At 41.1% G+C, this 514420-nt stretch overlaps 1 protein-coding gene, 2 long non-coding RNA genes, 1 other non-coding gene and 4 pseudogenes across 16 annotated transcripts; 3 read left to right on the forward strand and 5 right to left on the reverse strand.

The window, feature by feature from the left end:
* Nucleotides 1–4350: 4350 nt before the first annotated feature.
* ERCC4 (ERCC excision repair 4, endonuclease catalytic subunit) lies at nucleotides 4351–39188 on the reverse strand. Of its 9 annotated transcripts, none has more exons than XR_008475340.2 (13): nucleotides 39007–39188; nucleotides 36824–37004; nucleotides 31920–32115; nucleotides 30472–30679; nucleotides 27299–27479; nucleotides 26185–26313; nucleotides 24223–24333; nucleotides 22830–23427; nucleotides 20738–20830; nucleotides 13388–13500; nucleotides 9100–9218; nucleotides 6765–6904; nucleotides 4351–6624 (listed from the first exon to the last, which is right to left on the reverse strand). XR_008475340.2 is itself a non-coding variant. In XM_054242617.2 (13 exons), exons 1-13 carry the CDS (start codon nucleotides 39178–39180, stop codon nucleotides 6581–6583), a joined length of 2337 nt encoding a protein of 778 aa, XP_054098592.2. In that variant the 5' UTR covers nucleotides 39181–39188; the 3' UTR covers nucleotides 4351–6580. The 9 variants fall into 9 exon arrangements, 7 of the variants coding, with proteins under 7 accessions (XP_054098592.2, XP_054098590.2, XP_054098591.2 ...); XM_054242617.2 differs by having other exon boundaries at nucleotides 6765–6954; XM_054242615.2 differs by having other exon boundaries at nucleotides 4351–6954.
* Nucleotides 36190–36707, forward strand: LOC118146194 (small ribosomal subunit protein eS26 pseudogene; annotated as a pseudogene).
* A 14302-nt stretch (nucleotides 39189–53490) lies between the features above and the next one.
* Nucleotides 53491–99672, reverse strand: LOC128929241 (small ribosomal subunit protein uS12 pseudogene; annotated as a pseudogene).
* Nucleotides 96000–96158, forward strand: LOC118146456 (U4 spliceosomal RNA; annotated as a pseudogene).
* Nucleotides 99673–99691: 19 nt separating the features above from the next.
* On the forward strand, nucleotides 99692–99855 carry LOC118146618 (U1 spliceosomal RNA). Its single transcript, XR_004732465.1, has one exon. It is a non-coding gene; the product is annotated as a U1 spliceosomal RNA (small nuclear RNA).
* Nucleotides 99856–113721: 13866 nt separating this feature from the next.
* LOC108594046 (uncharacterized) lies at nucleotides 113722–397098 on the reverse strand. Of its 5 annotated transcripts, none has more exons than XR_013524642.1 (5): nucleotides 397013–397098; nucleotides 396548–396653; nucleotides 182331–182488; nucleotides 127679–127854; nucleotides 113722–121577 (listed from the first exon to the last, which is right to left on the reverse strand). It is a non-coding gene; the product is annotated as an uncharacterized LOC108594046 (long non-coding RNA). The 5 variants fall into 5 exon arrangements; XR_013524644.1 differs by lacking the exons at nucleotides 113722–121577; nucleotides 127679–127854 and adding exons at nucleotides 158756–177746; nucleotides 178456–178710; XR_013524645.1 differs by lacking the exons at nucleotides 113722–121577; nucleotides 127679–127854 and adding an exon at nucleotides 133076–142910.
* Nucleotides 246753–246864, reverse strand: LOC118146592 (U6atac minor spliceosomal RNA; annotated as a pseudogene).
* An 18235-nt stretch (nucleotides 397099–415333) lies between the features above and the next one.
* On the reverse strand, nucleotides 415334–444358 carry LOC118146109 (uncharacterized). The gene is made up of 4 exons (XR_004731565.3): nucleotides 444346–444358; nucleotides 421578–421732; nucleotides 418233–418446; nucleotides 415334–417368 (listed from the first exon to the last, which is right to left on the reverse strand). It is a non-coding gene; the product is annotated as an uncharacterized LOC118146109 (long non-coding RNA).
* Nucleotides 444359–514420: the final 70062 nt, after the last annotated feature.

The following is a 514420-nucleotide window of genomic DNA, read 5'->3' on the forward strand; positions in this document are numbered from 1 at the left end:
TTCTCCCACGTTGCTCTGCTCCCTCATCCTGATCACCAACAAACCAAATCACCCCCCTGTTGAGCCGGCCCCATCCTCGTTGTCTTCATCCTCTCCATCCCCCATGGCTTCCTTAGCACCTCAGGCTGGGGCGTGCCCTTAGGTCTCCTGGACTCACTGCACAGGACGACCAGCTGTCTCTCCATTGTTGCCTCAAGGCCACCAGGCCACCACCTCTCAGCCTGCTCAACCCCTGATGTTGTGGATCACTCCCTTGAGATTCCCTCCAGTTTTCATTCTGGTTGCTGGATGACTCAGTTTCTTTTTCTAATATTCTATCTTCCTACCTCCTAAATGTAGGCATTTTAGCATTTAGTGTTTTCAGGTTTCTTTACCTTAACCACTTATTTATTCAACCAGTGTCTTCAGTTCTCACTTAACGCAGATGCCTCTTACATCTTTTTGTTGTTGTTGTTTGTTTGTTCTTTTTGAGACAGCCTCTCTCTGTTGCCCAGGCTGGAGTACAGTGATATAATCATGGCTCACTGCAACTTCAGCCTCCCGGGCTCAAGAGATTTTGCACCTCAGCCTCGCAAGTAGCTGGGACTACAGGCATGCACCACCACGCTTGGCTAATTTTTGTGTTTTTAGTAGAGACAGGGTTTCACCATGTTGGCCAGACTTGTCTCAAACTCCTGGCCTCACGGGATTCGCCCACCTCAGCCTCCCAAAGTGCTGGGATTAAATGCATGAGCCACCACGCCCAACCCCTACTACATCCTTTATTGAGACTGTACCCCAACTTTCAGCTATCACAAAATCAACCTGATCAAAACTGTACTTCTCCTTCCCCAAATCAGGTCCTTCTCCAGACTGACTTTTTCTCTTCAAGTCTCATCATTTCCTGAGCATAGGTTTAAACGCTAGGAATTATTTAGACTCTTCCCAGGCATACATTTTCATTTGCCACCATCCAAAGATTGACCTTCCTTCCATTTCAAAAGCTGTCATCCTAGTTCAGGCCATCATTAGCTATTGCTTACATTGTTACAACAGCTTCTGAAGTGGTCTTTTCACCTCCAATCCTCCTTCCAGCCAGCAAAGTCTGGCAAAAAGAGGACAGGTTTTGGAGTTTGAATCTGCAATGTCCTTCCACTGTGGCTTTAATTTCTGAATCTCTCAGAATCTGTGTCTTTGTCTGTACAGGTAGCATACATAACATACGTGACACATTGTAAAGTTAATATTAGTTCCTTTCCATTTCAAAATCTACTGCCAGACTAAAATTTTAAAAGGCTTCTGGATCATTTTTTCCTTCATTGAACATTCACTTTTCTACTGAAATAAGAACATACTCCTCCTCTTAGCCCTTGAGAGACTCCTACAATATGGCCCTAGTGTATTGCTCCTACTTAGTGTTCACAACTCTCTCTTTAAACATCATCATTCTATTTCCCATCTGTCTCTTCTGTAATGTGGTAGACCGGGGCTGAAGTGCAGCGCCCTGCATCTGTCTGCTGAAATCCTAGCTGTTTTTTCAGACCCTTCTCGAATTCTACCTCCTCTCTGAGGCTATTCGTGATCCCTACAGGGATATGACCTCAGGAACACTTATATCTCTCTTGTGGCATTTTTATTATTCCACTTGCTCATTTTCTGCCTTTGACTTCTCTTCACTGCAACACTGAATGTCTGTTGATGGCATGGACTGTTTGTTATAGCATCAAACCCAGAGAGAGCCCTCTGCCTTATGCAATAATGCCTGACGCTGAAAATAAACCTGCCCGGTCACGCTTCTCTTGGTCTACTAATCTGTCTTCTCTCCTAAGCTTCTGTTGGGTGTCACCCTTCCCAGAAATAAAGTTGCATAGGGAGGCAAATCTGTTTCTAATTGACACCGAGATCTGGAGCTCATAATTTTAGGACAGGGTCCCTAAATATTATCATCTCAAATATGCCGTGCTACCGTTTCATTACACCCGGTTTTCATTGACTATTTTCATGAATCCCGGGAAAGCCTTTTATTTAAAATCGTGAGTTGATTTTGTTTTCCTTTCAGGCCTCAGAGAGCTGTGTTCTTCTCATGTAGAAATATCTTAGTCACACAAATAGATCCTTGGGAGTGTCTAACATTCCTCTTCGTTCTCATTCATGAATCAGTCTCTTCAACACAGATAGTCAATGGCTACACAGAAAAGGAACTCAGACGAAATATTCAGTTGAGCTTTTTTAAATGGAACGAGGATGAGTCCACTGAACAAATGCCTGCATCTTAAAATCTGTAGTTCTTAAAATTAATATCTAATCAATTTAGTTTTTAATATATTAATGTATTAGTACACATTATACTTATTTCTTAAATATCATATATTTAAGAAATATATATATATATTCCTTGATTTTATATATATACATGTGCATATGTATTACCCTCTTCTTTTTTCTTTTTTGAGACAGAGTTCTGTTGCCTGGGCTGGAGTGCAGTGGCACGATCTCGGCTCACTGCAACCTTCGCCTCCCGGGTTCAAGCAATTCTCCTGTCTCAGCCTCCTGAGTAGCTGGCACTACAGGCGTGTGCCACTACACCTGGCTAATTTTTGTATTTTTAGTAGAGATGGGGTTTCATTATATTGCTCAGGCTGGTCTTGAACTCCTGACCTCAGGTGATCTGCCCACCTAGGCCTCCCAAAGTGCTGGGATTGCAGGCGTGAGCTCACCATGGCCGGCCCCAACCCTCTTCTATTTTATGAGTTTAGGACGCATGAGGCTGGAAACAGTTTTATCATGATATGGGAGCTTTGGGAGCTTTTGTTGGCAATACGACTGCAAAGCACAATTTTCGAAAAGCTAAATCCATAGGCCAGGCATGGTGGCTCACACCTGTAATGCCAGCACTTTGGGAGGCCAAGGTGGGTGGATCACCTGAGGTCAGGAGTTGGAGATCAGCCTGGCCAAAATGGTGAAACCCGTCTCTATTAAAAATACAAAAATTAGCCAGGCATGGTGGTGGGCACCTGTAATCCCAGCTACTCAGGAGTCTCAGGTAGGAGAATCACTTGAACCTGGAAGGTGGAGGTTGCAGTAAGCCGAGAATGCGCCACTGCACTCCAGCCTGGGTGGCACAGCAAGACTGGATCTCAGGGAAAAAAAAAAAAGTTAAAACCATGACTCATACAAAAAGAACAAAACAGGAGTCAAAGATTTTATTTGATGTAATTAAGAAGAATCAGGAAGATATTAAGACTGTTTCTGAAGAAAGTCAAGGACCTGGAGATTTGGAGTTCATTGGTCAAAGGAGTGCAGAACCATTTATGAAAACATATAAAATCAGTTAATGCTACACTAGGCAATGGCCTTTGCAATGCAACTGGGCATGGCCAATAGTTTTATTTAAATTACCTTGATCCTTATGAAGTTGCAAAATAGCCTTCTTAATCAGTGACCAACAGGCATACAGCCCTAGAAAATCAGGGGCAGCCTAGGCAACTGCTAAATATCTAGCTCTACACAGGAGACTCAGTATTATTTTATCTAAGTTTTACATACTTGCTTTTGACACTTTCAGAAAGGTATAAAAACAATTTGCTTTTTCTATAACATATTTGTAATCAGACACATAAAAGTGGACAGAAATGTTTCCCATTCCCCCTATAGCCCCCACTGTTTCATTTGGGGCTGTACATTAAGGTTTCAAATCATGGTTCCACCATTTACTACTGGGTGACCTTGAGCAAATTACTTAGTGTCTCTGTGTCTCAGTTTCATCGCTGTAAAACAGGATTAAATAATAGTACCTTCATGGCTTTGTTATGAGGATTAAATAAGATAATGGGTAAGTGATTTCTAAAAAAATGTAAGTTACAGCACTGTTACTAAGAAGGGGTTTGCTAGTCTGCCAAAGTTTTATTCAGACACTAAAACACAGTGAGAAATAACCTGTCTCACACCTTGTTAAAAAGGGATACAGAGCTACATTTTGAAGCAGAAGCAAATGTAATTAAATCTTTGAAATGAGCCAATCAGTAACTAATAATTAAACTGGTTTGAAAGACTGCAATGAATTCTCGAGGTGTTGAAAGGATAATTCATTTCTTCCAACTCTGAAATTAAAGGAACAAAAATGTATGAGGCAGGAGTGGCAAGGGAATAATCACCTTTGCTGAGCTAAGATACCTGAGGCATTGTGCTTACCACACACTCATTATAAACTCACAAATGAATATTTTCGGAAGAAGAGTTTTTGTTTTGTTTTGTTTTGTTTTCCTCCTTAAGGAGACATGATACAGAATGAAAAGCAGAAAGGAAAAATAACCAATATTTTCGAGTCTTAGAAAGTAGGTTACTGGATGAATTAAACAGCAAAAACAGTGGTCCAAAGAGCATTTCTGCTTTAATCATTAATTCTGCATAACAAAAACAAACAAAGCAATATTTTCAAGGTTTTAAATTATCACTGCTGGTAATATATGCCCTTTCACTATACATTGTTATTTTTACTTTGCCCATAAAATGCTGAATAAATATATATCAAACACACACACATACAACTGATAAAATTCATATCAATCAGTTATTTTTCACTCCCATCCAAAATTTGGCTTTTGCATCTTTAAATAAAAAAACAACAGCACAGTGGTTTAGGCCACCAAAAACCTGGTAGACAAAGATGATTATGTAAGTGCTGAAATTCAGAACTGAATCAGAAATACCTATAAACTGAAGTAGAAAGCAAAATAAGAAAAGTGATAATGCATGTCAAAGCCTGGCTTAATTTTAATATACTCCATCCCTGAAATAAGAACTTTCCCAAAATGTTGGTTTTTAGGAGGACATTTCTAGGTTAAATTGAACACAAAAGAGAATTTCCCCAAAGAAATTTTCTGAGCCAAAGGAAAATCAAATTATCCTTGCAAAACAAAAGGAAAGCCCAATAATGCGTCTCCCCCTGCCCCTACTTCTTCAGATTTGCTTTAGTGTAGGTTTTCCTGCTAAGGCCATTTATTAATTCTATATTGTGGGATTTCAATGCAACCAAATCTAGACTTAACCCTTCATGTCCTAGTGGCTTAAGGAATGAGACTATTTTCAGACTCTCATGAGCTGCGAAACTGTACCCAGGATGTACTCCAACACGTGTAGACATTGTCTGCTGAGCTTCAGACTGAAGAAACAGTAACTTATTGCCAAATGGATAATATTTATGACCACTACTGAAAATGATTTCTTCTTGCATAATTTTAAGGAAGTAGCAAAAAAGGCACTATGACTGAAGTGAAACTTAAAATGATTTCTCACAATATCTCATATGTTCACATTTTTATACAAACACTTGTAAAATAGAATCTGATCTAGCTTTTAAAAAAGGTTTTAAAAGAGCTAAACATGAGGTCATAAGTTGGATATTTACTATCTTGAGAGAAAAAAGTGAAGTTAATAAAATGATGCTGGAAAATAAACTATTAATTTTGCAACTGCATTCGTGTCTAATTCCTTCTCCAAAGACTCTTAGATTGTAAAAAATTTGTACAAAAATCTAAGTAAACACTTGATGTATTGAAAACTTTCCAAAACTGGAAATAACAATGAAATATATGTAGTTGGAAGAGGAAGTGGTAGTGAGAGGCTTTTCACTTACAATGACCATTTTAGAATTCATTAGAAATTACTGTTTGTTCATAATTCAAATACATACAAGACAGTGCACCTGTCTTCAAGCGTCCAGCAGATACAACAGCAAAGAATAAATTTTGAGGGCCATGGGGCACTGGTATAAAGTGCAATTAAGACTGCTATTTATGTTGCACTCGGTAACAAGGACTGTTGAAAATGGTAGCACTAAAAAGACCTTATTTTTGCTGGGTGTGGTGGCTCATGCCTGTAATCCTAGCACTTTGGGAGGCTGAGGCGGGTGGATCACGAGGTCAGGAGTTTGAGACTAGCCTGGCCAACATGATGAAACCCTGTCTCTACTAAATAGAAAAATTATATGGGTGTGATGGCATGTGCCTGTAATCCCAGATACTCAGGAGGCTGAGGCAGGAGAATTGCTTCAACCTGGCAGGCGGAGGATGCAGTTAGCCGAGACTGCGCCACTGCACTCTAGCCTGGCGACAGGGCAAGACTCCGTTTGGGGTGGGGGGGGAAGAAGACCTTATTTTTATTTTTGAAAACTAACTTGGACAGAAACCCCTTTCACACAATATGCTAAGATTTTCCTTTTATATAATGAAACAACAATAAAAGGCAAGTGGAATTATACAAGAAGGAAAAAAATAGACTACATACTGCAAGCAGAAGTACTAGAAGAGGGTGAAGAGACATTATAGTAACCATTACCATTTGATGGTAGGTCTATTTTAATACACTCTGAACTATCTTCAATACAACAATATACACAAAATAGAATGTTGATGACAATGTTGTAATCATTCAAATTTTTGTTTTCTATTCTAGGGGGTATGTTTTGAATCCTGGGAAAAAATTAGCAGCCCAAATCTTTATTCCACCTTAAACGAATTTTTATTTCTTGTCCTTCTCTTTACTCTCCAGATCATCTTACAGAGTTCTACGATAGCCAGTCTGGTTCTTGACATCCCTCAATTCATTCTTGTAGTGCCCTTGTGTAGAGTTCAAAATCCATATATACTGTTAAGTACCAATAAATCAAGATGCCAATATGAGAGGTTCAGTTCAAAAAGGAAAGCTAAAAATAATTTTGTTGGCTGGGCGTGGAGGCTCATGCCTGTAATCCCAGTACTTTGGGAGGCCAAGTCGGGGTGGAATACCTGAGGTTAGTAGTTCAAGACCAGCCTGAAAACATGGTGAAACTTCATCTCTTCTAAAAACACAAAAATTAGCCGAGCAGGGTGGTGTCCACTTGTAATCCCAGCTACTCGGGAGTCTGAGGCTGGAGAATCGCTTGAACCTGGAAGGCGGTGGAAACAGTGAGCTGAGATTACGCCAATACACTCCAGCCTGGCGAAAAGAGGAAGACTCCGTCTCATAAAAAAAAATGTTATTAAAGTTGAAGACAACTTTGTATTACATGATCCAGCATCTATTAGTTCAAATAGTACAGCAAACAAAAAAATAGCTGATATTGATGAAACATTAAAATACGTGATATAGCTAGCAGAACTGTTGTCTCTATCAGCCCTTGAGGTAGAAAATTTACTACTAATTTCTAAATATGTGAACAATAGCTAAATTAGTAATGTTTAAATATAAAAGTTTAAAAATCACACAAAGATGCGGTGAATATCCTATACGTACACTTAAGCCAACTTAAATCAATCAGGAGGTTTAGAATGGGATTTTTTTACTTTATGAATTTTTAAGTGTATATATTTCTTTTGAATTTTTATATATTCCATACACTGATCTTTCATTAACCTACAACCCTTTTTATCTCAAGGCAAGAAAACCAAATCTTAAAAGCTTAGTGGGCCACTTATTAGCTTGTATTGGGTCCTCACACAGAGAAGAAAGGAGCCACCCTGGCACAGGATTGTGAGAAATGAAGAATTACAGGAGGGTGAGCTTAGGTTGTATTTCTAGAGGATATGGTGCTGGTGTCTTAGGATATGAGAGAGCTGGGAAACGAGGAGGTCTTTAAAAAACTCTACAACTAGCCATTTGGGCTTAGAGAGATCTCTGATATTAGGAGACTGAATATGTGTAAAAATTGAGAATTCTAAGAGTAGCTTCACCATTAACTTTTACAAATAGGTCATTCATTTTATGTTTTAAAAATAGTAATTTTACAGTGAAGTTATGCTACATATGTTTGGGTCATTAGAAGTACATGCTACATATGTTTGGGTCATTAGAAGACTAGTCAGCCAGTTTTTGAGGTGGCTGTCTTGAGTTAGTAATAGGAAGGCTCCATAAAATTTCCTTAGAACAGACAGGCAGAAGAAGTATGGAGCTGAAGAAAAAGTGATAGAGAGAACTGGTCAGGAAGGGCAAAGAAATGTTCCTTCTCAGTGTTCCAGAAGGCTCCTTTGTAGACACAGGGTCAGAACATGATTTCCTACACAAACATCAGTTCAAGCGTCCAGCAGATACAAGAGCAAAGAACAGATTTTGAGAGCCACAGGGCACTGGTATGAAGTACAATTAAGACTGTTATTTATGCTGCACTAGAAAACAAGGACTGTTGAAAATGGTAGCTTTCTTATGCCTGCTCTTTTCCCTCCCAGAACCCTCCGTGCCTTTCTACCTTCTCGTAGAAACTTTACCTGATCCTGAGAGATCTCATTTAAAAAGGAATATGCTAAGCCTGGCATGGATTGTGCAGGGAGGGAAAAGAGCAGGCACAGGCAAGTTGAAGTGATGCCTAACTGCAGAGTTCAGAGAGGAATCCTGGCTTCTGGTCCACCAAACAATCAGTAAGAGCGTTGGAAAGGAATGAAATACCAAACTAATAATTAATAACGACTGATGATGTCTGGCAAGGAGCAGCTGAAAAGCACAGCCATGGGATAAGGAAACAGCCCTCAGTGTTTACTTTTTAACTCTTCCTTTAGATGCGACTTCTGCATAAGAGGTGTGAATGAAGTCATAGAGCTGCTTGGCATTTGCAGCATTCCCCAGAATACTCGTGAGCTCCTCTTGTGACAGGGTTGCTAATTCTGCAATGCTCTTAACATGGTGCATCAAGGAGCGGCAGTTTTTGGCATTCACCCCTGGCATTTTTAACAAGAAGTCTTGGGGACCAGGATTATACTTCTCTGACTCGGGAAGGGTTTCGGAATCTGCTGTAATGGCCAATGCTGTTGCCGCATCAGGCTGTGGCTTATTTTGTTTCAGCTCCTCAAACAACTCTGCCGTTGCATGAGGAGAGGGGCACCAGAGAATCCGGAGTCTGGGGAAGTGAAGTGTAAGAAGAGTGAGTTTGGAGCTAATGTCATTGCTAGAGATCTCCTGAAACAAGGCACCTCGGGAAGTGAGAGAGAAAGGCTTGCTAGGGTCAAACTCGATCAGAAGCACGGGACGCTTGTAATAGCGGGACATGGAGATGCACTGGCTGTAGAGGCGGCCATTATTTAAAGAGCCGATTAAATCACTGATACTCTTGCGTTCCACACACATTTCTGGAGTCAGGATGTAATCGCCAACCTCTAAAGTCACGGGTTCAATGTCAATGCCCCGACGATGGATTAGAGATGGGAGCTCGCTTCGAAATTCACGCATATCCACAACTATGCTTTGCTGTGTACCATTCTGTTCCTGGCCACCTACAGAGAAAAAGGAAGTAATGTCACTGGGAAGAACCCTCAAAAAAGGAATGCAGCAAAATCTAAAAATCTATGTTTCTGTTGTTAACTCTGAGGGACGGTTACATAATTCTACATGGTAATATTTCATATAATTTCTGTATTTTCAAAAAGATTTGTTTACAAAGTAGAGGTGCTTTCCCTTAAATGAAACAGAGCTAATAAGAGAGTTAGAGTCTATCAGTAGTTTCTTATTTGCAATGATTCATAAATCCATCATATCTGCTAAAGTCTCCCCTCTGTAGTTTCCTTAAAGCCCATTACTATTGCACTGACCACATTTTGTTGGTCAATGTATTCCCAATTCCTAGAACAAAGCCTGAGAGCAGATGCTTAAAATAGCAGACACAGTAGAGGCTTAAAAATGCTCACTGAGTAAGTCTAGTGATTTAGGAACTATTGTGTTTATATCAATGAGTCCAGACATGGGGAAAGGGAAGGAGCTGGGAAAAACATAAATATCTTAGAATACAGCTTCTCACATTCTAACATGCACATAAGCCACCTTGGGTGTGTTAAAAAGTAGATTCTGAGCCAGGTGTGGTGGCTCAAACCTGTAATTCCAGCACTTTGGGAGGCTGGGGCAGGCGGATCATGACGTCAAGAGATCGAGACCATCCTGGCCAACATGGTGAAACCCCATCTCTACTAAAAATACAAAATGAGCTAGGCATCGTGGTGAGCATCTGTAGTCCTAGCTACTTGGGAGGCTGAGGCAGGAGAATAGGTTGAACCTGGGAGGCGGAGGTTGCAGCAAGACGATATTGGGCCACAGCACTTTAGCCTGTTGACAGAGTGAGACTCTGTCTCGAAAAAAAACAAAAGAGCAGATTCTGGCTAGGTACGGTGGTTCACGCCTGTAATCCCAGCATTTTGGGAAGCCAAGGTGGGCATATCACCTGAGGTCAGGAGTTCGAGACTAGCTGGGCCAACATGGTGAAACCTCATCTCTACTAAAAATGCAAACATTAGTCAGGAGTAGTGGTGTGTACCTGTAATCCCAGCTACCTGGGAGGCTGAGGTGGGAGAATCATTCCAACCCCAGGAGGTGGAGGTTGCAGTAAGCTGAGATTACACTCCAGCTTGGACAACAAGAGTGTAACTCTGTCTCAAAAAAAAAAAAAAAAAAAACAAAGAAAAAAAACAAAGCAGACTCTGTATTTAGTAGGTCTGAGCTAAGGGGTCTAAGAGTCTGCATCTATAACAAAATCCCCCGTGATGCTAATGCTGCTGCTTTAAGGATCACACTTCTAAGTATCAAGGGCTGCTCTAGGCAGAATAATGTACCCTCCAAAGATGTCCACATTCTTGTCCCCACAACCTATAAATACAGGCATGTGCTGTACAATAACATTTTATGACAAAGTGCATGTAAGTCAGTGATCCCGTGAGATCACAATACTGTATTTTTATCATACCTTCCTATGTTTAGATGTGCTTAGATACACAAATACTTACCACTGTGTTACAGTTGCCTAGAGTATTCAGTACAGTCACATGCAATGCAGGTTTGTGGCCCAGGAGCCGTAGGCCACACCACATAGCCCAGCTGTAGTGTCTAGATCGTCTAGCTTTGTGTAAGTACGTTCTGTGATATTCACGTAATGATGAAATCGCCTAATGACACATTTCTCAGGATGTATCTCTGTTAAGCATTTTGAGATTGGGAGATTATCTGGGTTATCTAGGTAGGCTGAAGGGTTCTGAGAAGTGAAGATGGAGGTAGGATGATCAGAGAACAGAGGATGCTATGCTACTGGCTTTGAAGACGGAAGAAGCGGCTATGAGCTAAGGAATTCCGATGGCCTCTAGAGACTGGAAAAGGCCAGGAAAGGGATTCTCCCCTAGAGCCTCCAGGAGAAATGCAGCCATGCCAACATCTTGATTTTAGCCCCATGAAAGCCATCTGGACTTTGAACCTGCAGAACTGTAACATAATGAAATGTGTGCTGTTTTGAGCCATTAAGTCTATGGTAATTCAGTATAGCAGCCATAGGCAACTAATATGAAGGTGTGGAGAACTGATCTCTAAGGACAGAATTCTACGAATAGCTCTCTGCGATCCCCATATACTCCAATTTATCTTCCTTCATATTGCCTTACATTCTGTAGTTCTTCATGAAATGCCAACAACCTGGTTGATTTTCCAAAGAATTTTCTCTGAACAAGACACAGAGGCTCTGAGGCACTGTTTCCCAAAGTATGGTCCAAAAACCACTTCCATCAGAAGCCCCCAAGCTGCTGGCTCCATTTCATATCCATTGAGTCAGAATTTCTATGAACTGAGGGCTGTGATCTACAGTTTTTTTCTTTTAGATGTTGTTTTACTCTTGTTGCCCAGTCTGGAGTGCAATGGCCTGATCTCAGCTCACTGCAACCTCCGCCTCCTGGGTTCAAGCGATTCTCCTGCCTCAGCCTTGAGAGTAGCTGGGATTACTGGCATGCACCACCATGCCCAGCTAATTTTTTGTATTTTTAGTGGAGACGGGGTTTCTCCATGTTGGTCAGGTTAGTCTCGAACTCCCGACCTCAGATGATCCGCCCGCCTCAGCCTCCCAAAGTGCTGCAATTACAGGCATGAGCCACTGCACCTGGACAAATCTAAAGTTTTAACAAGCATCCAAGTTTATTCTAAAGTCTACTAAATTCTAATACCCAGCTGGGTGCGGTGGCTCATGCCTGTAATCCCAGCACTTTGGGAGGCCGAGGTGGGTGGATCATGAGGTCAAGAGATCAAGACCATCCTGGCCAACATGGTGAAACCCCATCTCTACTAAAAATACAAAAATTGGCCGGGTGCAGTGGCTCACGCCTGTAATTCCAGCTACTCAGGAGGCTGAGGCAAGAGAACTGCCTGAACCCAGGAGGCGGAGGTTGCAGTGAGCTGAGTTAGCACCATTGCACTCCAGCCTGGGTAACAAGAGCGAAACTCCGTCTCAAAAAAAAAACAAAAAACAAAAAAACAAAAATTAGCTGGGCATGGTGGCACGCACCTGAGGTCCCAGCTACTCAGGAAGCTAAGGCAGAAGAATCGCTTGAACCCAGTAGGCAGAGATTGCAGTGAGCCGAGATTGCGCCACTGCACTCCAGCCTGGCGACAGAGCAAGACTCCATCTCAAAAAAAAAAAAAAATTCTAACACTCACTGCTCTAAATGTACTTGGCCTTACCAAAGTTTACACCAACTCAATCGTATTGTTTTTCTCATGCCACCTGGCTGAAATCAGCTGCTGCTGAAATTTGGGGAATGGTAAAATGGTGACTTCTGGATCACAGTGCACTTGGAATTCAGCAGGTCTTGTAGCATGCCACAGTCTGGACACTGCACAGCAGTGCAGCCAGACACTGGGGATCTGGGGAGCTACCAAGAAGAAATGAATACGGAGGGAAACGGGGAGTGTACGCACCCCAAACAACTCCCACCTAGGTATGCACCTAAGGGGAAAGGAGAAACTTCCTTCAAGTACATTCAGTTAAATTAACTTTTTTTTTCTTGAGATGGAGTTTCGCTCTTGTCACCCAGGCTGGAGTGCAATGGCACGATCTCAGATCACCGCAACCTCTGCTTCCTGGGTTCAAGTGATTCTCTTGCCTCAGTCTCCCAAGTAGCTGGGATTACAGGCATGTGCCACCACACCCGGCTAATTTTGAACTTTTAATAGAGATGGGGTTTCTCCATGTTGGTCAGGCTGGTCTCAAACTTTCAACTTCAGGTGATCTGCCCACCTCAGCCTCTCAAAGTGCTGGGATTACATGCATGAGCCACTGAGCCCAGCCTAAACTGGCTTTTTAGGTTGAGATAAGAACCTAATCACCATTTACCAAAGTTTATTTGCAAAGTACATTCTGAGTCTCAACCAACCAAATGCAAAGGCAATGCTGCATGCACCATAACCCATTCTAAGCTGGGATGCTTGAACTCAACCTCACATGATTTGCAGATGACACAGTGCCTTCAGTATGGGGACACATGGTTAGCGAATGGCAGAGCTGAGGTTAGAGTGGGGAAGTACACATCCTCTCCTTGTCTGACCCCCATTTTTAAGAGTTTGTTGATACAGACCAAGCCTTAGCAGACCAACTCTGGAACCTCACAGCTCCCTTTGTAGGCAATGGAGGTATAGAACTCACCAGCTTTCCGAGTGTCAGTGGAAGCATTTGCAGATGCTATGCCTCTTACTAGGTCTAGGTTTGTTTCATCTCTGCCTTCTCTTTCTTCAGGGACAACCATGCTTGCTTTTTCCCTGTGGAAGAAAACATTGTCAACACTTTTGAAACTAATTTCAAAATTCTAGGTATTATCTTTTGTAAATTCTAGCATTGAAAATGATCTACATGGCGATGGCAGTAAGAGGAAAAAAAAGCAAGGAATATATTAGAAGTAAATATGCCAAGACAAGTGATGGGTAAAGGACGTAGAAAAAGTTAAGGTAAAAAGTACCTTAATTGGGTACTAATTATTGATTTTCCAGAGGAAAAAAAGCAGTTGTTTATTTTGATTTTCTATGCAAATATTTAAGAAACAATATAAGCATGTCAAATAAAATGTCACATGTAAAAAAATGCCCCCAAGAGATTCCTGAGACCATAAGGTTAAAGTGTTATTGATGTTAAAAAGTAAATCATTTATATTCAAACAGTTTCAGGGTAATCATAAATAGGAATGTTTAAAAATCATTAAGACACTAAAAACACATATATGACAGAATTTTGATTTCGAAAATTCCAGGTGGGAGGTCCCATTAAATATCCTGAGTTTTAAAGAAAAATCAAGATCAAGATTTTGAAATTGATAAAAGAAATCAAATTTCTATCAGAGATTAAAATTAAAAATCAATAGCTCAGGTTATGCCTTGGAAGCAGCATTCATTACTTGTTTATGCGTTTACTGAAAAACATTTATGGAGTGTTCCTGCATGGTGCTCTAGGTCCTTTGGATATAATTGTGATCACACAAGAATTCCTGTCTTTAAGACGGCTCATATCTTATATATGGTAGATCTAGAGGACAGTACAATCAGAAGATTCACAATTTGGAACCACATCATGACAAGATCCTCAATAATCACAGAAAGAGTAAGCCAGGTTTGTGGTAGCCTTGTTTTTCCAAACTGGTAAGGTATGTTATAATTAATTTTGCCAGGTATGATAGAAAAGATGTATAAGCTGAGTCTCTTCCCTCCTGGGGTTGGCAAGTGAGATGAGGAAACAAAGCAAACATGAGAAAAAAACAAAAGACTGGAGCTGAGGAACTGCAATAAAAGAGACAAAGGTGAGGGGAACAGAAGAGGAACCATCAATGTTAATTAATTTCAACAAGGGTTAAAACAACCAAGATTTTCCCATTGATAAAATCTGGCTGTTTCTGCACCCAAATCTCATCTTGAATTAATAGTTCCCATAACTCCCATGTGTCCTGGAAGGGACCTGGTGGGAAGTGATTGAATCATGGGGGTGGTTTCCCCCAATGCTATTCTCAGGATAGAGAGTGAGTTCTGAGATGTGATGGTTTTGTAAGTGTCTGGCATTTCTCCTGCTGCACTCATTCTCTCCTGCTGCCATGTGAAGAAAGACAGTTTGCTTCACCTTCTGCTACGACTGTAAGTTTCCTGAGGCCTCCCCAGCCATGTGAAACTTGTGAGTCAATTAAACCTCTTTTCTTTGCAAATTACCCAGTCTGGGGTATTTCTTCATAGCAGTGTGAAAATCGACTAATATACCCATTAGAGGAAATGAAATCAGATGGTCCAATTCTTTAACCACTCTGGATAAATATTTTAGAGCAGGGCATCACTAAAAGATACTACTAAAGAAATAATAATTTTAAATTTTATACTATTTCCAACAACCTATAAATGTAAAGTTATTATTAGTACAACATTTTATAAGTGGATCGCAAGGGGGCAGGCAATGGTTCCAGTTCCATGTTTTCTGTCATTATTCTCAATACCAGACTTAAGTGCTACCTGCTGAAAAGCCCTTTGCAATGGTAGTGGCTCTGGCTGCCACTCATTACCGCTCCATTCTGTCTACTGCACTTCCGTTAGGACAAAGCGCAAACCATTGAAAACAGTTATTGCTCTTACATTTTTATTTAACATTCATTTAGTATTATTATGTTCACTCTGTCAAATGACACCATATTTCTACTTGTTACACTGGCTACGCTATATATCACACATAGGATCATCCCAATTTCCTAATGAATTTGTAATCTGTATAATCTTAGTGGGTTAAAGATTCTGGTTGCAAAGTGTGTGGATCTGAAACCATTTACTGGCCACGTGATCTTAGGTAAGTAATTTCATGGCTCTGTGCTTCAATTTCTTTATCTGTAAAATGAGGATAATAATTTTAAAACGTATCTCAAAAGACTGTTAGAGGATTACATAATATATGCAAGGCACTCAGAACCATGCAGGCACCAGTAAGCAGTACATAAATGTGAGGTATTATTATTACTGTTCTTTCTTATAATGTGGTAATCTCATTGTCTAATTATCCATGATTATACTAAAATACTGAAGATTTGCTTTCAAATAATTCCACAATTGTTTCAATTAATAGTTATAGAAAACAGCAGCTAGTTTACTACTGAATGTTATAACTTAACTACAAGTCAAATCTGAGAAAAAATATTTTCCAGAGATGAAACCTGGACTATGAAGCAGATAAGCCTTCCTAACTAGTAATTCAATTTAGCAGAAATTTACCATAATTATAAACAGCCTCTTGCTTCCAACATGCGGCATAATTATCCAAGTTCCCCTATGTGACAGACAGAAAATAGTAATTAAAAAATTCAGATTCCTATTTCTGCTTAATCTAAAGCACCAAGCTTTCCTATGTTTGCTTTAGTGTCTTCAATGATATTTTTATTAAAATGTATTTCATGTTAATTTTTAAACAAATTGAGATGGGTTCTCACATGTTGTCCAAGCTGGTCTTGAGCTCCTGGGCTCAAGTGATCCTCTCGCCTTGGCCTTCCAAGGTGCTGGGATTACAGATGTGAGCTACTGAGCCCAGTCTTCAATGGTATCTGAATAGCTCGTACAACCTAATCCTATGCCAGCATAGGAAAGTGGCACTGAGCTAGAAGTCTCTTCCAATGAGTATTTACTTAAGCCCTCATGCTAGCCCATTTTGTGATCATATTGTCAAACTGCAAAATTTCAAATAATTTTACCCCTTTCTTTGAAAAGCAGTGACCTCCTCAAAGCTATGTATGCTGAGGATGTTATTATTGATAGTTAGCAGCATAACCTAACAGATCTTTAATCCAGCTAAACAATCCTCTCACTGTCAGTTCACCTGATTTGTTCCTTTCTGATTATTTTAAAGAGTTGCAACTGCTATTGTTCTTACAACATCACCCATGGAGGTCTTGGTAAAAGCACACTGTCTTATTTTCACATTAAATTTTCTCTAAGCATAGACATGGCACAAATGTTCTTTGAACAATGCACCTCAAATATGTTTTTGCTTTGCAAAAGAAGCACCTCTCAAATTTCCCAAGTTTCCTGGGAAAGTAAGTGTCTTAACATTCTTTTTTTTGTTGTTGTTGAGACTGAGTTTCACTCTTGTTGCCCAGACTGGAGTTTAATGGCGTGATCTTGGCTCACCACAACCTCTGCCTCAAGTGATTCTCCTGCCTCAGCCTCCCGAGTAGCTGGCATTACAGGCATGCGCCACCATGCCTGGCTAATTTTGTATTTTTAGCAGAGATGGGGTTGTTCCATGTTGGACAGGCTTGTCTTGAACTACCAATCTCAGGTGATCCTCCTGCCTGGGCCTCCCAAAGTGCTGGGATTATAGGTGTGAGCCACGGGGCCCAGCCATATCTTAAGATTCTAAATAGTGCAACCATCTGATTGACTTCTGGGTAAAATGGGAAAATCTTATTTATGACAAGTAGACAATCACCATTGAAAGCATTAAAAAAATTATGCCAGATAATAGATAAAATTATGTTAAAACCTGGTGCAGAAATTATTGTATGGATTGAAATGTGGGAGAGAGTCCATGTTCCGGGTTCTGCTGAGGTTTTCCAGTATGTATAAGGCTAATCCACATCTGGTCACTGAGCTCTCTGATGTGTGGAAGCATGTGCATACATCAGGAATGGCATGGGATCCAGTATCTTACTACTGTCTACTAAAAGTGCTCTTTTCTAGATTATATTCCCTGATGTACTGGAGAAGAGACAGCTGCATGAAGACAGGTGAAGCATGAAACTCACCTACTCAGGTGATGTCTTCCTCCCATTCTATCAGGCTCTCTGGCTCTAATACTGTGCAGATTAATTCAGCAGGCCTGGGCTGCTCAAACTCTTCATGTTTCCAAGAAAGGCTTCTCTGCTCAACACTGGCTCTTGGCCAGCTCCTGGGAGATGAGCTCTGAGCCCATGGAGTATTCTGCGTGATAAGAGGGTTTTTATATGCCTGAGGCCTTGAACCACAAGGTGCCAGTTGGATCAGATAGTTCATGCTGATGATGTGATTTATGGTAAATGTCTGTTGTTGCTTTGGGGGCTGGAGTCTGAGGAGCTGAAGCCAGTCATTGAGGTATCCTGTGTCTATGTGACTCAGCTCCAGCAAAACTTGGGAGCTCAGGTGAGTTTCCCTGTTGACAACACTTTGCATGTGTGGTCACACACTGTCGCTGGGAGGATTAAGTACATTCATGTGACTCTACTGGGAGAGGATACCTGGAACCTTAGGCCTGGTTTTTCCTGGATTTTGCCACATGTTCCCTTTCTCTTTGCTGATTTTAATCTGTATTCTTTTTAAAAAATTTTTTTTGAGACAGGTCTCACTCTGTTGCCCAGGCTGGAGTGCAGTGGCGTGATCTCAGTTCATGGCAACTTCCACCTCCTGGGATTTGAGTGATTCTCCCACCACAGCCTCCTGAGTAGCTGGGATTACAGGCATGCGCCCCCACTCCTGGCTGAGTTTTGCATTTTTCAGGGTTTCACCATGTTGGCCATGCTGGTCTTAAACTCCTGACCTCAAGTGATCTGCCCGCCTTGGCCTCCCAAAAGTGCTGGGATTACAGGCATGAGCCACTGCATCCAGCCTTAATCTGTATCCTTTTGCTGGAAGAAACTGCACTGCAAGTGTAACAGCTTTTCTGACTCCTGTGAGTTCCAGCGAATCATCGAGCCTGAGGATGATCTTGGGGACCCCTGACATGAACACCAAAAACACAATCTGAATAGTTTAGCTCTGTGCACTCATTTCTATCTAGGTGACAATTATTTTAATTAGCAAAAACTTGGGCAAAGGCTGTTTCAAAAAGAGTGAAGGAATGGTCAGGAGGTACTGGCCCACATCTAGTATCACTAATTCTTTGATTTTATCTCCCAAATATCTCTCAAATCTGTCCTTTTTCCTCCATTACCCTAATCTTGGCTACCACCTTTTCTCATCAGATGACTGCACTAGCATTCTGACTGGTTTCCACACTTACTCACTTAGGCCTGGTTTTTCCTGGATTTTGCCACATGTTCCCTTTCTCTTTGCTGATTTTAATCTGTATTCTTTTTTAAAATTTTTTTTTGAGACAGGTCTCACTCTGTTGCCCAGGCTGGAGTGCATTCCTCAGCTGATGCCAGAGAGGGCCTTTACAAACATGCTCGTCACCTTCCTACTTAGAACGCTTCAGTGCAGTCTTACTGCCCGTGAAGTCCTAAATCCTTCACAGGGCCCCTTGTACCTCTGAGCCTTCATACACACCTTTGTTCAACATAACCCCCTTCCCACCCCATCTGCCCAGTATCAGCTTGAATATCACTTCCTCAGGGAAGCGGCTCCCGATCAGCTTGTGGTCTGGGTGAGGTCTTTGATGCACTCTCCCACTACACCCTCTTCTTTTAGCTTTGCAGCCAGTGGCACTCTGTATACTTAAACTTATTACAATATTTATAATCATTTAATGTCTGTATTTTCCACTCAAGGGAATGTTCCAGGAGGCCAGAGGCTTTTTCTGCATCCCTTATAACCTCAGCACTTTAATATTAGCACAGGACCTGGCACATACCAGATACTTAATAAACATATTTACTGTTTGAGCCTCAGGGAGTGAAGGTCTAGAAGACAGAGAGTAAGACAGAGAAGAGCAAAGAGCCCTGCAACAAGAAAAGGTGGCTGGTACAATGCCTGGTCTGTTACAACCCAATTTCCGAACTATGTTTTTGAAAAATATATACACCCAGGTTTACGACATAAACAATCCCACAGAGCACACTAGTAGAAAACGGATTTTCACAGGCTGAGAGGAATGAGCAATATTTGTATGACTAGTAGCTGGATGAATCCATGGCCAAGGCACGTCGCCTTTCGAGAGGATGCGAAAGGAAACAGGGACTGCCCATGTACAATGCTGACCCCCATCATGGGACTCCATGCAACTGATTCAGCAAATACTGCCATTTCCAAGAATTCTTCTCCTGGGCTAACCGGGTTATGCGTATATTTTGCACGTACGCTGCGAACCCGCAGTCAGCACTGTAGAATGGTTGTCCATTTTGAAATTTGGCCTAGGGTCCTGGCAGGTTGACTACTGCTAAAAATAATTCTGTGCCAGTGTCCAAGGCTTGGAAGATTGGTCTGGCCCAGCCACACTCAGTCCAGGCCATGGTCTCTGCTGGTCCAGCTTTCTCTGGCTCAGCTCAGTGATACCCCATCCAGCCCTCGCCCTGGTTTCTGAGGCTCTTAAAGATCATCTGGCCTATCTTCCCATACCAGGCTGCAATGTCCTTGACAATACCCCTGGTGGGCGGTTATCAGATTTCATGAATTCCTTCAGGGCAACAGGCAGCCATGCAGGTTATGAGTATCTCAACATTTTCCTTTCGTAAAATGGAAAGGAATTTAATACTTAGATTTGGAATAGTACCAGATACCCATTCTTAAAAACATTCACATGTGTATGTCCAGACAAACAACACACTTTCTAAGAAATTTTCCCAGAGTGATTCTATTGACGGTGACTATAACTGGCTGTGTTGTAAAAGCATTTCCCAATCAACGTAAAGCAGCCACCCACACGTGGACAATGGAAATTTTACAAGGAGAAAAAAAATCATTCAAAGGAGGGGAGAATCTTGTGCATAAGGCAGGGAGGAGGGAGATTTACTAACATATTCTTTTTAGAAAAGCAGTATTTTAGCTTTATTTCTGGTGTTTTATAAACAGAAAAACAGTTGTCTTTGTTACATTTCTAATATTCTATTAATCAAACCACTGAAAAACAACTGAAGATGAAGGAGGAAGGGGAAGAGAAAAAGGAAGCATGTGCCGAGGTATACTCTGGAGGACAAATGAGACTGCTCATTTATCTCACCGTGATCCTCTCCAACTTCTTCCCCGCCCCATCCTTCCTGAGCAGGGCTAGCCGACATTCCCTTGTCCAGAGAAGCCTCCAGACCCCAAAAGGTTTCCAATCTAGTTTTGGCTTTCATACTGATTTTCTGTGTATTACCTTATGAGTTTCTCAAAAGCTTCCTTTTCTTTCCGCAAAGCAGTGAGATAGCGTTGTTCCTCAGTTGAACCTCCGTATATAAGAAAGTAAACCCTGCGTGTTAAGACAGAACTTTTAGGTTGGAAAAACAGCCTTTTTAATCCCTGAAAGGAACAGCAGAACATTTGAAATCAGCAACCTAGTGTTCAAATAATAAATATTTGACTAAGAATCAAAGGTTTCATATTATCACACACTAGCTCAAATTAAGCTGCCTAAACCCCACCTGTTAAAGGTTTTGTTACCACACAGGGCTTTTTTTTTTTTTCGTTTATCAAAAGGAAGAAAAGAGTTTAGGTAAACACTGAAATATAACTACAGGGATAGAATAATTCTTTTCTCATAACTATAAACAAATAAAAAAAACCTCACAAATCTTAGAGGCTTCTCCAGTTCTTTCTTTGCACCTCTGCCAAACAATCATTTAAAAAGTTGGATAGTAGTTATGAAAAACAGCTTATGAAAATGTTTTTTATTCATGTCTTAGCAGAATAAAGCCATCATACATTTTATAGAAATACATGGGCACAGAAGACATAGGGATTATATCAGGCATCTCAAAGAATAACTGGATCTATTTTCTCTTAGAAAAGGCCTGCTTTTTAGGCTGGGCACAGTGGCTCGAACCCGTAATCCTAGCAGTTTGGGAGGCTGAAGTGGGAGGATCACTTGAGCTCAGAAGATCAGCCTGGGTAATATAGTGAGACCCCATCTCTACAAAAAAAAAATTAGTTGAGTATGGTGGCACATGCCTGTAGTCCCAGCCACTTGGGGCTAATGTGGGAGGATCACTTGAGTCGGGGAAAGGGGGAGGTGCTGAGGCTGCAGTGAGCCCTGATTGTGCCATTGCACTCCAGTCTGGGCAACAGGGCAAGACTCTGCCTCAAATTTAAAGAAGTTAAAAAAAAAAGGCCTGCTTTTCCATCTTGCCTCTTGCTAAGAGAGCTGAATTAAGCACCTCGTCTGTCCATTTGCTTCACCTTCAATCAAAGTTATTTTCCTTTTTGAGCCTTGGTTATTTTTTAGCTGTTATCTTCCTAGATGATAATTCTTTGAAGTGTAAACAGAGAAAAGATCTTTGGGTAATGAGTCAAAAGGCTCAGCTCTCCCACGGATGTGCCATGTGGCCAAGACCAAGTCAGTCACCATTTCTGGGCCTCAGTTTCCCATTGATAGAATGAGTGGTTGAACTCCCAGGTCCCTTCTGATGCTCACATTTTGTTCCCAAGTATCACACTATTCTGTTCTCAGGCAAGAAAGAAGCTTGGTGTACATAAGCTATCTACAAAGTTGATCAACAGCAAAGTACAAAAAATTTACCAGCCTGTAATTATTTTACCAGCCTCATCTAATCTCTTCATCCTGCATTATTTCTGATCCAGCTCCTCCATTCATCTGGACTCTGAAAGGCTGTGTTAGTTAAAATGCTAGGGGTAGGTTTCTTTTGGCTCCGTTTTTGGTTCAGACTGAGTTCAGGATATTAATTTTGCTGTTTATTTCCCCTCAGATAATTGGAAAGCCAGACACTATCTTCTTTGGGAGGCATCACTTTCTCATCTGATATTCTATAGATGTTTCATCTGGTATTTCTTGAAACTCAAGAAAACCTGGTACGGTAATTCCCCCACCACTTTAGTTTTATGTGGATGTAATTTAGAGTCGTTTCTTAAAATTTATAAGAAAGACATTTTAGAAGATTAAAATTACTTAGCCAAGTCACAGTTAGATTAACTTTTGGTAGAAATTAGAATATTATGCATTTCCTAGACTTTTTCAGATACAGCACCCCATAAACTTCAAACCAATGCCTAAAGAATAAAGAACAGAACGCACAGCAACACATACAAGCCCTTGGTTTGTAGTTCTGCTGTAACACTTGGCATCCTTCCTATCCAACTTCCCGGATTCATCAGGAAGCAAAGTAAGGTTTCATAAATATAACCAGCATCATAACAAATATTAAAGATAAGAAAACTAACATGCAACTGGTATAGTTTCTGGGTTAAATCCTAAAGAACAGTACAATTGCATGCTCTGATTCTTTATAACTTGCCTCAGAGGTTTCCCAGGCCTGCTTGCCCTGTAAATTTCAAGCTGACGAACAAAGGTTAACTCTGCGTCATAAAGAACCACGTATCTTGGCTCCACTTCATGGAGTACCCTTGTCAGAGCATAGGGGTCGCTACAACCCAGAAGTGGATGGATGATAGTGAGAGGTTCTTTCAGGATTCCATACACAGCATCTGATGACAAATTTACATCAAATTCTTCATGCTTAATTTCTGCCAGGCAGCTTTCTGGGCTACTCCTTATTTCTTGACGATATCCTTCCTCGACATCTCCTTCCCCTTCCAGTTCTTCAGATTTTCCTACCATTTGAGTTAAGGTCAACTTTCGTTTTTTCTTTTTGAGGGTCCTTTGTTTGGTAGAAGCCCGTTCTTTGTTTTGGGGGTCTTTGGGTCTTCTGTGAGATTTCATAATTCTGTTCGAACTGTCTTCCTTCCTTAATTTCATCCAGACTTCTTCAGCTGTGCTGTCTTTTTCGAAGGTTTTCCTGTAGAGCCTCAGTAAGAAGGCCTCCACTCCAAGAGTGAGATAGTCTCTCAGCTGGGAACATGTTCGGTCATCACTTGCACAAATCAGTACTTGACCTGAAAACAGAAAACAACATTATGTTACTATTACCTCGTGTGTCCTCCTAGTTTCCCTGTGTCCCCATATTCCTTCACCTGAAGGGAAGACATCTTACCCCATGGTATTAAAGATCCACAATCTACAATCTATTTAAAAAGGGTCTTAGGTATTGATCAAATGCTTTCTCCTCTCTGGCAAGATGACTTAAATCTTTTGAGTAAAGTTGAAGCCAGACTATTGAATCTTTTGAAAGGAGAACTGTGGTATAATGGTGGCTTTAAAGAAGTTCTTTTAAATTAATATATTCTTTTCCAGATGATCTTTTATGTGCCTACATTAATTCCAAATGGATTTTTCTTTTGTGAATTGTCTTAGTCTCCTTGGCCAGGTTAGACAATGTCTTCAGTTTGTATCAGCTCATTACATCCTAAAGTGATAGAGAGTTGAGGCTTCTTTGGAAAGATACTTGGCTGAGGATATAAAACAGGAGACCCATTAGTTTATTCATCGGGGATTCCAGATTTAAAGCTTGGCGAATATGTGTAGAGATTAACTCAATCTTTAAATAGAAGTCCTAAGAACCCAACTACTGAGAAAACCTGCTTTCATGAATGTACAATGATTCAACCTGGAGAAAATTAAATCGAATGAACAGAAATGAGGTTGCCACTAGGATCTCAGTGTTCATTTCCCATTTATTTGTCTATATTTTATACACAAAATAGCAAGTTATTGTTAAAGAGCTAACTAATTAAATCAGGACTCATTTGATAGATTTTGAAAGCAAATGTTTTCATCTCCTTTTTTCCTACCTGGGCCACCAAGAGCTTCACTCTCCTTATTTTCTGCCTCAATTTCTTTCAGTACTTCAGTCAGTGCCTCCCACTTTGGGTTGCTTTCTAGGACCAGTTCCTTTTTTGTTTCTGTAGAAAAATAAAAATATCTCATTCTATGTGCTAATATTTACCCATAAAGTCTTCCAAAGGCTTTAAAACAACAGATAACACGAGCATCAGTCCATACGCCTGTTTCTTTAAGCTTCCTTTATACTGTCAGATGGAATCTGCTTTCCAGTAAAACATCTACTTAAGGTGAAAATGAAAGATACTTGAAACCATTAATATGGGTTTCAAAATGCCTTTGTAGAAGGTTATATGCATGTCACTAATGAGAGACCTCTGTATTAGTAGTTTCTGTGACACCATATATAAGCAGCTATACAAAATAAAGGCATCGGAACAGAATGACAGTATTTATTATTTCTAAAATCCCCATGACCTTCATAATCCTGGACATGGATAAAAGTAGACAACAATTAAATTTTTTGTTTCTATAAGTGTTCAAACAGTAACACATCAATAATATATTCAATTACGTTTTCTTTAAAAAAATTGTTTATTTTTTGAAACTAAGTTTCACTCTTGCTACCTAGGCTGGAGGCAATGGCACGATCTTGGCTCATTGCAACCTCCACCTCCTGGGTTCAAGCGATTCTCCTGCCTCAGCCTCCCAAGTAGTTGGGATTATAGGCATGTGCCCTACTCCTGCCTAATTTTCTATTTTTAGTAGAGACGGGGTTTTACCATGTTGGTCAGGCTGGTCTGGAACTCCTGACCTCATGTGATCCAGCCGCCTCAGCCTCCCAAAGTGCTGGGATTACAGGCATGAACCACTGCACCCAGCCTCAATTAAGTTTTAAAACAGACCTTTAAATTAGGCAGAAAGCAGGCATAAACCCTATCCCATGCCTTAAAAAAACTAGTGATATTTATGATACCACTAGATAGATGCTAGAATAAAACCCATATTTGCCTGGTTCTCTAGTACATTTATGATGCTTAACAATTTAAAAAGATATTAAAAATATTCCACCCTGACTTTATTTTTGAGACATAGTCTTACTCTGTCACCTAGGCTGGAGTGCAGTGGTGTGATCATATCTTGGTGCAACCTTGAACTCTTGGGCTCAAGGGATCCTCCGCCTTAGCCCCTGACGTAGCTAGGATGATAAGTGCACATCACCTTGCTGGGCTCATTTAAAAAAAAAATTTTTTTTTTTTTTTTTGAGACAAAGAGTCATTCTGTTGCCCGGGCTGGAGTGCAGTGGCGTGATCTCGGCTCACAGCAACTTTTGCCTCCTAGGTTCAAGTGATTCTTCTGCCTCAGCCTCCTTAGTAGCTGGGATTACAGGCACCCGCCACCACACCCGACCAATTTTTATTTTTAGTACAGACCAGGTTTTACCATGTCAGGCTGGTCTCAAACTCCTGACCTCAGGTGATGGACCCACTTCAGCCTCCCACAGTGCTGGGATTGCAGGCGTGATCCACCATGCCTGTCCTCAAAAAGTTTTTGTAGAGATGGAGTCTTGCTTTGTTGCCCAGGCTGGACTTGAACTTCTGGGCTCAAGCAATCCTCCTGCCTCGGCCTCCCAAAGTGCTGGGATAATAGGTGTATGCAAGCATGCCCCAACCTCATTCTGACTCAAAAATAATAATTACTTAGAAGTTAAAAAAAAAACAATATATAGTTCTTTATGTAGCATGCTTTTGATCAGTATTTGGCATTTGCTATTTGGAACCCCTGGGCAATAGATTCCGAAACTTTCCACGCTGTATACTTTTGACATAACTTACACGTTACATATAACAAACATACATACATTTACCATAAAGGAACACACTTTTCACATGGCCAAAGGAGACTTTAAATTGATAAGCATTTCCACACCAAATACTTAAATAAAAAACACATTTAAAGACTTCACAAGATACCTTGGCCTTCTTTAACTTCCATTTTTTCAGATATTTTGCCTTTCTTACTGATTTTGGCATCTGGAAGATGATAAACCCGTGCTCGAGCATTTACAAACATTGACGTGCTGGAGTCAAGAAACAGCCAACCTAACATGAAAAGGTAAAAAAAAAAGGTGCCTTCAATTTATGGTTAAAACAGTCTGACAGTCACATGACCTACATATGTAACTGGCTGCCATCCTGTTTTTCTACCAATCACGCCTCCTCCCACTATTGTGATCTCTGTCACTGTTCAGCTAGAGCAGTGGTGGTTTTCTATGTGTAGTCCATGAACTCCTGGGGGTCCCCAAGATGTTTGCAGGGGGTCTGTGATGTCAAAACTTTTCTCATGATAATACTATGACGTTATGTGACTTTTTTCACTGTGTTGACATTTCTGGTGATGGTGTAAAAGCAATGCCGGGTAATATTGCTGGTGCCTTGGTGTGAACCAATGCAGTGCCAGGAAAATGTACCGGCAGCCAATGCATTCTTTACTGTCGTGCTTCTACAGTTCATTACTTAGGAATGTCCCTAAAGGAGCATACAAATTATTAACTGTACTAAATCTTGACTCCAGGGGTCCATGAACCACACTCTGAAAACCACTGGTCTAGTCAAACACTGACAGAGGCCACAATAGTGGTAGGAAAACAAGATGGTGGCCAGCTGTATATGTCTATTTCCCTACAAATCTCTTCTGCTCTTTAGTCTTTGACATTCTAGCTGATGAAACCCCATGCTCCCTTGCTTTTGCTTTGAGGAAAATGAATTTTAAGTTCTTAACAACTATACTTCCAGAACACAACCTATTTCTAAGTTGAGGACTGCCTGTACTACACACAGTCTTTTCTAGAAATAAAATTGCCCAGAACGGATATGAATATTTATTATTATACAGAACAGAAGTTAAGTAGGCGGAAACATTAGCTATCAATAAAACCTACATCCTTGTGCTATGAACATAAAACATAATTTGAAATCTCAGTATAACATATAGTTGAATATAGCACTTTTCACACCTGATTCCCCCAAAACCTAACACTTCATTCAAATCAGCTCTTAGAGTATTATTAGTATTTTAATCTCCCACCTGAATTCTGACCAAAAGCCTTTTCCGTTGCTCTCAGAGATTCCAGAAGATTAAGAAATGTGACACAATCATACTGAGAGAGATATTGCAGCAAAGTTCGTAATATCTTCAAATCCTGAACTAAGGATTTAGTCTTGGCTCCAAGCTGGTGCCACAGAGGATCCAGATAATGGCGAATTGTCTAAAATAAGAATAAAATTTTGCATTGCTAAAATATGTTCAGTATAGTTCTTCTTTTTTTTTTTTTTTGAGACGGAGTTTCGCTCTGGTTACCAAGGCTGGAGTGCAATGGTGCGATCTTGGCTCACCTCAGCCTCCGCCTCCTGGGTTCAGGCAATTCTCCTGCCTCATCCTCCTGAGTAGCTGGGATTATAGGCACGCGCCACCATGCCCAGCTAATTTTTTTTTGTATTTTTAGTAGAGACGGGGTTTCAACATGTTGACCAGGATGGTCTTGATCTCTTGACCTCGTGATCCACCTGCCTCGGCCTCCCAAAGTGCTGGGATTACACAGTATAGTTATTCTTAATACAAATCATACTTTCAAAAGGATTATTTCCTATATATCTAAAAATGTCAAAAATGGTAAATTTTATGCCATATATATTTTACCGCAATAAAAAAACCCAAACATTATTCAAGGAAATGGCTAGAACATTTCAATTAATAAAATTCTAATAATAATGTTTAAATTTTCAAATATAGAAGACTGACTTACTGCTAGAATTTCTATGATCAGATAGAGTCAATCTATCATTATCCAAATATACACTCGATAAACATCAGACAATCAATTATCTGTTTGTATGAACAGAGTCTAAGCATGTAGCTCAGACATGTTCAATTCCTGCCCAGTTTGACTCTGACTATCCTGGATGGATAAAGATATGGGATCCAAATGGACCAAGCAGAGGGCATAAACCAAGCATGATGGTTTAACAAACTGAGGTACATCGTTCTTTCAACGTGAGTATCAAGTTTTTTGACCTCTAAAATAAGGTATAACCAAGAAATAAAAACTTTCATTTGATGCTCATGTACAAATGAAATAGCAATTACCAAATTAAATAATAATGTACCTTAATTTGTTGGTGTAAAAATTTCTTTTTTTTTCTAAAGTGGAAAATATATGTTAAATTAACAATGGACTAAGTTTGAGTATTTTTTGATTCTGAAAAGCGGTCTAAAACAAAGAACAGCTTTATGTACACACTATGTGGGTACCTACATTATCCACAGCTTTGTATAGGTATGCTTCCTTCACAGACTGATTCTGTAACTTTAAGTATAGAATTATCTGATTTTTTTATCAGATGTTCGTAGCCTGATATAACAGCAGTACCATTGCATGGAATCTTATCTAACAAATTTACTGATGAGCAGGAGGAGTATCTGAATGACTGTACAGTTTATTGTCTAAACTAGGACACTGTGGAAAAGAAATGATACACTATTTAATAATCACTCTAGGACAACAGGTGGATACTGGGACTGTCCTGAACAAACTGGGCTATATAACTACATGCCTCTTTTGTAAAATCATCTACAAAACATTAAATACTTTAACGATGACCCAGCAATCCCATTACTGGGTATACATCCAAAGGACTATAAATCGTTCTACTATAAGGACACATGCACACGAATGTTCATTGCAGCACTGTTTACAATAGCAAAGACCTGGAATCAACCCAAATGCCCATTGATGATAGACTGGACTGGGAAAATGTGGCACATATACACCGTGGAATATTATGCAGCAATCAGAAATGATGAGTTCGTGTTGTTTGTAGGGACATGGATGAATCTGGAGAACATCATTCTCAGCAAACTGACACAAGAACAGAAAATGAAACACCGCATATTCTCACTCATAGGCGGGTGATGAAAAATGAGAACACATGGACACAGAGAAGGGGAGTACTAAACATTGGGGTCTATTGGGGGGAAAAGGGGAGGGCCAGCGGGAGGGGGAGGTGGGGAGGGATAGCCTGGGGAGAAATGCCAAATGTGGGTGAAGGGGAGAAAGCAAACAAAACACACTGCCATGTGTGTACCTATGCAACCGTATTGCGTGCTCTGCACATGTACCCCAAAACCTAAAATGCAATTAAAAAAATAATAATAATAAATAAATAAATACTTTAACGAGACACATGCTATATCTGTACTCAGATTTGGCTACTAAAAGAATATCTAAAACAATGCAGTGACTGTTACTAGCCAGGGGGATAATAAATAAATTTCCAACAGAAACACATTAGGCTACAGCTTATTTTTCTAGGGATATATACATACTATTAAAAGATTGGGAGGGATTTAAACAAACACCACGGGCTAAATTATAAGAAACTTTAAGCATAGAGGAACAGAATATATAAAATTAGTTTTATGTATCAAAATTTCATAGTAAACTGACTCTTCTGAAGAACCAGAGACATAAGAAGTTAAATTTTTCCTTTTTTATAACCACCATGAATTATTTTCAGTGACACAGAAATTGATTCAGAGTTTAAAAGACAGGAACCTTCTATCAGAATATGACAAAAAAGCTGCCAAGAATTTCTAAAAAGTCAGCATTTTCTGGATCTCCAATTCCATACTAGACATTTATGTATCTGTAATAATATTAATCTGTAATGAAAAAGTAGACATTTATATATCTGCAATATTAATCTATAATAGAAAATTAGAATAAAAGTTCCTGGAACTAAAGTCTTACCATTTCCTTAATTCAGAATGTAATTTTACGACAGAGCAAGTTTCATACTCCTCAGTAATGAAAATCCATCCAAATTATTTTTTATTCCATAAAAGAGAAAATAAATTAATGTACAATTATGAAATATTTATTCTCATGTAAAACTCTTCTACCTGGAGATATCCAAATGTTGTCATTTCAAAGTAAAAAAGTTATTTATTTTCTTCTTGATTGTACTTGAGATAATCACTTACTATATAACTGCAACAGTCAGTGATGCTTCTATGCCAATCCACACATTTTACTATAAATTATTACTTTCCAGTAAACCAAAGAAGCTATGTTTTAAATGACCTCCAATTTAATTCTAAAATAACAGCAAATTCCTATTAACAACATTGCAAATATTAAAATAACTTGCATTCTTTAAAATTACAACATAATAAACTGTACTTAAAAGGAAAAAGAGTACCTTGTCAAAAGGTTTTCCAATAGCATTTTCTAAAGATAAGTCTTCCACTTCAAGTGACGGGTTATGGCATTTTAGTTCCTTTAGACACGCATTTAAAATGTCCAGAATAGCAGTCTGGATAGCAAGCATGGCAGGCGTCATAGAAACATGAATTTCTACAACTTCAGGTTTGTGCTGTTCTAAAAACGAGTTTACTGCTACGTGGAACCTAAGGAGACAAATATTTTTCAACAATTTTCAAGAGTTTCAGCAGCTATATATTTCTTGTCTTGGTTTAATACTCTTAACAGCTTTTACAAATGCTACAAACACGAAAAGCAAAACAACAAATAAATGAAAAGCTAAACAGCGCTTTCGAAAACTTTGAACGTCAATGAATGAAAGCAATGTATTACTCAGAAAAGGCAACGGTCAGCAAACTGCAGTCTGGGCCAAATCCTGTACTTGCTTTTCTTATTGGAATGCAGTCACATCCACATGTAAGCAGTCTACACCTGCTTTTGGGAATAACAGAATTGAGTAATTGTGACTATATGGCCTGCAAAGTCCAAAATATTTACTTCCTGGCCATTTACATAAAGAGTTTGTTGACTCCTAAAACAAGGTATGATCAAGAAAGGAAAAAATACTATAACTACTCTTTTTTTTTTTTTGAGACAAAGTTTTGCTCTCGTCGCCCAGGCTGGAGTGCAATGGTGCGATCTCAGCTTACTATGACCTCTGCCTCCTGGGTTCTAGTGATTCTCCTGCCTCAGCCTCCAGAGTACCTAGGACTATAGGTGTGTGCCACCACACCTGGCTAATTTTTGTATTTTAAGTAGAGATGGGGTTTCACCATGTTGACCAGGCCTGTCTCGAACTCCTGACCTCAGGTGATCTGCCTGCCTCGGCCTCCCAAAGTGTTGGGATTACGGCCGTGAACCATTGCGCCCAGCCTATAACTACTCTTAAAATAACATGTAGAATAACCAAAATACATGGTAGCACAGGTTGCAAAACGTTTTTCCTAGAAATTAACATAACTTCTTCAAAATCTTTGGGCTTTATTTCCCTAATGAGAATTTTCAAAGCAGAAGTGGTACTCTTAGCCAATAAATCTGCAGTACGCCTAAAGCTGTTGTATATGTGGGTCTCTAGATTCTGGGAGTTTCACTAAAAGTATAAGAAAGAATAAAAAGTGGCTGTCTTGGATGGATCTGATGGACCAGCAGAAAAGTAACTATCAAATTGCTCTCTATTGAAAAAAAAAATCACAAACTTGGTAAATACATATTTATATCTAGATGCGTTTGTTATAAACCTGACTAGGCCCTATCAAATAAAATTGCAATAAATTTTACATTATATTACATCAAAGTGCAACTAAGTTACAGTAGATCTAACAAAAAAGATGACAAATAATGTCATCATAACGTGACAAATAATGATTGTCACATAAAGTTCTTTACCGTGGCCACAGATACAGCTTCCTCACAAAAAGATTTCTCATCACTCTTTCCACATGACAAAAACCAGTATCAAAGGCAACAGCATTGTCTGTGAAAGCTTTAATGAAACCACGTTTGTTTTTCTGGCGAAAGAGGCGCAAGATGAATGCTTCTTGGCAAGACTCGATTATTCTGTGGGCTCTGTACACCAAGATGCCTGAGGGGGAGAAGGAAAATTTAAATTACAGAACAGGTAAGTACTTTGTATGCTCATTTCTATTCATTCATCACATTTTTCTTAAGTACTTACATGAGAATGAACAAATACCATTCTAGACTGGGGATACAGCCACGAACAGAACAGACATAAATCCCTGTCCTCAATGAATTGAGGACAAACAATATAAATGAGTAAAATGCTTTGTATGTTACAAGTGCTGAGGAGAAAAGATGAATCAGAGAAGGAGGAGAGGGAGGATGCATGAGGGACGGCCTTGCCAGGGTGATATCTGAGTAAAGGCTGGAAAAAGGCAAGTCCTGTGACCCCCTAACCCTAACCCCGTGACCATCTGAGTTCCAGCCTGTCAGGCTGAGGGGACAATGAGGGCACAGGTCCTGGGGTGGGGTGTTTCTGGCAAGTCTGGGCAACATCTACATCACCTATTAGATGAATTCAATTTTCAGAATCAGAATATAGTCAATTCAGAGGTAAATTAGTCCATCTAAAACAAAAACCTTTAATCGATATACTGAATACACGTTTTTGGGGTGTGTGTGATTATAACACCTCAGTATCTAAAAAATAAGAACAATGATACATGTTTCCTTATTTATGAAATGAGACTGCTCACCCAGATCTTTCATATATATTGTGTCATCTGATGCAGTGTGATTAGTAGTAAGTTAGGGAGAAACATGAGATGACATAAAGGCATACAGACATCATTTCCAGATCAAAACCTCAGTTACTCTGTGATGAGTCTCAGTCTTTTAGACCTAAATCAAGCCGGTTACCTAACATATATTTAGGATAATGTACATGCATGCTTTTGATCCAGTTCTCATATTTGGAAGGGTCTGGCAAATGATACTAACAGTGATTTATGACCCTTCTAATAGTTCAATAAACTAAATTCAGATTTTACGATTTTAATGTTTAAATTTTAGGTCTAGATGGATGGAGCTAAATTTTACTCTAGCTCAGCAAATTATTTTTCAAATATGGTAAAAATTAATAGTGTTATTTAGGCATTTATAGATAAAGCATTTTCAATAACCCTCCAGTACATGCACATAACTAATTTATGACTCAGAAATATTCTGCACCTAGTTGGTGGGTTTTCCCAAGGACTCTAAGGGGCCATATTTTATTAGCCTGGATTGAAATATTACATGAAGTCAAGAATAATAAAAATGAACTTCTAAAGAAAAGAGGAAACATACACCATGGAATACTATGCAGCCATAAAAAAGGATGAGTTCACGTCCTTTGCAGGTACATGGATGAAGCTGGAAACAATTATTCACACCAAACTGACACAAGAACAGGAAACCAAACACTGCATGTTCTCACTCATAAGTGGGTGTTGAACAATGAGAACACATGGACACAGGGAGGGGAGCATCACACAACGGGGCCTGTTGCGGGGTGGGGAGGACTAGGAGAGGGATAGCAGGGGGTCGGGGGATTGGGGAGGGATAACATTAGGAGAAATACCTAATGAAGGTGATGGGGGATGGATGCAGCAAACCATCATGGCATGTGTATACCTATGTCACAATCCTGCACGATCTACACATGTACCCCAGAACTTAAAATATAATAAGAAAAAAAGAAAAGGAGAAACTAAATTTAACACCTAACTGCGTTAAAGACCCCCCCTTTATCAAAAAATTAAAAATAGAAATGATATAAGCAGGTTAGATTATGGGAGGAGTGTCCTTTAATTTTGTTTTGTTCCTGTGACATTGGTACCTCATACCATACTATAATTACTTCTCTACTCATCAGTCTCTTCCACTAACCTGCCTGAGAACAGGAACACTGTAACACCAACAGGCAGAGATCACAGAATGCTTACTATGTGCCGCGATACCATTGACATATAGATTTCATTTCACCCTGATAATCCCAGGAGCAAGGTGCTATCTTTTTCATCAATGTATGGGCGATAAGCTGAGGCATAGAGAAATTAAGAAACTAGCCGGGCGCCATGGCTCATGCCTGTAATCACAGTACTTGGGAGGCTGAAGTAGGCAGATTATGAGGTCAAAAGATCAAGACCATCCTGGCCAATATGGCAAAACCCCACCTCTACTAAAAATACAAAAATTAGCTGGGCATGGTGGTGTGCACCTCTCCTCCCAGCTACTCAGGAGACTGAGGCAGAAGAATGATTTGAACCATAGAGATGGAGTTTGCAGTGAGCTGAGATTGCGCCACTGCACTCTAGGCTGGTGATAGAGCAAGACTCAGTCTCAAAAAAAAAAAGAGAAAGAATTAAGAAACTTGTCTAAGGATACACAGCTGGTGTAAGATGAAGATAACTCAAACCCAGAAGCAGTCTAACTCATGAGTTCACCATACCGTCCCATTCACCTATCTTCAGAATCCTTCCTGCCAAACAAAGGACCCTTAGTGAGCTAAATATTGTTTAATGAATATAAAGTGTGGGCACAGCACTGGGTACACAAATCCAACATGTAACTGAAAAATACATATATATTGCACAGAAAGTGTGTTCTTAGGTCTGTCTGGAGATGTCGGGATCAGTTTTGGCAATGAAAGCGTCCTCCTGTCCTCTTCTTTTCAAAGTACAATCTCACCAGATATGGTATTTACACAGTTCTCCCATGTTAGGGGTTCTGGTTAGCAGGGGCTCCCAGGCTAGGCTGTGGGGGTAATGGTGGTGACAGGTGAAGAAGTTAGGGCTGGTGATTCGGCCTTTCCACCTGCACTTCATGGACTGCCCTTAGGTCAGTCCTGGGGAGTGATCCCAGGGAAGGAAAGAATTTGAAGGAGTTCATTTTTGGCATTCATTTACATTCCACTCAGCCAAGCATCAGTAACAGCTCCAGCTTCATTATTGTCTCGGCTTTTATTAGAAAGGAGGAGGGAATTTGGCATTTTTAATTAGGAGCTTCCGATAAGCTAGACTTCAACACTGCATAGATTCACGTTGCTCTACTCTCTGCCTAATTAGGGTGCACTGTAACTGAAAGTCACAGAACATTACTGACACCTAGTGGTCGCTTCAAATACAACACAATTAAAATAAAAATCAATTTAAAAAATAAAGTAAAATCAAGCTTATAAGAAGCTGCAAACAATAAAAGACTTTGTGATGTATCAAGATTTCTGGCTATAAAAGGCTAATTTTATTTGGTATCAATTACTAAGAGTTTGTTGTGCACCAGGCACTGTATTAAGCAATTATTTTATTTTACTTAATCCTTATAACTTTAGGAGGCACTGTTTTCTTAAAAAATGAGAAAACTAGGGTTAATGACAATTAAGGAGCTTGTTTTGTAAGCAGGGTGTTAGCAATTTAAAATCAGGTGAGCCTATGATATTGTTTCTAACAATCACAAATGTTATAAAAGAGTAACCAAACTTCTTCAATCCTTTTACTGTGAATTATATGAAGCATTCATTCATACATTGATTCATCAGATATTTCTGGAGGGTCATCTAGGTTCAGAGCAATATGGCAGATATGGTGGAAAGTAATATCATGAATTTCACAGTCTCTCTGCCTCCAAAATTCACTAAAGATCACAGTGCTGTATCCATTCATCATTCATCCAACAAATATGTCTTGAGGACCTACTATGTACCAGTTATTTAGCCTGGGATGAACAGGTTCTTCCTCGTGCTTAAGCTTACCTTGTGAGTGAGACAAACACACAAATGTAATGTAGTGTCGTGAGCACTACGACTGGGGAGAAATACAGTGTAATAAGAGGGCACGTAGGCACGGCTCCTACATTAGCTTTGGGGACATCAGAAAACATTTTTGAAGGGATAATAAAAATGAATCTCTTTTCTATTTAATTCTAGCTAAAATCATTTTTCCCCAAAATAAGCAAGCAACTACTTAATTTCAAATAATGCAAAAAAAATCTTATAGTGGAAAGCTAAATATTTTAAGATATATACAAAGATTATGAACATCTAAAATCTGATTAAGTTCTAAAAGTAAATGCTAATGAATTACAAGTATTTACTGAGTAAGAGCTTAGAAAACAAGAAAAAGTCCATCTTACATTTAGTTACTTATTAGCTCACAGGTATTTATTGAGCATCTACTGTGTCAGGTATCATGCTAAAAGTTGGAAGTGCAATGTTGAGCAAAAGGATCCAGTAGTGCCCACTAGAAGGTTCTAGCAGAGCATTTAGCAGAGGGGACAGACAAAAATAAAAATATACAAATTTACTCTCTCCAAGTCCATCCCTCCAAGATGACAAAGAAAAGAAGGAATGACAGTTGTGCCAAAAAGGGCCGCAGCCATGTGCAGCCTATTCACTGCATAAACTGTGCCTGATTCACACCCAAGGACAAGGTCATTAAGAAATTCGTCATTTGAAACACACTGGAGGTCACAGCAGGAAGGGACGTTTCTGAAGCGAGCATCTTCAATGCCTATGTGCTTCCCAAGCTGTATGCGAAGCTGCATTACTGTGTGAGCTGTGCAATTCACCGTACAGTAGTCAGGAATTGATCTCGTGAAGCCCGAAAGGACCGAACACCCCCACCCCAATGCAGACCTGCAGGTGGTGCCCCATAATCCCCACCAAAGCCCATGTAAGGAGCAGAGTCCTTCAAGACTGAAGACAAGACTATCTTCTGGAGAGAAATAAAATGGAAATTGTACTTTAAAAAAAGTACAAATTTACATACAAATAATAAGATTTCAATTCTTACCAGTAATTAAATCTGAAGGTATTCTATCTGTCAAGAAGTCAACCACAAGTATCCTACTTGTTGCAAATATAACACCACCTTGTGTGTAAACTTCATAGCGACTGTTGCTTGTAATTTCATTTGTTACACGGCGAGGGAGGTGTTCAACTCCTTCTATCTTCAGTTGATTGATAAAGTACTCCTAAATCAAATCAAACTTGATTAGTAGACTATTTAATACAGGGCAGTTTTTAATAGGTTGCAGATATTTAAAATAATGGCTATCTTTCTCTGAGATAATGAACTTAATAATGAATATACAAACTAACTTACTTCTTTTTTTTTTTAGATGGAGTCTTGCTCTGTTGCCTAGGCTGGAGTGCAATGGCACGCTCTTGGCTCACTGCAACCTCCGCCTTCCGCGTTCAAGCGATTCCCGAGTAGCTGGGACTACAGGCGCAGGCCACCATGCCCGGCTAACTTAATTTTTAGTAGAGATGGAGTTTCACTGTGTTAGCCAGAATGGTCTTGATCTCCTGCCCTTGTGATCTGCCCGCCTCGACCTCCCAAAGTGCTGGGATTACAGGCGTAAGCCACCGCGCCCAGCCCTGAGTTACTTCTTTATAGTAACTTCAACCAAGCAGCCTACATTTGATGAGGTTTTCTTGTTTGGGGGTTTACACTAAGGAATAATTGTACTTCAGTCATTCTCACCACTCAACTACAATATCACATGCACACACACACAAAACCTCAAACTTTTAGAAGCCCGGATTAAAAGATTTCTACTACCTAGAAAATACCTCCCACCAAAGCCAGACTTATAGCCAAATGCACTGTATGAGAAGATAACGAGGGAATCCTTCCCCAGACAATGTTTTAGACTATTAATTCTGTCCTGATCCATCCTATAGGGACGTCATGTCAGTGGGGTCCTTGGCTGGGTTTATTTACATCTTCAGTTCAAAACCACCTTTACTAGGCACCGTGTGGTGCCTTAGGCTCTATATCAAACACTGGGGATACCTAGATGAATCAAACAGGGTCCCTGCCCTCAGAGAGACTGTGGTCACTCTTCTCAGCTGACATTTTTCTCCTGGCCACCTGATCTATCTAGGGGATCATCAGACTAGTCAGACCAAGCTGTGTCCCCTCTCAACAACCCCCAGCCCCAGGTGTAGCCCCATTTCACCTTCCTGTGTTTTCCATTCTCCAATATTGCAGTTAACCTTTGCCAACATCCTCAGCTTCCAGCTCCAATTCCTTTCTGACCCTATGGCCTTTTTAACACAGCCTTGGCGAATACCCTATTCCCTCCTCTTCCCTATTAGGTTTTTTCCAGTCTCACTATCTCCTTTCATGTCTTCCCATCACCCTCAGAGACCCTTCCATTCCCGCCACTGTTCCCTTTCAGAGACCACCCTTCTGCCCCCAGAAACTCCCTTGATAGCCAACTGAAGGACTCTCCCGTTATCCTATTCAGAGCCTCCTTTCGACATCTCCCCTTACCCTGCAGGGGCCTCCGATCGTCTCCTACTGCTCAGAGTCCCTCCACCTTTCAGTGCCCTTGCACTCCTACCAGGGGACTCCTGCATCCTTCCGGGGACCCTTCCCATCCCTCTTGGTGTTGTCAGGGACTTGCCCCATTCTCTAGCTAGCCGAACATAGCCGAGGAGAGCCGAGAATGAGACAACCGTGGGGGCAACTTCCTCTTCCATCAATCTTACTGCGCCTGCAAGGTGTCAGGGACCCGCATCCCCTGGGGACCACTCCCATTTCTCTTAGTATTCCTGAACTCTGGTCAAAGACTTGCGTCCTTCTCGGGACCCCTCCCAACCCTCCCAGAGTCCCAGCACGCTATCAGGCACTTGCATCTCTCATCCCCCTTGCATTCCTCTTAGCGTTCTTGAATTCCTGCCAGGGGGACGAGCAGCCTTCTCGGGGCTCCTCCTATTCTTTTCAGTGTCCCCGCAGTGTGAGCAACCGGTATACTCCTCGCGACCCCTCCCATACGTCTGTGTCCCCGCAGTGTGAGGGACCTGCATCCCCCTGGCGACCCCTCCCATCCTCTGTGTCATCGCGTAGTGTCAGGGGTCTGAATCCTCCCTCAGAGCCCCTCTATCCCTGTCAGAGACCTCGCATCCGCTCAGGATGCCCCCCAACATTCTCGGGGTCCCCTCACTCCCGCGCCAGCGCGGCCGCACCTCCTCGGCCGACTGCGTGTTGAGCACGAGCACCAGGCAGGCTGGGTGGCAGTGCAGCCGGAGAAAGTGGTAGAGGAGCCGGTCCGCGCCGAGCCCGCGGGCGCACACTACCAGCCCGTCAGTGTCGAGCAGTTCCAGCACCAGCTGCCGTTCGTACTCCAGCAGCGGCGCCATGGCCGACTGTCTAACCGGCAGTACCGGCTCCATGGAGGCTCTTCCGGGGCGCAGCCGAATGCAGCCGAAAGGAGCCGAGTCCGAGACGAGAGTAGGCCGAACTTAACCGAAGAGAGCCGAGTCCGAAAGGACGAAATCCAGCCGAAAAAAGCCAAGGAGAGCCGAGACTGAGACGATCGTGGGGCGAACGCAGCCGAAGAGGAGCCGAGACCAGGACGAGCGTGCTCTCAGAAAGCCGAAGAGAGCCGAGCTTGAGGAGGCAAGCGTCGGCCGAACTCAGCCGAAGAGGAGCCGAGTGGAGCCGAAGGTTCGTAGAGTCACCTGGAGAGGCTGGTGCCCCCTATCGGTGTAGCTTGCAGACATCGGGCTCCATCCACGTCTCTTGAGGTTCCACATCACCCGGTACCCTAGACCTAGAACGAACGCGAGCTGACAAAAAGGAAGGGGAGAGAAAGTTAGCCTAAGGAGCCTAATCCCCTGACATCGACAGTTGAAAAAGTTAATGGTCAATATTCCAAATGCGCCTAGAGTTAGTAGCACCTGTTTCCTAGGGTGGTTTGTGGGCTTTCCTTTTGCAATTGGTCCCCATCTCTCTTTTCATTTTTATTTTTTTCGAGACAGGCTGGAGTTCAGTGCCTGTGGAATAAGCAGAATCATTTACCAACTTCAGATTCCTGTTTGCCTCCAAAAGACTTAGGTACAATAAACTATTTTTAAAAATCCCTCCTTCCACTAGAGGGACACCTCCCGCAGTCTTTGCTCTATACCTAGAAATGCCTGATCATTGAACTAGTAGAGGAATGGTTTTGTATAGAACCTCCCACCTTTATGATTAGAAAATAGAAAATACAAGTAAGCAAAAATGAAAATCACTTGATTCCATTACGTGGAAATAACCACTGTTAACATCATGAAATCTATTTCATTTAGTCCTTTTTTTCCTGTCTGTACACACATTCTCTCGTCCACAGTTCTTTTACCGGTGTGATGTAATTAATATCACTGCTTTAAACCCCCAACTTTGTCATTAACATTTGGCAAACCTCTGAACATGATGCTTCGTATTATTTTACAAAGTCCTTTTATATGGCTGATGAGATTTCCATAATGTAGATGCATTTATTTCCCTAATTGCTATTAGAGGATGTTTAGTTTGTTTCTGCTTTTTCCCCTCCAGTATTACAAATAATATCTCACTAAATATCTTTGTATGTAAATTCGACCATGGCCGTCAGATACACGTCTAGAAATGAATAATCACTGGGATAAAGAGAAAAACCTTTGTAAGGCTTTTCATTACAAGCACTTTGCCACACTGCCCTCCAGAGAGCCTATACCAATTCACATTCACAGCAGCCGTTTCAAAGCGGATCGGTTTCTCTACCTCTTTACTGCTTAATCCGGTATTTTCCTTATATTTTGTCAAGATGAAAACAGCATCTAATTTCTGAATGCTGTTTAAGTGGAAAGGGATGCCTGCAGACACTTTACATATGGCGTTTCCTGAGAGGCAGATATTAATCTCTTCAGTTCTGCAAGTGAGAAAAATGGAGGTACAGGGAGGTTATATAACTTGGTCAAGGCTAAGGGGCTAGTGTGTTTCTTAGGTCTATTTCAGGATATGGTACTCAACACATATTTAGAAAATGAAGATTGAAATGACAAGGCTGAAATTCAAACCTGATTCCCAAGCTGTGGTAGGCAGAATATCGGCTTCCCAAAGAGGTTCACATCCTAATCCCTGGAGCTGGTCTGTTATCTTACGTGGCAAAGGGGCATTTGCAGATGTGATTATATTCAGGTTCTGGTGATGAGGACATTATACTGATTATCCGGGTGGGCTCAGTGTATCACCAACGTGCTTATAAAGAAGGAGAGAGGGGCCAGGTGCGGTGGCTCACATCTGTAATCCCAGCACTTTGAGAGGCTGAGGAGGGCAGATCACAAGGTCAGGAGATCGAGACCATCCTGGCTAACATGGTGATACTCCGTCTCTACTAAAAATACAAAAAATTAGCCGGGCATGGTGGTATGTGCCTGTAATCCCAGCTACCTGGGAGGCTGAGGCAGAAGAATCACTTGAACCAGGGAGGTGGAGGTTGCAGTGAGCCGGGAGTGCGCCACTGCACTCCTGCCTGCATGACAGAGTGACACTTCATCTCAAAAAAAAAAAAAAAAAAAAAAAGAGAGAGAGGTAGGAGGGTCAGATTCAGAGATGAGACGGGAAGCCGAGGTCAGAGTGATGTGGAAGGGGCACTGAACCAAGGAATGCAGCCTTTACCAGGTGAAACAGGCAAGGAAATGGATTCTCCCTGAGAGCTCCCAGGAGGACTGCAGCTCCGCTGACCCCCTTTGGACTTCTTACCCCCAAACTGGAAGATGATGAATTTGTGTTGTGTTAAGCCTGTTTGATCAGATAATGTCCCCAGCTGATTGAAACAAAACAAAATTTAAAAACCATAGATAGGAATATACGGTAAAACAATCCTTTTGGAAGGCGATTGGTCAATCTACATAGAAATTTTAAATACATGTACAGATAAATATATACATATAGTCATCTGGTGAATGTTTATGGGGCACCCAATGTGTCATGTGCTGCTCTAAGTGCTGGGAGTTTATTAGAGGGCAAAGCAGGCAAGGAACTTACATTCTAGTGGGGACGTTGTATATGAAGATGTGTATTCATTATACCATTGTGTGGACTATTGTTATTTCTTGGATATTTCTCCTAAATGTCCAAGAATAGTAGAGTAGTTAAAATTTCTTCATCCATCTCTGAAAAGCAGAATATCAGACAGCCGTGAAAACCTGTATGTGGAAAGATATTCAATATGTTTTATTGTATATTGGAAAAAGCAGTTGCAAAACAGTAATGAATAGTATGGCCCCATTTTTATAAAAACAAAACAGTAAGGGGTAGTTGCATGTGACTGCAAAGAAAAACCCTGGAATAAAGATCTGTTGACTTTAACCACTGCAATGACCTCTGGGGGTTGAAATAAGCAGTGGGTTTTAGGGTCAGAACTTTGTACTTCAGTATATGCTTTTCGATTCCGTTTGACTTTCTTATCATGAACTTACATTGCTTTTAAAATAAAAATGAATGAAAAAACTTCCCAGCTACTGTATAAATACTGCATCAGCAAGAAAATATTACCTTGTGAATTCTAGATTTAAATGTGTGTGGTGGGCAACATTTAATGTCAAATGTTGGTATCTGGGAAAGCAGACAAAATAAATCGTGACAGGTTGTGTCTACACATTTCACTTTTATTCCTGGGTAAAAGTTTTCAATCTAAAGTGAAGAGGTTTTTTTATTTGAGATAAGGTCCCGCTTTGTTGCTCAGGCTGGAGTGAGTGCTGGAGTGCAATGGTGCGATCCCGGCTCACTGCAAGCTCCCCTTCCCGGGTTCAAGCAATTCTCGTGCCTCAGCCTCCTGAGTAGCTGGGATTACAGTCACCCACAACTATGCCCAGCTAATTCTGTATTATTAGCAGAGATGGGGTTTTGCCATGTTGGCCAGGCTGGTCTTGAACTCTTGACTCCAAGGGATCTGCTCGCCTCGGCTTCCCAAAGTGCTGGAATTACAGGCATGAACCACCGCACCCAGCCTAAAGCTTGCTTTTTTTTCCACTTATAATTTTTTGATGTCCTTTCTGCTTTAAATTATCTCCAATGTGGATTTTAACTATTTTATTAGAATTTAAATTTCCTTGAATTCTTTTTTTTTGGCTTTTTGTTCTGCATTTCTGCCTTTACCTTTATAGCTCCCTACTTTTGTTTCATAGAAGCTTCTTGCTTTTATGTTTATTGATCTATCTATATCTACATAGATTTATATATGCAGATTATCTATATTTATATCTACCTAGATATATTTAGATATAAATTTAGATAGATATAAATGTACAGTTAGCCCTCCATGGGTCTGTATAAGTGGGTTCAACTGTGGTTTGAAAATACTGAAAAGGAAAACCCACAAAAAATAACAATATAAAAATAAAATAATTTCAGAGTGAATAAAATGTGAAAAAATTATCAGTAAAAGTTTAAATAAAAGTCAATACTTTAACAACTATTTACATTGTGTTGTGTATTATAAGCAAGCTAGAGATGCTTTAAAGTGTATGGGAGGATGTGCATGGGTTATATTCAAATACTACAGCATTTTATACAAGGCACTTGCACATCAAGGAATTTGGGTATTAATGTATAGGGAGGCAGGGAGTCCTGGGACCAATTCTCCATGAATAACAAGGGACAACTGTATTTGTTATTTATCAAAAAGTAATTTAAAAATGTTTTGTCTGGGCCGGGCACGATGGCTCACGCCTGTAATCCCAGCACTTTGGGAGGTTGAGGCAAGCAGATCACTGAAGTCTCAAGTTCGAGACCAGTCTGATCAACATGGAGAAACCCCGTCTCTACTGAAAAGACAAAAGTAGCCAGGTGTGGTGGTGCATGCCTATAATCCCAGCTACTTGGGAGGCTGAGGCAGGAGAATCACTTCAACCCGGAAAGTGGAGGTTGAGGTTAGCTGCGATCATGCCATTGCACTCCAAACTGGGCAACAAGAGCAAAACTCCATTTCAAAAAAACAAAATTTTGTCTGTATTTTTTAGAAAATCAGTTTTAACTTATGCTTTTTTTTCCCTTGTCTTTAGAAAAATGTTCTTTTTTTTCTTTTGCTTTAGTACCTTTTTATAGCCCTCAAATGTGAATCATAATCTTAGGAAAGAAAACCTTTTCATCACTTACCATTCCACCAAGATATTGTCTATAAATAATAAGGTTTGTGATATTTTCTAACAACAGATTATCAGTCTCAAGTTACACAACACTAAAAAGAAATACATTATGTGTTTTTGAAGTCCTAGAATAAAAACAATTTAAAAATAACATTATCTACAGAACTTATTTGGATCTACTGAGAATAAAGTTTACGTGCAAGAGGGATTATTAAAAATTTGTATAGATAAAAAATATTTGGTAGTAATAATTTATAAAATTAGAAAAGTCAAATTTAATTTGAGGTGTTCCCAATATTCTACTTAAATTTTGATATTTAGGGATTTAATGTAATCTATAACATTTAGGGACTGAAAAACAGAAAGCAATTTGAATATTTACACATTTGTTTCGTGAAGAGCTCTCAAGCAAAGCAATGCTTGATCACAGCTGTCCTGCCTCTGCCTACTTTTCTCTGGAACAGATAATTTTAAGGGCATCCAGCTACACAGAAGGCTGAGGCAGGAGCATCACTTGAACCCAGGAGGTGGAGGTTGCAGTGAGCTGAGATCACACTATTGCACTCCAGTCTGGGTAACAGAGTGAGACTCTGTCTCAAAAAAAGGAAAAAACTTAAGAGCATCAGCACCAGAACTTTATAGATACACAAATATCTAGGCTCATACAGCCGACTTAGCAAGACTTTTGTAAAAGTGGAATAACTTCATATAAGATATATAAAGAGGCCAGGCCCAGTGGCTCACGTCTGTAATCCTCGCACTTTGAGAGGCTGAGGCAGGTGAATCACCTGAGGTCAGGAGTTTGAGACCAGCCTGGCCAACATGGTGAAGCCCCATCTGTACTAAAAATACAAAAAAAGAAAAAATTAGCTGGGCATGGTGGCAGGCACCTGTAATCTCAGCTACTTGGGAGGCTGAGGCAGGAGAACTGCTTGAACCCGGGAGGTGGAGGTTGCAGTGAGCTGAGATCAAGCCACTGGACTCCAGCCTGGGCTACAAGAGTGAAACTCTGTCTCAAAAAAAAAAAAAAAAAGATGTAAAGATGTATACAGCTTTCCAAATGTTTGTTTCTAAGTGTTCCTATATAGAAATATGAGAGGTGCCTATTTTTATAGTCTGAGAAGGCACACACATTTCAGGCGCCGGGAGTGAGAAACACCTGCTAGTGTGGGAAGAGCCAGAGATATTCTATTTAGACTTCAGACCAGCTATCAATATTCGACAAGAGCACCTGGGCTGAGAATTAGTCAGTTTCTGCCCTCAGACTCCCTGTTGCCTGATTCTCACCAATGGTAATTCCCTCTTGTTGCCAGCGTGTAGGCTGGGCATGCTGAATTTAATAAATTTAAGTACTGAATATAATATTTATACATCTGGAGGAATTGTGCCAATATACACTAGATGACAGTGAGCCAGAAGTCCCTCTGAATCCATTGCTTTGGCATGGCTCAGTATATGCAGTGGCTGCATGCTCTAGGGAATAGAACATGGCCTTTAGTCATGCAGACCTGGACTGAGGTCCAGCATTGCCCAGAATAACCACTCAGCCTTGGTAAGTCGCAAAGCCCATCATTTATTAAACAATGTGTCTTAGGTGGCTGGGCCCTCATGCCTATAATTTATTAAACAATGTGTCTTAGGTGACTAGGTGCTCATGCCTATAATCCCAGCACTTTGGGATGCCAAGGTAGATGGATGACTTGAAGTCAGGAGTTCAAGAACAGCCTGGCCAACATAGTGAAACCATGTCTCTACCAAAAAATACAAAAACTAGCCCAGCATGGTGGTGTGCACCATAGTCCCAGCTACTTAGGAGGCTGAGGTGGGTGAATTGTTTAAACCCTGGGGTGGGTAGAGGTTGCAGTGAGCTGAGATTGCACCACTGCACTTCAGCCTGGGTGACAGAATGAGACACTGTCTCAAAAGCAAAAAAAACGAAAAACCCAATTGTCTTGGGTCATATTCCCTAGAAGCAGAGCCTGAAGTTTCCTGTGTCTATCAGGCAAGGTTCAATCAGAGAAGCAGATCTACAAGGAGTAATAGGGAATAAGGGATTTATTACAGCATTGTGACCAAACACAATCACGAGAGATGGTTGAATTGTTTATGGTCATTGTTTCTGTGTCTGGTACTGGGCCTGAAGTCAGCACAGCAGGCAGAGAGGAAGGAAAGATGGGTGTAGAACAGAGGAGGGAAGGAAGAACTGAATCCTATGGGGATGAGCTGGAACTCACGTTGGTTTCTTAACCACTTGCATGCCTCCGACTTCCATGATGTGGAGTCTCTTGTAGGGGAAGGTGGTGCCTGTCATCATGGGTTTTAGACACTTACCTTGGCCAGGAAGTGGAGATACTGAAGGAGGAGAAACTGAAAGGGAAGAGGCTGAAGTGGGAGGGCTGGCAGGAGCTGGAGTAGCTGGAAATAAATCTTAATGTCAAGTGTTGAACAAAAGAACTGACATTCAAAAAGGAAAAGTTTCTCAGCAAGGCAAATTTACTGCTGCAGAGGATGCTTCTTGCATACAGAGCAGTGGCAAGAGCACACCAAACAAAGGAAAGCAGGGGTTCTTATTTCCTAACACAGTTCCTGTTTCTGTGTCCTTCCACTCTGGGTTGGGGTCATACCCCATAATCTAAACTGATGCCAATTGGCTAGATTTAACATTTTTCCTAATTAAGGGAGGGAGGTTGGGTACAGGGTTACAATAGGACAAAGAACTATGAAGTTAACTGTTTGTACCTAATTACTTAAAGCAGGGCAGTGTGGGTCGGTTCCAAGCTTGGCAGGTCAGGCAAGAAACGTTACATATAGAACAGAACAAAGGACAAGGGAGTTAAACCTTTTGAAGAGGAACTGTTTGTTCCTAACACTGTGGACCTGGTCACCACCCCTCACCAACCAGGTACGCCTGGGAACCAATGACAATATAGGTGAGCTGCAACACTGCATGCTCCTCACCTGCCTTTGGGTGCTGCTTCACTCTTGCCCTCCCCATTGGATGCTAAATTCTCCTGTGGCCAAACCTAATCCAGAACTGTATAGGGAAGAGAATTCTGGGTTATGTGGTTCTAGCTTAGCTAAGTGGACATAGTGAGATAAGAGGCAAGACTCAACTCAGGAGGTGGGACTCAACTCTGGGACTCAGACACTGGACCAAATTGAGGACTAGCTAAAACAGGGAATGAGTGGAAGCAGCTTTCCAAAAGATGTGCCCACCAGTGTGCCCTGGTGGTGTACCATTGCCATGGCAACACCCAAAAGTTACTACCCTTTTCCACGGCAACAACCTGGTGACCTAGAATTACCACCCTTGTCCTACAAATTCCTGCATAAACTGCCCCTTAATTTTCATATAATTAAAAGTTGGTATAAAAATGTCTACAGAACTAGGTATTCTGGGCACACTGTCTATGGGGTAGCCCTGCTCAGCAAGAAGCGGTCTCTCTGCTGCTGATGTGCACTGCCACTTCAATAAAAGCTGCTGTCTAATACCACTGGCTTGCTCTTCAACCCTGTCCTGGATGAAGCCAAGAACCCTCCTGGGCTAAGCCCCAGTTTGGGGCTTGCCTGTCTTGCATCAATAGTGCAAATCACGGCGAGGCACAGTGACTCATGTCTGTAATACCAGCACCTCGGGAGGCTGAGGTGGGTGGATCATGAGGTCAGGAGTTCAAGATGGTGAAACCTGGTGAAACTAGAAATACAAAAATTAGCCAGGTGTGATGGCAGGCACATGCAATCCCAGAAACTCAGGAGGCTGAGGCAGAGACTTGCTTGAACCTGGGAGGTGGAGGTTTCAGTGAGCTGAGATCATGCCACTGAACTCCAGCCTGGGCAACAGAATGGGACTCTGTCTCAAGAAAAAATAGTGCAAATCACTGTGCTGTGCAAGTGATTTAGGAAGGGAGGGATCTCAGAAAAACTCGTAAGGAAGTGGGAGAAGAAGGACAAAAAAGGGAAAGAAGCCAAGCAATGTGTGATTTTGGGCAAAGCCTAGGCTGATTCCACAGGGGCACAAGGGGTCGAAGTTACCCCTCAGAGTTATCCTGCCTGGAGGCAAGGGAGCTGGGCTCTTGGAAACTTGCACTGTCATTTATTTTCTGCTGGTCCAGGGGTGGGGGATAAATTCGCAGGCACATTTTGTTCTCTGCAAATACAGGCACAGCAGCTCCTATGTAGGAGTGGCAGGGGCAGGTTTTAGGAAGCCAAAGGAAGCTGCAGCCAAGCTAGCTAAGGGTCATGGACACTTGGTCTGGTTTTATATCCTGGCTATTGTGAATAGTGCTATAGTGAACATGGGAATGCAGAGGTCTCTTTGACAAAATAGTTTCAGATCTTTTGGGTAAGTATCCAGAAATGGGATTGCTGAATCATATGGCACTTTTATTTTCAGTTGTTTGAGGAACCTCCCTGCAGTTTTCCATATGGCCATATGATTTACACTTCCACCAATAGTACAAGGGTTCTCTTTTCCCCACATCCTTGCTAACACTTGTTACCTTCTGTCTTTTTGATAATAGCCATTTTGACAGGTGTGAGATGACCTCATTGTGGTTTTAATTTGCATTTCCCTAGTGACTAGTGATGTGAGCATTTTTTTTTTTTTTAAGACGGAGTCTCACTCTGTGGCCCAGGCTGGAGTGCAGTGGTGCGATCTCAGCTCATTGAAGCCTCTGACTCCTGGGTTCAAGTGATTCTCCTGTCTCAGACTCCTGCCTAGGTAGGACTATAGGCATGTGCCACCATCCCCAGCTAATTTTTGTATTTTTAGTAGAGATGGGGTTTCCCCATGTTGGAGAGTATGGTCTCGATCTCCTGACCTCGTAATCTGTCCACCTTGGCCTCCCAAGGTGCTGGGATTATAGGCACGAGCCACAGCACCCCACTGAGCATTTTTTTTCATATATCTGCTGGCCATTTGTATGTCTTCTCTTGAGAAATGCCTCAAAAGAAGACATACAAATGGCCAACCAATATATGAAAAATTGCTTGCCCATTATTTATTTAGTTTTAGTTTTTGAGACAGGGTCTTGCTCTGTCATCCAGGCTGGAGTGGAGTGGCATGATCATGGCTCACTAAAGCCTCAACCTCCTGGGCTCAAGTGATCCTTCCACCTCAGTCTCCCAGGTAGCTGGGACTACAGGTGCATGCCACCATGCCCAGTTAATTTTTGTATTTTTTGTAGAGGTGGGATTTTGCAATGTTGTCCAGGCTGATCTTTAACTCCTGGGTTCAAGTGATCTGCCTATCTTGGCCTCCCAAAGTGTTGGGATTATAGGCATGAGCCACCGTGCTCAGCCTTGCTCATTTTTCAATTTTGTTTGTTTGCTTTCTTGCTGTTGACTTGTTCAAGCGTTTTCTGTATTTTAGATATTAACTCCTTATTGGATGTAGGCTTGCAGATATTTCCTTTTAATCCATAGGTTGTCTCCGCATATTGTTGTTTGCTTTGCAGTGCAGAAACTATTCTGTTTGATGTAATTCGATTTGTCTATTTTTGTTTTTGTGGCCTGTGCTCTTGGGGTCAAATAAAAAAAGTAATTGCCTAGAGCAATGCTATATAGTTTTTCTCCTACATTTTCTTCTAGTAGTTTTACAGTTTCTGGTCTTATATTTAAGTCTAATCCATTTTGAGTTGATTTTTGTATATGGATATGAGATAAGGGTCCAATTTAATTTTTTATATGTGGATGTCTTGTTTTCCCAATGTGATTCATTAAAGAAATAATGCTTTTCCCATTGTGTATCCATGGCATCTTTGTTGAAAAGTAATTGACTATACATGCATAGGTTCATTTCTGGGCTCTCTATTCTGTTCCACTGGCTGGTGTATCTGTTTTTTGTTTATTTTTGACAGTCCCATGCTGTTTTGATTACTACAGCTTTGTGGCATAGTTTGAAATCATATAGTGTGGTAACTTCAGCTTTGTTCTTTTTGCTCATGATTGTGTTGGCTGTTCAGGGATTTTTTTTTGTGTGTGTTCATCATGGAATTAAATTAATGTAATCCATGTAGAGCATTCAGCGAAGTTCTTGACAGACTAAGTATTCAACAAATGGTGGCTCTATCTAACTGTAATATTGAAAACTGAGGCTCATAACTGAGGGTTATGTATCCTGATAACCTTTACCCAGTAAGTCAGGACTCAAACTCCTAGTCTAGGGCTCTTTTGAAAATTGTTCTGCCTCCCCAGATACTCGCCAGTTATTCACTTACTATCCATTTACTACATTGCTACATTGACTTGCTAATATTTTATGAAGGATTTTTATATTTGTTTTCCTAAGTGAAGTATGATTTGCATTTTCTTGCATGCGCTATGTTTATTTGAATTGGACGTCAATATTACAATAATTTTGCAAGAGGAGTCAGGTAGCTTTTTATTTTTACTGCTGAAGAAGAAGTCTATTGTTTAAGGAGCTGGGATAACTTGTTTGTCAAACTCTATGGGCCTGGGGCTTTTTTCTCTCTTTTTTTTTTTTTCTTTTGAGACGGAGTTTCGCTCTTGTTACCCAGGCTGGAGTGCAATGGCGCGATCTCGGCTCACTGCAACCTCCGCCTCCTGGGTTCAGGCAATTCTCCTGCCTCAGCCTCCCGAGTAGCTGTTTTTCTCTTTTTTCTTTCTCTTGTGATAGAACTTTGGCTACTATTGAAATTCCTTTTATGGTAATTAGTTTCTAAGTTTTAAAGTTTGTTTTGGGCCACATTCAATAAATCCATCTAGAAACTGCATTTCATTTAGGATTTAAAGTTTAGTAGTACGTAAAGTCCACTGTAATCTCTTTTGATTTTTAAATCCTGGCAGTGCCCATTGGTATGTCATCCTTTACACTGCTAATACTGTTTACTTGTCACTTCTTTCTTTGTTTTTCTGAATCACAATCGCTGAAATGTGTGTATTCTGGTGTCTTTTCAAAGACCCAGCTTGTGTCTTTGCAGGTCAATTCTAGCACTTTTTCTATTTAATTTCAGTTTTTATTTTTTTCTCAATGATCTTTGGCTCTGTTTTGTTGTTTTTTTTTCTAAGTTCTTCAGGTGAATGTTTAGTTCACTCTTTTCTCGATTTTTAAATTTGCAATTCTAGCGTATTAATGTACATGGTTATAAACGTCCATCCAAATACCACACATGGTGCGTTCGTCTATATCACACATAGTGCTTTCACTGTCATTTGGTTCTAAATGTTTTGTAGTTGCTACTTTGATTTCTTGTTTAACCCATTAAATAGAAAGGTCTTTTAGGTCTTTTTTTTTCTTTGAGACAGAGTCTTGCTCTGTCACCCAGGCTGGAGTGTGGTGGCATCATTTTGGCTCCTGAGCTTGCGCTGTTGCACTCCAGCCTGGATGACAGAGCAACCTCTGCCTCCTGGGTTCAAGAAATTTTTTCCTGCCTCAACCTTCTGAGTAGCTGGGATTACAGGCATGTACCACCACACCTGGCTAATTTTTGTAGTTTTAGTAGAGATGGAGTTTTACCATATTGCCCAGGAGGCTGGTCTCGAACTCCTGACCTCAGGTGATCCGCCCCTTCAGTCTCCCAAAGTGCTGGGATTACAGGCATGAGCTACCTCTGTACATTTATACACTGCTGGGTGTTTTTAGGTTTCTAAATGTATAGGGGCTGGATAATACGTTTTCTGAGTAGATTTATTTTATTATACAATCATCAATATGAGATCAATTTTTATGAAATTTATTGAGACTCCCTTTGTGGCTTAAACACAAGGGCATTTTGCAGATATATCTTTTATGTGTATTTGAAAAGAACGTATAAACTGTTGGGCTTTGAAAAAAAATCTTTCATGTCTTGACAAGAATTTTCAGTTTCTCAGTGTGGTGTGTTACAGTCAGTTCTGATTGTGGCTGAAATTACAGATAAGCAGAGTCAACAGTTCTGCAAAAATATTTGAATGGCAAAACCCCAATGATTCCTCACTTAAGAAGAATGTGAAAGCGCTGGACTTTTGTACTGGTCGTTGTAGCACTGCCAGGTGTCTTGATTCCACATAATGACATTTTCTTGGCTGAGAAGCCGGTGCATTAACCAGAGAGAAGGGCATGTCTATGCCAGTCAGACACAAGCTGATTGGATGGAGGCCTTTGGACAGTCAGCTACTATTTCTTTTGCTCGCAAGAACAGGCATTTGCTCTGCTCACCTTTCTGTGGATAAATGAAACCTCTGGTGGCAGACTTCCATAATTCTAGCCTTGCCTATTGGCAGCCTTTCCTGGGTATTTTGCTGGGTACTCACTCATTTCTATTAATTTTGGGACCAATCTGCTTTCTACTTCTACTCCAGCCCGTTTCAGCTGAATGATTTATTTGTTTTATTTTCCTCTCCAAACTCTGTGCTTGCTAAAGGCCGATCTATTGAACATTTACAAGTATTGTTACCTCTATGCACATTTTAAGATATAAGTTGTGGGCCAGGCTTGGTGGCTCCTGCCTGTAATCCCAGTACTTGGGAAGCAGAGTTGGGCAGAGCAGTTGAGGCCAGGAGTTGAAGATCAGCCTGGTCAACATGATGAAACCCCATCTCTACTAAAAAAACAAAAAAGTTAGCTGGATATGGTTGTAGGTGCCTGTAGTCCGGGCTACTTAGGAGGGTGAGGCAGAAGAATCTCTTGAACCTGGGAGGCAGAGGTTGCATTGAGCCGAGATTGTGCCACTGCATTCCAGCCTGGGTGACAGAGCCAGAATCCATCTCAAAAATAAAACAAAGTAAAATAAAATAAAATTTGTAAAAATTCCAGTGTGCTGGGGTTGCATTCATGTTCTTAAATCAGGCTCTGCAGTTCATTATTGCCATGTTCATTAGTAAGTGGATTTTAAAAAGCATTTTAAATAACAATAAAATACTAATATTTTAATGTTTTTATTTAAAGTGTACAATTTGATGAGTTTTGACATATGTGTACATTTTGATTATAATCACCAAAACTCATGAACCTAGGCAATACTCTCCAAATGTGTCCTTGTGCCCTTGTAATTCTCTCTGTATGAGTGTCTGATACTGGTCCCTCTAATTCTTCAGGCTGCTTCTTCGCTGGCTTTGGGCTAACCCTAATATGCACACATCTATCAGTCCACAGCTGCATTCCCAGGGAGCCGCCCCAGCCTTCTCTCTCAGGTCAGGCTCTTTCCTACAGTACTGTTTTCTGCCTTGGTCTTCCCTAATTTGCAATTCCATCTCCTCGACACAGGGAATCTCCTGGGCTCTCCACCCCTGGAAACTCTAGTTAGAAAGCTAGAGCAGTCACAGTCTGGGCTCCCCTTATTTGTTTTCCACCCTGAGATCCCCATCCTTCATTGTCTGAAATCTACTGCCTTGAAACTGACATTTCACATACCTTGTGCATATTTTTGTTGTTTCAGGCGTGAGGGTGAATCTGGTCCCTTTTCCTCCATATTGGCTGGAAGCAGAAGTCCCAGTGGATATTTTTGAGCCCCTGATCTGTGCCAGGCACTGCTGTAAGCACTGAGTATTCAAAGATGAACAAAATGTTGTGGCCCCAGTCTTCTAAAATTTGCTATCAAGAGAAGAAGACAACAAGTAAATAAATGCACAAAATTATTATTATTTTTGAGATGGAGTCTTGCTTTGTCACCCAGGCTGGAGTGCAATGGCATGATCTCAGCTCACTGTAACCTCTGCCTCCCAGGTTCAAGCAATTCTCCTGCCTCAGCCTCCGAAGTAGCTGAGATTATAGGTGCATGCTACCATGCCTGGCTAAATTTTGTATTTTTCACCATGTTGGCCAGGCTGGTCTTGAATTCCTGACATCTCGCCTCCCAAAGTGCTGGGATTACAGGTGTGAGCCACCACGCTCTTTAGGTCTCTACAAGACTTAAATATAAGACCAGAAACTGTAAATTACTAGAAGAAAATGTAGGAGAGGCTGGGCACGATGATTCATGCCTGTAATCCCTTTGGGAGGCCAAGGTGCGATGGTTCATGCCTGTAAAGCACTTTGGGAGGCTAAGGTGGACAGATCACAAGGTAGTGACGAGCCAAGCCAACACGGTGAAACCCTGTCTCATTAAAAATACAAAAACTTAGCTGGGCATGGTGGCACATGCCTGTAATCCCAGCTACTCGGGAGGCTGAGGCAGGAGAATTGCTTGAACCTGGGAGGTGGAGTTTGCAGTGAGCCGAGATTGTATCACTGTACTCCAGGCTGGTGGCAGAGTGAGACTATGTCTCAATACACAAAATTATTACAGATGGTCATGCACGCTAAGAAGTAACCATGGACCAACATGAGAATAATGGAGACAGGAGCTGCTGCACACTAACAGTTTAAGTGAAGTCTGAAGAAGCAGCCAGTCATACGAGGAGCAGGAGGACAAGCATCCCAGTCATGGAGAACAACTCGTGCAAAGGATGCGGAAAGCTTGGCACACTCTAGGCACAGATGGAAGGTCAGTGTGCCTGGGAGATGTCAGATCACACGGCATTGGAGAGGAGGGTCAGATTTGGGTCATGGGAGCCTGTGACACCATCCTAGAGTCTGGGCTGACTTCTAAGCTCAGTGGAAAGTCATGGAAGGTTTTAAGGAGGAATAAATACTTCATGGCCTAATTTAATTGTAAGAGGGTTGGCCAGACATAGTGGCTCATGCCTCTAATACCAGCCCTTTGGGAGGCTGAAGTAGGAGGACTGCTTGAGGCCAGGAATTGAAGACCAGCCTGGGCAACACTGCAAGACCCTGTGTCTGTTTTATTAAAAATAAAATATAAGGGGTCAGTTGGACTATTGGTAGGGAATGAGTTAGATGGGGCAAAAATAGATCCAAGGGGGCCAGATAGGAAGCTAATGTGTGATTCAGCTGACAGATGATGGGAGACTTGAAAAAGGCGATGCTACAGAGGGATGTGAAGGGAATGAACCTGAAATACAACTGGGAGAACAGCAGACGGAGTCTTTGATCTGTGGGATTTGAGAGGATGGGGAGAGGAAAGGAAGCGTTAAGAATGACCCCTAGGTTTTTGACCAAAGCAACTGTGTGGACGGTGGTGCCTTCGGTGGGGATGAGGAAGGCTACTGAGGGGTTGGACATGAGCTGGAGGCCAGAACAGGTTTGGGATGGGAAATCAGTAGGTTCAGTTAGAATCATGAGTTTCAGACAGGAAACCACTGAAAAGTGGAACAGAGACATTATAACCACAAGCAGTTTCTTGAGTCTCTGTTGCCTTCTCTGTAAATAATACCTTCCTCCTCATTGTTGTAAGGAAGGAATGAGGAAATACGCTGAATATCACAGCATGAGTGCTCAAAAAACTAAATTTCCTTATACAACTATAGCAAGCTCTAGGCAAAACCATTACTACATCAGTGGCTCCCAGAATCTGGGTTTATAGACTGAGACAGTAGCTTAAAACAATGGGTAAAAGTATGGGTGACTGCCAAATTCTTATTTTGCGAAGGCAGGACATTAGATAAACAACTACTAACCATGATCATCATTATTTTGCAAAAGAAATAATGTTTTAATACCAAAAAACGTAGGAAGGTCATTTGTTATTTTCAGCTTAACAATAGTAAAGGATAATACTGTCAGCCTTTCTTTTCTCATTCTTTCTTTTCTCTCTCTCTTTCTTTCTCTATCTTCCCCTCCTTTCCCCTCCCCTCCCCTCCTCTCCTTTTTTCTTACAGGATCTCACTATGTTGCCCAGTCTGGTCTCAAACTGCTGGGCTCAAGTGATCTTCCCATCTCAGCCTCCCAAGTATTTGAGATTAGAGGCATACCCCACCATGCCTGGCTATACTGTCACCTTAGTTTTCCAACGACCACTTCCTGTTCTATTTTCCCCTTGCACCACAGGGCAGTGAACAGTGTCATGTGCAGGCACTGGGTACATGGGCACAATTTGAGGAACCACTGAACTGAGCAGCAGCTGAATTCAGCCTCCTCTCCTTTGCTTGTTTGCATCCCTGATTCTTCTCTACGTTTTTCTCCTTGGTTTGCAAGGATTATGTTGTCCTTTCATCCCTCCTGATGGCAGCTACGGATGGTATCCCACTGTGGTAGTCACTATTTCCCATCATCCCCCTCTTCCTGGCCACCTAAAGGCCTACATTTCCCAGTTCCCTGCAGCTGACAAAACAATGTGACTAGTTCTGGCCAACAGGATGGGAGTACAAGTGTTAATTGTCACTCAGAGGTGGAAGCATTTAAGGGCCAGAGTGTGATTCTCTTTGATTTTTATTTTCCCCTCCATCCATAGTGAAGCATCTGTCAAAATGGAGGGGCCACATATGAAAGCAACCACTGCACAGAGGACAGCTTCCCCAGAAAACTGCCCAGACTCACAGAGGTCTCTGCAGGAGCAAGGAAGAAACCTGTGGAAAGCTCCTGAGATTGTGGCATTGCTTATTACTGGAGCACAGCTTGGTCTGCTTTAGCCAACGGCAGCAAGCCTTGTTTGACTTGAGCAAGCTTACATCTGATTTTGATAAGTATCAGTCTGAAAAGAAAACAATTCCTTTTCAATTTTTAATTAAAAAAAAATTATCTTGCATTTGCCTGGGATGCTAGGTTGAATTCTTTTGTTAATGATAATGAAATACCCTAGCTTGAGCTTGGCTATAATGAATACATTTTAAACAATCCTGCCAACTCCATTTTGCCCACCCTGAACTGAGTTATGTAGGGCATTCTGTTCTGAAAGCTGGTGGTCTGAGACACCTGGCATCTTTGTAATCAATTTTCTGAGAAACAGGGCCCACCGGCCCTGTACATCCTGTATCTGTAACTGGTTAACTGCTACCCCACACTGCTACTCCACATCCTGAGTAAAAAAACAATTTTAAGTATGACTTTTTGTTAGGCACCCCCTTCTCCCCTAACTTGCTCCTTCTGCTTCTGTAATAATCTGCTTACTGCCCCCTGACCCTAAACTGGTATAAAAATGTGGACCGCCCTTTGTTCTGGACCAAGAGGTTTGAGCTTTAGCTGACGGGCTCTCAACAAAGTCAGTGCGAGTGCTGCTGTTTAAATTTGCTCAGGTGTAACAATTTAAATAAGAATCTCATAACACTAGGATGAAAAAAAATCAGATATCCCTCAGGCCCCTTTATCACTCACCAGATATGCCTTTAAAGCTGCATTCTTTCTGGGCATTCTCAAAGAATCTTGATAAATGACTTATCTCTTGCATTTCCCCCAGGGTCTTGTTAAAACTTTTGTTATATAAAGTGCTAGGTAAATACAACATAATACGTTGTTTTGGGTTGTGTTCAAACAGTGAAATTGACAGTTCTCTAGTTAACTGGATCCAAGAAAGAAGCCAAGCCCACTTATTTAGATATCTTTAAAAGTAAATTGTTGATTACTACTCATTTGTTCTTAAGGTGTTTGTGGTGCATCTGCAGAATACTTGTCTCTGGTAAAAAAAGATGAAAGATGGCAGGTATGTGGCTGCATTTCGAGATGCCTTGGAGACATGCAAAGGCCTTTGGGTTTTACTCTGAAGACAACAGCTTCAGCCTCACATTCTCCTAACTACAGTTCACTGAAGAGACTGCCTTTTCCTATGTGTTTGGAGCAAGTTCTGAGAGTCACCCTAATTGGACTTACCTGAGTTGGCTACCCACGTTGGATCATTCTGCCGAGGAATAGAATCTTGCTGATTGGCCAGGCCAGAGTCAGGTGCTCACTTTTGAACCAATCACTAAGGGCAGGAGTCAGCAAACCACAGTCTATGAGCAGGTTGCCTGTTTTTGTTAATAAGTTTCATTGAAATGTGGCTACATCTATTTACTTAACATACTGATGATGACTTCTTTGCCACTACAGTAGAAGTGAGCAGGAACAGAGACCATATGATATGTTTGGCTCTGTGTCCCCACCCAAATCTCATCTTTAATTGTAATCTCCATGTATTGAGGGAAGGATCTGTAGTCACATAGGTAGAGGGAGGGAGGTGATTGCATCATAGGAGTGGTTCCCCCATACTGTTCTCATGATAGTGAGAAAGTTCTTAGGAGAGCTGATGGTTTTATAAGGGGCTCTTCCCACTTCACTTTCTCTTTTCTCTCACCTGCCATCATGTAAGATGTGCCTGCTTCCCCTTCCACTATGATTGTAAGTTTCCTGAGGCCTTCACAGTCAGGTAGAACTGTAAATCAGTTAAACCTCCTTTGTTTGTAAATTACCCACTCTTGCTAGTATCTTTGTAACAGCGTGAAAATGGACTAATACACCACATGACCCATTTTTAAGTCTGAAATATTTGCTGTCTGAACCTTTACAGAAAAATCTCTGCCAACTCCAGGGCCAGAAGTATATTAGTTTGCTAGGGCTGCCATAGCAAAGAACCACAGACCAAGTGAACTAAACAAGAGAAATTTATTTTCTGACAATTCTGGAGGCTAGTAATCTGAGATCAAGATACAGGCAGGGTTGATTTCTTCTGAGGGGTCTCTCCTTGCCTTATGGATGGCTGTGTTCTCCCTGTGTCTTCATATAGTCTTCCCTCTGTGTATGTCTGTGTCTTTATCTCTTCTTATAAAGATACTAGTCATTAGTTTACGGCCCACTCTAACGACCTCATTTTAAGTTAATTACCTATGTAAAGACCCAGTCTCCAAATATAGTCATATATTGAGGTCCCAGGGTTTAGGAAGCTGACACCTGACTTTGGAGGGGGACTGAATTTATCCCCGAATAAGGGGATGGTGGGGTCTGATTGGTCATAGCTGGGTAACATGTTCCACTAGGGCTGAGTGAGGGGAGGTCATTTTTAAGTAGAAACCAGGATGTTTTCACTAAAATACAGTAAAACCGATGCTGGCTGGCAAAAGAATTTGTCCAGTGACATTACTATTGCTTTGGGGGCTCTGGAAGAGGGAAATGACTGGGCTGACTAGAAAGTATGCTAGAGAAAAACATTCACATTTGACAGTGGGAGGAACTAGACTGCTGTGGAGATAAGGAATCAAATACTATGTTAGAGGGAAATGAAGTATACTGTCTTCAAGTGCAAAATAAAACAGCAAAACTCAAAGCTGTAAACGCAAAAACCTTTTGTGCCACACAATTTTAAGCTCTTGTCTGTGAAAACCTTGGCATTAAAAATCAAGGGAAAATAGAAAAGATAAAGTGCTCACAAGCTGTAGGTTTACGTTAACTGTGGATCTTTGCCAGAACTAAAAGTCTATGTTAGCAACTTAGCAAGGGTTCTTATAACAGCAGACATAGAGGGGCACACTGCCAAAAAAGAAAAGGCAATAGGCAAAAGGTACAGTTCAGTATGTCCAGGAAAGGAATTCTTAGGCTCACAAAAGGGAAAACAAGAGTGACTCAGTTCCCATTGGCTTGTTTTCTTTATAATGTCTAATAAGAAAATTACCCACGTAGATTAGCAGTGAGCTAGCACAGTCGTTCCCACAGTGTGGTCCCAGAGCACCAGCATCAACCTCAGCATCAGCATCCATAGGATGTGTAAAAAATGCAGATTCTCAGCCTTCACCTCAGCACAACCAAATCAGGAACTCTCAGGATGGAACCCAGCAATCTGTATTTTAACAAGCTCTCCACATGACTCTGGTCCACACCAAAGTTTGAGAACTACTGAGTTCATGAATTTGGAATAAAATCTTTCAGCTAGGGATTACTGTATCTATTAGGATAAGATTCAGCTGCATAGTAAAGAAAACTAAAGTAAGAGTGGCTTACATAAGATAGATGTTCATTTTTCTTGTACATATGCATAGCAGTTTAGAGATGGTAGGATGGCTTCGTGATCATCAAAGACTCAGGCTCCTCATGATTTTTTTTCTCCACTAAAATGTGGGCTTTTATATTCAAAGTGCCTCATCGTTCAGTATGGCTGCTGGAGCTTCTTCAATCACATCAGCTTTTCCAGACAGGAAGTAGGAGGCAAAGGGTAAAGAAAAACGGCACATCTCCTTGTTGGTTCAGTCTTTTTATTAAGAAACTCCCTGGGAACTCCACCCAACAACTTTTGCATGTATAACATTGATTAACCCCATTGATTAAAGAGACCAGGACATATTCCTTTAGCTGGTAACACTGGTACATGAAATGAGGTTCTTTTAGTAGAGACGAGAGAAAGTGAAAATTACTAGGTGACTAGCAATCTCTTCAGTAGTTGAAAACTGACTCAGCCTTAGGGCTTTGCAGCTTGGGGAGAGGGAGGTGTGTCCAGGGAGGGGAGGCCTTTCCCTTTTAGAAGATGAGGGCTCTCATTCCCTTTTTCTCAGGGAGGTGGTAAAAATTTTTAAGAGATTTGGGGAATGAGTTTTTGGGGAGGACTGCAGAGCTGAGGTTGAGCAAGCAGATTAAGGGGAGGGAGATGGCACAGGAAAGATTTTACTGCTTGTGATGGGTCCATGTCTTTATTTTTTAATTTTTTATTTGAGATGGAGTCTCACTCTGTCACCTAGGCTGGAATGCAGTGGTGTGATCTTGGCTCACTGCAACCTCCACCTCCCGGGTTCTAGCTATTCTCCTGCCTCAGCCTCCTGAGTGGCTGGGATTACAGGTATTGCACCACCATGCCCAGCTAATTTTTGTATTTTTCATCGAGACAGGGTTTCACCATGTTGATCAGGCTGGTTTTGAACTCCTGACCTCAAGTGATCCCCTTGCCTCTGCCTCCCAAAGTGCTGGGATTACAGGTGCAAGCCACCATGCCCGGCCATCTCATTTGTTCTTGAATTCATTAGACCACCGCTTTCTACCCTGCTGGCCAGTATTTCCCCAGTGTTCCAGGCGCCAGTGTCGTTACTGTCTAGTTTCTTCCTGTTCAAAGTGTGGTCGATGGACCTGCAGCATGAACCTCACCTGGGAGCTTGGCAGAAATGCAGAATCTCAGGCCTGCCCCAGATTTACTATATCAGAATTGGCATTTAACGATCCAGGTGATTCGTGTGCACAGTAAGCGAGCAGCCCCACAATTTCTTTTTACTTTGGTAGCCAGAATGAAGAATGGGGCACCAGCTGCATCACCCTTAGAAGGCATCTTTCCTTCTATGCTCCTGGACACACTCATCCCTATATAAGGACATCATAATTTTAAAAATAAATTAAATTTTTATTTAATATTAAATAAATTTTTAATATATTTAATTTTTAATATTTAATTAAACATTTAAAAGCCTTATATAAGGTTACCTAAATTTATAAAACATTGCCATTAAAAGTAATAGCAAAAAATGCAATTACTTTTGCACCAACCTAGTAACATTGTGTATACAACATGATGCTTTGAAGTATGTATACCTTGTGGAATGGTTAAATCTAGCTAAGTAACAATTGCATAACTTTACATAGTAATCATTTTTGTGATGCAAGCACCTAACATCTCCTCTCTGCACTTTTCAAGAATATAATATGGTGTCATTAACTACAGTCACCTTGCTGCACAAATCTCTTGAATGGCTTCCTCCTGGGAAACTGTAATTATATATCCTTTGACCCACGTTGTTCAGGTATACTGAAACAAAACTCAGCCATATCCCTTGATTTGCACTGGTCCTTGAACAGTGAAGGAGAAAACTTCGACTTGGCCCTTGATTCCCTGAAGGAGGTTTGCAAGGTGAGAGAATGGCCCCTGACTGCAAATACTGCACTTTGTGTAGAAAAAAAGTCTGCCTGAATGGGCCAGGGTAAATGAACAGCCGGATGTGGGGCAAAGGGAACCACATCACAGTTACCACGTGGGACTGGACTGACCATGGCGGGGCCCCATATGGCCTGCAGTGTTTGCTGCTCTGGCCCAGAGGAGGGAGTGGAGGCAGGTGATTGGCAGTGGACACACGCAGTCTGTAGAGGGCACAGGAGCACTTAAAGGGCTGAACTTGAGACACAGAACCATCTTTGAGTTCAAGGCACCATGGAATAAGATTTAGAAAATGCCTCGTTTATTGAGCAGCTGCTGTATGCCAGCCACCATACTAAATGTCTTTCTTTTTTCTTTTGGTATATGAACATGTATTACTACAGTGTTCTCACCATTAAAATTTATGAACTTGGTCTTTCTTTCTTGCCTTTGTATAGGGCCAAAAAAGAGATGTCGGCTACTTTGACAGCCTTAAAGTGGACTCCAGGAATATCACCAACAGCATGAACTTTGCGACCAAATCCAGCAACTAGAACGTCATCATCTTCCTCAATAAAGTTCAAGCAACCATCAGTGTGTACAAAGGCTGTGATTTTCTTGCCATCGTTGGTCAGCTGGACCCTGACACATCCTAATGGCAGAATTTGGCTGTCTGGCTTCAACTCCTACCATTACAATTCCTTTTGCATGAGAAGCACCTCCAAAAGGATTGCCCTTCAGGGCTGTGCCCAAATGGACTTTCTTGTACTGTGTATCACGCCACTGCTGGTCTCGTGGGTGACTGTGGAGCTTCCTGGCAGTAGGAAGCCCATGACACTTGCCCATCTTGCTGGCGCCATGGGCCTGAGCGAAAGAAAGCAGCAGCAAAGCACTAAATGTCTTACGTATGCCATCTCATTCATCTGGAATCCTGAGAGGTAGCTCTTACTGTTCCCATTCTAGAGATCAGTCCACTGAAGCTCAGAGAGGTTAAGCAGTTGTTCAAGAGTACTTGGCTCATAAGTGGTAGGGTGGGATTTCAGCCGAGGACCATCTGACCCAAACCCAGGCTCTTGTTATGCCATAAAGCATGGAGTCCCTCAGTTTTCAGAGCAGTGTGCTAGGAGGTAGGATTTCAGGGTTCCTGGCTAAGGTTACCTTACAGACAAGGACCATGATCAAGGAGGGAATACAGTGCAGGCTGTATTTATGGTGGACGCAGTGCCTGTTGCCTGATGTCCTCTGTTTCCAGAGTTTTGTCTCTCTCTCTCTTCAGTTTTCAAGATGAGGGTCTTGCTCTGTCACTCAGGCTGGAGTGCCATGTTGCAATCATAGCTCATTGCGGCCTGAAATTCCTGGGCTCAGTGATCCTCCTGCCTTAGCCTCCCGAGTAGCTGGGACTACAGGTACATACCACCATATCAGCTAATGTAAAAATAGTTTTTATTTTTATTTTTTGTGGAGATGGGGTCTCCCTATGTTGCCCAGGCTGGTCTTGAACTCCTGGCCTGAAGAGATCCTCTTGGCTCAGCCTCCCAAGTCATGGGGACTACAGGTGTGAACCACCACACCTGGACTGGGTCTCTTTTGTATGCGTGTCTGGGTCTGAAAGTCCAAGGGGGCTTCCTGAATTGGACACCTTAGAATTCATCAGGACTGGGTACATGAGCCACGCGGGTTCTACCAACGCTGCCAGCCATAGGAAAGGAAATCAAGTGCTGCTTTGTCTCCTTAATTCATGACATAGAAAGATAAATGGGAAGAGGGAAGGGAGCCAAATGTACATGAGTATAGAAGAGAAAGAAGGGTCCAGTTGGTTTCTGCCTTTATCACAGGGCCCTGCCAGCTAGCACAATGTGTGCCTCTGACTGTCTCTATCTGTTACCAGTCCAATCAGCAAGTCCGCCCACAGAATACGGCATGAACAGAAAGGATGAAATTGTTGGGAAGAGACTCAAGTGATCTACTCCCCTAATTGCTGAGGCAGTAACATTCCCCCAACTCCAGCTAGCAGGAGAGGTCGGAAGAGGGGGTGCCAAAGAATATTCTCCACTCTGAGAAATGCTGGTTCTTGTTGCAAAGCAGGCTGTGGGGTGCTGGTACCACCTAGTGTGAACTGGTGAGAACTGATTGTACACATCTCTTCCCACATCTTCTCAGTGAGTTGATATAGGTCAGGGTGGGAGCATTTACACCACAGAAACTGGCAAATGCTACACGGCAGTGGTTTCTGTTCCTGGAGAGCCAGGTGTTAAACATTACCAGCACAGCCCTGAAAGGAGATATACCTACACATGAAAGATCCTCAGAGTAGAGCAACCAAAGAATGAATCAATAAGTTATAATTAATATTTGTTAAATCCTCTTACAACCCATAGGAAGAAAAATAAATCTCTGTAATAGATTTCTAAGCTCTGACAACATGGCTGCTTTTTTTTTCCCAGAAATAATTCCAGTGAATCCAGAGTTTGTGGTAAAAGAAAGTCATGTGGATGATCCAAAAGGCATTGAAGGGGATGCCGAGGGAAGGACTGAAATGGTCGTTATCCCACCTGAGCCTGCATCAGATTCCCTGGTTGGCTTCCACTCAGATTGATGGTCCCCATGCTCAAGTTCCAAATTCAGTAGGTCCGTGGTGGGGCCTGAGAGTTTGCCTTTCTAACATGTTCCCAGCTGATGCTGACGACACTGATGCAGTGACCACACTTGGTACTTTGAGAACTATTGGACTAGACTCAGGATCCAATCCTAAAGCATTTCAGTAAGAAGTGTGAGTGAGGCCAGGCTTGGAAGGAGGTGAGTGACATGGAAACAAATGAAGGAGTGCAGGAAGCATACCACTTGTGAAGCACCTCCAGTGCACTGGGAAAGAAGTGCAATGCATTTTACATCTGTCATCTCCTTGGACATCCTCTCTTTAGTAAATGCATCTACAGAGATGACATCATGCTAACAAATAAGCACAAACTTCTAGAGAAATGACCAGTTTCTCCACTGAGGAGACCTGAAAGCTAAGGTGACAGACAGAGGGGAGGAGAAAGAAAAGTTTCTTTATTCTCCTGATTTCTGCACTTGGATAATTGTCATAATCTATTTGAGATGGGCAAAACAGGGCAGAGATGGAATAAATTTACCCTGTCTCGAATACCAGCCAAAGGAAGGGCAGTTCCAATTGGAAAAGTTTCCAACTTCCCAGCGCCTGCCTTGTCCCAGGGCACCCATTTCCCTGCATTGCCTATGCCAAGCAGAGGAAGGAGAGGGTGAGGTAGGAGGAAGTGCTGCTGCTGGCATATTGATGAGCAGAATTTCAAATTACCACTGCACTCAAGCTTTATGCTATTCTTTTAATTTTCTCCATACTGCAATTGTAAATGAAAACCATATTGCAGCACATCCAATTATAACCAGATTCCCATTCCCCAGGACTCCTTGAAGAGGAAAAACATATATTTATGGCTATGAGGAGCCATTAATCTCTGCACTTACAGCACCGCACACGGTTCTACAACAGGTGGAAGACTGGGTGCTCTCTCTCTCTCTCTCTCTCTCTTTCCCCCCCTCCCCACTTTCCTTTATCCAGTCACGAACTTCCTCAAGTCCCAGCTGTGCACTGTATTGTACATTAGGCCCTGTAATATTGGTTTCATAAATACCTTAGGATCAATTGAATAAGATTTCTTCTTTGGTCTCCTGCACTAGGATCATCTGTCCTCTCCAGTGGGATGTCTCATTTGCATAAAACTTCTCTTCATCAAAAGCAATGTTTGTTTGGGGAAAGCAGTGAGGGGGCCTCTGTCCTTGGAAAATGGGAAAACGAAGCATTTAGTGGTTTTTGGTTGAGTGACTGATGGCAGTTGTGGAATTTATTAGAAATCAACTACAAGTCACTTTTTCTCTTCTTTCTTATGTAGACCATCTCTTCTATACTCTTCCCACCACTGAATGTATTAAAAACTGTACTAGTTACCTTTTCCTACATAGCAATATCACTATGAGCTTAGCAGCTGGAAACAACTCACATTTATTATCTCACAGTTTCTGTGAGTCAGGAGTCTGGAATGGCTTAGCTGGGTCTTCTGCAAGGCAGCAATCAAAGTGTCGTTGGGGGCTGTGGTTTTATCTGAGGCTCAACGGGGGGAGGATCTGTTTCTAAGTTCACATCATTGGTTGTTAGCAGAATTCAGTTCCTTTCTATGGGACTAAGGGCTTCAGATTCTTGTCTTCAGTTCCTAGAGGCCACTTTCAGTTGCTTTCAGTGTAGAGCTTCTTAACATGAGCACTTGCTTCTTCAAATCCAATAAAAGAGAAACAGAGGTTCCAGCAAGATGGGTGCTACAATCTCATGTAATGTAGTAATCTAATCAAACATAGCCCATCGGTTTTGCCAGTCTATTGCTTAGAAGCAAGTCGCAGGTTGTGTCCACACTGAAAGGGAGGGAACTCACAAGGATGTGATTACCAGGAATTATGGGGCCCAGCATAAGACTTTATCTTCCACAAGGACATTCATCAATAATAATAATGGCTGGGCATGGTTGCTCATGCCTGTAATCCCAGTACTTTGGTAGACCAAGGCAGGTGGATCACTTAAGGTCAGGAGTTTGAGACCAGCCTGGTCAACAAGGTGAAACGCTGTCTCTACTAAAATTACAAAAAAGTTTAGCTGGGCATGGTGGTGTGCACCTGTAATCCCAGCTACTCAGGAGGCTGAGGCAGGAGAATCACTTGAACCCAAGAAGCAGAGGTTGCAGTGAGCCGAGATTACACCATTCTACTCCAGCCTGGGTGACAAGAGTGAAACTCTGTCTCCCCACCAAAAATGATATAAATTCAGCTATTAATGTTATTGATACCTAAACCACATAATAATCTTCAAAGTATATATATATATTATTATTATTATTATCAATCTCACTTTAACTATTAAGAGAACTGTGGAGGGACTTGGAAAATCTGCACGTCTTTTAGCTTGGGGATTGCAAACTCAAAAGCCTGCAGGGGTCAGGCAGGAAACATACATGAATAAAATGGGGCAGGCAGGATTTGAATAAATTAGAGAGTGGCTGATATGACTCAAGGAGGCAGCTCCTGGTCAGCCCCACCTCATTGTCATTCTTCAGATTTTGATTAAAATGCCTTAATTAAAAAAAAAAAGTTGGCTATTAAAAAAATCCTGCCAGAGATAAACATACCTGCAGGTGCAATTCACTTCACTTTATTGGCCACTTAGTCGCTGACTTAAAAAAAAAAAATTCTGGCAGAGATAAACGTATCTACAGGTGCAATTCACTTTATAGGCTACTAGACGGCGATTTAAGGAAAAATCCCGGCAGAGATAAACATACCTGCAGGTGCAATTCACTGTATTGGCCACTAGTTGGCGACTTAAGTAGTAGATCTGAACCCGGGTTTGTTCCCCCAGACTTATTTGTCAGAAGTTTTTGGTTGCAGCAGAGATCACGAACATAGCTTAATGAGAAGAAAGAACATTTCTTGATTCTTGTGACTGAAAAAGGCTAGATTTCAGGTATGGTTGAATCCAAGGACTCAGATAACATCAATAATATTTCTCTCCAAACATCTCAATTAAAAATGAGCAAAAAGCTTGAATAGACACTCTTTCCAAAGAAAATAAACAAATGGCCAAAATACATGTGAAACTATTGCAAGTCATTAGTCAATAGGGAAATGCAAATCAAAACCACAATGACATACAACTTTATAACCACTAGGATGGCAAGAATAATATTGATGCTGCTGCTAATAAAAACCAAAATGACAAGCTCTGGTGAGAGTTACAGAAACTGGAATCTTCACGCATTACTAGTGGGAATGTGGAATTGTGTGGTGCTGTGCAAAAAAGATTGGCGGTTTCCCAAAAACTAAACAGAACTGCCCTGTGAACCACAAATTCTGCTCCTAGGTACATACCCCAAAGAATTGAAAGCAGGAACTCGTACAGATACTTGTACACCAATGCTCATAGCCAAAAGGTGAAATGACCTAGATGTTCATTAACAGAAGAATGAATAAACACGATGTATTACATACTGACAACAGAATATTATTTAACCATGAAAATAAATGAAGTTCTGACATATGCTACAACATCGATGGTCCTTAAAAACATTACAGTAAGTGAAATAAGCCAGACACAAAAGAACAAATACTGTATGATTCCACTTATAGGCAAATTCATAGAGACTTCTAGAAAGTACATGAGAGGTTGCAAGGGACGATGAGAAAAGGAGAAGAGGGAGTTACTGTGTAGTGGGTAGGAGGTTTCGTTTAGGAGGATAAAAGAGGCCTAAAGCCAGATCATGGGGATGGTGGCTTAACCTCAAGAATGTATTAAAATGCCAGTGCTTTGTAGTAAAAGCACTCACTAGGAGCCGCATCAGGAAGGAGGCTGCTGGCTGTCCTCCCTCATCCCCTTCAGAGAGACTTTAATCAGGTGTATTCACTTAAGGACTTGAGGCCAACAGTTTTGTCAGTTTCCAGCACACTTTCTTTCCTTCCACCTCCCCTGTGTCACTCAAATTGTTGATGCTTTTGCTGTTGAGCAGGCTTTCCTGACCATGAGGGACACTCTCTGCCTCTTGTGGAGTAACCCCCTTCAAATGCAGCAACACAGGGGACTAATCACGGTATCCTTTCATCCCTGCCTTGTAGGGAAGGTGGGGGTACTGGAAATGAAGAGGGAGAAGCTACTGTGGCAGACGGGAGGGCAGGATATGAAAAACTTTAGTTCCATCATTCTGTCATGGCTCACAGGATTCAGTCCTCTTTTGTAGCTATTGCACTAGGGTACTATAAATTAAGACAAAGACTACTGAGTTGAGAGAATAAGTGATTGGTCTGTTTATACAAATTGGACATTTCTGGTTATATGTTGAACCCAAAGCTGGACTAGAAAGCTCACTTACACATGTGTGGTTCATGAAGACATGCCTAAAACTTCTAAAAATCTGACATGGGCTGGGTGTGGTAGGTCACTCTTATAATCCCAGCACTTTGGGAGGTCAAGGTGGGAGGATCGTTTGAGGCCAGGAGTTCAAGACCAGCCTTGGCAAAATAGTGAGACTGCATCTCTACAAAACAAGAAAAAAATTAGCTAGATGTGGTGGTGGGAAGCACCCTCCAGCTGCTCAGGAGGCTTAGACAGGAGGGTGGCTTGAGCCCCGCCTGGGTGACAGAGACCCTGTCTCAAAACACATAAGTAAGTAAACAAATGAATAAATGAATAAATAAAACAAATAATTAAATGAAATACAAATCCGACATTACCATTTTTACGAAATTCCAAATGTCTATGCATCTTATTTCTCTCCCAGTGAGGAACAAGTAAGAGCTGTGTATTAGTCCATTTTCATACTGCTATGAAGAAATACCCAAGACTAGGTGATTTACAAAGAAAAGGAGGTTTAATAGACTAACAATTTCACATGCCTCACAATTGTGGCAGAATGTGAAGATGGAACAAAGGCACCTCTTACACAGTGGTAGGCAAGTGTGCAGGGAAACTGTCCTTTATAAAATCATCAGATCTCGTGAGACTTACTATCGTGAGAACAGCATGGGAAAAACCCACCCATGATTTAATTATTTCCCACTGGGTACTTCCCGTGACATGGGGATTATGGGAGCTACAACTCAGGAAGATATTTGGCTAGGGGCACAGCCAAACCATATCAAGCAGTAAAAATAACTATTGGTGCTCAGGCCAATACTCGCTGGGGGCATCTCCGGCTTGGGGAGACAGGGAAGATGCCACAGATTAGGGGAGCCTAAATGGGGCTAGATAACCTAGCTATCAGGATGTGGGGTGGAGAGCAAAGGGGTGAGGTGCCACTCTGTGAATCACTTTTCCCACACAGCTTTTTATTTTTTTTCCTTTCTTTTCTTTTTTTTTTTTTGAGATGGAGTCGCTCTGTCACCCAGGCTAGAGTGCAGTGGTGCGATCTTGGCTCACTGCAACCTCTGCCTCCCAGGTTCAAGTGATTCTCCTGCCTCAGCCTCCTGGGTAGTTAGGGCTACAGGCATGTGCCACCATGCCTGGCTATTATTTTTGTATTTTTAGTAGAGACAGGGTTTCATTGGGTTAGTTAGTCAGGATGATCTAGATCTCCTGACCTTGTGATCTGCCCATCTCAGCCTCCCAAAGTGCTGGGATTACAGGTGTAAGCCACCATGCCTGGCCCTCACCCAGCTTTTTCAATGTATTACTGAAAAATTGAACCTCAAATGAAAGCCCATATTAGAAGCCTTCTTGTCCCCTTTCTTAGGTCACTAGTAGCTGCTGCAATTGTTCAAGTAATTGTTCAAGTGGCAGTGTCAATAGTAGGAAAAGCCCCAAGCTCACTGAATCAACCAGGGAGAGCCCCTCACTGCTCTGGGAAGAATCACAACATCCCACAACATGGGCCTCATAAAATGCCCGCACCCAAGCCTCACTTAAGAAAAGTTTTCACACGGATTTTTATAAATTCCAAATTACAATAGCTTCTGAAGTCCTCACGTGACTTTCTCCCACTTTCTGACATGGCACTTTGGTCCCCCACTCACATGTGATTCGCACTTGTGGTGTAGGGAAGAAATATGGAGGGACACTTATTCGGGGAGACCCTTAACCTTTGGGCTATGCAATCTGGTATTCTAAATATAACCCAAATAAGATTCTTTGTCAACCTTGCCAAATGTCAGAAGTTCTAATGCTAGATTTTACATATCAGCGTATCAATCAGGGATGTGTATGGCTGTAGGTAATAGAGGTTTAAACACTGTAACTTTTTTTCATGTGACAAGAAGTGCAGAGCTAAGCAGTCCAAATGAGTACAGTGAGTTCTGCTATAACAGGACATAGGCACTCAGAATCACAGCATTATGCAAAATTGCACAATAAAAACCTCAAGCTTGGCCAGATGAGGTGGCTCACACCTTTAGTCCTAGCACTTTGGGAGACCAAGTTGGGTGGATCACCTGAAGTCAGGAGTTCGAGACTAGCCTGGCCAACATGGCAAAATCCCGTCTCTACCAAAAATTCAAAAATTAGCTGGGTGTGGTGGTGGCACTTGTAATCCTAGCTACTCAGGAGCCTGAGGCAGGAGAATCACTTGAACCTGGGAGGTTGCAGTGAGCTGAGATTGCGCCACTGCACTCCAGCCTGGGTGACAGAATGAGACTCCATCTCAAAACAACAACAACAAAAACCCCACAAAAAACCAGAAACAGAAAAACCTCAAGCTTAAGGGAAAAATGGGATTGGGGCACAACACTTAAAAACTTCATCAGGGACACACAAACAAAAGAAGAAAGTCCAGGTTACCAGAGGCTGGGAAGGGCAGCAGGAGAGGTTGTGGTAGGTATAGTCAATGGAAACAAAATAAAGACAGAAAGAATGAGTAGGACCGAGTATTTGATAGCACCGCAGGGGGACTATAGTCAATAATAATTTAGTTGTGCATTTGAAAATAACTAAAAGAGTATAATTGGATTGTTTCTAACACAAAAGGTAAATGCTTGATTGGATGGATGCCCCGTTCTCCATGATGTGATTGTTACGCACTGCATACCTGTCTCAGGATATCTCATGTGCCCTATCAGTATATACACCCGCTATGTACTTATAAAAATAAGAAAAGATGGAAGTCCAGTTAAAAAGTGGCATACTTTCATACATGTTAAACAGTTGAGCAATACATAAATACTACAATAAATATGGCACTTCACCTTGAAAATAACCTGACGTTTGTTTGTGGAAATGGGTGTTGGAAGGGTTGCAGCTTACAAATTACAGCGAAGGGGTGGAAAGATGGTTATCTGAAATGAGACAGAAAGTTGTGATGCCAGACATAGATGGGTGTGGTTCATAACACACATGGTGAACTGGAGAAGTGGGTAAATGTTTGAGGGGTGTGTGTGCATGCAAGTGTGTGCCCTTCTTTTTAATTCCTACACAGCTCAGTTTAGTTGAGTTCCATATTCTGCATTCATCTAGAGTTTTTCACAAATGCAATTACAGCAAGCAAAAATCAAGTCTGTACTATTCCCAGAGTGTTCTCTATGATATCGGTTACAGTGAAATAAATGCAAAACAAGCTTTATGGCTGAACTAATTGTAGTAGCAGCTCGAGGGAGTCTTCCCAGAACCTGGCTCCTTCTATCTTCTTGCTCTGCAACCTTTTGTGGCTGCTTTTTGTCCTCAAGGTCTCAGGATGGCTGCCACACTTCTGGGTGTTATTTGTACATTCCGGGCAGGGGGAAGGGAAAGGGATGAAGGGTGAAGAAAAGATTCCTCCTTGAGAATCTTTTGTTTGGAGAAGGCGAAGCTTCCTCAGGGATACCAATCTATATCTCATTGGCCAGAACTGTATCATTAGCCACCCCAAGTTGTAAGGAAACCTGAAAGCGAGTATTTTAGCTAGGCACATTGCTGTTAGCTCTCTATCCTATCACCTACAGGTTTATTAGGAGAGAACTATAACAGGTCCAAGTTCTAGAGATAGCTGTGTTTCACAAACATATTCCTACCCAATTACCTGGAAATACACTGACCATAGAGCCAAACTGCCTTGGAGACCTTGAAGAGATTGGAAGATGTGTAACAGATTGGAAGTTTTCTAACTTCCTATTTCAATATTGTGATTTTAGTCCTCTATTCAAATATTAATATTATTTCTTAATAAACATTGAATACACAGCCTGTTATATAACAGGTATTGTGCTAGGGAGTGGGGATACAAAGATGATGATGATGATGGCAGGAATGATGTTGATGCTAGTGGTGACAGTGCTGCTGCTGCTGCTGATGACAATGGTGATAACAGTGATGATGATGGTCATAAATGATGGTGATGACAATGACAATGATAGTGATGTTGACAGTGATGATGGTGACGGCGATGCTGATATTGACAATGATGACAGTAATTATGGTGATAGTGTTGACAGTGGTGATAACAGAGATGGTGATGATGTGGACAATGATGGTGATATGATGGTGTTGACCATGATAATCGTGATGATGTTGATGATGATGATGACGACATGATGGTGGTGATGATGTGGACAATGATGCAGATGATGATGGCAGTGGTGACGTTACAGTGATGATGATGATGGTGATGGTGACGATGATAAGAATGTTGATGACTAACAGTTATTGAGCATGTATCTTGTGCCAAGCTCATATTAGCTAATGGACTTTCACAGAAACTCTAGAGAGTAGGCATTATTATGAACTTATGAAGATGAGAACATTGAGAGAAGTTAAATAATGAACTACATGTTGCTCAGCCCGGCAAGTCGCAGAGCCAGGATTTGAACATTTCTTAACTACGGTCAAACCTCTAAGAGTCTCAATATTTAGTTTTAGAGGAAGGCACACAAGCAAGTAACCAGTAGGCACAGGTTATTAATGGCCTGCATAGGGTTTAAAACATTTAAAAACTCAGAGGCCAACATTGAAAAGTTAAGGGATCTTTCCCATATCTATGGATCACTGGTTTCCCTTGAAAAATATCGCATTCGGCAATATAGGACTAGTCCTCTCACATGGCAATAATTGGTTGGAGCTGAGTGGTGTTTCCTCCCTGCAGCAAGGCAAATTTTCTTCAGTCCTTATATGTATTAGTTTCTTCTTACACTGCTATGAAGAAATACCAAAGACTGGGTAATTTATGAAGGAAAGAGCTTTAATTGACTCAGTTCTACATTGCTGGGGCGGCCTCAGGAAACTTATGGTTATGGCAGAAAGCAAAGGAGAAGAAGCAGGCACCTTCTTGACAGGGTTGCAGGATGGAGTAAGTGAAAGCAGACAATGTCAGATGATTATACAACCATCAGATGGCATAAGAATTCACCCTTTATCACGAGAACAGCATGAGGGAAACCACCCCCATGATTCAGTTACCTCTACCTGGTCCTGCCTTTGACAACTGGGGATTATGGGGATTGTAATTCAGGGTGAGATTTGGATGGGGACACAGAGCCAAACCTTATTGACCTACTCCCCACTACTCCCTATTGTCTGCCTCATCCACTTTGTTTGCTTACATGATCTTGCAGCATAGTAAGCTGTGGTCCCTGCACTATGAAGCATGATAAACACGAGTCTTTTGGAAACAGAGAGAAGGGAGCTGGGGGAAAACTTCATGAAGTGGCCATGTTTCAGTTGGGGCTTCAGGGTGAGAGCAGGCCTCTTAAATGCGAAGGGGAAGAAAGGTATTTCTGGCAGAGGGAATAGCAGTGCAAAGGGAGACATGTTTGGGGAGACTCAAGATCTTACTTATTCAAACTGAAACATATTTACAAGAAAAAGGCAAACAATCCCATCAAAAAGTGGGCAAAGGATATAAACACTTCTCAAAAGAAGACATTTCCATGGCCAAAAAATGTAAAAAAAAAGCTCAACATCACTGATCATCAGAGAAATGCAAATCAAAACCACAATGAGACACCACCTTACACCAGTCAGAATGGTGGTTATTAAAGTCAGGAAATAACAGATGCTGATGAGGCTGTGGAGAAACAGGAACGCTTTTACACTGTTGGTGGGATTGTAAATTAGTTCAACCATGTGGAAGACAGTATGGTGATTCCTCAAGGATCTGGAACCAGAAATACCATTTGACCCAGCAATCCCATTACTGGGTATATACCCAAAGGATTATAAATCATTCTACTATTAAGACACATGCACACATATGTTTACTGCAGTACTATTTACAATAGCAAAGTCATGGAACCAACCTGAATGCCCATCAGTGATAGACTGGATAAAGAAAATGTGGCACATATACACCATGGAATACTATGCAGCCATAAAAAGATCATGTCTTTTGCAGGGACATGGATGAAGATAGAAACCATCATCCTCAGCAACCTAACACAGGGACAGAAAACCAAACACCACATGTCCTCACTTATAAGTGTGAGTTGAACATTGAGAACACATGGACACAGAGAGGGGAATAACACACACCCAGGGCCTGTTGGGGGCTGGGAGGTGAGAGGAGGGAACTCAGAGGATGGGTTAACAGGTTAAGCAAACCACCGTGGCACATGTAGACCTGTGTAACAAACCTGCATGTTCCGCACATGTATCTCCCCCCGACTTCTTTTTTATAAGAAGAAATAAAGAAAAAATCTTACTTATTCTATAGTGACATTTGTGGAATTTGCCATAGTTTGAATCTATTAATTTGCTTGATACCAAAGGGGAAAAATATGTTTCCTGTAATGACTATACCCAGCCTGGGCTTTTGGTACAGCTTTAATTTCCCTCTGGTTACACTGATCAAAACAATTTTTTTAAAAAGTTCTTTCTGAGCCAAGGTTTTGCTTCCCTGCCTGTTGCTTGCCTTGTATAGACATTGATTTGTTTTCTTTCCAGCATGCTAGGGAATTTACCTTCCTTGCCTTCATCTCACTTTATGCCACAGTGTGAGACTCCCAAACTGAAGCTCGGGGCAGGCTTTCCAAGGAAGAATGCATGCAGACTGCCTGAAATCAAATCCTCTCTCCATCACCCCTAACTGTGCATTTCTGGGCAGCTTCCTTACCTTCTTTGGGCATCAGTTTTCTCATCTGTAAAATGGGAATAACAGCAGTCCCTACCTTCTGGAATTATTAGGAGGATTTAACAAGTTATTACTGGAGAGGCACTTGGAGCAAAGGCTAGGGTACAGCACTCAGTTTATGTGGGCTGTTCATACAGATGCCACTCAGTGCCTGGCTGTGCCAGCTGTCAGAGTGATAGGAGAGATGTGTCTCAGGAGGCATGGTGGAAGCTGAGTTTCTGCCAGGAAGGTTTCAGGAAGGTCAGAGAGGAGAAGATTTTGCTTTGTAAATCCCTAGCTTTTTCAACTTAGATAGAAATGCTGGCATCGCCAACCCCTGAGTTTAAACTTAGTTCAGAGATGTTGCTCTTCTCTGAACTTTGCTGGAGACTTACTTCATGCCAGGTGGGTAGACACACCAGGACACAAACTCTGGCCCATGCCACACGGGAATCCTCAGCTGTGCTTTGACACTTTTCCATTCTCTCTAAAGAGAGCCCAGCGGATGGGGATGGGGTGATGTCTGCAAAGAGCTGTACTGAAGATCATATTTAATGTGTTCAGTGACAAATCGGTGTCTACTCGGGGCATTAAGTATTGCTTTACGGTGGCATAGTCAAAACAGATGTATTCAAAGCAAAACAAAGACTAACAGAAAAATAAAATCAGAAAGTTACGGTTGACTTGTCTCTGAAACAAATCCCAAGAATGGACTCTTCGAGGCGCCTCATCACTCTTATTTTGATGGGGACGGAAGTGCCCTCTGGCCTTCTTTCTTTCTCTTTCCCCCCCTGCTTTTTCACTGAGATGATGCTTTTGCTGTCACCTTTTGGTGACAAATGTGCACCTCGTGAGCACTGAATTTATTCAGCTAGTCTACCTAGAACAGATTATACATGAGGAACAAGGGTAGGATCTATGAAACACATTTGTAAGAGGAAAAACGTGGCTTTAGAATGATGTTGGCATGTCATCTCCTCTAGCTAAAATCTAGAAAGGAACTGAAAGGAGACAAATTCATTTCTGGTTACTACACATTTCCAAAACAGAGCCAAAGGCCAGGCGAAAGAAAACATGGAAGGACTCTACCAGGAGAGTAATTATGGACAAGCTCATGTGAACCAAATACATTGGCTCTAACTAGGTAATGTTTGACATTTATCCGTCTCCTACATAGGAAGACCGGAAGTAGAGGATGGGTGGGCCGAAGAGATAAAACCAAGCAAAAAATAATTCTGAAAACAAGCAGAGCCAAATGAAGGATGTTCTTTCAGCTAAGAGACTTGACATTCAAGAGGCGATGGAGGGATAAGAAATGCAAGCAGCTGTTATGTACTGGGTGGTTGACAATAAATCTTGATCCAAGCCACTCAAAATTTGCTGTATCAGTGTGGGAAGGCTTCTGCTGTTCTCTGCCTGGGAGGAGGTTTTCAGAATGGGGAGAAGGAAGAAAGGAGCTCAGGGTGTGATACAAAGCTACTGCACCTACTTACTGTTTGGTGCAGTGATGGGGGTGAGGAAAGATGTCCCCAGCCCAAGGCAAAGCCAGTTCCATCAGAGCTCTTCTTCTATTTATTTTTATTTTTTAACTTTTATTTTAGGTTCAGGGTGTAGGTTTGTTAATATAGGCAAACTCGTGTCACAGGGGCTTGGCATGTAGACCATTTTTGCCACCCAGGTACTCAGCATAATACTCAGTAGTCATTTTTCCCAGTCCTCTCTCCTGCAGCCCTCCTCCCTCGAGTCGGCTTCGGCATCGATTGTTCCCCTCTTTATGCCCATTGGTTTTCCTTATTTAGCTCCTATTTATAAGTGAGAACATTTGGTTTTTGGTTTTCTTTTCCTGCATTAGTTTGCTAAAGATATTGGCCTCCAGCTCCATCCACGCTCCTGCAAAGGACATGATCTCATTCTTATTACTTATGGCTGCATAGTATTCTACAGTGTGTATGTACTACATTTTCTTTATCCAGTCTACCACCAATGGGCATTTAGCTTGGCTTTGTGTCTTTGCTATTGTGAATAGTGCTGCAGTGAACAAAGTCTTAACATTCAGAATCTATAAGGAACTTAAATTTATAAGCAAAAGACAAACAACCCCATTAAAAATGGGCAAAGGACATGAGCAGACAGTTTTCAAAAGAAGACATACATGTAGCCAACAAACATACAAAAATGTTTAATATCACTAATGATTAGAGAAATGCAAATTAAAACCATGGAGAGATACCATCTCACACCAGTCAGAATGGCTATTATTAAAAAGTCAAAAAATACATGAGGCTGTCCAGGTGGTAGAGAAAACAGAACACTTATACACTGCTGGTGGGAATGTAAATTAGTTTAGCCATGGTGGAAAGCAGTGTGGCGATTCCTCAAAGAACTGAAAATGGCTATTCTTTGTTAGGTATCCATTACATGCTGAGCACTTTACTGATGGTATTATCCTTACTCATCATGATATCTGTAAAACTTGGGTAATGTTATTCCTATTTCTAAAATAAACTTTAAATTTTAGGATAGGTTTACATTTACAAAGAAGTTGCAAAGATAATGCAGAGAGTTCCAATATTCCCACCATCCTGTTTTCTCCATTGTCAACATCTTCTACTACCGTGGTAGATGTGTTGAAACTAAGCAATTGACATTGTTAAGTTGCTGTTGACCAAATTCTAGACTTTATTTGGATTTCACCAGTTATTCCATTGCTGTCCTCCTTCTGCTCCAGGGTCCCAGCTCCGGCATCACTCTGGATGCAGTCATCATGCTCCCCAGTCTTGTCTGGTCTGTGACAGTCTCTCAACCTCTCTCTGTAGTTCATATCTTTGACAGTCGTGAGAAGCACTCATTATCTTTATTTTAACGGATCTAGAGATTAAGCCTTGGGGAGGTAAGTGACTTGTCCAAGTGCAGACAGGTTATGGAGGCAGTGCAGGATTTCTGCTAAGTCAGTTTCAAGTCTGTTTCTCAGACTTCAGTGTGAGATCATCAGACTCACCAGGTGGGCTTGTGGGGACTCAGATTGCTGGACTCACTGAATCTGAGTTTCAGATTCGGTTGCCTGATATGGTTTGGCTCTGTGCCCCCACCCAAATTTCATATTTAATTGTAATCCCCCAGTGTTGGAGGTGGGGCCTGGTGGGAGGTGACTGGCTTATGGGGAGGTGGTTTTTAATGGTTTAGCACCATGCCCCTCGTGCTGTCTTGTGATAGAGTTCTCATGAGATGTGGTTTTTTAAAAGTGTGTGGCACTTCCCCCTTTGCTCTCTTTCTCTCTCTCTCCTGTCACCATGTGAAGACGTGCTTGCTTCTTCTTTGACTTCTGCCAAGATTGTACGTTTCCTGAGGTCTTCCCAGCGATGCCTCCTGTATAGCTTGCAGAACTGAGTCAACTAGACATCTTTTTTTATAAACTACCCAGTCTCAGGTAGATCTGTATAGCAATATGAGAATGGACTAATACAGTTGCTCTGGAGTGAAGCCCAGAATTTGCATTTCTTCTTTTGTTTTTTGAGATGGAGTATCACTCTGTTGCCCAGCCTGGAGTGCAGTGGCGTGATCTCAGCTCACTGCAACTTCTGCCTCCCAGGTTCAAGCGATTCTCATGCCTCAGCCTCCAGAACAGCTGGAACAACAGTGCCCACCACCATGCCTGATTTATTTTAGTATTTAGAGACCAGTCAGGGTTTCACCATATTGGCCAGGCTAGTCTAAAACTCCTGACCTTGTGATCTGTCCACCTTGGGCTCCCAAAGTGCTGGGATTACAGGCATGAGCCACCGAGCCTGGCCCAAGGAGGTAGTTCTTGTTGTGTGATGTGACTTGTATAACTGAAAACCCCAGGCTCTCAGAGCCAACTGAAAAAAAAAATACAAAAAAGAGGATGTGAGATAACTGACTAAAGGCGTAATTTTAATGTACCAAAACCCATATAGCCTTCTTATCTACTGGTGATCAGCAAACTACAGCCCATGGACCAGCTGAGTCAAGCCTGCCACCGGGTTTTATCAATAAACCGTTGTTGAAACACAGCCAGGCTCATTTGCTTGCCCACGGATGTTTTTACCCTACAACAGCACAATGAGTAGTTACAACAGAGACCTTAGGGTCCCCCAAAGCCAAAAATATTTGCCATCTGACCCTTTATAGAAAACGTTCACAAGTCACTGCTATTTACAAAAAAATAAACTTAGTAGGCAAACCAAAAAAAAATGCATCTAAAATGGCATGCAATGTATTCTCACTTATAAATGGGAGGTAAACAATGGTCACATATGGACATAAATATGGAAATAGAGATCCTGGGGACTCCAAAAGGGAAGATGGTGGGAAGCAGGGTGAAGTACACTAGAAGTCTGATTGTCACCGTTACACGACATACCCATGTAACAAACGTGCTTATACCGTCTAGATCTAAAATAACTTAAATTGAATTAAATTAAATAGCCTGCTATGCAATGAGAACAGAGCTTAATTTCACATCAGGTTAACATGGTAAAAGTCAAACAAAATGTGCAAAATTCTGATTTGCAAACCAGAGGTGGAGAACGTGAGCTACCTGAAAATGCGCAGGCATTTTGAGGAGGGGTTTGGACTCCAAGGGGATGTGGATCAAGCTGAAGCTGATGCACTCTGGATCCTAAGGAGGCCAGGAGACCCCAGTTGATGCTTGGGTAGCATCGACAATAAATGCACTGAAACAAGTACAACAGCAGACATCTTCCCTGGGCACAGTGTTAACCAGATACAGCATTGCTTGGAGTGGCTTCATAGGCAGACAGAGAAGAAAAGGCATTCTAGCTGAGCCAAAGACTCAAGCTTGAAAGATAGAGTGATGGGAAATAGCAAAACAGAAGACAGAGGCTCGACATTGCTGATACTCACAGAAGTGGATAGCTGCATTCATCCAGCCCAACTGAAAAGTGGCCCAAAAAGACAACAGTGAAGCAGAATCTTCCAGTGCTCACAACTTGGAGCAGTACCTTTGGTTGTTCATTTTTTCTGAACCCAGAGAGAATCAGAATCCATGAACTATACTAATATGTGGGCAGTTGCTGATGATTTGGCTGGATGGTTAGGTACTTAGAAAAAACAAGACTTGAAAGGCTGGTCCTGCAGGAGTACGTGGATGGACATATTGGAACAGGCTTAGAATAATCTAAGTGAGGCCAGGCACAGTGGCTCATGCCTATAATTCCAGCATTTTGGAAGGCCAAGACGGGTGGATCTCCTGAGGTCAGGAGTTCAAGACTGGCCTGACTAACATGGTGAAATCCCATCTCTACTAAAAATACAAAAATTAGCTGGGTGTGGTGCTGCATGCCTATAATCCCAGCTAATGGGGAGGCTAAGGCAGGAGAATCACTTGAACCCAGGAGGGGGAGGCTGCATGAGCCAAGATCATGTTATTGCACTCCAGCCAGTGTGACAGAGCGAGATTGAGTCTCAAAAAAAAAAAAAAGATTTATGTGAGACACAAATCCACAGTAAAGAGAGTTATCAATAACCTTGCAGACAAGCTGGCAAGCTCTATGGATGTTGGTCAACTTCTTCTGCCAGCCATCTCAGTGCCTGGGTTCGCATGCAAACTGCCCTGGGTGGCAGGGATGGAGAGCATGCATGGCTTCAACAGCCTGGACTTTCCCCAACCAAGGCTAGCCAGGTGCCAACTGTGCCAGCAGCAGAGACCAACACAGAAGTTCACTATTGCAGCATTCCTTGGGAAGACCAGCCAATAACCAGTGCCAGACTGATTACATTGGACCCCTTCTATCTCAGCAGGGGCAAAGATTCATTTTCACTGAAATAGACACCTGTTCTGTACACAGGTTCATCTTTTATCTCTGTAATGCTTCTGCTGGCACCACCATTTATAAACTCAAGGAATGCTTTATTCCATGTCACAACCTTGCCCCTACATTGTTCCTGATCAAGAAATGCCTCTCACAAAAACATAAATGCATCATTTGGCTCAGACCCACGGAATTCTCTGGCTCTGCCATACACTCCATCATCCAGGAGGAGCTGGCCTAACAGAATGGAGGAATAGTCTGCTGAAGGCTTAGTTACAAAGCCTTTGAGGAGATGGCACCCAGAAAGGATGCAGTTCTACCTATAGGATGCAATCTATGCTTTGATTCAGCAGCCAATGTCTCATGCTGCTTATCCTACAGCTAGATTACATGGGAGGAGGCAAGCAAGATGGCTGAATAGAAGCCTGCACCATTCACCCTACCCATACCCCTCAAAAGAACAGCAAATTTTAACAACTAACCACATGCAAAATGCCGTCACAAGAATGAAAAATAAGGTGAGCTATCACAGTACCTGATTTTAACTTCAGATCATGTGGGGAAGGAATCAAAGGGTGGAAGTACGTTTGGCTCCTCTAACTATGACATCAAATGACCCACTTGGAGGATTTTTTTTGCTTCCCATCCTGGCAACTTTAAGCTCTGCTGTATTGGAGATCTTTGTCATAAAGGGGGAAATGCTTGTACCAGGGGACACAAGAATGATTTCATTGAATGAGAAGATGAGATCACCACCCAAACATTTTTTACTTCAGTAGAGGCCGAAGCAGTTCCACCTTGGATACTAATGAACCATGTTAACTTCTGATGAATTCCAGTTCCCAAAAGGCCTCTAAGATTTCCAGCTTATTTATCACTCCTTATGTAACAGCGTGCACTTACTGTGAATTCTAGCCTTAGATCAAAAGACCTTGCTGCTCTCTCAGTGGTCCTCCCTATCCCTTCTGAACCACCCTTACCCTATGGTACAGAAACTCTAGGTCTGGGGTGATAGTGGCACAGTCACCCACCGTCTTGTCTCACCACTGCCCAAGACACAAACATGGCTTCTGTTCATAAATCCCTATTAAATGTTTCTTTCTAAGAAACTGAAATTTTTAGCCCTTTCCTTCAGCCTTTCAGCTTCCTTGGACTTTGGGGGCAGTTTTACATAGACCTGTCCATAACAGACCAACTTTTTTTTTTTGAGAGAGCATCTTGCTCTGTCACCCAAGATGGAATGCAGTGGCGCGCTCTCGGCTCACTGCGACTTCTGCATCATGGGTTCAAGTGATTCTCCTGCCTCAGCCTCCTGAGTAGCTGGGATAACAGGCATGTGCCATTACCCCTGGCTAATTTTTGTATTTTTCATAGAGACAGGGTTTCATTATATTGACCAGGTTGGTCTCGAACTCCTGACCTCATGATCCACCTGCCTTGGCCTCCAGAAGTGCTGGAATTACAGGCATGAGCCACCACGCCTGGCCATCATGGACCAGCTTCTTATGCTACCAAACTAACAAGCAAAGAAGGATGCACCTCTACCGGCTGGGAAGACTGATCCTGATCATCAAAGGGAAATAGGGTTGCTATGACAGTATAAGAGCAGGAAGGCTTGTGTCTCGACCAGAGTTTTCTGGAGTTCCTCTCAGTACTTCCATGGAAAAATACAATCACAATCTCACACACACACACACACACACACACACACACACACACATACACACAGAGTAGAAAAAGAAAAGATAGGATCATTGAGAATTCCCATCCTTCAGGAATGGAAGCTTGGACTTCACTGCTAGGTAAATGGACCTTTCCAGTTGAGGGCTTAGCTGAGAACAAACAAAACACAGGCTGGTTGTAGAAGAAACTCATAATATCAGCTGCATACTTATGGCCAGTTACAGAAGCAAGGATTGTAGCAACTATGAATAACTTCTTTGCTCAAGAACTGTGTGTGTGTGTGTGTATGTGTGCTAAGTGCACTAATTTTTTCCCCTAATATCTTACACAAGTCTTGTTAGTAGCAGTTAAATTTACAATTTAGTCACCAAGTAACAGAATATTCTGCTGGGACTATGACTGATTTGGGGGGGTAATCAGTATACAATGACTATTGGGACTTTGAGTCCTCTCACTGTGGGCAGCGGGTGAGAGTGTCTTCACTTGAATCAAAGATAGCTGTGTGTTGTCATGTGGAAGCACAGAGTTGTGTTCTTGGCTGAAATTCAAACATGCACAGAAGAGTGTGGATGAAGACTGCGTAGCTAATGAGTGGATTGCGCCAGTTTTTGAACAATTAAATTCCAACCTCAAACCCACACGTCCATGCTCCGCTTGGTGATGCACCCATATGTCCCCTTCACAGCTGCTCCCAGGAGACTCTACACTGAGAAGATCAGGAGGCCAGAGGAGGCACTTATTTCCTTGTGGTTGCTTCCTGTTCTCTCATCATTGTCACCCCAGCAATTCTCTTTTGCCTCAGCAGTGATGGTTTATTCCAGAAACAGCAGTTGATCACAATTTGCAGTTTTTTCAATATTCACAAAACCAGCCCCATTGAGCCCCCTCAATGTCACCAAAATCAGGACCAAATCATTCCTTCCTTGAAGGTCTGAAGTTTTGACTCTGTGGGGCCTCTTCTCCAAACTTCTAAGTTTTAATAATTCCAATCTTTTTTCTTTGTTCCTTCTGCCCTAGAGATAGCTGCTTCCTGCAGCACGTCCCTTCATGGTATCTTACTGTTTTTTCCCCCTAGGGCTTCAACATGTCACTGTCACTTTTCTATACCCAATCAGGAGACAGTAAACTTTTTCTGTAAAGGGGTAGATAGTAAATATTTTAGACCTGCAGGTTACACAGTCTCTCTGTTGCAGCTACTCCACTCTGCCATTTTAGCATTGAATCAGCCATAAACAGTGCTTAAATAAATGGTTGTAGCTGTGTTCCAATAAAACTTTATTTATAAAAAACAGGCAGTGGACTAGATTTGGCTTACCTGTATTAAATTATTCCTGTTAAAATAACTGGTACGGTATTCTGTCTCTTGACTGAATCCTGACCAACACAGTGGGCATGAGTCCTAAAGCCTGACCAATTAGATTGCCACATCCTAATGATGGATTCTGAGCAGGATTCTGATCCCAAATTAGAACAATCAAGGGCAGTAGAGACTTCAATGAAGGACAGTTGTTGCTGGTGCCTGAGAAAAGGTGTTCTTACCGGCTATACTCAAAACTACAAAGACAAGTTTTCATGGAGCTGCTAACATCATTCTGCCACCACAAGGAAATAGTCTATCTGAAAATAGAATCAGTATATATAGAAGTTCAGTGAAGAACACAAGACCTTGTTCTGATGAGATTGTTGAATGCCTGAAGCCCATTGTTTAAATTATAAAAGCCAATAAATTACATTTTATCTTAAGCATTTTGACTTCAATTTCTATTACTTGGAACTGAAGGAGTTCTAACTAATACAAAAGCACACAAATATACATGAAAACACAGGGGACGAAATCTCTTAGATTACCATCATTTATGCATTTATTTAACAAACATACATGAAGTGCCTAAGTTTGTCAGATACTCTGCAGAGATAAAATGATAAGCCCTGTCCTCAACGAATAGTGGATTATTTTAGAAAAATGCTGCTCAAGCCTTCTAACATATTGCATTTTTACAACAAGGAAATTAACTAAGTCCCTGACAACTCTGTGTTCCTGGCATACCAGTTGTAGACAGCCTGCCTCTGGACTTCTTTGCGTTTGTTTAGGCCACTTGTAAACTGCCTATCTATCTATCTACCGACTCATCCATCATCCATCCATCCATCCATCCATCCATCCATCCATCCATCCAATTTTTTTTGAGACCAGGCTGCTCTGTCACCAGGCTGGAATGCAGTAGCGCAATCTTGGCTCACTGCAACCTCCACCTCCTGGGTTCCAGCGATTCTTCCACCTCAGCCTCCCAAGTATCTGGGACTACAAGTGTGTGCCACCATGCCCAGCTAATTTTTGTATTTTTAGTAGAGATGGGGTTTCACCATGTCAGCCAGGATGGTTTGGATCTCTTGACCTCATGATCCGCCTGCCTAGGCCTCTTAAAGTGCTGGGATTACAGGTGTGAGCCACTGAGCCCAGCCATGTATTTTAATCAAAGCTTGAACTTTCAGATGCTCTATCCTTAATGACTACAACTCTCAATCCATAAACTCTAGTGTTTCAGAAACCAAAGCTTTCTTATTTTCTATAACTCTGTTTAATTTGTATTTCAAGCCCCATTCCTATTGGCAAGTGCTTCCCTGCCCTTCTTCCACTGTTGTGATAAGGTTCTATTGGTTTTACATCATCTTATTGCATCAAGGGAAGGGTACATGGCATCTGGTCCATGATAACTGAGCACACATCAAACTCATCTTGCTTCCATCCCCTATCCCCTCCAGACCCTTGACAGGCACTGCTAGTGTCTCTCCAAGTATTCATCTCCTCTTTCTTCTTAGTAACACAACTCCATTACAAAATGTAAAACTTCTCAGTCTCTGTTTCAGCTAGATATGGTCATATGACTATGTTTTGCCTAGTGACATTCAAATAAATATGTATAGGTGAATTCTGAGGTAGACCTTTCAAAAGGAGTTGCTTGGGCTGGGAGAAGCACCCTTTCAACTCTCCTGCTGCAAAGAAGGCAGATGTGATGGCTGGTGCACTGGTAGCTGTATTGGACTATGAGGTGACTTTGAGCTTGGAAGCATAAAGTGAAGGTGGAGATACAAAGAGACACAAGTACTCAGAATTTGGTGTCCCTGGCACACTAGCTCTGGGCTGCCAGCTTCTGGACATCTTTGTGTTTGTTTAGGCCACTCTGTAAACTGCTTAAGCCACTATTTGAGGAGACAGGAGTTTGTTACTTGCCGCCAAATCCAATTCCTGTTTCAAAATCTGCTAGCTCCCCCTACTGCTTTGGTGTCAGCCCAGAAGCCCAGGCATCTTTGCAAGGCCCCCTATTCCAAGTCTAGAGTAAAGACCTCTGTGCTCAAACCCTATTTTCGTCAATGGGTTTCGAATTTTGAAGAGGGAGAGAGGGAATGAATATGAGTTGGGAACTGCTGAAAACTAACAGCAAACCATTCCTCAGCTTCCTCCGAAAACATTAGTTTTTTTCTCTTTTAAGAAAACCCTAGCAACAAACAATTTCTGCAGAATAATACTGCAAGGAGTTGTAAGCTTCCATCTAATAAACACTGCCAACGAGAAATTTGTAATACATGAAAGTAACGCAGAAGGCCATGAAATCAGATTTGGAGTAATACCATAACCCTTGTAAACTGCCTATCTATCTATCTACCTACCCATCCATCCATCATCCACCCATCATCCATCCATCATCCATCCATCCATCATCCATCCATCCATCCATCCATCCAATTTTTTTTGAGACAGAGTCTTGCTCTGTCACCAGGCTGGAATGCAGTGGTGCAATCTCGGCTGACTGCAACCTCCACCTCCTGGGTTCCAGCGATTCTTCCACCTCAGCCTCCCAAGTAGAAGAAAAATAATTGTCAAGTTGATCTTTGATGTGAAGAAAATAAGAAAGCAGGGGAAGAGGGTCTAAGAAGGGATTATCTCCCCCAAAAAGGGATGACTAAATATGCTAACACAGAGAATTCTGTCTCGGCCCTGAGGCCTCTGTGCATGATGATTTGTTGTTTTAGAAAACCTGTGATTGCTTGGAAGTGTTTTAAATGATTAAGAAGGAGAGACGTGTCGGACAGCAAAGGAAACAACAGCTTCATATTTTATTGTGAACTGGGCATGACCTAAAAGTCAGACTGAGCTTCTAATCAAAACATGAAATAGGGAGAGAGCTTGCAAATAATATTAATTATTAATATGAGAGTGCCTAAGGTTATGAATTCTTCAAGTGTTTCAGAAAATCTGTAGGAATTTCTCAGATAACACTGGGAGGCTGTATATTTTCACTTCATTCCCCTCCGGTCCTTTTAAAGAAATATTTAATGTAATCTCAGGGTCAGGATCTTCTAAAGGAAGGAAAATGAATTTGAGTTGTTACTTTATAAGCTGCTGCAGAAAACAACAAATAATATAAGCAATTTGTCTTTAAGTAACTAATAATGGAATGGCAATTTCCTACCCATGGCTTCATTCGACGCTGGGTCACTGGACACTGCTATGCTGGCATCATGGTTAACTGTGCCACTCACTATTTAAGGTCAATACATGAGCACACTTCTTTAGTGAGACCCTATTTTGTATTCCTCTTCATGACGTAATTCTCAAATCAATGATTTACAAACTCCAGATTTTGCTTTTAGCTTATGTCAGCTTTGTGGTAGCATTAAAAAAAAAGCAGGGAAGGAAGGATAAAGTTTGAATCAATGCTTCAGGAATTTTCTCAAGAAGAAAGAAAAAAAAATCCTCTTTCCAAGGGGATACATGAGGTTCTCTTTGTTTTGTCTATCTCCTTTTTAAATAACTGCATCAGCTTACTATCTAGGATAGAAAATCATTATCAACATGTTTCAGATGAGGGCATTAAGACAAAAATACTCACATGAAGTCAGATGGGATGGAATGGGGTGAAAATCAGACTGCCAGGCTGCAAATGCCATGCCCTTTCTGGGCTCAGGGTAAGAAATGCCCTTTTACTACACTCCTTTGTACATGGTTCAGTAATGCTCAAAACACGGGAGAGAGGGAGGAATAAAAGGAAAGCCATTTTAGAGCTAATTTCATTTTTACACTTCAGAAAGTGAAATGGGGAGATTTGACAAGTACCTAATTAATTTGATCTGGGTAAACAGCTCACATGGATCTTTTTCATCTAAGAATAACTCCACTATGGGACTTGGCTTAATACAGTGGTTCTCAAAATGTGGTCCCTGGACCAGAAGCAGCAGCAGCACCAGCACCAAGGAAAACTTGTTGGAAATGCAAATTCCAGGCCGGGTGCAGTGGCTCAAGCCTGTAATCCCAAGACGTTGGGAGGCCAAGGGATGTGGACCACTTGAGGTCCGGAGTTTGAGATTAGCCTGGCCAGTATGGTGAAACCCCATGTCTACTAAAAAAAAAAAAATTAGCCAGGTGTGGTAGTGTACACCTGTAATCCCAGATACTCAGGAGGCTGAGGCAGGAGAATCACTTGAACCCAGGAGGTGGAGTTGCAGTGAGCCGAGATTGCATCACTGAACTCCAGCCTCACTGACAGAGCAAGACTCTGTCTCAAAACGAAAAAAAAACAAAAACTCCCTCCTTGACAAAAGTCAAGGTAGAGCTTCCCCCAGCCCTCTTCTCAACTAGTCCTTTTCCTTGGCCTATTGTCCTTAGCCTGACAAGCCCAGTTCAGTAAGAATTCTGCCAAGCCAGCTCAGCAAGAATCACCCTAGCCTTGGTATCTAATTAAGTCTCTTTGACTAATTTTCATCCAGTGATTCCCTCACCCTGCCGATTAGCCACAAATTCCTAGATGCTCTCCTGTTATATTCAGGGTTGAGTCCAATCTCTCTCCTCTATTACAATAGTCTTTTTTTTTCCCTTTTCAACTGTTATTTTAGGTCAGGGGGTTTGTGTGCAGGTGTGTTACATGGGTAAATTGTGTGTTTTGGGAGTTTGGTGTACAGGTTATTTCATTACCCATATGATAAGCATAGTACCGTATAGGTAGTTTTTCAGTCCTCATTGTCCTCCTACCCTCTGCCCTCAAGGAGACCCTGGTGACTCTGTTGTTCTCTTCTTTGCGTCCATGTGAACTCAATGTTTAGTTCTCACTTATAAGTGAGAACATGCGGCATTTGGCTTTCTGTTCCTGTATTAATTTACTGAGGATAGTGGCCTCCAGTTCCAACCATGTTGCTGCAAAGAACATTATTTTGTTCTTTTTTATGGTTGTATAGTATTCCACAGTATACTATACCACATTTTCTTTATTGAGTCTACCATTGACTGAAAGGTGCCAGACATGGCACCTTTCCTATTTTCCATGTCTGGTGCAACTTTTATTTGTCACCCTTAACAACTTTCATTCTTTATTTATTTTACTTTAAGTTCTGGGATACATGTGCAGAATGTGCAGGATTGTTACCTAGGTATACATGTTCCATGGTGGTTTGCTGCATCCATCAACCCGTCATCTAGGTTTTAAGCCCCACAAGCATTAGATATTAGTCCTAATGCTTTCCCTCTCCTTGTCCCCCAACTCCCAACAGGCCCCTGTCCTTGTGATGTTCCTGTCCCTGTGTCCATGTGTTCTCACTGTTTAACTCCCACTTATGAGTGAGAACATGCTGTGTTTGGTTTTCTGTTCCTGTGTTAGTTTGCTGAGAATAATGGCTTCCAGCTTCATCCATGCCCCTGCAAAGGATATGAACTCACTCTTTTTTATGGCTGCATAGTATTCCATGGTATATATATATATGGCACATTTTCTTTATCCAGCCTATCACTGATGGGCATTTGAGTTGGTTCCAAGTCTTTGCCATTGTAAATAGTGCTGCAGCAAACATATATGTGCATGTGCCTTTATAGAAGAATGACTTATATTCCTTTGGGTATATACCCAGTAATGGGATTGCCAAGTCAAATGGTATTTCTGGTTCTAGATCTTTGAGGAATTGCGATACTGTCTTCCACAATGAACAACCTTTATTCTTAATTTATTTCTCCTTAATTCATCAGCTCCTGCCTGCTAACCTATGTTAAGTAATACTGGTAACAACAGATATATTGGTCAGGTTCAGGGCAGGAAACAGAGGGAAGTCTCTACAGGCATGACTGAAGAGAGTTTCAAGAAGGGACTATTTCCAAGGTGTGGCAGGGCTAAGGAAACCCAACAAGAGATGATGAAGGTAGCAGGGCTAGCAGCCACGGGGCAGCTCCAACAAACACGCTAGACATGATGAAGCAAATGAAGAAAACAGGTGAATCAGAGAACACACATCACTACAGACATTGTTAACTTGCTCTGGATGTCAGTGAAAGAGTTTCTAGTGTTTCCCAGGGGGTTAGTCCATTTGCATTGCTCTAAAGAAATACTTGGGCTGGAGGATCCAAGATGGCCCAATAGAAACAGCTCTGGAGTGCAGTTCCCAGTGAAAATGCAGAGGGTGAGTGATCACTGCATTTGCAAACGAATTTTTACTGCCCACAGACCAGGAGATTCCCAGGCAGAAAAGTGCCATGAGTCTCCATTAAGGCCGTTTCAGCTGGTGCAGTGGGTCTCCGCAGAAAAACTTACACAAATCCGGGTGCTGTTTCAACTGGTGACTGGAATGCCTGAGAGACAGAGTTGCCCATTCAACTGAAAAAAAGGGGGCTGAAACAGGGAGCCAGGTGATCTGGCTCAGCTGGTCCCACCCCCACAAAGATCAGCACTCTGAAACATTCTGGATTGCGAGTTTCACAGCAAGCACAGCTGGACCTGGGATGGTCCAGCTCTGTGGGTGGATGGGCGTCCACAATTACCAAGGCAGTCCACCAATACTGAGGCAGTCTGCCGTTACTGAGGCAGTCTGACATTACTGAGGCAGTCTGTCATTACCGAGGCAGTCCATCACTACTGAGGCAGTCTGCCATTACTGAGGCAATCCGCCATTACCGAGGCAATCTGCCATTACTGAGGCAGACTGCCATTACCGAGGCACTTCTAACTATACCCTTATAAACAAAACTGCAAGGAGGTTCACACAGCAGCAGGGCAGAGCCCACGGCAGCTCAGCAATGCCTCTGCTGGCAGACTGTGACTCAGCTACCTCCTTGCTGTGCAGGGCATCTCTCAAAAAAGGCAGTGGAATGAAAGGAACTTATAAATAAAGCCCCACCTTCCCAGGACAGAGCACCTGGGAAAAAAAAGGCAGTTATGAGTTCCACTGCAGCAGACTTAAACGTACCTGCCCAGCAGCTCTGAACAGAACAACAGAGCTCACAGCTCAGCACTTGAGCTCCTATAAGGGACAGACTGTCTCCTCAAGCAGCTCCCCAACTCGCATATATCCAGAGACACCTCATAAAGGAGAGCTCAGACTTACATCTGACAGGTATCCTTCTGGGACAAAGATAACAGAAGAAGAAACTGCCAGCAACCCTTACTGTTCTGTAGCCGCTGCAGGTGATCCCCAGGCAAGCAGCATCTGGAGTGGACCTCCAGCAGTCCTACAGCAGAGGGATCTGACTGTTAGAAGGAAAACTAAAAAATAACTTTATCAGCAACAAAAAGGACATCCACTCAGAGACACCATCTGAAAGTCACCAACCACAAAGACCACAGGGAGATAAATTCACAAAGATGGGAAGAAACCAGTGCAAAAAGGATGAAACTGTCCAAAACCAGAACACATCTCCTCCTCCAAGGGGTCACAACTGCTCACCAGCAAGGGAACAAGGCTGGATGGTGAATGAGTCTGATGAACTGACAGAAACAGGCTTCAGAAAGTGGGTGATAACAAACTTCTCTGAGCTAAAAGAACATGCACTAACCCAATGCAAAGAAACTAAGAACCTTGAAAAAAGGTTTGACAAAATGCTAATAAGAATAAACAGCTTAGAGAAGAATATAAATGAATTGATGGAGCTGAAAAACATAACCCAAGAATTTCGTGAAACATACACTACACAAGGTTCAATAGCCGAATCGACCAAAGAAGCTAGCATTCTGATACTTCCAGTCCCCTAGTTCTTAATTGGGTGAGAATCCAATCCAAATACCTTGCTTTTTGTGCTTTCACTTTATATGACAATTTCATATACATTTATCAATAACTTAATGAGTGTGGCATTACAGGAATTATTTCACTCCATTTTACAGGTAAGAAAAGTCTGGAGAGGGCATTGAGATACCAAAGTGAGACCCTCATCACTACTGGTGGTACAGCCAGAACGTCATCCTGCCCTCACTGCTTCAGTATGTGACACTGCCATCCTACAGCATTTATTCTACATGCCTTTTGTGCAGTTTCATCAATTTCGCTTATCCTGTAGTATTGGTTTTTGCATCCTGTTGTAATTCCTCCTGCATCCCCAGTCTGCCCAGGAGAGCAGTGTCTCAGCAATCAGTCAATGACAATATGCCAGAAATTTCCCAGAGCTTTGTCATTGAGGAGTCTGTCTTGATTGGTTATTCTACGTGTGTTTCTTAGGCAACATTGATTAACGATCAATTTCTGCATGACGAGATAATTATAGAGCCCGATGAATCTGTTCAGGGAGCAGAGATGGCTTTTTGAGCAGGATGGAGTGTTCAGCCCTACACCAAATCGTCTGTGGCTTCCACTCTACATATTTTTAGCTTATGCTACACTGACACTACATTTGTGTTCTAGACTTCTAAAAGGGATATTGACTTTCAGATTATAGTTTTCTGCTTTGTGATCTATAAGTACATTTTGGAGTAGGGTGTTGCCACCAAAATGATGTAGAATAGCTTTTGGTTCTCAGTTCTAGTTTTGTCAGTGGGAAGCAATGCCTAAAATACAGTTGCCATCTCAAATGTTTGTTGAACAAATAAATGAAAAAATGAGCCCTTGGGTAGTAAGCTTTCTTGGTCCTGGCTGGCCACAGCTTCTTTGTCTATGTTTTTGATGTTTACATGTAGTTTAAGAGTTCTAGAGTCTCCTTGATTCTTTAGTGGTTGGGTAGCTTCAATCCACTTTGAAAAATACCTGGAAGGGGCAATAGAGCACTATGGTAAGTTCATCATCTCTGGAGTCCCATGGCCTAGTTTTGAATCCCGCCTTTCACTTTCTACTTCTGTACCTAAAGCCACGTTTTTATTCCGTTAAGCCTCAGTTTCTTCATCTGTAAAAGAGGAGTTCTGTTGTCAATGCCTACTTCATGGGTGGGGCAAGATTCAATGAATCAAAGCATGTTGAGTACTCAGCATGGTGTCCAGCTCCTGGTTAAGTCCTCAATAATTATCACCTTTTATTTCTGTTTAACTCAAGACTTAAGGATGACTATGCTAAGATCAGCCGAGAATGCCTGCATCCACCTAATGGAACAGAAACTCAAGAGAGTTTGCTATAGAATTAGTTCAGGTCAAATATTTACAGTAATCATGAAAGGAAGTACAAGAGGATTACCAAGACGATTGGTCTGATGTGGCTAAGAGAGCAGGTGTACTCCTGCTGGCTTAGAGCTTGCTTCATTTGTGTCCAACACATTCTATTGATCTTATTTGCATGTCTCCCACTGTCCTTGGATCTCCTGATCTGTTTTGTGATTGTGCTTTGCACTTGTTTGTTTCCAGACCCTCATTCTCAGTCTCTGCTTTGGCAATTCATCAGAATTCAGATTTCTAGCAAAGAGAATTTTATCAGCTCTATTCCCAGGGACGTGGCTTCTCTCCAGGTCACTTTGCAAAACGCCCCGTTTGCCCAGGAAAGTTTTCGGTTTTTCCTTTTGTTTAACTCTGCAGCTCTTAGCCTCTTGCCAAACTTGGGGCTTGACCTTTGCAAATTTTTATAGATGCATAATCACAGAGAGTAAAATGCATGAATTTAAAGGTACAGTTTAATAAATTTTAACAAATCTTTAAAGCTATACCAAATCCTTATAAGATATGGAACATTTTCAGCATCCTAGAAAGATCTCTCATACCCACTTTTAGGCACCTTACCCTCCAAAGGCAACTGTTGCTCTGCTTTCTGTCCTTACAGATTAGTTTTTCATGTCCTTGAACTTCTTTTGCTCAGTCTTATGTCTGTCAGATTTATCATGCTGCATGAATTAGTTCAGTCATAGTGGCTTACATCTGTAATCCCAGCACGTTGGGAGGCTAAGGTGGAGGATCACCTGAGTCCAGAAATTTGAAGCCAGCTTGGGTAACATAGTGAGACCTGATCTCTACAAAAGATTAAAAAGTTAGCTGGGCATGATGGCATGCACCTGTAATCCCAGATACGCAGGGGGCTAAGGTGGGAGGATTGCTTAATCTAGGGAGGTCAAGGCTGCAGTAAGCTATGATCATGCTACTGTACTCCAGCCTAGGTGACAGAGGATGACCTCTCTCTCTCTCTCTCTCTCTCTCTCTCTCTTTCTCTCTCACACACACACACACACACACACACACACACACACACACAGCATACAGGCCGGGTGCGGTGGCCCATGCTTGTAATCACAGCACCTTGGGAGGCCAAAGTGGGTGAATCTCCTGAGGTCAGGTGTTTGAGACCAGCCTGGTCAACATGGTGAAACTCTGTCTCTATTAAAAACACAAAAAATTAGTTGGGTGCGGTGATGGGTGCCTATAGTCCAAGCTACTCGGGAGGCTGAGGCAGGAGAATGGCTTGAACCCAGGAGGCAGAGGCTGCAGTAAGCAGAGATTATGCCAGTGCACTCCAGCCCGGGCAGCAGAGTGAAACTCCATCTCAAAAAAAAAAAAAAAAAAAAAGCATAGAATCTTTTATTGCTTAGTGGTATTCCATGATATGAATCTACTGTGGCTTATGTATCCATTCTCATATTGATGAACACTGGAGTTGCTCCCAGTTTTAAACCATTATAAATAAAGTTGCAATTAGCATTCTTTTACAAGACTTTTTGTGGACATATGTTTTCATTTATTTTTGTGGAAGTACTTAGGAGTGAAATTGTTGGATCATAAAGTAAGGGAATGTTTATGGGAATTGCCAAACTCTTTCCCAGTACGGCAGTCTCACTGTGCATTTCCACGAGCCTCAGTTCCTCTGTACCCCCACCAGCACTGAAAACGGTCAGTCCTTTTTATTTCAGCCATTCTAGTGAGTGCGTGGTGATAGCTCGTTGTACTTTTCATTTGCATTCCCTTGATGACTAATAATATTGACCATCTTTCTATGTGCCTTACATTTTAAGCTAACTAACATTTTATCTATTGTTCGGAAGAGTAATTTCCCAGCTGGGGTCCAAACTGAATGCTACTGACCATGAGTCCAAATAATGGGTGTTACCTCTTTTCTTGTGGAACTCCAAAACCATCCCCTTTCCATCATTTTCTCCCAAAGTGTCCCAGTTTGGCTCTATTTCTACGTAAGTATTTCTACATAGCCCTGTGCTAGCTTTGTTAAATAGGCCATAAACATGTGTTTGGTGCTTTCATTTAACATCTTCAGGACTGCAATTAAAATCCTTGAAGAAAAATGGTATCTGAATTTATCTTAAGGCATTCAGCATGAACCCATTCAGCAATCATGACCTTCCATTAGCATGGCATTAGAGATAACGGTTGGGTGGTGGCTTTTACACTGGCTTTTACTATGCAGTCCCTTAATGATGTTTGCCAGCTGAATGATATGATCAGGCAACATAAAAATGAAATGGTTCTTGCCCTCCTAATAGCAGAGTAAGAAACAGAATAACTAGAAGGATGATAAACCTCTGCAGAAGGATGCTGATGGATGTATCAGCAGGAGAATGGAGATCCATCTCTCACTGCGGGATGAATGCAAACCTTTTTTTCATGATGTGAACTCAAGCATATAACATTCTGAAAAGCAAAAACTTACATCAATCAAAGCCTGCGTGCAATGCTTCAGAGACATGGAGGTCAGGTGTTTTTTTCTTTCTTTCTCTTTGGGACAACTTTACTTGCTTATTTTATTTTAAAATTTACGTACTAATCTATTGATTTATTTATCTCTTGTATCTAATATTTATTTATTTTGGAGACAAGGTCTTACTTTGTCACCCAGGCTGGAGTGCAGTGGCACAATCACACAACCTTGACCTCCTGGGCTCAAGCAATCCTTCCTTCTCAGCCTTTCAGGTAGCTGGGACTACAGGTGTGCATCTCTGTGTCTGGCTGATTTTTTTGGTGTTTTTTGTAGAGACGAGGTCTTGCTCTGCTGCCTAGGATCATCTTGGACTTGTGGCCTCAAGTGATCCTCCTGCCTTGGCCTCCCAAAGTACTGTAACGACAGGCATGAGTCACTGCACCCAGCCTGTTTATTTACTTAAAATGCATGAATGGAACAAGTTACTTTCCCAGATTGGAATAAAATAGAGAATGAATTATCTCCAACTTGGGATAAAAGATAGCCCTAATATTTTAATTATTCTAATTAATCACCCCCTTGTACTAGGACAAGAAGAAAGATTCCAGGCAGATGGAGCATTTGTGAAGTCAAGGAGGTGAGGAAGAAAATGTTGAGCTAGCTTTGTGCAGTGGCAGTATTGTAGCCAATGAGGTTTACCTGAGGCATGATTATTGCTAATTAAAATTTTCCCAATACCCCAATTGGGACAATTTCCCAATACTGTGACAACTTGTAATATAGTCGAAATTGGCAATTTTTGACAGTCTCTACAGAGACTTAATAAACAACAAAAAAAGAGAAAATGTTGAGCTCAGTGGAGTTCAGGAAATTTGTGTGTGTGTGTGTGTGTGTGTGTGTGTGTGTGTGTAGCCATGGGGAAAAACCTGGAAAAGATAAACAGAGGCTAGTGAATGAAATTCCATGCCCACAAGCTTAGATTTTATGGTAGACCAGGGGCTGAATACTCAAATGCCTTCGGAAGCAAAGTAGATAAGTCAGTGAGTGAGGATGCCTGGACGTAAGAGAAAACTTGGCACAAGTGTGGTATAAAGGACAAGGGATGCCTCGGCAGAAAATAAAGTGGGTGGTTATTACTCATCTTAGCCAGTGCTTTGTCCAGGGAAACCTGGGCTCAATGATTGCAGATCTTAGGATTTTTAACAGAGGCTGAAAATTGAGATTTCTGTGAGAAAATTACAAATGCAGAATACTTGGCAACAATTTGAAGTAAAAAATATATTGTAGTCACTATTGGGTAGATGAGACAAATGTGTGTGTAGGCTGGAGTCAGCCTAGGGTCATGAGTTTGAGACACCTGATCAGGGGTGGTGATTTATTTGTTGATTTGATCTTCCTAAGGTCCTAGTCTTGCTCATATATACTCTTCATTGCTACTGTATCCTTTCTCAGGATGTGCCCTCTCTATTAGGGTTCTCCAGAGGGACAGATCTAATAGGATCTATGAATATATGACAGGGAGTTTATTAGGGAGAATTGGCTCACAAGATCACAAGGCGAAGTCCCACGATGGGCCATCTGCAAGCTGGGGAAGAAAGAAGCCAGTAGTGCCTCAGTCCCAAGTCCAAAAGCCTCAAATGCAGGGAAGCTGATAGTGCAGCCTTCAGTCTGTGGCTGAAGACCTGAGAGCCCCTGGTTAACCACTAGCCTAAGTCCAAGAGTCCATTAGTTAAGTCCTAGGCCAAAGAATCTGGAGTCTGATGTCCAAGGGCAAGAGGAATGGGAGGATGCATCCAGCATGGGGGAAAGACGGAAGCTAGAAGACTCAGCAAGCCAGTTTAACCCATGTTACTCCGCCTGCTTTGTTGTAGCCATGATGGCAGCCAATTGAATGGAGCCCACCCACATGGAGGGTGGGTCTTCCTCTCCCAGTTTACTGACTCAAATGTCAATCTCCTCTGGCAACGCCCTCAAGACACATCCAGAAACAATACTTTACCAGCTATCTAGGCATTCATCAATCCAATCGAGTTGACACCTAATATTAACCATCACCTCCTCTGCCTGTGTATACTTCAAGAATGATTTGAGATGCCCTTTACTCATGAAAACCTCAAGCTGGGTTAGATGCCCTTTCTCTCTGCTCTTAGGATATGAGGCTTCCCTGTATGTGAGCATTTAATGGCACTGCTCTATCATTATCTGCTCACCGTCAGTCTTTCTTACGCAGTTGAGCTCTATGAAGACAGAGCTTGTGCTTTAGGTATCTATGTTAACACTTGGGCCTGGCTTGCTTAATATGTTCATTGAGCATGATTGTATTTTATGGGCCAACGAGACTGGTGAAGTACCAAAAATTTTGTTTGACAGAGGCAGACTGCTTTCCCAACTTTGGCCTGTTATCTTCAAGGTATGGTCTCCATTTGTAAAATGGAGATAATAATACTCACTCTGTTGTGAGGATGAAATAAGATTATACTTCATTAGCAAATGCTTGACAAACCATTCACTTTTTAAAAAAATAATGAATACTTCTTATTAATGGCATTGGTGTCTATGATGTCACCTGTTTGGGACACACCAGGCACATAGAAGGAAGTGTGGAAATTGTGTGTTAGAATGGTTCAGGGCATTCCCATGGTCCACAGCCCGTGATTTACTGGGTGGACAGATAGTGTTATCTGTGGGCAGAAATCTCAGAACAAAGATAATTCAGGCTGAACAAGATATTCTGATCTCTAGCCTAGATTTCTTTGTGTTGAGGATGTTCCAAGCGAGAGAGGGATACTCTGTTAGATATGGGGAAAACCCTCTCATCCAGGGACATAAACAAGGGCAAATGTTGGCAATGGGTATCTCAAACTTATTTAGCCTAGAACAGAAATTGTCAAACACTTCTGTAAGGGATCAAATAGTACTTTACAGGGCAGACAGGCTCTGTTGCCATTATTTAATACTGCCACCTAGAGCACCAAAGGAGCCATAGACAATATGTAAATAAATAGCCATGACTGTGTTCCAATAAAACTTTATATATAAAAACAAGTAGAACAGACATTTTACAAAAGAAGACATACATGAGGCCAACAAACATGAAAAAATGACCATCATCACTGGTCATTAGAGAAATGCAAATCAAAACTACATTGAGATACCATCTCATGCCAGTTAGAATGATGATCATTAAAAAATCTGGAGACAACAGATGCTGGAGAGGACGTGGAGAAAAAGGAACACGTTTACACTGTTGGTGGGAGTGTAAATTAGTTCAACTATTTTGGAAGACAGTGTGGCACTTCCTCAAGGAGCTAGAAATAGAAATTCCATTTGACCCAGCAATCCCATTACTGGGTATATATCCAAAGGATTATAAATCGTTCTACTATAAAGACACATGCACACGAATGTTCATTGCAGCACTGTTTACAATAGCAAAGACTTGGAACCAACCCAAATGCCCATCGATGATAGACTGGACAAGGAAAATGTGGCACATATACACCACGGAATATTATGCAGCCATCAAAAATGATAAGTTTGTGTCCTTTGTAGGGACATGGATGAACCTGGAAACCATCATTCTCAGCAAACTGACAGAAGAACAGAAAATCAAACACCACATGTTCTGACTCATAGGTGGGTGACGAACAATGAGAACACATGGACACAGGGAGGGGAGCATCACACACTGCGTTCTGCCGGGGGGCAAATAGAGGAGGGACAGCGGGGGGTGGGGTGTTGGGGAGAGATATCATGGGGAGAAATGCCAGATATAGGTGATGGGGAGGAAGGCAGCAAATTACATTGCCATGTGTGTACCTATGCAACAATCTCACATGTTCTTCATATGTACCCCAAAATCTAAAATGCAATTAAGAAAAAATAATAAATAAAAATAAAAGCAAGTAGAGGGCCAGATCTGGCCTGCAGGCCAACCCCCGTTAGGTTTACCAACCCCTGTCCTAGAACCTTCAGATCCCATTGATATGGTCAGAGCTACAGAGGGGCATTGTTTCAGAAGACCTTAGGTCCTCTGCTGATTGGGGTAGAAGTAAAGTTGGAATTCTCTCTCCCCCATCTTTTTGATTTTGGATACATATAATTTGGTATTTGCTAACTGGTGTAAATGGGGGGGGGGGTCAGGGTTATGTCTCTGTTGACGAAAAGAGTCAAACTCTGTAAAGTATTTGAAGAGATTTATTCTGAACCAAATATGGGTGACCATGGCCTGTGACGCAGCCCTCAGGAGTCATGAGAACATGTGCCCAAGATGGTTGGGGTGCAGCTTGGTTTTATACATTTTAGGGAGGCATGAGACATCAATCAAATACATTTAGGAAATACACTGATGATACTTACCTGGCAGGGCAGATGCCATGATCACGAAGGTGGTTTTCCCAGGGCGAGGCTTATCCATTGCACTCCAGATGTGCTGATCCCTGCAATTTCCCCAAATGTGGGAAACTCAACTGCATAATTTGTAGGAGTGGGGGACTGCATTCGCGCTCTCCCCTGTATAAAAAAACAAACATTGATTTGGTTCAGGAAGGTGAGCCAACTCAAAGTGGGAGTGGGGGGGCTTCCGGGCCACAGGTAAACTTAAACATTTTCTAGTTGACAAGTGGTTGAGTCTAAAGACCTGAGATCAAAGGAAAGGGAATGTTAGGTGAAGGTAAAAGATTGTGGAGACAAGATTCTTTTGAAGTCTTATAGTGGCTGCCCCCTTAGAGACAACAGATGACAAATATTTTCTATTCAGATCTTTAGAAGTTGCTAGGCTTTTAGTTAATCTCTTTAGGACTGGGAGGACCTGGAAGAAAAAGATCTTGTGTTAATAGAAATTCTTTACAGATGCAAATTTCCCCCATAAAGGACAGCTTTGCAGGGCCATTTCAAGATATGGCAAAGAAACATGTTTTGGGGTAAAATATTTTGATTTTCTTCCTTGTCTCCTAAGGTTATGCCAGAGTCAGGTTGGAAAGTCACAATATAGAGGGTTAAATAAAACCCATCTGATGAATATTTGTGGTTTGTATGGCATGACTCCCCAGACCCCTTAGATAGGAATTTGTACAAGATGAAAAATCAGAGCTTAGTTCTCATCTCTAACACCAGGATGCCTGAAGTACCCCAGTGGAAGGTTTAAAAAACCCAAGCTTGGCGGAGGGGAGGGGGGGGGCAACCTGGGTTTGAAACACAGCTCCATTTGCCAGCGATGTGATCTTGAGTGAGTTATGGAACTCCTGTATACTTCAGCTTCCTCATCTGTAGAATGGAAGTTATAATACTTATTTTGTAGAATTGAGAACATTAAAGGTGATAACAACAGGCAAAGTGATGAGTTGGGCTTCTCAATCTCAACACTTGACATTTGGGGCTAGCAAATTTCTTTTCCTGGGGGTGCTGCACTGGGTGGAAGGATGTTTATCACATCTCAGGCCTCTACCTACAAAATGCCAGTAGCACCCCTCCTCCAATTTTGACAATCAAAAATGTCTCTAGTGCCTGGACTCTTCCTTCAATCACCCAATGACTGTGGCCTTCTGGGTCAAATCACTGACTATTCTCACCAAACACAGCTCTGCTGAGAGCAAAGAAAGAAGAATCTTCTAAGATCTCTCATCTTTCCTGCAGCTGAGATCAAGAAATCAACTACTGGCACTCCAGGTTAGGTACTGTAGCTTGGAAAGCCATGTCCATTTTTTTTCTTTACCACAAGGTGGCACTCCGACGCTTGCATTGGAAACTGGGTCGGCTGGAGAGGGCTCCTTGGACCACCGTGCAAATAGAAAGCCAATGCTCTCATCCATATTTGCCTTACAATCTATGCTAGCAAGATGTGGTAATTTTATTCCAAACACGTAAATATTATTGAGTTGGCCAAGGATGTTGCCTGAATCTGGATAGAGGACTGACACTCAGGACCAAGAGGGAAGGAGAGGGAGAAGAGGGAGAAGGCTGGGGGAGGAACAGAAAAGCTTGCCCACCCTGGCTGGCTTCAGCTCTTCATTCCATTTATTTATGCATTTTGGTATCAGCACACTGCAATGCGGATTTCTGTGGGACTGAGGCTCGGACAGACCCTGTTCTCTAGCCTCAGGCTACTTTGCTCTTTGCGCGAAGACCAGGATAAAGGATTACAGAAGCAGAAAGGCACCTGCCTGGGCTGTGGTTCGATTTCTCTCATCTGCTCAGCCCCTTTGATTTCTTCTCTTTCCTTCTAACTGATTAATCTCTGATACCTTCTTTAACTGAGGGTCCAGTTTCTCTTGAAGGTCAGACTTCAAGTTTGCATAATTTTAACAAATGAGAGCTGCATCCTGTTTCAACCCAAGTCAGCATCCCTCCACGTCTAGCCTGGGATTCTTGAGTTGTATCTGCATTGCAGAGAAGAGAAGGTGTCAGAAGCACTGGTCCTTCCCTGGAACCAGTGTCCCTTCTGTCTGTCATAGCTTCAGAGACAAAGGATTTCCAGTTTCATTGAGTTTGCCACACTCAATGAAACTGGAAAACCTCAGTGCTTTCTTAGGAGCCTGGAGGCTTTTGGATGAGAATTTTCCTAAAAACTATAGCAGAACAAAAATCAAAAGCAAACCACCACCACCACCACCAGGGGTGAGGAAATGAATTTATGTAACTTAATGAATAGAAAATTCTAGGATCCAAGTTATAGTTTTCTGTCATAAACATCTTATCTCATCTTAACGAATTTTGCTGGATCACAGAGAATTTTGAAGCAGAGAATTTAAAATATGTACACATCTACTTCAACTTTGTTAACTGTCTCAGGGCACTTCATGACCTGTTTTCTTACTACTTTTCCAGGTTTATCTACTTTCATCCTAAACTCAAGTGTCTTGAAGATTCTTGGTCTGCAGCCTGCCATTCCTGCAGGTAATGGACGCATGACTTGAGCTTGTACTCAGTCCATCACCCCCTTATTAGTTGTTAAGATTCTTTTGGTTGCAAGTGACAGAAACTCAATTCAAGTTGGTTTAATTAAAAAAAAAGTGCACATATATGATTTATTGGTTAAGCAACAGATAAATCCAAGGGGTTTATAATCGCATTCAGGAACAGCTGGATCTATGAGAAAAAATGGTGTCATCAGAGCTGCATTTCTTTCTCTCTGCCACTCATCTCATGTGGTCTTTATTCTAGGCAAGCTGACTCCATGTGATGGTGTATAGAAGTTCCCGTGTTCCCTTCTACTTGCTTAGCAATCCCAGAGGAATGAAACTTCTATCAAGAGTTTGCAGTTGGAGGGTCATTAGATTACCTGTGGTCCATGTATGAATCAATCCCATACCAGGGAAGAGTTATGCTGGGTGGCCAGATCTTGGTTACGGTATCACAACAGTGCCAGGAAATGGGAACAACTTAAATCATGCAGACAGAGTTGGGAAAAGGGGTGGGTGGATTTACAAATGAAAACTGGGATGCTGTTACCCACATTCTGCACCAGCAAACTGACAGATGCCCATTCTGACCGCCCCACTCTGGTGGACAGCCTTCAGCTCAAATGCCACCTGATCTGTGGGATCTTGTCTGACCTGTCACCTTTGTAGCCTTGGCCAAAATTTGCACATCCCTCCTTTAAAATCACATTTGGACCCAACTTTGTAAGGGCAAGGACCATACCAAATTCAGTCTTTTTTATTTTTGGTCTTTTAATTCTACAAACTTAAATTAGTTTAAAAAATATTCTTTCCCACTGAGCTACTTTAGATACTTCTCATAACAGAAATCTATTTATTTTTCTATTTACCTTGACTGTCAGGCTGTTCAGAGCAAGTTTTGCTCAGCTTAGATAAATACTCTTAACTTAGGCTTTCTGGTATAATTACTCCTCATCTTTCTGTTTTCATGTTTTGACTTTCACCTTTTTACTCTTTATAAAACCTTTATTAGACTTTATTTTTCAGAGCAGTTATAGACTGCCAACAAATCTATGCCATCTATGTATCCACAGAGCCCAGAAAAGATAAATGACCTTCCCAAGGTCATATAAGTGGTGAGGGGCCATATAGAATGAAATGTAGGTTATCTGAACTACTTCATACTTCCTCCCTTATTTATATTTAAGTAAGTCCAGACGGCATGTGCAGGGCCTCCAGAAGGCAGGGGAAGACTCCAGAGTGGGTGGGGGCTTAGACTCAGGAGTTAGTTTCCTGCTGCAAACCACAGCTCTCCACTTGCAGGCTGTGCAGACACGTTGAGTCACTTTGCCTCTCTGACCTGCCATTGCTTCGTGCGTAACATGGGGATGGTTAGTACTGCCCTCGGAGGAATATTTTGAGAATTAAGTGAAATCACATCTTTGAGTGCCTAGCACAGTGCCTGGTTCCTATGAAGCACTCAGCAAGTGTTAGCTGTTATTGTTACTCCAAAATAAAAAAGAGGTGACTTGACACAGCAAAGGTTTATTTTTCACTCATACTACATTAGCAGAATGGTTCTGCCTTTTATCTGGGAAACCCAATAGTCAGTTACTACAATGCAAGTTTCAGAATGGTTAGATTCTTGTCTGTCTCATTCTCTGTTACATCTGTAGTCTGGTACAAGGGAGGTTCTGAAGGGGGCAGAATATACCATCCCAAGATAAGAATTATTTTGAGCTTAAAGGCAATTGAAAGACAGCAGATGCAAGGAGGGCATTTTAATCTCATCTGTTCTTCCTGAACACAGGAGATAACAACTCCCATGTGAAAGATGTCCTCCCTATATCAGGGAAAAGGAAACATTCTTCATGGAGAGTTGTAGCTGAGAGAATTCTGTGCAAATAGACCTTGTTAAAATCATTCTTATCTTCCTTTAGCCTACTCACATAATTCAGTGACTTTCCCACAATTGTCTCTCTGTTTAACCGAATATAAAAGTATTTAGGTCTTGCCACTTCTGTGGGTCCTCACTTCCTTATAAGGGCTCCTGCGTTATGTAAAGCTGATATAAATTTATATGCTTTTTTCCTGTTGATCTGTATGGGTCAATTTAATTTTCAGGCCCAGCCAAAAACCCTGAGAGGGTAAACACACAATTTTGCCTCTTCTACAATGTTCTGCATATATTTCTCGAATAAAAGGATGAGTAAGTGGAATTGAAGTGGAGCAGTCACTAGTGTTGTCTATCAGATATTTCCATAAAAACATCTTTCTTTCCTGTCCCTTTGAAGTTAAGTGTGACTTGCTTTGGCCAATGAAATGCAAGCAAAAGGGAAGTGTGCTTGAGTCGGGCCAAACAAGCCAGTGCTAGAACTGCCACAAGCATTTCCATGGCTCTGGTGATCATGGCAATTCTGCTGTGGGTCTGAGTCAGCCTGAGTCTTTTGATGACTATGATGAGCAGGCACCTTCCTCCCACTGACCTACACTGGGCATGTAACATGGGCAAGAAATAAACTTCTGTTAAGTCAATGAGATTTGGGGGGCTGTTTGTTACTGCATGTAGTCCACTCTGACTGATACATATGACTACAACTTAATGAAACTTTTTTGGTATTATTAAAAATTACAAGGGCCAGGCATGGTGGAAGGCTGAGGTGGGTTCATCACTTGAGGCCAGGAGTTTGAGACCAGCCTGGCCAAAATGGTGAACTCTATCTCTACTAAAAATACAAAAAATTAGCCCTGCGTGGTGACACATGCCTGTAATACCAGCTACTCAGGAGGCTGAGGCATGAGAATCACTTGAACCTGGGAGGTGGTGGTTGCAGTTAGCTGAGATCATGCCACTCTACTCCAGCCTGGGTGACAGAGTGAGCCTCTGTTTAAAAAAAAAAATTAGAAAAAATGCCAAGTGTACTCAGCTGAAGTATTCCATAAATGCTGGTCTCTTCAAGGCCTCACGCTGACACTCTGTATATGTATTTCTCAATTGCTGTCATCACTTGAAAGATGCTTTTAGAATTGCCACAAGAACATGCAACACATTTATTTGCAAGTCCTTGGCTAGAAAATCATTACACTTTGGGGGAAGCAGTTCATGTTTGCAAAGAGGCCAAATGAAAAGACAGTGGAGTCAGGTCTAGAATATAAGGTAAGACTCAGCAGGCTGGAATCATTTTTGGGCAAAATCCAAACAAAACTATGATGAAATGGGGTTTATTTTGCTTGCTGCATAACCTGGCCTAGAATTAATCACATTAGCTACCTGTTATTAATTAATTAATAAATATTATTGTAGAGATGGGGGTCTCACTATGTTGCCCAGGCTGCTCCTGAGCTCCTGGGTGGTCTCCAAGCAGTACCCCCTCCTTAGGCTCCCAAAGCCCTAGGATTACAGAAATGAGCTGGGCCTATTGGCTGCCAGTTGTTAAACATTTCTTTTCTGTTCTTTCTTTTTTTTTTTTTGAGATGGAGTCTTGCTCTGTCATCCAGGCTGGAGTGCAGTGGCGCAATCTCGGCTCACTGCAACCTCTGCCTGCTGGGTTCAAGTGATTCTCCTGCCTCAGCCTCCCAAGTAGCTGGGACTACAGGCATGTGCCACCATGCCTGGCTTATGTTTTGTATTTTTATTAGAGATGGGTTTCACCATGCTGGCCAGGCTGATATCAAACTCTTGACCTCGTGATCCACCTGCCTTGGCCTCCCAAAATGCAAGGACTACAGGTGTGAGCCACCTGGCCCAGCCCCTAAACATTTCTTTCGTGGCAGGCATAGAGCTAAGCACACTCTTTACAAAATTTGGAGAGGTAAATTTTAGAATCTCCATTGCACGCATTGGCTCAGGGAGGTTAAGTTCTTCCCTTACTCTCCAACACACAGCCATTAAGTGGATACTGGGATTTGCCCACAGGTTTATGTGATCCTAGAACACTTAAACTAAAGAGAAAAGAGAACCCGACTCTCTGCTACAGGTCTGATGAAAGTGTTAACGTGCATGATCAGTGAGGTATCCTTCAACTCTTATCCTAGAAAGACAGTATTGCATAGCAGTTAGCCTGCAGTCTGACCGTCCCCCAACCCCCACCTATTTCTTCATCTGTAAAATACAGCAATGATCATGCCATGACCAGATTATTGTGAGGACTGGATGGGTTGTTTTCTATAGTGCGTTGCATGTAATTAACTATTAACCTTCCTGTGACCCAATACCCAAGGCACCTTCTGTTAACTTGAACACTTATAAACCGGCAGCTAAGTGAATGGATTCAGAAGCTAGACCTGGTGTGTCTGAATCACATCTGTACTCCTTTTGTGGTCTTGGACAAGCCCCTTGACTTTTCTGTTATATTTTTTCATTGCAAAACGGGGGTATTGTACCTACTTCACAGTGCTGTTGTGAGCATTAAATGAGCATACGCGCATTGTCTAGAACTGTACCTGGCAGAAGCATCATCATCCCAACACAAGTTATTTCTTAACCCTTATGACAATGATGCAAGACAGATGATATTAGCCCATTTTACAGAAGAAGAAACTGAGGTAAGATGTGGATCTAGAATATGTGGATCCCGATCAGCTCTTTCCATTCTATCAGACTGCTAAATCTGGCTAAGCACGGTGGCTCATGCCTTTATTTCCAGCACTTTGGGAGGCCAAGGTGGGTGGATCTCTTGAGGTCAGGGGTTTGAGACCAGCTTGGCTGGTGAAACCCAGTTTCTACTAAAAACACAAAAATTAGCATGGCGTGGTGGCAGGTGCCCATAATCCCAGCTACTTGGGAGGGCTGAGGCATGAGAATCATGTGAACCTGGGAGGCAGAGGTTGCATTGAGCCAAGACTGCGCTGGTGTACTACAGCCTGGGCAACAGCGTGAGATCCTGTCCTCAAACAAACCAACCAACCAAAAAACCCTGCTAAAGACTTCTTTCCAGTTACTGTTTCCTTCAGCTCTGTTGAATATCCTAGCTTTTCTACTGCCTAATCTTGTGCATTCCTTGGGCTCTAAAAGGCATCTCAGAACCTCTGGTTCACTTTTTCTTTTTATTGCTGTAGTAGACAATGAGATGGATCCCCTTGCTCTAGAAATCAGGGTTGAAACTATTTTTCTAGAGTCCTGGGACTTACATTTCTGTTTACATGCCTACTGCAAATTGATCTTCTCTCTCCTTCCATTTGTCACTATTGGAATTGTTTCTTTTGGAAACTATCTCTGAGGAAAACAAAACAAACCCAAAACAACAACAAAAAATGAGGGCTGGAAATTTAATTAGCACTGGCTCCGGGTTAAAACTCCACCCTCTGGCTACTTAAACCGGTCATCTGCATCAGGAATACATGGATTTCTCCTGGGAAGTGCTTCAGGTGAACCTGGTGTGTTGTTAGAGAGGGCTTTGCTCTGAGTTACCTGAAGGAAACTCTGGGGCGTTGGAGTGGATAGGTTGCAGCAACCCATATCACTAAGCAGATTAAAGCCCACCATTTTCAGCACAGTTGAAAGTGAAAAGAAAAGCTTATGCTGCAAAAGTAGGAAGCAGGGTTTAGTAATGCAAATACACAAAACTGCAGACTTTTAGGAGCGCTCTGGGGCAGCACTTCCTTGCAGAGTGTTTAAACAAAGTGTTTGTTTAAACAGCAGCTAGGCTGGGCCCTTGCAGATTTATTTGCTGGTCATTAGCTGCTGGAAGGAGAAGATGGGGAACAATAAGCCGAGAAGCTTCAACTAAAAGCTAGAAATTCCTGCTGTTGAATATGAAGAAATGAATATGAGGAAAGTTGTAAATATCCAAGGGAAATTAATAATAAAAAAAGGAACCCCTTTAGCCTAAAGTCTGTTTACAAGCAACCATCTCCAAAGCTTGGCATACACTGTTTCCTCTGTATGGACTATTCCTTGCAGCCACATCTCTGTTTGCCTAATTTCATTTAATCTTCTGATTCTGCCCTTTCAGTTCTCCTTTTCAGGAAGCATTCCCTGAGCTTTTGTATTAGGATAATTATACCAGTTTCATGATGAGCTAAACCTGAAATCTCAAAAGTTAAACATAATAAAGTTTATTTCTCACTCACATAAAATGCTGTGTTGGTTGAGCAGCTCTAGTCTGCCATGCTGCTTGTTGGAGCATCTGAAACACGTGGCCTTCAAGTTCTCTGAAGACAGAAGAGGGGAGAGAGGAAGAAGCAGCAGAATGGCTCCTGATGACTTTGATCAGGAAGTGACGTGTGTTACTTCCGCTCACGGTCTATTGGTCAGAATTAGTCACATGACTCCATTGTAACTGCAGAGAAAGATGGAAAACATTCTATAGTATATTTAGTGAGGATTAACAAGATTTATCTTGTTAATCTGCTATACCATCAAGACTGTATTTGCTATACCATCAAGAATAGGTTGAATGTCCTTTCTATGGGTTTTTAAAACAGTCAATCATAGCACTTCTCTCCCTCTCTCTCTCTTTCGGTAATTGCCTGTTTATTAGTCCACCCAAGTATCAAGCCTAGAAATTCTTTGAAAGAACTAGAACTCATTCTCTTTGCATCTTTTGCACTCAACCCAGCACAGTGCATTCAATAACACTGAATAGTTGTTGAATACATATTAAAAGAAAAGGAATAAGTGGCTCTTCTGGGAATATAGCCATTAAAAAAATGGAGTTGTAATTGTTTTTATATAAATCTCTAGTCTAGGAGATTGAATGTTTTATCTGTGGATCAGATGGCTTTTAATCTTCTAGATGTCAATCAAGTTCTTTGATCTGAGGATCTTCTGACAGGAGCATTTGAAATCTCCTCTCTCCTAAACTTGTACAAGTGATAGATTTAATACTAGACTCTATTCAAAGCTTCTTGGCTTTATTTTAGCTTCCCTATTAATTATGACTTCTTTTATATCTTCCTATCATGCATACACAAATTAGGGACAATAAACTCATGACTTTTTCCCATGAGACATGACCCATTTAAAAAAATTATTATTGTATTAACCAGGGTTTTCCAGAGAAATAGAAGTGATAGAACCAATAGTATCTAATATTGGTTAGTATAAATAAAGAGGAGTTGGTTTATGTTATTATGGAGTAGGCAAGTCCCATAACCTGTTTTCTGCAAACTGGAAACTCAGGAAAACCAGTGGTGCAATTCAGTCTGAGTGTGAAAGCCTAGGAACCAAAGCCGATTATATAAATCCCAATCTAATGGGAGGAAAAGGTGAAATGAGATGTCCAAGCTCAAACAGGCAGGGAAAGAAAAGGGCAAATTCCTGCTTCCTGTGCCTTTTGTTCTACTCAGGTCTTCAGTGGATTGAATGATGCTCAGCCACACTGGGGACGGCAATCTACCTTCCCAAGCTCACTGATTCAAACGCTACTTCCACCTGGAAGCAATCACAGACACCCCCAGAAGCAATGTTTAATCTGGCCATCCCATGGCCCACTCAAGTTGACACATAAATTTAACCACCATAATTATTATTATATGTATGTAAAATTGATATACACTTGTAAGGTACATACTAGTTAGGGTGATGCTAGCTGCTATTAAAAAAAACCATAAATAACAATGGCTTATTCAAATAGGTTTAACATGGGTGTTTCCAAAGGGCAGGTAGCTTTCTATGCAGTGAAATAGGGAAGAAGCCTCCTTTCCTTCTATCTTGTGTTACTCTCTCCTCTAGGGCCTCAGAGTACTCTGCTTCCATTTTCATTTTCATTCTCCTGGTGAGAACTAGCCATATGTCCAACTCAGACAAAAGGTAGGCTGGAAAATGTAGTTCATGACTAGATGGCCCCTCCCTAGCAACATACATCCCAGGGACATTTACTGACGGACTCTCCAGCATCCACCATGCACCACAACAGAAAGGATCTTGACTTTGCTTAGTGGAATTCACCCTCTGCCATTGATGTGACTTGGCTGTGTTCCCACCCAAATGTCCTCTGAACTGTAATCTCCATAATCCCCACATGTCAAGGGAGGGACCCAGTGGGAGGTGATTGGATTATGGGTGTGATTTCCCCTATGCTGTTCTTGTGACAGTGAGTGAGTTCTCCTGAGAGCTGATGGTTTTATAAGGGGCTCTTGCCTCTTCACTTCCTTCACATACTCTCTCTCTTGCCTGTTGCCATGTAAGACGTGCCTACTTTGGCTTTTGCTCTGACTGTAAGTTTCCTGAGGTCTCTCCAGCCATGAAGACCTGTGAGTCAATTAAACCTCTGTCCTTCATAAATTACCCAGGTTCAGTGGTATTCTTTATAGCAGTGTGAGAATGAACTAATACAGCCATTTTCAGCCACATCATTTGGAAGGGGTTGACTCAATTTCTTGCTACAGTGGGTGGGTTCTGCTTGGTGTAAGACAATTAGCAAGTTGTGCATCATTGGTCACAGTGACTGGGTCAGGCATGGGCACATGATGTAATGCAGGGCAATGGGAAAAGTGAATCGTCAGATTTGTTCTCAAGTTGTCAGAAAACTCTTTTATTGTAGGATGTGTGTGAGAATATGGGATGTGGAATAGCTTTTGTTGTTTAGCTATCATGAGAGAGCATGTGTGTGTGTGTTTGTGTGCATGTGTGCATATGTGTGTGTGGAGTGCTGTTGGAGGGAGGATCAAGGGTCACTGCTTGGAGTCAGAGGATGAAGCCAACTTTGGAAGGCACAGCCCTGAGACAGATAGAAACCAGGTACTTGGTGACTGTATTGCTGTGTCTGGAATATGCTTTGTCTGCAACTCAGCCTACTTTTTGACCTTTCAGTTACAAAATTCAACTAACTCCCATCATTGCAATGGAAGTTTGAGTTGGGTGTTTTACAATTTGTGACTGAAAATGTATTAACCCATATGGACTATTTTGGTCAAGTAAAAATATTTAAAAATTTGGCAAAGTTTAAAGGTGGCCAAATAATTTTTATATGATTCCACAAGACATTTTATTAGCTTTTACATAGTCGAGATCATGAAGAACACTTATTTTAAAAATGCTTATCATAATTATTATTTGTATTTATATCAATTTATGAAGTACAAGTGTAGTTTTGTTACATGCATAGGTTACGTAGTGGTGATGTCAGAACTTTTACAGTATCCATCACCTGAATAATGTACATTATACCCATTGATTTCTCATCATTCCCCCCACCCTTCTGAGTCTCCACTGTCTATCATTCTGCACTCTGCATCCACATGTACATGCTATTTAGCTCCCACTTATAAAAACATGCAGTATTTGTCTGTGTCTAAGCCATTTTGCTTAATAGCTTCCAGCTCCATCCATGATGCTACAAAAGACACAATTTCATTTTTTATGGATGAATATTTGAATACTTCTGCTCTTTTCTCTGAGCATGATGTTTTAAGTATCTCCTGTGTTATTAAAAACCTGTAAATTTTATTTAAAATGCCTTGCTCCATATTGTAGTTTGTGATCACTCCCTCACTGCTTGGCATTTAGGTTGCTTTGGGTTTTTGCTTCCTTGACTTTTTCTTTAGGATAGGTTAGCAATGGCATTACCTGGTCAAAGGGTATGAGCATTGTAAAGAGCTTGCTGTCTATTACCCAGTTATTTTCTGGAAAAGTCAGACCAATTACACTTTCTCTAGCAATGGGCTAACATCATGGCTCATGTTGGTCTTCCTGTACCCTAGCCAGCATATATACATCTCAAACATCTTTGATAATGCAATAGGATGAAAGTGGGCTTTCGTTTTAATTTGCTGGATTGCCAGTAATGTTGAAGTTGTCTAACATGCGCTGGGCCTCTGACCTGACTGGTGATATTTACCCTGCTTTAGAGTCAGCTTCTAGACGTGGTTCTAAATGATATACATGAGGGTTTGCCAACCTTGGCACTACTTGACATTGGGGGGTCACATTAACTGTTTGTAGTACATCAATGCTGTCCTGTGCATTGAAGTCTCCCCACCACAATGTGACAATCAAAAACTATCCCTTGGGAGCCAAAACAACCCACAACCCATGGTTAAGAGTAATTGACTTCAAGTAACTAAAAAAATGAGGACAGTATCAGGCAATTGTGGGATATTGTTCCTGGTTAGATGGTTAAACCTGGTGTTTATTTTTATTTTTTAAATTAATTAATTAATTTTTTGAGAGGAAGTTTTGTTGCCCAGGATGGAGTGCAATGGTGCGATCTTGACCCACTGCAACCTCCACCTTCCAGGTTCCAGTGATTTTCCTGCCTCAGCCTCCCGAGTAGCTGGGATTACCAGCGCCTGTCAACATGCCCAATTAATTTTTTTATTTTTTACTAGAGATGGGGTTTCACCATGTTAGCCACACTGATCTTGAACTCCTGACTTCAGGTGATCTGCCTGGCTTTGGCCTCCCAAAGTGTTGGGATTATAGGCATGAGCCACTGTGCCCGGCTTGGTGTTTATTTTTTTAAAAATCTTTTATTCTGGAAAATTTCAAACACATACAAAAGTAGACACATAGTATAACAAACCCCCAGGTACCTACCACCCAGCTTCCACAATTATCAATTTATGGCGGATACTGTTTCAGCTCTATACATACCACTTTTCCCTTTCTCATATTTTTGAACCAAGTCCCACACCATAACCTCATCCATCCACTGGGATTTTAGCAGAATATGGTGCTTAAAGGTCTCTGTAATTTCCATCCAATCATCCATATAACACAACTTTATTGCATGCCATAAGATGCCAGGCTTGTGTCAGGGGCTGGGGACCCATGGATTAACAAAACACGTTTTGGTACTGCATTCAGAGCCTACTACTACAGACAATCAACAAGGAAGCAAATAAATAAAAAATTCAGCCAGGCGCGGTGGCTCATGCCTGTAATCCCAGGACTTTGGGAGGCCGAGGAGGGCAGATCATGAGGTCCAAAGATCGAGACCATCCTGGCCAACATGGTGAAACCCTGTCTCTACTAAAAATACAAAAAAAAATTAGTTGGGCATGGTGGCGCATGCCTATAGTTCCAGCTACTCGGGAGGATGTGGCAGGAGAATCATTTGAACCCGGGAGGTGGAGGTTGCAGTGAGCCGAGATTGTGCCACTGCACTCCAGCCTGGTGACAGAGTGAGACTATCTCAACAAACCAATAAATAAATAATAAATAAATAAAAATTCAGATAGTGATCTATGCTATAAAGAAAGAAAAATAATTTGGAATGATGGAGGATGCTTTCGGGGTGGGAGGCATAATACACAGGGTGAACAAAGAAAGTCTTCCTAAACTTTGAGCTGAGTCCTGAGAGACAAGGAGTGAGTGAGGAAAAACCTGCAGGCATTTTCCAGATGGAATTTAAAGCACTTACAAAGCCTCTGTGGCCTTGGTAAGGATTTGGGGTTTTATTTCAAGAGCTATGTATCTTTGGAAGGTTTTAAGCAGAGGATGGCAAATCTGATCTCAACAAGGTCACTCTGGCTGCTAACCAGAGGACAGATCTCATGTAAAGTCCTCTGGTCAGCAGCACAGTGATCTTGGTGAGATCAGATTTGTCATCCTCTGCTTAAAACCTTCCAAAGATACATGGTGTGGGATTTGGTTCAAAAAATGAGAAGTCGATTGTAGTGATTGAGGTGTGAGCGACGAATACTTCAGTGGCAGGAGAGTAAGAGAGGTGGATGGGTGTGATTAAAAGAAATTTAAAATTTTTGGCTTTATTGAAATTGATAAACAAAAATTGCACACATTTAACATACACATTTTGATGAGTTTGGATATATGCTTACACCACCATGTCATCACCACAACCAAGGCAGTAAATCTCCATCACCTCCAAAAAATGCCTGTGTGTTCTTTTGTGTTGTGTTTGTGTGCAAGCTTCGGCAAGGGCACTTTACATGAGATCTGTTCTCTTAACATATTTAAAAGTCCACAATAGCACACTGTTAACTATAGCTGCTATGTTGAATAGCAAATTTCTAGAACTACTCACTGTACATAATAGAAACTTTGTTCCCAATGAGAACCAATTCCCCTTTTCCCTCTTCCCCAGCCCCTGGCAACCGCCATTGTGCTCTCTGCTTCTGTGAGTTTGGCTATTTTAGATACTTCAAATAAGTGGAGTCATACAATATTTGTCCTTCTGTGACTGGCTTATTTCACTTAAAATAAAATCCTGCTGTTTTCAACAACATGGATGAACCTAGAGGATATTATGCTATTTTAAGGCTGAATAATATTTCATTGCATATATATCATGCTTGCTTTATCCACTGATGTATCAATGGACATTTGGGTTGTTACCATATCTTTGCTGTTGTAAATAATACTGCAATGAGCATGAATATTCAAAGGCAGGGCTAAGAGGCTTTGCTGATGCTCTGGATGAAGGAGTGAGGGAAAGCAGTCAATCAAAGATTGCCAGTAGATTTGCCCATACAATTATCTCACATACATACTTTTTACACTAGAAAGAGAAAAGGTGTTGCCAAAGTCAGGCTGGATGGCTCACCTTGTTCTTTTCTAGGTGATTTCACCCAGTGCCTTTGACATTGTCCTCCAGAACAGGACTCACCTCCTCAGGTCCTACTTATTGGCCATTCCTTAAAGTGCGTGCACATTTCTCTGGCCATGCTCAATTAATTAGCACATTTTAAGGGCAAATCTGCTGGAACTCTCTGCAGAACTCCATGAAGTAAAAACCAGTATTTTCAATGCCCATGGTTCCAGCCCTCGAATATCTTGAGATGACAATGTTCACGCCTTTCCCTTGTGGTTCATCACCTTCCTCTTGTGGCTAAAGGATTTGGGATGGGGTGGGTGGGTTTTGAGCTGTGTCCTGGGAAGGCGCCAGAGTGGGAGAGGCTAAGCGAGGAAAAGATGGTTTTGAATCAGAATTTCCTTATGGACGGCATGATAACAGGTGATCTCTGGAGCCCTTTCAAATGAGTCTGGAAAGGTGCATGGCTGCTGCAGTGTTGATCTCAGGGAAGAGAACCGTTCTCTCTTATGGATGGTCCTTGGGGAGATTGCTCAGTTGACCGCAGATCCTTATGGAAGTTTCTAGATGCTTTTGAAAATCTCTGCTGTGTGTTGGTAAAGAGGCATCTAGAAAGTGGAAAACTGGGGCAAATGTCTCCCCTGGGGCCCAGGAGGGGGTCCATAGTTTCAGATTCTTTTGAGCAGAGTGAGTGGCTATAGGCTACAGGCAAAAACGTTTAAAAAAAGAAGTCCGGCTCATTTATAGTCAGGCTCATGACCTGTTTCTCTTTTCCCATCACAAAGGCAAGGGGTGGGGGGGAGTTTCACTGTGGCATCTGGCCTCTGTTCAAAGCTTTCCTTGAAAGTCACAAAAACCAGGAAAGAGCTCCCTGCATTGTAAAAATTATATGTGCTCATTATAAAAATTCACACAGTACACACATATATATGTATAAAGGAGAAAGAGAAAAGCCTTTCAGACTTCTATTAACCAGAGATGATATCTGTTATATTTTGATAATCTTCTAGATTTTTCTGAACACACCTTCACACACAGGTATTCTGTCTCTTGCATACAAACGTTCAATCTCACACACTCGCAATACACATAAACATGCTCACACACACATGCACACACTCAAAACTTTCTCATACACACTCACACACCCACATACACTTCTATGTAAATAATACATCAAACCTGTTCTGTAACCTGCTTTTTCATCTGACATTATGCCATGATCCTCTTTCTGGGTCAACATATTTAGAAACATCTCATCAATTTTAATGGCTGCTTAAAATTCCACTGTGTGGTTAGAACATGTAATAGTTAACCAGTTTCCTATTGGTGGATGTTTAGGTTGATTTTCATGATTACTGTAGAGACTGTTGCTATGAAAATCCTTGTGGTTACATCTTAATCCACATGTATAATCTACTGCTTGCTTTAACATGTCTTTTTAAAAAAAAAAAACCCTTTTTTTAAAAAGTAGTTATGTAATAGTATTTTCAAGGAGTTGAGATGAGAAAATAATATGGCATTTCCTGAGATGTCTGAATACCCTAGGAACGTTCTCCGTATGGAAATGAAACCAAGAAGGCAGGTTGAAGTCAGTGCTGCCCAGGCGTTCTGGTTATAAGGATCAGGAAGGTCACAGGCTAAAAGTCCAAGATCCTGGGCTCTCTGTGATCTATTGCATCACGCTTTTCAGGGGCTGACCCAGAGGCACCAGGCATAGATGGGGACTCAGTGGCAGCAGGAGAAGGTGCTGGGAACCCACCCATTCTTCTCTTTCTTCACAAAATATGCTTCTGAGGTTCAGCTGCACATCCGTCTGTCATGACATCATACAACGCCAGGAAAATTAATCTTAGGTGTGGTCTGACTCCTTTCAAGGAAATTGCTATTTTTCCTGTCTGTGCTTGCTTCAAGAATGGGCATTTGATTCAATTTGGTCCAGTGAGAGGAAAAGGGGAAGCTACTGAAAGATCCAGACAAAGTTTTCTCTTTCCAAATGAAAAAAAAAAAAAAAGATATCCTCTTTTCTTCCTTGGGGGGCCAGACTCAGAATATTCACCTGGAATTGCTGCTGCAGCCATCGGAGACCCTCCTGACACTAAAGAGAATAGAGAGGAGACCGAAAGAAGCCGGGTTTTTCATGACACCACTGAGTGCCTGGATCAACTTGCTCTAAAATCTGTCCTCTCTGTGCTATTTCCTATTACGTGGGATAAAAAACTCTTTTATTGTTTGAGTTAGAGTTCCCATTACTTACGGCTCAAGCATCCTAACCAATACACATCCAATCAAAATCTCCAGCGATAAACTGGCCTCAGGTGATTCTGACTTATCCTCAAGCATGAAAACCACTGGAGAGCTGGAGAGGACATTAAATTGGTCATCACAGGTCCGGTTTCTGGTACTGGCTCTGCCTTCCATTACTGAGCCATCCGGGGCAAGCCACCTTCTCTCTCTGAGCCTCATGAACCAAGAACGCATACACCACTGGGATTCTCTCTCTCTGTTATCCTGTTTTGCTGCAATATGGTTCTAGGCAAGTATGGTGGGTACGTTTGGCAAGAGAGAACACAAACCAAAGACAATATTCTTCTAAATTGTGTGACATTGGTACTGTTCAGTAGGAAGGAACAAATAATGTTTTTCCCGTCATTTTCCCCTTTGAGCAATATTCAGGCAGATGAGGAAGCTGGAGGCAGATGGAGCTTTGTGATGTCAGCATCCACTTCTGAGCACTGTGGGCTGCTTTCCCAGGGAATGTGCATTACCTGCGGCAAGTTGGTTGTAGGAAACAGACCCAAGGAAACCTTCCAGTGGGACTGGAGGCAGCCCACCTGGCTCTCCCCAGCCCTGCCCACGATCTCTAAATGATCAGCAGTAAAGACATAGTTCCAAGAAGCCAGAGTTGTAGTTTGAATAGCTGAAGTCTGTAGGCTGTGCTGATGTGATGGGAGGGGTAGCCATACACCAAGCCCACACCAGTCTAATGCCAAACAACTGTGTTAAGGAAGTCACTTTCCTCTATTGTCTTATTCAGCTCCTCAATCTCCCTCCATTACTGCTGCCATCTTCTGTGGATTCTACCCCAGCAGTGGATTTCATATTAGCTTCCCACTGTCACTGTCATATCAGGCTATATAACCTCTCATAGAGATTTTGGCCATAGCCCTTAAATGATCTCCCAGGCTCTCCTTTGTAAATTCTCTGCATGTTTAATTGGCCACCAGAATATTTTAATGATCTCTCTTAGAGGTTCTCTTAGCTCTAATGTCATTACAGAATACCTTTGGCTTTGACTAAATCTTAGTCTCTCCTGTCTCCTGGGTCCCATCACTTTCCTCTTACAAATACTTTCCTGAGATAAGCACTTTTTAAGACCAGACTCCACCTGTAGATTCCAGGGGCAATTAAATAAGCAATAATGGACAGGAACATGGAGGCAAATTTTAATTATTTTTTATAGCTCACTATTAAATCATATTAACATGGGCCCAGATACTAATTTCCATCTGAGGTTTGTTTTTCAGCCCCATCTCTGTGTAGGGCGCTAGGACAAGGTCTGGAGAGAGGTGGGTTATGTAGCTTCTTGCTTAAAGGGGCTTGTAGTACTTGATGATGACTTTCAGTGGGACTTTTTACTGCCTTCTGAATTGATGACAGCATATCAGGGATTCTCTAGTTCTTGAAAATGTCCAAGTAGAGTGCCTGAAACTACCTCAGTTTTGCCACGTTTTGTCTGGCAAAACTCACATTCCATCTCTATAGCTACTGTGACTAACTGAGAAAGGCCTTTGGAAAAAAACATTTTAAAACCATTTTTGATTAAGTGCAAAGGAGATATGCTCAGTTAGTCCTGTGCTTCATTTGTAGTAGTTTTAAACTTTGTTTTAGAACAAAAAGATAAACCGTATTTTTAATTCTTTTTTTGTTTGTTTTTGAGACATTTTCATTCTGTCACCCAGGCTGGAGTGCAGTGGTACAATCTTGGCTCACTGTAACCTCCGCCTCCCAGGTTCAAGCAATTTTCCTGCCTCACCCTCTTGGGTAGCTGGGATTACACGCACGTGACACCACGCTCAGCTAATTTTCTTTTCGGATTTTTAGTAGAGATGGGGTTTTGCCATGTTGGCCAGGCTGGTCTTGAATTCTTGACTTAGATGATCTGCCTGCCTCAGCCTCCCAAAGTGCTGAGATTACAGGCATGAGCCATCGTGCCCGACCTTTATTTTTAATTCTAATAAAGCAACTTTTAATTCACGTTTTATTCAGGCTTAGCATGCCATGGTATAGAAAATAGTAATAGACAGAAAATGAAAAGTTCAGGATTCTGGCTCTTCTTTTGTTATGTTCTATGACCTTGGGCCATGTATTTAATCTTAAATGACCAGACTTTCAGATCTGTAAAATAGGAGGATGATTCTAGATGAGGGTCATCAAGTAGGTTTCAAATCAAGTCCACCACTCCTGGCTACCTGGAGTTCTGTGCTGAGGATTCTGAGGCTGAGCCATGATCAGTTAGTGATATCTGCCATGGTTGCAGGATAGGGGAGGATGATGAAGGATGATAATAGCCCCAATTGTTTAGCAATCCTAAAGGCAAAAGAGGATTTGCCAAAACAGAGGCCATGTTAACACTGTATTTTCTGGTGAAATTTAAACAGTTGGTGAGTATAGAAAAGCCAGGTTGCTTCTCCTGACTAGCAAAATCTGACAAGCTGCAGATGTGAAGACACTTGGGAAAGGACTTCTGCTCACTGGCTTTGTTATCTATTGCTGAAGTTACTATAACTTCATGGGTTTTAGAGCAAACATTCTTATTAACTCACAGTTTCTGTAAGTCAGGAGGTCAAGAGTCTGGATACGGCTTAACTGGGTCCTTTGTCACATTCAACTCAATGGCCGGGGCTGCAGTCTTATCTGAAGTTCAACTGGGAAATAATCTGCTTCCAGACTTGCTTAGGTTGTTAATACAATTCATTTCCTTACAGTTATAGCACTTGAGGATGCAGTTTTGTTCTGGCTGTAGACTAGAGGATGCTGTCAGCCCCTAGAACCTTCCTACAGTACCCAGAGGCCACCCTTCTTCTACCATTTAGAACAGATGCAGTGTTTTTTTTCCATGTGGGCTTTCCCCAACATGATCTCCTAAGTAATCAAGCCTGCAAAGGAGAGTAAATCTCCTTGCAAGATGACATTACAATCTCCTGTAACAAAATCATGCACATGTAATCATGTACATGAGGTCACATACATCCCATCACCTTGCTGTAAGGATTCCTTCAACGACTGGCTTCCACAAGACAGAAGGAAGGGCTATGAAAATTAGAGATTCAAGAATAAGGCTGGACACAGTGCCTTTCTCTCATTGTACATCCATCTGTGGATGACTCTAGTATTTAGTTTCCTGCTTTCATGAACCAACAGATTTCTTTATTGAGTTAGTTCTCTCTCACCTGTCATTGAAAAAATCCTTACAATACATTCCATGCTTCAGTGTCTGCATCTATAAATGGTGATAATAAGAGAACCTACCTCATAGGGTTATTGTAATAAGCACAGAGTTCCCAGCACTGAACTGCTGTTATTTTCATTATTGTTTGCAAAGACCTGGGAGCTATGTGCAGAGACTCTTTAATATTATGCAAGGGTGATCAGGAGGCCTCGAAGAAGGGAACCAAAGTTTGATTGTAAAAATTGCTTCCTGACCTGGAGTTGAGATATATTAAAATAAGTGATTGAATACACTGTTCATCACACGCTTTGCCAGAAAACTTCATTGACCAGGTTGGCTCATCACCTGTCCAGGCTAGAATAGACTTTCATGGAGGCAAGAGGGCACCTTGGTGACTTCTCTGAGTGTGATGCCTGTTCGCTTCTCCCCCAAGTCTTCTCCCATCCTTTCCTGACAGTGCTTTCCTCTAAGAGAAAAATCTATTACACGACAAGGGTCTTTCTTGGGACCTGCAGATCTGCTCCAGGAGCCATCTCAAAGGGAACAAAAACTTTTTTTTTTTCAGAAAAGACTGAACCATGTATTAATACATTGCATTCTACCAGGTAACTGGAGGAGGTTTCCTTTACTCAGCCAGTTTGGAGAATGTTCCTCTTATGACAGCAGAAACTATTCTTATCTTATAAGAACACTTTTAAAAAATTCTGATTTGTTGATTTTACTACATGAATTCATTCTGAGTCCTTGAATGTGCAAAATTATAGCCGCTACACCTTTCCCAGGTGAGATGGGAAACCAGAAGTGCATGGAGATGCAACTGAATACCCTGTTCCTCCCTGGACTTTGTACAGAAAGTAAGAGAATGGGAATGTCATATCCAATTGTCCTTGCCAATTCTTATATTGTCTTGCTGATAGATCAGTTACTCCTTTACCTTAAAAAAAGTTTAAATATCTTAAGGTTCATTCATTTGCTCTATAAAGGGTGTTTCTATAAGCAGGAGCAGTTGACAAATTCTTCTCATACTTTCCAGAAATGCAACCACATAACACAGAAATATGGTAGGTTTAGTTTGAAATCAGTCCTGAGAATATGTAACTTACCTGCAAGGTTGTAAAGTCTTTGAAGTCTGTGCCTTATTTATATCCCAAACTTGCGGTCTGATTTTTAGTAAGTCAAGGATCTCCAACCTCTGGGCCATGGACCAATACCAATACCTCATCACTCACATTTCTGCCTGAGCTCCGCCTCATGTCAGATAAGTGGCACCATTCGATTCCATTGGAGTGTGAATGGCACACACAAGGAATCAGGGCTGCATGCTCCTTAGGAGAATCTAATGCCTGATGATCTGTCACTGTCTCCCAACACCCCAGATGGGACCATTTAGTTGCAGGAAAACAAGCTCTGGGATCCTCAGAACTTCTTTATTATGGTGAGAACTTCTACATCATGTCACTGCACTCCAGCCTGGGAGACAGAGAGAGACCCCGTCTCAAACAAACAAATACATTGCATATTAAAATGTAATAACAATAGAAAGAAAGTGCATAATAAATATAATGTGCTTGAATCATTCCAAAATCATCCCCCAACACCATCCATGGAAAAACTGTCTTCCATGAAACCAGTTCCTGGTACCAAAATGGTTGGAGACTGATGTCATAAGCGATCAGCAAATGATTCATGAAAGATTGTAGGACCCTTAGATGCTGGTAAGGAAAGAAAATTAGTATTTCATTTGGGTTATCTAATATTAGTCTTTGTTTTGGGTTGACTAGTGCCCCCCCCAAATATATGCTCTCTCAGAACCTCAAAATGTGACTATTTGGAAACAGGATTAGGGTTAGGGTTAGGGTTGGGATTAGGGTTATGGTTAAGGCTATTACTGTAGCCCTAGGAATTGAATATAGTCTCCAAGTAGAGTTTTTTTCTCAAGATGATAATGGTCTGAAACACAATATATAATAGGTGAAAACGAATTAAAAGAATAACGCTAGAACTTGTTTTCCAAATGAAATCTTATGTGAAACCCCAATCTATAAAACAGGTAAGAATGGTTATTCTTGTAGTGAGCAGGCTGCAAGTAACCTAAGTCTTGTTCTCCTGGCCTTGCTGGCATTTCCTGCTGTGGTTTCCAAGGCCACACTGAAGAATCCCAGGTCTCTTTAGAAAGAGAGACTCAAGATGGCATGTCTAGCCTATTCCTCATTGAACCAGTGAAGATGCCCAGGCTAGAAACAGGAGGTTGCTTGGCTAGATCCCCATCCACATGGGTCTTAAGTTTGGGTTCCTCCTTCTTACAGAGTTAGACCCAGGACACAGGATCAGGGTGGTAATCTCAACGGCCAGACAGGTGAAGTGAGTGATGTAAGCAGGGAGAGGGCCTGGTGATGGCAGAGAGCCTGCCTCCATCGTTCATCAGATGGCTGCAGGTAGGGACCAGCTCAGGGAGGCGGATCTAGTGATGATTTTCAGGTGAAGCCATAAAACCAAACATGTATTTAAAACAGCTCCCCTCCCCGACCCTGGGTGGGTGCATTGGCTCATACCTGGAATCCTAGTACTTTGGGAGGCTGAGGTGGATAGATCACCTGTCAGGAGTTTGAGACCAGCCTGGCCAATATGGTGAAACTGTGTCTCTACTAAAAATACAAAAATTAGCTGGGCCTAGTGGCACGTGCCTGTAATCCCAGCTACTTGGGAGGCTGAAAAAGAAGTGTTTGAATCCAGGAGGGGAGGTGGAGGTTTCAGTGAGCTGAGATTGCGCTACTGCACTCCAGCCTGGGTGACAGAGCAAGACTCCATATCAAACCAAAAAACAACAAAAAACAAACAAACACCTCTCCTTTCAGACGTTGACAATTAATTAAAACTTTTTAAGGCATTATATGAAAAAAAGATCAGCAGAAAGAAACAGATGCCGGGCATGGTGGCTCACGCCTATAATCCCAGCACTCTGGGAGGCCGAAGTGGGCCAATCACCTGAGGTTGGGTGATCATGAAGAAACCCTGTCTCTACTAAAAATACAAAATTAGCTGGCCATGGTGGTGCATGCCTGTAATCCCAGCTACTTGGGAGGCCGAGGCAGCAGAATTGCTTGCACCCAGGAGGCGGAGGTTGCGGTGAGGCAAGACTGCATTACTGCAGTCTGGCCTGGGCAACAAGAGTGAACTCCCATCTCAGAAAAAAGAGGAAAAAAAATAACTTGAAGGTTTCATTAGACCTTGTGACGTGGCAAGAACTCGCAGCTCCTTTGAATCCATGGTAGCTGCCTTTCTAGTGTCTATCCTCGCTCCCTCTGGTACCATGCTGAGACACAGTCAGCTGTTAGTTGGGACAGGAGGCTGAGGGTAATGTCAGGGCAAAGACTTTCAACGAAAATACGTATTTTATTTAACAAACACTTATGTACTAGTTACTATGTGCCAGTCCTGCTCTAAGGACAAATACCATGTCTCTTCATCCTCACAATAGTTTCATTGGGGGTACTATTACTGATGCCTTACTACAGATGGGTAACCTGAAGCCAGACAGGTGGCACAGCCCGCCCAAGGTCATGCAGTTAATAAGGGATGGGGCCGGGAGTCGCGCCCTAAGAAGTCTGCTTCTGAGGTCTGTGCTCAAAACCGCTACTACAGCTGCCCTGAAAAACAAAGCAGGAAAAGCAGCCTTTGCTTTCTCTGTAATGTAGCATCGTCCTCAAAACGGAGGAGTTGAGAAAAGAGAATGAGAATCAGCCAGACTGATCTGACTCTGAAGGTCGTTAAAGCGTCTGGAAAAGCTTGGTACGAACCCAGCCTCCTCTCTACTCATTATGTAAAGTGCCCCTGTGTTCTGAGGAGCACCCCTCATTCTCATGTGTTCTGGATTGTGGCTCTATTATTGCAGAGAGGGACGATGGCTGCTCAACCCAAAAAATATAGAGAAAGAGAAATGAGGTGAAGTATCAGTCTCCCTAAAGATAATTAGACCCAAAGAGATGATTTTAAAGGCTACTTTCAAAAAAAGGCAGACACTGCTGAATGCATTTCCAGTCATCAAAACTGTTCTCTGTAATCTGAGCATCGGAGCAGAGGAGAGAGCGGGAGAGAAAGGAGAACACATATTTATGCTTCATCAAGAAAGCTCCAAGCTCAGAAACTTCTGCATGGTGGAAAAGATCAACCACTTCTCTCTGCTCTCTTTGGTGCAGACGGCATGGTCAAAATAGCTGAAACTCAGCTGGGCACAGTGGCTGAAACCTGTCATCCCAGAACTTTGGGAGGCCGAGGCAGGCAGATTACCTAAGGTCAGGAGTTTGAGATAAGCCTGGTCAACAGGTGAAACCCCGTCTCTACTGAAGATACAAAAATTAGCCAGATGTGGTGGCATGCACCTGTAGTTCCAGTTACTCCTGAGGCTGAGGCATGAGAATCACTTGAACCTGGGAGGCGGAGGCTGCAGTGAGTGGAGATCATGCCACTGCACTCCAGCCTGGGAGACAGAGTGAGACCCTGTCTCAAACAAACAAAACAATTGCTGAAACTATATTAGCAGATTTGTAGATGCTCTGGATCCTGCTAGCCCCACGGATATTATGAAATAGACAGATAAGGGAGACAACCCTGAGTTTTCCAGGTGCAGATGAAGTTTCTGCAGAAGCGTAGTGAAAGCAGCAAGGGTCTCTGAAAATGGGAGGCATCCATGTGTTTGATGCTGGTCATGGGGTCTGAGATCATTGAGTTCTTGTGTTGGAGTTTTGTTGGTGGAAATGAGGGTGAAGCCAATTGGCTAATGGAAAAGCCTGGTGAAAGGAATGCATGGGCAGTCAGCTGACCTGGGTTTCAGCTGCATCTCTGACTTTATCTAGTTTGTCCAAAAGGCGACCAGGATGGCTAAATCGTAGAAAAGAGAGCTTTATTGGTGATATCAGTTTGCAAGCTAGGAAGAGAGGGTTTCCAGCATGGACTGAAGGTGCTCTCTCTTTGAAGAGGAGAAGGAGAGGTTGAGTTTTATACCTCATTGGGCCTGTATCATACGTATTCAGCAGGTCGGGGGAAGGCTACACATATTTGTGAGGAAGCCATGAGCAGGTGTGATGAGTAAATATCTATGCAACACAGATCCCATGCTCGCTTTGGGGTGAAGTTTTAGAATTAAGATGAGGTGGAATTTGGCTCTTTATGTCAGAAGGCAAACTATAGGACACAAAGACAATTTATGTATAGCCTCTATAAGCTGCTGAAACTGCCTGAAATCTGCAATATCTTATCAGAAAAGAACTCTCTGTCCAATCAGAGCTGTAGTGGTCTGGGATGTTAGACTAGGAGCTCCCCGAGGCCAAGGGCTGTGTCTGCCTTGCTTCCCTTTATCTCCCTGGAGCCCAGCACCATGCCTGGCACACAGTGGATGCTCTTATTTATTGACTAAATGAGAGAAAATAGATCTAAGTTCTATGCTCTAGAAGTGTTGGTCTAGCCACATGGCAGAGAGGGAACTGGACCACAGTGGGGTTGACAGCTCATATTGTTAGTGAGTTCATCCAGAGGAACTCAGAAATTTGCTGTGCCAGCCAGGCCCTGAAACCATGATCATTGGTAACTTGGTTTCCTTAACCTTAGGGTGTCAGTTGATAAACAAGCATCTATTCTGGTCTTTCTGATCAGGTCTACAATGGAGTGGGAACTGTGGAACATGAGCTATAAACACAGAAGTCCTAGAGCAGCCAGAGAAGGCCCAGGAAAGTCTATGGAGAAGCCCATGCTTCTGCTTCCCAAAGCTGAACTGAAGGAGGAATGCAGAGTGTTACATATGCAGCTAGTCCAGCGATAAAGCAGAGCTAGCATGTGTACTGTCCCTTTTCTGTCCTGCCCTCATGGAAGACACAACTAATCCATCAAAATGGGCTTTTCTGCAAGCCTGGATGTGACAGCCACCACCAATAAATCAACCTGACATGATGCCCTTCCCAAGCCCTCACCCATCTCCTCTTCCCAACTTGTGCTACATTGAGGGAAGCAGTGTAACACGTTAGTTAAGGTTCTCATGCAGGCCACTGGGGTTTGAATCAGTTCCAATGCTTACTCTGTGATTTTTGTCTTGTCACTTAGTCACACCAAGCCTCAGTTTCCTCTCTTGTGAAATAGGGGCAACAGCAGTATCTACCCACACTTGTAGAACATTTATTTGTGTGGTTGTATGATCAAACTGATCTTCTCCGTCAGACTAGGAATTCCATGAGGCCAAGGGCTTTGTCTGCCTTGCTTACCTTTATCTCCCTGGAGCCCAGCACTTTGCCTGGCACACAGTGGACACCCAACATATTATTTATTGACTAAATGAGAGAACATAGATCAAAGTTCTATGCTCTGGAAATGATGGCCACACGGCAGGGAGGAAACTGGACCACAGTGGAAACCAGGAGGCCAGACAGGAGGCCAACTCCAGAAACAACTGAAAAGTCAAGGTGACCTTGAACCTTTTAAGATAATGACAAAGGGATGGAGAGATGCGAATGATGTTGAGAGCTAGGAGGGAAGTTTTGTCCTAATAGATTACAGGCAAGTAATTCATTCCTTTTTTTTTTCTTTTTGCATTGACAGCTGCCATCTTGCTTAATAGAACTTCTAAAAGGGGAAGGAGAAGAAAAGTAAACATGAACTATTTTGCAGACTGGGGTGGGAGAAGGATTATAGTCTCCATGCTCACCAGAAGTGGGCAGAACCCATTGACGAAACCCCTTTCCTCTGGTCCCCTAACAAAGGACGTTCCTTACCACCCTTTAAAATCAGCACCTTGCTCTGTCAACTCGAAGCTCAAAATGCCCAGTAGGAGTGTCTTATGAGCTCAGTGAATTAACTGCCGAGGTGAGAAGAACAAGTTTATTGAAGTCGTCAAAGCTGAAAGCCTGTTTGAACTGTGATGTGTCCTGCCGAGCATTTTATGAATATGCAGAATCAAATAGGAGCTAGTAGAAGCTAGAGGGAACAGGCAGAAAGGATCTCTTTAAAATCCCAGGCAGGGCAGACACACATTTCAACTCATTAAAACACACAACAGGCTGTTACAGACACTTTCAAAAAGAGCTTTCTACTGAGTAATATCCCAGGGGACACATTTTTTTTTTCTTTGTAGAAAGTTTTCCGGGGCAACACCAAGTGTCCTAAGGCAGGTGTTTGTCTTGAAGGTCTGGACAGAAGTGAAGGGCAGCCCTTCTGCTGGTGACAAATCAGATCCACCATCTGAGCTTTCAAAAGACACTTCCCTCCGTTCCCCAGTTATCTGTCTCATCTCCCAGATTCATTTACACGTTTCGGTTTGATGGTCTTCACTTGACAGCACGACCCATATGCTTGCCGCCTGTGATGGAAACGCTTCTGCTTGAATTCCCTTATTTAGTTTTAATTTCCTAATTTTAAGGTTGGCTCTGGGTTTTTTCACCACTCGCGAATTGTGAATGACTCCCTCTCCTTTCTCACGCACACCTTAGTGGAATGCTCACTCTCCCTCCCTGAGAATTAAGGTTCCTTCATGGAGTCACCTTGAAGATTTCTCAGCAAAAATGTGGCATTGTGCAGACCCTTCTTACCAGTTGCTTAGGCAGGAGACTCCTCCCTGAAGTTCCTCACATGAGGTGGCATTGGATGCTATCATTTCCTTTACTTGAGGCCCAAGTCTTCTCTTCTTCCTTTGGTTTCCTTAGGTATCTGGATTTTTCTTACTTGACATCCAAGTCCACGAGCAACTTCTATTTCCATGCCCCTTCTAAAGAGAAATCATACCAGGATAAGTCAAAAGAATGCAGCTACATTGGAGAAAAAAATTCTTATTTCTTTGTATTGTCCAAATGTTAGCTAATTAGACCCCAGATTGCCTTTATTACCATACTTATTCATGTCTGTCTTTTTTTTGTGTGTGTGAGATGAAGTCTTGTTCTCTTGCCAGGCTGGAGTGCAGTGGCACAATTTTGACTCACTGCAACCTCCCACTCCCTGGTTCAGGTGATTCTGCTGCCTCAGCCTCCCAAGTAGCTGGGATTACAGGCATGTACTGCCACGCCCAGCTAATTTTTATATTTTTTGGTAAAGACGGGGTTTCACCATGTTGGCCAGGATGATCTTGATCGCCTCACCTTGTGATCTGCCTGCCTCGGTCTCCCAAAGTGCTGGGATTACAGGCGTGAGCCACACACCCAACCTTTATGTCTGTCTTTGGGGTGATTGGCAAATGTGACACTAATTCATCACTTGTTCTGAGAATCATGCCATGCTCTTCGTCATATGACTTTGCAGTACCCTTCCACTCTGACTCTGAATGCCCTTGTGACTTGATTTGTCAACATGATGTAACGAGGCATGAATGGGCTTCATGCTTGGGTGTATTTGCTCTTGCTTTCTACCATTACCCAGGGAAGTACATTCCCAGGCTAGTCCACTGGTCCTTGGAGAATAAGGGACAACTGGAGTGAACTAAGTCCCTTACTCATCCCCGTTAAAGCCAGTTTATATCTAGGAAAGACCAGAAAAACTGCCCAGCCAAGTAGACCCATGAGCTAAAGTAACAAACTACTGGCTGGGCGTGGTGGCTCTTACCTATAATCCCAGCACTTTGGGAGGCCGAGGCAGGCAGATCACAAGGTCAGGAGTTTGAGACTAGCCTGGCTAATATGGTGAAATCCTGTCTCTACTAAAAAGACAAAAATTACCCAGGCATGGTGGTGCAGGCCTGTAGTCCCAGCTACTTGGGAGACTGAGGCAGAAGAATCACTTGAACCTGGGAGGCAAAGATGACAGTGAGCCAAGATCATGCCACCGCACTCCAGCCTAGGTGACAGAGTGAGACTCTGTCTCAAAAAACAAAACAAAATAAAACAAAAAACCAACTTATTGTTTGAAGACTCTGAACTTTGAGGCAGTTTGTTATGCTGCATTATTTTATCAATAAATAACTGCTATATCCCAAGATTATACCCATGAATTAGTAATGGGTCTTCATATTCCTTCATATCTCAGGAAATATAAATAGTTGGGTGCATTGGGAGGAGGCCATGTGATATGGTTTGGATGCTGTACACTTTAAATCTCATATTGAATTGTATGGCCCTAATGTTGGAGATAGGGCCTAGTGGGAGGTGGTCGGATCATGGGGGAGGATCCCTCATGGCTTGGTAGTGTCTTTGTGATAGTAAGTGAGTTCTTGTGATATCCGGTTGTTTAACAGTGTGGCACCTTCCCCCTTAACTCTGTCTTGCTTCCATTCTTGCCATGAGATACACCGGCTTCCTCTTTGCCTTCCGCCATGACTGTAAACTTCCTGACGCCTCCCTGGAAGCTGAGCAGATGCCAGCATCACATTTGCTCTACAGCCTGGAGAACCATGAGCCACTTGAACTTCCAGCCTCAAGTATTTCTTTATAGCAATGCGAGAAAGGTCTAACACACTACAGCTGCATTGACAAGAGTGTATCAGCTCAGCTAATTTTCCCAGGAAAGATGCTTTTGAGAGTTTTCAACCAGGAAAGAAATCTCAGAAATGAGACCTCCAGCAGCTGAGGCAGGTCTGCCTTAATTTCAGCTTTTACCCCTTTATTCTTTTGGTGGGAGAAGGGCTGATTGAGTGGTGATGAATATCTCCCAGAGAGTCAGCACACTGCCTGTCTCTAGCTTGTCTGGTAACGGAATCTAACAAGCGGATTCCAGTTTGAAGAACATGACGGCTCTTTTTCTGTGTCCTTGAAGGATTCCTTCAGGAAAGGAACTCACTGGTATTTCAGCAAAGCTCAGTGTCTTCAAACAATTAAGAAACATACTCAAACCTGCACAACCACTTGGAAACTGAACAATTTGCTTCTGAGTGTCGACTGGATAAACAATGAAATGAAGGCAGAAATCAAGATGTTCTTCAAAACCAATCAGAATGAAGACACAACTTACCAGAATCTCTGGGATTGCAGTGTCGAGAGGGAAATTTATAGCAATAAATGCCCACATGAGAAACAAGAAAAGATCTAAAATTGATACCCTACCATCAAAATTGAAAGAGCTACAGGAGGAAGATCAAAAAAACTCAAAAAGGCAAATTTACCCAGGCATGATCAGAGCCGAAATGAAGGAGATAGAGACATAAAAAACGCTTCAAAAAATCAATAAATCCAGGAGCTGGATTTTTGAAAAGAAATAAAATAGACAGACCTCTAGCCAGATTAATAAAAAAGAAAAGGGAGAAGAATCAAATAGATGCAATAGAAATCGATAAAGGGGATATCACCACTGATCCCACAGAAACAAAAACTACCATCAGAGATTAATACAAACAGCTCTATGCACATAAACCAGTAAACCAGGAAGAAATGGATAAATTCCTAGATACTCGTACTCTAACAAGACTAAACCAGGAGGAAGTTGAAATCCTGAATAGACCAATAACGAGGGCTGAAGTAGAGGCAGCAATCAATAGCCTACCAACCAAAATAAATCCAAGTCCAGACAGGTTCACAGCCGAATTCTGTGTACAAAGAGGAGCTGGTACCACTCCTTCTGAAACTGTATCAAACAATACAAAAGGAGGGAATCCTCCCTAACTCATTTTATGAAACCAACATCATCCTGACACCAAAACCAGGCAGAGACTCAACTAAAATAGAAAACTTCAGGCCAATATCCATGATGAACATCGATGCAAAAATATTCAATAAAATAATGGCAAACAGATCGCAACAGCACATCAAGAAGCGTATCCATCATGATCAAGTAGGCTTCGTCCTGGGGATGCAAGTCTGGTTCAACATATGCAAATCCATAAATGTAATCCATCACATAAATGGAACTAAAGACAAAAACCACATGATTATCTCAATAGATGCAGAGACGGCCTTCAACAAAATTCAACAGCCCTTCATGCTAAAAACTCTCAATAAACTAGGTATTGATGGAATGTATCATAAAATGATAAAAGCTATATATGACAAGCCTACAGCCAATATCATACTGAACGGGCAAAAGCTAGAAGAATTCCCTTTAAAATCTGGCACTAGACAAGGATGCCCTCTCTCACCACTCCTATTCAACACAGTATTGGAAGTTCTAGCCTTAGCAATCAGGCAATAAAAAGAAATAAAGGCTATTTAATTAGGAAATGAGGAAGTCAAACTGTCTCTATTTGCAGATGACATGATTGTATATCTAGAAGACCCCATTGTCTCAGCCCAAAATCTTCTCAAACTGATAAGTAACTTCAGCAAAGTCTCAGGATATAAAATCAATGTGCAGAAATCACAAGATTCCTATATACCAATAACAGACAAACAGAGAGCCAAATCAAGAGTGAACTACCATTCACAATTGCTACAAAGAGAATAAAATACCTAGAAATACAACTTACAAGGGATGTAAAAGATCACTTCAAGGAGAACTACAAACCACTGCTCAATGAAATAAGAGAGGACACAAACAGATGGAAAAACATTCCATGTTCATGGTTAGGAAGAATTAATATTGTGAAAATGGCCATACTGCCCAAAGTAATCTATAGATTCAATGCTATCCCCATCAAGCTACCAATGACTTTCTTCACGCAACTGGAAAAAACCACTTTAAACTTCATATGGAATCACAAGAGAGCCCACATAGCCAAGACAATCCTAAGCAAAAAGAACAAACCTGGAGTTATCACACTACCGGACTTCAAACTATACTGCAAGCTTACAGTAATCAAAACAGCATGGTACTGGTACCAACACAGAGACATAGACCAACGGAACAGAACAGAGGCCCCAGAAGAAACACCACACATCTACAGCCATCTGATCTTTGACAAATCTGGCAAAAACAAGCATTGGGGAAGGGACTCCATGTTTAATAAATGGTGCTGGGAAAACTGGCTAGCAATGTGCAGAAAGCAGACAGTGGACCTCTACCCATCACCTTACACTAAAATTAACTCCAGATGCATTAAAGATTTAAACATAAAACCTAACACCATAAAAACACTGGAAGAAAATGTAGGCAGAACCATCCAGGACATAGGCATGGGCAAAGACTTCATGACTAAAACACCAAAAGCAATGGCAATAAAAGCCAACATAGACAAATGGGATCTAATTAAAATTCAGAGCTTCTGTATAGCAAAAGAAACCATCATTAGAGCAAATCGGCAACCAATGGAATGGGAAAAATGTTTTGCAATCTACCCATCTGACAAAGGGCTAATAACCAGAATCTACAAAGAACTAAAACAGATTAACAAGAAAAAAACAAACAAGCCCATTCAAAAGTGGGTAAGGATATGAACAGACACTTTTCAAAAGAAGACATATATGAGGCCAACAAACATATGAAAAAATGCTCATCATCACTGGTCATTAGAGAAATGCAAATCAAAACCACATTGAGATACCATCTCACGCCAGTTAGAATGGCGATCATTAAAAAAATCTGGAGACAACAGATGCTGGAGAGGATGTGGAGAAATAGGAACACTCTTACACAGTTGGTGGGAGTGTAAATTAGTTCAACCACTGTGGAAGACAGTGTGGTGATTCCTCAAGGATCTAGAAATAGAAATTCCATTGGACCCAGCAATCCCATTACTGGGCATATACCCAAAGAACTATAAATCATTCTACTATAAAGACAGATGCACATGTATGTTCATTGCAGCCCTGTGTACAATAGCAAAAACCTGGAACCAACCCAAATGCCCATCAGTAATAGACTGGACAAAGAAAATGTGGTACATATACACCATGGAATACTATGCAGCCATAAAAAATGATGAGTTCGTGTCCTTTGTAGGGACTTGGATGAATCTGGAAACCATCATTCTCAGCAAACTGACACAAGAACAGAAAACCAAACACCGTATGTTCTCACTCATAGGTGGGTGTTGAGCAATGAGAACACGTGTACTCAGGTAGAGGGGTGGCGTAGGGGAGAGACAGCAGGGGGTGGGGGGGGAGGGGGGTGAGGAGGTATAACATGGGGAGAAATGCCAGATATAGTATGCACCTAAAGTTAAATAAATAAAAAAAAAGCAAAAAAACAAACAAAAAAATAGGTTGTTACTTCAGCTCATTGCTGCTCAGTCAAGCCATGTCATAGCTAAATCTCTTTTTTGATAGTTTGTCTTTTTAGCTACACTCATTCTTGTAGTAGGAATGTTATCTATGCTTCCATAAAAAAATCCATTCCCTGATACTTGATTCATAATTGTAATTTTGGATGGTCCTGAAAATAACTTTTATCTTTTAAAAATATAAAATGAGGCCAGGCACAGTGGCTCATACTTATAATCCCAGCATTTTGGGAGGTTGAAGCAGGAGGATCACTTGAGGCCAGGAGTTTGAGACAAGCCTGGGCAACGTGGTAAGAATTCCCATCTCTACAGAAGGTAATATAATTAGTCAAGCATCTGTGGTGCATCCTGTAGTCTCAGCTACTTGGGAGGCTGAGGTGGGAGGATCACTTGAACTCAGGAGTTTGAAGCTGCAGTGAATTATGATAGTACCACTGCACTGCAGCCTGGGTGACAAAGCAAGACCTTGTCTCTGAAAAAAAGATAAATGAAAATAAAATGAACTTATTTGAGGGATTCAATTTATTGACTTCCTTCATCCCTAACATATATGTGAAGGAATGGTTGATTCTAAGTGGGGGTTAGAAAGCACTGTTACTTATTCTTTGCCCAGAATCCAGACATGCTTTCTCTGGTAAGCATATCCTAATTTTCTCTCATTTTTTCTCAGTTACTATCTCTCTCTCTCTTTCCAGTTCTGCGCACTTGCTTCTGGTGGAGTGGACTCTGTCACTGTCCCCTGCCCCTGCTCCTGCCTTCCTGAGGTGGTCATGTGACCCAGACCTGGCTGATCAGACTCTCACATCCTTCAGGCGAGTCTTATCACACGACTTTAAGCTAAGCCAATCAGGTTACTGCCATCAATTCTGGGGCTTTGGCTTGAATGATCAGAAAAGAGGCACCCATCTCTCTTTCCTGGTGAATGTGTCGTTCTGATAATTTAAGCCTGATTTTTTAGAAGCCATCTTGCCACTGGAGGATTTTACCTATATGTGAATGAAACCAGCACAGGGAATGCAGAGATGTGAGATGGAAAGATGTGTCCCAATTACATCATTTGGGCTCCTGGATCTACCTGAAGCTGGAAGTGCCCCTGAGCTTTACATTTTCATGAACGAATTTCCCCCTTTCACTGTGCCTTTAAGTTGGGATTTCCCTCTGGGATTTCCTGCATGGTCCTAATTAATATATGGGGTTTAGAGAACACAGCTCCTTTTAAAAATGGAAATAAGAATCTTCTTGGAAGTTGAAGAAGGACAGAACGGGACTTGAAGACTATTTTTAAGAGAAGAGAACAGGTATTATGTATGTGTGAAGGGAGAAAAGCAGGAACTTGGAGGCCTGCTTTTTGTGATAGGAGAGAGGCCGTGTCTGAGTATTTACATTGAAAGTATTGTGTTCTGTGACAAAATGGACTTTATTTTTTGGTAATGGGAATTTTGCCACCACCTGTGCCTCCCTTTTTCTCTTTGACTGCCAGGAAGCTCCCTTGTATTCAGAAAGCCACATATGCTCTTTGTGTCCAGCACCTTGAGTCCAATCTACTCAGCTAAGTTTGATGAACATTATTGATCATCCATTTTATGCCATACCCTGGAAGAACCACTGGAAATACATAAATGTTTCTGTGGAGGAAAACAGACATATACATATGTAATTAAAACACAATGTATTGGCTCACGCCTGTAGTCTCAGCACTTTGGGAGGCCAAGGCAGGTGGATCACGAGGTCATGAGATCAAGACCATCCTGGCCAACATGGTGAAACCCCATCTCTACTAAAAATACAAAAATTAGCTGGGCGTGGTGGCATGTGCCTGTAGTCCCATCTACTCGGGAGGCTGAGGAAGGAGAATCCCTTGAAACCAGGAGGCAAGGTTGCAGTGAGCCAAGATTACATACCACTGCACTCCGGCCTGATGACAGGGCGAGACTACATCTTAGAAAAAAAAGAAAAAAAATGTATTGAGGCCAAGGTGGGCAGATCACTTGAGGTCTGGCCAGCCTGGCCAACACGATGAAGCCCCATCTCTACTAAAAATGCAAAAATTAGCCAGGCGTGGTGGCAGGCATCAACAGTCCCAGCTACTCAGGAGGCTGAGGCTTGAACCTGGGAGGTGGAGGTTGCAGTAAGTCGACATCATACCACTGCACTCAAGCCTGGGCAACAGAGCAAGACTCCATCTTAAAAAATAAAATTAACAAACAAACAAAAACCACAATATATTAAATTGCCACTTATTCCTTATCTGGCCTCAATTTTTTATTATTTACAAATCTATCATTACGTTATTCAGTGTAATTTAGTTCTCCATCACCACAAATCCTCTATTAGATGAGATGAAGCACAAATGTGAAAAGATACAGTTAGAGTCCAATTGTCTTCAGAGCATCAGTGCATTCAGCAGCTTTCTGCTGTGGGAAACTGAGGCTCAGTCCCACTGGGGATCCTCTGAGAAACCATGTGGAATGCACCCCCAGTTTCCAGGCTAGGAGGCTGAAGTATAGATTGAGCTTCATTGTTGAGGATTCTCCCCAGGGTGTGGAATTCCCAGCACTTCTGGCTGATCTAAGAGTGCTGAGTAAACCCTAAGGCTCAGAAAAAGCCTTTAGGCAGAAAAGCAGAGAGATGTGGGCGCTCAAGGCGGGAAGCCATCCAGGGACATGAATGGCTGCTTCAGCTATGGGTGCAGTCATAGGTAAGCCAAGCGTATGTGGGATTGGACCTAGAGAGCACTGGCTACAGCATCCTAGATAGTGAAATTGGACTTATTTATTATAGTTCTCACAGAAGAATGGTCTTTAAGCCAAGTTGCCTGCCATTATGTTTTATACAAAGCCTGTAGATGAACATTTTAAATGAGACTTCTCCGTTGAGGAAGGTATGATCAATAATATTATTTGAAATCTGGCAAACAATAATGATCAATAAATGATTGGATAAATGCATTTGTTATTAGGTTTCTTGATTTCAGCTCACTGCTGATTACAAGACAAACCACTGATTTGATAGTAGCTCTTTTTGGGAAAGAATGATATTAAATATGCCTATCAATGACCTGGGTCATCCCAATTTCAGAAGAGGTAAAATGTGAAGAAAACAATGCATCTTAGAAAAAAGAAAACACAGTATATTCAGTTCCACAATACTGAATACCTGCTGAGTGCAGAAGTCTGGTTTAGATTCTGACGTGACCCTCCACTAAACTCAGTCAAAGCATACATTTATTTTTTATCTTTTATAACATCTTTATTGGTAAATAATCCATGTATCATACAGTCCCCATTTATATAATTCTGTTTTTTGTTAGGGACAGGGTCTCATTTTGTTGCCTAGGCTGGTCTGCAGTGATGCAATCATAGCTCACTGCAGATTTTAACTCCTGAGCTCAAGTTATACTCCTGTCTCAGCCACCTGAGTAGCTGGGACTACAGGTGGGCTCTACCATGCCCAGCTAATTAAAAATTTTTTTTGGTAGTGATGGGGTCTCACTGTGTTGCCCAGGTTGGTCTCAAACTCCTGGCCTCAAGTGATCCTCCTGCCTCAGCCTCCTACGGTGCTTGGATCTCAAGTGTGACCCACTGCACCCAACCTATATACACAATTTGATGGTTTTTATGCTATTCACAGAGTTTTTCAGCTATCACCACAATCAATTTTAGAATGTTTTCATCATTCCAACAGGAAGCCCCGTACCCATTTAGGAGTCGTTCCTCATTCTCCCCTTACCCCAATTTCTGTCAACCACTCATCTGAATTGTGTGTGTGGAGATTTGCCTATTCTGGACATTTCATATAAATGGAATCATACAATAAAAACAAAATTTTTGAACATGTACTCTTTATACCATGTACAGCACTAACCATTTGAAGAGTATTATCTCCTTTAATCCTTACAATAGACTGCCAAGCAGAGACCCAGCATACCCACATATGAGATGAGAAAACTAAGGTACAGAGAGGCAGAATGGTTCTTCAGTTCACACAGCTCATAAGCACTGGTACTTGAGTTTGTTGCCAGGCAGTCTGCCACAGAAACATTTGTAGACCAACTACTACTTAGGAAATATACAAGCCTGGATGATCCTGAGCCATGTATCATATTCTTCTGATGCCAGGTAATCACCTGGGGCAGGGCAATCTCCATATGTGAAAGTTGTAGGACTGTCTTCTTCAATATGGAGGCTCTCCAAGGACTGGAGCCCATGCCATGTAGACAGGTTGCTTTGTGTCCTGACAGCCTGTCTGTGTCCCACCCATACTAGAGCTGTTGGCCTCTTAAGCCACTCTCTTAATCCTTCTCTTCCCCCTTCTCTTGCCTTCTCAAAGAATACTCTGAACTGGCTCACTTGAGACATCTTTCATCTCAGGTCATCTTTGACTATTTTCACCTCTATCCTGTGCTCTGGAGAAGTCTGTGTTTGAATTAGTGTCAATTTCAGTATGAAAATGCCTCTCTACTTGGACAGTAAAGAAGTTGGATGTGTTCTAGGTTACAGTTTCCCAAAGGGAAGTTCCCTAAAGTGGATCTTGATAAACATGAATTCCATGATTTGATATTATAAGATGTTAAGCTATTTTTTAAGAGAAGGGAAAACTAAAAGAAAAGGAAAAGAAAGTTACAGTCCCACGAGTTTGAGAAACAATGAGTTAAGCAAAGTGGTGTGGGTGTCTTTATTGCAGCACTTCTCAGAGCCTCTAATGTCTCATAAACATTACCATATGGATTTTCTCACTACAGGAAACTCACTTTGAGATGTCCACTACAGTGAAGATACCTAGCATTCTTTGCCAGGTATTTCCTCTCTTTATCAGTCAAATGCTGGTAGCAGGAGCAGCTATGTAACAAAGTCACCCTTTCCTTATGGCTTCAAAGAGTGACTGCCTGAATCAAACTGAAACAATCAAAATCCATCATTCTAATGAATTAACGAGTCCCTTCTCCTGGAACCAGTACTTGGGCTCTTGGACAAGGAGGGCCAGTCTCTCCCTACAATATGCAAAATTCAAGAGCTCTTAGCTACGCATATACTTAATATGTTCCAAGACAGCAATTAAGGATGCAACATTTCCCAACCTTATTTGTACTACCCTTTAATAGAGAAGTGTCTTTAATCCATTTGGACTTATATTCTCATGTAAGTCTCACTCAGAGCGCATTTTTCTCATGCAATGAGAATTCTAAATGGAGGCAATTGCTGGCATTGGGCTAATGAATCAACATTCTTGTGGTTGATATCTCTGTAATCCCTTTCTGTGGTCTTTTCCTCATGGTCAGTCACAAAGTAGCTGATGCTTCTCCAGCCATCCTTTCTGCAATTCAAAGCTGCATGACAGAAGAAAGGATCCTGCCAGCTATATCTGCAACCTTTGATCAAGAAAGTGAAAGCTTACTCAGATCCCAGAAATCCTTGCAGCAGTATTCCCTTACGTCTTAATGGCCATGTCACAATAATTGTGCCTCATGTGATTCTCAGCTGCTGAGGAGGCTGGGAAATCTAGGAACAGGATTGTTGTGTTTGGCTTACACCAATCTTGACCCATTACCTGATACTGGACACCTGCATTCAGGTTCTGTTTTCACAGAAGAATCAGCAGTGGATAGTCAAAGAACAGTCTGTCATATACATGGGAAATTCTGCATGTTGGTGGAGATTTACACACCTCTGGAAAGCCTCTAGAAGCTCCAAGAAATATCCAGCCATTGACAAGCCAGCAGCCTTTTTCTATTGGCCTTGATTACTCTAGTTTCTTTCTTAAAGTAAATACATGATGCATAAGAATTATGGCACCAGGCAGAATATTAACATTAAAGGCAGCTGATCATTTTTACTCCTGATTAATACTCTAACTTCCTGTCCTCCAGCCTGGCTGTGAATGATTCCACCATTATTATCTGATGCTAGTCAGTATTTCAATCTTTTCCTTCTTGGTTGTATTAACATGCTTTATATATACCTATAGCCTTTAGTGAGTTTTTATAACTATTTCCTGGTGCATATTTGTTCTCTGACAGAGTGGAAGCTCCTTACCCTATGATAAGTATTGTTCAAAGCATTTTACAAATACAGTCATGCACTGAATAATGACATTTCAGCCAACAATTGACTACATATGTGATGGCGGTCTTATAAGATTATGATTCTGGAGCTGGAAAATTCCTACCACCTGGTATTTACTATAGTGCACTTTTTATTGTCATTTTAGAATGTACTTCTTTTATTTACAAATAAAAAGTTAACTGTAAAATGGCTTAGGTAGGTCCTTTAGGAGGTATCCCGAAGGCATTGTTATCATGAGATGACAGCTTTGTCTGTGTTATTGCCACTGAAGACCTTCCAGTGGGACAAGATGTGGATGTGGAAGACAGTGATATTGATGATCCTGACCCCCTATAGGCCTAGGCCCAGGTTTGTGTTTGGGTCTTAGTTTTTAACAAAAAAGTTTAAAAAGTAGAAGAAAAAAAGAGCTTTTTTTTTTTAAAAGCTTGCAGAATAAGGATATAAAGAAAATATTTTTGTACAACTATACACTGTTTTTGTGTTTTAAACTAAGTGTTTTAGACCCATTTGTAGCCTGCAAAGCCTAATTACTCTCCACCCTTTACTGAAAATGTCTGCCAACCTTTATTTAGAGCCATAGACTCCAGAGTCAGTCTACTTGGGTTCAGTATCCAGCTCTACCACTCACTGGCTGTGTGATTTTGGTCAAATTACTTGGCCACTCTTATTCTTCATCTATAAAATGTAGTTTCCAATAGGACTTCCCATGTAGCATTGCTGTGGGGATTAAATAAGCTGTTGTCAGTCATAGACCAGTACCTGGCACATGGTAAACAGTATGTAAGTTCTACCTGGCATCATTCCACTGGGTTGTTGTACAGGAGGCAGAACTTTAGTTGTGCTACATTGACTAAGCACAGGACTTGGCTCTCACATTTCAAGCTTTGAGTTCTCTCAAACCACATTCTGTTTCATCCTGGGTGTGCAATGTACTGTCTTCTTAATCACACTTACAGGTGTATCTAAATATGTACAAAAACAGCATAGAAAAATGTGGTTGGTCTCCCGCCAACAGAACGGCAGGTGAATCAAGGCTTGCTCGCTCCAGCTATCCTGACAACAAGGTGCTGCTCAACCATCCCTGGGATCTTCTCAAGCTCTCCTATGCTGCTGTGATACTGCATGGTTTCTCAGCAAAGAATGGAGGAGCAGCTGTTACCAAGGTGTGCACCAGTGAGCCATTTTCGGCTGGCATCTGCGTGTAGCTGCTGCCACTAGTGAGCATTGAGTCACCATGCTGCTCTGTCAGCAGGCTGAGCTGAGATGTGCAGAGAGGAAGGTACCAGCTGGGGAACTAAAGTCATCCTTTTTTTCTCCAAAGTGATGAGATATTGAAAACATTGAACAGGCGTTCTGGAGACCACTCTCAGGGGTCCCGTTGTTATTGGTTGAGACTTGGATGTGTGTTATCTCAAAGCCACTTTATCTTTCTAAACTTCAGTTTCCCTCACCTGGAAAATGGAAATCATGATGGTTCTTGGTTAATGGGAAGATTACAAGAAAATATTGTAAAGCAGCTGTCGGCAAATTATTGCCCAATGCTAAAAATGGCTTTTATATTTTCGAATGGTTGAGAAAAATCAAAAGAAAAACAGTATTTCATGACATGTGAAAATTATATGAAATTCAAATTTCAGCATCCAGAAATAAACTTTTATAGGAACACAGCCATGCTCATCCCTTTACATAGTGTCTATGGCTGCTTTTCTGCCACAATGGTGGAGTGGAGTGGTCGCAACAGAGATGGTCAAAAGTATTTACTATCTGGTCCTCTACAGAAAAAGTTTGCTGACAGTGATATAAAGTATTATTATTTTGGTTTCAGTTTCCCCAGGGACAAAATTTGAGGCAAGAATTGTACTCAAGGCAAGTGCTTTATTTGGGAAGGTGAGCCCATTGAAGACTAGTGGAGAGGGAGTGTAATTTGGGGAAGGAAAGTTAACTCAGAGGGTATGTGGTACAGGTGCCTCACTGGAGCTTAATTCCATTAGGCAACTATGGTAATCAGTGTAGAATGTAGCCTTTGAGTTATTCCACGCTAGGGATATGGGAGCCAGGGTATTTATCCACGACACCTACCAGTCATAGATTGTGGGCTACTTTGGAGAAAGAGTAGCATTGATTTTTTTGGCATTTCTGAAAACAAGAATATTGCTTTGTATGTAGTAAGCATTCCATAAGTATTAGGTATGAGTAAAAAATTAAGATGACTGTCAACTTTGGAAACTGGCAAAGTGTGTTGGCTGAATCAGACTTCATGCGACCTTGGGCAAATATTGAACGTCTCTGAACCTCATTAAGAGGGTAGTCAGGATTAAATGAGATAATGCTTGGCACCAAGTAAGTGTGTCATAAATTTTAATTACTACTAATACTTATTGGATTTAAATATATTCACATATTGAGAAAGATTCATAAAACTTTTATGAAAATTGTGTCTGTTTCTTTTAAAATCCCTGAGCATGTAATAAGATTCTGTAATTAAAATATTCAAGACATCTGAAAGCAAGAGAAGTCAAATATTAATGAGTTAAGAGAGGAGAACATGGGCTGATGGTGCCATTCTGTGGGAGTCTTAGTGAAGGGCATGGATGCCTGTGTCTGAGCATAGTAATGTCCTAATACTTAATTAGTTCTCAAGGTCTCTGCTGCAGATTTCATTTTATGGAAGTGGTGAGGTTTAGGAAGTCCAGGACACATTGCTAAAAATCCTGTTGGTGTCCTTGAGAACTTTAAATCCAACTTATTTAAACAAATCAATGTCTTGGTGCTCAGGCACCCATCATTGTATTAGCTGGGTACACTTAGCTAACCAAGGCAAGATCACCAACTTCAAGTCATTCCCATTTTGCCTGAAATGTTCTTACCCCTTACTGTAAACTCCTCAGTCCAATGAATGCTACTGAAAATAAAAGAGGGAGGTTAATTCTCAACATGAGAGTCAGCAAAGATGTAACCAAATTGGTGACAAGAGTGGGCCAGGAAGGATGAGATGGATTTTGATAGTCAGGAAAGGGAAGAACAGACAGATATTACTGGCAATGGTGTGACAAGCCACAAAATAACTTGAAAGAATGTGGAAGAGGGTGCTTAGTCCATTAGGAATGGGGCTAGAGCCGGAAGGATGGGTTGGTGTCATTTTGCAATGACATCTCCTGTTTGAATTTCAACTTAATTGTATTAGTGGTGGGCAGTCATCTGATGTTTTGAAAGCAGAAAATTAACATGATAAATGCTCTGTTAGAACTTCTTCTAACACAAGCATGACCTGAGCATGAAGGATCTAAGTGGAGAAGAGTAGGAAGCTGGAAGGACAGAGTTCCAATCAAAGGTCTGTAACTGCCTAGTGGGTTCACCTTGTCCACTTCTTAGACAGAGCCAATTTCTTGAGACAGGAGAATTGCAATAGAGAAAGTAATTCACACAGAGCTGACTGTGCAGGAGACTGGAGTTTTATTATTACTCAAATCAGTCTCCTTGAGCATTCAGGGATCAGGGTTTTTAAGGACAACTTGGTAGGTTGGGGGAAGCCAGTGAGCCAGGAGTGCTGATTGGTTAGGAGATGAAATCACTGGATGTTGAAGCTGTCCTCTTTCCCTGAGTCAGTTCCTGGGTGGGGGCCACGAGATCAGATGAGCCAGTTTATCAATCCAAGTTGTGCCAGCTGATCATCCTCAAGTGCAGGGCCTGCAAAATATCTCAAGCACTGATCTTAGGAGTAGTTTAGAAAGGGTTGGAATCTTGTAGCCTCCACCTGTATAACTCCTAAGCCATAATTTCTAATCTTTTGGCTAATCTGTTAGTCCTACAAATGCAGCCTAGTCCCCAGTCAAGAAGGAGGTTTGTTTTGGGAAAAGGCTGTATTGTTTTGTTTTAAACTATTTACTATAAACTTAAGTTCCTCCCAAAGTTAGTTCAGCCTACACCCAGGAATGAACAGGACAGCTTGGAGGTTACAAGCAAGATGGAATCAGTTAGGTTAGATCTCTTTCACTGTCTCTGTCATAATTTTGCAAAGGTGGTCCAAGAATAAAAATACAGGAAAAAAAAATACATGGCTAATATAGTTACTTGGTGCTTTGACTGTTTTCCTGCCATTGCTTCCTCTAGGAAGGATCATGCCCACCCAAAGGTGTTTGGATAGGAAGAGGGGAAACCAACACAGGGAATTAGGTTTTCACAGTCCAGAATTTTGGACTTCTTCATTGGTGACTGAGGAGTTTGGAGTCCCCGGGACTTTAAGAAAAACATCTGCATCACCAACTCCAAAATCAGTATCTGAGGGCTGTCACTCACACCATTGTTGAGTGGTAAATGTAATCCTGTAATAAGACCAATAATGGCTTCAAATAACATCTTTGTAGCCTCTAGCCAGTCTCTTGGCCTTAGTTTCCTCATCTATAAAATGCAGATAATAATGTACTTACCTGAAATTATTCTTGGAGGGGAAAAATAAGCTAATGTCTGGAACTTGATTAGCACAATTGCTGTATACAATAAGACCCAATAAATGTTTCTATGATCATCCTTATTTGATTTTTGAGATGGAGTCTTGCTCTGTCACCCAGGCTGGAGTACAGTGGTGCAATCTCGGCTCACTGCAATTTCTGCCTCCCAGATGCAAGCAATTCTCCTGTCTCAGCCTTCCAAGTAGCTGGGACTACAGGTGTATGCCACCACGCCTGGATAATTATTATATATTTTCAGTAGAGATGGGGGTTTCACCATATTGGTCAGGTTGGTCTTGAACTCCTGACCTCAGGTAATCCACCTGCCTGAGCCTCCCAAAGTGTTGCGATTACAGGCATGAGCCACCACACCCAGTCTATCATCATTTTTAAATAGAGACTCTCCTTCACAGACAGCCCCTTTGTCTCTGTCATGGGCAGAAACTTACAGAAATTCTGAATAGATGCCAAAGAAACAACCAACACTGACACATGAAAAAGATTAACTGAAAGGACAATAAACACAAGAAGGAAATAGTCTGGGAGGGAAAGTCAAAGAGGGATCTGCAGACACACAGATGTTGGCATTGCCCGATTTCTCCTCATCACACCGTCCCATGCCATTACCAGCTGCCGAGATAAACCACCTGCTAGGAATCATCAGGAGAGAAATGCCACATCACAGATCCAGAATCTGAGCACAAAATACTAGACTCAAAGGAAAAACATATGGTACAACAGGGGAAAAAAATGGCTTGAATGTCTCCAAGAAGAAAGACTAATCAGATGAAGGAGAGGCAGCCATCACCACAAAGCAATTTTCGAAAGAGCAATCTGCCCTAAATGAAGAAACACTAAATAAACAGCTCCCAGGGTATCAGGAGCCCTGAAAAGCCCTCACACAGAAAGTGAGCTTCTCCAAACCCAGCATCTGTAAGTATGGGTGGCCGAGGGCACTGCACCAGTCCCTACTGGCAGGTGAAGGTGTATTTGAGAGGGCACCAAGACATCGATACCATGTTTCATAGATAGAAAAGAGTTTTGGTTGTTACTGACGGCATTTCATCATCCTATGCATGGTAATGCTCCTCTAAATGGCTGGCATTAACCCATTCCTTAATTCATTCAACAAATATTTGTGCACCTGCCATGTGTCTGGTTCATTTTACTCCATGGGATTTATCATTCTGCAAGCTGCAAGGGTACCAGTGGAAGGGAAAAAGGTTGATTCATTTTCATTGCAAGAAGTTACCATTATATGGCCTTGGTTGTTTCAGGGATCAATCACATCGAGTTTTGATTAAACTTCATTGAATAATCTTTATGTTTCCAGGTTGTGTTACCTCTGGTTAGGTCAGGAAATTGTATTATCGAGCCCCTACCATGAGCTACTATTTTCCATATAAAAATGTGAAAAATGTTTAGTTCCCCTTGAAGAGTTTACAGATTAGTGGGTGGTGGGAGGTGGGGGGAGAGACACCAAAACAGAAGATTTCAATGTAACATGGCAGACACAAGGACAAAAGTAGGTAGAGCGTCCTGTGGGATGCAGTGGAGGGGCACTTAGCCTTGCCTGGGTGTTCATGGAAGGCTTCATGGAGAATGAGATGCTTTAGCTGGGTCTTCAGAGATGTGCAGAAATTAGGTAACAATGGTGGGGGGTGAGGGGGTATCCCTGCCAACAAAAGTAGAAAGGGAAAAGTCATGGAAATATGATATAGCACATGTGTAGGGGGTCTAAGGAGTTTGTGTTCACAGTAATTCCTTCAGCATTTACTGAGGGTCTGTCATATGACATGAAAACGTAGTGAGCCTACAGGGAGGGAAACATCACCCATTGGGGTCTGCTGGGGGATGGGGGGCTAGGGGAGGGATAACGGGGTGGGGAGATTGGGGAGGGATAATGTTAGGAGAAATACGTAGTGTAGGTGACCGGGGGATGGAGGCAGCAAATCACCATGTCATGTGTATACCTATGTAACAGTCCTGCAAGATCTGCACATGTACGCCAGAACTTAAAGTAAAAAAAAGAAAATGTGGTGTGTCTAATATGACACTAGAATTTAATGCAATATAATACTGCATTGTATTTTGGGGAAACTATGTCTTTCAAGTATATAAATATGTAAATTACAATTATCATTCTGTTATTTTGTATTGCATAATATACATTTTGTCAACACAAAATGATTACAGAATTGTCATTTGCAGATTTACATACTTGAAAAATCAAGTTTCCTCAGTATATAATACAGTAGTATACTGCATTACAAACAATGTCTGACAACACAGTGATTACAGAATCATGCCATTTTTTACACCATTTGACCCAGCAATTCCATTACTGAGTATATACACAAAGGAATATAAATCACTCTATTGTAAAGACACACACACTTGTATGTTAATCACAGCACTATTCACAGTAGCTAAGACATGGAATCAACCTAAATAGCCGTCGAAGGTGAACTGAGTAATTTGAAACATGTACACCATGGAATAGTATGCAGCCATAAAAATGAAATCGTGCCTTTTGCAGCAGCAACATGGATGGAGCTGGAGTCCATTAACCTGAGTGAACTTACTCTGGAAGAGAAAACCAAATGCTGCGTGTTTTCACTTATAACTGGTAGCTAAACACTGAGTTCACAAGAATACAAAGGAGGAAACAATAGACACCGGGGCCTATTTGAGGGTTGAAGGTGGGAGGAGGGTGAAGATGGAAAATCTACCTATTGGTTACTATGGTGATTAACTGAGTGACAAAATAATCTGCAGACCAAATCCCCAGGACATGTAATTTACCCACAGAATGAACCTGAACATGTACCCCTTGAATTTAAAATAAGAGTTAAAAAGAAAAAAAGTTTCTACAAAGTAAAAGCATATGATTTCGAATTTATGAACTAGTAACACTGTAATTCATTTTCAAAATAACAAAATATATCAACATTCTTCAGTCTTGCCAAATCTTCCCACCATCCCAAAGGATACAGTGGAAAGAGTCAGGAAATTACAGGTCTGATTTTCACACTTGTAAATAGGACCTCAGGAAAGACAGTTTTCCTCTCCGTGCCTCAATTTCTTCAACCATAAAATGGAGACAATAATACCACCTTCCTTATTGGTGCATGGGGTGAATTAAATAAAAAGTGGTAAAACAACTTGCACAGAAAGTGGCCCATCACAGGCTATTACTCAGACAGGAATTACTCTGTATGGTGTAATAGCCATATGAAAAAACATGGGCTTTGGAATCAGACCTGAATTCCAATTCCAGATGTAACCACCTAGTTGCTATGTAACTTTGGGCAAATTTTAGCTCTTGTGTATCTCTATTTCCTCATTGCTGCAATGAGTGTAATAAATAAAGCACCTGGCACACAACTGGAACTTAATACTGGGAACTACTAAAAGCAGCCCTGTATATGATTTTATTTTTAGTTACATTTTTCTTGGAAGCTTATAGAATGTCTTGGGATGGACAAAGCAAAGGCAACAAATAGACCTTAAAATGCCTAGTGGTTCCAACACAAGTTTATGTCTTCTCATACTAGCCTAAGTTAGGTATTTCTGGTCATTTGATGAAACTTCCACGTGGTGATTCAGGGATCTAAGATCCTTTCATCTCGTACCATGCATTGCCCTCTAGAGCCTGTCATCATTAGTATTTGATTGTACCCATTCATGAGAGCCAAGAGGTGATAGGAGAAGTAGGCCAGCTGTGTGCCAAGGAAGAAGAAATGGATTTTGGTGAACAGTTAGGAATCTCTGCTGCATTAAATGTCTTTACTATTTCATCATCTCCCCGTGTCCCTATTCTCACGAGAATGATCTTTTCCCTATTGATCATGGCAAATGCTATTTCTGCAGGGAGAAGACAAATTAGGATTCATACTTTTTTTTTTTTTTTTTTTTTTTCCAGACAGGGTCTTTCTCTGTTGCCCAGGCTGGAGTGCAGTGGCATAATCATTGCTCGCTGCAGCCTCAACTTCTGGCTCAAGTGATCCTCCTACCTCAGCCTCCCAAGTAGTTGGGACTACAAGCATGAGCCGCCACCACACCTAGCTAATTTTTGTAGTTATGGTAGAGATGAGGTTTTATCATATCGCCCAGGCTGATGTCAAACTGCACTCAAGGTATCTACTGGCCTCAGCCTCCCAAATTGCTGAGATTAGAGGCGTGAGCCACCATGCCCGGCTGGTTTCATGTCTCTTCTTTTTGACTTCCTGGGAAGAGGCTGCAGAGATGTAATACAGGGGAAGTTTATAATTTTGGCCCTTTCCATTTGCTTCAAGATAACTGTCCAGCAAAGTATCTCTATTGAAGGCATGCAATGTCATTGATCAGCCAAACAGTTCTGAGTCAATTAAATTCACTACTAAATGTCTGTGTGCACATATATGTGTGTAATCGGGTTGCAAACAATACCTTTGAGGTCTGGACAGGTAATATCAATGAGTAAAGTGGGTTGGGTGGTTACTGTGATAAAGTTGGAAGTTCTTACCCCATCAAGAGTGGGCAGCCAGTTTTGGGAATGTGAGACTGTGGGTCCGAAATCAGATTGTCTGATTTTCCAAGAAAAGTTGTAACTATTGATTATGCAAAAGCATATTACTTTTAAATGCTGGTAACTAATTGAAATAAAAATAATACTGCAGGTCAAAAAAGATACAGCGTGGGCTTTGTGTGGGCCTGGGAGCCGGTGGTTGATGACCTCTGACATATATAACGTGCACAGGAGAACACTGTGTTCTCATTTGCAGAGCTGCCAGGATGATCACTGCAGTTGGGTGAAGGTGAGGAAGATTCATTTCTTTCTCTTTTGGGTGTGAGGTTCAGCAGGAAAGCTACTGGGGAAACCTGATCATAAAGAGGTTCATCCAAGCAGGTGCCTGAGCCTCTTAGGACACACATGATTTGAGTTTTTCCTCTTGTGTATTTCTTCTTGATTAGAAAAGGAATATATAGGACACAAAGACTCAAGCAATTTATGGAGCAATGAGGAGAGTCAACACTCTTTCCCCACCCCTGTTATGATCTACAAGAAAGGCAGGGGTTTGATTTTCTCTTTTTTTTCACGACCTAGTCATGGGGAGGGAGACAACAAGAACCAGCTTTCTCTGGTTTTAATAAGGCATCACAGCATGGGTTTGCCTGTGATGTAAGCTGCAAGGGTAATTCTACTTTGTTCTTGAGCTGCACATCTGGTGACTGAAGGACATTATTCTGTATTTTTCATGTGCCACTTAGCCTTGGGGGAGGGTCAAAGAGAGATGATGGAGAGAAGGAATAGAGTGCTTGAACCAAAGGGTCTTCTTGGCTTCCTTACTCACAGAACTGTTATTTAATAAACTCCTACAATGTGCTGGGCTTGGCGGCAGGTGCCAGGGCTTGGGAATGTGATGCTGGATTCCATAGGCATGATTCCTGCATTCAGAGAGCTACAGCACCATTTGGAGTAGCGGGCATCATTTTAGATACTGATAAGTGTTTTTTTTTTTTTTTTTTGAGACAGAGTCTTGCTCAGGCGCCAGGCTGGAGTGCAGTGGTGCAATCTCGGCTCAGTGCAACCTCCTCCTCCCAGTTTCAAGCAATTCTCCTGCCTCCGCCTCCCGAGTAGCTGGGATTACAGGTGTGCGCCACCATGCCGAGCTAATTTTGGTATTTTTTTTAGTAGAGATGGGGTTTCACCATGTTGGCCAGCATGGTCTCGATCTCTTGACCTCATCATCTGCCTGCCTCAACCTCCCAAAGTGCTGGGATCACAGGCGTGCGCCACTGCGCCCAGCCGATAAGTGTTTTTAAGAAAACAAAACATATTCAGCACAGAAGGTAAGGGTGAATGAGGGTGACTTTTGGGTGACCTGGAGATCCCCTCTCAAGAGCTGGCATCAGAGTTGAGACCTCAATGGCAAGATGGAACCAATTATTCAATCACAAGGTAAACGAGTCTTCCAGGCAGAGAGAACCGTAAGTGCAAAGTACTTCAGGCACGAACACCATTGGTGTGTGCTGGAGTCAGAATAAATACCAGTGTGGCCAGAGCACACTAAGTGAAATGTGTTAAAACAATCTGTGCAGAGACTTGCCCATCACAGGTACTCAGAGAATAATATCCACATGGAAAAAACATGGGCTTTGGAATCAGACCTGGGTTCCAGTTCCAGATGTATCTACCTAGTTGCTATGCAACTTTTGCAAATTATGGAGACAGTGACAGATCATAGGGTTGCAGGATAGGCAGGGGCTAGATCATGGGGAAAGCAGTAGATATGGCTTGAGATCTAAATTCTATGCTAAATGTGATGAGTCCCCTTTACAGAGCTATAATTGGGGAAGTGAAATATTTTGATTTAGGTTTTAAAGTTGTATTAGTCCATTCTCACTCTGCTAATAAAGTCATACCTGAAACTGGGTAATTTGTAAAGGAAAGAGGTTTAATTGACTCACAGTTCAGCATGGCTGGGAGGGCCTCAGGAAACTTACAATCATGGTGAAAGGCGAGGCAAACATATCCCTCTTCACATAGTGGCAGCAAGGAAGAGTGTTGAGCAAAAGGGGAAAAGCCTCTTATAAAACCATCAGATCTTGGGAGAACTCACTTGCTATCATGAGAACAGAAGCAAGGGGGTAACAGCGAAGTTACCAAGTCAATTACCTCCCATGGAGTCCCTCCCATGACACGTGGGGATTATGGGAACTACATTGCAAGATGAGATTGGGGTGGGGACACAGCCAAACCATATCAAGGGTGATGCTGCTGGTTACCATTGGGATAAGGAGTTTGAGAGGGGTTGAGTCAGTCATTGCTGAATAACAAATCACTTTGGAACTCAGCAGGTAAAAAGAATAATTTGCTCATTTTCATGATCAGTGATTTAGCAGAAATAATGCCAAGCTGGGCAGTTATTTCTTCTACTCCTGGTTGGGCCGACTGTCATCATTGCTGATCTTGGCTGGGTTCTCTCACTTATCTGGGACCTTGGCTGGGACAACTGAGATTTGGTCCATGTGGTCTCATATCATCCAACAGATTGGTCTGGGCAAGTAACACAGTGGCTGGGCAGGATCCCAAGAGAGAGTGGAAATGCAGAAAATCTCTTGAAGACTGGACTCAGCGCTGGCATGGTCAATGTCACTTCCACCACCTTCCTTTGGCCAATGCAATTCCAAAGGCCTGACCAGATTCGAGGGATGGGTAAATAGACTCCAACCCGATGGGATAAACTGCAAAGTCACATGGCAAGGTGTGTACATGCAGGAATGGGAATAATTACAGACCGCCTCACAGAGAATCTTCTGCAGGGGGCAGGAGGAGAAGCAGGAAGACCCTTCAGGATGCTACTATGGTTACCCTGGTGACAGCTGGTGGTGCTTGGATATAGGATCCTGTCCTCATGGTTGATACTTGTCCCTTCCACCAATGCTGTTTATGTTTTGTGGGAACTGTCTTCTGAAACAGTAGATGAGAGAGGTAACCAACAGCCACTGGATATTTCTTTTTCTTTTTCTTTTTTTTTGAGACAGAGTTTCACTCTTGTTACCCAGGCTGGAGTGCAATGGTGCGATCTCGGCTCACTGCAACCTCCACCTCCTGGGTTCAAGCAATTCTCCTGCCTCAGCCTCCTGAGTAGCTGGGATTACAGGCACGCGCCACCATGCCCAGCTAACTTTTTGTATTTTTAGTAGAGACGGGGTTTCACCATGTTGACCAGGATGGTCTCGATCTCTTGACCTCGTGATCCACCCGCCTCGGCCTCCCAAAGTGCTGGGATTACAGGCGTGAGCCACCGACCCACTGGATATTTCTGAGGCACCAAACTCAGTGGTAGTTTAGTCCTTGCTGCAATCCTTTAATATAAGAGTCATTGTCCTCATTTTGTGCATAATAGGCTGAAGCTCAGAGACATCAGGCAACTTGCCCAAGTTCACCAGCTGGTAAGTGACAGAGCCAGAAGGTGAGACCAGGTGAATTTGATTGCGAGTTTATTCCCCTTTCCCTCATACCTAACACACTCGCCATAGCTTACTGGGTAAGAGTGCATACTATGGAATCCAATGCCTTAGTCTGAATTCCAGTTTGCTCATCACTAGCTCTTACTTAACATCTCTGAGGTATGGTTTTCTAATTTGAAATGAGGTGTCCATCGTACCTATCCCATAGGATTATTACAAAGATCCTATGAGTTGCCGCTTTAAAGCACTTAGAAGAGTACCTGGAATATAATAAACTATATAAATATTTATTAAAATAAGCCAGGCACAGAAAGACAAACATTGCATGTTCTTTTTTTATTTGTGGGATATAAAAATCAAAGCAATTGAACTTATGGACATAGAGAGTAGAAGGAAGGTTACCAGAGGTTGAGAAGGGTAGTGGGGTTTGGGAGGTGGGAGAGGAGGATTGTTAATGGGTACAAAAGATGTAGTTAGAAAGAATGCATAAGGCCTACTCTTTGATCACATAACACGTTGACTACAGCCAGTAATAACTTAATTTTACATTTAAAAATAACTAAAAGAGTGGAATGGGATTGTTCGTATCACAAAGAATCAATGCTTGAGGAAATGGAGACCCCATTTTCCATGATGTGATTATCACACTTTGAATGCCTGTATCAAAACATCTGATGTACTTCACAGGTATATACACCTACTATGTACCCCCAAAAAGAAAAAAATTAAAAAATTAAAAATGGAGAGAGATCCAAGATGGCCGATTACTAGCAGCTCAGGATTGTAGCTCCCAGTGAAAGTGCAGAGAACGAGAGGACGCCACACTTTCAGATAAATTTTTGTTGCTCACGGACCAGGAGATTCCCAGTGGAGGATCCCCGGGGGTCGCCAGCACGACTCTTGTGGCTGGCGTGGCAGTTTTGCCAGTGCCGCAGCGCAGTGGTTCTTGGTGCAGAGTAAAAGGGACTGGGTCCCCTTTTGGTTGACATTCGGAGCTCCAGGAAGGCAGAGTCGCCTATTCAGCTGATTGAAAAAGGGACTCAAGAAGGAAGCCAGACCGGAGATTCCTGGGCAGGAAAGCACCACGAATCTTAATGCTGCCGTTTTAGCCGGCACAGTGGTTGCTCAGATTCTGGCACTGGGAATCAACAAGTTGGACATCCACTCAGAAACCGAATTTGAAAGTCGGTAATTACAAAGATGACAGGTGGATAAATTTACAATCATGGGAAGAAACCAGCCTAAAAAGGCTGAGAATACCCAAGATCAGAATGCCTCTCCCTCTATAGGGGATCACAGTTCCTCATCAACAAGGGAACAAGGCCTGATGGAGAACGAGTACATTCTGTTAACAGAATTAGGCTTCAGAAGGTGGTTAATAAGAAACTTCTGTGAGTTAAAAGAACATGTTCTAGCCCAATGTAAAGAAACTAAGAACCTTGAAGAAAGGTTTGACGAAATCCGAATGAGAATAGACAATTTAGAGAGGAATATAAGTGAATTAATGGAACTGAAGAATACAATACGAGAACTCCACAAAGTATGCACAGGTTTTAACAGTCAAATTGATCAAGCAGAATAAAGGATATCAGAGGTCGAAGACCAACTTAATGAAATGAAATGAGAAGACAAGATAAGAGAAGAAAGAGTAAAAAGGAATGAGCAGAGTCTCCAAGAAATATGGGACTATGTGAACAGACCTAATTTACGTTTGATAGGTGTATCTGAATGTCATGAAGAGAATGAATCCAAGCTGGAAAATATTCTTCAGGATATTATCCAGGAAAACTTTCCTAACCTAGTAAGGCAGGACAATACTCAACTCCAGGTAATACAGAGAACACCACAAAGATATTCCTCAAGTAGAGCAACCCCAAGACACATAATTGTTAGATTCACCAGGGTTGAAATAAAGGAGAAAATTTTAAGGGCAGCTAGAGAGAAAGGTCAGGTTACCCATAAAGGAAAGCCTATCAGACTCACAGCAGATCTCTCAGCAGAAACCCTACAAACTAGAAGAGAGTGGGGGGTCAATATTCAATATCCTCAAAGAAAAGAATTTTCAACTCAATCTCATATCCAGCCATACTAAGCTTCATAAATGAAGGAAAAATAAAATTTTTCACAAACAAGCAAGCACTCAGAGATTTCATCACCACCAGGCCTGCTTTACAAGAGCTTCTGAAAGATGCACTACACACAGAAAGGAACAACAGTATCAGTCATCCTGAAAACTTACCAAAAGGTAAAGAGTATCTTCATAATGAAGAATCTATATCAACTAATGGGCAAAATAGCCAGTGAGCATTAAATGACAATATTAAACTCACAAATATCAATATTAACCCTAAATTTAAATGGATTAAATGCCCCAATAAAAGACACAGGCAAATTAAATAAAAAGTCAAAACCCATCGGTACGCTGTATCCAGATCCATCTCATAAGCAAGGACACACAAAGATTCAAAACAAAGGGTTGGTGGAAGACTAGTCAATCAAATGGACAGCAACAACAACAACAGCAACAACAACAGCAACAACAACAACAAACAGGAGTTGTAACTTTCATCTCTGACAAAATAGACTTTAATAGTAACAAAGACTAAAAGAAACAAAGGAGGACATTACATAATGGTAAAAGGATCAATGCAACAACAGGAGTCAATGATCATAAATATATATGCACCCAATATAGGAGCACCCAGATACATAAGACAAGTTTTCAATGACTTATAAAGAGACTTGGACTCCCGCACAATAATAGCAGGAGACTTTGACACCACATTGTTAATATTCGATGGATCAACGAGATAGAAAATTAACAGGGACATCTATGATTTGAACTCAGACCTGGAACAAGTAAACTCAGTGAATATTTATAGAATTCTTCACCCCAGGTCCAAAGAACATACATTTTTCTCAGTATCACATTACACCTATTTTGAAAGTGACCACATAATTGGAAGTAAATCACTCTTCAGCATTTGCATAGCATTTCACAGACTTAAATGAAATAGTGGTTGGCTGTTTGTTTGTTATTTTCTTCCCTTATTCCTTCCTGTCTCCGCTGTTAAGCACAATTATCGGCATAAAGGAGGTTTTTGATACCTATTTTTGGATTGCATTCCAGCCTGGGCAATAGAGCAAGACTCCTGGCCTCTCTCCTCCCTTTCTCTTTCTCTTTCTTTCTAAAAAAAAAAAAATTAAAAATGAATAAAAAAAACCCATAACATTTATTGAAGAAATAATAGAAAGAAAAATAATATTGAAGTCTGGTTTGTTGCCATGCAGATGGACCTTAAGGTACTGGAGAGAAATTATAGGATGTAGTTGTGTGAGACACCTGGCAGGTTTATCTTTTTAATTCCCATTAGCAACTCTTGGTTGTCCATGAATTCATTTTGAGTGCCGAATGCAACTTCCTTCCCTCCCATGCTTACATGGGTCCCAGGAATAGGACCAGGAGCTCGTGGAACAAAGAGGCAAAATTCATTGGTTCTCATATTGGACAATAAATGGACACATTTTCTGTTGTCACAATTGGGGTGATGTGCAACTGTCATCAAATGAGCAGAGAACAGGGATTCGGTTAAACATCTGACAAAATAGAGGGCAGCCCCCACAACAAGAATTCTCCAACCCCAAATGCCAATAATGTGGAGGTTGAGAAACTCTCACCAAATTTGAGCTTGGTTTGATCTTTACAAGATCGTAGTCTTGAGATAGTTTCTGCTGGGATACAGATCCATTAGAAATCACCAAGCTGGTGGGGCATGGGGACTCATACCTACAATCCCAGCACTTTGGGAGGCCAAAGCAGGTGGATTACTTGAGGACAAGAGTTCAAGACCAAGCTGGGCAACATAGTGAGACTCCGTCTTTCCTAAAAATACCAAAATTAGCCAGGCATGGGGGCATATGTCTGTCATTCTAGCTACTTGGAAGTCTAAGGCATGGAATTGCTTTAGCCTGGGAGGCAGAGGTTGCAGCGAGCTGAGATTAAGCCACTGTATGTACTCCAGCCTGGGTAACAGCGAAATTCTGTCTGAAAAAAAAGGAAAGTGGCCTAGTGTGGTGGTTCACCTCTGTAATCTCAGCACTTTGGGAAGCTTAGGCAGGCAGATCATTTGAGGTCAGGAGTTTGAAACCAGCCTAGCCAACATGGTGAAACCCCATCTCTACTAAAAATAAAAACATTAGCCAGGTGTGGTGGTGGGTGTCTGTAATCCCAGCTACTCAGGAGGCTGAGGCAGGAGAATCTTTTGAACCTGGGAGGCAAAGGTTGCAGTGAGCCAAGATCACATCACTGCACTCCAGCCTGGGTGACAGAGGGAGACTCCATCTCAAACAACAACAACAACAACAAAACAAACAAACAAGGAAAGAAATCGCCAAGCCTGAAAGACTCTACAAACGCTTTCTGCTTCCAGGTGAGGCCATTTGCACTGAGCAGCTCTCTATGTTTCCTTTTTTAGTGGCAAATTCTACAGAGACAGTTGGTGGAAATAAAAAATCCATCAACTCATTTTACCAGGTATTTAGGAAAATAACTTTTCTCATGCAAAAGAAATTACATGAATTATATTACAATCGATGCTAAGGTAATAAAATTACATGCTCAGGACTCTTCTAAAAAACTCTCTGTCTGGCAGGGTAATTTGAGAGGGGAAAGACAATCTCCACATCCGCTACACTTTCACATAAAGAGAGAACAGAGGAAATTGGCTCAACCACATTCTTGCTGTGTATACCTGTTCTGTAAAATTCCCATTTATTTTTTTTGCAACTGCAGATTTCATCACAAAGCAAACCTTCTGGTTCAGATCCATAAGAGAAATGACTTGGTTTTTAAAAAATTGCACATTTATAGGAGAAAACTTCAAATTATCAAATGGATGGCCCAAGACCAGCAAATACCCTTGAAATTGGGCAGGAATGGCCCCTGATGCCACATGAATCATCCTCATATTTGGTGCCAGTGCTCTGCTGGTTTGAAGAAAAATGCACAGAATTGCACATGTAATGAGACAAAACTCGTTTGCATCCAGTGTGGTAACAATTTTTAGCTGATAGGGAAAAAAAAACAGTCATCCTTGCTTTAATGTATGAGAAAATTGAAATGACTGCGGAAAATGACATCTGTTCTTAAAACTTTTCCCCATGAAAACTTCATTTAGAGGCAAATGAATGCATGTGACATCTTGGCCAAGGCCATGAGGGATGAGGATGCCACGGACAGGGAGTGTGTTCAATGGAGACAGAAGACCCAGTTAGCATCCTCGCTTGGGTGAACTGTGGGATTTGCTCTTTGAGAATAATGGTTATCAGCAAGGGGATCATTGTGTCCTCTCAGGGGACATTTGGCAACATTTGGGGGTGTTTTTGGTTGCCACATTTGGTGGGAAGGTTCTGCTGACATTTCGTGGGGAGAGCTCAAGGATGCTGCTAATTTCCTATGGTGTGCAGAACAGCTCCCACACAGCAGTTACCTGGACCAAAATGTCAATGAGGCCGAGGTTGAGAAACTGTGTTTTGGAGCTTTGATTCCTTTATCTATAAAATGGGGATAGTTGCACTTAGTAGTTCTAAGTATGAAAGGTGAATGTGGGAGTATATGAACACTTTGTACAAATGGTGGTCGTCTTCACTGGTGATTGAGATCTCTAGGGCATCCTCAAATTGTATTTCCTTACCTAATATTCTGCACTGTTGCCAGCCACAGAACTCTTCCTAAAATGCAAATCTGATTCTGCCACTTCTCTCCTTAACATCTACTTCCGGTCATTCATTGACTTCTGTAACATACTCAAACTGATCTCTGCAATCTCATGTTTCAGCCCTGCTCTCCTTGCCAGCTATACCCACCATGAAATGTAATATGTTTGCTCCCACTTTTATGCCTTTGCACTTGATATTCCCCTTTCCTTAACTCACTCATCACATTCTCTCACCCAGCCAACTCCTACTAGTCCTGATGGTTTCAGCCTTCATGTCACCTTCACCAGGAAGTCTTCCCTGACTGTCCCATGGGAGAGAAGGTGCCTGTTATCTGGGCTCCCAAAGTATCCCAGAGCTTGTAGTACTGTCATAATTTCATTTAAAAATATTTCATCTCTTCCTCCATGCTGTGAGTATTTGGCTCACTGTTATATTCTAAGTACCTAGTATAGTACCTGACCATCTAGTACAGTTCAGTAAATATTTGTTGAATGAATGAATGCTAAATGAGATCTTTAATACAGCACTTCTACTAGAAAAAAACTGATTTATTTTCTGTCTCCTTCTCTGAGTCAAAATCATGCACACGAGCAATAGTCCAAAGGTAGAAGTTTACAGAGAAGAGCCCAGTGAAAGCTCAAGATACATTTTAGTTTTAGCCAATGGCCTTGACATAATTCAGAGGGAAGGATCCTTGACTGAAAATAACCACCTTTTTCCTTTAAAGTGATTTAACTGCTGTTTTCTGAAGAGTATATTGGTCAGAAAGAAATGCAAACTTTATGAGTTGCCAATAGCTCGGGTGCTTATGTTTTTGTGGGTTTGTGTTCGTGTGTGTATTCCGGACTGTTTTTTATTGTGTTTTCATATGAATGTCACTTTCTTTGCTACATCTTAAGCTTCTAGAAGACAACAATGACCTCTGCTTTGTCTTTTTTTTTTTTTTTTTTTTTTGAGATGGAGTTTTGCTCTTGTTGCCCAGGCTGGAGTGCAATGGCACGATCTCGGCTCATTGCAATCTCCACCTCGTAGGTTCAAGCGATTCTCCTGCCTCAGCCTTCCAAATAGCTGGGATTACAGGTGTCTACCACCATGCCTGGCTAATTTTTGTATTTTTCATAGAGATGGGGTTTCACCATATTGGCCAGGCTGGTCTTGAACTCCTGACCTCAGGTAATCCACCCACTTTGGCCTCCCAAAGTACTGGGATTACAGGGTAGACCTCTGCTTTGTCTTGGAGGGCCTGGGCATCTTTTTTTTTTTTTTTAAACTTACATAGTATATAATATTTGTTATATAATTAAAAATATACATACATACATATACATATATATGTAGGTGTGTGTGTGTGTGTGTGTGTGTATACACACACACACACACACACACACATAGTCAAGGTGCCTGGTGAGGGAAACTTTCAGGTAAGGATGTGCAGTGTCTCCATTTTACAGATTAGTAAACTGAATATTCTCAGAGAATAACTGTCCACACAGTGAGTTAGCAAGAAAGCTAGGACAAAAAAAAAAAAAAAAAAAAAAAAAAGAAAAAGGAAAAGAAAAAGAAAAAAAATGGCATAGCTTTACTGGTGACAAATTATAGAAGCTGCAATGTCTTTAAATTTAGAAAACAAAGCTCCTGCCAGAGTTTTGAGGCAGTTTTGACGTCTTCTGAAAGCCACAGCTTCCATCCAATTTTATTCTTAAAGGAGGAAGCAAAAGCTCCCAGGGACACACTGATGTGTCTCCCCCTCCATTTATCAGTGTTTTCGCCTCTCATTATACCCACGACCTACTTTTCTTGGACTCTTAGATGTCAATGAGCATACTACAGTAGGTATTGTCCTTGCAACTTTTTGAAGTTCTTTAGGCATTATGAAGAAGGTCTTAAACCGCAGCTGGATGCCACAGACTACTTTGGCTCTGCTCTATTTCCTTAAGCAATCTAAAGGATGATGTTGTCATCTTCCACAGCAGAAGCTGATAAACAAAAGCTGCCCTCATACTGAGAATTTTCCTCCCTTTCTCAGAGGCAGTGGAGACATTGCTAAAATTGAATTTTATTGTGCAAGATGCTGTTGCTTTCTAACCAATAGAAGGCAAGCAGATAGCATTGGAAGAATGGGGCACGATTTGTGGGAGGGAAGACTTTGCTGCTCAACCTTAGGGGAAAGGAGCCAACACTCTACATTATAATTCCAGTCTGTGCTTGATGGGATGGCCGAAAACAGACCATCCGAGCTTCCCATGTGCTGGGCACACAGCAGCACAAAGATGCTGGATTCTGTCTTTGGACCTGATCTCTGATTACTGTGGGGCTTTAAAAAGAGGATTTGGGGCCGGGCGCGGTGGCTTACGCCTGTAATCCCAGCACTTTGTGAGGCCGAGGCGGGTGGATCACGAGGTCAAGAGATTGAGACCATCCTGGTCAACATGGTGAAACCCTATCTCTACTAAAAATACAAAAAATTAGCTGGGTATGGTGGTGTGTGCCTGTAATCCCAGCTACTCAGGAGGCTGAGGCAGGAGAATTGCCTGAACCCAGGAGGCGGAGGTTGTGGTGAGCTGAGATCACGCCATTGCACTCCAGCCTGGGTAACAAGAGCAAAACTCCATCTCAAAAAAAAAAAAAAAAAAAAAAAAGAGGATTTGGGTCTCTGTTTTGTTTTCTGCTCTGGGATTTATCCAACCAAGTGTAAAAATGATGAGCAATTCTCAGCAGACTTCCTTGAAGCTGTTTTGGCATCTTGCAGGGTAGCAGGGGAACATGGAGGGGGTTGAGTTCCAAGGTTTGGAAGGGAGTGTGTTGTGAGGAGGGCTTGCTCCTCAGTGGGTGGAGTGAGCTCACACAATCTAATTTGAGGGACTCCAAGAAGACCCACTCAAGCTCCAAAATATTCCCTCTTTGGATTTCAGAAATGTCAGCTTTAGCATCCATCCCTACGTGTCCATCACATCTTTCCACAACTTCCTGCGAGGAGGCAGCACACAAGTCTGTAACACGTCCATATGGGTGGTTTTCTCTGGCCAGCTTTTCCTCTTGACTGTACATACTGGGTGGTGGGGTGGAGAACAGAATCTAGATGATATAGTTGCCACTGCTTTTGGCTAATGGAACCCCTTCCAGGTAGCTCTCGTGTCCCTTTTACCTACCAACAACCTACTGAACCCCTCTGCATCTTACTTTCCTTATTTACAAATGGGGGCACTTATAACATAGGCTTATTTGAATGATTAAGTTAGAAATACATGTGTATTCAGCCATTCTTGCACTGCTATAAGGAAATACCCAAGACTGGGTAATTTATAAAATAAGAGGTTTCATTGGCTCATGGTTCTGCAGGCTGTACAGGAAGCATGGCAACAACTTCTGCTCGGCTTCTGGGGAGGCCTCAGGAAGCTTACAATCACGGTGGAAGGTGAAAGGGGAGCAGGCACATCACATAATGAGAGTAGGAGCAAGAGACAGAGAGTGGAAGCAGTGCCACACACTTTTAAATGACCAGCTCTTGCAAGAAGTCACTCACTATCATGAGGGCAGTAGCAAGAGGATGGTACTCAACCATTCATGAGAAATCTGCCCCTGTGACCCAATCACTTTCCACCAGTCTTCACCTCCAACATGAGATTTGGGTGGGGACACAGATCCAAACCGTATCAACATGTAAGAACACAGCCCTTCTATTCTAGTGCCAGCCAAACATATGCTAAAGAGTCATTGTTACCCTCAATGCTGTATGTCAAAGGGACAGGGAGGCCAATGAAAAGAGCTCTCCATGGCTGAATCTGGAATACTTTGAGCAATAAAATAGAGTAGAACTGGATTAGAGCCTAAAGTATAAAATAAATATCCATGAGTCCTACTGGTATAAATAAATAATTGAACCCATAAATAAATGGAGAAGAGACAAATCTCTTATGCAGAAAAATTCCAAATAATTTATATAGACACTGCCCTGGAGGAGGAGAAGCAAAGCTGCCTGAGCTTGCAGTGTTAGCTAAGCATATTGACTTTCTTCCAAAGAGTACGGTATGAAGAGAGAGAGAAAATAAGAGTAACTGTATGGTGGAAAACATCTGAAAAACACAACCTCAGCCAGGTGATGAAGGTTAAAATCAACAGTGATAAATCATGCGGATCCTAACTGCTCTTGCTACGATGCAATGAGAAAGGCAGTTTTTCCCTGTGTTCTTCCTCCCAAAGACCCATAGCCCCAGTGTAATCGTAAGAAAAACATCAGGCAAATCCCAATAGAGAGAAATCCTGTAAAATATGTGACCAGTAGTTTTTAAAACTGTCAAGGTTATCAAAAACAAGGAAAGCCTGAGAAACTGTTATAGCCAAACGGGGCCTAAGGACACATCAACTAAATGTGATATGGTGTTCTGGATGGAATCCTGGAACAGAAAAAGGAAAGTAGGTAAAAATTAAAGAATTCTAAATAAATGATGGACTTCAGTGACTAATAAGTGACAATATCAGTTCCTTCATTATAATAAATGTACCAAACCAATGTAAGATGTTATGAATAGGGGAAAGTGGGAATAAGAAGGAACATGGGAATTCTTTCTTCCATCTTTTTAAATTTTCTGTAAAGCCAAAGATGAAAACTACAGTGTACTGGAAAAATTTTATTATTATTATTATTATTACTTGCTTTGTGAGGTTCTCTCTCCTGTGAAAAATTCAAGACTCCCAGGAGGACTTACTAAGTCCAGTGCGTCATTCCCAGTTGCTACTCCATTTGTTAGCCAAGCAGTCCCATCCTTTCTGGTTGTGGTTGGTTTGACTCCAACAAAGTACAACAGGGGCAGTGTGGCTGTCTGCACGCTCACCTGAAGGAATAAGTATTAACTCTGAAAATGGTAACCTAGCAGATTGGTCAACATGGTGAAACCCTGTCTCTACTAAAAATACAAAAAGTAGCTGGGCATGGGGGCGTGTGCCTGTAGTCCCAGCTACTTGGGAGGCAGGAGAACTGCTTGAACCCAGGAGGTGGAGGTTTCAGTGAGCTGAGATCACACCATTGCACTCCAGCCTGTGTAACAAGAGCGAAACTCCATCTCAAAAAAAAAAAAGAGATGAACCTTCCCATTATGCCCTGCCCAATTTGTAGATTCATGAGCCAAATCAATGACTATTGTTGTTTTAAGCCACTATGTTTTGGAGTGTGTTATGTAGGAAGAGATAACTAAAACAGACGGGCAAATAAAATCTTTATGTGACTGAGAATAAGACTTGTGAGTTATTTTACCTTCCTTCCAATTTTACGCAGATAAAATAGGACACAAACAGAGGAGCTTCTCACCATGAATAGAAACTGACTGAGATGGATAGAGCCGTATTTGGAAGTAAGTAATGAGAAAGTTCTCAAAAATAATACATAACAAATTAATCAGTCCATTAATGAATTCAAAAATTATTTGAATACCTGTAGTGGTTTAAGCCTCTAGATAAGTGCTGGAACATGTTGGTGAATGAGATAGACATGCTCCTCTGTCTTCATAAAGCTCACCTTTCTAGTGAAAACACTAAATAATCACACAAGTACATTTCATTAATTCAATCTTAATGGTGGAAAGAATGGAGGATATTTATCCTGGAGAACAGCTTCTTCAAGTATCTAGAGGATTGTGCATGGTTTACTCACATGGCTTGGGATTTCCCATAGCCTGATTGGGAGGCTGCTCAGTTCACAACAGTTTACCCTTCTTTGGGATGGTTTCCTGTTCCTCACACACAGGTAAGCTTCCATCACCATGATCTTCAGCAGGTGTCTCTGCTCCTGGCCAGAGTTGATTGATCCAGGGATAGACACCTGACTTTGGCTGAGCCAATAAGATTTTTGGAGCTGCAGGTAAGGTATGTTAATGGTTGTGATGGAAATAGAAGGTTTGATGACTCCTGATGAGGTAGATCCAAGCCTCCCCAAGTACCTGCATTCCTGGTGGTTGATGATAATTCCTCTGCCCCTTCCTCCTCCTCCTGCTCCCCACCCCTCTTCCTCCTCCTTCTCCTCCTTCTCCTTCTTATTCTTCTTGATTTAACCAAATGCCCCAGGACTGCTCTAATTTCCTTTAATGCTAAAATTTGCTAGAGTTAGTTTGTTGTTGTTGTTGTTGTTTTGAGACAGAGTTTTGCTCTTATTGTCCAATCTGGAGTACAATGGCACAATCTCGGCTCACCACAACCTCCGCTTCCCAGGTTCAAGTGATTCTCCTACCTCAGCCTCCCAAATAGCTGAGATTACAGGCATGCGACACCATACCTGGCTAATTTTTGTATTTTTAGTAGATATGGGGTTTCTTCATGTTGGTCAGGCCCCCAACCTCAGGTGATCCACCTGCCTCAGCCTCCCAAAGTGCTAGGATTACAGGTGTGAGCCACCATACCTCGTCTTAGAATTAGTTTTCATTACTTCCAATAAAAACCAAGCCTTCACTAGCACAATGTACAAGAGGGATTATCCCTGCTCTTTAAGCTTCCCCAGGGATAGAACTAAGAACAAGGGGCAGAAGCCCCAGTGGGAGAAATTTCAGCTGAGTAAATGAGCTTTCTAAGAACTATAGCTATACATCTATACATAGATACAGATAGGGAGTTTCCAACCCTTGGAGGTTTTCAAATAAAGGCTGGTCAACCACTTTGATATTATGTCATTAAGAGGATGTAAGCATTCGTTTTAGGATTGGGCTGGTTGTTAATAACAACAGGAACTAACTGTTTTCCAAGCACTGTGATAAGTATTACATGCACTATCTCATCTAATCCTCACAATAACCCATTGAGGATATACTATTACTATTAACTACACAGCGAATGAGGAAGCTGAGCCTCCAGAAGGTAGTAACTCACTTAAGGTCATTTATCTGATAAGCCAGATTTAAACTCAGACTATATGAACCCAAGAAATATGCTCTTTGGTGAACCTTATTCCATGCCAGCCCCAAAGGCTTGTAGGATTTCATCTCTTTCCTCATTCCACATTTTATAAACTCCAAAATTAAAAAGGTAAAACAAAAATTTTGGGAAGTTGAATCCTGAACAATAAAGAGTCTATCCTCTGGAAAAAAATTCATACATAGTAGACAAAATGATTCAGGAGATGAAAATAAAAAGAGGTCTCCAAGTACAGTGAATTCGGTACAGGTAGGTGGAGCAGCTCTCACTAACTCTGTCTCCCATAGTGTTGCTGCGTGTATGTTTTTCTTTTTCATTTTTTCTTTTGTTACTCCTTCCAATTTGAACACTTACCTGAATCCTTTCCGTTCTCTTTTCCTGCGCTAAGTTGTTTATTATTATTGTTGTTGTTGTTTTATCTTTGAAATGCAGAGCGTCCCTCCCAGTTTTGAGTGACTCGTTCCGCCATAGCTATCGTTGCTGATAAACGGCGTGTTTGCATGGGGGAGTTGATTTGAATTGCCAATAGCCCTTTTGATGACTGTTTTCCAGAAGCAGGCATAATTAAATTCAGCAGAAGTTTCTCTTAAAAATGGGCTTTAGAACATGTCCAAACTCTACCTGATCATTTGTCATTATTTTAAATCATAGGGAAAATTGAAGGTTCCTATCATTTTCTTAATTGAATAAAGGAGACAGATTTGGATGGATCCTGTTGAGTGCTGAACAGGTTCCAAGCTCCTAATATGAGCATTTACCCACAGAGTTCCCTTTGCTGGGGAGGCTCTGCGCCTGGCTTCTCTCCCACCTGTTTCTGATGTATTTCTACATGCTTAGCAGGTTAACATTGAGGCTAACCCAATGTGCACTTCTTTAATAGAATACTTAAGCACTTTCCTGTTGCAGAGAGAACAGCAGCTCTTCTAAGAATCTTCCAGGCTTTTGTTAATCCTATTATGATGCTTCCAAGGAGATGGAGTTCAGTGGAAGTCAAGGGGTGTTTGCTGTGTGTCATCTGGGAACAGGGAATCTTATTTACTGAACTGGATATGGAAATTCATTTCTTATTTCTTTGTCTTGCTCTGTCACCCAGGCTGGAGTGCAGTGACGCCATCTTGTCTCATTGCAACCTCTTCCTCCCGGGTCCAAGCGATTCTCTTGCCTCAGCCTCCTGAGTAGCTGAGACTATAGGCAAGCACCACCATGCCGGCTAATTTTTTATTTGTAGAGACAGGGTCTTACCATGTTGGTCAGGCTGGTCTAGAACTTCTGACCTTAAGTGATCTGCCCGCTTCGGCCTCTCAAAGTGCTGGGATTAGAGGCATGAGCCACTGCACCTGGCCTGGAAACTCATTTCTTTATTACTCATTTCCTGTTCCCAAAACAAGTGATGCTTGAAGTTTAGGAATTATTTCCCTTGAAGGAGCATGTAGCTGAAACTCTCAGCTTCATGGGCCTAAAATAAGCTATTTCAGATAAATAAAGAGAAGTACATTAAATTCTCTAGACCTATAAGTTCTTCTGGCTTGATATAAGAGACCTCTTAAACTAGGGTTAAGTGTGAGTCCTGTGCAAAGAATAGTGATTCCCTTTGGAGCCCCCTGGGCAATGCTGATAATAATAGCTGAGGTTTACTGAGTGCTTAACCAGGTACCAGCTACTGTGTGAGGGAAAGGGGAAGGCACACAGGATAATACTGCTTCTATTGCTAACAGAGAAAACAAGACTTGGGTTTTCTCCATCTCTGGAGCATCAAGAATCTGCTCTAACTACAGAGGAAAAAAAAAAACTGTGAAGACTACATGTCAGCTTACATTTCCTGCAACCACAGAACCGCTCATTTTCCTGTCTTTTCTTTTTTTTTTCTGAGACTGGCATGATCTCAGCTCACTGCAACATTTGCTTCCTGGGTTGAAGTGATTCTCCTGCCTCAGCCTCCTGAGTACCTGGGATTACAGGCACCCACCACCATGCCCAGCTAATTTTTGTATTTTTAGTAGAGACAGCGTTTTGTCATGTTGGCCAGGCTGGTCTTGAACTCTTGACCTCAAGTGATCTAGCCGCCTGGGCCTCTCAAACTGCTGGGATTACAGGCATGAGCCACCAAAGCTGGCCCTCAGAACAGCTGTTTTTAAGGATATAGGAAACCCCAAAGTTTAGGCAAAAACTATAAACTCCATGACCCTGGGGAGATACCTTTTTACTTTTTGCTCACAATTGATTTCTATCACTAACTTAGAGCCTTTCACATAGGACAGGGGTCATAAAATGTTTTTCCAGGAATGGCCAAAGAACAAATATTTCTGGTTTTATGGACCATTTGGTCTCTGTTGCAGATACTCAACTCTGCCTTTGGTAGTGCAAAACTGGCCAAAGATAATATGTGAAGTGATATGGCTGTGTTCCAATAAAACTTTATTTATAAAGAGCAGTCATGGCTTTTAGACTGTAGTTTGTCAACCTGGATGCAGCACACAGTAGATGCTTTAAAAATATATGCTGAAAAAATAAATCTAATATAGAAAGTTCAAAGAACTGGAATTTAAAACAAGAAAAGAACTGATGTTTATAAGAAGTTTATAACAGTAAATAACTGCTTATTGCACAAATGCTTAAAGAATAAAAATATACAGAGGAAAGTAAAAATTATGACTAAAAGATAACCCTACTTAATAATTTGACATGCATATTACCTTTTTGTCATTGTTGTATACATGTCTTTATTAACAGAATAAATAACTAGAATTTTAAAAATATTATGATATGAATTTATTCCATTTCCATGGAAAATGACTGATGAAATTCCTTGGGTCTCATCTAAAAGGAGCAATTCTTCTCTCTGAGGGAGTAAAATGATCTGCCCCAAGTCAGCCCCCTGACGTTAAAAACATCAGATTTCTGTTCACAGTCAGGTTTGAAAAATCCCAAAGTGCTTTTTGGATCCCAAAGGAAGATTTAATTTAAAAACTCAGTAGAATTTCAGCATCGAGTGCTGTGTTGCTTGAGTGTGGGATAACTTTTTAAACTAAAGAATGACATTTCTTCCTAGTTCTGGTTGCTGGGGCATTCCTGGAATGCTGTTTCCATAGGCCACATTTTGAGAATCTGTTACCCTAACATGGGCCAAGAAGGGCCGTGATGAATGGCTGAGTCACAAAGAGTTGATAACTTGCTGTGAGAGAGAGCGATAGGAATATTTTTTTGCTGCGGTCATGCATCCTTGAGGGTGTTTGACCCACCCTAGTTTGATATTTAGGCTTGCACAGCCTGACACCCGACACTGCCATTGACCCTTCACATCCTGTCTCTTTCTATTGCTACCCCCACCCCCACAGAACCTCATCCATGTATTGCTCATTGTTAGAAGCCAGAGGGCACATGGCTATCTAAAGCAATTCTGATATCACGTAGCCATCAAAGAAGAATGAAATCATGCCCTTGGCAGCAACATGGATGGAGCCAGAGACCATTATCCTAAGTGAATTATTATAACTCAGAATCAGAAAACCAAATGCCACAGGTTCTCACTTATACTTGGGAGTTAAACAACGGGTCCGCATGACAGAAAGATGGAAATGATAGACACTGGGGACTCCAAAAGTGGGGAGGTGGGTGGGGTGGGGTGAGGGCTGAAAAAGCACCTATTGGGTACAGTGTTGACTATTTGTGTAATGGATACACTGGAAGCCCAATCCCCAGCAATACACAAGATACCTGTGTAACAAACATGCACATATACCCCCGAATCTAAAATTTTTTTTAAAAAGCGATTTCGAGGATGCCGATAAGCCCACCAGTGCTCAGATGGCCTCTAAGTCTGCCAGACAAGTGATGACTATTCCTCCCCAGTTGGGGAATGCAAAGCCAGCAGGAAACATTTATATTCTGCAACTGTTAAATTATGGATATTTGGCTTAGTGGAAAAGAGGGTGGCCGAATCATGTGCATGAAGCACATTTGATATGCGTCCATCTGGGCTCTTGCTATTCTTGACGATGACTGTACGGAGTTCCTCCTCCCTCCACCCTGAACACCTCCTCTGTTCTCCTCAGAGGCCTACAGTGGCTATTTACCAAATATACTGCACCATGTCCCCTTTAAGCTACTGAATGTTCAATCTGAGAACCTCCCTTTCGTACCAGGATGGAAGAGGATGAGGAAGGATGGGGAGAGGGGTGAAATGCCCATGATGCTCCTGGTGCTGTCCACCCGTGCTCTGATTTATTTTACCGAATAACACTGTTGGTAGGTGGAGTAACCGCATTTTTGGACTGGGATAGACTCTTTCTGTTGGCAATGACCTTATTTTTCACCCCTGTGTCTGCCCCTCTTAAAGCACTTAAAGCAGTGCCTGGTACAAGGTAAGGATCATGTAATTGTCAGCTATAACTCTTTTTGCTGCTGTTGTTGTTCTTTTTCTTCAACTGGGCTGTGGGAGCATCAGAGGACTTAAGAGCATCAGCTTTGACCTTGGATGGACCTGTGTTTGTGTCTCAGCTCTGCCTCTTCCAGGCTGAGCTCTTTGGGGCATGCTGTTTTCTGATTCTGTTTCCTTACCTGAGAAACCGGGGGGTGGGGGTGATCACAAAGTTGTGAAACTGCTCAGCACACAGGATGTATAGACTAACTGGTAGGTCATTCTACAAGATTCTGGGCTGAGATGTTTTCCTAGCCAGAGGCGTTTTCCAGCTAGCTCTGCCAACTGTGGAAATCATCTGGTTAACTATGCTTTCCTTAGATGATCATGAGTATGTATGAGATGCCTGCTGATGTTCTAGGCACTGCGGAAGTAATGCAGAACTTGTAACCTAGTTAGTAAGAGAGGAGCAATGAACTAGCAAGCAATCAAATAAACAGATAATTTTAGATAAAGAAAATGAAGCAGAGTGATGTGATAGTGACAAGAGGCCCCACAGGGGAGGGCAACATTAACTGGGTAACCAGGAAAGAGACGAAGAATGTCATTCATGCTGAGAAGTGGCCAGCCAGGGAAAGCTTTGGGGATGAGGACAGAGGGGATAACAGGTGCAGATGTTAAATGATTTTCTGGCTAAAGTCCCATTTGCTTGTGAGCCACACTTTTCTTCCCTCTAGAATAGCAAGCTATTAATTCAGAGTTGCCTAATAGCACCAACTCTGGGCCAGGTCAACCTAAGGACACCCAAAGCCTAATTAGGGACTCGGGGACAACTCCAACTTGGGAATGAGTTGAATGGCAACCTTCATGATCAGTGAATGCTATACAGGCTGCTGGTCAGTTGCAGAAAAGCCCTAAGCCCTTCTAACCCCTTGATGGACTGCTATTGAAAACCAGAGACTAGTCACTCCTCCAGAAACAGTCCCAGACCTAACTGAGCACAGATAGATTTTGATGTGACTGGCTTCCAGCAGCTGATATAAGACATCCGTAAAGTCATTCTGCAGGCTCATCCCAGAGAGAGTACATGCCTCTGGGCCTGATCTACAGGTGGCGTGGTTACTTATGTAGACATAAGACTTCAGAGGCATTTATTTACTTAGCAAGCAGGTGTTGAACATCTCCTATTTGCTAGGCAATCTCCTAGGTAATGGGAGTGCAAAGACCTATTGTCAGTTCTTCGAAAGCTTATTGCTTCATGAGGAACTGAGCCTTAGCATTTGCAGTTATTGATTGCTTTGTTTGGTTATGCTATGTCTCATCTGTGGGGCTTTGTTTTTACATATACAACTTGACAGGACTCAACCAGGTGAGTGGTGGGGTCTTCCCATATGGTAGTTCCACAGGTTAGCAAGGCAAATGGAGACAGGGCTGTATGACTGCAGCAAGGAAATCAATGCTAACGGAGACAGAGCAGACAGAGGAGGCTTTCCAAATGAGATGCAGTAGAATAGCCCTCTGTTGCCTATGGGCTTGCCCATGGGTTGAAACAGGTTGAGTTTTTTAATTAAAGAAAAGGCCTTCAGCAATGCTGCCTGAGATGAATTCTCTGGTCTTGATTTTTTAAGTGAAAAAGGGCATATTCTTAGAACTAGTAACTGCAGAACTCACTGGTAAGTTTCCAGTCACATTTCAGACTGGATTTGGAAACAGATGGCTTTCAAGTAAATGAAAAAAAATAGTGGTAATAAGGAATCAGCATGAATTCACTAAGCAAAAGCCATTCATCAATTAATTCAACAAATATTTTTTGAACATATTTTATGCATATGTGCCAGGCACTGTTTTAGGCACTGGGAATATAGCAGTGACTAAAACAATTACAAGATGATTTTCTTCTCTTATGGTGGTTTACCTTCTACAGGGGATGGGGGTCGGGGGAAGCAGTCGGCAGACAAGATAATTAGGAAAAACGATATAGTTGTGTGATATGATAATAAGTCAAATGGAGAAAAAGCAGAGAAAGGAATAGAGTTGCTGTGATCTTTCTCTCTCTCTCTCTCTCTGTCTCTCTATCTAACTATCTATCTATCTATCTATCTATCTATCTATCTATCTATCTATCTAAATATGGAGTCTCCCTCTGTCACCAGGCTGAAGTGCAGCGGCATATCTCGGCTCACTGCAACCTCTGCCTGCTGGATTCAAGCAGTTCACCTGCCTCAGCCTCCTGAGTAGTTGTGGCTATAGGTACGCACCACCACACCAGGCTAATTTTTGTATTTTTAGTAGAGACTGGCTGTCACCATATAGGCCAGGCTCATGATCCACCCACTTTTGCCTCCTATAGTGCTAGGATTACAGGCATGAGCCATTGCGCCTGGCCTATCTATCTATCTATCTATTTATTTATTTGACTTTTTAAAAAGGTATATTGAAGTTTAATTTCCATATAGAACTATTTACTTCTTTATATGTAGTTGGATGAATTTTGGCAAACACATGTAGTCAGGTAAAGACCTCTATAATAACAAGATAACATTCCAGCATCCCCCCGATATTCTTCCTCACTTCTTTCTCATCAACCTTTCCCTTCACTCCCAGCCTGACAATTACGGTGATTTTTTATTTTATATTTTGCCTTATGTGGAATAGAATATATTACACAATATAAGCATTGAAGTCCGGTTTCTAGTTTCTCTAACTTGGCATACTGCGTTTGAGACTCACTTATGTTGCATGTATTTGGTTTGTTCTTTACGTTGCTCAGTAATATTCCATTGCAGGCATGCACAGCAATTTGCTTATCTATCACTAGGTGATTAGACATTTAGGTTGTTTCCAGTTTTGGCAATTATAAATAAATCTGCTATAAACATTCATGTGGAAGTGGACGTTTTCATTTTTCTTGAAGGGTTGAATTAGGAAGTGACTACTTAATGGCTGTGGGATTTCCTTTTGGGGTCATGAAAATGTTTTGGAACTAGACAGAGGTGATGGTTGCACCACATTCCACACATACAAAATACCAGTACACTGTGTATGTTCACATGGTTAATTTTATGCTATGTGAACTTTACCTCGTGTTTTTTTTTGTTTTTGAGATGGAGTCTCACACTATTGCCCAGGCTGGAGTGCAGTGGCCAGATCTTGGCTCATTGCAACCTCCACCTCCTGGGTTCAATTTTACTGTCTCAGCCTCCCGAGTGGCTGGTATTACAGATGCCCACCACTATGCCTGGCTAATTTTTGTATTTTTAGTAGAGACAGGATTTCACCATGTTAGTCAGCCTAATCTCAAACTCCTGACCTCAGGTGATCCGCCTACCTCGGCCTCCCAAAGTGCTGGGATTACAGGCGTGAGCCACTGTACCTCGTTATCAGGGAAGGATTCTGAAAAACAGACAGTTGATGATGATTTAAAGGACGACAGGCCAAGGCACGGCAAGTACAAAGTCTCTGAGAAGACTGCCTGTGTTGACTGATGCAATTGGAGACATGGAGACAACATTTGGAGATGAGGTTAGAAGAAAAGTAGGGGCACGCAACTCATTTAAAAATTATGTATTCATTATCATTAGAAATAAAAAAATATGTATTTTTCTTTTTCATAAAGTTACCAAACTGGCCATACAGGAAACACCAGAGGCAGCCTTGCACGATGTCTTTTGAGATATCTTGGTGAGAGAGGTGGAGAGATGGGGGGGTCCTGGTTTCAAGGCAGCTTGTACATGACCATGCCTCAACTGTGCTGCCCAAAGGATTCATGCCAACCAAGTGCATCTCAGAAAATAACACACCAGGAGAACTGTGTTTAGTTCTGAGAGTCACACGTTTTCTGGAAACTTATTTATAAACAGGAATGTGTTTCAGGGAGGTGGTTAGGATGGTGAGGAGACCCTCAAAGTTATGAGTCATGAGGAATGTTTAAAGGAATTGGGGGTGTTTGACCAGAAGAAGGAAAGTTTTGGGGAACTTAATTGCCTCTTCGTGTGTTGGAAAGGGGAGGGGCTAAGACCTCTTGTGTGGTTTTAGAGGGAAGAATTGGAATCAATAGATACAATCCAAATTACAAGACCCAGATTTAGTTTCAACACAAGGAAGAATTCTCCAGCTGCAGGAAGTGAGTTTCTCAGCCCTAAAAATGTTTAAGCGAAACCGCCCCCCTCCATTAGGGAATTTCTTTATTGAGAATTAAAATTCTCTGATTCTGATCTTTCCCATGCAAGGCAGACAAGAAATTTTACTTATGTTTCTTCTTAATGCTTACCTATTTACCACTAATCATTAAGGTTAGAAGGGGGAGGGCTTCTGCAACTCAGAATTTCATACCCAAGTTTGCAAAATGGAATTATCATAACATTGACTCAAAATAATCCTCATCTGACCACTAAAGTATTTATTTTATGAGCAAGTACCTGCACATTTAAGACATTGCAAGCAGTGAGCATCCTCCTACCTCTGAGTTCTAGACTCTTGGCATTCTGAGACAACCACAGGGACCAGGCTTTTGAGGCTCTCTCTAGAGACCAGTGTATTCATTGGCACATATAGATGTTGGGGGTTTGATAAGACTGAGGATATGACAGCATTCTTTTCCCCATCCAAGTTCTGAACCATCTGAGATAGGACATTTGGCTGCAGGGAATCAAAGCATCAGGTTTCCTATTCATGGTGCTGGTGCAAAGTTGATACAGGGGTAGGGTGAGAGAGGAGAAAGTGATATATTAAATAATTCCCTTCACATGGAAGTGAAAAGAGAAAGTGATGAATCAGTGTTCCTATTTAACCATGTATTTAGATCTCCCTCCTGAAAGTCACAAATAGTAACATATCGTTCCTGTTCTACATCTGGCTTTTTGCATTTCAACAGATATCTTCAAGACTGCTTCATCTCCATGGAATACTACAGAGATCCCAATTCATTTAAAGAGGTGTGGGAAATTTCATTAATTGAACAGATCATAACCAGGTTAGCCAGCTCCTATTGATGGACATCTGGGTTGTCTGCCATCTGTAGCTGTTACAAATAATGTTGCAATAACTATCTTTGTGCATACATGCAAATACGCCTTGATCTTCCACCTGGCTGGCAGATTAACCAGAGCTCTAAGGACCAGAGCTTAATTACTAACAGTGTGGGTTCCCATAGAGACCAGGTAATAAATGTTAATTACATAGGAACATGCTTTTATCTTTTTAAAGGAGATCATATTTCAGTAGTTTGAATTCTTAAGAACTGAGATTTATGTCTGACAAATTTTGTGCCTTCTCGATGGTGACTGACTAGTTAATGATTTGTGGTGGTAAAACTGTTGCCATCAGACAAAGTCTTGGCAAATGTGGAAATGTTCAAAGATCTTTGACTCACTTGGGAACCACCAAGTTCTCTCTATTCCTTTATTTGTTCCTTTGATTCAATGGGGCTTGTAATAACAACTAAACAAAGCCTGTGGCTAATGTTACGTGTCTGGTATCAGATCGCTCAGGTTTAAATTTTGGCTTTGCCATTTATTGGTTTCATCATCTTAAGAAATCACTTGCCCTCCCTCTATAACAGTTTCTCAAACTTGACACTATTGACATTTGGGGCTGGATTATTCTCTTTGGGGGGGTTGTCCCACACATTGTAGGGTATTGAGTGGTATCTTTGGTTTCCATCCACTCGATGCCAGTAGCACTCTCCCTCCCACTAGTGCAACAACCAAAAATGTCTCCAGACATTGCCAAATGTCCCCTGCATAGAGAAGAATCAGCCCTGATTGAAAACTACTGCTCAATAAGATCGTTTCCTCTTGTGAAAAACAGAGTTAACATTAATACCTACTGCGGAGGGCTGGTGTGAAAGTGTATGTCAAGTAGTTAGCACAAGAAAATCTTGCTGTTACACTTTTATTCTTGTTCTTATTGGACATTTGCAAGTTGAAAAGCATGTTCTCAAAACTCTCCATAGCCTTGTCAGAAAGGTGGTATTGTTCTTCTATGGATGAGGAGTTGAGTCAGATCAAGGGAAGGAAACAGTGGTAGAGTCCTGAGAAGTTCAGGGAGGCCATCAGAGACCATCTTTAGTGCAGGTGCCCTAGAACACAGAGCCCGTATTCCTATCTAGAGTAGGAAAGCATACTCATATTGTGGGTACACATTAATTCTGTTAAGAATGAATTCCTGTCTTCTTCAGCATGTAAGAGGTTTGATGCAATAAACTTTCTACCAGGTGGCTGTATGGCCTGCTCAAATAATTAGGCCATCCTGAGGCCCCAGAGAATCAGTCTCTACTGATGCAAGATTGGCCACTGAACAGTAGCGGTGTCTAATTAGCCTTGGGAGAGGAACACATGTGGTTGGATCCATGCATTGCCTGTATCCTGGATATCATTGGGGGTGGTTAGGCAACTGACTGTTGGAAGAAGATCTAGGCTGGTCTTGGTTGGTTTGGGCAACTGGAGTGTCTTATATAGCACCAGTCCTGAGTCATAGGCAACGTGTTCTTCACATGTCTCTCATCACCCATGAGATGAGCCTAGGCATGTTCTCATGTCAATTGGCAAGCGGCATGAGAAAGAGGAAGCTAGCTGAGCTAGTGTTTGTCAAGCTTCTGCTTCTACCACATTGGCTAACATCCCTTCAAGCAAGTCACATGGTTGAGCTCAGAGGCATGGGATGGTGTACACACTCCGCCTACAGGAGTAGGACACTACAAAGTTATATAGCACAGGCCTAGAACACTGGAAAGGGTGAAGAATGTGGGCTATGTTTGCAATGTGCCTCAATCCACCATATAGCAAGCAACCCAGGACCAGGAGCCAGGAGGGGCCGAGCAGATTTGGGGAGATACATCAATTAGGTCTAGTATAAGCTAACTCTACGATTCTGCAGTTGCCTCCATACTGATCAAGAAGAGATTAGACTTTATTGCCTGCAAAGCCCTTTCAAAAGAAGGCTTTTGTTTGAAATACCTGGTGATTTCATCCAGTGGGTTGATGATGACTCAGGACCAGTGCTATATAGCCAGGGCTGTATCTATTTAACCCCATTGGTCATGTCTAGGGTTGAGATAATCTCTAAATGGAAGTAGAATACTGGCTGCCCAGATAGAGACCCACAGAGGTCTTTGAGGTTAAGATGAGTAACCAGAAACATTAAATATTACCCAAAGGAGTAGTTTGAATTGTTGCATGGAATTGGATTATATTTATTTTTCTTGCAGCTTTTTTTTTTCTTGCTACCTAGTAGGGGGGAGCTCAGCAGAAAGACCAGATCTTTAATAAAATAAACTATATATTTTTTCATGTCTGAGGGGTATGTGTGTCAACTTAAAACCCCAAATCACTTGTATGTTCATTATTTTTTTTTTGGCAGGGAGAGAACTGAGGAGCAAAGAGAGTCTTCAGCTTTTAGGGTATCTGACAGCTATAGAACCTCAAAAATGGAGGAGCCTCCAAGTTCCCAGAAGGCACAAGCAGGACTTTTGGCTTGTCATAAAAAGCAGTAGGCTTGCTGAGGCTGTGAATAGTTTGGCTCCTTTGTAGAGTAATGGGAAGAAGAATGGGAGCAAACTTTACTTTCATCTACCATTGATAATTGATAGAGTTTTTTTTTTTCTTTTTCTTGAGATGGAGTCTCGCTTTGTCACACAGGCTGGAGTACAGAAGCACGATCTCGGCTCACTGTAGCCTCCACCTCCCAGGTTCAAGCAATTCTCCTGCCTCAGCCTCCCAAGCAGCTGGGATTACAGGTGCATACCACTATGCTTGGCTAATTTCATATTTTTAGTAGAGATGGGGTTTCACCATGTTGGCCAGGCTGTTTTCAAACTCCTGACCTCAAACAATCTGCCCACTTTGGCCTCCCAAAGTGCTGGGATTACAGGCCTGAGCCACCGTGCCTGGCCTGATAGACATATTTCTATAGGTTGCATCTGAATTCACCGAACTTCTGGAATAAATTAACATGTTTTTCCGTTTGGATAAGAATGACAGATTGGAAATGGAACTCATAACTGTCTGGTATATCATTTTGCTCTACTAAATGCTTACTGGATATGTTAATTCATGGGACACTGACAAATTATCTTACACTCTTACTACAAAGTACAAAAACATCTTTATACAAAGACCCACGTGCAAGCATATTGGTATAAAATTGTTAGTAATGGGAAAATATTAGATACAACCTACTTGTATTTAATATGAAATTATCCTACACTCTGAGTGCAAACTGTAAAAACATCTTTACACAAAGACCCATGTGCAAGCATACTGATATAAAATTGTTTGTAGTGGGAAAATATTAAATACAACCTACTTGTCCATCAGTAGAAAACTGGTGAAAAAGATTATGGTTCATCCAAATAATGGAATAATAAAACAGAGTAATAACAAAACAGCTATTAAAAGAATGAAACAGATCTATGCATACTGAAATGAAACAATCTTTAAGATATACTATGAAGAATTCTTTGGATAGTATGCTTCCATTAGTATAAAAATGAATCTATACCTATAATATCTATATTTACATCTGTACCTATATCTGTATCTGTGTCTATACATATACCTACACCTACACCTATACTCACCTAAAACCACGTTTACAGCTATTGTTTTTATTTTTAATAAATAGAATATTTCTGTCAAGATTTATCAGAATCTAGTACTCTTTGCTGCCTTTATGGAGAAGAACTGGGTGGAGGTTGGGGAATTAGACACAGAAGGAAAATTACTCTTTATCTGAAATCCATTCATTCCATTTGATTTAAAAAATCATTTGCATGAATCACTTACATTTTAAAATTAGAAACCATTGGATTAAAACACATATTTTTGAGATAAAACAAAACAATCCAGCCATACACAGACACATGGCACCTAGGGTTGAAGGCGAAAGTCAATTAACCAGGCAGAATCTGGTTTTTACTAAATTGCGGCTGTAGGGCTTAAGGTTTTCATCTTCTTTCTAAGCTGCCAGCATAAAGAGAGACCCCAACTTCAATCCAAGTTGAGTTATTTTGGGTCAAATCAAAATAAAGGGGAGGGAAGTCCATAAGGGGGCAGGAAGAGGCTTCTGATCCTTTTGTCACATGAATTCAGCATCCAGGCACATTCTGATGATGTACACCAAGGCTTGTGACAAAGCTTGAAAAAACTGGATGGTAGAAAAAGGGGAAAATAAAGCAGCATTTTTGAAGTATTTTTTTTGGTTTCAGGAACTTTTTACACAGGTGCTTTTCTTCATTCTTACAAGACATCCTTTTTTTTTTTGAAAAAATTTCAACTTTTATTTTAGATTCAGAAGGTATATGCACAACTTGCTTATATCAGTATATTGTGTGATGCTGAAGTGTGGGGTACAATCGCTCCTATCACTCAGGTAGTCAACATAGTACTCAATAGTCTCTTTTCTTCTCTGTCTCTCTTTCTCTTTCTTTCTTTTCTGACGGAGTCTTGCTCTGTTGTCCAGGCTGGAGTGCAGTAGTGCAATCTCAGCTCACTGCAACCTCCGCCTCCCAGGTTGAAGGGATTCTCCTGCCTCAGCCTCCTGAGTAGCTGGGACTAACAGGCACGTGCCACCACGCCCAGCTAATTTTTGTATTTTGAGTAGAGACAGAGTTTGACCCTGTTGGCCAGAATGGTCTTGATCTCTTGACCTTGTGATTTGCCCACCTTGGCCTCCCAAAGTGCTGGGATTATAGGTGTAAGCCACTGCTCCCAGCCACCACATTTTCTTTATCCAATCCAACACTGATGGGCACCTAGGTTCATTCTGTGCTTTGATCTTGTAAGCAGTGCTACAGTGAACATGAAAGTTCATGTATCTTTTTGGTAAAATGATTTATTTTCTTTTGGATACATACCTGGTAATGGGATTACTGAAGACCCCCACTTTGCATATGAGGATACTGAGAGGCTTAAAAGGGTAAGGGGATTTGTCCAGTGTCATCCAGGTAGTAAGCAGGAGAGCTAGGATTGAAGCCCAGGTCTGTATGGCTCAGCAATTGTCATCTTTCCACTATATCTTGATTTGCCTGTTGAGGTTTGTCTGAAGTAGAAGGGATGGGGCTGGCTCCTGGGCATCATGGCAAGCCATCAGATAAATGAGACACATCTTCCTAGAGCATCAATTATTTATGATGAAAGGCAATACAAAATTAACTTATATAGGTATGATACAAAATCAAATGTAAAAGTCACATGAGTTTTCAAGACAAAATTTGAGATGTCAGAGAAATTCCTTGTTTGTTTCACAATCCTTTCCCCACAGCCTCTGAGCATTTGTTCTTTGTGGTGAGCAAACACAGCATGGTACCACCTTCCAAAAACCAGTGGAGTGTGTGTGTGCCCATCCCAAATGCTACTGTGGATTGTAAATCCACCTTGAGACCAGACTAAGGGGGCAAGAGGTATCAGGTATGGAAGTCAAGAGGATTGGAAGGGGAGGGGGAGTGCCTTCAATGTGTAAGTACATAATGTGAGTTATTGGGTAGAAATTCTGTAAAGTCCTGTGTTTTATCCAATCCAGAGGGGACTCTTCAGAATCAGACAATGTCTGGAAGCAGTATAGTGAAGATAAGTCAGAGTTGCAAACTATGTACTGGACCATACCACTGCTCCTCAGTCCCGTGTCTATGGCAGACATTGCCAATCAATTATAGCACATATGCTCCAATGAGCATGGATTCTGCCTCTTGATCTCTACTCTAGGGTAATTGGAATCACCACTTGCAAAAAAGCTTATCTGCCACATAAAAATTAAGTATAGTGGCTAAAGCAAGCATTCGGGAGCCAGACTTTGATTTTGAATTCTGTCTTTGATATTTAGTAACTATGTGGCCATGGCCAAGTGACTGACCTCTAGGAATCTCAATTCTCTCCTATATAAAATAAGAATAAAAATAGCAAAACCTTACTTCATAGAGTAAAACCTTACTTCATAGAGTTGTTAGAATGATCAAATGGGTTTATATAGCAAAGGTCTTAGGACAGTTCCTGGCATACAGTATGTATTCTCCGCATGTTTATATTATGGGTACAATTGAGTAAGGCATCTCCATGACAGATAAAGAAACTGAGGTTTGGAGAGGTTGAGTAACTTGCCCAAGGTCATTCAGGTGGGAAGTGGTGGAGCTGAAGATTTGAATGCAGGTATGGCGAGCATTACTGCTATTCTTTGTGACAATTTGCATTTTGAATTATCTCCATTGTGGTCAGTTTTCTTTGCATATCCAGCAGTGTGTGTGTTGGGCTGACATGGAGATGGGGGCACTGCTAGAGAAGGAGAATGCGGGTCTAGATAGGTGGTATGTGTTGTGAGTACAAGAGGTAGAGAGAAGACTGGAGACTCAGAAGTCTGGCCTTCGATGAAAGAATGAGGTTGCTTTTGATTCTTGAGGGCAGGAGATGGATCAGGGTTTCTGCCATGCTCCATTATGGCGTGTGTTGGGAAGTAAGAGACATTTGGGAATCCAGTTTCCCATCACTTGGGCCTTATGGGTACAAGTCAATGGATTATAAGTGCATCATTTAACCCCTAGGCAATTGGGGCTTCCAAAATGAACTCTTCTCCTTCCCACCACTTCTGGCAAGTACCTCTGTGTCTCTTTGCAGTACACTGCAAAACTGGCTATCATGTGCCTCTCATTCAGAAGGAGATGCTCTTGGTAGCAGAGTATCAGTACTTGTTCTGAGCTCAGGCCTCAAGAGTCCTTGCATGGTTCTCCCTTCTTATTTTTGGAATCCTCCACCAGTATGTTAACAAGCCCAGGCTAGCATAATGGATGACAGGAGACCATCCTCACACCCCTGCACCCCATGGTTGCCCCTGCTGCAGCCAGCCAACCACCAGCCAACCCCAGGAGTAAAACCATCCTTAGGCTGCCCTAATTGACCATCAATTGACCAATGACCATCAAACTAATGGCTAACTGACCACTGATTTCAGACATATGCATAAATCTCATTTGAGACCAGCAAATCCAGTCCAGGCCAGAAGAATCTCCCTGAGAACCCAGCCGAAATTGCTAACCCTTTTGGGTCAGAATGGTGAAGGAAATAAACAATGATTGTTTTGAACCAACCTGAAGTTTTGGAGTGATTTGTTATGTAGCAACATATTACAGATAGGGGAACTATGCGGGGATGGGAGGTAAAGCCCAACCAGCCAAAACAGCCAGCACCCAAGACTTAATTGTAAAAGCTTTGATTTTGCAACTCCGACATCTGGTCAAGCTTTGCTGAACAAAGGTCATTTAAATTTTAGACTCATGTTGCTCCTGTTTTTCAAACACAGGTGAATTTAAACCCAATGAAAACTCAGGCTCATGCGTCTTTCAGCATGGCAAGGACGGGAGCAGGGAGGATGCTCAGTGCTTTTCAAGCTGTAATCAGCTACTCACAAGAGGTGACAGAGTTGGGGCAAGGAGCTGGAGCCCCGAAACCTACTCTCCCTCCAATTTTCATGAGCAGTGGTACTTTTATTTTTTTTACATACACATTAATCTAAAAACGCATTTTTGTGCACTCACTATGCTCTAGTCAAATACTTTTTTTGAAACTCTGATTGCCAAATCTTTGAATAATGAGCATATTTGTTCATTGACAGAATCATCTGCTTTAAAAAAGTTTGAAATCCTTTGCTATATGCAATATTTTCTCAGTGTCCTTTTCGGAAGGTGGAAGCATTTTCCTGGAAAGGTAATTTTGGCTGTCAGTAATTCAGAGCCATCTGTGCATCTGCCAAGAGGCTGCTTGGCTGGAGGAGGGGCAGGGCTGGCTTTCTTGAGGTCTGGGTGGTTAAGCGGTATAGGGTAGAACTTTTGAGTGGTCCACCTGGCTCACAAGATCAGCCTGGCACCCTCCATCTGAAGTCCACCCTCGTAGGTCATGGGTGAACCCCAGAGCTTCTGGCCTACCCCTCAGCTGCTTCTTGGCATTACTTTTCGGTCTCTCTCTGCAAACCTTGAGCATCCCTTCTGGCAGTAGCTGCAGCCAGAATGGAGCAGGCTTCCCTGACAGCAGGGAGTTTGACTGCTTCATTTTTCCTTCTGCTCCCCGGCATTCTCCTGTCTTTTCTCCATGGTCTGGCACTCAGCAGGCTGCCCAGAGAGGGAAGCATTCATCCTCCTACCCTTCCCATTCTATTCTTTCATTCCTTTAGGGATGGATGGCTTGTTTCCTTTCCTGTTATTTCTTACGTACTTTCACACACAGGAGGAAGACAGTGGGTTAGAATGGAGGAGACAGGGTGCAGGAGATCAGCTCTGTGACATTCAGAAAGTTACCTCTCCTCTCTGGGCCACGGTTTTCTCAATAGTGAAGAGAGGGAGTTGGCCCTCGTGCCCCTCAAACCAGCTGTTCTTTGCCACCTGCACTGCTGGGACACAAACCCCAGGGAAATGGAGCCTGACCCAGTCTGTAGCCAGATACTTGCTCTCTCTTTGTTAAAAAGGAGATGAACCAGTATTAGGCAGGTATCAAAGGCTGAGCAACACCAACCCGAGACTTCATTTTACATGATAGGAAAGACTGCAGACAATTTAAAGGGAGAGGACTTTCCCATTTTGTGAATCTGTGTTTTAGTGCTTTGTGTCCCACCTAAAATGATTAGCATCGTTGGGACCAGAGGGGAAACACAGGGATGGAGAGCCTTGGATACCTCTTTAAGTTCTAAACATCTATGTTTATTGAGTGTCTTTGCTCTGTACTTCTTCTGAGTCATTTAAATCCCCCTTACCTTGCTTGTCATTATGTCTATTCCAGGTCAACGATGGACCACGAATGCCAAACGAACTTCAGAGTTGGTTGTTGAAAGGTGCTGTGGTTTCCACGTGAGATTTCTATTCTCCTTCCTGGTAACCCTTGTGCCTCTGACTTCTGTCTCATCCTAAGTACCTGTGCATTAACATACAAACAATTTTAGGCTACAGGAAAATAATTCTGGAGATTAATTGCTTTTAGACTAGGAGATGAATGAATTTGCAGATGTTCAAAGTATCAAACAAATGGTTTTTGGGCGCTGCCTTTGAGAACATTATTGTTCTAGATGCCAGGGAACTAGCAGTGAGGCAAGCCAATGGGGAGATGGACAGCAAAAACTAGTGCAGGGGCAGAATAATGAGTCCCCAAGATGTCCATGTCCTCATCACCAGGACCTGTAATTACAGGATGTTACACAGCAAAGAGGAATCAAGGCAGCAGATGGAATTAAGGTGGCTAATCAGATTACTCTAAGGTAGTGAGACTATCCTGGAATATCCAGTTGAACCCAAAGGGAGCACAGGGCACTTAACTGTGGAAGAGGAAGGAAGAAGCATGAGGGTCAGAGAGATGGTCTTGTGAGATGTATTCCACCAGCCATTACTGGCTTTGAAGATAGAAGGGAACTGAGAACCCAGGAGTGCAGGTAACCTCTAAAAACTGGAAAAGACAAGATGGCTTCTCCTCAAGTACCCTTAGAAAGAAACGCAGCAGGCTGTGTGCTGTGGCTCATGCCTGTAATTCCAGCACCTTGGGAGGCCAAGGAGGGCAGATATGAGGTCTGGAGATTGAGACCATCCTGGCCAACATAGTGAAACCTGTCTTTACTAAAAATGCAAAAAATTAGCCGGGTGTGGTGGCGTGTGCCTGCAGCCTCAGTTACTCAAAAGGCTGAGGCAGGAGAATTGCTTGAACCTGGGAGGCTGAGGTTGCAGTGAGCCAAGATTACATCACTGCACTCCAGCCAGGGTGGCAGAGTGAGACACTGTCTCCAAAAAAAAAAAAAAAGAAAAGAAAAGAAAAAAGGAAAGGAACACAGCATTGCTGATGCCTTGATTTTAGCCTAGTGAGACACATGTTGGACTTCTGACCTCCACGATTGTAAGATAATAAATTTGTGTTGTTTTAAACCACTGAGTTTGTAGTAATTTGATGTGTTGGTAATAGAAAACCAATAAAGTGGAATTCTGCATATAGGAGTGAATCCTATCTGTGATGCCTTGATTGATTTCCTACCAGAGCCAAGGGCACAGATTTTATGACCTTGGTGTGTGTGTGTGTGTGTGTGTGTGTGTGTGTCCTGCCCCCTCAAAGGGTCATTTGCTAAGTTATTCAGAAGTTTGTCTATTTCAAGCAGGAGAGTTTTCTAAGTTGCTTGCCTTTACTGAAATAAAATATCTCAGGTCATTGTCTCTCTTTCCCCAGTCAAGCATCAAGTTGAATAATTACAACTCTGCCATGCGCAGAGCAATTTGGAGAGTAGCATTTGGTCGAAGAGTATTTCAGAGAGGAGTGGCTAGACAGGGTCTCATTTTCTCCAGTGGTGATATGAGTTTTAGGAATACAGTAGTTTCTCCCTTATATACAATTTCACTTTCTGTGGTTTCAGTCACCTATGGTCAACTTCAGTCTGAAAATATGAAGTGGAATATTCTGGAAATAAACAATTCATAAGTTTTAAATTGCCCACCATTCTCAGTAACATGATGGAATCTTATGTGATGTTCAAGTAATCTTTATTTTACTTAATACTGGTCCCTACGTGCAAAAGCAGTAATGCTGGCAATTTGGACACACCAAAGAGAAGCTAAAAAGTGCTTCCTTTAAGTGAAAAGGTAAAAGTTCCTGATTTAATAAGAAAAGAAAAATTTATGCTGAGTGATATGGTTTGACAGTGTTTGCACCCAAATCTCATCTTGAATTACAGCTCCCACAATTCCCAGGTGTCATGGGATGGACCTGGTGGGAGGTAATTGAATAATAAGGGTAGATCCTTCCTGTGCTGTTCTCCTGATAGTAAGTCTCAGGAGAGCTGATGGTTTTATAAAGGGGAGTTTCCCTGCACAAGCTTTCTCTTGCCTGCCACCATGTAAGAAGTCCCTTTTACCTTCCACCATGATTGTGAGGCCTTCCCAGCCACATAGTCAGTTAACCTCTTTTCCTTTATCAATTACCCAGTCTTGGTTATGTCTTTATCAGCAGTGCAAGAACAGACTAATACACTGATGATACTAAGATCTACAGAAAAAACAAATCTATCTGTGAAATTGTGAATAGTATACTGTTATAATTGTTCTATTTTGTTATTAGTTATTGTTACTAATCTTTTGCTGTGGTCAATTTGCAAGTTAAACTTTATCACAGGTCTGTATGTACAGGAAGAAACATAGTCTATAGAGGAGTTAGTGATATCCATGGTTTCAGGCACCCACTGAGGGGGTCTTTGAATGCATCCTCCATGGATGAGGGAGGCTACTGTAAAGTAAAGATGTAAGAACAGCCCTGGACACAGCATCCTGCTGGCTGGGTGTTGGGAGGACACAGACTGTGGTCAGACTGGATAGGGAGGCAGTCTCTGCGACCTCGCTTCAACTCTCAGCTCTGCTACCTGCTACCTCTGGGACTTTCAGCAGGCCCTTTCACTTTTCTGAGTCTCTGTTTCCTTTTTCTAAAGAATGATCTGAGAATTCTGAAACAAGATAAGTAAAGAATGATATTTAATATTTATGGAATGTTTAGGCATAAATATTTAAATTTTTGGAATTTAACATTTATGGAATGTTTAACCTCCAAAGGTTTAACATCTATTAACTTAAGAATATTTATGACAACCCTATGAGGTTGTGATATTCCCATTTCACAGATGAGGAAATGAGGCACAACCTGCCAAAACTCATACTAGTCATGGAGCTGGTTATCAAACCAGGCAGCCTGGCTCCAGGATCCCCACTCTCTGGACCACCCTGCAATAGTGCCTCTCTCTCTCTTTTTATTCTTTTGAGATGGAGTCTTCTCTGTTGTCAGGCTGGAGTGCAGTGACACAGTCTTGGCTCATTGCTACCTCTGTCTCTGGGTTCAAGCAACTCTCGTGCCTAAGCCTCCAAAGTAGCTGGGACTACAGGAGTGCATCACCATACCTGGCTAATTTTTTTTCTTTTTTTTTTTTTTGTATTTTTAGTACAGATGGGGTCTCACCATACTGGCTAGGCTCATCTCAAACTTCTGACCTCAGGTTATCTGTCTGCTTCAGCCTCCCAAAGTGCTAGGATTATAGGCGTGAGCCACCACGCCTGACCCATATTGCCTCTCTTATCACTCACAGGGCCTAATGCTCTCAGCAGGTGTACAACAAGTGGTAGTTCTCTTCTGATTACTAAGCTCTGTGGAGGAGGCTTGGAAACAGATAATTTTAAAAATTGTGATACTGAGAAAGAGTCCACAGTCTTCACCAAATCATGAAACAGAGATCTATACCATGATAGAGATTAAGAACCTCATCTTGGAGTCTGGATCCAAGAGGAAAAGTCTTGCCTCTTGTCAATTTACTTCCTATATTACGTTAGGCAATTCCTTTCACTTTTCAGGGCCCTGATTTCCTCATTAGTAAAGTGAGGTCATTGAACTTCCTAGATGTTCTGTGTCTAAGATCTTTTCCAGGTTAGGTAAATATGCTCTGTTCTCTAACCAAATTTTGTAGGTGTAGTAGATATTTATTTGCCATACTTTTTTGTCTGCTCAACATCTAAAGTTTTTATGTTTAAAGGAATCTTCCAAATGATAGAATATAAGGTGGTCTGACTTCTTGCATATAAGCTGAAAAGGATGGACAGTTGCTTTCTCAGTGTCATTTGCCGCTAGGACACAGACTCATTAAATGACTCATCATAGGGTTCTGCCAGTCAAATGGCTCTGCCCTAGAATTAGAATCAAAAGCTTGTGAAGAAGGAGAACCACTCAAAAGTCCATTCTGGCAAACAGAAGCAGCCACTTCCTCATTCTAGTTGCAGCTCTAGATTCTAGTAGCAACATGGGTGTCCACTGTTGGTAGTGTCAGGCGTGCAAGCTATGATGTCTTCACTGGATTTACTCTAAGGATGAATTTTCCACCTTGTGCCTGGCTGTGTAGCCTTCAAATGTGTAATCTTTCAGCCCTTCTGTAGATTCTGTAAAGTATCCAACATCCTTTAAATAACCCTTCTTCCTGCTTAAAATAAGCAGAGGGCTTTTCTTAGTTGCAACAGAAGTCTTGAGCTTAGGGGATAGTGGAAGGTATAAATCCTGCTATGGACTGATTATGTGTTTAACTCCCAGTGGGATGGCATTAGGAGGCAAAGCCTTTGGGAGGTAATTAGGTCATAAAGATGGCGCCCTTGTGAATGGGATTAGTGCCTTTATAAAAAGACATGAGAGAGTCTGGGCATGGTGGTTCATGCCTGTCATCCCAGCACTTTGGGAGGCCAAGGTCTGGGAGACTGCTTGAAGCCAAGGTTTCAAGACCAGCCTGGGCAACATAGCAAGTTAAAAAGACACAGGAGTTTGCTTCTTCTCCCTCTGCTCTCTGCCATGTGAGAATATAATGAGAAGTATGCCATTTGTAATCTGAAGAGAGTCTTCACTGGAACTTCATCATGGTGGCATTCTGATCTTGGACTTCCAGGCTCCCGAACTGTGAGAAATAAATTTCTGTTGTTTATAAGCCACTCAGTCTATGGTATTTTGTCACAGCAGCCCCTTAGTTTTGGGACTCCATCGCTGAGATATAGGACTCTGAGTTTCTCCTATTCAAAAGTGTCACTCAGCATGTGTGTATTTCCAAAACAAGTAAATACTAGAAAATAATAATGGACCCAACATGTGGTAGCTATTCTCTAAGATGGAACCAGTGATTCTTGCCTCCTGGTATTTACACCCAAGGATGATCTCCTCCCACGTTGTACCAGGGTTGGAAGAAATAATGAGATGTCATTTCTGATGATAGGTTATAAAAGACTGAGGCTTTGACCATCTCACTCCTCCTCCCCCTTGAGGGGAAGCCAGCTGCCATATTGTGAGAAGCCCTGTGGAGAGGTCCATGGTGATGAGGAAATGAGGCCTCTGGTCAAAAACCAGAGAAAAACCGAGGCCTGCTGGAAAACACATGAAGTTCTACCCCAGTTGAATCTTGAGATGGCTACGACGCCAGCTGAGAGCTTCACTGCAAGCCACCAGAACCACTTGACAGTGCTTGATAGAACCATGAAACTAAGCTATTCTTAAACCCCTGTCCCTTACTATATGTGTAAGAAAATAAATATTTGTGATTTTCAGTTGCTATTTTTTTTGCTCAGTGGAGATAATTTGTTTCACAGCAATAGATAACTAATACACAAGCTAAAATGAAATGCTCTCACTGATTAGTATATACAGCTTCGTGGATGAAAAACATGGTCCAAGGATAGTTGGAGGCAACATGGTGAGTCTTTCCCTTTTCAGGCAGACAGCGGAATTCATAACACTCAAGCAGATAATAGCCATTATGTACAAAGAGTTCCTACAAATAAATATGATAAAAATTAACTACACAGTAGAAAAATGGGTGCATGGTCTCAGGTAAGTCACTTAATCAGGTTCCTCATTTGTAAAATTGGAATAACAACAGTGCCTCTTTAAGACGTTGTTAGAATGGTGTCTGGTGCAGAGGAAGTACTATGTAAGTGTTACATAAGGCAAGTAGACAATTTACAGAAAAAAAAAAGCTATAAAATGGCCAATAAATCTAGGAAATGATGCTGTACCTCAGCAGTGATCAGAGAGATGCTGGATTCAACCATCTGTGCCAAAAATAGTATCTGGCATGCCATTGGTGCTCAAAATATATTTGTTGAATGAATAAGACTTAAAATATGTGAGGGGGAGCATACATACATAGTGTGCACAGGTGACATATGAGCTGCCGGCAGAAGGAACAAGGTGAAATGACAGAAGGAAGAACATGCCTGGCTGGTTTGAGACAATCAGAGACCTTGCTGTGACTGAAGCAAAGTACAAGGAGGACAGTCAGAAGTGAGGGTAGAGAGGTCCTGGGTATGGGAACAGGCTTCCTGGCCATTGGGAGGACTTTGGCTTTTACTCTGGGTGACATGAAGAGCCAGCAGAGGGTTTTCAGCAGAAGAGAGATGTCATGTGAATTACTCTGGCTGCTGTGCTGCAAATAGACAGAAGGGTTCAACACAGAAGCCAGGAGGCCAGAAAGGGGACTCTGCAGGCTCCCAGGTGGGAGCTCACACCAGGCTGTTCACAGTGGAGGATATAAGTGGTCAGATTTCAGATGTGTTTTTGTAGGTAGAACCAGGGCTGACTTTATGGGCATGTGACGTGTGGACAGTGGCTCTGCATTTTTATTCTGGGCCGCACCACACCAATTATGTAACCAGTCCTGGATAGAACTAGCAGAATTTGTCAGCATATTGGATGTGGGGTGTAGGAGAAAAGGAGGTATCAGAGACAACACCAAGATTTTTGGTCTCAGTAATTGAATCTGGGGTGGCCATTGAGTGAAATGAGAAAAACTGAAGGGTGATCAGGACTAGGGGAAACAAAAATTTGCATAGGAAGAGACTTTTCTAGAACATGGGGTCATTTGGGAACCATGCTGGTGTTCTTTTTGGGGAGAGTTTTCTTCCCCCATGTTCCCATCACAGAGGCATCCCCTTCTTAGTGTGACTCGAGCCACACTGGCATAACAATGGCAATAACAACAGCTGTGTCCTCCTTGGGGACAATGGTCTGACCTCAGAGGGACTGTGCATGTAGCTGACTTATTTTTAGAATTTCTCATTCCTCCTCAATGGCAACTGGGAGATCTGGATGAGAAATTCTGAGGCTGAATGCATATGGCTGAATAAAAACCTTTCATTAGGCGTTAAAGACTTTAATCTGCCTATAACTTGGTTTTATTCCTAGATCCTATAATTCTGAAAGGAAAAAAAACATTGAGAGAACACCACATACCATCCAACACACAGCCATGAAAATGTGGAACCAAACAATTGTGGTCTCCTTGGCAATTAAACTCTCCACGCTTCAAATCATTGCAAGAACAAGTGTTTCTTCTCCCCATCTGAACTGTGAATTTTTTTTCTCCATGTTTGCCAGTTTTGCTGACTCCGCATGGAAATATTCTTTTTCCCTCTCCGCAAACACCCCCACACACTGCTGTCTTGTCCACACCACCTTCCTCTGCCCCCTTCCTCCTGGGTATCCCAGATGAACCATCCAACTAACATGGCACTTCACGTCTTTTTTTGGCCAGTGAAAAATGAAACACAAAAAATGCAAATTTGCTACAATTTGTAGAAAGGAGGCAGAAGCTTCTGACAGGAGGGAGGAGTGTTGTGCTTGGGATGCCAACTGCTGATGTGACTGAAAGGGAAAAAGTCCTTAGAATTTCTCAGATGTCAATAATTAAAGGGTTGGAAGTGCTCACCTTTGGACTCGCTGGAGCTTTTGGGAACTTGTGCAGCAGGGGAAAACAAAATTGCTGAGACAAGTGGGAGAGAAGCAAGCTCACTGGCCTGGACTTGATGTAGCCAGGGGAGCAGCTGTTGAACATCATGGGGGAAACCAGACAATTCAGGGGAGGAGTTGGGGAGGACTGGGTTCCCCCACCACCAGGACACATGAGGACTGGCTCTGGTTAGGGACATCTTCTGTCTTCCATCATAGGAGTTAAAAATTATCTTCTCAGCAGGGCACAGTGGCTCACACCTGTAATCCCAGCACTTTGGAAGTCCAAGGCAGGGGGATCACGAGGTCAGGAGTTCGAGACCAGCTTGACCAACATGGTGAAACCCCGACTCTACTAAAAATACAAAAATTAGCTGGGTGTGGCGGCGCGTGCCTGTAATCCCAGCTACTCAGGAGGCTGAGGCAGGAGAATTGCTTGAACCTGGGAAGCGGGGGTTGCAATGAGCTTAGATGGCGCCACTGCACTCCAACCTGGGTGGCAGAGCGAGATTCCATCTCGAAAACAACAAAAAAATTATCTTTGCTACAAAAGGAAACACAGAGGCAGATAATTCCTCTTATGGTAAAAGAAAAGGGAAAAACAGAGTCATACGCCAAATTAAGACAGTGCTTTTGACAGGCTGGGTAACCTCCTAGGTCAATGGTCGGCAAACATTTTCCATAACTGGCCAGATAGTAGATATTTTAGGCTCTGTGGCCCATGTAGTCTCTGTAGAGGTTGCAGCTCTTCAATTCTGCCATTGTAGTGCAAAAGCAGCGGCAGGCGATATGTAAATGAGTGAGCGTGGCTGAGTTCTAAGATTTTATTTATGGACATTGAAATTTTAATCTCTTTTTTCATATGTCATGAAATATTATTCTTTTAATTTTTTCCTGACCCTTAAAAAACATAGAAACTATTCTTAGCTGGCTTGCTGTACAAAAAGAGGTGGCAGGTTGTACTTGGCTTTTGGGTGATAGGTTTGTTGAGCCCCTGTTCTAGGTGCTTTATGCCTGTTAATTCCTTTAATTCTCACAATCCAATTATAGTCCCACTTGATAGATGAAAACAATGAGATACAGGGAGAAAAAGTAATTGCCAACTATTATAGGTTGAATTATGTGCCCCTTCCCTCCAAAAACCCTGCCATGAATTCCTATGTTGAAGTCCTAACCTCCAATACCTTCAAATGAAACTTGATTTGGAAACAGCATCATTGTAAAGAAGCATTGTTGTCTGGGGTAATACCCAAGGTTTGTTGTCTCATGCCAAGAAGATTAAGGACACAGAAACACACACACAAGAAGTGAGTTTAGGAGTGGAGATTTGATAGGCAAAAGAAAGAGGAGAACAGCTCTCTTTCTCTTATGAGACAGAGGGATGCTGGAAAGGGAAAATCCTTCCCAGAGGAATTCACTGAATTTTATAGACAGAGTTGAGGAGGTGGTATCTGAATTACGTAGGACCCACAGACTGGTTGGATCAGATGTGACATTTACATAGCACATGAGGAAGGCTGGCTGCCCCACCCTAATCTTATTATGCAAATGAGCTTTCCACTTGGGCGGGGCCGTGCTGTCTGTTCGTTATTATACACATCCTGGCAAAGAGAAGGGAGCATGGAGTTGCCATTTTGAACATGTCTAGTCCAGGTAGCCTTTTCTTCTTGGCACAACTTCCAGCATTCACTGATGCAAGTTTCTAGCTTGCTTGTCTATGTCGGCAGCTCAATTTTAAAGCTGCTCATTGTTAGAAAAAATGATTTGAGGGCTGCTTTTCATTAAAAGAAAAACCTTACTGAGGACTCCTGTACCCTATCTGCCTAAATAATTTCTTTGTAACTCTTATATCAATTTCAGTTATAACTAGTTATGATGGGGTTATTAGGGTTGGCCTTATTTCCATATGACTTGTGTCCTTATTTAAAAAATAAAAATTTGGCCTGGTGTTGGTGGCTCATGCCTGTAATCCCAGTGCTTTGGGATGCCGAGGGTGGCAGATCATCAGGAGTTCAAGACCAGCCTGGCCAACATGTTGAAACCCTGTCTCTACTGGAAATACAAAAATTAGCTGGGCATAGTGGCATGCACCTGTGGTCTCAGCTACTCAGGAGGCTGAGGCAGAAGAATCCCTTGACCTCAGGAGGCAGAGGCTACAGTAAGCTGAGATTGTGTTACTGCACTCTAGCCTGAGTGACAGAGAGAGACTCTATCTCTAAATAAATAAATAAATAAAATGGAAATTTGGTCACAGAGAGGCATGCAGGGAGAAGTCTATGTGAAGGTGAAGGCAGAGATGCTTCACTAAGCCAAGGAATGCCAAGGACTGCCAGCAAACCGCTGGAAACCAGGCCAGATGCATGGAACAGATTATCTCTGGTAGCACTCAGAAGGAACCAACCCTGCCATCACACCTTGATTTTGGACTTCTGGCTTCCAGAACTGTGTAAGAAATTTCTGTTGTTTAAGTCACCCAGTGTATACTACATGGTTGCAGAAATCCTAGTAAACTAATAGAGATGCACAGCCAGTATGTGGCATAGCTGAGGTTTGAAGAGTGTTTAACCTCAGAGGCTGGGTATATTACTACTGTGCTTATAATAAAGGTGTGGCTTTAAAGCCTGACAGGGTTAGTTGCGACTCATGACTATAACTTCTATATACTGTGTGACCTTGGGCAAATTACTCAGTCTCTCTGAGCCTTACTTTCCTTGTCTGTAACATCAGAATTACAGCATACCTATTTTATAGGAATATGTGAGAATTAAGATGACCTATAAATAAAAGACTATAAATAATACAAATAATAAAAAGCACATGGCACACAGTAGGCGCCCAATGACTGTTAGCTATTTTTATCTGTGGAGATATCCTCAGATTGTTTTATCTCAGCTTTTTCCATCTCACAAAATGCCATTTTGTTTCTACTGTCATTTTTAAGCCACTGTCCAGGCAAGCTCCTAGAGGTAGTTGTGGTTATTCCCTCCACCTGGTCACTCCTGTCCCCAGCACAGTATGGCAGGCAGGCTTTCCACTCTCTCTTTGGCTCAGTTCCATTTGCCTGGGACATGCCTACTGAAAGAAGTTTCTCTACTGCTTACACTTAAGGCATGAGGAAAACTGCTTGGTGATTTGAAATGCTTTGTTCATTGTTTAGCATTTGTCATCCAGAGAGGAGGTGAGCAGAAAGTGCTGGGCCACTCCACTGGAGAATTTGGAGACCTTTCTTCTGGCCACAAAGAAAGGTGTAGCCACAAAGCACAGGCTGCATGTATCTGGGAAGGCTTGAGAGAGTGAGAAAAGAAGATGCTTTGAGGAATTGGGTAAGGGAATGCTACAGTTATGGAGAGAATTCTTGGATATTCTATAAAAGCTCTTTTCAAAGACCATCCTCTTCAATTCCCTTGTTTATTGCATGTGGTCAAATCAGAGTCTTCATATATTCCAATTCCCACTGAATTTCTAATTTGAATTATTGAGAATAGATAGAAATCCATTCATCTGAGTTAAGACAAAGTTCTATCCTTCCATCTCCAATCATTAATTCCTGGCTCCAATTTTATCAATGAGGTCCTTTCCAACCAGATACCCAGCAGAAAGTACGGAATTAACAGAATCCTGGGACATGAGAAGGTACGTTTAGCTAGGGGCCCAGAGTGTGAACAGTGAAAACATACTAAATAGGAGAAACTGCTCATGGGATTACGGGCATAGGTTTGGGAAGCAAGAGGGACTTCAGTACTTAATGGGAATAATGTGTGAGAGAAGAGGAAAAGAGACATGACACATAAAAGAAAAAGCAGGAACAAACTTGGCAGAGGCCAGATAGACCCTGCTTTGAAGCCCACCCCTGCCATTTACTAGCTATATGACTTTGAAAAAGTTATTTAACCTCTCAGAGCCTCAATGCTATAATCTTTAAAATGGAACTAGTAAGAGCTTCCTCATAGAGTACTGCTGTCAGGATTAAATGAGAATATGAAAAACCAATACAGATCTTTCAGTGTTTTTATGAAGGTTAAATGAGATATAATGTTTGTAAAGAGCCTAGCAGGAGATTTGGTTCCAAACAGATGCTCAATAAATGGGTATGAGATGAATGAAACCGATGCTCTGCCCAGATGTATGTACATTCTATTTTTTTGTGTGACCACTGGCTTTTGGTTTGTTTTTACTTCTAAGAGCTCACATCTGGAGCTCTTTTTTTTGAAGACTGTTCTTGGGTTATTGAAGCCTGATAAAGGAAGTGCCTGGGAATGTATGCGCTTCCTGAGAGTAGCCACAAAGCACAGGCTGCATGTTTGAAGACCCATTCCCCTGGCCCTGGCCCTGGCTTGGAACAACTAAGAGGTACAAATTAACTTCAGAATTGCCTTAAGTTCCAGGGCCTCAAACTCTCCTTATGGAATTCTTTCTGGAACTGCATCACTGATTGGCCTTCTCTCCTTTGTCTTGCTTCTCTTTTCTTTCATGGGTTTCTCTTGGAAACATTCCTTGAATGAATCTTTTGTGTTTGCACATAAAACCTAAAAACCATAACCCTTTTCATATTATATTCTAGTCTGAACTTGGAGCCTCTGGAAATGAATCAACAAACAAGAAAACCACCCTGGGTATAAATATATAGTTTGATAGAAGAAATAAGACTTAGTATTTGATAGATCAGTAGAGTGACTATAGTTTACAATAATCTATTGTATATTTTAAAAATAGCTAAAAGAATAATTTGGACATTTCTAGCATAAAAATAAATATTTGGGGTGACAGATATCCTAATTACACTGATTTGATTTTACAAACAATATGCATGTCTTAAATTATCACATGTACCCCTAAAATATGTACATCTAGTATGTATCAGTAAAAAAAATTAATAATAGAAAATCACCCTGAAGTACTTTTTTTTGCATAAGAAATGAGGATATATGGTAGCTCAGGTGTCTAAGCAGAAGGCAAAGGAGACGTTAAAAACAAACAATCATTTAGGGGGAAAGAAGAGAGTAAGATTCTATTTGACTTGTAGAACTTGGGCCAGAAGGTTTAGTTTGAAGTTTCTAAATTTTTTTTAATTAAAAAAAATTTTTTTACATTTATTTTACTCAGTGGCCATGGTTTGAAGTTTTGATTCAAAGGTTTATGGCATTCTAAGGAAGGGGTCCTGAAGAAAGAGTCATTTGGACATTATTTATCCTGTGGGGGCATCTGTATACATTCTATTTCTTTTTGTTACTGTATTGCTTTAGCTAGGACCTCTAGTATGATGTTAACTAAGACTGATGAGGGTGGATATCCTTACCTTGTTCCTAATCTTAGGGGAAAGTGTTCAAACTTTCACTATTAAGCAAATTTCCTGTAGTTTTTTGCAGATGTCCTTTAACAGGTAGAATAAATTACATTTAATTCCTAACTCGCTATGAGATCTTATTGTGAATGGATAGTGAATTTTTTGGACAGTTTTTTTCTGATTCTATTGATAGGATCATATGGTTTTCCCTCTAGTCTGCTGATATGGGGAAATACATTGATTGAATTTTAAATGTGGAACCAACCTTGCATTCTTAGGGTAAACCTGATTTAGTCATGATGCTATTCTTCTTATATATTGCTGGATAACATTTGCTCATATTTTTTAGTATATTTGTATCTATGCTCATTAGGCCCATTGGTCAACAGCTGCACCATCCAATGTGGTAACCCTTAGCCACATGTACTATGTCAATTTAAATATAAATGGATGAAATTACAATATAAAATTAAGAATTTATTTCCTCAGTCACATCAGCCATGTTTTAAGGACTACTTAAAATGTAGCTAATGGCTATCATATTGAATAGTGTAGAAATTTCCATCATAGCAGAAAGCACTATTGGATAGCTGTATTCTGCAGTTGGCTTTCTCCCTTTCTTCTTTTTCTTTCTCTCTCTCTCCTTCTCTTTCCTTTTTTAATTTCCATTTCTTTCATTTTTTAATCTGGTTTGGTATTAGGATAATGCTGCCTAAAGAATGAGCTGAAAGCCAGGTGTGGCAGCTCACACCTGTAATCCCAGCACTTTGGGAGGATGAAGCAGGCAGATCACTGGAGGCCAGGAGTTTGAACAGCCTGGACAACATGGTGAAACCCTATCTCTACTAAAAATACAAAAATTAGTTAGGCATGGTGGCACATTCCTGTAACCCCAGCTACTCGGAGGCTGAGGCATGAGAATTGCTTGAACATGGGAGGTGGAGGTTGCAGTGAGCCGAGATCGTGCCACTGCACTTGCACTCCAACCTGGGTGACAGAGTGAGACTCTGTCTCAGAAAAAAAAATGAGCTAAAAAGTCTTAACTACTTTCCTACTTTCTGGAAAAGTCTTTGTATATCTGCATGTAGAATCTGGTCCATCTTAGGAAATGTTCTGTGTGCACTTGAAAATAAAATATGTATGTATTCTGTTGTTGAGTGGAGTGCCCTGTAAATGTCAACTAGGTCAAGTTGGTTGGTAGTGTTGTTCAAGTCTCCTATAGCCTTACTTATTTTCCTCCTAGGTGTCCTATCAATTACTGAGAGAAGGGTGCTTTAGTCACCACTAGTATATGTAGATTTGTTCATTTCTCCTTTCAGTTTTCAGGTCTATCAGTCTTTATATATCTTAAAATTCTTTTGTTATATACGTGCACATTTAAGATTGTTGTGTCTTATTGGTAAACTGATTCCTTTTTTCTTTGAGACGGAGTCTCACTGTGTTGCCCAGGCTGGAAGTCTCACTGTGTTGCCCAGGCTGGAGTGCAGTGGTGCAATCTCAGCTCACTGCAACCTCTGCTCCAGGTTCAAGAGATTCTTCTGCCTCAGCCTCCTGAGTAGCTGAGATTACAGGCACATGCCAACACGCCTAGCTTTTTGTATTTTTAGTAGAGATAGGGTTTCACCATGCTGGTCAAGCTGGTCTCGAACTCCTGACCTCCTGATCTGCCTGCACCGGCCTCCCAAAGTGCTGAGATTATAGGCATGAGCCACTGTGCCTGGCCCTCTTTATTGTTATGTAACTGTTTCTTGCCCCTCCCCTAGGAATAGTGGGTATTTTTTTTTTTGGCCTTTCCCCAGCTGCAATGAGTCTTCATCCATGCCCTGAATTTGCTGCCCTACTCTAATCATCTTAAGGTTTTTGTTCTGTTGGGGAGAAGGTTCTTACACTGACTCTAGCAATACTCTAGGACTGCGCCACCCAGAGATGCTCTCTCCAGTACCTTCCCCTGCTTCTGATCTTTCTCCCAGACACTCACTGTGGAAGGTCTACGGAGAAGAGGCTGTAAATATGTGCAAGCTGTCCTTGTGTCTGTTAATCATAATATTTCTATAATTTCACGCTTGCCCATATTTGACCTTGCTCATGCCAGCCCATACTTGGCTGTTAGCAATTTGTCAAAAATTTTAACTACATTCTTCTGATCCACTTATATGGTGCCCGATGTCTCTTCCTCCTATGCTTTGCACATGTGATCCAGTGCTTAAATCTCTTTCCTTGGAGGAGCCTGACTTTTTTGGAAGTTTCTTTGGAGTTCAGGAATTGAAGTTTCTCTGTGACCTTGACTTTTGAAAGTTATGATTTTCAAGTTTATCTGCCTTTTTTGTTAGGTTGGGAGCAAAGCTTTTTCCAGCTTTCTACATTCTAGGTGGAAATAGAACTCTACATGATTGATAGTTTAATATATTTTTTTCCCTAAAAGTGTTCTTGCAAATTTCCAATATAGGAGAGGTCAGCTCAGCATTATATAAAAAGTAAAGTTGCTTTAATTAAAAATGGAAAGTGTTTTAGTTTGGCAATTGGTAGGAAAGGGAGATTAGTGCTCTTAAAGGATGTATAGTTTAAAAATAGTACTTTGCAAGTCAGGTTGTATTCCAGAACAAATTTTTAGAGCTAAGTTACTAAGCTACAAGAAAGCAGATTAATTCAAAAAGTGCTGATACATCTTTCTATGGTATGGTGTTATTTGTTTGATGGCAATTTCATCACAATTCCATAGCACTAGCAAAAGGTATTGTCCTACCAGGTGAGATCTGTTGTCTCTTTGCATTGGCAAAGCCTCAAGTATAACTTTTCACACAGTACACCCCTTTTCAATAATTAAACTTTATTTTTAGTGTTTTGTAATTTCTAAGGACATAAAGATCCCATGGGAAGAGAATTTTGCACTCCATCAAGGCTCAGGAAGGGTGAGGACATAGGAGTTATGGAGAAGTGTAGACTCCTTAAGAAAAGAAGAAAGAAGCTTCTGCTTTACCCAGAATTGTTAACGAGAGCAAAATACATGGAGGAAAGTCAGTGTTTCTGGGAAAGAATTTCTGTTTCTGGGACTTAATGCCCACCCAAGTCTCCATGATGGCACCAACGCCATTGACTCATTAATTTTTCTTAAGGCATGCTGGCCTTGGGAAAGTCCAGTGTGGTATACTGAAAGAAGCTTTGGGGACATCTCCAGGAGCACAAATCTCATCACAGGCTATGTGAATGGTGCCCCTGAGGTGGTACTGGGTTTTAAAAAATCTGCATTTTAATGCCTGTTTTCCTTCTGAGTTGGGCAAGGCACCTAAACTCTGACCCTCCCAGCTTACTCCCATTGAAACAGGCTAATACAGTCCTGTGTCACGTAAGAATGGGAAGATATTCTAAACAGCTTGGTACTGGTACCAAAACGGAGATATAGACCAATGGAACAGAAGAGAGGCCATGGAGGCAACGCCACACTTCTACAACCATCTGATCTTCGACAAACCTCACAAAAACAAGCAATGGGGAAAGGATTCCCTGTTTAATAAATGGTGTTGGGAAAACTGGCTAGCCATGTGCAGAAAGCAGAAACTGGACCCCTTCCTGACACATTACACTAAAATTAACTCCAGATGGATTAAAGACTTAAACATAAGACCTAACACCATAAAAACCCTAGAAGAAAATCTAGGCAAAACCATTCAGGACATAGGCTTAGGCAAGGACTTCACGACTAAAATACCAAAAGCATTGGCAACAAAAGGCAAAATAGACAAATGGGATCTAATTAAACTCCAGAGCTTCTGTACAGCAAAAGAAACAACCATTAGAGTGAACCAGCAACCAACAGAATGGGAAAAAATTTTGCAATCTACCCATCTTACAAAGGGCTAATATCCAGAATCTACAAAGAACCAAAATAGATTTACAAGAAAAAAACAAACAAGCCCATCCAAAAGTGGGCAAAGGATATGAACAGACACTTTTCAAAAGAAGACATATATGAAGCCAACAAACATATGAAAAACTGCTCATCATCACTGGTCATCAGAGAAATGCAAATGAAAACTACATTGAGATACCATCTCAGGCCAGTTAGATTGGTGATCATTAAAAAATCTGGAGACAACAGATGCTGTAGAGGATGTGGAGAAATAGAAACACTTTTACACTGTTGGTGGGAGTATAAATTAGTTCAACCATTGTGGAAGCCAGTGTGGCAATTCCTCAAGGACCTAGAAATAGAAATTCCATTTGACCCAGCAATCCCATTACCGGGTACATATTATAAGGACACATGCATACGAATGCTCATTGCGGCACTGTTTACAATAGCAAAGACTTGGAACCAACCCAAATGCCCATCGATGATAGAGTGGACAGGGAAAATGTGGCACATATACACCATGGAATACTATGCAAACCATAAAAAACGATGAGTTTGTGTCCTTTGTAGGGACATGGATGAACCTGGAAACCATCATTCTCAGCAAACTGACAGAAGAACAGAAAATCAAACACCACATGTTCTCACTTATAGGTGGGTGTTGAACAATGAGAATGCATGGACACAGGGAGGGGAGCATCACACACTGAGGTCTGCAAGGGGGAACTCAGGGAGGGACAGTAGGGGGTAGGGAGTTGGGGAGGGATAACATGGGGAGAAATGCCAGATATAGGTGATGGGAAGGAAGGCAGCAAACCACATTGTCATGTATGTACCTATGCAATGATCCTGCATTTTCTATACATGTACCCCAAAAACCTAAAATGAAATAAAATATATGAAAAAAAAGAATGGGGAGATATTCTGAGAAGTGTGTCTTTAGGTGATTCTGTTATGGGAATATCCTAGAGTGCACTTACACAAATCTAGATGGTGTAGCCTTTTACACACCTGGGCTATATGCCATAGCCTATGGCTCCTGGGCTACACACATGTACAGCATGTCACTGTATTCAATATTCTAGGCAACCGTAACACAATATATGTATCTTTGACTCTAAACATAGAAAAGGCACAGTAAAATTGTGGTTTTGTAGTCTTGTAGGACCACTGTCATTCATGCAGTCTGTTGTTGATGGAAATGTTGTTTTGCAGTGCACGACCATTATCCTTATCTCTTAGTATTAGTTCATGGATGAAGTGGTAAGATTTATAAGGCACGTGGCACACCACCTGACACTCCGTAAATGCTCAGTTAATGCAGACTTACTTTCCCCGCCTTTTCAGAGCTGTACAAGGAAGGGGTTGCAAAGTTGGCAGTCTACAAACTCTATCTCTTAGGATCTTGATTTCATGAAAATAGAAAATTTTACATTTGCAATATTTGAAATGTGGAAGTGTTTCTGTTAAATAGGTTGAATTTTGTTCTTGTGTCCTAAGGTGATAAAGTTGTATAGAGTATAAAATTTTTAATAATTATTCCATTTTGCAACTTGGAGGTCACAGCCATGTTCCTCTTGGCTTGTAGGTGTGGCCAAATATGTCCATCAGTGAGGGCTGTGTAACTGGGGTCGTGGAATACCAAGGGCTTCACCTTTTTGCGTTAAAAGTTGATTAAAGTTGTCTGAGTTAGGCTGACCTAGGCTTAAGTCTTGGCCACTTCCCAGCTGCTAAACCCAAAAATCCTTCTCCTTTTTGCCTCAGTTTTCTTGCTCTCAAAATAGATGACAGAGATAATACCTACCTCATAGTGTTGTATAATTAAATGATATCATGCATATTATGTACTGAAAATGCCTATATAAACAACGTATTGACTATATACCATCTGCTGGCTCTGAGCTAGGGGCCTGATATGGACTATATAATTTAATGCCCACTACAACTCTACTATGTATGTGCTTTTATTATCATCCCCACTTTACAAAGGATGAGACTGAGCTATAGAGAAATAAGTAACTCAACATGGATGGGTTGTGGTGCTGATAGGATGAAAACCTAGATTTGTCTAACTCCAAGTTAATGCTCTTAACCATATTCCTGTGCTCTTTTCCATTTCCTTTAGTTCCTGCATCTTCTCAAACCACTGTGGAACTTAGAAATAAATTTTGGTATTTGGTGACATATTGGTAGATTGCACGCCCAATATTTCCTTCTTTTTTTTTTGGAGACAACAGTCTTGCTCTATGGCCCAGGATAGAGTGCAGTGGTGTGATCAAGCTTACTGCAACCTCTGTCTCCCAGGTTCAAGCAATCCCCCTATCTCAGCCTCCCAAGTAGTGCATGGCTAATTAAAAAAATTTTTTTTATAGAGACGATGTATCGCCATGTCACTTAGGCTGGTCTCGGACTCCTGGCTCAAGTGATCTTCATGCCTTGGCCTCCCAACGTGCTGGGATTAGAGGCGTGATCCACTGGGGCTGGCCAGTATTTTCTTCTGAGAACATGTTTTAGACCTTTACAGATACTCTCAGGGTGGTAGAAGCAGCAGAAGATATTTGGGTTGGGGGAACTTTTCAATATGATCACTTTTAACTTTCTGGTGTCTTAGGCATTTGTAACCTTAGGTTTACAAGTCCTATGCATGCTTGGGTAAGGATTCTGGGAGCAGAGCATATTGTGGGCAGAGTGATGCCATGTTTCCCACAGATTAATTATTTTCATGGGATCTGAGTGACTAGCAGGAACTCTGTCTAAGGCCTTACTCTTTTGAAAACACATCTGAAGTTGATTCTTTAGATCATGCTTGATAAATGGAGGTGTGTGCCCTAGATGGGAAAAATAACACTGCATGCTAGAGGCATTTCTTAGAGGTTTTTTACTTGGCATATAGTCTACCTGGACGACTTGTCTTGCTGTCCTCATTTCTTTTGCCATTTCCCATCTGATCCTAATTAACACACAGTTGGAATTATGAAGTGCAATAGACAATTCTTCCTTTAACCTCCAAAGAACCGTCTGCTAGAGGAGGTGCCTCAGAAGAGGTTTATTAGTATGAGAATGATTTCCAAAGTTATAATTTACAAATGTGTTTTTGACAGTCTCCACATTTCTCTAAAACGATGTCAATTAACAGGAATTTGACTCAAGTACTTACAGTCAACACTTCGGGCATTGAATACACTGAATGATAGCACCAGATCCACAATTAGAAATATTTTTTCCCCATGCAGAATAACGTATAGTTATTATTGAGTCCCCTTTTGACCTAACTTACCCAGGTTACTCAGCCATATTAGTGTGTGTAGAGGTATGATCAGAATTCCCCCATAAAAAAATTATCTTCTTTGTAAAGAAATTGAGTTGATAAATGAGGCCCTAGCAGCCTTAAATAACTGACCTACTGTACAAAGCAATGTCATCAAGCTCTTCCAGAGAAATGGACCTTTCAAAAGGAAGCATCAAATCTGCACTGCTCATCCTTAATATGCACTCCTGACTCTCACAGACTGTGATAGATGATTAGAAATAACTTTTTGCATTCATTTAAAATTCATAGCCATAAACACAACAATCAGTGTTTACTCCACACGTATTTCAATCCAGGTGTCTACATATATCTTCTAGAATATTTAAAACTTACAAATGGATATAATTTAATCTACTTTATAAATAGGAAAGGGAAGATCTGAAAGGTTAAGTAAATTGCTTAATATCACACAGCTACTATGCGGTGAAGCCAAAATTTGGATCCATTCTGGATTACTTCAAAGCTTTCACCCGTCCTTCTATTCTATATTCATATGGAGGGTAATGAAGAATAAGATTCAGTGTCTTTCTTTAAATACCTTCCATGTAGTTAAGGATCCAAGATACCATCATTATGATAAAAAGCTAAATTTATTGGGAACTTAACTATGTGTCAGGGACTGTGCAAAACTCTTTATATAGACTCTCATTTAATTCCTTAAACAACCCCATGAAGTACATAGTACTACTATTCCCAGATGACAGATGGCATTAAGTAGCTTTCTTCATATGGTAGATCTGGGCTTCCACCCCAGACAATCTGATCCAGAGTCCATACTTTTACTCACTGTTGTTTCCCAAGACTGCTGATCTGAGAAACAGATTGTTCAGAAGACATTTTAGTTGAAGTCAGGCTAAGTTAGGGGTCAAACCACATGAATCGAATCAATGGTAGCTGTAGTTAAGGACGTAAAGGCCAAGGCAATTGTAGGTAATAAGTTGTCTATGGTGGCAGAGATTTCAGAACCATGGACAGCCACATAGGGAGCTGTTTTTATGGTTTCTCTAAGCTAGGTAAAGCTTTGATTACGAAAAAGGTTAACGTCTTCTACTCACTGTCTTTATCATGAATTGACCTCCAACCCTTTCCTGCTTGGCTTAGCCACTGACAATTCATGGAATGTTTTTCAATACCCTCAAGAACTCTTGATATCTGTAGTTAATGTGAGCCATTGTTTGGGGCTTCCATAGAGATATATAACATCCAACAGTGTGGCTGAAGTTAAGTGGTGGATTAAGGGAGTGGAGGGGAGGAAGGGAGAATTCTCAGCTCTCTATCATTTTTTTTTCCTCTAAGAATCCGTTTTCCTCAAAGTCAGGATAAAGTTAAAGCTAGGGTCAGGACCTTGACAAAAATGTGAACAGTAAAACCAGCTTGGTTGAAGAACACAGGCAGTGTCATAAGAAAGCTCCTGAGTAATTGCCAAATGGAAGGTACAGTCAAATGCCATTGAAGGGTGAAATCATTGCAAGCTGGAGTGGTCTCAGAAGGCAACTGAAGGATGTATTTGGATAAGTGAAGACAAGGGGAGGTATATTTCAGAAAAAAAAATGAAAGAGTACTTAAAAATTATGACAGCATGGAGCTATAGAGTGTCTAGTGGAGAATAAACAGGATGACCTTTTTCCCTGGAGACTTTGATAGCCTCATATTTGTGCGTCATCAAAGTAGATACTTACTTTTTTATGTATATATACAAAATATCAGAATGAATAAACATCATGCACATTTTTGTGTCGCTGGTGAATGTGTATGTGGATACACAGGGCTCATGCGCCTCTTCAGTCAGATAGCTCTATTAACATTGGATTTCTGCTACAATTATAAAACATCATTAGAGACAAGCTGTTCGGTAACATTTCTCATGAAGCAACTAAGGGGCCCTGAGAAGCTGGAGTGTCATTTGCAGGAGACAAATGACAATGATCCCTTGAGATGTAATGTGCAGAAAAAGTACAATCTTATTATGGATTACCATTGTAATGTAAGGTTTCTTCCTGTTCCCATCTCAGACAGAGGAGGGAGACAAGGTACCATGTTAACAACAGGACTGAAATTTTGCCCAGAGCACAGAGAGCTCAGCAGATTCTTGCCATTTCTGAAAAACAATCCTTTGTGGTTGAATCAAACTAAATGCTTTAGGAAAAAAAGTTTTGATGTTCAAGAGAAATATGGCTCAACAACTGAAGTTCCACTTCTGATGGACCTGAGAAGCCTTGCAAATGAAATTTAATTTTCACACTCTTTGAAGAGATGACAGATTTCATTGTTTAGGGGAGAAGGTGCTCAAGTGGACTTCTGGAGTTCTGACTACTTTGGGAGATCCATTGACTGGTAAGTGATTTAGCCATTGATTTTAATGAAGAGAAAAAAGAGTATCTTTTACATTGGCTTTATGTGCCATGTGATGGGAGAAAGAGGATTATGTATATTCTTTTCATGCAACTGGGAGATATTTATGTGTATCTGTGAATGAATATATACAGATTTTTGGGCCAGGCATAGTGGCTCATGCCTGTAATCTCAGTGCTTTGGGATGCTGAGGTGGGAGGATCACTTGAGCCTAGGAATTGGAGACCAACCTGGGCAACATGGCAAGACCCTGTCTCTACATAAACTTAAAAAATTAGCTGGGAGTAGTGGAGCATGCCTCTGGTCCCAGCTACTCAGGAGGTTAAGGCGAGAGGGTCGCTTGAGCCCAGGAGGTCAAAGCTGCAGTGAACTATAATTGTGCCACTGCATTCCAGCCTGGGTGACAAAGGGAGACCTTGTCTCAAAAAAGAAAAAAAATACAAACTTTGGTACCTAGCATGAATTTTAGTACACTGACCCTTTAAGCAGTCATCCAGATTATTTCATGCCCAATGCTTTCCACTTGGTAAAACACCAGCATGGAATATAGAAAAGCATAGAAGCTCTGGCATTTGAGAGACGTGGGTTCATGTCCCAGCTCAACCACTTTCTAACAGTGTGACCTTGGACAAGTTACTTAAATTCTCTGAGCTTCATTTTTCTCATCTATGCAATGAGGAAAATAATCTCTGCAGAGTACTATGGTGCCTGACATGTATTATGTGCCCATCACACCTTCTCACATGATGATCTAAAGCAGTTGTTTATTGCTTCCTTGGCAAGGTGAGCATCTCTTGTTTTGATCTTCTAGTATCTCTTCTCTCTTCTGCTAACACCACTTTGATTTTTCCTTTGAATGAACCACCTAATCTGCTTCCTGACTTCATGTGGTCTTGGTAGAGAGCTTTCTTCACTGTAGATGTGGACATATTTTCATCAAAGAGTATTTCATCTTCCTGTTCACAATGGTTGGTTCAGGAATGGACATGTGAGCAAAGACAGGCTAATGAGACTCAAAAGTACTTTTCTGGATCTTTCTAGATAGATGGAGAAACTCTATTCCTCTGGTGGTTGTTAGGACCATATGACACAGTTCTTCAAAAAGTTAAAAACAGAATTATCATATAACCCGGCAACTTCACTCCTAGGTATATACCAAAAATAACTGAAAACAGGCATTCAAACAAAACTTGTTTATGAATTTCATAGCAGTACAATTCAAAGAAGCTCAAATGGGAAACAATTCAAATTTGTCCATCAACTGATGAATCAATGAACAGAATGTAATATATCCATATAATAGAATATTATTTGACCATAAAAAGGATGAAGTACTGATACAGGCAACTATATGGATGAACCTGGAAAACATTCTGCCAAGTGCCCTAAGCCAGAGACAGCAGGTCATAGATCGTATGATCTCACTTATATTAAATATGCAGAATAGGCAAATTCACAGAGACAGAAAACAGGGACTGAGGGAAGGGAGGAAGAGGAGGAATCGCTTCATGGGTATGGTTTCTCTTTCTGAAGTGATGAAATATTTTGAAACTAGATAGATGTGATGGTTGTACAACATTGTGAAGGTACTAAATTGAGTTGTACACTTAAACTGATGAGGTTATGTTATGCTAATTTTGTCTCCATAAAAAAGAATGTATTAGTGCTTTTTGTAGCTATGTCTCCCATCACAGCAGGTGGGCTTGTTTGCACATGGAGCCAACAAAAAGGAAAAGCAGAGCTGGGAGATGGAGAGAGACACTTGACAATGTTTGAGCCCCAGAATCTGCCTATATCTGAAACCACTGCATCTAGGCAGTGGGCACTGCATCTAGGCATTCAGATCTGTGCTCAATACATTTTCTGCTCTTCCTTAAACTAGCTGGAGTTGGATTTCTGAGTATAACCACAAGTACTTAGATGAATACATGAAGTTGGTGAAGCCATATTACTAAATATATTTATAGGTCAATAGAGCTACATTTCTGGCACAGATCTGTTTCTTGGGCTTTGGACTCATCTATCCAACTGCCTCTTGACTGTTCTACTTGGGTTTGTATGTGGTATCTTGATATGGTTTGGCTCTGTGTCCCCACCCAAATTTCATGAATAGTAATTCCCAGTATTGGAGGAGTGACCTGGTGGGAAGTGACTGGATCATGGGGGTGAATTTTCCCCTTGCTGTTCTCGTGATAGTGAGTGAGTCCTCAGGAGATCTGGTTTTCTGAAAGTACATAGCACATCACATCCCCCTTTACTCTCTGTCACATGTGGACGTACTTGCTTCCCCTTTAGCTATGATTGTATTTCCTAAGGCCTCCCAAGCCATGCCTCAGCGTGTGAAGCTGAGTCAATTAAACCTCTTTCTTTAGAAACTACCCAATCTCAGGTAGTTCTTTTTTTCTGAAGTCTCCCTCTGTCCCTTAGGCTGGAGTGCAGTAATGTGATCTTGGCTTACTGTAACCTCTGCTTCCTGGGTTCAAGCAATTCTCCTGCCTCAGTCTCCTGAGTAGCTGAGATTACAGCCACCATACCATGCCTGGCTAACTGTATTTTTTTGTAGAGACAGAGTTTCACCATGTTGCCCAGGCTGGTCTCAAACTCCTGACTTCAAGTAACCTGCCTGCCTTGTACTCCCAAAATGCTGAGATTACAGGTGTGAGCCACCACACCTGGCCATCAGGTAGTTTTTGTTTTTTTTTTTTAGATTCAGTCTTGCTCTATTGCCCAGGCTGGAATGCAGTGGCATAATCTTGGCTCACTGCAACCTCCACCTCCTGGTTTTAAGTGATTCTCCTGCCTCAGCCTCCCAAGTAGCTGGGACTAGAGGTGCCCACCACCACACTTGGCTAATTTTGTATTTTTAGAAGAGATGGGCTTTCACCACATTGGCTACACTGGTCTTGGAACTCCTGACCTCAGGTGATTTACCCGCCTTGAGCTCCCAAAGTGCTGGGATAACAGAGGTGAGCTACCATGCCTGGCCAGGTAGTTCTTTACAGCAATGTAAGAACGAACTAATATGCATCTCAAACTCAGCATGTATGATGCCAGACTCATGAATTCCCACTACCCAATTCATTCTCATGAATTCCCACTATGCCTCACTTACAATTCACCTGATTTCAGTTAATACAGAGATTTAGTGAATACTCAAGTCCATGCTTCTTGAGGCTCAGGCTCAAAGCATTGATGTCAACCTCTTGTACCCTCCACATTCAACTCATCAAAAAATTATCTTCAAACTCTTCCTTTAAAACATGTTTGGAATTGATCTCTTGTGCCCACCTTTATGAATAGTTACTTCTGGACATTCAAGGTGAGAAGGTGAGAGAGAAACCGAGTAAAGAACCCAGCCTTCCTGGGCCTATTTGGCCTCAGATCTACTTCTTGTTCCCTCCTATAGACATGGTTCCAAGCTCCCACATTAGGTGGACTTGCAGCTGAATTTGGCCAACAGGAGGTGCTGATGGAAGCCTGGGAGGCAGGAGGAAGGGATAAACCACGGCATTTCTTCCTCTCTCTGTCTCCCCTGGCATCTCTGAAGCAGCTGTGTCTCCTTTGTGGCTCCAGATGCCATGGCATGGGCTTAGCCTTTGCCCCGGGCTTTGTTAACACCCCTTCTCCCTTTGTCCCTTGCTCCAGGTGTTGTAGTAGATTTCTGCTGTTTATTAATATCTGACAGGGCCAGATGAAGCAAATGACACTGGATTGTGCAACTGCCAGGTTGGACCCTGTCTTTATTTAGAATTTTGATATTTCCTTCAGCATGGAATCTTTTTCTGCATCAATCTAGACTTTTAAAGGTCTTGCATTAAAATAGTATTGCTTCACTGTCCTGTTTAGCATCTCAGTCCTTTGTCACCTGTGCAACTAATTCCCTGTGTTAAGATCCTGCTGGCTGGGGGTGGTGGCTCACACCTGTAATCCCAGCACTTTGGGAGGTCAAGGTGGGTGAGTCACCAGAGGTCAGAAGTTTGAGACCAGCCTGGCAAACTTGGTGAAACCCCATCTCTACTAAAAATACAAAAATTAGCAGGGCATGGTGGCAGCTGCCTGTAATTTCAGCTACTCAGGAGGCTGAGGCTAAAGAACCACTTGAACCTGGCAGGCAGGGGTTGCAGTGAGCTGAGATTGCATCACTGCATTCCAGCCTGGGCAAAAATAGTTAAACTCCGTCTAAAACAAACAAACTAAAAATCCTGCTGTTTGAAATGCTCAAGTGGTTTCTTTTTCCTGGTTAAATGCTGGCTGATGGAGTGCATTATGCAGGTGTAGATTTATATATCTCTATGAGGTAGTATTATGTTCATTTTACATATGAGGAAAGATGGTCAGAAACCTCCAGGAACCTGCCAAGTATCACTGAGCTATTTTGGGGAAGAAATGGATCTTGAACCTAGGTCTTCAGGATTACGGAGTCCTCACTCTGTGGCATTCAGCTCTGTGGTTTTATTTTATATATATATATATTTTATTATATATATTAAAAATATTTATATATAAAAATATTTTATATATATATATTCTCCCCCCAAAGGACTTAACTAAGAACAAATATCCCTTTTGATAAGGAGGAAACCTTAGAGTGCAGAGAAGTCTCTTAAAAGGGTCTCTGTCTGAGGTCTTTCAAACTTGAAATTTACATGCAGAGAATAAAGCCATGTGAGAATGGGTATTTGTATGAAACTAAGCATGTTCATATTGTTTTCTGCGCAGACTTGTCTCAGTAAATCCCCAGAAAATATCACTTGTCTCATTTTCTTTCAACCCTTTTGTCTGAGCTGAGAATGTTTCCCCCCACCTTTCTTTGTAAATGGTTATGTAATGGGACCAAGCAACTGCCTTTACTGAACACAAGTCTCAAATGAATACTATCAATGGTAATACCAGCAATTAGCAGTTTTTCTCTGCAGTGCTTGTCTGAAACTGCTTTTATTGATTTATTTTAACTGTTCCATATAGGACAAATTTTTCACCTTGCAAAAACATATGCTTATTCCCTCTTGGTTTCGATCATCCTGGGCTCTGGTTTTTAAAGACGGCGAACTCCTCAGAACAGCTCTGACAGATGCAGTTGAAAAGGAACTAAGGTGCCTCGAATTGGTTATAACCTTGGGGGATTATCCATGAGTGTGAAGGATGGAGAGCCTCTTAGTTTGAGGTTGAATCTTCTGCATTTCCTTTCTGATTTAATTGGCACTTGGAGTTACATGGAATTGTGTGTGGGGAGAGGAAAGGATCTTGGAGAAGGAGTCATCCATGCAAAGACAGAGGTTGAAAAGGATAGAAGGGGAAGAGAGGAGACCAGTCCCTAAGTTATCCTTCATTTGAAGGGCTGTTTCTCCATGATTAATCCCTGTCATGTGATTTTTCTTCCCCTCAAGCAAGGGAAAAGATGCAGATTATTGAAAGGGCAATTTTTGGGGGTGGCTGAATGTGTCCAGTTTATTACTTCTTCAGAATTCCTTTTTATTAAGTGTGACATAGAAAACTTAGATGACACAGAATCAAAGGAAGAAGAGGAGGAGAGGAGAAGAAACTCATTTTAAATATTTCCAAACATTTTGTGGTCACGCCTGCAAACACATCCCTCCAATATATTTGATATCTTGCTGAACATACCTACAGAACATAATAGTACTGAATATAGAATTCTGTGATTCATTTTTCAAATTGCTAATTTATTACAAACCTCTTTTCATATCGTAATTATACATATGTATCATCAATTTTCATGGTTAATTAGTAGTATTCCATTGAAGATGTATCTATATATATAATAATATCTACCTATACATACATACATATTAGTCCATTTTCACACTGCTGATAAAGACATACCTGAAACTGGATAATTTTTAAAGAAAAAGAGGTTTAATTGACTCAAAGTTCCACATGGTCTAGGAAGGTCTCGGAATCATGGCAGAAGAACAAGGCATGTGTTACATGGTGGCAGGCAAGAAAGAGTATGAGAGCCAAGTGAAAGGGGAAACCCCTTATGAAATCATCGTATCTTGTGAGACTTATTCACTGTGATCAGAACAGTATGTGGAAAACCACCCCCATGATTCAGTTATCTCCTAGCGGGTCCTTCTCCCAACACATGGGAATCATGGGAGCGTCAATTCAAGATGAGATTTGGGTGGGGACATGATCAAATCATATCAATATGTATATATGTGTATGTGTGTGTATATGTATATAATATTAAACCTAGCATTGGATATTTAGTTTGTTTCATTTCTTTCCTGGTTTCCTTTACCTTCCCTCCCTTCCATCGTCCTTCCTGAAATAAACACCCTTGATCTTTTTTCCTGCATTGGAAGGAAGCATTTGCTTAGAACAAATTCTTACATGTAAATAGCTGGGTCAAAGAGTGTACCTATTTTTTAGGCTTCTGATGCATTCATGATTCTGCCCTCTGAGAGTATTGTACTGATACCTGCAGGGAGTATGGCAATTTTAACCTCAGAATTAAACTATCCAGTATTGCCTGTCTGGAGGTGTGATGTTTGCACTGAGAACTCTAAAATGGGTATGCATTGACAGGATAGGGGACAGATATCGTGATAATGGTGGTAGTTGTGATGGCAAGCATTCTAGATAGCAGAGCACATGTGTGTAAAGAACACTTGGTAGGAGGGAGTAAGTGACCCTCAGAGAGGAAGGAATGGTCACTGAAGTCTGAGCACATAGAATGAGGTGGGGAGGACATGATAGGAAGTGCAGGAAGTGGGCAGTGGGAGAAGGAATATGGATGGACAGGGAGGAGGGAAGAGGGAGGAGGGAGAAGGAAGAGATTGATTATGCACTGCCTTGTGGACCACACAATGGATTTAGGCTTTAATCTTAAGAGATGTTGGAAGTCATTGAATAGTTTTAGCAAGGTTGTAGGTGGGTGACATAACTTCATTCATCATAATTCCATGAAGTGAATAGGAAAAACGTTATTTTCTCATGAGGCAGATAAAAAAGACCACTTTTAGGAAGTTTAAGTAGCTTCATAGGCCTTCTTCCTTTCTGCAGTAGAAATTTGGGTTCTTTTGTTCATACTAAATGACTATGGGTCAACACCTGAATAGGGAACCTTAACAACAGATCCCCCAAATATACTGGTGGGGGCTGGAGTAGATGTTCTCAGTACTCCACCCACATCCCTTGGGTACTCTCCTTTGAAAGCTGAAGGTTGCTTACTTAATATTTGCAGCTTTCTTCTTGAGGGCTTTTCTGGCCACAGGATCAGACACCCAGCACAGAGGGCAGGCTGGAAATGCCAAAGAGTTAATGCCCCTGGAGCTCACCCAATGGCAGATGGAGTTGGTGGATAATACTGTAACCTCTGCAGTCCCAGGGGTGCCAAATAATTCTAAGTTGTGTGCTCCATCTTGCTAGGTGGAACCCAAACTAAGGCAGGGATGTTTCTTCCATTGAATTAATGTGTCTTGCAATTTTACTGTGAGAACTTGGTACTTGGTAGGCACTCAGGCTCTGAAGATGGAGATTCTTCAGATAAGCATGAAACCAAGGCTCTCAACATTTGTTTCTCTCTCTCACTCATGACCTCAGAGCTATTGTCAGGGGAGGATGTCCTTGGGCACTGTGCATAAACCTTGCCTGGAATGCATTTCTTCTCAAGACAGGATTTGATAGTGTGCACCTGCTAGCATACTAGCAAAATAGTATTAGCACCATGCATGGGATTAAAGGTTTAATCACCAGCTCTTGCCAATTCCACTATAAAATTCTTGCCATCTTCTCACCCTAATACTTTGACTACCCAACAGCACCAGGCCTCTGGCATGTTTTGCAACAGTCAATGAGTTTCTGGCTACCTTCTGGGTCAGGGCTGGTGCTCTTTTCTTCCTAAACAGCAGGTGGCATTGAGTGAAGAATTATCTTCAGGGTGGATACTCGCTGTCATTTCCCAAGGATATCAGTATTGGGGATGTGAATTAAATGCTCATAATTAGCAGGTGTTTTTCTGCCAAGCTTCTTTAGGGAAAATTTCCCCCTCATTCTGTCTGATATCCCCATGGAGACGAGGGAGGAAAATTCTTATCTGGAAGCAAGCAGTTGTATCAGAAATAATGGCTTGAGGCACTAGGAAAATGTAATCAATATTTACCTGCTGAGAGATCCCATGATGAGAGGGAAATTAACTGCTCCTCCCCCCTGCCACTGCATAGATCCCATTTTGGTCTCCTGCTTTTTTATGTGTGTATCTGGCAGAAGGGAAAATGCACAATCTTGGTTCTTCATGGGGGATAATAAAACCCCATGGAACTATTACATCGTCAGTCTGCATAAGATAATCCATTATTGAAGGATGGGAAGCTTAAACTACCCAAGCAAGTCTCCCAGTTATCCACCAGGTTTCTGTTTATTTGTGTCCAAACTACTGTAGCCCCGGGGCATACTTTTCCTTTACCCCCTCCACTTCTTGCCCAGACAAGTAATAATTGATAACACTTGTTTTATTATTTGTGTCATCTCCCTGGAAAAGTGTCCCCTGGGGAAAAAGATTTATGTGGGGTGCTAATGTTTCTCTGGACTGTTTTACCATAAAACTGCGGTTTAAGTATAGAGATTCCTCTAAAACTTCAATGCCTATCATCTAGTTGACTTTTTCTGTTTTTCTCCTGCAGAACTGTACTGGTGTGAGCTTCTGGTTGCAAACTCACCAACAGAAGAGATGCTAGTGAAATTCCTATGGTTTAGGAAACAAATAGGAAGGAGAGGAGGCAAGGCCTGGCCAGGACCAGCTGGTCTGGGGTGTCTCTGCTGGTGTGGTTGCCCTGACTGCTTGGCATTTTGCAATTGTAGTACTAAGTCAGCCTCAGCTACAGGAGTATCTTTGAAGGTTGCTGTCTCTTCACCCTCTGTTCAACTTCCAGATCCTAGAGAGAGGCACATTAGCTGAGCTTTCGTCATGTTCAGTTTCCCGGTATCAAGAGCAGGCACCCTGTCCCTTCCACCTTTGCTAAGAGAAGTCTTTGTTTTGTTTTGAGACATAGTCTCGCTGTGTTGCCCAGGCTGGACTGCAGTGGTGTGATCCCAGCTCACTGCAACCTCCACCTCCCTGATTCAAACGATTCTCATGCCTCAGCCTCCTGAGTAGCTGGGATTACAGGCATGCACCGCCATGCCCAGCTAGTATTTTTGTATTTTTAGTAGAGATGGGGTTTCACCATGATGGTCAGGTTGGTCTGAAACTCCTGGCCTTAAGTGACCCACTCACCTTGGCCTCCCAAAGTGCTGGGATTACAGGTGTCAGCCACTACAACTGACATAAAGTCTTTGAAAGGGAAGCTTTTTCCATTACCCACCCTTTCTCTTTCCTCTCAGCACCTCTTTATTTTCTCCCATAGTTCTTGCAGATTCTAACTTGCCTATAATGTCTCCTGTCTGTATTTCCCCACTGGAATCCCAGTTCCACTACAGCAGGACTTTGGTCTGCTTTGTTTGTTGCTAAATTCAGTTCTTTGAGCCTGCTACGTGGCAGATCCTTAATAAATGCAAATTGAAAGAATTAATTAAAGAAGTGGGTGGGAGGGTTTAGAGGCTGGGCTGCTTCAAAGGATAAATACTCTTTCAAAAACAGACATCATTTTTGATAAAAGAAACAGCCCCTTCCAGTAGCTAGCTCTTTATTTTTAACAAGAGGAGACAGTGAGCAACTCATACACTGCAGAGCAAAAGATGATACTGTAATATTTTTTCCCCTCAAATTTTCTTCTAGGTGAAGTTCACATTTTTAGCCAGTGTCCACTGACTTCTGTTTGTCTGTAGAGTGAATCACAGAGGCCTGGGCAGGAAGTTTGGAACCAGTCAGAGTGCTGGACAGGCTCATCTCTTCCCACCTTAGGTAGAAAATAAAGGGTAAGTCTACTTTTCTACTAAATTCTTTGGTGAAATAATACCATTTCACATGAGGTATTCAGTATGGTTGCTTTGTAGGAGAGGGAATGCAGATCTAGTTTAACCTCCCCCATTCTGATCACATGCTTAAGGGGCAACATTTGTTGAGCACACACTGTATACCAGGCAACCTTGTAGACACTCCATATGGTCTGAGCCTTCATATCCTCCAAGTAAGCCTGGGAGTAGGTATTACCATTATCCCCATATTGCAGCTGGAAAAACTGAGACACACTCAAGACTTAGCTGAGCTATACCAAGTTGATTGAAGCCTTTTGTTCTATCAGAGTCACAAAGAGAAACTCATTTGCAACACCAAGCCAAGAAAAGTGCCTACCTGAGAGGCCCCTTGATATGGTTTGTCTGTGTCCCCACCCAAATCTCATCTTTAATTGTAGCTGCCACAGTACCCATGTGTCATGGGAGGGACCTGGTGGGAGGTAATTGAATCATGGAGGTGGGTCTTTCCCATTCTGCTCTCATGATAGTGAATAAGTCTCACAAGATCTGATAGCTTTAAAAAGGGGTGTTCCCTTGTACCCACTCTCTTGCCTGCTGCCATGAAGATGTGGCTTTGCTCCTTATTTGCCTTCCACCATAATTGTGAGGCCTGCCAGCCATGTGGAAATGTAAGCCAGTGTCCACTGCCCTCTGTTTATCTCTAGAGTGAATCACAGAGTCCTGGGCAAGGAGCTTGGAACCAGCCTGAATTATGGACAGGCTCATCTCTTCCCACCTTGGGCAGAGAAAAGAGGGTGAGTCTAGATTTCTGCTAAATTGTTCTTTGCCCTGATGGGTTTGTGTTGTGCTATAGGACGAATTTTAGGCAAAATCCGTATGTCAAAATCTGATGCCTAATGTGGTGTTATCAGAGAAGGCAAGACCTTTGTGAAGTGATTGGGTCATAGGTGTGAAGCCCCCATGGATGGAATTAGTGTTCTTTTGAAAAGGATTCCAAGGAGCTCCCTTGCCCCCTTCTGCCATCTGAGGACACAGTGAGAAAGCACCATCTGTGAACCAGAAGAGGACCCTCTGCAGATACCAAATCTGCTAGAGCCCTGCTCTTAGACTTCCCAGCCTTTAGAATGGTGAGAAATAAATGCCCGTTGTGTATAAGCCAGCCAGTCTATGATCTTTGGGTATGTCCACCTGAATAAACTAATTTTCATAGCTCCTTTCTTGGTGTTCTGTGAAATTGCTGCTTTATATTCCTGCTTCTCCTGGGAACACCCAGTATTCCTGTCTCAGAAGCACCTCACATGTTGGTTATTATTGTTTTTAAACATGACATGTTGACAAATGCAACCTTTGTTTTGATAGGATATGGTGCTCATGGAGCCACAGTTGCCTTCCTTTACAGTAGTAGAGTCACTGCAATCAAATAAACATTATCTCAAAATGTGCCTTTATTCTGGGACTAAGGAGTCATGTGTGAATAGGAGGAGGACTAGGGTTGCTAGGTAAGAACAACATGCCCAGTTAGCTTTGAATTTTAGAGAAACAGCAAGTATTTTTCCATATACATATGTCCCATGCAATATTTGGAGTACATTTATATTAAAAAATTCACTGGGGCCGGGTGCAGTGGCTCGCACCTGTAATCCCACTGAGGGATTTGAGAAGCCAAGGTGGGTGGACCATCTGAGGTCAGGAGTTCGAGACCAGCCTGGCCAACACGGTGAAACCCTGTCTCTATCAAAAATGCAAAATTAGCTGGATGTGGTGGTGTGCGCCTATAATCCCAGCTACTTGGGAGGCTGAGGCTAGAGAATTGCTTGAACCTGGGAGGTGGAAGTTGCAGTGAACTGAGATGACACCACTGATTCCAGCCTGGGTGACAGAGCAAGACTCCGTCACATGCACACAAAAATTATTCATTGGTTATCTGGAATTCAAATGTAACTGGGCATCCTGTATTTTTATTTGCTAAATCTTGCAAATAAAATAAAAAGGACAGAAGTATTACTTTGTCTCTGGCTTCTCTTGTCTTCAACTAGACTCTTTCCACCTACCCCACCTCTTGCTCAAATATGAAATCAGAAGTCATAAAAGCCTTGATAAAATGACAAGAATTTTAATGGCCTAAGGCATTAATTCATCCTTGACAGGAGACACATCCAATCTATTTAGGCTCAGTGATTTGAAACGGCAACATTTTCCTGTTCGTCACCTTCGCTCCGTCCCCCGCCACGAACCAGGATGGATCCAGAAACAAATGCTTCCATTCTTAGGGTTTATGAGGAAAAATGCCTCTTATATAGAGTTCAGGGATTTAAAGCCTAAAGGAAGATGTCATGGCCTCTGGGGCAGCTGTTAATCCCATGCTCCTGGTACTCTGGTGTTAACTTCTTTAACAGTCATAGCATGCAGGTGCACCCAGCAACGTTGAGGAGAGACAAGTCCAAAATCTGGGTGATTAAGATGCTTTCCCATTTCCATGCTATACTTTGAAATGTTCTTGATTTTCATTTCTGCTAATTATCAACGAGAAGTGGCACCAAACATTTTAATGTTTAAAACCTCTGCCCTCCACCTCCCAGACTCTCTCTCAAGCAATTAGTGGTCTTTAGATATGCACTTAATCATCCAAAAGGAAATATGATAAAAGAACCCTGCAGAGAATTCTTACACACAAGTGAAAAATTCCTTTTGTAGTGCAAATCACCCATCTTTCCCATTTTATCGGTTCTATAAATTTTGTGGATTCTGTACATTTTTTTTTTAGGGAGGATGTTCTTGTCTGCCACTGATATTGTGGCCTCATTCCTCTTTCTTCCTCACCTGTTGTTATTATCCTCCTTATCCTCATCTCTTTGTTAAACCCACAATTAAACATTACAGCTCAGAGCAGCAGTCTTCAACTCTGGCCACAGTTAGTACTGCAAGGATAATGAAAAGAATATAGATACTCAGGGAACACACCTAGAGAATGTGACTTAAACAGTCTAAAGTGGGGTGGAGACTATGATACTGTTTACAGGCTCTCCATGTGATTCTGTAATAATTGCATCCACAGTTGAGAACCACCAACCTACAGGTAAAATCAGAGAATCTGAACTGAGGGGGTCTGGATTTTCACCCCAGCTCTGCCACTTACAATGTATTCTTTGCCACTTCTCTTAGGCTCAGTTTCCTCATTCATAAAATGGGGATAATAATACATGTCCTACAGATTGTGAGGATGAAATAATACAAGTCCAGCCCTTAGCAGACAGCAATCTATTAATGTTGCTTGTTGCTAGGGGTCAGTAAACTATGGCTGGCCGACCAAATCTGGCCCACTGCCTGTTTTTGTCAATAAAATTTTATTAGAACACAGCCATGCCCACTTATTTACATACCACCACGCCCATTTATGTGCAGATATATGTAAATATTTATTTGCATTTATTCGCATATCACCCATGCCATGCCCATTTACTTATATATGGCCGGTGGCTGTTTTTGTGTTACAGTAGTAGAGCTGAGTTGTGATAGAGAGCTTATGGACCAGAAAATCTAAAATATTTACTCTCAATCCTTGCAGCAAAAGTTTTCTGACTCCTTGTTTATGCCCTCATAAAGCTAACAGTCTAGTGGGGGAGATAACTACCTCCCAAAAACTCGACTAGAGTGGTAGTATGGTATCATGGAAAGAACCTGGGATTGGTATTTTCCCTCAAATCCCCCCCAAAACATACACGTGATTTGAGTCATCTGTTTTTGTCCTGTGGGTCTCAGATTTCTCATTTTTAAGGTAGAAAATGGGGTGAGATGATTTTTGAAGGTTCTTTTATCTCTAGAATTGTCTGATTCTGTTTGTGCCTGGCATTCTGCGGAGCTCTCTAAGCATAGGCCTATCTGTTCTATGGGTATTGAGCCAGGAAGCCTTTTTAATTGGGGATGGTAAAGTACAGGGCAGATTCTCTCTTCCACAGGATAGTTGTTTTATGATGAATCAATAAAATTTTACTTCTTAGTCACTCTTCCTTCTCCAGAGGTTCAGAGAAAGGCTTATAGATCCCTCTGTGGTAGGCTGATAATGATCTCCAAAGCTATCCAGGTCCTAATCTCTGGAACTTGTGAATGTTACCTTATATGGCAAAAGGGCCTTTGCAGATGCGATGAAGTTAAGGACCTTGAGATGAGGAGATTAACCTGGATTACCAGAACGTGCCCTAAATGCAATCACAAATTGTCTTTATAAGACAGAGACCAAAAGCAAAAGGAGACTTTACTTCTACAGAGAAGACATAAGGTGATATGATGACTTCAACTGGGAGAGACTTGATGCTACGTTGCTGGCTTTAAAGGTGAAAGAAGGGGCCATGAGCCAAGAACCGCAAGGGAGGTCATTCTGGAAGCTGGACTAGGAAACCAAATGGCTTTTCTACTCTGTAGACTTTCCAGAGAGACCACAGCCCTGCAAAGACCTAGATTTCATCCCAGTGAAACTGATTTCAGTTTTCTAACATCCAGAACTGTAAGAAGACAAATGTGTGATATTTTAAGCCACTGAGTTTGTGGTAATTTGTTACAGTAACCATAGGAAACTAATATACCCTCCTTCCAATGATAAGTAACCTAGGAATCCCAGGGAGAATTAGCAGTGTGCTTGTAAAATATGTCTCATAACAGAGAGAAAATAATAAAACTAATGTTAGTCATGTGTAAAGACTGGAATGAAATAGAGAGAGGGAAGGAAAAAAGGAAGGATAATAGATTGGAAAGGAGAGAAATATGGGAGAGAGAAATATAAGAGGAGATATGGAAGGCTTGAAGTCTTCTCTACTTCTTCATTTCTGCCTTCACTGTGGTCGGCTGAGCTATTCCTCACGTAGCCACCCCTGGTGCTACACAGTTGTGTAATTCTCTCCTCTTCAGAGCAGCTGTGACCCATAACATGCTTTTAACCAATAGGAGATGGCAAAGGCTATGGGAGATCATTTGAATCATGTAATGTAAAAAGACAAACGTAATAGCTTGCAAGTGTTTGCCTAAGACCCTGCCAAGTCCAGGCCACCTCTGGCGGGAGAGTGGATGAAGCCAGGCAGAGTGACAAAGAGTGGCAACTCTTGAATCACACAGGCTTCTTCTTGATGCAGCCACGTAACAGCTGTGTAGCCTCAGGCACGTTATTATACTTGTCTCTGCCTCAGTTGCCTCACCTATAAAATGGGGATCCTAAAAGTATCTGCAGGAGGCTGAGACAGGAGAATCACTTGAACTCCAGGGTGGAGGTTGCAGTGAGCCGAGATCATGCCATTTCACTCCAGCCTGGGAGACAAGAGGGAAACATCTCAAAAAAAAAAAAAAAAGAAAAATGAAAAAACCCACCTCCATTGATAAGGAACAATAACTGCATTAATCTGTCATTAAGGCAGAGCCCTCGTGACTTAATCACCTCTTAAAGGTCCCACCTCTCTACACTGCTGCACTGAAGATAGGTTGCCAACATACAAACTTTGGGGAACACATTTGAACCACAGCAGTTGTTTTTCCTGTCTTGGAAGCTCATTTTCTGCTTTCTGAGATGGGGGCAGGTGACCCCACTTTGGATGAGGAGGATGTTTTCCAGAATGCTGGCTCCTAGTCTTTGGCAGCAATCCCACAGGGTTTTAGGAGATGAACCAGAGACACAGTCTTCTGAGACAGATGCTACTGAAGTTTAATGGTCATGATCACCCTTCCCAATCAGGTACTTTGTGATGCAGGGAAAACCACAGAGGCAAAGGCACTGGAAAAGACATTCAGCAAACTCATCCCTGTAAACAATGGGAATGAGATCCTTGGGAAAATGGAGAGAAGGAAAAGAATGAAGTGAATTGTTGAGGGAGGACAAAAACCTCAAATAAAACAAGCAGAAAAACTGTGCCTTGTGGAAATGATCCGAAGCCACGTATAAGGAATGAGACAGCCATGAAGGGTAAACTTGACAAAGGAAGGAAACCGGGGGCAGGGAGGCTGCAGACGTGGAGTGAGACGGATGCAGCAGTAAAAGCAGCCAAATGGGAACGATGATAAACTCTTAAGTGCAAGTGAGAGAGATTCAAGTAATGAGAACCTCAGATAAGACAAATACAAGAAACAAAACCAATTTTAGAGCAAGAATGATGAGCCAAATGGAAGCAACAGCCAAAGAGGGCACGGCGGGGGGTGAGAAGGGTGAAGGAGACAAATCCAAAGAGAAAGGAAATGTCTCGGCTGCTATGGCTGTCAAATGGCTTTGACAAGAGAGAGGAAGACGGACAATGAGGGGCTGAGGCTGAAGGGCAAATCCCCCAGCCCTGAGTCACATAACATTAGAGAGATTTGCTTTGTGGTCCATGACCATCTCCGCTCTGGGGTGCACACAAGGGTGCGTTCAGAATGGATGACGCTGGATCCCTTTCTGTTTGGGATTAGCTCTGAGGTGGAAAAGGCTACAAAGCAGCTGTAAACTCTCTCAAGTCATGCTGTATTTTCAAACTTACAGTCCCAAAGGAGCAAGTGCTCTATTTTCACATCAAAGCCTTGGGGTGCTTTTCCTCCACAGGTCTTCCCTTGGGTTTTAAGTCATAGTTTCTCAAATCTATCCCAAACCCTCACCGTGTATTCACCTAACAGAAGGAAAGAGCCTGGTGGATAGGTTATGTAAATCTTCGATATTGATAAACTGGGCTAATGCTCTTAGTTCCATCATCTACTGACTTCAGTTTTCTCCCAAAGAATGGAGAAGATCATAGCGGGACTCTGGGGAGCAAATGAGATGGCCAAGCAGCGTTCTCAGCACTGTGGCAAGACCGTGCTAGATGCTGGGATGCAGAAGGAACAAGATGTAGTCTGGCTCCACACAGAATTCAGAGGCTTTGAAGTGAGGCAGGCATGTTAACATGTGTTTTAGTAAAGTATGAGGAATGCAACCATGGAATGATACCCAGGTCCTACAGATGGTGTGGAGGATGGCTGTGCTCCCTGCCATCAAGGTGTGATTGAGGTCATGGAGGAGCTTTTAACTTGAAACCAGGACTTTATGGTTAGGGGAAAGAAATTTCAGGCCCAGGGAATATTATAGAAAAAGCCATGAAAGGGTGAAACAGAGTAGCAAGTTTGGTAGTGCAGGCACTGTTTTGTTTCCCAAAAGTGCTTTTCACAGGAGGTTAATAGGTAAAAAGGAAAGAGAGGGCTCTGTGAGATGGAGTCTCACTGTTGCCCAAGCTAGAGTGCAGTGGCACGATCTCAGCTCACTGCAACCTCCGCCTCTCAGGTTCTAGCAATTCTCCTATCTCAGGCTTCCAAGTAGCTTGGATTACAGGCTCATGCCACCATGTCCAGCTAATTTTTTTGTATTTTAGTAGAGATGGGGTTTCGCCATGTTGCCCAGGCTGGTCTTGAACTCCTGAGCTCAGGAAATCCACCCACCTTGGCCTCCCAAAATACTAGGATTACAGGTGTGAGCCACTGCACCTGGTGTGAATTTTAGGTTACACAAACACACTTAAAAAAAATTGGAGGACTAGTAAGAATGTTAAATCTGCTCATGTGTCCCTCTTGAATCTCCAAGAGGGACAGTATAAGATACAGTATCTTACAAACGTCTTTGAGCACAAAAACCTTTCTGAGAAGGATCTTGCAGGCCCAGTATTCTACTCCCCACGCCACCACCAATAATATTTTTATAAGTTTATGAAATACTGACCTCAAGAGTGAGGAGTGCAGCTGAGATGACTGTGGGTGTGTTATTTGCATATCTGAAGAGCAAAACTACTGTAAGAATGGAAACCTAGGACAAAAAGTGTCACCACCTTTGGATGACATTAAACATGAAATCATCCCTATCTAACTAGAGGAGATAATCAGCCCAGCATTCCACTACCCCTGGGGATGAATGTGGCAGGGCATGAAACAGAACTCACCAGCAAGTCTTCCTGGCTTTTTTTTTTTTTGAGATGGAGTTTCGCTCTTGTTACCCAGGCTGGAGTGTAATGGCGCGATCTCGGCTCACTGCAACCTCCGCCTCCTGGGTTCAGGCAATTCTCCTGCCTCAGCTTCCCGAGTAGCTGGGATTACAGGTGTGTGCCACCATGCCCAGCTAATTTTTTGTATTTTTAGTAGAGACAGGGTTTCACCTCGTTGACCAGGATGGTCTCGATCTCTTGACCTCGTGATCCACCCGCCTTGGCCTCCCAAAGTGCTGGGATTACAGGCTTAAACCACCACACCCGGCCCTGGCTTTTGTTTTAAAAGCATCTAGGCCAGGTGCAGTGGCTTACACCTGTAATTCCAGCACTTTAGGAGGCTGAGGTGGCAGGATTGCTTGAGGCCAAGAGTTCAAGTCTAGCCTGGGCAACAGAATGAGACCCTGTTTTTACAAAAAGTAAAAAAAAAAAAAAAAAAATAGCTGGGTGTGGTGGTGTGCACCTGTAGTCACAGCTACTAGTGGCGCTGAGGTGGGAGGATCACTTGAGTCTGGAATGTGAGACTGCAGTGAGCCATGATCATGCCACTGCTCTTCAGCCTGAGTGCCAGAGTGAGACCCTGTCTCAAAAAAGAAAAAAAGTCTAACCCTCAGTAGAATTCAGAAGTGTTATTCAGGAAGTAAAAGGCAAGGAGGAGATTCATAGCTGCAAAGAATGTGTCTTTGCTATGCCAAGACACTATCTCTATTCTGCATACTAGAGGATCTTTTTGGTGTTGGCTGGAAGAATAGACAGCTCTGTTTTCTTGCAATGTAACTGAGTGACATCAAGACCATAGAAAAACATGTCTGGTTGGTATCTTGGCAGAGAGAATGTATTAGTTATCTATTACTGCATAATAAATAACCCCGAACATACTGGCTTAGAAACAGCAAACATTTAGCATACCATATATCAAAAGAGGTCTCAGAACGGAGAAAAACAACACCAGAGGAAATATACACAAATTGGGTGAGATGCCATGGCTACTGTATACGGACATGGGTCCAGTATACATTTATTAGAATGAATGAAAGAAAAAATGAATGATCAGAGGTTTATTGCTTTAGTGCAAGAGCAACATACAAATAAACACCTTGGAAAAGATTTGTAAAGAAGAGCAGTACTATGCACAATGAAGAATTGGTTAAAAACAACAGCAACAAAACAGTAAAACATTTATTGTCATTTCTGTGGGTCAGAAAGCCACCCTCCGTTCCTTGCCAGACAGTTATCTGCATAGGGAGGCTCACAAGATGGCAGCTGGCTTTATCAGAGTACACAGAGGAGCCAGAAAGAGAGGCTAGTAACACAAAAGTCTCAGTCTTGTAACTTAACCTTGGAAGTGACATTCCATCACTTTTTAAAAATTGATGTAAATATTTGTGCATGTTTATGGGTAATGTGATATTTTGTTATATTCATAGACTGTGTAATGATCAAGGCAGGGCATTTAGGATATTCCTTGCCTTACGCATGTATCATTTCTATGTGTTGGGGACATTTCGAGTTTTTTCTTCAAGCTGTTTGGAAAGGTACCTACATTATCATCAAATGTAGTAACTCTACTCTGCTATCAAACATTATGATTTATTCTTTCTATCTGTTTGTACCCATTAACCCACCTCTTTCTCCACCCGCTATCACATGCCCTTCCCAGTCTGTAGTATCTGTTATTCTACTCTCTGCCTCCATGAGATAACCTATTTAAAGCTCCCACATATGAGTGAGAACATGATGTTTGTCTTTTTGTGCCCAACTTGCTTCATTTAACATAGTGACCTCCAGTTCCATCTATGTTGCTGTAAATGACAGAATTTCGTTTTTTAAAAACATTTTTAAGTTCAGGTACAAGTGCAAGTTTGTTACATGGAGGTACCTTCCTCCATGATTATAAGTTTCCTGATGCCTCCCCAGCCATGCAGAATTGTGAGTCAATTAAACCTCTTTTCTTTATAAATTGCCCAGTTTCTGATATTTCTTCATAGCAACATGAGAACAGACTAATACACCTTTGAATCATAAGAACTTTTAATTCCAATGAAGTAACAAACTTGGTACAAGTGCAAGTTTGTTACATAAGTAAACTTTTGTCATGGGGGTTTGTTGTACAGGGTGCTTCATCACCCAGGTATTAAACTCAGTACCCATTCGTTATTTTTTCCTGATCCTCTCCCTCCTCCCAACCTCCACCCTGTGAAAGGCCCCAGTGTGTGCTATTCCCCTCTAAGTGTCTATGTGTTCTCATCATTTAGCTCCCACTTACAAGTGAAAACATGCAATATTTGGCTTTCTGTTCCTGTGTTGGTTTGCTAAGGATAACGACCTCAGCTCCATCCATGTTTCTGCAAAGGAAATGATCTCATTCTTTTTTATGGCTACATAGTGTTCCATGGTACATAAATTTGATTTTTTTTATGGCTGGACATCCCATCACTTTTGTCATTTTTCATTCCTTTAGAGCAACTTACTAAGTCCTGTCCGCACTCGAGGGGAGAGGATTACTCAAGGGCATGAATACCAGGAGATGGGCACTGCTGGGGGCTCTAATACAGAGGTAGAGCCATGCTTACAAAATGGTTCTGTGTAAGCCTCACTTGGAGGTGGCCAAATACTGAAGTTAACCTAGGGTCAAGGACACTGGGGATATCATTGTTAGTCTGTGTGGATAGTTGGCCAATCACAGGAGGAGAAGGTCTACCTCCTATCTTGACATTATGCCAATTTCTAGAGTCATGATTTAGTCCCACGGGAGGAGAGGTCCTAATAATGGCCATACTGAAGGAGAAGCATATCTGTCATTTTAATAGATACTGGTAAATTGCCATTCAAAAAGAACATAGCAATTTTTTTTTAGACAGAGCTACTCAGGGAGGCTGAGCCAGGCCAGAGTGCAGTGTCATGATCTAGGCTCACTGTAGCCTCCATCTCCTGGGCTCAATTCTCCTGCCTCAGCCTCCCAAGTAGCTGGAATTACATACATGCCTGTAATTTTTGTATTTTTAGTAGAGATGGGGTTTCCCTGTGTCAGCCAAGCTGGTCGCAAACTCCTGACTTCAGTTAATCTGCCTGCCTTGGCCTCCCAAAGTGCTGGGATTATAGGCATGAGCAACTGTACCTAGCTGAGTGTAACAATTTTTATACACAGAATTCAAAATCCTTCTTTATTTTTGTTCTTTTTACTGAAAAAAAACATTATGCAGATAACTGCTGAATACAGTGAAGTAGAAGTACTAAGAGTGAAAATTTTGTGTTCAGTCCAAGTCAATGAAAGATGAATCATAGACAGATGATTCAATAGCAAAATAATAGTTCTGAGATTAGATTTAGGGGAGCTCAAGGAGGGAGAACAGCTTATCAAACAGTAAATGAAAGTCAGGTTGGGAAATGCTGGAGAAGACAAAGGAATAAAATTGACTAGAGGAAGAACTTCGAGTACAACATGGAGAAAAATTTCAACTCTGAAGCCCAAGCTTTTCTAAACATTAGCCTAAACTGACAGCTTACGCATTAATTTTCTCATCCATCCAATAAATATTTGTCATGGTCACTGTGTGATAAGTGTTATGCTTGACTCCAAGATTATAAACAGTGATTTAGACCAGGAGTTAGAAAACTATGGCCAGTGGGTCAAATTTGGCCCACTGCATGGTCTTGTGAGCAGTTTTATTGGAATACAGCTACCCTTATTTATTTGTGAATTACATGTGATTGTTTTTGCACCCTGACAGCAGAGTTGAGTAGTTGTGATAGAGATTGTATAGCCTGCAAAGCCTAAAATACTTATGATCTGATCCTTCACAGAATAAAAGTTTGCTAACCATCATGGTTCTTCCTCTCATGATGCTTGCCATCTATCAGTGAAGATGGATATTAATTTCCTAACTGTGATTAGTGTTCCGGAAAAGTACATAAGTGCTATGATAAAATGCATCATGGGGTCACTTTAGGCAGGGTTGTCAGAGGATACATCCTAGGGACATGGATTTTTAGGGGCTCAATGGATAAGAAGGACCCAGCATGGGAAGAACTGGGAAGAGGTTTCCAAACAGAGGAAAGAAAATATGGTGAGTCTCCTTTTTGGGAAATAGCTCAACTATTTGATCCATGTTGTTGCAAAGCATATGATCTCATTCTTTTTTATGGCTGCATAGTATTCCAGGGTGTATATGTACTGCATTTGAGGAATGAAGAGACCAGTGTGGCTGACACACAAAGAACATGGTAAGACTCTTAGGATCAGATCTTCAGGGTCTCCCTGCCTATGGTCAGAAATCTGGATTTTGTCTGAAGTACAGTGGGAAGATTCCAAATGGTTTTAGGATCAGCTTTATGAATCTTAAAGACCAGATTGACTTATTTCATTAGCTGATTTGAGCAGAGATGAGACTGTAGAGATCTTTAGTATCCAGGACTCCTCTCTTTTCTGTCTTGATGTTCAGAGCCCCAACCAGTTCAGTTGTGTGGACAGAAATAGAATGGTTTGTTCACTGACTGATGAAGTACATCAGGCTAGCCACAGAGATGAGAAGCTCACGTATAACTGCCAGAGGAGTGGAGTAGTGCAGCCTGGCTCTGGTGGTGATTTTGCCAAGGATACCCTCTAGCAGAGAAGCACATTCCTTGGGAGACACATCTGCAAGCACTGACCCACAGGCCTGTCCCAGGAAATACTCATCACAGGACTTTTGCAGTGAAGAAAGTGGATGATGATTTTAAAAACTTCTAAGGCTGTAATTTTTATCACTTATAAATGAAGGAAGAGTCACAGATGATGCCTAATCACTATGACAAACTCTTTTTTCTTCAACTCCTGACCACCGTTTCTATTGCAGTGGCTTATCATAGGTGCTAAAAATGTCCCTAGACTGACCTTGCAGTTGTTGCTGAAAGTGTTTGGACTTGCAAAGAACAGATCAACAAACCAACTCCATGAGACCCTCCTTGACACTGAGCACAGAATTAATTCACCTTTTCTAGACCGTGCCTTATCTTAATGTCTTTCTAATCCCCTAGAAGAAACATAACAATTTAGTCTTGAGTTTGAAAACTCTAACCAACATCTTCCTGCAGTAGATAGCTGTGTAACAGAATAAGCTTTCAAGGTGTCTTCCCATTTTGTTAAAAAGCTGGCATTAAAACCACTTAAAATAATTTTGCTACTCTTAAAAATCACTCTACGAAAACAGTGAGAAAACCAAGAGGCAAGCTTCTTAGGACAAAATGTGTATCGGTGAATAATGCAGTGGTTGTTGATCTCCTCAAGGTATGCAAATGAATCCTTGCAAACATTTTTTTCCAGGAGTTATCATGTTTGACAAAAAAATATATAATGTCATGTAAATGAATGTTGAAAAAATTCTTTATGGTTATTTTATAATCAAAAACAATATAAATTAACAGTTAATATGATTGACTATAAGACAATCTCATTATCATTAGAGAGGGTAAAGACAAATAAAAGAGCCAAACCATGGGTGGAGATTTTTTTTACTCATCTGTGGGTTAGAGATATGGTTTCATCCCCAGAAAAGGGACTTAATAGGATGCCACCCTGTAAGGGAGTCTGTGAAATTTGGTTTGCAGAGTCCTAATCAATATCCCATGCAGACTATAGGAGAGTGGACTTGAGGATAAGAGACACTAGATAAATAACCAGCCCAATGATATCCTCTGATGTAAGGAAGTAAAGCGTCTTTGGTCAGTTGGGCTCCCTTCAGGCTGGCCTCTGGGTCCTCTTGACTTGACCCCACTAAATTTTTTCTGACTTTTATTTTACATTCAGGGGTGCATGTGCAGGTTTGTTATGCAGGTAAATTGCGTGTCACAAGGGTTTGTTGTAAAGATTATTTTGTCATCCAGGTAATACGCATAGTATCTGATAGATAGTTTTTCTATCCTCTCCCTCTTCCTATCCTCCACCTTCATGTAGGCCCCAGTATCTGCTGTTCTCTTCTTTGTGTCCTGTGTACTCAATGTTTAACTCCCACTTATGAATGAGAACATGTGGTATTTGGTTTTCTGTTCCTGCGTTCGTCACTTAGGATAATGGCCTTTACCTCCATCCATGTTGCTGCAAAGGACATGATCTCATTCTTTAGTGGCTGCATAGTATTCAGGGTGCATATACACCACATTTTCTTTATCCAGTTTACCACTGATGGGTATTTAGGTTGATTCCATGCCTTTGCTATTGTGCTGAGACAAACATATGCATATATGTGTCTTTTTGGTAGTATGATTTATATTTCTTTCAATATAAATCAATTGCTGGGTTGAACGGTACTTTTGTTTTAAGTCCTTTGTGAAATCATTATGCTACTTTCTACGTGGCTGATCTAATTTACATTCCCACCAGCAATGTATAAGCATTCCATTTTCTCTGCAACCTCGCCAGCATCTGTTATTTTTTGATTTTTTTAATGATACCCATTCTGACTGGTGTGACATGGTAGCTCATGTGGTTTTGATTTGCATTTCTCTAATAATTAGGGATGCCAAGCATTTCTTCTTATGCTTGGGTGCATATATGTCTTCTTTTGAAAAGTATCTGTTCATATCCTTTGCCCACTTATTAATGAACGTCATTAAACTTTGATAGCTTCCTTGATTTTGGCTCATCTTGTACACGTTATGCCCCAGACCTTAGGTCAGCCATTTCTGCAAAAAGCCTAGGTTCCTTTTATCAGGGAATAGTATTTAGAGATCAAAACTTTGGCATTATGGGTGTTTAAAACCTTCATTTTAAGTAGGCATTGACCTGCAATACATATTGTGTGACCTCCTGCCAGTTAAGGTGTTTGCACAGGAGGTGCTTTCTTTGTGTTACTGCCAAACTCTTGTGGAAAAGAGAATTCCATGTTATTTTAAATTTCCCTTATAACTGTGCTTGTTTTCACTGGTTTCATGCTTACTTTTCAAACTTCTGGCTTTTAAACCCTAGGTTATATTCCAGGTTGACAATATAACTTACAAGTTACTATTCTGTAAAAAGGTACATGAAAAGTGACACTTGACAGGGTGTAGTGGCTCATTCCTGTAATCCCAGCACTTTTGGAGGCTGAGGCAGGAGGACTGCTTGAGCTCAAGAATTCAAGACTAGCCTGGGCAACATGGCGGAACCTCATCTCTACAAAAAATTAGCCAGGTGTGGTGGTATGTGCCTATAATCTCAGCTACTAGGGAGGCTGACATGGGAGGATCACTTGAGCCCAGAAGGCGGGGTTGCAATGAGCCGAGATCATGCCACTGCACTCCAGCCTGGATGACACAGCAAGTCCTTGTCTCAAAAAAATAGAAAATAGAAAAATTACACTAAAATTTAGTGACAGTTAGGAGCCGTAGCTCATCTCTGCAATCCCAGCACTTTGGGAGGCCGATGTGGAAGGATTGCTTGAGGCCAGGAGTTTGAGATCAGCCTGGGCAACATAGCAAGACTCCATCTCTACAAAAAATTTTAAAATTAGTTGGGCATGCTAGTGTGTACCTGTAGTCCTACCTGCTCAGGAGGCTGAGGCAGGAGCCTGGGAATTCACAATACAGTAAGCTATGATTGGGCCACTGCACTCCAGCCTGGGCAACAGCAATGATGACCTGTCTCAAAAAAAAAATAATTAGTGATACTAAGAAGTTTTGCTATATTTGTGTTATTGAGACCTCAGTAATTATAGGCAATGGATATAAACTGAGGAAGCAAAACTTTGCTCTTCTATGAGGCATTTTGAAACCTTGGGACATTATCATGACCTTTGGTTTTCCTGTAGCCCCGATTCACTTTTCTCCATCTTCAGATTATACCCTAATAACTCAAAGCACCTAATTATCCAATTGCTTCCCTGCACATAAAAAGCTATATGCTTTGCAGCTTCACACATGAAAAACATGTGAAATTTTCTTGGCTGACCACAAAATTGGTCAATCCAGAAAAATGATCTCTTGTTAATTGTACTTTGGTATACATAAAAGCTCAAAAATTCTAAAACTTATTTTCTAAAGCTTTGAGTGAAATGAATGCTTCAGGAGGAAACACATACTTATTTTGACTTAAAAAACTTTCCCCAAATCTCACGAAGTACTCTGTTTTGAGATTTATTGGAGGATACGAATTCTGAATATTGTTCCTGCTATTACCCTCATTCTAATCAGAAACATAAGAATATAGATGGAGAAAATAAAATATCATATTTATGACCAAGGCCCATCGGGTCCCAAAGAATGGGGTTCCCTGGTAAAAGAGGATTGAAGAATAAAGCTTAGTTTGATGTCTCCTGTTACCTTTCCCCATATCTAGCTCTTGGATGATACTCTGACACCGTTGGGTGACAAAAATGGCCTCTGAGTAGTCTCACCCAGCTGGCTCCATAAACACTCCTTTGGAAATATGAGGAAAAAGGAATAAGGGATCTTCCCCTTGGGAAGCAGGGATCACAAAGTCAATGCCCTCAGGGACTAGGTAGAAAATCAGGTGACAAACCCTGTCCCAAGCCTGCAGTACCTATTCAGGCCCATGTGATGTGGACATATGGGAAGAATATAAACTTAGTGTTGCTTGATCTTCCAGTTTTTCAGGAGAAGCCAAGAATTTGATTTTCTAAATGCTGAAACTTTCCAATTTAGAAATTTTGACAAGTAATCCAACTTTTAAAAAAATGCTATGTAGGCCAAGCAGAACATAGCTATGTGCTGGACCTGGCCCAGGAGTAACTGATCTGTGACTTCTGGTTTGCAGCATCACCCATTGAGACAATAAAGCTTCATTAAAAAAACAAAAAAACCCTGGTTAGGCTGCTGATAGGAGCCCTTATTTCTAAGGATAAAAAGAAAAAAGATTCTCGAACATTTTGGTATTTGAATTTTTTGGCCTCTTTCCTCTCTCCTTGCCCTACCTCTCTGGCTTGAGACAGTCTCAGCCTTCCTCTTGTTCTACTTCTTTCATTTTTCAGTCTTGTGGTCCTGGCATCACAGCATCAAATGCAGTGACTGTGGTTGGAGTTTGCTGTCAGTCTGATTAACAGATAGGGGAAGTGGATGCTCTTCTCCTGGACAGATGAGACATGGCCCCATTTTCAGCCTGGAAAGGCCAAGTTTTCATCAAGTGTCTGCAAAAATGCCATTCTTCATTCTGGCAGGGCTGAAGCAAGAGTGTGTGACAGCTTTGGACAGAACCCATCTTTAGCATGTCGGCGTCTGTGCAACTGGTGATGGCCTTAAAATGCTAAGTGCAGTTCGAGGTTTCCTCCTAAGTCCACCTGACAGTTCACATCTGGCTCAGAACACTTTCTGGGTAGGGAAACTTCAGACATTCATTCATCATTCAACTAACATTTATTGAGGGCTTACTGTTCGCTGGGAACTGTTAGGCATTGGGCATTCGGCATCAAACAATATAAACTTGGTCCCTGGCTTCACAGAACTTAATTCCAGCCAGAGGAGACAGGTAAGTAAATACACCAATAAAAGATGATTCAGCTAGCAATGATGTCATGAAAACCAAAGCTGGGTGAGGTAGTGATAGAAACTGAGGTCTCTTTTCATTGGTGCAGCTGGGGGTGCTCTCTAGGGAGATGATATTTGACCTAAGACCTGAATCAGACATACTTAATTTTTTTTTTTTGATACTGAGTTTTGCTCTGTTTCCCAGGCTGGAGTGCAGTGGTGCGATCTCAGCTCACTGCAACCTCTGCCTCTTGGGTACAAGTAATTTTCATGCCTCAGATTCCCAAGTAGCTGGGATTACAGGCGCCTATCACCATGCCTAGGTAATTTTTGTATTTTTAGTAGAGACGGAGTTTCACCATGTTTACCAGGTTGATCTCCAACTCCTGACCTCACTCAAGTGATCCGCCTGCCCTGGCCTCCCAAAGTGCTGGGGTTACAGGCATAAGCCACGGTGCTTAGCCCATATATACTTTTTAAGTCCATGTATTTTTTTGTACCCAGATTCTAAGCCCTAGAGTTATTAAAGAAACAACAATATTACAATTAAATATAATTAAGGTCTAGAAATGGCATATACCAAGACATGAACGCCGGTTATCTTCTAGTGGTACCACCATTCACATATTCGTTTAACTTAAGAAGCATTTATTGAGCAACTAATATCATCTCAGTACTGCACTAAGTGCTGGAAATGCAGTTGTGAACAAAACAGATGATTTCACATGGTTACAAATGTGAGGAGCATTCTGAGAGAAATGGTGTGCCATGATAAAGAATAAAAAAGGGAAGCATCAAATTTCTAATAGTGGGGTCAGGTCAACCAAACTGAGACAGAGAAATGAGGATTCCGTTGTGTGAAGAGTATTGGCAGTGGGGATTTGTAGGAGAGTTCTAGGTGATAAAAGCAGCAAGTGAAAAGGCCCTAGGGCAGGAAGGAATTTGTTTTATTTGGAGAACTGTAAGAAAACTTGTTAGGATGGAGCAAAGGAGTTAAGAGCTAGGACTGGAGAGATTGTTTGTGTTCTTTGCCCATTAAACTGTGGGCAAAGGACACAAGCAAGAATCTTATCTTTTGACTCCTTTTTTTTTTTTTTTAAGTTTGTTTAGGTTCCTTATAGATGCTGGATATTAGAGCTTTGTCAGATGCAGTTTGCAAAAATTTTCTCTCATCTGTCTGTTCACTTATAAGCGGGGCTAAATAATAAGAACACATGGACACATAGAGAAGAACAACACACACTGGAGCCTATCATAGGGTGAAGAGTGGGAGGAAGGAGAGGATCAGGAAAGATAACTAACGGGTACTAGGTGTAATACCCAGGGGACAAAATTATCTGTACAACAAACCCCCATGATGCAAGTTTACTTATATGACAAACCTGCACATGTACCCCTGAACTTAAAATATAAGTTAAATAACAAAACACAACAAAAAACACTGGAGAGATTTTGAGGCACCAGATAGCCAAGCTCTGGGATCACAGAAAGGAATTTAAATTTTACATAAAGAGCAACGAGAAACTATTGAGGGGTTTTAAGCTGGAGAGTGCTTTGATTTGAGCTATATATTTTTCTGAAAGATAACTCTTGGTGGTTGGGTGAAAAGTGGATTGTTGGAGACGGAGTGAAAGCAGGGAGACCTGCCAGGAAATTGTTGCATTCATCCTAATGAGAGATGATGGTAGGTTGGAGTCAGGAATGAGAAATGATGATTATAGTCCTGCAAATTGACCCTTGCACAGGTCCAAGGGACATCATTCACCTGCACAACAATGAAAATGATGCTTTCTGAAGTTAAGCAGTGGATTGGCCCCAGATCTGGGATAGGAGTAGCAGCAGAGAGACATAGAGACAAGTGGTTGGATTGGTTGGATTTAGGATGTGCTGATGGATTAGATAGTGAGGAGGGAAAGGATGGAGAGGACACTTAAGGATGACTCTTAGGTTACTGACTGGGGTAACGTCAGGGATGTTGGTGGCATTTTCTTACATGAGCAAAGACTGGATATAAAACAATTTGGGGGTGACAAAGCAAGAGAGTTTTCTTAGATTCATTAAGTATGAGATATGGGGAAAGAGCCAAGGAAAAATGTTAAGTAGATAGTTGGATACACAAGCCTAGAATTCAGAGTGGGAGTCTAGGCCAGATATAAAATGTGGAGTAATCAGCATAAAGATGATACTTGAAGCCACATAGAGGGAGAAGCAAAAAAGTGCTGAGACTGAGATTGAGGAACTGGCTAGGTAGGCTGAGAAGAGGAGGCATGGAATAAGAAGACAGAAGAGGACCCCATGTGAACCAGGAGGAGAAAATTAGAAGAGTGCAGTATTAGACAAGAAACATGGGTAATTTTTGTCCTAGGGAGTCATTTTTAATTAAAACAATAAACACAAACCTATGCATTTTGGTCTCTGGTAATACAATTGCATTGACGTTATTTTTCCTTGTGTGATGAGGGTTTCGCTGATTTCTTGCCACAGTGACCAGTTGCCTAGTACAGGCAGTGATAGGTGTTGGCCAGATGTGACTCAGGGATGTATGGGACCTAAAACGCTAACTTCACCCTCAAGTAATATCAGCATAGCTGAAATCTGCCTGATGTAGGGCAATAGTTCTCAGTGGGGCAATTTTGTGCCCTGGGGAATATTTGGCAGTATCTGAAGACATTTTCAGTTGTCACAAATGTGTCTGGGCAACATGATGAAACCATATCTCTACAAAAAATATAAAAAATTAGCCACATGTGGTGGTGTACCCTTGTTGTCCCAGCCACTAGGGAGGGTAGGATAGGAAGATCGCTTTTCCAGAAGCATGTCACTGCACTCCAGCTTGGATAACAGAGCAAGACCCTGACTCAAAAAAAGAAAAAAAAGAAAAGAAACTTGAGCATCATGCTGCACCGACATAGAGTAGTTTCAGATATGGCTGAGATTTTCTAAGTTCTAGAATGCAGCTGGTCAAGCAAGAGAAATAGCACACAGTCAGCATTCAATAAATAGTAACTGTAGTTACTATTGTTTAATGGGTAATATAGATTAGAAGAGAAATCTGGTGCATTGTAGGATGGAATTATATTAGTGTAATCAAGAAAAATATAGAATATACTTGGTTAGGATGTTGGCTAAAGGATAATTACAGTTCTATATGCAAGGAAGGAGAATAGAGGAAAATAACTGAATTGGAGAGGATTTAGGAATCCTTTCCTAAGTGTGAAGGGAAATCATTAGGGCTAGGAGAGGAGAGTGTTGAGAAGGGGAGTGATATGATCAGATTTGTGTTTTGAAAAGCTCACTCTGTAGTACTGAGCATAGACAGCAGGGAGTGAGGATGAAAGCAGAGAAGTGGAGGAGGTTATGTCAGTTATGTTAGTAGCAGGGTGAGAAACAATGGTGTCTTGGACCATAGTGCTGGTGTTGGATGTATGAAGAAGTGGTGTGATTGAAGATACATTCTGCAGGTAGAACTAGCTGATGCCTTGTATATGGGACTTGAGAGAAAGAGTGGAGGCAAAGATAATTCTCAAACAATGGGAATGATGCGGTTATCATTTATCTAGAGGACAACTGCAGAAGGAACAAGATTGGGAGCAAGTGGTGGAATCAATAGTTTTGGGCCATTTTAAGTTTGAGATGCCTGTTGCACACTCAAGTAGAGACCTAATTAGGTAATTGGAACTTTGAGTCTGAAGATTTGAATTGAGGTTATTAGGGCTGGGGAATCACATTTTCAAGTCCTTACTGTATAGATGATATTTAAAGCCATGAATCTCAATGGGATTATTGAGAGAATAAGTATAAATGGAGAAGAGGTTCCATGACCAGATCCTGGGATAGACAGAAGGAGCAGTCAATGAAGAAGGGAGAAATCAGAGAATGTGGGATCTAGGAATCAAAGTAGAGAAAAAGCCCAAGAAAGAGGGGATGATCAACTTTGTCAAATGATTCTCAAAGCTTGATTGCAAAGAGAACTGAGAGTTCATTATTGCCCTGGCATTATGAAATCACTGGGGATGTTAACAAGAGCAGGTTCATTGATGTGTGGGGGATGAGAGCCTGATGGAGGAGTAGAGTTCTAGTGCCTTCTCTAAGGTTTTGTAGGAGAGATCATGATGCAATTTGTTATGTAAAGGGTTGAAACTTCACCATGAGGGAAACAACATTTTAGCAGAAGAGGAGATGCACTCAGATTTGCATTGTAGAAAGAGTACCCTGGATACAAGACAGCAGAAGGAAAGTCAACTTGAAAACTGTTGTTGAGGGTGATGGCCAGAGCCAAGACTAGTGTCAGTGGTGGTGGAGAGAATAACCTGATTTAAAAGAAATTAGGGAGATGGAATCCACACAACTTGAAGATGGATTGGAGAAGGTGAGAGGTGGGAGAGAAAGAGGTGGGTTAAAATCCTGACTCTACTTCTTGGTATCTCTCTTAATGTCTCTGTAAATCTGTAAAATGAGGATAATAACAATATCTACTTCATAGGTAAATTCTAGGATTAAATGAGATAATGCATGTCAAATGCTTAGCACAGGATATGACGTATGGTAGCTATTGAGACCCATAAACAGAACCTTAGAACCTTTTAGATTTCCTTCACACTTTACTAAGCACCCTCTTCTTGGAGACTGATACCTCTTTATTCAGCATAAGGGCTGATATCTTTTTCAAGGAAGGCAGCATTAACTATTTGCAAGAATCCACAGCTTAGGCGACTTCTTTGCCAGGAAGATGACCTAATTCATATTTAATACTAAGTGTTATATAATCTATATATTATTATTTCATGTCATCAGTGAAACTCAGATATCAAAAATCACTTTGACTAAAAGCCTTCGCTCAGAGGTGGATACAATTGGCTGTTTCTGTGATTGACATTCAGTGATATTTTCAGTAATTTTTTGTTCAATGGGACAAAAAATTTTACATGCAGGTTGATTTGCATATATCATGCCTTCAATTTGCCCACACAAGTTGAGAACTTAGGTACACAATTACCCAATTAGTGAGAGTCATTTCCTAATTGCAGGGGCAAACATGGTAATTGAGCCCTAAAATGGCTAAGCACTCACAATTTGTTTCCTTTTAGGAAAGGTGGCACTTTTGAGTTTCAAGTTAGAATTAAAAGCATCTGACAGCTAAAGATCCCTTTCCTATATGAATGGTGATACCACTTCAGCACAGCTGAGCATGGTAGTTAAGTAACTTAAGGAGCTACTAGATCTTGAGTTTCCACATGAGGATTGCAGTTATTTTACCGGATTTTTGGGGGATTTCTTGTTCTTGTGTGCACCACTGGAACATCAGGAATTTCAACAGATGCTGATGTCTCTGCCTACCTTGGGTATCGCCTTTGCCTGCAAGATGGTAACAAGGCCTTCCCTCTGGTTGTGTATCTCCATTAAGTGGGAAGCTCTAGCTCCAAGGGCAGGAACATTCTCTTTCTCCATCCAGAGTGCCCTTATGTATGACTTCCCTGTTTCTGACATTCAGACGGACCTAGGGAGGTTTCTATTTCTGTCCTACTGAAAAAAACTACCTGGTGGGACCAGCAATATAATATTGGATCTGGAAGCTCAATTCTGGCTCAGATCCCAGTTTGATGGAAAGCCACTGGAGAGAGCCACTAGTGGAGTTGCCTGATGAAAGCAGTCTTCCTTCCTGTTTGTAAGAGCTCAGTAAAATGGAGAACAAGACTTGAACTTGAACAGAAGCTACTCAAAGGAAGATACATAAATGGTCAATAAACATAGGAAAAAATTCTAAGCATCTTTAGCCATCAGGTCAATGCAAATGAAAATAACAGCGAGACTGGGGCCTGTTGGCGGGTGGGGGGGCAAGGGGAGGGAGAGCGTTAGGACAAATACCTAATGCATGCTGGGCTTAAAACCTAGATGGCGGGTTGATGGCTGCAGCAAACCTCCATGGCACATGTATACCTATGTAACAAACCTGTACTTTCTGCACATGCATCCCAGAAATTAAAGTATAATAAAAAAGAATAAAAGATTGAAAAAATAAATAAATCCTCATTATCTAAAAAGAAAAGAAAATAACTGTGAGATACCAATACACCCTCTAGAATGATCATCCGTCCCAAATATTGGTGTAAATGTGAGTCAGCTGGAATTCTCTTACATTGCTGTCATGAGGGTACTAAGGCATATCTACTTTTAAATAAGGGTTTGGCAGTTTCTTAAAACGTTAAACATACACCTAGCCTATGACCCAGGAATTCTACTTCTAGTTTTCACCGTAGAAAAATGAAGTCATAGTCTACAAGAAGATGTGTGTAAAAATGTTCACAGAAGCTTTATTCTTAGCCCCAAACTGAGAACAGCCCAGATTTCTTTCACCAGGTGACTAAAAAAATAAATGTGATATATGCATGCAATAAAATGCTACTCAGCAACAAGGAGAAGTGAACTATTGATTCATGCAACACACAGATATACTGAATTATTCTATCTCTTTCTTTTTCTGTGCTCTAGGCTGGAGTACAGTGGTGCAATCTTGGTTCACTGCAACCTTTGCCTCCCAGGTTCAAGCAGTCCCCCAGTTCAGCCTCCTGAGTAGCTGGGACTATAGGCATATGCCACTATGCCTAGCTAACTTAAAAAACTTTTTATGTAGAGATGGGGTTTTGTCATGTTGCACAGGCTGGTCTCAAATTCTTGAGCTCAAGTGATCTGCTCACCTTGGCATCCCAAATTGCTGGGGTTACAGGCATGAGCTGCTGCTCCTGGCCCTGAATGATGCTATTTCTGTGAAGTTCTAGAACAGGGAAAACTAGCTTCTCTGAAGAAGCAGTATTGAACCGAAATCTAGAAGATAATTAGGGTAATAATGTATGTGAAGGATTTTGGGGTTTGGCTGGAATTTTGAAGGCACTGCTGAAGATGGCAGAACACAAGATGGAGGGACATGGCTAGCTACATGCAGAATATATTAGAGCTGCTAAAGCAGCATCATGAGAACAGAAAGGTAATTGGTGGTGATCTGGAAAGTGCGAAAAGCACACGGGTTTGTTCTGAATCATTATGGCAAAATGGGGTTAGTATCTTTCCTTCCAATTTTGTGGTTTCTACGAAAGTGCTTTGATTTGTGTACTAATAAAGATAGTATTAGCTTATGTAGTGTGTGTGTGTGTGTGTGTGTGTGTGTGTGTGTGTGTAATCATTATTTCTGAGACAGACTCTTGCTGTGTTTCCCAGGATGGAGTGCAGTGGTGTGATCTAAGCTCACTACAACCTCTGCCTCCCAGGTTCAAGCAATTCTTCTGTCTCAGCCTCCCCAGTATCGGGGGACTACAGGCACATACTACCATGCCTGGCTAATTTTTGTATTTGTAGTAGAACCAAATTCACCATATTGGTCAGGCTAGTCTGTGGTAATGAATATTCCTTGAAATCTCAGAAGCTTCACTCACTAGAATTTATTTCTTGCTAACAAAAAGAGCTTTGCAAAGTGGGCAGCCTTCCATGAAGTCACTCAGGGACCCAAGCTTCTTTCCTCTCGTAGTTCTGTCTTCTTCTTGGGTCTTAGATATGCTCTGTCCTGCTGATCAATGGGGAAAAAAGAGGCCAGAGATGGCACACCTACTTCTCACCTAATTTGTGTTAGAGAAAATAAACACCACTTTTACTGTATTTAATTGGTGAGAATCAATTACATGGCCCCACCTAGTTGCAAGAGATGCTGGGATATGCAGTTCTGAGAAGGGCAATACTTCCCAGCACTAATTCTCTACTCTGCAAGGGAAGAGCCAATGTTTTGTGGCCAAGTAGCCATTTTTTTTTTTTTAACAATTCACACCTTTCAATGAATCTCATTCTTTCTCTCCCATTTCTCACCCAATTGGTGCTCAATTCATTGTGTTTTATTGAGAGGCTTGCGTCCCTGAAGAAGTCCTACGAATGAAAACGGAAGTGCTGAGTTCTCCATCCAGACAGGCTCACCATGGGAGCTCTGAGGTTTATAAATCATAATTCAGAGGCCATTCATCATCGGAAAAATGAGGAGGAAGAGCTGCCAAGGCCCTGGTCATAAAACACATGTTCTTTCAGTGGATAAGAGCAAAAGAGAAACACAACTAGAGAAACTGAAAGCCCAGGAAAGTAGCCAACTACCTTGAATAAAAAGCACAACATCCCTAAAGTAATATACATTCTCTTCTTTCCTACATCCTGCCCTCCGGGGGAAAAGAACCATTTTTTTTCCCCTGTTTAATTATGTTTCATTTTAAGCTAATAGCTGGTTTTCCAAACCTGAAAGGGTGGGCATTAATTTTTCCTAGTGCAGGATGAATACAATGATACTGTACTGATGAATGCAGGTAATACAGGTTTTATGATATGTGCTGCCCTGCTGTCACACAGAATACATCAGCCTCATTTCAGCTATAGCCATTCGTTCTTGTTAGGGAACCAGTGGATGGTATGAAATATTAAATGACAAGGGTTAATTCTGTTCTCAGCAAAGAGCTCCTGTCTAATTTCCCATAAGGCTGCACAACAGGTCAGTGTGTTAGGCTTAAAGTAATAGCCTGTTCTGGTTTTCTTCAGGCAGGTTTTGCACCATGGCTATGTTGATGAATCTTGATTTTGCACTGGAAAAACCAAGCTGATTCCTGCTGTTACCAGGAGAAACTGGAGGCATGATTGGTGCCAGGCTATGCAGCAATGGTCTTGAGAATTTGCCCCTAGTAACTGATGCTTCATAATTTTCTCCTAGTTCCCTGTGACTGATGGGAATTTCTGAGGTCCCTGTACTTTGCACATTCGTGTCTCCCTTTTAACTCTCCCTGTTTCTTATCCAGTGATTGTTTGTATAAAGTGAAAAAACTGTTGCTTTAAATTACAATTATTCTTTATTAAAATGTTAAACAACCATACTCAAGTTATATTCACTTATTACAGCACATTATGCAATGCATTAGTAATGAATGAAAGCACTTTACCTAAAGATCTGCCTATAAATCAGATGAAAATGGGGAAAAAGTCATTATTTATTTAGGACGTCTGGGAAAAAATTATAGAGAGCAGACTTTACATATCCTCCTATTTTAAAAACATTATGAAACATTGATTTTATGTTTGCCATTACATTTATGCTCCTGCTGCCTTTATATTCATGATATATTATTAATCTTTCTTAAGAATTAAAACTCTGAAATCTACTTTATATATAACAGTAGAAAGCTTTGGTGGTAGTTCCTAAAGTCTGCTTGGGCAGAAATTGGGTGGGTATTCTTTCTCTCAGTATGTCAAAGGCTGAAGGCACATAGGAAATATCTTCAAAATGTGTCATCTTCAATGGGAGTGTTTTACCATTTCCCAGGGTCCACTAAAGACCTGCTTCCTAGTAAACACAAATTAACAAGCATGCACTGGGTATTTAGTCTTAGAACCAATGATGGGATGATTGTGCTGTTTGAATGCATGAAATCCAAAGGCATTATGACCAGACAATTCTGGGAAACCCTTACCCACACCATAATAGTCCCTTTTAACAAGATTTCTGGAGTAAAACTGTCACCTAAATTGTAACAAATAGGGTAATGAGGTACTATTTTACTGTTTGGCTAAGATTCTGCTGAGAGTGGTGATTTTAGAATTTGCTGATAAAGTAGGTGAAAATAAACATGTGGCCTTACAAAAAAATCTACTGGGGCTTCTATTAACCTCTAAATCCTAAAATCTTACTATCTGCTATCAGAGGAAGTGATGAGTATGTCTCAAGACACGCTTGAGGATAAGAGCAAAGGGAACAAGATGACCTGACTCACTGCCCTATAGGATTTGGCTTCCCGGGTGCATCAGGCTGAGGAAGAATGATGCTATCTGCTAGTAACCATAACCCAGCCATAGCTGTGGAATCTGGACAGCTATAGGATTAGTAGTTCCTTTTCTTGAGGAAGGGGAAGAAGAATTGAATAAGGAGCTGTTTTGAACCTTCCGTTCTTGCTAACCTACTTCATGCTGGGTTTTTACTAAGTTGATGTACATACAAAAGTAAATAATAATCAGTCCCCTGCTTAAAAACTGCTCGCAATCTGACAGTGGAGGTAGACTTGTAAACAAATGTCTCAGCATACTGCAACAAAATGCTAGTAACAATAACAATTTATTGAGTGCTTATCATGGGCACTAGATTAACTGCTTCATAGTTTTTACAAGTTACAAAGGTAACATAAAGAAGGGAGTAGTTAGCTCATCATGAGAGGTTCCTTGGAGGAGGAGACATTTGTGCTGTGGCTTAAAGAGGGAACTGGTGTTCTTCAAGAGGAAAGGAGGTGAAGGAAAATAGATTTGATAATGTTGCCAGGCAGGCACGGTAATCCTGTAATCCTAACATTTTGGAAGGCTGAGGTGGGTGGATTACCAGAGGTCAGGAGTTCGAGACCAGCCTGATCAATATGGTGAAACCCTGTCTCTACCAAAAATACAAAAACATTAGCCAGGTGTGTTGGTGGGTGCCTGTAATCCCAGCTACTTGGGATGGAGGCAGGAGAATTCCTTGAACCTGGGAGGCTGAGGTTGTAGTGAACCGAGATCATGCCACTACACTCCAGCTTGGGCAACAGAGTGAGACTCCATCTCAAAGAAAAGGTGCAGAATACAAAATCGACATACAAATATTAGTTGCATTTCTATACACTAACAATAAGCTATCCAAAAAGGAAAACAATTCCCATTCACAATGGTATCAAGAAGAATACTTAGGAATAAATTCAACCAAGGAGGTGAAAGACTTGTACACTGAAAACTGTAAAACACTAGTGAAAGTAATTAAAGCAGACACAAATAAATGGGAAGACATCTAGTGTTTATGGATTAGGATAATTAATATTGTTAAAATGGTAATACTATCCAAGGTGATCTTCAGATTCATTGTAATTTCTATCAAAAATTCTAATAGCATTTTTTATAGAAATGGAAAAAAAGAATTTAAAAATTTTTATGGAACCACAAAGATTGCTAATAGTCAAAGCTAGTGTGAACAATAAGAACAAGGCTGGAGGTCTCACACTTTCTGATTTCAAAATACATTACAAAGCTACAGTACTAGTATAAAAACAGATGCACAGACCAATGGTAGTATAGACAGCCCAGAAACAAACCCACTTATATGTCATCAGCTAATTTTTAACAAGGGTGCTAAGAATACATAACAGGGAAATAACAGTTTCTTCAATTGAGTATGGAGAATTCAATTGCATGTCGTATTGGGTATCTACATGCAAAATAATGAAACTGGACCATTTTTCTTGCACCAAAGAATCAACTAAAATGGGCTAAATGTTTAATTATAAGACCTACAATCATAAAACTCCTAGAAATAAAACATAAGGGAAAAGCTTCTTGATATTGGCCTTGGCAATTATTTTATGAATGTGACATCAAAAGCACAGTCAACAAAGGCAAAATAGAAAAGAGGGATTACAGCAAACTAAAAAGCTTCTGTACAGCAATGGAAATGGTCAACAAGATGAAAAAGCATTCAGTGGAATGGGAGACAATATCTGCAAACCATACACTTGATAAAGTGTTAGTACTAAAAATATATAAAGAACTCATACAACTCAATAGCAAAACCCAAACCAAACCAAACCAAGCAACCAACCAACCAAATAAACAAAAAGCCCCAAATAACCCTTGGGCAAAGGAACTGAATAGATACTTTTCCAAAAAAGATATATAAGTGGCCAATGGGTATATGAAAAGTGCTCCACATCACTCACCATCAGGAAAAGTCAAATCAAGACCATAATGAGATATCACCCCATGCCTGTCAGGAAGGCTATTATCAAAAAAAAAAAAAAGAAAATAAGTGTTGGCAGGGGAAGAGGAAATTCATATGCACTATTTGTGGGAATTGGTGCAGCTACTATGAAAAACAGTATGCAGGTTCCTCAAAAAATTAAAAATGGAACTATCATATATATGATCCAGCAATCCCTCTTCTCAGTATGTATTCAGAGGAATTGAAATAAGGATCTTGAAGAGATATCTGCCTTCCCACATTCACTGCAGCATTACCTCAATAGCCAAAACAGGGAAACAACCTAAATGTCCATTGATGAATGAATGGAAGAATAAAATGTGGTCTATATATACAATAAAATATTATTCAGCCTTAAAAAGGATAAAAATCCTGCTATTTGTGCCAATATAAATGAACCTGAACTAAAGGGCATTATGCTAAGTTAAGTAAGCCAGATAGGAGGACAAAAGGCATATGAGCCCACTTATATGAGAAATCGAAAATAATCCAACTTGTAGAAGCTGAGAATAGAGTGGTGGTTGCCAGGGACTGGTTTGGGGATGGAAAGATGGGGAGGTATTAGTCAAAAGGTGTAAAGTTTCAGTTATGCAAGATGAGTATGCTCTAGAGATCTACCAAACAGTGTAGTAAATACTGTGTTGTATACTTTAAAATGTACTAAGTAGGTAGATCATATGTTAAGTGTTTTCTCTGTCTCTGTCTCTGTCTCTCTCTCTCTCTCACACACATGCACACACACACACACAATAACAGATAAAATGTGTAGGAGGAAAATTTTGGAAGTGATATGTATGTTTCTGATACAGATTGTGGTGATGGTTTCAGGGGTATATACTTACTTCCATTGTCATCAAGATGTATTTATTGCATACATAGCTTTGTATATGTCAATAAAGCTCAGTAAAGAGGCTTAAAAATGGAGGTGAAGTACATTTCAAATAAGTGAAACTGTGTGTTTAGAACGACATAATCTGGAAACAACCTGTTGTACTGGAGAAACAGTAAGTATCTTGGAATCCTCCAAGCATACATTGGAAGGATAAAGCTGGAGTGACATGAGTTTAAACATTGAGGTGGAGTGAAATTATAGCGTACTTTTTATGTAAGGGCAAAAAACTTGGGATTTATTCTACAGATAGTACTGAGTCAGTTAAAGGATCTATAAATAAAGGAGAGAAAGGATTGAATTAGCTCTTTGTAAAGCTCATTCTAGCTCCCATAGGGAAGATGGTCAGAGTAAATGAGACAGGTGCCAGACAGGAGTCAAGGAGTCTGAATTAAGGAAAGGGGATAACTGAGAGTGGAGGACAACCTGGAAAATATGTGAGAAGTAGAATCCATAGCATGGTGGCTAATTGGACAGAAGGAGTGATGGAGGAAATAGTTAAGCATGATTTTCATGTTCTATTGGGTGGCAGCCCTAGTACAAAGACTGGAGTCAAAATTAAACCCCACTTGTACCAGTTTCATTTAGTTCAGGATTTTTTTTGGTTGAAAACCAGTTTTCAATGGCTGCATTTTTCATCCTGCCCCACTATAAAGCTGTTCATTCAGTGTCACTGGGAAGTTGTGTATGGGAGTTGTTTTATTGCCACCCTCAGTTCTCCTGTATCACATGTTGGAACTCACTTTTTCTTCTTTAAAAAGATTGGACTTTTAACTTACTTATCCTAGGGTAAATGTCACTGACAATACCTCAATGGTACACACACTGAAAAATGCATGTTCATAAGGACTGAAGTCTGGAACTCAATTTCTCAGTTCAAATCCTGATTCATGTGTTTACCGGCTACATAACCTTAAGCAAGTCAGATAAACTTAGCTTCCTCATATGCAAAATGAGGATTAAAAGTACTAATTGCTGCACTGTTTTGAAGATTAGAAAAACATCTGGCATGCAGTAAAAATTCAATTAGTATTCATTTTTATTCTAAATTAAACAAATAGCATTTTTAGTGGTGGAACTTCAGACACCAGAGATGGGAGTGGGTAGAGACTGTTGTGTTTTCAAGATCTGACAAATGACCTTGAGATTTTATATACTATGGTGGTTATCACTCTGCTTATATGGTGGCTTCTTTGCTCTGTGCTTCATTTTTCCTTTCACTGAAACTTCTACTAAAAACAAGTGCAAATTATTTTCTTGTATGCAATTAACACATATGATATGTGTTTTTATTTTACATTTTAGGCGAGAGCATTCAGAGGACAGTTTTCAGTCCATTGTAAGATGGAAAAATTAGGTTGCAGCCAAAGAGTTTATGACAAGGGTAAAATCCCCCTAGCACAGGCGGCTGGAAGACTTGGAAATAGAGAAAAACCAGTAGTGTGTTAACCTGAGATGCCCTGAGTGATTATCATTGTGAGACACTTGCAAGGTTTGTAATGAAATGAGTGCTGCAGATACAGTCAAATTCCCCAGGAAAAGGAGAGAGAAAAATCCTTCTAGCACAGAGATTTTCATATATTTCCATGTAAAGGAAGAAGATACAGATTCACCTTGTGACTGTTTTTTTCTAACCTCATATAGGGCAGTGCTCAGAATACAAATTAGGAAGTCTGAGCAATTCCTATTCCTGTGTAATTCCAAGGGAAGATGTTACAGGGATCTGCCATAAATGCTCTGAAAATTGAGTGGTGAACTATAAAGATGTTATAAACATTGCCTTCCTTTGGATGTCTGGTGGATTCTGAGAAGCTAAACACTTGAAATTGGCATAAGTTCATCCGATGTCTCCCCTTGTTATGTTCTCTGACAATAACAGTTATCACAATACTAATTTACCCCAGGAATTAAGGTGATCTTTTATTTTTAGTAGTGATGGGAAAGCTCTGATTTAGTCTTTTACAGGCTTTCCATCTTTCTATTCTATATAACAGAAATCCAGGTAGGATTTTACCTGCAGTAACCCAAGAGATTTAGCATGGGGAAGAGTTTACTTCAATCTTTACTAACTTGCTTGGTCTCTGAAGTCAGGCAAACTGGGTGTATATCTCAGCTCTATCACGTACTTGCCACATAACCTTTGTCAAATTTATTTTAGCTTCACTCTCCCTGCCTATAAAATGGGGGATATTATCTTCTCGTAGAGATGTTGTAAAGATTACATAAGCGAGGGCCTCTTCCATCCTCGTCAAGGGGAGTGCTAACCTTCTCTCCTTTCATATCAAAAATACAAAAATTAGCTGGGCATGGTGGTGTGTGCCTGTAGTCCCAGCTACTCGGGAGGCTGAGGCAGGAGAATTGCTTGAACCCAGAAGGCGGAGGTTGCGGTGAGTTGAGATCGTGCCATTGCACTCCAGTATGGGTAACAACAGCGAAACTCCGTCTCAAAAAAAAAAAAAAAAAAAAGATTACATAAGCGAATTAAAGTACTTGGTACAGTACCTGGTTTATCATACATACTCAATAAATGAACATTATTAATTTGACTCTGACAACAGGCTTTTTAATAAGAATAACAGAGGCTGGGTATAGTGGTTCACGCCTATAATCCCAGCATTTTGGGAGGCCGAGGCGGGTGGATCATGAGGTCATATCAAAACCATCTTGGCCAACATAGTGAAACCCCATCTCTACTAAAAATACAAAAATTAGCCAGGTGTGGTGAAGGATGCCTGTAATCCCAGCTACTTGGGAGGCTGAGGCAGGTGAATCGCTTGAATCCAGGAGGTGGAGGTTGCAGTGAGCTGAGATTGTGCCACTGCACTCCAGCCTGGTGACTCAGTCTCAAAAAAAAAAAAGAATAATAGATATGTTGGCTGTAGGCACTACAGAAGACATAGTCAAAGAAGGATGTAGGAGCACCTAGTTTCTACCTCCATGTTAATCCTTACCCTTAGTCCCATGTTACCAGAAAGGAGTCTTGCTTCAGACCCCGAGAGGTTCTTGGATCTGGCGCAAAAAGGAATTCGGGGTAAGTCCATAGAGTAAAGTGAAGGTAAGTTTATTAAATAAGTAAAGGAATAAAAGAATGACTACTCCATAGGTAGAGCAGTGGCATGGGCTGCTCGACTAAAAATACATATAGTTATTTCTTGATTATATGTTAAACAAGGGGTGGATTATTCATGAGTTCTCCAAGAAAGGGGTGGGCAATTCCCAGAACTGAGGGTTCCTCCCGTTTTTAGATCATACAGGATAAATTTCTGATGTTGCTATGGCATTTGTAAACTGTCATGGCATGGGTAGGAGTGTCTGTTAGCACGCTAATGCATAATAATTAGTGAACAATGAGCAGTGAGGATGATCAGAGGTCACTTTTATTGCCATGTTGGTTTTGGTGGGATTTGGCTGGCTTCTTTACCACATGCTGTTTTATCAGCCAGGTCTTTGTAATCTGTATCTTGTGCCAACCTCACATCTCATCCTGTGACTAGCATGCTTAACTTTCTGGGCATGCAGCCCATTAAGCCTCAGCCTCATTTTACTCAGCCCCTACTCAAGATGAAGTCCTTCTGGTTTAAATGACTCTGACACCAGGTCAGGATACTGCGATAGTCTGAGTGTTCTTCTCTGAGATATATGAGGACCATACTGGACTACTACTAGGCTTCCATCTTCAGGGATCTGTCCCAATCTCAATGGTTATCCAAAAAGTGAGATGAGCACTCCTTGTGGTTCCATCCACGACTACGGCTCAATCAGAAGCATCCTCCTCACTTCAAAGCCTCTCTCATCAGAATCTGTTCTTTTCACCTTCCCATGTCCTCCAAGGTCACTACTGAAGAATTAGAGGTTATTTTGCACAAGCTTTTTAAAAATCACTCCTAAGACCACGCAGTATAAGCTCAATGTCCATTTTTAAAAATTTCAATAGCTTTAGGGGTACAAGTGGCTTTTGGTTACATAGATGAATTGTGTGGTGGTGAAGTCTGAGATTTTAGTGTACCCATCCCCCAAGTTGTGTACATCGTACCCAATATATAGTTTTTGATCCCTCATTGCTTTTCCACCCTCCTCTTCTCTGAGTCTCCAATGTCCATTATACCACTCTGGATGCCTTCATGTACCCCAGAGCTTAGTTCCCACTCCTAAATGAGAACATATGGTATTTTGTTTTCCATTACTGAGTTACTCCACTTAGGATTATGGCCTTCAGCTCCATCCAAGTTTCTGCAAAAGGCATTATTTCATTCTTTTTTATGACTGAGTAGTATTCCATAGGGTATGTATACCACGTTTTCTTTATCCACTCATCAGCTGATGGGCACTTAGGTTGGTTTCATATCTTTGCAATGGGGAATTGTGCTGCAATAAATACATGTATGCAGGTGTCTTTTTGATACAGTGACTTATTTTCCTTTGGGTAAACAACCAGTAGTGGGATTGTTGGATTGAATGGAAGATCTATTTTTAGTTCTCTGAGAAATCTCCATACTTCCCATAGAGGTTGTACTAACTTACATTCTCACCAGCAGTGGATAAGCATTCCCTTTTCACCACATCCACACCAACATCTATTGTTTTCTGCCTTTTAAATAATGACCTTAATGTCCATTTTTAAATTGATGCAACAGTTTTTTGTTGCTTAAGGACGAAGTTTATTAACATCAGAAACTAAAGCATTCTGGCAGGCTGGTTGGCAGCAGCCAGTATATCATTGCTACTTTTCCCTTTCTTCTATTGCCATACGGCTTATTATTAATAATAAAACCTGACTTTTTGTCTTCTATCTCCATAGTCTATGGTATAATCATTACAAACATAATTTTAAGAAATTTCCTCTTTAGGAGTTGTGTACACAAAACTAGAGGACTATTTCGATGAAGCTGGACTTGTACATCTTTTAAAGATGGCTCCCTTTTCCTTCAGCTGAACTCCATAGGATAGCTGCACTGGAGGGCAGTGTGGGTGGAAGGGGACTTAGAAATAAATGTAATGCTGCATTTGTTAATTTTAAATTTGATTTTAACTCTTTATGAAGCTATCAGACAGAACTGTCTAAGTGGCATTTGAAATAATGAAAATTCAGTCTAGCAAGTATTTTTTGGGAACTATTATGTGCAAGGGTCAATGGAAGACACAATTGAGGATAGAAAGATGAATGACACAAGTACTTACCTCAAGAGTATTAAAATCTTTTGAGGGGAGAGGTGTAGTTAAGAAAGAGGCCCAAGACTAAGGTTTAAAGTGATGAAATCCTAAGCACAGTTGGGCATTCTTTGACTCTAGCATGCAGGGGAATTCTACGAAAACTTGCAGACTTGCTTAGAGTTCTAATTGGAGTCATGTTTACTTTTGTATAGAGCTATGCAAATTCTCCCCTCCCCAGTACTTTATTGAGGTATAATTTACATGAATAAAATGCACAAATCTCAAATGTACAATGTGGTTAAAAATTTACATGTCTAAATATGTGTATAAGCGCCATATCTTTAGATCATTATATAGTAATTTTCTTCAGCCCAGAAGGTTCCTCTTTGCCACTAATGCCACCCCCACCCAGAGATAACCTCTATTTTCCCTCCTATCACCATATATGTTTTAACTATTCTTGAAATTTATGTCAATGGAATGCTATAGTACATAGCTTTAGCAAATGGTCAAACTGTTTTCCAAAATGGATGTCCTGTGTTATGCCACCATTGACATTATATGAGAATCTCTGCTGCTCTTTCTCAGGCTTTCTGATGTTCTCTGAAGTCAGAAACCCTGGTTTAGATTCAGGATCTGTTCCTTAGTAACACTGTAATCTTGAGAGAATAATTTTATTTCTATGAGCCTCAGCATTCCACATCTCCAAAATAGGGATAAAGACCACCTTTCTCAGTGTTTTCAAAGCCTTAAAACTACATATGTAGAACTGTTCTAGTGAATACTTCAATATATGGTAGCTGCTATTAGTTATACTATTAACTACATATTCTCATCTTATTCACCTACTGGATAATTTAAGGCAATGTTTTCCAAGAGGTGCAATATGGTGGTACTTGACATTTACTGTAAGTGTTACATCCACCCAGCATTATAAAATACTGAACCACATAGTGAAAATGTATTTCTATTCCAATTTTCTTTAATCCTAATTATATCAAATGCAGAGTCTCAGTTTGGTGTTAGTCTGTATTTAACCCCTCTCCAAAACTTGCAAATCTCCCTTTTTTAATAAAGAAAGAATGGAACATGAGCTCTTAGTGTTTAGTAGGCAACAGTATCTAGAAAGAATTCAATGTTGTTTTCTCTTTGTTGTTTTAAAATTTTCACTGTTAATAGAATTGATGGCAAGTAATACTGGTAGTACTTAGAGCCATGATTTCACACTATAATAATTATTTAAATCTAAAAAGGTGAGCCATCTGAAAGAAAAAACTTTAATAAATTATTTAAATATAAAAAAGTGAGTTGTCTGAAAGAAAAAGATGTTAAGAAAATAATAATGCAGATCCAAGATGGCTGAATAGATACAACTCCAGCGCACAACATCCAGCAAGAGACACAGAAATCCAGAGATCTCCTAGCTCCAAAGGAGGTACCAGATGCATTTCAACGGGTCTGATCCGACCCTGAGCAAAGCCCACTCAGGGCAGATGGAAGAGGGGAGGGGTGCTGCTCCACCCAGAGATAACCTCTATTTTCCCTCCTATCACCATATATGTTTTAACTATTCTTGAAATTTATGTCAATGGAATGCTATAGTACATAGCTTTAGCAAATGGTCAAACTGTTTTTCAAGGTTTTTGGTTTCTTTGCATTGAGTTAGAATGTGTTCCTTTAGCTCAGAAAAGTTTGTTATGATCAACCTTCTGAAGGCATCAAAGTGCCTCTGATCAGTGGGTCAGAGGCTCCCCCTCTGGCACTCCGGTCCAGATACAGCACTTCCCCAAAAGCCTCAGCAATACACAGAATAGGAGATCTTTGCCAGTCAAGTGCTGGGAATTACAATAATGGAGCTGAATAATAATCCAGGATGGTGTCCCGGATTGGCGCACAGATCTAAACAGATGCATAAGCAGATGCATAAGCCCGAAAGGCGGCTGGGAGAACCTGTGGACTTAGCTATTGTCCCCTCCCCATGCCCAGAGAGAGAGGGAGCTGTAAGCGGTAGCAGCTGGGCGGGTCCCTACCCTCCCCCACAAACCCCAGAGGGCTGAAGCGGACTCCAGTGGGTTATGCAGCCAGTGCCACAGTCTGAGCTGAACTCTGAATGATCCAGCCCAGTGGAGGAAGGGCACAACCCACCATTAGAAGGGTGGGACTGGGCTACACGTTTTAAGAAAAAACACAGGAAGCCTAAGAAACGGTGGCAAACTGGACAACCCAGCAGCACCTACAGGTCAGTGGAAGAGGCAGGCCTAATCTCCCAGTATAAACAAAAAAGACAAGCTTCCTAGCAGCCTGAAGGAGTCCCTAGAAACCCACAGGCAGACAAGCGACCTCATCAAGCAGCTCCCTGACAACATAGCCGGGTAAAACCACAAAGATGGGAAAAAACCAGAGCAAAAAAGATGAAACCATCAAAGACCAGATCACCTCTTCTCCTTCAAGGGATCATAACTCCTCAACAACACAGGATCACATCATGACTGAGAAGGAGTGCAACAAATGGACAGAAACAGGCTTCAGAAGGTTGATCATAACAAACTTTTCTGAGCTAAAGGAACACATTCTAACTCAATGCAAAGAAACCAAAAACCTTGAAAAAAGGTTAGACAAAATGCTAAGTAGAATGACCAGCTCAGAGAAGAACATAAACGACTTGGTGGAGTTGAAAGACACAGCACGAGAACTACGTGAAGCAAACACAAGTTTTACTAGCCGAATTGATCAAGCAGAAGAGAGAATATCAGAGACTGAAGATCAACTCAATGAAATAAAAAGAGAAGACAAGACAAGAGAAAAAAGAGTGAAAAGAAACGAACAAAGCCTCCAAGAAATATGGGATTATGTGAAAAGACCTAACCTATGCTTGATCGGTGCACCTGAATATGACAGGGAGAATGAATCCAAGCTGGAAAACACGCTCCAGGATATTATCCAGGAGAACTTCCCAAGCCTAGCAAGGCAGTCCAAATATCAAATTCAAGAAATACAGAGAACTCCATAAAGATATTCCTCAAGAAGAGCAACCCCAAGGCACACAATTGTCAGATTCACCAGAGTTGAAATGAAGGGAAAAATGCTAAGGGCAGCCAGAGAGATAGGTCAGGTCACCCATAGAAGGAAGCCAGTCAGACTCACAGTGGATCTCTCAGCAGAAACCCTACAAGCCAGAAGAGAGTGGGGGCCAATATTCAAAGGCCAATCCTTAAAGAAAAGAACTTTCAACCCAGAATCTCATATCCAGCCAAACTAAGCTTTGTAAGTGAAGGAAAAATAAAATCCTTTACAGACAAGCAATTACTGAGAGATTCTGTCACCACCAGACCTGCCCTACAAGAACTCCTGAAAGAAACACTAAGCACAGAAGGGAACAAGTACCAGACACTGCAAAAGCAAAACAGTTGGCAAAGACCAAAAATGCAATGAAGAAAATGAGTCCACTAATGGGAAAGAAAACCAGCCAGTAACAAAATGGCAGGATCAAATTAACACATAACAATAGTAACATTGAATGTAAACAGCCTAAGCACCCCAATCAAAAGACACAGACTGGCAAACTGGATAAAAGGTCAAAACCCATCAGTGTGCTGTATTCAGGAAACCCATCTCACATACAAAGATACACATAGATGTAAAATAAAGGGATGGAAGAAGATTTACCAAGCAAATGGAGAACAAAAAAAAAGCAGGGGTTTCAATCCTAGTCTCTGATAAAATGGACTTCAAACCAACAAAGATAAAAAGAGACAAAGAAGGACACTACATAATGGTAAAAGCATCAATTCAACAAGAAGAGCTAACGATCCTAAATATATATGCACCTAAAGCAGGAGCACCCAGATACATAAAGCAAGTACTTAATGACCTAAAACAAGATTTAGACTCCTACACAATAATAGTGGGAGACTTCAACACTCCACTGTCAATATTAGACAGATCAATGAAACAGAAAATTAACAAGGACATCCAGGACTTGAATGCAGAGCTGGACCAAACAGATCTACTAGACATATATAGAACACTCCACCCCAAATCCACAGAATATACATTTTTCTCAGCACCACATTGCGCTTACTCTAAAATTGACCGCATCATTGGAAGCAAATCACTCCTCAGCAAATGCAGAAGGGAAATCATAACAAACAGTCTATCAGACTACAACGCAATCAGACTAGAACTCAGGATCAAGAAACAAACTCAAACCTGTACAACCACTTGGAAACTGAACATTTTGATTCCGAGTGTTGACTGGATAAACAATGAAGTGAAGGCAGAAATGAAGATGTTCTTCAAAGGCCAATCAGAATGAAGACACAACTTATCAAAATCTCTGGGACACCTTAAAAGCAGTGTCGAGAGGGAAATCTATACAATAAATGCCCACATGAGAAACAAGGAAATATCTAAAATTGACAACCTACCATCAAAATTGAAAGAGCTAAAGGAGGAAGATAAAAAAAAAACTCAAAACCTAGCAGAAGACAAGAAATAACTAAGATCAGAGCCGAACTGAAGGAGATGGAGACACAAAAATCCCTTCAAAAAAATCAATAAATCCAGGAGCTGGTTTTTTGAAAAGATCAACAAAATAGACTTCTAGCCAGATTAATAAAAAAGAAGAGAGAGAAGAATCAAATAGATGCAATAAAAATCGATAAAGGGGATATCACCACTGATCCCACAGAAACACAAACTACCATCAGAGATTAATACAAACAGCTCTATGCACATAAACCAGTAAACCATGAAGAAATGGATAAATTCCTAGATACTTGTACTCTAACAAGACTAAACCAGGAGGAAGTTGAAACCCTGAATAGACCAATAGCAATGGCTGAAGTAGAGGCAGCAATCAATAGCCTACCAACCAAAAAAAAGTCCAGGTCCAGACGGGTTCACAGCCAAATACTACCAGACGTACAAAGAGGAGCTGGTACCACTCCTTCTGAAACTGTATCAAACAATACAAAAGGAGGGAATCCTGCCTAACTCATTTTATGAGACCAACATCATCCTGATACCCATCAGTGTGATAGGTATCACACTGATATCACACATCCAGGCAGAGACTCTCATACCAAAACCAGGCAGAGACTCAACTAAAAAAGAAAACTTCAGGCCAATATCAATGATGGACATCGACGCAAAAATCTTCAATAAAATACTGGCAAACACATTGCAATAGCACATCAAGAAGCTTATCCATCACGATCAAGTAGGCTTCATCCCAGGGATGCAAGGCTGGTTCAACATATGCAAATCCATAAATGTAATCCATCACATAAATGGAACCAAAGACAAAACCCACATGATTATCTCAATAGATGCAGAGAAGACCTTTGACAAAATTCAACAGTGCTTCATGCTAAAAGCGCTCAATAAACTAGGTATTGATGGAACATACCATAAAATGGTAAAAGCTATATATGACAAATCTACAGCCAATATCATACTAAATGGGCAAAAGCTGGAAGAATTCCCTTTGAAATCAGGCACTAGACAAGAATGCCATCTCTCACCACTCCTACTCAATAGACTATTGGAAGTTCTAGCCAGAGCAATCAGGCAAGAAAAAGAAAGAAAGGGTATTCAATTAGGAAAAGAGGAAGTCAAACTGTCTTTATTTGCAGATGACATGGTTGTATATCTAGAAGACCCCACTGTCTCAGCCCAAAATCTTCTCAAACTGATAAGCAACTTCAGCAAAGTCTCAGGATAGAAAATCAACGTGCCGAAATCACAGGCATTCCTATACACCAATAACAGACTTAAAGAGAGCCAAATCAAGAACAAACTGCCATTCACAATTGCTACAAAGAGAATAAAGTACCCAGGATTATAATTAACAAAGGATGTAAAGGACCTCTTCAAGGAGAACTACAAACCACTGCTCAATGAAATAAGAGACAACACAAACAGATGGAAAAACATTCCATGCTCATGGTTAGGAAGAATTAATCAGTGAAAATGGCCCTGCTGCCCAAAGTAATCTATAGATTCAACGCTATCCCCATCAAGCTACCAATGACCTTTTTCACAGAACTGGAAAAAACCACTTTAAACTTCATGCAGAATCACGAGAGAGCCCACATAGCCAAGACAATCCTAAGTAAAAAGAACAAACCTGGAGGCATCACACTGCCGGACTTCAAACTGTACTACAAGGCTAGAGTAATCAAAACAGCATGGTACCAACACAGAGACATAGACCAATGGAACAGAACAGAGGCCCCAGAAGAAACACCACACATCTACAACCATCTGATCTTTGACAAACCCGGCAAGAACAAGCAATAGGGAAAGGACTCCATGTTTAATAAATGGTGTTGGGAAAACTGGCTAGCAATGTGCAGAAAGCAGACACTGGACCCGTACCTGTCACCTTACACTAAAATTAACTTCAGACAGATTAAAGATTTAAACATAAAACCTAACACCATAAAAACACTGGAAGAAAATGTAGGCAGAACCATTCAGGACATAGGCATAGGCAAGGACTTCATGACTAAAATACCAAAAACAATGGCAATAAAAGCCAACATAGACAAATTGGATCTAATTAAAATTCAGAGCTTCTGTATAGCAAAAGAAACCATCATTAGAGCGAATCGACAACCAACAGAATGGGAAAAAAATGTTTGCAATCTACCCATCTGACAAAGGGCTAATAACCAGAATCTACAAAGAACTAAAACAGATATACAAGAAAAAAACAACCCCATTCAAAACTGGGCAAAGGATATTAACAGACACTTTTCAAAAGAAGACACATATGAGGCCAACAAACATGAAAAAATGCTCATCATCACTGGTCATTAGAGAAATGCAAATCAAAACCACACTGAGATAACATCTCATGGCAGTTAGAATGGCGATCATTAAAAAATCTGGAGACAATAGATGCTGGAGAGGATGTGGAGAAATAGGAACACTCTTACACAGTTGGTGGGAGTGTAAATTAGTTCGACCACTGTGGAAGACAGTATGACGATTTCTCAAGGATCTAGAAATAGAAATTCCATTTGACCCAGCAATCCCATTACTGCACATACCCAAAAAGTATAAATCGTTCTACTATAAAGACACATGTACAAGTATGTTCATTGCGGCCCTGTGTACAATAGCAAAGACCTTGAACTACCCAAAAATGCCTATCAATGATAGACTGGACAAAGCAAATGTGGTACATATACACCATGGAATACTATGTAGCCATAAAAAATGGTGAGTTTGTGTCCTTTGTAGGGACTTAGATGAATCTGGAAACCATCATTCTCAGCAAACTGACACAAGAACAGAAAGCCAAACACTGCATGTTTTCATTCAAAGGTGGGTGTTGAACAATGAGAACATGTGGATTCAGGGAGAGGAGCATCACACACTGGGGGCAGTTCAGGGGAGTAGGGGAGAGACAGCAGGGGGTGGGGACAGAGGAGAGTGGGGAGGTATAACATGGGGAGAAATGCCATATATAGTATGCACCTAAAGTTAAATAAATAAATCTTTTAAAAAAGAAAGAAAATAATAGTGCAGGCTGGGTGTGGTGGCTCATGCCTGTAATCCCAGCACTTTGGTAGGCCAAGGTGGGTGAATTGTTTGCGAGATAAGGAATTTGAGATCAGCCTGGCCAACATGGTAAAACCCTGTCTACTCAAAATACAAAAATTAGCTGGGCATGGTGGTACATGCCTGTAATCCCAGTTCCTGGGGAGGCAGAGGCAGGAGAATCGCTAGAACCTGGCAGGTGGGAGGTTGCCATGAGCTAATATTGTGCCATTGCACTCCAGCCTGTGTAAGAGAAAAATCTCAAGCAGAGATGAGGCACAGTGGCTCACACCTGTAATCCCAGCACTTTGGGAGGCCAAGGTGGGAGGATCACCTGAGGTCAGGAGTTTGAGATCAGACTGGGTAATATGGTGAAATCTCGTCTCTACTAAAAATACAAAAAAATTAGCATGGCGTGGTGGTGGGCACCTGTAATCCCAGCTACTTGGGAGGCTGAGGCAGGAGACTCACTTGAACCTGGGAGGTGAAGGCTGCAGTGAGCCGAGATTGCGCCACTGCATTCCAGCCTGGGTGACAGAGCGAGACTCTGTCTAAAATAAATAAACAAAATCTTGTACAGAAATGAAAATGAATGAACCTTAATATACATGATGTTGAGTAAAGAAACTGTGGACAAAAGAGAACACGTAGCATGATTCTGTTCACATAAAATTGAGAAACAGATGAAATATATTGTTTAGGTATGCATACAAAGCATAAAAAGCTATACATATAAGAAAATAAATAGTTGCCATAAAAGTTAAGATAGTGATTACTTCTGGGGGAGAAAGAGGCATTGTTATTAGGGAATGTTGGCCATACTCCCTAATTATTCTTCACCTGAGTGGTGGTGATGTGCAAATTTAAATATATTTGCTAAACTGTGGCCTTATGCAATTTTCTGTGAACCTGTTATATTTTACAATAAAACATATTTTAAAAATTCAGTTTCCTAAAGACAATTTACAGATATTGAGCTGACGTTTATCCTAGTGTTTAGGCCAGTGTTTCCCAAACTTTCAAGATCTTAAATATGACCTAAGGCTTTTGTTACATATGCAAATTGTCAGGTGCCTAGTGATTCTGTTTTCGTAAGTGTGGTACTGATGTAATTTTATTGACAGAAGAATTAAAAAAAACTGATTTAGGGCAACTTTCTTTTTTTTGTATTAGAATAACCTGGGGAGTTTTAAAAATGACTAATGTCTGGATCTTACCTCCAAAGCATCTGATTTAATTGGTCTGGGATTCAGCCTGGGTATCTAGACTTTTTAAAGTTCTCTGCATGATTTTAATGTTCAGCCCAGTTGAGAATCACTAGTTTAGGTTAGTGCTTCTTAAATTGTAACATGCATTTGGATTGGGGGAGCATCTGGGGTGGGGCCTGAGAGTATGAATTTTTCTTTTTCTCTTTTTAATTTTTCCCGAAAACACATTGTTTGCTAAAGATTCTGCATTTCTCACAGGCTCCTAGGTGATGCAGATGCTGCTGGTTCAGGGACCACACTTTGAGTAGCAAAGGTTTAGGGAGTCTCAGCTCTAACACTAGATCACTGTTACTTGGGGGCAGAAACTAGACCTTGTTGAGCCTCAATTTACTCATCTATAAAAAGGGATGATGATAATATCCCCCTTGTCAACCTAAATAACAAACAGAGACTCTCTAAAAGAAAAGATGTTTATTTGGGAACAGAACATTGCAATGGGAATGAATATGCCTGCTGTAGTAAACTGTGTGCATATTGAAGGAGGAAAACGAATACCAAGATTTATTTATTTATTTCGAGATGGGGTCTCACTTTGTTGCCCAAGCTGGAGTGAGTACAATAGTGGCTCACTGCAGTTCCACCTCCCTGGGCTCAGGTGATCCTCCCATTTTAGCCTCCCGAGTAGCTGGGACTATAGGCACGCGCCACCAGGCCCAGCTAATTTTTGTATTTTTTGTAGAGCTGGGGTTTCGCCAGGCTGGTCTTGAACTCTTGGGCTCAAGTGATCTTCCCTCCTCAACCTTCCAAAGTGTCGGGATTACAGGCAAAAGCCACTTACCTTGCCACTAAGATTTTTAAAGGAAAAGTGAAAAGAATTAGGTAATTGTCTTGAAATAATTTATCCTTGGCAACAAAGATCTATAATAACAAGGGTGACACCAGTCTGATTTGAACAGTCAGTTTCTGGACAGATGTCCTTGCAGAAGTATTTTTCGTTTAAGGTTGCCATGGCTTTTGTGCAAGGTTAGGTTTTTTGTAGAGTCTTTTTGTTTGTTTGTTATCTGGCATACAAGTATGAGAATCCTCTTTGTGGTCTTTTCCAGCTCTTTTTGTCAAGGTTTTCTTAACATGAGTGATTCCATTTGATTCTGACAACTTTCACATTATCTTCTGTGTAGTTGTGAGGACCCAAGAAATTAAGCTAGGTGACGCTATAGCAGAGTGTCAGGAGAGAGCAAGTGTCATGGAAGGCTGCCTCCTCCCTGTGGTCCCTGCCATGCTGATGAGCGCCTGCTTTCCTGGAGGCTGTCGGAGGTGGACACCCTACTCCAGAGTTTGCTCTGCTTCTTTGTGGCCCTATATCCCAAAACCTGAGTCTTCCTACAGGATTGGATAGAAGGTCACATACCACCTGGTCCCATTAGTTTACCAGAAAACCGCAGGGAGGCCCTCAGAAAAGAGGGTAGGAGAGTAACGTGGAGGCTTTGGACCAGACCTCCTGAAATGGAAGAGCATAGAACATAAGTCAGGGATGCTGAGAATGGAACTTCTTGATGTTAGGTTTCTTCTGATCTGCTTTTATTTTATAAGTGTGTGTATACACACATATAGACACATGTATATGCATATATGCATACACATACATGTATGTGAGGGTTTTTTGTATTTTTTTGTATAAGCATGCCAAATACTTCTGCTAGAATACTTCTGCTCAGAACCTACTATGTATGTATATGCATATACGCATATACACACACACAGATATGCACATATGCTTGTACATACATAGTAGGTGCTGAGTGAAAATTAGTTGAATGAATACATTATAGCTGGCAGACAAAAAGGCAAACTTACACACAGATACACATATACATACATGTACACACATATATATGATACATATATACCTATATACACATATACGTATCACATAGATATGTATACATATATACACATGTTGCATACTGCAAAACTCTAGGAGTGCCAATTCCAGCACATCCATGTCAATGGGTGCCCTAGATGTGCCATGCCCAGCCTACTTAAACATACACATACACATATATATATCACATTGGATATGTACACATATCAAGGGATTCTCCTGCCTCAGCCTCCTGAGTAGCTGGGATTACAGGCACACACCTCCACACCCAGCTAATTTTTGTATTTTTAGTAGAGACAGGGTTTTGCCATGTTGGCCAGGCTGGTCTCGAACTCCTGACCTCAAGTGATGCGCCAGCCTCAGCCTCCCAAAGTGCCTGGATTACAGGCATGAGCCACCATGTACATATCCATGTGATACATATATGTGTATGTGTATCTATGTATGCCTGTTTTTACCTATGTATGCCTGTTTCCCCAGCTATGAATGAATACATATCATATACACATAATACATATAATATCTATTACATACACATAATATGTAATATATGTAATACATATGATATGTATATCTGTATTCACTTACATATATATGTATTTGCTTGTTTATGGTCTCCTTAGCTATAAACACACATCTATTGCATGCAATTATATATGTTTTATAATCAGTATAATATATACTTAATGCTCCTCCACTTATGATGAGTTACATCCCAATATACCCATTTTATGTTGAAACTATCAGAAGTCAAAATACATTTAATGCATCCAGCCTACTGAGCATCATTAGCTTACCCCAGCCTACCTTAAAGGTGCTCAGAATACTTACATTAGCCCAAAGATGGGCGAAATCTTCTAACACAAAGCCAATTTTATAGTAAAGAATTGACCATCATATGTAATTTCCTGAATACTGAGGGTGAAAAATAGAATGGGCACAGTGGTTCACGCCTGTAATCCCAGCACTTTGGGAGGCTAAGGCGGGTGGATCACCTGAGGCCAGGAGTTTGAGACTGGCCTGGCCAACATGGTGAAACCCCATCTCTACTAAAAATAACAAAAATTAGCTGGGCGTGGTAGTAGGCACCTATAATCTCAGCTACTCAGGAGGTGGAGGCAGGAGAATCACTCGAACCCGGGGGGTGAAGGTTGCAGTGGGCTGAGATCGCTCCACTTAACTCCAGCCTGGGCAAAAGAGCAAAACTTGGTCTCAAGGAAAAAAAAAAAATAGAACACCTTGCATGGGAGTCAGAGTACAGTTTCTACTGAGTACATTTTCTTTCACACTATTATGAAGTCAGAAAATAAGCCAAACAATCACAAGTTGGGGACCATCTAGATATGTATGCATGTGTGCATGTACGTGTATGTTTTTGTCAGTATGTCATCTGTCTCTCCAGCTACAATTCAACCATTCAACCCATCTTTGCTGAAAGCCTACTATATCAGGCACTTCTCTAGGCCCTGGGGACAGATCAGGGCATGAAACAGACAAAAAAATCCCTGCCTTCGTGGAGCTTATATTCTGGTGGTGCAGGAACAGGTGACAGACAGTAAATGAATTATATCATCAAAAACCATTTGGTATGCAGGAAAGTAATAGGTGTTTTGAAAGAAGAAACAGAGCTGAGGGGCTTTGTTTGTATGTGTGCATGTGTGTGTATGTGTGCATCCAGTTTTGAATAAGGTGGTCAGGGCATGCCCCATTGAGCAAATGACATTAGAGCAAAAACTTCAGAGGGAGACACATTGATGTCTGAGGAGGGAGCATGGCTGGATGGGGAAGCTAGGGATAGGCCCCAAGGCACAGGAGAGTGCTTGGCAGGTGTGGGGAGTAGGAAGGAGTTCAGGGTGGTCGGAGAAGAGGGCGAGGAAAAGAGGGGCAGAAGATGAAGTCAGATCGGCCATGGGAGGTTGGCTTTGTCTCTGAATGAAGCAGGGAACCACTGGAGGTTATGAACAGAGGTATGATAGGGTCTGTCTTACGTTTTTAACAGAACAAGTCTTTTGTGTTGAGGATGGACAATAGAGGGGCAAGGTAGTATCCGGGAGACCACATTGGAAGGTATAGCCATCATTCCTCTAGTCTGGGGTAGGAGTGGTGGAAGTGGCTCAGGGTCACTGTGTACAGTTGAACAGGTTGGGCATAGCACATCTAGGGCACCCGTTCACATGAGTGGGATGGGATTGGCAATCCTAGAGTTTTGCCATGTGCAAGATGCATAGCTGTGTGCAGCAACATTTTAACAAGTGGGTACGATTCTACGAAGGCAGGGACTTTACTTTGCTTTATGATCTAACCCTAGTGCTTTAGAAGTGTCTGGCAGAAAGCAGGTACTCAATACAAATATGTCGTGTGAATGATATGGCTGATTCCACCTCCTGCATTCTTGGAAATGCAGTGTCGGCAAGTAAGTCAGAGAAGGCTAAGGTGTGTGTTGGCAGATTGTGCAAATATCTCCATTTGTCTTTGATGGCCACTTTGAGTGTTTTGGTATGAAAGCCCCTTTGTACCTCAAAGCACTAACATTTTATGTCATCAAGAGCTAACCAGTTTTTATCAGCCTTCTGTGCTAAGATGGAAGGAAAAATAAACTGTGTTCTAGTTTGTCATCCCCCTCCTCCCAAGCGTCACATCTGAGTCACCTCTCACTCACTGATCTGTTCAGGCTGCAATTAAAGTTATATCACCTTTGGGACCAGAACAGTCTCATCTTTATTTACAGCACCTGCAAATCAAGCAGCTCCTCCTAATTTTAACAGCTCCTTTAGTGGCAAAAATCTCTTTTCCAAAGGAACAGGTGGAGAAGTGATAAATGGTTGTGGAACATTTTCCTCTAGGGATAGAATGGAGAAGAAGCAGGAGAGAAGAGCCAATTTGTGCTATGGCAGCAGATGCCCTACACACTCTGGGTTGAAGTCTGGGTACTGCCTTTTATCAGATGCATGACCTTGAACAGGTCACGGGAGTTTGCTGAGCCTCAGGCACCTTAGCAAGAATATGACAGGTGGGGACAATTTCTGGTCAACCATTTCAGAGGACTAAATAAACCCAAAGGAGATCACATATGAGAACATTCTTACAGTTTTGGTAGCAGTAAGAGGTACTCAAGAGTGGGTAATCAATCATACATATATTCTTTTAATTATTAAGCTCATCGCATGCTTTGTTTGAAACTCTTCTCATATGTATCATTGTGCTAAAATGCCTTTACTTTTATCCCTGTCTCCCTATGCCTTTTTCTCCCTCCCCACTTTTATCAAATTCATTCAGCAATTATGATGACACTGAGTCAGGAATAATACAGGGTGGTCACAGGAGAATAAAAATTCCCAACAGCAGTTTCACCTGACTACAGGCTACGGGTTGAGAAGATCCTGAAAAACTGCGTGTGGACCAAGCTGATTATGACCGACTTGACCCAACATGGTGCTGGATTCCACCTACATTTCACCCAGGACCTCAATATATGCTCATTAATATCCTAAATCACACAGCCATCAGTGTCAGGACAGTTCTAAGAACACTCATAGTTGGTATAAAAATGGATGGCACCACTGAGAAATCTTCAACTTTTATCTGGAATTTTCATGAATATTTCACTCCTTGGTTAAAGAAACCCATTAAGGTAGCATCTCCAAATCCCCTTAGGCATAGCTCCCTCTTGAGGACACCCCTACTCCCTTTTCTTGAGTGTGTACTTTTCCCTTTGCAATAAATCTCCAAACTTGCACTATTTTCTGACTCATCCTTTAATTGCTTCTTGCTAAGGTGTCAAGAGCCTGGACACCAGTCCCACTGGCATTTTGGGACCTCCTCCAGACCACTGGTATCACTACCATGTGCTGGGCACTGAGTCATCTAGCAGGGAATATAACAGATAGGGTTTTATAAGCCATGAAGGAGCTTATAAGCTAATGAAAGGCCTAGAAAAACCTAAGACCGTATACATGACTATGTGGTGATCATTGCAATTCATTCTAGGAAGGGAAAATATTGGGAGCTATGAGAAGATACAACAGAGAGGCTAAATAAGACTGAAGAGCCAGAGAAACCTCCCTCAGGGGAGTGGTAATTACCAGAGACAGGAAGAATGGCTAAGAGTTAGCCAGATGAAGGAAGGGAATCATCTTCCAGGATGGTGCAACAGCAGGTGTGAAGATCTGGCCGGGGTTGGGGGAACAAAACAGAAGGCTACTGTGGCTGGAAGAGAGCAAATGAAAGGAGAAGTAAGAAAAGAGGATGGAAAAGTAGCCAGGGAGAGATCAGGTAGGCAAATTAATTCAGCAGAGCAGTGGTAAGTTAACACAGCTCTTGAAAAGGGAGGCTGATGCAATGTTCTGGTAGTGATAAAACAAAACTGTATTAGTTGGTTCTCCCACTGCTGTAAATAAATACCTGAGACTAGGTAATTTATAAAGAAAAGAGGTTTAATTGGCTCACAGTTCTGCAAGCTGTACAGGACACATAGTGGCTTCTGTGTCTGGGGAGGCCTCGGGAAGCTTCCAATCATGGCGGAAGGTGAAGGGGAGCAGGCACATCCTACATGGCCAGAGCCAGAGCCAAAGCAAGAACAAGAGAGGGGAAGGGGGAGGTGCTACTCACTTTTAAACAACCAGATCTCATGAGAACTCACTCACTATTGTGAGAACAGGACCAAGGGGGAAATTCACCCCCATGCTCCAATCACCTCCCACTGGGCCCCATGTCCAATATTGGGAATTATAATTCATCATGAGATTTGGGTGGGGACACAGTTCCAAACCATATCAAGAACCAAACCAAACTAAAAGAAAATGAGTCAACAAAAGACAAATAAACAATTCTGGTTCTGCTTTAATTGGGTTATTAGAAAAATTTTCTCTAAAAGGGGCAGGCTGGCCTGTATCTTAAATCTTTTGCCAACTTAGAACTTGGTGTGTGCTGGAGCATCTCCCTCTGAGAGGTTAGAGAGTGAGGTTATTCCTTCACTTCTACCTCTAGAAGAAAGGTTAAGGGTACAGGAAAAGGCAGAGACAATTTCCAGTTCAGTACCACATTAAACTCCTCTTGTGAGTAAACAGAACTGCCAGCCACAGAAAACCCTTGCTGTAATTCACTCTTTAATTGCCCTCTTTGAATAATAGTCCTCTTTGGGAACCTTTATCTATCATCCTGAAAAATTGCTCTAATAAACAGAAGCCCCCCATTAGCTGGACTCCAGCAGCCAGAAGGCTTTGCCCTCTAGGGGGCTGGTGACTTTTTCAGTAACCATGAAAAGCTCATTATTAAGCCCAGGCAATCACATTTACATTGCTAATTGAAGAAGAAAGCTACAGTAAGCACTAGAGTGAGAATTATTGGGCAGTACCAAGGAAGAACTTCTGAGCTCCCTTAAGGGTGTTGGTGTCAGCAGCCACAACAGGTTGCTGTGCCTGACGCTAATAAAAGAGAACTTAGAATGGACACTAAGGAAAATCAGGAGACCCCAGAGATTGCCAGTGATTACCTATAATGTGGAATTTTGAGACATTTTGAAACAGTGAGGCTTAGTTGCAGCAGACCAGGGAGCAGCAAACAGGACTAATTTCTTTCACGGATTCTCAAAGGACCAGAAGGGCTATCCAACCCAGCTAGTTCCACCATTATTCAAATGGCTGGTTTGGCTCAGGAAAATGTACTGGTTGCCTGTTAGCAGATCCTGCAGCTTCACTGTGACCATGATTTCACCTGTGATCCTATGGGAAGGTCAGTTACTCATTTATATATCAAGAGGGATAATAGAACAGGGATGACAATAACAGGCTCCTCTCCTCCCCCATGGCAGGCACAACAAAAGGGAGAAACATCTCCTCCCAAAGACATAAAAACAAACTCTGACTTTCATGTTGATTACAGGGTATGCATGTGTTTTGATAAATGCTCTTGCACCCAATGAAGGGTCAAGTACAAAGTCTTCAACGTGAGGTGTCTGCAAAAATTAGCTGGTTGTCACTAAGGGAGGATGGGCAACAGGACCAATCTTGCTGTCAGAATCAAGTTTTTTTGTTTTTTGTTTTGAGATGGAGTTTCACTCTTGTTCTCCAGGCTGGAGTGCAGTGGCATGATCTACGCTCAGTACAACTTCCGCCTCCCGGGTTCAAGAAATTCTCCTGTCTCAGCCTCCTGAGTAGCTGCGATTATAGGTGTCCGTCACCACATCCAACTGATTCTTTGTATTTTTAGTAGAGACAAGGTTTCACCATATTGGCCAGGCTTATCTCAAACTCCTGACCTCAGGTGATCCACCCATCTCAGCCTCCAAAGTGCTGGGATTACAGGCGTTGACCAGCACGTCCGATCACGTTTTCTGTTTCAAGCAAGGTAGGTTTTGAGGACTTTTTCCTTAACTAATTAAATTAATTTGTACTTCATAAAACAGTGATCCCCAACCTTTTTGGCACCAGGGACCTGTTTCATAGAAGACAATTTTTCCATGGACCCAAAAGCAGGGATGGTTTTGGGATGATTCAAACACATCTCATTTATTGTGCACTTTATTTCTATTATTACACTGTATTATGTAATCAAATAATTCTACAACTCACCAATGTAGAATCAGTGGGAGACCTGAGTTTGTTGTCCCAGAACTAGATGGTACCATTGGGGGGAGACAGTGCCATTAGATTCTCATAAGGAGTGCATAGCCTACATCCCTTGCATGTGCGGTTCACAATAGGGTTCATGATCCTATGAGAATTTAATGGTGCCACTGATCTGACAGGAGGGGGAGCTCAGGTGGTGATGTGAGAGATGGTGAGTAGCTGTAAATACAGATGAAGCTTGCCTGCTTATCTGATGCTCAGCTTCTGCTGGGTGGCCCAGCTCCTCCTAATAGGCCACAGACTGATACCAGCCCATGGCCCAGGAGCTGGGGACCAATGTCGTAGAGTGCTAGAAGTTAATTGAAATTAGTCAAAATGGGAACTATAGGAGAGATGGGAGAAAATAAATATACCTGTGGCCTCCAGCTTCATTTTAACTTGAAGCAACCCTTTCCATTTCTTTAAAGAGTTTTTAATGATGGAAACTTTTTAACATAAACATTTCAAGAAAGTATGAGGAACCTCATGTATTCATTTTCCAGCTCCAACAATTATCAACTCTTAGTCAATCTTGTTTCATTGACACACCCACTTGCATTCCTCTCTTCCTTGAGGATATGTTGAAGCTAACCCCAAGATATAATTTCATTAGTTAAAAACCTTTCAATAAGATCTGAAAGACATTAAGAACTACTTTAGATAATACAACCACAATATCATGATTACACCCCAAAATTAGCAATGATTTTCTAATTCCCCCATCAAGTATTCCAGGCATTGTTCAAATGTTTCTTGTTGTCTCATGAATTCTTTTGTATTATTTTTCTTTGAATGATGATTAAGTGGGCCAGACATGGTGGCTCATACCTGTAGTCCCAGCACTTTGGGAGGCTGAGGAGGGCAGATCACTTGAGGCCAGGAGTTCCAGACCACCCTGGCCAACATGGTGAAACCCTGTCTTTACTAAATATACAAAAATTAGCCAGGCATAGTGATGCGCACCTGTAATCCCAGCTACTTGGGAAGCTGACACAGGAGAATCACTTGAACCTGGAAGATGGAGGTTACATTAAGCCAAGATTGCACCACTGCACTTCAGCCTGGGAGACAGTGTGAAACCTGGTCTCCAAAAAAAAAAAAAAAGAGTCTGAATGACTGAATGAGAGCTAAATGATTTATTAAAAAAATATTTTAATTTATAAACAGTAACATTTTTTCTTGGTATAAAGATTAGGTATAAAGTCTCTTCACTTCACAAGTTTCCCAGATAGTGTAACTTGATTTAAAAAAAAAAAAAGATTAGCACAAATATAGGTAGATTAATGTAACCATTACCATAACCAGGGCACAGAACTGTTCTATTACTACAGAAGATGCCCTCATACTTGTCTGCAGCAGACAAGCCTTCCTCCTTATAGTAACCCCTGACAACCACCTATCTGTTCTTCATTGTCATAGTTTGCCTATTTCAGAATGTCATATGAATGAAATCATGCAGGACATAGCCTCTTGAAACTGCCTTCCTTCAGGTAGCATAACCCATTTGAGATTGAGTAGTTTATTCCTTTTTGTGACTGATAGTATTCCAACATATGGATGTATCATAATTTGTTTATCTTTCACCTTTCTATTGTGGTTGTCACATGTATTATGTCTATATATAAGCCAGTCAGAAAAAAATATTTAAACTTCGATTTCAACTGTTAAACGTCAAACATATTTTAAAGAACTTGAACAGAGAAAACAGTCTATTGTATCTGCCCAGATGTATACCATTTCTGTTGCTCCTTCTCCAACTTTCCATCTGGTATTAGCATTTTGTTCACAGGTCTACTAGCAATGAATTGTCTTAGTTTTCCTTCATCTGAGAATGTCTTGTAAAAATAATCTTTATTTCTGAAAAATATTTTCGCTTGACATAGAATTCTGTTTAGAAGTTAAAAAATTATTTTTTTATAGCATTTGAAGAATGTCATGCTACTTTTGTTTTCTGATAAGAAATCCACACGCATTCAGATTGTGGTTTCTTTGTAAATATTGATTGGTTTTTCTCTGGCTGTTTTCAAGATATTTTCTTTGTCTTTAGTTTTCAGCACATTATCACATTTGTAGGCACAGATTTCTTTAGGTTTAGGGATCCATGTTTGGAGGAGCTAAACTTCTTAACTACAAAAATCTGCCAAATTGTGAAGCTTTTAATCATTATTTATTCAAATATATTTCTGCACCACACTTTCTCCTCTTATTCTGAGAATCTGATGAAATAAATATTAGCCTTTCTGGGGTTGTCTGATTGACCCTGAGTCTGTTCATTCTTTTAATCATCAGTTTTTTTCCCTTTTGTTCAGTTTGAACCATTTCTATTGGTCTTTCTTCAAGTTCACTGACGTTTTCTTTGTTACATCCATTCTACTATTGAGTCTTTCCAGTAAATTTTTTGTTTGGGGTGGTGGATTTTTCAGTTCTTAAATTTCCACTTGTTTCTTTGTTTAGATCATTTATTTCCCTATGGAGACTTTCTGTTTAAGTATGTTCCTGCCTACCTCTTGGAGCATAGTTAAAGTTGCTTTATAGTATTCAATAATTCTGACATTCAATATCTGTCATCGAGGGTTAGCATCTGTTAACTGTCTCTTCACTTGCAAGCTTTCAAAATTTTCCTGGCTCTTCCATGTGTCAAGTCATTTTGAATTCTATTCTGGACATTCTGATGCTGTGTTATATGACTCTGAATCTTGTTTAATTCCTGACAAAGCATTGATTAAAACAAAAAATACAAGCCGTTAACCCAGGTGGATTCACGCTGCAAGTTCTGACCTACTTCATAAAGGCTTCAGTTCTAATGTCCTTCAGTTTTCCGTGCGTTCTTAGCACTACTCAGATCTGTTGTGTATGTAATACCCCTTTGCCTGACACCTGGCTGATGGGCTACGTCATCTCTCAGTTTTCAAAGCCTTTGATATGTTGGTTAGGGACAGATTTATGCATGCACAGCTTGGAAATAGTTTTAGGAATTCATATACAACTTGAAGAGTTCACTTTTTTAAGCTGTCTCCTCTCTACAATTTCCCTAACACTTTCTGGCTCCCATAGGCCCTTTGCACCTTCTTTCTCTTCTGACTAGAAATCCATCCAGAGCTTTATTTTCTTCCCCTCTTCTATGCACTTCCCATGACTTTGTCCCAAGATAAAGAGATAGGATAGAGACAGTGAAAGAGCAGTACAGATCCTTTCCATTCTCTTGAAGCCATAGTTCCTCTGGGTAGAGAGAAGAGTCTTCCTCCCTCCAAGTTTTAGGTTAGGCAGCAGCTGCTGCCATCAACATTGCCATTGCTGTTGTAGGATGGCTTGTGGGCTGGGCAGGAGAGAGTGGACAAAGCATAAGTGGGGGAAATTACTTCCCACCCCTGACCCTTAGGGATACCCCTCTCATTTCTTAGACTAGAAAGAGAGGGTTCTCTTGGAGTTCTTAACATTCTGCACCTAGTGCCAAATTCTGGGCTTTGGCATGCTTTCAGGTTCAGGCTGGGGATACTAGCAGAAGAAAAAAAAAAAAAGCCTAAAACTCATTGCTGGATTGTCTTGCTTTAAGATCTGTTTTTCTTTTGTTCCCAATCAGCTGGCTACAATTTCCTTTTCGGAGTCCTCAGGTGCTGTAACGTGCATCATTGTCCAGAGTTTTTAGTTGCAGTCTATGGGAGAGACAATGTAGATTATGCTTTCTCCACCTTACCTAGAACTGGAACCCAAATGATTTAAAAGATCTGTCTTATTTATTGGGCTTAAGTCCTGTGTTTTTAAAAGTCACTTTTATCAAAGTATAATTTACGTGTAGTCAAATATATACATATTAAGTATACATTCAATAGACTGTGACAAAAGTATATCCCCATATAAATATCACCCCAATCAAACTATGGAACATTTCCATCATCTTAGAAAGTTCTATTATAGTCCTCCTACTTAAAAAAAAGTTTGAAATTCTCTGGAACCAAAGATATCATTTACTGTTGATTTTTGAAAAAAAGTAAAATCTTCAATTTTCCAAATCCTCAACTCCACATGAGAGGCAAACAACCCAGTGAGACTCCAAACTCTCTTCAAACTCTCAAAGAGGGAGCACCATGGGTGATTCTGGACAGAGGGCAGAGAAGGTAAGAAAGCAACCCCTTGTAGGGGGAAATGTGCTTCTCTCGGCTTAGGAGGGCAGGCCTCTCAGCAGAACCTGCTGGCCAGCCATCCAGACTGCAACTCCCTGGGAGCCTTGGCATTCTGTGAGCCTGCCAACAAAACAAACGCAGGCAGAGACAGCAAGCATATTTCTTAAAAGTCAACTTGATCTACCTCCTGGAGGAGAGGCTGCATGTCCATGTGCCAATCACATTAGAGTAGTCAATTTCCTGCCAGCAGTAGGTGGAAAATAAAACCCACGTGGGCTGTGAGAGGGCACCCTACCTGCCAATGCAATGAGGGAAAGGTATGTTACCCTGCCTAAAGTGCACATAGCCTCCTCAAAAACAATCTGTTTCTTGCTTGCCCAGGACATATGTGGATTTAGAAGAACATGCTACTGGCTTCATTTGTTTTTCCATGGGTGTAACTTCTCCCAGGTGTGATCAGGCTGGAAACCTATGTGCGTGAGCTGACAGATCTTTGGGATTTGTAGCCGGTCTAATGTTTCTTGGCCCATTAAGAAACAAATGGTTGCCCCTGGAAACAGCCATCAGCTTGAAAAGATTAAGTTATGAATATCTGCAAATTTTGTTCATGTTTGAGTTAGTGGAAAGTGTCACTTGCCTTTAATAATGATAGATAATTTATCACTGTTAGTACTGTAGGGTGTTACTAAAACCTCGTAAGCAACCCCTTAAGAGTGGAAGGGAGTGATGCCCCAGTTTATTATGAGACAATCTCAATAGTAGCAAAAGTGACCCAAATATAGTCCTAAGAATGAAAAAATATGTATACCTTTTCCAAGTCCTATATTAAACAATGCAAAGGCCACTGACAACTGGTATGGGTGAGAAGCGGTTCTTCTTTTATTCTCAGCTTGTTGCCAGTGTCTCAACAGGGACGAGTCCTCTAAGATTGATGCAAAGGCCTTCTTCATGGTTACTACAGAACTAAACTCTTCTTCACTTTTGACTCTTTTTTTTTTTTTTTTTTGAGATGGAGTCTCACTCTGTTGCCCAGGCTGGAGTGCAGTGGTGCGATATTGGTTCACTGCAACCTCTGCCTCCCAGGTTCGAGAGATTCTCTTGCCTCAGCCTCCGAAGTAGCTGGGATTACAGGCGTGCACCACCATGCCCAGCTAGTTTTTGAATTTTTAGTAGAGACAGATTTTCACCATGTTGGCCAGGCTGGTCTTGATCTCTTGACCTCAAGTGATCTGCCTGCCTCGGCCTCCCAAAATGCAGGGATTACAGGTGTCAGCCACGATGTGCGCCTGGACTCGTTTTTGTTCAAAACCATTTGGCTCTCCCTCTACCACCTTCATGATTCTGCCTCTTCTGTTCAGTGTTTAAACATGGGCTCTTGGTTGCTCAGCCACATTGGGTTCTGCTGAAAATAAGCCCAGGGAAGGTGTGGCTGGTTTGAAAGAAGATGGTGACTTTAAACCATGTGGGTAGAGCATCTCTACCCTCCTGAACAATTAAATCATTTATTTTGCCATGATGTTTTTCCTTTTGGCACATGTGCATTATTATGTTAATGAATCCTCTTGGCTCAAGTGCTTGGCATTATTAAGTTAAAAGAATAGCCATTATTCTACTCCCAGTTTGATTACATTACCAAATGTGCCCTGGCCCCATTTGTTAAACTATCTTTGGAATATCCAGGCCCAGGAGAAGGGGTAAGAAGAAGAAAAACTCTACCCATGCAAACCACGTTAACATTAGCCAAAATAGGAAAGAAACATTTTGGCTAGTGTCACTCTTTTAAAATTACAGAAGTACAAGAATATTTTAATGGATAAAAAGGATCATGTTTTGTTTTTTAACAAACAAAGGCACAGGGATTTTTAGATGCAATGGTTTCTTTAACAACTTAGAGTCTGTTACAAAATATGATGCAGGGAACCTTCCCTAGTTCCACAATAGTAGGATCTTTGGAAGCAACTCCCAGGAGCTAGTTTTCTCAAGTTCACCAGGTGATTCTTCTAAGATCCAGGAACCACAAATGTGGAGGGCTCGCCATCTTCCCAAATGAGAAAGAAGAAAACAAACCTCTCTATCCAAGAAATGGGTAAGTAAGAAGGTATGTTGAGTGAGGAATGAGAATAATCTTATCCCTCAAAGACTTAATGGGAAGAAAGAAGCTGATTACAATGGGTGAAGTGAGGAATGTCGCATTAGCAACAGAATGTGGGTAATTAATTATTAAAGGCAATTGGATTGTTTGATGCTGGCTTAGGAATTTTTGGAGGCAAGGAAAGTCCTATCAATTTACAGAATAAAAAGCTAAGAAAACAATATTCAGAGCAGTGAAGATTTCACAAATGGGCAAAAATAACAAGAAGGTATTTACTAGTGAGCCAAAACAGGACATTATGTTGTTTGTAGTAACAGACACATTTCTGTTCATTAGAGGCTGCATAAATTTTAGGCTTTATGCAGAAATTTTAGGCTTTTTGCAAGATAGACAGACATAGACTTCTACTACTTTGTGGAATGCTAGAGAAGGGAAACTTTCATTGTTTAAAAGTAGAAGGTAATAATTTAATCAATCGTTCATTTATTCCACAATATTTACTGAATGCCTGTCACACATTAGGCATATTAGACCTCCTTTCAGACTGGTAGACAATCTTAATGTTTTGGTATCTCTATTTGAAGACTGAATGCCTGTATTAGTTGTCTATTTTTATGTAATAAAGTATCCCCAAACTTAGCTTAAAATATTGAATGTTTATTAATTACCTCACAGTTTCTTTGGGTCAGGAATTCAGGAGCAGCTCAGCCCGGCTGTTCTGTTTCAGGGTCTTTGATGAGATTGAAATCAACATGTTGGCTTAGGGTGTGGTCATCTGAAAGTTTGATTAAGGTTGAGGGATCTACTTTCAGGATGGCTCACTCACGTGGCTGTTGGCAGGAGGCCTCAGCTCTTTGCTGTGTGGGCCTCTCCATCGGGCGGCTGAGAGGCCACTACAACATGGTGGCTGATTTTTCCCAGAGTGAGTGATTCAGGAAAAAGCAAGGAGGAATCCTTTCTGTACAATTTATTTTATGACCTATTCTTAGAAGTTACATACTGTGACTTCCGCCACATTGTATCCCTAAGTCCAGCCTACACACAAGAGGTAGAGTTAGGCCCCACTTTTTAAATGGAGAAATATCAAAGAACTTGTGGACCATCTTTTTATACTATTGCCCCTCAATTTATCTAAAGGACTTTGTTACTTGGACTATGAATACTATCGAATGCAGACTTAAGGATGATATATAAGCAGGCTGACCTAACCATCCAGCCACTCTCAGATGTTAATTATATGATGATGATTACAGCAATTGTTGACCATGGCCACACATGACCAATATTGTTATCAGAATAACTGGGGATGGGGAAGCTGTTAAAAATACTGGTACCTGGGTCCTATCTCTAGAAATCCTAACTCAAATAGTATGAAATGGAGTATGAATATTAGTAAAATCCAATGGAGTGTGTTGGCAGAAGGCCTCACTTCCTTGCCATTGGTGCCTCCAGGGCAGTTCCAATGCCCCTATAACACGACAGCTGACTTTCCCAGAGTGAGTGATAATGATGTATAAATATGAAGCTTTTACAAGCTCCCCAGGTGATGAACCACTGCCCCAATAAACTGAAATACTGATTCATAAACATTTAAGTAACTGTCTATTGAATGCCTTTATTGTCTTTAATTACATAAATTGGTGAGCTCTCCAAGTATTTTTATGGCCTTTGTCACCATTTTTATTCTTTTTATGCATGTTCTGGTTTAGTTTTCATATTATTTTGGATCTAGGTTCTCAACTATATTAGAGTTTGACATATTGATATTTCCTTACAGATATATCATGCATTCACACATCTAAAGAAATAATCTTAACTCCAGCAAAATTGGCTTGAAGCATGTGTGTGCTATGTAAAAATGTCAGGAATGCTATAATTACATTTTATCAGGTGAAGTTTAACATTTTAATAGGCAGTGTCTAAGACTGATCTGACAGGGTGTTTTTGGATGATGAAATGGATGCTCCAAATAAGAAAACACCACTCAAAACTAAATGAATCACTTCTGCCAGACAAGTAGGTTTGGAATTTATTCTGAAGGGCCTGTATAATTTTTTTGAAGTGCTGCCGTCTTTTAATGTATGTTCATTTAATCTGATTTTGAAGGTTGAAAAAATAACCCCTCTGTGACTTCTTAATCACGACAGAAGAAGAGTGAATATTTGGCAAAGTTCTAAGGGGAGTCCTTAGTTTGGTATTTATTTCACCTCACCATGGATGTAATAGACCAAAACAGCAAGATATTAAGCAATTTCATCAGCTACACAGCTTCATCCATCCCTTTATATGTTCGGACATAATATCAACCAAGTAGGACAAATGGGTTTACTGTAGTCACATTATTTGTTATCACTATATTTTCATGGAAGTGAGTTTAATTTACTTGGGCTATTCTGATGCGTGTTGTCTTTGTTTTATTTATAAACAGGACAGCCATGAGTCCCTTCTCTTGAGTTAGGTTCTTGATTGGAATCACAATTTTGTATGTTAGCTGGTAAATAGATAAGCTAGGCATTTTACATAAGGGTAGCACTGCCAGCTTTTGATATTTTAATCTCTAAGAAAGATTGCTTTTTTCCCCTTGAGTGCTAAAAAGATTCCTCTTTGGGTAGGTGGGTGATCAGGCTGCAAAATCTGCTTTCCTGGAACTGCCAGGTTTGACTCAGCTCATCTGACTGCTAGCTTTCTTCTTTCTTAAAGGCATTCTATGGGAAAGAAAGGTTAAGAGAATGAGCTGGAACTTAGATCAGGATATGAGTCCCATCTTGACACCTCACTGTATGCCCTTCGGCAAACTACCTCTCTGCCTTCCATAGAAAATTGTTAGAATTAAATCAGTGCATAGATAATGCTTGTTTCTGCTTGCCCTGCCTATTTCTTTTCTATTTTTTATACTGTTCATAGTCCCTGTTTCCTTGGGAAACTTTCATTCTATAGTGCCCAACCCTCCACAGGGGTGGAAATTTGGTCAAAGAAAGTCTAAAAGTATTCTGTGAATGGGAATTTGTCTTAGCACTTCAAAGATGTTATTCCATTGCCTTTCAACTTTCATTGTTACTGTTGAGGAATCATCAATAATTCTTATCATTACTTTTTTGAAGGTGACACTAATTTTTCCTGTGGCTGCTTTTACATCTTTCTCATTGCCATTAGATTATAGAAGTTCTACCATGATGTGTCTAGGAATTTTGTTTATTCAGTTTTTATATTATTCCTACTTGAGATTCATAGAGTTTCTCAACTCTGTGGTTTTCCAGTTTGTTTTGGAAATTTTTCTTAAAAAAAAATTGCTTCTTCTATTCTGCACCAGTCAGTTTCTCCTCTTCTACTAGAAATCCCATTACACTAATGTTAGAGTTTTTCAAGAAGTCTCTTCTACCTTCTATGTATTTGTATGCACTTCTCATTATTTTATTTATCTGTGTTGCATTAATGATATGTTCTGCTGGCATATCTTCAGATAGAGTAATTCTCTGTCCACATGCCTACTCTGATGTTTAAACATCTATTTAATTCTTAATTTTGGTTTTTGTATTTTTTTTTAGTTTTAGAATTTACATTTGCTTCTTTGATATAGGTGACAGTTCTTTGATTAGATTCTTCATCTTTTCATCTGTTTGCTTAAATATATTAAAGTTATTTTAAAATCTCTATTTGATAAGCAAGTATACTGTTTTATCCTCTTCTTGTTCCATCTCTTGATGTACCTGATAACTTCATTAAATGCCAGACAAATGTGTAAAACATTGTAGAAACTCTGGATGGTATCTTTCTCCAGGAAGGATTGTCAAAATTACTTGAGAGACTATTAGGCTAAGGTGCTCCAGAATCCTGGGTTGCGACATAAGCAAACTGAAACTCAACTCACTGAAAAGAGTAAAACAAATTTTATGCATAATCAATCAGAAATCACCAACTAACCTTTAACTAGGGACTTTCCACTGGAATAATGTAAATAAGGCCACTGCTCCAATTTACCCAATCAATATTTTCTTTTTGCCAGTATTTTCTATTTGCCTTGCCTTTGCACTCACACTATGAGCCTTCTTTTCATGCTCCTACAATGGATCCTGAATCACATGCAATCTGGTACTGTCCAATTCATGAATCATCTTCTACTCAAAGTCTTAAAAAATTTTAGGCCAGGCATACTGGCTCACGCCTGTAATCCAAGCACTTTGGAGGCTAAGGCGGGTGGATCACCTGAGGTCAGGAGTTCAACACCAGCCTGACCAACATGGTGAAACCCCATCTTAAAAAAAAAAAAAAAAACTTTAATGTGCCTAAGTTTGTCTTTTAACTACACATAATTTTGATTTTTAGAAGTCAGTTAAAGTAGAGACAGATTAATTTTATCCACTATGAGACTGATCTGATTGGAAGCTAGGATTGTTTCTGTAAGAGGTGGTTAGTATCCAGTTTGCCCTTGACTTGAGTGGAGTCTTCAGAACATCAATCAAAACCTTGAGCGTGTTTACCAGAGCCTATTACTTTTGGCTAGTTGCAAACTTCAATTTTTGTCTCCCCATCATAGTGAGATGACTATAGATTTTGTTCAGCTTCTCAGGATTTTAGTTTCTGCTTTATGCTTGGTTTTTTAGCCTCTAAGCCACTGGGCAAAATATTTTTAAATGCTTCAAGAGGAAATACAGAAGCCAGCTGTAAAGCTTACTTCCATCTTTGTGGTGAGCTTGGCCCCTCAAGTTTTGCTGTTTGTTAGCTATGATTTCTACTTCTACTCAGCTCCCTGGCACATTTGAAAGAATGGCTCATCTTTTTAACCCTTAAGTCATCACTTTCTGCTCAGCTTCTCACCTTTTTTCTGTTGCTTCAGAATTGGCAAATGCCTCAAATGAAAAATTAGTACAAAACATTGGGCTTTTCTCATATCCTGGATACTTAGGTAGCTTCAATTATATTTTTTAAAGTATTTAGGTTTAGGCTGGGCACAGTGGCTCATGACTGTAATCCCATCAATTTGTGAGGCTGAGGAAGGTCAGGAGATTGAGACCATCCTGACCAACATGTTGAAACCCTGTCTCTACTAAAAATACAAAAATTAGCTGGGTGTAGTGGCACATGCCAGTAATCCCAGCTACTCGGGAGGTTGAGGCAGGAGAATTGCTTGAACCAGGAAGTTGGAGGTTGTGGTAAGCCAAGATCATGCCAGTGCACTCCAGCCTGGTGACAGAGCAAGACTCCATCGCAAAAAAAAAAAAAAAAATTAAAATTCTAGGTTTAGTAGTCATTCTTGTTGGCACTATTGGTCGGATACAAACTAGAACATTCTAAATAGAAGCAGCACTCTCTTCCGGAAATGTTTTTAGCCTGTGACATAAAAATGGAAAGGCCAGTGGTAATTCCTAGAGACCCAATTCTGGGGCCTCTACTACTGAGATCTCTTATGATGCCCTAGTTACAGTACTTGCCTGGGGTTGATTGCTCCTACCTTCCTTTGAATCTGTGACCTACCCAGTATATTTCCAGTAAAACCCCTCCTCTTTTTCCTTAGTCTTATTTTCCATACTTGCAAACCATAAACATAAAACATCTGTCAGGTGGCTCATCAGGATAAGTGGAGCAACTTGTATTCATGCAAGAGCTTAGTTGTGTAATGTTCTTCAGAGTCAAGTGACCTGGTGTTTAGTATATTTTGAAAACAAGTTTGTCACTAGATTGCTTGGTGACCTTGGGGAAGTCATCCCCTTCGTCTCGTTTCTTATTTGTAAAATTTTGTGTTTGAATGAGATTACCTCTGAAATTCCTTCAAGCTGTAAATCCTATGAATCTGATTTGGAGCTGGCCGGCCCACACAGGAACTGAATCCAAAAATTGGCCCTTTTAAATCTATGATCTTACTGATTTCTTATGCTAATATTCCACATAAAGTGTTCCTTGTAAAAAAAGGAACGGTAGCTATAAAACTTCTTGCCCATGTAAAGTGAGTCATACCTGAACAAGAATAATTCTTGTCTGGATAATACTGTTCAAGAGGTAGATTTATTTGGAAAAGTCTCTTTGATAGTAAATGGTGACGGTTCTACCTGACATAGATGACACCCTGCCAAAACACCTGCAAATGTTGTTTTTAACCTGTGTACTTTACAAAGACACACACATACAAATTCTCATTTAACCAGGAAGATCTGTCCTCACCTTTTGGAATAATGGGTTGTTATTAGCTTAAACATATATACCCATAAATTTATACCTATGAAAATATATGCAATTATATACAGCAGGATCTTTGACTTTTACAGGAGGATGTTAATTTCTAACTATACCTCTAGCTCCAGAGGAAACTATGAATGTCACCAATGGGTCTGCAGACATAATATCTGAGTTCCTGGTAGATAATTTAAATCTAAACTCTAGGCCCTCTCAAAAGCTCAATTACAAGAGACATTTGTGATGTATTATCAATCTAATTTTCCTCTAAACTTTAGACTATGTTGTAACCAGTTTTTCGGAGAGCTGTGTGTTTGGCACATGCTCTTTTGCTTTTGAGGACACTTGCTTTGGCTCTGTGGTAGTCAACAACATCAAATATACCCCTTCCTTCCATCTTATCATCACTATAGGCAAAACTGCTATCATGTCTCATCTGGATTATTATAACACCTACCCTCAACTCCCTGCCCATTGGCCTTCCAATATTATCTGTGGGTCCCATACAACCAATTCTTACTCAGATACCAAGTGATCTTCTCAAATGAAAGTCTGATGGTGTCATCCACTTGCTGAAAACTGCTCAGGAGCTTCCTGCTGGTCTTAGGAAAAATGCTGCATTGTTTGACTCTTGCTTACACCAGCCTCTTCCACCAAACTCCACCCCCATTTCAGCCAGAGTGGTTCAAATACCACTCAGATGTCAAAAGACTGGCCCACTATGGCAGCCTTCTTCTGTGGGGCAGTCTCACATGTTGTACCTTCTGCTTGGAACACCCTTCCCTCCCTTTTGCGTATGAAAACCTATTCAACCTTCGGATCTTGAGTCAATCAGGTCTTCTTCAGGGTAAGAATTTTCTTTCTTTTTTTTTTTTTTGAGACGGAGTTTTGCTCTTGTTACCCAGGCTGGAGTGGTATGGCGCGATCTTGGCTCACCGCAACCTCCATCTCCTGGGTTCAGCCACTTCTCGTGCCTCAGCCTCCTGAGTAGCTGGGATTACAGGCATGCGCCACCATGCCCAGCTAATTTTTGTATTTTTAGTAGAGACGGGGTTTCACCATGTTGACCGGGATGGTCTCGATCTCTTGACCTCGTGATCCACCTGTCTCGGCCTCCAAAGTGCTGGGATTATAGGCGTGAGCCACCGCACCCAGCCCAGGATAAGAATTTTCTAATCCCCTGGTCTAAGTTAAATTATCTCTTACAGGCTTTCATGCTTGAATCTATCTGTTTCACTGCACTTACATTTAGTCCTGTGCTTTGTCGGCTCTGTCTGCTTCTGTCTTTAGAAAATAAAATCCACGAGAGCAGGAATTTAATATACTATAGTCACCATTGTGTTTCCTCCCCAGAGTACAGCACAGTGCTGGGAGCTTAGTAGGTGCATGGTAAGTATTTTCTGAGATGTGTCTTTTTATGTCCTTTGCCCATATTTTAATGGTGGTGTTTCTTCTTGTTAATTTGTTTCCTATAGATTCTGGATATTAGACCTTTGTTGGATGCATAGTTGCACAAATTTTCTACCGTTCTGTAGGTTGTCTGTTTATTCTGCTGATAGTTTCTTTTGCTGTACAGAAGCTCTTTAATTCAGTTAGGTCCCATTTGTCAATTTTTGTTTTCCTTTAAACTGAGCTTGGAGCCTTTGTCATAAAATCTTTGCCAGGGCCTAAGTCCAGAATGGTATTTCCTAGATTTTCTTCTAGGGTTTTTATAGTTTTAGATTTTCCATTTAAGTCTTTAAACCACCTTGATTTCTGTACATGGTGAAAGAAAGGTGTCCAGTTTCACTTTTCTGCATATGGTTAGCCAGTTATTCCAGCACCGTTTATTGAATAGGGAGTCCTTTCTCCATTGCTTGTTATTGTCAACTTGGTTGAAGAATACATGGTTGTAGGTGTAGAGCTTTATGTCTGGGTTCTCTATCCTGTTTCATTGGTCTATGTGTCTGTTTTTGTACCAGCACAACAGCTGTTTTGGTTTTTGTAGCCTTGTAGTATAGTCTGAAATTGGGTAATGTGATTGCCTCTGGCTTTGTTCCTTTTGTTCAGGATTGCTTTGGTTATTTTGGGCTCTTCTTTGGTTTCATATGAATTTTAAAATAGTTTGATAGGAATAATGTTAAATCTGTAGGTTGCTTTCGGCAGTATGGCCATTTAAAAATATTCATTCTTCCAATCCATAAGCATATAAAGTTTTTTTATTTGTATCATTTATGATTTCTTTCAGCAGTGTTTTGTAGGGATCTTTCACCTCCTTGGTTAGATGTATTTCTAGGTATTTTTGGGTCTGTGGCTATTGTAAATAGGATTGTATTCTTGATTTGGCTCACAGCTTGAACTTTATTGGTGATGTCTAAAAACATCATTAATTTTTATCACATTGATTTTCTATCCTGAAACTTTAGTGAAGTCGTTTGTCAGTTCTAGGAGGCTTTTGGTGGAGTCTTTAGGGGTTTCTAGGAGTAGAATCATATAATCTGTGAAGAGAAATAATCTGACTTCCTCTTTTGCTATTTGGATGCCTTTTATTTCTTTCTCTTGCCTCATTGCTCAGGCTAGGGCATCCAGTACTATGCTGAATAAAAGTGGTGACACTGGGCATCCCTGTCTTGTTTCAGTTCTCAAGGGGACTGCTTTCAGCTTTTGCCTGTTCAGTTCAGTGTTGGCTGTGGGTTTGCCATAGATGGCTCTTATTATTTTGAAGTGTGTTCCTTCGATGCCTAATTTATTGAGGGTTTTTAACATGAAGGGATGTTACATTTTATCAAAAGTCCTTTTCTGCATCTATTGAGATGATTACATGGCTTCTGTTTATAACTCTGCTTATGTGGTGAATCACTTTATTGATTTGCATATGTTGAACCAACCTTGCATCCCAGGAATACAGTGTACTTTATCATGGTAAATTGACTTATTTACATACTGCTGGATTTGGTTTGCTAGTATTTTGTTAAGGATATTTGCAGCTATGTTCATCAGGGATACTGGCCTGAAATTTTCTTTCTTAATTATGACTCTGCCATATTTTGACATATAGAATAAGTTAGAAAAGAGTCCCTCCTCCTCAATTTTTTGGAATAATTTCAGTAGGATTGGTACTAGCTAGCTCCGCATTGTATGCCTGATAGAATTGAGCTGTAAATCTGTCTAGATCAGGGCTTTTATTATTGTTAGGGTTTTTATTACTGATTCAATTTTGGAACTTGTTATTGGTCTGTTCAGGGTTTCAATTTCTTCCTGGTTCAATCTTGTGAGATTGTGTTTCCACAAATTTATTTATTTATTCTAGGTTTTCTCCAAAAGGTTTTTAAGGAGGGGAGGCATTTTTACCTTAAGAATAAACAATTATTGTTGACTATAATGTGGAGACAGCATATATTTGATTTTAGAGTTTGAATATTTTGTAAACCTTTATCTTTATCTTTATAATACTGTTTTTGACCAGATTCCCTAGAAACAGAGCTTAAGATGGGGATTCTTGTTTAAGTGATTCATTGAGAATGCTCTTAGTAGAAGGGGAGTAGAAGGGCAGAGGAAAAGAGCTCTCAGCAAGTGTGGGTCAGCTGGAGACCGGCTTTCACCTGATCTCAAGGTGAACTCTGGAGTCTGTGTTGCATTGCAGTTAATCCCACCTTGTGGCAAGGGAAACCACAGGAGTCAACTGTGAGACTTCGGCAGCCAGTACTCACAGTACATATGGGCACGCTGGCCTGTTAAAGGAGATCTGAGTGAGGTAACAACAGTGATAATGGCAAGGGCTTTATTTATCTTTTCTTGAATTGGAAAACAATTATTTTTCTTGTTAGAGATGGGGTCCCACCACAATGCCCAGGCTGGAACTCCTGGGCTCAGGCTGTCTTCCCACTTCTGCCCCCCAAAGTGCTGGGATTACAGGCATAAGCCACTGTGCCCAGCCTGGAAGAGACTTAGTTTGTATAAATTTATTTATTTATTTTATTAGTAACAAATGCATGTGGTGAAAAAGACAACTAAAAAGGTGTGCGATCTGTCTCCAGTTTTCTTCCCCAGAGATAGCCACTCTTGAGCATTTCTAGTATACCCTTTCAAATTATCTTTTCTAAGTCATGGTTTAATGAAACAAAGGTCTAATGTAAAGTCTAGTCTGTATGTATTGTTCTCTTCCTTTCTGTAAGCCAAATTATAACATAATATATCCATTGTTGTGTACCTTGTTCTCCTGACTTAATGAGGAAACTTGGAGAATATTCTGTATGAAATGTATGATGCAGAGGGCTGCATCGTCATTTTTAATTGATGTAGAGTATTGCATTGTTTCTATATACTATAGCATATTCACCTTGATTTTTTTTGCAGTTAATTTTCCTTATATGGCTTTACTATGCACATGTATGTAAACCACTCCAAGTATTTGAAATAGACTAGAGGATAAATTACTAAAACTAACACATAGGATCTCATGTCCTGTAAGAGTTCACCTGGAAGATCAATAATAGGACCTGGAAATATCACATTCTAAGAGAAAATCATACTTTTGTCCTATATGACCCTGTGGAGTACAATCAGTGATGGATATTAGTTGAGGAACTTTGGCTGAAACTATTGTCATTTTATCTGAGCATGGCAGAAATCCCAAGCCAATTTCAGAGCAATTTCAGAGCCCTTCGTAGGTTTCCATGGAATCCATTGCTACACCCAAAGCTCTCCAAACTTTGGTCCAGACTTTCTTTACTGATTTAATGTAAAGTCTAATAAAATTCTGTGACTTTAAAATAAACCAGCCTCAACTAGATTTGGGTTTAAAGGCAGGGGTGATGGTACATTTGTATATCTATATCTTTATCTCTGGAAATTTAATTATCTTTTCTAAGTCATGGTTTAATGAAACAAAGGTCTGAAACTTTCCCCACTTGGCTGTGTTCAAAATGAACAGCTGACATTTTTACAAGATGAAGAGCTACTTCAGAAGCTAAAGACAGAAGCTTGGCTTCTCCGCTGAGACAGCCTGAGTATCCATGATTCACACACAGCAGATACCAACATGGAGCTCTGTTATGGTAAAAGAGTTGGTGTTTCCAAAAGCAGAACCTCCCTAGGGCCTTTTCTTTTTTTTCAAAGGACAGATGCTCCATGGTCAGATTCCATGAGCAAAACACTTGGCCCAAACTGTTATGTGGTTTTGTAATTCCTGTTTCATTCTGTATGAAGCCATGTGGATGGAACTTAGGTGTCTGCCATTTCTTAGATAAGCGTATTTCACCAAGAGACACCTAACACCTAGAATTAGATTTAAAATGTCTGAATAGTACTCTGTTGTATATAAGTACCACTTTTTTTTTTTTAGTCATACTGGTGGTCTTTTTTTTTTAACTTTTAAATTCATGAGTACAAGTGCAGGTTTGTTACCTAGGTAAACTTCTGTCATGGGGGTTTGTTGTATAGATTATTTCATCACCAGGTATTAAGCCTCATTAGTTGTTTTTCCTGATCCTAACTAAAAGAGTATAATTAGATTGTTTGTAACACAAAAGATGAATGCTTGAGGGAAGGGGGACTCCATTTTCCATGATGTGATTATTACGCATTGCATGCCTGTATCACAATAGACAATGTACTCTATAAATATATACACCTACTATGTACCCACAAAAACTAAAATAAAAAATAATAAACACAACACCAAAAAAAAAAGAAATGAAATATCTGTTAATGGATAACAATAAGACACAGTATTTTACATTGTCCAATGTCCAGCTTAGAATGAAGATACTGTTGAAAGGCTTTGAATAAGCCTTTTGTTGTCTGAGGATTCCTCGTGAATGAAGGTCAGGTGTTTTGGTAACTTGTAAAAACTGAAAATAACTCAGATGCATTTCCTTTCTCTCTCTGGGAGAGGTGAAAGTGATGGGCAAATATCAACTACTTTATCCAACACTGCTCAGTGAAGGTGTTGAATAAGATACTCGTTAATAGCAGAACTGAATTTTTAATTGGCAAAATGTCACCTAGATGGATTCTATATGTAGGTGGGTTATTGCTTTTTTTCAGTTTATATTGACAGGCTGTTGAGTACTGGAATCCTTCCAAGGCATAGTGCTTCATAATACCCTACTAATCTCCAGATTCCTCATAGTTAAAACAGTCATGAGATTGTTATAAGAATTCTGTGAGATAATTTATGTAAAACCCTTAGTACTATGTTTGGTACATAGTAATGACTCATTCAATATATTTTCAATAAATATTTATCGAGTGCCCTGCATACACTGTTCAAGATGCTGAAAATACAGACAAGGACCATGGTGCTTATATTCTAATTTGGGAAGATGAATAGACAGGTAATAAAGATAAGCTGAGGTAATAACGAGTGCTATGAAAATAGCTAAACAAAATTATATTAGTAACACTGAGTGGGAAAGAGGAGGTGGAAAGGTGAAATGGAATGACTGGTCCTGGGCTGTTTACCCTCAGATCTATCATTTCTATCACCTGTTGTAAACTATATGGTCAGGGTATGTAGGTATGGTGGGATATTTTCCAAAGTTCTAAACTAGCTGTTTCCAAGTGGGTTTAGCTAGTGGAGGCACTGGTGGAAGATTAGAGGGTGGAAGGAAGGGAGAAAGTAGGATATTTTTCTCACCCTTCTTGCTACAAAGAGAATAAAATACCTAGGAATACAACTAACAAGAAACATAAAGCACCTCTTCAAGGAGAACTACAAAGCTCAAGGAAAGAAGAGAGGACACAAACAGATGGAGAAACATTCCATGTTCATGGTTAGGAAGAATCAATATCGTGAAAATGGCCATACTGCCCAAAGTAATTTACAGATTCAACGCTATCCCCATCAAGCTACCAATGACCTTCTTTACAGAACTGGAAAAAACCACCTTAAACTTCATTGGGTTCTTGGTCGTGGTTGTGTTTCTCCTGTGGGTCTCGCTCCTGCTAGATATGCCTAAAGCTTTTCCCAGATTTTACCTGGTGACCCTGGCTCATGGGATCTGTTAATACCGCTTTCTCCTTTAGTTTTCCTGCTGTTGTAAATATCTATGTTGTCCTTCCTTGTTTGACTCTGAAGCTTTTCCATCACATGTATGACTTATCGTCTATATTAAATTCCCTCTGTTCCATATACTTAGAAAGGTCTCTGCTTTTCTTGGATCCTGATCTGAACAAAGATTTACAGAAGGTCCTTCTCAGAAGATGCCACTTGAGAGAAAAGCTGAATGATAGGAAGCTAATCATGTGGTCTGGAGGAATAACATTCCAGGCAGAGAGAACAGCAAGGGCAAAGGCATTGAAGTGGGGGCGAGCTTAGGGTATTTAAGGAACAGAGAGAAGAATTGCTGTGGTTGGAGTACAGTGAGTGGGAAGAAGAGGGTATGAGATAGGTATGAGATGAGTATAGAGAGGAAGGTGGGGGTTGGCTGATGGAAGATCTAGTTGACCAGAGTAAGAAGAACTTTGGATTATATTCTAATTGTGATTGGAAGCCACTGGAATGTTTTAATAGGAGAGGAGGGGCTGGGCACAGTGGCTCACGTCTGTAATCCCAGCACTCTGAGAGGCAGAGGTGGGAGGCTCACTGGAGCAAGGAGTTTGAGATCAGCCTGTGCAACATAGAGAGACCCTATATCTATAAACAAAGAAACAAAAAATTGGATGTGGTGGTGCATGCCTGCAGTCCCAGCTACTTGAGAGGCTGAAAGAGGAGGCTTGAGCCCAGGGGTTTGAGGCTGCAGTGAGCTATGATTCCACCATTGCATTACAGTCAGAGTGACAGAGCAAGATCCTATCTCGATTTAAAAAAAAGAAAAGAGAAAAAGAGATGAGGAAAGGAAGGAACACATAAGCGATATAATTTATGCTTGAAAGAGATTGTTCTGGCTGCTTTAAATATAAAGAATATCAAAGGGTTCTAAGAGTGGGTCAAAGGCCAATTAAATGCCTATTGTTAATAGTCTGAGCAAGGAATGATGTTAATTTGGGCTAAGAGGGAAGCAAAGAAGAGAAACGGGAAGATTTCTAATGTTTTGGAAGAAGAGGATACGGAACTTACTGACAAGCAGAATAAAAAAGAGGAAGAATCAAGAGTGACTCCTAGACTTTTTAATCTTGAAGTTTTTGTTGAGAGACAGAACTAAAGGATTGGCAGGGATTTGCCAGAAAAAGAAAATATTTTATTTTGAACCTGTTAAAGTAGAGAGGTTTATTTGATATCAAAATAGAGTTACCATGTAAATAGCTGTAGTTCATGTTTGGAGCTCAAGGGAGAAGTCATAAGTAGAAGTATAGATGTGGAAGTCAACTGCACACATTCATGGGGATGGGCAAATTACCAAAAGGAAGGATCTAGGCATACAGCAACTATTATGATTTTATTGCCTTTTAACAAGCTTTTGTATTTCCTCAAAATGAAAACTTTGACCAAAGCTTGAGACTTGCTAAGGAAATGATGGAAATGAGCAGCCAAATGATCACTTTGCCTGAACATTTGTTAGATATTCTTATCCTTTTCTCTGTAGACCAGATGGGCTAGCTGGGTAAATAGTAAGAGTGATGGATAATCTGGGGCTGTGAGCATTACCTTCATGTGCAAGTTTTCTGGAGAGAGGCCCAGGCCAGTTCATTATAGAGTAGTGAATCAATATGCTTCCTATTCTCTCTGATAAATGAATCGTCCATACCAAATTCCATCATATATGAATGTTTTATCAAGAATAAGACAATTTGTGATGAGTACATTTGTGTCATAACTTAGCCTATTTGGTTTTTAAAATAAAATTTGAAACTATTTTTTAGAGGCCATACCAGCTCTTTTGAGAAAATACTCCAAAGACGAAGAAAATACTGATGTATTCCAAGGCAATAGTTAAGCAAGAAACAGTGAGCTCATCCCTGACCTCCTTATTCTTAGGTCATTGCCCAATGAGTCCCCAGGAACCTAATTTACCTGCTGCTGTTGTTATGCAATGCCTCTTAGGCAGGTATGGAGAAACTTTGATAAGAGAAAATGTTTTGAATATTCATAGAAGATGAAATAAGGAGTGACCTTGGGTTACCAGACAGAAGTCAAATATACCCAAGGATAACAGCAGAGTCTATAAGATGTTGTTTGTTTCACTCTTCAGCCAAGTCTAATTTTCATGCAACATGGAGGTGGGTGTGCATGTTTTTCAAAACATAATTTCTTATGCTGTCCATTTTTTAAACAGATAGACTATCCTGGGCTCTATTAAGTACAATTTGGCACATAGTACTGCCTGGTGAATAGCAGCAACAAAATGATCCAGGCATTATTTTATCTTCTCCAGTGCCAAATACAGAGATTCCAGCCTTGGGAGCAGTTTGGCAGTCTCCATAATCTGGGTGATAAACTAATTTTTCCACATGCCTTAATTAGGCTCATCAAACCTATCATATTTCTGAACATCAAGATGTTAATGCTTCCAGGAAGGCTGGATATGCCTTCGCTCTTGCATTGGACAGTGTCAGATAGAAGCCTTAATAGTAATTTAATTCTGTTATTTTACCCAAGAATGCTGTTTCTCTTAAGATCTTTCATTTTTTTTCTGCTTATTTTTATCTAAGTGGACCTGGTACATAATAAATCTATGAATTCACAATGGTTGCATATTTATGTGGCAGGGTAAGGATGACGATGGAGACCACAAATAAATAAATGCAAAGCAAATGAAATCTAACAATGAAGCACAAATGTCTGCCAGTTTTCTTTTGTTTCTCTCTCTCTCTCTCTTTTTTTTTTTTTTAATACTGGAGGTTCTAAGTGAATTCTCTCATTCTCAGCATTTGGCACTTTGTTTAAACTTCAGTGCTGCTCTCATATCTCAAGACTTGTTATAAACTTACAATACTAAATTGGTATTATAGTGGCATAGCTATAGGCAAAGAGACCATTAGAACAGAAAGGAGAGCGCTTATAAAAGAGGTGGCATCACAGATCAGTGGGGAAAAGGTGGACATTTCGATGAATGGTGCTGAGACATTCATTATCTATGTGGAAAATCATGGAATTTGACCCCACATTAGACTATACACAAAAATGAATCCCAAGGATATGAAACACATATATGTAAAAGGGCAAACTATAAAGGTTTTTAGAAAAGAACATAGATGGTTATCTTCATAAACTTAAAACATGAAAGATTTTCTTAGACAAGACACAGAAAGTACAATCCATAGAGAACATGATTGATAAGTTTAACCACATAAAAACTAAGCATATGTATTCATCAAAAGACATCATATGAAGAGTGGAAATGAAAAATTTGGTACTAACTTACTTTGATTCTCCTTGGGAATTTTGGTATATTAAGACCTTCCAAAGCTATAAAATGTAGAAAAATGGCAGGGCTGCTCAGATGTGACAACTTGTGCTGACCTCATCTCTGTCATCTGTGCCCCTGCCCCTCCTGTCGAAGTAATTGTCTGAAAGGATAAATGTAGCTTATTGCTGCTGTTCCTTGCTTGTTCTGTGGTGTGTTAAAGTGCTTTTGAACTATTCTTGTTAGAAACCTGCTTTGTGGCATCTCTCATTGTTGCCAAAATAGACAATTTCTTCAGAGAACTAGAGTTTGTAACTAAAAAATGGGTGTCTATATGTTTGTGTTTGAGAAGTTCAAGGAACACTGAATGAGTTTTTACCCCAGGATTTAAATCTAATATATGCCCATTAAAGAGAAAATGTGCTATGCAGAAAATTTTAAAAAGAATCTTAAATCACTCAGAATCCTCCTACCATACCAACTATTAATATTTTGATGTCTTTTTAAAAATGTGGAGCACATTGCAGTTCAGTACTAAATTCTGACTGAGTTACTCAAGATCATAACACAAACTTCCTCTGCATGTAGTTACAAATTTGGGGGAAACATCGTTTTTACTGGCAGAGCATGGGAAGCAGCATACCATAGCATTAGGATCAGAGGCTCCAGGGTCATAGTACTTACATTAGAGTACTGAATCCACTACTTATTAGCTGTGTGATCATGGGTAAACCACTGGACGTCTCTTGCCTCAGTTTCCCCATCTGTATAAACTTCCTTAAATAAACCAATACCAGTATCTACCTTGTAGGAGGGGCTGTCGTGAAGATGCAATTTGATACCTATAAACAGATTAGAATCACACTTGGCAAGTAATAAATGATAGTTATTATTACTGTGTGTGTAAAGGAGCGAGCTTCACCTCCTTTCAGTCTCACTCTAATGCCAGTGCTGGGCTTTCATTTGTATCTTCTCATTTTCCTCTGCATAGAAAGGACACTACAGTCTGAGGCATTAGTTCACATGGACTAGTTTGGAGGTCTTCAGATGCTTAGGGCATAGGTGGTTGTCTTTCTGCTAGATGATTGGGAGCCCTGTGGGTAATCTTTGCTGGGAACTTCTCATTGACAGCAGTGGGAACTGCTCACTAGGGTTCTCAGTATCTTCCCCCAGATGGGCTTCCTTGAATAGCCATGTTTAGCCTGTCTCTTGATGCTGATTCTCTTCATGTGGTCTCCCTAGATCCATTCCCCATTTTGCTAGTATTAGGCAGCATCTGCCCTCCAAGATCTCTCCAAGATCATCTGCTCTGTCTCTTTTCTCAACCAGGAATGGAGATGGCAGGCATGATTGCCTACTCATTGCTTTCTAGCCAATTATTGTTTCGTAAACTCCATCAGTCAACTTTCCCCCAAAGCCATTCCTTGTAATAATCAAGACTTATTTTGGAAGTTAAAAAGACTGAATACTGACTATCTTTCTTTCCATTTTAACCATAATAATTCCAATTTCCTTTGAATGCCTCTGATTAACTAGGAGAAGGGTCATGTATAACAGATTACAGGAAATAAAAGCACAAATATTAATATTTCATATTATCTCGTCATAAATGAATGTATCATAATTTACTTAATAACTCTCCTATTGCAGGACATTTAGATTATTTCAAATTTTAGCTATTAAAATGACACATTGATTAACATTGCTAAAAACCCCTTCTTATTTTGGATGACTTAGGATGAATTACCAGAAATCAAAATTCTAGTCCAAATAACATTTAAAAAATAAATACTTTAAGATATTTTTCTTGTGCTGGGTTAGATTGTATTGCTTTATAATTTTATAAAAATTAAGCATAAAAAGAACAGGTCAGATCTTTAAAAATATTGCCATGTATTTAATTGTCTGAATGTCTGTAATATCCATTTGTGTTGAATAAAAAGACTGTCAGCATCACGTCGATGTCTTAATTTATTTAATGGCTTTGTTCTTCTGTTAAACTATTAATATCCTTTGGAGTAGTAAAAGTTTAAAACTGTACACCAAGAAAAAAACATCATTTTCTGGGATCCTTAATTAAGAACTCATTAGTGGGGATAGCATGACTAGTAGGATAAGGATAACATGATTGGTTACCAGCAGATAGGTGTTACTGGGCTGTGGCATACGGCACTGGAATGGATTCCAGGAGGTACCAAGGACCAATTTTCAATATACTCCATCTTATTTCCCTTTAAAGGGAAATAAATAGGGGAGTACATTGGATGGGGCATCAAGATCAGTACTACATTCCATGCCCATTATAATATTTTCAAACGTACTACATTCCATGCCCATTATAATATTTTCAAACGAGTGACAGCAGATCAAAATAAACACTGAGAACAAGGATATCCCTGATGTGCTTTTGCAATGGAAGGACAGAACTGTTTATTCTGACTTAGTAATGCAAGAAAGGAAGAATTCTGCAAAAGGTCTATCAACCTGAGCCTTCCACAGACACTGGAACCTTTAATTAGATGGGATTTTATCTATCTTTAACATAGAACTCTAAAAAAGCAAAAGAAAAAGTATTCCTTGAGAATAAATGATGTAATGGAATATTATGTACAACTTTATTATACACTTGGCATGAGCACAGTCATATATAAGAAACTACAAATGCAGTATCATAGGATTTGTAATTAATAACCAATGATCCCACTAGAAATGGCTAAAAAGTTTTAGCCAGTGATGCTGGTCTCATGTGATCCGAATTTCTCTTCCTTTTAATAAAATCTCTAAAATCTGTAAATTATTTTCTGTGTATCTCATGCTCTTCTTGCCTTATGTGGACCTCTGCTGGAATGCTTGCTTTCCTGAGTTAGATAACTTAATATCAAAAATTACAGAAAATCTTTACTCTGGAAGTATAAAAGCTCAACATTTAAATATGGAGCCATCATCAACTGTGTTGCCATGGAGATCCTTCCTCCCACGTGCTCTATAACGTCTGCTGCCAATTATCCAGAAATAACTTCTCTATTTCTATGTAATCTTCTGTATCTCACCTACTGCTGCTTCTATATTCTGTTCAGGCTTTGGTGAAAGGAGGAGGACTTTTCATTTCTATTCCTTGGAGGCAGGAAAGATAATTTTCAGTATGTCCAAGCTGAAAAGGATCCCCTGCTGTGTCACTTCCTGTGTAACACTATTAATCATCCCCCTGAGCTGTAGCAGCTAAGGGTTAACTTTTTGCCCATTTTATATTTGCAACAGACTAGACTACCACCTTGGTGGCTGTGGTAGGACAGATGATTATAGGTACTATGGGTCAGTTTTAATTTTATGTTATAATAGACTCTCTGATCTTTTTTCCCTCAACAGTAGTTTGGTGAGTCATTGTTTTCTCACCTGAGCTGCCATTCAGTATCTATATTCTGTTTCTATATTCTATAGAATATAGGATATTCTGTTCTCTTATATTCTGTTTGAGCTTTGGTGAAAGGAAGAGGACTTTTCATTTCTATTCCTTGGAGGCAGGAAAGATAATTTTCAGCATGTCCAAGCTGAAAAGGCTCTCCCACTGTGTCACTTTCTGTGTAACACTATTAAGCATCCTCCTCAGCTGCAGCAGATAAAGGTTGACTTTTTGTCTATTTTATATTCACAGTAGACTAGACTACCACCTTGGTGGCTGTGGTAGGATAGATGATTATGGGTACCATGGGTCAATTTTAATTTTATGCTATAATAGACTCTCTGATCTTCTTTCCCCCCCAAACAGTGGTTTGATGAGTTATCATTTTCTCACCTGAGCTGCCATTCAGAGTCACTCCACTGAGCAGTTAGGGGTTGAAGATGGAAATGTGCCTGCTTCTCTATTTTGATTTGGATCATCCATGCTTAGAAACTAAAGGGTGTTCTTTGAACTGAGTCAATATCATGTGGGAAGATGTGAAAACACTCAGTCATACCCTAGATTTACATAGCAGCACAATTTCAACTGTTCAATTCCCTAGCTTGGTTCTTTTCTCTGAAGACCAGCAGCCTCTGTTGCTACAGGAGCCTGCTGAAAGCTGATGATCTTTTTGTGGTTGATCATTCCTTCTTATAGGCTCAACCAAGTGGTGTTCCAAGTACAGCCCAGGTTCACAGAAGACTTCAACTGCAACATATAGGCTCACTTTCAGAGAGTTAGTTTAGTGAACATAGATTTCTTTTGAAGTGCTAAGTTTACTGCATGTGCAGCAGGAATGAAAAATATCAGAAAACATCCTTGAACATTTGCCCAACTCAGAGGTGTACGTTCCAAAAGAAATGAAAGGTTTGTCTGCCCCTTTTCCCCAATTTTCACTGCCTACTGAGAGGCTGCAGGACGAATGTAATCCAAAAGGCTTGGATAGCACCATGGAATAGATCTAAAAGTAGCACTAACTGGATCTGACAATAAAAGACAGATAGCAGGGGAGGGAAATGAGACACTGTCCAGCATCATACTATTTATAGGTCAATTTCCAACTTTCAGGCAAGCAGGTTTCAAATCTTTCAAATCATTAAAGCTTTCCTGGATTACAATTCTCAGAGAAGCTGCATATAATGGAATGATAAATACAATCATTGAGCTTCTATTCTCTGGTAAACACTATGACTGCTCATCCTCATTGGTCATTTGGTAGAAGAGAAATCATTATGCTGCTCTACTACCACATAAACAGTTTTCTTCTTTTCCTCCCAAACTTTGTACCTAAAGCTACTATATATCAACAGTTTAAAGTTGCAGAGAGAGACCGCTAGACGGTGTTGAGGAGATGACAGTCTATTAAAATGCAGCCAAAAAGTGTTATTGTGAAGTCAAAGAAAAGGTGAATTTTAAATTGTGATCTTGCCAAATAACATTTTAAGGATTTTATCTTTCAAAAAGTCACATTAGTGCACAAAATTGTGAATATGAATGTTTACTGCAGCATTGTCTGTCTTAATAAAAAGTGGCATTTAGGTAGTCCTAACCAGTATAAATCAGGCAAAAGAAACAAAGCACATCCAAGTTGGAAAAAAAGAAGTTAAATCATTTGCCAATGGTATGCTCGAAAACCCTAGACTTCTTCAAAAGACTCCTTGATTTGATAACGAATTCAGTGAAGTCTCAGGTTACAAAATCAATGTGCACAAACCAGTGGCACTACTATACCCCATCAATGACCAAATTAAGAATCAAATCAAGAACCAAATCCCTTTTGCAATAGCTGCAAACAAACAAACACACACACGCACACCCCAAAATACTTAGGAATATACTTAACTAAGGAGGTGACAGACTTCTGAAAGGAATACTACAAACCACTGCTGAAAGAAATCATAGATGATACAAACAAATGAAAATACATCCCATGCTCATGGATTGGAAGAATCAGTATCATGAAAATGACCATACTGCCCAAAGCAATCTACAGATTCAATACAATTTCTGTTGAATTTTTTATGAAATTAAAACAATCCCAAAATTTGTACAAAACCAAAAAAGAGCCTGAATAGCCACAGCAATCTTAAATTAAAAAAAAATATGGAGGCCATCACATTACTTGACTTCAAAATATACTATGAAGGTATAGTAGCCAAAACAGCATGGTACTGGTATAAAAGTAATTACATAAACCAATGGAACAGCACAGACAACCCAGAAATAAAGCCAAATACTTACAACCAACTGATCTTTAAAAAGTCTTAAAAACTTAGAAATTGGGAAAAGACACTCTATTCAATAAATGGTCCTGGGAAACTGTATAGCCACATGAATGAAACTGGATCCCCATCTCTTACCAAGTACAACAATCAACTCAAGATGGATTAAGAACTTAAATTGAAGACTTGAAACCATAAAAATTATACAGGAAAAGCTAGAGAAAACTTTTCTGGACATTGGCTTAGGCAAAGAATTTGTGACTAAGACCCCAAAAGCAAATGCAACAAAAATAAACATAAATAAAGGGGACCCAATTAAACTAAAAAGTTTCTGCACAGCAAAGGAAATACCATCAGAGTAAGCAAACAACACACAGAATAGGAGAGAATTTATTTTCAAACTCTGCATCTGACATAAGACTAATCCGGAATATACAAAGAACTCAAAGAAAATCAGCAAGAGAAAAAAAATCCCAACAAAAAGTGGGCAAATGGCATCAAAAGACATTTGACAAAAGAAGCTAGACAAATGGCCAAAAAAAAAAAAATGCTCCACATCACTATTCATCAGGTTAAAAATAATACATGTTGGCATGGATGTGGTGAAAAGGAAATGTTTATGCACTACTGTTGGGAATGTTAATTAGTACAACCTATATGGAAAACAGTAGATTTCTCAAAGAACTAAAAATAAATCTACCATTTAATCCAGCAATTCCACTAATGAGTATCTACCCAAAGGAAAATAAGTTGCTATATCAAAAAGATACTTGCACATACATGTTTATTACAGTGCAGTTCACAATTGCAAAGATATGGAATCAATGTAAGTGCCCATCAATTGATGAGTGGATAAGGAAACTATGGTATGTGTACATCATGAATATTACTCAGCCATAAAACAAAATAAAATAATGTCTTTTGCAGCAACTGGGATAAAGTTGGAGGCCATTATTCTAAGCAAAGTAACTTAGAAATGGAAAACCAAATACTGTATGTTCTCACTTATAAGTGGGAGTTAAGCTATGGGTACACACAGGCATACAGAGTGGTTTAATGAACATTGGAAACTCAGAAGGGAAGAGTGGGGTGAGGGATAACAAATCTACATATTACTCTTTGATTCTGACCTTGGAGAATCTAGTGATTATGTGTCTTTGGGATGACAAGATTATGTGTCTTCTTGTGGAGTATCTTACTGGAGTTCTCTGTATTATCTAAATTTGAATGTTGGCCTCTCTAGCTAGGTTGAGGAAGTCTCATGGATGTTTTCAGAAATATGTTTTCCAAGTTGGTTCCATTCTTCCATCTCTTTCAGGTACAGTAATAGTTGTAAATTCAGTCTTTTTACATAATCCCACATTTGTCAGAGGTTTTGTTAGTTTCTTTTCGATCTTTTTTCTCTATTCTTGTCTTCCTGTCTTATTTTAAGTCTTCAAGCTCTGAGATTCTTTCCTATGCTTGACGTACAGACACATGCACACATATGTTCATTGCAGCATTATTCAATGGAATCATCCTAAATGCTCCTCAATGATAGACCGGATAAAGAAAATGTGGTACCTATACAACATGGAATACTATACCCCCCCAAAAAAAATGCAAGATCATATCCTTTGCAGGGATAGAGCTGGAAGCCCTTATCTTTAGCAAACTAACACAGGGACAGAAAACTAAATACCGCATGTTCTTATTTATAAATGGGAGCTAAGTGATGAAAAGACATGGACACATAGAGGGGAACAACACACACTGGGGCCTTTCAGAGAGTTGGAGGTGGGAGGAGGGAGAGGAGGAAAAATAATTAATAAGTACTAGGCTGAATACTTGGGTAGTAAAATAATCTGTACAGCAAACCCCATGACACAAGTTTACCTATGCTACAAACCTGCCCTTGTCCCCCTGAACTTAAAAAATAAAAGTTAAAAAAAAATACAACATAATCCATCCTTGTAACCAAAAACCATTTGCATCCTGAAAGCTATTGAAATAAAAAAATTAAATTCTAATCTTCTGCAAAAGGTAGTCAATGAAGATCTAATATTGGAACATCAAGAAAAACAAACAGTATACTGTGTTCCCAAGTGATAGCTCTACTCTTTCACCTATTCAACAGAGCACTCAAAATGACTTGAGTCAAGGTAATGTGATTATAGGGATAACTGTAAATATGCTCCAATTTACTTTTTATTATTTTTTGGTGACAGGGTCTCACTCTGATGCCCTGGCTGGAGTGCAGGGGCAGAATCACAGCTCACTGCTGCCTTGACTTGCTGGGTACAGGTAATCTTCTCACATCAGCTTTCCAAACAGCTGGGACAGATATGCACCACCATGCCCAGCTAATTTTTATACTTTTTGTAGAAACGGGGTTTTGCCGTGTTGCCCAAGCTGGTCTTGAACTCCTGGGCTCCAGCAGTCCTCTTGCCTTGGCCTTCCAAAGGGCTGGAATTACATGCATAAGCCACTGTGCCCAGCCTTCTAATTTACTTTTAAAGGCATCTATAAACTATATGTTTTCATTGAAAACAAATTATCTGAAACAATATGCATTGAAACAACAAAGTTGAGAGTCACAGATACTGATGAGCATTCATTGAGCTCAGGTGAGATGTTTTTCAAAGTGTTGTGGGCAATAAATACCAAGCCATCTTTGCCTTCAAGCTGTTTGATGTAGGGTAGTAGGAAGGTATATAACACAAGATACCTCACAATGAGTTAAACAGAGAACCTCAATATTCTGAGGACACCTGCAGCTGGAAGACCAAGGGAAGTCTTCATGAGGAAATAACTCAACAACATAGTATGATCAAAAGACTGGAGATATGTATAGATGGGTTAAAGTCAGGGAGAAATGTGACAAGCAAAGATTGTCTTAAAAGAATACTGCAGGCTGGCGTGGTGGCTCACACCTGTAATCCCAGCACTTTGGGAAGCCAAGGCAGGTAGATCACTCAAGGTCAGGAGTTCGAGACCAGCCTGGCCAATATGATGAAATCCCACCTCTACTAAAAATAGAAAATTTAGCCAGGCATGATGGCAGGTGCTTGTAATCCCAGCTACTCAGGAGGCTGAGGCAGAATTGCTTGAACCCAGGAGGCAGAGGTTGCAGTGAGCAGAGATTGTGCTATTGTACCTCAGCCTGGGTGACTCAGCCTCAAAATAAAAATAAAAATAAAAAGAATACTGCAATCTGCATAAAGATAAGGGATTTGTTTTCTTTGCCACTGTATTCCTAATGTTCACAGCCAGAAGAAAAGTGCCCAATGATGGCCACTGCATAAATTACAAATCAAAGTTTGTATCAGTGACATAACATTCTAATCTGGGAAACAGCCTAGAATTCTCAGTGCGTTGTTGGTAGGAAAACAGTTCTTCTACGTTTCCCTGTTGTGTTAGCTCCCTGAGCATGCCAATGAAGTAAGTTTTTCAATAGCCTTGGAAGACTGATTGTTTCTTGGGTTCACAGCCCTTTAGTGATTGTTGAGCAGAAGACAAAGATAAGATCTATGCCAGTAAACATTTTACTGACTCATCTCTGTGACCAGTTTTTAATAAGTTGCACAACTACGGAGCTCCAGACGCTATGTATTCATGAGACCCTCACACTAATTCCAGAGTGACGATGGATAGCTTGAATTATGATTTCTTTTTTTATAACTACTGGGATCCAGAATGAAATGGAAGAACTTGTTGCTGATGTCATAGCCAGGAGTTGCAGAGAAAATCAATGCCTTTCAACCTTGCTGCAGTTCTCTCTACTCACACAGGCTGGGTTCCTTCGAGGCCTCCGTGAGCAACTTGATAAATCTTAGGAAGTAGTGCTTGCTGCTATAATTAAGGTGTTACATATTAGGTTTGTGCATCTCTGGGAAAGAGGAAAAAACAAAACCAAACAATGTCCAAGTCTCTTCTGCTTTGTGCATTGACTTAAGCGGTTCCAAGTGTACTGAGGTTTACATGAGTTAAGGTCTGCTTTATATGAGTTTTTGGAAACACTAGAAATAAAATTTGCATTTTTTTCTACCGTTGATTGGAATTCTTGTTTAATTTCTTCTGTTTCATTCTTCTGAATGTGATCTTTTTTTTTTTTCTTTTTTGAGATGGAGTCTAGCTCTGTAGCCCAGGCTGGAGTACAGCGGCATGATCTCAGCTCACTGCAACCTCCACCTCCCAAGTTCAAGCAATTCTCTGCCTCAGTCTCCCGTATAGCTGGGATTACAGGTGCCTGCCACCACACCCAGCTAATTTTTCTATTTTTAGTAGAGACAGGGTTTCACCATGTTGGCCAGGCTGGTCTTGAACTCCTGACCTCATGATCTGCCCACCTCAGCCTCCCAAAGGGTTGGGATTACAGGTGTGAGGCGCCACACCTGGCCAACCTTCTTTAATTTACAGGGAGTAAAACCCATCCTTTCATGTCTGCCTTTCTAATACTTTCTCCTTCAAATATTTTCTGACATTTGGGCAAATATACCTTGGATTGTTTTGGTTTTGCTGAGAGGTAAGGGCAAGGCTTACCCTTGGAAAAGTATTATGTTTGTGTTAATGGGTTTTGACATTAAATGGCAAAAACCACGATTACCTTTGCACCAACTTATTATGAAGTATTAGTCTATACTTGGTTTTTCTCATTCAATTTTCATCCTCCCATTAAAGTACTTATCTCCCTTATCTCTTCCTCCCTCTCCATACATAAATATGTCCTCTTACTCCAGCAGTGTATATGTTATCTATTCATGTAACAGTGTTCACTGTGGGCTTCCTAAGTGCCAAGTACTTTGCTATTTGTATCAGCTATCTACTGGTGTGTAACAAATTGCCACAAACTAAGTGGTTTAAAACATGCATTTGTTATTTCACAGTTTCTTTAGGTCAAGAGTCCAGGTGCGGCTCAGCTGGGTCCTCCACTCAGTGTCTCATCAGGCTGAAATCTAGGTGCCTACTGAGCTGCAGTCTCACCTGGTGTTCAGCGGGTTCTTCCAAGCTCACAGGATGTTGGCAGAATCCATTTCTCTGTGGTTATATGACTGAGATTCCCCACTGTTTGCAAGCTGTGAGTTGGGGACCACTCTCAGCACTCAGAGGTCATCCTCAGGTCCTTGCTATATGTCCTCTTCCTCTCACATGAGAACTAACTTCTTCAAGAGACTGGGCAAACATCTGTTGCTGCTGCTGATCTCTCTGGTTTTATTTAAAGACTCACCAGATTAAGTCAGTCTGGATAATGCCTCAGTTAATTAACTCAAAGTGTCTGATTAGGGAACTTACCTACACATGCAAAATGGCTTCATCTGTACCATATAATATATCCTCATCATAAAAGTGAAATATCATTCTTGCTCATAAATCCTTTGTACATGCAAGAGAAGGAGTTGTAAAGTGTACACCTTGTAGGGCAGGAATGTTGGGGCTTAGACATCTGCCTACTAAAGCTATGTAGTGGAGAGCTAACTATGAGTAAAACACGCATGGTCCTTGCCCCAATAGTACTTAATGTTTGCAAGGAGAGCAGAAAATTATAAATAGGTATTCTTAATTTGTAATAAGTGCTATGAAAAACCTAGAGTCCTATCAAATATACTAATTCAGGGGTGACATTTAGGTGGGATAACATTTATACAAAGCAATATAAGAGATAAAGTGAAGCCACTCCGATAGAAATCTGGAGAAAGAGCATTTCATGCAGACTGACCAGCACTTTCAAAAGCATGGAGATGAGACAGACTATAGTTTTTGAAGAACAAAATAGAATGCTAGGGTATAAGAGCAGAGTGAAGAAGAAAATGAGGCTTGAGAGATAGGCAGGGGCCAGATTAGCCAGTGACTCAGAAGCCATGGTAAGAAATTTTGGAGAAGAAAGCTAAAAAGTAATTTCAATCAGGAGAGAAAGAAAAAAAATCACTGTGTGTGGAAATTGGATCATACACATTGAGAGGAGGAAGCAGGGAGGCCAGATTGGAAACTGCTGGACAAGAGGTCCAGCAAAGAGATGACGACAGGCAGACTGGAGTAGTGGTGGAGATGAAAGAAGGAAGGGGAGCTGAGATTTATTTTGGAGATAGGACAGGAGTTGCGGATGAATGGAATGTGGTGCCTAACAAGGGCATTTCGATTTTAAAAGGTCCATCATTTTGTTTAAGGTCACACAGTTAATAAAAAACAGAGACAGGTTGTGGATACAAGTAGTCTAGCCCCAAATAGGCTGTTCTCTCTCCCTCCTTCTAATTCTTTAGTGGAAGAACGATGTAAACCAGGCAGTAGACAATATTAACTGAGAATGCTAAAAATGTATATCAACCAACCAGTTTTTTTCTGTTAAAAATTACAAGTAGAGGTGGAAGGGAGTTGCCTAATAAACCTGGCTCAATTCTATCTTTATTACAAACTAGAGTAGATGATGCTTGGAGACACGGTCTGCCAAAGTGAAACTGGAGTTGGAAAATCACCTAAGTCCACTAGTGATAAAACTTCAAAAAGACGACAAGGAGGTTTTCAAAAGGAACCCATTATGGGGTTTTGGTTACTAGCTGGTCATTGTCTTGTTGTGAGAACAACATTGCATAATGAGCAAAGGAAAAAGGCAAGCAGGAAATTATTGCACTAGATTTGGGGTATAATTTATGATTTTGATTCTTTAATTTGGAAATCAGCTTTGATGGCTAAAATGACCCACAGAACCATTCAAATGATCATAAACACAAGTTCTCCCTCGCCATTTGCCATACTGACCCCACTATCCAGAGGACGATAAAAGCATTTGCACAAGCACCAGACTAAATGATTGGGCATCTATTAATCTACATGTTAGAGATAATAGTTTTGTTTTTTAAAAGTCCATGAATTATATTAACACAGACAAGGCCAGTGATAAATTAAGGGTCTTAAAATGTTGGCGCTAAATTGACAAACCTAAATGACTATTTGTGCCATAGTTCTGAGGGTTTTTCTTTTGTTTCTGTTTTCTAAATTACAGGTTTACTAAAAAAGTCTCTCTATTTCCTTCAAAAACAATGAGATATTTCTCTAAAGATCAGGTACCCAGGGGAAGGACTGGCCTTTTCTGAGCAATAGCTTGGAAGAGGCTATGAAGTATGAGTGTCACTGGCAATGTGATTCAATGTCCTCCAGTCCTCCAGCTAGCTCTAGAAAAATCCACTATCACAGTTACAATTAATAATAATATCACATAAGAGCTAACAGCTATGAAATATTAATCACAGGCTAGGCATTATGTTAATTGCTTTGGGTGAATTATCTCATTCAATTTTTACAATAATCTCATCTTACAGATAATAGTAATATTTCATTTAAAAGCAGTAGATGCTTATAGAGATTAAGGAAATTTTCTAAGAATTGATGGATAGTTGTTCAATGTGGCACTGTTTGCAATAGCAAAGACTTGGAATCAACCCACGTGCCCATTGATGATAGACTGGACAAGGAAAATGTGGTACATATACACTGTGGAATACTATGCAGCCATAAAAAATGATGAGTTCATGTCCTTCATAGGGACATGGATAAATCTGGAAACCATCATTCTCAGAAAACTGATACAAGAACAGAAAATCAAACACTGCATGTTCTCACTCATAGGTGGGTGCTGAACAATAAGAACACATGGACACAGGGAGGGGAGTGTCACACACTGGAGCCTGTTGGGTGGGGGCTAGGGAAGGGACACCAGGGGGTGGGAAGGTTGGTGGGAGATAACATAGGGAGAAATCCCAGATATAGGTGAAAGGGGGGTGGAGGCAGTAAACCACCTTGCCATGTATGTACCTGTGCAACAATCCTGTATGATCTGCACATGTACCCCAGAACCTACAGTACAATTAAAATAAAACAATTAATGGATAGTGAGTGGCAGAGCTAGAAATTCTAACCCAAATGTATCTTGCTCTGGATTTAGTGCTTTTAAACATAAAATATAAATTTATATTTAAGATTACTGCCTTAGGTGCCAAACCTTAGAAACTGTCAAGTTAATCCAACCCTCTCTTTTCCCCACTGTTTTATCAACAAAGGAATGGTGTCTTAGAGAGGCAAAGTGACTTGCCCAAGGTTCTGTTAGCACCTTCAGGCTGCTATAACAAAATACCTTAGACTGCATAATTATTTTTACAAACCCTAGAGATTTAACTGCTCACAGTCCTGGAGGCTGGAAAGTCCAAGCTCGAGATACCGGCAGATTTGGGGTCTAGTGAGGGCCTGTTCCTCATAGATGGCACCTTCTATGTCCTCACATGGCAGAAGAAGAAAACAGGTTACCTTAAGCCCCATTTAAAAGGACATTAATCCTATTCATGAGGGTGGACCTCTTATGACCTGATAATCTCAAGTTCCTACTTCTTAAAAACTATTACACTGGGGATTAAGTTTCAACATATTAATTTTGGGAGGGCACAGATATTCAGACCACAGCAATGGTGATGTGGAAATAGCACAGCACTGGGATTTAGAAAGTCTGGAGTCAACCCCTACCTTTTACTACGATATCCTGAGCCATCACTTGGTATTTCTGAATCTCAATTTCTTCATGTGTAAAATGATAACAAGACTAAAACTTTTATCTTGTAGGGATTCTAAAAATGTTAAATGAGATAATTTGCTTCAAAAGTATTTAAGTAATAAATTATTATACAAAGTCTGTTTTTATTATTATATATGTACTTTCAGGAATAGGTCTGTTTATCTTGGGGCTTAGTATTGGGTCTTCTCAGTCTAAGTATTTGACTCTGAGTCACCAATAAAAAATAGTGATGTCTATTATTTTGAAAAAAATCTCAGGAGACTTAAGTACAATGTGGGGGACTGAACACATGCCTTTGTATGTGTCTACCTGAATCCCTCTACAACAACAATAAAATGATAACAAGTAAACAAAGAAAAAACAAAATAACTTTCAAGAACAAAAAGAACTTGAGAAGCTATAATAGCAGGCAAGAAATGCGAACATAATTTTGAATTGTGGAAAAAGGATAAATATGAGCTAACTGAGAAAGCTGAAAACTGGGTACTTACAAAAGGAGAAGGAAAACAAGAAGCAAGTTTTTTTTTTTTTTTTTTTTACACTAAAGAAGCCAAGAAAGGCTTAAGAAAAATGGGTGTGGGAACAGACTGAAAATCAGGACTGAATAAAAGTTTTTCTAAGAAGTTAAATAATGAGATCTATTCCCTGATTACAAACCTCAAAGTTGCCTTGTTGTCTTTTCTCTTCTTGGAGGAAGACTACAATTTTTTCTAGAGCAATACAGCCAGAGAGTTTCTGGATCAGGATATTAGACTCAGGGGAGGTTGGGGTAAGATGATTTCCCAGCACTTTGGGAGGCCGAGGCAGGTGGATCACGAGGTCAAGAGATCGAGACCATCCTGGTCAACATCGTGAAACCCCGTCTCTACTAAAAATACAAAAAACTAGCTGGGCATGGTGGCACGTGCCTGTAATCCCAGCTACTCAGGAGGCTGAGGCAGGAGAATTGCCTGAACCCAGGAGGCAAAGGTTGCAGTAAGCCGAGGTCGCGCCATTGCACTCCAGCCTGGGTAACAAGAGCGAAACTCCATCTTGATAAAAAAAAAAAGAAAAAGAAAAAGAAAATATCTACATGTTGAATTGTGAGACTTTTGGTCTCCTTTTCCTCTCACCTCCCAGAGCTTTGCCAGCCAGTCTTAGACCATCTAGACTGGAGAATGGAGAAATCACCTTTGTAAAAACTGATTACCTAAAGAGATAATACCTACAAACATACAGGTATTTTAAGGTACCCAAAAGAAATAGCACCTTAATCCTAGAATTCTTAATCCTATCAAGTGTCAAGTCTTTTCTAGAAATGTACTTCATTACATCAACTGTCATCTTTTTTTTTTTTTTGAGATGGAGTCTCGCTCTGTCACCCAGGCTGGAGTGCGATCTTGGCTCACTGCAACCTCTGACTCCTGGGTTCAAGCAATTCTTCTGCCTTAGCCTCCCAAGGAGCTAGGATTACAGGCACCCACCATCATGCCTGGCTAATTTTTATATTTTTAGTAGAGATGGAGGTTTCACCATGTTGGCCAGACTAGTCTCGAACTCCTGACCCCAGGTGATCTGCCTGTCTTGGCCTCCCAAAGAGCTAACATCAACCATCATCTTAATGGATATGTTAATTAGTTTGCTTTAGTCATTCTACAATGTACATGTATGTCAAAACATCATATTGGATATCATAACATAAACAATTTTCAAAGTACCCCCAAAACACCATTTTAGTGCCTCACTACTAAATAAGAATGAAATCCTTAGATTGCTAGATATTTAAGAAAAGCCTTTCATATAAAAGTCAATAACCTAAATAAATAGAGAAAATGAATGCAGAGGAAACACAATACCTGGACCACAAAAACAGCAATTAATATCTTCAAAGAGGTATTAGAGTAAAACCATTACATTTATAAACAAGAACAGAATACTTTAGAAAAGGAACAGCAAGAAAATAAGCAGCAACTCTTTGAAACTGAATATGAAAGGATATGTACCAAATTTCAACATAGGGATTTGAAGATTAATTTGAGATACTGACTCAAAAGTATCAAAAGTGATAAAAATATGAAAAATAACAGAAGAACATATAAATATCACAGGGTCTCAATGAATGAAGAAAAATTCCACACACCAAGACACCTCATTGTGAACTTTTAGAACAGTAGTGACAAAGAGGAAGTTGTGAAAGCATTCCAAGATTTAAAAAATGCCTCAAAGAATGTGGAATTGGAAAGACCTTGTGCTTTTCAAGAGCAACACTGAAATCTAAACACTAAAATTTAGAAGACAATGAAAGATGTCCTCAGAATTCTGAGGAAAAATAATTTCCAATCTAAAAACTTCTATGTAGCTAAATGACTTATCAAGTTTGATGGTAGGAAAAAAGAAATCCTCAGACATACAGGTCTCATGAAATTTATGTTTAAAGCATCCTTTCTTGAAAAGTATGTGCTCCAATAGCAAAGACCTGGAATCAACCTAAATGCCCATCAGTGATAGACTGGATAAAGAAAATGTGGCGGGGGGCGGGGACTGCCAAGATGGTGCGGTAGGAGCAAATCAGGATTGCAGCACTCAGTGAAGACGCAGAGGGTGAGTTCAATCTGCATTTCCAGACGGATCTTTGTTGCCCACAGAACGGGGAAATTCCCAGGTGTAGGAGAGACATGGGATGCCAGCACAGCTGTTTCGGCTCACGCGGCTGTTTCAGCTGGCACAGCAGCACTCCGCACAGAACACACTGGTCTGGGTACCCTGTTAAACTGGCAATCTGAGATTTGGGAGGGCAGATGAGCATATCCATCTGATTAAACGGGACTTGGACAGTGAGCCAGACCAGGAGATTCCCAGGAAGAGACGTTTGAGCCAGTGCAGTGGGTCGATGCACAGGAAATCACACAGATCCCAGTGCCCTATCAGCAGCGGACTGAAACACCTAGGAGAGAGTCAACCATTTAAAGAGGGCTCTGAGGCAGGGAGCCAGGTGATCAGGCTCGGCGGGTCCCACTCCCACAGGGACAAACAAAACAGCGATTTGAAACGCTCAGGGTTGAGAGTTTCACTGCAGGCACAGCTGAACCCAGGATGGTGCAGCTTGGTGGGGGAGGGGCATCTGCCATTACCGAGGCATACTGCCCCTACTGAGGTACACTCCCATTGCTGACGCAGTCTGCCATTGCCAAGGCAACCCGCCATAACAGAGAGACTCTGCCAACAGGGCGGAGTGCGTGACAGCAGGGCGGAGCCCACGACAGTAGGATGGAGCCCACGGCAGCAGGGTGGAGCCCATGGCAGCAGGACGGAGCATTGGCAGGCAAATAGTGACTAGACTGCCTCCTAGCTGGGCAGGAAGGTGCAACGGATACTCATAAAGAAAGCCCTAACTCCCCGAGACAGAGTATCTGAGGAAAAAAAGGGGTGTTATAAGTTCTGCTGCAGCAGACTTAAACGTACTGGCCTAACAGCCCTGAATGATCAACAGAGCTCACAGCTCAGCACTTGAGCTCCTATAAAGTATGGACTGCCTCCTCAAGCAGCTCCCTGACCCCCGTATATCCAAAGAGTCACCTCAAAAAGGACTGATCAGACTGACATTTGGCGGGCATCATTCTGGGACAAAGATAGCAGAAGAAGAAACTGCTAGCACCCCTCACTGTTCCACAGCTGCTACAGGTATACCCCAGACAAGCAGGGCCTGGAGTGGACCTCAGCAGTCCTATAGCAGAGGGGCTAGACTGTTAGAAGGAAAACTAAGTAACAGAAATACTTCATCATCAACAATCTGGGCGCCCACTCAGAGACCCAATCAAAAAGTCAGCAACTATTCACACGACAGGTGGATAAACCTGCAAAGATAGGAAGAAACCAGGGCAAAAAGAATGAAAACACCCAAAACCAAAATACCTCGCCTCCTACAAAGGACCAAAACTCCTCACCAGCAAGGGAACAAAGCTGGACAGAGAATGAGTGTGATGAAATGATGGAATGAGACTTCAGAAGGTGGATAATGAGAAACTTCCGTGAGCTAAAAGAACATGTTCTAAATCAATGCAAAGAAACTAAGAACCTTGAAAAAAGATTTGAGGAAATGATAACAAGAATGGACAACTTAGAGAGGAATATGAATGAATTGAAGGAGCTGAAAAACACAACACGAGAACTTCGTGAAGCATACACAAGTTTCAACAGCCGAATTGACCAAGCAGAAGAAAGAATATCAGAAGTCGAAGATCAACTCAATGAAATAAAATGAGAAACAAAGATTAGAGAAAAAAGCACAAAAAGGAATGAACAAAGTCTCCAAGAAATGTTGGACTATGTGAAGAGACCTAACCTACGTTTGATAGGTGTGCCAGAATGTGACGAAGAGAATAAATCCAAGCTGGAAAATACTCTTCAGAATATTATTCAGGAAAATTTCCCCAACCTAGCAAGGCAGGCCAATATTCAAGTCCACGAAATACAGAGAACACCTCAAAGGCATTCTGCAAGAAGAGCAACCCCAAGGCACATAATCGTCAGATTCACCAGGGTTGAAATGAAGGAGAAAATACTAAGGGCAGCCAGAGAGAAAGGTCGGGTCACCCACAAAGGGAAGTCCATCAGACTCACAGCAGATCTCTCGGCAGAAACCCTACAAGCCAGAAGAGAGTGGGGGCCAATATTCAACATTCTTAAAGAAAAGAACTTTCAACCCAGAATTTCATATCCAGCCAAACTAAGCTTCAAAAGTGAAGGAAAAATAAAATCCTTTGCAAACAAGCAAGTACTCAGAGATTTTGTCACCACCAGGCCTGCTTTACAAGAGCTCCTGAAAGAGGCACTACACATAGAAAGAAACAACCAGTACCAGCCATTCCAAAAACATACCCAATGTTAAAGAGCATCAACAAAATGAAGAATCTGCATCAACTAATGGGCAAAACAGCCAGCTAGCATCAAAATGGCAGTAGCAAATTCACATATAACAATATTAACCCTAAATGTAAATGGGCTAAATGCACCAATCAAAAGACACAGACTGGCAAATTGGTTAAAAAACCAAAACCCATCGGTGTACTGTATCCAGGAAACCCATCTCACAGGCAAAGATACACAAAGGCTCAAAATAAAGGGATGGAGGAAGATTTACCAAGCAAATGGAGAGCAAAAAAAAGAGCAGGAATTGCAATTCCCGTCTCTGATAAAATAGACTTTAAAGCAACAAAGATCAAAAGAGACAAAGAAGGACATTACATAATGGTAAAAGGATTAATACAACAAGAAGAGGTAATGATCCTAAATATATATGGACCCAATACAGGAGCACCCAGATATATAAGGCAAGTTCTTAATGACTTACAAAGAGACTTAGACTCCCACACAATAATAGTGGGAGACTTTAACACTCCACTGTCAATATTAGACAGATCAACCAGACAGAAAATTAACAAGGATATCCAGGGCTTGAACTCAGACCTGGAACAAGCAAACCTGATAGACAATTACAGAACTCTCCACCCCAAATCCACAGAATATACATTCTTCTCAGCACCACATCACACCTACTCTAAAATTTACCAAATAATTGGAAGTAAAGCCCTCCTCAGCAAATGCAAAACAACTGACATAATAACAGTCTCTCAGACCATAGTGCAATCAAGTTAGAACTCAGAATTCAGAAACTTACTCAGAACCGCACAGCTTAATGAAAACTGAACAACTGGTTCTTGAATGTTGACTGGATAAATAATGAAATGAAGGCAGAAATAAAGAAGTTCTTCAAAATCAATGAGAACGAAGACACAACGTACCAGAATATCTGGGACACATTTAAAGCAGTCTCCAGAGGAAAATATATAGCAATAAGTGCCCATATAAGAAGAGTGGAGAGATCCAAAATTGACTCCCTATCATCAAAATTGAAAGAGCTAGAGGAACAAGATCAAAAAAACTCAAAACCTAGCAGAAGACAAGAAATAACTAACATCAGAGCAGAACTGAAGGAGATAGAGACACGAAAAACCCTTCAAAAAAATCAATAAATCCAAGAGCTGATTTTTTGAAAAGATAGACAAACAAAATAGACAGACCACTAACTAGACTGATAAAAAAGAAAAGAGAGAACAACCAAATAGATGCAATAAAAAATGATAAAGGGGAAATAACCACAGATTCCACAGAAATTCAAACCATCATCAGAGAATATTACAAACAACTCTATGCACATAAACTAGTAAACCTGGAAGAAATGGATAAATTCCTGGACACCTGTGTCCTCTCAAGCCTAAACCAGGAGGAAGCCGAAACTATGAATAGACCAATAACAAGGTCTGAAGTTGAGGAACAATTAAGAGCCTACCACTCAAAAAAACCCCAGATCCAGATGGGTTCACAGCCAAATTCTACCAGACACACAAAGAGGAGCTGGTACCATTCCTTCTGAAACTATTCCAAATAATTCAAAAAGAGGGAATCCTTCCCAAATCATTTTATGAGACCAACATCATCCTGATACCAAAACCAGGCAGAGACTCAACAAGAAAAGAAAACTTCAGGCCAATATCCATGATGAACATAGATGCAAAAATCTTCAATAAAATACTGGCAAGCCGACTGCAACAGCAAATCAAAAAACTTATCCATCATGATCAAGTAGGATTCATCCCGGGGATGCAAGGCTGGTTCAACATACGCAAGTCTATAAACGTAATTCACCACATAAACAGAACCAAAAACAAAAACCACATGATTATCTCAATTGACGCAGAGAAGGCATTTGACAAAATTCAACAGCCCTTTATGCTAAAAACCCTCAATAAACTCGGTATTGATGGAACGTATCTCAAAGTAATAAAAGCTATTTATGACAAACCAACAACCAATATTATACTGAATGGGCAAAAACTGGAAGCATTCCCTTTGAAATCCGGCACTAGACAAGGATGCCCTCTTTCACCACTCATATTCGGTATAGTACTGGAAGTTCTAGACAGAGCAATCAGGCAAGAAAAAGAAATAAAGGGCATTTAAATAGGAAAGGTGGATGCCAGATTTTTTCTATTTGCAGACGACATGATAGTATACCTAGAAGACCCCATCACCTCAGCCCAAAAACTCCTGAAACTGATAAGCAACTTCAGCAAAGTCTCAGGATATAATAAAATCAATGTGCAAAAATCACAAGCATTTCTCTACACCAATAACAGACTTAAAGAGAGCCAAATCAAGGACAAACTGCCATTCACAATTGCTACAAAAAGAATAAAATACCTAGGAATACAACTTACAAGGAATGTAAGGGACCTCTTCAAGGAAAACTACAAACCACAGCTCAACGAAATAAGAGAGGACAGAAACAGATGGAGAAACATTCCATGTTCATGGCTAGGAAGAATCAATATTGTGAAAATGGCTATACTGTCCAAAGTAATTTACAGAATCAATGCTATCCCCATCAAGCTACCATTGACTTTCTTCACAGAACTGGAAAAAACCACCATGAACTTCATATGGAACCAAAAGAGAGCCCGCATAGCCAAGTCAATTCTAAGCAAAAAGAACACAGCAGGAGGCATCACACTACTGGACTTCAAACTATACTACAAGGCTACGGTAATCAAAACAGCATGGTACTGGTACCAAAACAGAGATATAGACCAATGGAACAAAACAGAGGCATCGGAGGCAACACAACATATCTACAACCATACAATCTTTCATAAACCTGACAAAAACAAGCAATGGGGAAAGGATTCCCTGTTTAATAAATGGTGTTGGGAAAACTGGCTAGCCATGTGCAGAAAGCCAAAACTGGACCCCTTCCTGACACCTTACACTAAAACTAACTCCAGATGGATTAAAGACTTAAACATAAGACCTGGCACCATAAAAACCCTAGAAGGAAATCTAGGCAAAACCATTCAGGACATAGGAGTAGGCAAGGACTTCATGACCAAAACACCAAAAGCATTGGCAACAAAGGCCAAAATAGACAAATGGGACCTAATCAAACTTCACAGCTTCTGCACGGCAAAAGAAACAGTCACTAGAGTGAATCGGCAACCAACAGAATGGGAAAACATTTTTGCAGTTTACCCATCTGACAAAGGGCTGATATCCAGAATTTACAAAAACTAAAACAGATTTACAGGAAAAAAACAAACAAGCCCATTCAAAAATGGGCAAAGGATATGTACAGACACTTTACAAAAGAAGACAGACATGAGGCCAACAAACATATGAAAAAATGCTCATCATCACTGGTCATCGGAGAGATACAAATCAAAACCACATTGAGATACTATTTCACGCCAGTCAGAATGGCGATCATTAAAAAATCTGGAGACAACAGATGCTGGAGAGGATGTGGAGAAAAAGGAACACTTTTACACTGTTGGTGGGAGTGTAAATTAGTTCAACCACTGTGGAAAACAGTGTGGTGATTCCTCAAGGCCTTAGAAATAGAAATTCCATTTGACCCAGCAATCCCATTACTGGGTATATATCCAAAGGACTATAAATCGTTCTACTATAAGGACACATGCACACGAATGTTCATTGCAGCACTGTTTACAATAGCAAAGACCTGGAACCAACCCAAAGGCCCATCGATGATAGACTGGACTGGGAAAATGTGGCACATATACACCGTGGAATATTATGCAGCAATCAGAAATGATGAGTTCATGTCGTTTGTAGGGACATGGATGAATCTGGAGAACACCATTCTCAGCAAACTGCCACAAGAACAGAAAATGAAATACCGCATGTACTCACTCATAGGTGGGTGATGAAAAATGAGAACACATGGACACAGGGAAGGGAGTACTACACACTGGGGTCTATTGGGGGGAAGAGGGGAGGGACAGCGGTGCGGGGGAGCTGGGGAGGGATAGCCTGAGGAGAAATGCCGAATGTGGGTGAAGGGGAAGAAGGCAGCAGAACACACTGCCATGTGTGTACCTATGCAACTATCTTGCATGTTCTGCACATGTACCCCAAAACCTCAAATGCAATAAAAAAAAAACAGTATGTGGTACATATCACTATGGAATACTATGCAACCATAAACAGGAATGAGATCATGTCCTTTGCAGGGACATGGATGAAACTGGAAGCCATCATCCTCAGCAAATTAACATAGGAACAGAAAACCAAAGGCCGCATGTCCTCTCTCATGAGTGGGATCTAAACAATGAAAACACATGGTCACAGAGAGGGGAACAACACTCACCAGAGCCTGTTGGTGGGATGGCAGGAGGGAGAGCATAGGACAAATAGCCAATACATATGGGCTGAGTACCTAGGTGATGGGTTGACAGATGCAGCAAACAAGCATGGCACCACGTTTACCTATGTAACAAACCTGCACGTTCCACACATGTATCCTGGAACTTAAAATAAAAATTTTTTTTAAATGCTGCAAGACTGGGCCGGGCGCGGTGGCTCACGCCTGTAATCCCAGCACTTTGGGAGGCCGAGGCGGGTGGATCACGAGGTCAAGAGATCGAGACCATCCTGGTCAACATGGTGAAACCCCGTCTCTACTAAAAATACAAAAAATTAGCTGGGCATGGTGGCGCACACCTGTAATCCCAGCTACTCCGGAGGCTGAGGCAGGAGAATTACATGAACCCAGGAGGTGTAGGTTGCGGTGAGCCGAGATCGCGCCATTGCACTCCAGCCTGGGTAACAAGAGCGAAACTCCCTCTCAAAAAAAAAAAAAAAAAATGCTGCAAGATTTAAAATAAACATTCTCAACTAAAAACAAAGCAAAACAAAATAAATAAATAAATAAAAACACAAAAAGTATGTGCTTTCTTAAATCAAGGAAGTAAGCCAAGAAAAAGAAATATATGGAATTCAGGAAAGAGATTCCAACTTAGGAGAGAGCCAAGGGAAACTACACTGTTTGGATCTGTGTTCCTGCCCAAATCTCACATGAATGGCAATCCGCAGTATTGGAGGTGGGGCCTGATGGGAGGTGGTGATTGGATCATGGGGGCAGATTTCTCGCTTCTGTGCTGTTCTTGTGCTAGTGAGTGAGTTAGTTATCCTGAAATCCGGTTGTTAAAAAGTGTGTGGCACCTCCCCCGGCTCTCTCTTCCTCCTGCTCCAATAATGTGAAGTGCCGACTCCCTCAATGTCTTCAGCCATGATTGAAAGTTTCCTGAAAACTCCTCAGAAGCCAAGCAGATGCCAACATCATGCTTCCTGTACAGTCTACAAAATGATGAGCCAATTAAACATCTTTTCTTTATAAATTACACAGTCTCAGGCATTTCTTTATAGCAATGTGAGAATGAACTAATATAGGAATTTCCAGGTTAATGAGGGAGATTTCCAGAATGCTGAAGACCTGTGCAGTGTGTCATAACAATGCTAGATAACTGAGGAAAGTAGGACTCCTGCAGAATTGTCTTCGATAAAAATAGTAAAATATCTAGGAGATATCTGCACTCTAATGTTTATTGCAGCTCTGTTCACAATAGCCAAGATTTGGAAGCAATCAAAGTGTCTATCAACAGATAAATGGGTAAAGAAAATGTGGTACTTATATGCAGTGGAGTACTATTCACTGCCACAAAAAAGAATGAAATTCAGTCATTTGCAACAACATGGATGGCAACAGCATGGATGGAATTGAAAGTCAATACATTAAATGAAATCAGCCAGGCTCAGAAAAACATCCACATTCTCACTTATTTGTGGGATCTAAAAATCAAAACAATTGAACCTAGGGAGATAGACAGTAGAAGGATGGCTACCAGAGGCTGGGAAGGGTGGTTGAGGTTGGGGGGAGGTGGGGACTGTTAATGGATACAAAAAATAGAAAGAATGAATAAAGCCTAGCATTTAATAGCACAGCAGGATGACTATAATCAATAATAATTTAATTGTACATTTAAAAATAACTGAAAGAGAATACTTGGATTGTTTGTAATACAAAGAATAAGTGCTTGAGGGGAAGGATACCTCCCCTCCATCTTCCATGAGGGGATTATGAATTGCATGCCTGTATCAAAAATCTCATGTACCCCATAAATACATACACCGACTATACACTCCCAAGATTAAAAAATTCTGAAATTCTGAAATGCTTTGAAAATTCTGAACCTGGCAGACCCATTTTTCCCAATTATAGATTGGGAAACCAAGGGCACAGGAAACGAAAACTGTTATTATTTCAAGTATCCTGATCCATTTACTCCCAGTGAACGGCTCACTCCAGAGATCTAGTAAAACATGATATTAAAATAACTCTTCACTGCTAAATGCAAAAGGAATCAGAAACATCCCTTATTCATTTAAAGGTATTATAAAAGATCAAGAGCCAGACTCTTGAGAATCCACGAGTGGATTTGTGATTATACTGGATTTAAATTTGAAGCTGTAACAGACTATAAAAAAATAAATCTAATCAACACCACGAATTTTGAGGAATAAAAGAGAAGAAATCTAAAAAATACTAGTCACCATTAACACGTGACAAGTCTTGCACTCGGCATCTAAACTCTATGGAACCTTAGTATGTTTTTGTGAAAGTAATGGGAAGATTTGGGGGAACTCTTCCCCAAACTCTTGTGTTTCTGTTATTTCACTGGTTTTCCCAATTCCAGAGGTATTGATTCACCCTTTGCTAGGAATTTGGAACCATGATAGGAAAGAAACCAGTGGTGGGAGAGAAGGGATATGGTCAAGTGGAGACAAGTGAGAGAGATGGCCAGGGAGATCATGGTTTCCCTGGGAAGCTGTGGGACATGAGCCTTTTCTTTCCCCTATTGTTTTTATGAGCTCTCCTTTTCCTCTTCTTTCTCCTTCCTCCCCCCCTCCTTCTCCTCCCGTTTCTCTTCCTCCTCTTTTCCTCCTCCTCCTCCTCTTCTTCCTCTTTCTCTTTTTCCCCCTTCTCCACCTCCTTTTTCTTCTTTGTACACCTGAGACAACAGGACCAGAGAGGTTAAGTCACTGCCCAAGTTTGTATATGTAGTAAGTTCTGGAGCCTGGATTTGATTATAGGTGACTGAAGTGCCTGCACTTTGCTTACTGTAATAAATAATTATATTGTTCTTATAATTATTTATAACCTGCACAGGTTGAAGTGCAGTGGCACAATCACAGCTTATCACAGCCTCAACCTCCTGTGCTCAAGCTATCTTCCCACTCAGCCTCATGAGTAGCTGGAACTACAAGTGGATGCCACCATGCCTGACTAATTTTTGAATTTTTTGTAGAGATGGGGTCTCTCTATGTTGCCTAGGCTGATTTTGAATTCCTGGGCTCAAGCAATCTTCCTACCTTGGCCTCCCAAAGTGTTGGGATTATACTTGTGAGTCACTGTGTCTGGCCCCTAATTTCTTTAGCAGCTATGTTTTCCTTTGAAGCAGAACCACTGTATCATCCCTGAACTGGCAACCTCTAAACCTTTGTACAAGAGAGAAATAAAACTATTCAGTTTAAACCACTGATAGCTGGGGCTTCTGTTACTATCATTCAAATTAATTTAAGTCCTTTGTTCATGAAATTTTCCTTCTTTCAGCAGATCTTTATTAAGAACATCCTGTAAGCCTAGCATTGTGCTACTTGCTGGGGACTGAATGGTGAGAAATAACTAACACATTTAGTGGAACACCACTGAGAACTATCAAAGTAAGAGCCATTTGTTTGTCAAGGTAGTTAGAACACTAGTTCATTAACCAACATATAAATGTGATTTTTATTTTCTTTATAGTTATTTATTTATTTACTGAGATGGAGTCTTGCTCTATTGCCCAGGCTGCAGTTCAGTGGTGTGATCCTGGCTCACTGCAATCCCTGTCTCCTGAGCTCAAGTAGTTCTCCTGCCTCAGCCTCCCAAGTAGCTGGGACTATGGGCAAGTGCCAAACACCCGGCTAATTTTTTTGTATTTTTAGTAGAGACAGTGTTTCACCATGTTTGCCAGGCTTGTCTTGAACTCCTGACCTCAGGTGATCTGCCCACCTCAGCCTCCTGAAGTGCTAATATTACAGGTGTGAGCTACTGTGCCCAGCCTAAATGTGATTTTAAAAGATCAGATTAGCAAAATGAAAGCTGGGGCACTGTGGGAGTGAGATATAGGGCAATGAAATGAGATTTGAATCTGGGGGAGCCCTAGATGTTTGTGGGACCAGTGAAGGCTGAAGCTATTAAGGGAAGGTGAAATGGGATAGTTGATTTCAAAAAAATTTTTTTTTCTTTTCAATTTTGCCTCAGTCTTTGGGTCCATGGAGGTGGGTATCCAATGCCAACTGTGACTGGAGCTGTACCTGGACACATGGCCCTTTCATTTGACCTTGTCTGACACATTTTGGAATGGAAGAGAGGGCTTGTTTCTTAGTGCCCCTCAAATAACCAGCCTATTGTATGTTTCTGGGAGGGCCTGTGGATCTCATCTTTGACTGCTAACTAGATGAGATATTACAGGTTTAAAATAACTTTGTGTCACTAGGGTCACTTCAGATGTTTTCAGCCAAGAGCTGCCATTCATCCTAGAGGAACAAAACCCCACAAAGCTATGAGCAGCACAGGAATAAAGACAGATGGAGAGAAGGAAAGAGTACAATACCCAGCATCTTCAGCCAAAAATATCCACCATCAGGATATTGTTCAAATGGTTATAACTTCAGGAAGGTAAGGAAATGGAGTCGGGAGAAAGGTGAAATGGGGCAGGTGGAAATGAAACACACAGCTCCTCAAGCTCTTCAGGAAGCTGGTGCATATTTAATCTGTCACCCATTCTACAAATATATACTGAGCACCTATTATATGCCTATTGAGCACCTATTATGCACCAGGCACTGAGGATCCAATGATGGGGGAAAAAAAAAAACAGACATGATCCCTGCCCCTGTGAATCTCACAAAGCAGCAGAATGTAGAAGCTTCCAGAGTGTCTTCGGGGTGGAGGGCAGTTACAGGAATGGGGGAAAAAAACCCGGCCATTTTTTGAAAGCCTGTATTCCTCTTAGTTAATCCCCTACAAAACTGTGAAAGATATTATTATTGTCATCAGCTTCATTTTAGAGAAGTATGTCAGGGCTCAAAAAGTTTAGGTAATTGCCCCAAATTGCCTGCTAAGTAGCAAAAAAAAAAAAAAAAAACCAGAAAGAGAATTCTAACCTAGGTTAGACCGACTCCAATACTTAAATAAGTGGTGGTTGGATAAATGTCACATATACATATTTTGGTTTATTACAAGTAAGTGTCTATTCCGGGCTGACTTTCCTCTGAAACCCAGCACACACATAAGCTACTCAAGCATTCTTGGGAATAAAACTTATTTTAATATTAATTACAGTCAACTAGTATGAGGAGGGTAAATCTGCCACTATATATTAAAATTTGGAAATCAAAGTCATATTGAAATTGCATTAGAAATATTTGGGTTATGCTTTTGGTTACTTAATTAGGTTGCATTTCATGGCCATGGCTTTGAAGTTGGCAAATGACTGCTAAGAATCTCTGCTACTTGTAGTCCATAATTTGGATCTTTGAATTTTTCCTGACTGTGAAGTAACAGAATAGATTTTCATACTTCAATCAAATCACACATATCAATAATAATAGATAAAAGTGGAATATTAAGTTCTAGCTATGGTTCTAAGTGTGTTCCATGTATAATATTTGTAATATAAATGTCACCTCATTTAATCCTCCCAGCATCCCTCTGAAACAGTTCTTATTAACATCATTCCCATCTTTACAGATGAAAAACTCTGGCTCAATGAGGTTGAGTAACTTCCTCCAGACCACACAGCTGATAAACGACACAGCCAAGATTTGAACCAAAGCAATATTCACACCAGAGCTGTATTAGTCAGGGTTCTCTAGAGGGACAGAACTAATAGGATATACATACATATGAAAGGGAATTTATTAAGGAGAACTGAATCACATGATCACAAGGTGAAGTCCTACGATAGGCTGTCTGCAAGTTGAAGAGCCAGGAAGCCAGCAGTGGCTCAGTATGAGTCCCAAAACCTCAAAAGGAAATACCCAAGACTGGGTAATTTGTAAAGGAAAGAGGTTTAATTGACTCACAGTACTGCATAGCTGGGGAGGCCTCAGAAAATTAAAATCATGGTGGAAGGTGAAGAGGAAGTAAGCTTGGACCTTCTCACATGGCAGCAGGAGAGAGAAGTGCAAGCAAAGGAAATGACAGATGCTTATAAAATCATCAGGTCTCTCAAGAACTCACTCACTATCACGAGAACAGCATGGGAAAACCCACCACACTCCATGATCCAATCACCTCCCACCAGATCCCTCCCTTGACACGTGGAAGATTACAATTCAAGATGAGATTTGGGTGGGGACACAGCCAAACCATATTACCTTTTTCTATCTCTTGCTATTTCCTAGGCTACTTATGGCCATTCATGCAGGTGTTCCACCTGAGCTTATTTTATGTTTTAATTGACAAATAAAAATTGCATATTTTATAGCAAACAACATGATGTGATATATGTAGAAATACAGCTAAATCAAGCTAATTCACATTTGCAATACCTCACATACTTACCCTTACTTTGTGGTGAGAATACCTCAACTCTACTCTCTTAGCAATTTCAAGTACATAACACACTGTAACTATGGTTACCATGTTGTATCACCCACACTTATTCCACTTGGGAACCTCCCAGTGATGTTCATTGCTTCTCCCTCTATACCCCTCACTTCAACCAATGCTTGCTGGTCCTGATGGTTTACGAATAGAATAAAATACCTTCAGAGTCAAGAACTGTTGCTTTGAATCCCCAATCTGCTGTACCTAGGTTGTGTGACCTTGGGCAAGCCATTTCCCTTCACTGGGACTCAGTTTTCCCATTAATAAAATGAAAGGATGGGATTAAACTTAAGCTACCATTCTTTCTTGCTGTAAGATTCTATAGTACTCTTTGAATAGACATCTAATTGCCACAGGTCTCTTTCCTTATTGACTAGGCTGAACATGCCAGTTTTCCTAGCTCTCCTGAGTATCTGAATCACTTGATATGCCTATTGAAAATACAAATTCCCAGGCACTATCTCAATCCACTGCTTCAGAATCCCCAGGACAGGGGCCTGGGAAGTGAGGAGAGACATCAAGTGCCCCAAGTGATTTTTATCTTCAGGGGTGTTTGGAAAACAAGACACTAAGCTAGCTGGATTTCATGGTTGGTATGGTTTGATGTGCTGTTTGTTCTAGTTAAAACATCTACATTTTAAAGAGGTCTGGACTGCCTAAACTCAAAGTTTATTAGTATTGGTGGAAATCACACAAAGTGAAGAGGAAGCATTTATTGAGGGCCTCCTTAGTTCCTAAAAACAGCTAAATTTCACAAACTCTACCTCATTTTCCTCCCACTAGCTGTGTGAACTTGGTCAGGTCATTTACTTAACTTCCCCATGACTTAGTTTCCCTATTCATAATACAGTGTAACCACAGCACCTCTATTTTTGTGGTGGGGGTTGCAGTTGCTCAAGCACCTCTTTTAGTTGTTGTGAAGGTTATATAAGTTTAGCAAAATGGCTGGAACATGGTAAGCACTTAACACATATTCTTTCCCAATGGACCCTATTAGAAACACACTATTATTTCTATTTTGCAAAACTGAAAATCTGATTCATGTGGGCCAAATTCACTGCAAGGTATATTTTCTAGGTAATTTGTCAGTGAAGCAAGTGTATTTGAATTCAAGTGTACAATGATCCTAACATTTTGGTTTTTCTGTCTATCCCATATAGTTGCCTGCTACAGTTGAGCAGAAAGGGAGCCAAACCTGGCTTAGTCAGATAACTGGTCAATTCAGAAATCTCTTTGGTGAAAGTGGTGGATGAAGTTAATTGGATGATCCATCTCTGTTGGCAGAACAGCCTTTGGGTAGCACATTCCCTAGGCTCTTGAATAGTGCTAGTTCTTCCTTCATTGTCATGGTTTCACTCAAAGGAACTGTGCAGCCTTTATTCTTCTCTTGAAGGATTTATAATTTGCTGTATTTCTTTCCTGGCTGGGCCAGCTCAGGATGCATCAGGTTTGATGTGCACTTCTAGTCTGATCTCTTATTTAGGGGAGGCAGTTTTCACAAACAAATAGAGAAGCAGAGTCTTCCACCCAGATACAAATGTTTGATTTGCTTCCTAGGCCTGAAACAGGGAGTGATCGTTTGGCTTCTCTGCATCTTTATCTGTGTCCAGCTGCATAATTTGCATATTGCATGGACATGTAACTCATCCCCATATTTTGTATCCACGCCAGCTCGTTTGTATACCTGTCAGGCTTAGCTGTGACAACTCACATTTATAGAGTGTATTATGAGCTGAATGTTTGTGGCCACCACCGTACCCCACACCAAATTTATATACTGAAGTCCTAACCTTCAATGTAATGGTATTTGGAAATAGGGCCTTGATAAAAGTGATCAAGGCTAAATAAGATCCCAAGAATGGAGCCCTGATCTGATAGAATGAAGGTCCTTATAAGAAGAGAGAGAGAGAGACCAGAGCCCTGTTTCTCTCTCTCCATTATGTGAGCACACAGTGTGACAGTAGCAGTCTGCAAGCCAAGGACAGAGCCCTCACTAGAACCCAATCCTGCTGGCTCCCTGATTTCAACTTTTTACATTCCAGAACTTTAAGAACCCAATTTCTGTTTTTTAAGCCTTTCAGTCTATTGTATTTTGTTATGGCAGCCTGAGCTAAGAAAGAAAGCTATACCACTCTTTGGCCAGATAAGCCAAACCAAACATACAGATTCACTTAGACCTGGCAAAGGTAGGCGTGCAATTATTGACTTAAAGCAGAAGAAATAAAGCAGTAGATGACTTGAGGTGGCTACAACATATCTGGGTTTGGAGGATTTGAAAAGATATCTTTGAAGGAAAGGAATTATCGGGGGAACTTGTGCCTCTCCACCTGTCCTCGTATGCTCATTTTATTTCAAGTCAGGTGCTCAATTTGTTTTAAAATTCGTCCTTTTTTATTTTCTTGACATAGAGTCTAGTGCTGTCACCCACAATGGAGTGCAGTGGTACAATCTTGGCTCACTGTAACCTACGCCTCCCGGGTTTAAGCTATTCTTCTGCCTCAGCCTTCTGAGTAGCTGGGATTACAGGTGTGCACCACCATGCCTGGCAATAATATTTTTGTATTTTTAGTAGAGACGGGATTTCACCACATTAGTCAGGCTGGCCTAGAACTCCTGACCTTGTGATTTGCCTGCCTCAGTCTCCCAAAGTGCAGGGATTATAGGCATAAGCCATGGCACCAAGCCCAGTCCTCTTTAAAACTGTATGCCTTAAAATGGTTTAAATGGTGAATTTTAAGTTCTGTGAATTTTATATTAAAAAATTTTAGGGCCGGGCGCGGTGGCTCAAGCCTGTAATCCCAGCACTTTGGGAGGCCGAGGCGGGTGGATCACGAGGTCAAGAGATTGAGACCATCCTGGTCAACATGGTGAAACCCCGTCTCTACTAAAAATATAAATTAAAAAAAATTAGCTGGGCATGGTGGCGCGTGCCTGTAGTCCCAGCTACTCGGGAGTCTGAGGCAGGAGAATTGCCTGAACCCAGGAGGTGGAGGTTGCGGTGAGCCAAGATCGCGCCACTGCACTCCAGCCTGGGTAACGAGTGAAACTCTGTCTCAAAAAAAAAAAAAAAAAAAAAATTTAAACTGTATTGACACATCACATCAAAGTAAGGATATGAATAAGTAAAACATGATTTTTATAGAACATGCTATAGCAGTGATGATAAATAGATGAGATCAGTATATATAAACATGAATAGATCTTCAAAGATAATGTCATAGAAAAATGGATGTTGCAGAAATATAACATTAAGTAGATAAAATACACAAAACAATACTATGCATTGTTTATGGATTTACACGGGGATTTAGGGATATCTAGAATTTAAAAAAAGCTTAGAAAATGCTTACCTGATACAGATAACAGTTGTCTGAAAAGGGTTGATAGAATTGGGAAGCAGTTAAAAGGGAGATTTTTAAAAAATAGTATTGAGTGATTTTTTAAAAATTTAAATACAATATGACTCAAGTATAATCAAACATTCACTTTTGTTCAGTGGAGATGGTGAGTATATAGGTGTTGTTTACATTATTCTCTATACTTTCCCATATATTTATTGATGTCATCTAAAATAATGCTTGGGTATGCATTTAATATTTCTGGAAAACTCACAAGAAAGTGGTTACAGTGCTTGTTTTGGGAAGAGAAACTGGTAGACTTGAGTGCATTGCTGGAAGTAAGGAGGACACTCATTTCAGCTATGTGAACTTGGGGAAGTTCCTTAAAGTTTCCCATTTAATATGTTAAAAGCTAGTAACAATAGAACCTACTATAGGGATATAGTGAAAATTAAATGAATTCATACGTGAAAAGTGCTCAGAACAATCCTGGGCATATAATTTGTACTTAATAATTAGTAGCTATTATTTGTATTTCTAGTTCTGCATATAGTATACTCTTTCATATTGTTTGATTTTTTAGAACTATGCTTGACTTATATTTTTAGAAAATTAGTGAAAAGAACAATAAAAACTCTTCCAACTTTTGGTTGTGTTTGAAAATATTTTTAAACCCTCATTGCAATTGCATTTATTGATCTAATAAAAGTTCTCAATTTGTGCATATATTTGCAGGTAGCTATATACAAAAATTTTATGAATACGTGTGTCTGATGTATAAAGTACTTTCCAAAGAAATGTAAATTTCCTAGTATAAGTTATCCATTCCATATAATGTGAAGAATGGAATACAACTGGTTTAGGTTTCATTCTCTTGAACACAGAATTCCAGAACCCTTAACTTTTTAGGTGAGGAATCAGAAAAGGGCTTTAGTAAGACAATAGCATGAAGTAGAGCAGAGGTCCTAACCTGGAAACTATGAGGCTGAATTAGCCCACAGATGAGTGCTTTGTGTGACCTGCACATTGTTTTAAAATGTTTTTGATCAATTAAAAAAATTCCGGGAAGGGACTCAAGATGGCGCGGTGAGAACAACCCAGGATTGAAGCTCTCGGTGAATGCGCAAAGAGGGTGAGTCAGGGCCGCATTTCCAGACGGATCTTTGTTGCCCACAGAACGGGGAAATTCCCAGGTATAAAAGAGATGTGGGACACCAGGCAGAGGTTTTGGCTGGTGCAGCCGGTGGCCAGAGCTGTAGCGCAGCGGCGCTACACAGCACTCCGCACAAAGCACACTGGTTCAAGTGCCCTGTTGAACCGGCAATCTGAGACATCAGAGGGCTGAACTTGAGACTGAACAGGACTTGGACAGTGAGCCAGGCCAGGAGATTCCAGGGAAAAAGTGTTTGGGGTAGCGCAGTGGGACAAACAAAACGGTGATTCCAAACACTCCGGGTGGAGAGGTTCCCTGCAGGCACAGCTGAACCCAGGATGACGCAGCTCTGTGGGGGAGGGGCGTCTGTCATTACCGAGGCAATCCGCCCCTACTGAGGTACACGCCCATTGCTGACGCAGCCTGCCATTGCCAAGGCAACCCACTATAACAGAGAGACTCTGCCGCAGGGCATAGCCCGTGGCAGCAAGGCGGAGACCACAGCAGGAGGGCAGAGCCTGCAGCAACAGGGCAAACCTCACACCAGCAGGGCAGAGCCTCGGCAGGCAAATAGTGACTAGACTGCCTCCTAGCTGGGCAGGACAGCACAACGGACACTCACAAAAAAAGCCCCAACCCCCCCGAGACAGAGCATCTGAGAAAGAAATGGTTTTTTAATGAGTTATGCTGTAGCAGAATTAAACATGGCAGCCTAACAGCCCTGAATGAACAACGGAGCTCACAGCTCAGCACTTGAGCTCCTATAAAGTACAGACTGTCTCCTCAAGCAGCTCCCTGACCCCTCTATATCCAAAAGACTGACATTTAGCAGGCTTCATTCTGGGACAAAGATAGCAGAAAAAGAAACTGGTAGCATCCCTCACTGTTCCACAGCTGCTATAGGTGCACCCCAGACAAGCAGGGCCTGGAGTGGACCTCAGCAGTCATACAGTGGAGGGGCTAGACTGGTAGAAGGAAAACTAAGTAACAGAAATACTTCATCATCAACAATCTGGGCGTCCACTCAGAGACCCAATCGAAAAGTCAGCAACTACACAGACGACAGGTGGATAAATCCACAAAGATGGGAAGAAACCAGCGCAAAAAGAATGAAAACACCCGAAACCAGAACACCTCACCTCCTAGAAAGAACCAAAACTCCTCACCAGCAAGGGCACAAAGCTGGATGAAGAATGACTGTGATGAAATGAGGAAATTAGACTTCAGAAGGTGGATAATGAGAAACTTCCGTGAGCTAAAAGAACATGTTCTAAATCAATGCAAAGAAACTAAGAACCTTGAAAAAAGATTCGAGGAAATGATAACAAGAATGGATAACTTAGAGAGGAATATGAATGAATTAAAGAAGCTGAAAAACACAATACGAGAACTTCGTGACGCATGCACAAGTTTCAACAGCCGAATTGACCAAGCCGAAGAAAGAATATCAGAAGTTGAAGATCAACTCAATGAAATAAAATGAGAAACCAAGATCAGAGAAAAAAAACACAAAAAGGAATGAACAAAGTCTCCAAGAAATGTGGGACTATGTGAAGAGACCTAACCTACGTTTGATAGGTGTACCAGAATGTGACGAAGAGAAAGAATCCAAGCTGGAAAATACTCTTCAGGACATTATCCAGGAAAATTTCCCCCACCTAGCAAGACAGGCCAACACTCAAATGCAGGAAATACAGAGAACACCACAAAGATATTCCGCAAGAAGAGCAACCCCAAGACACATAATCGTCAGATTCAACAAGGTTGAAATAAAGGAGAAAATATTAAGGGCAGCCACAGAGAAAGGTTGGGTCAACCACAAAGGGAAGTCAATCAGACTCACAGCAGATCTCTCAGCAGAAACTCTACAAGCCAGAAGAGAATGGGGGCCAATATTCAACATCCTTAAAGAAAAGAACTTTCAACCCAGAATTTCACATCCAGCCAAACTAAGCTTCATAAGTGAAGGAAAAATAAAATCCTTTGCGAACAAGCAAGTACTCAGAGATTTTGTCACCACCAGGCCTGCTTTACAAGAGCTCCTGAAAGAGGCACTACACATAGAAAAAAACAACCAGTACCAGCCATTCCAAGATCAAACTAAATGCTAAAGAGCATCAACATAATGAAGAATCTACAACAACTAATGGGCAAAACAGCCAGCTAGCATCAAAATGGCAGTATCAAATTCACACATAACAATATTAACCCTAAATGTAAATGGACTAAATGCACCAATCAAAAGACACAGACTGGCAAATTGGATAAAAATCCAAAACCCATCAGTGTGCTGTATCCAGGAAACCCATCTCACATGCATGGATACACAAATATCCATGGATACAGCTCAAAATAAAGGGATGGAGGAAGATTTACCAAGCAAACGGAGAGCAAAAAAACAGCAGGAGTTGCAATTCTCATCTCTGATAAACTAGACTTTAAAGCAACAAAGATCAAAAGAGACAAAGAAGGCCATTACATAATGGTAAAAGGATCGATACAACAAGAAGAGCTAACGATCCTAAACATATATGAACCCAATACAGGAGCACCTAGAAACATAAGGCAACTTCCTAATGACTTACAAAGAGACTTAGACTCCCACACAATAATAGTGGGAGACTTCAACACTCCACTGTCAATATTAGACAGATCAACCAGACAGAAAATCAACAAGGATATCCAGGGCTTGAACTCAGACCTGGAGCAAGCAAACCTGATAGACATTTACAGAACTCTCCACCCCAAATCCACAGAATATACATTCTTCTCAGCACCACATCACACCTACTCTAAAATTGACCACATAATTGAAAGTAAATCACTCCTCAGCAAATGCAAAACAACTGAAATCATAACCAACAGTCTCTCAGACCATAGTGCAATCAAGTTAGAACTCAGAATTCACAAACCAACCCAGAACCTCACAGCTTCATGGAAACTGAACAACTGGCTCTTCAATGTTGACTGGATAAACAATGAAATGAAGGCAGAAATAAAGAAGTTCTTCGAAACCAATGAGAAAGAGACACAACACGCCAGAATCTCTGGGACACATTTAAAGCCGTCTCTAGAGGAAAATATATAGCAATAAGTGCCCATATGAGGAGAATGGAGAGATCCAAAATTGACACCCTATCATCAAAACTGAAAGAGCTAGAGGAGCAAGATCAAAAAAACTCAAAACCGAGCAGAAGACAAGAAATAACTAAGATCAGAGCTGAACTGAAGGAGATAGAGACACGAAAAACCCTTCAAAAAATCAATAAATCCAAGAGCTGATTTTTTGAAAAGATAGACAAAATAGACAGACCACTAACCAGATTGATTAAAAAGAAAAGAGAGAACAACCAAATAGATGCAATAAAAAATGATAAAGGGGAAATAACCACAGATTCCACAGAAATTCAAACCATCATCAGAGAATATTACAAACAACTCTATGCACATAAACTAGTAAACCTGGAAGAAATGGATAAATTCCTGGACTCCTGTGTCCTCCCAAGCCTAAACCAGGAGGAAGCTGAAACTATGAATAGACCAATAACAAGGTCAGAAGTCGAGGCAGCAATTAAGAGCCTACCACACAAAAAAAAGCCCAGGTCCAGATGGGTTCACAGCCGAATTCTACCAGACACACAAAGAGGAGCTGGTACCATTACTTCTGAAACTATTCCAAATAATTCAAAAAGAGAGAATCCTTCCCAAATCATTTTATGAGACCAATATCATCCTGATACCAAAATCTGGCAGAGACCCAACAAGAAAAGAAAACTTCAGGCCAATATCCATGATGAACATAGATGCAAAAATCTTCAATAAAATATTGGCAAGCCGACTGCAACAGCAAATCAAAAAACTTATCCATCATGATCAAGTAGGATTCATCCCGGGGATGCAAGGCTGGTTCAACATACGCAAGTCTATAAACGTAATTCACCACAGAAACAGAACCAAAAACAAAAACCACATGATTATCTCAATTGACGCAGAGAAGGCATTCGACAAAATTCAACAGCCCTTTATGCTAAAAACCCTCAATAAACTCGGTATTGATGGAACGTATCTCAAAGTAATAAAAGCTATTTATGACAAACCAACAGCCAATATCATACTGAATGGGCAAAAACTGGAAGCATTCCCTTTGAAATCCGGCACTAGACAAGGATGCCCTCTTTCACCACTTGTATTCAATATAGTACTGGCAGTTCTAGCCAGAGAAATCAGGCAAGAAAAAGAAATAAAGGGTATTCAAATAGGAAAGGTGGAAGCCAAATTGTCTCTATTTGCAGACGACATGATAGTATACCTAGAAGACCCCATCGCCTCAGCCTAAAACCTCCTGAAACTGATAAGCAACTTGGGTAAAGTCTCAGGATATAAAATCAATGTGCAAAAATCACAAGCATTCCTCTACACCAATAACAGACTTAAAGACAGCCAAATCAAGAACAAACTGCCATTCACAATTGCTACAAAAAGAATAAAATACCTTGGAATACAACTCACAAGGAACGTAAGGGACCTCTTCAAGGAAAACTACAAACCACTGCTCAATGAAATAAGAGAGGACACAAACAGATGGAGAAACATTCCATGTTCATGGTTAAAAGAATCAATATCGTGAAAATGGCTATACTGCCCAACGTAATTTACAGAATCAACACTATCCTCATCAAGCTACCATTGACTTTCTTCACAGAACTGGAAAAAACCATCATGAACTTCATATGGAACCAAAAGAGAGCCCGCATAGCCAAGTCAATTCTAAGCAAAAAGAACACAGCGGGGGCATCACACTACTGGATTTCAAACTATACTACAAGGCTACAGTAATCAAAACCGCATGGTACTGGTACCAAAACAGAGATATAGACCAATGGAACAAAACAGAGGCATCGGAGGCAACACAACATATCTACAACCATACAATCTTTCATAAACCTGACAAAAACAAGCAATGGGGAAAGGATTCCCTGTTTAACAAATGGTGTTGGGAAAACTGGCTAGCCATGTGCAGAAAGCCAAAACTGGACCCCTTCCTGACACCTTACACTAAAATTAACTCCAGATGGATTAAAGACTTAAACATAAGGCCTGGCATCATAAAAACCCTAGAAGGAAATCTAGGCAAAACCATCCAGGACATAGGAGTAGGCAAGGACTTCATGAACCAAACACCAAAAGCATTGGCAACAAAAGCCAAAATAGACAAACGGGACCTAATGAAACTCCACAGCTTCTGCACGGCAAAAGAAACAGTCACTAGAGTGAATCAGCAGCCAACAGAATGGGAAAACATTTTTGCAGTTTACCCATCTGACAAAGGGCTGATATCCAGAATTTACAAAAACTAAAACAGATTTACAGGAAAAAAACAAACAAGCCCATTCAAAATTGGGCAAAGGATATGAACAGACACTTTACGAAAGAAGACATATATGAGTCCAACAAACATATGAAAAAATGCTCATCATCACTGGTCATGAGAGAGATGCAAATCAAAACCACATTGAGATACCATCTCACACCAGTTAGAATGGTGATCATTAAAAAATCTGGAGACAACAGATGCTGGAGAGGATGTGGAGAAAAAGGAACACTTTTACACTGTTGGTGGGAGTATAAATTAGTTCAACCATTGTGGAAGACAGTGTGGTGATTCTTCAAGGCCTTAGAAATAGAAATTCCATTTGATCCAGCAATCCCATTACTGGGTATATATCCAAAGGACTATAAATCGTTCTACTATAAGGACACATGCACACGAATGTTCATTGCAGCACTGTTTACAATAGCAAAGACCTGGAATCAACCCAAATGCCCACTGATGATAGACTGGATTGGGAAAATGTGGTACATATACACCATGGAATATTATGCAGCAATCAGAAATGATGAGTTCGTGTCGTTTGTAGGGACATGGATGAATCTGGAGAACATCATTCTCAGCAAACTGACACAAGAACAGAAAATGAAATACCGCATATTCTCACTCATAGGCGGGTGATGAAAAATGAGAACACATGGACACAGGGAGGGGAGTACTAAACACTGGGGTCTATTGGGGGGAAAAGGGGAGGGCCAACTGGGGGGGGAGCTGGGGAGGGATAGCCTGGGGAGAAATGCCAAATGTGGATGAAGGGGAGAAAGGAAGCAAAACACACTGCCATGTGTGTACCTATGCAACTGTCTTGCATGTTCTGCACATGTACCCCAAAACCTAAAATGCAATTTAAAAAAATAGAAAAAAAAAATTCCTACTTGTCATTTCACTTTGGACAAGTTATTTCACGTCTTAGAGCTTCAGTTTTCTTATCTGTAAAATTGGGGTTAAAATGCTTGCAAATTTTTTATGAGCACTACATGAGATCACAAATGCAAAGCACACACTGCAAAGCATGGCACATCCTAGGTGTGTAGGAAATGGTAGCTTCTGTTAGTGAACATAGTAAATGCAGTGATGAATGTGTTTTCCACCACAGTGTGTCAGAGCCTTTCACTTGGCTAACTCACAGTGAATCTGTTTCCAGTTTGATCAGCTGTGAAGTGCTGCTGATGGCTTAGCCAATCTACCTAACAGTCAAGTATCAGCCCAGTACATCTACCCATCAGGTGCCAATATGGCTTGATGTTTCCCAAATGTCCTTTGGAGAAACTGCTCCTTCTCTGAGTGAGTCAAATAGCTGTGATGACTCCTTTTGGAGAATCTTGTCTTGTCCACCACTCTCTGCATTTGCCCAATCTTGGTCTCCGAGGCTTGACTATATTTAAATTTCAGAAAGTATTTGCAAGACTGGCAGGAGGCTCACAGCTGAAATTATTTGAGAACTGGAAAGACAACCCTTAGTGGAACACCAGAAGGAATGTGGAGCCTACCAAAATCCTCGCTGTGGGAACTGTCATTGCCATGCACCTGTATAGTAATGATCTCTGCATACCTTGGACTCCTGTACTCCAACATAAGGCTCTTGAGGTTACAACCCATAGGATGCTCACATTTAAATTTCTAATTCTAGCACAAGACGAGGCACAGGGACAGGGCTCAGTAAGTTATTTGAATGGATCAATGATTAACTGTTATTTTTAGTTTTTAGTATATTTTTATAGAAAGTTTCAAGCACATATAAAATAGGGTGACTATATAATCACCTCTCTTCAACAATGATTAGTATGTGCCAATCCTGTTTCACCTAATCTGATTTGTTTTTTCTATAATAATTTAAAGCAAGTAAGATAGAGCCTTTCACTTGTAAGTACTTCAGTATTCATCAACAACAGATGAGGACTGTTTGAAAGTATAACTACAATATAATCATCACACCAAACAATTTTTTTTGGATACAGGATCTTGTTCTGTGGTGCTATCTCAACACAATGCAGCCTCCACCTCCCAGGCTCAAGTGACCCTCCCACCTTAGGCTTCTCCTTCCTCCAGTAGCTGGGACTACAGATGTGAACCACCACGCCCAGCTACTTCTTGTATTTTTTGTAGAGATGAAGTCTTACCATGTTGCGCAGGCTGGTCTTGCACTCCTGGACTCAAGCAGTGTGCCTACCTCGGCCTCCCAAAGTGCTGGGATTATAGGCATGAGCCACTGTACCTGGCTTCCCAACAAATTTAACCACAATTTCTTACAAATCATCGACTATTTGGTTCTTATTTAGTATCCACATTTGCCTTTAAAATATCTTTTTACATTTTTTTTTTTTTTTTAGATCAGGATCCCACCTATCCTTATATTTTAATTATAAAAGTGGTATATAATAATAAAACTGTAAACATTAATCCTCTTTCCCTAGCCCCTCTTTTTGTTCATGCCATGTACTTGAGTGGAGGGGGTGAAATTGAGGGATTTGTCTATTTTCTATTGTCAATCCCAGATTCTGGATTTGACTGACTGTCATCTTGTGGTTCTATAAAATCTTTCTCTATTCCTTTTATTTTCTATAAACTAGTAGTTAGGCCTAGAAGCCTTATTTTCTTGTTCAATTTTTGGAAAGAAACCTACCTCTTGGGTGTTACTGTGTGCTTCCTATTGCATGTATCTGGTGACACTTCGTTATTCCAATTTTTGTGGTTGAAAAACAGTGATTTTTCAAATGAAATATTTTTTTTTGTAATTGTTAGTTGTAGTTGTCCTGTTTTTTAAAAAAAAGCCTATTTGTTGACTCTGAAATATCATCTGTTCCCAAAAAGCAGGAGAGATGCTTGATTTCTTTTCCTTTAATTATCAGTTTAGAATAATGAGTTGGTGCCCTACCAACTGCCAAAGGGTCCACTTGCTTTTTAGGTTTGTTATAATTAAGAATGCACAAATTTTATGTAGTTTTTGTGCTCAATCCTTTGTGATCTTTTTTTTTAATGCTCAGATTATCTCATTTTTGGCTAGTGGAAGTCCCTTCAGGCTAACCTTTGTGTCATTTTGATACAAACATTTATTTTGATAGCTTCCTTGCTTTCAGGTGCATACACACAAAACACACACACACACACACAGAGAGAGAGAAAGAGAGAGAGAGAGAGAGAAATACAGAGAATGTCCCAAGCTCTTATTATTTCCTGTTTTAGTTCTGGAGTCAACCACTTCCCCATGTTGCCCTACTTTCTTCTTATGGACAATGGCATGTAGAGACAGAGTCTGGGCCTAGGGAGCTAATTACTAATGGACTGCAAGTGTCTTTTTAGTATTCACAACTAGGAAATGTGTATTTTTGTTTTGGAAGAAAAAAATAAATCCTGAGTTCATTCTGACACTCTCAATTTAAATAAAAATATTATTGAGAGAGATCCAAGATGGCTGATTACTAGCAGCTCAGGATTGTAGCTCCCAGTGAAAGCACAGAGAACAAGAGGATGCCACACTTTCAAATTTTTGCTACTCACAGACCAGGAGATTCCCTGGTGCCAGGGAAGTGAAGATTCCCTGGTCCGAGGGAAGTGGAGATTCCCAGTGGACCAGGAGATTCCAGCACGACACTTGTGGCCGGTGTAGCGGTTTTGCCAGCGCCCCGGTGCAGTGGTTCTTGGTGCAGAGTAAACAGGACTGGGTCCCCTTTTGGTCGACGTTTGAAGCTCTGGGAAGGCAGAATCGCCTATTCAGCTGATTGAAAAAGGGACTCAAGAAGGAAGCCAGACCGAAGATTCCAGGGCAGAAAGCACCACTAATCTTAATGCTGCTGTTTTAGCCGGTGCAGTGGGTTGCTCAGATTCTGGCACTGGGAATCAACAAGTTGGACATCCACTCAAGAGACCTAATTTGAAAGTCAGTAATTACAAAGACGACAGGTGGATAAATTTACAATTATGGGAAGAAACCAGTGTAAAAAGGCTGAGAATACCCAAAATCAGAATGCCTCTCCCTCTACAGGGGATCACAGTTCCTCATCAACAAGGGAACAAGGCCTGATGGAGAACGAGTGCATTCCAATAACAGAATTAGGCTTCAGAAGGTGGTGGATAATAAGAAACTTCTGTGAGTTAAAAGCACATGTTCTAGCCCAATGTAAAGAAACTAAGAACCTTGTAAAAAGGTTTGACAAAATCCTAACGAGAATAGACAATCTAGAGAGGAATATAAGTGAATTAATGGAACTGAAGAATACAATACAAGAACTCCACGAAGTATGTGCAGATTTTAACAGTTGAATTGATCAAGCAGAATAAAGGATATCAGAGGTCGAAGACCAACTTAATGAAATGAAATGAGAAGACAAGATTAGAGAAGAAAGAGTAAAAAGGAATGAGCAAAGTCTCCAAAAAATATGGGACTATGTGAAAAGATCTAATTTATGTTTGATAGGTGTACTTCAATGTCATGAAGAGAATGAATCCAAGCTGGAAAATATTCTTTATTTTTTCAGGATATTATTCAGGAAAACTTTCCTAACCTAGTAAGGCAGGACAATACTCAACTCCAGGTAATACGGTGAACACCACAAAGCTATTCCTCAAGTAGAGCAACCCCAAGACACATAATTGTTAGATTCACAAGGGTTGAAATAAAGGAGAAAATTTTAAGGGCAGCTAGAGAGAAAGGTCAGGTTACCCATAAAGGGAAGCCTATCAGACTTACAGCAGATTTCTCAGCTGAAACCCTACAAACTAGAAGAGAGTGGGAGTCAATATTCAATATCCTCAAAGAAAAGAATTTTCAGCCCAGAATCTCACATCCAGCCAAATTAAGCTTCATAAATGAAGGAAAAATAAAATTTTTTGCAAACAAGCAAGCACTCAAAGATTTCATCGCCACCAGGCCTGCTTTACAAGAGCTTCTGAAAGAAGGAACAACCAGTATCAGTTATCCCGAAAACTTACCAAAAGGTAAAGAGTATCTCCATAATGAAGAATCTATATCAACTAATGGGCAAAATAGCCAGCTAGCATTAAACAACAATATTAAACTAAAAAATATCAATATTAATCCTAAATTTAAATGGATTAAATGCCCCAATCAAAGACACAGACAGGAAAATTGAATAAAAAGTCAAAACCCACCAAAACCCATCAATCCATCTCATAAGCAAGGACACACAGAGACTCAAAACAAAGGGTTGGTGGAAGACTTACCAATCAAATGGAGAGAAAGAAAAAACACACAGGAGTTGTAACTTTTGTCTCTGACAAAATAGACTTTAATAGTAACAAAGACTAAAAGAAACAAAGAATGACATTACATAACGGTAAAAGGATCAATGCAACAACAGGAGTCAATGATCATAAATATATATGCACCCAATATAGGAACACCCAGATACATAAGAGAAGTTCTTAATGATTTATAAAGAGACTTGGACTCCCACACAACAACAGTGGGAGACTTTGACACCACATTCTTAATATTCGACAGATCAACAAGATAGAAAATTAACAGGAACACCTATGATTTGAATTCAGACCTGGAACAAGTAAACTCAGTGAATATTTATAGAATTCTTCACCCCAGGTCCAAAGAACATACATTTTTCTCAGTATCACATTACACCTATTTTGAAAATGACCACATAATTGGAATTAAATCACTCTTGAGCATTTGCATAGCATTTCACAGACTTAAATGAAATATTGGTTGGCTGTTTGTTATTTTCTTCCCTTTTTCCTTCCTGTCTCCGCTGTTAAGCACAATTATCGGCATAAAAGAGGTTTTCAATACATATTTTTAGATTGCATTCCAGCCTGGGCAATAGAGCAAGACTCCTATTCTCTCTCCCCCTTTCTCTTTATCTTTCTTTCTTAAAAAAAAAAGGTATTATTTTAACTTACCTGTTTTGATTTTATATTTGCATCTATTTTCTCAAGTTGATAATTTAGGGACAAAATAACATTCACACATATATTTCATACATTTTATATTTATGCATGTGTATGCATTATTTCAAAATAAAAGTGACAATACTATTATTAATGTTAAGACTACTGGAAATAGTTTACGTTCCTTTTTTCATTTTAGGATTATGCCACTTGGAATATAAGTCAGAATATTCTGTGTCAAAGTCATTAATATAATTCTCTGTGTGATTATGCCAACAACTTCACATACAGTGAGGTTCTTATGTTTGAGTTTGCATTCTGCAGACAACTCTACAAGACCAAGTTGATATCCTAAAATTAGATTCAATTCAATTCTAACTACCCAAAGTTAGCATCAGATCCCACATGTTAAAGGTCAGGGTCTGCAACAAGACTATCTTTACTTCAGATACCAGCCATATGTGGTGTCTCCAGACTACTTGACCTTCTGCTCAGCTGACCACACTTTTAGGGCTTCCTACAACCCACTCATGTTCAATAATTTGCTGGAATGACTCCTAGAATTCAGGAAAGTGACACAGTTATGACTATCATTTTAATGTAAAGGGCCCAAAAAACAGTCAGATGAAGAGATATATATATAGTGGCAAGGTTTGGAAGGGTCCTGAGTATGGAAACTTCTGTCTCTGTGAAGTCAGAGTGTGTCTACCACCTGACGTAGTGATATGTTCACCAATCAGGGAGCCCCCTTGAGCCACAGTGTTCAGAGTTTTTATTGAGATCTCATTACATAGTCATGATTGACTAAATTACTGACCACCTGATTTAATTGGATCTCCAGGTTCCTTCCTCTTCTGAGAGATCTGGTAGCTAAAAGTTCCAAACCTCTAATCATATGGTTGGTTTTTCTGGTGACCAGCTCCCATCTTGAAGCTTTCTAGAGGCTCCTCCATAATTAACTTTATTATCATAAGATACTAGTCTGTTCTCACACTGCTAATAAAGACATACCTGAGGAGATGGGATCCAAGATGGCTGAATAGGAACAGCTATGGATTGCAGTTCCCAGCGAAAATGCAGAGGGTGAGTGATTACCACATTTCCAAACAAATTTTTACTGCCCACAGACCAGGAGATTCCCAGGCAGAAAAGCGCCACAAGCCCCCAGCATGGCTGTTTCAGCTGGTGCGGCAGGTATGCACACAGAAACTCACACAAATCCAAGCACCTTTTCAACTGGCGACTGGAATGCCTGGGAGACAGTCTCCCATTCAACTGAAAAAAAAAAGGGGGACTAAACAGGGAGCCAGGCAAGGAGAGTCTCAGGTGGAAAAGTGCCACGAGCCTCCAGCATGGCTGTTTCAGCTGGTACAGTGGGTCTCTGCACAAAAACTCACACAAATAAAGGCGACTTTTCAACTGGCGACTAGAATGCCTGGGAGACAGAAGCGCCCATGCAACTGAAAAACAAAGGGGACTGAAACAGGGAGCCAAGTGATCTGGCTCGGCCGGTCCCACCCCCTGCCAAGACCAGCAATCTCAAACGCTATGGACTGAGAGTTTCACATCAAGCACAGCTGGACCTGGGAGAGTCCAGCTCTGTCAGGGAAGGTCATCTGCCATCACCGAGGCAGTCTGCCATTACCGAGGCAGTCTGCCATTAACAAGGCAGCCCTCCATTGCAGAGACAGTACGCCATTACCAAGACAGTCTGCCATTACAGAAGCAGACCGCCATTACTGAGGTAGTTCTAACTATACCCCTATAAACAAAACTGTAAGGAAGTTCACAAAATGGCTGGGAAGAGCCCACGGCAGCTCAGCAATGCCTCTGCTGGCAGACTGTGATTAGGCCACCTCCTTGCTGGGCAGGGCATCTCTGAAAAAAGGCAGCAGCATGACAGAAACTTATAAATAAAGCCCTACCTTCCCAGAACACAGCACCAGGGAAAAAAAGGCAGTTAGGAGCTCCGCTGCAGCAGACTTAAATATACCAGCACAGCAGCTCTGAATGGAACAACAAAGTTCACAGCTCAGCACTTGAGCTCCTATAAAGGAGAGACTGTCTTCTCAAGCAGCCCCAACCTCCATATATCCAAAGAGTCACCTCATAAAGGAGAGCTCAGGCTGACGTCTGCCAGGTATCCTTCTGGGACAAAGACAGCAGAAGAAGAAACTGATAGCAACCCTTACTGTTCTGCAGCCACCGCAGGTGATCCCCAGGCAAGCAGGGTATGGGGTGGACCTCCAGCAGTCCTACAGCAGAGGGAACTGACTGTTAGAAGGTAAACTAAGAAAGAGAAAAAAATAACTTCATCAACAAACAGGACGTTTACTCAGAGACCCCATCTGAAAGTCACCAACTACAAAAACCACAGAGAGATAAATCCACAAAGATGGGAACAAACCAGTGTAAACAGGATGACCAAAAACCAGAATGCCTCTCCTCCTCCAAAGGATCACAACTCCTCATCAGCAAGGGAACAAGACTGGATGGAGAATTAGTCTGATGAATTGACAGAAACAGACTTCAGAAGGTGGGTAATAACAAATTTCTCTGAGCTAAAAGAACATGTTCCAACCCAATGCAAAGAAACTAAGAACCTTGAAATAAGGTCTGATGAAATGCTAACAAGAATAAACAGCTTAGAGAAGAATATAAATGAATTGATGGAGCTAAAAAACACAACATGAGAACTTTGCAAAGCATACACAAGTTTCAATATCTGAATTGACCAAGCAGAAGAAAGGATATCAGAGATTGAAGATCAACTCAAGAAACAAAACGAGAATGCAAGATTAGAGAAAAAAGAGTGAAAAGAAAGGAACAAAGCCTCCAGAAAATATGGGATTTCATGAAAAGACCTAATCTACATTTGATAGGTGTACCTGAATACGACAGAGAGAATGAATCCAAGCTGGAAAACATCTCAGGATATTATCCAGGAGAATTTCCCCAACCTAGCAAGGCAGGCCAATATTCAAGTCCAGGAAATACAGAGAACATCACAAAGATATTCCTCAAAAAGAGCAACCCCAAGGCACATAATCATCAGATTCGCCAGGGTTGAAATGAAGGAGAAAATGCTAAGGGCAGCCAGAGAGAAAGGTCAGGTTACCCACAAAGCGAAGCCCATCAGACTCACAACATAGCTCTCAGCAGAAACCCTACAAGCCAGAAGAGAGTGGGGGCCAATATTCAACATCCTCAAAGAAAAGAACTTTCAACCCATAATTTCATATCCAGCCAAACTAAGCTTCATAAGTGAAGGAAAAATAAAATCCTTTGCAAACGAGCAAGTACTCAGAGATTTTGTCACCACCAGGCCTGCTTTACAAGAGCTCCTGAAAGAAGCACTAAACATAGAAAGGAACAACCAGTACCACCCACTCCAAAAACGTACCAAATGGTAGAGCATCAGAAAAAATGAAGAAACTGCAACAACTAATGGGCAAAACAACTAGCTAGCATCAAAATGGCAGGAACAAATTCACACATAACAATATTAACCTTGAAAATGGGCTAAATGCCCCAGTCAAAAGACACAGACTGGCAAACTGGATATAAACCCAAAACTCATTAGTGTGCTGTATCCAGGAAACCCATCTTTCATGCAAGGATACACATAGGCTCGAAGTAAAGGGATGGAGGATGATTTACCAAGCAAATGGAGAGCAAAAAAAAGCAGAAGTTGCAATCCTAGTCCGATAAAATAGACTTTAAACCAACAAAGATCAAAAGAGACAAAGAAGGGCATTACATAATGGTAAAAGAATCAATGCAACAAAGAGAGCTAATGGTCCTAAACACAGATGCACCCATTACAGGAGCACCCAGATACATAAAGCAAGTTCTTAATGACCTATAAAGAGACTTAGACTCCCACAAAATAATATGAGACTTTAACACTCCACTGTCAATATTAGATCAACAAGACAGAAAATTAACGATATCCAGGACTTGAACTCAGACCCGGACCAAACAAACCAAACAGACATTTACAGAACTCTCCACCCCACAGAATATACACTCTTCTCAGCACCACATCACACCTACTCTAAAATTGACCACAAAATTGGAAGTCAATCACTCCTCAACAAATGCAAAAGAATGGAAATCATAACAAACAGTCTCTCAGACCACAGTGCAATCAAGTTAGAACTCAGAATTGAGAAACTACTCAGAACCATGCAGTTTCATGGAAACTGAACACCTGGCTCTTGAATGTTGACTGGATAAACAATGAAATGAAGGCAGAAAAAAAGACGTTCTTTGAAACCAATGAGAATGAAGACAAAACATATCAGAATCTCTGGGACACATTTAAAGTAGTGTCTGGGGGAAAATATATAAAGAAGACAGAAGAATCAAATAGATGCACTGAAAAATGATAAAGGAGATATCACCACAGATTCCACAAAAATACAAACCACCATCAGAGATTACTACAAACAACTCAATGCAAATAAACCAGTAAACCTGGAAGAAATGGATAAATTTCTGAATACTTGCATCCTTCCAAGCCTAAACCAGGAAGAAGTTGAAATTCTGAATACACTAATAACAAGGGCTGAAGTTGAGGCAGCAATTAATAGCCTACCAAACAAAAAAAGCCCAGGTCCAGATGGGTTCACAGCTGAATTCTACCAGATGTACAAAGAGAAGCTGGTACTACTCTTTCTGAAACTATTCCTAACAATCCAAAAAGAAGGAATCCTTCACAAATCATTTTATGAGACCAACATCATCCTGATACCAAAACCCAGCAGAGACTCAACAAGAATAGAAAACTTCAGGCCAATATCCATGATGAACATAGATGCAAAAACCTTCAATACTGGCAAACCGATTGTGACAGCACATCAAAAAGCTTATCCATCACCATCAAGTAGGCTTCATCCTAGGGATGCAAGTCTAGTTCTACATAGGCAAGTCTATAAACATAATTCACCACATAAACAGAACCAAAGACAAAAACCACATGATTATCTCAATTGATGTAGAGAAGGCCTTTGACAAAATTAGACAGTGCTTTATGCTAAAAACTCTCAATAAACTAGGTACTGACAGAACGTATCTCAAAATAATAAAGCGATTTATGACAAACCCATAGCCAATATCATACTGAATGGGCAAAAACTGGAAGCATTCCCTTTGAAACCTGGCACTAGACAAGGATGCTCTCTCTTAATACTCCTATTCAATATAGTACTGGAAGTTCTAACCAGAGCAATCAGGCAAGAAAAAGAAATAAAGGGTATTCAATTAGGAAAGGAGGAAGTCAAATTGTCTCCACTTGTAGGCTACATGATTGTATATTTAGAAGACCCTATCGTCTCAGCCCAAAATTTCCTGAAACTGATAAGCAACTTTGGCAAAGTCTCAGCATACAAAATCAATGTGCAAAAATCACAAGCATTCCAATACACCAATAACAGACTTAAAGAGAGCCAAATCAAGAACAAACTGCCACTCACAATTGCTACAAAGAGAATAAAATACATAGGAATGCAACTAACAAAGGATGTAAAGAACCTCTTCAAGGAGAACAACAAACCACTGCTCAATGAAGAGAGGACATGAACAGACAGAGAAATATTCCATGCTCATGGTTAGGAAGAATCAATATCATGAAAATGACCATACTACCCAAAGTAATTTACAGATTCAATGCTATCCCCCCATCAAGCTACCAATGACCTTCTTCACAGATCTGGAAAAAACACCTTAAACTTCATATGAAACCAAAAGAGAGTCCGCATAGCCAAGTCAATTCTAAACAAAAAGAACAAAGCTGGAGGCATCACGCTCCCTGACTTCAAACTATACTACAAGTCTACAGTAATCTAAACAGCATGGTGTGGGTACCAAAACAGAGATATAGTCCAACGGAACAGAACAGAGGCCTCAGAGGCAACGCCACACATCTACGATCATCTGATCTTTGACAAACCTCACAAAAACAAGCAACGGGAAAAGGATTCCCTGTTTAATAAATGGTGTTGGGAAAACTGGCTAGCCATGTGCAGAAAGCAGAAACTGGACCCCTTCCTGACACCTTACACTAAAATTAACTCCAGACGGATTAAAGACTTAAACATAAGACCTATCACCATAAAAAGCCTAGAAGAAAACCTAGGCAAAACCATTCAGGACATAGGACTAGGCAAGGACTTCACGAACAAAACACCAAAAGCATTGGCAACAAAAGCCAAAATAGGCAAATGGGATCTAATTAAACTCCAGAGCTTCTGCACAGCAAAAGAAATAATCATTAGAGTGATAGAGTAACTAGCAGAATGGGAAAATTTTTTTGCAATCTACCCATGTTACAAAGTGCCAATATCCAGAATCTACAAAGAACTAAAACAGATTTACAAGAAGAACACAAACAAACCCGTTCAAAAGTGGGCAAAGAATATGAACAGACACTTTTCAAAGGAAGACATATATGAGGCCAAGAAACATATGCTCATCATCACTAGTCATTAGAGAAATGCAAATCAAAACTACATTGAGATACCATCTCACGCCAGTTAGAATGGCAATCATTAAAAAAATCTGGAGACAACAGACGCTGGAGAGGATGTGGAGAAATAGGAACACTCTTACACTGTTGGTGGAAGTGTAAATTAGTTCAACCATTGTGGAAGATAGTGTGGTGATTACTCGAAGACCTAGAAATAGAAAGTCCATTTGACCTAGCAATCCCATTACTTGGTATATATCCAAAGGATTATAAATCATTCTATAATAAATCTATAAAGACAATGTACACGAATGTTCACTGCAGCACTGTTTAAAATAGCAAAGACTTGGAACCAACCCAAATGCCCATTGATGATAGACTGGACAAGGAAAATGTGGCACACATACACCATGGAACACTATGCAGGCATAAAAAACAATGAGTTTGTATCCTCTGTAGGGACATGGATGAACCTGGAAACCATCATTCTCAGCAAACTGACACAAGAACAGAAAATCAAACACTGTATGTTCTCACTCATAGGTGGGTGCTGAACAATGAGAATGCAGGGAGGGGAGCATCACACACTGAGTTCTGTTGTGGGGAATTATAGGAAGGACAGCATGGGGTGTGGAGTTGGGGAGAGATAATATGGGGAGAAATGCCAGATATAGGTGATGAAGAGGAAGGCAGAAAACCACATTGTCATGTATGTACCTATATAACAATCCTGCATGTTCTTCACATGTACCTCAAAACCTAATAGGCAATAAAATATTTTTTTAAAAAAAGACATATCTCAGACTGGGTAATTTTTAAAGGAAAGAGGTTTAACTGACTTACATTTCCACATCGTTGGGGAGGCCTCACAATCATGGCAGAAGGCAAAGGAGGAGCAAAGTCATGTTTTACGTAGTGGCAGGCAAGAGAGCATGTGCAGGGCAATTCCCCTTTATAAAGCCATCAGATCTCATGAGATTTATTCACTGTCACAAGAGCAACACAGGAAAGGCCAGTCCCTATGATTCAATTACCTCCTACTGGATCCCTGTCATGAAACGTCGGAATTATGGGAGCTACAATTTAAGATTTGGGTGGGGACACAGCCAGCCCATATCATGTAAGCATGACATTTTTGTCATCTAAGAAAACTGAAAGATTTTTGAAACTCTATGCCAGTAATCAGGTACAAAGACCTGATGTGTGTATGTACACATACACATGTATACATACATATATGCATATATATCACATATTAATTCTCAATCTAATGTTATTTTTAATAGTGAATGTTGGTATTATGACAGTGTCCTAATATAGGTATAAAGAATAGTATTTCGCACATCAAAAGTGCTCGCCTATCTGTGTTTTGATCATAGTCTTTTTGAGACTTATGATAAGCATGTTGTTTCATATTATTGGTGCAGAAGTTTTATACATGTATACTTTGTCTTTCACTTTGCTTCTTTTCCAGATTAGGATGACTCCATTTTTCCTCATTCATAATACCTCAGTGTCTCTGCAGCTGGACTTGATAAATGAATACTGGACCAAAGTGAAAAATTTAGGAAAACTCTGAGGATATAGAGGTATGAAATGTTAGAAAACAGTATAATAAAAACTAATTCTTTCATCTATTAGTAATTTTAATATGTGATTTCCCAGAAAAATCTCACATCAGCTTCATGTCTGCTTTTTTGTTTCCATCAGTAATTCTCAAGGCTAGAGGCATATTTCAATCACCTGGCAATTTTTCAAACCATTACCAAAGCCTGTGCTCTACTCCTTCCCCCATCTGCCTAGATCAAATTTAATTGTTTCTAATTTAGTTGAGCTGAGCTAGACTTTGGGCATTACTATAATTAAAAACATACTAAGGTGCTAGTATGAACTCACATCTAACTTATTACAGCTGCAGATGGTTACATATAGAAGTATTTATAGATAAGTGGACATTTGCTCAGTTAAAATACATAATACATACATGTATTTACTTCTCTGTCAATTGAGAGGTCCTAGAAGCAATGACACCCCAGTGGCAACAAGCACTCATAGAGCCCATATACAATTTCTAATATTATTCTCAAGTAAATACCATTCTCTAGTAAAAGGAACCAGTGCTCCTGGGAGAGATGAGTCATTCTAAGACTGCGGCAAAAAATACACAAGATAAACTTGGAGTATCTTGTAATGCCAAGAAGTAAGGAAGTGCTCAAAAACAAAACAAAACAAAAAACAAAACACCCACAATGAGAAGCGTATGTCAAAGGCACACAGGAGTCCAATGAAAGAACTCCCAATGGCCAAAGCTGGAACAGTTTGAGAAATAAGAGAAAAAAGCAGGCCATGCATGGTGGCTCATGCCTGTAATTCCAGCACTTTGGAAGGCTGAAGTGGGAGGAGGGTTTGAGTCCAGGAGTTCGAGACCAGCCTGGGCAACATAGTGAGACCTTGCCTCTACAAAAAATACAGAAGTAGCCAGGTGTCGTGGTATGTACCTGCAGTCCCACACTCCACACGCTGAGGTGGGAGGATTGCTTGAGCCTGGGAGGTTAAGCAGGTGCAGTGAGCTGAGATGGTACCACTGCACTCCAGCCTGAGTGACAGAGCAAAACCCTGTCTCAGGAAAAAAAAAAAAAAGAAGAAAGTAGTTTCAGATTCTAGCCCAAAGCCTAAAATGAATACGCATGAGTCTATGCTGCTGATAAGTAAACAATTTAATAAGCAAATAAATGGGGGAGAACAAACAAATCTCCCCTGCAGAAGAATTACAAATAATGTATATAAATACTCCCTCTTGAAGGAGAGGGAACATTACTCCTTAAGTGTAGGTTGCAGGTAGCTTCCTTCCAAACAGAGTATAGCATAAAAAGGGAGAGAAAGATTGAACAATGAGAACACATGGACACAAGGAGGGGAGCACTACACACTGGGGTTTGTTGCGGGGAATGGGGGAGAGACAGTGGGGGGTGAGGAGTTGGGGAGAGAGAGCAGAGGGAGAAATGCCAGATATAGGTGAAGGGGAGGAAGGCAGCAAATCACACTGCCACATATGTACATATGCAACTATCTTGCATATTCTTCACATGTACCCCAAAACCTAAAATGCAATTTAAAAAAAGGGAGAGAAAGAGTAAATTTACGGTGGAGAAACCTGAAAAACACTACTCAGCGTGTCATTATGGTGAACATCAACAGTGAAGAGTCATGTTGATGGCAGGGAATCCTGATTGCAGTTTACTCCAATGTTCCTCCTCCTATAAACCCATAATTAAAGTGACATGGTTTTGCTGTGGCCTCACCCGAATCTCATCTTGAATTGTAGCTCCTATAACTCCCACATGTTGTGGGAGAGACCCAGTGGGAGATAACTGAATCATGGGGGCAGTTTTCCCCATACTGTTCCTCGTGATAGTGAGTAAGTCTCATGTGATCTGATGGTTTTATAAAGGGGAGCTTCCCTAAACATGCTCTCTGTCTGCTGCCATTCATGTTGCATGGTCAGTACCACAAGTTATCAGTGGTGCATGGAGCTCCTGGTCTGCAGTTATTGTATCTCAAATGCCTGGCATGATACTGGAAGCCGTCATCGCAGGTCCTCAGAAAAAGTAGGTAAGATTGAATTAAGTTACTGATATAGTTTGGCTGTGTCCCTACCCAAATCTCACCTCGCATTGTAGCTCCCATAATTCCCATGTGCTGTGGGAGAGACTTGGTGGGAGATAATTGAATCATGGTGGCAGTGTTCCCTATACTGTTCTTGTGGTGTGAATAAGTCTCAGGGGATGTGATGGTTTTATAAAGGGTTTCCTTTTTTGCCTGGCTTGCATTCTCTTTCTTCTCTGCCACCATGAAAGATGTAACTTTGCTTCTCCTTGCCTTCTGCTAGGATTGTGAGGCCTCCCCAGCCATGTGGAACTGAGTGCATTAAACCTCTTTCCTTTATAAATTACTTAATATTGGGTATGTCTGTATTAGCAGCATGAGAACAAACTAATACACTAAGTCTAATCAGGAAAAAAACCCGAGACACATCCCAATGGAAAGACACTCTGCAAAACACTTGATGAGTTCTCCTCTGGCTCCGAAGGTGATCAAAACCAAGTTAACTGAGAAATTCTCATAGCCAAGAGGAGCCTTAGGATGGAGACAGAATGACTAAACATAACATGGTATTTTAGATAGGATCCTGAAACAGAAAAGCAACATTACTAAACAGTAAGGGAATCTGAATAAACTGTGGACCATAGTTTATAATCATGTGCTGATATTGGTTCATTAATTATGACTAATGCACCATATTAATATAAGATGTTAATAATAGGAAGACTGGGGTGTGAAGTATTCAGGAACTTCAGTCCTATCTATGCAATTTTTCTGTAAATTCAAAATTATTTTAAAATAGAAATCTTATTTTAAAAAAAATCTATCCAGACGCTTTCATGGTTCTTCTTCTTTGCAATATCCCAGAATAAAGGAGAAGAAGAAAATGAGTCATTCTACCACAGCTGCCGTACCCAGTCAGTATGCTCAAGTATAAATCAGATTATCTAACTATTAAAGCTAAGGTGCGACTTTCTAACAGGCTTAACATTTTCAGGTGGTATTTACATTTTAAAAGAGGCTCTTATTTACTCAAATCTCCAAATATAATACCCAGGAGATATTTCTGAGCAGAGCCTTTTTTGATGTTCTGTATCTGTGACTTTCATAAGCTAGACACAAAAATAAGAGCAACACAAAAATTGATTCACAGACTTCCCAACAGCCTTCTGAAGTCTGCATACATAAAGTTGATGGCTTTTGACCTAAATATTTGATTAAAAATTTAAAAGACCAAACAAGTAGAGACAGAAGCATGGTTTAATGGAAAGATCTTGGCCATGGATGTCAGACAGACCTGGGCTCTAATTATGATGCCAGAAGTTTAATCTTGACACCTAGGCCATGCTATTTAAATTCTCTTGTCCCTAAGTTCCTTACTTTAAATAAGGATATGCATTGCGGTGGCTGAGTGACATAATACATATAAAATACCACGTATATTTCCTAAAACACAGGAGACTTTCTGAAAAGAAGGTTATAAGGTGTCATCATCATCATCATCTTCAACAGGTCCTGTTTTCAAACTGTAAGCTGTGACAAATTACTCAATATCCCTTACCTCATTTTGCTCATCTAAAATGGGAATAAAAACCCATATTCCATACTTTTTTTTTTGAGACAGATTTTCACTGTTGTTACCCAGACTGGAGTGCAATGGCATGATCTCGGCTCACTGCAACCTCCGCCTTCTGGGTTCAAGTAATTCCCCTGCCTCAGCCTCCTGAGTAGCTGGGATTACAGGTGCGCACCACCATGCCCAGCTAATTTTTGTATTTTTAGTAGAGATGGGGTTTCACCTTGTTGACCAGGATGGTCTCGATCTCTTGACCTCATGATCCACCCATCTCAGCCTCCCAAAGTGCTGGGATTATAGGTGTGAGCCACCGCGCCTGGCGTATTCCATACTTTTATACTGCTGGTGGGAATGCAAATTAGTTCAGCCATTGTGGAAAAATATTTAGTGATTTCTCAAAGAACATAAAGCAAACTTATCATTTGACCCAGCAATCCCATTACTGGGTATATACTCAAAGGTACATAAATGCTTCTACTATAAAGACACATACATGCATAGGTTTATTGCAGCACTCTTCACAAAAGCAAAGACATGGAATCAACCTAAATGCCCATCAATGGGAGACTGAATAAAGAAAATGTGCTACATATATGCCATGGAATATTAAGCAGCTATAGAAAAGAAAATCATGTCTTTTGCAGTCACATGAATGGAGTTGGAGGCCATTATCCTAAGCAAACCAACTCAGGAATAGAAAACAGATACATGTTCTCACTTAAAAGTGGGAACAAAACATTGAGTACATATGGACACAAAGAAGAGAACAACAGATACCGGCTCCTACTTGAGGGAAGAGGGTGGGAGGAGGGTGAGGACTGGATAACTACCGCTCAGGTACTATGCTTAGTACTTGGATGATGAAATAATCTATGCACCAAAACCCTGTGACTTGAAATCTACCTATATAACAACTTGCACACTCACCCTTGAATTTACAGTACAAGTTAAGGCCGGGCATGGTGGTTCATGCCTGTAATCCTACCACTTTGGGAGGCTAAGGCAGGTGGATCCCAAGCTCAGGAGTTTGAGACCAGCCTGGCCAACATGGTGAAACCTAATCTCTACTAAAAATACAAAAAAACAGCTGGGCATGATGGTGGGCACCTGTAATCCCAGCTACTCAAGAGGCTGAGGCAGGAGAATTCTTGAACCCAGGAGGCAGAGGTTGCAGTGAGCCGAGATCATGCCACTGCACTCCAGCCTGCGCAACAAGAGTGATACTCCATCTAAAAAATAAAAGTTATTAAGTTCATGTCTTTTGCAGGGACATGGATGAAGCTTGAAACCATCATCCTCAGCAAACTAACATAGGAACAGAAGAATAAACACCACATGTTCTTACTCATAATTGGGAGTTGAACAATGAGAACACATGGACACAGGGAGGGGAACATCACACACTAGGGCCTGTTGGTGGGTGGAGGGAAAGGGGAGGGAGAGCATTAGGACAAATACCTAATGCATTCGGAGCTCAAACCTAGATGATAATTTTGATAGGTGCAGCAAACCATCATAGCACATATATATCTATCTAACAGAACTGCACATCCAGCCTATGTACCCCAGAACTTAAAGTAAAAAAAAAAAGTTAAAAAATACGTAAACAAATTTACGTATTTTTGGGAAATGTTTGCGAAAAAAATGTATGTTCCATATAGAGTTGTTATGAAAACTAACAGAGAAATGCTTTTACTATGTGTTTTCTAGTGTTTGAATATATCTGTTTGGATCTACCTATTTTTATCCATCTACCACCAATAACTATTTAACTATGTATCTAATTTTCCTATCTATCTATCTATCTATCTATCTATCTATCTATCTATCTATTTTTATCATTTAAACAAGCAGAATCCAAGTACCCTTAAACTTGATTAACAAAATAAAGCTTGAAAATCTTCTGCACAGAAACTTGTAATTGTTTTAAACAGTGAGAAGGGATGTGTTTTGAAAAAGCTCAAAGGCCTTCTTTGATATTCATGTGTTCCACATAAAACTCTCAAACAATGCATATAAATGAGGGAAGCTTTAACCTGCAATAATTAAAGGGAAAACCATTAGTTTTAAATGATACTGAAATTGTGAATTTATTACATTCTCAGTGTCTTGAATTTAGAGTAAAACATAAAGCCAAGTCCAGGGACGCTGTCTCTATCTAATGACTGCCTCTAATTAATAATTTTATGAATTGAAAAATTAGTGCTTTCTTACTGGTGTCACCAAGGCCAGCTGAGAAATCACTGATAATTCTGGATGCTTTGAAGCCTAGAGTCAGGAATATGGCTTTTATTATTCAATATAGCTGCCCATATTGCAGAATCCTTGCAAGCAGTTTGGCAATAAATATTAAAAACTTAATGATCACACTGAGAAAAGCAACGCAGCAGCTAAATATCCTTTGCTATTCTGGTCATCCCACTTTCCACTGGCACCTGCCTAAGACCCACAGAGGCCCATTTTCTTCTCATATTCCAGCCAGTAAACAGGCAGATACAATGGTCAAATTGCCCAGTTGAGTCTGACTCTGAGATCTTTTGGATTCATCGGGTATCTGGCACGAAAAATGAAGGGAAGGGGAGGACCCGAGACATGGCCCAGGACTGAATCCTGAACAATTCCACCTTTTGGAGTCAAGCAGAAGAGGAAGATCAACAGAGAGATGCAAAGGCAGGGTCGAGGAGGTTGGAAAAACTGAAGAGGTCATAGAAGCTGAGAGCTTCACACCTTCCTATGGCAAGCGCTGCTGAGAAACTGAGTAAAATAAGAACAAAATGTAGGCATTGGGTTTGACAACATGGAGGTCATTGGTAATGTTGGCAAAAGAAGTTTCCATGAGGAAAGGGAGGGAGCTACGATGTAGAAGGTTACAGAGTGAATGGGAGATGAGAAAGAGTCAACCAGTGTCTTTTTCTGTGTTTGAAAAATTTTTACAGGTGGGGCATGGTGGCTCATACCTGTAACCACAGCACTTTGGGAGGCTGAGGCAGGAGGATTGCTTGAGGCCTGGAATTCAGGACCAGCCTGGGCAACACAGCAATACTCTGTTACATATACAGAGTATTGAGATTTATAGATATAGATATATATATGCTTACATATCGTATTTGTATACACACACACGTGAGTGTGTGTGTATACAAATATATGTAAAATTAAATAGAAGAAAGCATTTATAAACTCATTATCAAAACTGTGTACACATAAACATGCCTCACATTCACTTAATGGATAACCTGGCATATGAACTGGAGTCCATAGAATCTCACTGCTGCCTGCCCACCTTGCCCACCCTCCCATGCCTCTATGCTATAGCTCTGCCCAAAGTACCCCCTTGACAAATTTTTCTTTTCTTAGATGGCTGATGGCTTAAAGATGAAGTCTTTTTGCTACTCTTCTGAGACACCATTTGAGGTAAGACTATCAACCCATCTTCCTGGAAGAAATGGGCTCTCAAGATTCATCCCATGGTAAAGCAAAACCTTCCTTTCCTTTTTTCAGTGCAACTTAAGCAACCGTCATAAGAAAGGACTCAAGCCCACCCCATGATCTACAAGGCTCTCTGCATGACCACCTGGCTCCTGGCCTCTCTGCAAAACTTTCTCACCACTTTCTCCTTGTTCATCTTCCAGTCACGCTGGCTTCCTTGTGGGTCCCTGAGCATGTAAATATCTGCCTCAGGAGTCTTTGTTCCTGCTCTTTCCTGTGCCTTGGACACTTCCTCCCTGGTAGTCACATGGCTCACTCCCTAACCTCATTGTGAACTCTGCTGAACTGCCACCTCAAATGTCACCTTCCCAAACTTTCCCAGCTAAAAGAGCTACTCCTGTCACTCTCTACCCCTTACTCTGCATTATTCTATGTTTCACAGTACTTGTAGCTCCCTGATGATATTATTTGGTATCTGTTTACTGTTTATTTCTGCTCCACTCCTCCCAGCACCTGTAAGTGAGCTTCATGTGTTATTCACTGTTGTCAACAAGGTCCTCACACAAAGTGGGTGCTCAATAAATAGTTGTCAAATAAGCTGAAGAATACAGCTTATGTTTTCCTGATTTAAAAATTGGTTTCTGAAATTTTTTATTGTTATTGATAGTTACTAAGAGCTAGAAAGTCCAGGAGCCTTGGAGTTGGGGGGAGACCTCAAAGAGCATCTGTATTATTAGGGAATCTATGAAAAAAAAGAAATCAAGAATTAAGCATGTTAGAGGATGCTGCAAATTACTCCCTTGGGAATTACAATGCACATTAGAATAAGCAAGAAGTTCTGCCATAAAGAAAACAGTTTAAAATGACTTAACCTAGCAATGACTAGACCATTGGCTTAAAAGACATTTTCTGATTATGACATTTCCCCCCCCGGCTCCCTGTCCCCTGAGATAGAGTCTTGCTCTGTCACCCAGGCTGGAGTACAGTGGTGCATTCTCTGCTCAGCTCACTACAACCACCACCTCAAGGGTTCAAGCAATTCTCCTACCTTAGCCTCCCGAGCAGCTGAGATTATAAGCACCCGCCACCACGCCTGGCTAATTTTTTTGTATTTTTAGTAGAGATAGGGTTTCACCATGTTGGCCAGGCTGGTCTCAAACTCCTGACCTCGTGATCTGCCCCAAAAGTGCTGAGATCACACACGTGAGCCATCACGCCCAGCATGACATTTTATTTCTATGAAAATTCTCTTGGCCCTTGATTTTTGTGGAATATATAGAAATACATAAATGCACAATATAGTATAATGGGGGTTGGTCAGTGCAGCACAGTAATCAAGAGAACAGACTCTGAGACCCATTCTAGTTTTATTATACTTATACTGGCACCATGGCTTTCAGCTGCGTAACTTTGAGGAAGTTATTTAATCCCTCTGTGACTCCGTTTCCTCATGTGCAAAATGAAGATAACAGTAGAACCTACTTAATACTATTGTGATGAGAATTAAACGGATTACTCTTTATTAGTACATAAAAGAAATGCTGGACTAATACTTAAGTGCTCACTAGCTGTTAGCTGATATTACATGCCTATGTTCTTCAATAAAAATGAGATGATAGAATAAAAATAAGTTCAAACTCTTTAGACTCTAGAAACTTTAAAAAGCAATGAAATTTCAATCTCATTGCATTGAATAAGGAATTCTGATCTTTCCAGAAACTCTTCTTGGGCAGTTTGGAAATCTCTCTTGCTCATTTCACTGAACCCTTAGTGATCCCAGGTAACCCCATTAGTTCTTTATTTCTTCTTGCTAAGCTGTACTACAACTTTTTTTTTTTTTTTGAGATGGAGTCTCACTCTGTTGCTCAGGGTAGAGAGCAGTGGTTCAATCTCAGCTCACTGCAACCTTCACTTCCTGGGTTCCACTGATTCTCCTGCCTCAGCCTCCTGAGTGGCTGGGATTACAGGTGCATGCCATCACTAATTATTTTATTTTTTTAGTAGAGATGGGATTTCATAATGTTGGTCAGACTGGTCTCTTAACTCCTGACCTTGTGATTTGCCCACCTCAGCCTCCCAAAGTGCTGGGATTACAAGCGTGAGCCACCACACCCAGCTGTACTACAACCTTTAAAAAATATGTGAAAATAGTGACTAAGTCCTGATTATGAAGATATGCAACTATCTTTCAAAATATATTCTGTTTCCCTCTTTCTTGGCTTCTGTTTGTCTCTGGCCTCTGTATATCTCTGTTTTTATTTGACTCTTGTCTATTTCTGTCTTTATTTGATGCTTCTTTGTCTGACTCTCTGTCTTTTTCTCTCTCTCTCTCTCTCTCTCTCACATACATAAAAACAATATGGGGGGGGGGTGTATACATAAGTATTTTTCCAGACAGGACTTGGCTTTTTGTTATACTGACACTCCTCCCCCTATGTTATTATGAGGAACTGGGATTTGATATATCTCTCTCTCTCCCTCTCTCTCTCTCTCTCTCTCTCATACACACACACACACACTCTGACCTGTTCACACAAGCCTCCCTTAAATTGGGTCAAGTGGAAGATGCAGTCACCCCAAATAACTCCTTGACTGTAACTAAACACTATGAAAATGTCAGTGTTTATTTGTAAAAGTGATCCATTTGGGAGGATTTTCCCCCTTTAAAACCTACTTAAAATTACCCCTTTGTGTTTCACTCTTGGTCTCTTTCTGCAACTCAGTCCTATCCAAGGTTAGTCACCTTTCCTTTCTGTTTTCAGTTATCTTTGGTGGTAGTTTCATTCCACAACTTTAGTTGCTACCAGCAATTTAAATCAGGGTGTTTGGCTTCTGAGATTTTCTAGAGAATAGCATATCTGATAATAAGGATTGGTTGACAGGCCCCATATTCTGTCTGCATTGTTTAGTGGGGGGCAGAATGAAACATAAACAGCAAGCTAAATGGTAGTATCTTCTTTCAGGTAATTCTTCCGTTAATTCAATAGAGAGGAGAAAACCTCTCGTCTTCATTTGAGCAAAGGACATTTGATGCCAGTATTTTTAATCAAATTTGTCCAGAGTAGATTGGAAGCTGATCGTCAAGATATCAAACCAATATACAAGAACTTGTCATGGTTGGGTTCATTTTTGTGGGTTAAAAAAAAATAGCCCAACAACTCTTTGACCTATACAATCTGTCTTTGAAAAATGGTTTCCACATGTGTGACATATTTGGACTGCCTTGTAAAAACACAATTTTTATTTGACAGTTTTAATATTTTGAACACTCCATGTTGACATTTTTATCAGATGGGTTGTTTTGTTGGCAGTGGGAGTTTGCAAACTAATGAAGAAAATCAGAAAGGAAATTAGCTTGAAGCTGCTGAGTATCTGTGACCAGAAGGTAAACGAAGGAGGTACCAAGTCTAGAAATAATTACCATCACTGCCACAATCCTCCATTAGTGCTGGCAAAAGATCCAGGGTCTGACAGTTAAATTAAAGCCTGCAACCCAGTGAAAAATTAGCAGCAGAAAGCTTGAATTCTGGTAACATCACACTGCATGGCATTTACTGTAAAACTTGACAACTTTGCTCCATTCATAAGATTCACTGGGGGATGAGACCGCTTAAGAAATGTAGAAAACAAATTCATCTATGGCACGCAGTATTTACAAAGCAATGGCTCAACCTGCTTGCCATTAAAGTAGAAACTTGCTCAACAGAATTATTCTTTTGTAATGCAGCATTAGATAATAACTGAAATTGGGAGCTGAAGTCAGGCAGACTTGAATGTAAAGCCCAGCTGCAACACTTATTAGCTGTGTGTCCTTGGACTAGTGACTTAAACTTTCTGAGACTTAGTTTCCTCACCTTCAAAATATATATATCAGTGTCAGCTACCTAAATTAGGTTATTAAGACAAAATAAGATAATGCATATAATGTGCATAGCACCATGCCTGGTACTTGACACTGGTAACTATGTAAGTTGTTCTTATTGTTGCTCAAACAGATGGTGGAAGAAGATATTAATTATAACGAAGACATTTTGGAGCCTTCTTAGAAAATGTGGAAGCTGAGCTTCATCTTGAACTAAGAGTCAGGGACTGACATGTGCATTTGGGTTGGGAGAAGAATGGCAACCTAGGAATGGGAGAATGTTTGAGCAGATCTGGGGTGGGAGAGTTTATGGCTTATTCAGTGAGAGGGAGAAGGACAGAAAACAGAAAATGGGGCTGGGTGTGGTGGCTCACACTTTGGGAGGCTGAGGTGGGCGGATCATCTGAGGTCAGGAGTTTGAGACCACCCTGGCCAACATGGTGAAACCCCATCTCTACTAAAAATACAAAAATAGCTGGGTATGGTGGCAGGAGCCTGTAATGCCAGCTACTTGGGAGGCTGAGGCAGGTGACTCACTTGAGCCAGGGAGGCAGAGGTTGCAGTGAGCTGAGATTGCACCAGTGCACTCCAGCCTGGACATCAGAGTGAGACTCCCTCTCAAAAAAAAAAAAAAAAGAGAAAACAGGGAATAGCTTTGAGGTATTGTTGTTTCAGGACCACTTTTCTCTGTGACTCTTCTGGTACAGTGGGTTGACTTCCAGAGTAGTCAGGTGACATGCTTAAAATGAGGTTCTCTAGTCAGGCACAAAGGCTCACACCTGTTAATCACAGCTACTCAGGAGGCTGAGGCAAGAGCATCACTTTAGCCCAGGTGTTCTAGGCTGCAGTGTCTTAGCTTGGCACAGAAACTCCCTTGCATGAGGTGGTCCCTGCTCACCGGGCCAGCCTTATCTACCACCTTCTCCTTATGTATTGGTGTTATCAAGCTGCTTGCCTGGCAACCTCTCACTGTCCTCCAGCCTGAGTGACAGAGTGAGACTCCATCTCAAAAACTTAAATAAATAAAAGTACTAGCACTAGGACGTTTATTTCAGTATTATTGACAGTGACTAAGAAAAGCAAGAAGCTATGTTGTCCCCGGATAGTTGAATTAATAGAGAGGTTTTCTTATTGCATAAAATATTATACAGCTTTTATAGTAATAATCAATAGCTACATCCTATAATCTGAGCAAATTGCATTATATTTAATGCAAGTTGCCTACTGTAATGAGACTACTATAGTCCAATTTTTTAAAACAAAAAAATAGAAAAAACCGTTTATTTATATGACTATATATGTTTTATATCGTTGTATAAACATAAAGATCACACATAACAGCCTTGTTTCTTCAGTAAATGAGTGTCAGAGACTGAGCAAGGAGGGAGAAACTTGCCTTTTTCTTTGCAAACCTCTGTTTTTGATTTGTTGCCACAAGCACACATTTTGTAGCTTGGAAGGTAAATCCAATAAAGTATATAAAAAAAGGAACTTACCTGCTGAAGGGGGATAGAGTAAAAGAAGGGGAGAGTGAAACTGAAGGAAAATTGTTCAAGCCTTAAGCATAGAAGAGGAGAATGACAGCAGCTTTTGTCCATTTATGTGCTGGATTGGCTTAAAACCTGCTTAAGGTGGAATTTTTCTTCCTTTTTGTGCAGTAAACAGGGATATTACAAACTCAATTCATGTGTCTTAGCTTGGCATGGAAACTGTCTTGCATGAGGTGGTCTCTGCTCACTGGTGCAGCCTCATCTATCACCTTCTCCTTATGTACTGGTATTATTGAGCTACCTGCCTGGCAATCCTCTCACTGTCCTCCCCACAAGCACACACATACAGCCAGGCACACAAAGGCATGCAAACACAGACATGCACGAACACACAAGTTCATGTATGTGCTTCATGCCATTCCTCACCTCTATGTTCTTCCTTCATTCCACAACACTCTTCCCACTCCTCATCATCTGGTTAACTTTACTCTCTAACATTCAACTTGGGAAATACTCCCTCACCCAAGACTGGGCTAAGCACCCCTTATATATGCTTCCTTAAAATCCTGGGTAGGCTACTACAGGAGTTTCTCTGAGAGCCACCTTGAATGCACCCTTGCTTCAAACCAAAGCAGCTCAGCCCTTCCATATGGCTTTGAAATAATCTGCATAGGTACTGACTGCCCCACAAGACGAATTCTGTCTCATCTTTTGTGGAATCATTTTAATTGGATTTATGTCCCTTATAAGGAAGAATTGTCATGTAATTCCTCCCAAAGTGCTGAGATTTAGGTGAATTTTTTTTGGCTTTTATTTCAGAGGAGGAAATGGAGGTTCAGAACAATTGAGTGAACTGTTCAAGGTCACGTGGTGAGGAATGGAGAGAATCAAACTTCAAATCCCTATCTTCAGCCTCCCACGTTGAGACTTCTTCTATGCCCATATTGTAAATTGCAGAAGTAGACATACTCCTAATGAAATTAATTAGTGACTCTGCTACTGCTATCGAGGTGTGCTTCGTATTGGAGTACAGGTTGCCTCAAAAACTCTCAGTTGCTATATGCCCTGATAACTGGATCTCAAACTATAATATTCTAATGACCATATGTATGAGTGAGGACGTCTTCGGCTGTAATTAAGAAAATCTAATGTCAATATATACAGTTATTCCTCAGTATACAGAAGGAACCTTTCAACTGACAAACTTGTCAATACTTGTATCCACCTGGGGTCCAAAAGGCTTGGAAAAAGGAGCCTGATCTGACCTTCTCCCATGATTGACATTTCTGTAAAATAAAGTAAAAAAATAAAAAAGTAGAAACCCAAGAGAGGGCTTCCTTAGGGCCTGTTTCCCTCTATCAGTCACCTCTCCCTCTACCTGGAACCTCAACCAACTTGCTCTGACTTATACATTGCTTCAAGAGATATAAGAGCCCAATAAATATAATTTTTAACAATAATAATATTAAATTATTGAGATTATGTATGAGGTATTGTGCAAGGCTATGTATCCATCATCTCATTTAATTCTCAAAACTATCATGTGAGGTAGGCTTTATCAATAATTCTTGGTATGCAGATGAGGAAGCTGAGGCTCAGAGAGGTGAAGTAACTTGCCCACAGCCACACAGCCAGTAAGTGTTATAGTCAGAACTGGAAGCTTTTCAGTCAGGGTCTGGAGTCATTGAGCTACACTCCCATGTGAGGCCATATAGGCTGGGGGAAGGACTTCCCCCAAAAGCAATGAGAAGCCACTGATAGCAGGAAATGCCATGATCATTCTGAAGTGACATTTGGGTAAGATTACAAGGTTCTAAACAATACAGTGAGTAGACTTGTCAAGGCTACTACAGGAGTTTCTCTGAGAGCCACCTTCAATGTACCCTTGCTTCAAACCAAAGCAGCATCCCTTTAATCTGCTTCACACCTTGGATTTAATGCAGTATTTCATTTGAATGAATGAAACATTTCAACATTTTAAGAAAAGAAAATTAGGAAACCATTCATCTGGATCTGGGTTGAAAAACTACAGTCTATGGGCCAATTTCAGGCTGCTGCCTGTTTTTGTAAATATGGTTTTGTTGAGACACAGACTCACCCATTCATGTTTAAGTTACCCACTATTTCATTTGCTGTAAGCAGCAAAGCCTGAAATATTTACTCTCTGGCCCTCCCCAGAAAAAGTTTGTAGACCACTGACCTAGATTAGGATTTATCAATTCCAGCACTATTGGTATCTTGGGATGGATAATTCTTGGTTGGCTGAGTCTGATCTGCATTTGTAGGATGTTGTATTAGTCTGTTCTCACACTGCTGTAAAGACATACCTGAGACTGGGTAAATTATAAACAAAAAAAATTTAATTGATGCTCAGTTTTGCAGGCTTAACAGGAAGCAAGACTAGAAGGCCTCAGGAAACTTACAACGGTGGCAGAAGGTGAAGGGGGAGCAAGGCACAGCTTCACCATGCAACAGGAGAGAGAGCGAGTGAGCAAGAAGGGGGAAGCACCACATAATCATCAAACAATCAGATCTCCTGGAAGCTCACTCACTGTCATGAGAACAGTGTGGGGGAAACTGTCCCCATGATGCAATCACCTCTTACTAGGTTCCTCCCTCAACACACGAGGATTACAGTTAGAGATGAGATTTGGGTGGGTACACAGACAAACCATATCAGATGTTTAGCAGCATCCCCAGCCTCTACCCAGTAGATGCCAGTAGCACCCTCCCACAGTTGTGTCAGCTGACATCCCCAGTTAAGAACCACTGATCTAGATGTTTTTGCTCTTTCCACATGTGGCATTCTAGACATTTATGGTTTTTTGTAGTCATTTTAATGCATGTGGTAGTTTTTATTGTGTACCTACTGTGTGTCATTATGGCATTATCATTTTCTCTGAACAGATCTTGTTTGCTCTTCAAACAACTCCAAATATGTCATCTCACTAATGTGTTATTAAAACAACCCACTCTTTTGCTGAGCATGGTGGCTCATGCCTATAATCCCAACACTTTAGGAAGCCGAGGTAGGTGGATTACCCAAAATCAGGAGTTCAAGACCAGCCTGGTCAACATGATGAAACCAGGTGTCTACTAAAAACACAAAAATACACCAGGCATGGTGGTACATGCCCATAGTCCCAGCTACTGAGGAGGCTGAGGCAGGAGAATTGCTTGAACCTGGGAGGTGGAGGTTACAGTGAGCCGAGATTGCGCCACTGCACTCCAACCTGGGCGACAAAAGCAAAACTCCAACTCAAAAACAAACAAACAAACCCGTTCATTTTTAGACAGTACATGCTCATTAAAGAACATGTTTTTGGCCTCATTTAAGGTGGTGGACAGTGACCTGGGGGCATGGGAAAGAGGAGGAGGCTTGGTATTGGGGTACCAGTTCAGCTGCTTTTATAGTATGGCGTTAATTGGGCAACTCAATCGACTTTCTCCGAACTTCAGTTTTCTCATTTCTGAAATGGGGACAAGAATAGCTCAGTGAGTGGTTGTGACAATCAAATGAGATAACATCATAGGAAGACTAGAAATATAAAACATTCCATGGATATTATTTTTATATGTATTCCCAAAGTGTATATCAACATTTGAGCAAAAACATCATCCTGGTAGAAATTTGATTGTACATGCAGAACAGGAGACATATCTCTCTGAAGCACCAAAGTTCTGAGAAAATTTATGAAACAAATGGGAACATTTTCTCAAGTCCCTTTCTGGTGAAGAAATATCACTATGTGACTAATGCATACAGGGGCATAGAGTAAAAGAAAGTTGAAATTATGCTACATTTTATGACTTGGTTATAATATAAACTCTTGGGAGCTGGAATATTACTGTGGGGTTAGACAAGAAAATGATGCTTGATTATGGTATTTCCAGGCCTGTCATGGAAGTACAATAATTAAGAAAAAAAGTGCCACTTGAGACTGTAATACTTTCCATTTTCACAATTTCTTTTTCTTTTGTAAATTCTAAGAATTTAGACATCCTCTGTACCTGTACCATTATCAAGTACTAAAATCCTTGTCTCAAAAACTATTTTATTGTACTAGTAGCAATAGAGTTGTTTACAGTTTAGACATTTCCTTGTGGCCCAAAGATTTCACAATGGTGTAATCAGGGAGGTAATGTAAGCTAATTATCTATGCTTGAATTTTGATTCAGTGTAAGCTTTCTAGCCAGGCATGGTAGCAGTCACCTGTAGTCCCAGCTACTTGGGAGGCTGAGGTGGGAGAACAGCTTGAACCCTGGAGGCAGAGGTTGCAGTGAGCCGAGAGCGTCACTGCAATCCAGCCTAGGCAACAGAGGGAGACTCCATCTCAAATTAAAAAAAAAAAAAAATCAGTTTTCTAATGAGAGCTTTTACAATCACACTTTGTGACTCTGTGTGGGCAGAAATTGTTCTTGTATGTGTATGTATGCATGTGCACACATCAAAATGGGAAGAATGTTATATGTGAGAAGCTGTCTGTGGAAAATATGAAAGTCTCCATCCAAATGCTGAAACTACTGAAAACCTTTCTAACCAGTGTGCATATCCTGGCTGGAAGTCAAGGGTCTGGGTTGCAGTCTACTTCTTCCATTTCCCTCTCTGTGCCTTTGGGAGAGTTACCCCTCTCTAGGCCTCAGTTTTCCCACCTATAAAATGAGCACACTGGATGGAACTGATGTCCCTGCTCCTCTACATCTAGTTCTTCCTTCTCTGACTTCTAGCACCACCTGAGATTAGGCCAGTTCAACATGTTCAACTCTAAAAACCTTCTCTTTCGCCTCTCCCACACTAACCCATCATCTCCTGCTGATTTTGCTTTTAATGGCATCACCATTGTTATGGGAAAATTTTCCAAAGAAGTAAAATCATGCCTCCCGTTCCGATATAAAGTAAACATGTATGTACTGGCTTGAAGAGTGGTCTCCCCCAAATTCGTATCCACCTGTAACCTGTGAATGTGACCTTATTTGGAGATAGGGTTGTTGCAGATGTAATCAAATTACAAGGTGAGGTCTTACCAGATGATGATGAGCCTTAAATCCAATATCCTTTTGGAGACAGACATATAGAATGCCATGTGAAGGTGAACGTAGAAATGAGAGAGGTGTGTCTACAAGCCAAAAATTGCTGGTAACCTCCAGAAGCTAGGAAGAGGCAAGGAAGGAGGCTCTGTAGAGCCTTTAGAGAGAGACTTTAGAGCTCTGCAGTGATTCTTGCCCCTTTTCTTCTTTTCCTTCCTCTGCTTCTCTCCTAGGTTAGCTTCTGATACCTGGATTTCAGACCTGCAGATACCTCAATTTTATCCTCCAAAACTGTGACATAATACATTTCTATTGTCTTAGGCCACCCACCTTTTAGTAATTTGTTACCACAGCCTCAGCAAACTAATACGCATGTTAAAGATTTTATTTAACCCATGAATTACATGAGGAAAACAAGCAATAAACAGTTCAAAGGAAAAGCCAAAGAAACACAGCTTTATAAGAAGGAAAGGAAGGTTGAAATGAATGTATAAACAGATACAAAACTGATTTTTTCATGGTGAGGGGGAGAAGTTTTTCCTCTGTGGACATAATTCATTTACATATCTATGAATCAGAATTACTTCTGTTGACATTGGTTATTTGCAACTTATACAGTTGTAAAGTAACTCCTATAAAATAAAATAACCAGGAAGGAATGCCCTTGAAAGTGCACAGTTTTCCATTACAGCACAAATGATCCCTTCTCCATTTTCTGGTAATTCAGGTTTAGAAGCTCAGGGTCATTTTTTACTTCCTTCTCTGCAGTGCTTCTTTTTATTTTTTTTGAGACAGTCTTGCCCTGTCATCCAGGCTGAAGTGCAGTGGTGCGATCTCGCTGCAACTTCCTCCTACTGGGTTCAAGTGATTCTCCTGCCTCAGCCTCCCAAAGTGCTGGGATTACAGGCGTGGGCCACTGCGCCTGGCTCTGCAGTACTTCTTTTTTTTTTTTGAGACAGAGTTTTGCTACTGTTACCCAGGCTGGAGTGCAATGGCGCGATCTCAGCTCACCGCAACCTCTGCCTCCTGGGTTCAGGCAATTCTCCTGCCTCAGCCTCCCAAGTAGCTGGGATTACAGGCACGCGCCACCATGCCCAGCTAATTTTTTGTATTTTTAGTAGAGACGGGGTTTCCCCATGTTGACCAGGATGGTCTCGATCTCTTGACCTCGTGATCCACCTGCCTCGGCCTCCCAAAGTGCTGGGATTACAGGCTTGAGCCACCGCACCCGGCCGGCTCTGCAGTACTTCTTATCCAACCCTTGCTTCTTTTCCGTCCTCTGCTTCTTAGTTTAGCTTTTCAGTGCCTCTTTCTGGATTATTCCTGGAGTGCCTTTGATCCCAATCTTCCATTGAGCCCCAGAACTGACCCAAGAATCCTGTCACTTTGAGTAAGAGGGGAGTGTGATGGGGCTGAATTGTGTCTCCTCAAAATTGGTATCTACCCTGAACTCTGGCATGTGACCTTATTTGGAAATAGGGTCTTGGAAGACCTAATTAGTTAACAATTTTGAGATAAAATCCTGGATTTAGGGTGGGCCTAAATCCAATGGCTTATATCCTTATAAAAAGAGGAGAGGATGCAGAGAGACACAGAGAGGAGAAGATCATGTGAAGACAGAGGCAGAGATGGGAATGATGCTGTCACAAGCCACAGAACTCCAGGAGCCACCAAAGCTAGAAAAGGTAAAGAAGCGATTCTCCCCTGGAGCCCCAGAGGGAGCACAGTTCTATGGACACCTTGATTTTGACGACTCAGTGAAATTTGATTTTGAACCTTCTGGTCCCCAGAACTGGGAGACAATAAGCTTCTATTTTTTCTAGCCACTAAGTTTGAAGTATCTAGTTATAGCAGTCATTGGAAACTAATACAAGGGAGAGGGCAGTGGAAAATAACTATACTGGTCTGTTCTCATGCTGCAGGTAAATTCATACCCAAGACTGGGTAATTTATAAAGAAAAAGAGGTTTAATAGACTCACAGTTCCACATGGCTGGGGAGGCCTCACAATCACGGCAGAAGGCAAGGGAAGAGCAACGTCACGTCTTGCACAGCAGCAGGCAAGAGAAAGAATGTGAGCCAGGCAAGAGGGGAAACCCCTTATGAAACCATCAGATCTTGTGAGACTTATTCACTACCACAAGAACAGTAGGAGGGAACTGCCCCCGTGATTCAGTGATCTCCCACTGGGTCCCTCCCACAACATGTGGGAATTACAGGAGCTATAATTCAAGATGAGATTTGGGTGGGGACACAACCAAACCATATGAATAACTTAATTCAATCTTACCTACTTTTTCTGAGGACCTGCTATGGTTGCTTCCAGTATCTTAACAGGTATTGGAGATACGGTAACTGCAGACCAGAAGCTCCATGCACCACTTCAAGGCCCAGGAAAGACCTAGGCAAACTCTGGGTGGGCTTCTGTTACATTCCAGCATTGGCTCTCTCAGCTTTTAATATTTTACTTAACCACTCAGTCAGTGCTGAGATAGCTGTTAGGGAGGCCTGCCTGTTCAGCTGCTAGGGAGACCCAGCCTACCACAGGCCTGTGGTGGGAAAGTGGTGGTGGGGGGGGGGGGGCTTTTACACCTTTTAATTGTTTCCTTTGCACAGAAATACGAGGCCTTAATGATTCCAATTATAGGGTTAGATCAGTTTCCTATAGCTGCTGCAATGGATGACCACGAGCCAACGTCTCTAAACAACTCTATGTATTATCTACATTTCTGAAAGTCAGGAATCCTTACACTGAAATGTTGGCAGGGCTACATTCCTTTGGGAGGCTCTAGAGGAGGGCGAATTTTCTTTATTTTCCCAGCTTCTAGGAGGCTGCCTGCTGTCCTTGGCTTGGGGCCTCTTCCTCCACCTGCAAAGTGTATCACTCCAATCTCTACTTCTGTTGCCACATCTCTTCTAGTCTCTGCCTTTCTTTTATAAGGACCTTTTTGCTTATATTGGGCCAAAATATAAACATATAATCCAGATTAATCTAATTTAATCCCATATGAAAAGCACCTTTTATCAAGTGAGGTAACATATTCACAGGTTCTGAGGATTACAATGTGGACACCTTTGGAGTAGGGGTAGTTAGCCTCTCACAAGCGTTCTTTAATCTTATTTTTGACATTGGTGGTAACTATCTATCAATCTATCTACCTACCTATCTGAGGCATTTGAACCAGAACAACTCCATCTTGAGTAGGGGCTGGGTAAAATAAGGCTGAGACCTGCTGGGCTGCATTTCCAGGAAATTAAGGCATTCTAAGTCACAGGATGAGATAGAAGGTCAGCACAAGATACAGGTAATAAAGACCTTGCTGATAAAGAGGCTGCAGTAAAGAAGCTGGCTAAATGCCACCAAACCAAGAGGGCAACAAGCGTGACCTCTGGTCATTCTCACTGCTATGCTCCCACCAGCTCCAAGACAGTTTACAAATGCCTCTACAAAAGGAGAAGCATGAACAATCCATTTCTTCTTTAGTGTATCATCAAGAAATTACCATAAAAATAGGCAATCAGCAGCCCTTGGGGCTGCTCTGTCTATGGAATACCCATTCTTTATTCCTTGCCTTTCCTCATAAGCTTGCTTTCAGTTTTTCAGACTTACCCTGAATTCTTTCTTTCTTGTGTGAGATCCAAGAACCTTCTCTTGGGGTCTGGACGGGGACCACTTTCCTGTAACATATCTATTGTGAACCCCAAATATCTGAGAATTTACAGAATTTAGTCTGGCTCAGTGAATCTGCATTTTTACAGAATCAATAGGGCAGAGGAAGCAATTGCATATGTATTTGTCTCAGGTGAGCCTCAGAGGGACGAGTTTGAGTTCTGTCTGTCCTTATCCACAAGGAATTTCCTGTGGGCAAATTGTGAGGGAGGTATGTAGCTTCTTATCTTTGTAGCTATCTTATTTAGGAATTAAATGGAAACAGGTACACTCTAAGCAGTTCCCAGCTTGACTTTTCTTTTTGGCCTAGTGGTTTTGTGGTCCCAAGATTTGTTTTCTCTCTCTTTCTCTCCCCCACCCCCAGTTACTTATGTCAATTGAGAAAAATAACAAGACAATCTCAATCATTTTAGGAGTTGCCAAAGTTAAGGACACAGATAGGTCTATGCCTTTCTCTGAAGATGATTTCCATGACTCCAAATTTAAAGGGGAAAGGGCAGGATATTGAAAAGTAAATAACTTTTATGTAAGAAGTGGGTGGAGAAAATGGGAAAGTAGTTACTTATGACTTTGTCTGGCTCTATGAACCTGCATTTCTAAAATATAAGATGACATGGACAAATGGGGCAGAGGAAAAATGCAGGGAATATACATTTTTACATAAGATACCATAGACAAAAATTAGACAGGGAACAATCAGACATGCATTTGTGTCTGATGGGCAGGGGGTGACTGCACCTCTAAAGATAAGTTACCAATTTACACTGACATGGTGACATTTTAATAGAAATACCTTAGGGTAAAGATCTAGGAACTCACTAGGTATCCTTGTGGGCAAAATATAGGGGAGGCGTGTACCTTTTCATCTGGTAGCCATCTTATTTAGGAAGCAAAAGGGGAGGCAAGTGACTCAGTTCCCAGCTTGACTTTTTCCTTTAGCTTAGTGATTTTGGGAACCCAAGATTCATCTTTCTTTCACACCTACATACATTTTACTGACCAAGATTCTTAAATGAGGAACTTTTGTACCTGACACAATTAGCCAGAAAAATGAAACATTAAGCAAAGAACCTTCACACAATGAACAATTCTTCATTATTACAGAGGCGCCAGATAATCTTAGAAATAACACATAGACTCTGGAGCACCCTGTTCAAAAGTAATGTTCTCTTCAGGAGGACACAGCATTATGTGGAGATCTCAGAGAGTCTCTGGACCTCACATGATCAGGTGCTACTCATCAAATTAGGTCAAACATAAGGTTTCTGTTCAAAGATACTGGCCTCATCTAACGCATGCTCAGCCGCTAATTGATAAAATAGGTTCAGATCCCTTAATATTTAGCCTACGTTTTCTTTTCTTCTATTGTACTTGAGATTCCGGGGTACATGTGCAGATCATGCAAGATTGTTGCACAGGCACATTCATGGCAAGGTGGTTTGCTGCCTCCATCCCCCCATCACCTATACCTGACATTTCTCCCCACATTATCCCTCCCACTATCCCTCCCCTAGCCCCCTGCAACGGACCCCAGTGTGTGATGCTCCCCTGTGTCCACATGTTCTCATTGTTCAAGACCCACCAAGAGTGAGAACATGCAGTGTTCGATTTTCTATAGGCATTTTCCTTTCTCATGTTTGCCAAAAGCAAAAAGTCACATTTATAATCACCTGTGAATTAAACAAGAAGAGATTTATTATTTCCCCTCAAAGAACACTTATTCTTACAGAACACCATGCAAACCCACTGAATTTTATGGAAATCTCTGCACACAATCAGATTCCCATCCTACAGTTCCTTTTCTTTCTGTTGAATTGTCCCAATGACTACATGCAAGATGATAATCTCAGTAGCCCGTGTTCTGCTGGTGGTGTGATGTACAGACCTCAGATTTTCTTCCTATGCTTTAGCGCCATGGTTTCTAGAGAAAGTGCAAGTTTTTTCATTCCACATGGCATCTGGCCCTCTGGCCAATTATTTACTAGTCAGCCTGAGTGTGTTATATAGTTAACCCTTCAAATGATAGTGTTGGAAATGGGTTTATAACATCAGGAAAAATCCACATTGAGACAAGGGATCACTCCGCAAGGTTAGTTTACTTCCTGCAGGAAGGCTGCAATTTGCTGGTAGTCTTGCCATGAGAGCACACCTGAACAAAGGAGACAGGGACATTTATAACTTTTATAACCTGACGCAATCGCCCTACTGCTGTGTCCAGTTTCCACTGGCCAGAATGGGACCTTACAGTCGATGCTTGACCCAAATGGCTAAAATCTTGGATTTCAGAAGAGATAAGAGATAAGGAGAAAGAAGATGAGGAAGAAGAGGAAGCTAGTCAGGAGAAGGTCAGGAGGGTTTCCAAATGAGGCATGGCATGCACCAGGGTTTGGAGCTTGCCCAGCCCTGTTCAGACATGCCGGAGAGAGTCAAGGTAGCTGATTTAAGACATAGCTGATTTGGAGAGTATACATACACATACACACATGGGTATATGTTTATGCTAATAGCGGATAATGGCCATAGAGCAAGAGATTTTAACTCCTTATAATGTAGTCTAAGATATAAACTTTGAGGAACAGCTTTCCCATCTCTCATAGATAGCTAGAAGGGAGTGGATGGTGAAGACAGGGCAACTCTTCTCCAAGCAGTGATAAGGTGGAAATTGCAACATTCACGGGTATCTTATGGTGATAAGAAAGCCAGGATGTTAAACTAATAGCCAAGAGGCCAGGCACAGTGGCACATGCCTATAATTCTAGCACTTTGGAAGGCCGAGGTGGGCAGATGGCTTGAGGCCAAGAGTTCGAAAACAGCCTGGCCAACACAGTGAAACTCCTTCTCTACAAAAAATACAAAAATTACCCAAGTGTGGTGGTGTGCACCTGAGGTTTCAGGTACTTGAGAGGCTGCAGTGAGCTGTAATCATACCACTGCATTCCAGCCTGGGCAACAGAGTGAAGCCCTGCCTCAAAAAAAGAAAAAAAAAAAAAAAGATCATAGCCAAGGAACAGAAAGTTATGGAGGGAACTCACTGCTGTCCTCTGGGATTGGCTGCAACTGTATCTTTTGGACTGAGTGCACAGGACAAACCAGGATAAAGGTCATTTACTAGGGGAAGGAATATTGCAAATGCATACTCCTAGGACTTAGCCCAGCAGATGCTGAGGGTTTGTGTCTATGTTTGCACATGTCAACTAAGCTTTGGAAAAAGGCAATAAACTGAAGCAGTAATTTTGATTTTGGCCACAAGCTACTTCAAACCCTAGCTGGTCCTGCACAAGCCCTAGCTGGTCTTAATGGCTCATCTTCTTCACCCTGGATATTGTACCAAAAAAATGGCCCTGTCTCTTCCAATCTTTCTACTTCCACACTGGATGGATCTACTTTTCATGTTATTCACTTGATCCGAAACATTAAATAACGCCTCAATTCTTACACCTCCTATTGAATAGGACTTAGCCTTCTTAACTAGGGCTTCATTTCCTGGCTTTACTCCTACTTTTGTCCTGGAAATTTCAGCTATTGAACATGACTTTTCTTTTCCTGTCTCCGTGACTCTGGTTAAACCTCTCCCCACCTTTTTATTTTTTAAACTGAGAACTTGATTTTTCATCATTTTGTCTAAATTCTTACCTATTCTACAAAGGACATTTCAAGTGCTTTCTTCTTATAAAAGTCTCATGGAATTTTTATCAACCAGATGAAACCTTTTGCTCCTTAAAACTTTTCTCCTTAGACGTTGTTTCTGAGAAACGTTTGACTTATCACAGACTGTAACTTTTAAAAAAGTAATTGGTTCACATGTCATAGTCCCCTTAAAGGACTGACTTACTATGAATAACTTTTTTTTTTTTTTTTTTTTGAGACAGAGTCTCACCCCGTGGCCCAGGCGGAGTGCAATGGTGCGATCTCTGCTCACTGCAACCTCTGCCTCCTGATTCAAGCGATTCTCCTGCCTCAGCCTCCTGAGTAGCTGCGATTATAGAAACCTACCACCACACCTGGGTAATTTTTTGTATCTTTAATAGAGACAGCATTTCACCATGTTGGCCAGGCTGGTCTCAAACTCCTGACCTCGTGATCCGCCCATCTTGGCCTCCCAAAGTGCTGTAATTACAGGCATGAGCCACTGCACCCAGTCAGAATAACTTTGATTTTATAATTTTATATGTCAGAATCAGCAATTTCTGGTCCACTTAGAATGATTCAATTAGCTAAGATGACATATTTTGTAGAGGAAAAAATTGTAGCAGTTCTTAAACTTTTTATTTTTAAAGAACTCATTTAAACCATGGACTTATGCTCCCTGACAAATTCAGAAAGCAAAACTCCAGAGAATTTTGCCTGATCATATTTCAGAATGTGCTTGGATCTGTGAAGTCCATCCATGGGCTATCACCTTCATTTGCCCAAGATTAAGTACTTTGCTTCCATAGGTTAATCATCTGGCATCTTACATTGTTTGAAGTGAAGGGAACTATGTTTAGTATTGCCAACAGAAGACTGCCAATGAAATTCATACAAAACTTGGTTCAATAACTGCATATGTGTTGTTGCTGTTGTTGAGATGGAGTCTTGCTCTGTCACCCAGGCTGGAGTATAGTGGCACATTTTTGGCTCACTGCAACCTCCACCTCCCTGGTTCAAGCAATCCTCCTGCCTTACCCTCCCAAGCAGGTGGGACTACAGGCATGCATCATCAGGCCCAGCTAATTTTTGTATTTTTAGTAGAGGCCAGATCTGTATTTCACCAGATTGGCCAGGCTGATCTTGAACTCCTGGCCTCATGATCCACTCACCTCTGCCTACCAAAGTTCTGAGATTACAGGCAGGAGCCACCGTGCCCGGCCTCAATAACTATTTTTAAATGGATCTGCTGTCAGAAAGAAAAGGAGCTACCCGTGAGCCACGCAAAGATCAGGATATTATAAATGCCATTTCACTTGGATGCAAGTGAACTAAGCATTTTGGCTCTGTACTGACCAGATGTGCTTAAATGCAAGTCACCCAGGGTTTGAACTACTCTCTTTTGATGGCATAAAAATAACTTCCCCGGATCAGTAGTGAACCATTTAGTATATCAGATTCAATGTACTGATAAATACCTTCTAGTCTCATTTGGTCTATTTCTTATTAAACAAGATCAAGCTTGTAGCTACTCAATATCAAATCAACTGTCTAGGGGTTTCTTTGTGGTTGTTTCATAAAGCTGTTAACACAGCTGTGGGCCAAGTAACTAATTGACAAAATTAATTGATACAATTTGGTCATTATTATGCGAGAGAAAGCAATCTGCATGCAAGCAATAGAGGTTTACATAAAAGCTGTTCTCAGGACTTTGGTGTATAAAGCCCAACTCACTCTCTTCCCAGACTCTCACTCTGTAGCCTCTCTTTTCTGCTCCACTAAGTTCTGCTGACTCAAACACTGCAATTTTCTTTGTCATTTCCATCTCTAACATTGCTACCCACTGCCTCAAATCCAGACAACTACAACACTTTCCAATTAAGCTTCCACCTTCTAGTTTCTCCTCCATGCAAACAAATTTATTTTAAAAATAATTACCTTTGTTGACATAAATAAAGCATATTCTCCTTATTAAAAGTAAAAACCTCATGTGGCTAAAGTCCCTTTGACAATCTTCTTACCTGATCACAGTACTGTTTCTTCCTCCAGTTTCTCCAAAGGCAGCAGTTGCATATGTGAACTTCTAGACATGATTTTTTTTTTTTTGAGACAGAGTCTCACTCTTGTCACTTAGGCTGGAGTACAATGTTGTGATCTCAGCTCACTACAACCTCTGCCTCCTGAGTTGAAGGGATTCTCCTGCTTCAGCCTCTGGAGTAGCTGGGATTATAGGCACCTACCACCATGCCCAGCTAATTTTTATCTTTTTCGTAGAGACGGAGTTTTACCATGTTAGCCAGGCTGGTCTCGAACTACTGACCTCAGGTGATCCTCCTGCCTCGGCCTCCCAAAGTGCTGGGATTACAGGCATGAGCCACCGCACCCAGCCAATTCTTGGTATTTGTAAAAACACATGCCAACTGAAAATATGTAGAATAGAAAATAGGTTGAAATGTATGTGCCTGCATGTGTGTATGTGTAAATAGTATCATGATTCATTTAGGAACATGCTTTTGAAAAAATCTTATACTGTGATAAGAACACTTAATATGAGATCTTTTAAGAAATGTTGAAGTGCATAGGATGGTTGGCTGTGTACCGTGTTGTACAGCAGATCTCTAGAATGTATTCATTCCGCTTAACTGAAACTTTACGATTATTAACAACTTTCCACCTCCCCTCCCCTCAACCCCTAAGTTACCATTTCAGTCTCTAATTCCATGATTTCACTATTTTAGTTTATTATTATTATCATTTTTTAAATTTTGAGATGGAGTCTCACTGTGATGCCCAGGCTGGAGCACAGTGGTGCAATCTTGGCTCACTGCAACATCTGCCTCCCAGGTTCAAGTGACTCTCCCATCTCAGCCTCCTAAGTAGCTGAGATTACAGGTGTGCACCATCAGGCTCGACTAATTTTTGTATTTTTACTAGAAGTGGGGATTCACCATGTTGCCCAGGCTGGTCTTAACCCCCCGACCCCAGGTGATCTGCCAGCCTCTGCCTCTCAACGTGCTGGAAATACAGGCATGAGCCATGATGTTCAGCCACTATTTTAAATACCTCATATATAAACATATATACATGTATACGTGTGTGTGTATATATATATATACACACATACATAATATATATACACACACACATATATATAATATATATACACACACACACATATATAAATATATATATGGTGCCCTGCAGAATTTGTCCTTCTATGGCTTATTTTACTTAGCATAATATCCTCAAGGTTCAGACCATGGTGTTACATATTGCAGAATTTCCTTCCCTTTGAAGGCTGAATAATATTTCATTGTTCCGTATCCATTCATCTGCTGATGGACACTTAGGGTGTCTCTTCGTCTTGGCTATTGTAAATAGTGCTGCAGTAAAAGTGAGAGTGCTAATATCACTTCAAGATCCTGATTTCAATCCTTTTGGACAAAACTCCTGAAAGAGTAAGTGGGGGAAAAGCTTCATGACACTGGTTTCAGCAATGATTTCATGGATTGGACAACAATAGCATACACAACAAAAGCATTACAAGACAAATAAGGCTACACCAAACTAAAAAACTTCTGTACAGCAAAGGAAATAACAGAGAAAGGCAACTTCAGGAAAGTGAGAAGATATCTGCAAAACATGTATCTGATAAAGCGTTGATTTCTGAAATCTGTAAGGAGCTTCTACATTCCATAGCAAAGAAACAAAAACTTAATGAGCCCATTAAAAATGGTCTAACCGCCATTACTGAGGCAGTTCTAACTATACCTCTATAAAGAAAACCACAAGGAAGTTCACACAGCAGCTGGGTAGAGCCCACAGCAGCTCAGCAATGCCTCTGCTGGCAGACTGTGACTAGGCTACCTCCTAGCTGAGCAGGACATCTCTGATAAAAAGGGAGCAGCATGTGAGGAACTTATAAATAAAGCCCCACCTTCCCAGAAACGTACCTGCCCAGCAGATCTGAATGGAACAATGGAGCTCACAGCTCAGCACTTGAGCTCCTATAAGGGTCACACTGCCTCCTCAAGCAGCTCCCTGACCCCCATATATCCAAAAAGACACCTCATAGAGGAGAGCTCAGGTTGACATCTGGCAGGTATCCTTCTGGGACTAAGATACCAGAAGAAGAAACCGGCAGAAACCGTTACTATTCTGCAGCCATTGCAGGTGATTCCCAGGCAAGCAGGGTCTGTAGTGGACCTCCAGGAGTCCTACAGCAGAGAAGCCTGACTGTTAGAAGGAAAACTAAGAAACATAAAGAAATAACCTCATCAGCAACAAAAAGGACGTCCACTCAGACACCCCATCCAAAAGTCACCAACTACAAAGACCACAGGTAGATAAAGCAGCTAAGATGGAAGAAACCAGCGCAAAAAGGATGAAAACACCCAAAACCATAACATGTCTCCTCCTCCAAGGGATCACAGCTCCTCACCAGCAAGGAGACAAAGCTGGATGGAGAATGAGTCTGATGAATTGACAGAAACAGGCTTCAGAAGGTGGGTAATAACAAACTTCTTTGAGCTAAAGGAACATGTTCTAACCCAATGGAAAGAAACTAAGAACCTTGCAAAAAGGTTTGACGAAATGCTAATGAGAATAAACAGCTTAGAGAAGAATACGAACGACCTGATGGGGCTGAAAAAAACAACAACATGAGAACTTCAAGAAGCATACACAAGTTTCAATAGTTGAATCGACCAAGCAGAAGAAAGGATATCAGAGATTGAAGATCAACTCAATGCAATAAAACAAGAAGGCAAGATTAGAGAAAAAAGAGTTAAAAGAAATGAACAAAGCCTCCAAGAAATATGGGATTATGTGAAAAGACCTAATCTACGTTTGATAGGTGTATGTGAATGTGATGGAGAGAATGAATCCAAGCTGGAAAACACTCTTCAGGATATTAACCAGGAGAACTTCCCAACCGAGCAAAATAGGCCAATATTCAAGTCCAGGAAATACAGAGAACATCACAAAGATATTTCTCAAGAAGAGCAACCCCAAGGCACATAATCGTCAGGTTCACCAGGGTTGAAATGAAGGGGAAAATACTAAGGGCAGCCAGAGAGAAAGGTCGGGTCACCCACAAAGGGAAGCCCATCAGACTCACAGTGGATCTCTCCACAGAAACCTTATAAGCCAGAAGAGAGTGGAGGCCAATATTCAACATCCTCAAAGAAAAGAACTTTCAACCCAGAATTTCATATCCAGCCAAACTAAGCTTCATAAGTGAAGGAAAAATGAAATCCTTTATGAACAAGCAATTGCTGAGAGATTTCGTCACCACTAGGCCTGCCTTACAAGAGCTCCTGAAAGAAGCACTAAACATAGAAAGGAACAACCAGTACCAGCCACTCCAAAAACATACCAAATGATAAAGAGCACCAACACAATGAAGAAACTGTGTCAACTAGCTAGCATCAAAATGGCAGGATCAAATTCACATGTAACAATATTAATCTTAAATGTAAATAAGCTAAATGCCCCAATCAAAAGACACAGACTGGTAAATTGGATAAAAATCAAAACCCATGTGTGTGCTGTATCCAGGTAACTCATCTCACATGCAAGGACACACAGTCTCAAAATAAAGGGATGGAGAAAGATTTACCAAGCAAATGGAGGCAAAAAAAGCAGGGGCTGCAATCCTAGTCTCTGACAGAATAGACTTTAAACCAACAAAGATCAAAAAAGACAAAGAAGGGCATTACATAATAGTGAAAGAATCAATGCAACAAGAAGAGCTAACGATCCTAAATATATACGCGCCCAAAACAGGAGCACCCAGATACATAAAGCAAGTTCTTAAAGACCTACAAAGAGACAGACTCCCACAAAATAACAGTGGGAGACTTTAACACTCCACTGTCAATATTAGACAGATCAACAAGACAGAAAATTAACAAGGATATCCAGGACTTGGACTCAGACCTGGACCCAGCAAACCTAACAGACATCTACAGAACTCTCCACCCCAAATCCACAGAATATACATTCTTCTCAGCACCACATCACACCTACTCTAAAACTGACCAGATAATTGGAAGTAAATCACTCCTCAGCAAATGAAAAAGAATGGATATCATAACAAACAGTCTCTCAGACCACAAGGCAATCAAATTAGAACACAAGATTAAGAAACTAACTCAGAACCACACAACTTCATGGAAACTGAACAACTGGCTCTTGAATGTTGACTGGATAAACAATGAAATGAAGGCAGAAATAAAGAAGTTCTTCGAAACCAATGAGAATGAAGACACAACATGCCAGAATCTCTCGGACACATTTAAAGCAGTCTCTAGAGGAAAATATATAGCAATAAGTGCCCATATGAGGAGAATGGAGAGATACAAAATTGACACCCTATTGTCAAAATTGAAACAGCTAGAGGAGCAAGATCAAAAAAACTCAAAACCCAGCAGAAGACAAGAAATAACTAAGATCAGAGCTGAACTGAAGGAGATAGAGACATGAAAAACCCTTCAAAAAATGGTTTTTTGAAAAGATCAACAAAATAGTCAGACCACTAGCCAGATTGATTAAAAAGAAAAGAGAGAACAACCAAATAGATGCAATAAAAAATGATAAAGGGGAAATAACCACAGATTCCACAGAAATTCAAACCATCATCAGAGAATATTACAAACAACTCTATGCACATAAACTAGTAAACCTGGAAAAAATGGATAAATTCCTGGACTCCTGTGTCCTCCCAAGCCTAAACCAGGAGGAAGCTGAAACTATGAATAGACCAATAACAAGGTCAGAAGTCGAGGCAGCAATTAAGAGCCTACCACACAAAAAAAAGCCCAGGTCCACATGGGTTCACAGCCGAATTCTACCAGACACACAAAGAGGAGCTGGTACCATTACTTCTGAAACTATTCCAAATAATCCAAAAAAAGGGAGTCCTTCCCAAATCATTTTATGAGACCAATATCATCCTGATACCAAAATCCGGCAGAGACCCAACAAGAAAAGAAAACTTCCAGCCAATATCCATGATGAACATAGATGCAAAAATCAATAAAATATTGGCAAGCCGATTGCAACAGCAAATCAAAAAACTTATCCATCATGATCAAGTAGGATTCATCCCGGGGATGCAAGGCTGCTTCAACATACGCAAGTCTATAAACGTAATTCACCACAGAAACAGAACCAAAAACAAAAACCACATGATTATCTCGATTGTCGCAGAGAAGGCATTTGACAAAATTCAACAGCTCTTTATGCTAAAAACCCTCAATAAACTCGGTATCGATGGAACGTATCTCAAAGTAATAAAAGCTATTTATGACAAACCAACAGCCAATATCATACTGAATGGGCAAAAACTGGAAGAATTCCCTTTGAAATCCGGCACTAGACAAGGATGCCCTCTTTCACCACTCGTATTCAATATAGTACTGGAAGTTCTAGCCAGAGCAATCAGGCAAGAAAAAGAAATAAAGGGTATTCAAATAGGAAAGGTGGAAGCCAAATTGTCTCTATTTGCAGACGACATGATAGTATACCTAGAAGACCCCATCGCCTCAGCCTAAAACCTCCTGAAACTGATAAGCAACTTGGGTAAAGTCTCAGGATATAAAATCAATGTGCAAAAATCACAAGCATTCCTCTACACCAATAACAGAACTTAAAGAAAGCCAAATCAAGAATGAACTGCCATTCACACTTACTACAAAAAGAATAAAATAACTAGGAATACAACTCACAAAGAACGTAAGGGACCTCTTCAAGGAAAACTACAAACCACTGCTCAACGAAATAAGAGAGGACACAAACAGATGGAGAAACATTCCATGTTCATGGTTAGGAAGAATTAATATCGTGAAAATGGCTATACTGCCCAAAGTAATTTACAGAATCAATGCTATCCCCATCAAGCTACCATTGACTTTCTTCACAGAACTGGAAAAAACCACCATGAACTTCATATGGAACCAAAAGAGAGCCCGCATAGCCAAGTCAATTCTAAGCAAAAAGAACACAGCGGGGGCATCATACTACCGGATTTCAAACTATACTACAAGGCTACGGTAATCAAAACAGCATGGTACTGGTACCAAAACAGAGATATAGACCAATGGAACAAAACAGAGGCATCGGAGGCAACACAACATATCTACAACCATACAATCTTTCATAAACCTGACAAAAACAAGCAATGGGGAAAGGATTCCCTGTTTAACAAATGGTGTTGGGAAAACTGGCTAGCCATGTGCAGAAAGCAGAAACTGGACCCCTTCCTGACACCTTACACCAAAATTAACTCCAGATGGATTAAAGACTTAAACATAAGACCTGGCACCATGAAAACCCTAGAAGGAAATCTAGGCAAAACCATCCAGGACATAGGAGTAGGCAAGGACTTCATGAACAAAACACCAAAAGCATTGGCAACAAAAGCCAAAATAGACAAACGGGACCTAATGAAACTCCACAGCTTCTGCACGGCAAAAGAAACAGTCACTAGAGTGAATCGGCAACCAACAGAATGGGAAAAAATTTTTGCAGTTTACCCATCTGACAAAGGGCTGATATCCAGAATCTACAAAGAACTCAAACAGATTTACAGGAAAAAAACAAACAAGCCCATTCAAAACTGGGCAAAGGATATGAACAGACACTTTACGAAAGAAGACATATATGAGTCCAACAAACATATGAAAAAATGCTCATCATCACTGGTCATCAGAGAGATGCAAATCACAACCACATTGAGATACCATCTCACGCCAGTTAGAATAGTGATCATTAAAAAGTCTGGAGACAACAGATGCTGGAGAGGATGTGGAGAAAAAGGAACACTTTTACACTGTTGGTGGGAGTGTAAATTAGTTCAACCATTGTGGAAGACAGTGTGGCGATTCCTCAAGGCCTTAGAAGTAGAAATTCCATTTGACCCAGCAATCCCATTACTGGGTATATATCCAAAGGACTATAAATCGTTCTACTATAAGGACACATGCACACGAATGTTCATTGTAGCACTGTTTACAATAGCAAAGACCTGGAATCAACCCAAATGCCCATTGATGATAGACTGGATTGGGAAAATATGGCACATATACACCATGGAATATTATGCAGCAATCAGAAATGATGAGTTCGTGTCATTTGTAGGGACATGGATGAATCTGGAGAACATCATTCTCAGCAAACTGCCACAAGAACAGAAAATGAAATACTGCATATTCTCACTCATAGGTGGGTGATGAAAAATGAGAACACATGGACACAGGGAGGGGAGTACTAAACACTGGGGTCTATTGGGGGAAAAGGGGAGGGCCACCAGGAGGGGGAGCTGGGGAGGGATAGCCTGGGGAGAAATGCCAAATGTGGGTGAAGGGAAGAAAGGAAGCAAAACACACTGCCATGTGTGTACCTATGCAACTGTCTTGCATGTTCTGCACATGAACTCCAAAACCTAAAATGCAATAAAAAATTTAAAAAAAAATCTGGAGACAACAGATGCTGGAGAGGATGTGGAGAAATAGGAACACTCTTACGTAGTTGGTGGGAGTGTAAATTAGTTCAACCACTGTGGAAGACAGTGTGGTGATTCCTCAAGGAGCTAGAAATAGAAATTCCATTTCACCCAGCAATCCCATTACTGGGTATATATCCAAAAAATTATAAATCGTTCTATTATAAGGACACATGCACACGTATGTTCATTGCAGCCCTGTTTACCATAGCAAAGACTTGGAACCAACCCAAATACCCATCAATGATAGACTGGACAAGGAAAATGTGGCACATATACACCATGGAATACTATGCAGCCATAAAAACCTATGAGTTTGTGTCCTTTATTGGGATACAGATAAATCTGGAAACAATCATTCATAGCAAACTGACACAAGAACAGAAAATCAAACACTGCATGTTCTGACTCATAGGCAGGTGTTTAACAATGAGAATACATGGACTCAGGGAGGGGAGCATGACACACTGGGGTCTGTTGCGGGGGAATAGGGAAAGGACAGCAGGGGGTAGGGAGGTTGAGGAGGGATAACATGGGGAGAAATGCCAGATATAGGTGACAAGGGGATGGGGGCAGCAAACCACATTGCCATGTAGGTACCTATACAACAATCCTGCATGTTCTGCACATGTACCCCAGAACCTAAAGTGCAATAAAATATATATCTATATCTATATCTATATCTATATCTATATCTATATCTATATAGATATAGATATAAAAGAGTTTAAAAAATGGTCTAAAGACCTGAATAGACATTTTCCCAAAGAAAACATAAAAATGGCCAACAGGTATATGAAAAAATGCTCCAAGCCACCAGTCCTCGGGGAAATGAAAATCAAAACCACAATGAGATAAAACCTCAAACCTGTAAGAATAGCTATTATTGAACAAAATTTTAAAAGCAAAAGACAGGCCAGGCATGGTGGCTCATAGCTGTAATCCCAGCACTTTTGGAGGCTGAAGCAGGTGGATCACCTGAGGTCAGGAGTCGAGACCAGCCTGGCCAACATGATCAAACCCCGTCTCTATTAAAAATACAAAAATTAGTTGGCGTGGTATCAGGTGCCTGTAATCCCAGCTACTTGGGAGGCTGAGGCAGGAGAATCACTTAAACCTGGGAGGCAGAGGTTCTAGTGAGCCAAGATCGTGCCACTGCACTCCAGCCTGGGTGATAAAGCAAGACTCCGTCTCCAAAACCAACCAAACAAACAAAAAAACCCACAAAAGACAGAAAGTGTTGGTGAAGATTTGGAGAAAATGGAACCCTGCTACACTGTTGGTGGAAATGCAAAATGTTGTGGTCACTACGGAAACAGCATGGTGGTTCTTCAAAAGCTTAGTAAGAAAATTATCATGTGGCAACATGCTTTTTTCACCCAACATTTCTCCACATTCTTTCACATAGATTGACTTCATTCTTTTTATCTGCTCCATATTTATCTGCTCAATATTGACTTTGTCAATTTTGTTCTCCATAGTACAAAATTTTCAAAGCTTATTAGGCTATTTTCCTGTTGATGGGCATTTAATATATTTCAATTACTAAAAGCAATGCAATTTATTTTGGCATCTTCTAAACTATCCCTCAATGCACACTCCTTTATACAACTTTCAGGGACTTGCACTATCAAGTTCAAATGGCATTTCAGAGGAAGTGTTTCTGATCTGGGCTTCATATATACATACATACATACATATATATGTATATACATTTTTATTTTTCACTGCTTCCCAACACACGTACCACACTACATGCCCACCACCAAGCCGCTGTTTCCAACCGTTAAATACTCCTCAAGCTATAGCTCATTCTGCATGAACCTCAGTATTTTTATGGTAATCCTATCCTCCTCCTCATCATCAATTACCTCTAAAGAGTACCTATCACACTCCAGTCTTTTTCTTTTATAAGTATCCAATCTTTCCTCCTACTCTATGCTTGTTTCCATGTCACAGATAATGAATCCAAGGCCCAGAGAGGTTACACAACTTGTCTGAAATCACCTACCTTATAAGTGACACAATCAAGATTCAAATCTAGAATGTCTGGTTCTAGAGTCAGTGTTCTTAATCATTCATCTGTACAATCTCTCTTCTAAAAACTGTAAGCCAGCTGGGTGTGATAGCTCACACGACTTTGGGAGGCTGAGGCAGGCAGATCACCTGAGGTCAGGAGTTCAAGACCAGCCTGGCTGGTTCTCTACTAAAACCACAAAAATTAGCTGGGTGTGGTGGTACATGCCTGTAGTCCCAGCTACTCAGGAGGCTGGGGCAGGAGAATTATTTGAACCCAGGAAGTGGAGGCTGCAGTGAGTAGAGATCACACCACTGTACTCCAGCCTGGGCAACAGAGTGAGACTCCATCTCAAAAAAATAACAACAACAAAAAAAATAGATTAAAAATGGTATGCCACTGCCTCTTTGATATCTTCCCTGATCACCACTCCAGATCTTTACATTTATCCTCCAATTCAACAAATATTTTTAGGGTCCTGTACGGTGTCACACTTTATGTTAATTTCTGGGGATATATTGATCAACGTCCTAAACTTGTCAGGCTAATAAATATGATGACCTTCTGATGCACTGCTATCCACATCCTCAGAGGTTCTAGATGCATACTATTGTTTATCTTCTTAGGCATGTGTTTTGCATCCTCATATAAACTATATATGCCTTTAGGGGAATGGTTGTATTTTTGCTCTTGGTTATCTCTTTTAAACTTTAGCTCATCATAGTTGCTTTATTAGCATTTAATGATGAAGATGCTTAATAGACTTCGTCCTGTGTTGACTGTTTAAGTGTTTCCCACAAGAGAATTTATTTGAGACACGATGCCAAGCGAAGCTAAACCTAGAGACTTGTCCATGAGTCTAACTCCTAACTCCATGTCCAGAGATCTACTTGATACAGTGCTAAAACCCACTTTTTGAAGACTTTGATGTCTCCACTGAGGAAGTAGGACTTCAGTATCTAAAGACCATTTGAAGGACCTCATCTGAGGCCTTAAGTCCTTTTAAAGCAGATGAATGAGTCTTGGGGGCTGAACTGATATAATATGGCTTCAGGGAGCATGGGGGCTTTAGAGAAGTGTGCAGGGCCAGCCAGTCCTGGCTCTTAGACCTGGAACATCTCACACAAAAAGACAGGAGATTAAAAGAGTGCCTGTTCATCAGAGGAGCCATATGTATACCCACTTTGCCTTCTGTAAGACTGTTCTTGTTAAACTCATATTTCTATTGCCACATTTAAAACGTAATGCCCTCATATATCCTAAGAAAAACTGTCTGTATCTTTAAGATTTATGGCTTGGAAGAGCATTCTCCTATGCTGCAACATCCCTAGTACCAAATACCAGGTACTAGATTTTTACTGTCTTTCACCTAACAGATAATGAGAAGAGAATCTGAGAGAATCAAGTAGGATTAACAATAACAACATCAACAACAGAAACAACCAAGGAAGTCAAAAGACTTAAGTGTGAGGTTCGGAATTATATGTTCTATGTCTTTTGCCTATAAAGGGCAGGAGATATAACATGGAACTGAATTTGTTAAAATTGCACCTTGTTAGTTTACAGACCAGACAATACCTTCGTCACTTTTTTGGAAGGTATTTTTTTATTCATTTTGCTTCAATTCAGGTCCAGCACAGGGACCTAAACACAGCCCATTTACTTGTTCTGAGCAGTTTCATTTATTTTTTTGAGATGGAGTTTTGCTCGTTACCCAGGCTGGAGTGCAATGGTGTGATCTACGCTCACCGCAACCTCTGCCTTCCGGGTTCAAGTGATTGCCCTGCCTCGGCCTCCCGAGTAGCTGATCTCAAACTCCCAACCTCAGGTGATCTGCCCACCTCGGCCTTGCAAAGTACTGGGATTACACCTGTGAGCCACCATGCCTGGCAATTTTTTTTTTTGGTGGGTTGGGTGGGACAGAGTTTTGCTCTGTTGCCCCGGGGAGGGCAGTGGTGCAATCTTAGCTCACTAAAACCTCCACCTCCCGAGTTGGAGCGATTCTCCTATCTCAGCCTCCCGAGTAGCTGGGACTATAGGCGTCTGCCACTACATCCAGCTAAGTTTTACATTTTTAGTAGAGATGGGATTTCTGCATGTTGGTCAGGATGGTCTCAAACTCCTAACCTTGTGACCTGTTCACCTTGGCCTCCCAAAGTGCTGGGATTACAGGCGTGAGCCACCGCACCCGGCCTTTTTTTTTTTTTAATATTCTTCTTTTATAGGCTTGTCCTACATCATAGTTCAGAGAAAACAATCTTCTCTGATTCCAGTATGTTGTATCTGTACAGTATCGAGAGAGTATAAACACATCTTTGTCAGGTTTCATAGTCTCTACTTTACAGATGAAGGAACTGAAAATCAGGAAAACTGATTGTTTAAGTTAGCAATAGAATTAATATTAAAATATGGGTCTTCAAACCCTTGTGCGATCATCAGTTTTCTGCCACAAGGCTTTCCTTCTCTGCATTGGGGGCATCTTTAACAATCAATATCAACATAGCCAGGGAGGTCTGTACATTATTTTAAATCATATCCCACTACTTCCACATAGGCTGGGCTCCAATAATACCAAACATCTCTTGGTTTCCCCAAACATTCGGTGGTCTTTCTGCCTCCTAGTTTTGCATATGTGGTTCTTTCTTTCCTATTCAGCCCCATGTGTGCAGTGAGAACTTCTTCCTTCCAGACTCAGTTTAAATGTCACTTCCTACGGGAAACCTTCCATGCTTTCATTGGCAACTTCAGATTTTTTTAGATAATTATGCCCTTTAATATTAATCTAAAATGTATAGATTTTTTAAAATAGATTTTAGATGCTACACACACACACACGTACACACACACACACACACGGTAACTATTTAAAATGATGGATATATTAGTATCCATTTCACTATGTATACGTACACCAAAACATGCTGTATACCTTTAATACATACAATACAAAAATACATTATATTGGGAGGCCGAGGCGGGTGGATCATGAGGTCAAGAGATTGAGACCATCCTGGTCAACATGGTGAAACCCCGTCTCTACTAAAAATACAAAAAAATTAGCCGGGCATGGTGGCGCATGCCTGTAATCCCAGCTACTCAGGAGGCTGAGGCGGGCGAATTGACTGAACCCAGGAGGCGGAGGTTGCGGTGAGCCGAGATCGCGCCATTGCACTCCAGCCTGGGTAACAAGAGCGAAACTCCGTCTCAAAAAAAAAATACATTATATAAAAGGAAAAAAAAAATGTATTGAGCTACAATCCAATAGGAGGCTGGAAATCCAGTATCTTTGTCCTGTATCTCCAAGAATTTTTGCCAGAACCTGGGGTGGGAAGAACTTACACTCTCCAGGATATCTCTTGCTTTGAGTCTCTGCCATGGATGAATTTCTCACCTCTTCCTTCTTACCTCCTACAAACTGCTCTCTTCTTTCCACTCCCCTGACCAAGACTGACATGGTCTTCAAAGTACTGCTGATACAAGGTGCCCTGTCTAGGAGATATTTAATTTATTTAATTGGATATTTTTTGCTAATAGTTGGAGATGACACAGGAAGCAAAGTAGACAGGAACCTGAGATGAACTATTAGACATCATGATCCCAACAATCCATCAAACATTTCCTGGCACTGGGAATTTCTCACTGGCTCTATCTGTGCTGAAGACTTAGCTTTCTGCATCTTCTCCACCTCCCTGGATGTCTCCTGTCCTCTTCATTTGCCAGCCTTGAACTCGAGCATTCTACTGTCTTTCAAGTACAGAGTGTTCTAAATTTCCACTCTCCCCAAACTAGTACCCCAAGCTAATCCCTAGCCTATTTTACACATCCAAATATTTAATTCAGGTGGCCTGCTGAAAAAGGGCCCCCATTCCAAGTCTGTCCCCTTAGCATCACAATGCATTCAGTGTGTGGGCATTATTCGATTTATTTTTGAAATGGAGTCTTACTGTGTTGTCCAGGCTGCAGTGCAGTGGCACGATCTCAGCTCACTGCAACCTCTGCTCCCTGGGTTCAAGTTATTCTCCTGCCTCAGCCTCTGGAGTAGCTGGGATTACAGGCACTCAGCACTACCCCTGGCTAATTTTTGTAATTTTAGTAGGGACAGGGTTTCACTGTGTTGGCCAGGCTGGTCTTGAACTCCTGACCTCAAGTGATCCACCTGCCTTGGTCCCTCAGTGCTGGGAATACAGATGTGAGCCACCTCACCCAGCTTGCATTATTGGTTTTTACTAGTAGCATTGCCAATGGGTGACAAAATAGGATTGGTAGAAGGGAGGCAGTTAAGGATGTTTTTTCCTGTTCTTTCTTTATATTTCTTTATGGTTTGCATTTTATTTGATGAGTGTATATTGGTTTATTAATTTAAACATTGTTAAAGCAAAAATGTTTAAAGTGCCCTTTATAAACAAATTATATTTTTCCCCAGTTCTTTGGACAAGGTCCAGTCTTTAAATAGGAGTTTCTTCCACAGTGACCTTCTAAACAGAAGAGGAGCAGCATAAGGATTTATTCTCTTCCTGTCCAGAGCAAGGCAGGTCTTTTGTTTATGCCAGTTTTCCCAACTACCACATGAGAAGTCATAGACTGTATCTTAATTATCTTTCTGGTGAAAGAAAAAAATTGTGCTTCAATGGAAAATTACCCATTGTCTAAAGCATGCTCTTCTAGGTTATTGAATGCTAGCCTTTCAATGTGTCAAGTCATTTGACAACTCTGTAAGTTATAGATAACTGATAGCACAGTAAAATAACTCCTGACTGTAGACATGAAACATTCTGTAGAGGTTCAATTCTGTACAATAGAAGTTCCCCACTGTGGAAGAGGCCAGTTTTACCCCCAGTTGTATATTCAATCTGTAACCGTCCCAGGGGTTTTTCTTGCCCACTGCCCAGATAGAACCTATTTATTGAGATAAGGGAAAAGCAACAAGAGTTTAATATGTGTAGAGTGGAATAAACAGGCTAGAGTTTTATTACTACTCCAATCAGTCTCTCTGAGTATTCGGAGGCTAGGGCTTTTTAAAGATAGTTTGGCAGGCACAGGGCTAGGGACTATGGAATGCTGATTGGCTGGGTTGCAGAAGAAATCATATAGGGTCAAAGCTATATGTCCCTCTTGTGCTGAGCCAGTTTCTGGGGTGGGGGCTGGGAGGACATGAGAACAAATGAGCCTGTTTGAGTCTGAGTGGCACCAGTTTGCTCATCAGAATGCAAAGTTTGAAAAATATCTCAAACACCAATCTTACGTTTTATAAAAAAAAAAAACAAAAATGCTATCTGGCCAGGTGCGGTGGCTCACGCCTATAATCCCAGCACTTTTGGAGGCGGAGGCGGGTGGATCACCTGAGGTCAGGAGTTCTAGATCAGCCTGACCAACATGGAGAAATCCAGTCTCTACTAAAAATACAAAATTAGCCAGGCGTGGTGGTGCATGCAATAATAAGCAAGAAGAAGGCTTATTTCAGAAAGGGACTTATATTATCTTTGTTTTAAAGTTAAAATAAAAGTGAATTCCTCCCAAAGTTAGATAGCACTATGCCCAGGAGTGAAGAAGGGCATCTTGGAGGTTAAAAGCAAGATGGAGTTGGTTAGGTTAGATTTCTTCCATCATTGTATTAGTCCATTTTCGCAATGCTATAAAGAATTGCCTGAGGTTGGGTAATTTTTGAAGAGGTTTAATTGACTCATAGTTCCACATGGCTTAGGAGGCCTCAGGAAACTTATGATCATGTCAGGAGGTGAAGGGAAGGCAACACACATCTTACATGGTGGCAGATGAGAGAGAGAGAGAGAGAGAAAGAGAAGGGGTTCAGAAGAAACTGACACTTAAAAACCATCAGATCTCAGGAGAACTCCCTCAATATCAGACCAGCCTGGGGGGAACTGCCCCATAATCCAATCACCTCCCACCAGACTCCTCCCTCCACACAGGGGGATTACAATTGGAGATGAGATTTGGGACATATAGCCAAACCATATCAATCATCATCATTTTCCTCTGTCAGATTTTTCTGTCATAATTTTTACAAAAGTGGTCTCCATTTCAGTATCTCTTCCCTATGCTGAGTCTATTATTTACATTCCCCTTTGAACTCGTGATAAAGTGTTGCCAGTTCATTTATTAGTAAGTTAAATATATTATTTAACATGTTTTCACTTTACGTCTGTATAATAGTCATGATTTCACCTTTTTGGAAAGTTTGAAAATAATCCTTTAAGAGTTTCTTCGTTGCCTAGTACAAGGAGCAATGTGTGGCTAGGAGCAATAAATATGTGTTAAATGAATGACTGAGAATGAATACAAGAAAAACAGGAATGTATAAGCTCATTGCCATCAATACACCATCAGTCCAAGTGTGCGCATTAACTTCCTACCTAATGTCAATGTTTAACTTGAATTTTGCCCAAGCCATATTCTTTTTTTTCTAATTATATGTTAAGAATATTAACCAACCCATAATCTGTCTCCAGAGTAGCTACTATTAATTTCTGATTTATTTCCTTCTGGTGTTTTCTTGGCATCTGTTCACTTAAGAATTTATGATGTACCTGCTATGTGTCAGCCAGTGGCAGCTATAGCAATGAAGAAGGCAGACCAGGACCCTGACCTCTTGGAGCTGACATTCTAATTGGTGGGAGGGGAGAAAGACAAATAATTGAACAAGACAAGAGCAGTTGATAAAGAGAGCATGCATGCCTCTCAATGCTTATTTTCGATCAGTTTATGTGAACTGCAGAATCAGTTTTAAGTCACATATCTTTTAAGAACATCCTATGCTCATGAGCATCAGTATGGAATTTGATGTTGCCATCAGCATCTGACGCTCCCAATGCCACCTGTCTCTTCTGCCCCGCTACATGCTAAAAGCAAGTCTATGACACTGAAGGTGGTCATCCGTCAAGGTCAAAAGCTCTGCTGCTCTGAAATGATTCTGAGACTCAGAATAGGGCTTTCAGTTTTAGCATGTTTCCCGGGGCAGCAAAGAGTAATTTTTCTCTTAGACTAGCAAACAAGAAAGGCATTCCCAAGCTGTGGGGCAGTGCTCTTCCAGGGAAAGGGGGCTACCATATGGAGAAAGTGAAACAATTATGGCACAAGAGAGGGTGGGGAACTAAGGTAGCTTGATTTGACATTTTCTGTTGAAAAAGAGGTACTCTGGCAGGTATGCCACACACGTGGTGAAAAATCAGTTTCCTGGCATCTAGACTTTGTACGTCTTTTTTCTTGTCAGAATGTTTTATTGCCAATTAATGGTTCTGCAACTCGTGATCTTTTATCAATTTTAACAATCTTATCTGAGAATATATACCTTGTAGATGACTGTATTTGTGTGTTTGTGTTTGCATGTATGTGTGTATGCGTGTGAATTTGTGTATGTGTGTGTGTGTATATATACATTTTAGGCTAGTTCCCACATAGGAACTTTGCTCTAAGATTGAAAAGAAAGTCCAAAAAATCCAACACACACACATACGTATTTACAATTGTTTCAAAGGCTCACATCTAATTAATTCTAAACTATAGCTTAGTATTAATTGCAATGAATTTCCTATGAACCCGATTCATGAGTTACTTCTATGAACTGGGACTTGAGATACATGACTCTATTTTATATACATATAAATACATGACTCTATTTTATATATATTATATTATATATAAATATAAATATATAAATAATATATAATATAAAAGATTATATATATCTATAATATATTATAAATATAATTTATATATTTTATATATAAATTATATTTATAATATAAATATATAATATATTATATATAATACATATATGATATTTTGTATATTATATATATTATATATATAAAACCTTTCATATGATTAGAGGCACCAGTAGTGTCATCTGTAATTTCTGCCTCTCTCTCCGCTCACTTTCTCTCTCCTGTTCTGTTTCTTCCTGTTTGATTGTGAGGTGTCAGATTTTCTTTTCCCTAGTGGCAATAGAACAATGTCTTAATTCAGACATCTGAAAAAAATGCAAAAGGGCTTTCCAGATGTAGGCCTTTGAGAGATACTGCATTTTGATCTTAGAATAAGTCTTATTCTGTCTCTCTCTTGATATATATATACACACACACACACACACACACACACACATACAGACATGCAGACACACACACACACACACACACACACACTTTATTATTCCTCCTTTATATATTTCCAGGGGTAAGTTTCAGTTCCTTTCATCCCAATGATGGTTACTGATCTATAATATGTTTCAGACACGTTATCTAACATATTGGTTAAGGCCTACTCAGTGTCTGTGTCCACAGGGCCCTGGGGTAACATGAGCTAAAAAACAGACCACTTGCCTGGCAAAGTCTTAGGCGGTATTACTGGATCAAGCACAACCGTGAGTGGCTTTCTCCAATAATCTCTTGCTATCAAGGTTCTTCCACTCCCTAACTGCCCAGGTGAACACCATCAGGACCACTCACTAAATGCATTTGCAGCCTTCCCTCCTTTATCCAACAGATTCTCACCCTCATAACCTCAGGCAGGATAGGTTTCCAACTCAGACTTGTATGGTAGCTATATTCAGTCAGATAAACTCTGACCTTGACACCTCTTTCCCAAACCTCTTGAATTTCTATGCCTCAAAGGAGAAACACCTGTCTTTCATCTTGCCTGCCTTTAAACTTTGTTCCTCCAAAGGTTATGACAGTGTCCAAGGCCTGCAGGCGGATTATTAAATAGGTGACTCTTAAGATGATCCATGAAAGGACGAAAAGGACAATTATATGCACCCCATCTCTTCTAAGCCATTTTTGTCTGGAGAGCTTGGGCAGAGACTTTGGGGAGGTGAGAGGTTTGAACTTTTCTGTACAAATCAACCAATGATTTTATTTTATTGCTAAACCTCCTGCAGAATTTATATCCTTTCTCTCTGTGTGTAAACATGTATCTCAACTGCTTGGGAGATTGACGTGGGAGGATCACTTGATCTCAGGAATTCAAAGCTGCAGTGAGCTGTGATTGCACCTGAGATCAGTCACTGCACAGTGGCCTGGACAACATGGCAAGACCCCATCTATAAATTTTAAAAAATCATACCACAACTGTCTCTAAGCCCTCTGTGTACAGGGTTTACCTATCATTTATGTGGATTCTTAGATCTGAGAATGTCATGGTCATTTGATCAACGTATATTTGTTTTTCGATAGCTATTGGTAGGAATTAGAGTATCTCTTTATGATATGCAGTTGTTTTAAATCTACTAGTGCTTGTTAAAATAGGATTCAAGCTGCAGTAGGTGAAACCCCTCCTAGTTAGGAAGCTCCATCAAGAGACTATAGTTGATGACTGAATTCATTTATTCATTCTGCAAACATTTATTTTCTCCTAGGTGTGAGGGGGACTATGCTTGGGATGGGAATGAGCCAGACACGATAATAAGAAATGCTTCCTCTCAAAGGATACATAGTAAGATACGTGAGCAATGCATTTAAAGAAGTGATAAATCTGAAATGGATTGAAATGCCAAGTTATTGCTCAAACAAGGAAGCAAATAATTGTGCGTGACAGATGAAGAAACACAGGAAGGAATCTCACTATTCCCACTGGATACAGTGGCTCAAGCCTGTAATCCCAGCACTTTGGGACGCTCGGGTGGATGGATCACTTGAGATCAAGAGTTTGAGACCAGTGTGGCCAACATGGTGAAACGCTGCCTCTATTAAAAAAAAAAAAAATTAGCCAGGTGTCGTGGTGCATGCGTGCAATCCCAACTACTCAGGAGGCTGAGGCAGGAGAATTGCTTGAACCTAGGAGGCAGAGGTTGCAATGAGCTGAGATTATGCCACTGTATGCCAGCCTGGGCAACAGAGCGAGAGTCCGTCACAAAATAAAATACAAAACAAACCAAACAAAACCCACCATTCCTAGCACGGTGATAGTTCAGGCTATATTTGCCTGGGAATAACAACGTAACTTTACCTTAAAAGAAGATAGAAGTACTATTCTCACTTTCAGGAAATTGTCCAGTGACAGTCTACAGTTGTGAGGGATGCTTCATGAACATAACTCCTTCTGTCTTTCTACACCATCATCCTCAGCAATGGCTTCCACCTAGTTATTTAACATGGCTGCTTGATGTCCAACCATCAAGACTGCATTCTGATTAGCAAGAAGGGGCCCAAATCAGGGAAACACACAGAGCAGAAAACTGATCAGAGAGAAGAAACTGGAGGGAAGGAGGGCCTGAATGCATCTGAAGTCAGAGAAAAGATCCAGGAAATCAGAGAGGCAGGAAGCATGTAGCAAATAAGAAATCTTAGTACCAGAACTATCTTGATACAGACATATTTAAACAAACACACGTGGGCGCATTAGTTCAGGCCTGTAATCTCGGCACTTTGGGAGGCCACGGTGGGCGGATCACCTGAGGTCAGGAGTTTGAGATCAGCCTGGCCAGCGTGGTAAAACCCTGTCTCTACTAAAAAGACAAAAATGAGCCAGGTGTGGTGATAGGCGACTATAATCCCAGCTACTTGGGAGGATGAGGCGGGAGAATCGCTTGAACCTAGTTGGTGGAGGTTGCAGTCAGCAGAGATCTCTTGATTGCACTCCAGCCTGGGCGACAAGAGTGAAACTCTGTCTCTAAATCAATCAATAAATGATTCACTTTGGTCATTATAAGGTGGGGTAGGTTCAATAATAGTTAAAGGAAAAGGATGTTACAAAATTACTTTATTTGCAGGAAAAGAAAAAGAAAATCCCATACACTATTCCTAAATCAGCTCCATCAGCAGCCAGGCCTTTCAAAACATATCTGGAATGTATCAGGTCTCCTTCTCCCCATCTCTGCTGAGCTCACCCTGGTCCAAGCCACCATGACTTCTCACTGAGATTACTTCAACAGCCTCCTGAAGGATTTCACTACTTTCACACTCATCTCTTATAGCATATCCTGCACATACATAGCAACCAGAGTAATTCTGTAAAAAACATAAACCACGCCAATATTATTCACTTGCTTAAAACTGTCCAATGGCTTCCCATTTATCCTAGAACAAAATGAAAACTCATTAACAAGCCTTGCAAGGTGAATCTCTACCTCCTGACGGCTTTTATTTCCTCTCTTCCATTTACAAACTAAGCTTCTAAAATCTAAAATTCCTACCTCAGGGCCTTCTGTATGAGCTGTGCTCTCTTCCTGGAAGCTTTTAGATTTTTGTGTAGCTGGTTTCTTCTTGTCATTCAGATGTTAAATTTCACTTTCTCATCCATTAGCAAGTGGCCACTATTTCAATCTATTTTAATATAATTGATTAAAAAAAACATTCTTCTCTATTTTTTGTTTCTCCTCCTTATCTTCTGTTTTCTTCCATGCAGATGACACTTGAGAGCAGGGATCTTATCTCTTGTTCACCACTATATTCTTGCTTAGAGCCTAGTACATTGCTTCGAATATAGTAGGTGCTCAATAAATATTTGTGGGTCAAATAGATGTATGTTCCTTAGATTGCAGGCTAGGTGTGATGGTTAATTTTATGTGTCAACTTAACTGGGTTAAGGAATGCCCAGATATTTGGTTAAACATGACTTCTGGGTTTGTCTGGGAGAGTTTCTGCCTGAGATTAACGTTTGATTCAGTAGACTGAGTAAAGTAGCTGTCAGCCACCAATATGGGTGGGTATTGTCCAATCCACTGAGGGCTTGAATAGAAAAAAAAAGATGAAGGGCAGATCAGCGATCTCTGCCTGAACACTTGAGCTGAAACTTTGATCTTCTCCTGACTTCAATGCTCCTAGTTCTCAAACAGACAAACTGAAACTGGAATCTATACCATCTGCTTTCTGCCTCTCAGGCCTTAGAACTATACCATGGGCTTTCTGGGTCTTCTATTTACAGATAGCAGTTTATGGGACTTCCCAGCCTTCATAATTCCCTGAACCACTACCTTATAATAAATCTCTTTTAAATATCTTCTATTATTTCTTTCTCTGAAGACCCCTAATACACCCATCTTCCTTTGGGAAATAAGAGGTTTTTTTGCACAGACTATTGTTTTTTAAAGTTATTGCAAGTGGAACGTGGAGTGAGGCATGCGACTTACAAAGACACTACTTCCTAGGATTACTGGCATTCAGCTGTTCCTGCCTGAGTGACAATTATTCCCTCCAAGTCTAGTCAAAGCTATTGATCTCTGAGTGTGGCGCAGGTTCCACAGCCCCAGAAGCAGCTGTAATTAACTGCTTGAGCCTTGAAAAGATTTTCTGAGCAAAATCATAGCAACTGACATTTGTAAACAGTAGTTAGATGGAAGGAAAGGTAAAATTGTGTATGTCATCCTGTTTTTATCATACACATTTTAAGGTTCAAAGGAATGATATTAAAATGAATATCCCAGTGTTCCCTTTCACACCTGCCTTGAAAAAAGTGAAGAAAAATATTTAAAATATAGTGGGTACTTCTCTCTATAAACTAACACCAGGGATATTTGAGGAGTAAAAGAATCATGCCAGGGAGACCCATTTTTCACCTGTCAACCACGCTCAAATGAGTACCCTGTGAGACATCTTCTAGAAACTAGTGCATCTAACTCTCACAATAATTTAGAAGCTATATATTGCCAGTCTTACCTTCCAGAAGAGGGAAAACTGAAACTCAGAAGTAACATGCAGTCAAGTCATTCATTCATTCATTCAAGAAATATTTATTAAGTATCTACTATATAGCAGAGGCTATGCCAGGCACTGAATTTTTCATGATGAGTAAAACAGATAACTTTAAAATATTTATTCTTGGTCAGGCACAGTGGCTCACACCTGTAAACTCAGTATTTGGGGAGGCTGAGGTGAGTGGATCACATGAGGTCAGGAGTTCAAGACCAACTTAGCTAAGAGGGTAAAACCCCATCTCTCCGAAAAATACAAACATTATCTGAGTGTAGTGGCTGCTGCCTGTAGTCCCAACGACTCCAGAGGCTGAGGTATGAGAATTGCGCAAACTCAGGAGGTGGAGAGAGGTTGCACTGAGTCAAGATTATGCCACTGCAGTCCAGCCTGGGTGACAGAGCGAGACTCCATTGCAAAAAAAAAAAATTTAAAAAAAGCTAGGTTCAGTGGCTCATGCCTATAATTCCAGCACTCTCATAGGTTGAGGAGCTGAGGTCACAAGTTCAAGACCAGCCTGACCAACATGGAGAAACCCTATATCTACTTTAAAAAATACAAAATATTAGCCGGCATGGTGGCCCATGTCTGTAATTCCAGCTACTCGGGAGGCTGAGGCAGGAGAATCGCTTGAACCCAGGAGGCAGAGGTTGTGGTGAGCTGAGATCACACCATTGCACTCCAGCCTGGGCAACGAGATCAGAATTCTGTCTCAAAAAGAAAGAAAAAAAAATTCTGAATTATCTCAGACATACTAACAATGTGTTAAAAGAAAAGTTTAAGTATCTAGGAACCCAGTAAATAGCCAAATAGATAAAATATTACCAATACAATTGAAGGCCCTCGGGTACCCCACTCCAGTTGCAACCCTCCCCTTTCCCTTAGGGATGAACACTACTGTAACTTGCGTGTTTGTCATCCTTGGGCATTTCTTGGATTATAGTTCATTTTTATCTTCTTTTTGCATGCCTACATCTTTGAAACATCCTGCCGTGAATATGTATTTCTTTCAAGAAATAAAAGCTGTAAAAGTTATTATTTTTTACAGATCCAACAGTGATAGTGGAAATCTGCAATGAAAAAGAAAAAAAAAAAGGCCCTTCAAGAACTTGCAGCCAGTGGCCCTCCTTTGTCTTGTTCGGTCTTTTGACGCCAGCAGCCTCAGCTGTCTCTCCTGACACCTCTCCAAAGACCTAGATAACCCCTGGCCAGAAAGACTCCTTTTCAGGTCCTCTTGTCTCCTAAAAATATTTAAAACACAGTGTTTGTTGACGCCTGAAGCTGGGGTTGTCAGGCTCCTGATGGGAACTTGTCCTTGATCTCTTGCTACTTTGTGGACACCCACGTTCTTCCAGTCGACACTGACCAAGGGCAAAGAAGATCAAATGTTCAATCCCAGCAGCAGGGAAGAAAGTCATCTGAATGCATTTCCAATACAAAAGCTGAAATTAGACTGAAACTTCACCTTGCATTTTTTATGATGTGTGTCTTAGTCAACTTCTGTGTTTGCAAAGACAAAGGGAATTAATATTTAATATGGCTACAGTGGAAGGAGAGGGGAATAATCCATTCTCTGCAGTGTTTTTGAACCTTCAATTGTCTTAAAATATCAGCCTTTAATCTCTTGATTATGAGATAGACTGTTCTATTTCTCAATGCTGTTGGGCAGTAACTATTTTATTCTTGGACTCAGACAGAACTGAGTTTTAGCTCCAGCTCTGTCATTTATGTACTATGTGACCATGGGTTTCAGTTTTCTCTTGTAAGAAACAGGATAATACTTACCTCACAAGGGTGCATTAAGAATTCAGCAAAATAGTCTTGGGCCACCAGATTAAAAAAAAAACAGATTCTGAACCCTACAAACCCAAACAGACTATTGCCAATTTGCTTCCTGGGGGATGGGGATGGGGAGTCTATATACGTTATAGCAAGGGTAAAATAAATCTCTTTCATGTAGACAGGCTGGTGTAGAAAAGGAAGAGTCCCAATGTTAAAGTTTGTACTTGACCTTCTGTGCTGCTTAGGGGCTGAAGCTCAGAATATTTGAGACTTGGCCTTAACAGAGCTATTTCTTGTGTTTAGGAGTATGAAGATAGGTTGTTCTGCCTAACATGGGAGGGCCTCAGGGTGAAGGAACCTCAGAGAACAGAGGAGGTAGTCTTACAGGAAAGAGACAGCTGATCAACAAGGCAATGTGGAGCCCAGCCAACAGAAGGCTGAATTGAGCTGAGATTTCCCAGTTCATCTGGACCCCTGGTGTCTGTTTTTTTCCACTGCAGTCTTACCTTTGTGAAACTAAAATATTTGAGGCAGCTCTCAACTCAGAAAGTTCATTTAGCTGAGGTTAAGGACGCACTGTGACAGAGCCTCAGGACGTTCTGATGACATGTGCCCAAGGTGGTCAGGGTACAGCTTCTTTTTATACATTTTAGGGAGATGTGAGACACCAATCAATATGTGCAAGGTGTATATCGGTTTGGTCCAATTAGACAGGTGGGACAACTGTAAGGGGAGGGGCTTCCAGGTCAGAGGTAAATAAGAGTCAACAGGTTGCATTCTTTCAAGTCCTTGATCAGCCTTTCACTGAATATGCAATGTAGTCAGTGAATCTGCATTTTTACCTAAACAATGAGGCCAAGAAAGCAATCAGATATACATTTGTCTCAGGTGTGCAGAGGGATGACTTCCTGTCCTGCACCTGGAAGTCTATCAATTTACATTGCCAGAGTGAAATTCAACAGAAATGTCTTAGGGTAAAGATCTTGAGACCCACAACAAATTTCCTTGTGGACAAACTGTGAGGGAGGTATGTAGCTCTTTTTATCTTTTTAGCTGTCTTATTTAGGAACAAAATGGGAGGCAGGTTTGCCTGACATAGTTTCCAGCTTGACTTTTCCCTTGGCTTAGTGATTTCGGGGTCGAAAGATTTATTTTCCTTTTGTACTTTCTACACACACACACCCCATCTTGCATCCTTTGTCCCACTGCCTGAAATTTTTTGAAACACAATTCGAATTTTATGTCCTTTGTATTACTAATTTCTCTGTCTGGGGAGGGCTCATCTCTTTCTCCCACGTCTCCCTCTGTAAAAATTTCAACCAGCTGGAAGCCCAGCTCAAATGACAGCAGGCTTTTGAAGCTTCCCTGCTCCCCGGCTACATCTACCCTTCCCCTATTTGCTTCGGCCCACCTGTCTCCAGAATACCACCCGCACATAGTTGGTACTATCAGGGCCAAGAGAAAACTTCCCCTTCAACCTCTGAAGGTTTGTTGACTGACAATTATGAATAAGAGGCAGATTAACAAGACAAAAGCACAAGTTAACTTTATCACAGGTTTTTTTTTTTTTTTGAGACGAGTCTCAGAGTCTGGCTCTGTCACCAGGCTGGAGTGTAGTGGCAAGATCTTGACTCACCTCACTGCAACGACTGCCTCGTAGGTTCAAGCAAGTCTCTCACCTCAGCCTCTCAAGTAGCTGGGGTTATAGGCACGTGACACCACACCCAACTAAGTTTTGTATTTTTAGTAGAGATGGAGTTTCACCATGTTGGCCAGGATGGTCTTGATCTCCTTACCTTGTGATCTGCCTGTCTCAGCCTCTCAAACTGCTGAGATTACATGCGTGAGCCACCATGCCCGGCCACTTTATCATAGTTTTATGTGATATGGGAGGCTTCAGAATGAAGACTCAAATATACAGGGGAATTGTCCACTTTTATGCTTAGGTTCAGCAAAGGATAGACAGCCATATAGAAATACGATTGAAAGGACAGAAATAATACAAAAACTAGAATGTAACAAAAGCCCACCAAGACTTTTGCCTGGCCTTTCCTGGGCCTTGAAGCAAAACAAGATAAGAAAGGAACTCTTAACAGGACCCGTTTAGGATTAAACAAGTTTTATTGGGGGTATGTAGAAACTCCCCAGACCTCCACAAACAAGTTTACTGGGGGTCTGAAGGAAGTCCCCAAACCTCCATGATTTAACAGGAGACAAGATAAGGGTAATCACCCCAGCATCTGGACCCATTTAGATTAAGTAAATTTACTGAGGCTCCAGAGGAAGGTCTTCAAAACTCAGATCTTGAGCAGGTTAAAATTAATCACTTACATCTTTAGATGAATGCACACTTACATATAAACATATAGCTTAGGGTACAAGCTATGGGAAACTGTAATTGGAGTTGGTCTGGCGCTAATTTCCAGGCCTTCTCCCTATAACTGGTTACAGAAATAAAAACTCCCTCTCCCAGGTCATCTGCATCTCCTTATGCGGCCCAGAGAATAAGCAGCCCGATCCTCGATTTTGTCCGGGAGCAATTCTGGTAGCGAAGCCAGTTTGATACACACTGAACCATTATATGGAAAAGAGGCTTGTAAACTGTTAAGTGATTGTCAAATGCTAACTTCTATGATGGTTGTCGTTTTCACCTCCTATCACTAACCTGCATCCAGAGTTAGCTGACAGGTGATATGTGCAGGAGAACCCCCCACACTTAAAAGGAAAACATACTTACTTTTGTTGGTGGTGGAAGAGATCCGAGTTGCCCCGAGTACCAGACTATCCTTTCGGGTCGGGTCCGCAGAACTTCAGTCTGTGCCTCTTCAGAAGAAAGAGATGGACTTAGGGGCATAAGGCAGAAAAAGAGATTGAGGTAAGCTCCAGAACAGGAATGGAAGTTTATTTTTAAAAGTCTTACAAACAGGAAAGAAAAGCCTTACAACAGGAAAGGGTCTCTTACGCTTGGAAGAGACCCAAGCCGGCACGTGCAGGTTAAACCAGGATCTTAGGGCTTTTTTTTTTTTTTTTTTGAGACCCCTCTGTGGGGAGCGGGGAGTGCAGTGGCGTCATCTCAGCTTAACGCAGTCTCCGCCTCGGGTTAAGCGATTCTCCTGCCTCAGCCTTCCGAATAGTTGGGATTACAGGCGCCCGTCACCACACCCAGCTAATTTGCGTATGTTTAGTAGAGATGGGGTCTTACCATGCTGGCCAGGATGGTTCCGATTTCCTGGCCTCCTGATACGCCCACAGCGACCTCCCAAAATGCTGGGATAACAGGTGTACGCCACGGAGCCTGGCCGAACCTAGGCCTTTTATAAACTCGCCCCTTTCCCATAATTCCTCCCTTAGGATGGGCTTTCCGCATGCGCAGTGCTTTCTGTAACCGTTAGAATTGAGCATGTGCAATTGGGGGTTGTATACGTGCCCATCTGAGGCTTTTTCCTTTCTCTGGTGGAGTATATGGACGATGCAGGCTGGTGTGCAGTGACTCACTGCACCTTGGCTCACTGCAACCTCCGTCTCCCAGGTTCAAGCAATTCTCCTGTCTCAGCCTCCCCAGTAGCTGGGATTACAGGCGGCAGCCACCACGCCAGGCTAATTTTTTGTATTTTTAGTAGAGTCGGAGTTTCACCATGTTGGCCAGGCTGGTCTGGAACTCCTGACCTCAACTCCTGATCCGCCCGCCTTGGCCTCCCAAAAGCCATTTTTGCCTGGTAACACCCATGCCCAGGAAGTTGCTTCTCCCTGGGGTCTGCACTTAATTAACATTTTGATGTTAATAGGTGTGGACCATCAGGAAATTGCCTCTTCCTGATTTGAGAGAAGCAAGGCGTTGCGGGACCAACACCTGACATTCGTAGTAGGGTTGAGGGGCACAGAGAGCCCTCTCCTGCCCTGCTCATGCATAACTACTTTAACAATTAACACTGCTGTCTCTATATTCAAATACTTAATAAATTTTTAACAAGAAGCCCCACGTTTCCATTTTACTGCAAATTATTTCGTTGGTCCTGGATATAAGGAAAGACACATTACAATGAAACGAGTTGAAAATTGGAATTCCTTATGCCTGCATATAGCACTTGATAGAACTACAAACCGTGTCCCCATAGATTAACTCAGTAATATTTTGCATCAACCTTGTGAAATGGATATTTTCATATCCGGTGTTCAGATGAAGAAATTAAGTGCCTGGAAGCACTTGAGTGACATAATTAAGGATCGCAAAAGAAGCTGGTGGTAAAGCTTAGAGCCTTTCCCCCACAGTAATAGTTGGTTCAGTAGTGTACAGATTCTTGGGACCCCTGAATTAGACCCTCCAAGACAGAAACCTGGGAATTAGCATTTAAAATAAGCATCCCATGTGATTTTTTTTTTTATCATCAATGACGTTTGGAAAACTTTGGTTTACAGTAATTACCAAACTCATTCATTCCCAACTTAACTGCTGAACTTCTTTAAAAATTCAGATTTTAAGGTTCTGCTCTGAGATGCTGAATCTGCATCCCTAAGGCAAGGGAAACTTTTCAGTTCATTGCACAGGCCATCTGGAAGTTCTTCCTGGGTTTGAAAGAAATGACATCGATGCCTGATTTGGACTCTGGCCTGTCAATCTCTCAATGACAGCCATCTACTCCTATTCTTTCTAATCATAAAGACTTACAATTTGCCTCTGGGCAACTGGCTTCTGGAGGGTCTCTGGATTTCCTAAAAAAGACAAAGACAGAATCCATATGCTTATGGAGAAATTTATCTTTATAAAGTTCAAGAAAAGGGCAGAGACAGTGAAATCTGTTGATGCCCCACTTTTTAGAATCTTATATTCTTTATGCTAACCTTTTCTACAAATCTGGATCTAAGTCAAGTATCTATCTCACTTTTGAAAATCCCAAGTTGGCTACCTTTTACAGATGAAGGAGGGTTGTAGGTTCTCATTATGGTCTTCCAGGATTCCGGGCAAGGCAAATCTAAGAAATTAACAGGGATGTTCTAAAACAGTCAGCTTCCCCAAAGGAAGGACAATAGTAAAGACTGAAGCAAACAGGACATAGAAAAAAGAATAGCGAATGTCTGAAGGCAATGTTTCTCCAACCTGGGGATCTGGTTAAAATGCAGATTCTGGCTCAGCAGGCCTGGAGTGGGACCAAGACACTGAATTTCTAACAAGCTTCCAGGGGCGCTTAAGCTGCTGGTGCACAAATCAGTCTTAGAGGAATGAAGTCTTAAAACGTTCTGTCTTAAGATGACTGACAAGCTCCTGGCAGTGAATGGGTGATAAAAAAATTCGCACCATTTCTCTTGTCCAGATAATAAATTTCATGTCATTTGTAAAACACTAATTGCCTTAATGCATACTAGCCCATCTTGTTAGCATCTATACTACAGTCCTGATTAGCTGTGTTAATGACAACTAGTGTTTGTTTAAAAAATATTCTTTTTTTTTTTTTAAGATAGGGTTTCACCATGTTGGTCAGGCTGGTCTTGAACTCCCGACCTCAGGTGATCCGCCTGCCTTGGCCTCCAAAATGCTTGGTTTACAGGCGTGAGCCACCATGCCCAGCCCTTAAAAAATATTCTTAACATGCATGGAAACAAAATGAAGCATCAAGGAAAACAATCCCTGCACTGATTCTTTGTGATTCTTTGGTCTCATGGTCCAGAGTTGGGGAACAAACATTTCAAAAAACAAAAGAAAATCTCCACGTATATGTGTCAGGAAATTGTGGGGAATAGGGAGAAAGACTCGAGGTAGAGGCTAAAGTGAAGTTGCTCTCAGAATTTATTTTTATCCAGCCTGTCTGGTTAATTGGCTCTCAGATGGACATACTTGGATCTGAGCTTGGAAAGAAGTCAGCTTTGAAGGTCCTGCCTCCCCAGGTGATGGTAAGAATTATGCAGCTAGAGTAAGTGCCTTAGCTTATTAACTTATTCTTTGAACATTCAACCAGTATTTACTGAGTGCCTATTATGTGCTAAGTAGTAGCACACAGTGAATGAGGCAGATGAAATTCTTGTCTTCATAGATCTTAAGGTCTAGCAGGGTAGACAGACATGAATCAATGAAACAAATAAATGAGCAGAAGGATATCATGGGTGCAGAGGGCATCCTACTCAGAGCCTCTTTGTTGGTGTATCCTTCCCCCAGTTTTGCCTGACAGCTCACATTTACATCCTTATGTAAAGGTGTGCCATTGGACAATTGGGGTGGCCTCAAAGTTTCTGTCCCAGTCTCCAGGGCAGCCCTCAGTTGAGTGACTCACTATGCAACAATACAACAGACAAGCTCCCTTTCACAAGGCAGGACAGACTCTGTGGAGCACTTTACGCTCTGGAGCTGCCAGAAGGAGAAAAGAGGACGTCATCTGAAGTACATCTTTGCCTGGCTTTTCTCATGTGCTGTCCTACCTCTCTCAGTCCCTTACAAGTTTCTATTGAGAGCATTCCCTTAGTAAGTCAATTAATTGCACAAGAATCCTCAGGCTCTGCTTCTAAAGAATCTGGCCTGAGATACAAGAAACTTGATAGTGATCAGGGATATAAGGAAATAAAACAAGGGAGGTATGATTGCAGATGACTAGGAAAGAAGATCAGGGATCAAGGAAGACCATTTGGAGGAGGAAGTATTTGAGCTAAGAACTGAACGAGATCTGAATGGCAAGGGAGACCTGGGGAGAAGCATTTTAAGCAGAAGGAATAGATAGTATAGAGACCTTTGAAAGAAATGAACTGGGCATGTTTGAAGGCCTGGAAAACAGCCAGAGTATGAAGTGCAACAGATGATGGGAGAATGGAAGGAGACATGGTCAGAGGAGCAGCAGCAGTGCCCTACTTTGTGAGCTTGGGAAAGGATTTAGATTGCATTCCAAATGCCATTGTAAAAAGGTAAGACCTCATTGGGTTTTAATAAGATCACTCTGAATGCTCTGTGGGGCTTAGATTCTAATTTATTGCCTGGAAATAATAGTTGCTAAATAAATAATAGCTCAATCAGCAGCTCAATTACCACCTTTCGTAAGTGTCTCAGCAAAGATTTGTGCATTAGGAAGTAAATTTGACATGATTATCCCCCAAGGGATATTTGAAATAAATTACAGTTCCCTGATTCAGTGACCCCTGATGCTAGCACTCCTGCTGCCACCTGACTCATCTGCTAGGACTTTTTTGCTATTATTGTTGTTTCACTTTTTGGAAAAATTGAAAAGGCATAGATTTGAGCACATAGTCATTTCTTTGAAATACACTTCGTTGCCTTTTTTCTTTTGTTTACTTTTAATATAGGAAGATGAGACATAGTCTTCTGGAAACTGGGCGTGCACCTGGCTTCTTAGAATGAGAGGCAGGAACCTCCTACAGAAGAGAGCGTCTTTGAAATTAGTAAAGCCCTGGCAGTGAGTGTGATAGATAAGGTCCTAGCATGGGTACTGGTGGTCTAAATTCTAGTGAGTGTGATAGATAAGGTCCTAGCATGGGTACTGGTGGTCTAAATTCTAGTCTTGACTCTTACAGAACTGAGTGACTTTGGGGAAATGATATGGTTTGGCTGTATCCCCACCCAAATCTCACCTTGAATTGTAATAATCCCACGTGTCAAGGGCCAGGTGGAGATGATTGAATCATGGGAGCAGTTTTCCCCAAACTGTTCTCATGGTAGGGAATAAGTCTCATGATATCTGATGGTTTTATACATGGTAATTCCCCTGTGCAAACTCTCTTGCCTGCCACCATGTAAGATGTGACTCTGCTCCTCATTTGCCTTCTGCCATGATTGTGAGGCCTCCCCAGCCCTGAGGAACTGTGAGTCCATTAAACGTTTTTCCTTCATAAAGTACCCAGTCTCTTCTGGGCATGGTGGCTCACGCCTGTAATCCCAGCACTCTGGGAGGCCGAGGCAGGTGGATCACCTGAGGTCGGGAGTTTCTGACCAGCCTGGCCAACATGGTGAAACCCTGTCTCTGCTAAAAAATACAAAAAAATTAGCTGGGTGTGGTGGTGGGTGCCTGTAATCCCAGCTATTCAGGAGGCAGAGGCAGGAGAATTGCTTCAACCTAGGAGGTAGAGGTTGCAGGAAGCTGAGATCACACTATTGTACTCCAGCCTGGGCGACAGAGCAAGACTCCATCTCAAAATAAATAAGTAAATAAATACATAATAAAAATAAATTATGCAGTCTCAGGCATATCTTTATTAGCAGCATGACAAAGGACTCATACAGGAAGTGACTTGTCATCTCTGGGCTTTCATGGCTGTCCTGTGATGTTTGTGTCTCTCACAGACACCTTCTTACACCATTGTCGAGAAATGGGCTTTTTGCTTTGTTTAGTCTATCTCACTTTCCTTCCTTGGCAAGGCGATTGGTAGAGTCTTCTGTGATTTACCAACAACAGAAGAATTTGCAAAGTACCAGTAATTGACACAACCAAAGCGTCATGTAGTGTGAGCCTCTTTATTTAAGCAAGCATTCAGTTTCCAGGCAACTGGCTCCTCATTGCTCTCTAACAAAAGATTATGATTTTAAACAACTTCTATGGTGTTTTCTAAATACAAAAGGAACATATTCATATTGTACAAAAAATTATATCCAAGCAAGTAAAACACTGGCAAAAATAATGGCTACTTATCAAGTACTTCCTATGTGCCAGAATCTGAATTCAGTGTATTCTTATATAATTTTATTCTCACCACAATATTACAAGATAGAGACCATCATTATCTTCATTTTATTTTATTTTTTACAATAATAAAAAAATTTATTTCTATTTGCTGGCAATTAACAAAAATTTAAATTAAAAACAGTAAATTTATAATTCCATCAACAGTACAATATGTAGTGGGAAACCTGAATACTTGAACATTGAAACACTGCAGATAGTACTAAGAGAAGTTAAAGACTAAATAAATTAAGATATATACCATGATAATGGGTCTAAAGATTCAATATTAAGATATCAATTCTCCGAAAATTTGTTTATAGATTCAATATGATGCCATTTAAAATCCGTGATGAAATTTGGAAAGTTATTCCAAAATTCACATGGAAATGCAAGGGAATTAGAATAGCCAAAGTAATTTTTCAAAAGAAAAAGAGAGCTCATTAGGTTAGGTTAGACTCACTCAGGCTTTCCTTTATTTTAAGGTCAATTGATAAATAAACTTAATTACATCCGTCAAGTCACTTTCAACACATAATAAGACATAATCATGGGAATGATATCTCATTATATTTACAGGTTCCACTCACACTCAAAGAGAAGGGGATTATATAAGTGTTACGGTCATTGGTGGGTTATCTTAAAATTTTACTTACCACACGTTTTAATCTACAGTGACAGAAAATAGATCAGTGGGTGCCTGAGGTCAATGGGGAAGGAGTGAGAGGAAGGAATTATAAAGGAACACAAGGAAACTTGAATGAATACTCTTCATTGTCTTGATCGTGGTAATGGTTTCATACCTACAATAAAACTTATCAAATTGTACACTTAAAATATGCACAGTTTGTTGTGTGTCAATTACATCTCAGTAAAGCTGGTTTTTTTAAAAAAAATAATAATAATTAACCCATTTCTGCCAGTGCCATTTCAAATTTTGTAAATTGAGAAGTTAAAACTAAGGCTTTATAGTAAGGAATTGCATTATCTTCATTTTAAAGAAAAGAAAACAGGTTGACTGTAGTCAAATAGCTTCCTTGATTAGGCAGCTACTAGGTAACAAAGCTAAGTTGAATGCATGTTGCCCTGCCCTAAAACTTGGGTTCTTAACCACTCAAATGGTGTCCCACCACCCAGATGTATTATCAGGAATATTTGGTACAGAGTCTGCCGTATTTGTGGTATATGGAATATGCGTATGCATAAATATGATTTTGTCCAATTTCATTCTCCATTGCATATAACTCAATTTTAACCAAAGACACAGATATGTATGTGCATATGTATGTATAATCTCACATGCACACCTGCACAGTGGGATATAAACCCTATGAGGACAAGGCCCATGACTGTCTTGTTCAACCTCATATCCCTAGCACCTGGAACAGAGCACCAAATATAGCAAACACTCAATGGATATTTGTTGAATGAATACACTTAATAAATAGAAGCTCATTTCTATTTATTCTATTATAAATATATATTTATGAATTTTACAAATTTCTATTTATAAATTTTCAATTTATTAATTTATAAATATAAAATTTATAAATTTTCTATGTATTAAGTCAGCAGCTTTAATTAATATATATAATTATTTAGCTTCTCTCTATATATAATATTACATATGTTACCAATAAATATATTTATAAATTTAAAATATAAATATATTTATAGGTAATATATATATAATTATAAATCTATTTATAGGTAATATATATAATTATATAGAGGAGTCAGCAGCTTTTACCTATAAATATATAACTATTTTGTAATCTGCTTCTTCCCAGAAGCAATTTATATTATGAGTACAACATTCGCCATTTTAGCAATACCTCATTTTCAATGGCTACGCCTGTTATAAAAAGGCTATTCTTGGTCCTTGCTTTTTATTACACCCTGGGATCATCTTGAAACATTCTTTCCTTGGCTTCAGGAATACTATTCTTGGCTGTTTTTTCTGTGACCTGTTACTTCAGTATACTTTGCCTCCTTATCTTTCACCTTCCTCTCCAGCACTCCTATGCTGAAGTTTTTCAGGGTTTGGACCTGGGGACTTGTACACCCCACCCACCTACACTTCCTAAGTAAGACCATACACACCTTCGTCTTCAGTCAGGACCCTACTGTCTTCTAGAAACATGCTAGGTGCTCCACACCATTATATAATTTGGATATATAAATTATATCTCTCACTTACTCTTCACAATAGTGCTTTGAAATAGGCACCATGAAACCTGGAAGCATAGAGACGCAGCATGACTGCCAAAGCTACACAGCTGTGAAACAGAAGGGCTAGGATTTAAAGTCAGATATGTCTTATGAACAAAACAGAAGCTCTTTCCTCTATATTCTCCAGAGCGCTTAACACCGAACATTTCTTGCTCCTTAATCACTGCTAGTGGAAGCAGTAAATCCTACTTTTTAATCCCCAGGGACTATTTTTGTGAGCCATTTCTTCTGACTAAATATATTCGCTCTCAGATTCTCCATTTCCCATCCTCTTTTCCCTTTCCTTACAAGTCTTTCTCTTCCTTTGTTTTTGCTTTTGAATCCCCAAACCTGAAAATGAGAGACTGCCACTCAAACAGAATTTAGGTTTTAATGGAAATAGCGTCTATGTTATAACAGAGGAGCAGATAACATCCTCTAATGAAGGTTTGGCTGTCCAGCAAGATCTGAACTGAAGCCAGTCAAATTGTTGTAGAACTTTCTCAGCTAAAACCGGATTTTTTGTCACACGACCAGGAAAGATTAGGCTTGCGGACACATAGAGGGGTGAAGAGTAGAATTTCCTGGGCTAAAAGGAAAAATAACTCACAGCAAAGCAAGAGAGAGTCCTGCTAGCAAGTCTCCCACCTCACAGATTGAATCCCTGGTTACTGCACAGAAACTGAGGCCATGCTCCTCCGGCTGCAAACAGCGCAAGCTTCCCTGGGCTCCACTCCGTTCCCTCAGTGCACAGGTGGGCATTATTTAGACAGAATCCATAGGGAAAGGGCAGCCTTCATCTGGGACAAGCAGTCTGGTTTTTCAGCCTTCAGGCTGTTTTAGGCTTGGAGGTGGGGTTTCATCAGGGACCCTTGGCTGTCTCCTGTCTCTATCAAAATCACCACACGCCGCTGCATCAAATAGTTAAAACACGGACAGCTGGCTTTAAAGAAGCAATTTGTCAGCCAGGCGCGGTGGCTCATGCCTGCCATCCCAGCACTTGGGGAGGCTGAGGCCGGCAGATCACGAGGTCAGGAGATCGAGACCATCTTGGCCAATATGGTGACACCTCGTCTCTAATACAAATACAAAAAAAAAAAAAGAAAGAAAGAAAAAAGTAGCCGGGCGTGTTGGCGCGCACCTATAGTCCCAGCTACTTGGGAGACTGAGACAGGAGAATCGCTTGAACCCGGGAGGCGGAGGTTGCAGTGAGCTGGGATCTCGCCATTGAACTCCAGCTTGGGCAACAGAGCAAGACTTCGTCGTCTCAAAAAAAAAACAAAAACAAAAAGGCATTTGTCACTGCCCACTCACCATGTGCTTCATGTGGGGACCTGGGAGGACACTGAGACACTTCGTGGCAAAAGCACGACAGTACTGCCACTTTTCTTCTGTAATTCCATTCCTGGCACCCCATTCCTGCGTTCATGCAACTCCCCAGCCCAGATTCATGGAGAGGCGCACGACTGTGGCAGTAGACGCTGGGCATTGGGGATTCTAGCAAACACAGAGAAGTGACCCTTCTCTGTGGAACAGAAAACCATACACTGCATGTTCTCACTCATAAGTGGGAGTTGAACAATGAGAATACATGGACACAGGAAGGGGAACATCATACACCAGGGCCTGTTGGGGGGCTAGGAGTGAGGGAAGGGAGAGCATTAGGACAAATACCTAATTCATGCGGGTCTTAAAACCTAGATGACAGGTTGATAGGTGCAGCAGCAAGCCATCACGGCACACGTATACCTATGTAACAAACCTGTACGTTCTGCACATGTATCCCAGAACTTAAAGTAAAAAAAAAAAAGAAGTGACCACGTGTGAGCTTCCAAAATCATTCAAAGCAATTCGTGTCCTTGTGAAATGTCGTTAGTGCCTTTCTTTGGGGCAAATGAACCTCACAGAGTGATTCTGAGCATGGAGAGAAACAATGTGCCTGTATTAGTTTTCAGGCTGCTAATAAAGACATATTTGAGACTGTGTAATTTAGGAAGAAAAGAGATGTAATGGCCTCACAGTTTCCCACATGACTTACTTTTCAACCTGACTGTGGGCATTCAAATATATATATTTGAATATGATTATCTGCATATATACACATATATACATATATGATCTATGATACAGATATGATATATATACATGCTAAGATATATATATGTGTGTATATAAAACTTTTTAGAGATGGAGGTCTCACTATATTGCCCAGGCTGATCTTGAACTCCTGGGCTCAAATGATCCTCCCAGCTTGGCCTCCCAAAGTGCTGGGGTTACAGGTGTGAGTCACTGCACTTGGACTGTAAATAAAAATACTTTAATGCCAAATATGTTTTCTTAGCCATATCTTGAAATAGTCCTGAAAAGCGGACTTGGAATGAAAATCTACATTCTATAAGAATGTAGATTTTACTTCCTTTTTACTGTTTTTGCTGATCCAAGAGAGAATCTACTCTGATAAGAAACATTTGCAGGCTATTCTCTCTCGAGTCTGCTGCCTGGAGGTTTCATCTGCATAATAAAACCTTGGTCTCCACAATCCCTTATCATAACCAAGACATTCCTTTCTATTGATTCTAGGTCTTTAGATAATAATTTAACACTTTCAACTAACTATCAATTAGAACAGCTTGAAATCTACCTACGACCTGGAAGCTCTTCACTTCCAGTTGCTCCACCTTTCTGGACCAAACCCTTGTCCATCTTACATGTGTTGATTGATGCTTTCTGTCTCCCTAAAATGTATAAAGTCACGCTGAATCCTGATCACCTTGGGGATAGGTTCTCAGGATCTCGTGAGGGCTGTGGTCATTCGCATTTGGTTCAGAAAAAAATCCCTTCAAAAATTTTTATAGAGTTGGACTCTTTTTGTCAACAGTGGCAATTGTAAATTTTGAATTTTAATGGCCAATCTTGCTGTAAAGGTGACATCTGAGTAAAGCTCTGAAGGGGGCAAGGGCATGCCACATGATTACCTGGAGGAAAAGCATTTTGGAAAATAACAGCAAGTGCTAACAGCAGACTTGACAATAATGAAAAATTACAGACAGACTGAAAACCCTAGTATTATTATTACAGTTATAATAATGACAGACAAGATTAATGGAATCCTTCCTACATGCCCTAACCTAACCTAAGCATTTTGCAAGCATTATTTCACCTAATGCTCAGATTGGCCCCATAAGGTAATCTGAGGTCATCCGCCTGGGCTGCCGTAACAAAATATTATTAACTAGGTGGTTTACAAACAACAGAAATTTATTTCTGACTGTTCTGGAGGCTGGAAGTCTGATATCGGGGTACCAGCATGGTTGCGTTCTGGTGGAAGCTGTCTTCTGAATTGCAAACTGCTGACCTCTCCCTGTGTCCTCACTTGGCAGAGAGCAGAGAAAAGAAGCAAGTTCTCGCTTGATCCTTACAAGGCACTAATCGCATTTGTCCATGCCCCACCCTCAGGATCTCATCTACTTCTAATCACCTCTCAAAGGTTCCACCTCCTAATACCATCACCTCAGGGCTAGGCTTTGATGGGAGGGGTACTAACATTCACTCCATAAGAGCTGGGAACTATTGTTATCCCCCACAGAGATGAAGTTGGGACTACTCGTGAAAGTTCATAGAGCTGGTTAAAGACAGTCAGGATTCAAAATCGGGTCTGTACATCTCCAAACAGCGTCGGCACTATTATTAATAATAATATTATTTGCCATTCTAAATTGCTCCTCTCTTGACCAGGTGCAGTGGCTCACACCTGTAATCTCAGCACTTTGGGAGGCCAAGATAGTCGGATTGCTTGAACTCAGGAGTTTGAACCCAGCCTGGGCAACATGGTGAAACCCTGTCCCTACAAAAACTAGAAAAAATTAGCTGGGTGTGGTGGCACATGCCTGTAGTCCCAGCTACTTGGGAGGCTGAGGTGGGAGGATGGCTTGAGCCCAGAAGGCAGAAGCTGCAGTGAGGCAAGATCGTGTCACTGCACTCCAGCCTGGGCAACAGAGCCAGACCTTGTCTCCATCAATCAACCAACCAATCAATGGGCTGTTTCTCTCCTATGAGTGTCAAACATCCAAATAGACTTGTTTCTGTGACTGATAATTGCCTGGATTGATTGCCTGATGAACAAAGTACTTTGTTCCCAAATCCCCCAGGTCAAAACTCCCTGACAAAGACCTTTCTGTCTGAGAAGTCAGGGCCCAGCCAGCCTGGATGACAAGCCACCTCATTCTACTGTATTCTAGTTATCTTGTGTTATCAAGAGTACCTTCATATACTGGCAACAGTAACCCTGGCTTTTCTTATTTTCCCTTGTCTCCTGAAATTTGCCACCAAATCAGAAGCTGTTTGGGCTTACTCTCCCCTGATGTGTAAAGCAGAGACAGGGATCAGAGTGAGCTCACATGGCGGCAGCTGCTCCCTTTAACCAGATGCAGATTTAATGAAGACTTCATGTGATGCAGGTGACAAGAGCACTGTCTTTTCTGTTGGGCCTGTGCAATGTGCTTCCCTTCTCCCGCAGTCCTGCAGTCCAGGAGAAGGAAACTGGTTCCTGCTCCCTGAAGCTGAGCTATGAATTAGTTCGAATGATGCTGAGTCCAGGGATGAGCCTCTGAGCTATTTTGTGGGAGTCATTTGACACCTTATACAGGAGCCAAAGTCATGTGCAAACCTGATCAGAGATGCAGAGGCATGAGAGTCCATTCTTGTTTTGGGGATTCTGACATCCCTAGAGACCCAGGAACTCTGATTCAAACCCCACTAGTGAAAAATCTGCTTTGTGCCAGGCACCGTGGCTCATGCCTGTAATACCAGCACTTTGAAAGCCCAAGGTGGGCGGATCATGAGGTCAGGAGATGGAGACCATCCTGGCCAACGTGGTGAAACCCATAAAGCTGGGTGTGGTGGCACACACCTGTAATCCCAGCTTCTCAGGTGCCTGAGGCAGGAGAATTGCTTGAACCCAGGAGGTGGAGATTGCAGTGAGCCAAGATTGTACCACTGCCCTCCAGCCTGGTGACAGAGCCACACGCTGTCTTAAAAAAAAAATAAAGTGCCCCCTATTGGTGCTACCTCTTATTTACCCATGACCTTGGGTCTTTGCAGCAGGTCCATGCCTGGCTCTGACTTTTCCTTCCATCACTTGGTTCTCATTCATGCTTCAAGAAATGCCACTTTTTCAGGGAAGCCATTCCCAATTCTTAGACTATGTTAAATCCTTTCATTGCAGGATAGCACACTATAGTTACTTCTTAATACCCTTCTAACAATTGCAATTTGTTTACTGTCTCTCTCTTAGTAGCCTAGAAAACTCTGTCAAAGAATACCTTTCAAAAAGTGAAAACCATGACTCTCATGCAAATATAAATTGAACACATGCCAAGATTTTATTTCACTCTTTATTAAAAGAATCAGTAACAATGGTAAAACTTGTTCAAAGAGCAGTTTGAAGAACTGGATATTTATAGGCATTTTGTAAAGAAGAATGTTAAGATAAGATTGCTAGGTTAGATACAAAACTGGGCAATGTCCTACAGAGCAATAAAAGTGTACCTGTAGAGCTGTCTTTTCTACTTCATAGGAATCTACAAGACGAAATATAACTTCATAGTATTTCGTTTCTAATCATAGACTAAATAGCAAAGCCAATGTAGATAGATTTTCTAAGAGAATTAAATAATCCTTGAGTGAACAGGACTGTTAGGCAATGCCCTGGCATGATATCAAGGGTCACGCTGAGCTGCTATTTTTTTTCTTTTTTTTTTTTTTGGCCTTATTTCTAAGTTTTGGATATTTTTTTAATAGCTCATATTGTTCCAGGTAGATAGGTGGAGGGACTCTTCCCATACCCACTAAGAATGTCAGGTGATGGTTTGATGATTATCACACTGGTGCTCTAAAAATGATGATAATATATATATATATATATATTTTTTTTTTTTTTTTTTTTAGACAGAGTTTCACTTTATTGCCCAGGCTGGAGTGCAGTACCATGATCTCACTACAACCTCTGCCTTCCAGGTTCAAGAGATTCTCCTGTCTCAGCCTCCTGAGTAGCTGGGATTACAGGCACATGCCACCACACCCAGCTAATTTTTGTATTTTTATTAGAGATGGGGTTTCACCATGTTGGTCAGGCTGGTCTTGAACTCCTGACCTCATGATCTGCCTGCCTTGGCCTCCCAAAGTGCTAGCATTACAGGCATGAGCCACTGTGCCTGGCCACAGCTATTGACATTAAAGTATTAATTGAATCCATATGCCAAGGAGGAAACCTTCCTGGGCATGCACACTAAGAGACAAAATGGTAAACTGTGACCTTCCAGTGACACTCCACCAGAAAAAGGGAAGAAAGGCTCAGATGGGTGTGCATGCAACTTCCTAAACACACTGCGTGGGCTCAGTTCCCAAGGGTAGGGAGAACACTATGCAGGTGGGAAGCCCACTGTAAGAGAAGAATCATGGGAAAGAGGTGAGCTTATAAAGTTCTAGTACCAAGGTTAGACAACCTTTTCTCTTTAACCTTCATGTGCCCACTTGGATCTCTTCCAAGTGCACCTTCCTATTTTTCCTATTCTAAAGCCTTTTAAAATAAACTTCCATTCCTGCTCTGAAATTTGCCTCGGTCTCTTTTTCTGCTTTATGCCCCTCAGTTGAGTTATTTCCTTTGAGGAGGCACAGACCGAAGTTGCTGCAGATTCGCACAGAGATGCTGCTGGTAACTCAGGGTAACTCGGACCTCTTCCACCACAAACGATGTGATCACGGTCTTTTCTAAGATGAGGCTCTAGCATCTAACCCACTGCTTGGCATGGAACTTTTGCTATGGTCGGGATCTGGCAGAGAAGTTGTCAAATAGTTACTGGAATCAAACACTGTGTAGCAAATGAACTTGAAGCTAATTTTTTTTCTTTTTTTGATTGAATGGAATGAATCAGGTGTGAGTCAGGTTTACTTTCTCTTACATTTGACGTACCTTTAAGGTCTCCCCTTTGAACTTTGATTTTCTTCTTATACCAATAAATGATGCTATTTTCAACACCATTCCATCTCTCCAAAACCAGCTGGGTTTCCTGCAATTCAATTCACTACTGACACTAACCTCCTGGGATCAGTGTCAGACTCCGCAGGTTTCAGGGCGTGGTTCCAGAAACTCAGACACCAGTTGCAAGTATCAGGACTTCAATTATGCACACTTCTGTCCGACTACAAATTCAGGGGTTCCCTCAACCCCCCATCAGGTTTGAAAATTTGCTAGAACAACTCACAGAAAGTAGGACAATATTTTACTTACTATTGCCAGCTTATTATAAAAGATTCAACTCAGGAACAGACAAATGGAAGAGATGCCTAGGACGAGGTATGGGGGCAGGGGCACAGAGCCTCTACGCCTTCCCCAGGTGCACCACCCTCCCAGCACCTGAATGAAGCTCTCCTATGGCTAGGTGCAGTGGCTCACACCTGTAATCCCAGCACTCTGGGAGGCCGAGGCAGGTGGATCACCTGAGGCCAGGAGCTTGAGACCAGCCTGGCCAACATGGCGAAACCCCATCTCTACTAAAAATACAAAATTAGCTGAGCAGGGTGGCAGACACCTGTGATCCTAGCTACTCAGGAGGCTGAGGCAGGAGAATCACTTGAACCCGGGAGGTGGAGGTTGCAGTGAGCCAAGATTGTGCCACTGCAATTGCACCACTGCACTCCAGCCTGGGTGACTGAGTGAGACTCCATCTCAGGAAAAAAAAAAAAAGAAGCTCTCTGAACCCTGTGGTTGAAGAGGTCTAATGGAGACTCCTTATGGAGGCATGATGATTCAATCACTGGCCACTGGGGATTAATTCAATGTCAGTGCCTCTCCCCTCCCTGGGAGTTGGGGCCTAAGGCTGAACATTCCAAGCTTCCAATTGTTAAGGTCAGTGCAAAAGTAACTGTGGTTTTCATCAATAAAAGTAATGGACTAGCCCCACCCTAGAGCTATCTGGAAACCCATCAATAGTCACCTCATTGAAAGCAAAGATGCTCCTATCACCCTAAAAGGGTTTTAGGAGCTCTGTGCTGTAAACCAGGAATAAAGATCAAGTATCTTTCTGTGATGCCACACCCTTGTTCCTGATAAACTTTGGAGGCTACTCTGTTAAACTGGTGCTTACTCCCTAACTAGTAGTGCTCTGTCTTCTGGATACACTATAGCTTAATGCTGGATACATGATAGTTTAATGCTGTAGAGATCAGCATTAAACAATGCAATTAAGCTTTCTCTTCTTATTTGTGACCTACTAGTTTGTATTGGTAAGGGTGACTAAAATAGTATAGCAAATATTTGTCATTTTTTATCTACTCAACAACCATCCTTCCTTCTCCTGGCGCTCAATTTTCATCTGGGGAACCATATCTCCTCTATTTTCAGTCCATGTGATTCAGGAAGGTTTTATTCCATTCTCACCTTCAGCAGTAGCCAAGAATTTAGGCACAGACAATCAGAGCACAATATCCGCCTGGACTCCTTGATTTGGGTTGGGCATGTGATTTTACCTGGGCCTATGAAAGCCTTACCTAGGACTTTTGCTGGTGCTTCCAAGAAACAGCTTTGGCTTTTTTCTTTTAGGGATGCTCTGTTTTAATAAATAATATAAACCTGAAGGGTTTGGTGGTCATCTTTGCTGTCTAGTGGCGTAGAATGAAGCTATGGAATGCTGGCTCCCCATAACAACCTGCTGATAAGACAAAGTTGAGTTGAGAAGAAAGAGTATTACCTTGATAGAGTGGCAGTAGCATCTCAAAAGAGTAAGGACAAAATAGAGACATTTATTAAGATTTTGGAGTCTGATATGAGGTGTGACTTTGATTCAATGACTCAGAATTGGTAAGGATTGCAATATAATAGTTAAGGATTGGCTGGGTGCGGTGGCTCATGCCTGTAATCCCAGCACTTTGGGAGGCTGAGATGAGAAAATCATGAGGTCAAGAGCTGGAGACCATCCTGGCCAACATGGTTAAACCCTGTCTCTACTAAAAACACAAAAATTAGCTGGGCATGGTGGTATGTGCCTCCAATCCCAGCTACTCGGGAAGCTGAAGCAGGAGAATTGCTTTAACCCAGGAGGTGGAGGCTGCAGTGAGCCGAGATTGTGCCACTGCACTCCAGTCTGGAGACAGAGCAAGACTGCAGCTTAAATAAATAAATAAAAATAAGGATTGGTACATACAGGGAAATGAGAGATGTGAGATGAGTGATTCTAAAAGTCTAGGCTATAAACTATTGTTTAAATGTTGTCAGTTAGAGAACTGATAGGCCTTTCATGAAGTTCCTTGAATGAACAATAAAGTTATTTTCAACTTTGATCTTATTGGGCAAGAGTTTCTGGAACAGTAAAATTATGTTGATGAAAACAGTGGAATAGTAAGTTCATGTTAACGTAAACAGTAAGCAGTGAGTATAGGTAACTTTGGTACTTAAAGTCAACATAGCGGAAACCAGAGAGAAGAAGGAAATTCCTGTTGGCATCATTTGAATTTCTGAATCCAGACATACTCTAGTCAGAATGAGGGAGACTGAATCACTCCTTCTCTGTATTAGAAGTACACATTTGTCGGATGTGGTGGCTCAGGCCTATAAGCCCAGCACTTTGGGAGGCCAAGGTGAGGGGATCACCTGGGGTCAGGAGTTTGAGACCAGGCTGGCCAATATGGTGAAATCCCTTCTCTACTAAACATATAAAAACTAGCTGGGCATGGCGGCGGGTGCTTGTAATCCCAGCTACCCAAGAGGCTGAGGCAGGAGAATCGCTTGAACCTGGTAGGCAGAGGTTAGGTTGCGGTGAGCTGAGATTGTACCGCTGCACTCCAGCCAGGGCCACAAGCGTGAATCCACATCTCAAAAAATAAAATAAAAAAAGAAAAAGAAAAGAAGAGAGAATTACATATTGGTTGGGCATAGTGGCTCACGTCTGTAATCCTAGCACTTTGAGAAGCCAAGGCATGCAGATCACCTGAGGTCAGGAGTTTGAGACCAGCCTGGCCAACATGGTGAAGCCCCATCTCTACTAAAAATACAAACAAATTAGTCAGGTGTGGTGGCCTGTGACTGTAGTCCCAGTTACCTGGGAGGCTGAGACAGGGAGAATGGCTTGAATTCAGGAGGCAGAGGTTGCAGTGAGCCAAGATCGCACCGCTGCACTCCAGCTTGGGCAACAGGGCAACAGAGTAAGACTCCATTAAAAAAAAAAAAAAAAAAGAATTGCACATCTGTGACCTTTACCATGCAACCACAATACCTCCTCATAGACAGGATGGATTTGATTTTCCAGCTCCACTGATGTGCTCTTAGTCACGTGATTTATTGTGGCCAACAGGATGTAAGCAGGAGTGATGTTTGCTAGGTCAAAGCAGAAACCCTAAAGCATTCATATTTCCATTTGCCCTTTTATCTCCTGTGGTTAGCCATGAAATGACCCTGCCCAAGTTGCCACTGTCTCTCTCGGTGGGAGCCAGATTGAAGACTCATGGAGCCCTCAGAAGCAACTAGAAGTCCTGAGTCCAGCTTGGTTCAGCCAAACCAAAGTGCCCCATGGACCTAAATGTTTGCTCTTGAGAGCCTCTGAGATTTGGAGGTTGGTTGCTATGCATTAAAACATTACTAATATTTAGAGTTCACTACTGGCCTTTCAAGATACATGATCCAATAAATTCTCCATGTTACTTTAATCAATTTGATTTATTAACCCAAAGAGTTCTCTCTTTTGGTGTCTTTTTATGGCATTGTATCACTTTTGGCTCACATGAGCCTCCAACACATCCCAGGTCTTTCTCATGAGAACCACAGCCAAGCCAGATATTCTCCATTTTCTACTTGAGCAACTGATTTTTTAAAAGGTAATATTTATCCTGGTCGATACCCATATTTTGGCTTGTGCCCAATGTTCCAGTCTAGTGAGATCTTTCTCAATTCCTTCTTTTTGAGGATTAGCTATTCTATTCCAAATTTTGTCAAATATAAATTGGATCAGCATGACCACTAGAGCCTCCTCCAAGCCCTTGATCGATGTGATGATCTTGTGGCATTGAACTAAAGACTGACTTCATGCTGACTCTCAAGAACACAAATAATCATTAGTTTGGCAGATATTCTAGATGAATGCCCACAAGACAGAAATATCTTTCAGCCCACATTTTTCATCATCATAATATCAGAGAAATCAGCATATATTAGGAGTGTCCTGAAGCTAAATGTGTCCTAATAATGTTTTCTAAATTTATCAGCAATGGGGCAATTCATTTTTCAAGTCATTAAGTGGGAATTAGTATCTCTGCTGCCAAAACAAACAACAAACAAAAAAACCTGCCCAGTTCTTGAGTTCTAGTTCTGCACGTAACGTCAATCGTGGACCTTAAGTGAGTCACTTAAAGGTCTCCTCCAAATCTGCAAAGACTTCTTCAAACCCAAAGAGACAGGAAGTTTTCAGCTTTTATTCAACCCAACTTTGCTTCCTAGACTGATTCTGTACATTTTAAAAATTGGGGTAACAAACTTCACATCAAAATTTCCATAATACACTGACTAATCCAGTGATTATTTGATCACATTGCAATTTTCTATTCAGTTGGGTATTTGCTCTACTTGTCTCTGGGCTTTTTGAGAGCAAGAATTATGCTGACGTTATTATCAACACACCTGACATTGTTTCTGACAAAGAGTACGTACTCAGTAAGTATTTATTTGGTTGAATTAATAGAACTCATTCTGAGGCCATGGTATATGTGTGTGTTGTGTGTTGGAAGAGCTAGATAGTGTTCATCATTACTCTGAAACATTGGCTAATGTTAAATTGAAATTAAAATATGCTGTTGGGTGACTACATCTTCAATTTCATGGTTGATTCCTTTGTGATTGACTTGTTAAACTAAGCCAGGAGTTGCAAACTAAAATACCTGGCGGGGCCAGGAAGGAACTGAATAAATAAATACAGTTGCTAAATACTCAGCGTTTTACAGAAGTGGATACTCAGTGTTGCTAGATCTACTTTTCCAGAATTAAAAAATATATATGTATAATTTTAAAGTGTGCTTTAAAAAATGTAAACATTCATAATTTTTAGATTTTTGTTTAAAGTTTGGAAACTCTGAAACATAATTTGTAAAATAGTATGTGCACCAAGTAAAATATACTCAGGCTAGATCCAACTCACAGGTCATCGATGCAAGAAAGATAGCTAAACTTGTTACACGCAAAATGATATTTTAGTTTGCAATGCACATTTAATTTACAATGAACAACCTTGAGTAATATGAAATGCCACATTTATTCTTGAACAGTGCAAGCTTAATTACATGGCTAGTGATTCAGTTAAGGTCTAGATTTAAGGCTTGAGGTTAGATTTTAGGGGGCACACATTACAAAGCATTTTCTGGATAGCAATTCTAGAACAAAGATTCCAGAATTAAGATCAGTCTCTAGCAACTTGGATATGTAGGTGCTAAATAAAATGAATACCTTCAGTCAGTCTTATTTCCAGATAACTGATCTCCATTGTGGCTGAAATATAGAAGAAGTGTATTCTTGAAAAGCTCTTGCCATACCTCCAGTTCTTGTCCTCCATGTTCCCAATGGTTAGACATCAATGTTCACAGAGATGAGCTCTATAGTTGTTTATAGCTTTGGGCTCATCCATCATTGTTCTTGGTTCATCCCATTCTGTTCAGAATCTGCAAACCAAGGAAATTGGTATTCTCTGATATATTTGCTAAGATAAAAATCAGATCTCTCCTTGGAGAACATCACCATGTTAATAAAACCATACAACTTCCAACAAGCTGAAATTCATTTGATGGTATTATTTTATTTACCATTAATTTTAAAAACAAGATCAGGCCTAATTGGCCATAAACACCAAATTGATAAAACATTTATTTTAAAAAGCACAAGATGTTCAAATAATGCTGAACTTATCTCTAAAAGAACTGCTGTATCTAGGACCTTGTCTCCTAGGAATTTGAAAAGGCTGAATTCTAGATTCCTAAGAATGGTAACTTCAGCAAGGAGAGAAATCAAAGAATAAAGACAGGGAGGAACTGAGTAGAGTAAAAAAATGGGGTGCTTGCCTATAGCAGGGACCTGATGTCTAATGCCATTGCCTGTTACTTTGTAAAGAAGGGTGGGGAAGTTCCATTGAGAAAGATTTCAGGATCACACACTAATTCAGAGGGGAACTGTGCTGTAATCTATTAGTAATCTCTGCTACAGGCATGGGAGGAAGAAATGGCATTATGCACACTGTGCATATGATCCCTTTGGCCTAAGTAGAATAAATAAAATGCAGTATTTTGATAGGATTATTGCTAGTTTAATTTTCTTAGGACAGTCCCAGTTTAAGCCTGTTATAAATGATCGGTTCATGTTAACATAGCACTATCTTTCATTTTGGAGTATCCCAGTTTGGATCCTATATTTTATATAACTATCTAGAAAAACTTCTTGCAAAATTATCATTAGTTAATTTGTGTATTCAACAAGTATTCCTAAATCTCTTGGGCTCTGATCACTCACTATTAGCCAACATCTTCCTTTACCTGAGCCACGGTTTTCTCAATATCTTGCTCAAAAGATCTTAACACAATATATCTTTTGTTTCTTTGGAGACAGGCATGATTCATACTTCTCATCTAAAACACTTTTGGAAATATTCTGGAGTACAGTCATGAGATCATTCTCCTCAGCAACTCCTACATCTCTGATAAATCTCCTGTTTTTCCCGCCTATATGGAAAGGCATTGGCAGTAGCTCCTGCAAAGAAAAAAAAAGAAACCTAACTTCTCTTCTGAATACGCCTAGTTTGTATATTCTGCCATGTCTATGTCATTAAGTGTTCTTCAAAATCCCAGGTCAATAAAAGGGACTGAAGAACATGTATGTCTCAGATGTTTTCCTTAGACGCTTCCTGGGACTTTAAGATATTTGACTGTGTCTGAGTTGGCTTCCAAAGGATGGAACCTGGACTCTCTCACACCAAAATCAACTACAACTGAAGTTCCTACATGTATTTGCTCTAATAGATACACCGGTCAATTTACCTGCTATAACAACGCTCTTGATAAATCAGAATTTTCCAACCTCAGTGCTACTGACTTTTTGACTGGGTAATTCTTTGTTGCAGGGACTGTCCTTTGCGTTGTTGGATATTTAGCAGCATCTTAGACTTCTACGCACTAGATGCCAGTAAGTAGCACACTCCTGCTTCCCCCCATAGTGACTGCAAAAATGCCTCCAGACATGGTTAAATATCCCCTGGAGGTGTGGTGAAGTTAATACCAGTTAAGAACTACTAGAAAAGGCACTCAATAGCAAGCCAAACAAACCATCCTTTCTGTCTTTGAGCAAGTCATTATTAGGGAGACACATTAATAAGTAATTATGGGCCTGCCTGTGGCTCATGCCTGTAATCCCAGCACTTTGGGAGGCTGAGGAGTGCAGATTGCTTGAGGTCAAGAGTTTGAGACCAGCCTGGCCAACATGGTGAAACCCTGTCTCTACTGAAAATACAAAAAATTACCTGGGTTGTGTTCACACCAAGAGCTTGAGACAGTTAGTGTGACTCGCCCCATCTTGGCTGCTGGACCTAGCTGCTCTCCCCCCACTCTCGAGGGCTGTCGAGTTGAGGTAAAAATGGCTAAGCCACGGAGGCAAAAACAGAATGCAGAGTAAGGGCCTGCGGTTTATGCGGACATTGTGCTGACTGCTTCATATCCCCTTTAGTCTCTGTGTAAGCAATAGGCTTGCTGCAGTTGAGGTGCCTGAGAGGGGCAAAGACCCCTGCCCATATTTTCTCAGAAGCTGAGCCTTTGCTCTACCTCCTGATGGAAAACATAGTTAACAAGCCACCTTAAGGGCACCATTGTTTGTTTGCACTGTGTATCTTCGAAAAACATAGATTAACTCTTAAACTGCTTTGTGAGCTGTTATCACAAGCCCCCTTAAAACTGCTTTGTGAGCTGTTATCACAGGCCCCTGATAACTATTTTTGCGTGATTTCTGTTCCCTTTTCTGTTTGTCCCCTTTTCTGCTGAGCTAAAGTAAATGCTGAACTAAAGTAAATGTAACAAGAAAAAAGGTATAAAAGCTGTCACCCACAAAAATAAAGTTGCTGTTTGACTGTGAGTCACTCAGACCTTCAGACTCCACTTTCCTATCTTCTTTCACTTCCACGCGCTCTCTCCCTCAGGTTGAATGAGACATCTACGTTGGTGGTCTCAGGGACTCCCGCAGGTCGGTAGCCCCCTGGCAGATGTGCCAGACCCCGACACTGGGTGTGGTGGCAGGCACCTGTAATCCCAGCTACTTGGGAGGCTGAGTCAGGAGAATTGCTTGAATCCAGGAGGTAGAGGTTGTAGTGAGCTGAGATGGCATTACTGCACTCAGCCTGGGTGACAGAGCAAGACTATGTCTCAAAAAAAAAAAAAAAAAAAAACACACACACACACAACGCAATTGTGGTGCAAAATTCAAGTGCCCTGGAAGTATTTGGCAAAAGTGCTATGGGAGCCAGAAAAAGAGGGACGAGCTGCTTCTTGGAATGTCAAATAAGGCTTTTTTTTTTTTTTTTTTTTTGAGGTGGAGTCTCACTCTCATGCCTGGGCTGGAGTGCAATGGTGAGGGGATATGCCTTTGGGGCCTTGGATGATGACTTAGTATTCCCCAGAGAGGAAAGAAGGGAAGGACATTCCAAACCCATAAAAGTGTGCAAAGGTTATGCACCTTTTGCATATGCACTTTCCTCTGCTTGGCATGTCCTTTGTCCTAAGTGAAATAACTCAGAAACAGCAAATCAAACACTGCATGTTCTGACAGGTAAGTAGAAGCTAAACAATGATTACACATGGACACAAAGATTAAAATAACAGACACTGAGGACTCCAAAAGTGGGGAGGGTGGGAGTTGGCAAGGGTTGAAAAATCGCTTAGTGGGCACAATGTGTACTCTTTGTGTGATGGGTTCACCAGAAGCCCAGACCTCACCGTTATGCAATATACTCATGTAACAAACGTGCACTTGTACCCCATGAATCTAAAATAAAGAATAAAATTTTAAAAATCTAAAATAAAAATAAAACATAAAAAAAATCTAAAATGAAAAAACAAAACAGAAAATTAACAAAAGATGTGTAAATATGACAGAGTAGTATGTTTGAAATAGGATAAGATTAGAGGGGTTGGAGTGGCAGGTACGTCGGAGAGAGTGTCAGGGAGTTGGGAATAAGATGGGGGCCTAGATTAAAGCCCAATTTGGAAACTTGCTAGAATAAAGAAATGTAATTCATTAATTGGGTGGCAGAGAATCCCAGAAAGCTAATAAGAGAGGTATGGTCAGATCTGGGCTTTAGAGAAACCACAGGGACATTGGTGGAGGTAGGAGAGACAGATGCATATGTTCTTTCCTCTGCCTGGAATGTCTTGAGTGAAATAACTCAGAAACAGCACATCAAATACCGAATATTCTCTCTTATAAGTGGAAGCTAAACAATGGGCCCCCATGGACACAAAGATGGAAATAATAATAGATGGAAAAAATAGTAGAGACAGGAGTTCACTGTGTTGGCCAGGCTGGTCTCGAATTCCTGGCCTCAAGTGATGCATCCATCTCAGCCTCCCAAACTTCTGGGATTACAGGTGTGAACCAGGGGTGCCAGCTGAAAGGAGGTAATGAAACATGACAGGAACACAATCTGGCATAGTGATTGGGAGATGGGGGAAAGAGGAATTAGTTCCTGACTGAATTGAATTGACTTAAGAAGTTTAAATTTTCCAGGTTCCTGGCAGCAAGAGATTCAGTTCTCCAAATAGAGGATCCACCCCTGGGTTTTCTGCCCCTTCCATCCCTAGGCAGTCCCACAGAGGAAGATTCCACCACCCACCACCTACCTCCTTGACAGTATGACCCCACTGTGTGAGAGCATTTTGTTCAGAAACAGTTAATTACATGCAGATCCACCACTGGAAAGTACATCTTAATCTCCTTCTTCTTTCTGTTTCCCTGTTCCTTTCCGCAGTCTGCCTTCTGTTCTGAAAAAGAGGGGCTACAAATGACCTAATTCGAGACCCAATAACAATTTAATAGAGTGGAGATTCATTAAGAAAGTGCTGATGGCGACTGAAGTCTCTGGAAGAGAGAAATGGCCCAGAGGATTTCAATTTTTTGCCGGTTTTCTGATCTCAATTTACGAGGCAGAATTAAGTTCTGGAAGCCTCAGAACAGAACAAAATAATGAAACAATTGGCTTTTAATCACTGGTAGAATCATGGGAAGTTGGTAGATTCCTAGCCTTGTCATTTAATTCTCCCCTTTAACAGGAAGTTTCTGCATTAGTAACACACAGCCTGATGTGGATGCTACTTTCTTTCATTTAAAAAACATTTTCAAGGCCGAGCATGGTGGCTTACTCCTGTAATCCCAGCACTTTCGGAAACCTAGGCAGGTGGATCACCTGAGATCAGAAGTTAGAGACCAGTCTGGCCAACATGGTGAAACCCCGTCACTACTAAAAATATGAAAAATTAGCCAGGTGTGGTGGCAGGCGCCTGTAATCCCAGCTTCTCAGGAGGCTGAGGATGGAGAATTGTGTGAACCTGGGAGGTGGAGGTTGTAGTGAGCCGAAATTGCGCCATTGCATGCCAGCCTGGATTACAAGAGTGAAACTCCATCTCAAAAAATAAAAAAACATATTCAAAGATATTTTTAAAATATTAGTTATGTGCCATGACAGAGCCAGCTATTGGGAATGCAATAATACTGCTCTAGGCAGTCATGGAGCTTACTTTTAGGGAAATTCAGACAAGCAAGAAAGTACTAGGCAAATTGTGACAAATACTAAAAAAACAAACAAACCAAAAAAAACCCCACAACTTCCTGCTTAGCTAAAGGAAATGGATCCCAATTTTAAACACAACTCTCAGAGGTTTTTACCCCCCCTGGATTGTAAATACATGGAGCAGACAGACAATTTCATGTCCATCTCTGGCCATTGTTGAAGCTGACTTAAATTGATTAAGAGCTGTGAATTGATGACCCAAGGTTGCCGTTCCTTTCTTACACATGCAGGAGGTCAGTGCTCAGGAGAAGAAAAGAGAAACCTTCTTTGTTTTGGTTTTTCTATGCTCAGACGAAGTTTAGTATTTTAGGACATTCTGGAAGAATTTTAATAACAGTATTAAAGGAGAGATGAGGAATATGGGTCCTGAAGTCGGATTTCTCAGATCCAGATAGTTGCTGTACCACTTACTAGCTGGGTGATCTTTAACCTTTCCATGTCTCTGTTTGCAAAATGGGATAATAGTGTCTACTCCTTAGGGCTGTTCTAAGAATTAAATGAGATGATGATGCATATGAAGTGTTAGCAAAGTGTTCAATACATATGACATGCTTAAGAACATAATATTGCAGGCCGGGTGGGCTGGCTCACGCCTGCAATCCGAGCACCTTCGGGGGCCAAGGCAGGCAGAACACAAGGTCAGGAGTTTGAAGACAGTCTGGCCAACATAGTGAAACCCCATATCTACTAAGTATACAATAAATTAGCTGTGTGTGGTGATGTGCGCCTGTAATCCCAGCTACTTGGGAGGCTGAGTCAGGAGAATCGCATGAACTTGTGAGGCGGAGATTGCAGCGAGCTGAGATTGCGCCACTGCACTCCAGCCCAGGTAACAACGTGAGACTCCATCTCAAAAAACAAACAAACAACCCATGATATTGTAGATAAAAGGAGGCAGGAGAGTTCTATTCTGAACTGGTTTCTGAACGGCAGCCACTGGCAGCAAGTGATAGTTGTTTCCTGTGCAGCTTGGCTGACTCCTAGCAATATGAGCCTGGGCAGTTCAATTCCATTCTCTAAGCCCCACGTTCCTCTTCTGCAAAGTATAATGAATGATGATAATTTACCGGGGCTGTAGTTAGACTATAAACAAACATATGTAAAACATCTAGCATAAAGCCAGTCCATGTCATGGTCCTCGATACATGGTGTTATTGTCATCATCGTCATCATTCTTCGGATTGGTTGTTGTTTTTGCTACTTGGCCTGCTTCTGTTATTTTGGTGTGTCATAGGCTTTGTTGTCTGGAAGCAGAGCTTGCAATAGAAAATCCTGTGCCAGTGTTTTATTAAGGGCATGCTCTCTGGACGAAGGAGTAACGCATTAAGGGAAGCAGAAGAGGCAGACAGGAAAGGATGTAAAGAAGTGGTCAGGTGAAGTCTGGGCTAAGCCTGATCACTTTGGAACATGAATTATAGCACAGTTTGTCCTACTCAGAAGCCAGGGAGCTGGGCTTAATACCCCATCTCCATTAGACATAGGTTAACGGCCACTCTCAGCAGATGGACATGATTCCCCAGGCATGACCATGTAAGAAGGCTCCTATCAATAGCAAGTGATTGAACAGAGAAGAATGCAGTAGGAGCTATGGATCGGGAGCTGGAAGATGGATGCATTGGCCTTGTGTTGAGGATCTGGGCAGGACACTGGGAGCATCCACTTCACTTTTTTTTTTTTGAGACAGAGTCTTGAAGAAAAAGTGTATGCCAATTAGAGGGATTCTTTTAAATGTTCAGAATGGTCACAGTCTTTGCTGACTTGAATGTCCTTGGAAGCTTCAGTCTGGCTATAAGGAGGTGATGAGGAATTCTCTGTGTTAGAGGCAATGAAGATTTGCCTGTCCATAGTCACTGGTTCAGGGATGATCACATAGCCTAACGAGAATCAGTGAGATACAAGGAAGCTTTGCTAATAATATTGAGAAAGAGCTTCAAAGTTTTTTCTGAAAGTATTGCTAGCAATTACTAGCCAGGGGGCAAACATGAGGCCTGAGATAGAAGCCAGCCTAGTAGACAGCAGAGATGAGAGACAGACAGAAATAAGAGGGTCCCCAAACAAGTCCCTGGATTAAGACATGCCTAAAGTTGACTCTACCCTTACACTTTCAATTTTTTTCTCTTTTGCTTAACTCATTGAGCCGAGAGTTCTGGGTACCTGCAACACAGAGTCCTGACTATTATCTCGCTCTATCACCCAGGCTGTGCAGTGGCACAATCTTGGCTCACTGCAATCTCCACCTCTCGGGTTCAAGTGATTCTCCTGCCTCAGCCTCCCGAGTTGCTGGGATTACCAGGTGCCCACCACTACACCTTGCTAATTTTTGTGTTTTCAGTAGAGACAGGGTTTCACCATGTTGGCCAGGCTGATCTCAAACACCTGACCTCAGGTGACCTGCCCGCCTCGGCCTCCTAAAGTCCTAGGTGGCATGAGCCACCGTGCCTGGCCTGATATCATTTCTATAATGAACCCAGAAGCACCAAGTCAATTAGAAGCAGTCAATCAACTTATAGAATCGTTGTTGTCAAGTATACAAAGTCTTCTGACTGAGTGAGCAGAGACATCCAAGCCAGGGCAGCTTTTCTAATCGGGTTTTCATTGTCTCAGATAGAGAAGTACATTAGGCAGCTCCAAGGACACTAGTGCTGTCCCTAGCTCCACAAAAATATTTTCCAGCCAGCTTTCCCTGATAGCAGAGGACCAGGATCTAGGAAAGTGACCTTCCAACAAAGTGGCCATTGAAAGACTGACAGCCGAAACCGGGCCAGAGAAATCACTGCCGAAGGAAAGGAGGCAAAAGTGGGGTGGGGCAGACAAATGAGCAGCATCTTTATGCACAGAAACTGTTCATTAACAAAATAAAGCCCTCTCAATCTGCACAAACACACTTATTGATAAGGCAAAATGCATTGGTCTTATTATTAGCATTTTGTAAAAAGTTTATTGTATTTTCATTTGCATTTCTTACTCTTTTTAAAAAAACTTTATTTTCTATACTAATATAATATACACTTATGACAGAGAGAGGCAGAGAAATTCTGGGCAGACAGGAGCAGATCCCCAGCAAAGCCCCTCTTCCAGCTGAAAACCCTGAAACCTGTGGTCCAAAGTGATCTATCCCTGTGTACCTGCTCTTTCCCAACTGGTTCTTTCTGAATAACATCTTTTTTACCTATCAAATGTTGCCTTTTCCAAAACTACTTATGGTCTGCCCCACCCCCATCCTGTGCCTATAAAGACCCCAGACTTAGTTGGCAGGGAGAGAGACAGAGAAGCAGGTGGACATTGAAGAGAGGCAACTCCACTTCAGAGATGGTGGCTGAATTGGCAGAGAAGCGATTTGACTTCTCGGGACAGCAACCTGCCCTTTCCATCCCCTCTCCACCTCCCCTCTCTGCTGAGAGCTGCTTTCATTGCTTAGTAAATTCTTACATTCACTAGCCTGCTTAGTAAATTCTTACATTCACTAGCCGTCATTTTCTCTGCATGACCTCATTCTTTCTGGGCACCAGATGAGAATTCAGGACACAACAAGTACAGAGACCCAAAAAGGCTGTCACACTGGCCCTTTGCCTTTGCTGACAGAGGGCAGCCAGCCCATATGATGAGGCAAAGGGCCCACCGAGCTGATAACACACTGCTGTCTGAGGACAGCAGAGCTAAAAGAGCATTGTAACTCACTCTCTGGGGCTTTGGGGTTGCAGGCACCCCCACCTGGATGCTGCCGTGGTGAGTTTGCTCCTGCCAGTGCTAAAGCAGCTGGCCAGTTCCTCTGCTTGTTTGCCTGCGCACTCCTTTCTTCAAGGGGTTGAGTGGGGCAGGGTGAGTAAACAGGGAATCCCTTTCATGAGTCCGGTGAAGGGGTCAAGAAAATATCCTGCATCACTTACATTGCCCCCTGGCCTCAAATTGCAAAATCTCAAAACGGTATATATGCAGTCACAAAAGAGACACCTACAAAAATCTGTGGGCACAAAAATGGTGTTTTAGTGAGCCATTAACAAATTTCCATTAGAATGAGCTTAGTTTCTAGCCTTTCCAGACAAAAGAACGTCTTTTCTGTGAATCAGTTTTTTAGTTTTAACGCTTTTTCTCTTAGTCAAAGGATTTTTCCAGCTTAGGAATGGGGATGCCAATGGCAATTTGGGGGGATGTTTAGAGAAACGAGAAGTCTAAAGCTACAAGGGGAAGACTTTTGATGAGGGACAGCCAAAACCAGTAGAGTGACGAACCCTAGCCAAGAAACAATATGAAGGAAAAAGGAACCTGTGGATGAGCCAGTGTAAATAGAAGAAGGGGAAGAAAAAAGGTGGATATGGATTCCAGTTATGTGGGGCCTGCCTGCCTGGCTGATTAGAGCAAACTGGCTGACCATGGCCAGCATGTGCTACTCCAGGCTGGGTTGGTATCACCAAGATTTATAATACTAATTTCTTCCAGCAGCATTTCCAAAGTGCAGTTCAGGGAACACCTACATTAGTATGTTCTTGGACCTTACCTACTGCCAGTTAATCAGCATCTCTGCGTATGAAACTGGTGTTTGGATATATTTTTTTACAACTTTACTGAAGGGTAATTTACATGTAGTAACTTTGTTTATTTGAAGTATACAATTTTTTTTTTTTTTGAGACGGAGTTTCGCTCTTGTTACCCAGACTGGAGTGCAATGGCATGATCTCGGCTCACCGCAACCTCCGCCTCCTGAGTTAAAGCAATTCTCCTGCCTCAGCCTCCCGAGTAGCTGGGACTACAGGCACGCACCACCATGCCCAGCTAATTTTTGTATTTTTAGTAGAGACGGGGTTTCACCTTGTTGACTAAGATGGTCTTGATCTCTTGACCTCATGATCCACCCGCCTCGGCCTCCCAAAGTGCTGGGATTATAGGCGTGAGCCACCACGCCCGGCCATGAAATATACAATTTAATGCATTTGGATATTATCATGCGCCTGTAAAATTCTTGCCACAAGCAAGATCATGAGCATATGCAAAACTCTCAGAAGTTGCCTCGCGTCCTTTTGTAAAGCTGCCCTCATCCCTATACCTTCCCACTTCTCCTATCCCCAGACAACCATGGATCTGCTCTCTCCATATATCAGTTCATAATTTCCTAGAACGTTGTGTATTTAGATTAATATTAACATATACTCTTTTGTCTGATTTATTTCACTTAGCATAGTCAGGTGGCATCTATTGAAAAATCACCCACATTGTCATATGCTATAATAGCGGACATACTTTTTTTTTGCTGAGGTGGCTCCCATGGCATGGACACACCACACTTTGTTTTTTTTTTTTTTCTTTTTTTTTGAGACGGAGTTTTGCTCTCGTTACCCAGGCTGGAGTGCAATGGCGCGATCTCGGCTCACTGCAACCTCTACCTCCTGGGTTCAGGCAATTCTCTTGTCTCAGCCTCCTGAGTAGCTGGGATTACAGGCACGCGCCACCATGCCCAGCTAATTTTTTGTATTTTAGTAGAGACGGGGTTTCACCATGTTGACCAGGATGGTCTCGATCTCTTGACCTCGTGATCCACCCGCCTCGGCCTCCCAAAGTGCTGGGATTACAGGCTTGAGCCACTGCACCCGGCCCACACTTTGTTTATTTATCCCCCCAGTGGAGCTGCTTTGACCATGTGTATACAAATCTTTCTTTGTGTGGACATATGCTTCCATTTCTCCTTGATGAGTACAGTCTTAACTACGGTTTTCGTCCTGACCACCTCTGGATTTCTATCAATAGCCTCAGATTTCCAAGGACAAAGTTCACGAGTAGATGTATCTAAAAGTCCTCTGGAGTCCTGTCAAAAGTTCAACCTCAGAACAGTTTTCTAAGCTGATGTACAGCCAGGAATAGTTTATATTTCTACAAGCTGGTGAGTTAAAGCCTCATAATTCATGGGATATGAGGTAGAGAACTCAAAAGGGTATCATATTAATTGGGTAGAAATGTTAGCCCTGGACTGAAGGACTTCTATAGCAAAACTTCAAAGTGAGCCCAAAAAGCATCAAACTCTGTACTGGTAAATTTATGTCCCAGAAAAAAGCTCAAAAATATTTATAGGGTTACAAAAATATTCAGCACCCAACAAGGTAAAATTCAAACTGGCTGATTGCAATAAAAATTTCCAGGCATACAAAGAAGTAGGAAAATATCACTCATAATGAGAAAAAAATTATTCAATAGAAAGATAACCAGAAATGACACAGATGAGAGACTATGCAGACAAGGAAAAGAAACAGCTATTGTTACTACATTCCACGTGGAAAAGCCATTGTTACTACATTCCACGTGGAAAAGCTATTGTTACTACATTCCACGTGGAAAAGCTATTGTTACTACATTCCATGTAGAAAAGCTCCAATGTGTTCAGTGAAAAGACATTTTAAAAGACTCATCTCAAACTTCTAGAAAGGAAAAGATGGAATGCAACAGAGGGCAACAGAGGAAAACATTAGTGAATTTAGACATAACAGAGGGAAAGATTAGTGAATTGAGATGCAGCAGAGAGAAAAATTAAACAGAAATATATTCAAAATAAAACCAGAGAGAAAAAAATACACAAGATCACAAGATCAACATTATTTTAATCATTGCCAAAACTCTATTAGGTAAGCCCTGATAGTTTCCCATTTTATAGATGAGGAAACTGAGGCTCAGAGAAGTGACATCACTTGCCCAAGGTGACCCACAAGGCAGAAAAGAAGCCTAGATTTCACACCAGGTCGGCATGAGTGCTTCCCTTTACTCCCTATGATAAACTAATTCAACACGACATGAAACACCTGTCACGATCTTGAAACGGTCCATGAAAAAACTTTATAAAATTGATGAAGTGGGCCAGGTGTGGTGGCTCAAGCCAGTAATCCCAGCACTTTGGGAACAGTAATACTCCTGTTCCCTTGCTCACACTGTTCACCTGAGGTGGATCACCTGCGGTCAGAGTTTGAGACCAGCCTGGCCAACACAGTGAAACCCCATCTAAAGATACAAAATTATAAAAGATACAAAAATTAGCTGGGCATGGTGGTGCACGAGAATAATTGGGAGAATCACTTGAATCTGGTATGTGGCGGTTGCAGTGAGCTGAGATTGCACCACTGCACTCCAGTATGGGAGAAAGAGCCAGACTCTATCTCAAAAAAAAAAAAAAATAAAAAATAAATAAATAAATAAATAAACAAACAAGCTGGGCGCGGTGGCCCACGCCTGTAATCCCAGCACTTTGGGAGGCTGAGGCGGGTGGATCATGAGGTCAAGAGATCGAGACCATCCTGGCCAACATGGTGAAACCCCGTGTCTACTAAAAAAATACAAAAATTAGCTGGGTGTGGTGATGTGCGCCTGTAATCCCAGCTACTCGAGAGGCTGAGGCAGGAGAATTGCTTGAACCCGGGAGGCAGAGGTTGCAGTGAGCCAAGATTGCACCACTGCACTCCATCCTGGTGCCTGGTGACAGAGCAAGACTCTGTCTCAAAAAATAAATAAAATAAAATTGATTAAGGGGAAAAAAAACAAAATTTACCCAGGCTTCTAGCTCGGTCAACAGTAATCATTAAGCCAGCTTGCCCTTTGGCCCACTTCCTTGTAGTTGGTCACTGTTTACTATGTGAAGGTAACAGACCTTGTCGCAAGATCCTTTGTTTCTTTTCTGTTCTATAGATAAAATTTAAGACATTGTAAAAGGATATGATTTCCGTTCAAGTTTCTCCTTTAGGTTGCATTTACTAAAACTACCCACACCAGCTGGTCTGAAGGGCCCAGCAAAGAGATGACTCATAGAAGAATACAGTTTCCACATCCTTATAATTCCATCCCACTTACCCCAACCAAGTGACAATATTCTACCTTTTTGTTCTTCATGATCCCTTTAAAAATCCTTGCCCAGAAACCCTTGAGGAAATGGATCTGGAACTTGAGAATTCCTTTAGTTTCCTTGCTTGGTGGCCTTGTTATGATTAAACTCTTCTCTGCTGCAAATCCCCTCTTTGTCATCTAAGTGTATTGGTCTACTGCCACACAGTGGGCATATGAACCTGTTAGTCCTATAACAATCTGGCCCCTGCCAATCTCTCTCATCTAATCTGGGGCCCTAGCACCCCTCACAACCTGCGCTCCAGCCATACCTCATGTCCCCCTAATGTGCTTTGTTCTTTGACCCTCCTGTTCTGTTGCTCACACTGATCACTGTCTGGAAGTGATCATTGTACTTCCGGAAGAAGTGTGCCATGGCTCCCACACATTTTACAGCATTCTGGAGGGTGAGCTCTCTCTAGAGTGCAAGCTCTCTGAAAGCAGGGGCTACATCTTACTCACCTCTGTGTCCTAAACACCCACACCTTAACTCCCTTCAGAGTGTGAGCTCTCTGAGGGCAGGGACTACATCTTACTCACCTCTGTGTTCTAAACACCCAGCACTGTGCCTGGCACACAGCAGATGCTCAATAATAAATTAGATGCTCTCCCCCAAACATTTTTATTTCTCTCCACTATGAGAAAAACAACCAACCCCTTCTGATCTGTCATTTCATTGTTCAGGCACATTGGAGAGGCACATTTCTTTCTTTCTTTTTTTTTGAGATGGAATTTCGCTGTTGTTACCCAGACTGGAGTGCAATGGCACTATATCGGCTCACTGCAACCTCCGCCTCCTGGGTTCAAGCAATTCTCCTGCCTCAGCCTCCCGAGTAGCTGGGACTACAGGTGCGTGCCACCATGCCCAGCTAATTTTTGTATTTTTAGTAAAGACGGGGTTTCACCTTGTTGACTAGGATGGTCTCGATCTCTTGACCTCGTGATCCAACCGCCTCAGGCTCCCAAAGTGCTGGGATTATAGGTGTGAGCCACCGTGCCCGGTCGAGGCACATTTATTTCTATCACAATATTGGTTTTCCCTTATATTGTTGGCCTTCAATACTGAATTGTCTGTAACACCTGCAAAGCTTTGGGCATGCTTGGGCTTCCTCTCCAGAAAATAAGAAGACCAGCAGGGCACACATATGTTTTCCTAGGGCTGATTCCATCTAATTGCTCTGCTTCCAGAAGGTTTAATCATATGCAAATGGCAAGCGGATGGATAGCCTCTATCAGTTCCATCTTGAGCGAAGTTTCTTTTCCTCATCTCACTTCTCATGTGGTAGGAATGAGAGTGATCCGCCATTGATCCTGCGCTAGATGCCAATCATTGGAACGTCTAGCAATGACGAGCACACTGAAGCCTTCACAAAACTTGCAGCAGGGCTTGCAAACTAAAATATCCCAAGGCACAAACTTAAGTGAGAGAAGTATCCCAGGCAGAGATGGTGGCAAACAGGAGAATGCAGCTGTGTTTCGAGGGGGCAGCCTCTTCTCCCTCCATCCAGCTATTACCATGTGAGGGTTCTAGTCTGCTGCTGCTAGACCTTTCGACTTTCCAGTACTACTGAGAAATATGGATCTGTATATAAAATCTGAGTTTTAGCAATGGCTAACAATTCTAAATTTAGAAAAAAAATCATGGTCTAAAATAAAACACATCTTTTGGCATGATCTGGTCTGATTTTGCCAATTTTCAATTTCTGGTTTAGATTTCCCTACGGACATAAGGAGTAAAACCAATCTAGGTTTGAGTTCTATTCCATCACAGGTTTTCTGGGTGACCTTGGGCAGGTTGAGTATGAATTTCTTTATCTGTAAAATGGAACCTCACTTTTGATGCAAAGCTAATGTAAGCTCCACAAGAGCAGTGACTTTGCCCATTTTATTTATTGCACTATCCTTCGCACCTAGAACAGTGTCTTGGGCACATTGGGGGCTCAATGATATTACCAGAAAGACTAAATATTATGTTATTTTGTCTTCGGTGCGAGGGCTGTGGCAAGCAGAACCCCAGGTAGTGTCATAACAAAATATGAACTAAATAATGCGTTATCAGTTAGGATTCCTTTGTTTGCCATTCATTCATTCTATCAGTTGATAGAAACCCAACTCAAAACAAAAAAGGACATTTGCTGGCTCGGATAAAACTCAAGGCTTCAAGTATGGCTGAATCCAGAGGCTCAAAATTGTCTTTCTTGTCTTTTGACTCTATTTTCCTCTGTATTGGCTTTAGTCTCATACAGGATCTCCCTATGTGGTAGTAAGATGACTGCTGGCAGACTGACGTTAGATCTTTTCAGGTATAAACACTCCTGCCTTTTCCCATAACTGTCCCAGTTAAATTCTCATTGGTTCTCATTGGGTCACATGCACATCCCTTACCCAATCCCTGTGGCTGGAAGAATTGGCTGGGCCTGAGTCACACCAATCCATGATTCAATCGGTCCCTCCAAACCATGCAAATTTAGAACTGAGGAGGGAGTGAGTCCGTAAAGAAGGAAGAGAGAATAAATACTGGTGACAAAAACGGTGTCTGCTCTGGAGACCACATCTGTACACTTTGGGTCTATAAGCAGCACCATGTAACCTTGCCTTTAGAGAGGTCTTGTATTTCTCCTTTCCTAAAGTCGGAGAAAAGCTACAGAGGGATAGGTACTAGTGCACACCTCCCACCAGACTGCAAGCTGAGGCCTGCTTTGGCTCAAGGCTAATGAGGCATAAGGTATTTGCAAACCCTCTCTAGAGAGGTTGCAAAACACAGGAGAAATTTAATATTATCATCAAGTAATCACACCACACACTGGACTTTTTCAAATGCACTCCTTCTTTCCTTTGATCCTGTTCTGATGGATAATGCCCATGGGTATTTGCTGCGACCTAAATCCCTCACAAGATTGCTGAAGAGGAAAACTGCACCGTAAGAGAACAGCGGTCCTGAATATCAAGTGTAAGGGACCAGTTACTCCTCTTTCTTGAGACGCCATCCACCCGGCTTGCATATTCATGGGATCTGAAATGCAGATGAGATGGCAGCTGCTGATTAAAATCAGCTCACTTTGGGGACTCCGGGGAGGCCTCTTGAAGCTGATCAGTGGTGAAATGACCTCTTCAGGGGTTGTTCTGTTCCCTCCCAGGGTGGTCCTATGGAATAATAAAAAATCTGGATCTTTCAGCTTGAAGAAGCAGATGCTTGCCCTCTGGCTGGCTTGTGTGGGGCTTTGAAAGTCTGGCTATAGACTGAGAAGGACAGAGCCATATTTTAACTGTGGCGGAACTATCCTAAATTAGATCTTTCCTCTTTTCAAGGACGTAGGAATGGGAAGGGAATAGAAATGGGGGTCTGTGACAATTTGACTTGGAAGAGTGCTGGAGCTGTGGTGTTTATTCTCTGGGATGCTCTAGGGCAGTGTTTCCCCAACTTTAATAAACACACACCCCACCTGAATATCTTGTGTATGCACAGATGAGATTTTAGCAGGCCAGGGGTGGGGATTGAGATTTGGCATGTGTTACATGCTCCCAGGTGGTGCCAACACTGATTGTCTACAGGCCACTCTTTAAATACAAGGGTGTAGAGCAATGGTTCCCAAGCTTGGATGCATATTAAATCACTTGGAAAGCTTTTAAATATCCGAATGCCCAAATAAATCACTCCAAGACTAGTTAACTTAGAATCTCTGGGTGGCACCCAAAAAATCAGCATTTTTTGGGGGAACAGGGTCTTGCTCTGTCACTCAGACTGAAGTACAATGGCACAATCTCAGCTCACTGCAACCTCTGCCTCCCAGGCTCAAGTGATCTTCCCACCTCAGCCTCCCAGTGGCTAGGACTCCAGGTGTGCACCACGGCACCCAGCTAATTTTTGTAATTTTTGCAGAGTTTTGCCATGTTGCTCAGGATGGTCTCAAACTTCGAGCTTAGGTGATCTGCCCACCTTGACTTCTCAAAGTGCTGACATTACAACCACGAGTATGCTCAGCCAGGAATCAGGATTTTTGTAAAGTCTTTCAGATAATTCCTATGTGCAGTCACAGTTGACAATAGTGATGTGGTAGCTCTCAACCATGGCTACTATACCTTATAATCGCCTGAGAAATATAAAAAGTACCAATGGCCAGCCCTACCGAAGGCCTAATCTCTTGAGATGTGAGTATTGTGGGGATAAACTTGAGCATTTCTACATTCTAAAAGCTTCAGAGCTGATTATCTGCAGCCAAGGTTGGGAACCAGAGTTGCAGACAGACTCAACCTACGTGGTTCTCTCCAATCCAGAGACCTTGTAAAGTCTTACTGCTGTTGTCATTGGGAACATTAGCGTCACTTTTGGACTTAGCTCTGTACCTTCCAAGGCTAGTAGTCTGCAGAACCAAACCTTCTACACTACTTATTATGCTTCTCCTTCCTAATTACATAAGTAATACGTGTTTATTGTTGGCACTTTGGAAATGCAGAAAAGTTCACCAGATAAAATGTACCCTAACAGTACCCACAAATATAACTTCTGTTCCAAAGTACTCCCGGAATCTAACCACTGCTTCCATTTGGCTTATATTATTCTTATATTATTTAACAAGGCAACTGGCCAATAGGAGTCATTTAATATTTAAAATGAATGAATGAAGGAGTAAAGCTGAACAAAACATTAAAGAAAATAGTTATCCATGGATGGCATATGTCAGGAGGCTACTCTAGAATATGATTCACTGCCCCCCCTTGCAAGCAGCCAAGCCCAATTACCTACAAATACTTCCCAAAGTGAGAGTTACCATCATACTCACTCTTGGTAAGGTATCGGAAAATTAATTGCTCTGTTTCTCAAGACCTTTTCTGTGCAATAACAATAAAAAAAACCTCTATCCACCATAGCAATTATCTATAATTACTCATGAAAACAGGTGTCTTAAATGCCTCTTCACATTGAGACATGAATGGTTCATTATCATAGCAGGTTACTGTCAATATCCAATTTTCAGTGGGATGTTGAGATCAAACATAATGTGGAAGATAGTGGGGGGCACACAAAGGAAACAGGAGCTTCCTGGATGCTACTCATTAGAAGAAATTTGGCAGAGGGGCAGAGGTTGACAGGCATTAAAATAAAAGGCAGAGAGCTTCGTGGGGATGCAGAATACTGCATGGCTGAAAGAAGTATGAAATATCAGTGTAGAGATACAAATCTCTTATTCCAAAACCTTTTTCATGGAGTGAAATGAGCTCAATCAAGCCATTGTCTCCGAGCCCAGTTTCTGTATGTGTTGAGAATCCAAAAGAATGCCTGAATTTATTAGGCTACAATAGTACTTTTATATAAAAGATAATCGAGTTGTCATGGGGAAGGAACAAAAAAATTGGAAAAAAATGGGTTAGCATTGTGTTTGGCATGTGCCTGGAGGTCAAGATGATGATTCCATTCTCCTACTTCTCCCTTAAAGTTCTCTCTGGCTCCTAATTTTTGTGAACTTGTGATTCTAAAGGTGGACCAGGTATAACAGGTATCTAAGTACTGTGTAAGTTAGAACTCTGTACTCTTTTCCCTATACTTCCTGTTGCAATACATACTGGGAATTAAAACTTAAGAGCAGATGCAAGAACAACTTCAGAACTTGGCGGGGCGGGCTTAAGACAGAGGCTTGGCTGGGTGCAATGGCTCATGCCTGTAATCCCAGCACTTTGGGGGACCAAGGTGGGCTGATCACTTGAGGTCAGGAGTTCAAGACCAGCCTGGCCAACATAGTGAAACCCTATCTTTGCTATTGTTTCCTGGTATTCATTCCCCTCTCCTCTCTTTCTACCATCCCTGAATTTTGATAGAAGATTCTTCAGGTGCTGATACTAATATTTAGCTCTATGATTAGAGCATGTGATCCTGCTCAGCCAATCAGCACTCTCCTAGCTATGGTGATTGGTTCAGGGTCAGCATATGACCTAAGCCAGTCCAATCACAGTGAATCTTAGGTGAGAATCTCTTAAGTGGGAACTCTGGATCACAGAAGCTCTTTTCTTCTGGAGGTTGTGTTCGGTAGATACTAAGCCTCATACTCCTGAACGCAGTTTACTAGTGAGAGAATCCATCTTGGGGAGGCAGCTAAGAGATTTGCCAAAAAGCAGAGCTGCAAAACTGCTACCCCAAAGCTATTTTCAATCTTTGGAGCAAACCACATCTGAAATTCATCATAATTCTGGACTTCCGTTTTGCGCAAGTCAATAAATTTTCTCTCTTGCTTATTTTAAAGCAAATTTGTTTATCTTTTCATTACTTGGAACATGAAGTCTTGACAAATACGCAGAGTTCTTCCTTCTTCCCTGTTAACTTTTTCCGGAGAGAGCTACTGCCGAAAATCAAGTCAATCATTCCAATTGATGGGATTGACTTTCGCTGAAGATGCAGTCTGCCTTTTCATCTTCCAGGAATAGCCCCTACCTTTTCTGTAATTCAGCCTGCCAGCATTTATTAACACTCGCTTGGTTCTAAGCCCTGAGTCAGATGCTCTGAGATGTCCCAATAACAACCAAGATCATGTCTATAAGGAGCTGGCAGTATAGTGAAATGGAATGAGCTCTGAGCCATGGCTTAAGAAATCCATGCTCAGCTGGGTGCGGTGGCTCATGCTTGATATCCCAACACTTTGGGAGGCGGAGGTGGGAGGCTTGCTTGAGACCAGGAGCTTAAGACCAGCCTGGGCAACATAGTGAGCCCTGTCTCTAGAAAAAAATATTAGCCAGACATGGTGTCACATGCCTATAATCCTAGCTACTTGGGTGACTGAGGTGGGAGGATGACCTGAGCCCAGGAGTTGGAGGCTGCAATGAGCTATGATCGTGCCACTGCACTCCACCCTGGGTGACAGAGTGAGAATCTGTTTAAAGAAAAGGAACAAGAAAAAAAAATCCATGCTTGCTTTGCCTCCAGTTTGCTGTGTGATCTTGGGCTAATCACTACCCCTCTCTGGGCTTTAGCTTCCCACCCACAGAATGAGGGCAGTGGTTGACAATTCTCTAAAATCCTTTCTAGCACGTACTCCCCACATCTCTGTGTGCAAATAATTGAAATAAACCTGATGCTGTGTCTGGTCAAAATAGATAGCTTCAGGCTTATTTATCCCACCAATATTTGTTAAGAGTGTAGTATATTCTAGGAGCTAGTGAGAAAGAGGTGAAAACAGAACAACACCTCCTTTCTTGGAGCTTACATTGTGGTGGGGAAGGAAGATAGTAATTATCTTTACAAAGTATACAGTTGATCTTCATTATTCCCAGACTCTGTAGTTGTGAATTTGCTTACTTGTTAAAATTTATTTTTAACCCCAAAACCAATACTCATGGCACTTTCACAGTCATTCACAGGCCTGTACAGAGCCCTGAAACATTTTAATCATGTGATGGAAACTTCCCAGCTTAGGGTAAAAGGGGCAACACTCTGCCATCTTGTTTCACCTCTCATATGATAAACAAATATCTTTTTTTATAGTCTATTTAGTTCCATATTTGTCACATTTGTGTGCTTTTTCTTGGTGATTTTGCTGTTTAAAATTGTTCTCCAAATAAAGTGCAGAAGTGCTACCTTGTGTTGCAAATGCTGGATGTGCCTGGAGAAGGACATCCGTGTGTTGGATAGGTGTTGCTCAGGCATGTGTTACTGTACTGTTGATTGTGAGCTCACTGTTAATGAATCAGTATACATTATAAAAGATGTCTTTAAACACAAATGGACAAAAAACAAGGTTATGTATCTATTGATTGACAAAAATGTTGCGGTCAGGGCTTGCAGGAACCCAACCCTGTATTTCTCTTAGGAGCCATGGGTCAGGATTTGCTAATTGGGAGTTTGGGGTGACTTTACTGAAAATAACAAGAAGTGACTATGTACTATGTCATTTCCTTGTTATTGATACAATAGACAGCCTGAAGCTGTCTATTTTGACCAGACACAGCATCAAGTTTATTTAAATTATTTGCACATAGAGATGTGGGGTGTTAATGCTAGAAAGGATTTTAGAGAATTGTCAACCACTGCTATCATTTTGTAGGTGGGAAGCTAAAGCCCAGAGAGGGGTAGTGATTAGCCCAAGATCACACAGCAAACTGGGGGCAAAGCAAACATGGATTTGGTAAGAGCTGTAGAAGAATGCAGAGCAGGGAGGCAGAAAAGGAAGTCTGCATTTTGTTATTTTCAACTTTTAGTTTAATTTTATTTTGTTTTTGAGACAGTCGCATTCTGTCGCCCAGGCTGGAGTGCTGTGGCACAGTTATAGCTCACTGCAGCTTTCAATTACTAATGTCAGGGTGATCAGAAATCTGTATTTTAAAAGGGTGTCAAAGAGTGTGTTCAGGCAAAGGAAAGGGCAAAAATGGGAACCCTTTGGGGGAGTGTGCTTTTCATGTTTGAGGAGCTGCCTGAGGCTGCAGTGGCTGGAGAGGAGTGAGCCAGAGGGACTGTGGGAGAAGATGAGATTGATGAGACGGTGAATCTTGAATGACAGACCCACACAGTCACATGCATCTCCTTCCTGGGTAGAGGTTGCTGGGAGTTTGAGAGGCTCTTTCTGGTTGCAAAAGTCCTTGAACTTGAGCAGTAAATTATCCTCAAAGTTCCATTAGAGTACCTTGGCATGGTTCTCTCCTCGGACACCCTGTGCCATGTTCCTCCTGAGAAGTGGCTATAAATAACCTGAGATTCTGCTCCCATCAGGGAAACAGTGCCGGGAGTTGTCTCCTGGATATGTTAATAACCACCCTCTTTCTCCCCCAAATTAATCTTGTTATGAGGCAGCTTTGCCACGGGTGTCTTCTAACCATCATTCAATCCCAGTACTCAAATGTCCTGTTTTTCACCAGGCTGAGCTTCTCCTTAGTGGCCTCAAAGGGACATTGGGTTCAGTTGAAATTCCAGGAAAATACCTTTCTCAGACAAATCCATTGCATGGGGATTTGCAGATTATATTTTTGATCTAATTACCTGGATTCATCTTTATGGTGGATCCATGATTATATGTAATTTGGACAAATTTTGTGCAAAATCTAAGATTGAAGGAGAATGCAAGAGATTTGAATTCAAGTTTTTCCAGCTCCTTAGGGGAGAGGAGAGAAGAGGAAATTGACACTTGTTGAGCAATATTCTGCTTATTTGTTCATTCTTCATTCATTATTTCAATGTTTATTGAACACTTACTATGTGCCAGGCACTGTTTTAAGTGCTGGGAATAGAGTGGAGTACCAAATGGTGCACTCCCAAGAAAGTTACAGTCACCCCTCAGTACTGGAGGGGATTGATTCCAGAGCCCAGGAGATATCAAAATCCACAAATGTTCTAGTCCTTTCTGTAAAATGACATCATCTTTGCATGTAAACTCTGCATATTCCATATACTTTAAATCATCTCTAGATTACTTATAAAACCTAATACAATGTAAAGGCTATGCAAGTCTTGTTATGGTGTATCTAAAAATTTTGTATTACTTTTTGTGTTTTGTTGTTTTTATTTTTCAGAATATTTTAATCTGTGATTGGTTGAATCCGAGGAGGCAGAAGCCACAGATATGGAGTGCTGACTGTTTAATAATAATTAAGTGAAAAGTGGAATGATGCTCTAGTTAAGGGAGGGGACTCTGGAGTCAGACTGTGTTCAGATTCCAACCAACCCTGGCACCTACTAATTGTATAACTTTGGGTAAGTCATTTCACCTTCCTGTGCCTCAGTTTCATCTGTTAAATGGGAAATAATAAGGATATCTGAGTCATCACCTATTTAGCAGAATGACTTAATATTTAACATTAGTACAAAATGGATTGGTGGTATTTGGTGAGTAAACTAAATAAACGCACGTCCTGAAGGAGGAATTCAGTGGGATCTGAAAAGCGGAAAAGGAAACTGGCTTCGTCTGGTTAGGCTAAGCGCTGTGTATAGTTTGTCTCATCTAAATCTGTATAATCTCAAGTTTGACCATATTTTCTTCTCTTTTTTCCCCTAACAAATGAGGAAACAGACCCAGGAGTGTAAGGTCATTTGCCACTGAGCATATAGAGTAAGATCTGAGTAGCAGAGTGAGGAACTGAACCTAGGTAAGGTTTGATTCCACAAAGTTCTACCTCCCCAGGTAAAACTGCACTGTGGCACTGAGAGGTGAATAGTTATTTGACTCATAAATACAAAATACCTTTCCCCTTCTCTCCACCTAAGTAACATGGGACAAAGGGCTACAGGAAGAGAACAAGGGAATTCCGTCTAGTAGGTAACCTTACAGCTCAGTGTGGCCAATACTCACTTTATGCTCCACTATGACAAAAGGCCACAATATGTTTGCTGGCACTTTGGGTAGGGGGTGGGGTGGGGCAGGGAACCCACTGTCTCCCCAAATAGTCCATCTTTTTGCAGACCTCTGGGTTTGTCTGAGATGCTTGTTGGGCAAGTTCTCTCTCTTGCTCATTTTTAAACCAGTTTGTTTGATTCCTTGTTCATTCAAAATTGTTTCTTCTCATGTAACCCTCATGTATCCTTTGTTTTCCTAGGAATATAAAGAAACTAACTACCAAATCTTTGTAGATTTAAGTGGAAGAATGTGTTCTCTTTCCTCTTTTTTTGAGAAAGCTCTGAGGGAGGTTATACTGTCTTTATTCATTATCAGAAAATGCCTCTATGTGGAAGTCAGGATTAATGTTCCTAAGCCAAGAAAAAATGTCATGTTCATGATACAGTTTTGCACAGGTATATTATTTTAGGGATAAGAATAGTTAAAATGTATAAAGTGCTTATTATAACCAAGCACTATACTAACACTCTGTATAGGCTAGTTGCTCATTTAATTCTCCCAACAGCCCTAAAGACTTTGATTAGCTCTGACTAGTAGATGTGGAAATTAGGGCTGAGATAAGTCAAGTTCCTTATGCAGTAACATGTAGTAAGTGGTAGATCATCTTTTTGAACCCATGCTATCTGACTCCACTATCCACTTTCTTAACCACAAGACCGCAGCTTCTGAGGCAGGAGGATCACAAGGTCAGGAGATCAAGACCATCATGGGCAACATGGTGAAACCCCACCTCTACTAAAACTACAAAAATTAGCTGGACATGGTGGTGGGTGCCTCCCAGGTACTAGGGAGGTTGAGGCAGAAGAATCACTTGAACCAGGGAGTCAGAGGTTGCAGTGAGCCCAGATCATGCCACTGTACTCCAGCCTGGTGACAGAGCAAGATTCTGTCTCCAAAAAAAAAAAAAAGAAAGAAAGAAAAACTGTATGGACTCTAACTTGCTACGTTACTGTTAGCAAGACTAATAGTTTCTTTCTGTACCTAGTGACATTCTTGGTGTATGATGAATACTTCATAAACATTGAATGAATGAATGAATGGATGAGTGACCTCATGCATAGGATTGGCACAGCCTCTGTGTGGCTTTTTAATTTTGCTTTTGAAAAAAAGTCAATTTCCCTTATTGACCTTCAAAAGTAATATTAAATATCCAAGCTTAATTTGTTGGAATAGGAATTTTGGAAACATCCTTGGTAAGAGTAGCTTTGTCTTTGGGGAATTGGGAGCATCTTTGGGATGCTCCCATTATAGAAGCCTGTAATGACTCTCATTCCCCATCTGCATTGATTAACCTTGGTAATTCCCAGGTCTTCTCTTAGGTGTAACCTGTGGCATTAAGAAAACAAATGCGAGGGCTCTGGTGTCAAAGACTTTTACTGCTATTTATTTTTTCATGAATTTATTATAAATAGGATAGTGGAAGGAACCAATGAGCTGTGAATCATTTACATACTCTCAGAGCCCATTCATTTATTCTTTGGCCCAGCTATGGAATGAACGTGCATGGGGGGCATTAATTTTGCTAGAAGCAACAGCAGAGTGCATGCTGCTTCATTCTTTAGACTAATATATCTTGTAGGACCTGGTGATTCAGAGGTGGGAGGTCTGGAGAAAGGTCCAGCTGGAATTTGGAACCAGTGTGCCCATAACTACTCAAAGTTAGCAATGTTCCCAGGGATCATGGTGACGGTGCCAAGATAAGGTCAGGAGTACAAGCATCTTCAGTGGCTGTTTTCATAAGTCACCAATGCCATTTAAAGAGTTTACTTAAAATAGTTGCACCATGAGTTGAAGATGTCCCAAAAAGGAAGCTTCCAGAAGGAGGAGGATATAGTATTTCGAAGTTAGGGAGTGTTTGGGTCCCAGCTCCAGTACTTATTTTCCTGATTTTTAGAATTCCCCATCAGTGAGGATGTCAGAATCTGTTCATGGAATCTGGCTGAGGTTAAGCAGTTTAATAAAATAATAAGCTTCTTCTTCAGAACTAATCAGAGTGTGGTTCAAATCTTGGCTCCACTACTTACCAGCTGTGAGTCCTTAGGCATGATTTTTTTTTTTTTTTTTTTTTTTTTTTTACCTTCTTGAGTCTCAGTTTCCTCAACTGTAAATGATAATGGGTATATCTAACCATTCAGAGCTGTTTGAGGACTAATGCAGTAATGCATGGAAAGCTTCTGGCATAAACATGTTTTTCAAGGTTCTGTTTCATTCTTTCCTCCAGTTCCCCTCATAGGCTACCAATGCATAGTGATAAATACTCTTGTTGTTGTTTTGAGATAGGTTCTCACTCTGTTGGCCAGGCTGGAGAACAGTGGCATGATCTCGGCTCACTGGGCAGCACGTCCTGGGCTCAAGTAGTCCTCTCACCTCAGTCTCCCCAGTAGCTGGGACCACAGCTATATACCACCATACCTGGCTAATTTTGGTATTTTTTGATAGAGTCTCTCCATATCACCCAGGCTGGCCTCAAACTCCTGTACTCAAGTGATCCACCAGCCTTGGCCTCCCAAGGTGTTGGGATTACAGGCATGAGCCACTGAACCTGGCCAATAAATCCTTGTCTTAGTTAATACAAATTTTATACCAGAAATCTGATGTTTGAAGTTAACAGAAAGTCCAATTCAGGTTGCCTTGGACAGCAAAAGGGATTTATTGACTTGGGTAAATGAGTCAATATTTACCCAAGGAGATATGGCTTCAAATGGGATTTGATCTAAGGCACAAGGATGTTTCCCATTTCTTCTCTCCACTTTCTTTTCTGCCTCATCCTAAAAGTGACGCCACTCACAATTCAAAATGGTTGCCAGAAGCTTGCAGGAGTCCTTTGTATTTCCCGGTCTTCTCTTGGGTGCAACTTGGGACATTAAGAAAACAAATGGGGCCGGGCGTGGTGGCTCACGCCTGTAATCCCAGCACTTTGGGAGGCCAAGGCGGGTGGATCACGAGGTCAAGAGATCGAGACCATCTTGGTCAACATGGTGAAACCCCGTCTCTACTAAAGATACAAAAAATTAGCCGGGCATGGTGGCGCGTACCTGTAATCCCAGCTACTCGAGAGGCTGAGGCAGGAGAATTGCCTGAACCCAGGAGGCGGAGGTTGCGGTGAGCCGAGATCGGGCCATTGCACTCCAGCCTGGGTAACAAGAGCGAAACTCCGTCTCAGAAAAAAAAAAAAAAAAGAAAACAAATGGGCAGGTACAGTGGCTCACGTCTGTAATCCTAGCATTTTGGGTGGATCACCTGAAGTCGGGGGTTTGAGACCAGCCTGACCAATATGGTAAAACACCCTCTGTACTAAAAATACAAAAATTAGCTGGGTGTGGTGGTGCACCCCTGTAATCCCAGCTACCAGGAAGGCTGAGACAGAATTGCTTGAACCTGGGAAGTAGAGGTTGCAGTGAGAGGAGATTGCACCACTGCACTCCAGCCGAAAGAGCAGGACCCTGTTTCAGAAAGAAAGAAAGAGGGAAGGAAGGAAGGAGGAAAGGAAGGAAGGAAAGGAAGGAAGGAAAGAGGAAAGGAAGGAAGGAGAGAAAGGAAGGAAAGAGAGAGGAAGAGAGCTCTTGTGTCACAGATATTTTACTGATTTATATTTTCATGAATTCATTATGGTATTTATAGCAAATACGGTATTTATGGCAAAAATAAATACAAACTTACGGCATATAAGTCCTCTGTTTCCTTGTCCCCATGCTGTTCTGTATAGTTATCTCAGGTAGGTATGAAGGATGTTTTTTTACCTCTAGCAAATAGATTTCTTATCTCGACGGCTCACAGCGTATCAGGTTTGAACCAATCAGGATGGCTTCCTGGAGTATGTGGATCGGTTTAAGGCAATCAGAACCCACCCCTGGAGGTGAGGAAGAGGCTGTGTATTTAAGAGGCAGAAGATACCCAGCCAAAACCTGTGCTTTTATTACCAAGAGGAAAAAGAAGTAGATGCTAATTATTATTATTTTTAATACTTTTTACTTTTCCCCCAAAATAGAGTAAGCATATTCACCCAGAACACTCACAGTTGTGATCTTGTGCTATTTTAGAGGACCTGGTGCATGCTAGATTTTAATAGGATTTTATTTGTAATCCTTCACAGCCGTGACTGGTTTATTTTGGGTCACAATGAGCTGAGGATCATCATCTGGTTTGGATTCTGAGGTTTCTGGGCCTCCCTGCTGGAAGATTTTATGCGGCCCCTATAATAGTGGAAAATATGCTCAATTGTAAGGAGTTAATTGGCGCTAACTAAAGCACAGTGAACAATTTGGTGGTGATTCACAGGGAAAGGATGGTTAAGGTTTAACAATGAAGCCATAAGAAATTTGCTTTAGAATTCAGTAGCACGATTTTTTTTTTTAATAGCAGCTCAGTTATTTAAAATCACTGTGCCTGGCTCACAAACCAGGAAATGCTCAAATGAAAGCATGTGTTTCAGTTCTGGAGTTCCAATCTAATCTTTTCTCTCTGCTGTGGGAGTGGTGTTTTAGACCTGGTGCAAATCACATGGACACAAGATCGAATCCCTGCTCTACCTTTTGCTAGGTGGCCCTGTGTTCTCTCATCTGTAAAATGGAAGTGATAGCTACTGCAGAGAACTGCGGTAAAACTGAAAACAGATATGTGAAGCACAGTGCCCAGCGCAGAGTGAGACAGAGTGATCAATAGTACTTGCTAATATCAGGAGTGGTAATAGAAGATGGTGGAAAAATATGTGTCATCTCAAGTAATCTACCCTCTCGGTGCCTCAGTTTCTTCACTTATAGAATGGGGAAATTAATATTCCTGCTTTATGGAGTTGTTGGGAAGAGCAAGTGAATTAAAACACATCATTCATGCTTGGCACACAGCAGGTGTTCAGAAAGCAGGCTGTGGTCCAGCGGTTCTCAATCAGGGGTGATTTTATCTCCTAGAGGTCATTTGGCAACATCTGGAGACATTTTTGTCACAATGGATGGAGGGTACTATTGGCATCTACAGCTTAGAGTCCAGAAATGTGACTCAATATCCCACAGTGCACAGGACAGGCCCCCAAAACCAAGGATTATCTGGCCCAATAGATCAACAGTGCCTGAGGTTGAGAGACTCTGCTATAGTCAACAGCCTGAACATGCTCATCTTTTGCTCCTTCTGTGGCTTTTGTAACTTCTGCTTCCCACAGAGAACTGCTCCCATGGGACAGAGGCCAATTATTAGAAGAGAAGACGGCTAGACTGGCCTTGTGAAGTGGGTCTGGCTATGCTCACTTAAAAAAAAAACTGTTAAAAATAAAGCTTAAAAAAAACCTCATTATTCTAAAGCACCCCAGGCTCCACCACCCTCTGAGCCGGTCTTTTCAAAGCCAACCTGGGTTTAAATAGCAGCCTCATCTGTTGTGACCTTGAGCAAGTTATTACTGTTTTTATCCCCTCTTTACTCAGTTGCAAAATGGCGATATTAATATATTTACCCACTAGGGTTGTTGCAAAAGCACTTGCCACAAGCCCAACGCCATAGATGGCGCACGACGGCCACTGCCACGCCTTGGTGGTTGTTGCCTCTGAAATGGCATCGTGACATTCCCACCTGCTCTTCCCACCTGGGTGGATGCTTAAAAATATAAGCGGAACACAGACAGGAAGGCATTTCCCCCAAAGTCAAAAGAAATCATAAATGTAAGGAAGTTGTTAATATTAATTTGCAGGAAGATGAGGAACAGCCGGGGAGACTCCCTCTGGTGAGGATTTCATGAATTTCAGGAGTGCAGATCCAGCTCCCTGCAGCGCCTAAGCTCCTCGCTCTGGGTTTCTCTGCAGAGACAAACACCAGACCTCCTCTTTGAGGAGAAGCCTGCATCTTATTTTCTGACTACTTCACTTATTGCACCACAACAGATTTTCTATTTTCTAGCAGAAAAAACACAAAGCAGAAGCAAGAATGCATCCCAACTATTTACCAATTGTATTTTTTTTCACCAGATAATGCAGGAAAACTGCATGAAGCCCCTTAGTGCGTATGTTTGTGCGCAGCGATTGTGTCTGCATGCTGTGTGTGGGGAGTAATGATTGCATGCATGTTGTGTGTTTCTAAGCAATTATGCACATGATTGTATGCCCGGGCATGTGCCCACAGTCACATATGCCTCTGCTTGTAAGGGCTTGTCTCCTATGTCTTTATATGTATGTGTCTCAGGATTTATATGCAAGCCCATATGTATGTACTTTGTAACTTACATGTAAGATATATGTATGCGAATAGGCAAACTTAGTCGTGTACTTATGTACTTAAACGACAAATACCAGTGTGTCAGGATGCATATGAATAGGCATACATGTGCTTATTGGCATGTGTGCATGTGAATATTTGTGCATGTGCTGAAGGTTGTGAATATAAGTTCATGTTGGTGCTTAAGTGTATTTTAGTGAACAGTATCTATGGCTGTGCATCTGGTACATTTCTGTGTGTTCGTAGAAGTGTATATGTTCACGTGTGCATCTGTGTGTAAGAAATAAGAAGAGCAAAGATCTTCAGTGGATTTTTAGCTCTGTGGCCACCACATTTTTTTTTTTTTTTTTTTTTTTTTGAGATGGAGTCTTGCACTGTTGCCTGGGCTGGAATGCTGTGGAGCAATTTCAACTCACTGCAACCTCCACTCCCAGGTTCAAGCAATTCTCCTTGCCTCAGCCTCCTGAGTAGTTGGGATTACAGACACTGACCACCACACCTGGCTAATTTTTCTGTATTTTTAGTAGAGACGGGGTTTCACTATGTTGGCCAGGCTGGTCTCGAACTCCTGACCTTATGATCCTCTTGCCTCGGTCTCCCAAAGTGCTGGGATTACAGGTGTGAGCCACCACACCTGGCCTGTGCCCATCATTTTGTGAAGAAGAACGTGTTCTTCCCATAAATCAGCTTGGGAAAGAAGCAGGGACAGAGACATGTAAACTGAGAGGGAAAAATTTTATTAGTCACTTGTTCCCCCTCTTTCGCAGTGAATACTTACTAACATTTAAAAAACTGAGTATGCATTAAAAATGTGGTGGGGAAGCGATTTTTAAAAGATTCCTTGTGTATCTTACGTTCTCAGGAAGAACTGGAGTTGAAGGGTCCAGACTTTGACCAGCAGAATCTTGCTTCGTTTACATTCCAACAAACTGCGCATCCAAGAGAACGTGCTAGAAATCCCTGGCTTAGCTGTGTGTTTGCTGATCTGTGGTTAAGAGTTGCCACTTGGACAGTTTTTAAAATGATGATGAGGACATTTTGCTGGTGCTGGAAAGGGAAGCCAGTGGACTCAATTCTATTATTTCAGAAAGTTCAAATTATAGAAGGTTTGAGCTGGCAAGGCACTTACGCATCACCTAGTTTAACTTTCTTTTTGCACGGACGAGTAAAACTGAGTGGGAGAGTTTCCAGGGGCTGGAAGTAGGGCCATGAACAAAATGAACAAGGTCTTCAAGGAGCTTAGAATGTAGAGAGGGAGTTGTGAATGCCTCATTCCTTCTGTCTCCAGTCCGGCCACACTGCTTTCTTTCCATTGTTTCAACCTCTCTCCTGCCTCAGGAACTTTGCACTGCTGTTGTTCCATCTTTCTAAAATATTCCAGATCTTCCCTGAGTCACTCCTTCTTATCATGGAGTTCTCAGCTCTAATATTAACACTTCCTCATATACACGATCTAAAATACTCCCCATGCCTACAGTCATTTCCTAATAGATCACCCTGTTTTATTGTCTTCATAACCTACAATGATGAATTTTATGTGTCAACTTGACTGACCTAAGGGGTGTCCAGATAGCTGGTAAAAAAATTGTTACTGTCTATTATAGAGTTTTTCTTTTTTGTTAAATATAAAACCAACCTATTAGTTTTCTGAAAGATCTTATACTTACATTCTAAACTTTGCACCAATTTTTTATTTGTTTTTAATCGACACATAATAATTGTACATATTTATAGGGTACAGTGTACTGTTTCAATACATGTATGCATTGTGCAGTGAATAAATCAGGGTATTTACTATATCCATTACCTTACACATTTATCATTTGTTATATAAAATATTGTCAACCACAGTCATCCTTCTGTGCGATAGCACACCAGAACTTTTTCCCTCCGATCTAACTTTGGACTCATTGACCTTCATCCCTCCATTTCCCCTCCCTCCTCCACTCCCAGACTCTGGTAACAAGTACTCTACTTTATAGTTGTATGAGATCAGCATTTTAAGATTCTGCGTATGAGAGAGATCATGTGGTATTTGTCTTTCTATGCCTGGCTTATTTCGTTTAACATAATGACCTCCAGATTCATCCATGTTGCTGCAAATGACAGGATTGTGTGTGTGTGTGTGTTGTAGCCAAATAGTATTTTATTGTCTATATGTACTATATGTTCTTTATCCATTCATTCATTGTTGGACACAGGTTGAGTCTATTATCTTGGCTACTGTGGAAAGTACTGCAATAAACATGGGAGTTTCATATCGTCATTTTATTTTCTTTGTATATATACCCAGCTGTGGGATTACAGGATCAAATGGTAATTCTACTTCTAATATTTTGAGAAAACTTAATACTGTTTTCCATAATGGCTTTACTGAATTACATTCCTACCAAAAAGATATGCATTCTGCTTTCTCCAAATCTTTGCCAGTGTTTGCTATTTTTTGTCTTTTTGATAATGGCTATCCTAACTGGGGTGAAGTGATACTTCAATGTGGTTTTGATTTGCATTTCTCTGATAATTAATGATGCTGAGCATTTAAAGAAATATATTTGTGGCCACTTGTTTGTCTTCTTTTGAGAAATGTCTATTCAGGTCTTTTGCCCATTTTTAATTAGATTATTTTGCTGTTGAGGTGTTTGAGTTCCTTATATATTATGGATATTAACCTCTTGTCAGATGCATAGTTTGCAAATATTTTCTCTCATTCTGTAGGTTCTCTTCACTCTGATGTTTCCTTTGTTGTGTAGAAGCTGTTTAGTTTGATATAGTTTTGTTTATTCAGTTTTTGCTTCCATTGCCTATGCTTTTTAGGTCTTACCCAAAATACCCTTGCCCAGACCAATGTTATAAAGTGTTTTCTATGTTTTCTTCTGGTAGTTTCATTGTTTTCAGTCTCACATGCAAATCTTTAATTCATTCTGAGTTGAGTTTTTTTATATGGTGAGAGATAAGGGTCCAGTCTTATTCCACACGTGGATATTTAGTTATCTAAGCATAATTTGTTGAAGAGACTCTACTTTCCCAAATGTTTGTTCTTGATGCCTTGGTCAAAATTAGCTGGCTTTAAGTGCATGGATTTATTTCCTTGTTCTCTATTCTGTTCCATTGGTCTATGTCTCTGTTTTTATGCCAGTATCATGCTATTGTGAATATTATAGATTTGTAATCTATTTTGAAGTCAGGTAGTGTGATGCCGCCAGCTTTGTTCTTTTAGCTCAAAATTGTTTTGTCTATTCTCAGTCTTTTGTGGTTCTATACAAATGTTATTTTTATTCTATTTCTATGAAGAATGTCTTTGGTATTTTGATAAATATTGCACTAAATCTGTTTATCACTTTTAAGCAATATGAGCATTTTAACAATATTAATTCCTCCAATTTATGAACATGGGATATCTTTTCATTTATTTGTGTTCCCTTAAATTTTCAGTGAGAGCTTTTCCAAAAGAGATTCAAATTTGAATCAGTAGACTAAGCAAAGAGTACCTCCCCTTACCAATGTGAGTTAGCATCACCCAATCCATTGAGAGCCTGAATAGAACAAAAATGCAGAAAAATGGCAATTTCTCTCCCTCTCTTCTTCAGTGAAGATATAAATCTCCTTCTGACCTTCTATATCAGAGATCCTGGTTCTCAGACCTTTAAACTTGAACTAAATTACACTACCATTTTTCCTTATTCTCCTGCTTGCAGATGGCATATTGTGAGCCTTCTTATCCTTCCTCCATAATCTCTTGAGCTAATTCCCATGATAAATCTCCTCTTAGACATCTCTATATATTTATTGGTTCTGTTTTCTCCAGAGAACCCTAATATATAGCCTTTTTCACTGGGAAAAAACCCCACTTGTTATGTGTTTACATCTTTATCTTCAGTGTTCCTTAAGCAGAATGAGAGCTCTAAACAACAGAATGATGAACCAGACACAGGAGCCAGGTGATATAAGGGAGGAGGGGTCAGCAAACTCTTCCAGTAAATTGCCTGATAGCAAATATTTTAGGCATTACAGATTGTATAGTTTTATTTTCAATTGCTCAAATCTATTGACAGAGAAAGCAGCCATGAACATATAAAAATGGATGGATACAGTGTGTGCCACTAAAGCTGTCTTTATAAAAACAGGCATTGGGCTGGATTTGGCCCACATGATAGTTTGCAGACCTCTAACATAGGGCTCCATATGCAGTGGAAAGGAGTCTGTGTTTTATCTTCAGGGCATCAGGAAATCTTATAATCTGATTCTCATTTTTATCCATTTAGCTACTTTGTCTTTCAATTGGAGAATCTAGTCCATTTACATTTAATGTTATTAATGATAGATAATGACTTACTACTGATGAGAATACTGTACCCAGAAAAGCTTTTCTTCAAATATGAAGGAAAGGTAAAGTCTTTCCCAGACAAACACAAGCTGAGGGAATTCATCACTACTACGCTTGCCTTCCAAGAAATGCTAATGGGAATTCTTCACTATGAAAGAAAAGGACACTAACATGCAAAACTGATTTGCATTTTTAAAAATTGTCACTCTGTAGTCTGAGGAGAATGAAATGGAGGGGTGGGAAGAAGCAGGGAGAACAATAATTTTACCATTTTCTGGGTAAGAGATGGTAGTGGCTTGGACTAAAGTTGTAGCACTGAGGAATTTTGTAGAGACTTGGACAGAGCTGCACATTTCTAACTCCTATCTCTGCTAACTGACTGCCTTTCTTATAGGCCAAAGATATCTCCAAAGACAAGTCCAACACTGTTCAGATGTACCTAAACTTGACCGTCTTATTCACCTTCCTTAATCCCTTCAAGTTATAACAGTCCCACCTGCAAAATGGAATGTTTGGACTTTCTGCAATGTTGAAAACTGAAGGGGAGCTCTGAACAAAGTGTGCTGGGATCCCACATCTGGCCAAACATAGCCTAAGGCTTTGTTTTACAAGCTAGAGAGGCTAAGAGCTCACACACACTCAGGAGGAAATGTAAGAAACACACACACAATAGACCTTCATGCACACACAGACACATACTCATATACACATGCCACATACCACACACACTACACACCACTCACATACATAAATACACCGACACACATATGCATGTAAACCTCAAAGTTACAGTAAGACAAACCTAGATTCAAATTCTATGTGGGCTTGAACAGGTGGCTCAGTTTCTCTGATCCTTCCCTTCCTTAAATTGGATTTATAGAACTTTGGTGAGGATAAAAAAATTGGAGTGTCTTCTGCTTGAACTCCTATATTCCCATCACAGATGACAACTTGTACTGATTACCTAATAATATTAACTATTCATTTATAATAAAGTATTAATAAACATTGAACTCTGTGAGAAGAACTGGTGAGAATCAGAAAACTGAAGTATCTTATGCTTGAATGCCAACATTCCCATCACAGATGACACCTTGATTATCTAACATTAACTATTAATTTATAATACAGTGTTAATAAACATAATTATTACATTATTTATTATATGTAAAGGGCTTACAGGAAACACTCAATAATCAATTATTATCAAATGTTTATTATATGCTTTACTGTTTTATTAGAAAATTTAACCATCACATAAATCTTATGAAATAGGCATTATTATTAGCTGAGGGAGGAAAACGAGGCATTGTAAATATCCTGCTCTGAGAGCCTGAATTCTTAACCCTAATTATTCTGGCTTTATTTGTCATCTTCTGGATATGTAAAAGCCTTCAGGGTAAGGGACAAATCCATTTATTTTGCTATCCCCACCAGACTGAACACAGTGCTTGGCCAATTCTCCTATTGTAGGTGTTGTCATTCAGTGATATTGATTAGGCATCATGTTAGGTGCCTAAGAGGCTTTTTGTAATAACAGCACTTGTTTATTGTTTTTATTTATTTATTTAGAGACAGAGTCTCACTCTATTGCTATGCTGACTTGCAGTGGCATGATCTTGGCTCACTACAACCTCTGCCTCCTGGGTTTGAGCAGTTTTCCTGCCTCAGCCTTTCAAGTAGCTGGGATTACAGGTGCCCCCCACCATGCCTGGCTAATTTTTTTATTTTTAGTAGAGACGGGGTTTCACCATATTGGCCAGATTGGTCTTGAACTCCTGACCTTAGGTGATCCACCTGCCTTGGCTTCCCAAAGTGCTGGGATTATAGGCGTGAGCCACCGCGCCTGGCAAAAACAGTTTATCGAAGCCACTGTGTGCCACATAAATCATCTAAACTATCTCATTTATTCCTCAAGGCCCTGTAAGGTAAATACTAGCATCTTGCAGACTCTGAGGCTCAGAGACATTGAATAACTTGCTCAAAGCCATATATCTGGTGAGAGGTGGAGCTAGGATTCCCACTCTGGTTGATCTGACTCCAAAACTCACTTCCTTCTAGGTGGCATGGCCAGCTTGGAGTGGCAACAACAAAGGTAAGAATTATAATTGAGTTGATGTGACAAAACTCCACATATGAAATAGCTGTGTAAACTCCAAGGTAGTGAACAGTGCCTGGTGCATTGTAAATATTCACGGAATGAAGAAGTATGTGAAGAAAGAGAGAGAAAAAAAGAAATTTGTTAATGTTCGTGTGATTTCAGTGGCTAAGTTCTGAGTGTTTGGAGAAAGTAGGGGGTCAGTGTGGGCTTTGAAAGTTAGTTTCATGGTGAAGAAAAAGCCAAAGACAGGCTTTGAATAAGAGTAAATCGAGCTATCATAGTGTTCTCCTCCTCTTCGTCCTTCATCATTATCGTCACCATCGCCATCCCCACCTTGTTTATGAAGGGCAGTCCTTTCCTGAGTCAGTCTTGAGAGCAGAGCACAGTGTCAGGGAATGAAGATACATTATCATGGGAATCCAGGGTTCTACACAAAGCCGTTTACATTCTGCTTGGAAGGACAAGACACATACCAGGATGTTTTCAGTTATAAGTGGCAGTCTATCTCAAACTAGTTAAGTAAAAACAAAGTTATTGGGATATACAGCAGAGAAATCCACGATCCTGCTGGCTCTAGGCAAGAGGGCTGAATGAATGAGCCTAGTGTTCTCTGAGCTCCCTTCCTTCATTGTCAATTCAGGGGCCATCCACGCGACAGGCAACATAGTCTCTGGCAGCCTCAAATGTATGTCCTACCAGTCTGGCAAGCAATCATCTCTCTCTCTCTCAAATCCAAATTAAAAGTTCCAGGAAGGAATCTCAGCTTATGTCACATGTTCCTCCCTGAACCAATCATTGTGGCCCATTGAATGAGCTGCTCTGATTGGCCAGACTGTACATACCCTGTGGTAGTAGAAGTGCATCGGGACCAATCTCGTGGTGCCATCATGGAGAGTTCTGATACAAAAAAATAGGGAGAGGATCCTTAGCAGGGAAGAACCTCAGATGTCCATGTGACAGGCCATGGCATGAGAGTAGGTTCCTCTTTGCTAGGCTGCTGGCTCCTGCCAGGGGAAGCAGTAGGTGGAATGTGCAGGAAGAGAGAGGGAACTAACACACAAGCAGCAAGACCTCAAGCAGAGGTAGTGTTTTAAACAATGGCCGCTTCCAAGACCAGCCTTTCCCAAGCTCGGTGTGGAGGGTCTATTCAACCAGTTGCATGTGTCTGCTGACAGGGGTAACAGCCAAGTCCATAGACTCCCTTGTAGGAAGACTCACTTGTTTTAACTCACTGGCTCAAAGACATATGTGTCTGTCCACTCATCTCTCCTTGATCACCCATGCAGCGTTCTTATTTAATTGGATGCTGGCATTTCCTTTTGCTTTTTTGGTCATGTTTAAAGGGATACTTATCCCATTTCTTAACAATCAGACCATCTGGTGAAATTGGCATACTGTAGATTCAAGGAGACCTTGAATAGAATGTACCTCTTCACCAGTGTGTGATCTTGGACAAATTATTCATCTTCTCTGGATCTTTGTTTTCTCCATGGTAAAAACTGGGTAAGTGTCATCTTATATTACAGAATTATTGTGAGGATGAAGTTGGAAAGTACATCCAAGGCACATGGGATAAGATCTGACATTTGCTAGGCCTTTAACAATGGTAGTCCTGGTGTTACTGTGATGAAGAGGAAAACTAGGATGATGAGGATGTTACTGATCAATGCTGAACTGTTGACACTATCTGTCTTCTATTCCTTTTTTTTTTTTTGAGATGGAGTCTCACTCCATCCCTCAGGCTGGAGTGCAGTGGCACGATCTCAGCACACTGCGACCTCCACCTCCCACATTCAAGCAATTCTCCTGCCTCAGCCTCCTGAGTAGGTGGGATTACAGGCTTGTGCTGCCACATCCAGCTAGTATTTGTATTTTTAGTAGAGATGGGGTTTCATCATGTTGGCCAGGCTGGTCTCGAGTGATCTGCCTGCCTCAGCCTCCCAAAGTGTTGGGATTATGGGCATGAGCCACTGCACCCAGCCCAGTCTTCTATTCTGAAAGGCTCCAAACTCACACCTAAAAAAGGTGGTTACTCTAAAATTTATGTGTTCTTTTTGCATAGCAACTGGTGAAGGAAATCCCAGCCAGGATATTAATTTTTCAGCCAAGGTTGCATCTGGCTTCTCATCCATGCAATCTCCCTAGAAACTTCCAGACTTATGTCAGTGCAAAGTGGACATGCAACAATGTCTGTACACATAAACTGAGTATATTCTGGCAAATAATAATAATAACAACAAAACGAAGAGCAAGAGCTGTGGAGTCTGTCAGAATGGGGTTCAAATTCTGGTTGTACCATGAATTAACTGGCACTTCACCTTTCAGAGACTAAGATGTTCTTATCTATAAGATGTGTAGATAAGATATATATATATAGTATATAAATATATCTAGATCTATAGAGAAGATATATATTATTGTGTCTAATGCTGCATCATGCTGTTGATTGAATTAATTTAAATAAGATAATACAAATAATACACTTAGTCAGGCAGTAGGTACTTAGCAGATGCTCAGAGGTGTTAAGTGTTAAGCCAGACTTTGCAATGGAGACTGCCTGACTCTAAATCTCATACCCTTAACACTTTCGTGCCTATGGGATTGCTCCTTCCTCCCTATAAAATTTTAGCCACATCACTTCCCTTTCTGGGTTTCTATTTGTTTAGCTGAACAAGGAGACAGAAAACTTTCAGTCTAGCCCTGAAATTCTCTGAGCAAGAGTTACCCAGAAAAAGAGCTAGATATTTGACACGTTTCATCCTTAATCTGGAGGGCTTTCTGGGTGACTGTCAGGGAGCATTTTCTGGGGTGTAGACACCATGGATGTCTTTGGGAAGGAAGGGTCAGTGTTACTTGGAGGTGAACATTACCTGTGGGCTCTGCAGCAGCATTTGGGAGGCAAGGAGGCGTGCAGAGGACCTTTGGTACAAACTCTGCCTGAGGTGTTTGTCTGTACTCCTGGGCTTCTGGGGCCACTGTGCCACGGACTATGTTCAGGGACACTTGAGCATCACTGATGGAAACGGCATTGAGAGTGTGGGCAGTGATGCTCCTGGCGGGTAGCAGAATCACAGTGCTCAAATCAAGGACTCTGGGGTCAAATCCCAGTTTTACACTGGCCGTCTGAGTGGTCTTGGTCAGGTTGTTTTAACTTTCTCAAATCTCAGTTTACTGGACTATAAAATGGATATCGTAATGAACTGACATCACAGTTTTGTACAGAGAATTGAATTAAACACCGTCATTCAAATATTTGTTCAAGGCCTTCTATGTGCCAGTTACTATTCAAGGGTAAATACAATATCCCCTCTTTTCAAGAGTTCTCCCATGACCACTGTATTGAAAATAAACACACCCCTTTCTTGTTATAGTTTATATCATGACCATTCTAACATTACACCATATTGTATTGTATATAATTATCTTCTTTTCTCTATATTCCCCACCCCATCTACCTTTAGGCATAGAAGTGCTCTCAAGGAGGCCAGAGACCTCATCTGTCTCATTCTTTGCTGTATCTCCAGCATTTTGCAAAACACCTGGCAGAGTTTCGGTGCTCAAAAAATATTTGTGGAATAAATAAAGGGAAAAAATGTTGGAAATCAGTACGCTACAGTAAAAATGGCAAAGACAAGCTCTGGAATCAGACAGACCAAGGTTAAACTTGCCATGGGAGTTGCTAAGCTGGTAGGGTGTAAACCCGATACTGTTGGTGGCCATCGATTCCACTGGAACCTGCCTGTCAGAAAAGCCAACCTATGGGATGAAGGAGACAGAGATGTTCTCAGTGATGCTGCTCAAGCCCCCGAAACCTCCATCCCTGACATTGGAATAGTTCTTGAATTTTCATTTTGTCAGTCAATGAATCCAATGAATCTCCCTTTCAGTACAGTTGCTTATTTTGATTTAAGCAAGTTAACTTATACCACTTGTAGTCTAAAGAGCCCAGATTGATACACGTGTGCATTTTGCTGTCCCTGGGGTATAGGGCTGGGGGAACAGAGCGGAAAGGATAGCCCATTCAGCATGCAATAGCGGGGACATGCTTATTCTTTGTGAGTCCCACAATCACACTGCAACTCAGTGCTGATTGAAAACATAGCTGTGAGCTTAGATCCCTGCTCTGCCCTGTAGGAACTGTGTGGTTTTGAGTGAGTCACTTACTCTCTCTGAGCCTAAGCTCCCTCACCTATACAATGAGCATGACGTTATCTGTCCTATAGGAGCTTTCTGATGATTCCATGTCAGGATGGTTGTGAAAGTGCATGGCGAGTCCTCATCCTCTTGCACCTAGGAAATCATCTTATGTTATAGACTTCTGGGACTACTGGGACAAGGACCACAAGCTCAGTGGCTTAAGACCACAGAAATATATTATCTCACATTTCTGGAGGCCAGAAGTCAGAAACCAAGGTGTCAGCAGGGCCATGCTTCCTCTAAAGGCTCTAGGGCAGAATTCTTGCCTCCTCCAGCTTCTGGTGGCTCCAGGTGTCCCTTGGCTTATGGCAGCCTCACTCCAACCTCTGCCCCTGTCTTCACATGGCCTTCTTTATGTGTGTCTTTATCTGTCTCTTATGCGGATATTCACTGGATTTAGGGTCCAAAATCCAATATGATCTCACCCCACTCTTTACCTTAATCAAGTTAGCAAAGACCCTATTTTCAAAAAAGGACACATTCTGAAGTTCTGGGTGGACATGAATTTGAGGGGCATTGTTCGACCCCATAAATAAGAAGTCCTGCTCTTGTGTGGATATCCTCTTGTCCTTTATTCTGTGAGTTTGTTGTCTTCTCTGATGACTGATTAGCTCACATGGATGAATTCCCATGAGTCATACTCACACTTTTCAACAGCAGTTGAGTTCATGGTGATTCAGCTCTTTACAACCTTGTGAGGGAGATTCTGTTTCCAAAGACCCTACCTCTGAGTGTGTTCATAGAAACAGCACAGTATTTAGAATCAGATATTCCATGCATTTTAACTGTGTGCTCTTTTCTTATAAGAGTCATTTACATGTTGAGGTCAATTCCTTGCACTCTAAAATGGAGATTCTGATAATAAATTGCTGCTGACCACACAAGATTATAAAGAGGACCAAATGCTTTGTAAATGGTTTGTAGACTATAACACAACTCCGTAAACTGTTAAGGCTGGGTTCAGACAAAGGCGGGGGTGCACATTTTGTAGGGCTATATATGGATTTCTTGGCTCTCACACACTTTTTAAATATCTTAATTTAAAATTCTTTAGGCTGGGTTCCCATTCTCCAGCTCATTACGCACTACATTGCTCTGTTTTTCTCATTCACCTTTTTGCTTGGATTCTGGAACCACTGCATTTTATAGCCCCTGGAGAGGAAACTGTCTTCTCTGGGACCAATAACCTTTCCTCTCTGAGCATCATCACCAGAGCCAGCATCCAACAGCATGAAGTGGCTCCTGCTTCTGCTCCAGCCACGAGGGGAAACACAGATGCAAAGTTACAATACAGAAAAAGAAAACAGCTTGTGGCCACTGACGTCCCCATTGATTTTGCTTCCCAAAGATTTCTGAGGAATCTGGACACCCAGGTAGGTCTGTTTAGAAGCCACAAGTGATTGATGGCAATGAATGCCTTCAGGGCTACTGTCCTCCTTTGCTCAACCTGGATTTTAGTGGTTGGGGATGAAAGCCACAGCATTGGAAAGAGACAGCAAATGAGAAGGTGAGACCCTGGTAAGGGCAAAAGACAGTGAGGAAATGTACTTTAACAAAAATGGGGATAGCAGTAATAATAATAAATATTAATGATCACGTACTTGAACCAGGCACTGTGATTGACACTTGACATGCATTTTCTCACTTAATGCTCACTATGGAAGCATCCTTATCCTAAAGTGAAGGATGAGGAATGTCTTACTTTGGGTTCTCCAAACTTGGGTTCGGAAGAATATCCTAAGATAAGGAATCAAGGCAAATATTTTAGAAATCATCCCAGGAAAAATCAGGGAGCAGACAATGAGACAGTAAAGAAGGAGGCAGAAATAAAGTGTGTATTTTAAAACTCATTGCAACTGAGAGCACCTGAAGCTTAATTCCGCAGAGTTATTCCTGTGATAGGAAAGGGAGCTGGGGTATTTACATACCAACTACCAATAGTCCTTGGCTGCGGGCTGCATGTCTAGCCTGCCCAGTGGGTGGAAAGTGCGTTGGTGCCAAAGAAAGTCCTCAGGAGTTGAATTTGGAGTTGCAAGTTAGGTTGGTCTGCATTGAAGTTATGAGTGAGGGAACATGAGGGAGCACCAGGAATGTCTGCTATAGGAGGTGTGTGTGTGTGTGTCTGTGTGTGGGTGCATGTGTGCACATGCATATATCTGTGTATGTATATACATAGCGTGTATACATATGCACTGGACAGTGAGTTGAAAGGATTTAAGCACTGGACTGAAAGTAAGACTGTTGCTTTTGGAGCCTTTGTCATGAAGGCAGACATACACATGTGTTATGTTCCTCACAGTACTGTTCACAGTAGCCAAGACATGGAATCAACCTAAACGGCCATCAACAGTGAACTGGATAAAGAAAATACGGTACATATACACCATGGAATACTATGCAGCCATGAAAAAGACTGGGAGCATATTCTTTGCAGCAACATGGATGAAATTAGAGTTCATTATCCTCAGAGAATGAACACAAGAACAGAAAACCAAACAAGGCATGTTTTCATTTTTAAGTGCCTAAACAGTGAGTACACATGGACACCAAGAAGGGAATGACAGATGCCAGGGCCTACTTGAGAGTGGAAGGTGGGAAGAGGATGAGGACTCAAAAACCATCTATTGGGTTCTATGCTTATTACTTGGGTGACATAATTATCTGTACATCAAACCCCTGTGATATGCAATTTGCTCATGTAGATTGCACATGAACCTCTTGAACCTAAAAGTTGAAAAGTAAAATCAAATAAAATTATCATTTTATTCAAAATAGCAGCAAAAAAAGTGAGACTAAATGCCCTTAAAATTCCCATGAGTGTTATCACATGACATGCTAACATCAACAGAATGCATTCATTAGGGATGAGCTCGGTGGTCAACACCTGTAATCCCAAAACTTTGGGAGGCCAAAGCAGGAGGCTTGCATAAAGCCAGGAGTTCAAGACCAGCTTGGTTAACACAGTGAGACCCTGTTTCTATAAAAAAAATTTAGCCAGGCATGGTGGCACAGCTACTCAGGAGGCTGAGGTGGGAGGATCTCTTGAGTCTGGGAAGTCAAGGCTACAGTGAGCCATGATCATAGCCTGGGTGCCAGAGTGAGACTCTATTTAAAAAAGAAAAGAAAAATAATGCATGTATTGCTGGACCTTATCCTCAATAGATAATCTCTTCTGACCCTCAACATGATGCCAAAGATCCTTACAGAATGTTAGGACTCATGTTCAGAATAGGCTTCTCGAGTGATCACCTTTGAATCGTCAAAGTTCTGGCTTTACAGTTAACTCACTGAAGGCATTCTGTTTCTCAATATGAATCTACATCCTTTTCTTATCATCCCTTTACACATTTCTCATCCAATAGTGCTTTTTTTTAAATCCGAAAAAGATTGTGTTATTAAAATTTTGTGTGGAGCTGTGATTGCCATTCTTGGAACTGAAGATGCAATCAGAGGAGAGAATTGATGCCTCATAATTCAATGAATGGATGTGCTTCTGTGGTAATTTCTTCAGTAATTACTTGTGTAAACTATGTGTTTCTGTAATTGAAATGCTACAGTGTGGGGCAATTTATCAAAATCCATAATTTATTATAGCTTTTTCATCTTGTTTCTTGGTCCCTCTGCTTGTCCTCATTAGAATGAATTTGTCTCCTCACCACCACTTCAGTCCATCATCACCATTTAGACTAGGAAGCAAAAACATATATCGCCTTTGGAAACAAAGGTTCTGGTGAACTTAGTTGAAAGTTTAAATTCCATTTTCCAAAGGACACAATTGTTATTTTTCTTTTATGTATTTTATGACAAGCTCTAAGATGTGATTTATGAAATGGCTTTGAAGAGATTGTCTACTTCAAGTGTTTGGATAATAATACCATTTTTCTCTTACTGTTACCAAGTATTCTGTGTGTCTCATGTTTATAAAAACCTGAGAAAGGAGGCAGGGACTAGAATGTGTATTTTACCAGCAGAGGACACACGATTACAGAGCAATTTGAGAGAAAAGCTGTGTCTCCTGACCTGAGCTACTGCTTTGGGGCTATGAGGATCACAAGAGAGAAGAGCTTTTAAGTCCCATTCCAAGCCCATGCTAAAGCCACCCCAGGAAATCCAGGAGTTGTCCTTGGTTCTGAGTACTGTTTCCAGTATATCACACACGACAAGCAAAGTAGTTCTTGGTGTTTGAAGAACTCTAAACTCAAAAACAATTGAAAGAAAGTTTAGAGAAATGTCAACAGTTTACCATAGTTTTAAAATAAAATTTACTTATTACATCATCAAAATTAAACACCATTTTTCTCCTATGTCCAAAAGATAATTTACTATTAGTACAATATTTTGACATAGTTTCTTCTAGTATTTTTCTCTACATACTTTTTAATGTTACTTAATATTGTTTCATATTACATAATTTTATAATTTCCCCAATGCATTCAAAATCATCAGAAACATAGTTTTAAAGTTTTCCTGAGGTTTTTGAGGTATAATTTACATATGGTAAAATTCGTCCTTTTGGTGCACAGTTTTATGAATTTTTGACAAACGTGTACCATAATCAAGATACAGAATAGTTCCACTGCTGCCAAAAATTCCCTCATAACCCTTCGTGATTAATTCCCATCTTCACCCTCAGTGCCTGGTAACCACAAATCTTTCCTCCATTCCCTGAGGAATACATCAGTTAATGACTATATATATATATGTGTGTGTGTGTGTGTGTGTGTGTGTGTGTATTTTTTTTTTTTTCTGAGTGGTAGTTTCACTCTTGTCACCCAGGCTGGAGTGCAATGGTGTGATCTCGGCTCACCACAACCTCCACCTCCCAGGTTCAAGCAATTCATGTGCCTCAGCCTCCTGAGTAGCTGGGATTACAGGCACCTGCCACCATGTCCGACTAATTTTTGTATTTTTAGCAGAGATGGGGTTTCATCAGGTTGGCCAGGCTGGTCTTGAACTCCTGACCTCAAGTGATCTGCCCACCTCAGCCTCCCAAAGTGCTGGGATTACAGGTGTGAGCTACTACACCCAGCCCTTAATATTTTTTCTAATATATATTATACTATGTTAAACATTTTTGTTCATATATGTTATCCAGGACATATGTTTATGTAACTATCTTATTATGGGATTCCAGAAGTGGAGCTGGTAGTTCAGAGTTATGAAACATGTTAAGCTTGACTGAAGAACCAGACACCGAATTAACATCCTTGATGCAAAAGTCCAAAGAAACTAGTATAGGAGAAAGACTGGAATTTGGAGTTGTAGGACCACATTAGTATTGGATCCCAGCATTATTGATCATGCCATTATTCTGTTTAGCCATTAATAAATTCTCAATGACCCCAGAAAAGATGTAACTGTCGTAGCTTCACATTTAAAATCTTTTATTATCTGCCCTATACCTAGTTCCACCCCCACATCCTGATCCATATCTGTAGCTATACCCATGGTATACGCTATGTGCCTTGTACTTGCACACAACACAACTTCTCTCATGGTTCCCGTCTGTGTACATTTTTGTTCTTCTTTCTGAAACACTTCCTTTCCCCTCCAGTGTCTTTTATTTTGCTAGCCATTCTGCAATGCTGAGATGTGCTGGGTGTGCTTGCTTTGTGTGCTTATCTCTATGTTAGGGCTCGTTCATTTGTTCTTTTTCTTTTCTTTTCTTTTTTCTTTTTTTGAGATGGAGTTTTGCTCTTGTTGCCCAGGCTGGAGTGCAGTGGCATGATCTCAGCTCACTGCAACCTGTGCCTCCCAGGTTCAAGTGATTCTCCTGCCTCAGCCTCCCAAATAGCTGGGATTACAGGCATGCACCACCATGCCTGCTTAATTTTTTGTATTTCTAATAGAAACAGGGTTTCTCCGTGTTGGTCAGGCTGGTCTTGCACTCTCGACCTCAGGTGATCCGCCCACCTCAGCCTCCCAAAGTGCTAGGATTACAGGCGTGAGCCACTGTGCCCAGCCCTCGTTTGTTCTTATACTCCACAATGATCAATTGAGTCTGCAGTGTTCTGGGTACTATAGACATGGCAGCCAATGAGAGAGACAAAACCCCTGTTAAAGGAGAATGTCGTTCTCACAGGGTAGGAGAGGATGCTGCAGCGGAGATCTAAATAATGAAGTAGCCACAGGGATATGTAGATGAAAACTTCTTTAGGCAGATAGAAAAACAAATGGAAAGTCCCTGAAGGAGGAAAGTTCCTGGCCTGTTGGAGGAACAGTACAAAGGCTCAGTGTCTGGGATCTGGTGAGTAAGAAGAAAAGTTATAGGAAGTGAATTTGTAGTTAGCAGATCCAGATCACTTCAGGCCTTGCAGACCATGAGACAGTGCAGATATGATGGAACAATTAAGAGCTTTTTGATTAGGAGAGTTGTAAGATATGATTTCTGTCCTAAGAATATTATACTGACTTCTTGATGCAGCAGAGGGAAAATTATCAAAGACTACCAAGGAGGAACTCAGGGCAGCCTCATGGGCATCAAACATTGAGGGTCTAGATCAGGGGGGCAGCAAACTTTATCTGTAAGGAGCCAAACAGTAAGACTTTTAGACTTTGTGGGCCAAATGGTTTCTGTCACAAGCACTCAATCCTCCCACTGTAGCATGAGCAGAGCTGTAAAGAATATGTAAATGAATGAGGGAGACTGTTTTCCAAAAGCAGGTAGCTGGCTGGTTTTGACTCAAGGGCATAGTTTGTATATCCTTGGCTTAGGCTGTTAGAGTTATAATGAACATAGTAATAAGTGGCCAGTTTGAGCATATATTTTCCACATGGCGCGGGTTTTCTCAGAGAAATCAAGATTCTTATTTTTGATCTAAGAAATTTGAGATGCTCATTAGATGTCTACATGAAGATTTTGACTTAGGATTTGGAGAGTTGAGTGGAAAGCAGATTTTTTTTTTTTTTTTTTTTTGAGATGGAGTCTTGCTCTGTCCCCCAGGCTGGAGTACAGTGGTGCAATCTCTGCTCACTGCAACTTCTGCCTCCCGGGTTCAAGCAATTCTCCTACCTCAGCCTCCAGAGTAGCTGGGATTACAGGCGTGTACCACCATACCCAGCTAATTTTTGTATTTTTAGTAGAGATGGGGGTTTTACCATGTTGGTCAGACTGATCTCAAACTCCTGATCTCAAGTGATCCACTTGCCTCGGCCTCCTAAAATGCTGGGATTGCAGGTGTCAGCTACTGTGCCTGGCCGGGAAGCAGAATATTGTGGAAAGGTTGGCTAGCAATATTAATTCTGGATTATCAACATACAGGTGATATTAAAAGTAATGAGAACAGATGTGGTCATCTAGGGAAAGATTTTAGAAGCCAAAGACAAGAGGAGAGGAGAAAGGAAAGAAAAGAAAAGTAGGGAGAGAAGAGGTCAGGCTAATGACTAAACCTTGGATCATTTCAGCATTTAGAGGTTGATATATGAGGAAGATCCAACAAAAAAGACTGAAGAGGAGTTTCCCCTGAAGAAGAGTGTGGCATCTTCAAAGTCAGGGGCACAGTGTTTTCACATAGGGAAATGTGGTCAAATGTGTCAAACATTGCTGAGAATTCTTGTAAGAAGAGGATTGAAAAGTAATAATTAATTTTGGCAATTTGAAAGTTATTAGCAATCTTGATAAGAATAAATTCTGTGAGCTGGGCATGGTGGCTCATGCCTGTAATCCCAGCACTTTGGGAGGCCAAGGATCACCTGAGGTCAGGAGTTCGAGACCAGGCTGGTCAACATGGTGAAACCCCATCTCTACTAAAAATACAAAAATCAGCCAGGCATGGTGGTGCTTGCCTGTAATCCCAGCTACTCGGGAGGCTGAGACATGAGAATCACCTGAACCTGGGAGGTAGAGGTTGCAGTGAGCTGAGATTGCACCACTGCACTCCAGCCCAACAGATTGAGACTCTGTCTCAAAAAAAAAATTGATTATGTGAAATGGTGTGGATAAGAGACATATGGAGATAGAATATGCTAGAATGTGGGGCGATTGTGTTGTAAACAGTAAAAAAAAAAAGGGATGGTGGTTGGAAGGAGAGATGGTGTTAAGGAAAATGTTCCTTTTTTTGAGTTAGAGTCTCACACTGTCACCTGGAGTGTGATGGCGCAATCTCAGCTCACTGCAACCTCTGCCTCCTGGGTTCAAGAGATTCTCCTGCCTCAGCCTCCCAATTAGCTGGGATTACAGTTGCCCACCACCATGCCTGGCTGATTTTTTGTATTTTTAGTAGAGATGAGGTTTCACTATGTTTGCCAGGCTTGTCTCAAACTCCTGACCTCATGATCCACCGGCCTCAGCCTCCCAAAGTGGAAAGTGTTTTTAAAAATGAGAGTTCTCACAGCACGCATGTACACTTAACAGCAATAATCCACAAAGAGGGGGAAATTGATACAGGAGAGATAGGGGACACCTGAAGCAGTGAAATCCTTGAGGAAGGAAGGGCTTTTCACAAGTGGAGAAGTTGGCTTTAGATAAACAGTCCACACAATGTAACAGGGAAGGTCAGAATTAGTCCCCACAGATACTTGTGTATTTGGTGGTGGGGGTGGGGTGATGAAGAGTTCCTTAAACAAGAGCATGGTCATCAGTTTTCTAAGAATTGGAGAAGCATTGGAGGTTGGGAGAGAAGACACCAAATAGTTATTTTGGAGGAATAGAAAGGCAAACTTTCTAGGGAAGCAGTGGAACTTTTCAGCCGGACTGTGGTCATAAGGGTAAGGAGAGGCCAGTAAGCTTGGTGTATGTTTTCTCCAACCATTCTGAGCTCCCTAGGCTTCAGGCACAGAATACGTGAAGTACTGGGTTTATTCTAGACTTTGCTTGGCTGAGAAAACAAAATAGAGAGAAGAAAAGAGCATTAAAGGTGTCCCCAAGTAAGATGATACAGTGCTTGACTATGAATCTAAACTGTGTGAGGAGGAAAGTAACAGCAGACCAGAGATGATCAGCAATGAGTTAGCGATGGGGGACCACGGATGAGAGCTCTCAGAGGTGGAGAAGATGGTCAGATGAAGGGTTTCATAAGGGTGACCTAGATAAATAAGAGGGTGTTGTTGGAGAATGAAATGTTTTAAGTTTGAGATCTTGGATCTCGTACACTCCAAGTCCCACAGAGTAACTAGGTGAGTAAGGGGCTAAGACGGGGCAGAAAACCAGACTTGCGGAGGTAGGTGGCAAAAGACCTGAGAAGCTAGGGGATTGGAGGGACAATTTATATGGATATTGGAGTCACCAGGATGGAAGACAGGAATAACAGAGGACAGGAAGACAGTGATACAGGTGCTGGAATCTTCAGGGAATGAAAGAGTGTGTGGCTTGGAGATCAGCAGAAGACTTTGAAAGAAGGATCTGTGGATGGTGAAGGTTTGGCATGATCTTGAAAAGAACTGAAATTTTGGAAGCAGGAAGGAAAAGAAATGGTCAGGAGGCAGCCAGATGAAGCAAGGGGGACACTTTCCCAACTTTTGGCATGTGAGGAATAAACAATAATTGCTCTCAGAGGATAGTCATATTTTAATCAGAATACACACATGTAGTATTATTTCATTATACTGGCAAGAAAATGGAATCTTAGTGAGATTAGGCAACCTGCCCAAGGCCACAGGGCAGCAGCTTGAATTCAAGCCCAGGTCAGTCTGAGTCTGGAACCTGTGCTCTGGTTTGGTGTGATCCATGGCTCTGAACACCATGCTCCATTCAGTTTTGCCTAAGTTAACTTCCTCCAGCTGTTTCCTCCGCCCTTAGCCCTGTGCCCCCTCTCCTTCAAAGGTCATCACTTGAGGTTACCCAGAAGCTTCCAGACATCTGCAGCCTGATCCAGGGCTGGGCTTGTCCCAGAATCCTTGAATTTGTTTTTGGGGGTTAACAACCCTCGACTTCTACCCCATCTCATATCTATTCAGAGCAGGGATTAGTTGGTCCTGACAGCTGATTTTCATTCTCTTCATGCTGACAGGGAGATAATGAGTCAAATTGACCCAGGTTATGAAATGAAGCCCTAGAAGGGAATTATCATGACTCCTTAGAGGGGAGAGCAGAAAAGGGGATTTATATTCAAGTGGTAACTGCTGATTTGGTTGGCATTCAATCTCCTTAAGTCTTTCCTCTTCTTCTTGTCTTCACCAAATGAGACAAAGCAGGCAGCTGGTAAATGGGAGAAAGGTAAGAAAGTGCTGGAGTACTGTGATAATTCATCTTTATAGCTTTCATTTAGGCTCTGTGCCACACACTGAACATGAATTGTTCTAAATCCTTATAATAATCTTAAGAGGTGAGTATCCCCTGCCCCCCACCATTTCACAGCTATGCAGTTCAGGCCCCATGGGATTGTGCATCTTACTCGAGATTGCTCATACATCTCTGATTCCAAAATCAGCCTCCTCTCCACCTCATGGTGGTCGCTCCTCAGGGACCTCCTAATTTGCCTTGACTTTGTTTAGCAGCTAGAGGGAGATATCTATTGCCACAAATAATTCATTCTGTTGGTCTTATGTTTGCTGTTTGAACATTCATGCTGGTTAATTCTTGTGTCTAAACTGCAAAACAGAGAGGGCTGTCAAGAGGCATGTTTGACCACTTATTTTGTCACAGGGAGAACTCAGTTTTTCATGTTTTCTCTGAGGATCTCCTTGAGAACAGAGGGAGTCTGTTCAGTCGGTTGGAGGGCTTATGATTTTATTTACAAAACTGGAGGTCTAAAAAGTTAAGTAATTTCACAGCATCATCAAATCAAAAGTAGATCTTTTCCCTGACTGAGTCTGATTATAATGAACTTGTTCTTCAGGGCCATACTAAAGCTTTGTGGTGTGGAAAGGAGTTGTGACCACTTTTATTGAGCATATGCTAAGAGCTAGACACTATGCAGGCACATTACAAGAATCTTATTTAATTCCTTTATCAACTCAATTAATTAGGCATTTTAGGTCCATGTAATACTGGGGGGATTAATTGAGGTTGGCACAGGGGACAGGGGACAGGGGACAGGGGACATGCCTTGCTACATGCAACTCATCTAACAAGAGGCAAAGCCAAAACTTAAACCCAGATCTGCCTGGCTCCAAAGCCCCAATTTTTACTATAACCTCCAAAAATAAAAATAAAAAAAAATGCCATTCTTTCTTTTTGGGATTCACATGAGGAAAAGTCATACTTTTAATGAGGATCCTAATGAATTTCAATTCAGTGACCTAGTTTTTTTTTAAATAATTTTTATTTTAGAATAAGACACGTTCAGAGCACATGCTCCAGTGAACTTTTTTCTTTTCTTTTTGCACTCCAAGTTCTGTGACCTCTTCTTTGCACTTTCCTGCACTGAGAACTTTTAAAATAAAACATCTTAATTGGTTGCTCTGATGCTCTTTGGGTTGCAGGGAGTCAGAAGTGTGGAAATGGACTCTTTAGGTTATATAATGGTGTGCCTCCTCCTCACCATTAGCCATGAGCAAGGGGAAAGGTGAGGAGATTATGATCACATAAAACTCATTTGTGCTGGGGTCTACGATCTTGTGGGGCAAGCTCTCAGAAGCCTCTTCTCTATTCCCTGAGATCTAGTTTTAAGACAGGAAAAGAGATCCTGATTAATTGAGGCCCCACCGAAGTGCCAAGCAGTATACTAGTGTTTAATTTTCTCAACAGCCACGTGAAATACTGGTCTCCTTTGTGCAGATAAAAAACCTGTGGTTCACAGACGTAAAAAAACTATCCAAGATGACACAGCCTGTTGAGTGAGAGTTTGGAGCTGCCCTGTGTCTGACTCGAAATGTTAGATTTTTCTATCATGTTTTCTGAATTGTAAATTCCATTCCTATAGGGCACCTGCCAAAGTCTTATACTTTTTTGAACTCCTTCCCCATATCCTACATATGGTCATATTAATTTAAGCTCTTTTTGTTGCCAGTAACAGAAACCCATTCAGACTTGTTTAAGCAAAAGTGGGGTATGTATTTTAAGATACTGGGGTTTCTCACTGAGCCGAAGAGCAGATCTATAAACAGGGATAACCAGGAACTCTAACTCCATGTGGACTTTATCTATTATATAAACTTCTCTGAGTGTGTTTGCTTCACTCTTTTTGCTCTTTGCAGACTAGCTTCCTTTGCTACCTACACACACAAGAAAAATACTGATTGCTGACCCCTCTACCTTATATTTAACTAGACTAGTCACATGACTATGCAGATGCTCTCTTCTCTCTCACTTTCTCCTACCTCTTTCTCGTTTTCTATCTCTGCCCCTTTCAACTCTGGGCTCTCAAGGAAGAAGTTAATTAGCCTGACTAAATCTTGTGCATTCATTTATAGCCCAATTATCTGTGTCTAAAGACTGGGAGTGGTGTTGTATTAAAATGGCGGCTCCCGCTAGAACCTTGTAGATGGAGGGAAGAAGGTGTTTTCCAAAAAAGGTGAAGGAGATTCCAGAAGTTGTCGTTGTGCTGGAAGGACAACCTAATAGCTCTCCTTTACAAGAAAATGTATAATAATATTTACTCGTTATGAGGATCCAGTGACTTCCGTGTAAAACCCTTAGAACAGTGTTTGTTGAAGTAAACACGTCACAACCTGGAGCAGGTTATAGTATTAGCTCAACAAGCTTTGTTTGTTCCTTTCTTTGAATCTAGATGTGGAAAAGAGTGGGTTGCTATTTGGGGCAGAGAGTAAGTCAGTGTATGAGCTCAAAGGGGAATGGCGATTTCATCCTTCTTAGAACTGAAACTGGTGCTTGTTTGTCCCTAAAAAAGTCATTCCGTTATGGGAAGCCCAAGTATCTGGGGACTTTTTCTCCTTCCTTTAAAACAGTGTTCTTCACCATGGATCACCTGAGGTGCTTTAAAATTACTTAGGTTTGGGTTTCCTCTTCAGGGGTGGAGCCTGTGCATTAATTTTTAAAAAATCTTCTAAGGCGAGTCTAAGATGTGCAAAGGGGAGAACCACTGATTTAAAATGAGAAGCAGGCTGGGTATGGTAGTTCCCAGAACTTTGTAACCCCAGAACTTTGAGAGGCTGAGGCAGGCAGATCACAAGAGGCCAGGTGTTCGAGACCAGCCTGGCCAACATGGTGAAACCTAATCTCTACTAAAAATACAAAAATTAGCCAGGTGTGGTGGTGCACATCTGTAATCCCAGCTACTCATGAGGCTGAAGCAGAGCAAGACTGTCCCAAAAAGTGAAAAATAAAATGAGAAGCAGTTGGCTGAGGACCTGAGCCAATTCCAAGAAGACACGAGACTAAAATGTTGCATTATCACAGGCAGACAGAGAAGGTTAGTTTGCCAGCACTGAGAAGGCTTCGGGGTGATGTCCTCAGGAGGTATTTGTGCTAAAGTCATTGATGGGTCTCTTCTGGAGGAAGACCTGTTTTGATAACTACAAGGGAAATAACCGAAACTCAGCTGGATCTTGTTAGTGTTAAGTACACTTCTACTGGCTCCAGTGTGCTCTGCCCTTTTAATTCACCATCTCCCATTTGAAAGGGTATCAAAGTGTATTAGGAAGAGCTCTCCAAGACCAAAAACGATAGGCTAACAGGTTCAAGTGGCTAACTTTGATATACAGCCAAACTTCAAGAGCAGAAAGAGAACACCTGCTTGCTATATGGATTTACACCAGGGAGGACCACCGTGATCTCACCATTTGCTCACTTTCTAAGACAATTACAACATCTGCCCTGCCCGGGGAAGGTTGGTGACCACACCTTGAATTTATACAACACTTTGCAATACCTAAGTCTTCTTTACAAGTATCTCAGTGTTCTCCAAAGCGTGGAACATGAACCATAAGAGATACAGAGAGTTTTAGCTGGTACGTGGAGATTAATGGTTATTTTAATGCGTATTAGGGAAAACATAATTAGCAAGTGAAAATGATGATTTTTATAGATATTTCTTATGATAAAGTGGATAATTAAGATTTTTTTCCCACTATTTTGGTGAATTGGTTTAAAGAAGTATTAATTTCAAGTGGTGGGTGGATGTGGTAAGAAACTGTAATGTGTTTTGAGGATGATCAAAGTTTGGGATTGTTGTTTTATAATTTCTTTGAGTCACCAACCATTCAGTGTGAATAAAATGTCACTGGGTCTCAGCTCTGTTTTATAGGTTAGGAAATTGAGCTTTGAGATTTTAAATAACTCATCCAGTTTTTTTGTTATGGGCTTAAATTCCAGTCTTTCTAAGGTAATTGCAGGGTTTTTTCCACTCCCAGATTCTTCCACAGAAAGTCTAAGACACAGCCTTTCTTTCCCTAGCAAGTGTGAGAGGGCATCTCTGAGTCATTCGCCCTGTCTCTACCATCCCTTTTCAGGATTAATAATACGTGTAGCTCTGACTACATAACAAACCGGATGAACTCAGTGGTTCTCAAAGGGTCGTTCTCAGGTTAGCATCATCAGCACCGCATGAAACTTACTAGAAATGCAAGTTCTTAGAACTGCTCTAAAACCAACATCTTAGAAACTATAGGGTAGGGCCAGAAACCTCTGTTTTATCAATGCCTGGTATAATTCTGAGGCACACTAAAGTTTGAGATAGTTTGACGACTGTACTGTCGTTCTCAATGGGGGTTGATCTCCAACCACCCCACCCAGGAGGCATTTAGCAACGTCTGGAAACGTTTTGGGTTGTCTCAAATGGGGCAGAGGGTGCTATGGGCATTTAGTGATTGGAGACCGGGGATGCTGCTGAACATCTGGAAAGGCACAGGGCAGCTCTGCATTATAAAGAATTGTCCCGCCCACTTTTGGAGGCCAAGGTAGCAGAATTACTTGAGGCCAGGAGTTCGAGACCAGCCTTGGCAACATAACAAGACCCTATCTCTACAAAAACAATTAAAAAGTTAGCTGGGCACAGTAGCACTCACCTGTAGTTCCTGTGACTCAGGAGGCTGAGGTGGGAGGATTGTGTGTGCCCAGGAGTTTGAGGCTGTAGTGAGCTATGCTCATACCATTGCACTCCAGCCTGGGTGACAAAGCAAGACTATCTCAAATAATTTTTTTGACCCAGCCCAAAATGTCAATTATCCTGAGGTTGAAAAACACTACACCAAACTAACTAATATTGGCTTGATAAGCACTGTGGCTCAGCCAGTGGAACTACCTTCAAGAGGCCAAAAGCAGTCTTGAAATTGCTGCTTACTTTTGCCTCTGATTGACTGGGTTGCCTATTTTTTATTTGTCAGTGCTCAGAGATTTATGGCTAGTGGGCAAACATCTTCTCCAGTCTACTCTTGGCTGTGTTTATGATTCCTCAAATAGATAGCAAATTGTAGTCAAAGTGACGGTGGAGTCCAGCCCGATAAACCAGGAAGCTGGAGGCAATGTGTTAGACTTGTGTTTGGTGCACACTACCTTAACTCTCTTGGCATTCAGGACTTCAAACTGTGTCCTGCATGCTAAGATTCCACCTTTCCAGAAAATAATGTATAATCATGTTTCTGTCACTGAGGCGGTACAGCATAATGGTCAACAGCACCATTTGGGGTAGTAGGAGGTCAAATTCCTTGTCATCAAATCCCAGCTTCACCATTTGTCAACTGTGTGACTCTAGGCAAATTCTGTACTTTTCTGAGCTTCAGTGTCTCCATCTGTAAATCAAGGTGATAATAATAGTAGTACTTTCCTCTTAACATGGTTATGAGGCTCTTACAGGAGAATACATATAGAGCTTTTAAAACAGTCTGAGAGCCATGGAAAATGCTTGCCATCTGCTACTTTTAATTACTACTTGAGATCTCATAGTGAATTATAGTTCCCAGTGTTGGAGGTGGTTCCTGGTGGGAGGTTATTAGATCATGGATCATGGGGGTGGATCCTAGTAAATGGCCTAGCACTATCCCCCTTGGTACTGTTGTCACAATAGTGACCAAGTTCTTGTGAGATCTGGTCATTCAAAAATGTGTAGTAGCTCCCACCTTGCTCTCTTTTGCTCCTGCTTTTGCCATGTGTCATGTCTGCTCCTCCTTCACCTTAACCATGTTTGTAAGTTTCCTAAGGCCTCTCCAGAAGCAGATGTTGCTCTGCTTCCTGTACACCCTGCAGAACCATGAGCCAATTAAGTAATTTTTCTTATAAACTACCCAGTCTTAGGTGTGTCTTTATAGCAATGCAAAAATGGACAAATATACTATTAATACACTGTACTATCTCTTTTGGTCTTCCATCTTTCATTTCATTATTTTATTTATTTGAGATGGAGTCTTTCTCTGTCGCCCAGGCTGGAGTGCAGTGGCAGGATCTTGGCTCACTGCAATCTCCACCTCCCAGGTTCAAGTGATTCTCATGCCTCAGCCGCTTGAGTAGCTGGGACTACAGGCACCTGCCACCATGCCTGGCTGAGTTTTATATATTTTTAAGTAGGGACGGGGTTTCACCATGTTGGCCAGGCTGATCTCGAACTCCTGACTTTAGGTGATCTGCCCACCTCAGCCTCCCACAGTGCTGGGATTACAGGTATGAGCTACCACACCCAGCCTGGGTTTTTCATCTTTTAAATGAGAAGTCTGTCCCCTTAATGCTCAAGAAGAACGCTTGATATCCAGTCCTTTGTGAAGCACTGGTCTCCTCTTTCCTCCCCAAAGCTGATACTCAATGTTGCTTAACTACAATCAGCCTTTTCTCTCCCATACCTGTAATATATAAGGTGATGAACTGCATCATATTCCCCGTTTCTAGGACTTACTTCATTCTGACCCTGGAAGGTGGGTGCTGTTACCAATGGGGATGGGGCAGGTGTCTGGCTCTAAGCTAGCTGCCCTGAATTCTAAAGAACTAATTTAAAATGATGGGTTATTAGCATCAGAGAAGACATTTTCAAGCAAGGGATGGCTTTGGCCCACATTATAAGGCTCTCGCTGCAGCTTTCATAAGGTCAGCCTAGACCAGGTTAATATGGCTTTCAAAATAATAAAATGGGAGAATCAGAATCTGTCTGCTTTTATTAAGTCTAACCCTTGCCTGAATACTAAAATATGTAGAAATAGGCACAGGTGGAATGACAGCTGGGTTTCAGGTCAAACTAGGGAAAAGGAAATCAGGATGGGACTCCTCACTGATGGTCAAAGAAAAAATGGGGTCAACATCATTAATACCAAACCATCCCCAATTTATGTCCAGATGATCAAACCACTGAGGGGGGGCCAATGGGGGGAAGCTCTGAACATGTCATTAGGATGAAAACTGTTCAAAGTTCTTTTTCTCCATGTTAATTCAGAAATATGCCAAAGGTCTCCCAACAGGCTTTCAGCTTATACCATCCACCACCTGATGTAAAAGCTTCTTTCTGCCTTTACATCTGAGCATCACAATGGAAAATCTTCTCCAAGTCAAAACCAAACAAAAGGGGGAAATCTCACACAGATACCAATGCAGCCCTCTTGCTAACAATGTTCTCATCTTACGTGGGATTATAGGAAAGCAGTTTGAACAGTCTTCAGATTCCATGGCTGGGTGGGAGACAGAGTGTGGGAAATTCGAACTTTCCAGGAAGTGCCTGTCTGGTTCGTTGTTGTTGTTTTAGAGTTCCATTTCTAGAATATCTTTCAGGTTATGTGTGGATTTCATGCAAAAATCATAAAGTTAACAGCCAGCCTATGACTTCTTCAAGAAGAGTTATATCTTAAGTGCTATTATGAGCTATGCTTCAAGGACAGCACTGATGGATGGTGACTTCCATTTCAGAGGTTTGTTTAATTTTTCAGGGACAAGTGATATTTTGGTGACTCATCCTAACAGTAGTAGGGGAAAATTTGCTAAAGGTTAAGAGCATTGAACATAAGAAAGATGAAACAGTTACATGGCAAGTAATCTAACACACCAAGTCCTGTGCTGGGAAAAAGGGCAGTGACTCTCAACCCTGGTTATGCATTAAAATTGTCTGTCACATTAAAAAACAATCTAATTTTAAAAATCCACTCTAATGCCAAACCCTTGACTAAGGAAGCCAGAACCCCTGGGGTTTCTTCAAGGCATCTGCCTTTCTTAAACCTCTTCAGGTGATTTCATTGTGAAGTCAGGATGGAGAACCACTGACCTAAACTGACAGAGTTGAATGGGATATAATTTACTCCCTCAAGGAAATAAGCAGAGGCAACTGTGTAAATAAGTACTTGTGATACAGGGCATTAGATGTGCCAATGATAATGTGTACTGTATAAGGTATAGGGGTTTTGGAGTAAACAGAATGACAAATTTTCCTTGGGAAGATGAGAGAATGTTTCAGGGAAGAGATGATGTCAGAATAATTTTGAGGAAGACAGAGGATTTTAGCAACATGGTGAGCAGGGAAGAAGATTCAAGGCAGAAGAAAGCTCACATGCTCTGCACCTAATTAGAGAAAGACCAGGAAGATGCTGGAAATTTTCCACCCAGTAATGATCAGACGTGGAACAGTTGTACAGAATGATCACACCTACCCTGGAAGCCGCTCTTCACTGATGAGACATCAGTGGCTAACCACTGGCGCTCAGAAAATTTAAACAGAGAGGTGGAGGGAAGAACACGTACAGAGATGCCCTTCCTAGGTTAAACAGAGAGGATTCTGAGTGTTCTCACAACAAAGCAATAAATGTTTAAAGTAATGAATGTGCTAATTACCATGATTTGGTCATTGTACAAGGTATGCATGTGTCAGAACATCACATTGTACCCCATAAATATGTGCAATTATTATATGTCAGTAAAAAAAAAGATGTGACAGGGCATTGAAAAACAACTAATCTCTTGCACTGGTAATATTTTCCAAAGTATTTATCGTTTAATTGACTTCTTGTGGCTTCACACCCGCAGGGCACAGATCCCTTCCCCGCCACACACATAGGCCATTACTCTTCTTGGCTCTTCTGCTGAGGAATTTTGTCTTTGGGATGATGGACTGCTTTAGGGCTTTCCCTCCCCTAGAACTTTTTAGTTGCCCAATCACCATCAGCGATGGCAGCTCTAGCTCTGTTTTGGTACCACTGATGTGTCTGCACACTGACCAAGGTTTGTAAGAATAGCGGTAGGGCAGAAGCTATTTCCTTTTGAAGTGGGTTGTCTCAGACCAGCCTTCCCACATCATATGGGTGACATCTGTTGTAATTGCTGTCACCAGCATTATCACAGCATTCAGTTACTCCTGGTTCTTGCAGATGTGGCTCTTGTTGTGGTTCTCACGGCCCTGGAGTTTCTGGGGCTTCTTCAATATGGCTGGGTGCCATTGGCTGAGACAGAAAAGAGAGCTTACTGTTTTTTAGGTTGCAGTAAATTTTCATGAAGGGGTGTTAATATGGTTTGACTGTGTCCTTACCCAAATCTCACCTCAAATTGTAGTTCCTACAATCCCCAAGTGTCCTGGTGGGGGTGAGGGACCCGGTAGGAGGTAATTGAATCATGGGGGCATTTACTCTCACGTTGTTCTCATGATAGTGAGTGAGTGCTCACAAAATCTGATGGTTTCATAAAGGGCTCTTCCCCCTTTTGCACGGCACTTTTCTCTCCTGACACCATCTGAAGAAGGATGTGTTTGCTTTCTCTTCTGTCATGATTGTACGTTTTCGGAGGTCTCCCCAGCCCTGTGGAACTGTGGGTCAATTAAACCTCTTTCCTTTATAAATTACCCAGTCTCAAATATTTCTTCACAGCAGTGAGCAAACACACTAACACACACATGTTATAACTAATAAAAACAAAAATAGCTACAGCTATACCTACTGAAATACAATTTATAAAGACATGGTGCTTGGTGCAAATTTTGAAGATGTGGTGGGCATCTTGACAATGAATGGCATTTATGTTTGGAAATACTTCTTGAAGCACCAGTCAAGCCACCTACCCATCACCAGCTGAGTTGTGAACAGGCTCATTCATCAATTCACATCTCATCAATTGCTGCGTTTCACGGTGGAATTACCCCTAACAATGCTACAATGAATGCTACAGCTATAATAATTAAAAGAAATTACTGAGGCTTACTATGCCTTCAATATGTTAACTATTTTAAGAAATCTTTGATTATTTTCTGCCATTTAGACTCTGTTTATTTTGATGAGTTTTATTCTTAATGCTCATTAAATGTTTTCCTTGCGTCTTTGTTTACTCTTGTAATTAGGATATTTTGAAAAATTTAGGGGTTCTTTCTCTTTTTTGTGATAAATAATAACTGCTATCATGTGAATTCGTCTCCACCAAAGCATATATTGGAAACTTAATCCGTAGTGCAACAGTTTTGGGTGGTGGGACCTAATGAGAGGTGGTTAAGCCACCAGGGCTCTGCCCTCATGAATGGATTATCATGGAAGAGGGTTTCCTATGAGAGTTCAGCTTCTTTATTTCTCTCTCTTATCCTCTCTTGCCCTTCCACCTCCCACTGTGGAATGATATAGCAAAAAGGCCCTTTGATCTTAAACTTCCTAGTCTCGAACTGTGAGAAATAAATTTCTGTTCATTATAAATTACACAGTCTGTTATCTTCTATAACAGCAACATAAACTGGACTAAGACAATGTTATTTCAATACATCTATAGAGGAAGAGGGAAGAAAGATGCAACCTTGGGAAACAGAAGGGTGTAGAATGTGTATCATCCTGGGGAGAGAGAGGAAGAAGCAGCTGAAGTCCCATTTTTCTCATTTCAGGTAGATTGGGAAGGAATAAGTTAGTAGCTCAATGGAGCAGGTAATAAGACACATGCATCTTAATCAAACTTTCCGGGCTGGAGAGCAGGGAGGGAAAATCAGCAAGATAGATTGAGGAAAAACATGATAGCAAATAAAGAGGTTTTTCTAGTCCTGTTTCCTATCCAAGAGGAAAGGGATTTGTAAGGTGCCTCCCATGTCAACATGGGGTGAATGCCTTAGAACCAGGTTGGAGGCACACTGCAAGATAAAGTCTAGCTAGTCTGATATAGCATCTAGAGCCTCCCTTGGCTCTTGAAGGGAATTGAAAGAGCCAGAATTCTTCTGAACCACTGAGAGCATTTGGAGGTTAGCTGAGAACGGCTGGGGAGCTTGCCTTAGGGGTTGCTGCCCAGAGGCAAAGGGATCTATGTGTGTCGCAGGGCAGCTCTCCTAGCCTGGGAGCTAAGTGAGAGTAGTCAGCCTCAGAGGGATATACAGCTTGGGGAGAAGCAGAGAGAGAGGTATCAACGGGTCCTGACTGGGCTGGGAGAGCACAGAGTGCAATTCACCAGACACAGGCTTCCTCCTTCACTGCCAGCAGGTGCTCAGCAACCCGGCAATAAGGGGCATTGCCATGGAGACCAGAAGAGCAGGGATTCTGTAAATGGTGCCTGCCTGGGTGGAAACATGGAGGACATTTGTTCTTCACCTTGCATGGTGGGAAGAGGCCAAAGCCCCGTTCACATCCTTTGACCCTCCATTTGCTCCATTGTTTATCTGGATTGAGGATTAGCTTACACAGGACACCTCCCCTGCAGAAGGGTGTCTCCATGCAGAACTTTGAAAGGCTTTTTGGCAGCCTGACATGTAATTGGGAGGTAAAGTACAATCTGAGGTTTCTCTCTTTTCTCCCACCATACTGCCATGTACTTTCAATTCCAGATCCCCATCCAGATATTCAATGAACAGAATGTGTAAGAAGAGGGGGAGAAACCTGGGAACACTGGAAAGAAACAGAGTTACCTTTAGGGATGGTTTAAAGTATTGCATCACATTGAGCTCCTTGATTAAAGTAAATTTAAATTTTCACCTCTACCCCCCAGGACAAGGACTTGTGAGGATTTTCTGGCAAATTCAGGAACTACAAGGGGTGCATTTTGTTGAAACCTGATTATAATGTGCAAATCTGTGACCTAGATGACAAGGTCCTTGATTGCAGAGATGACAACTCTTAATTTATTATTATTTTACAAAAAAACCCAGATAATTCACATTTCTCGACAATAAACTACACCAAATAACTAAAGTGTCATTTATTATTATTTCTATGGGGTAGAACTATAAAATATAAAAATAATGGCTGCTAGTGAGTAAGAAAAGATTATTTTTTAACAATCACATCTAAGCCTGGAAACAACTGCAAGCAAAGCATTATTATCTATTCTTTTCAAGTGAGAAAAGTGAGTCACTGTTTTCAGCACAATGTGAAGACGCTGGTGATGATGAACCAGTAAGAAAATGTTTTACAGTTACAATTTTACTTGATGTCACAGTTACGAAGATGAATGAATTATTATTTAGTATGGATGTTTCTCTACCACAGTAGAGTTTGTTCATGTGATACAGTAAAATAGATTATTTTGGGATCAGACAGATGTGGATTAAAATCTCAGCTCAGCCACTAATTAGTTTTGTGATCTTGGGAAGATCACTTATCTGAATGAGGCTCACTTCTTTTTTTTTTTTTGAGCTGGAGTCTCACTCTTGTCACTCAGGCTGGCATGCAGTGATGCGATCTTGGCTCACTGCAGCCTTCACCTCCCAGGTTCAAGCATTCTCTGGCCTCAGCCTCCTGAGTAGCTAGGATTACAGGTGCCTGCCACCATACCCAGCTAATTTTTTTTTTTTTTTTTTTTGAGACGGAGTTTCGCTCTTGCTACCCAGGCTGGAGTGCAATGGCGCGATCTCGGCTCACCGCAATCTCCGCCTCCTGGGTTCAGGCAATTCTCCTGCCTCAGCCTCCCGAGCAGCTGGGATTACAGGCACGCACCACTATGCCCAGCTAATTTTTTTGTAATTTTAGTAGAGACGGGGTTTCACCATGTTGACCAAGATGGTCTCGATCTGTTGACCTCGTGATCCACCCGCCTCGGCCTCCCAAAGTGCTGGGATTACAGGCTTGAGCCACCGCGCCCGGCCCCCAGCTAATTTTTTATTTTTATTTTTAGTAGAGACAGAGTTACCCCTTGTTGGCCAGCCTGGTCTCTATCTCCTGACTTCAGGTAATCTACCCAAAGTGCTGGGATTACAGGTGTGAGCCACTGAGACTGGACCCAGGTTTGTTTTTTTTTTTTTAACAAATAAATAATAATAATAGCTGGCATCATCTCAGAACTTACAGTGTGCCAGCCACCATTGTAACGTGAGGTGGGGTCTTCTATTATTCCCATTTCACAGAAGAGGAAAATGACACAGAGAGATTACTTGCGCTAAATCATATGGCTAATCAGTGGAGAACCAGGATTTGAAGCTTGGCTCACAACAATATCATGTAAAAATAGACAAAATGGCACCTATAAAAAGCAGTTGGTAAAAATTAAATGTCATAATGTATTGTTTCTGACACATAGTGGGTCATTAGAAAGTGATATTCCCCATTTTCTCACTGCAATCTGTTGAAACAAGGAGTCCATACAAAGAGATATGGTAATTTTAAAAATACAGTTTTTTTTACTGGTGAAAATACTTGAGATCCATGGGCAAATTCAAATTCAGAAAATGAAGGAAACTTTTAAGATACCTTAGGAATAATATTACTTTATGTGGGCTCCATGCCTGAGGCTTTACATGGATATTCTACAATAATCTTTGCAGCAATTATGTGAGGCAGGTACTGTTATCAGCACCATTCCTACTGAGAATTGTGCAGGACATGCCTGCCTTATTGAGGTTCATTCAGTAGGGGCTGGGAAATGGAGGCAGGCTTTGAGTCGAGGCAGGCTTTGAGACAAGGCAGTCTTGAGTCCCGAATTGACTCTAACCACTAAGCCTCTAAGCCTCATCATAGCTCTTGATATGCCTTATTTTTACCTAGGTTTTTTTTTTCTCATTTCTGACTGAAGCCAGCTGTGGGTTTGCTCCCAGAATTGTCATAATTATTCAAGAAGATTCTACCCCACTCATGAGTGCAGCATCCTATTTATAGGTAACATCACAAGTTTAAGACAGGTTATGCAAATATTTCCACAGCACTTCCATTGTGCGATTACCCTCCTGCCACAGCCTGATTTCAAATTCCTATTCACAAAAGATAATTTGGACTCAAGGAGGGTCGAATATACAAAATCCTGGAAATCATATGAGAAATCCCTTTTCCTCACAGGTTTATAGCAATTAAATCCTTGATAATGAATTGCTCATCAGTTCTGCAGGAGATGGAAATGATTGCCTCCACAGGTAGCAATCATTTTGTGCTCTTGCCACAATTATCAATCCCCTTCAGGATGATTGGAATTTAGCAATAGGGACCAGAAGAGTGGAAGGTTTTTCAAGATACAGAGTAATATTAGAAAACTGCCAATAAGAACTTACATATTTTTCCTCATGAAAGTTTCTTAGTAAGTCAACAGTGGTTAGAAAATGCATCCACCGGGCCGGGCGGGGTGGCTCAAGCCTGTAATCCCAGCACTTTGGGAGGCCGAGGCGGGTGGATCACGAGCTCAAGAGATCGAGACCATCCTGGTCAACATGGTGAAACCCTGTCTCTACTAATAATACAAAAAAAAATTAGCTGGGCGTGGTGGCGCGTGCCTGTAATCCCAGCTACTCTGGAGGCTGAGGCAGGAGAATTGCCTGAACACAGGAGGCGGAGGTTGCAGTGAGCCGAGATCGCGCCATTGCACTCCAGCCTGGGTAACAAGAGCGAAACTCCATCTCAAAAAAAAAAAAAAAGAAAGAAAATGCATCCACCTAAGCAAAACCATTCAGAACATAGGCATAGGCAAGGACTTCATGACTAAAACACCAAAAGCATTGGCAACAAAAGCCAAAACAGACAAATGGGACCTAATTAAACTCCAGAGCTTCTGTACAGCCAAAGAAACAATCATTAGAGTGAACCAGCAACCAACAGAATGGGAAAATTTTTTTTGCAATCTACCCATCTGACAAAGGGCTAATATCCAGAATCTACAAAGAACTAAAATAGATTTTCAAGAAACAAACAAGCCCATTCAAAAGTAGGTGAAGGATATAAACAGACACTTTTCAAAAGAAGACATATATGAAGCCAACAAATATATGAAAAAGTGCTCATCATCACTGATTATTAGAGAAATGCAAATCAAAACTGCATTGAGATACCATCTCATGCCAGTTAGAATGGTGATCATTAAAAAAATCTGGAGACAGCAGATGCTGGAGAGGATGTGGAGAAATAGGAACACTTTTACACTGCTGGTGGGAGTGTAAATTAGTTCAACCATTGTGGAAGACAGTGTGGTGTTTCCTCAAGGACCTAGAAATAGAAATTCCATTTGACCCAGCAATCCCATTACTGGGTAAATACCCAAAGGATTATAAGTCATTTTAGTATAAAGACACATGCACATGTATGTTCACTGCAGCCCTGTGAACAATAGCAAAGACCTGAAACCAACCCAAATGCCCATTGACAATAGACTGAACAAGGAAAATGTGGCACATATACACCATGGAATACTATGCAGCCATGAAAAACAATGAGTTCGTGTCCTTTGTAAGGACATGGATGAATCTGGAAACCATCATTCTCAGCAAACTGACACAAGAACAGAAAATCAAACACCGCATGTTCTCATTCATAGGTGGGTGTCAAACAATGAGAACACATGGGCACAGGGAGGGGAGCATCACACACTGGGGTCTGTTGGGGTGCCAAGGGAGGGACAGTGGAGGGGTGGGGAGGTCTGGAAGGGATAACCTGGGGAGAAATGACAGATGTGGGTGACAGGGGGATGAAGGCAGCAAACCACATTGCCATGTGTGTACCTATGCAATAGTCCTGCATGATCTGCACATGTACCCCAGAACCTAAAGTACAAAAAAAAAAAGAAAGAAAATGCATACACATTTCTGAGTTTCTTCCCTTAAAGAGTTTAATGCACTGTATGTACCCAAAAGCCTGGATGGATTTTGAAATCTACAATAAATTTTATCTTTTCACTATTTCCATTAATTTATATGCTGTCACATGTACATCTCTGACATGTGCTAAAGTCTGTGATTTTTAATGCTGGTGATGATAAGAAGTATACACTTCCCACCCCACTCTGGAAAGATAATTTAACAACATGCGTAAAAAGCCCTAAAATGTTTATACTCTTTGTACTTGTCATTTCTCTTTTGGAAGTGTACCCTAAGAAAAAATTTAGACATTAAAAAAAAAAGATTTAAGTACTCAGTGTTATTTCCAATAGCAAAATATTAGAAAACACATCAAAGCTCAATAATAGGAGAATAGTTAACTAAATTAGGATTCATTAAATGATGGTGCATTATGAAGCTATTAAAAGTCATGTTTTTGAAGAGTAGTTAATGACACATGGAAATGTTCATTATAGAACGTTAAGTGGAAAAAATAAACACAATCATAGTTGAATAATAAGTGTAATGTAATTTATTAAGCATCCATTATGTAACTCTAAAAGGAAGGTGTTTTTATTCCCATATTACAGAAAAGGAAACAAAGGCTAAGAGAATTTAGATGAGAGGTAAAGACCAAAAGAAAGAGGAAAAAAATGCTAGTTGGAAAGACACAAAATTTATTGGTTACCATGGAGAAGTGGGAACCAGAAACAATTGTGTTTTCTTTATGCATGCTGGTAGTTTCCACCATAAGTATGCATTACATTTGCAATCAGAAAAGAATAAATATATTTAAAATATTCGGTGCACCTAAGGTGCAGATAGCTTTGTAAAAGAACTCTTTTTTTGAGCTGGGTACATGAAGCAGGATTTACTACCCCAGTTCTAGCCTTCAAATATGCAAACTTGAGCACAATTTTGCTTGGCTGCTCTGGCCTCTGGGTAGGGGTAGTTCAGACACAGATAAGGCTGACCTGAATCAGGGCTGGCATTCTCTGTACAGCTGTCTCCTCTCACTATGTTTGATTTTCTGTCGCAGAACAAAGTATCTGGTAAATTGAACCACACTCAGAGTTCTGGCATTAATAACAGCATTTCTTAAAAGCATCATCCAGGAACCCCCAGCATCGGAGTCACCTCGGTTCTTTCTTAATAATATCAATTCTTGGGCCTTTCAGATCTCCCAAACCAGGATGAGGCTGAGAAGCCTGCATCTGGAACAAGAGCTCCAGGTGATTCTCATCTACACTAATGTTAGACTATCACTGCTCCCCGGGACTTACCACTAAAATAAAGAAAAGAAAGAAGGCAATGCTTAACACTGTTTGAAGTTCTATAGGGCAGAAAATCCCTCTAATCACATCAGGTCAGCAACTTTCTACTAAAATCCTGACTCTGTTCCTTGCCATTTGGGTTGACCTTTGGTAAATTACTTTCACTCTCTGAGTCTCATTGTTCTTATATAATATATATAGCTATACATATACATATATATATATATATACATAGTTATGTAATGTATATATGTATATACATTATATATAATTATAATTATACACACATAAATTATATTATGTACTTAATATATATATATTATATAATATAGAATTATATAATATATATATTATTGTTATTGTTGTTTTGTGACAGGGTCTTGTTCTTTTACCCAGCGATGAGTGCAGTGATGCAATCATAGCTCACTGCAGCTTCAACCTCCCAGACAAATGATCCTCCTGCCTCAACCTCCAAAGTAGCTGGGACTACAGGCACATACCACCATACTTGGCTAATTTTTTAGTAATAAATTTTTTTTTGTTTTGAGACGGAGTTTCACTCTGGTTACCCAGGCTGGAGTACAATGGTGCTATCTCAGCTCACCGCAACCTCCGCCTCCTGGGTTCAGGCAATTCTCCTGCCTCAGCCTCCTGAGTAGCTGGGATTACAGGCACACGACACCATGCCCAGCTAATTTTTGGTATTTTTAGTAAAGATGGGGTTTCACCATGTTGACCAGGATAGTCTCGATCTCTTGACCTCGTGATCCACCTGCCTCGGCCTCCCAAAGTGCTGGGATTACAGGCATGAGCCACCATGCCCAGCCCAGTAATAAATTTCTTAATAGGGTTGGGGTCTTGTTATTTTGCCCAGGCTGGTCTCAAACTCCTGGCCTCAAGGGATCCTCCATGACCCACTCTCTTTCCCCATAAGTTCTGTGAAAGCATCTTCTACTCCTCTATTTCTCACTTCACTCAGGCACACCATCCTCCTTGTTTTTGCTTAAACATGCCAGGCACACTTCGCTTGAACTGGCTGCTCCCTCTCCCTGGATATCTGCATGTCTAGTTCCATCACGTCTTTTGCTCAACATTACCCTCTCCATGCAACCATCCTCTTTGAAATTTCAACCCCTTCCTCCTCATCACACTCCTTGTCTCTCCTCCCCTGCTTTTCCCAATTTTCGATTGCACTGTCACCTGCTAACATGCTATATCATTACCTTTGTGTCATCCCTATTGTTGTTGCCCCCACCTCCCACACACCTCTGTTGGGATGGAAACCACATGAATCCAGGAGTCGTTGTCTTTTTGTTTGTGGTTCTCTGATGTCCCCAAGCCCCTTGAACTGTGTCTGGCACAAGGCAGATGCTCCGGATATAGTTATTGAATAAATGCATGGATGAGGAATGAAAAAAGAAAAAAAAACATGACAAATCTCCATTCTCTCATTTACCAGGGAGACTGACAGTTACTTAAGGCAGAATGACTAATGTTCAGGGATTTACTTATTTGCCTCTTGTTTTATCTGGAGTTTAGCTAATTCTTTAGAAATCCCCATTAATCTCCCCTATCCTTCTTGCCAAAAAACCCTTTGTGTCTCTGAGAGGGACCTAGATATAGGCACAGATGACTTAAACTGTTCAACAATAGGCCAGTGGGCAAGGATTTTGCCATGAATATTGTTTATGAAAAACTACAACAATCAAATGACTGAAAAAAGATGCGTCAACACCTCCATTCCCAAAGACATGGGGGGACAAGGCTTTCTGTAACCTACCCAGACCCAGGAGGCCATGATTTGTTCTGTTAAGACAAGCTTCAGCGATCACATTCATCTCACCGAAGAAGCCTATTGACCTCATGAGGTTAATAAAATTTCCCAAGTAAGCAAAACCAGTTCTGGCTCTCTGCCCTTTGCAGGTCCCCCTGAAGAGCCTCAGAATATAGAACTACTGACTCAACGGAACTACTGACTCAGAAATCAAAATATGAATAAAGGGGAAGTGTTATAGACTGTGAAACACTCTACGTCTCAGCAGCGGATGTTGCTGGCATTCTAATTACTGCTATTGTTATTATTTGTCCTCATCAATACCCTTGAAGATCTTGGTAACTGTTGCTACTTCTTTACTCTGAAAACCTTCCAATTTGCCCCAGATTGGACTGACTGATATGATTAGCCCAGCTCAGCCACTTGTTAACCCAGATAAAAGACCAGCTTTCTTTCTCCATTACTCTGGGTCTCTGTGGAGGTGATCAATAAGATTATATGAAGTCCCCAGAAGGGCAGCATTCCCAGGACAGAGGACCAGAGGCCCAGCCACAGAAAGCTTCTTTGTACTGCTTGGACTTCTGCATGCCAGGCCCACTTGACTTTAATGATTGTTTTTGCCTTTCTGCACAGTAACGTGCAATTTATCTTTTCTGAGATCAGAACAGGATGCTCCACTCTCACGCTTGGGTCTTTTTCAGATAACTGTACTGGAATTATTTGGCAATCACGTGCAGTGACACAAACCAGAAAGCAGAAAGAGGGAAAAATGGAAGATCTATGGAGCATTCAAACCACACCGAGCAGCCTTTCTCTAATTCCTGGCACGTAGTCACAGACAAGAGGGAGCTGGAAGAATCATATCTTCTTTAGGGACTGAGGCTGTTATCTACAAAGATAGAGCAGTGGGATGGTAGTGGGGTCCCAACTGAGGAAGACCTTAGATCAAGGTTCCGATACTTTTCATCAATGTGAACTTGAGTAACTCATTAACCTTTCTGTGACTCAGTTTCTTGAATCACAGACAAGAACAATAATACTTCTTACAGAGTTGATATGAGTACTAGAGGTAATTACTCAAAGACGTTGATATATAATGGGTGTAGAATACATTATTATTGCACGCAGAAATGCCCATTTGAAATCCCCTAAGGGCTGGTGGTTCATATGTTGTGAACAGAACTCCAATTCCTGTTTCTTAGTTCTTTATATTACTGGTTATTTTTCTCCCTTAGGCAAAGATCTCCGGTGATGGTGATGATTTCCATAATCTTGTCACCTTAATTGCTGCTGTCACTGTAAGTAGTGAAATTAATTTTGATTTCTTTTTGTTTCTGCTTAGTACTTCGAATGTGACTAATGGGATTATTTTTGGCTTTGGCTTGGAGCAGTGTTCCCAGGAGCCTGAGCAATGCTGGCCTGCATTTTCCATGTGAGGCCACTTTCTGTACAGGGACCGTATGGGTTTTGGACATGTCTGAAAAGAGAATCAGTTAGTTGTGGTCATTTCAGTTAAATGACATGTAAATGGTGTATGCTTTCTGCTTGTAAGTTCTCTCTTTTATATCTCAATGAAACCTTACGTGTTGATCTTACTGCAAGTTGGGTATTGCCATCTAATGCCTTATGTGAGTTATGCATTTCCTCATCAAAACTCCAAGGGCTAAAGGTAAAGGTCTCCACTTTATAAATCAGGAAGCTAACTAGTAAGTAGCAAGACCAGGATTCACACCTGAGTATGTTGCACTCTAAAGCCCATGCTCATTTTGACAAACTAGGCTGCTTCTGCAAATCTGCTCTGATTATTTTTAATATCTACTTTGAGGGTATTTGATTAAGGCATATATGCCATCGGAGGGGGAGGTTTTCTTCCGTTGATAATTTAATATTGTGCTTGGCTTTCAAGGTTTATTCTAACTTACCTTCCCTGTTTATTCTATCATGGGCTCTTTGCAGCATGTAAAGCTACATCCCTGATTTCATTCTTGCCCTTCTGCAATTCATTCTCCCCACAGCAGCTTTACTGTGACCATCTGGAAAACATAAATCTCATTATATTACATCCATGCCTTATAATCCTCAGTGACTTTCCATTGCATTTAGGATGAATCTGTGGTGGATGAAATATGGCTACAATTTCTTTTTGTCACTCATTCCATCAGCAATGCTGGCCCGGCGACTTTCTTTGCTCAGTACAATGTAGACTAGAAAAGTGGTAGTGGCTCATCCAAAGCTGGGCCTCAAGAGATTGGCAGCTCCCAGTTTTGCCTCTTTGGAATATTCCTAGAATCCAGCTGCCATGCTGTGAGGAAGCCCACGCTAGCCATGTCTTAAACATTCCAACTCCAACCAATATCCAGGTGAATGCATCAGCATGACAGAGCCCAGGTAATGCTAACAAAAAAAACCACCTAAGCAATTCATGGAATCATGAGAAAATAATAAATTATTATTGCTTTAAGCCCTTAAGTTTTGGTATGATCTGTTATGCAGCAATAGATAACCAGAACAAAATCCAGAAGCTTATCATGGCCTTCACGACCCTGCATGACTTGAGCACTGGCTATATCGCCATTCTAGTTTCATGCCATTTTCCATATTACTCACTATGCTCCAAGCAAACTGGCCTCCTTAGAGATTCTTAAACACATCAACCCTTTCTTGATTCAAAGCTTTTGCTTTATGAATCCCATTTCCTGGGACATTATTTTCTTTTTCTTAGCATAGTAGGCTTCTATTCATCCTTCTGGCTTAAATATCCTTCCTTTTGAGAACTGCCGTGTCACCCCTATTAAGTCAGTCACCCAACCTGTTTTTCAATTTATCACTATATTCTGATTGTTTTATCACTACCACTTGTTATAATTTGCAACTGCATATTTCTCTGTAGACTCACTTATCTGTCTTTCCCAATAGATTTTATTTTATTTTTTAGTTACTTATTTTTTTGAGACAGGATCACACTCTGTCACCCAGGCTGGAGTGTGGTGCTGCGACCACCACAACCTCTGCCTCCTGGATTCAAGTGAGTCTCATGCCTTAGCCTCCTGAGTCGCTGGGATTACAGGTGCGCGCCACCACGCCTGTCTCATTTTTAATTTATTTTTTATTTTTAGTAGAGATGGGGTTTCACCATGTTGGCCAGGCTGGTCTTGAACTCTTGACCTCAAATGATCCACCTGCCTTGGCCTCCCAAAGTGCTGGGATTACAGGCATGAGCCACCGCACCTGGCCTGTCTTTCCCAAAAGATTTTAAATGTCACATTGGCAAAGACCAGGTCTGCCTTTTTAACCAATGGTTACTTTGTATCTAGTACTGTGCCCAGATACATGGTAGGTATACAGTAAATACATTTGTTGAATAAATAAATGATTGGTATGCCATACATTCCAGTTCCTGTTAATTGTGTGCCTTCAAGTTATCCTAGTGCTGTACCTCTGCCTTCCTAGGCAAACGCTGCATCTGGCACATGGACATTTTTCTCCCTTTGCACATTGGGCAGATGCTAGTGTGGGATCGTGCAGGATATGTACCCAGCCAGAGCTTGTAAAATGCAGACATCACGGGTGTGAATCATTTGGATACCTTTCTTTTTGTCCAAATACTTGCTTTGGTTTATTTTGCAGGTGGGAATCTGACAGCTACATAGGCAATCTTTACAAATATAACCTAAAAATATTATACTTGCTGCTATACAAAGTATTTAAAAATATATTCCTTTATGTCATCCACACATTTATTCATATATATATATATCCATTCTTCCATCCATCCATTCATCCATCTATTCATTTATTTGTTCATTCTTTAATAAATGAATAGAAGGATGAATGGATGGATGACTCAGCCTCCTGAGTGGCTGGGATTACAGAAGTGTGCCACAATGTCTGGCTAATTTTTGTGTTTTTAGTAGAGATGGGTTTTCACCACATTGGCCAGGCTGGCTCGAACTCCTCACCTCAGGTGATCCACCCCCCTCCGCCTCCCAAAGTGCTGGGATTACAGGTGTGAGCCACTGCACCCGGCCTCTTTCAGCAAATATTTATTGAGCCTCTTTTATGTATCAGGCACCATTCTAGTTACAAGCATACAACAGTAAATAAGGCAGATGTGGTCTTGTCTCTAATAAAGATTACTGATGAGTGGCTGGCCATAAAAAGACAACAAAAATGTTAAAAGTGTGTAGTTATAAATGGAGAACACTGCGGTACAATAGGTGAAGAGGGTGTTGTCATATGTACTAACATGCTCATGCTTTCCATGAATATATCACTTCTCTTTCTGGCTTAAACACCTTTCAAAGACCTTCCCATTGCCTTTGACATAAAATTCATCTTTCTTATAGTCCTTTGATGGCTCCATCCTCCCTTTTTCCCTCTTTCCTGAGTGACTTCTGTTGTTTCTGTTTTCACATACATTTTCACCTCTAGATCAGGGTTTTTCAACCCCAGGGCTAAGTAATTCTTTGCCGTAGGGGGTGTCCTGAGCATTGTAGAATGTTTGCAGTCTCCTTGCCACTACCCACTAGATGCCAGTTGCACTACCCCTACCCCCAAATTGTGACAAGAAAAAATATCTGCAGAAATTCCTGGGAGGCAAATGCACCGCTGGTTGAAAACTACAGTTCCAGGTTAACAATTTTGGAGTTTGGGCCGGGCACAGTGGCCCATGCCTGTAATCCTAGTACTTTGGGAGGCCAAGGCAGGTAGATTGCCTGAGCTCAGGAGTTTGAGACCAGGCTGGGCAACACAGTGAAACCCCATCTCTACTAAAATACAAAATATTAGCTGGGTGTGGCGGCATGTAGTCCCAGCTAATCAGGAGGCTGAGGCAGGAGAATTGCTAGAACCTGGGAGGCGGAGGTTGCAGTGAGCCAATATTGTGCCACTGCACTCCAGCCTCAGTAGCAGAGCGAGACTCTGTCTCAAAACAGAAAAGAGAAAAGAGTATGGGGTTTGGCACTGGGAAGCATATCCTGTCCTTGCTGAACACTCTCTACTGTTAATCAAAGTGCACCCATCCTCCAGCCAAGGGGTGGCTGCAAGACGGACACTAGGCTACTAAAGTGCTCCCTCTCTGGAATTTATTCTTTGGTAAAACATCGGATTGAAAATGGGTGATCTATCCTGTTGCAGCTTCCAGAGGAATCCAGCTACCTTAAAGCTTTCTGAAACTGCATGCTTTGAGTTCTAGTTCACCTGTCTTCATGCTTCTTAGAGCTCCCTATATATAAAGGATCCAGTAAGCATCCTTTCTCCCTTAGTTAGTCAGAGTCAGTGTTTTGATTTATGACCAAAGAATAACTGATACATCCTCCTACATACTTTACAGTTTTTTAGTATACCAGTAGTTACATATTCTCTTTTTTCTCTCTCTATCCCTCCCTCTCTCCTTCTCTGGCTGCCTCTCCCTTTCCCCACCATCTCTCTCACTGTCTTTTTCCTTCTCTTTATTGCTCTTTCTCTCACTTCCCATGCTGTGCCTGGAAAATCCTACCATTCACCTGGCCCGTCATCCTTCAAGACCCAGATCAATTGCTATTTCCTTCCAAGAATATTCTAGAGACTTTACACTGGTTCTTCTGTTTCCCCTATGGGGCTGTGTACATTCTTTGAGAGCAGCATTATGTTAGTCCATTCTCACACTGCTATAAAGACATACCCGAGACTGGGTGACTTGGAAAGGAAAGAGGTTAATTGACTTCCAGTTCTGCATGCCTGTGGAGGCCTCAGGAAACTTACAATCATGGTGGAAGATGAAGGGAAAGCAAGCTTGGACCTTCTCGCATGGCAGCAAGGGAGAGGAAAGTTAGGAGCAAAGGGGGAAGAGCCCCTTATAAAACATCAGCTCTAGCTGGGCATGGTGGCTCATGCCTATAATCCCAGCACTTTGGGAGGCCGAGGCAGGCGGATCACGAGGTCAAGAGATCAAGACCATCCTGGCCAGCATGGTAAAACCCCATCTCTACTAAAAATACAAAAATTAGCTGGGAGTGGTGGCACACACCTGTAGTCCCAGCTACTTGGGAGGCTGAGGCATGAGACTCACTTGAATCTGGGAAGCAGAGGTTGCAGTGAGCTGAAATCGTGCCACTGCACTCTCGTCTGATGAGAGAGCAAGATTCCATCAAAAACACAACACAATACAACACAACACAACAAAAAAGAACCATAAGCTCAGCTCTTGTTAGAACTCACTATCATGAGAACAATGTGGGGAAACTGCTGCCCCCACAATCCTATCACTCCCTTAACACCTGAGGATTACAATTCAAGATGAGATTTGGGTGGGGACACAGGCAAACCATATCAAGCATCTGTCACACCACACTGCTATATATTTGCTTGCTCATCTGTGTCCCTGCCATGCAGCACTCCTTTGGGGTGAGGATCAAGCCTCTGAGAGCTGCATGTGTGACACTGAGCACAGTACCAGGCACACAGTTCCTGCTCAGCCACTGTTCTGTGTTTGAGTAAGTAGACAGATAGATGCACTGCCCCTGTGCATTAAAAAAAAGTCTGAGAATCCCTCTCCTCCATGACTGAGAGCAATTGTGCTGAAGTGTCTCAGAATAAACCTTTAGTGGGTTTGCACTCATATGTTCCAAGTGCCTTGGGCCAAAATCAAAGAGTTTATTCTTCCTGATGTGCAGAGGACAAATGGTACAAAGTCACTGTGACTTTTGAGATTCTGCTTTCTTCAAAAATAACATGGTTTTTAAAAATTATAAAACAGTACAAATATATTATAGAGAATTTATGTAACACAAAAAGGCATAAAGAAGAAAATAAAAATCACCCAGAACCCAGAGACAAATGCTGGCATTTTGAAGTACTTTCTTCTGATCTTTTTCTCCCTCTGTACTCACAATTTATAGAGGTATTTATTTACATACTATTTTTGTTACAGGCTTTCTCTCATTTGATCTTAAATAACATTCATTTTCTTTATGTATTCTTATAGAGCACCACTTTTAGAATCTGCAAGCTATTCCATCCTATAGGTAAGCTAATGTTGATTTAATCAATCTTTCTTTGCTGTAACTATGTCATTTTCCTATTTTTGGTGGGCGGTGATAAAATAACTTTTCTTGTTCCTGCCCAACTTCAGAGCACAATGAGGTTTAGACACACACAGGCAATTCAGACAGGTGGGAATCAAACTGTCAACTTGGTTACTGATTGGTTTCTAGTTTATAGGATGCTGCATAGGTGGGGAGAAGGAGTTCTTTGATACTGTACCCCAGAAGTGGACAGGCTTACCCAAGGCACGCATGAGCACTGCTGGCAAACCTCAGGCCTCCTGCTCAAGGGAATACTTTTCACCTTATGTCTGCCGAACAGACCAGAAGGTACCCTCTCAGCAAGAAGGCAGATACTTTCCAAAAGGATGAGGAAAGGGAAGGCAGGACTGGCCAGATCAGTGTCTTCTAAATCCACAAACCAGACTGACCTCTCCCCTTTCCTTGGCCAAAGAGTAATATTGTAGTGGATGTCTTCCATCTTACTATGTTGAATATCCTTGAACACAAATCCATGACTACTTTCTTTTCTTTTCTTTTTCTTTTTTTTCTCTTTTTTTTTGAGATGGAGTCTTGCTCTGCTGCACAGGCTGGAGTGCAGTGGAGTGATTTTGGTTCACTGCAACCTCTGCCTCCTGGGTTCAAGCAATTCTCCTGCCTCAGCCTCCCGAGTAGCTGGCATTACAGGCACCCACCACTATGCCCAGTTAATTTTTGTATTTTTAGTAGTGACAGAGTTTCACCATATTGGTCAGGTTGGTCTTGAACTCCTGACCTCAGCCTCCCACCTTGGCCTCCCAAAGTGCTAGGATTACAGGCGTGAGCCACAATGCCCAGCCATGACTAATTTCTTAAGGTAAATTTCTTGGGAGAATTACTGTGCAAAGGAAATTGAATATTTTTAAGACTTTTGAAACTTTCTTCCAACTTGTTTACTACAAAGTTTATGTCAATTGCAACGTATGCAGTTAACCATTTCACTGTCTCTACACCAGCATTGAGGGGTATCACTTTCAAGCTTTTCTTCTCTTTGATTTTTAAATGCAGCTTGTTTTTTTTTTCATTTTTGTTTATCTGAATAATTATAGAACTGAGTTTTTTTAGTATCAATTTGTCATTTAGGGTCCTTTTGCTCTCCATCGCCTGTTCACATCCTTTGTCCATTTTTTTTCTGATGAATTTTAATATTTCCCCATATATCATACACTAAATACATTAAACTTTTATCTGAAATTCTAAAATTTGTTGATTTTCTTTGTAATTTAAATAGATTAATATTGTCAAATTTGTTGAGTGTTTGCTTTGTGATTTCTTCTATTGCTTAAAAATTTCTTCCTCTTCAGATGCAAAATCTTTATCTAATGTTTTATCATTTTATTCATGTATTTGGAATAAATCTGATTGGAATTTATTTTGATGTTTATTATAAGATTAAAGCTTCTTATCCCCTATAACAAATAGATAATTGTCCCACCACCATTTATCTTTTCTTTCACTGGTGACTGATGCATCTTTTATATATCTTGTATCTGTCTGTCAACTTGTCTGCTAGGATATTTTATATAGTATCTTATTAAAATTTTAATTTCTCCTTTTATTTATTTATTTATATCATGATGAATACCTGGGTTGCTTCCATATTTGTTGGCCATATTTAGTCATTCCACATTGTAAACATGTACCAAAGTATCACACTGTACCCTATAAATACATACAATTATTATTTGTCAATTAAAATTAAAATTTAAAAAAAGGTGAATAACAACAACACTTGTAGGTAAAATTCTTCCAGAAATTTACCTTAAGAAAGTAGTCACGGCTGGGCATTGTGGCTCACACCTGTAATCCTAGCACTTGTCCTGTAATCCTGGCAGGACAAGATGTTCCTTTTACCTGTCCTGTTTTTCCTCATGTCTCTTGATCAGTCTCATCTACTTATATTTTCAAATAAACTTCATAATAATTGTATTAAGTTTTGAAACAATTCTTTTTAGAATTCTGATTATCATTGAATTAAATGCATTAATTAACTTTGGAAGACGTGACATTTTACTACTACTAAATTTTCCTATTTAGAAAAATGGCATATCGAGCTCTTCAAATCTTTATGTACAGATAGATACTGATATACCTTCATCCAGTGGCCAAGATCGTGTGTGTGTGTTTTGTGCTTCAGTTCTGGATGTTTTGTTTCTATTTTGATTATTTCTACTGTGAATGGATTTGTTTTAGACTTTCTAACGGCTTTACATCAAGTGCTACAGAGGAAAAGTGTAGACATGTTGATTTTGTGACTCATCACTTCCAGAATATACTATTTCCATTTTTTTTTCCAGCTCATTTTGTTTCTGAGTAAGCAATCATACCTTTTTGAAGTAGTAATGAACTTCCTTCATTACTACTTCATTACTTCCAATAGGTTTTCTCATGACCTATTGTACTAGAAAATTCATAACAGTAATAGTGGTTTCCTTATCTTATTAATAAATGAAACTCCTTTTTTATTGCATTTTAGGTTTTGGGGTACATGTGCAGAACATGCAAGATAGTTGCATAGGTACACACGTGGCAGTGTGATTTGCTGCCTTCCTCCCCTTCACCCACATCTGGCATTTCTCCCATGCTATCCCTTCCCAATGCCCGCCCCCTCGCTGTCCCTCCCCTATTCCCCTCAACAGACCCCAGTGTGTAGTGCTCCCCTCCCTCTGTCCATGTGTTCTCATTGTTCATCACCCGCCTATGAGTGAGAATATGCAGTATTTCATTTTCTGTTCTTGGGTCAGTTTGCTGAGAATGATGTTCTCCAGATTCATCCATGTCCCTACAATGGACACGAACTCATCGTTTTTGATTGCTGCATAATATTCCATGGTGTATACGTGCCACATTTTCCCAGTCCAGTCTATCTGAAACTCCTTATATGGTGTTGACCATTGACTTAAGATGGTTAAATAACTATATTGAGGTACTTTCGTCTTATATTAGTTATACTGAGTTTTAATTAGTAATGACTGATGAGTTATTAAGTGACTTATTGTTACTTGTTACCTCCTTACTTTATTATTATTATTATTATTATAACAACTTGGAAATTTGGTGGAGATGCTTGGGTCATCATCTTTGCTTCTCAAAGCTTGATGTTATGGAGGAAAAAACTGAGACCAATTGAATGTTTTGTCTTTCTAGGTAAACCATTTTTTGAGTTGGTTTGTTTTCTGCCTGGATACATGTAGAATATAAAAAGTTGATCTTTGAAATACTGAAATCTTATCATGTATATTTTCAGACAGTGGCATTTAGTGTATCTATTTGAATTACAGATTCAGGTCAGCCATATATCTGGACAGTGTTTTGCTATTTTGTCTCTGTGATTGTTGCTTTTGTCCTATTTTTTAGGACAGCTTCTTTAGAAACACCAGCTAGTGGTATGCTGAATCTCTATGTTTGCTTCTTCACATCGTTTATTTTGTCTCTATTTCATGTCTTTGATCTTTGACTCTGAATTCTGGGCAGGGTTTCTGTGTTTCTCCTACATACCATTGGTTTAGTTTCTAAAGTGTTTTGTACTATTTCAATATATGATTTAATTTTTCTATTACATTTCATGTTTCCTTGCCATGTTTTCATACCTTAGCAAGTCAATTTCTTGTCTGTCCCTTTTTTCTCAATTCCCTTTTATAACATTATCATATACTTTTTCCTTTAAATGTTTATTTTTTCATTCACCAAAATTTAAAATAAGAACTTATAAGTTCTTTTCAGATTACAAAAGTAACATATATTACTTCAGAAAGTTTTGGAAGTACAGAAAAATACATAGAAGAAAATAAAAATGACCATTATCCCATTAACCAGAAAAAAAAGTCACTGTTAATATAATGGAGTATTTTCTTCTAGTCAAAATTTGGATTTCTTTCTTTATATTTCTTAAACAAGATTGGGATTTTTTGGTATATATTATTTTTCTTAATTTTTATTTTGAAATAATTATAGGAAGTTGAGAAAATATGACATAGAGTTCCATGTATATTTCACCCAGCTTCTTAGGTGCCATCTCATATAACTTTAGCAGAATATCAAAACTAGGAAAGTGACCAATGGTAAAATAGTGTTTTCTATACTACAGATCTTATTCAGTTTTCACCAATTTTTTTACATGCATGTGTTACTGCATGTGTATATATGTGTATCATGCTGTGCAATTTTAGCCCATATGTAGATTCATGGAATCATGACTACACTCAAAATACAGAGCTGTTTCATCATCATAAAGGTGCCCCATGTTACCCCTTTATATTTCCACCCCATCTTTATACCTTGGCACACACTAATATGTCTCCTCTTTATAGCTTTGTCATTTCAAGAATGTTACATAAATGGAATCATAAGAGTATGTAATCTTATCAGATTGACTTATTTTGCAAGGTACAATGTCCTGGAGATTCATGCAGGATGTCGCATTTATCAACGTATAGATAGAAGGATTTATATAACCATTGAGGTATTAAAGGACATTTGAGTTGTTTTCAGTTTTGCGAACAAAACTTCTATGAACGTTCATGCATAGATAGGGATTTTCTGGTTTTCACTGGTTTTAAATCCCCCTTTTAAAATATAGTATTCTGTTGTAAGCATGTTTCTAAGTCATTAGTTTTTGAAAACATGGTTTATAATGGCTGTAAAATATTCTGCCATATGCATGTACCTCAATTTATTTAACCATTCCCCTCTAAGTTCATGTTTCCTTTAATTTTATTGGCAGTGTACCAGATGCTTCGTAGAATGTTCTTCTCTTTCTTATAACAAATTATTTAAAATATGTGTATTTTCTCTGTATTTTGAGTGCAATGTTCCTTTTCATTTAAGTTTGGAAGTTGTTTCTCAGACTCCAGGTTGTTGGTTTTTAATTTTTTATTTCCTTCTTTTTAAAGATAAGAAAACATTTAGGCATTCTTGGTGTCTGTCTATCAACACATGGAGTGGAGTTTTGGGTTTTTGGGTATTTTTTAGTGTCCATAATTGTTCACCTGTATCCTGTTTCATCCTCATCCCTCAGACCTTTGGTGAATGGCTGATGAATCCATTCTGCTGTTGGCCAGACTTCTGAAGCCTGGTGGCTATGTAGTAAGCGTGGGCAGAGGAGAAATATTTGCCCCACTGATGATACAGTGGGAAATTATTCATGGATTATTTAACATGGTATCTAGCTCTCATCTCATCAGCACCCAGCGCATTAAATCTTACCTGGTGTACACTGTTCCTACCACTCTTTCTCTCTTCCTTCGTTCCTTCCACTTCAGTTCTTACATCTTGCATCTCAAGTTGCAATAAGCATCCACTGTTCACTCTTTCTGTTGCATCCTCCACCATGTCACAACTGCAGCCACCACAGTCTCCAGACCAGAGACCAGAACCTGAAGGCCCCTGCAGTAAACCGAGTCTGAATCTTTCATCTGCAAACTATGGGCTCTTCTGATTCTCTGCCCAATTACATTCCTGGTGCAATATAGGCATTGATCCACTCAAGCTCTCTGAGACCTTCTGTGTCTTTTTCACTTCTATAATGTGCGAGGCAAAGCACTTAACGCGTAGAGGTGCCTTAAATCTTACCCAGGGAACACTGTTTCTACCACCCCTTCTCTCTTCTTCATTCCTCCCACTTAGTTCGCATGTCTTACATCTCAGGTTGCAATAATCATCCACTGTTTACTCTTTCTGTTGCATTCTTCACCATGTCACCACTGTAGCCATCACAGTCTCCAAGTGAAAAGTTGTAAGAAAGACAGTACTGGGGGCATTAGGTCAACAGAAGCCATGACCTCGTTAGAATATATCTCCTACCAATCAGAGCTCCATGTGTCTCAGATATCAGGGGTCATGAAAAATCGATTACTTTTTCCCTTCCTGGTCTTGCTGTTTTGCCTCAGGTGGCCAAGAGTGAATTCTTCATGGGAATTTTGTCTGGAATCTGGCTAGTGCTATTGCAATCATGCATGTTGGTGTGGTTTGAAATTATTTTAACAGAAATAAGGCACTGTAAAAAATAGGGTGCTTCCAGATTCCCACCCTCATTACCCAGGAATCTGTAATAGCTTTGTGATCTAAAAGAATGGTATTGGGGGCAGTGTCTTATTCTCCTCCAACTGATGATGAGTGTCATTTCTGAAGTACTTCATTGTTTAAAAAGCACTTTATATGCATTATCTCAGCTCATTCATCCAGTTTCTGAGCACCCGTTTTGTGCCAAGGAATAGGGACAGAGTGAATGACACATTCCTCTCTCCCCCACTTTTCCCCCTTAAAACTCTCCAATAGCTTCACAAAACACTTAGCATAATAATTCAGATCCACCCCCTTGCAGCAGGAGCTAGCCCTTCCTATCTCTCTAATCTCACCTCTGCACATTCTGTTCATTCTCCACTTCTCTCTAGCCACAGAGGCCTCTGAGTGTTTCTCAAACATACTAAGCTCCTTCCGATCCCAGAACCTGCTATTCCTTTACCCTACAATGCTCTTTTTCCATATTCACATAACTTGCTGTTGCTCGTCTTTCAAATCTCAGCTTAAATGTCACCTGCCAGAAAGGTCAAAACATTCTGCTTTAAATGATCAAATGTTGGAAACAAAGCATTCTGTCCCAACCAAAGAATTGTTTGTGATAGCTGCAATCAGTCAATCAGTTGATCAATAACTAGTAAGTTTCCCACTGTAAGTCAGGGATGATATTAGATACTGTGTAAACAGTGGTGAATGGCTTACATGGCCCCAGCTTCCTGGAGTCTACATTATTTTGGCAGCCAACAGTCTTCTAACAGACAAGATCTCAACAGAAGGTGGGCAGGAGAGGTGAGATAAGATGATGTCAGCCTAAAAAGGAGGTTCTAATGCTCTAAAAATCCCTCTCCAAGAACTCCCATTTGTTTCCCCCCTTTGATTTCTAATCTGCTCATTATGAGCTCAGATTCTCAAGTAAAAAGGATTAATTTTCAAAGTGACCCAGGGGCTCTCCAAGAACACCATTAACCTTACCTCCTTAGGAACATGGCCTGCTTCCCAGCTCCAATTCCAGGAGTGATTCACCTCATTTAAATGAGAACACAGAGGCTCGAGCACACTGGCCCTGTGTTTGCCCACAGAATGTTGCCGGGGAAGCTCTGTTTGACCTTCCCTTCCCCCGCTTCCTTGTGAGGAAATTGACTAGGGCTGGTTATCATAGTGACACAGGAAGCAGAGAGCCTTGCCTGATGTTCCAAGGGAAGGTTTTCTTTGCTCTTCCTTCTTGATGAAGGAGGAGTGATGTGGGTAGGGACAAGGGTGGGGGTCTGGAATCTAAAACAGGCAGATACCTCTATTCGAAAGGCCACTAGCTCTGGTTTAAAATCCCAGCCTGTAGCTGGGCATGATGACTCACACCTTGGGAGGCTGAGGCAGGAGGATGCCTTGAGCCCAGCAGTTCAAGACCAGTCTGGGTAACATAGAGAGGCCCCTATCTCTACAAAAATAAAAATAAAATAAAAATTTTTTGTAAAATCCCAGCCCAGGTGCAGCAGCTCATGTTATAATCCCAGCATTTTGGGAGAGGCTGAGGCGAGCAGATCATTTGAGGTCATGATTTTGAGACCAGCCTGACTGACATGGTAAAACCCCATCTCTACTAAAAATATTAAAAAATGAGCTGGGCCTGGTGGCGCACACCTGTAATCCCAGCTACCTGGGAGGCTGAGGCAGGAGAATTGCTTGAACCCAGGAGGCGGAGGTTGCAGGAGCTGAGATGGTGCCACTTCACTCCAGTCTGGGTGACAGAGTGAGACTCAGTCTCAGAAAAAAAAAAAAAATGCCAGCCCTGTTATGAGTAAGCTATGTAATCCTACCAGGTTACTTAACACTTGTTAGCCTCAGTTTCCCCATCAGGGAAGTCTCTGAAAGGTTAAAAAAAGGCTCTGAAAAGTAAATAAAGTTATTCTTTTAAGTGCTAAGGACATTATCTGCTACACAACAGGGTAATCAGTGATTTCTAGTATTATGGCTACTGAATCATGATCGTCACCAGCATCATTACCACCAATAGATTCCCAGTAGCATCTTTGTAAATGGAAAAACCATGGCAAAGAACAAAGAGAACGAAGTTCAAATTCTGACTTCACCATTTGTGAGCAAGCCTACTAATGCATCCTTCTCAGTTTCTTTATGTAAAGAATGGAGACAGTAGAGTCTATTTTTCAGGTTTTTAAGATTCAGCGGACATAGTTAAATGAAAGTATTGTACATACTATAAGTGCTTAAGACAAATTAGTTGAACCTGAACTTCAATATATATCTTACAGTAATATAGCCTTTGATTTTAGGACTGCTTCCACTGCTAAAACTTGAAAGGACCTTCCTAATTAAAGAAAAAAATAAGAACATTCCCCTCTCCAAAATAGTGAAAAGCAGAGAAGATATTACAACCTGTTTGAAATAAAGTTAACCTTCTGTTGGCTTTTCTGACATGTAATATTGCCATCACCACAATATAGTATTGAGCCGTCAGCTGGCCAATCAGCAGACATTGGTTAACCACCTTCTAAGTGCTAAGTGCTTTGACTGGTACACTACGGAAGGGAAGAAGACACAGAATGTCCCGAAGAGCTTGAGTGGATCAGTACATATATTGCACCAGGAAGAAAATTGGGCAGAAAATGAGAGCCTGTAGTTTCCAGATGAAAGACTCAGACTCAGTTTACTCAAAGGGCTTCAAGTTCTGTCCTCATTTTATTTTATTTTTTGAGACAGTCTCTTGCTCTGTTGTCCAACTGGAGTGCAGTGGCACAATCATGGCTCACTGCAGCCTTGACCTTGTGGACTCAAGTGATTGTTCCATGTCAGCCTACCAAGGAGCTGAGACTACAGGTGCATACCACCACACTAGTTTTTCTGTTTTTCTTTCTCTCTCTCTCTCTTTTTTTTTTTTTTTTTGTAGAGTTAGGGTCTCTCCATGTTTCCCAAGCTGGTCTCAGGCAATCCACCCACCTCAACCTCCCAAAGTGCTGGGATTACAGGTGTGCGGTGCTACTGTGCCCTGCCCTCATTTCCCACCCTTGTTCAACCAGCACCCAACGTCCCAGCCAGCACATTGCTCTCTGCTCTTCTATGCCCCAGTAACTGTGCTCCTGCTATGGCTTCTGCCAACACCAACTGTCCCTAAACTTTCTTTGTCTCTTTATCGTCACAAACTCAGCTGCAGCCCCACATCTCCCAGGGATACCCTTTTTGACTTATTATCTTGTGTGTCTACTATATTCCTACCATATGAAATTGACATCTTTTACGTTAAAGTGGTTGAATATTGCCAACGTCATTTGATTTCACCAGACCCCTAGTATCCCATGCATGCCTCTTTTACACTGTGTGCTGCAGGGGCAACACAGGCAATGCGTACACATGTGGGCTCCGGAGTGTGACTTCCTTGGTCCAGTCCCAGATCTGCTGTTTACCTGCAGTGTGACCTTGGGAATGTTACTTAACTAACCCATGCCTCAGTTTCCTTGTTTATATAATGAAGATGATATAATCTATCTCATAACATTCACAGGGGATTACATTTAGTTTGTTCTCATGCTGCTAATACATACCTAAGACTGGGTAATTTATTTAAAAAAGAGGTTTAATTGACTCATAGTTCCATATGCCTGGGGAGGCCTCACCAATGAAGGCAAAGAATGAATGAGAGCCAAGCAGAAGGGGAAACCACTTATAAAATCATCAGATCTCATGAGACTACCATGAGACTACTGACTACCATGAGAACAGTATGGGGGAAACTGCACCCATGATTCAGTTATCTCCCACTGGGTCCCTCCCACCACATGTGGGAATTATGGGAGCTACAATTCAAGATGAGATTTGGGTGGGGACATAGCCAAACCATATCAGGGATCAAATGAGAAAAAAATATATATACATATAGTCATATGTCACTTAACAACAGAGATACATTCCAAAGAATGGATAGTTAGGCTGGGCATGGTGGCTCAGGCCTGTAATCCCAGAACTTTGGGAGGGCAAGGCAGGTTGCTCACCTGAGGTCAGGAGTTTAAGACCAGCCTGGCCAACATGGTAAAACCCCATCTCTATTAAAAATACAAAAATCTTAGCTGGGTATGGTGGCATGCACCTGTAGTCTCAGCTAATTCAGGAGGCTGAGGCAGGATAATCACTTGAACCTGGGAGGTAGAGGTTGCAGTGAGCTGAGATCATGCCATTGCACTCCAGCCTGGGTGACAAGAGCGAAACTCTGTCTCAAAAACAAAACAACAAACAAACAAAAAGAATGTGCTGTTAGATGTTTCGATCATTCCGCAAACACTGTAACTTTCACCTACACAAACTAAGATGATATAGCCTACCACATACTCAGGCCATCTGGTACAGCCTATTGCTCCTAGGCTAGAAATCTGTATAGCATGTTACTCTATGAAATACTGTAGGCAATTCTAACAATGATAAGTAAATATTTGTGTATCTAGACATATCACACATACAAAAGGTGTAGGAAAAAGAGTATTATAATCTTATGGGACCACTGTTGTATATGCAGTAATGTATATGTAAGCGGGTACTTATAGAATCAGCTATTAGGCATGAGAATAAAGAAGCCTTCATATGAAAGCTTCCGAGATGATAGAGAAAAATGTAGCATTTATGTTGAAGTGTGACAGTGGGTCAATAACAATTCATAATTAATAACCAAAACATTGTCCTTAAATATACATTTCACATTCTTTGACATAAAATTATAACCAATTCCTTGTTTTACATCTTGAGGAATTTTGATACCCTTTGACCACATATATTTAATTTGGAGGGAAGGATGGTCGGAAGGCAAAGTCATTAGGGGCTCAGGTGGGAAGAGTGGGGAAGGAGGACTGTGGAGGCCCAGTTCACAGGCTAACAAACCTCCCTGGTGGTACATGATCTTCCTGAAACATCAGATGAAAGGGTTTAAATGGGCACTAGCATTTATTACCTTGGATCTGAGTCAAGTTCATAAAGAGAACTGTTAAGAGTTCTCTTTGGTCTCATTCAGTGAGATCCCTTGCTTTCAAAGGGATTCTCCTTTCTTATTCCAAACTGTCCCCATCGTCGAGCACTTTCCCAAATAATTGCATTGGCTCAACCCAAACTGTCTTGGCTCACATGCACTTGTAGTCAGTCCTCTGTATGCGAGGTTTACACATTGCAGATTCAACCAACCACAGTAATATATACCCGGAAAAAAACAGAAAACAATATAACAATGAAAATAATACAAATTTAAAAACAATGCATTATAATAACTATTTACATCGCATTTATATTACATTAGTATTATAAGTAATCCAGAGATGATTTAAAGTATATGGAATGATAAGGATTAGATGTCCCAGCCAAATCTCATGTTGAATTGTCATCCCAAATATTGGAGGTGGGGTCTGGTGGCAGCTTTTTGGATCATGGGGGAAGATCCATCATGAATGGCTTGGACCATCCCCTTGGTTGATGAGTTCTTGCAAGATCTGGTCATTTAAAAGCATATAGACACCCTCCACCTCCTTCCTGCTCTTACCATGGTTGTAAGCCGTGACTGTAAGCTTCCTGAGGCCTCACTGGTAGCAGATTCCTGGGTGGTGCTTCCTATATGCCCTTCAGAACTGTGAGCCAATTACACCGCTTTTCTTTATAAATTACCTAGTCTCAGGTATTTTTTTGTAGCAATGCAAGAATGGCCTTACACACAGAGGATATTATAGGTTATATGCAAATATTATGCCATTTTGTATACATGACTTGAGCATCTGCAGATTTTTATATGTGCCAGGGTCCTGGAACAAATCTCTCTCAGATACTAAGGGATGATTGTACAGACAATGAAGAAGGAAGTGAAAATCATTCATTCAAAAAAGGAACCAGAAAAACGGGCTGGCAACTACTTAGCCTAGCCCGGTGCAGAACCAAGAAGCAAGTATCTTTAAGAGAAAGAAGGTATGGAGAGGATTATTGCAGATCCCCACTGAGCACCTGCTGTGCCAGGCTCTAGAGCAGATGCATATATGCATTCTACTGAAAAAAGAATAGTTCTAGAAAATATTTATTTCCATTTTATAAGTGGCCAAAATAAAATCAGAAATGGTATGGAGTAAAAACAAGTTGGCAGCAAGTTTAAAATTATTTCCAAATAGTTAAGTTAAACCAAGTTGATAGATGTTGGTCTGCCACCTGGATGCTGACTCTGGGTTGCAAGTGCTAGAAACTCATGTTTTGGAAAAACTCTCCCAACTCTGTTTCTCCTCTAGTCTCACACTACCACAACAAGCATCAACATGGAAGGCTTCTGTGATCAGATATGTATGTTTTTGCCCCTTACACAGCAAGCAGGGAACACCAGCTAAGTGGCCTCTAATTTGATTCTGAGACCATCTACCTGGAGAGAGCGTCAGACCTCACAGATTGAGGACTCGGTTCCCTCACCTGCCTCCCTCACCCCTACCCCAGACACCAGTCACAAGTCCAGGCCTCTGAAATTTCTGACCGGCTTCACACTGGAGTTCCCATGAATCCCTCCTTGAGTTCAATTAATTTACTGGAGCACCTCCCAGAACTCAGGCAAGCACATGTATTGGTTTATTGTAAAGGATATTGTAAAGGATACGGATGAAGAGGCACTTGGGTGAGGTATGGGGGAAGGGACACAGAGCTTCCAAGCTGTCCCTGGGGGCCTCCCTTCAGGAACCTCCACATGTTTAGTTACCCAGAAGATCTTTAGACCCAGTACTCTTGTGTTTTTCGGGAAGATTCATGACCTCAACACTCCTTTCTCCAGGATATAAAGCAGGACTCGGCTGGGTGTGGTGGCTCACGCCTGTAATCCCAGCACTTTGGGAGGCTGAGGCAGGCAGATCATGAGGTCAGCAGATTGAGACCATCCTACCTAACACGGTGAAGCCCTGTCTCTACTAAAAATACAAAAAAATTAGACAGATGTGGTGGCATGTGCCTGTAATCCCAGCTACTTGGGAGGCTGAGAGAGAATTGCTTAAACCTGGGAGGTGGAGGTTACAGTGAGCAGATATCAAGCCACTGCACTTCAGCCTGAGTGACAGAGTGAGACTCAGTCTCAAAAAAATAAAAAATAAAGCGGGACTCTCTGGGGAGGGTCGGTCTTAAGACCCACAATCAGAAAGATCAGGGAAAAATTCGAGTAAAAGGAGGGTGGGGGAAAGTCAGAGAGCTTCTGTTTCCCAAGGCCTGACACACCTGACATCCTAACAAAAGACTGAAACAAAGGCTGTGGAAGCTATAAGCCAGGAACTATGGTGAAAAACCAATAATATTTATATCAAAACACCACAACCTCGAATCAAGCTCATCTGTGACCCGTTCTCCCCTCCCCTGTGTCTTTCCAAACTTAGAAAAAGTTCTCAGAATAAGGCTAGGCAGCAAATATTTTGTTTCCTTCCAATTTCTGTAAAGTGGTTCCACTCTGGCCCCAGGGGTGCATGCCAATATCTCTGAGTCATGAAACCATCCCTTAAAAAAGAAAAAACTGTAACCAATCCAGCCCTAAATGATTCATGGTACCCAATATACATATTTATAGGCTACATCCAAGAGTGAAATCCACTTGAGGCTCTCTTGTTCACACCCCCACGCATCTGCAGGCCTGTATCAGGCACTTGGAAGAACCAAAGACCCTGCCACTTTATTCACCCACATGTGTCTGTGATGGGGTTTGAACTCTCAATGAACCACCACCACCCCTTGGAGCCAAACTCTAAGTGCCCATCTGTGGAAGCAGAGTTCTGAAATGAGAATTCTGCTCTTGGCTCCCAGTAAACATTGCTCCATTTAGTTTTTCTCCGAGTTACATCTCAGCCTTGGGGCACCAGCCACCTCTACCTTTGAATATCACGGAAGGAAAGCATTAGCAGTAGAATTAGACAGATCTAGGTTTGAGGATCTGCTCCTACTGACTCTGTGACCTTGGACACGTCTCTCTCTCTTTTTACTTTTTTTTTAGTGACAGGCTTTGTTCTGTTGTTAAGACTGGAGTGCAGTGGCATGAACAGGGCTTACGACAGCCTTGATTTCCTGGGCTAAAGTGGTTTTCCTGCCTCAGCCCCTGAGTAGCTGGGACTACAGGAATGTGCCACCATGCCCAACTAAATTTTTAATTTTTCTGTAGAGAGAGGGTTTACATGTTTTTCAAATTGGACTTGAACTCCTGGGCTCCAGTGATCCACCTGCCTCGGCCTCCCAAAGTGCTAGGATTATAGGCATGAGCCACCATACTTGGCTCTTAATCTCTTTCAGACATAGTGTCCTCTCTTTAAAATGGAATTATTAATGACTTGTGCCATGGAACTGTTGTTACGAGGAAAGGCTGGGCAGGGTTTAAGAAACCCCCAAGGCATGGTGAATGCCCCTGGGGTAGTAACAGAAGGCAGCTGATACCATCTCTAAGCCTGCAAGGGCAAGAGGAAGAGGTGGTTACTGGCACCCTGAAAAGACAACCATATGGAGAAGGCTGCAAGACAGGCACTGCGGTCTTCAGCAGATGCAGACAACTCACCCACGGTGACCTGGCAGGGAACGAACCAGCAGACTAAATACCACAGACCACATTTTACCCTCTTCCTCTGACTTCTGCTGATACCTCCCAATGGTTTAATCCACCTAGAAGCTGGAGAGCAAGAGGACAGATGCAGTCTGTACAGGTTAGCATTCCGGCACCAGGGCAGGGATGGAAAAGCACAGATGTGGATCTGGAAAGGCCACTGGAAGACGTTCAGCTCAACTACCCGTGGAGGAAGGAATGCATGTAGGGTGCTTTGTTAGTGGTTAGCACTTGATAACTGGTCAAAAAAATATTAGCCCTGATTATTCAATAAACTTGTGATTCATTTCCACTTCAATTTTGCATTTCAATTTCATAGAAATTGGGGGAAAGATAACTTCCATTCTTAAAAAAAGTGTTATTTGCTTTGCAGATTTGCAAATCCTCATCACCCCAGAAACGACCTCCGACACCTCTGACCTTCCCTCCCAGAGAAGGTATTCTTTCATTCATTGATTTATTCAACAATAATTTGCCCAGTAGTGTCTATGTGTTGGGCATAGTGCAAGGCACTGAGGACACAGTGGTGAACACAAGACTGGTCTCACGGTGTTTATAGGGCAGAGACACATTAACCATCAGTTACAAAACAGCGTGTGAATGTGAGATGGGGAAAGGACAGAAGGCTGTTGTGGAAGCAGAGAGAATGCACCTCTACAGCACAGTTGAGGACAGCCTGACACTGTCACTGCTAAACTTAAAAGTCAATAAGTAAAACATGCAGTTAGGTTGAAGGAATACATTGTAATGTTTGCTAGCACAGTGAAGTGACTATTGTTATCAAAATGAGTTGTACTTTTTCCAAATAGCCAGAAGACCTTCAATGTACCCAAAGTATAGAAATCATAAATATGATAAACACTTGAGTGATGGGGAAAAAATGCAAGAATGTCGTACAAATCAAAATAGTGTCAATAAAATACACAGAGAATACTGTTTGGCCAAAAACAAATTGGAAATGAACGCTCGGGGCTTCGCGGAGAGTAGAAGCCTTTGTGAAAGGAAGATGAGTCTTTAATTGCAAAGGTTTGAAGCTTAGCAAAAGCAGTTGTTCAGCCCCAACTTTGGTGTCTTTCCAGCTTTGTGGTTGGGTATGTGTTTAAATGAGTAAGAATAGGGTGGTTCCTAATTGCTTACAGAAAAAAAGGCTTTTGTTTATATGCTGAGCACATTCTTTTCTAACTAATTAGCTTGACAAAACTGAATAGAGAGTTGTTTCTGACCCTCCCAAGGCAATTAAACATAAGTGTTTTATCCTGTCTACAACCCCTCCACTGCCTTCTGAGTTTTTTCTGCCAAGGAGCGATTTGCAGGGGATGGACGCACATATAGCTTGTCTTCTAGCAAAGGGATCACTGGTTTTAGGAGCTCTAGTCTTGATGGTTTTCTTGCACCATTCTCAGCCTCTTATCTCTGGCTGCCTATGAAAGCAAGCTTCCAAATCAGCTTGTATGAAAAGCTAGCATAGTTTGCTCCAGAGGGTACATAGCATGGTGTAGTTGAAAGAGCACAGGTGAAAAATGGCCAGACCCTGCCAGACCCTAGCATGCCCGCTCCCATATCATCAGGGAATAGCAGAGGATAAATGGAAGTGGGATTGACCTGGCCAATTGCTCTGAGATAGATGTGCCAAGAGTTTCAAGGCTCTGAGTGACCAGCAAGGTGCACCTGACACAGTGGGGAGTGCATTCTTTCCCTGTTCCCTAAGGCTAGAGAAAGAGCAACCAAATATTTCCTATATTTGAGAGAGGCCAAGAGTGACTGAGGCCTGGAGTGGTCCTGGCTTTGACCAGAAGAAATAGAGCAGTTCTCAGGAGGAGCTGGCACAGACTAACGCTAATGTTGTCTTCAGTATGACGTCACTCCATGTGCCCCAGAGCTTAGCCTCAATCCCTTGAGAAAAGGGAGAAGAACCCTCAATAGCCGAAAGCTTGTTTTCTCTGTATGGTAGAATGGGGGCTCAAAACAAAAATTAACGTGTTTCATAGAGTAAGAAAGCCTACTACATCTCACACCAAGCAAAACATGGGTCCAAGAGTGAGAAGAGGTAGGCATAAGGGTCTAGTCTTTGTTGCTAGTTAATAACTGTGAGATCCCATTTTTCAGAGTAGAAAACTGAGGCACAGAGAGGTTAAGTAATGTGCCAAACCCAATGTGCTAGCAAGTGGCTGAGGCAGAATACTAATTCAGGTCAGTCTAGCTCCTAAACCATCTTGTCTTAATAGACACTATTCTGTCTTCTGAGAAGAACATAGGAAATGGAACCAGGAAATGGAATCCACCACTGTTGGTCCAGTTTTCACATACATGGGAATCCCTGGCAAAGGGAATAGAACTGAACTGGCTTTACCAAATCGCCAGTGAAACTGACAATTGTATTGCGATGATGTGGACTGCGTGACGTCACCTTTGGTTGTGTCTCTCTCTGGTCTCCCCGTTTTCTAGTTAATCACATCCTCATGCAGCCATGATCAAGGGAATGTAACTGCTACAAACTAGCTTGTGATTAGCATATTATAGAGTGAATGGGTGAATAATAAAAGAATATATATGAAAAATTAATTGCATTAATGAAACAGAGGGTTCTAAATGACACATGATGCAGGTAAATGCAGATCATCTGGTGGAAGAGATTATTTTTAGCATGTGTTTCAGTGACATCTCCTAGAGTCAATTTATTGGATTTTATAAGAGAAATTTTGCAGCAAGAAATTCTGGGGCCCTTGTAACAGCCTTAGCAAAATCAAGGCAGTATGTGATACAGGCTGGGTTAGGGCCCCCAAAGGATGCCTTTACCTTAATAGCCAGACCTATGAATGTATTACCTACATGGCGAAAGTGACTTTGCAGATGTGATCGAGTTAAGGATCTTGAGACAGGGAGATTATCCTAGATTATCCAAGAGGGCTCAGAGTAATCACAGGGGCCCTTAAAAGAAGGAAGCAGGAGAGTTAGATTCAGAGTCAGTGAAAGCGATGAGACAAAGGAAACAGGAGCTGTGAGGGACCATAAGCCCTGCTTATGTGAGCAGCTGGTAGAATCTGGAAAAGGCGAGGAATGGGATTCTTTCAGTAGGAGGCCCTGCTGACACTTTTATTTTCACCCCATAAAACTAATTTAGAACTTCTAAACATCCAGCATTGTAAACATGACAGACTTGTGTTGTTTTAAGACACAAAGCTTATAGTAATATTTCACAGCAGCAATAGGACATGAATACAATGTATTACCTGCAGAAATATCAGATGCACCAATGGTGGATCAGAATCACCCAGGCGGCTTATTGAGTACATGTCCCTAGGACCCACTCCCAGATATTAGGATTCATTAGATCCAAGTTCAGCCAAGCAGCCTGCATTTTTAACACCCTTCCTTTTCCAATTATCTAGGTTGTATTGATATAGAAAGGCTAAGCAATATTTGTGATAGGAGATGAAATCTAGAAAAACCTGATTTTTTTTCATGCTGGGTGATGGTTTATAGAATATGCTTGGCAGAAGTACTAACTAAATCATAAATAAATTATTTATAAAATCCTAGCCTATTAGAGTGAAACAAACCTTCCAAGATGATCTAGTTCAATGCTTGCATTTACAGAGGCAGGAATGGATGCCCAAGGAAGTCCAGGGTTTCTAGGGGGCAAACTGTAGAGTTCAAGTCTGGCCCAGAGGAGGCCAGAGCTAACGAACTCCAAGAATTATGTCAAAAGGAATTTGACCTAAACAACAGGGAAAGCCTGGTTCTTGGGGTATGATCTTTTGCTTTGTGAAGACAGCACTGATTTGCAAGTGTGTATTTTTCCTTAGGATTCCAGACAGCTCAGAGCCAAATTAAAAATCCAGTTTTGATGCTGGCATATAAGTAATCTTACAGACTGTACATTTACATCTTATCTTTTCTCTCGGTCTTCTCTTCCTCTTCTCTTCCTCCCTCATTCATTCTCTCCCTCTCTCCCCCACCCCTTTCTTTTTCTCTCTCCCTCTCCCTTATTTCTTTCATTTCCCTGGCTTTAAAAAAAGGTGTCTATTGTTACCTTTTATAAATTCTTATAGGTCATCTTGGGAATGAAAAAAGGGGTGTATTTTTAAAATTCTCAGAGCAGTATCTTAAAAAATGGTATAAAAGGCATTAAAATAAACCTTGAGCATAAAATAACTATAGGGAGTCCTTCCTGAGCGGCTTCTGCAGGAGGATCAGGGAGCAAGCAGTTTTCTCCAGGTTTACAGTGCACACCCTGGTAGGCCAGAACTCTAAAATGGGGCACTGTCCTCAGAGATTCCTACAGGAGTTTGCATTTATGTGGAAAAAAATAAAAGAACTTGGAAGTGTTTGTGTGTGTGTGTGTGCGCGCGCGTGCATGTGCGTTAGAAATATAAAAGGATAATGAAAGCACGCAGAAGAAAAATTAAATATCTTTTTCCCTACAAAGCAAAAGTTTTCAAGGGCCAAACCCAGTAGAGTTTCTCAAACATAACTCTATAAGTCCGTGAAGAAGCCCCAAAACTCTCAGCACTGAGAGGTGAGCTTTGGAGATGACCTTTGAAACAGAAGACAGGAGGATGTCCCTGAGTGACTCAGTGTCTCTATTATGTGTTTTGAAATATACACAGACAGAAGATCCTGTCAAGATGCTGACATGTTTCCCTTAGCAGGTTCCTTTTTCGGTTAAAGAAACAACCAGATGGAAGAGGGACAGAAAGAATTTCAGAAGAAAACACTATGTCCCCCAAACAGAAGAGTATCCATGATCAGAATACAGCAGGTCCCCAGAAAATAAGAAGGGGAGAAAACTAACACAGTCTAGGCTTTTATTTTTTGAGACACGGTTTTGCTCTGTCACCCAGACTGGAGTGCAATGGCGCAATCTTGGCTCACTGCAACCTCTGCCTCCCAGCTTCAAGCCATTCTCCTGCCTCAGCCTCCCAAGTAGTTGGGATTATCGGTATATGCCACCATGCCCAGCTAATTTTTGTATTTTTAGTAAAGATGGAACTTCACCGTGTTGGTCAGGCTGGTCTCGAACTCCTGACCTCAAGTGATCCACCTGCCTCGGCCTCCCAAAATGCTGGGATTATAGGCGTAAGCTACCAAGCCCAGCCCAGTCTAGCCTTTAAAGTGCAGATTTCAGGTTGCAGTCTGCATTGGGAAATACTTTTGTTTTGTTTTCAAAAGAAGGAAAGGAGAGAGGAAAAGTGGTACAAAGAGGCTTTGGAATGACCTGTCTTTGGGGCCAGGCTGAGACCTCTTTCTCCAGGCTCACCTCCTCCCACCCTTTTTTTTTTTTCACTTTATGGTCCAAGCACATGGTAGTTCCCTGCACTCACCATGTTGTTTCAAGTCTCCATGATTTTACTTGGATTGTTCTGTCTGCCTTAGAATTCTTTCCCTTTTCCTTTTGAATAACAATATCCACTTCCTTTTCCTTTTTCTCTATCACTTCCTCTGAGAGAGCTTTACTATTAACTTCTGTCCAATCTGTGTAAGTTACCTTCCTGTGTGACTCAACAATGTCCTTTGCCTCTATCATGGCCCTAATTCTACTACATTGAAATAACCGTTCATGATTATATTTTCCGACTAGATGGTGGGTTCTCCATGAAGACATGGAGACCTCTTATTTATTTTTTATTTCTCCAGGGACAAGTTCAGTGTCTGACACTTTGTAGGTATGCAATTAGTGTTTACAAAGACTCCTGCAGTAATCACCAGTGGACCATGTGAGAAGAGTGTTCAAGAGAAAAAAAAAAACAGGGGTGCTTGAGGCTGAGTGACAACCCAAGCGAAAAACAAGATGAGCTAAGCGGGATGGGAGAGAGGGTCTGTACAGTCCTGATTCCCAGGTGTCCCCTTTCAAACACCAGAAAATTCCATCTAACACTACGTAAGCCAAAGTGTGAACTTTGACTTACAATGACTGCCTTTGAATTTCAAATCCTCCTAAGCACTTTAACAATGCACTAGAATATTCTCTGAAATACCAGGGGTTTTCACTAGGTCCTGCTACTCTCTGTACAGAAACACTAGGTTTTGCTACTCTCTGTACAGAAAGCCAGTCACTGAGACAATGATAATTGCCAAGGAAGAAGGCTTTAAGCTGAGGAGATGGGAGTTCAAATTCATCTCCCTGACTGACTAAAATTAGGGGTTAATATAGCAGGAAAGAAATGTAACTTGGGAGGGGTAAGGAAGCAATCAGGATGAATAAGTGGTCTGGCTTCTCGTTGCCTGGATGTGATGATCTGCTGAGTTTCGTTCTTTGATACTTTTTGAGAGGCTAGAGCAGTGGCTGAGTGGCAGGTGGGCAGTGGCACTTTCTTGAGGAAGAAACTCAGATAAAACAAATTTAAGCTTCAAGCTTTAAGACCAGAAGGGTGGATTTCTATGTTTATTGGAATAAACAAAATAAAACAAAACTGTCAAACTGTCAATGACAGGGGTCTCTCTCCCCCAGCTCTCAGACCACAGATGGGTGCTGGTCTGCAGCCTGTTAGGAACTGGGCCACACAGCATGACATG

Source organism: Callithrix jacchus, chromosome 12 (assembly GCF_049354715.1).
Source record: "Callithrix jacchus isolate 240 chromosome 12, calJac240_pri, whole genome shotgun sequence".
NCBI lineage: Eukaryota > Metazoa > Chordata > Mammalia > Primates > Cebidae > Callithrix > Callithrix jacchus.

What these genes read in the sequence shown, in the direction of transcription:
- ERCC4 (XM_002755913.7), bottom strand. Translation starts at nt 39,180, where the DNA reads ATGGCGCCGCTGCTGGAGTACGAACGGCAGCTGGTGCTGGAACTGCTC. An exon ending in AAGCTGTATCTGTGGCCACG is followed by an intron (nt 30,680 to 31,919) that starts GTAAAGAACTTT and finishes TTGTCTCCTTAG; the next exon opens with GTTCCACGTAGCAGTAAACT. An exon ending in AGGCCTGGGAAACCTCTGAG is followed by an intron (nt 20,831 to 22,829) that starts GCAAGTTATAAA and finishes CTTAACACGCAG; the next exon opens with GGTTTACTTTCTTATATACG.